Genomic DNA, 536,347 nt, shown 5'->3' with positions numbered 1-536,347 from the left:
CTTGTTGGTGGCAGTGTCAACGACTAGTTGATCAAAAATATAGAACAATTAAAATTCTGATTGCTAGTTGTTAAAATTAATATCACAGAACATTTTCGCTGAACCAATGATAAAACGAACAAAATTTAGTGGTATGTGCTAGTCATTTTCATTTATAAAACGAACAATAAAGTGTTACCATTCGCTGTCCCTATCGGTTGCTAAAGGAACATCCTTTATATAGTATGAGTCTTTGAGAGGAAAATAAAACTTTTCAAATATATTAGGTCTTTTTCCAGAGAGAAGCTAGAAACATAAGTTACTTGCGATCCAAGAATGAGGACTCCTCCACTAATGGTTTTCAAGTTCATACTTGTTTGCAAATGTGATGCTCATTCACACATTATATTGATGGTTTCCAACTTCATATATGTGTGAGGAGCATCAAGTTTCATTCTCCAATGTCAAAACTTGATGCTCATCACACATATTTGCACAAGAATTTTATTTATTATTGGATCGAATCAGACCCTAATAAAGCATTGTCTCAGTATTAATACTCTTCAATTCCACTTCTAATTTTTTAGGTTTTCGTTCTTCGTTATATTTATGGTGTCCCATTAATGGTGGTGCCCTCTGAAGAGCTTTTGACTTTGCTTCTTAGCCATCGGATCTACCGTTAATTATGCTCCCACTTCTAAGTCCATCATAGTACTTTTGGGCTCTCTTCAGCCGGCCCAGTTAGGATATCTTCTCGTTGTTCTTGAAATTGATACGCATCATCTTTGTCTGTGTTTGGCTTACATGCTAGTACTGATCTCAGATCTAGAGATGAGCCAGAGGAGATATTCCCCCCCCCCCCCCCCCCCCCCCCCCCCCCCGAAGGTTTTATTCAAATTCACTCGTTCTTCATCGAGTCGTCAAGCTTTGTTGTTGTTGTTCCTATTATTAGTTCATGAGATTTGATCGAATCTTAAGGTACCATAACATGATGTTTCGCAAGACGATTTTTGCATAATTACTTGTACTCCAATTTGTTTGGTAACATACATTTTTCAATTACTTTGGCTACATTTTTTTTTTTTTGAAAACATCTCGAAAAAGGCAAAGAAACGAGAAGCTGTATCTAGTATTAGAAAGCTCTATGATTTTTTTGTTTCTTTTTCTTTTCTTGTATGGTAATTCCTGTTGTTTATATCTACTGTCACTCAAACGTGAAATAATGTATATAGTTGGTGTGGAGATAATTATTGATGAGGCGAGTTTCTCATCATAGCAAGTGACATATATATGGACCCTAGAAGTTTTGCTTCTGCTGTAATCTACTCTCTCACTTACTAATAACTAATGGTCCTTTATTATCAAATTTTGTATTCTACTACTTGTAGTTTATGGCAAATCTTGCAGTAAAGTGTGTCTCTCTGTTGGCAAGGGAAAGCTAGGATGATCATATCTCACTCAATCATGTCTCTGATCAAACTTTAGAGCGGCCGTGGCTTTCGGTTAGTAGTCCCCTGTGCTTTTGGATGAATCACACTCCTTACTCGTATCTGTATTGAAAACCTTTCCCAATTAGAATTCACACATACGAGCTAGTAAGCAGGAGTAATACACGTTCATTTGCCATATCTTTAGAAACATACAAGGCACATTCAAAATTTAAGGAGAGTCTTAGCATATTTGCAGATAAGTGAGAAGCATAGAGTGGTAGCTTGTTATTTATTTCTCTATACTAGGAGTCAATACCATGACTCAGCTGATCTTGACATTGTTAGATACCACAATTTTTTTTGAGATTCTTAGATTATTTAGATGACAGAAGAGAGAGAGCAAACAACTTCTCTATCTAATCTGTGGTCGCTTGAATGATGAGTTTGGCATCTCTACCCTTGATCTTTCTTGATTCTGGATCACCTGACCAGTGATTCCTGTCCGACCTGACCCTTCTCCAAAACTCTCACCAGAGCTCTTCCTCCTCCTCTCGTTGTGTCCAGCTAAGCGCCTCCTACAACTTCTTTTAGCTTCATCAAACTCCTGGAGCTCATGAAACCTGTTTCAAACTCCAAGAAAGATCTATTCAAAGATCCAGCAAAAAATTTGTATTGAAGAGGTAAATTAAGTTGTAGTACGGTACCTGCTGCATTGTTGACAGAAGCGTTGGCTAACTCCTGATAGAAAGACAGAAGACGCCTTTGCATGAACTTCACACACTTTGTGTCTCCGGTGATATTGTTTAGCCTCTTTCAGATCAGATGTGCATCTGTCTACTTGGCAAAGCCGCGATGAACCACCACGATCGATGCTTCCACTAGACCTTCTAACTCCATCCATCAATCCTTTTCTTCTCTCTTCATCCCTTCCAACTTCCTCTTCTCCATCCATATCATTCTCCATTTCTTCTTCCACAAGGTAAGACTTGCTTTTCAAGTAACCTTTTCCTTGTGTTCTTCTACCCTCCATTTTTTGAGTAACAAGAGCTTGAAGTTGGAGTCTTGGAAAAGATGGTTGGTTGGATCGGAGCCTTGGAGGAAAGAAACTGATCTAATAGGTTAAGCAATGTTTAGAATGGGACTTGGTGATATTGTTGACGAAATTGAAGTTTTTTGAAGTGCTTAAAAGGTGAAGTAAAGTCGGGAGATGGACCACTGTGTTCTTGTACGCTTCTCTGGTGGAATAAGTGCATGATTACGTAGATATGCTAGCTCAGAAAAATAGAATAAAGAAAAATTATGGGGGAAATATATTACAAAATTTAAGGTGTTTTTAACAAAATTTCTTTTATATATTACAAAATTTAAGGTGTTTTTAACAAAATTTCATGTGCTTCTTTGATTTAAATTCAAGAAAACAGTTGATAGACAACTAAATATCACTATTTCCTGTTTAGTATTTGAAGTTCCAATAAGAAATTTTGTTTCAAATTAAAGATCTTTTCTTAATTTATCTTGAACATATCACTGATTGCCTTATAGAGGAAGTCTTTATTGGCCTGCCACTGTTTTGCAATAGGACATAAAGCTCCATAATATACACATGGGCTTAAACTCATAACAATCATTTTTGTTCTTTAGGAACAAAACAAAAGTCCTCCTAATAAATTGATGTGACAAATTTGCTTGCAACCTTGAGTTTCTTGTGATAGACTCATATTGCAAATGCATTTACCATACACTTAGGAGTTAGGATTTGATCTCTATTAAATTTTATGTGTTATTTTTAAAATTTGACTTGGGGTATTTGATGTCCAGGACATGGATATTATCATGTGTCTGGACCAGGATAAACAAAGAACATTAGAGTAGATGCTTATATACGATCTAACCCTTTTGATTTCTTTCTTGTGTTCGCGTTTATTATCACTATCGCTTATATAAAGATTCTTTGCAGAAGTGGGGAATTACATATTGAAAGATGGAAATTTGGAAGAAATGAGATCACTTATTACTTTAGTTTAAACTTAGTGTTGATGCAAGAGACATCTGGAACCATTTCAAGACAGAGATTTGGTTTTTGAGTTCTGACTTCTGAGGTTCTTCTTTTACCTGTTTTCACCATGTAAGAAATTTATAAAGTCTTTCACTTTACCTTCTTATTTATTACAGTGTGTGTTGTGTGGAGAAGCCATCACTGACAGATTCAACTGCATCATCATAACCCTCATTGAATATTTGAGTTGAATAGCTAGAGAACCAACACGCAGCAAATCAGATAAGTTCACTGATTTACTCAAGTGTGTTATTTTCCTTAATATTTTTACAGTGTTGTTGTCTTTTTGTACTGAAATACTAGAATTAGTGGGTAGTGAAATAGACAGGACACAAAGGTTTCACATGCGACATTGTACTCTCTCTCTCTCTGACTCTGCCTTGCCTTGCCTGACGCAACTTAGCTTTTGCAAACCCAAAAGCTGCCTTTGTATTTTTTACACAACTGAATAAACTTTGTCCCTATATTCAATTTCGGGGTTCACTTAACATTATTACAATCCAGTTTCGGTACAAACTTGTTTGGTTCGTTTTTAGTTTGGTTTTTGTTCTGGTAGTCCATGTGTCACATCTCTCTTGTATGTGTGTACTGCAAATTTGTGTCATAACTCATAAGTAACTTACATATAACCTATGGGTAACAAAATGATTCATTTCATATATTTGAATGGTTTTTATTTGTTGACACTTAACCTTCGTATTACTATGGTAAATACATAAGTGATTCTCTTGGAATCTTCTCAAGTAAAAGGTTGATATTCAAGTTTTGGACTATCTAACAAAAAAAAAAGTGATTCCAAATTGCGACCGGAAACTAAAAAAAAATAGTATCACATATGTATGAAGTATGATCCACGAGAAGAAGAATATAGAACAGGGTTTTTTTTTTATGTTTTCAATCTGAGTGATAATAGTACAATGTACATATGGGTTGATACTAATATGTTCGCATATAAACTTTTACAAGGTTCGATCCTTCTTTATTCATTATTCTGCATTACTTGCTTCGTTCCTCCGCGTCGCTCTCTTTTTACGTTAGCAAACAAAACGGACGTAACTATCCGTAGGACCTTGTCCGTAGCTACACACCTCCAATAACAAAAGATGCCTTTGGTTTTAGAATCCAAATTTATATGATTTTTCGAGCTCAGTGATCTATTTTTGTCAAATATATGTTTTGCCACGTATCAAGATTTGCATGGATTAATGTATATATTCTTCTGAAGTCTTTATATTATAGGAAATTGGGAATATCGTGATGGGTTGGACCTCTATATTTTTAAAAACTTGAAATGTTTTAGGCTGCGGTCCATACAAATATATGTCTCCCATCGAAACCGAAACTCTTCCCAAGCAACACTTGGAATAGAGGATCACGACTTCTTATGTTTTTTGAAGAACCGTGTACGTACACTACTGCCACTAACTAGTCATCCTATTAGGCTAACTAAAAAAGGTCTTAAAGTAATTGTAAGTTATGGGTGTAGAAGGTTTATTAATAAAGTACATGTAACATGTTTAAAGGGTTTTAAAGTTCTAATTTAGGTGCATATTATAGACTTTCTATAATGTTTATTCGCTTTAGTGAAGTCGAATGCATCTTAATTATGCTGATAATTACCCTGATCAGCATACTTTTTTAATTAACTAGCAATATAGAAAAAATAAAATAAAACGAAACCAAAATCTGAATTGGTCCAAGAAGTTATATAATCCACGGACCACCTCAACACTGCTAGCTAGCTAGTTGATGTAGAGTACTAATCTTCAACAATACTAGACGCATCTTTGTGAAAACAAAGTTTTGTAAATTAGTACCAACAATTTCCGAATCGATTCGTGTGAGTGCCAAAAGTGATATCATTGCTTTCAATCACACCACACGACGAACAACGAGATTTGTCTCTTCGTGTTTTATAGGAATTTCAACGGAACAAATCTTTTCTTCAAATCTTCTTCTCAGATTCTTTCATCAAACTCTATATGCAATCCAGCTACACATCAACAAAACTATATCCATACCCCTTCTCATTTCTTACGTCATAAATATTTAAGCTATGACAAGAACACTAAAAATAAATTCAAACCGAATATATACCACAAACATCATCTTAATTATCAAAAATATCGATTTTAGAATGCGTTCGTATCTAATTTTAACAGGCTTATTTCACCACGTTAATTCAATTTTTTTTTTTAATAGTACTGAGCTCGATGGATGAGTGACATGGAGAGGAAGCATCTGAATTCTATGCATATTTGTATTTGCTTGTACTGCATAAGAAAAACATCATCTGGACCTGCAATAAAGAGTAAGGTAAACCAAGTGTCCGGTTTACTCAATCGATTCTCGGTTATGGTTAATTGTTCTGGTTCAATTGGTTTGTACAATGAATGAAGCAGAGAGGTGAGCTTTCTATTAGGGAATATTAACCTGTAAACTCATCAAATATATGACTCATAATATTTCAAATAAAACAAGAAAAGTTTTACGTTTGAAGACATATCAAACAACATTATAGCAACATTATAGCGCCTACAAGCAAGAAGAGAACACATCATAGAGACAATGATCATTCATTTCCATTACAGGGAACGAGCCACGGTTTTGAATTCAGTCAAGCAGGATTGAAGAATCTTCTGGCGTTTCTGAAGCTGTTGGCGTTCGTTTTGCAGTACATCAATTGCTCCAGGAGCAACAAACATGTCCATAAACTTCTCGTCGTTTACTGCAAACAGATCCAGTCCAAGTGCAACCACTAGTCTGTCCCGGCTGCCAAACAAAAAAACAAACCGTAAATCAAATCAATATGACTTCTTACTCTACAAAGAAACAGAGAATAAGTCATTAATAGACTCACCAAGGTGTTAGAAACCCTGAGTTTAAAGTCGATGTTACGCTTCTTTCCACAAGAACTTCGCGTATCCTAGCAAAGTGTTGGGCGGCTGATGAACATATCTCAGAGTAAGCCGAGCTTGATTTCATCCCGTTATCAGCGTTACCAAACATAAGCCCACCATTCTGTACTCTAAATGGATCTATGTTCCGGATTCCAGCCATTCTGGCCATTCTCTTTCTAGCTCCAACACCACCAGGTCCATTACCAATTTCTTTCTTTACCAAACCATACACTTCACAAGGTTGGTCTGGTGATGGCGTCTCAGGGACTGTTATGTGGGTTTCCCCTCCTTTTCCTAGTGTTGTCTCTTGGCCATTATTCTTCTCAGGAGGAATGTTTTCTTGATCTTTCATTGGTTCATCGCGACTGGTATCAGAGAGCTCGAAGCAAAATGAATTACTTGAGGCTTGGTTGAATCTGTTATAAGAGCCAAAAGCTCCTCCTTGGTAGTCATTCTCATAGCACGCCATGGAATATGGGCTGGTCACTGAATCAAGATGATGTCTTACTAATTGCTTACACTGCTTTGCAAGATTCTTCACAAAACGACTGTAACAATTCCGAACAGCAGCATGAAAACCCACGTATCCATCCATATTTTCAGTTTTCTTCTCATCTGCACAAAGACCATCTGTTCATTAGATGGAGGGGCTTTACTCTAGGAGAGTAGAAAAGATCCAAGGAGCATTGAAAGGTTCTTACATTCTGCGTTTTGGTTCAGGTTTCTTTCTAGAGCAATTTCAAAGAGACTTCCTAATACGAAGGAAAGCCTGTCGCAGGCAGTGTCAAGAAGAGGAGCTAGCCATGACCGTGCAGCGGTTCGAGCAATTTCTGCTGAAGCTTCTGTCACTCCTCTACCACCTCCACGGCCAGCATGAGCAAGCAGAATGTTTGCTACCTGTTCAATTCAGACTGTGTTTCATCTTTGCAGTTCTATGGAAAACTTTTAAAAATGATGTTTACTAAGAAAAGTTAAACTGTACCTTCTCTCTTGATACTGGTGGACACTCGATGGAGTATGCTGCACAGCGGAATTCATGAATCACTCGTTCAAATGCCGCTCCTCCATAGAGTTTAAGAACGGCATTGGGCGGCTTTATGTCCATACTAACCCCTGGCCAGCTTCCAATGCCGCTCTCACTTCGCTCCTCTTCAGTTGATTTCCCCCATTGCTCAGGCGCTGGGTTTGCTGCTCCATCGATCAAAGCTCCCTGAAGAAAAAAGAGCCAAACAATGTAGTTTCTCAACTCATTTCAAAGACTTAAAAGATAATTGAACTTCAATATATTTCTAAGAAAAAATGCAACAGAAACTGTATGTTACAAACTACTCACCACATGATTGCTAATGGAAGCGGTGTATAGCATTGCTGCTTTTCTGAGATGAGCAACATCAGAAGTAGCTTGGATTTTCATATCCACTCTCAGCATATCATCAGTTACCTCAGAGCAACGCTGTTCAAGCAAAGCTAGTGTTGCTGGAGCAGCTTCCTTATATCTCTTCTGAAGCTCAGACTCTAAGAAATCTCTTAACGACCCAAAACCAATATAGGACCGGAATTTTTCTTCATCAAATCCTCCCTGAACTCCCTCCCGTAAATGCTTTATAACTTCTGTGTCCACCTGAGATATTTGTCTACGAAATTCATCATTTGAGACAGTACTTCTGTCTTTTGGTAATGCCACAAAATAAGGACGAGTGCTCTCCCCAAGGTATCCACTAGCACTCAGATAACGATCAACTTCACTGCGATCACTAAATTCCTGCAAGTGTTGCATACTCATATGCTTTTAGTTCATCCAGAGAGGATCATAAACTTATGGTTCACAACTGATTGTGTTTAAAGACTCTGATACCTTAAGACGATTATCGAACTTGGAGACAACAACGATAGTTCTCCGAAAGCTGGAATCAATTTCACGCACAGCATCCAACCATAAAGACGAGCACCACTCCACACTACTCTGCTGAAGGAACAAGAGAATGCGATGTGGAGGACTAGCCAGTGACTTGACCATTGATAGAATCTCATCAGGTGTGGTTTCAGGCTCTCCTTTCTTGGCCTGTTAACACAAGCATCAGAAACTATACTATCCAATTGAAAGAACTTTGATACAAGTTGATTAAGTAAACGAGTAAAAGCTACACTACCTTAAGAACAAATCCAGGAGTATCAATGATAGTCAGATTTGGACAATGAGCATACTCAGCTCTCATAACAATAGGCTTTGGCGAGACTGCTGTTTTCGTCTTCTTCAAAAGCGCCTCTGTTCTTGACCTAATCACATCTGCTACTGCTGTAGCCGAAACAATTGGACTACCATACTCTTCAGAATCTTCATCCTACCAATCAAAAAACTTATCAAATTTAGTAATCAAAATCACCAAACTAACAAGACCTCACTGAAATTAATTCAAACCCAGAATTATCCAAATTCAACAACCCTACTAAATTGTACAGTCTCCAAATTCAACAACCCTAGATATCTCTGAAACTTATGATGATGTAACTAGCAATCAATCACCAAATTCAAACCCAGAATCAGTCCCTAGAAGAACCAAGTTCAACAACCCTAGATATCTGAAACTTATGCAGATCTAACTCGAAATCGAATTACAAAAAAAAATAGTAATCAAATCACCAAATTCAAATCCAGAATCAGATTCTCTAGACGCACCAAATTCAACAACCCTAGAAATCGAATCACAATAGCGTCTATACCTGGAATCGGCACCGTGGTTCCAACGCTGATAAATCATTAACCATCTGGAGAATCAAAGGGCGTCGCGTTCCCATTTCGACTTCTCTGACATTGAATCGGAACCCTAGAAGCGCTTCCAGTAAAGAGCTTTTACCGTCCGATTGTCCACCAATTGCGACAATCTCAGGTATAGGAAGTTTCTCACCGAAGGCAACCGCCGCCGCTTGGAGACGGTTGTAAGCCTCGAACCGTGACCTAGTCTCTGCGTTTACAGGATCCTTGGATTGAGACTGCATCTTCGATTGGCTCTGTTGGTTTCTCCTTGAAGAAGGGGTTTTAGTCGGCGTGGTCAGGTGTGTGTTTGAATTCGCCATTGAAATCGAAGAGGAAGAGAGACAACAACAACAACGGTAATATAAATAATATCGCAGAGACTGAGAAGAAGACGGAGCGTAAGAAACGATACGAGTTTTCAGAATTTGAAATTTGAATTCATGGGCCGTTTTGGGCCTAAACTTTTAACTCTAGTAGGCCTTATATTAAACCACCTACTGTGGAGATCTCAAATTTGATGGAGATTAGAACTCCTGTATCTATTTTAGAAAGTGCAATGAATCTTAGGGGGTGTTATTGAATAATGGATTTCAAAAGAATTTGATGTATTTTGGAATCCAGCATTATTCAATTAGGTATTTGAAAAAGTACATTAAAATATGTTGTTATTGGATTATGTATTTATTTGATGGATTTTAGAATACGTTTAAAACACTCTTATTCAATGTCCATTGAATTTGGTGTCATTTTAGATTCCAATGTATTTCACTCCAAAAAGAAGAACAAACACAATCCCATATTTCTCAAGTATTGATTCTTAGAAATAAAATATAGCTCTCGCCAAAAGATGGGAAAACGGCTAATTCACCCCTGAACTTAATTGCTTTATCGTATTCATACACAGATCTTTGGAGTGTGCCTAAAACTACATGAACTTAACTAAAATTTGAATTTTCCACATGAACTATCGAAATCAAGCCAAAACCATCAAATCGAGTAACAGTGTTATTGTTCCGTTAATATATGGTGATTGGATGCCACACCGGACCCTTAAACGACGTCGTTTTATTGTTTTAAGAAAAAAAAACAATTTGTTCAGAATAGGCAGTTGAACCCCCAACCTCTAATACTCACGACCAACCATAAAACCAGCTGAACTACAATAACTTTTCGTTAAATATGAAATGGATAAAAAATATATCTAAGACAACGCAGAAATTATAAAAGAAAAGGAAACCCTTTTCTCTGCTTTTGTTTTCTCTTCTCCGATAACATTGCGACTGTGACTGTTGATTTTTCATGGATTGGATCAAGAATTAGGATTTTTTTGTTAGTTCAGATCAAAATTGATTAAAATCATGTATAAAATCCGATCCTTAATAGCTGAACTTGATTTATAAAAAAAAAATTGTAACTGAAATTGAATTGGGTGATAAATATCTCAGCTCTTGACATCCTAATTTGAAATTAACCTCTATTGTTGATATATGACATCCTAATTTGAAATTAAGAAAACTTAATCGTCATAAATATCCCAATTGTTGAAGACGCGGCGAAAGAAGTGCGTAGAAACAAGAAAACGAAGATCGGGGAGGGGGGGGAGAAGAAAGGATAAGCTTTTATTTTTCTTAGTTTTTTAACCTGCATCGTATAAGTATATATACGTTTGTAATTGTACTATTTGTTACTATAGTTCAGCTGCTAAATTGCCTGCTCACGTGCATTAGAGTTCTATGGTTCGATCCTTGAGTTTTTGAAATTTATTTTACTTCAGTTTTTTTCTTAGAACAATAAAACAACAGTCGTTTAAGGGTCCAAAGTGGCATCCAGTCATCATATATTAACGGAACAGTAACACCGTTACTCGATTTGATGATTTTGGCTTGATTTCGATATTTCATGTGGAAAATTCAAATTTTAGTTAAGTTAATGTAGTTTGAAAATGCTCTCAGGCGCTTTGTTCGAGGTGTGTCTACCTAATTCCCGACCAAAGAATTTCCGCCGCACCTACCAAGTTTAGCCACCACTTCAGTCGTCGTCCACCGCAACTACTTTTTCCGGCGAGGGTTTTTTCCACATTTTACAGTTTTTTTTGCCTTTGCATTCACCTGAGGACACCCATTGGACTGCAAAGGTGCTCAAAGGAGCCTGCGGGGCTAATCCCATGGCTTCCAAAAATCCTACAAAAGTTGTTTCGTTCTCCAATTCAGCTATGGTTTGGTTGTTAGCTAATGGAAAGAGCTTCCTCAACTCAAAAGAGAGGACAACCTGACCTCTGTTTTTTACTGTCTAAGTACAGTCGGGGAGTTCCTGTTTTCTCTCCTTTTGTTTTGTTCGCAACACAACTTACGAGCTCCTCTCGTTTCCTTACGTTTACGTTTACGTACGTGTTACGTTTTTTTTTCTACAGTCTTTTGTTGGTCTTTCCTTCAGCTAGTTTCTAACGACTCTCTCCGGTCGTCAACCAACAAGCTCTCTAAATCTCGACACAAGGAAGCAAACATTACAGACGGGTTCTGTCTTTCCCTTTTTCTTACAAAGCTTCCCTGCTCTCCTTACCTAGTTTTCCTCCCTATTGTAGTACGAGCCTACTCACACCATGTCTGGGCGATATACTCGAGAGGAAAAAGGGAAAAGTTCGGATAGATCTTTCACTTGGAATAGAGACAAGCCACTACTGCTCCCAGATGAAGATGACTCTGAGCTGATTGAAGCTCACAAGCTGACTCTAATAGGGAGAGTTACAAATCCAGATGTTCAACGCACAAATGCTATTGTGAGTTTCTTCCCTCAGGTTTGGCGTTTGGAAGGAAGAATAACAGGAAAAGAACTGGGCAGAGAAAAGTTCATGTTCAAGTTTAAAACAGAATCAGAACTGCTTGGTGTCCTAGCAAAAGCCCCGTTTCATTTTAAGAAATGGATGGTGGTTATTCAGAGATGGGAGCCAATTTTCTCTGATACCTTCCCATGTTACATACCCTTCTGGATAAAGACCCCCATTCTCCCAGTCAATAGATGGACCCATGCAACATTCAAAATCATTGGAGATGAGCTGGGAAAATACCTAAACCATGATGCAACAGAAGGAAGGGTACAACTGCAAATTAACGCACTCAAGCCACTCATAATGAAGAAGATTATTCAATCATCCTCTGGAAGAGAGATGACACTTGAGCTTGAATATGAAAATCTTGAAAAGCATTGTTTTATTTGTCATTCTCTCACCCATGAAGGAAAAGCATGCAAGCTGAAACCTCCATCAACTGAGGCAGAGTTTCCACTAGGTCTCAACCAACAACAAACCTTGCAAAAAATTGAGGATCACAGGAAGAAGATAGAAGAGAGGAAACGAGCCCCCACTTTCTATACAAACAACGTGAGCAGAGCAAGGTACCAACCTTACATGAGGTCTCATAGATCCCAAGGACAGAGGCAAACCTTATAGGACTCAAAGTCAACCTCAGAGCATATCTAGACAAAGCGAGTCTAGGTACAGAGTTGAAGCAGATGACTATTCAGTCGGGAATAGTGATAGAAGAAGAGATAATCTGATCTCCAACAGGGGAACTGAGGCCTTCATGAAATCTTACTCTCAAGTGCGGACCTCCTCGTCCTTTAGAGATCGTGGACTCTCCTACACTCATGAGGCAGGACAACGGTACGCACAAAAGTATGTACCTAAATGCAACCCCATAGTTTCTAGGGAGGAAAAAGATGACACCTCTAGTAACTCTCGACTGCGGAATTCAGCTTTAGAGAGAGTTGATACCCCAATCTTACCTCCGGCCACCAATTCTGCTTCGATCATGAATCATACCCTCCAATCGGGTCTTTTAGTTCAATCAGGTCCTCTTTGTAATGAAGAGGAGATACAGGAAGAACCGTTACAAGAACGGGCCACCTCTCCTAATAGAATCCCAAGAATAACTAGTGGTGAACTAGGAGAAGGGTCGAGTGGTTCCCGAAACAGAAGACCTGCACTTGAACGAATAAACAACCCCTCTCCAAGCTCCAAAAGGACTCTGCAATCTGGTCGCAAGGTTCAAGCAGGCCTATCGGTTCGTTCAACAGAGCTACGAGAAGTTGCAGTTCACTACCTTGGGGCGGAGGGAATTGGAGAAGGAGAGGTACTCACTGCTAAATCTCTTCGGGACACTGCATCACATCTTTCACCACTGCAGCCTAATGATGCTTCAAATATTCATCAAAGACTCTCTTTCCCGTCAACAGAAGAAATTCTCTGCAGTCCCATTGAAGGTCATGTGAAACCACCATTAGCAAAACGATTGGGAAGAAAAGTTCAACCGCAACGAAGAACTTCTCAGGTTAAGACCTCAGCAAACGGCCGCACAAAGACCCCAACAGTGAATCCAAAGGCTAAACAACCAAAAGGAGCTTCAAGGAAAACTATCCCTTGCAGCCCACTTCAAGGAGCAAGCACAAGAAAGAGGAACTCAATAATACAAACAAAAACCTCCAAGAAGAAGCTGTGTGTAGATACAGCTAGGGATAGTACTCAAAATGAATGCTTACCTCTTAATGAGGTGGAACAATGTAATCTCAATGTTACATCTACTTCTAAGGCCGTAATGCCTTCATCTTGTAAGGGTTCGGTGGTTTTCCAGAAGCCACCCAATGTTGATCAATGATTACAACCAGTTGGAACTGTCAAGGGCTTGGAAACTCCCTTACAGTTCGACGCCTTAGGGAGATACGACTGGATATCTTCCCGGACATAACGTTTCTCATGGAAACAAAGAATCAAGACGACTTTGTTCACCGTGTTTTCTAGTGGATGGGTTACAAAAATGAATTCACAGTCCCACCAATTGGCCTTAGTGGCGGCTTTGCCCTGTTTTGGAAGGAAGATGTGGAGCTAGAGATTCTAGACTCCTCACCAAACTTCATTGACACAAAGGTAAAGGTGAAAGCAAAAACGCTATACATAACCTTCGTTTACGGTGATCCGGTAGTGAGTAAACGTAAAGAGGTGTGGGATAAACTATCAGATTTGGGAGCAAACAGAGATTTACCATGGCTGCTCATGGGTGATTTCAATGATATATTAGATAACTCTGAGAAAAGAGGAGGAAGACTAAGACATGAGGGGTCCTTCATTGAGTTCAGAAGTTTTGTTTCTAGCAATGGCCTTTGGGATGTAAAACACTCAGGAAACCCGTTATCTTGGAGGGGAATGAGACATTTACACTTTGTACGTGCCAGACTAGACCGGGCAATGGGAAATAATGCATGGATGGAGAGCTTTCCATCAAGTAGATCAGAGTACCTTAGATATGAGGGAGCAGATCATAGGCCAGTGGTTACTTATTTAGATGATTCAAGGGTTAAAAAAAGGGGTATGTTCAGATTTGATAACCGACTAAGTGAGAAAGAAGAAGTGACAAAGCTAATTCAAGAAACTTGGAACAGCTTAGATAATGCTTCAGTGGCGACCAAGATCTCTCATTGTCGAAAAGAGATAATAAAATGGGCAAAGGAACAAAACCAAAACAGTGCTAAAATAATCTCAGAATCCCAACAAGCGTTGGAAGCAGCCTTGTCTGCAGATACCCCTGACCCCGAGGAAATAGGAAGGCACACAACGATCCTTGAAAAAGCTTATCTAGAAGAAGAAAAGTTTTGGAAACAGCGTAGCAGAGTGATGTGGCTGCAAAGTGGTGATCGTAACACAAGTTATTTCCATGCGACAACCCGAAACAGAAGAACTATAAACAGATTCACGGTCTTGGAAACTGAAAACGGGATCGCAGTGCATGAGGAGCCACAAATGGTGAAGGTTATTTCTGATTTCTATAATGATCTTTTTAAGTCAAATGAGAACTCAGACTTTAGTGTGGTGGAAGAAGCCTTGGAGACAAAAATCTCAGAAGAACAGAATGCCAAGCTTACAAAAATTCCAGATGCCAAGGAAATTAAAGATGCTGCTTTCTCCATCCATCCTGCAAAGGTGCCAGGGCCAGATGGTTTCTCGGCAGGTTTTTACCGAAGCTATTGGGACATCATTGGAAAGGACATTATAGCAGAAACTCAAAAATTCTTTGTCTCTAAAGTGTTCCCCACAAACTTCAATGCAAGACATGTTCGACTAATACCCAAAGGTTTGGGTCCACGGAATGTCTCTGACTACCGTCCTATTGCCTTGTGCAATGTTTCTTACAAAATTGTGGCAAAGATTCTCACCAAACGGCTCCAACCACTACTTCAGAGTATTATTTCAGAAACTCAATCCGCCTTTGTCCCAAAACGCGCCATCTCGGATAATGTCCTCATTACACATGAGACACTGCACTACCTTCGCAACTCTAAGGCAAAGAAGAAGTGTGCTATGGCGGTTAAAACGGATATGAGCAAAGCTTATGATAGAATAGAGTGGGATTTTCTTAGGAAAGTGATGGAACGTCTGGGGTTTAGCAACACACGGATAGAGTGGATCATGGAGTGCGTTTCAACAGTCACTTACTCTTACCTAATAAATGGAGATGCACAAGGTCAAGTTATCCCGTCAAGAGGACTACGCCAGGGTGATCCGCTCTCCCCTTATCTCTTTATCTTATGTACAGAGGTTTTATCGGGGTTATGCAAACAAGCCCAACTAGATGGTTCATTACCAGGAGTGAAGGTGGCAAGACAAAGCCCTTTGGTAAACCATTTGCTTTTCGCCGATGATACAATGTTTTTCATGAGGTCGGATCAAAAGAGCTGCAATAGCTTAACAAAAATTCTTCAAAAGTACGAGAGAGCAAGTGGTCAACGTATCAATGTAGATAAATCTTCTATCACATTCTCGGCTAAAACCTCAAGAGAGATGAAGACAAAGGTTAAAAGAGATCTTGGTATCCAAAAAGAGGGTGGAAATGGCAAGTACCTAGGACTACCAGAGAACTTTGGAAGAAGAAAAAGAGATGTTTTTGAATCTATTGTAGACAAAATAAGACAGAGATCCCACAGTTGGTCTTCACGGACCCTATCGGGAGCGGGTAAACAAGTCTTACTGAAATCTGTTCTTTCTTCAATGCCATCATATGCAATGACTTGCTTCAAGTTACCAGGTTCTCTTTGTAAGAGAATCCAATCAGTTCTAACTAGATTTTGGTGGGATGATAAACATGACAAGCAAAAAATGAGTTGGGTAGCATGGACAAAACTTACAAGACCAAAAAATGCAGGTGGGCTCGGGTTTAGAGACATGGAACGTTTCAATGACGCCTTACTAGCCAAAATAGCCTGGAGACTACTCAAGGAACCTAATACACTGCTGGCTCGTGTCCTCTTAGGCAAATATTGCCACTCTTACTCTTTTATGGAGTGTTCTATTCCGTCAAATCCCTCTCATGGCTGGAGAAGTATCATAGCTGGTCGTAATGTGATAAAACAAGGTGCAGGATGGCTAATAGGTAATGGAGAAAGCGTTAAGATCTGGCGAGACCCGTGGCTCTCTACTACCACTCCTCTCTGCCCCTATGGCCCCATAAAAGAGCACCAAGAGGGAGAAACGGTTTCCAGCCTTCTCGACCCATCTACCAATCAATGGAACTGGAGTAAAATCAGAGAAGAACTACCACAGTATGTGGATTGCATCAAACAAATCCCCCTGGCCCCGTAAAGGAGAGAGGACCAACTAGTTTGGCTACCTGTCAAATCTGGGCAGTATACCACAAGATCTGGTTATGGTATAACTTCCACTTTTGATATCCCAGATGCTGCTTTAAACTTCAACTGGCAATCTCATCTGTGGAAGCTTCACACCTCTCCAAAAGTTAAAAACTTTTTGTGGAAAGCTATGTCTGATGCGTTACCGGTGGGGGAACAACTAGCTCGACGAGGACTAAATGCAGAGGTCACATGTCGCAGTTGTGGAGAAACAGAATCAGTCTCTCACCTTCTTCTACATTGCAGGCGTGCAAAAGAGGTGTGGCTTAAGGCTCCCATTCTCCATCTGGAAATAAGCTCCACAACAACTATAGAAGACTTTCTCTCCTTAGCGAAGCATAAGTGCAATCTACCTCCGTCGGGGGTATCAAAGGGGGAGTTGTATCCATGGATTTGTTGGCAGCTATGGCTTGCCCGCAACAGCTTAGTTTTTGAGGACAAAGAGATCCCTGTTTCAGACATTTTGATAAGAGCGATAAAATCTGCGAGAGAATGGCAAGAAGCCCAAAATATGTTGACGACCCCTCGGCTAACCACGGATCAACCGGAACAACCAGTACAAACGTCTAGTTGCAAAGTGTTTGTGGATGCTGCATGGAATTCCACGACCGGTAACGGAGGTTTCAGATGGGCTGTAGTGAACGCAGATTCTGCATATGAAGAACGCTTCTCCGATCACAAAGAAAGCATAGGCTCAGCTTTAATAGCGGAAGCATGGGCAGTTTTTCTGGCTTTGAAACATTCTCTCCTCTTGAATAAAACAGAGCTGCAACTCTTCTCGGACTGTCAAAACCTTATCAATCTGATCAATGAAGATGGCTTCCACATTGAGCTTTTTGGACTCTTACAAGATATCCGAGAACTTCGGAGTAGTTTTGATGCTATATCTTTCACCTTTATTCCTCGTCTTGCCAATCATGTGGCAGATTCGTTAGCAAAAGAGGCTTTAGTCTCATGTGACTTATTGGGTTTAAACTCTATTTCTATTAAATGAAAGCTATTTGGTGAACAAAAAAAAAAGTTAAGTTAATGTAGTTTTAGGCACACTCCAAAGATCTGTGTATGACTACGATAAAACAACTAAGTTCAGGGGGAATTAGCCGTTTTCCCGCCAAAAGACTACTATGATCTTCATTTTGGGGATTGACACAGTTTCCAGATCCTCAGATCTGATTCTGCCTATTAAATTCACTGTTTAGACAATTTCACTGGTTTTTTTCCTTTTTTTTTTGTTTGAATAAGATCTATGATTAAAAACTCTTCTATCTCTGGTTTCATTTTGATTGAAGATGTTTGTTCCTCTTGTTTTTGTTTCATCTGATTGAAGAACAGGGGAGAAATCACACAAAAAGGAAATCCTAAAAGATTGATATTCCATCTCATATCAAAAAAATCAAAATTCTTAACAACTAAATCAAACAACAAGAATCTCCAGCGGAGATCCACCACCATAAATCAAGAAGAAACTCTAATCATATCCCCAACTTAGATAGACCGAAGACCAGAAAACATTGCCACGACATGTTTTTGTTTCATTTGACATAATTATGGGTAATTTATTTTATTTTTATTTAATTTCAAAAATAATAAAGTCCACTAGTAATGACTTTCAAATCCATTAGTAATGCCATTCAAATCCACTAATAATGACAACAAATTCACGTTAAATGAATTAGAAAACTTTTGAATTATAAAATCCACTAGTAATTGAAATCTATTAAAATCTTTCGTTCAATAACACCCCCTTAGCTTGATTTCTCTGTTACTTATTATTTTATTTTTGTTTAATTAGGCCTGGGCATTCAGGTACTTGTTCGGGTTCGGTTTGGGTATTTCGGATTTTCGGGTTTAGAGGTATAGGACCCGTTCGAATATTTCTAGACTTCGGGTTCGGATCGGGTTCGGTTCGAGTATTTCAGGTTCGGATTTGGATTACGCCTCAGTTCACCAAATTCAAAATCTTAGTATCTAATTTAGTCTAAATTATTCAATAATACGCAATATATCTGAAATTTTAGAGTATTTTTTTACCCAAGTTTACTAAGAAACAGTTTAAATACTTCAAATTATGGAAAATATCTAAAAAATCTGAATATTTTAGATACTTATATTATTAAAATTATAAATATTACTAATATAATACTATTATATATTAATAATATCGGTATATTTGGATACCCGTTCGGATTTCGGTTCGGGTTTTCGGATTTAGAGATTTAGAACCCATTCGGATATTTTACAATTTCGGATACGGGTTCGGATCGGGTTCTTTGATCGGGTTCGGATCGGATCTTCGGGTCCGGGTATTTTGTCCAGGCCTATGTTTAATAATACAATTCTGTAATATATTTGGAAAAAAAATTAGCATACAGTTTTATAATCCTCACCACAAGCATGTGACATAATGAGTTGTGTCTACGGAATGTATTATGTTTTAAAACTAGGTTTTCACCCGTGGTACACCGCTGGACTAAATTATAAATTATTGCATTTTAAATAATAATTTTGAAGATATTTAGTTTTCAAAATCTCAATTAATTAACTTTTATCTAATTTATTTATAATTTTGTTTAGAATGTTTTTTCTTCTTCTTACGTTTTATACAATTTAGAACCTAATTACATTATATTTGTTATTAGCTAGATAGAATATAAAATTTAAAAACACTTACTTTGTTTTCTATAATTAAACAGAGGTATATGTCTATATGGTTTGTTAGTGCATATTTTTATGTGTATACAATTATTTTTATTTTTTGGAATTTTAAGAAGTATGTGTAATATTTTGTAGTTCATATACTAAATAATGTATAAGTTAATTTTCCAAACTATGACTACAAATCTATAGTATATGAAATAAACTAATAGTTTTAGTGTTAGTTCTATAGTCCAAACCCGCCATGCTAAGTGGATCACGCAACATGTTTAAAGATTTTTAATCTGCAAAAACTCATCTAAAAGTTACTTTTTATCAAAGCAAATTTTCAATGTTTTATCAAGTAAAGAACAATACTTAGGTTCACGAGTTTACTTTCACGGGATCACTTCTAGGGTAAACTTCTTCATTCACCTCCTTATAAAATAAGGAAATAAAATCTGTATACATTTGCAATTATGTTTGTTACCTTTTAAAACACTTAGTTTCAATAAAAAAAAAATCAAATATAAATAAAGTTAATTTGTTTATTAAATTAATTATTTAATGCTAATGTCATCCCTGTAAATAAGTGTCAACTTCAGGAATTATTTTATAAATGTCTCCAAAAATGTATATATAGATTATGTTTTGGTTTTAGGAATCGTAGTTTACACTTGCAAGTTCGTTATTTTGTACTCTACTACATGGGTTTAAATACAAACTATAGTTCTTTGTTTTTTCCTAGTTCCTACTCTTGATAAAATATTTCAGTTTTTTCGGATAAATATAAAGTTGGTTTTTATCTCTTCTCCTTCCTCCACGCCATCTCTTCTTATTTTCAATTTAAACAATAATTCACATCATAAAAATAAAAATTTAACGATAACTTATCAATTAATTCACTCATTTTTTTAATATTTTTATTATTAAAAACAATGATTTACAATATAATAAACTAAAATATAACCAAAAACAAAATGAAAAAAGTACAACAAAAAAAAAGAACAAAGTAAAATATGAATAGAGAATACATAAATATAAAATTAGATATTTCTATCATAACATATAATAATTGTGTAAATATTTGTAAAAAAACTAAAAATAGGAGAGAAAAAAAGCTATCATATATTTAATGGAACAACAAATACTTTCAAAAGGTACAATTATTAGGATAAAGAAAATAATTTAAAAAAAAACACAAAAGTTTAAAGGTTTTTCAAATCAAGAGGTTATTCAATTATTAGTGTTAAATTATAAATTCATGTTATCGATTAAAAGTTGATGTATATTATTATTTTCAATTATAGTATAATATAATTAATATTCTATATATATATATATTTAAAACTTGAGACTATGTTTGTCAGTGTTAAATTATAAATAAAAGTTACCGATTAAAATCAGAAGGATTTGGTGCATATTATTTTTTAGAATACTAAATAATATAAATAATTAAAATAGTTTGAGTGATCTGTGTTATTTATCGTTTTCAAAATTGAAAAATGGTGAATTTTGGTAAACAAAGGTATATCCAAAAACGGAGAAAATATTATTCAAGTGATCAAAAATTAAAATAATGTATATATTTAAGAGAAATGTATAAGGTTACTTTAAATTAAACATATTAAAAAAACTTATTATGAACATCACACACACACACACACACAAAAGTGAAAAATACTAAGAAGAAATTTGAAAATTCTATTTGTAGAGTTTAATTAAAATGAGTTTGTAGAATTTTAAATAAAATTTGAAAAGAATCCTATTTTGGATAAATACAAATATTTAAAAACTAGATTAATTTTATGAGTTTGTACATTTAGGAGAATAAAAAAAAAAACACTATATAGAAAACATAGTAGACTATACACATTTTAAAGTAGAAACAATTATATATGTGAACATAATTTTTCTTTTGTCAAATAGTTAAGATAAAATGTAATATTTGATGTTATAATGTGATGTTTATGGATAGAAACAAGTCTAATTATAAGATTCATTATTAGGAAGAAAATGTTTTAAGTGTAGCACAAAACTGTCAAAGAAAGTTTGCGACAAAAGATGGATATATTCTCTTAGATTTTTTTACATCTACGTTAGGAAGTAATATAACTCAACCGATAAAAAAGTATGGGAAGATGAAAAAAAAAAAAAAAAAGTTACGATATATCTTCATAATCAATATATTATAAGTGAGATAATATAATATAAAAAGAGAGTAGATGTAAGAGATGACGAGTGTATACCAGAAAATAAATATATAATTAATTGTAAAAATGTTAAAAGAGATAGATAAGTTATATATTGCTTAGTAAAATAAATTTAACATCTATATAGATTTATACTTTTACTATTAAATAATTATAATTATATTCAATGGTTCACATTAATAATAAAAAACTATACTCCTTGCGCAACGCCCGAGTTATAAATCTAGTAGATTATAATTAAGATTATAAAAAAATATACTATTGTCATGCACCATAAACATTATTTAGTTTTTTTATTCCATGCATGTTTGAACGTTCCCGGCCGTTTTCCATTTTTTATAAGGTAAATGTCATCAGGTTTGGCAACCCAAAGACGCTGTTGAGCACATTGACCAACGTCGGCCATGTTGTATGCTATAAATTCTTGACTATGTCGCATGTACAATCCATATTTCAAACCACAAGTCCATCTTGTCTTTCCGATAAAAATATAAATCTTTTTGAATTGTAAATTTACGACATCTCGATTTTCATATCTGGAATGACAATGGTATTGGAGAACCAAACCGGGACCAAGATTGTTCTCAATTGCAATTTGGTTTGGCTCACATGGAGACATTTCAAATGCTACATTTAACCCAAAACACATTGCAATAACAAACATACAAATCATCAGACGATTCATTTCTTTTTTTTTTATCTAGGATATTTTTGGAGTAATATGAAACTTTTTGGAGAGTAATATGCATGAATCTAATGACATCAAAGTGTAGTATTTATAATGATTTTGTGCGGTTAATAATTTAGTCTAATTTTTTGTGTGGGCTTAATTAATAAGTTAAATTGAAACACAAATACATATGAACTAAAAATAGATAGTGTAGAAAAGTATGGTTGAACTAGTAAATAGAAAACCAAAGAAAATCAACGTTACAATTACAAATTTTGTTGTAAATTTTATTGGAGTTTGAACGATTCTTAGTGATAAGGATGTTGGTTCTATAATATATGAATTAATTAGTTATTGTAAAAGAACTTGAAGAATTTTTCAGCCTGTAAGAATAGGAGTTTTATATATAGTTTAAGCATGTAAGGTCATATTAGGAATCATGGACATCCAATCCAAAACCAATTGATAAGGAGTGGAGTGGTCCATGAACCTTATATATTACCCAATATTTACTCATTTAGTCTATGTGGGGATATTGGTTCTAATAGGTTCCCTCGAGATGTGGGTGGGAAACGGTTCGACACGGAAACTGTCCAAACCCAACATCTCGGAAATACCACAACAAGACATACCATTTATATGGGCCATATAGGTGAGAAACCATTTCTTTTGTGGGAAATTGTTTATTGGGCTTAACCTTGAGCTCTGATACCATATTAGGAATCATTGACATCCAACCCAAAACCAATTGGCAATGAGTGGGGTGGTCATGAACCTTATATATTACCCAGTATTTACTCTCTTACTGGATGTGGGGTATTGGTTCTAATAGGGCATTATCTTTTTAGGAGATGACTTAAGCAAAGAAGTTAATACCTATTTATTGTATATACGTAAACATAAACGCAAATGCTAAAAATAGTCGATATATGATTTCCAAATTCTTCGTCTGACAGGCTAAACCACGCCCAATTTCTTACTATAGCTACTTGAAATACTTATAGCAATCAAACGTGGAGTCCCGCATCTATGAGATTCATTCGATTACTATTATAGTATTATCCCACATAGTTTATATCATTATTTAAAGATTCTTGTCTGAGTTTTAATGCATATACTTTATACAATTGTCAACACCCATAGGCTTCATAGCTTATACCTTATAAGCCTTTGCATGTCATGTGCGGCGTAGAGTTTGGAATTATTGATCATATTATATAATTAACGAAAAACACAATTATTTCTTATATATTTCAATATAATTAGCGGTGCGCATAAGGTTTATAATTGAATCCTCCTACTTTTCTGTACCCGCCGGCCATTAATAAGTGGAAAAGGTCAATGGTCAATGACAAATTGTCACAACGTTAAGGACCTCACGCCTCACGGTCCCGAGTAAAGTATTCAACTTAGATGGTTACGAAACGACTGTCACGAACGATAGATAGTGACACGTAGAGAGAGAGAGAGGCACATTACAGTCGCCAGGTTCCGTTGCGCAGTAACCGTAACCGGTGTACGTGACTCATACCGGCTTTAGTGGCAAAAAAGGAGGATCTAGTGCCACCGTCACCACACGTGCGTCGTTTGAACAAAAGAAACACTTGTTTAAGAGACAACTCATGTTCATGTACTTGATGATCACTTGTGCTGTTTTCTTATTGGTGATGTTGTTTGTTCCCACATGATTTTCAATAATATTTATACTAATTTGACTCCCTTTTAAAAATTATTGTCGTACACGTACGTAGTCACGAATTTAAACCATACTCGAGATCAAACAAATTTCGCATATACGTATAATAAAATACAGGTACGTATAATATAAGATACAGTAAAACCTCTATAAATTAATAATATTGAAACCATTAATTTCTATTAATTTATAGAAGTTTTAATTTCTGGATAAATTAATAATTATTAATTTATAAAGAGAATTTGCTAATTTGGTAAAAAAAAGTTTGAAAATAAGATTATTGTTATAATTAATATTTTTATAAAACCATTTAAAATGAAAATAAAAATTATCATGTTTTGAAGATAATACTCAAATATTTTTATATAGTAAAAATATTATAAGTAAACTCTAATAAAAGTTAATGTGTATGTATATACATATATTTAGATAATTTTATATAATTATTAATTTATATTATTGATGGGACCATATATTTACAAAATATTTTCAAAAAAATTATTATCTTATTATATTATCGATTTATGACCAAAATTACACTAGTCCCAACTTGAGACCGAATAAATTTATTAATTTATAGAAATTATTAATTTATCGAGTATTAATTTATAGAGTTTCTACTGTATGTCCAGAACAAAACAAAAGTAACCTTTGATCAAATTAAAATAAGATATTTATAGAAACGTATATATCAAAGTAATGAGAGTTATACATCAACTAGATAATAATATAAATCGATTTAAAAAAAATTATTATAAGTAGATCAATTGGTGATAGTCATGTGGAAATGTTGTTAAAGGGTGAAGACCAGAGTTTGAGGAATGCTTGACGCACCAACAAAATTACTGGTAGATTTGGATGTGAAATTTTGTATGTTTCTTATGTAACCATAACAATATATACTAAATTACTCGGTAGTTTAATTTTTTAAAAGGACATATTACTTTCTAGTTTGTGTGGTTTGTTTTCCAAGTTAAGTTGTTTTTTTTTACAACTTTCTGTTATATACTTGAAATATTTTAAAAATATCCTTACTATATTATTTGTGAAAATATCGCAATCTAAAATTAGTATATTAGTATATTAAACTTTATTTTTAACGCTATAGTCAATATTTTTTGTATACTGTCATTAACCATAATTTTTTTTCCTGATATGTTTTCACCAATCAGATCCAAAAGTGTATGACGTAATCTAGACAACAATCACTTGTGGTAGCCTAGATTTGAGGAATAATCAATCAATTCAATTTAGGAATTGCTTATAAAAAGTCAATTTCTCTTAAATAAATTTAAATTCGAATTTTCAATAATGTGTTTGCTGCCTTAAAATACCCTTCATTGGCAAGAACACAGATCTTCTCTTGAGTCCCACTCTTCCCTTCCTTGCTTCTTCTCTGCTCCAAAGCCAAACTCTCTTTGGCTAATTTTTTTACATAAAACAAAATGGCCATAATTAAGCTCCCTAATACGTTCATTAAACCCACCTCACTTCTCTCCTTAATCCTCTATTTCCTAATAACAGCAACACTTAGTCCTACCTTGGTTTTAGCTGATGAAGAAGTTGTCGACCAAGATGAAGACCCGGATTACTACACTCTTGACGAAGCTCCCTCGATACTATCCAATGTGACTATTTCATCCAAAACCAGGCTACTAGTTTCCCAGTACAAGAAGATCAAGAAAGGAATGAGATGTCACGTCGCGAGTTACAATATTTGCAATGGCGTAAAAGCGAACAACGGGACAAGCCTATTGCATTGCTGCAAGAAGCATTGTCGGAATATCCTAGGAGATATGAATAACTGTGGTCGATGCGGTCACAAATGTGGTTTCGGGCAACGTTGTTGTGGTGGAGTTTGCACTTACGTTAACTTTAACCCTAACCATTGTGGGAAATGCACGAGGAAATGTGCATCCGGGGTCAAATGTGAGTACGGGTATTGTGGGTATGCTTGATTTTAAATATTAAAGAAGAAAAAAAAAAGACGAAAATGAGTGCTATATCGTAATTTTGAGTTGTTTTCTTTTTTTTTTTTTTTTTTTTTTGAGTTGTTTTCTAGTTTTGGTTTTCTTGAGGGAACCGTTATTAGCATACCTAAGAATTTCACTTCTACAAAATCTTCATGCATACGCATGTTATGATTTTGTAAGTGAGTATACAAATATATGTAATCACAAACAGTATTATTTAATAATCATAAATAAATAAAATATTATACTCTTGATTATTTTTTTCGTTTTACAATTGTAGTTGAGATTAATTTTTGATCCATTTGTTGGTTTCATATATTGATATTAGAAAAAAAATTGAAAAAGAAAAGAAAATGAGTGTCATATCATATCGTAATTTTTGAGTTGTTCTATTTTTTAGTTTTCCTGAAGGAACCGTTATTAGCGTACGTAAAGGAGTTCACTTCACAAAATCTTCATGCATAGGCATGTTATGATTTTGTAAGTGAGTATACAAATATATGTAAACACAAAAATTATTATTTAATAAACATAAATAAATGAAATATTATACTCTTGATCATTTTTTCGTCGGTTCTTTTACAATATAGTTGAGATCCATTTGTTGGTTTCATATATTAATTTTAACATGAGTAAAAATCAAGATTAATTCATTCATCTTATTTTAGCTATGATTATACAAAATGTCAACAAACGAAGAAATGAGAACAAAGAAACAAAAAAAAAACTGATTATGAGAAGAGAAAGAGAGAAAGGTCCTATAAACTTCTTGAATCTTGATGCTTCTTTCTTTCTAAATATATCTGATGATTTCAACTGCAAATTTTCCCTTCTTCGTTTCATTGATCTCTCCAATCTGTGATTCAAAAACAAGTTAACACAAGAGTTTAATACTTTGAAACTAATCACTAAGTAAAAAACTCACTTTCCAAGTTTTTTACCTTAAGTCTCCCTTTCCCGCTAACGGAGACAATATCACCAGTCTTCACTAAGGTTCCGTTCTTAGTAACGGTTGCCCAATTAACCCGAACGTCTTTACTACTGCATTTCGCAGAAGAATGCTGTTTAGCTAAATTAGAATGCAGTGAAAGATCTCACATAGACGAAAGAAAGATTTCTTTTACGTACCTAATAAGATCAACAAGCTTTGACCGCGAAATCTTAAAACCAGCACTAGCTACTGCATCTATTCTTAACGAGGCTTCCACAGTTTTAAAGGTATTTGTCCTAATTAATACACAAAACAGTCAAGCCAATGCAAAAACACTTTTTCAACGCTAAAAATCGTGTATGTTCCTAAGGGATTAGCACTCATACCTAGGAGGTTCGTATTCAAGAGCAAGCAAAGGTATCTTCGTACAAGTTACACCAACATTTCCGACCTATGAATAAATTTTTATTTTACATCAGATGATCAGAGTACTGCAGAGCAAGGATTTAGTCAATGGATTATAAAGATTAGCCAGAAAAGTTAAAACCTTGTCGAGAGCAGATACAACAAAGTCAACTAGTTCAGGAACAATCAGGACCTGAGCTCCCTTTTCCTCCTTCAGTAATCATCAAAGTCATTTAGCCAAAGAAATGATGAAACAAGGAAAGATTTTGTAATGGAGCTGACAAGTGTTTGTTATATAGAATCAATCAAATGATGATACCTGAATTAAGATATCCCCAAGTTTCTCCCTGGAAATTCCTGTGCCAAGAATCGCGCCGAGGAAGTCACCGTGAGAACAAGGTTGAAACCCAAAATCCCCTGTGATACTATAAGTTGAAAAAAAACAACATAGACACACTCAGATGTTGACAAGAAAAAAAAACTCAAAAAGAGAACATTACAATTCAAGACTTGTACCTTAAAGCTGCAACTATATCTGGATCACTGGTTAACACATCAGGATGTCCAATAGAGATCCTACACCGTTCAGCCTAAGAGACAAAAGACAGATTCCACCTCAGCTTATGCTAACATTTTCAGAGGAAGCTTTTCGTTGAAAGATGAAAACAAACCTCAGGGTAACCTCCTTGAGAAACTATCTTAACATCAACAAATTTCCCCAATACTGAAACTGATTCTTTAACAATAGGTGGTGTGAGAAAATCTGTGTGCAGAACTTCTCTTCTTGATGCTGCACGTCTCGCCTATAAACAATCACACCATTGAGATACACTGAGATTGAAGACGTATCCTCATAGAAACAGAGAATTAAGGTAGAGAACAAAGGAGAATAGTACCATTTCAAGAATTTGCTTAACTTCTTTAGCAACAGCTTGGTCTCCAACTCCTTTGAGGAGGAAATCTACATCTCCCCTTATTGCTTCTGCAACGTGACATCTTCTCAAAGCTGCAAATTTTTTTGGACATTTCATCAGAAAAAACAAAACTTTAGTGAAGTCTCATACAGTTAGTTTGATTGCAAGCTTCACTCTCTAAGATTAAGAAAGTTCAACTAAGAGAACACGTAAAGACAAGTTCATGCCCTAACCTCAAAATTCCCAATTAAAAAGTTGCAAAATTTCATCAAGAAGAATCAATTGAAGGTGTTCTTCGTCAAGCAAGTTCGATGGTGAATCCAAAATCATCACTAATTTCAGACAAATACAAAGTAGTAAACAAAACCAAGGTAAGTAATGGGGGAATGAACCTGGATGTCGGAGAGGAAACGATGCGAGAGTGGAGAGATTTGTGATAAGGGTTTTGTGATTTGTGCGAAGTTGAGAAGAAGCTGCCACTGACCGGAAAGCTTGTCTCAAGATGACCCATGGAGGAGCCAAGCTCGTGACAGCCATAGCTGTTCTCGTCTCTGAAACCTTTGCTTAAGGAGAAGCCTCTGAGTCCATTAGAAGGTTTCTTTGTCCCCTAATACCACTCGAACACCTCACTCTGGGCCAGAGGGTTTAGTCCTAGCAATGAGGCATAGTAGCAACTAAACAAAACGTCTGGGAACATTGGTGGTAACTTTGGTAACTTTTGTTCTAGTACATGACTGAGAGCGTGATTGTTTAAGCATTTGGGAAGGCGTTATGTTTTTTAGTTTTTAGCTTTGTCAAGATTTTCCACTCACAGTTGAAGACGAGACTTTTAACTGTAATAAAATGGTTAGAACACAAGTTTGGTTTATGTAAAAATAGTACAAAAAATCATGAGGTCTCTCTTCCATGTACACACATTCTAAATCTACTACACTGTCTACACAAGACTAAGAGGATGCTTTTTGGTGCCTACGACTCAACTATGTAATTGCATTGGAGTCATTGTCAAGACATTTGCATCCAAGGAGAGATTTCCGAGGTCCCAAAGTTGTTCCGATCAAACATCTTGACCTGATCCTTGTGCCAGCGCTTTTTCAGAGTGACAAGGTCATGTTGTGTTCGACCGAATCAGCTTTGAGATGTCAAACATATCTCACCATGGAGGTGAATGTCTCTACGACTTTGAAAACGACTGTTCAAGATCGACTATGACATTATTGCCAATGTCATTTGCTTCTAAACTAATTATAAACCTTGAACCTGTTTGCTCATCACTTAACTCTCCAAAAGACCTTTGTTAATCTTCTTCCCCTTATCCAAAGTAATAGAAGAAAACCAGGAGAGCAACCAGGAGAACAACTGCAGCGGAAAAACAGTCCAAACCCATAACCTATAAGCTTTTCTACGCTTCAGGATGGCTTTTAGGACAGCCTCATTTCCTTTTTCGTAATATCTATACCTAAAACTTCTCTGTTTCTGAAACACTGATCTCCCGGTGACTGTCTCTCTTCTTCTATCTACATCCAAAGAAGCCTTCTTCTTCTTCGCTCTCTTCTCAAGTTCCTTAAGCTTCTTTTCAGCTTCCTTTTTAACTCTTATGGCAGCTTTAGCAGCAGCTTTTTCATGTAGCTTCCTCTTCCTTTCCATCGCTAGCCTAGCTTTCTCTATCTGTTCTTCTCGTTTCTTCTCTTTCAAAATTTCTTCATCAATCTCTTCTTCCTCCTTTTCAAGCTTCTCATACACCGGGATATCAATATCCATACAATCATCAATCTCCTCCTCAGTACTAAACCTCTTGAGTTCTATTGCCTTCTCCCCTGCTGTTTCACTTCCATTCTCAGCATCTACATGGCCTTCCGAATCCTTAATCTGCCCATTGCGCCTCAGCTTTGGCTCCTCAAGTGAAGGCAAGATTCTTTTCTTGTAATCTTCCCTAAAAGCCTTGTCATTGTTCCAGCGAAACATAAATTTTTCAACCTATTGAAACGACAAGACACAGAGACAAATTAAGAAAAAATGTTCAAATCTCAAAGCGAGAGAGACACACACACACCCAATAGACTGATAAAACAAACCTCGGAATTAGCGAGCTCTTCAATATCTCTAACATTTCCAGAAGCAGCCAATTCAATGGCTTTCATGATCACAACACGACTCTGGAAAAAGGCTGCATTCTACAACACAGAATACACACGATAAATAAAAGATCTTTTTACATCCAACTTGACAGAGAAAGAAAAAGACTTTAACAAAAAGGAAAAAGCTGTAAACGCACCCCCTTGTCGCGTTGTATCCTCAACATCTTAATCCTTTCGACGGCTTTGTCTCTTTGATCAAGTACACAAGCCATTTGAACATCCAACAACTCAATTTCCATCTTAATCTCACTTAACCTTTCACTCAAGCTGTAAATTTTCCCTGTAACCACTTCTTGATCCTTGTTCATCTCCAGAGTCACAGACTGATGATAAGGAAATATGGCATTGTTGTATTCATCAAGTGACGAGACCAAAATCTCCACTGAAGCAACCAAAGACAATCTCTCAGCCTACACATCATTTACACACTTAATCAAAAACCTTTTTCCAAATTGTTTAACTCAACAAAATCGAAAAGAAGAGTCAAGAAATGTTCTCACCCTTTTGGATTTCAAGCTGTTAGCAATGTGAATCCGGTCAGTGTTACAGTGATAAATCTCATCATTAGCTTCACCAATCTTGGTCTTAATCTCAGGGTCATCGTAAGCGAATTGCTTAACGAAGTAAAAACAGAAACGATTCTCTCCAGACCACTCTTCCTCCTCAAGTAAGCTATCACCGGAAAACACAGCTTCGTCGTCGTCTTCCTCGGTGGTTACCGTAACCGTCGATGACTCATCGTCGTTTAACTTCCCGATAACAGTTCGCCGCACATCGAAGCCGTCACACAGTAAAACAGGCGCACTCATTTGGTCCTGGTCCCACGAAAATAAACCAAAAAAGATCAGACCTTTACATCAAAACTCATGAAACACGAAATAGCCTAAAAGATCAGACCTTTAATATCAAAAACACATGAAACACGAAATAGCTAAATATCAGACTCAACAGATTCAATTCTTGATTACAAAAACGCAGAATCACTTAACATTACCCAGAAAGAAACAAGTCCAAGAAGATAGAGAGAGATAAGTGTTGAAACAAGAACCTTACCAAAATCTTCAGGGTTTTAGCCGATGAAAAGATCTAATTTTTAAAGGGAAGAAAGAAAATTTCAAAATATTTAATAAGAAAAAAACAGATCTTTCGGAAATCAAGAAAGAGGGTAGTCTTGTTCTTGTTGATCCCATAAGAAGAAACTGAGGAAAGATTTAAAAATTTCTTGTTTTTGCGTTCACATTTCATTTTTTATGTTTCTTTGTTTCTTCTTGCAAACCAAATAATACGTTTTTTTTTTGTTTTTGATAATTATTTATTATCATACTCTTATTGACCATAGTCTTTGTTTGTTCTTGTAGTAGTAAGGGTCAATTCAATGTTAATCTGAACTAATCAGATACTAATTGCCATTGTTATTGATTAATTTCAGGTATAACCGTGGCCCATACGGAGGGACCTCTACCATATGACTTGGTCTTTTTTTTGTTGACTTGTTCGTATGATACAATTATTGCAATTCAACCAAAAAAAAGGAAAAATAAAAATCGTTTTCCTACACTGACAATTAAATCCAACTAACAATGTTTTTAATTACCACATTCACATGGTTAACCATCCTATTCAATCGGTTATTAAAAAAATTGAATGAAGAAATTTATTACTCGAGTACACATACTAATATAACTAAATTCCAAAAAGTTGAAACAAAGTGAAGAAGTAAAGAAAATTTATCAAACAATGGCAACTAAATAATAAAAGAGAGAGAACGGTTATGGTAGTACTAGTAGTGTTGGTTGAAGTGTTGTTATCACAATTTCCTTATGCGTATGTTGCAGTTGCATAACCCAATGTCTACGGAACATGTTACATTTATACATTTTCCTTGCAAGAAAAAAAATTGATAACATATTTTTAAAAAGAATTTAATCTGCTACACTCACATCTACAAATAGAACTCTATATTAGGTTGTATGGCAACGGAAACAGAAACGGATGAGCAAAAGCGAAACTTTTTGGAAAAAAGAAATGAATTTTTTCCTAAAATTAAGAAATAGAAACATTTTGGAAATGTATATATTATATATTTGTATACATATATATATACATAATAAAACACCAAACAATACAAATTCAAAACATAAATATTAAATACTTGAATTAAAACACTAATAATATTATATATTTATATGTATCATGAGTATATATTTCTAAATTATTTATTTATTAAGTTTCTAAGCTAAAATATTTTTTTGTTGTGTTTCTGAAAAGGAAATGGAGTTTCTATGTATTTCTAAACAGATTTTTAAGAATCGTGTTTTCGTTGATTGTGTATATGTTTTCAGGAGTTTCTGTTTCTAAACGTTTCGGAAAAACAAAACAGACTTTAAAATAAGTTTTCATGCAACATATATTATACTAATTTTTGAAATATTTTGAGAAAACTATATTCATGTTACCAAAATGGCAAAACCGTTTTTTTTTTCTTTATGTTTTTCTTGAGCAGATAATTAATTAATGAAATCGTTTTCGCATAGCAAGAATTAACAGAAAAAAAAAAACTGAATTTTAAAGTCGTTTTCGTGTTGTAGCTTCAAAAGAATTGGATATAACCTCTCTAGGAAATTTCCATCTACTTTTTTGAGGTTTAAAAACTTTGTTTAATAAGTCTTTTATTTGTGGAAGGATTTAATATAATATTATCTCTTCATCGTCTCTATATAATTCTAGTCCACACAAAAGTGTTTTAACTGTCTTTATATGTTTCTTCACACCAAACGTATCAAACAAAGCAATAATCTCTCTGCTTCCTCTCTTGCACACCAATACAGAGGAACTCAGGTTCCAATCTCTATTCCTTCAATTCTTATATTTTATTTTACTTATCCTTTGAGACGTTTTCCTTTTTTTGGGTGGTTTTGGTGAAGAGTTGCTTAATTTGAGGTCTGGTTCATCAATCAACTTAGAAAGTGTAATCAGAGAGGTTTTAGAGGACATAAAACATTCTTTGTTTCTGTTATGTACTTGAAATCTTGATTTGTTTGAAAGGAATTAGTCTGTGTGATGATGCGAGAGGCCTAATTCGATCTTGAGCTGATGTATTTATATAATCAGGCTTAAATTGATGTATTTGCAGAAGAAGATTTGCTAACTAAAGAGGTTTTGGTTCTTTTGCTTTGGTGTCATCGTCATGCTTTTGTCTCATGATCACAAACTCTGTTCAATGGGGTATGCAATCATGGAGAAGAGATTTGTATGCTCATTTGTGATTACTTCTCTCGTCTGCGTTGTTCTCCTTGCAACTTCCTTCAACATTGGTTTAATGTCTTCCCTTCGACCACCAACCAACGAAACTTTATCCCATTCTGCCAAAAATGATTCAGAAGCCAAGGACAAGCTTCCACGTTTCGCTTACCTTGTTTCGGGTTCTAAAGGAGATCTTGAAAGCCTTTGGAGAACTCTTAGAGCAGTGTACCATCCAAGAAACCAATATATTGTTCACTTGGATCTTGAATCACCGGTTCATGAGAGATCAGAGTTGGCTTCTCGCATTAAAAACGATCCTATGTTTTCAAACATAGGGAATGTGTATATGATAGCTAAAGCTAATCTTGTGACTTATACCGGACCAACAATGGTAGCGAATACCCTTCACGCATGCGCTATTCTTCTTAAAAGAAGTCCCGATTGGGATTGGTTTATCAATCTTAGTGCTTCGGACTATCCCCTCGTGACTCAAGATGGTAAATGCTTCCATCTTTTTTTCTTTTGTTCTTGATCTTCCTCTTCTTGAGACTGACAAACAATGTTCTGCGTTTGAAGACCTGCTTTACACGTTTTCGACTTTGGACCGGAACCTCAACTTTATCGAACATACAAGTAACTTAGGCTGGAAATAGTGAGCTTCTTCTCTCAGTTTTTGAACTCTTTTTAGCTTTTTCATTAGTTTGAATGTAAAGTTGATTGGTCATGTCTCTCGGTGAAGCAAGAAGCGGGCAATGCCATTAATGATTGATCCTGGACTCTATATGTTGAACAAATCAGACGTTTTTTGGGTCTCTTCTAAGCGAACTTTGCCAGCTGCTTTCAAGTTATTTACTGGTCAGTACTGTTCTTCTAATCCTGAAGTTAAAAGCAGAATCACTCTGTTCTGCTTGGTAGCAATAAAGTTTGAAACTTTTTTTATCTGTTGTCTGTTCTTATCCTCAGGATCAGCTTGGATGGTTCTATCGCACTCATTCGTGGAGCATGTCATATGGGGTTGGGACAATTTACCAAGAACTTTACTCATGTACTACACCAATTTCGTTTCTTCTCCTGAAGGTTACTTCCATACAGTCATATGTAACACGCCAGAATTCTCCAAAACCGTAGTGAACCATGATCTTCACTACATAGCATGGGACAAGCCGCCGAGGCAGCATCCTCGCGTGTTGTCCCTAAGAGACATGGAACAGATGATTGCTAGCGGATCTGCATTCGGTAGGAAATTCAGAAGAAATGACACAGTCTTGGATAAGATCGATAAGGAACTCCTTACACGGATGAACGAAGACAGTTTTACTCCAGGCGGTTGGTGTGGTGGTGAGAAATCAGAGTGCTCGGATGTCGAAGACATGGCTAGGATCAGACCTAGCGCAGGGGCTGAGAGGCTCAAGGGGCTTGTAGATATGTTAGTTACAGACGCTAAATCAGGAAAGAATCAGTGTGTATAGAGAGAATCAATTTCTTGTCGAGGAGTATATTGCAGTTCCAGGCTATACATATACATCGTATAATTCTTTTGAAGTGATTAACTATATTACTTGTATTCTACGTTACTCACTGTCTCATTAGGGTTTACTATAAGTACTATACAAATACAAAGATCATATATATTCTTCTATACACAATTCTTTAGTAGCAACAATGTTTTTCACTTTCCTACTCTCTCTCTCTCTCTCTCTCTCTCTCTCTCCCAAAAATTGTTTACTATACCAATCGAAAATTACCATTTTGCTCCTGAGCCACATTGGTTCAAACCATCTCCAGAATCTTGATGTTGCCAGTGGAGTTTGCAGCGACTAAGGTCGAGGACTGTCCCCGCCAGCAGACTGAGGATATGAACTGTGAGGCATCGTCTACTTCGAGATCCGACACAGGGTCTATAGTTTTGAACTTGTACGACAAAACCGGCATTGGAAATGCCTTGTGGTACACAAAAACCTGTCAAGTGAAGCACAAGAAAGTCAGCTTTTATTTTTGGCCACAAATAAGACAAAAGGGTTCTTCCTTTTTTGTATATTTTTGAAGTGAGAGTACACATACCTCATTAGTCTCGGAGCCTGTTGCTATATACCCGTCAGAGACCGATAATCCAACAAAGTTCTACACACATTGCAAGAAGAAATGTATTTATAATATCAGAATGCAGTCTTTGAAATGAAGCAAACGAAACCAAGTTAGAATAGAAAGGTACCTTTACATTAGTGTGTCCCATGAATGAGTGAAGAGGAGTTTCGTTAACACCGGAATTTGACATTGATAAGTCCCATAGCTTCAGCGTGTTATCAGTCGAAGAAGACACGAGTGTTGATGAATCTAAAAACCTGACATAGCTCACGGTCTTGTTGTGACCAACCATTGTGCAAAGAGGAAGCTTGGGGTTCCTTAGATCATAGTAGTAAACTTTGTGATCTGCTGAACCAAATGCTAAAGACCGACCCGAGTCTGACGGAAACTGGACACAACATATGTTTGCCTTTGTCTTGATGGTTCCAATACTAACTCCCTGAAACAGAGGAAAACGAGCTATAACCGTTAATATACATCCCTCAAAGAACTAAATTCTCGCATTTTCAAGAAATTTTCTTTAAATAATACGTTTTGGTTCAGTTTAGAATTTTGCCTGATTGATACTCCAGAGCTTAACCGAGCCATCATCACTACCGCTGGCTAACAATGTTGGATCAGCTGATGAAATGTCGATGGACCATACACGTTTCTCATGCTCCTTCATCTCTGTAACCAACTGGCTTCTTGCAACATCCCATACCTATGAAATTATTAAAAGTTTTGTTTAGACATTTTTCATTGAGTTTTTCTCCTTCTATATCTTATTTTCAATCTTGAACTTACCTGAACCACGCCTTCAAAGTTACTTGATGCGATTTGGCTCTTAATGTAACTGTTCCAACATATACCACTAAGCTTAGACCGGCTAACAAGTTCCACAACCGGGTAGTGAATGTCCCGACCATCTTTTATTATTGACTCACATTCAAATATCTTGATTTTCTTGTTGACGCCAGCCGTGGCAAAAAACTCTCCATCACGGTCAAAACCAATTGCGCAAACAAGGTTAGACGAGTTCAACAAATCTCCTTGCTTCAAATCCGCTTTAACTTGTAACTTACTAAAAGATAAGTACTTGCACAAACCCTCGAGGAATGGATCGATCCACCCGCCCTGTCTAGACTCATTGATAGGATCTTTAGGTGGTTGTGCCGGGCTGCTCACTGAACTTCTTTCTGAACTTCTACCACTACTACTCAACGTAGAATAATATCTAGCCATTGTCTTTTCAGCAGCGGCAGCAGCCTTGATTTGTCTGTATCGCGTAGCAAAGTAGACTGATTCCAGTTTCTTTAAATTCCTCATTAACCGTGAGCTTTCAAGAAGTGTGCTTTCTAGAGTATCATTTTCTTCCTCTGCTGCAGTGGTCTCAAATCCTTGTCTAATCCGTTTTCTTGAGGCTAAGAATGAACGAATGTCACTCCCTTTTTGCTGTAAAACCAACTGTCGCTTTACGACCTGATCAATATCAGAAGAAAGAAGCGATATTGTTTCCCTCAATTTGTCTGCAGCTTCTTGTTTTCTCTGTTGAATCAGAAACAAGAACTCCAGCAATAACTCCTGTTCCTCGATTCCATCCTTTAGCTCCATGGCAGCTTCACGTTCTTCCAAGTTCTCTCTAGGTTCGTTGATAAACTCACTTTGTAGCAACTCACTGCATCAGTAAAGACAAAGAAGCCAATACTCTAAGAAACAACTTTTTTCCCCAATGAAACTAAAACATTAATGAGAGAATCAGTCACCTCATTGATGGTCTATAGCTAGGCTCAGGATGCAGTAACCACAAGCAAAAGGAAGCTTCTTTAGGACAATTGAGCAATATCTGAGGTGGAAGAACACGATGTCGTAAACTAGACATAGTTCTTGACTTCTCTTCTCTTGACGAGACAGGGCAAAATAGCTGCACATCAACTAACATTCATCAAATCAGTATTCTCAAGAAAACAAAGCAGCTAAGAACATATAAATCAATCTTCTCACGCACAAACCTCAAAGAGAAGAACACCAAGACGGTAAACATCAGAAGCACAAGTACTCGGAGAACCATTATCTTCTTCAGGACTTGTATACCAACTCATCTCCATTGCTAATATCTGTTTCATAGGGAAAGGCTGCTTCTCTGCTCCTTCTGATCTATTGCTTCGTCTTTCTGATAGACTCGAGCTCCCAACCTCTCGAGACTTTGTTGTAATCTCCTCATCAGAACCGGAATCCGAACAAGAAGCGGATTCGATAAAGGAGACATGGTTAAACGAAGACATAACGAAACAAGAAGGCCTAACATTGTGGACAACAATGCCTTGAGAGTGAGCTGCATTGACAATCTCAACGATTTGTCTGAAAACGTGAAAACACTCAAACGCATCAACGGATCGGTCTTGATTGTCTAACCACTGACGCAAGCTAACATCTTCACATTCCAAGGCTCTCACATCAACAAGTCCCAAGTTATCGTCTTTGTGTGAACCAAGTAAGCTTCTGACATAATCAATGTGAGACAAAGACTTAGAACCATCCGTAAAAAACTCTGAAACACCAGAGGTGTTATTGTTTAATCCTCTGGAATTAGATTCAGAAGAACCCTTCATCATTTGATTTTAAAATCATCCACCAAAAGAAATTACCAAAAGACAACTCCTCTGGATCCTCCAATACTTCATTATGATCCCATCCCAAAAGAACCCTAAGAGAGAACCGAAAAAAAAGTTTTCAAGATTTTTAAAAGACCCTTTGACAGAAAACACCAAAACCAGATATAAAAATGCAACCTTTGAATTACATATAATAAAAGAGACAAACACGAGTAAGGTTGTACACCACTAAACTCTCTATATAGCTAGAGAGAAGCAATAAAAGAAAAAGCAAAAAGGAAGAAGAAGATAAGAAGAAGAAGTAAGTACTTGAGAGGACTAAGAGGCACCGAAGAAAATGATCTTTTTTGAGAACCACACATCACCCAAACACACACCACACAACACACACAGTTCGTAGAGAGATTCATATAATTAAATTCTCGGCAAAAGCAAAAAAAATAAATCTATTTTTGGGCCTACGATTTTTACTTCACAGTGAGGGTTTTATTGCTTTTTATTTTATTTTATTTTAGGTTTTTTGTTTGCTAATCGTCACTTCTCTTTCCACGCAAGCAACGTGGTGAAACGACGACCTAGGAATCACAAACAACAACGAACGTAAAGCGTAAACCTTTTTCTTCGTATGTTTGGTTTTGGGCAAAATATGTAAATATATGCAAATAATAGGGTCAAAGCCAAAAATTGTGGTCCAAATCTATATAGTATATTATATTATACGTTTTTGTAAGGCTATATTAGGAATTTTAAGCAATGGTATTGAAGAAGCCTTACAAAATTTTTTACCTAGAAATGATGATTGTACTAGTTGGAAAAACAAAATGGTTTGTTGTATGTATTATTGGTTTTGGTGAAGGGAAGAGAGAATGTATAGGTGGGGGAGCATTTAATGACCAGAGGGGAGTTTCTATTTCCATGGAATGGATTGAGACAAGTCGACAACTCTCTCTACAAAGCTAAATTACAAAACCACATGCGTCCGGACACGCCACGTGTGTTTTCTATTCCTATGATTACTGATTAGATATACGACCAAAGAGCAACGGTGATAGCTTATATTTCTTCCCTTTCATGATAGATTTTTATCTTATTTAACAAAACACGTTGGAACAACTATTTATATAAATAAGCCTTATGACTTATATGAGTTATGACTGATTTTAAACTATGCTGCATACTAATTTCGGCTTCATCACTTGAACTACGGATTAGAAAAGAAGCTATTTAAAAGCTTAAATAAACCAAACCGGAGTATTAGTTCTGAACCTTATGCTCAATATGTTGTGAGGCTCAGCACCCCACTGTTGACCCGGCGAAACAGGTTTTCTCTAATGAGAACTTTACATAGATATAGCCCAGTTTGGCAATTTCAATAAAAGGGCCTCTTAGTAGTTAGTAGGATACTTGACGTTTTTCAGGTGCGACCGTGACAATAGCCTTGGGCCTTGTACTCAATCCAAGCTTTGCATTTATCTCCACACACCACTACTCAATTTCATTTCCTTAAATAATCACCGGTTTACTTTCCCAATTATAGTCTTTAATCCAATATATAACCGGCTTCTCAAAAACCACTGAATCACACATCAACAAACTTGTCTTCGAAGTTGTGGAAGAACTCGACAGCGAGGAGAATGAGATGGTTGTTGGTGTTACCTATTAAGAGCAACGATAAAATAAAGATGAAATAATGTTTACGTAGAACTAGTTAAAGAATTGCAACCTTTTGTATTGTTTGACATAAATCATGATAAACCAACAAATAACGAAATGAGTACTTTTCTAAGTTTCTTTGCATTATGCAAACATATTTTATGAAAAAAAGAATGAAAAAGATACATTACATGCAAATATGTACAAACGCACAAAGGTCTGAAACAATCAAAGGTCTGAAACAATCAAGATCTATTATAACTTTTGTTGCTTTCGTTAAGAAAACTGATACCAGCGACTGTTTTTGTTTTTTTCCGTAGTTATGAGAAGGAAAGAAGACAAAAACGAGGCCGTGGCCAGGGTGTTAAGGTTTTGCATTTTGTTTTTCTAATGAGCAAAATGTGGCGGCCGATCAATATACAAAATCAACATAATTTTATGTTAGACTATATCAAACCGGTTCGACCGGACATATATAGTTTTTATATCTTATATTGAGATGAAAATTAATAAATTTAATTTTAATAGATAAATTTTATTTTGATTTTGTATATACCATTTAACCACATTTGAATAAATTCAGGAGAAAAATAGAATAATTGTTAAACCAGTGACAAAGATAACAAAAAGACAAACACACAAATCAAACCAAAGAAGACCAATGTAAAATAAAATCAAAAACCAAACAAAATTAATTGATTTTGGCGGTATTCTCAAAACTCCAGCTCCAAATGTCGTGGCGCTCGATGCCACGACCCATCGAACCGGTGAAACCGGTATATATTGTCTCAAGAACAACCTCCGAGAGATCAACTTGTGTTTCGATCAATGCCCTCTTTGGTTTTTTTAAATGTGCAGGTGCAAGCGTAACAATGACTTTACTGTTCTTGTACTCGATCCAAGCCTTGTAGTTATCTCCACTACTAAGCTTCACTTCCTTAAACGACCATTCATTCTTCCCTCCAGTTCTTGTCTGAACCCAATACCCAGCTTTCTCAGAAACCATTGAGTTAACAGAGTTGATATTAATACCAACATGGTTATCATTAATATCGCCAAAATGTTTGTCTTGGAATACATCAAACTCGACGGCAAAGAGATGGTTATTAGGATTACCATTGGTCGTGCGGTTAACTAGACCGAGGAAGCCACGGGTTGAGTCTTTGTCGTAGTTTACTGTTGGGACAACGATGACGGCGAGACCATGACCGGGGTTGTTAGGGTTTGACCAGCGAGGAGTGATGGAGAATGTGAAAGATGTTTTGAAAGAGTAAACAGAGGAAGAAGTGTTGTTGGATGGTTTGAATGGGATTGGATCTGTGTATAGGCCTTGACCATGTGAGAATGGAATATTGTCACGGGTCATGGAGAGAGCTCCAGACCGGCTCATGCCATCGGTTGCTGGTCCTAGCTCGGCATATCCGATGAAGACTATATTTGTTCCGTGGAAATGGTTGAAGTTGACTTTGACGGCGGAAATGGTTTCAGAGCTTGAAAAAGTTATGAACAGAGCAATAAAACATAATTTTTGCATTTGCATTATGAGTTTTGTGTACTTGTGTTTGATTTTGGTATATTATGGTAAGGGAAGGTTGTGTGTATTATATATAAAGACCTTATATATATAGGGTGGCAAGAGCCATCCACTTTGACTTTTCAAACATGTAGTACTAGTGGGCAGTGGTCAATTTAGATAACGCCAACTCGGACACATAAAAAGACTCATTAATTTATTTCTAGTTGATTATTCTGTTTAGCACTAAATATTTATTTAGTAGTTTCAATCATGTCCAACACACATCAGTTTTAACATAACGTCGGTGCGTGGTGCAACTACCACTAACATGTATCCTCCAAAACAAACGAAAGTACGAAACGATTGTTCTTAACTTCGCTTGTATGTGTTTGGAAGGTTATCTCAACATGTTTACATATATATGGCGAAGTGGTCTAAGTCTAACCACCTCCTACAGTATCTTTAGTCTCCTCCCATACGGATTTCGTCGAAGACAAGCTTTGTAACATGATGACATGGATGAATTAGACCATCTCCACTCCAGTAACTTAGGAAAGTTGCTCAAATATAAAGTATTCATATAATTAATATTAAATTACAGTACAAACTCTATAAATTAATAATGTTGGGACCAGAGAAATCTATTAATTTATAAAGGTTTTAATTTCTCGATAAATTAATAATTATTAAGTTATAGAGAGACTTTCCTAATTTGGTAAAAAAACTTTAAAAACAAGATTTAATGGTTAGAACTAATATTTTTATAAAATCAATTACAATGAAAATAATAATTTTCATGTTTTGACGATAGCACTCAAAGGTTTTTATACAGTAAAAATATCAAAAATGAACTGTAATAAAAATTAATGTGTAGATATATACATACATTTAGATAATTTCATATAATTATTAATTTATATTATTGATGAGACCATATATTTAATATTTTTATAAAATCAATTACAATGAAAATAACAATTATCATGTTTTGACGATAGCACTCAAAGGTTTTTATACAGTAAAAATATCAAAAATGAACTCTAATAAAAATTAATGTGTAGAATATAAATATATTTAGATAATTTCATATAATTATTAATTTATATTATTGATGGGACCATATATTTAAAAAGGATTTTCAAAAAAAAAAAATATTTTGTTATATTATCGAATAGTGTCCAAAATTACACTAATCCCAACTTGAAACCGAATAAATTTATTAATTTAGAGAGGTTATTAATTTACCGATTATTAATTTATAGAGGTTCTACTGTAATTAAAGCAACTCACTTAGAACTTAAACAAAACTATGCTTCCGCTAGAGAAGCCAAAGAAAGTTGCTCAATCATTTAAATAATTTTTTTTTAATTATTGTTTAATTACCAAATTTTAATATCTAAAATGACAAAACAATTATTTAAATTATTTCTATTACATAAAATAAGAAAACAATAAAATTTTACAAAATTCAGAATATTAAACATATTTTACAAAATTCAGAATATTAAACAAAATGTTTTACAATATTATTATGGTTTATAGGATATACTAAACATCACACGTAACACAAAAAAATCATACTTTTTCTATAAGATATATTCAAAAGTCAAATGTATATACATCCACCAAGTTTATTCTGATTCTTTCAACAAAATTTCTCATGGTAGCTAATGTACATGGGTTGCATTGTTTACAGTGACCGTATAGCTCTAGAGATCAACTCTTTCTTCTGCTTCTCACCCAAAGTGCTTGTGCTGCTTCTCACCAAAAGAGTAAAGAAGAGTTTCCGATCAAAACTTTTTAACAGTGGCAACGAGAATGCAATGGTAGCCACCTGGATAGAGTTTTGAAGTCTCTAATTCTTTGTAAACTTCTCCTCTAACAGCATATTCAAGTATCAATTAAACCCGTTTCTGCAACAGTTGAAGAAATTAGATTAAAATCAACTTGTATCTTTGAATAGAAAAGGAGAAAACATTGTGACTTACTTATAGAAGTAACCGTAGAGCATGAGTATATTGGGGTGGCGAAGATGAGACGGAATCTCGACCTCTCTTATGAGCTGGTGTTCAACTTGAGATTGTTGAAGCTGGCTGTCTTATGTCATTACCTGCAACTTATGATTCATATAGGCACCAAATTATGCATTAAACAGCTAAAGGACAAGTTAGAAACTCAGAACTATATAACTTGAACGGGAAAAAATTTGAATCAATCAACACAGAACTATATAACTTGAACGCATATAAAGCATACAATTCAAACAACCCATTCAGAAACTCGCAGAGAATTGAAACAAAACTGGAATTTACATTCTAATGCCAGCAGCGACTAGATTAAGGATTCAATTCGAAATTGGGAAAAAGGGATGTCACAAAATAAACAAAAGCAACGCATACAGTCGGTAAAGCCAATATATTATGCGTATATGCGTTACTCTCTTACCGACTGTATTGGGCTATATTATGCGTATATGTGTCATAACAAAACTGTATTGGCTTTACCACCAAAGGTATATGCGTTACTCTTCTATTTATGGTCCAAAAAACATTAAAAACGTCGTTGATATTTTTTAGTAATCTGACAACGATGATTCATCACAATGTCGGTAAAGCCATAAAATTGAGCATTTATTTAACTTCAAATATCGCGACAGATAGTAAACCAGAAATAAACCAAAAGAAAACCGATGATCTCGAACCAAATCGAACCGGTTTTTTTCTTCAGTTCTGGAAAGCCCAGTCCCAAATCTCGTGACGCTGGACACCATGTCCCATCGAACCGGCGAAACCGATATACATTACCTCGTGAACCACATTGGAAAGGTCAAATTTTGCTTCGATCAAAGGCCGGTTCGGTTTCTTCAAATGCGCCAAACCAATGGTAACCGAGATGACTTTGTGATTGTTGTTGTACTCGATCCAAGCCCTGTATCTGTCTCCACTACTCAGCTTCAAATCCTTAAACAACCAACCGTTTCTTGTCATAACCCAATAACCGGATTTGACCGAAACCACCGAATCAACCGAGTTAATGTCGACTCCGACATGGTTATCGTTCATATCACGGAGGTTCTTGTCCTGAAAGACATCAAACTCGACAGCAAAGAGATGGTTATTGGGATTACCGTTGCTGGTTCGGTTCACAAGACTGAGATAACCTAAACCGGAACCGTCGTGTTGATTAGCGGGTACGACGATGAAGGCAAGGCCGTGACCTGGACCAGGGTTTGTTTTAGGAGTAATGGAGAAAGTGAAAGAGGTTTTGAAAGGGTAAAGAGACGTAGCGTTAGACTTGAAAGTGACTGGACTGATGTGAATAGCTCGGCCGTGTGAGAAAGGGATGTTGTCTCGTGTCAATGCGATGGCTCCGGAGCTGTTCGGACCACCATACTCAGCGTCTCCATGGAACGATATTAGACCGGTGCCATTACCACCAAAGGAATTGAATTTGAAATTGTAAGCAGTGGTTGTGGTGGTGTGAGAGGTAAAGAAGATAACTATGAACAGAGTGGTGAAACAGAGTATTTGGTTTTTCATTTTTTTGCTCTGTTTTTGAGAATATGGGAAGTGAAAGTGAAAGTGATCAACTGTATAAGATAGAAAGTGATTAGACGGTGAAGATATCGAGAAAGCTTTTTGGCTTTGTGTTAAAATAATGGACATTGAGAGAGACAAAAAAGACAAGGAATTTGAATTATGGCGTTACATGACAAATTCTATTTCTGAAAATGCACTAAAACGTTTCTTCCTTTTTTTCTTTTTCTGTGACCACGATGCTGTCTACAGACTTTATGAGTGGTGGTGGCCAAATGAGAAGGAAAAACAAAAAAGTATTGTATTTTCGTATCCACTACAATCGAATGAAAGCATGGATGACAAAATAAAAAATGACTAGTAACGATGTGGTTAGTCCGTCGCTTTCCTTAACACTATTCTCTCATTCATAAATCAAATCTTAACATATTTCATTCAGTTATACCGTAACTAATTTCTTTAAAGATTTTTTTTAGTTCTGTTTTGAATATCTCTAAAAGCACTTCTAATGGGAGCTTCTTAGAGAGTTTTGTAACATTAAAATTATCAAGATTAATCAAGAAAAAGGAAAGAGAGTGAGGAGAGGATAACATAATTAATTCAGTTTTATTCATCACTTGAAATTTTAGATAAATAAGAAAATTAACCTAAAATAATATTATAAAATATTGCCATTAGAGATGCTCTAGTTCTCAATAAAAATAGTATAATATTTAAATTATAATTATAGTGCAATGAATCTTAGCTTGCTTGATATCTCTTAAACTATTTTATAAATTATTATAAAAGACATAGACTATGTATTTAAAATAATTCCTATATAGTTAATTAGTTATGCTATGTATTATGATTTTCCCCTTAAATATGGTGTACAAGTCATCATGTTTTGGTCCAATCTTCTAATAGAAGATGAAACTTTCCACAGCAAGGTATTTTGCCACCATATATACCTCTGTTCATATTTGAGAAACTAATTTGATTTGGTTTAGTTAGTTTAACAGTATTCAAGTTATGGGTTCGATCATGAAAAGTATTAGTATTAGTATTATTTAAACAAACAATTCAAGTTCAAAACCATGAAGTAAAAGTATTAGTATCCTCCATACGCATAACAAAATCATAGACATTCATGGACCCTTAATCGAGTATGATTTAGGATAAAGTTACAAGAATAAATATTCCTAAGAAAGACTTTACCACTCTTAACTATGCAAAAACCATGAAGCAGAATTCAAAATGGTGTCATCTCAAGAAAAGAATGATCAAAAGAAAATTGGACAACCAACATAATAAATCTAGACATATTTTACTAATCACATGTGTCCCATGTTAAGAAATAAATCTAACAAACTCTTTAATTAGTTCTAGAATAGTAAACAGAGAAGTGACTCTATATGCAACATAATATACCTTTATTAGACACAAAGAGCAGAGACTCTATATGTCACATGTATATAGTGGGGATGATAAAACTGTATGTCAATTACAAAAATTGTATTATTAAACAAAAAGATAACTACGGGAAAATCAAACTAAGATTCGTTGCACTTTCTAATTGGATACACTAGTGATTCAATGGAGTTCTAAGCTCCATCAAGTTGTAAGATTAAGTGACTAAAGATAGACACTAGTGCCATAACACAAATATTTACAATTTGTATTGTAAAAAAATCAAGGCAATGAGTATGGTAGAACTAGAATGCTAGGACAATAATCATCAGTCTTTGATGCACAATTCGAGAATGTTATTTTTGTATGTGTGAGCCAATCACCAAGAGTTTAGAGCATGGCACAAAGACAAAATACATTCATAAAGCAAGAGATCTTATGCTACATACATGCACCAAAGGAAAGATAATAAGTATTATAAAATATCATTTCATATGTTTGGAATATTCATACTAACCATACGACATTGATGATGAATTCTTACTTGGAGTATAATTTAGGATAAACATACAAGAATAAATATTTTTTCAAAAAAGTTAAGTCAACTTACCACAGTAAATATTCAGAGAATCAACAGGCAAAAGTCACAAAAGTATCATCCAAAGACACTTTGACAATAAACCAAAATGCAACACAAAGGAAAAAAAATTACAGAGGACAATGGTAATTGACAAACCCTAAATTGAAATTCAAAGTGTCCATTTCAAACAAACAAATCGAATTAAAAAAAATGAAATAGACAAGATATAAACACATTGATAGTAGCGTTGTTTCACAAAAACGTAATAGAACATGACTCTTACAGTTTTATGCAATGTTCTATAATACTAACTCATTGCACACCGAAACAAAGTTTTTTTTTTTTTTTTTTTTGGAAAAATTAACCGGGAAACACACCGAATCAAAGTTACTACTTTGCCGAATGACAAACAAAAAAACTCGACTTTGGACATATATATATGTGTACTAGAAGAACTTTCAAGTCTAACAACTAATATTGCAAACCGAAACATAATATTAGACATACGATTCAGTTAGTCAACCTAAAGAGCAGAGAATATCATAGCAGTTCTTCTACATGCCAACTATGATGATGATAAAAGTGTACTAAATCCTGATTTTGGCATCAGTCATAGAATAGTGTTATTAAAAGAACAAACATGATAGGAAAATCAAGAAAGATCCATTTCACATTCTAGTAATTCAATAGATTTCGAGCTCCAGCAACTCAATAAGACAAAGATTAGACTCTAGGACTACTACCATAAGAGAGATATTTTCACTCATTTTGTATAGTAAAGACTCAGGTAACATGTAGAATTTAACACTGTAATCATCAGTTAATGATGCAGAATACCGAGATATCAATCAACAAGGGTTTAGAGGACAGCGCAAAACATATATATACATTTGAGATTCAAGAAAACTACTACAAGATGCATACATTTCATAGAATGAGAAACCTTATGTTACATAGAAGCACCAAAACAGAGATAATAAGTATGTTATACGCAATGTAATGTTCCAAAATAAAATACTACCATTATACTTATACACAAGTGATGTAGAATTTTAAAATGTCATTCACACCAGTAGAGTAATCACAAAGGGTTCTAACTTTTAAGCACAACACAGGCGACTAAAAGAGAGAACCTATGATACTAACAAGCACCAAAACAGAGATAAGCATATACCTGAACAAATCAAAATTGTATCATAATTACAAACAAAACAGAAATAATCTAACAAACTCTTACAATGTTCTAAAAATTGAATTGTAAGAAACAGAGAAGTGATTAATAAAGCATAAGACATTTAGTAGACACAAAGAGCAGAGTCTCATTATGCCACATGCCTATAGTGGGGATGATAAAACTGTATGTCAATTCCATCAAAAACATAACTAACAGAGAAATCAAGCTAAGATTCGTTGCACTTTCTAAATGGATACACTAGTGATTCATTGGAGCTCAAATCTCCATCAAGTGGTAAGATTAAGTGACTAAAGAATAGACACTAGTGTCATAACACAGATATACACAATCAATGTATTGTAAACAAATCAAGGCCATAACACAGATATTTACAATCAATGTATTGTAAACAAATCAAGGCAATGAGTATACTTGTAGAATGCTAGGACAATAGTAATCAGTGTATGATGCACAATTTGAGAATGTCATTTTGTATGTTTGAGCCAATCACCAAGAGTTTAGAGCGTGACGCAAAGGCATATACAAGCAAGAGATCTTATGATACATACATGCACAAAAGCAGAGATAATAAGTATAAAGTATAAGTCAATCTACCACAATAAATAAACTGAGAATCAAAACGCAAAAGTCACAAATGCATCATCCAAAGACAATCTTACAACTAACCAAAATGCAAGAACTATGATCACCAGACATCTTATAATGTAACACAAAGCAAAAACAATTACAGAGGACACTGGTAATTGACAAAAGCAAAATTGAAAATCGAAGTGTCTATCTCAAACAAACATATAATATTAAATATTCCTTTCTTAAGAGATTACAGATAGAACTAAAAAAAAAAAATGAAATAGACAAAGAACATACACATTGATAGTAGCTTCGTTTCTTAGAAACATACAGAACATGACTCTTATAGTCTTATACAATGTTCTATAATACTAACTCATTGCGCTACTTTGCCGAATGACAAACTAAAAACTCGACTTTGAACATATTTATATGTGTACTAGAAGAACAATCAAGTCTAACAACTAATATAGCAAACTATGGTTCCTAGAACCGATACAAAGTATTAGACATAGAACACAATTAGAGTACTAAATTCTGATTTTGACATCAGTCATAGAAAAGCGTTATTAAAACAAAAAGCATGGTAGGAAAATTAAGAAAGATCCCTTTCACATTCTAGTAATTCAATAGATTTTCCAAGCTTCAGCAACTCAATAAGACTAAGATTAAACTCTAGTACCATAAGAGAGATAAATTCAATCATTTTATATAGTAAAGACTCAAGCAACATTTACAATATGTAGAACTTAACACTATAATCATCAGTTAATGATGGAGAATACCGAGATATCAATAACCAAGGGTTTAGAGGATAGCGCAAAACGTACAGTTCATAGGATGAGAAACCTTATATTACATAGAAGCACCAAAACAGAGATAATAAGTATATTATACACAATGAGTATACATGTAGAATGTACGACAATAATAATCAGTGTATGATGCACAATTTGAGAATGTCATTTTGTATGTTTGAGCCACCCTGACTAAGAGCATGACACAAAGACATATACAAGCAAGAAATATTATGATACAAGCTCAAAAGCAGAGATAGAATAAGTATAAAGTTAAGTCAATCTACCACAATATATTTTCTGAGAATCAATGCATCATCCAAAGACAATCTGACAACTAACCAAAATGCAAGAACTATGATCACCAGACATCTTATAATGTAACACAAAGCAAAAAAACATTACAGACACTGGTAATTGACAAAACCAAAGTTGAAATTCGAACAAACAGACAATATAAAATATTCCTTTCTTAAAAAGATTACAGATAGAATCCAAAAATGAAATAGACAAGATATATGCACAGTGATAGTAGCGTCGTTTCATATAAAAACGTAACAGAACATGACTCTTATAGTCTTATACAATGTTCTATCTAAATGCACTACTTTGCCGAATGACAAACAAAAGACTCGACTTTGAACATATATGTGTATTAGAAGAACTTTCAAGTCTAACAACTATAGCAAACTACGGTTCCTAGAACCGATACAGAATATTAGACATAGAATACAATTAGTCAACTCTAAAGAGCAGAGAATATCATAGCAGTTCTTCTACATGCCTACTATGATGACCATAAGGTAGGAAAATCAAGAAAGATCCATTGCACACTCTAGTAATTCAATAGATTCCAAGCCCCAACAACCCAATAAGACTTAGATTAGAGTCTAGTACCATAACAAAGATATTTTTAATCAGTTTGTATGATAAAGACTCAAGCAAAATGTACAATATGTAGAATTTAACACTATCATCAGTCAATCAACAAGGGTTTAGAGGATAGCGCAAAACATATACATTTGAGATTCAAGAAAACTACTCCAGGATGCATACATATCATAGAATGAGAAACCTTACATAGAAGCACCAAAACAGAGATAATAAGTATTTTATACACAAACACAATGTAATGTTCCATAATAAAATCTACCTTTTTATCGTAGACAACAGAAAATACTACCATTATACTTATACACAAATGATGCAGAATTTTAAAACTTCATTCACACCAGTAGAATAATCATTAAGGTATTTAACTTTTAAGCATAACACAGGCAACTAAAAAAAAGAACCTATGATACTTACAAGCACCAAAACAGAGATAAGCATATACCTGAACAAATCAATAATGAATCATAATTACAAACAAGTTTGAAAGCATATACCTGTTCAAGAAGTCTGCTACACTTGGAATTCTACTGCTACACTTGGAATTCTTCTCAACGGCTCAACGGCTCCAGAAGCACATAACCTGCAGAAATTAAGATTAGTTAGTCTTCATTTAATGGAATTGCTTGATACTTACCTCATTTTTTGAAGCTATGATAGTCTTCTATCCAATAAATCAACAAGTCTTAACCACTCCATTGTTGTATTTGTCACAGATATTTTGTCTTATTTCTTTAAGCCGTTGGTAACCACTCAATAGTCTTATAACTTCTTTAAGCCGTTGGTCTATTAGTTTTTAGGTTCAGCCTTTATTTTAACCTCTTTCTCTTAATCTGCTGGTCGTTTTTACCATCCAACAAGTCTTACTCAAGTGTTGGTCGTTTTTACCATCCAACAAGTCTTTGTCACATATCTTTGTCAAATCTTTTTTAAGCCGTTGGTCCACTCCATAGTCTTATAGCTTCTTTAAGCCGTTGGTCTGTTAGTATTAGGTTCAGCCTTTATCTTTAACCTCTTTCTCTTAATCTGCTGGTCGTTTTTACCATCCAACAAGTCTTACTCAAGTGTTGGTCGTTTTTACCATCCAACAAGTCTTAATCACTCCATTGTCTTTGTCAAAGATCTTTGTCTTATTTCTTTAAGCCGGTGGTGTCTACTCTTCTTTAAGCCGTTGGTCTATTAGTTTCTTTCTATGTCTTATTTTTTTGTCAAGTACTGTTGTCTTTATGCCTCATATTTTAAGCTGGTGGTCTGATTCCATCAAACAAAAGGTTGGTCGTTTATACCATCCAACCCAAAGTCTGTGACTTCTTTCTATGTCTTAAGTCGGGGGTAGTCAAATGGTGAACTCTTTCTTTTCTTTTTTCCCCTTTATACACAGTCTCTGTCTTATAGACTTCTTAAGCCGTTGGTCTGATTCCATCAAACAAAGGGTTGGTCGTTTTTACCATCCAACCCAAAGTCTGTGACTTCTTTCTATGTCTTAAGTCAGGGGTAGTCAAATTATGAACTCTTTCTTTTCTTTTTTCCCCTTTATACACAGTCTCTGTCTTAAAGACTGCTTAAGCCGTTGGTCTGATTCCATCAAACAAAGGGTTGGTCGTTTATACCATCCAACCCAAAGTCTGTGACTTCTTTCTATGTCTTAAGTCGGGGGTAGTCAAATGGTGAACTCTTTCTTTTCTTTTTTCCCCTTTATACACAGTCTCTGTCTTATAGACTTCTTAAGCCGTTGGTCTGATTCCATCAAACAAAGGGTTGGTCGTTTTTACCATCCAACCCAAAGTCTGTGACTTCTTTCTATGTCTTAAGTCAGGGGTAGTCAAATTATGAACTCTTTCTTTTCTTTTTTCCCCTTTATACACAGTCTCTGTCTTAAAGACTGCTTAAGCCGTTGGTCTGATTCTATCAAACAAAGGGTTGGTCGTTTATACCATCCAACCCAAAGTCTGTGACTTCTTTCTATGTCTTAAGTCGGGGGTAGTCAAATGGTGAACTCTTTCTTTTCTTTTTTCCCCTTTATACACAGTCTCTGTCTTATAGACTTCTTAAGCCGTTGGTCTGATTCCATCAAACAAAGGGTTGGTCGTTTTTACCATCCAACCCAAAGTCTGTGACTTCTTTCTATGTCTTAAGTCAGGGGTAGTCAAATTATGAACTCTTTCTTTTCTTTTTTCCCCTTTATACACAGTCTCTGTCTTAAAGACTGCTTAAGCCGTTGGTCTGATTCCATCAAACAAAGGGTTGGTCGTTTATACCATCCAACCCAAAGTCTGTGACTTCTTTCTATGTCTTAAGTCGGGGGTAGTCAAATGGTGAACTCTTTCTTTTCTTTTTTCCCCTTTATACACAGTCTCTGTCTTATAGACTTCTTAAGCCGTTGGTCTGATTCCATCAAACAAAGGGTTGGTCGTTTTTACCATCCAACCCAAAGTCTGTGACTTCTTTCTATGTCTTAAGTCAGGGGTAGTCAAATTATGAACTCTTTCTTTTCTTTTTTCCCCTTTATACACAGTCTCTGTCTTAAAGACTGCTTAAGCCGTTGGTCTGATTCTATCAAACAAAGGGTTGGTCGTTTATACCATCCAACCCAAAGTCTGTGACTTCTTTCTATGTCTTAAGTCAGGGGTAGTCAAATTGTAAAATCTTTCTTTTCTTTTTTCCCCTTTATAGAGCCTCTATCTTATATAGACTTCTTAAGCCATTGGTCATTCCCCCATCAAACAAAGGGTTGGTCGTTTATACCATCCAACCCAAAGTCTGTGACTTCTTTTAATGTCTTTAAGTCGGGGAGAGTCAAATTGTGAACTCTTTTTATTCCTTTTCCCCCAACATGCATGCACTACCCATCCAATATATCCAATTCCGTTCGGGACAATGTCCCCAAAAAGAATCAGACAGAGCACCATTAGATTAGTGCCTGCCCACGAATCTCTTTGGGTTTTAAAAAAAAACAAAACAAAACCATCCAAAAACAAAAACCAACAAGTTCCGTAGAACAATTTTAAAAAAGCCTTTGAAAAACAGATGACTTGGATATATAAATCCCAAGACTGATGTCATCAATTGCAAAACAAAATCATAGACGAGAGAACTGATCGATGGTAAAGGTTTGTTCTCTTGTTCGATTTCAATCCTCAAAAACTGAAAATCCAAAAACCAAAACCAAAACCAAAATTAAAATCAGGAAAGACAAGCGATATACATACCTCGACGACATGTTTCAAGCGGAGACAAGCTTCTTCGAAACCCTAAACAAAACAAAAACAACAAAACAAATCGCGACTGTTAAAAAATTTGAAATCGAAAAAAAAAAAACAGAATCGCGAAAGATAAGGAAGGAATCTAAAACCCAGACGATGATGGTAGCAGATTCAGGCCAAATCAAGCATACTCCAATTACAATCAAACCCTAGATCAGTACCTCGATGACGGATTTCAAGCGGTGACAAGCTTCTTCGAAGCCCTAAACAAAAAAAAAAAAAAAACGATGAGAAAACTTGGATATCAGAAATAAAAAAAAAAACAAATCGCGAAAGATTAGTGAGGAATCTAACCACAATCACCATCAAAAAGCCCAGAAGATTGTAGCAGTATCACGCCAAATCAAACATCCTCCAAGATCCGTTAAAACCCTAGATCAGTACAATATAAAAGATCGATTACACCAATCTATAAATCCTAAAACCAAACTCGCGATCCTATAGAAATCGAAAAGAAACTTACTAATCTACAAATTTCTGTAACAGATCTTCGATTAATCGAGTGGATTCTTCCCGAAGAAATAGAGAAAAATAACGTTTTTTTTTTGTTTCTGATAAATTGTGAAAATATTTATCCGTTGCGTCTTGAGTCTTGACAATAAACGCGTTTATATATTATTAATACTGTATCGACCGTTGATCCGCTAGACGCTCTAATCGGACGCTCCTGCATCTTCCGCTATAGGCGGTTTATGTTTAGCCTAATAGACTTTAAAAGATAGGCCCAATCCGGCCCATTAATTCAAAATTCAAATTTTAAAAACGCGTATAGTGGTTCTAATTTACTACTGAAGTGAATATGAATATTTGAAGGAACGGGGTCATTTATTGTAAAAACTTTCTAGTAGTAATCTGAAAAGTAGATACATGTCACGATAGGCCATACTAACTAAGGCATTTATTAGCTTCAATTATCAAACTAGCTAGATCGATGGATCACGAGATTCAACGACACTAATAACTTCGACCCTGTATTTAGTTTTTGGCACTGTTCTCAAAACTCCAGTCCGAGATCTCGTGACGCTCGGCGTCACGTCCCATTGAACCAGCAAAACCCGTGTACATTTTCTCGTGAAAAACTTTCGAAAGATCGAGCCTCGCTTCGATCAATGGCCTCTTCGGTTTCTCCTGTGAAGGCCCGATCGTGACTATCACTTTCGCGTTCTCGTACTCGATCCAAGCCTTGCATCCATTATCACTCAGCTTCAAAGCCTTGAACACCCACCGGTTTATACCTCCGGTTCTTGATTGAATCCAATAACCGGCTTTCTTAGAAACGGTCGAGTTAGCCGAATTAATGTTGATACCAACATGGTTATCGTTAATGTCGCCAAGAGATGCATCTTTAAAGACGTCGAACTCGACCGCAAAGAGATGGTTATTGGGATTACCGTTGTTAAACCGGTTCACAAGACTTAGGTAGCCTAAAACGGAAACGGTGTCGTTTTTATTGTGGGGGACGACGATAAAGGCGAGGCCATGACCGGGGTTAGGATTTTGCTTGCGAGAAGTAATGTCGAAATTGAAAGAAGTTTTGAAAGAGTAGACGTAAGAAGAAGAAGCACTAGGTTTGAAAGGGATGGGATTTATGAAAATGGCTGACCATGAGAGAAAGGGATATTTTCACGGCTCAATCCAATACCTCCTGACTTGCTCATACCGTCGGGTTCTGGTGCATACTCCCCATAGAATGTCATCAGATCAGTTCCATTGTAGAAGTAATCGAAGTTGAAACTGTAAGCTGATGAAGAAATGGTGTAAGACAAAAAGAGAGCAAGAAACAGAGGAACGAAACAGAGTGTTTTGGTCTGCATTCTGTTTTTTTGTTCTTTCTTGGATATCGGAAGTGAAAGACGATTGCGAGATTTATATAGTGAGAGAGCCAACAAAATCTGACTTCTCGACATGATCCTTTATTATTTCACAAGAAAGGTGTTATCTTTTTGTAATTGATGTCGAAATTAGTAACTTTTTATTGGAACATTTTCTAAATATATAACCTATTAACCTGTTTCTACATCTCGCTTTTAATAAAATAGTATCACATTACAGGGAAGCTAAAACGTGACATGATTTGATTCTTTGATTATATATAATCTTGAATCAATAAAATACAATTATTTTCACTCAACAAACGCTGTGTTAAAAAGTTTACAGGCAAATGAGGTTCGGTTTTCTGATCATATACTTTTTGCCTCATTTATGGGATCAACGGCTAGAAACAGATGAGGGATGGTTGGTTGGGACTTGCTGCTGGCTCGATGCTTCATCTGCTTGAAGTTTCCTAACTCTAGCCTTATCGATCCTTGCTCTTCTCACAGCTTCTTGGATATGACGGTCGTGGTCTTTTAACACCTGATCCATGTTTCCTGATGGAACCACCAACGGTCCTGAATAATGAATCTTATGCCCTTTTGATCCATAACCAAGCTGCAAACCAAACCAAAGCAACTCAGAAATAGTAACATTGGTAGTTTCTAGAAATGGTAAGGAGGGGCGTTTAAAGAACTTACAAGAATAGGGTCTTTCTTGTTGTTTCTACCATTCTCTTCCTGGTTTGCTTCTTCAGAAGTTTCCTTGAAGGAACCTGAAAGCCGAGTCATTCCTCTGCAAGTCTCTTGTTGCGGTGCGCCTGTTCTGGTTGTAGCAAAACCAGGCATTGCTGAGTAATCAGCTATGGATGAAACCTTTTGAGAATCTTGGTAGTTCCTTCTACCCTTTGCGGAAGCAGATCTACGTGATAGAGGACCGGAATGTGAAGCTCTCTTGTGAGGAATAATGTTACCCTGAGACTCTCTGTTTGGTTCAAATGCTTGTGATGATGGCCTCGGTGGATCAATTGGGAAACCAGATGCAACTTCTTCAGGATGAGGATTAAACTTCTCGCTTCGGCTTCTATTAGTAGACTGGCTCTGCCTTTTCTGCATAGGATAATGCAAGAGAGTGTCAAAACATAAAAGCAAGAAGCTTTCACATCGAAAGATATAATAAGCTTGGACTAAAAATTTAACCTGCATTGATGTAACAAGCTCTGCATTTGCGTCAGGGGCTGGGATAGCTCGAGATTCCTTAGTTCCTCTTCTTTCTTGGTGTCTTTGGTCCCTGTTTCCTCCAACTTGTCTACAGACACAAAGAGCAAGATTGAAGTTAGTATATGTTTTCTTTTTCCCTTAACGATTCAAGCAATTGTAAGAGCACTGCAGAGTAAAAGTAACATCAGACTAGAAAAGTCAGGATGGAATACCTCCTACTTTCCTCATCCCGCATTCTTGCATCGAGCTCTTTGCTGGGAGGATATTTAGGCAAGCTTGAAGGATCACATGGAAGAGGTCTCGTGGAAAAGAACTGGAAATACAAGAATGATAATTGAGGTTACAAAAGCATTGACCAGGATTTAATTTAAATATAGAAAAGCCCAAAAACATGCAGTATTTACAGTCTGAGAATTGCCAGTACCTCACTCTTGAGAGCTAAGGCGGCTGATCCACGATCATCAGGATTGACTGAAAGCAAAGTTTCAAGAAGGGCTAAAGCTGGCTGAGGAAACTCCTTAAACGTTTCACCCACTAAGCGTTTATATGGCTGTGTAGGCTTGAAAATTGTTGCATGAGGCAATCTCGATTTGACCCAATAGTCCTCGGAAGGGGAGCCACATAGCTTGAAAATCTTGTGCAACTGTTCCACCTGTAACACCATATGCGTTATCAGAGTCACCTTAAGTAATCAAACTAGTCTCACATCAACCAGAGCAAACACTAAAAGAGATTCAAACGAAATATGCAAATCTACCTCAGTTCTACCGGGCATAATAGGCTTGCCTGCATATAGTTCAGCAAGAATGCAACCTGCGCTCCACAAATCAACTGCTGCTCCATAGCGAGTTGCTCCAAGCAAAAGCTCGGGTGGACGGTACCAAAGAGTTACAACACGACTGGTCAAAGGCTGAGTTTGACGAGGATCAAAGAAACTAGCTAATCCAAAGTCAGCAATCTTTAGAACACCACTATTATCTATCAGAAGATTTGAGCCTTTTATGTCCCGATGAAGTACACCACGACTATGACAATGGTCTAGACCGTGTAATAGTTGCTGCAGGTAGCATTTGACCTGTACAACAACCAATGAACACGAAAGCCCAACCTCAGAGGATTGTAATGAAAGCGGTGAACAAGGCCAAGAAGATGTTGAACAGAAACATAAAAAGTACCTGTGACTCAGAGAATTTAATAGCAGGATGAGAGGCTAGTCCAGCTAGATCATGTTCCATGTACTCGAAAACAAGATATAAGCTGCAAGACATTCTTGATGTAACTAAGCCTTCTAGCTTTATGATATTAGGGTGGTCAAGACGGCGTAATATCTGGATCTCTCTTGCCATAAAACGCACACTTTCTGGCTCCAAGTTATCAAACCTAACTTTCTTCAAAGCCACAATTTTCTTCCGATCCAGATCACGAGCCCTATATACATTACTATAAGTACCCTGACCAATCTGCATAAAGCAAGTAAAAAACTACTGTATCAGAGATCTTTCCTCACAGCTAGCTATAATAGTCCAAAGCCTTTACAGGTCATGCTATAGTTTAAAAAAAAAAAAACAATCAACTGAAAAAATCTAGTTTCCATAACATTAAGTGTGTCATTTACTGCAAACCAAAATCTTTGGAGCTTAGGATATGTTTCTAAATATGGAAACATACCACTAAAAGTAAGTCAAGCAATCCAAATAGACTTATTTAACTGCACTTTTTTCAAATGAAGAAAAGAAGATTACTTTGTCCAACTTCTCAAAAGAATCAGCACGCCGTGGAACCCATCCCTTAATAGCTTCTCCAGCAACAGAAGCCAACCATGGAGGCCAACCAGCAGCTACATACTCTCCTTCAGTAGCTTTAGCAATGGTAATACTCATAGCAAGAGGTGAAGTTGCAGCAACATTCTCAATCTTCTTCTCTCTTCTACTCAAATTCTCCCCACGCAAATTCAACGAAACATTGGCTTGCTTATTATTACTCAACACAGGTCTAACACTAACAACATCAGACCTTTCCTTAATCCTAAGAGTCTCTTCTCTTCTAGAAGAAGTAACCGGTCTTGAAACTCTAAACTCAGAAGAGGATTTGCTAGAGAAACGCTCTCTTGGACTATCTTTGCTATCTTCAATAGCAGAAGGCTTACCACAAACACAACCCATCTCTCTCCCTCAAATTACCCCCAAAATTTTGATACTTTACAATTCATCCATCTTGTTCTCCACTACCTAATCAAGTGGACCATAAGAAAGAAGTAGACCATCAAACATATAAAAAGTCCGAGACTTTCAAGGAACCCTAGAACACGGAGACCACTGTAACCCAGAAATTAAAAATAAAGAAATGATTTTTTTTCCCCAAATTGCAAAATGTGCCCAGATCAAGAAGACAGTTCAGGCATTTATAATTAAGAGTGTAGTACTAAAAGAAAAAAAAAAACCCAGGATTCCCAACTTTTTGCGCATAAAGCTAGTACCTTTGAAGAGAGAGAGAAGACTAAAAAACAGGAGAAGCAAAAATGTAAAATTGAGTAATTTGCAGAGGAAAAAAAATGGAGCTTTCGTGAGGAATAGAAATCAGGAGGAGAAATCAAAAGGGTTTTAAGAGTAGTGTTGGTTTGCTTGAGACTTGAGAAAGAGAGAGAGAGAGAGGTGATGGATCTAGGGGGGGCGGAGAGATTTCAGAGAGACGCATGTGTGTTGAAGCAGAACAAGGTTGAATGAATTAAAAGTAAAATTTTTTTGCAAACTCCAAAAATAAACATTATTATGATTTTTTTTTTTGTTGAAAAAATAAAATAATAATAATAAATACGTTCGGTAGTGTGAAATATTTTTCACAAAAAAAAAATAATTAATGTGCAGTTAAATAACTTATTTAATACGACTATGCTTTTTTGTGTGTGGGAAATGATAATTTAAGCTTATACGAAAAGACATTCTTGATGCGATCCGTAAAAAACACGCGCTCTTAATCACTCTTTTAAGTTTTAATCTTTTATAAGTCCATTAACGGGAGAACACCAAGGGTGTTCTAAGCCCAAAAAAAATTATAAAAATAATAAATAGTGGCTTAGAACACTTTTTTAGTTCTTTACGTAGAACTGATTTAAGCCCAGTTCTTATTTGCCGTGGCTTCATGTGATTGGACGAGATTTTTTGGAAAAAAAAAATATTTCATTTATATAAGTATGCAATTTAAATGTTAATTTATAAGTTTTTATAACTGTAATATGTTTAAGAATATTATATTAATTTATAAGTATATAATTGCTTTTATATAAGTATGCAATTTAAATGTTAATTTATAAGTTTTTATAATTGTAATATGTTTAAGAATATTATATTAATTTATAAGTATACTATTGCTTTTATATAAGTAAGCAATTTAAATGTTATTTTATAAGTTTTTATAATTTGTAAAATGTTTAAGAATATTATATTAATTTATAAGTATACAATTGCTTTTATATAAGTAAACAATTTAAATGTTATTTTATAAGTTTTTATAATTTGTAAAATGTTTATGAATATTATATTAATTTATAAGTATACAATTGCTTTTATATAAGTAAGCAATTAAAATGTTATTTTATAAGTTTTTATAATTTGTAAAATGTTTATGAATATTATTTCACTATATCTTTATTCTAAGAACACCATAATTAGTTCTCCCATTTTTTTTACCTATGATCTTAACAACTGATCTAACATTATTTTCACTATATATTTAATGTAAGAACACAAAAAAAAGTTCTCCCATTAATGATGCCCTTAATCCTAAAGCAAAAAACAAATCAAAATCCTTCTTCTTCCCAACAATAGAAAAAGCAAGGAAGGTTAAAATACATAGAGCTTTTTAAATAGATAACAAACAGGAACAACACATATCAAAAACAATGACATAAATAGCCATGTTAATTAGGATCAAAGTCCGCACGTGTCCGGCTCTGAAAAATATCGGATTTGGACTTAAATATATATATTTAGAAAAAATTGGGTTTTTCAGACTCAATCCGTTTGGGCTATAGGGTTTTTAGGGCTTAGCCTGATCGGGTTTGGACCAGCCCAAAAAACCCTTAAATAAATATTATTTTACTTTTTTGCTAACATTTTTGTTTGATTGCAAATTTGCAATATTTGATTAATGATTTATTGTAAATAAAGTTTAAAACTCTAATCTTAGTTCTCATATTTACTTAATACTTTTAAAATCTTTATCTGTGATATTTTTATGAATTATATCTTTTTTCATTTGGTTAAAATATAAAAATTTATTTGGTTTTAAAGTTCTTATTTTAGATTAAGTTGGTTTTAGTGAATATAGATGAGCTATTTAAAATTTGATTGACTTTTTTTATATTGTACCTTTAAACATTGATTTTTAAAACATGTTACTTAGAAGTTTGATTTTTTGATTCGTAAGATAAGCCCGAAAAACCCTGTAACACTGTCAGAGGCGAGCCGGACTTTAAAATATAGGCCCGAAAATATTTTGGATCGGGTCGAGCTGAACTCAAATATAAGCGGACTTTGCGGGCGAGCCCGATTGACAATATGCAAAAAATTATGTTTTTGGTGAAATTTCTCGTATAGTTTTAGACTTAAAAATGGATAATACAATCAATACAAACTAATTATAAATTAGTTTAGTTTAAGTTATTTTTAGGACGAACAAGAAATTGTTGCCGACTCAAATATTTTAATGTAATAAACAGTTTCTAATTGATCTGTGGCAAAAAATTTCTATGTTTTTCTTTATACATTATTATAAATTATAATAGTAAATAAAAACGGTTAAATTTATAGATAAATTTATCCATTTTAAACTGCTGAGAGCCTAAAACCGTTTGAACTCTTATAAAAACTTATTTCACATATATTATAGTAAAAAAAAAACTACTGTTTCTTGTTTCTTCTATCGTTTTTTTAAAAAAACTAAAATTGTATTCTTTAATGAATAAATGATAAAAATGTGAATCTTTTAGACTATAGTTGTAATATTTAAAGCGCGTAAGCTAGCATGTTCATGCAACGAGAGTATTGAAAGTTTTGTGGGGGTAAAACGTCAAAAGCCTTCTCGTTTTCGCTTCTATTTTGTTTTTTTTTGGTTATGTAATTTATTTATTTTATTCCCATATTCCCTGCACTAGTGAAATTGAGATAGATTTTAATATAGGGACGCTATAGTTTAAATAAAGTAAATTATAACAATTTCTAGCCACCAAGTAATTTCTATTTTGCTACCTACCTGACTTTTAGATACAGTTTTCTAGTTTAGTTTATTTTGGTTTGATTGAAAGGTTTTTTAAAAATCTGCTATAACTAAAATAAAAAACAATAATTGCATGAATGGTCAACTAATTGTAGTTTACACCGCATTCAAAAATAATAAAATCTTATTTCCATACTACAATTATATATTTATATGTGTATTAATGTTCCCATTACTGGCATTATAAAATAGGAATAACACTCTTTTGATTGATATCAGATTTGTAATGATATAATATGGGTATATTATATATACACACAAATTTGATTAGTTTGATACTAGAGTTTTAAAGATTTAAGAAAAAAAAACAATAAATCGTCAGCATCAGGTCGTTTGCCTAATAATTGGAGAAGAGGTGTTTATCCACATTATGCTTACAAGTTTACAACCGAATTTAATGAACTTGTCATCTCCATTTTAGACAACAAAACAAATTTGGTCCCATTCTCTTATATAAACTGTTCAGAGTACGGCTCTAATATATGTACCAACGTATTCTCAATTCATTCACCAAACCATACGTATGATACCATCGTACTAAAACTATTTCATCTTTGGAAAATTCACTTTTGTAGTTTTAACTAAAATGATGTGTTTTGTATTTTCAGATGTTATATTTGTAGAGGTACATATGATAGACGAAACACACATAATAACTAATAAATAAAACAAATACATAAAATTATGGAACGGACATATATGGTTTCCATAATGTTTTAAATATGTTTGATAATTAAGTATCAAAATGTAACTATTTTCTTCTTTCAGTTTGAATTGCCAAACATCTTGTACTTTTTCTGTCAATACACGAAAGCTTTAAAGATATCTTGTATTTTCCAGTAACGCACGTATGATATAATTGTATATATTGCTTTGATTATATAAGTATCTTAGTATAAATTAATAATGGATATTTGATCAATCCTAATCTGATTGTGTTAATCTCAAAAGAAGTAACCTGGGATAATAAATTCGATCCTTATGAAAAAAAATAAAGAAACCTAATTAAATATAGAAGCCATTAACCCTAGCTAGAGCCCTGCCGTGTAAATAAATCCAAGTAAAAGAAGGCATCAATGAACAAGAGTGTGTGCTACAAAATTCACCTAACTTGAATCCGGAGAAACCGAGACACAGACCGAAGATCAAGGTCCAGCGTGCATGTTCAAATTGCATAGGAGAGTTAATGTTGAAACTGGCGTATCCAAACCCAAACATGGAGCAGACGTAGACCAAGACATCCACAGTTGGGTAATTGTAGGAGAAAAAATAAACGGCCGTCATAAGAATGAGGGAATATATCATACGTGCGTAAGGTAAAGGAAGCTCATCTTCATTGTAGACACTACTAGTTGTGGGGAACTGTAACGCAAGTAACATCGACGTGTACAAAATTGACGATGGTTGTGTAATGCAACCAACACATTGAAGAACACACGCTATGGAGTGATATCGGGATGGCTAATATCGTCACTGCCGCTATTAACTTCCAGCAAAGCCCTCTCATGTCTATGTAATTAATTTGTAATGTTTTCTCTTATCTGTGAAGAACGAAGGATCGAGGGGGCATATACGTTTTATATATATGGCTTGCACTCGTTTTATAGTATTGTTTTAGAAATAGGATAACCATTAATTAATTACTTTAGTAATAGGATAAATATGAAATCTAAAAATATGAATTAGATGTATATCCTAAATCTACCATACAGATTCTTAAAGGAACGAAATCGAAGAAAGAAACGATCAAAATCAGTAAAGACATTAACACAACGCATCTCCCACTGTAATAATAATTAAAAAAAATATTAAATTCAGAATATGACTTATTTTAATACTCAACCCTCAAAAGTAACGTAGAAGAAAAAAATACACTAAATCGTTGACAAATCCAAAACATGCACTAAATGTTTTTACCCCCCTCCAAATCCAAAACTTTGGCGACGCATTCACAAAACTAATCATTGATTTTTTTTGTTTTGTTTTGTAAAATCCAGATACGAATTTGGAACATAAACTGTATTCATCCAAAAAGGTAATATCTTTATCCCCCGAATCTGTAGGTATCTCTTATGCAAAAAATTCTCCTTTTTTCGTATCTGGGGCTAGATTTAGATTTGTGGGTACTGTTTAATTCACGAATCTCTAATGATGGGTACTTGCCCCTGTGGCCAATGAGTGTGTTAAAAGTTTGGATTGGATCGAGATGTGATTAAAGTTTGATCCTTTTTGATGCCAATGCAGGCCAGAATTTCACAATCGGTCGGATTCGAATCAAAATCGATACTTGTGCTGGTAAAGTTCAAACCTTTTTTGTCAATTGATTCTGTTCTTCTTCTTCTTCTGTAATTCACATGGAATTGAATCCTGGTTTTGGTTATGTTTTTTGTTTAGGTTTGTAATTTTGTTTGGGTGGACCTGACTGAGAAAGTGTTTCGATATGTGAGTTCGATCTAGAGGGTTTAAGAGACAATGACTGTCAATCTCCTTTGGGTTTCAGAGTTATGGCTCATTGCACGTACTCAAACCTTGAGCTTTTGAGCCTTTGTCTTCTTGTTTCTTCACAATGCTCACTTCAAATTCTAAAGAGAAGGAAAGGTCTCTCTCCTTCTTATGTTGCTGGTACTTAGGTCGTCGACGAGTTGCAATGCTTCTCCTTCTTAGCCTTGCGTTTGTTGTCTTTGTATTGGGTTCTTACACTATCAACAAAGGTAATAATTTCTCAAGATTTTGATGTCTTCAATCTAGTTTGGTTTTTGTTAGCTACTGGAATCTGTTTGTAATGCCCTACATTGTGATACAACAGAGAGCAATAGTCCAAATATTCATCAGAGTATTCAGACGATGGATTTTGGAAGCAGCCAAACTCCAGTAAGTAGAGAATTGACTTCTTTCTATACAGAGAACTCTAATAATGATCATATTAGAGATTCTTTTATGCGGAATGGCATTGGAGGAAGTGATGTAGACATCAACCATCCTCCTCCGTCCTTACCTTCAACGCATCACCATCCATGCGATAGTTTTTCATTTCCTCCTCCTCCTCCACCTGGAATGAGAAGGCCTGGGCCACGACGTAAGCTCTTTCTTCAATTCCATTAGTGTTTTGCTCTGATCCTCAAAGAACTTGCTTTTTACCTCCTCCATTTTTTGTTTCTTCAGCGTGTCCGGTATGCTATCTACCTCCAGAAGAGGCCTTAGCGCATATGCCAAAGCTTCCCTTTGAATCTCCTGTGCTCAAGAATTTGACATTTATCCGTGACGAGAATCCTGTAAAGCATGAAGAAAGTCAAGGAGGCTCTGATTTTGGAGGTTATCCTTCTCTTGAGGATAGGACCAATTCCTTTGACATAAAAGAGTCCATGACAGTGCATTGCGGGTAAGCTTCTAGGTTTTAACTCCATGGTTTTCTTCTTCAGTCACGGAGCTTTGCTTTTCTGATTCCTGTGTTTGTTTCTGCAGATTTGTTAATGGAACAAAACCTGGTCATCAAACTGGTTTTGACATCGATGAGGATATTCTTCATGAGTTGGACCAGTTCCATGATGTGATTGTTGCCTCAGCGATATTTGGTAATTTGCTTAAAAGAGAATTTTGCTGTGTGACATCTATAGTTTGGATATCTTTGCCCTTCTTACAAAGTTCCAATCTTTTTTTTCTCAGGAAAGTATGACATAATACAAGAACCTGTGAACATCAGTGAAATGGCGAGGAGTAACATCCCATTCTACATGTTTGTTGATGAAGAAACACATTTATACCTTAAGAACACGTCGAGTTATACAGAAGATAACAAGAGAGAGGGATTGTGGAGGATCATTGTTGTACATAATGTCCCTTATACTGATGCACGGCGTAATGGAAAGGTTTAAAGATATGAGAGAATTAATAGTAGCTAAGATTTGTTTGTTTCCCTGTGTTAAAAATATGATGATGCATTTTTACAGGTTCCAAAGCTTCTATTGCATAGATTATTCCCAAATGTCCGGTACTCTATATGGGTTGATGCGAAGCTCCAGCTTGTTGTTGATCCATATCAAATCCTTGAAAGGTAGATATATTCAGTTCTCTCTTGCTTGAAATTGTATGTCCAGGCCAAATCTGTTAACTTTTATTTGTCTTCTGAATGTTTAGGTTCTTGTGGAGAACGAATTCTAGTTTCGCAATTTCGAGACATTACCGACGTTTTGATGTGTTTGTAGAGGCCGAGGCTAATAAAGCCGCAAGAAAGTACGACAATGCCTCAATTGATTACCAAATAGAGTTCTACAAGAAGGAAGGTCTAACACCTTATTCCGAGGCTAAGCTTCCAATAACAAGTGGTATGTATTTTTAAGCATATGAAGATATTGAAATTTCCCAATTTTCATTCTCTCTTTTTAGCTCAATTGAGTCTTTTGGCAGATGTTCCTGAAGGGTGTACAATCATAAGAGAACACATACCGATCACAAACCTTTTCACGTGTGTTTGGTTCAACGAAGTAGATCGGTTTACATCCAGAGATCAAATAAGCTTTGCAATTGCAAGAGACAAGATAAGAGAAAAAGTTGATTGGAGCATCAATATGTTCTTGGACTGTGAAAGACGCAACTTTGTGAAACAGGTAAAAGAAGCAAGCAGAGAAAACTAACACTTGTTTCGGTTTAAGAGTTGGTTTGTTGTGTGAGAAAAAACAAAAAGACTGATACTTTTCTTATTCTTCTTCTTTCTCTTGATGATAGGTTTATCATAGAGACGTTTTGATGAACATGAGACCTCCTCGACCTTCTTCGAGGGTTCTTCCAGAGCCACCGGCTTTGCCACGCGGAACATTAGTTGCTGGTAAAGCCACAACAGGGAAGAAGACCCCCGGACAACGTGGAAAAAGGCGTCACCGGAAAGTTTCAGCTGGTGGAAGAAATATGAGATAGAGATAAAAGAGATTCCACATTTTTCCTTCTTCTTGCAATATTTTTGTTCTTATTTGATTATTACAGTTCAAAGTAGTTAGAAGAAACGAATCTCGTGTGTTTTGAAATTTTGCCCTCTAATTAACAATTTACTGATACATATACATCTTTGGCCGTATACTGTAATTTTTCTTCAACCATTGTTATTGTTTCTTTACGTTCGTGTTTAGTAGAAGCAGCAAATTTTATACTCTTGTTCATCGGTTAGTAATAGTAAACAACATTAATGTTAAACCGAAATGTTTCAACCGGTAGAAATGTAAACCGGTGGACACTTGTTTTGTCGGCTATGGATAATTATTAACGTTGAAGTGGGCCTGCTTGTCAGTAGTAACTGATGGAGTCTTTTCCACTTGGCATTAATTACTACAAGTCTACAATTCTGTATCTATACTCTATACTCATATATACATAAAAGTAAGGTTTTGATTCTGATTCTCTCTTTATTGGTTAATTTTTATTTAATGTCTTTTAATATTTTTATTAACTTTCTAATTGTTTAATTGCTTTAAATAATATTTAAAACCAATCAATACAATACATTTAACTCACACATTAAAATAAAATTATAATTAAAAATAAAATCTCCTCCTCCCCCACCAATATCAAATGTTGTTATATCTCATATGTGTTGTAAAAGTTTGATTATATATTTTAATTTAGAAAGTATTATATATATTTAACATAGTTTACAATTTTTATTTTATTCATATAAAAATAAAATATTTCTTTTATATTTCTTGCCTTTCTAATCTATTCATATTTATTTTTTAAATTTCCATAGTTAAATTAAAATGCACATATGTTGGTTTTAACAAAAAAAAAAATCAAGTTTATTTGAGAATTAGATATTTCTATTCCTTCTATTGGTCCATTTGACATTTAATTTTAAAAATTAAATATTCATTTTTAGTTAGCCAAGACATTTTATTATATACATTAATGCATACTTTAAATTCATTTTTTACTACTGAATTATAACGGAAATTACATAAATTGTGAATTGACTTTTTCTCCTTCATTCATTTTCATTTAAACACACTATTAATTATAATTGTAACTTTTTCTAATTTAATTATTTTAGAAATGTAACTTCCATCACTTTTTATCCTATAAATAACCATTCTCACATCCTCTTCCACCATATCCCAAATCCTAAATATTTTCTTTGTTTTTTTATAATGTTCTTGCAAACCCAAATAAGAGTTTGATTATATTTTTTGTTTACTATATATTTTACATTGTTTTGAATTTTATTGTTTCTTTGTTTTATGTACTTCTCCTTTTCTTCTTTGTTTTCTTATATTATTTTGATTTAGCATACATATGTATTCTAATATGTATAATAAATTTTTGATGACCATAATAATATTTTGGTTATAACCATCTCATAATAAGGGAATCAAGCTACAGAAAACATCTTAAGTCTTTACTTTAGATGTTTGATTAGTTCTTACAAATTAATGTATATTTATTTTATTCTTAAAATTTGAAATGTTCTCATGAAGGAAACTTTTGTAATATAATTATCAAATCAATTTTTTTTACCTCTCTCTTACCTCCAACAAAATTGTAATAAATATATTTTAGAATACTCATCATTATATTTCGTATGTGATTCAACATATAATTATATAAAAGTCATAATTTTTAAATTTAATTCAAATATGCACTTTAAGGATTTTGCTATAGAAAAAAGCAATTTGGTATTTATTTTCTTTCTAGGTTTTACTACAAGGATGAAAGATTGAACTAATCCTAGCAATATAAATTAAATTAAGGGGAATATAAAAAAACTGTAATATAATTATCAAATCAAATTTTCTTAACTCTCACTTACATCCAACAAAATTGTAATACATTTATTTTAGAATAATAATCATTAGATTCAGTTTGTGATTCAACATATAATGATATAAAAATCACTATTTTTTATTTAATCCAAATATGTACTTTAAAGATTTTCTATATAAAAAAAACAAATTGATTTTTTATTTTCTATCTAGCTTTTAATTACAAGAATTAAAAATTATAACTAAACCTAGCAATATATCTTAATTTAAGATTCTTAAATTAAGGGGAATATAAAAAAGATTTCTTTATCGTATTTTAAAACTTTGAATGCACTTCATATAATTTTATAGGAAATATGTATTTTTTACTTTCAAAATAGTTTAGCTATTAATTATTAAATACTTTAGGTTATGTGTTAGTTTATATGAAAAACTTAAATTATATATTTAAATCACATAGTAAAATTTCGTTTTTATTATTAATAATATTTTATTACCTCAAATGCTTAAAAATACTAATAAAAATTATTATCAAAGTTGAACAATAAAAAATAAATAACTTTAAGAGATATGTATAATGTATGTATGATTATATTTAAATAAGCTATATATTTTGATATTGTATGATTTGAATAAATAAAAGTGTCAAAAATGTTAATGACATTTAAATTAATTTGTTAAGTTTTTTTTATATGATTATCAAATAAATTTAAATTAGTTAATATATTCTTTTATACAACAATCCACGCATTTGAGCGGGATATTATCTAGTACTAATAATCTTTTGATATACTATAGGTAGGGAATTAGAATTTACAAAAAAAAACATAAAAAGAATTCTATGTTTTATTTGTTGTAAGTTGTAACTTGTAAACTGCTAAAAATCTTTTTTTTTAAAAAAAACAAGAGATCAGTTTTTCGAAACCATGAAAATATGAAATTATGGAGGGAATTAATAAAAAAAACTACAAAATAGTTGATATGAAAGGAAACAATTTTCTTTTAAATGAAGTATTTAACAGAAATTTTATATTTATCAATTATGTGTTCCTTTATCATAGCAATTAAATCATCAAAAAAAATTACAACTACACAGTCCATAAACAATCTTATAGTTTTAATAGTCCAACTAGATCACCCTCTATAATCTTATAACATTGGGTTATGACATTTTTATTTTCCTAATTCACAAAAAAATATCTTTGAATAGAAAGGAGAAGATATTTACAAAAATTCCAAATCCAAAATAAAATACTAGTATACATAATTAACATATAGCTCCAGAAACTTTGTCAATGACCATGACGATGGGGTTCTTCGACCCTACAAAGATTAGTTACTACTTTCAATTATTCTACTTTTGTATTTTTGCCTGGAATCTTTCAATTATATCTCCACCTCAAAATTTCATTTAGAAAAGAAAAATGAATAATAGTATAAATTTTGCAACCCAAATCTTTTCTCTTATATAAAAATTCTCTGATTAATTATATAATTAATATAAATTAGTTGGGACGTGGGGATTGAAATTGTCTAAAGCTTTTCTTTTCTAGAAGAGTGACCCACACACAATTAAACCCAAAAACAAAAATTAAGTAAAAGATTAAAAGAAATAAAAAATCATGGAATCTATCAAAGTCCAAATCCCTAAATCAGATCATCTCCTCTTCTACACAAAAGCCAAAGTCCCCCCCATACCTTACCTTTCCTCTCCTCTTCCCCCCCCCCCCCCCCCCCCCCCCCCTACATACATGGCTTCTTCATTGCTTTCCCAAACTAGTATCTAGCTCTTTCCACAATAAACCCGTGAACCAAAACTTCCCTTTTTTCACCCTTAAAAAAGATCTTCTTTTTTTTTAAAAAGTTTTTGATTCACAATCTGCTCTTTGTTTACATAAATGGGTTTGTGAAAAAAAAAAAAAAACTCAGATACAAATCAAAAAGTCTCTTCCTTTATTTTTTCATGACAACAGCAAATTCGATGAATCCATCTCTGTTCCGTGTAATCTGTATACTCCATTCTGTAATTGCGCTTACTAGCGGAACCTTAATGATGTTCTACACAGATAAAGCTTCAATCTTTGGACCAGGGAGTGAGATTGCTAGCAAACTCAAAGGATCGACGCCACACGATGAGCTGCTCATACAGATTTCTCAGTCCTTCTCTGGTTTGCTTCTCTTCGCAATCGGTTTGGTTCTGTTCATGGTTTCTTTTGTGAAAGACAGAGACTTCCATAGCTTCTTCGCTCGTGGCTCTGTGGTTCTATACGTGTTGATGGCAATGTGGAGGGTTTTGTTCGAGTGGAAAATTGAAGTTCTTGCTTATGAATGGCCTAAACAAGCTCTTGGAGACATTGCTTTGGCTATTTCTTGGGTTTTTTTCCTTGTTTATTCATGGAGAGATAAGTATGATTAATGTTTTTGATTTTTTTTTTTTTTCTTTTCTTTTAAAAATACTTGTGGGATAAGCAGAAAATTACAATGTTATATTATTATACAGTCTTGGATCCTCAGATTTGATTAAAGAGGAAGTGTGAAAAAAGCTTATAATAGATTCAGACAAGATCAGATTCAAACAAAATCATAGATATCAGAAGATCATGAATTAGAAAAAATAATTCAGTTTCCAATGTAGATTCTATATTTGGTAAATCCATCATTCAGCTCATTGTAAAATAAGAATCTGAGATTTTTTTTTTTTAATTTTGGTTTAATTCAGTGTATGGGAAGACAATTAATTATATACAAACTTGTTTTACTTTTGTCACTTTTGTGAAAAAATTGCTAAATGGGCCTGATGTAGCCCATTTAAAGCCCATTAGGTAATGTCTTCTACATTTCCTCCTCTCTTGTTGTTCTTCTTCCTTCTTTAGCGTTTTGTTTTTTTTTGTTGTTTTTTGTTGTCTCTCTCAAGAGTCAAGGTTCTTGTTCTCCGTTTCTCGACCCTTTCTACGTCAAGCCGATCAAAAGGTCAGTTCTTTCGTTAATCTCTAAAGCTCCTTTTTCTTGTCTTTTTTCCAATCTGAGAATCTTATGATTGTGCTTATGAATTTATCGGTTTTTTTTTGTTTTTCTTTCTTTTTCTATCTGAATTATGTGTTAATCCTTTGTTTGTTTGATTGGTTGTTCAATCGGATTGGAATGTTGCCTAAATCGTCTTATGATTTGGTATTTGATGAGATTGTTTCAATAAGGGATGAGATTTTGTGATTTGGGGTTTAGGGTTTTAAGTTTATTTACCTAATTCAGTTGTGGCTGATGAGAAAAATGTTTCTTTTAAGCAGATTCATATAAAGTTTGTTTTTTTAGTACAACCAAGTAAGATAGTTTTGGATCTTGCCGTGTTTATCAAGAAGGTTTGTCTCTCTTTCGCATTGTGGTTTAAATACCAGTTTATAAGTTTAACTTTTGGAAGAGGATTCAGTTCATTGTGGTTTATATCAGTTTATGTGTTTGAGATAAGATTATGTGAGTTTATTAATCACTAATCAGTAACTAATAAAAAAGGTATTTTGAAGAATTATTCACTCTTTTGCTTAAGCATCAAAGCTTAGCTACTTGTTCTTGTTTCTAATTTATCGATTGATCTTAAAGAGCTTTCAAATGATCAATGTTTCATACTTGTAGTCATGTCTTGATCTAAGCATTAAATGCTAGCCGACGTTTTACCTTGTTATTGTTGAATGTGGTTTTGAGTTTTCCTGGCGTAACATTCTGAGAATGTGATGATAGGGATGATTGGTTCACAAGTACAAGACGGTGCGTGTTCCTTGGACCAGCCAAATAAGGATGTGGTGGTTATCGCGGAGACAAAACCAAAGAAGAGGATATGTTGTGCTTGCCCCGATACAAAGAAGCTAAGAGATGAGTGCATTGTAGAACACGGCGAATCCGCTTGCACGAAATGGATCGAAGCTCATATTTTGTGTCTTCGATCCGAGGGTTTCAAAGTTTGAGAGAGTGTTTGATTAAAAGATTAGTTTCAGTAATCGAAAGTAACATAGATTGTTGATTGTTTTTTTTTTTGTTGAGAATTTACACAACAGTCATCATCATGTAATAAACAGAGCAACCCAAAAAGGTCACATTGGCCCAAAAAAAAACACCACACTCAAATATTTGTGATTTTTTTTAATATATCCCACTTCATTCATTGTATAATCCAACTTTATCACCAAAATAAATCAGAGCAATAAAATGGCTTGATTGGTCAAAAGAAAAAATTCAAGAAAATCGATTTTTTAACTCCTATCAGCGATAAATTTTCATAGTATATATTTTCATATTTTGCTGGTCAACATGCTATTGCATTATTTATCTCAACTTTATCACTGAAATAAATAAAAAAAACATTTATTTCTATTAATGTGCGAATATAAGAGTAAGGTAATCTTGTTACAAGATTTTCCTTAATCTTTATCACTGAATTAATAAAATCAATTACTACATACATTATTTTAGTTAATGTAATCTTGCTACAAGATTTTCTTATATCTTCTTCCCTTTTTCTAACCGTCGGATTAATCATAATAAACCCGATCCTCATATCCAACGGCTGTAAAATACCTAACATTGTTCCTAACTTCCTATCAGCACCGTCGATTATGCCACGTCATCAAAAGCAGAGACCCCTTTTTCTGGTTTACTCATTGACTTAATTAAAAAGATAATTTAATTAAGATTTTGTGAAGAGAAAGGTTTTGTGGAGTTTGGCTTGTTTGTTTAAAAAGAGTGTTCCAAGCGATTGAGTATCTCACTGTTGTGTTTGGGACCTTTGGGTGTGTGTGTATGTTAATATGTACACTCTGGCGCGAATTGTGAAGTGAGGTACTTTATAAAACCCTTTCTCTCCTTCTCTCCTATAATCTCGACGCATAAATCTTTTTCTATTAAAAATCACTGTTTTGGGTTTTTTTTTGGTTCACAAAAGAAAGAATCAAACTTTGGGAATTTCGTCAATGGAGCCCGACGTTGTGGAGATCCCTCCTCCTCTGATCGCTTCTGGCTCGAGGACTCGTAAACCCAGAAAGGTTCGATTTTTTTTTTTTTTATCTTTTTTTCAATGGCCCTGTTTCTCTGTGCAGGGTTTTGTTTCTCTTCGTGTTATCGTTGATGCGTGATGATCATCTTGGTGTGTTAGGGTTTTGTATTTTGATTTAGGGTTTTGGTTCGTTCTTTGCCCACGTTTACTAATGCTTCTACTGTTTATCGAACTGATGGCTTTGTTCTTGATGATTCGTATTGATTGTGTTCTTACTGTTTTTCTAAATTTGAAAGAGATCAGCTTTAGGTTATGTGAAATCAAAAGCTTTGGTGTCGTTTCTTGTGAATGTTTTGGATAATTGTCACTTGTTTTGTCAGTCGTAGTTGATTGTAAAGGTTGCTGCTTTATCTTGTTGTAGGCTTTTCCTGAAGTGATTGATGTGGAAAGTTATGAATTCCGCAGTGGTGGTGGTATTTTTAATAATAATAACAATGTTGTTGATACGAAGAACAAAGGGAAGGCAATACAAGTTGACTCCGTTTCTTACAACAACGTTCAATCTCATCATCCGCCGCTTAACGTAAAGACGTTCCAAGACTATTATGGTCATAATAACCCTTTTGGTAAAGTAGCTAATCAACCAATTGATGTTGATGACTACTCAATGTTTCAAGACGTTCTTGATCCTAAGAATGTCCCAGCTGGTGCAGAGGTCATGGTACCTTGGGGTTTACATTCTAGCAGTAATGGAACAGGGAAATCAAGTGGAAGCATTTTGAGAAGTCAATCGATGAAAGAGACTGGAAACTCATATCTGCCAGCTGCTACTGTTCCTCAATCATGGGATTATTCTTCTGGTTCCTTTTTACCTCAACACAATCAGACTATCTATTCTTCTGGTTCGTTTTTGCCACAGCACAATCAGGCTACCTATCCTTCTGCATCGTTTTCTGTGGTCCAACCTCAGACTCCTGGTGTAGTGATGGTCCCTAATCCTACTCCAAACTCTTTTAGATATGATGCTCCTGCTAGTTCTTTTCAGCCTATAGCGGCTGGGTTTACTTCTTCAGTTGAGAATTCTAACAATGTTGGGAAAGCTAAGCAAGATTTTCTGCGAGATTTTAAAAGATTTGAGACCGTTGATGATTTCTCAGATCATCACTATGCTTCTAAGGGGAAAACTTCAAAGCAGGTGATGATAATTTTATTATCTCCGGGGTTGTTTCCTTAATCTTTCTTTCATTTTCAATTACTGTAAATTTTACCCGCCGCCTCTCTTTTATCTTATCAGCACTCGAAGAATTGGGTCAAAAAGGTTCAAGAAGATTGGAAGATTCTTGAGAAAGATTTGCCAGGTTGGTTTATACACTATGCAGATCAATGCTTGCAACACTTTCTTTTACCTATTTGTTCTTTACATTTAACAACTTTTGCAAACAGAAGCAATATATGTCAGAGCCTGTGAATCTAGAATGGATCTTCTGAGAGCTGTAATTATTGGAGCGGAGGGAACTCCTTACCATGACGGTCTTTTCTTTTTCGATATTCAGTTCCCAGATACCTATCCTTCAGTGCCACCAGTATGCACTCAGGAACATTCTCAAGTATTTGTTTCTGTCTTTTTTCTTCTAAACCCTTAATGACCCTGGAAGTTTAAATTTTTGTTGACAGAAAGTTTATTACCATTCCGGAGGGCTTAGAATAAACCCGAATCTGTACAATTGTGGTAAAGTATGCTTGAGTCTTCTCGGTACCTGGTCCGGTAGCACGAGGGAGAAATGGCTTCCAAAGGAGTCCACAATGTTACAGCTTCTTGTCTCAATCCAAGCACTCATCTTGAATCAAAAACCATACTTTAATGAACCTGGCTATGAGCGGAGCAAGGGGACTCCATCAGGCGAGGCCCATTCTACAGTTTACAGTGAGAACGTATTCATATTGTCGTTGAGGACTATGGTTTACAGCATGAGAAAACCACCCACGGTAAATGATTAGTCAAATTCTCCATAATTTGTCTCCATGCAGGGATTCGATTTTTTTCTGAAACTTGGGTTTAAAAATAGTGGTGAATGCAGTGCTTTTTATGTTCATCCCTATATCTTCATTTGTATCTGAGAAAAAGATGAAACCTTTTTGCAAAAATAAGGTTTTTTGTGTGTTTTCACGAAATTTGGGTTTAAAACTGTTGTTGTGATGAAATGTGCAGCATTTTGAGGAGTTTGTTCGTAGCCATTACTTTCTCCGGTCTCACGACATAGTGAAAGCGTGCAATGCTTATAAAAATGGAGTTCCTCTTGGATCGATGGTTAAAGGCGGAGTCCAGGACCTTGAACAAACTAGCCAGAGCGGCTCCAAGAAGTTTAGGGCCGATGTAGCTAGCTTTATGCAGACAGTGGTTGATGAATTCGTCAAACTAGGAGTCAAGGAGCTTGCAGAGAAACCAAAACCACCTGAGTTCAATGCTAACATAAGGAATCAGAGCAATAATACTAACCGTAAGAGAAGCAGATCATCGAGGTGAGCCAAAATACCCAAAAAAAAGGGTCCTATTTCACCTAGTTTCTTATGATTGAGATACTGACATGAGAAGTAATTCTCATATGTACAGTTACTTGATAAAAATTTGATGACTACCTTAGTCTCCTATGTATTTTTCTTATCATTTTGTAGAGTGTTTTTTTTTTTCTTTTCTTTTTTCTTTGTTTTCTCTGGTTTTGTATCATTTTTGTGATAATTGTTACTTTTTTGGCATTTGGTATAGCATCAAAGACTTTCTAGCAAATATTGGACGCTGCGTTTTTCAACAGTAGGAGTTGAGTGAGAGTAGTAGTCGCAACAACGTATCAATCAAGTTGAAGACTCGAGGAACAAGACTTGGTGACGACTGCGAGTGCGAGTAGTAGAGGATCTAACATATGGAGTAGAAGATTTAGCCATTTTTTTTTTTACTATTTTGATATTATTTATTACAATCTTTTCCCCCGGTTTAGAGAAGTGGTTTTTTTTTTTAATTTTTATAATTGACAGATGTTTTTTATAATTGGGTTTTAACATTTTTCTGTTCAGATTTTACATAGTTAGAGATTTTTTTTTTTGTAAGAGTTAACCGAGAAAAATCTATAAACTACACGTAACAGTTTCTAATTCCCATCTGATAGGCATAGGAACAAAACCAAAATCAAACCGAAAATTTGATGGTCACATAGGAACAGATGGCAAATGTGTTCTGTTTCCGACTATGTTTCATTAGCAAATGTGTCTGAATAATTTTACAGATCTCTTGAAGAAGAGAGACAAAATATCTATGTACAGCTTAGGCAACGAAGCTCGGGCTTTGTCGTCATGATTCTGGTAAGTCTTTACGACAAGTAGGACATGTGAGATGATTCTTAAGCCAAGCGTCAATACAAAGCGCATGATAGATATGTCTGCAAACCGGAAACACTCTGCATTCTTCATTAACGACATAACCACCGAGACAAATCGCGCATTCTCTTGATTCTAGTGACCTCTCCTCTTCTTCATCCTCATGATTGCCTTGTCCGACAAGCAACTTCGGGAGTAGGGTTTCGATCGCGCTTTGTTTCATCCCACGTTTTTTTCCTTCTTTCTCGGCGGAATCTGGTAACCGTAGTCCGTTCTGGATGATTGCGTGATAACTCACGATTCTAGCACGTGGTTGGACTCTTTGTAATCCGGTTTCGAGATCTAGGTCGAGACATGTTCCTAAGAATGGCCTGAGAACGCAGTCGATGATGGCGTAGATTACAACAATGATAGCTGAGGTTGCGATAAGAACAACTAGCAAGATGCAGAGACCGATGAATAAGGCGAGACCAAGAACGCTGATGACACTTATCACATCTTCTTCTGAGCTCATGTTGATTCTTAATAACAAGAAACAAAGCTCCTGAAGGTTGTGTTCAAAATATTGACTATCAGGTGACAACCCAAGGAATTTATCAGCTTTACATTTTTAGTCATGAAAGCTGAAATCTTTTTGTTTGTTAGGATAAGGCAGTGAGGATTTGTGTAGATTCTAAGTTTAGTGTTTGGTTTCAAAATTCATAGATCAGGTTTATGTTATCTAGTGCTATTATATGTTTAAACTATTATCTATCTGATAGATTCTATCATTTGCAAAGTTTACAACAACTTTTTTTGTTTGTTTTAAATTATCCTAACTGGATTTGATAAAAAAATTATATACAGTAGTGATTTGGATTATTTTTTTTGTCATTTTGTTAAAGAAAGATGAAGATTTGATTTTAAAAAGTCAACTGTTTCAATTTTTTTTTTAATGATAAACCTATTTTTCTTTTCATTATACCTGAAAATATTTCCCTTTTAAATAAGTCATTGAACAAAATTTTAGTTACCAAAAACTAGAGTTATTTTCCAACTAAATTCCACAATTTTTTTTATATACAACAGTCCCATAATTTAAGGTATTTTAGCAAAATTGACATTTGTACCTTTGTAAGGAATTAAATTGGTCATAAAGTTAAATTTAACCGGAATAAACCGGTTATTTTCTCGCTGGCTCGGCCACCGCTTTTTCAACCGAACAAGCTCTCTCTTTCTCTCTGTGTCACTCTCTCTCACACTCACCGGAGCAAAGTGATGGCAATGTCTTCTTCTTCATCGTCATCGTCTTCGTCTTCTCAAAAGACATGGATTGTACACGGGATCTTAGCTGGAGCGGCGATTGCAGCCGCGATTGGAGCACATTCGTATCTGGGTCGATCCAGAAAATTCCGGAGCCGGGTCATCGGGATCATCCCCGCACGTTACGCTTCCTCTCGATTCGAGGGTAAGCCTCTCGTGCAAATCCTCGGCAAACCCATGATTCAGGTTCCTCCTTAGTTATATTTTCAATATCTCTCTGTTCTATGTTTTAATCTCAGTATCGTTGTGTCGGATCTGGTTTAGTTAGTGTGTTTAACTAGATTACACATTGAAGTGTGTTTGTTTTGGAAAAATTTATACTTTCGTTATCTCTCAGTCTGGATCTAGATAAAGTTTGAATCTTTTGTGCCTTGTTGTATACATGCAATTTTGATGATGGTAAATTGTATATGTTTGTAAGTTTTTGTTTTTTGTCTCTCACTTTTGTTGAACAGAGGACTTGGGAGAGGACAAAATTAGCTACTACGCTTGATCACGTTGGTAATGTTGTTTGGCTCAGAATCTCTACTTGTATATAAGATCTGTTCTGTGAAGCTTCCTTGGTTTGAATTCTATTGTGATTGTGATTGTTGAGGTTACAAGATGTCTGATTTCGTTGTGTGTTTTTAATTTAATCAGTTGTAGCTACTGATGATGAAAGGATAGCGGAGTGCTGTCGTGGATTTGGTGCAGATGTCATCATGACTTCAGAGTCTTGTAGAAATGGTCTGTACACTGTTTTCTTCAATCTTTTGGTATTTTTTTTTTTGTTTTTTGGAATATGGTTTTCTAGCTAAATCTATGTATCATTTTGGTGATGTGTAGGCACTGAGCGGTGCAACGAAGCTCTAGAAAAGCTGGACAAGAAGTATGATGTGGTTGTTAACATTCAAGGAGATGAACCACTCATTGACCCTGAGATTATAGATGGTGTGGTCAAAGCACTTCAGGTTTTCGTAAAATGCTTAGTTGGATATCGTATATGTTTCCTCTTGGACTGGAGTTATGATCCTAGTGTTTAAACTCCTTTGAAAGCTGTTGAATAGTGTTCCTATGGTTGTGGTTTTTAGGTAACACCCGATGCAGTGTTTAGCACAGCGGTGACACCATTGAAACCAGAAGACGGGGTTGATCCTAACCGAGTTAAATGTGTGGTTGACAACCGTGGCTATGCTATCTATTTCTCGAGGGGTTTGATTCCTTATAACAAGTAATTTTTCTTACCTTTTTCTTGTATGTATTGGTTACATGAATTATCTTATTCTTCCTCATATGCTCTTTTTTTTTGCGGTTTAGGAGTGGTAAAGTCAACCCAGATTTTCCATACATGCTTCATCTTGGACTCCAGGTACCGAGCAGCCAGTTTCTCTTATCCTACTTGTAATGGACTTTTTCTTTTTATCATCTAATCTCGGTTTATGTTTGTTTGTTCGTTTTTCATCTCAGAGTTTTGATTCAAAGTTCCTGAAAGTATATGCGGAGCTTCAACCAACGCCATTGCAGCAAGAAGAGGATCTCGAGCAGCTCAAAGTCCTGGAGAACGGTTACAAAATGAAGGTAACAGAACCCTTGCCTCATATAAAAGTATCTAAAGGAAAAAGAAACGTGTATCATCCCAAAGAATCAAGCCTTGGCTAAGGCAGTAAGATTTCCATGTCGGTTGACTGGTTGTTTACAGGTTATAAAGGTGGATCATGAAGCTCATGGAGTTGATACACCTGATGATGTCGAAAAGATTGAATCTTTAATGCGGGAAAGAAACATGTCCTAGTCTACAAAATCCAAATCCCTGCTTTCAAAATTTTTACATGAACCCTTTCCTTTTATGTTTTCCCACAGAGACTTGTATGATCGATCGAATCAGGAACTAGTAATATATCATATATACCTGCAATGTGGAAGACCCTTATAATGTAATTGAGTTCAGTTCTTTCCACCACACCAGTTAATTAGACATATCTTCTGTAATCTTAAGCCTTATAATGTTCTTATATAATATCATTGACTTTGAAGGACGCTTAATTAGGATAATGAGAAATATTTTGAGCTGTGTCATCGTGTCTGAGAGATCTGAGATCTTGGTGGTTGGTCATTAGTTTAAACTTTAAACCTTAAAAACGCTAATAAAATGAGAGGATATGTTAATAATAACATCACTCAACAAAACCAAGTCACATCAATAATGGCTTTATCTATAAGTCATATAATCACAAGCCATATCTCCTATACTGAAATGGTGGCAGAAACATAAAGAGGATTAAAGAGTGACAACGTGGCGAATTGGCGAGATCCTTGTTTTTTCGGTAGGTCTACTTACGTGAACGTACGTGATAATCATAATATATATGCATTGAATGTAGCACAGCTGTGTGGTGATGAACTGTTGATAGTTAATGCAATGGACGCTTATAAAACTATAGTATATGAAAAAAAAAAATTGCAACGTACACTTGAAACAGGTTGAGAGATATATACGGAAATCAGAAAGTATAGTTCGATGGAGCTAATTAGGGGTCTATACCGTTTGGTAGTGACAGTGACGTGCTTGGTGTGTTTAGGGTTTAGCGGTGGGATGTGTTCAGAATTTGATCCCTTGATCAAGACTTACGTGTCATCATCACATCAGTCGAATGAGAACTTGGTCTCTTCCGGTGGTAAGCGTAAAGGTATTAAAAAAACGACAACTATAAGTTAAATTATTAAAAAATACATTGTACTATTGTGAAAACATGATTTGTTTATCTGTTGATAGATGAAGTACACAGTATCACTTACTCGGAATGGGATTCACTTGTGATCCAATCGAAGCTCCCAGTAATGGTTATGTTCACAGCCCAGTGGTGCGGACCATGTCGTGTGATGATCCCTATACTGAACAGAATGGACTCGCGTTACAAGAATAAGTTCAAATTCTACACAGTCAACTTTGACGATGAGACAAGGATCGCAGCACGTTTTGACATCAAATATCTCCCGACCACTCTTGTCTTTAAAGGCGGAGACCAAATGGCTAAATTCACCGGAGCTAATCCAATGATGTTAGAGAAACTCGTCAGGGAGTTCATGTGATTTCCCTTGTCAAACCTTTGGCTCGTCCGTTTCTCTTATATTTCTTGCTTCCTTTGTTAAACCTTTGGTTTACTATGGTGCTGAGTGTTGTTTGTTTGTCTCCTTTCTTACTCAAAATAATTGTTCTCGAACAGTTTAACTATGTTTATCTCCTTTAATTATTACCCTTGAACATGGGTAGACTATGACTAAGATTGATAAGGTGATTTGACCCATAGAAGTAGGCAGAACATTTGGAATAGGCACACAAAACTCGGTTATAGTTTCAGTCTTTCGGACCTTTTGGTTGTGTCGGTAGTTACGGTGGAGGCGGCAAAAGCACTAGTTAACACTTTCTATAGAATAGAAAAAGAGAACATTAACATGAAATAAACCTCTCCATAGATGCAAAGTCTTTTAACACTTATCTTGTTTCTTTAAGCTACAATGAAGGGTGTCATCATAAGACATCATTTCTAATAAATCCCGTTTGGTAAATGATAAATAGCTTAAGATAAAAGAGTCTCACTTTGAGTTCATTTAAGACGAAGTTTACAAGTAACGGAAAACAAAATTTTGCGAGGTGTAACATTACTCAGCAGAATCTGACTCGTTTTCCTCATCATTTTCTGACACCGCAGCATCCTCATCCACATCAGACTCATTTTCTGACACCGCAGCATCCTCATCCGCATCAGACTCACTTTCAGATCCATCTTCCGATGCAGCGTCCTCATCTTCGTGTTCATCAGCTCCGTCTTCCCCGTCTGTTTCAGTCGAGTCCTTTGCCTTATTATCATCCTTGAGGTCTTTCTCGTCATAGAAATCTCTTTGGACTGGAACATCTTTCTGTTGTTGGGTAGACATGATTCCAGCAATGGCTTTCAATGCAGCAGCTGCTTGACTATTATCACCTATGGCTTCTTCATCTATGCCTGGCACTGTTGCTACTGATTTTGGAGCCACACCATCTGGCTTAGGAGGTGGGACAAAGAAGGGTATACGACCTCTTTGCCAGTCATGGAGTATCATCTTCGCTCCGGTCATCAAATCAGGCTCTCCACCCTGAACAAGGTTACCAAGTTTGGTTATTCTTACACCAGTTCATTGCCACGAAAACAGATAAACCTTTCAGCTATCTCTCTTGCTTACTGAACATACCTTTAACAGTTTGCCAGAGGATTTGCATAACTGAAGAAGAAAATCTTGATCATCCTCCCTGTAAATGTCGAGCCATGAAATTATCACTCTGTTGTAGGGATGACAAAGAAAATATTAAAGAGATAAAATTACCCTTACCAGTCCTGTATTTTATACGCCCTCTGCAAGTGCTCCTTCTTGACACGCCTCAGTACTTCACCAATGTGCTCAGATGCATCTTCCAAGTTTGTAACTCTTACCTATATATCCAAAATTACGAATCTGTAAGATAATTCACTAATTGCAGAGAACAAAACAGAGTGCGGACCAAAAGAATCATGGGTCTAAATAAGACAACTTTTCATGCAAGGTAAAGTGAACCCCGATATTTTGAGCAACAGTGAACTAAAAAGTTTCCAGGCATTTAAAGTATAGACGTGACATACGTGAAAGGAAAAACTAATAATACAAGATACATACCACTCCCTTGAGGACGATATCTGTCTCGGTATCACGGCTCTGATAAACAACACCAGGACAATCAATCAAGAAAATCCTCTTAGTGAGTGTGATGTATTGCCAGACCTTTGTCTCCCCTGGAATTGGAGCAACCTTGCAAACCTAGAGAAGAGACAGAGGAAGTAGATAGATATGTGAGCATAAGTTTATCGGCAATTAGGGATTCGATAATGCAGGTTTGCAATAGTAGAAATTAGCAAAAAAGTTTTTACATTTTTAGTACGCAGTGTGTTGATAACTGATGATTTCCCAACATTGGGATACCCAACAAATCCCACAGATATAGCTTGCTTGTCGCTTTTTAGACGAGCAAACTGCCTCAAAACTGATAGAAGTGACCCCTGAAACCAACCATCAAACATCAAACATTTATCAAGAGAACGACATAGACTGATGTTAAAACTTCACAAATGTGAAAAAGAAATCATTAGATCAGAGATCACAAGGAGGTGTACAGTCAATGAAGTACCTTTCCGAATGACTTGTTAACACTTGCATGGAATGCTAGAGTTGGATATTCTTTTGATAACATCCACAACCATCCTTTAGTAGCCCAAGCCGGCACAAGATCACACTTCAAAAAGCAGACACGCAAAAACACATCAATAGAAATTGTAAACAACCTTCACAATAGGAACAGTCAACTTAAGCATCTGAGTTTCCAAAAGATGATAAGAACCAACCTTGTTCAACAACAGAATCATGTGTTTATGCTTGTGATGCTCTTTCAACGTTTTCTCTAAATGATGACATCTAGTTCCTTGTGGATCCCTAGCATCAATAACCTGTCACACAAAGTACCTGTAAGCCAAAGAAATAATACCACTAAAAGATATCTCCTTTTGATCACTGAATGAACACATACCTGGACAATCACATCAGAAGAGTCTATGACTTTGTAAAGCTCACCCCAAATACGCTTACTCTGTCCCTTCTCAAACATAGTATGCCTAACAAGATCTCTAAACCCGTCTTCTTCTTCTCCTCTTTCACCAGAAGGACCAGCCCCATTCTTCTCCTCAAATGCATCTTCAAAATTACAAAAAAAAAAAGTTTCAAAATGAATATACATACATATCTCCATCATTTCGGTTACAAGAAGCTCAAAAGAAGCTCAAAAGAAGCACAACTTACCCTGAGACTCAGCTGCCTTCTTCACCAAGGCTTCATAATCAGAAGCCACAAGCTTTGGTCGCTTCCTTTTTGTCTTACTTCCAAAAGTATCTTTAAAAGGCTCCATGTCCAGCAAATGAACTCTCGATTGCTTAACAAAGAAAGCACCAGAACCAATCAAAAATCGAAACTTTTTCAGACTTTCAATAATCAATTCAACAAAGCTCAAACCTTTTTACCTTCTTGTTATCAATTAAAAGAGACATAGGCAACTTCCTCTCTTTTAAAATCACATTATAAGTACTAGACCTCTTAGTCTCAAGCTCTTCTCTAAAATACGCAAGCTCACTCTGACCCACAACACGAGTGTTCCCTATTTAAAAAAAAACAAACACATCAGTGAATCAAATTGAGTAAATTTTCTAATTCTCACGAATTTATGTGAATTATTATTAATACGAACCAAACCATCTTCGATCAGGTGCGATACGTGAGTCCGGCAAATCCTTCGACTGGAACTCGTTGCTAACGATTTTACCGCCGGGGGTTCTCTTAGGCCTAGTGTTGTACATATTAAGCCGGCGAACTGTGGCGGCGGTACGCCCTTCGGTGGTTTTCTTTTTGCCATCTGCACGATTCGCATCGAGCGAATGCTTTGGTTTCCCGGACACATTCGCTCTCTTCTCCTTCTTCACCATCTCTGCAACTTTTTTTCCTTAGACAGGGGACGACGGAAGAAGGAAGAAGAAACAGAGTGTGGCGTTTTTGAGTATCTTTGCTAGGGTTTAGGTTTACGGTGCGACTCTCCTCTCATTATGGGCTTACACATTTTTAACAAATTTTGGCCCATAGGCCCATTCTACTAAGCCTCTTCTAAAACTATCTATAGGTTTCGTTTCGCTCCATTATTAAATCAAGTAACATACGTATGTAACATTTAGAGAAAAATCAAAAAACACATCCTTAGGTTACAAAGTAACATAAAGAGCTAGTCGTTACAAACCAGTAAAATATAAAAAACCTACTTCACCAAATCTTTTTATTCATTACAAGAACAAGAACAAGAACAAGAAAAAGAAAATGGAGAAAACAATTCTGATCACGTTTCTTCTGGTAGCCACATCAATTGTATATCAAACTCTAGCTCAAGAAGAAGAAGAGATCATTCCAGTGTCTTTAGCATACGAACCAACTGCAGCTTACGAGTACGACCACAAACTCCTACACCACATGACGACACAACGCATCAATTTTCTCAAACATTGTTCGGATAAAATGAGCTCGAAATGCGGTGACGAGATGACGAAAGGATTGATCCACGACAAGCCAGTGTCGGAGGAATGCTGTGAGAAAATTTTAAATATTGGAAGAGATTGTCACGAAGGACTGATGAACTTTGTCTCTGCCACTTATGAGCTAAAAGATGTTGCTAATAAGATTCTTCCTAAGAGCAAGAAGATGTGGAACAAATGTGTCCAGACCACTGCTGCTAAGATTGGTGCTCCTCTCGCTTTTGAAACTTGATTTTTTTAATGAATGTAATATGTATAATTGTATGAACATAACAAATACATATTATTAGATAATAAAAAAATGTCATGCAAATTTTTTGCCCCAAATGGAATTTGGTATTGGATTTGTTAATTGACAAAAATCTTTTAAAATCAACAACATTCATGAGTATTTCATCCGAAGCTTTGATTTCTCGAAGGTGATATTAATTAAAACCCTTTTGTCTCCTTCCACGTAGGAAGACCCAATCTTACGATCAACTTGTCCTCGTGGTTTTTAAGGGAGATGGGTTTTCCTTGTTGAAGCAATGTTATGAGACAAGTAAGGTTGAAATTTTTGTTACCAAGAAGAAGATTGATAATAACAACAACGGAGAGGCCGAAGTTGTGTGGAATAACTTGATGACTTTTCCAACAAGTAACTTGCCAAACTTATTTAATAAGTTTTTTGGCATTAGTTATTTCATCTATGACAAGACTACCCTAATCATGTGTTGTGGTGACGATGAAACTGGAGCCGCTTGCATCATTTTTTTCAGGAGAGATGATCTTTTCAAGAAGATTTAAATTATTAGTTCTAGATCATTTTTCCCGTGATGTCATTGTGTTTATGCTTCCAATTTGATCTCGGTCGTCCTTTACAGATTAAATAGATCGATTGAGTGGATTATTTGATGCAGCGTATCCTTGACGATGGAAAGAAGAAGCAGCGTGGCGTGTGAGTGTTTTTGCTATGGTTTTGGTTTACACCTGTTTTAGCCCATAGAGGCTCATATGCTAACAAGCGATCTAAAACTATGCGTTTTGCTCCATTATTAATCAAGTACTAACATTTTAAAAAGAGTTATTTGATAAAATGATACATTTTTCAAAGATGATACATTCACTATTTATTATTAGAAAAAACTACATTGATTACTGTTGGACTATTTTTTCAGTCTTTTTTTCCATTTAACAATCTTTTTAATTACATTTCATGCCATTATACCTCCCATTTTCTCTTTATTTTTTGATTTCTTAAATAATTGTTAATAATTTTTTTTAAGAAAACTTCTTACATACTAAAAAATTTATATTTTTTTCTTTACAATTTGATATGAATTTTGTTTAATAATTTTTAAATATATTATATACATATTTTGTATCCGTACACATTTTTAAGTGTACAGATGTCTATGCACTTTATTAAGTGTACAGATGTCTGTACACATAATTAACTGTACATATGTCGGTACACATTATTAAGTGTGCAAATATAATTTTTACCAACTATTGCAGTAAAGACATCTGAAACCCTAAGAATTAAACAAATTACATTTGTACAATTAATAATGTGTAACAAACATATGTATACTTAATAAAGTGTACAAATACAAATATTGTTGGATAGTTTGATGTACGGATACAAATATTGTTGGATAGTTTGAATCTATCCAATATGTTAGAAGGTTTAAACCGTACACAAATATTGTTGGACGTTTTAAATCTATCTAACATGTTGGATGGTTTGAACCGTACACAAATATTGTTGGATGTGTTGAATCTATCAAATATGCTGGATGGCTTAAACCATACACAAATATTGATGGACGACATGCTGGATGGTTTGAACTGTACATAAATATAAATATTTTGAATTAAATTATATTTAAAATCATTAAAACAAAATGCATATCAAATTATAAAGAAAAATACATAATTTTTTGTATGTAGAAAAATTTTGGAAACAAAAAAAATATTAATAAATATTTGAATAATTAGGAAAAGAGGATTGTGATGAAAAGAAAAAGAATTAAAAATGTTAATATATATAAAAAGAGAAAGAGAATGAAACCTAGGAAAAAAAACCATCCAAAAAAATTAACGATCCCACCCATTTTTTGTTTCTCTCTCTCCTCTTTCTTCCCTCTCTCTTCTTTCTTCCCAAATGAATTGATGGGGCTTTTAAGTAAAAATCACCAAATGACTCTGACCCACATAAATTTCTATCTCTTATTAATTTTATCTCTTAACACCCACTTTTTGTCATTGTAAATGGTAATTGTATCAAACCCACGATTAAGTTTCGTAAATGTACTAAAACCCCGATAAACCCTTTTAAAAATAACAATCAACCTATCCTTTAATGACCTACTAGTAACATAAAAAGCTAGTCGTTACAAACCAGTATAAAATAAAATATAAAAAGCCTAGATCACCAAATCTTTTTTTATTCATTACAAGAACAAGAAAATGGAGAAAACAATGCTGATCACGTTTCTTCTCATAGCCATCACATCAATGGTTTCTCAAACTCTAGTTCAAGAAGAAGAAGAGATCATTCCAATGTCTTCATTAGCATACGAACCAACTGCAGCTTACGAGTACGACCACGAACTCCTAAACCATATGACGACACAACGCATCAATTTTCTCCAAGATTGTTCCAATAAAATGCGCTCGAAATGCGGCGTCGAGATGGCAAAAGGATTGATCAACGACAAGCCAGTGTCGGAGGATGCTGTGAGAACTTTTTGAAGATTGGAAGAGATTGTCACGAAGGACTCATGAATTTTGTCTTTGCCACTTATGAGCTAAAAGATGTTGCTAATGAGATTCTTCCAAGGAGCAAGAAGATGTGGAACAAATGTGTTCAGACCACTGCTCCTAAGATTGGTGTTCCTCTCGCTTTTGAGACTTGATTCTTGAATGAATGATAACAATTTATATTTTGTAATTAGAAAGATTACGGTGTGTAACCAAAAAAAAAAAATTATCAAACTATATTTCAATCTTTCATCTTTCATCTTTCTCATTTTCTCATTCTCACGTTCTCACATTTTCTCACCCTCTTTCTCCATCTCAACTCTTAAATATTTTGTTTCATTGTTGTTGCTGTTATTTGTTGTTATATAAGTTTAAAAATGGAATTTTCATGAGAAATGCCACTTTGGAAACTAAGTTACGGAAAAAGCCAGTTTTGAAAAAGAACTGCCACTTTCCAATCACTACACAAACTAATGGTATTATTTGTTACATGAACATTACCTTGTAGTCGCTGCAAGAAACGTCTCCACTGTATTTCTGACAAGGGAAGGGGATGTGCATATTGTTGGAGGAACGCACATGGGAAGCTTGGTCACAGTGATACTGATACCATGAACAGAAAAGTACCTAGCATGGTTGAATTACTTAAGAACATCGGGTCAGTTGTACACATTTCAGCTGGACTATACTATATCTTGGCTGCAGTGCTGGCTCAAACATTTTCTAGTCCCTCAGCAGATTAAAAAAAATAGACCCTTTAATATATTAACAATTGTTAAAATTCTTATTTTTTTAATAAAAAATAAAAAATAGTTTTATATGATCCTTTTTATTCATATAATATTTATATGATCAAAAGGTCAATGAAAACCTAATGTGCACTCAACCACCATCTAGTGGGGTCGTAACACTTCAGAATCGAATCCACATGGACTAAATAATTGCACTATGAAACTATAAAGATCGAATATAGCTAAGACAGAAAAGGAAGTTTGTGAAACAAGTAATAATTAAAAACGGAAAGTAAATAAACTGTTTTAAATCAAAAAGGAAATATTGGGCACATGGAATCTAAAGGGAATATAATATCAGACTAAGGTGGTTACTAGTTAGATGGGGATGCGTTAAACACCGTTCTAGAACTCAATTCACGGTTGTAAAGCTAACCTACTTCCGCAGCGTTAACTATTTATGCAATGTATTCACTAAACCCTAAACCGTTGTTTGGATTTAGCAAACCAAGCAAGCAATAAAAGTTTAGGTTTGATCTGTTCACAAGGTGCCTCAACTTAAACTTCCGTTGGCTAAGGTCCACCTTGCTCACCTATGTTCGTTTCTAGCAACTCAACAACACTTTCGGTGCCCCGATAAATTTAACTTATGATTATAAACTAGGTAGCTAATCTAGTTTAGGCTTTAAGAACAACAATAGATGAAGAACAAAATAATTCAATCCTTAATCTAAAACACTATCGTTAGAGAATCATAAACCCCTTTGAATCCCAAAACCCAATAGCGAAACTACTCAGACATGGAGAAACAGAAACAACAAATCAAAGATGAAGAAGACATAATTGAATTGCAAAAGAAATAAAAAGGGTTTAGAAATCTTCTCCAAGGTGTCAAGAAGGATTAGAGATCTTCTCCCAAAGTTTACAAATACTCAAAAGCTGCGTAGAATAAAAGTTGTTTTTCTAGAGGTCGTGCTTCTTGCTTAAATAATAAAATAAAACCCTAAAAGTCGGTTTAAAATGAAAAATGAAAAGTTGTGTCAGGCTCAGGATCGAATGTGGATCAACCGATCCAGGATGTTTTTTCTGTGTTCGCTCCATCTGCTTGCTAGTTCGATCAGTCTTCACCAAAATGGCTCCAGATGCTTGTTTTCATCCCCAAAACACTCAGTTTCCTTCAAAAGCAACCTAGAACCTGTACAAACTCATAAAATACTAAAAAGACTCTAAAAGCACACTTTGACTCAATAAAAGACTCAAAACAAACCTAATAACTATGGTTAAACCTATAAAATACAGACACATCAATTCCCTCGGACTTGAATCTTTGCTTGTCCTCAAGCAAGAACAGACAAAAACTCAGGAATAGAGAAAATGTTTGAAAGTGGAAACTCACATATTCTTGGGAACCTCTTCTTTGCACTCTTCATCAAATCAAATTAAGAACTACTTTTTGTACTCTGCCCATAATTAGGATTAACACTTCTTACTCTGAACCCACATCCTTAAAGAACCTTCAACATCCCCATTGTTGCCTCTCTAAATCAGATTAGTGAAAAATGTGTGGTCTCGTCGAGGGAATATCGATCACTGAATTTATTGACTCCTTCAACCTTTTAATGCCCAAGACTTCCTACATATGCTTCCTTTCCTCTCTCTTTTCTCACTTCCAAAGGATCGATTTCTCCCTAATTTTGTAGGGTATCATTGTATTTTTTTATCGATCCTTTGCTCTTTTCTTTTGGACAGGTTTCCATGAATTCCGAAGGATGCACGGGTTTACGCACAACCCTCGGTTCACTTCTTTATGACCTATATCCTCTTCTTCTTTTCTTTTCTCTTTTTTTTTTATTATTTATTTATTTAGTATTGAAGGGAAGAGAGAGGGGAAGCATACTTTGTGAGGAGATGCATGTCTTGTATTGCTTAAGGGAGGAGTCTTGTCCAATGTATACCAAGTCCCAAGGCAAGAAATTAAATCTGGTTAAGTCCTTTCAAAGCTAGAGACAACGCATGATCAACTTCTAGTTCTCGTTAGTGAGGGTCTTTTGGGGCGTGTTGATTCTTCTCATGTTCTTTCCAAGCTTCCTTCTCAAATAAAAAGTACAAAAGCAATCATAAGAGTGTTAGTTCAAATCAAAGACTCCTAGAAATGATCATAGTTTCCCAATTTTTTTTGTTATTTTTTTTCTTTAGAAAATAAAAAGACTGAAAGAAAAGAAAAATCCAAATAAACCAACCAAAGAAAACGACATTAGTAACTTGGAGACATCCCTCCCCCGGACTTACTTCATACCGTCCCGGTGTGAAAGCAAAACCAAGGGAAAAGCATCTCCGACAAAGAAAATAAGAAAACATGAAAAGTAAAAGAAACATTATTGAACTTGGAGATACCAGCAGCAAACCAACGGGATCGACCAATCTGTAAGGAGGATCGATCGATCCGAAGCTCCTAGAACAAAAAGAAAATTTTGCATCTTATGCGTTTGGAACCTGTTCCTGAAAATACTTAACACCAGACGTGATTTCACTGTAATAAATCCTAAAAACAAAACCAAAATCCTAAGACAAATAAAAAAAATATAGGGTAAGCCAGCACAAACCCCATGTGTTGCCTCCCATAAGCGCTTGTTTAAGGTCTGTAGCTTGACCGTGGTTTCAGGTGTCAAGTGATGGGAGGATGAGAACTTGTGTCAAAACAAGCTCTCCCATTCGTCAGCTTAAGCTCGAGAATCTTTTTCATCATATCATCCATTGCTTCTTGGCCCTTCTCTTTAAACTCCAGAGTGAGGATGGCTGTAACCTTAGAGAAAGGTCGAGAATTTCCTTTACACTTCACCGTATACTCAATGGTGTCTCTAACATATCTCTGGGGTACCAAGGTTATGTGAAGATCGCGTATTACTCTCTCTATCTTTGGCTTGTCTCTCTTCTTAACCTTCTTAGAACTCTTCTCAGAAGAAAGAGTGTCTCCATCCAGGACTTCGTTAACCTCATTCTTATCACCATTCTCTCCCATTATCATGGCATCCACCTTCTTCTCATTTTCTACAGTTAGACAATGTTTTGTAGCTTCATTTGTAGTGATTGCGTTGTAGAAGACTTTATCATCAATGTTAGAGAAAGTGATCCTCTTATTAGGCAAGTCAACAACTGTTCCCACTGTTGCTAGGAAAGGTCTTCCAAGAATCAAAGGCATAACAGAACCCTCGCTCATTTCCACAACATGAAAATCTGTAGCCACCAAGCAACTCTCAACTTGAACATCTAAATTACTAATGAAGTCTTGTGGATTTGTGGAGACAACATTTGCAAACTTTAGAGAGACCTTGGAAGCCTTCATATCATCAATCCCCAACCTCTCTGCAACAGCTTTAGACATTACGTTCACACTAGATCCAATGTCGCAAAGGGAATCCTCAAAGTTCACTCCTAAGATGGAGCATGGAACAACAAATTTTCCTGGATCTTCTAACTTTGGTAATCTTTTCAAAGATGGAGCAGGAATGTTCTTCTTCTCTAGAGACAAAAACGCCTTAAACTCCACCAAATCCTTTTCTTCAACTACAACATCATTGTAAACCTTCTTAAACAAAGAGATTTGCTTTACTGCCTCTCTAAAGGGAATGTCAGCGGTGAACTCACTCATAACTTCTTTGTACGGATCATACTTCTTTTCAACCAGAGGTTTCTTCACGTGTCTCCTTGGAAAAGGAATTTGTGGCCTATAGGGCTTTGGTTCCACAAGAGGTGATCCCTTGGTATTCATATTAGGAGCAGATGAATCGTACATCCCCATTCTTGCAGCATGGAGCGGTTGTTCAACAGAAGGAGCAGTCAATCTGAAATTTTCTTGAGACAGACTCTACAATAACGAAGGGATCGGCCGATCTATAGGGCGGATCGGTCGATCCAACTTCTCTGGGGATCAAACTTGAATCATCAGAATAAATATGACTGGTCGATCTACGCTCAAGACTGATCGATCCTGGCTCGGCGGAAGCCAAACATGAGTCGATCACAGCACAACTCAGCTTATCTTCAATCCCATCATGGATTGTTATAGCATTGCATGATTCTTTGTTGTTAGAGCTAGAAGAAATAGCAGAGACTCTCTTATCAATGGAATCAACAAGTGAACTCAACCTCTCAAATTTCCCATTCAAATCATTGTACATGCTATCAATCTTGACATTAATCTCATCAGAACTTTTCTTATGGCCGTCCAGCAGTGCTTGCATCATCAATTCGAGTTTGTTATCTTGTGGAGCTGCAGATGGAGCATGGTATCCTTGGACATTTGAAATCCTTGCGGGAAGTTATCTTGTTGACTATGTGGAGGATACACTTGATCTTGAGGATTCTCGACATTGGTGCTTCTGTAAGAGAGATTAGGATGATTTCTATAATTCTGGTTAAACCCATGATTCTGATAGTTCCCTTGTCCTCCTACATAGTTCAACTCCTCTGTTCGCTCAAAACCTGAATTTACTCCAACTTGCTGATAAACACATGTCTGCCCGTCGCACATGTTGACAGCTTGTTGATCTCTCTTCAAAAGAAAGTTTACCTTAGCAGTGAAATTCTTAATAACATTTGTATCCACAGAGCTAACAACATGCAAAGAACGATCATACTCATGACTATGATTGATGTTACTCGCTGCAAGGTTTTGGATCAAGAGGTTTGCTTCAGCAGCAATGTTAGTAGAAAAATCTCCTCTATTGGCGGTATCGAGTGCCATCTGGTACTTCTGGTCAATTCCTCCATAGAAGATGTTCATAAGATTCTCTTGTGAAAAGCCATGATGAGGACAGTCCCTCATATACTCCTTGAATCTCTCCCACGCTTCACAAAAAGACTCTGTAACACATTGTGAGAAGGTAGTAATCTTGCTCCTTAACATAGCTGATCTTGACTTAGTGTAGAAGTGGTTTAAAAATGCAGCTCTACATTGCTCCCAAGTGGTAAGTGATCCTCGGTCCAAGAGATTTAGCCATCTCAAAGCCTTATCTCCTAAGGATAATTGGAACAAAGTCAACATGAGATAATTGATAACTCACTAATTTACATGTTTTTAGCATCCTTTTTTGTCCATATTTTCCATTGTTCATACCTCTAACTTAGCATTTTTAGGTCATTTACTGTAAGAATTCACTTTTAGAGCATTTAGGGTGTTACATTTCTGCATTTGCATATTTTGGACGAAAACATGTGCTAAAGAGCCAAAAATGGGAAAAAACAAGGACAACTCAAGCATGTACCCAAGGGAGCCATCGAGCTGCAAGAACAAGTCCGAACCCCAACACGATCGAGGAGGATCCAAGAGCATGAAGAGCAACCCAAATATCCACCCGAGGAGTAACCCGACTTCACCCTCGTCTACCCCATCGAGTAGATCATCGGGCAGGTCTGGGAAGCTAGGTCAAATGGGTTTCCATATATAAACCCCCTCTTCCCCTAGCTTGCAAAGGAGCACGCCGCAGACCCTCAAACCAGAGAGCGAGAGCTTCTGTGAGAGAACTGAGCGACTCAACATTTTTCTTCTTGTTTTGCATTTTTATTTTGTAGTTTTCTTAGATTTCTATCCTTTACTTTCTCTACTCTACTCAATCTTTTAATACAATATCATTTTCATTCATTTTGATTGCTTTATTATTCGCTTCTATGTCCGAGTAGTGTAGTAAAGTTTCTAGGGATGGGATAGATGATTTTGTGTTCTTGATCGGTTAGGATGCTTTAGTTGATTGTAAATGATTGATAGATTTCCTTCTAGATTGGTGCTCTTAACGCTGTCAACAGACCGAAAGGTTGAGATTAGATCTAGGGAGTTTACAAATGCTGCATGCGGAAAGGAGTAGATAAAATGCTTGATTTAGCCAATGCTAGAGGTTTACTTAACTCTGAGTAACAAAATTAGATGAGTTTAAGTCTACTGACAATAATGAATCGTTCTTAATGCCTGCTTGTTCATATTGCTAGTGCGACAGTGTGGTAATGTGTTCAAGGTTGATTGTTGCTAGTGCGAAAGTGTGGTGACAAGGTCTTAGAGGTTCATTGTCTAGGAAATAATTGCTTGAGGCATGTAAGGCATCCGTACTGGTCTAGAACACTTAGGATTCGATTATCCCCATCCTTAGGAACTTTCGTATTTTATTTATTTGCATTTCTTTCACTTACTCGACTACTTACCCGATCAGGTACACGATAACCTGTATCGAGTAATACCTCGAGCTGTTCATATCTCACTTGCATACTCGATCACCCCACTCGATCCTGTACTCGATTGCTTGCATCGAGTGCTTAGGTCGTGTGGTTTACTTGTTTATATTATTTTACTTTGTTTATTTTAGGAATCGTTAGAACCAAAACCTTGCTTGGCTTGACTTGCATTATTCTGATCATATCCTTCCTGCTAGCAATACACAACCGTTTGGATTGATAACCCTTTGTACTACAACTGCATAGGGGATTGATACCCTGGGTGAAAACCTGTCTATCAATAATCATACGGAACTCCATTAGACCTTGTAGTACTAGCCAATCTCTCAAAAGCTTCAATATGGTCTAGAGGGCTCTCTGATGCTAATCCATTAAAAACACGATTCTGGACAAAATTGATGAGAGTATGCTTAATCTCATAGTCTTGTCTCGGAGGAGCAGGAGGTTGAAACGCATATTGATTCAGAAACAGCCTGTTGTGAGCTTCTTCATCCCTCAAAGTAGCACGTCTTGCTGGTGGATTCAGATCAGGTTTGTTTCGCTCTTGTGGGACCTGTCTTTGCTGAGGTTGAACAACAATCCCTTGGGGGTTGGGTTGACGAGTCTTTGTGTTGTTTCCGTCGGCCATAGCGTTGGACTGGGCTTTTGCTTTTCGGTTCTCTCGTTCAAGCTGTGCTAACTCCTCGTTTTGCAGATTTTGCAAATTAGTAGGCTTGTGGCTTCTTGTTTGCATAAACCTGAAACACAAGAGAAAGAGCTCAAGAACTAATTAGTAAATAAATAAAATATATCTTAGACTAAATTCAATTCTAAAATTCCAAAGGCAATGTTTGGTCCTCGGCAATGGCGCCAAATTGATCAAAAGGTCAATTAAAACCTAACGTGCACTCAACCACGATCTAGTGGTATCGTCGTAACACTTCAGGATCGAATCCACATGGACCAAATAATTGCACTATGAAACTATGAAGATCGAATATAGCTAAGATAGAAAAAAGGAAGTTTGTGAAACAAGTAATAATTAAAGACGGAAAGTAAATAAACTGTTTTAAATCAAAAAGAAAATATTGGGCACAAGGAATCTAAAGGGAATATAAACACCGCTCTAGGACTCATATCACGGTTGTAAAGCTAACCTACTTCCGCAGCGTTAACTATCTATGCAATGTACTCACTAAACCCTAAACGGTCGTTTGGATCTAGCAAACCAAGCTAGCAATAAAAGTTTAGGTTTGATCTGTTCACAAGGTGCCTCAACTTCAACTTCCGTTGGCTAAGGTCCAGCTTGCTCACCTATGTTCTTTTCTAGCAACTCAACAACACTTTCGGTGCCCCGATGAATTTAACCTATGATCACAAACTAGGTAGCTAATCTAGTTTAGGCTTTAAGAACAACAATAGATGAAGAACAAAATAATTTAATCCCTAATCTAAAACACCAACGTTAGAGAATCATAAACCCCTTTGAAACCCAAAACCCAATAGAGAAACTGCTAGACATGGAGAAACATAAACAACAAATCAAAGATGAAGAAGACACAATTGAATTGCAAAAGAAATAAAGAGGGTTTAGAAATATTCTCCAAGGTGTCAAGAAGGATTAGAGATCTTCTCCCAAAGTTTACAAATACTCAAAAGCTATGTAAAATAAAAGTTGTCTTTCTAGAGGTCGTGTCTCTTGCTTAAATTACTAAAATAAAACCTTAAAAGTCGGTTTAAAACGAAAAAGGAAAAGTTGTGTCGGGCTTGGGATCGGTCGATCCGAATGTGGATCAGTCGATCCAGGATGCTTTTTCTGTGTTCGCTCCATCTGCTTGCTAGTTCGATCAGTCTTCACCAAAATGGCTCCAGATGCTTGTTTTCATCCCCAAAACACCTAGTTTTCATCCCCAAAACACCTAGTTTTCTTCAAAAGCAACCTAAAACCTGTACAAATTCATAAAAAACTAAAAAGACTGTAAAAACACACTTTGACTCAATAAAATACTCAAAACAAATCTAAAAACTATGGTTAAAACCTATAAAATACAGACACATCAGTGACCAGAATAACAAATCCACTTTGAAGATTGTGCTCGGCCTTAAGAACCATCTAGTATTTCAGGTTTAACAACAATCTCTTCTCTTTAATTTTAATGTCTTCCACTCTTTTCTGCATTATCTAAAAGCTCAAATACACTGTTTAGAAAATGGTGTCAAAACATTTATTTTCTTCATCACTCTATCCACTCATCATGCCTTGAACGTACTGAAAATGTTCTCAATTGCTAAATGCTAATAAAAGAATCATAACATTTACAAACTTAAAATTAAAAGTCTTCGATCATATCATTATGAAGATATTATATAGTATATGGCCTTCAAATAGATAGAAAAGTTATAAAAAAAAGAAACAAAATGATTCGTTTTCTGAAAACTAATTGATTCTTGTTGGCCATTAACAGAAGGCTGAAGGCATAATAATAATTATCAATAAGTACTAAAATAAGTTGGATAAGAGAGAGCACATCGAGATCTGCGAGACAAGATCTTATCCAAACAACAAAACCTTTAGTCATCTCCACGTCAATTTTCTCACTTTTCTACGTTTTCGTGTAAATCAAAATTCCACAAAAACAAACTATAAAACGACACACTTCTTCTTCATCAAGAAAACACACACAAAAAAGATTTAGAAAACTAAAATGTTGGCTATTTTTCACAAAACGTTTGCTCATCCACCGGAAGAACTAAACAGTCCGGCGTCTAATGTCACCGGCGAAAACCCTAAACTTCCCGGAGAAACTCTCTCTGACTTCCTCTCTCACCACCCCGATACAGCGTTCTCAATGAACTTCGGTGACTCCGCCGTTCTCGCTTTCGTCCGTTCCCAAAACTCTCATCATCAAAGGTTATTATTTACACATTTCTTGTAGAATCAATAAACTTCACTACAACAACCCCCTAATCTTGTTTCTTACCGTAAAAATCAAATCTTTAATCTTGTTTCCTACCGTAAAAATCATATATATTTAATCTTGTTTTTTTACAGTAAAAATCAAATCTATTTAATCTTGTTTGTAAAAATCATATCGTTAATCTTGTTTCTTACAGTACAAAACAAATCTTTAATCTTGTTTCTTACTGTGACGATTGTTTCAGGGTGTTTTGTGGAATCGATGGAATCTACTGTGTGTTTCTTGGAACATTAAACAATCTCTGCGATTTGAACAAACAATACGGTTTATCTGGGAAAACTTCAAACGAAGCTATGTTTGTGATCGAGGCTTATCGAACACTTCGTGATCGTGGTCCTTATCCAGCTGATCAAGTTCTTAGAGGTCTTGAAGGAAGCTTTGCTTTTGTCGTCTATGATACTCAAACCTCCTCTGTTTTTGCATCTCTGGTAATAAAAAGAACTGATACTTTAAACCAAAATCTTTACATTTTTATGAGAGTTTTATTTGACAATGTTTTTGAATTGGCTTTAGGGATCTGATGGAGTAGAGAGTTTGTATTGGGGTATAGCTGCAGATGGATCTGTTGTTATGTCTGATGATCTTAAGATCATTAAGCAAAGTTGTGCCAAATCGTTTGCGCCTTTTCCAACTGGTAAGTAAACATGTTCAGTTTTGAGTACAATGATTGATCATAGTAATAATGTGGAGACTAGAGTTAATGAGTTTTGTGTAATGTTGTTTCAGGTTGCATGTTTCATAGTGAGACTGGTTTGATGAGTTTTGAGCATCCCAAGAATAAAATGAAGGCAATGCCGAGGATTGATAGTGAAGGAGTTATATGTGGAGCTAACTTTAAAGTTGATGCTTGTTCAAAGATCAGTAGCATTCCAAGAAGAGGAAGTGAAGCTAATTGGGCTCTAGCGAATTCGCGTTAATGCAACCAAGGACGAAGAAGAAGACTGATTGAGGAAACCTTCTATAGTCTTGTGTTCTTTGAATGCGATGTTATGTTCTGTTCTGTTCTGTTTTTTTTTGTAAACAACAATAAACACTTTCATTAGTTACTAAGTGATGATGCAATGGAATTGAGAGATACATAAAGTGAGAGAAACTATAGATAAACAGCTCACGAATTGTGTAGATAGAAAATATAAAGTGAACTTTTAAGTAGTGCCAAAGGAAAGTTTTAGAAATCCAACAAATTTATTCATTTTATTTTAAGCATAATGTTCTTTTCTTTTACTTCTTAGACTACTATAGATATAGTGCGATCAAGGAAATAGGTTTCCCTGAATCGTACAACAATGTTAATTAGAGTAGGGAGATCTAAATTTTGAAAGTGAAGCCTTTCCCGCTCCAACCACCATCAGTTTCCCTGTAATTCTCATAGAACGTTACTTCCCCAGTGCGTTCCACCACTAATGCTGTCGCACTTGTTGTTCCAAAGCGTTGCATTCCAAGCTGAATCAAAATCAAAAGAAAGAGATTAAGTAAATTATAATGATGGTACGTAAGGAGAATGGATCAATGAAAACGTTTAGATAAAAGATTCGTACTTGGCCATCAGTATGCCGAGACATACTTTCCAAATACACCGTTTGTTGACCTTCTTCCACAGGAGTACACATAAATCTATTAACAAAATTATCAAACCGTGTTAGTTGACGGTTTACCGAATCACTAAAGCTGTCTGTGGTGGCTTCTCCACATATAAAGGCTCCACATGTGGAGAAATCTTGTAGTTTGGTAACACCAATCAGCTGATTAAAACAGCCTCTCAGGCACAAATCCTGCGCAACAAAAACCAAAAAAAAAAGAGGGTTTGAAAAAGCTACCAACAACTATACGAAACACTTGTACTTGATAATAATTTACCCTAGCTTCTGTGGAATCGAGACCGCCGTCAGGAGAAAGTGTGTGCACACCAAACGGAACCGTTTTAGTCAAGACATCAGGCGTAAGTATATGGGGTTTCCTGATATGGACCATTGAATTCAAAGTCATGTCAGCGACTATAAGGCTATAGGACCACCCTTTGTCCTGATCATCCAGTTTGTCATGTCTATCCTTTTCACACCGTGCCACATGATCGGCAAACTCTTCTGGACTCATGTTATTCTGCAAATCAAACAAAGCACAATACCATGATGAAACCAAAAATATGTTTGAAGAACCAAAAAAAAAAGAAGACAAAATTGAAACAAACCTTCATAAAATCAATGGGGTACAACTCGGATCCACCGTCTTTATCAACCTTGTCTTCCAACAACGTTTTACTCATGAGAAACGCGACACGGCCTTTTGAAGAAATAGCAAACCACGTTCCGCCATTATCTTTGCACCGACCACTCAGACTCTCACTCCGAACATCCCGAGACGCCCTACTTATTTCCCTATTAAATCCATCAGACAAAACCATAATATAAAAGTCACCAACATTGTTATAACTTGTAACGTACGTCGATTCAACAAAATTAAAACTTGCCTGTTTGCCCAATTGTCTCTGTTCATCACAAGCGTCAGTTGGTTGTCACCTACCTCTGCCCACTCGAATGCTACGAGACCCATTTCTTTTTTCTCTAAAGAATGTATAAAGTTTTTTCTGTTTGCTATTTGCTATTTGAATCTCTTGCTCTGTGATGTTCTTGTGTTGTGACTCCTTCTCTGTTTTTATAGCCGAGAGATGACCTCTGGCTCTGCTCTGCTTTTTCCTTTACTTGTTCTTCTGATCTTTTTCCAACGTAACCACTCCACGCGCTTACGAGCTTCTTTATCCATTTTTGGTTATAGGTTTTAATTTTTTCTGCCACCATCTTACTCTCTTCCCCATTGAGTAACCCAGGAAACCGTGTCCCTGTGGTGCATTTTACCTTTATAGTTGTGTGAACTGAAAAAGTGGCTTCTATTACTATTAGCATAAACTTGCTACTGTAAGTAAAATGGGAAGATGCAGAGTATCAATATTTCCAAAATTATTCCACTTTTGCTCTCTAGCTTTTTACTCGACTGATGGACGAGTCATGTGTATGGTGGAACGATCACGACTTTTTTTCTTTTCTTACTATACTAAGAATATACAAGAATTGGTTTATGGTAGCACGCAAGTTTAAGAAGTCATATGATCCAAACTATGCTTTGGTCTTAGCTTGCTTTGGTGGTGGTAGTTCGACTCTAGTGCTGATTATGTAAGGAGAAGTCATATGTAATGTGCAACAATTTCTAGCACTTTTTTTTTTACTAATTTGAGAGAGAGTGAAACGAAGACGTTAAAGAAAACACAGTGGAGAGATGATGAGGTGGCACATATGGCCAATTTTGATGGTTGTGTGGTTCTTTTTTATTTTATATATATTCATTGAGAAAGAGTTTTTTATTCGTTAACATTTTACAAGATCACAAATGTCACAAAGGAAAAGGTATTGAACCGGATCAGGTTTCATCGAAGATTCGGTTCTGTTCTGTTCTGTTTTTTTTTTTGTAAATTACCTTCGACAATGCAAACAACAATAAACACGTTCATTAGAACTATTAGCAAGAACATAAACTCTCCAATTGTTCGAGAGGTTTTACTCACAAGCAAAACTGGTCCAAGTCCAACATCTGCTATGGGCTCTGTGAGGCCCAACAACACTTCACCATTACCGCCAAAAGACTGCAACAAAGCAACACACAAATGGTGTGTTCTCGACAAAAGGCATCTTGCCACACAACTTTCTCAACAACAAATTTGGAGTTTTTGGATCTAGTACCATCAAATGCTATTAGCACACCTGTCTAAGGCATCAGTCCAATCCATCTAGAAACAGAGCCGCGCCTATGGGTTAAAAAAAAGGCATTTGCCTCAAGCCCCCAAAAATATAAAGAATTTTTAAGGCCCCCAAATCTAACAAATATAATATATCACAATAGTGTAGGAAGACCTTTTATTTCATGAATAACATTGGTACGATTTTATTGCTTTGATTCCTTAACAGAAAAAGTATATTCCTCTTAAAAATGACAATCTAGTTTAAAACTTTTTTGTTTATTTACTTCTTTTCCTTAAAACGGTTAAAACCTGCTTCAGTGCTTCTAAATCTTCAGTAATATACTAATTTATTTTTATAGTAATTTTGTTTACGAATTATGATTGTGATGACTTGATATATTGTTTTTTTTTTTTTAAACCTAGATTATGAGTACTTGGTGAAAAAATTTATTGAAACATAAGGAAAAAAGACTATGCTTTGTTTTTTAGACTATTATACTGTTTTGTTTTCAATAATTTATATCATTTCAAAATTCTTTTACATTTATTTTATTTAAATTTCTTTTTAGAAAAGTCGCTAATTTCAGTCTCGCCTTAAGCCCCGATTAGTCTGGGCACGACACTGTCTAGAAAGTTCCCTTATTTATATATCAATAGCCTCCCTTGTAAAGACTTAAGAGTTGCCAAGAGTAAAAATAAAGTTCTTCTTCTCCAAGTTTTATCTATTTTCTCATTAAGCTTTCATGGTATCAGAGCTATGGAAAATTTAACTTCAGTCTCTATGTTTTCTCAGCCGGTTTCAGCTGCTGCAGTCATGGTTTCTCAACCTATTTCTGCTCCTCTAAATCTGTCAGTCTCTTCACCGATTCCTCAACCCACCATTTCACCACCGACGCCTCAACCTACCATACCATCGTTCCCAGTTCCTTCTGCAGCATCTTTTACTCCACCAACAGTGACTATTTCACAGTGTGTTACCCTGAAGCTTACTGATAACAACTATTTGCTCTAGAAGATGCAGTTTGAGCAGTTTTTATCTAGTCAAATGCTTCTTGGTTTTGTTACTGGTGCAACACCTCGTCCTTCTCTGACGCTGATGGTTCGAACTGGAGATCGAGTTGCAGAGGTGAGTAATCCAGAGTTCATGAAGTGGATGCACGCAGATCAGCTCGTGATGGATTGGCTTGTTGGATCTCTCTCTGAGTCAGCTCTTAAAAGTGTCTATTGACTCCTTTCTTCCTCAGAGGTATGGTTTTCTCTTGCTAAGCGGTATAATTGTGTCTCAACCACTAGGAATCTAGATCTGCAGAAGAAAGTTTATGCAACAGAAAAGTTGGGAAAGTCTATGGCTGTATATCTTGCTGAAATTAAATCTCTGTGTGATCAACTTGACTCTATTGGATCTCCTCTGTCCGAATATGAGAAGATTTCTAGGGTCTTGACTGGTCTAGGTCGTGAATATGAGTCTATGGAAACCTATCTAGGTCCATGCTTTGATGATGTTGTTTTTAAGCTTACAAACTTTGAAGATAAGATTCAGGCCTATGAAGCTACAACAGTGGTCACACCTCATCAAGCCTTTTATACTAATAAAAATGAAAGTTCACACTCTTACTCAGGCAACAAAAACGGTGGTTACAACAACCGAGGTGGTTATTCTCGAGGAGGTCGCTTAAACAGGGGTAGAGGTCAAAGTAGAGGTGGTCATAACAGAGGTGGTCGAGGTTACTCAACACAAGGCATAGGCTTTTCTCAGCAGTTTTAGTCTACTCGACCATCTTGTCAGATTTGTGGAAAGCCTGGCCATTCCGCTTACAACTGCTATCACCGCTTTGAGGAGGACTACTATAACAGTGACTTTACTCAAGCTTTAGCTGCAATGAGGCTCTCTGATCAGAAAAAATGCTGCAGGGCATGAATGGGTTTCTGATATTGGTGATACATCACATGTAACAAACTCCACAGCTGCTTTACAAAGTGCTCAACCGTATGCAGGAACAGATTCAGTGATTGTTGGAAATGGTGAGTTTCTCCCAATAACGCATGTTGGGTCCACAACTCTTCAAGGTAAGTTACCTCTAAAAGATGTTTTGGTCTGTCCTAATATCACTAAGTCACTCTTATCTGTTTCAAAGTTGACTCATGATTATCCATGCTCTGTAAAATTCGACTCACACTCTGTTCGGATAAAGGACCTGCAGACAAAACAGCTCCTCACAACAGGAAACAAGGCCAATAGTCTCTATGTGCTAAAGGACTCCAAGTTCAATGCCCTCTACTCCAACAGACAACAAGTAGTCAGTGAAGAGATATGGCATCAAAGGCTTGGTCATCCACACAATGAGGTTCTACAGTTCTTGTCAAGAAACAACTCTATCATTCTGAGTAAGGCATCTTCTCATATATGTGAAGCTTGTCAGTTAGGAAAGATCAGTAGACAACCTTTTCTTTCTTCAGATTATGTTGCTTCTAAGCCCCTAGAACGCATTCATTGTGATTTATGGGGTCCATCTCCAGTTGTTTCTCCTCAAGGATTTTGTTACTATGTTATTTTTGTTGATCATTACTCAAGATTCACATGGTTCTATCATCTCAAGCAAAAATCAGATTTCTACTGTATATTCCTTCAATTTCAACACTTAATTGAGAATCAACTTCATCAAAAGATTCAGATGTTCCAGTGTGATGGAGGGGGTGAATTTATAAGTACAAGATTTACCACTCATCTCTCAAATGAAGGAATAAAACAGTTTATCTTGTGTCCTCATACACCACAAAAAAACAGGTGTGCTGAACAAAAACACAGACACATTACAGAACTTGGTTTGTCAATGTTGTTCCAGGGTCATGCACCTCAGGAACTTTGGGTCAAAGCATTTTCACTGCAAGCTTCGTAGGTAATCTACTGCCTTCCTCTGTGTTGAACAACAAGGCTAGTCCTTATGAGGTTTTGCATCAGAAAACACCAATTTATACTTCTCTAAGAGTCTTTGGATGCTCATGTTATCCTTATCTTCGTTCTTATGGTGTAAACAAGTTCAATCCAAAGTCTTTGCACTGTGTGTTTTTGGGTTACAATGAGAAGTACAAAGGTTATAGGTTCTTGCATCCTCCAACTGGTAGAGTCTACATCAGCAGACATGTTTTGTTTGATGAAAAGTGTTTCCCATATACAAAAATATATCATGATTATGCTTCAAAAGTTCAGACTCCATTGCTTTCAGCTTGGCAGTCTAGTTTTCTTTCACCTTCAGAGAGTCCTTCAGTAGTGTCTACTGCTAATGAAACAGAGAGTTCTGAGTGTACGGTATGCTTTGATCCTGCTTCTATAGGCAACAACTCTCTTGTTTCTGATAGCAAGATGGACACATCTGAATCTGTCTCACTGTCAAGTGCAGTTTCTCAAATAACATCTGATGCTCTCTTTTCGGAAGAATATTTTCCTCCTTTACCTTCGAATCAACCAGCTCTTGCTCCTGTCTTTGTTCAGAGGATCCCATCACCTTCATAAATCAGTGAAACAAGTCCTGCTTCTTCTGCAGAAGAGGCAACAAACGTAACTAAGGATCTTCCTGCAACAACATCAACTCATCCAATGATCACTCGAGCAAAGTCAGGAATTGTCAAACCAAATCCTCGATATGCGTTGTTTACAGTTAAAAGTAACTATCCTGAACCTAAAACAGTGAAGTCTGCTTTAAAGGATGAAGGATGGAATAACGCAATGGGAGAAGAAATGTCTACGATGCGTGAAGTTGATGAATAGGACTTGGCTCCACCAGAGGAAGCTGAGCATGTTCTAGGTTGTAAATGGGTTTTCAGAACCAAGCTTAACTCTGATGGTAGTCTTGATAAGTTAAAAGCAAAATTAGTTGCTAAGGGGTATGACTAAGAATAAGGAGTTGATTTCATTGAAACTTTCAGTCCAGTGATTAGAACAGCTATTGTTTGTTATGTTCTTCATACTGCAGTAGCTAAGAACTGGAATTAAGCAACTAGATGTGAAAAATGCAATCTTGCATGGAGATCTTAAAGAAACAGTGTATATGCAGCAACCCCCTGGCTTTGAAGATCCTCTAAGACCTTATTATGTGTGCAAACTCAAAAAGGTCATCTATGGGCTTAAACAAGCTCCACATGCTTGGTTTGATAAGTTCAGCAATTATCTACTCAAGTTTGGTTTCTTTTGCAGTATTCCAGATCCCTCATTGTTTGTTTACAGACAAGGGAATGATATGATGTATCTCCTGCTATATGTTGATGATATGATATTGACTGGAAGCAATGATCAACTGATTCAAGGATTTTTGGAATGTTTAAACAAGGAGTTTCGGATGAAAGACTTGGGTCCTCTACATTATTTTCTGGGTATACAAGCTCATTTTCACGAGGGTGGTCTGTTCTTAAATCAGGAAAAATATGCCAAAGATCTTCTAGTGATTGTTGGTATGCTTGATTGTGCTCCAATGCCAACTCCTTTACGTCTTCAGCTTGATCGTGTTGAAGGACAAGATAAAGTTTTCTCTGATCCTACTTATTTTCGAAGTTTAGCGGGAAAACTGCAGTATCTAACTCTTACTCGACCAGACCTCCAATTTGCTGTTAATCTTGTGTGCCAGAAGATGCACACTCCAATTGTTGCTGACTTCCATATCCTGAAACGTGTTCTACGATACTTAAAAGGTACAGTTCATATGGGAGTTGATATCAGTTCAAGAACAGATTATGCTCTTCGTTCCTAAAGTGATAGTGACTGGGCAGGTTGTAAAGAAACTAGACGCTCTACAGGAGGTTTCTGTACTTTTCTTGGGACAAACATTATCTCCTGGTTTGCAAAACACCATCCTACAGTCTCCAAGTCTTCAACTGAAGCTGAATACAAAACCATATCTTTTGCTGCATCTGCGCTCAAGTGGATCACTGCATTGCTTGATTCCCTTGGTGTTAAACAGCAGGATACTCCAGAGTTATACTGTGATAATCTTTCTGCAGTTTATCTCACTGCTAACCCAGCCTTACATGCAAGGTCTAAACATTTTGATGTGGATTTTCACTATGTTCGTGAAAGGGTTGCACAAAATGCTTTGGTGGTTAAACACATTCCTGCAGAATACCAGATTGCGGACATCTTCACCAAATATCTTCCTCAAGAACCATTCTATGATTTGAGGTACAAACTTGGAGTCTCCGATCCTCCGACACCAACTTTGAGGGGGTGTATTAGCAATAACATAAACCCTCCAATTGTTCTAGAGGTTTTGCTCACAAGCAAAACTGGTCCAAGTCCAACATCTGCTATGGGCTCTGCAAAGCCCAACACTTCACCATTGCCGCCAAAAGACTGCAACAAAGCAACACACACAAATGGTGTGTTCTCGACAAAAGGCATCTTGCCACACAACTTTCTCAACAACAAATTTGAAGTTTTTGGATCTAGTGCCATCAAATGCTATTAAGACACCTGTCTAGGGCATCAGTCCAATCTATCTAGAAAGTTCCCTTATATATATATCAATAGCCTCCCTTGTAAAAACTTAGAGTTGCCAAAGAGTAAAAATAAAGTTTTTTTTCTCCAAGTTTTATCTATTTTCTCATTAACCTTTCAAGAACTAGTGATGATGCAATCTACGAAGCTATATAAAGGTTGGAAGAAATTGAGTAATTTATGGTTTTGTACTTTTAAGTTGTGCCAAAGGAAAGTTGTAGAAATCCAACAAATTTATTTATTTATTTTAAGCATAATGTTCTTTTCTTACTTCTTAGACTACTATAGATATAGTGCGATCAAGGAAATAGGTTTCCTTGAATCTTACAACAATGTTAATTAAAGAGATCTATAGACAGCATCAACAAGATTATTTAGTAGTTGTAGAATAATTATATTTTGAAATGCTGCGCAATGTTTCTTTGGAACTGTCTCTACTCCATGTTGAAACTGAAGTCTTTCCCGGTCCAACGACCATCAGTTTCCCTGTAACTCTCAAAGAACGTTACTTCCCCATTGCGTTGCACCGCCAATGCTGTCGCACTTGTTGTTCCAAAGCGTGGTATTCCAAGCTGAATCAAAATCAAAAGAAAGAGATTTAAGTAAATTATAACGATGGTACGTAAGGAGAATGGATCAATGAAAACGTTTAGATAAAAGTTTCGTACTTCTTCATCAGGCTTCCTTTCGAAATACACCGTTGGTTGACCTTCTTCCACAGGAGTACACATAAACCTCTCAACAAACTTCTTAAACCGTGTTAGTTGATCGTTTCCCCAATCACTAAAGCTGTCTATGGTGGCTTCTCCACATGGACAATATTTTGGTTTGGTTACACCAATCATCTGACTAAAATAGTCTCTGAGGCACAAATCCTGCGCAACAAAAAAAAAAAAAAAGGGTTTGAAAAATCTACCAACAACTATACGAAACACTTGTACTTGAAATAATTTACCCTGGTAGCATCTGTGGAATCGAGACCGCCGTCAGGAGAAAGTGTGTGCACACCAAACGGAACCGTTTTAGTCAAGACATCAGGCGCAAGTATATGGGGTTTCCTGATATGAACCATTGAATTCAAAGTCAAGTCAGCGACTATAAGGCTATAATAAGACCACCCATTATCCTGATCTTCACACCGTGCCACATGATCAGCAAATTCCTCTGGACTCATGTTGCTCTGCAAATCAAACAAAGCACTATCCCGTGATCAAACCAAAAAATATGTTTGCAAAGCCATAAAAAAAAATGAAACAAACCTTCATGAAATCAATGGGGTACAACTCGGGTCCCCCGACTTTATCAACCTTGTCTTTCAACATCGTTTTACTCATAAGAAACGCCACACGGCCTTTTGGAGAAATAGCAAACCACGTTCCGCCATTATCTTTGCACCGACCACTCAGAATCAGACCATCCCAAGACGCCTCACTCAGAATCAGACCATCCCAAGACGCCCTACTTATTTCCCTATTAAATCCATCAGACAAAACCATAAAATAAAAGTCACCAACATTGTTATAACTTATAAAGTACGTCGATTCAACAAAATTAAACTTGCCTATTTGCCAAATTGTCTCTGTTCATCACAAGCGTCAGTTGGTTGTTGCCTACCTCTGCCCAGTCGAATGCCACAACCCCCATTTTTTCTCCTCTAAAGTTTTTTTTTTTGTTTGCTATTTGAATATCTTGCTCTGTGATGTTCTTTTGTAGTGATTTGTGTTGTGACTCCTTCTCTGTTTTTATAGCCGAGAGATGACCTCTGGCTCTGCTCTGCTTTTTCCTTTACTTGTTCCTCTCAACTTCTTCCAACGTAACCACTCCACGCACTTACGAGCTTCTTTATCCATTTTTGGTTATAGGTTTTCATTTTTTCTGTCACCATCTTACTCTCTTCCCCATTGAGTAACCCAGGAAACCGTGCCTCTGTGTTGCATTTTACCTTAAAAGTTGTGTGAACTGAAAAAAAAGTGGCTTCTATTACTATTGGCATAAACTTGCTACTGTAAGTAAAATGGGAAGATGCAGAGTATCAACAATTCCAAAGTTATTCCACTTTTGCTCTCTAGCTTTTTACTCGACTGATGGACGATGGTGGAACGATCACGACTTTTTTTCTTTTCTTACTATACTAAGAATATACAAGAAGTGGTCCGTTTATGGTAGCACGCAAGTTTAAGAAGTCATATGATCCAAATTATGCTTTGGTCTTAGCTTGCTTTGGTGGTGGTAGTTCGACTCTAGTGCTGATTATGTAAGGAGAAGTCATATAATGTGCAATGTGCAACAATTTATAACACTTTTTTTTACTAATTTGAGAGAGAGTGAAACGAAGACGTTAAACAAAACACAGTGGATAGATGATGAGGTGGCACATATGGCCAATTTGGATGGTTGCGTGGTTCATTTTTATTTTATATACTAGGTTTTAACTCACGCGCACGACAATTTTTTTTTAAAAAAAAACTTATATTTGTTTGTTAATTTATTTGTTTTGTTTAGTATTTAAGATTTTATAATTGTATATTGATTGTTAATAAAAACTAAATTTTATATCCTGATCGGTCAGTAAAAAAATCATATGAGAATAGAAATTAAACAATCGTCCATTTATTTCTCAAATGGTAAATCACTTGAACTGAAACATCTAGTAGAGTAGAGAGAGAACGTGAGGTACTTACGTTGCTATGCACATACTGAAAGTTCAATCTGAAATCTTCTTCTTATAAGTTCTAAAGCCACTTCCGCTAAGTGTAGAGTTAGAGAATGCATTCCAAAACTTGTTATTTTAGGTGGTAGTTCAATGTAATTATACGTCTATAGCATTCATACAAATATTCAAATATTTTCCTTTGCCTGAAGAAGTTAGCATACAGTTTCTTTACTTGTCACCTGCCAAATAAAAAACAAACCAAAGAAACAAAAGAAAACCAATCCATCCTCTAATCAACGGCGGACCTACGTAGACGTTAGGGAGGTCAAGTGACCTGGTAAAATGTTGAAATAAAGTTTTTTTGCATATAAAATACTGAAATTCTGGTAGCAAAGTTGGTTTTCTTTAGTAGTTTGACACCCCAAACCCAGGTTCAATACTCTCTTTTTTTGTGTGTTTAAATATTTAACTGCTTATAAAAAAATTATTGACCAGGGCAAATTTTTCTCCTGGGTCAGCCATTGCCTCTAATCCTCCAATTACATGTGTATTGATGATAAATTTAAATAACTGTTTACACACCAAAAAAAACCATTAGTGTTGCACCAAAGATATAAGTTAATAAGCTAGAATGGATTATGGTTACATTTTCTTGATTAATCTTTCGAACATTTAACTTACATCGAGGATGAACCCATCAGAAATCTGAGGCCAAACAAAACCCTGCATATCCACACCCAAACATGAAACATGAGCCACCATAATAAAAGAATCAAAACCATAACCATTCCCCAAAAGCCAAAACCTGTAGCTTAAGGTAACATAGAAGGAAGGAACCATTTTTGAATCCACTGGAGAAGCTGCAAAATCCAACGTACAATCACTATGTAAAGCCATAAAAAAATGAAAGCGATTCATTCAACTGAAAAGAGGATAGGGAAGAGCCTTAATTAGTCCAAGCCAGATGCATAAGAGCATGATTACTGGGCGTTTCTCGTTGGGTTGCTTTTGTATTTGGGCCCCAAAGACATATTAAAAAACCCATAAATGGGTCCATTTTGCCGAGTATCGTTACTGTCGGAAACATTCTGAGCAACGCCTTAAGAACGAGACGTGGCGTTACATGAGAGGTTGGTAGGTAAATATAAAACCGGTGTTTTTTTTCGCATCGAATCCATTGAATTTTCCGGCGTAAAATGGTTGTTTGTTGGTTACCCGAAGGCGACGGCTTCCAGATCGGCGTAACCGTCAGATAGGACGGTTCAGTTCTCACGGCAAACGACGGCGGAGGCTTATTTTGGTGAGACAACGATGGCGGAGGTTTTCTGGTGGCCTACAACGAACGGGGAGGTCCACTGGCTAACGAATCAGAGACGAGATGGTTCGTCTTCTCAATTCCGATCTATTGCATGTATGTTGATTCAATTCTGATCTATTGCATGTATGAGATTATTCTGTTGTTAAATTGATTATGAGATTAGTTTGATGTTCAATTGATTATGAGATTAGTTTAATCAACCGGTTATTTGCTTGATTGGGAAATTAGTGTTGTCTCATTACGATTTATTGTCTGATAGTTTTGGAGGGTTTACGATTTATTGTCTGATAGTTTTGGTTGAGATTAGATATGTTTGATAGTTTTGTTATATGGGTTTGTGGTTGTAATCGAAACTTTCTTTTTTTATGAGATTAGTCTGTTGTTCTTATTAAGAGTAGAATGTTTTTGTTTTTGTTTTCTGTGATTTATATTGACTCTTTTTATATGTTTGTGCGAGGTCAAATGGATTTGATTTGGAGTGATATTCATGAAGCGGACACAACTATTGGATTCTCTTATTTGAAAAGGTATGGTACAACAGCTTTCATATGTTGTTGATAGTTATTGTTTGCGGTTGTGTGTTGGGATGAATTAGTAGCTTTTTCATGAAACACTAGTGTTATGTTTGCTTTGTTTGTGTATAAATAATTGTGTAAAAAGGTATGGTCTTATAAATGTAATAAGTGATGAGTTTGAGTATGAGTTTGATCAAGTGTTTGAATATAAGTTTGTAATTTATTTAGTGTTAGATTAGGTAATATTTGAGTCAGTGATTGATGATTGCTTTTTGTTTGTTGGTTGTGATAAATACGGATAGTACTTGATTAGAGAGATACTTGTCGAGTGGTTGGGTTTGATGAATGCTTCAACATCAAACTTATTGTTTGATGGTGTAGGGTTTGTAGTTTGTTTTAATGTAATAAATTTATGGTTGTTGTAGTTTAGGTAAATTTCAAAACCCAAACCCACTTGTTTGGAAAGTAAACTTCACCTTACCATCTAACCTTGAGCTCAATATAAACCCTCAATGGCACGCATATTGGGCTGCTCCCTGGTGATATCAATATCTTGGACCGCTCCCCGGTGTTTGATGATATCCGAGAGAGCCGAGTTCCGAGAGTTACATACGTTGTCAATGGACGGCAATACAAAATGGCGTACTATCTCACTGACGTTATCTATCCCAAATGGGCAACTTTCATCCAATCCATTACACTTCCACGTGGTCGAAAAGCAAAACTCTTTGCTCAATGGCAAGAAGGATGTCGTAAGGATGTAGAGCGTGCATTTGGAGTCTTGCAAGCTAGATTTGCAATTGTTTTATCATTTTAGATAATTAAAGTTTGATAATTAATCAACATAAATTAAAAAATTATTATTTAAATTCTTGAGCAACCTTTTTTTGGGTTCTCTACTAATAGGGTGATTTTGCTTAAGTTTCTCCTAGGGTTAATTTACTTAATTTAGTATTATTTATATAATTAATTATTATGAGAGTAACTATGGTAACTAAGTTTCTCCACTAATGATGGTCTAAAGCAATTGAATGGTGATGTGCCCATTGATTTGGCTACTAAATAACCGAAGTATTTATAGAGAATAAACAGTCCCATTGATTTTATGCAAATTAAAATCTTTAGAAATTTAGATTTTATTATTCAGTGTAGCATTAAACACAAATATTTGCTATCATAATCAGTAGAAATCTGACCGATTTTGGATTATTTGATTGCAAGCACAATAAATCGTTATTATTTCTATGAACACGCAAATTATAGCATGAAAGTAAGGAATATTGTTTCAATTAAAATTTGAATAAGCTTCTATTGATTAATATCCGTACTAAATTATGGTAATCATGGGGAATATAACAGATTTTAGGCTATTAAATATGATTCATATTAGGTAATAAAAAAATTACATTTACTGCTGAAAAATATGCTGAAAATATACTGTTTCTTAAACTAAAAAACTTCAAATGTCATAATATACTTTGATAATTAGTTTCGATTTTGATTTCCATATTTAACTTATTGTTTTTTGTGCAATTTTCTAAAGATTAATTTTACAAATTATTTTAATTTAAAGGGTAGAACCCAAAATGTACTTCAAATATATATATATATATATATATATATATGCATGGAGAAAGATATGCATGTAGAAAGAGTTTTTTATTCGTTAACATTTTAACAAGATCAGGTTTCATCGAAGATTCGGTTCTGTTCTGTTCTGTTTTTGTAAATTATCTTCGACAATCCAAACAACAATAAGCACTTTCATTAGTACGAAGCATGAGTTTCAACATTGACATTTTCATTGGTCCTCCTCTTCTCGCCGTAAATACTAAAGAATGAGTTCAGAGGCTGTTTAGGTAAAGAACATTTTACTCTTTATTTATTATTATTATTTTTTTAAATATCCTCTATCTATACTTTTTATAGAGGATATTTTGGAAAGTTTTTGCTCAAAAATATTTTTTTGGAAAGATTTTGCATTTAATGCCATTTAATGATTATATTCATATCCAAACAAGTTTAGTTAATTCTCTCTACTATCCTTATAACTAAACATAATTAAAATCTTTTAAATATCCATATATTTATACTATTCTATAATTAATATATATATTTGGAAGATTTATTTATATTAAAAAAATTGTTCTCGTATCATCTTTTTTTTATTTTAAATTTTAAATGTAGTAAATCATCATATAATACATAAAGTTAATAAAATGTGTATTTTTCCTGTATATATTATGATTTGATTTTTTTTAAACGAACATATATTACTCAATTGATATAAAAAGTGTGTGTTCAACATACATATATAGTAATTTTACTATATATAGTAAATTATTGAATTTTAAGAAGTTTATAATTTATAACTTATATATCTAAACTTAATAAAATGTTTAAAATTATGAATATTTAAACATATTGAATTTTCAAAATAACACAAACGAGTTATATTACATGACGGGTTATATGACACTACATGATTGAATTGATAATATTAAAAAAATAAAATATTATTAACATGATACTTTAATACAGGTTAAATCCTTATTTTACTATTTTAACAACACCAATATAAAATATATAGAATCAAACTAATTTAATTAAAATTGTATTAAACAAAAATTTTTGTGCGGTATACCACGAATTATACACTAAATCACTAAAATTAACAAAAGAGTACATTAACAAAATTAGTATTAAAATAGTATATTAATTTTAAAAAATCAAAAAAAACTTGGCATGCGATGTACCGCGGGTCATAATCTAGTATATTATTAATAGAGAAATATTCTCAAGAAAATGTAGATGTGTCGTCGCTAGAGAGCTCGAGACACTAATGAATTTATTGCTCTTATTTTATGGATATTTACACATAATTGCTATTGAATGATTAAAGAATATTCCTTTTCAATTAATTAGAAAATCAAACATTTTAATTTTAAAATATATTTTAATCATTTTTATAACATATTTAATTATTATATCATTATTAGATCTAAAACATGTTTAAAAACCTAAATTATTTACCTATTAAAAAAAACTTATTAATATTCACATATTTAAATTTTCCAAAATAAAATTGTCACAATAATCATTATTATAGGCAATGTAATTATTTAATACCATTGGTATAATATTCTTACAAAAAGAAAAATTAAACAAAATAAATAATCTTGCATAGATTGAAGAAAGAACGAATGATATATATATTTAGTTGATACATAATAGTTTGATCTAAACATAATTTCACGGGTTATATATTTGGATATTACACAAACAAATTTTAAATTTTAGATAATAACTTTACTTATAACACTCATATTATTTGTATAGATTTATCCCCACTATATTGTTACCTAGTATATTATTAATAGCCATGATCCCAAGTCATGGAGATTACAAAATATTCAAATAAGAGAAAGAAAGGGTGCATAAGATGCACACATGCAATCGAGTCTTCCGCTTCGATTGGCTTAAGATGAGGATATTGGAAACCACTAGCCACAACCACTTCGTCTCCCACGATCACTGCCCCTTCCACGACCTGTCCGACTATGATTTTCCTTTACCTTTGCTGATGGTTTAACTGGTTGTTCCCAAAGGATTATTTTACCCGTAGGAGTCATTAGATCCATCGGTTCAGTTTCATTATCCGAGTCTGACTCCAACAAATATTCCTCTCCTTCGGAAGGACCCAATGAGGCAAATTGATTTGAACCAATTTTAATCTCGGCTTGTTTACTACTCCCCCCTTGGAAAATAGCATGAGATATAGCTGAAGAAGTCTGTGCAGTTTCCTGAATAGGAGATTCAATAGATAAAGGAGTTACTTAAACAGTTTCAAAAATAGGTAAATTCTCAGCGGGTGAGACAGTTGTTGACAGAATGTGTTCTTCTACTATAGTAGGTGACGCTTGTTTTGTTGCAATTGGTTCTCCGACTGGTAAGAGAGAAACATTAGTAATCGTGTACCTCAATGCTTAAGATCTGACCAGGAGTAGTAGACTGATTTGTAACAATTTGTATGGGGCTTGAAGCATTTACATTGTCAGGCTCTGAAACCTTATCAATAGAGGACTCAATGATCGTAGCTACATTCGCTTGAGGACTTGATGTAGACTGTAAGCAACGCTTTTCTTTATGACCCAATTGCCCACAATTCTTACAATTAGTGGGTAACCAAGCATACTCTACCTCTACCATAGAGATAAACACATTTATATCACTAGCAGCAATCTTAGTTGGAAAGGCTTTGCTCAGCTCAAGCTCTACCAAAATCTTGGCCTCACCCATCAAAAATGGATCTAGTCTAGGTTTATGGGTTGCCATTGGTGCACCTAATCCATAAGCTATATGACTAATGCCAAGAATTGAATAGAGAATGATGGGTAACTTTTTTAAAGTCACCCATACAAGAATAGTTTTGATCTCGGGGATAGCTAAAGATGCTTCGGGAGTCCAAGAAGCAACAAACATCAAACAATCATCAACATGCCAAAGACCCCTCTGGAGAACCCAAGACCTAGTTGATTCATCTGGAATGTGAAAAAGATAGTTTGAATCTCCTAATTTCCTAATTGTGATTCTGCATTTTCACGATGGCCGTATCTTGCATAGGTGGAGGCAGAATTCTTCTCCTTCTCCCTCTTCAGCGAATCCTCTTCCCCTTGGACCAGTGCCAAGAATTGTTAGATCTACTTCACTCGACATCTTAACTCAATATTCTCCATCTGATTCAAGCTCATCTATCTCAGATGAGCGGAGATGTCGATGGAAGCTGAAACTGAAGCAAATTTCTTTCGCCGACCCATTTGATGAGGGAAGAGATGAGGCTCGCCTATGAAGCGGAGTCGTCGGCTGCTCTCCTTTATTTCTTTAAATTGATTAGGTTACATCACTTGTCCTTACATAGACATCAAAATATTAGGGTTTTGCTATAGGACAGTTCACTCATCACATAAGTCAAAGACACTCAAATCTATTCTATTTGCTCCGTACGGTCAATTGTGGTCTTTGCTTTGTTGACTGTGTTTTCGTCCATTTGTGCAGGTGGAGATAGTCGTTGGAAGGTTGGAGAAGCTTGAATAGTTGTGGGCTTTTCTCTGTTGGACTGAGCTTAAAAAGGCTTGTTAGGCTTGACGGTAACGGGCTGGTGTGAGGTAAAGCCCATTACCGTTTTAATCACTTCAATCTTTGGAGCAATCTCTTCATCTTTTTTCTTCACCGTTACTCGATTATACTTTTGATCCGATTCATTTGTGATCTTGACAGAGGAAGTCGGAGCTGTTGAGTTCTTGCTCGGAGCTGTTGAGTTGTTGATACTCCCCCGCAAACTCTGTGTGGGAGGGAGGACCACACCAAGTTTGGACCGCAGGTTTTGCAGGCAGAAACTTCGTGAAGATGTCGGCAATTTGCTGATGACCAGGTATGTGTTTTACGATAACAGTTCCGAGAGAAACCTTCTCTCTCACATAATGGTAGTGATTCGCGAAGTGCTTACTTTTCTCGTGTAAGGCAGGATTTGCAGTGAGATACACGACGGATAGATTGTCACAGTACAACTCTGGAGGCTATATTTTGATATCATTTCAGTGCATTCTTCTTCCTCTCAATATTCTAATAATCTGCATTATCATTGTTATCATCATCGTCTTCCATATCATTGGTGTTGAAAAAATCATCTTCAACTTATGTAGCATTGGCGTTGACATAATCATCTTCACCATCGGTGAAGATCACGGCATCGTACACCAAATCATCTTCAGCAACTTTGACACTGAACTGTTGCTCGGCATCATGCACCAAAGGAGAAAAATTCGAGCCATCCACATAGGCATACTCATCATCGCCGTTTTCTACGTCGACAACAACGTCTTCGTCTTCCATGTTGTCGGGTTCTTTCACTTCGTCAGCATTACTGTCTTCATCAGAGGCGAGTTTCAGAGTACACAAATCATCACCAACAACATCGTAGATATGCTCATCGACAACGTTGTGGACTTGAATCAATCGTGCTCCTTGTTTCATATTCGGCAAAAGATTATACATCATATGACGAGGCAGATCGGTTGCACAAAGCTTTTGTTTGAGTTTATCCCATGATTTGATAGGACTCTTGCCAGCTTTCTTGCGTGTTTTCTTCACTTTCTACCACCATGTTGATGCATGTTCTCAAAACTTCTTAGTCACAAGCGAAACCTGTTCATTAGCGGGAACGCTTTGAAGCATCAATATGTCTTCAACATCCGTGAGCCAATCTAAGAATGAATCAACACGTATTCCACCGTAGAACTTAGGAATATACACTACCATGAGAAGAACCGTTTTGGCTCTGATACCAAATGATGCGGTGCAGAAGCTAAGAATGGAAAGGGATGAGAGTCCTCTTCTCAGGTCCTACTCAAGATAAGATCTTTATGGGTGTGAGAGTTTTTCTCTCTAGGCTTATACAAAGCTCTTTTCAAAATAACTTTTTATTCCAATTCAAAGTTATCTATACATGAGGTTCGATCCCTTTTATAAGAGAATCAAATATAAAATAAAGGGAAGAAGATAAACACCAAATATTCCATAAATCCTAAATGAGAGCTATGTAAACACTGACGTCAAATCCGTAACTTGTTAATTTGGAGACAAGAGTTAATGTGTTTTCTGTAATGTTATGTTTCAGGTTGTATGTTTCATAGTGAAACTGGTTTGATGAGTTTTGAGCATCCGAAGAATAAAATGAAGGCAATGCCGAGGATTGATAGTGAAGGAGTTATATGTGGAGCTAACTTTAAAGTCGATGCTTGTTCAAAGATCAGTAGCATTCCAAGAAGAGGAAGTGAAGCTAATTGGGCTCTAGCGAATTCTCGTTAATGCAAGCAAGGATGAAGAAGAAGACTGATTGAGGAAACCTTCTATAGTCTTGTGTTCTGTTCTGTTTTTTTTTTTGTAAATTACCTTCGACAATGCAAACAACAATGAACACTTTCATTAGTTACTAGTGATGATGCAATCTACGAAGCTATTTAAATGTTGGAAGAAATTGAGTAATTTATGGTTTTGTACTTCTAAGTTGTGCCAAAGGAAATTTATAGAAATCCAACAAATTTATTTATTTATTTTAAGCATAATGTTCTTTTCTTTTACTTCTTAGACTACTATAGATATAGTGCGATCAAGGAAATAGGTTTCCTTAAATCGTACAACAATGTTAATTAAAGAGATCTATAGACAGCATCAACAAGATTATTTAGTAGTTGTAGAATAATTATATTTTGAAATGCTGCGCAGTGTTTCTTTGGAACTCTGTCTCTAGTCTCTACTCCATGTTGAAACTGAGGTCTTTCCCGGTCCAACGACCATCAGTTTCCCTGTAACTCTCAAAGAACGTTACTTCCCCATTGCGTTCCACCGCCAATGCTGTCGCACTTGTTGTTCCAAAGCGTGGTATTCCAAGCTGAATCAAAATCAAAAGAAAGAGATTTAAGTAAATTATAACGATGGTACGTAAGGAGAATGGATCAATGAAAACGTTTAGATAAAAGTTTCGTACTTCTTCATCAGTCTTCCTTTCGAAATACACCGTTGGTTGACCTTCTTCCACAGGAGTACACATAAACCTCTCAACAAACTTCTTAAACCGTGTTAGTGGATGGTTTCCCCAATCACTAAAGCTGTCTGTGGTGGCTTCTCCACATGGAAAATCTTGTGGGTTGGTAACACCAATCATCTGACTAAAATAGTCTCTCAGGCACAAATCCTGCGCAACACAAAAAAAAAAAAAAAAGGGTTTGAAAAAGCTACCAACAACTATATGAAATACTTGTACTTGATATATAATTTACCCTGGTAGCATCTGTGGAATCGAGACCGCCGTCAGGAGAAAGTGTGTGCACACCAAACGGAACCGTTTCAGTCAAGACATCAGGCGCAAGTATATGGGGTTTCCTGATATGAACCATTGAATTCAAAGTCAAGTCAGCGACTATAAGGCTATAGGACCACCCATTGTTCTTTTCATCCAGTTTGTCATCCTTTGCACACCGTGCCACATGATCGGCAAACTCCTCTGGACTCACGTTACTCTGCAAATCAAACAAAGCACAATCCAGTGATCAAACCAAAAATATGTTTGAAAATCCAAAAAAAAAGAAGACAAAATTGAAACAAACCTTCATAAAATCAATGGGGTACAACTCGGATCCACCATCTTTATCAACCTTGTCTTCCAACAACGTTTTACTCATGAGAAACGCGACACGGCCTTTTGATGATATAGCAAACCACGTTCCGCCATTATCTTTGCACCGACCACTCAGACTCTCACTCCGAACATCCCAAGACACCCTACTTATTTCCCTATGAAATCCATCAGACAAAACCATAAAATAAAAGTCACCAACATTGTTATAACTTGTAACGTACGTCGATTCAACAAAATTAAAACTTGCCTGTTTGCCCAATTGTCTCTGTTCATCACAAGCGTCAGTTGGTTGTCACCTACCTCTGCCCACTCGAATGCTACGACACCCATTTCTTTTTTCTCTAAAGAATGTATAAAGTTTTTTCTGTTTGCTATTTGAATCTCTTTCTCTGTGATGTTCTTGTGTTGTGACTCCTTCTCTGTTTTTATAGCCGAGAGATGACCTCAGGCTCTGCTCTGCTTTTTCCTTTACTTGTTCCTCTCATCTTCTTCCAACGTAACCACTCCACGCACTTACGAGCTTCTTTATCCATTTTTGGTTATAGGTTTTGATTTTTTCTGTCACCATCTTACTCTTAAACCCATTGAGTAACCCAGGAAACCGTGTATCTGTGTTGCATTTTACCTTAATAGTTGTGTGAACTGAAAAAAGTGGCTTCTATTACTATTGGCATAAACTTGCTACTGTAAGTAAAATGGGAAGATGCAGAGTATCAACATTGCCAAAGTTATTCCACTTTTGCTCTCTCGCTTTTTACTCGACTGATGGACGAGTCATGTGTATGGTGGAACGATCACGACTTTTTTTTCTTTTCTTACTATACTAAGAATATACAAGAAGTGGTCCGTTTATAGTAGGACGCAAGTTTAAGAAGTCATATGATCCAAATTATGCTTTGGTCTTAGCTTGCTTTGGTGGTGGTAGTTCGACTCTAGTGCTGATTATGTAAGGAGAAGTCATATAATGTGTAGTGTGCAACAATTTCTAACACTTTTTTTTTACTAATTTGAGAGAGAGTGTAACGAAGACGTTAAACAAAACACAGTGGAGAGATGATGAGGTGGCACATATGGCCAATTTTGATGGTTGTTTGGTTCTTTTTTATTTTATATATATGCATTGAGAAAGAGTTTTTTATTCGTTAACATTTTAACAAGATCACAAATGTCACAAAGGAAAAGGTATTGAACCGGATCAGGTTTCATCGAAGATTCGGTTCTGTTCTGTTCTGTTTTTTGTAAATTACCTTCGACAATCCAAACAACAATAAACACTTTCATTAGTACTAGTGATGATGTAAACTACGAAGCTGTTTAAAGGTTGGAACAAATTTAGTATTACTTAAGTTTTAAACCTTTCAACATTGACATTTTCATTGGTCCTCCTCTTCTCTCGCCGTAAATACTAAGTCCCATCCCAAAACTCCTCTCTCCTGATATAAACATCTCAACTCAATACATGACGGATCTAATAAATTAAAAGATAATCGTCCTCTGGACACGATGTCTTCTTCCTCTGTATCGAAACGTTCAGTCTCTATCTTGGCAGTGGTGACCTTGCAACTCCCTTTTATACAGAGTGTTTTGTCCCTAAACCAGACCAATGCATATCTACAACACGTATGCATCAAAAGTGACGGGACATACAAGTCGGAGAGTTCATACGAGAGCAGTGTCAAAGTTATCCTCGATTTTATTGGTGCCGATCTAGACTACGGTTTCGGCAGCGGAAGCGTTGGTAGTAATGGTAGTGCCATCTACGCCAAGTTCCAGTGTCGGGGAGACACCTCTGAATCCAAGTGCCGCTCTTGCCTTACCACCGCCTTCTCTGGGGTAAATGAATGATCATAGTGCAAAAATAACTATGTAACAAAGTACAAAATAACATAGTTCTTGATATGTGACAGATTCGTAGACTGTGTCATAACAACAAAAGGAGAATAATATGGTACGACAACTGTATACTTGACCTTTCTTCGATCTATACCTACGGGGAGATCGATAACAAGCACATTTTCTATTTGTACAACGCAAAAGATGTGAACGGCGATACAAAGTCATTCAACAAGAACACGAGGGCTCTCCTCTATAAGCTGAAAGAGAAAGCAAGTAGGAAAGAACAAAAGCCCTACAGAAAAGACTACATGTATGCCGCCGGGGAGGAAAGTCTCGGGAAGATGAAATTGTACGCAATGGTGCAATGTACGCAAGATTTATCGGTTAAAAATTGCAGTGTGTGTTTGGATGGGATAATGGCAAAGCTCCCAAGATGCTGCAACGGTAAACAAGGAGGAAGAGTTTTGAATCCCAACTGTAATTTTAGGTACGAGCTTACCCTTTTGTACAAACTCAAAAGACTATCTAATGAAAGCTCCAAAAAAAAGGACATTCCTTTAGAAAACTGATTGAAAACTGAAGCTAATTGGGTTTGTTCTTTGATACTCTCTCCTGTTTTTGTAATTACTCTCAACGATGTAAACAACAATATTGTAAGACAAAAACTGATTCTGTTTGATCGTGCACAATAAAGGGAAAAACTTAAAGAACAGTAAGACAAAAGTGAACTGGTACAATTTCTTGAAACCTGATCATTCATCATCTTTCCACATATCTGCAAACTCATCAGGCTCCAATGGGTTTGAGAGCTCATGCATCTTTCTCCTTGTCTTAGCCTTGATCTTTTTAGCGAATTTCCCGGCTTTATTTCTCTTTTCCAAAGCTCGAATCTAAAGACACACAGACAGTTAAAATTTGCTTTCAGGAATGTCCTAAGATTCAATATGAAGTCAACTGACATTGATCGATGATACCTGATTTGGAGATACGTAGAACGGATTCTCATAAAGTGTTGGTCCTCCAAAGCTGCCTCCGAATATCTTGATTGGATTTAAACAAAACCTTGGACCAACCTGTTGTCAATAGTACATTTCACTCAGTCGAATTCACAGGCAAAATACTGTTCAAAGTTATAACTCTTTTGTCTACAAACCTCGATAAGGGTCATTTTATCCAAGCCGCCTTTTGCAACCTTATCTGACTCATTGTGAGGAACTGAAATCTGGTAGTTCCGGAACCATATATGGTCATCGACAATGGAGAAAACGAATACATGGTCATGGTAAGGCTTAGATTTCCTGTGCTCCTTAGGAACTCCAAATACCTGAGAAATAAAGAAAACAAACTAATTAGGATGTGGAAGTCTCAGATATTATCGACAACTAACGGACCAAAAACATTATTCCGTGAGAATGAATCTGGTAACAACCTGAGTAAGCATCTCCTTCAGGAGTTTCCAGTGGGCATCTTTATCAAAGTTGGATGAGAATGTCAAAAGCGGACGCGACCCTTTTAGGTGATTTCCAGTAAGTTTCAGCTCTTCCATTGTGTGTACTTCAAAATACAGAAAACAAAAGTGAAACCCCATTTAACCAACAATTCATGGCTCCAGAAACAGAACACAGTTATACACGCTGATTAAACCCATCATAGCTAAACATGAGCCTACATATATCAGAAACTTATCGCTTAAAAACTAAACTTTGAGAAGTTAGAGACTTACCAGCATTAACCAAGAACTTCACAGACGGTCCAGCAGGGGATTTGACCATCCATAAGTAAAGATCTTTATGTTTCCTACACTGCAAATGGAAACACAAATCAATCAACCAATACCTTCAAACGATCGTCCATTTACATCAATAAGTATATATACACATAAGCTTGCATAGGGTATCCTAATCACAAGTTTCTAAGGTTTGAGGCTAAATGAACAAAAGCTAAGCCTAGAGAAAAGTAAGTAGCAATAAAGATGGAACCTTTACCTCGAAAAACAAACAGGAAGAAGAACCCTTAAGCTCAATAAGCTCATTCAAAGTCGCGCCTTTGCTGCTCTTAGCTTCAACTTTACTGTCCTTCTTACAGTGTGGTAGAAGCGAAACCATGTTCAACATCAGATGCCGATACCTTCACACAAAACACACAAAATCAATTCAAAACCCTAAAACACAACCAAACCCAAAAGAAAGGAAACAACAAATTTAACAAAAATTAAACTCAAACCTGAAACTAATCCGACGGGAACAAGTAACCAAAACCTTCTCTTTATTCCTGAATACAGACGAAGAAGACAAAGCTTTAGATTTCTCCGCCTCGCCTTCGCTTTTATCTTTCCATCCCAACAGAGTTCTCTTGGGTCTCTCAGGAGCAGACTCATCGCTCTTCTTCACCGGTGCCGGCGCTTCCGTCTCGCTATGCTTCCGCTTCCTCCCCATTTTTTTTCCGTCCGCGCAGAGACTTTGTCAAGTGAAATCAACTCAACCTAGGGTTTTAGGTTTAGCAGAGAGTTTTAAGGTAAAAGGAGACAAAGAACCATGGGCTGGGCCTTATTGGGCTTACTTTAAGGCCCATTAATAATTTTCCAACTTTTTGATGCAACGATGTGTGTCATCACTTCGTCGTCGTTCAGCACCGCTTAGTGAGAGTGAGAGAGAGATGGGAGAACGTTTCTTCCAAAACGAGTTGCCGGAGTTTGTACCGGAAGAATCCGCCGGAGATGAGGAAACTGTTGCCGGAGGTAAAGATTCGTTGACGAGACTGCTCTCACTTCCGTACAAATCATTCTCCAAGAAGCTTCAGAGACTTGCTCTAAGCCTCAAAGATACGGTAAAAAAAACTCACTCTTCAGTTTGATTTTAAGTTTTGGTTTGTAAGCTACTGAAATTTCAATTCTATGTGTTTAAAGGTAGTGTTGGAGACATGGGAACGATCTGGAAAACGTGTTCGAGACTATAGCCTGTATACTGGAGTTCTTGGGACTGCTCATCTCTTGTTCAAGTCTTATCAAGTCACAAAAAACGAAGATGATCTTAAGCTATGCTTAGAGATTGTTGAGGCTTGTTATGTAGCTTCAATAGATTCTAAGTAAAGTCCTCTTTTTTAAAATGATTACAACAGATATTATGAGTAATTTTAAGCTAATTGACGCATGATGAGCGTGGTTTTTAACAGGCGTGTTGTGACGTTTATATGTGGTCATGCTGGTGTATGTGCTCTTGGTGCTGTTGCTGCCAAGCATTTAGGTGATGAGCAGTTGTGTGATCGTTACTTGGCCCGTTTCAGTGAGGTAAGTCTAGTTTCTTTTTTTTTTTTGCAAATAGATTGACTTGAGTTTTACTCTGCTTGAGTGTTGCAAACTTGGTGTTATTAACAGATTCGGATTCCTAGTGACTTGCCATACGAGTTGCTATATGGTAGAGCAGGATACTTGTGGTCATGTTTGTTCATGAATAAGCATATTGGTCAGGAGTGTGTATCATCTGCAAAAATGGTAAGAAAGTTTTAAGTTTCTTTTGGTTGCTTGACTATGGAAGTTCAAAATTAGCCATCTGGTTTCTTTGTAACTTCAGAGGTCAGTGGTTGAGGAAATCTTCAGGGCAGGAAGACAGCTAGGGAAAAGAGGAAGTTGTCCGTTGATGTACGAGTGGCACGGCAAGAGGTACTGGGGTGCTGCACACGGTTTAGCTGGGATCATGAATGTTTTGATGCATATGGAACTTGAACCAGATGAAATCCAAGATGTCAAAGGTACATTAAGCTATATGATACAAAACCGTTTTCCAAGTGGAAATTACCCATCTAGTGAAGGAAGCGAATCAGATCGCCTTGTTCACTGGTGTCACGGTGCTCCTGGTGTTGCTCTCACCCTCGTAAAGGCAGCTCAGGTACTAACCTTTTTTACATTGAAATGCTCTTTATCAGTAAAACCATAAGGCAACACTCATTTCTGGATATTGTTCAGGTTTTTAAGACAAAGGAATTCATAGAGGCAGCAATGGAGGCAGGAGAAGTAGTGTGGAACCGTGGATTGCTTAAACGATTAGGAATCTGTCATGGTATCAGTGGGAACACATACGTGTTTCTTTCTCTATACCGGTTAACAGAGAAACCAGAGTATTTGTACCGAGCAAAAGCGTTCGCGTCTTTCCTCCTGGAAAAATCAGAGAAGCTCATCTCAGAAGGTAAGATGCATGGAGGAGATAGACCCTTCTCTCTCTTTGAAGGTATAGGAGGAATGGCTTACATGTTTCTCGACATGAACGATCCAAGACAAGCTGTGTTTCCAGGCTATGAGCTCTAAAAAGTATAAACCTTCCCAAGTTACAATAAAGCTTAGATACTGCTGAATGTAAAATAGCTGTCTATATTATATAAGATTTTATACATCACAAGAAAACCAAAAAGCAAATATGACGAATACAAGCAAGAAGCAAATCTCTAACATAATCAAAGTTTAATTATCCTATTTGATCAGTGAGTGGATAATAAATGGACAAACTCATTCAGGGTGTAGGTTTTTCTTGCACGCACTAGTAATGTGGGTTTCGGTAATCATCTCGAGCACGCGAATAGGAGATGTAGTAGAACTGAGAGACAATAGCAGTGAAGAGAGCAAAGGAAGCACCAGCAGCAAACACTCCTTTACGGATCACTTCACAGCTTGGAGGGCTATCGATGTTCCACATCCTTCTGTACTTGGTGTGGTAAGCGTTTCTGATTGATCCCGCAAGCAAACATATCTCAGCAATCAAGAAAAACACCCTGTCCAAAACCAAGAAGAATGATGAGTCAGTACTAAATGAATGAAACCTATACGAGGTTTTTTGATAAGCTGCATAGAGCTTTACCAACAAACGAGGAAGAGCATAATAGCACAAGCTCTTGAACCACCGGGGTTAAGAGCTTTGCCACAGCAGAAACACCGGCTAGCTATCATAATAATGACTTGACTAATCAAGAGGAGCACAAATGCACCAGCTCCATAACTTGTAGCTATGTCTGAGCCATACTCACAATACTCATAAACCTTCTCCTTGTCTGGAACAACCGTACCCTGCAAAACAACAAAACAAAGAACCCAAGAACCTTAAGATAGATCTTCAGCCATTTCCTTCTACACCAAACCACTAATCTACAACAAAACCATTACATTAATATCTACAATGCAGTAATCAAATATTATTCATATAATTCCTTTTAAATTCATCCAAAATCTTGAGATTACTGGTAGATTCCATTTTTCAGCTCCGTATTGATCAAGAAACATGATTCTTGAATCAGATCTGATAAAGAGTCCACTACAAGAGATCGCACCGACAGAGATTTTGGAACCAAAGAAGAACTCACAAGCAATTTGAAGTCTAAACACTATTCTCACATATTTATCTAAATATAGATTACAATCTCATAAACCAAAATTTGACTTCAAGAGAAATCTGAAAGAGAGTAACGAGCAGTAAAATTAAAGAGAGAGAGAGGTGATTCTTACGACACTTCTTCTTTGTTCAGCGGCAATGGCTAATCCAACAGCAATGAGATCTAGAATGAAGACAATGACGATCACCAGCTTTGAAGCCATGACGATTTTTTTTTCTCAGAGCTTTTCTTGTGATATCTCTTTTTTATCTTTCCCCTCGAACTTGTATCGTTTTCTTGATTAAGTAATATATATAGACGAAAATGTCAAGAGACTGTGACCGGATTAAAGAAGATGAAATGACTATTTCTTTTATTTTTATAGTAAAAAAAAAAAAAAAGACAACGCAAATTCGTTGCTATATATATATATATATATATATTTAACAATTTAAACATATACTATTTTTTTTAAGTTTCAGTAAATTAGTGTTAGTAAGTAAAATAATTAATATCTGCACGTGGTGCAGGTGAGGGTTTCGTTTGCTTTATCTACGGGTTAATTAAAGGGATCATGCATATATAACTTGTTTGGTAATTAAAGTTCTTATTAGACTAATTTCACCTAAGAACACGGCCAAAATGAAACGTAAACTAAGAACGTTAATGAAATATTAAAAGGAAAAAAATGGAATTTAATGCGTAACAGTCATTGTCTTTATGAAAGTCAAATTGAATGCTTAATTAGATATATTTAAAACGGTTGATCATGTAAGTAAATGTGCGCAGTTAAACCGGAATCCGGTTAGGCACTATCTCTCTCGGCTAATTGAATCCAGCCTTTGGCCAATCATATAGGTCCACGTACTAGATAGGTGAATTTTGGGCTATTGCAGGGCTAAAGTTGTGTTCAGATGAATCGATAGATGCTTGTATGAACCATTGAATTAGTATGTTCGTGAATTTTGATTGGTTGATGCTTATATGATCCATTGAGTGAACAAAACATAATGATCATAATTTGTAGCAATTCTCTGCCGTTTGTAGTTTTCTAACCAACCATTCGCAGTACAACAAACGCAATTTTATGGTTTACAAACAAAAATGAATATAACTATTTTTTTAATTTGGGTTGGTCATCGAAGAGATAAAAACATATTGGGAGATTCGTTCAAAACTATACAGTCAGGGATGATCGCTACAATAAACCATGATTTGGATTACTATCGATTTTAGTTTATATCAATTTTACTTCCTTGCAATTGTAAATAGACATTTATGATGTTTTTGTTTCTATACATTCCTAGATGGAATATGATAAAAATTCATCTTCTTCTTTTTTTTTAAACTGAAAGACAAGACTTATTTTGATTATGTTTGTAGGTAGAGTTTTTATTTATTGTGGTTTAGTTTGATTATAATTAAAATATCAAAATAAATAATAGAAAACAAGCCTTTTGCTAGGACACATTGCGACGGAGTACAGCTCTCGCAAATTTGCGAGAGATTTACTAGAAAACAAAAAACCATAGCACATCCTTCGCAAATTTGCGAGGAACTCAGTCGTCGCAAATCCGCTGCTCAATTGCGACGGATTTACGACAAATTCGCTGGGAAGGTCCCTTTCCTCGCAAATCCATCGCAATATTGCGAAGATTTTGCAAGAACACACTCCATAACAAATTTGCTATGGAATTGCGAGTGATTTGCGAAAGCCATAGCAAATCCATTGCAAAGTTAGGATAATAATTTTTTAAATATTACAAAACTTAATAGAATTATTCTGAAATACATTTGAATGTGTTCATAAGGTGAATTTACTAACTTTTAACATTATTTTGATGGTTTTTGCAAATTAGATATTCTAGGTTTGCGACAAATTTGCGACGGATTTGCTAAAGTCATAGCAAATTCGTCGCAAATCCATCGCAAACTACTCAATACATAGCAATTCCCTCACAAATTACAACCCTAAACCCTTACCCCTAAACCCTAAACCCTAAAGACTTATTACATTACTATTAATGTTAAAAAAAAGATGAATCCAAAACTTATAATCAAAGATAGCAGTGCAACACAAAATTGTTAGAGAATTGGACAATTTGGCAAATATTTGTCTCAATGTAATGAACTTATATGTGATATAGTGTAGAACATCATCATGTTTAGAGTAAGATGCAATATTGGACAATTTTGGAAAGTTTGATGATAGAAAAGAGTATAATGAAACTATTGGACCTTATAATATACTTGAAGTTAATTTGACTAATTTGTTACAATCATTTTGATGGTTTTTTCAAATTAGATATTCAAGATTTGCGACAAATTTGCGACTGATTTGCTAGACCCATAGCAAATTAATCGCAAATCCATCGCAAACAACACAAAACATAGCAATTCCCTCGCAAATAAAAACTTTAAACCACTAAGACTAATTACATTACTTTTACTATTAATGATTTAAAAATGATATAATTCAAGAATTATAATCAAAGATAGGGCACTAATGACAATTGCAAATCCTAAACCCTAAAGACTTTGCGAGGGATTTGCTACATTCCCTCGCAATTTGCTCGCAAAAACTCTAAATTATAAAATTTTAAATTAATTAATGTTTGCGAGGGAATTGTGAGGGTACGTAGCAAATCCCTCGCAAATTTGCTCGCAAAAACTCTAAATTATAAAATTTTAAATTAATTAATGTTTGCGAGGGAATTGCGAGGGACCGTAGCAAATCCCTCACAAATTTTGCATTGGAATTGCGACGCCGTTAATTTCCTATATAACTAAAAAACCTAGTTTGAGCGAAGCTCAAACCCAGCCGACAAACCCTAATTTTCTTCTTCTTCTTCCGATTTCTTTCTTCTCCGGTTGTTCTCTTCTCCTCTCTCTTCTCCTCTCTCTTTTTCCGGTGAAACCTTCTCCGACCCTTACTCCTCCTCTTCTCTCTTTTCCTTTGAATCTCTTGTCCGGTTAGTCTCCTCCTCTCCCTTTCTACCTCTATCTCCGGTGAGTCTCCTCCTCTCTTCTCTATCTCCGATTACTCTTCTTATTCTCTCGATCTGAAAGTCTTGTTATTTTAGGGTTTAGATTTTTATTTTAGGGTTATGATTTGGGGGTCAATTTTTAGTTTAGGATTCTAATTTCGAGTTTAGGGTTCTTATTTCGTGTTCAATTTCGATTTTAGGGTTTCAATTTTAGGGTTTCAATTTTAGGGTTTCAATTTTAGGGTTTCGATTTTAGGGTTTTGATTCTAGGGTTTTGATTTTAGGATTTTGATTTTAAGATTCGAATTATAGGGTTTTGATTTTAGGATTCAAATTCGAGTTTAATTTGTTTTTTGTATAATTTTATTGAATTTTGGTTTTAGTGTTTAAGTTTAATTTTAATTTTATTTGATTCAGATGTCTTCTCGAGACCAAAACGGGTCTGTAAACCAAAATGTTTACAGCCAGTTCATATCATCTCAAGGTTTATCTCCTCCCATCTCTGCTCGAGGGATACTCTCTACTGGCCCTGCTCAAAGGTTACCTTCTCCTGCTTCTTCTCAGGGAACCTCACCGGCAACACAAGATAACCATAATGCAGCCTTTGCGGGGGTGCAAAATGATCTTCCTCCTCAGCAATCAACTTCGTGTGTCAACGGTGTAAGTGCCTCTCAAACTTTTTTCACTTTGGAAGAGTTGCTTGCAAGTCCTGGGCGTGTTGGCTTAACAAAACTGGATCCTAATCGACCTCCGGGTACTATATGGTGAGAATGTTAATGATCTGACTTATAGTTTCTCTTTATGTTTTGTATTTTCAATGATCCTCATTCATTTTATCTTATGTATGGTAGGTTTGACCAGGATTCTTCGGTTGATGCTACTGTCCGGGCCATTTTTGAAAGAGATTTCAAATCAGTTCATGCCAATTGGACCCAAACACCAGCTCCGGTTGTAAACCGGTGGTTTGAAACTTTTGCGGTAAGTTACAGATTTGTTGATGTGTTTAAATTACAGATTTTGTGTGTTTATCACTTGATTCTGTATCTGATTTTGTTTGTGATTCATTTTATGTCTTTACAAGAAAACATATAACTGGGATTCTGGATAATGTTTGTGTTTGTGTTAATGTTTATGCTTCATTGTTTATGTTAATGTTTATGCTTCATTATTTATGTTAATGTTCATGTTTGTGTTTGTGTAAACACTTATGTTTGTGTTTGTGTAAACACTTATGGTGTGTATATGTTTTGTTGGCAGGTTGCTCCGAAGAAAAAGAACCGGATATATGGGGTTGGTAACATGCAAGCAGAAGCATCTTCAGCTCAGATTGGTCAACCGCCTCCTCCTTCTGAAGATCCACTCGTTCTAGCTGCGAAGCTTGCTGCTGCCGAAGCTGCTCTTGCAATGCAGGCAACTCAACTACAAGAAAATTCGGAGAAAATGCATAGTTATGATGCATACTTCGAATATCTTGTAGAGAAAGATCCAGACTTTGCTGCTAGATTTCCCAGAGAAGATTCGGCGACCAGACCTCCGACCAGAGATGCAACCACCGGAGAACCTACCACCGGACAATAATAAACACTCATGAACTCTCTTTTATCCTTTGAACCTCTCATATGTAATGACTTTTATCTTTTGAACCTCTCATGTGTAGAACATAATCGGTTATTAGGATTTGTTAACTTATTTTGTAAACTTAATACTTATAATTACAGCTTTAATTTGCATAAGTTTTCAAGGTTTAAGTTTAATTTTAATTACAGGGTTTAATATTAATTAAGCTTACCAAAATCAAAATTTTAATTTTTTTAATACCGTTATTAGAATTTGCGACAGAAATATTAACTGCAAATGTATCGCAAATTTGTGAGGAATTTACTAGATACATAATTTGCGAGGATATTGCTAGACAAAAAGTTCCTCGCAATATGCGTGAGATTTGCGAGGGAAAATTATTCCTCGCAAAACTTGCGAGGGATTTGCAACGTTGACCAATTTGCGAGAAGCGATTTGCAAGGAACGGACGTCCCTCGCAAATCTCTCGCTTTTGCCGATTTGCGAGGGATTCGCGATATATATGTTCATCGCAAAAGACATGTTTTCTTGTAGTGAATGGTGTAAAATATACTATTTTGAGATTAAAAATTGTCGCAGAAACAGTTAAATTAGTCGCCGGAATGAATGTCAATCAGTCGTAACTGTTGCTAGAATATTAAGCGATCAGTTATTATTCTAAAAACAGTCGATGTGTCGCTTTTAATAAACACCACCATCATTACTTTCTGCAATTTTGTGTTTAAAGTAGCAATAACACAATGGTTTTCTTTGGTCGCTATCGCTGCTTCAGCGATCATCAAAAGAACAGGGCCAAAATGAACTTAGCCACATATATTTCTTTTTCAACCAAGACATACACCAAAACTCGGATCTTGCATCCACAATCAATATTACATAATGGACTTTGTTGGCCCAATACTTTGTTGCATTCCCTTGGCTTGTGGTCGAGTCCTGTCTTTTTCTTCAATTCAAGGGACAAGACTCAATTTCCAACTTTCATCGTGTTCTTGAGAAGGTCTATCAAATTCAAATGATAACAAATTAAAGAGCACGAATTCAACAGTCCATGCGTAGTGTGGACAGAGAAAGAAAAAATAAATAAATGTTTTCTTGTCTACTTTGTGACTAGAGATTCTCTCAGCGTATTCGTGGAAAGATTGTAACCTTTGTCGGCTAAATTATAATCAAACGAGAACATAGAAACAAAAAAATATATGTATATCCAAGGTGAGGTCTTAATATATTGTAGTCCCTTCTACATTGAGACCTAAACGACCGTTAGTTTTGTTTTTGCCATGAAGAAAATGACTGGTATATTCCCCAAGGGTATAGTCCAAGTTGGGGCACAAGTATGAATCGACCTTAATTCAAACCGAAAAAAATAGTTTCCTTTGGATCGATACCAACTGGTAGTTCGAAACAAGTATAAATAAAAATTTAGTGATCTTCGAGTATCTTCTTAATTGCCATGAGTAAACTATATAAGACCCATGGGTTTGCTATATACATTTTCTTTACGTTATATTAGAAAAAGTTACATCCACTAGCTGTTTTCTAAATGTTGAATTGTAGAGAAGGTTCTTATGACAAATCATCATGTTGATAGAATACCTTAATAAGAGATTGTCTTCTTTTGATGATTAGTCTAAACTTTCTGATTAGGGTTTGAATGAATGTGCACTATGTTATGGTCAAGTTAATCGAAATTTAAATTTGATTTAGTTTCAACAATCTGTATTATTTCTTACCTTTTATTTTCAGTAAAAAAGATGTACATTCAAAACAGTCACGTCCAAAAAAATTGATAATTTGTATTTTTTAAAAGTTTTACAAATAAACAAACTTCATTGAAAAATAAAAACTTTTTTTAAAAAAGTTTTAATTCTGTACAAAAACTAAAAAATTATGAGGGGATTTGTGTTGAAATTTTGATAGTTTCATGATCTCTCAGAAACTTGTCAAAAATTTATAACGAAATTTTTTAACGCATAATCTATTCGAAATTCGTTGAAATATCTAATGAATTTCTGATAAATAAAAAATACAGTAAATATATGAAACATTCGTAGAAAATTTACGACATACTTCCGGATTGAAATTTTTGACCATAATATTAGAACACAAAAGTTACTAAACTGGTGGATGCAAGAACAATTATAACTAAGATTGCGAAACTGGTGGTTGCGAAAGCAATTACAACAAAGGTTAATAAACCAGAGAAATCAATTACAGCGAAACCTGATGGGAGGATTGATTTGAAAAACTTGATCGCAAAAACACAACATAAAATTCATTGGAAGAGACATCGATCATCAAAGAGAACACATTGCAAGGCAGAGGATGGCTGCTCTCTTAGCTCGAAATCAAGTAAGTAAACAATATCTCAATTTCAGTACATAGTTTTTGATATTTATGTGCATTAAGTTAATTTGCTTTCAGGTTCTAATCAGTGTAAGCTTTCTGATTAGGGTTTCAATGAATGTGCACTATGTTGTGGTCAAGTTAATCGAAATTTAAATTTTATTTACTTTTAATGATCTGTATTATTTCTTACCTTTTATTTTCAGTAAAAAAAATGTACATTCAAAACAGTCATGTCCAAAAACAAATATTGATAATTTGTATTTTTAAAAAGTTTTACAAATAAACAAAACTTCAATGAAAAATAAAAACTTTTTTTTTTAATTCTCTACAAAAAAGAAAGAAGCTACGAGGGGATTTATGTTGAAATTTTGACAGTTTCATGATCTCTCGAAAACTCGTCAAAAATTTATAAAAAAAAATTTTAATGCCGCTGAAATATCTAATGAATTTCTGATAGATAAAATATACAGTAAATATATTAAACATCCATAGAAAATTTACGATATACTTCCGAATTGAAAATTTTGAAAATCTTTTTAATGAATTTTTGACCATCTTCTCATAAGAATTCACTTGCTTTCTCATAATATAAATGGTAAAAGAAAAATCATACTTATGTATACACTTACTAACTATTTTTGGTAACTTGGATCGATTTTAGAATAAAACTCTAAACTACCTATAGAGGATCATATTCATGAACAATACTTAGGTTCACCCCTAAGGGTGAACCTCTTCATTCACCTTCTTATAAAATAAGAAAATAAAATCTATAAACATTATTATAAAATTAAAAATTTAAATTGTTTTTTTATAAGCCCAAACCGATATCAAATTTGATTCTAGTTTTAAAATTCACAGCCTAACCATCTCATTTGTAAACCCAAACCGACATAGAATTTCATTTTAATTGTAAAATATAAACTCTAACCACTTCATCTGTAAACCTAAACCTACATATAATGTTGATTTATTTGTAAAATGTAAACTCTAATCACGTTATTTGTAAACCCAAACCGACACATAATATTGTTCTAATTTTAAAATTCTAAACTAAGCCAATATTTAACTTTCTTTAGTTAAAAGTATACATAATTTGTTTTCTTAATTTGCTTTACTTTTAATTTAATTTTAATTTATTTTTAAATAAAATATTAGAAGGAAGATTCTAATTGGCGAGAGAAGATGTCAAGATGAGGTGAATCACCCAAGTAATTTTCTGTATTCATTCTTATCACGTAAAGTATTTACAATTTGGTTTATATACATAAATCTGACCTTAACACACAAAATGAGTCTTCTGCCACTTGAACAATACTAATTGCTATTTTATTTCATCATTTGATATTTGATAGTATGATAACATTATTATTTTTAAAGAGTAAATATGATCATATTATTCATTTGACTCTATGAATTTTACTTGTAGCGTAATACGTAATTAACTACATCAACCTCTTGAGTCTCATAAACTAAATTAAAAATGCATTCAAAATTATTACTTGGCTGGAGAGATGTTAGAAACTCACAAAACTATTGCTTCTCTTGAAAAAAAAAAAAAAAGAATTTAGCTTATATTGGTTAACTTAATATAGCTATATTGGTTAACGAATTTAGCTACATTGGTTTACTTAATCTATAATAGCGAGACCACACAAAAACAAAAGAAGAAAAAAATATATGTATTTCTCCTTTAACTCGTTCGTACATGAGGAAAAGAATTTTCAAGCGCGCATGGTTAGCTTCTTTGACGGGAAATGGTCAAATCTATTTCAACGACTACATAATTATTTTCACCCTTACCTTTCTTATTCTTCATTCTTCTTACAACTTATACTTAGAAATAGGCATTCAACATGTCTATTACTTTACTTAGAAATATCGTATTTAATTATTAATTTATCGTTAACAAATTAACAAAAAAGAAATCAATGCACTCAAGTTAGTACCTACGAGTCCGTGTGTGCAGAGTTTTGGATTATTTAGTACTCTACAATTTAGTCATACATATATACTTTAGACTCTTTTTTTTTCTTTGGCAGCACATATACTGATATACATATATACTTATTACTAAGAAATATATAAATCTTGTGGGGGTTAATCCATTAAATTTATTATTATTTTTAGGTGACTCTCTATTTCAGAAAAAAATGGATTTTTTTTCTGTAAATATGTTATCGTCTTAACATAATATATAGTCACACTAAAAAATTGTATTATTTTGTATCCGACAGATATTTATATAAAACCTTGTCATGAATACTTAAGTGTGGTTTATTTTAGTGAAAAAATAATAATTTTAAGTTTATATGACTTAATCGATCAGAGAATTTGGTTGGAAATAATTTATAATAATAATTATTATAAAATGAACTATATTTTTGTTGACGCGGCCAACGTCTATTAAACATTCTATTCTTATATTGTTCAGAATCCACCATATTGCTCTTCTTTGTCTTCTTCTCTGATTCAAGCCCATTTATCCACGACAATTTTACTTCAAATCCTATATATATATATTTACATAAACATACACATACATAGTTAAAATACACCTAAGATACTCAAAGCCTTCTTCATCATCTCAAGCTCGACCTAATTACATCGTACGAGAAATTATAACCATGATCTCTAGGGTTTTCAACTTCATGAAAGAATCAAAAGCCGTTCAGCTAAACAACAAATTATTTCTTGATCTTCTCTCTGCCTCACCATCAGCCAAACCAAAACCTTTGCTCGACGTGTTCATCAACCATAGAGGATCCGACACAAAGAGAAACATCGCAACATTGCTTTACGACAACCTCAGATCCCGGAACTTACGTCCTTTCTTGGATTGCAAGAACATGAAGCCCGGAGATAAGCTTTTTGATCATATCAACAGCGCGATTCTCACTTCGAAAGTGGCTGTAACCGTTTTCTCTCCCAACTACTGCGACTCTTATTTCTGTCTCCACGAGCTTGCTCTGATAATGGAGTCTAGGAAGAGGGTCATACCAATATTCTGCGACATCAAACCTTCACAACTTGATGTTATGATTGAGAGGTTAACATGTTCTGATGATGAAATCCAAAGGTTTAGGTGGGCTCTTCAAGAAGCTAAAGACATCGTTGGACTCACGTTCGATTCCTACAAAGGGTAATTTTAATTTTCTATCAAAAGTTTATTATTATTTCTGTTCTATTGTTTACATTTTTGTTTATTAAGTTGCTGATTTAACTCACCATTTTTCGTTTCGTGTGGTATATAGGAATTTGTCGGAGGTTGTTACAGTTGCATCGGATGTTATCGTCGAGAGGTTGATCGAGTTAGAGGCTGAAGATGGAAATTTTTAGGCGTTTGGAAGAAGTTTTAATTAACTCCTAACTAATTGCTTCTCAATATTTTTTTTCTCCTAATCCTAAGATTAATTAATTTAATTTATTTCATTCATGCATATATATATATATATATATATATATATATATATATATATCTTATATCAATATTTGACTGGAGAGGCAACCGTTTTTTTTTTTTTAATATGAGAATTTCTAAATCTCCTTTATTGTTTGTAGTTTTTTTTTTCTTTTTTGTGAGTGGCAAGTAATTACTTTGTAAGTTCAAGAAAAAAAAACATTATTTTTTTAACATAATTTATCTACAATTTTTAAATAAATACGAAGAATGCGTGCATATACATAGACGTTTTTAACATGACTGCATGTGTAAATGGAATAGTCAAAACAAGGTTCCGATTCAAATAATTAAATTTTCTTTACACGTAAACCATGGTTATTTTGAAACACAACTATGTCCACATTAAACATAATATTCAATACAAGTTTTAAACAAGATTGAAACATAGTTTGAGACAGATAAATATCATACATCCGCATATTCTCAACGTGTAAATTTTGAGTGCAAATGAGTTATGCAGAAGCAGAGCTTGTTCTGTGGGGGTTGGCGCGCAAACGTCTTTTTACTTGTGAAAATTAAAATGGGTTTGGGCTCTAAAACCCATCAAATTGTCATTTTTCTTGAAGCAGTTGGGAAGAAGTAAGAAACCACAACTCAAGCTTAGATAGGTCTCAATTAGACAGATCAGTTCAACGGAATTATTAGATATTTTATTAAGTTCAGAATCACACCTTTAAATAGAAGCTTATAATAGTTAAGATCAAAGATGATACTGCTCAATGGTTTTTAGCACAACAAGTGGAAGAAGAAGAAGCTCAAAAAGAGGTTCCTCGAGAGAGACCAGTAAGATCTTCTTGGAGACCCCGAGATAGACCTTGGTTAAAATGTAATATTGCTTTCTCTTGAGATAAAGTGTAGTGCTTGGGAGGGGCCGTTTGGGTTCTCCAAAATTTTAAAAGGTATTCTAGAAGATCTTTCATTGATATGGACTCGAAAAAAGAGATGGAATTAGAATGTTGGTTGTGGATATTAGAAAGCCTCAGAAGTCTCAAAATTAGAAGAGTTATTATCATAGTAGAAGCAAAAGATTTGATGCAAGCTATTCTTAGACCAGAAGCTTGGCCATCTTATAAATCTCAATCTGAGATTTTGCTAGCAGGATTAATGTATATACCTTTTTGGAAACTTCTTAAAAAGGATAGAAGTGTAAATAAAGGAAGATCGAATACAATCATATATTGCAGCACAACATCCACAATTATTGCATGGTTTGTTTAACCACGAGAGTTTCATCACTCCTGGATGACATCTTTTTGGCTCTCCTTTATACTGATGATTGTTATGATCCTTCTCTGGTAGTATTAACATAGATGGCTCTAAGTCATGTGAAAATAACCTTGTATTGGTTTTATAATAAATTATTCAGACGCAAAAAAAAAAAATAGAAGCTTATAATACATATCTATACTAAAAAGTGATTAACATTTACCAGAATACTCCACTCACCTTTTACTTTATTTTAAAATCCGAGAATAGTCTTCCAAGTTCCAAGTTCCAACTCTATTTTTTTTTTTTTGGTTTTATGTTTAAGTGCATGCCTAATAACTTTCTTTATTAAAAATATAATTAGAAATTTGGAGCCTGATCCCTATGCTATATGTATGATAAACGTCGTCACCGAATCATATGGCGTGCTTGATATATGACATAAACATGCTCGGTTTGACGTAATAACAGGTAAATAGTTTGTTGCTAACTTATATCAGGCTACATTAGCCCCTAAAAATTCGGGTTAGCATTTTGTTGTTAATGTTTTCGCTAAAATCAGGCTATATAGTTCTTTTTTTTTTTGTCAACAAAGAGAAATCAGCTCAAACAGGCTATATAATTCTTTCATAATCATTGTAGATATAAATTTCGGCTGATGATTTAACATGTTAGGAACAAAAAGTAAATGATTGGATCAGATTTAAAGATTAAAAGAAACAAAAAAAAAACAAGACAAGGGAAAAGGTTGAGAACTATTGATGGGTTTTTTTTTAGTATGACCCAATCAATACGGATACAATTAACAAATCTATGTCATCGAGTAAGATGACCTAAACTTCCGAATACACACACGTGCAAATAAGAAGTACCTTTGTTCAAAATTTAAATCTTTAAGAAATATATACATAATCCACATCTCTTAAGGATCACTACCCTTTTAGTTTAATTGTTTAAACGAGTCTTCGTTGAATATACATCATACAAAACTTGGATCCAGTCAAATATTTAATTCTCTGTTTTTTTTTTGTTTTTTTTTTCTCTGGCGTCTTTTGTTTTCTCCGGTCCACAATATATTTTCCACACTCCAAAAAACAGAGAAAATGATATAAATAATGCAAAGACCAATCTTTGAGTTTCACTACCCCATTGATCCTTTGTCATTTGATAAAATGATAAATCATTAATTGATCGAAATGAGAGGCATATAATAAAAGAAAATATATGAAAGTAGCATCAAATATAATGGATGTTAGCACGAAAACTATTGAGTGAAAGAAACCCTTATAAATCTTTAAGTTTGGACACTAGAGAATTGGATAATGATCATAGTATAGTGATATAAGTCAAATATATCACTAGAGACGAATGAAGGCTTATCTATCTCCGTCTATTCTTTTGAAATGATATCTTCTTACTAACATCACAATTAATTTAGTTCTCGTTGTCTGTCTGATGTGTATGCAGTATGATTAAATTCTAACCTAAATATTAGTAACTGCAATGAAGTATTCTAGGCTTACTTAGATTAGTTATAACATAGAAAAAATATAATTCGTGTATTAATTCCATATACTCGATCAGAAAGAAAAAAAAAAACCTAGACAAGTTCAACCAATATATACAAAACATAGCTCGTAATTATATTTTATTCAACAACTCGAGCTTAAAACGTGGTCACATGTCTTGAATAGCAACAAAAGGAACAGCAAACCCATCTTGCTATTCCAATTATATATATATATATATATATACCACAAAATCGACACTACAAATACAGATATAAGATTATCGACTGCATTTTTATTTTAAAATAAAAGTATGGTCAAATTATTGTATATATATATTATCAAACATGGGTTTCAGAAAAATGATTTGACAAAATGGTGGTGAATCTATGTGATCTAATGGTTAAATGCGGAACTTTAGTTGTTCTAAACATGCTAAATTAGTCAATGACGACTACTACTTTTCAACTAAAAAAAACAGCATATTCTGAGAACAATATGGATTTATAATATACCACAACATCCTATTTCTAAATGTTAATGTTGAAAAAAAAAAAAAAAATCGTTAGTCAAAATCAAGTTCGTGCACTCTCCTTCGTCCATCGCTATAACGTCTTTTTGACAAATGACAACAACAACAACAACAACAAAAAAAATCGGGCCTAACTTGTGCGATAGACACGTGGACACGTGTCGTCACGTATGCAGTTTTGTCCGTATGGAAAACGCTTTCCATGTTGTGTAACCCTTAGGATGCATTGAACAGTTTCCTTTTGTCCTCCTTTGCTCTCAACTTCGCCTTTTTCCCTTTAAACCAATCAATCCATTACATCTGTCCTGTCTTTGTTTTTTCTTTGAACAACATTTGGCAAATATACATTTCAAAGAAACGCGTCAACAAAAAACACGTGAAGATTTAAAAATATCTCTCTCTCCTTTACTAAGTTCACATATATCGTCATGGTTACTGTTCAATCATTTCGCTACCATTTTTTTCTTCCTCTCGTTCTTAAATTTCAGGCCCCCTACGTACATATAGACGAATGAAATAAAATGGACGGTTCAATTTTGATTAATCGGACCAAAGAAAGTAAAATTTTATTGGCAATTCGAATCTTTAGATGCATGCCTGATTACTAATGTTTACTACTACGCGTATTAAGTTTTAAAATATCCTTTTTAATGAAAACATTTTAAATTATATATAAAAGGTATATCCAAATCACATTTTTTATTTTACATCATTCAAATTAATAAGTCATGTGCTACACTACATGTCACTCAAAACATCAAATTAGCAATTTTTGAAAATATTGATTTTTTCATATCCTAATATCAATCCACAATCCAAATCTTTTTTTATTGTAAAATTTAGTTCTAAAAATAGCGGACCAGAGTAATTTACTAGATGTTTTTCAACTTTTTAAAAGAAAATAATAATAAAAAATAGTACGAGGAAGAGCCAAATGAACTAACGTAGGTTAGGTTCAATGAACTCTCTCAAGGGATTGCATAAATCACGACGATCTAACTGACACACGTGTCAGAACTCACAAAAGTGTTTTAGAGATAAACACAAAAGTGGGTCCCAGTTTCAGTACACACGTTAATTAGCGGCGGTGGATTCACCTATACAACAATACTCTTATCATCATCCATGCATTGTTATATACAGTATATATATAGAAGCAGCTACACAAAGACCCAAACATTATTGTCAATAAATATCAAAGAAACACATAAAGAGAGACGACGAAACCAAAAAAACAAAATGGGTATGCAAGAAACCGACCCGTTAACCCAACTGAGTTTACCACCTGGTTTCCGGTTTTACCCGACCGACGAAGAGCTTATGGTTCAATATCTCTGTAAAAAAGCAGCCGGTTACGATTTCTCTCTTCAGCTCATCGCCGAGATCGATCTTTACAAATTCGATCCATGGGTTTTACCAAGTAAGTTATACAATTTCAACCCTTCTTCTTCAATGTTTATTATATATTTTCTTATCAGAGACTCATAATTTTCTTGGTGTGTATGTTTTATTGTTTTGTCAATTTTATAGATAAGGCACTGTTTGGAGAAAAAGAATGGTATTTTTTTAGTCCGAGGGATAGAAAATATCCAAACGGGTCAAGACCAAATCGGGTTGCTGGATCGGGTTATTGGAAGGCTACGGGTACGGATAAAATAATATCGACGGAAGGACAAAGAGTTGGTATTAAAAAAGCTTTGGTGTTTTACATCGGAAAAGCTCCTAAAGGCACTAAAACCAATTGGATCATGCATGAGTATCGTCTCATTGAACCTTCTCGTAAAAACGGAAGCTCCAAGGTAAATACAAAGAAAATGTAAAAATTAATACTATATATAGATTATATTTTTTTTTGTAACGTATCATTGAATTTTGTTGTTAATTTTTTTAATGCAGTTGGATGATTGGGTTCTATGTCGAATATACAAGAAGCAATCAAGTGCACAAAAACAAGTTTACGAAAATGTAATGAATGGTGGTAGAGAATTAAGTAACAATGGTACTTCATCAACGACGTCGTCTTCTTCTCACTTTGAAGACGTTCTTGATTCGTTTCATCATGAGATCGACAACACAAACTTCCAGTTTTCTAACCAAAACCAATTCTCCACGCTCAGACCGGAGTTAACCGAAGAGAAAACCGGGTTCAACGGTCTAGTGGATACGCCGAGCTTCGACTGGGGTGGTTTTGCTGGTAACGTTGAGCATAACTCCGTACCAGAACTCGGAATGAGTCATGTTGTTCCAAGTCTCGAGTACAATTGTGGCTACCTGAAGACGGAGGAGGAAGTCGAGAGCAGTCTCGAGTTTAACAACTCGGTCGGGTTTGGGTATTCGGGGCAAGTTGGTGGGTTTGGGTTTATGTGATGATTGATGATTTAATGCTGAGGCAATAAAAATTAAGTCGTTTGTTTTTGTCCCGTGGCAAATATTATGTACTTGAATTTTCAATTCTTTTGGGTTTTAGAGACAGACTCTCATAGATTTAGATGTAGATTCTTAATCTTCATGCCTAGAAATATTGACGTCTAGATTTTGTAACTTTTTTGTTGTTGTTGTTTAATGATCTTTCATATTGGTATAAATTTTCTGAATTGGAATTCCATAACTGGATTTGAAAATGGAGCGATGGGTAGCTGGAAACTTAGGTGTATAAAGTGGGCTTTGCTTGTTTGACCAGCTTGAAAAAGAGATGATAGAGATAAACAGTTTATACCGTACAAGTTTCAAACACATGTTTATTTCGGATCGACTATATATGCATTTGCATTTTAGGGTGTACATGATAAAAATAAACTCTAGATGGTCCATAATAAGTGGATCACACAAAAAGATGAAAACAAAAGAAAAGAAAAACAAATGTAGTTATTGCGCAACAAATTAAAGTGACGCGAACCATATATAATGAGAACACCAAATATTGAATGAGAATCATAATGATAAATGCAATGCAGATGAAATTTTGATTAGTCTTTTCTTATTCTATAAATTATAGTATTTTCTAGCATTTACCAAATATTGGATCTCACATAACGATTAATAACCAAAACTTAGCTCATTTGCTTCTAATGTAACGTATCCTTTCATCGAATCACATTGATTCTATTATAATTTGAGCGTGAGAGAATTTTCGGAAAGACAACCCCATTTTTGTATTTTCTAAGACTTTATTAACCATGTTAATGTAATTTTGATATTAAAAAAAAAACCGTGTTAATGTAACATGAAACACACAAAAGTTGGAACACGACCGAATTATTACAGAAATCTAATGAACTTTGGATTAGATAAATTCACTCTTATGTCTTTTTTGTTATTTTGTTTTTTATTCTTTTGTTCTGGCAAGGTCTCAAACACTATAAGCATTATTATGTAATCCCTACACTTTTTAATGATATTTACATGTTTTTGGAACTTTTTAGAAGTTTTAATTTGCTATAATAAACCAAATAATTTTTTTTAAATTTGGACGTACGATAAATCAATTTTCCTGTTCATTCGTAATTGGAAAGATATTAGTCTAATTTATAATGGTTTCCAACCATCATCTAAATTTTTCTAACCGATGTGGAACGTTGTACATACACTTATTTATAAGTATTATAATATAGAAATTTTACATAATTTAAAAAATGTTAAATATTGAGATGACTGATCCCGATTGGTCATTTAAAAAATCTTAATATAGGCAATTCTGAAAATTTTTAAAAATGTTAATCAGTGAGATGTGAAATCTCTATTAATTATTTTAAATCCTAGGTGGACAGATTCATGAGCTTATATTTTATTTAGTATAGATTTACATTTATATATATATATGAAGGGGTAGAATTAACAGATATCAACTTAGTTTGGTTTGCCCTCAAATGGTTGAACCACCTATCCTACGATGTTAATTATTTCTGAACAAATGTCATTTTCCTACGACGTATAAATTCAAATATCTGGAATATTTTGGAAAATCCGACAAAATATATATATATATATATATATCCAAGTTAATGTTATTTAAGTTAATATCAAGTTGACATGCATGACACAACACATATATGCATCCACAACACAATGGTAACTTGTTTTAGTATGATACGGTAAGGTACTAAGGTTTGTTTTGAAGTCTTTTCATGACTTGTTTGATACATAGTTACATACGGTCTACGAACTTTGGATTTTCGGGTTGGCAAGACAACGGCATAGGTGATATGTATTGATTGGCCCATGGGCCAAATGCCCAAAGCAGAACTCAGGTTAGGATATAGCGAAATATTATTTGGTCATTTCTTTTCAGAACTGGAGCTCGACATTCTTTAAAATATTTTCATATTTAACTAAAAGTTAAGAGTTATTAAATTCGAATAAAACGGATGGTTAAGACAGATAAACGTGGATGTTTATATACTACTAGAACTTTTGTCTACATGGTTACTGGTTAGTATATAAATTTTCGTGCAAATTTATACTCTTTTATTTAAGTACAGTATATATCTAAAGAAAGAATTATCAATGATATAAAAATATTTTCCCAAACTTATCAGTTTAAATCACGACACACAAGAAAAGGGGTTTTGGCGTCAAATATACAATGACATATTTGACTTCAAAGCAAAAGCAATATCTTTAAAATCATAACAATGACATTTGTGATTAGAAAGAAAAATACATTTAACCGAGACAACAATAATTTTTTAGTTTGTATGGTTTGTGGTATTTGCACATGCGTGAACCACGGGTGGTTCGAAAAGCTCACTTAATTATAGCTGACAAAGCACACACACAATTAAGGAGCGGTCCTTAATCACTTTCCTAAACAAACTTTAAAACAAGGCAGTATTAGCAAAAAGCAAACGACTACAAGAATCCATCCATTCTCTTTTTACGGCAAATTATTTAATTAACTCTGGACATAATTACCCCTAATCTAGCTTAGCTGTACTGAATACATACGCCTGACGTCACCATGTACGTGTACAATATTGATTTTTTTTTTTTTTTTTTTTTTCTGTTAGAATTTATTTTCTAAGGACACATTTTATATCAAAATATTAAATTCACAAGTACTAATTAACAGAAGAATTTTATTTTCTTGTTACATTTACATATAGCTAGTGACTTTCTAATTATGGACAAAAGTAAAGCATCACATGTTTAAAGCAACTAAGGTACAAAAAGTTATACTTGACCACATTCTCCGAATAGAGCACCGATCACTTAGTTGCTTTTTATTGCAAAAAGTATTGTTACGAGTAAAACTAGCGAAGGAAAGGTCATTTGGATGACCAAAATCATATTACAAAGTTTGAAATTAGGTTACCACATTATATATATGGTACGGACTACGTAGTGTAAAACTGAACAAGTTCAACATCATATATGTTATATCTATTTTTATGTATAGTTTTCTTGTTACTTGGAAGTATGTAATGTATATAGATGTAACTATGTATGTCTGCATGTGCATGCATGTATGTATCACGTATTCACGTATGTAATTAAATGTGTAAATGTAAATATGTATAATTCACGTATCCCATAGTCCGAGAAGTTTTAAACTCAATCCATGCAAGGCAGCATCGTCGGAAGTTTCGCACTCTCATGATCCGTTGGCTCATTTGATGATTGTACTGTTGCATAGCCTATTTACTTCCTTGTTTTTTTTTTTTTTTTTTTTTGCCTAGGAATTAAACCTTAGGTAATCCTCATGTAAATCCTAACTATTCATTTTTAATGCTATTACTCGCTTAGCAAAAAAAAAAAATGTAACTATATGTTGACAAAAAAAAGAGAAGAAGTTACAATGTTGCCATTTTTAAAACTCGTGTATATGCATCAATACTTTCATAGATATATCCTTAATGGAATTCGAAAAGATAAAATTAAACACCTGTTTGGACATGCATAACTCCGAGATTAATGAAAACCACATCTCTTTTTTTTTATTACACTGAGTGAAGCAACCAGCATCGAATCTTGTTGTCGGGGTATATCTATCTGATTAAACAAATTGTTAGGATCAAACTAATAGTACACCACTAGATTTATTAGCTGTCAGAGAAGTACTAATTCATTATTTTAGATGTTAAGTCATAGACAAGACAAAAAATATTGTTAATGAAACGTTAAAGAGTTTTTTTTTTTTGTTGAGGTCAGACTCAGAATCTTAAAATGTCTGTTTGATGATAAGAATAAAAGCGAATATTTCAAAAATAGAAACGATATAAAACCAGTAACTTTTATAGTATAAATTATCTACAATTTTAAAATAATCCTTATTGTTTTAAAAAAAAAAAGAGTATGGTAAACACTATAATTTTTGCTAATGAATGTTTGTAAATCAGATTTATCTTTTATTCTCGTAAATAAAAAAGGTGGTGATAATTTATCTAAAAGGATAACGAGGAAAATGGATGACTTTTCTAAAATATATGCTGGTGAGAGACTTCTTTTTCTATTATATACAGAAGCTTGCTCTTGAATCTAAAATCCAACATTTGGGCTCCACATTTCACAATACACCATCACTACTTTATTCAATTTCATAACAATCTCACAATTCGAAAGCTGGCAAGCTGACGGTACACAATACTGACCAATATTTTTGCTGATCGTTCTAGTTTTAGATACACAACTAGTATTTATCTTTTGCATAAATATCAACTTTTTATCTGCACTAAGTCAGATCCAATGACGATAATTTAGATTCAATGACGAAAAATAGCTAATACGATCCATCATCCATTGCCACCTCTCAGAATAATCCGCTTTAGTTATCCATTTGTAAGTTTCTAGAGAAATTTTTATTTGTTAAAAACACTATGCGTCTGTGCATCAGGTTTGAAAAAGAATATCTTCTTTTCATTTTGGAGAATAATCAAGATATCTATGGGTAAAAGAATTTTCGTTTGAAAACGTTTTTTTAATTTCATGGCATATTTTTCTGTGGGTAAAAAAACGATAAATGCTATAATTATAACAATTTAAAACGGTACAAAGTAAAATTATTAACATTACAAATTATTGTTTTTAATAACATTTTTATAATTAATAATTGTCAAAAATAGTATATCACTATATCTCATATTGCAACGACACAAATGTATCACTTTCATTATAATTAATGAAAAAACAATTTTAAAATCTATAAAATAAATTACTTTTCGTTTTGTTATGATGCTATTTCATATTATTATATATTATCGTTTTAAATCTTTTATATGTCGCTTATCATTTTTAATATTAATAAAAACTTGTTATTTTGTGTTATTAATCATATCGAATAAGTTCAAAACTCAATTATGAGACAAAAAAACTAATTAAATTTTTGGTAAAGGATAATTGTATTATATTTTCTTTATAACAAAATTCTAAGTGGACTCACAAATGCAAAAAAAAAAAACAAATTAAAGCGTGACATGACATCTTTAGAAAACAAAAATATTAAAAAGCTAATTTGAATTTTCCCACACCGAACCCCGCCATCCATTTCCACATCATTCCTTTGTTGCCTTGTGTGACAATCAAGCGGGTCCCTTCTTTACAGCTTGCCACGTGTCGACATGACGCTTACTCAGAAGAAAAAACACGATACTATTCGGAAGCATGCACCTTATTGACAAAAAAAATATATTTATCTTTGTTAAAATCTCACAACCTTCATGTAAAAAAGCTAGTGCTGACATAATTTTTTTCGTATATTCTTTTGTTAAAAGGCTTTTTATTTTTGTGGTGTTATTTTGATGAAAAAAACAATCGATATCGTTGTGAATCGCAATTTCTACGTCAAGGTCGCTCGTGTCGAGCCACACTTCGAGGCTATATGAACACACACAGACGAATAATGCATTGCATGTGGTTCAGAATCAGAGATTAAGAGAGTCATTATCGACTAGGAAATCTCTAATCTACCCTCACTCGCTTTTGGTTAGTATGGTAATTAAACAGATTCGACATGATTATTCATACTTTGTACATGTGTCGAAATATGACTGCTCTTTATCTTCTTTTAGTACAAACCAAACCACACTAAAACTCGGCTGAATTATGGGGCATTCTGTTTTATTATTAATTGCAAACATATTATGCTAATTTAAATATCCGGAAAAAAATTACATATTTGTACAATTGATATGAGATGAACAGTGCATCCTTTGAAGGTCAAACTAACTTTATAAAATCAGATCATGTTTCTATGTATTGAATTCTACAGAAGATTGATGATGAGAAAAAGAAACTTTTATTTATTAGCTAAGTACATATAGATAACATTAATTAGTGAAATGGACCAAAAAGCAAACTAAATGTACTCTCTCATGATTCACGAAGATGTGATAACATCATAAGTTATATTTTAATTTTTTTAAATCAATGATAGGAATCTCTACCTATATAATTACCTCTATAATTTTCTGGTATATAAAGTTATTCGAATGATGCCATTAATTGTTTTTTGCTATTTGTTTCAAACATTTTGTTAAGAAAATAAATAATTACAAATATAGAAACGGTTCTTTATAAATTGGATCAGAGAAAAACATTTTTAATCCTTCTTCCCTGTTGGTAGTTTACATAGCACACCTATAATAGGTTAAAATGTAATAAAGTATTGATTTAGATAGCTATGGACGGTAATTAATACGTTTTGATCGTCCACAAATATAAATAGAAATACCATTTGATGTGTAACTAAAAATCTCATTGACATTTATGGTTTCTTATACTCGTTATATAGATATTTTTAAAAAATTCTTAAAATAAGCATATTTTGTAAAAATACTTTAGAAGCCAACAAAGAAAAAATCGAAATAAATACGAGTGGATACGATGGTGTACGTACGAAATATTCCAGACGATAAAAACCAATTTGATTTGTCGTTTTTATGCATTTCATTTTACTAACGCCGACTCTCTCAAGTCTCAACCATTTCTCATTATCTTTCCAAGAAGAAGAAGAAAAAAAGAATCTCTCCGATCATCATCCAATCAAATGGAGAGTACAGATTCCTCCGGTGGTCCTCCTCCGCCGCAGCCAAACCTTCCTCCTGGATTCCGGTTTCACCCAACCGACGAAGAACTCGTGATCCACTACCTCAAACGCAAAGCTGATTCTGTTCCTTTACCCGTCGCCATCATCGCCGACGTTGATCTTTACAAATTCGATCCATGGGAACTTCCCGGTAAATCTAAGATCAAGAAAGCCATCAGATCCACTAGCTTGAGATATATAAATCTTTTCTGATCCTTTTTTTTTTTGTTTTCTTGTGTGTATGTGTATGAACAGCAAAAGCTTCGTTTGGAGAACAAGAATGGTATTTTTTCAGTCCAAGAGATCGGAAATATCCAAACGGAGCTAGACCTAACCGAGCTGCCACCTCCGGTTATTGGAAAGCCACCGGTACAGATAAACCGGTGATTTCAACCGGCGGCGGCGGTGGGAATAAAAAAGTGGGAGTTAAAAAAGCTCTAGTGTTTTACAGTGGTAAACCACCAAAAGGAGTTAAATCAGATTGGATCATGCATGAGTATCGATTAACTGATAATAAACCTAATCATATCTGTGACTTCGGCAACAAGAAAAACTCTCTCCGGGTAAAATATTTAATATTCTTTAAATCAAAATCTTGAGTTTTTTAATTTTATTTATAAAGAAATGTTTTGATTGGTTGATTTTGATCCTTGTTTTTTTAATAAACTATAAAGCTTGATGATTGGGTGTTGTGTCGCATCTACAAGAAAAACAACAGTACAACAACACATCGACATCATCATCATCACCATCATCAATATCATCTAGACAATGATAATCATCGTCATGACATGATGATTGATGATGATCGATTCCGTCATGTTCCTCCGAGTCTTCACTTCCCGGCGATTTTTTCTGATAACAATGATCCGACGGCTATATATGACGGCGGTGGCGGTGGAAACTACTCGATGAATCATAATTTCGCATCTGGATCGAAGCAGGAGCAGTTCTTTCCACCGGTGATGATGATGACGACGAGTATAAATCAAGATTCAGGTATTGGATCGTCGTTGTCACCTAGTAAGAGGTTTAACGGTGGAGATTGTTCGAATATCGTCTCTTCAGTGGCGGCGACGCCTTTAATGCAGAATCAAGGTGGGATTTACCAATTGCCTGGTTTGAATTGGTACTCTTGAACCAAAAAAATAATAATTTAAAATTCGATTTTTATATTTTGAAAATTTGTGTATACGGTTTGAGTAATTTAGGGGGCATTGGGGGTATATTTAATTACGGTTGATTTTATTACTGTATAGATGTTAGAATAAAAATTAAAATAGATTGGAGAGGTGAGGCAACATATAGAAAATTACAATGATAGGTTAAATATACTTTTCTATTTTCTTTATTTCTTTATAATGTTATTATTATTCACTTAATGTATAGGTGTTTGTAGATTGTATAAACTGATGAAAACATATTTAACAGTTGTAGAAACTTATTTGTATTTTCTTCAGCTATATATAACTTTTAGTAGTATATAAGCTTTAACATTCGCATGCATGTTGCTGCAAATTTATTTTCTCAAATAAGATAGTGATAGAAGAACCTAATGTTTAAGAAATAGACGATAATGAAACTGGCTGGTCAGATCATTTATTTGACGTTGTCGGAAAAAAGTGAATTAATCTGCAACGTATATACTTCGTCTCACATGAATAGATATTTGAACTCTCTCGATATAAAATGCACAATGCGTAAATTATCCATTCCCGGATTTGCTACAAAAATGCAAGTATTGTGTTGATTGCGATGCCGATAGCTATTACATGAACGCCATTGACATCGGAATATAGGAGTAGTACTTGCTAATGAACGTTTTCTTCTTTTAAATAACATATACGTATTGTGACTCTTAACCATCGAATATAATTCACATTTAATAATAAATCTACTACATGATTGGCTTAGTGGCTACCAAATGAAATATGGAACAAAAAATTGGATTGGTCTTACCCACAATTCTAGTTCTACGAATATAATAAAAAAAATTTGTTTCTAAAATGATATATAAAAACTAATATCTGATAGAATATTTTGTCTAAAATGATATATACAAACTAATATCGATAATACAAAAGAAAATCGGAATACAATATTTTTACTATATATATAGGAAGAAAAAATTCATTTCTTTATTCTTCTCACATCCCTAATTATAATTTGATTTTTAAGAAAGAGAAACCATGCCAAGTATTGAAGAAGTTCAAGCTTATAAATTGGAAAGGCAGCTGGATGATTCGTTTGCCGAGCCTCTATGCACATAATGTTTGTAAGTTCATAACACCTTTTAATTTAGGATTAATTATTTTTCAAAAATTAAATGTTCTTTCTAACAAATTAAATTACAGTAGTATGTGTTCTCTTTTTTCTTTCATAAATTTCGTTTTAAAATTGGTTTTTATCATGCACTTGTGATTCATGGATTTATCACTTAATCATGCAAGTGCTCATCATATCATATGTTGAAGGTTTTTGTAGGTTTAGCCACTCTTAGCCTAAACTCTCATACTTCCTTAAAGTGTTCTTACACACAGAAACATATTTATACTACATCTTATTTTAACCTAGTTAGCTTATATTAATTGTTTCATTTCACCAACACAAAATACAACAACTAAACCCATTGACATATATATGGGCCTTCATTGACTTCTAGCCCAAAGCCTTTTACTTCTTCCTTCTTCCTCCACGACACAACACTTCTTCTTCTTAGGCTTCTTCCTCTTCACTTATTCTTCTTCCGTTCTTCGACTCCATCACCTTCTCTTCTTCACCTTATGATTTCTTTTCTTTCACGAACACAACTTCTTCTCTTCTTACTCTTCAACGTTTTCTTCCTCCTATGTCATTTGTTCCTCTTTAAGCAAAGGATCAATTTCCAACATATGTTGTTAACTGTATTCCAAATTGCATCTCAGAACTGTTTTTTGGCAGCAGGAAGTCTCAGTCATGTGTCCGGCGTTGCTGCAATATTTCTACTCCTACATAAAATTTCTCCAGTCATAGCTATGAGCGTGTGCATACCAACTCTTTTGTGGGTTGGAGTTACCTCCATCTACCACTTAGGCTCACTCTTTATTAATGCTTTAGTAAGCGATATGGAAGCTCAAATGGACGCTGCACGAGGTCTCCCTTGAAATAAATTTGAGATTTTTTTTTTTCTTCTCTTTTTGCCAATGAGTTTTTAGTTAATTTTCATTTTTTATAAAACTAAGATTTTTGTTCCTCAAATAAACAAATTACAGTATGTCTAAAACTTTATTTTAATTACTAGAGCACTGTGACTAGCATGCTTATTAAGATGTAATCATATTTAATTAGTTATCAAATTGTTTCTCTTGTGTATTCAATATTCTGGTTATATTTGCTTATACATCAAGAGATACATCCATTTGAATATCTTCATCTCCTCTGTATCAATCTCAAATCTCCAGCCACTCTATTGGCTAAACTCTATGTATATACATATACAATGTGATGGGGATCATAAGACCCAATTTTGGGTTTCTGATTTCTCATTCCTGTTATAAACCAAAGCCATGAATATGCGTTAGATCGATGTTCTTGTGAATCAAATGTGAAAGATGATACTTTTTTCTTCCGGGATGTAGTAAAGTACCTTGGAGGGATCAATGGATGTGGTAGAACTTGAAGAGGTCTCAATGACCGACTCAGATATTCTTGTTTCTGATTTCTCGTTCGAGTAACTGAAACCAAGAAAATAATAATAAGAGGCCAAAGAGAAGAAAACGAAACAAGAAGGTACCAAGATAGTTAAAGAAGTTTGATACTCACGTCGATAGTATAGTGACCCAAATAAGCTCCACGCAATCTACCCATAAAAGTCTTTGTTCTACAGGAACCAAACCGTACGTGATCAAATGAGCAAATGGCCATAGCTTCCACCCAGCCTGCATTCAAAATCAAAGTATTGTTTAATCTTGAACCTTAAAGATAACAGAGAAAAGAGATCAAAGGGAAAGCGCTTCTTACTGTTAACATAGGCAAGAACGTAGCTTTTAGTTCTTTAAAGATACTGAGAGGAGATTCAAAACGTAGAAAGCCAAGAACCGTGAAGTAAATACTGTTCCATATAGCCGACCATACTGTTTGATCAAAGGCGACTTTGACAGGAACCACCCACCAATCTTGAAATGGGAAAAGCTCCTCGCAGAACTGGTAATAGAAATGAGATAACGAGCCATGGAGTGTGAAACCCACTAGTCCTGATCTCAATGTTCTTGCTCTATCGATTTCAAATAACGGTTTGCCTTCGTAACACTGAAGAGAAAGATCAATAATGTCATCATCAAACGATTGACAATTCACAGCAACAAGGCACAGTTAGAAAGAAAACAGAACAAGAACCTGAGCTATCCAATCTCCAACAGAATAGACAACTCCACTTATGACCATTTTGGCTAGAACAGGGTTTTGCTTTAACGCTTCTTCGTAAGCAATCCAGTTATGTTGAGGAGCATATCTCAGTATCTCAAACAGCGTCCATCCCTGAGAATAACAAAACCATAAAAAGACAAAGCTCACACACAAATCAAAACACACTTAATTCAAGAAACTCCCAACACAAATCAAAACACAATAAATTCAAGAAAATCCAATAAAAACACTCTTTATAATCAAGAAAACTCAAGAAACATCAGAATCAACACTTACATGCCAGTAATCATGATCGATGGTGAGCAACTTGGTAATGGCGTAAGAACCAGCAGCTAAAACGATCGTAGCGTTAATAGTTCGATCGATCATCTTATCCATCTCTTCGTTCTCTCTTCTCTTCTCATCTCCCAAATCAGCTCCTGAAGAAGAAGGGAAGCCTTCTAACGAAAGCTGACCTTCGCTCGTCGTCGCAGCAGCACCAAACCCTACAACCACCGCTTCGTTACCATCTCTCTCCGTCTCGACGCTCATCAACACCAACGAACCTTCCTCGTGGTCGGTACGATCTCTGCTCTGAACCGGAAGGACATCGGTTTCGTCTCGGATCAACGCGCACGAAACGCAGCTTCTCTGTTTGTTTTTTCTCAGGAGAATTTGAGAGCGGTGAGGTTTCATCAGAGATGGTTTAGAGAGAGGGAGGAAGCTACGCGGAGAGATTGAGGTGTGGAGTGAAGCAGCAGTAGCAGCCATGGCGGAGACGGAGAAGAGCAGAGTTGACTCGGTGATGAACTCAGAGAGTCAAACTCGCTTCGGTTTCTCCGAGTTATTATCTTTATTTGTGTGTGTGTGAGTCGTGAAGATTCCCCCACGTAGCTGTGTTCTGCTACGGTTATGTTATTAACGTCTTTATAACATCTAACGGTTGTAATTTCTTTATTGACTTATTTGATATGTTTGACTTACGATGAACGGTTATGATTAGAATCTCTGGATAGTTTAGGTGTGACTTGTGAGTAGTTTTTCTTTTGTTTTATAGGAATAGAAGATTCCTAAAGGCTAAAAGGATGACGAAGAAAGTACTGTGTCCACAAGTACAAAGTATAAAAGGTTCTTCAGAAAAAAAAGAAAAAAAAAGTGTTTTATTTTGTTTGTGAAAAAATGCTGAAAAGATGATAACCATGAAATAATTTAATAAATGTGTAGTATCATCCTAAAATCAATGGAATATGATCCAATTTTTTACATTCCACATATCTTAGTTTTAATGATAGCCAAGTATATATATAATTATTGCCAAAGAAACAAGAAAAAAGATTTAGAGAGATTTAACTGATTTTATGTTTAAGTGTTAAATCAATATTATTAATGCTTTTGCAATAGCCATTTTCGATATTTTAGTTCCAATTTTTATAATAATTTTATTTTAACAAGACTTACAAAATTTGTAAGTGTTAGCTTAGCTTCCAACGGTGTTGAAATAAGTATTTCTAAAATTATTGAACGTAGATTGTTATTCAAAATAAATAAATATTGATGAGAATTGAAGTAAACAAATATTTATGTACATATCTATATATACAAATATTATGTACTAATAATCAATAGCCGACCTTAGCTCAGTTGGTAGAGCGGAAGACTGTAGTCTGAGACAGCAAATCTTTAGGTCGCTGGTTCGATTCCGGCAGGTCGGATCTGTTTTTGTTTTCCTTTTTTTCTTCTTAATATTATTGTACAAAAGAAAAGAAAGGAAATTGACATGGCTTTTATACTACGAAACTCTTTGGGTTTGCAACGTAACCTCACGCTTGACCCATTTAGGCCCAGCCCATCATGATGGTTAATTCTAGTCTGTTTTTTTTTTTGACAATACAAAAAGAGTAAAGGAAAAAAAACAGATCGGATCGTTGATCGTTGATCGATGGTGTTTATATATCATCGATCATGTTTATTGGCATCGTTGTGTTTATTTTCACAACGATCTAACTATTTAATTTAACCATGGCAAATTAAAAAATGGCCAAGTAATTTTCAGTTTATCTGTTTGACCTGTGCGAAAATTAAGATTGAGGTAACTATCAAATGAAAACAAACGAAGGGGGGAAATTCTGTAGCTCTGAAGAATGTTAAAATCAAGTAGTTGTCGTTATTAATTGTTTGTTTAGGTTCGATTTCTTTATATTTGATGAATGATGATTTTTCTTGGAAGCAACCATATTCATATAAAACAATATCGTCTTTTTTTTGTCAAACAACTTGCATTAATTAATCAACATGCAAAATTCTTACAGCAAAGCTTAGAATACAAGATAAATAGGCATTCCCCAATGCCAAAACAACATAAGAACAAAGAAAAGATAGGATTAATCGGCAATAGGTTTTTGAGAGCTTTGAGCCAAAATTTTGAAGGAGTTTTGGTACATGTGAGATCAAGATTGTCGATAGCTCTTCCATGGACAAGCCAACGGACAAGGAGATTGCCACTGTCATCAGACTGGTTGGCGTTAATAAAGGGGTCAAACCTGAACTTCTCTCCGGTTTGAGGAAGCCTACACGAGGTAGTAGCTTGACAAGTTTTCGAGCAAGGTTTGTGGAGCTCTGGGGCTTAAAGATGTTTGGTAGAGTTGCCATAGAGTAGAGAGAGACCTTGATCAAACCAAAGCCGTAGACTAAACTCGGACCAATTGGAGATAGTATCCAATTACCAAAGAACATCAAGCAATAGGATTCATGGGTCAAAACCGAAAGGGATATTATAACCAAGGTTCTCAAGGAATGAGAGAGATGCCACAGCAACAATGATGCTTTACAACTCAAATGGAATCCACAGAGTTCGTAAACTTGACCACACCATTGGCTAAAATTGGGCGTCAACAAGAGAAGTAAATTCTCGTACCTGGGCTTAGAGAGGTTTAGAGCCGGACCAACCATTGTGTGGACGATTTTCCTGAATTTGGTAGATTAGACATGCTTAGGCTCAGAGATCACGGGATATGGAAACATGGGGTTGAGGAAATTTCGGTAACCACCGCTCCGTAGAGACGGAGTCATAATGCCGATATGCCTCTCTCCATTAATGTTGTTTGAAAACAAAGGCATGATTCCCAATAGCCAAACACTAGGATGAAGATTGATAAACGACGGGTTGCTTTGTACCAAGGATTGCCATTGACATTCATAGACCCACATCAAAGCTATCGATATACAATGTATAAGGAAACTTCTGTCCTTAGCACCCAGATAACGAAGAGACAATGAAAGTGGACTTAGAAAATATTCAGAAAAATTTGACCTGGATTTTGTGTTCATGGGCTTAGCATGCTGAAAACGTAATGGGCCGACAATAAGAGAAAGGCCCACCAAAAGAACATCGAAGAACATGATGGTTGACCTAGCGAAATTGAGTGAGCGGTGGCGGTTGTACGGAGAGGATGAATAGGTTTGCAAGAGACTGAGCATCTCCGGTGAACAAACCTTCAACATAAGCAAGCCAGAGTTGATGTAAGGGGCTTGATCGAGTATCCACACCGACAATTCAATTTTGGAGAGATGGGTTCTTGACATGGAAAAGGGGACGTCGTGTGCCTCCAACGTCTCCACCGGATAAAGCTTGACTAGTGGTCCAGAGAGGAGCTCGCCTGTTAAGCTTGGTGCCTCAATAGAGGCTTTTCCAGGGGTGCAACGACATCCCAATCGGAGGTTGTGCATGTCGGATATTCGTGGATCTGGTAAACCGGTTGAAGTAATTAGAGACAAGGTGCGGGGGTTAACCGGAACCCACCGTTGCCCTTTATCACTACTGATCAAAAAGTCGCCGGAATCTGAGGAGGCCAGGGGGGTTTGTAACAAGACTAAAGACGGGGAAAAACTTAAATAACCGAAAGAAAGATTAACTAAAAGAAGATCGAGAGACAAGAGATCCCGACGTCGGTGAATAGGAACTACACCAGCGTCCGAGAAAGTTTGCGGAGTAGAGACCTCGATGTTAGTGTCTGAAAGAGTTTATTTCTATAAAACAATATTGTCATTACTAGTTTTATGGTCTTTTCCTATTTTTCCCCATATGATATAGTTTTTGCCATAGATTATGAAGGAAAGGCAGAATTCAATGATGAGCAAAGATTGAAATTTCAACGTTTTCTAAAATTTTAACTATTGCCACACAAAAAAAAAAAAACTGAATAACATAAATATTCTCAACTATAATGATGGAGACATTTGTACAAGAAATCAAAAATCAAAATCAAACCACAAATCATCTCCATAATTACTACTTGAAATTGAAACACATTTGTTTCTTTCTTGGTTTTTTTGAAGTATGAATTCTTAATTCAGATTGGCCTACCATTTTTAATAACCTACATAACTACATTGAATGTTGTTATACTATTCAACAATATAGAGTTTGCCATACCTGCCCGCTTATCACCGAAACTACATTGAACTTATGAATTATTAAATGCAAATATTGTTGGTGAAATGAGAGAAAGAAACATATAAACAATTAAATTAAGCATGATCAATAAGAAAAGATTGAAATTTGAGGAGGAGAGGTTTTCTCATGACCCATTTTTTGTCTGATAAGGGCAAAATGACAATGACAAAACTCAACATCCAACTGTTTTGTCCATGTGTCAAGCTACTCACGCTTCCTTCATGACACAAAGCCTTTGCCACTAAGGAAAATATCTTTAATGACATTAATACTGGAGCTAGCTACTAGCTAGAGACCTTGTACCTACGTACCTTATTTCCCTATAATAATATTATGTATTTTCATTGTTAAATTTTCTAACTGTTAATTTTTGGAACAAATTATATATTTTTCCTAATGTAAAGCATAAGTGTATCAATTTTTTTTTTCTACTTTACATAAATTTTTTACTGTATAATTTGTTTTCCATCCAAATAAATTTATTTCTATCTTTTAAGTTAGACAGTTAAATATTTTACTGAACGACAGGTTAATTAATGTGGGTTATATACGTGTGTGTATGTCCAACACTTCAATCTCTCAAAATAATAAAATAGTACTATTCACTTACTTTGTAAAATAGTCATACACACGAGTGAATGATATAAACTTTTAACTAATTCCTTGTCCTTTTTTTATAATTATTATTTATAGCCACAAAATTCCAGAAATCTGCAAACCCACATTTATATAAGGAAAAAAAAGTCACAGAGAACATTCTTCTCTGATACCAATACCTGGCCGAGTCTTAAAAGAGTTTTTGTTCTTGCTTTTTGGTTCTTGATTGGTCTAAATCTGAGTTAATAAGGAGAAAGAAGAATTAGTGATAAAGGTCATAATGGTTTGTTTCTGTTTCTTGGTTGATCAGACAAGGAAAGTGAAACGGAGCAAACCGGTGGCTGGAACATGCTCACGGTGTGGCCATTGTGCGAGCATCGCCGACATGAAGACTTCCACCAGATTCTGTTTCATTCCTATTTATTGGAAATCTTGGAGAGCTGTGGTTTGCAGTTTCTGCGGCTCTGTTCTTAAGTCTTATCGTTAAATCAGAAGATTTTCCAATATTTTATCAACTCACTGTTCTTATTTTTTTTTTTTCCTTTTCTTGATATGATGATCCACTCTTAGATATTAGCAACACAAATTATATATATAATGATATGTAATATTTATGCATGTGTAATGGTATAGAGATCCTAGGGTTTTGTTTAATTTTATATGGTTCTATCTACCTGCAAGAGGATCTTCTTGACATGTTTAATCTCTTGTAATCAAACGGAAACTATATGGTTAAGTGTTAGTGACTTAGTGTATATATATAATGTGGTGTTGGTGTGATTAAGTGTGTTGAAGATATTATCTAATTTTGGCTAAATTTTTTTTTTTGGTAAAAAGGTTATATTGTTTTTTTTTTTAATAGAACAAGTCGAATTTGTTATCAATCGGTTGGAGTATCCAATTATAATTTTTCTTTGCCCGAATAGTTGGTTAAACTTCTTCAAACCATCATTGATGAAAAAAGAAAACACTTCTTCAAATTATTCTAGATCTATATTTGTAAATTATTTTTGGATACAATGTTGTTAGTACAGTTCAATCGCAGTGTTTAATATAACCATTCGTACTGCAAACTGATTATGCCATTATGCTATTATATTAAATGTACTTTAACTTATGCCATTATGTAATAACTTGAGCTCATTATAGTCTAATTGAAATTAAATTATACTTGAAACTGTATTACAAATATTTCTGACGTCATATATAAATATAGTAAAACAGTACCCCAATTTTTCTCTAAATATTTCCACTTTTTTTTTTTGAAGTAATTTGTTTTTCCTCAACTATAATGGTATGGTTTAATCTTTTTTTTTTTTCTTTTCGATCACGAAATGGTATGGTTTAATCTTTCAAGAAAATAGAATGAGAGAAACCTCATACTCATTCTCACAACACTTATACAAGCTTTTGTATTTTCTTTCAAGCAAGATATGAATATCACATAAATATTAACTTGAAAAACAGTTTTATCATTGTTGATGTCATTTTCTCAAATTTACTTCAAACGTGAAGATGGAATCTGACAATTGGAATACTTAGATCCAATGCAATCTTATGAGAGAAACATCAACCCCATGTGTAGTGTAGCGGCGTAATAAATATCATACGAATTTTCATTTTTCATCGGTGACATATATTACAAACACATGGACACGTTTCTTGTCCCAAACCTTCTGAAAGAAACATCTACGATAGTCTATAGATGATATTTACTAAGCTTCGTTATAGCTTATTGGTAGAGCCAAAGTTAGGCATACGTTAAGACAAACGAAATATATATATATATAAAAACAACGTAATTAAAGGGAGCAAAGACTCTCTATAGTCTCTATATACATTAATAAGTGTAAGAACCTAAAGCCTTTACTTTGACAATTAAAAACTCAATCAAATAGTCAATGATCAATAATAGTGTTCATAACTTTTAAAGAGTTATAAAATCGACCCATTGTATTGGCAAAAGCCAAAAAGAACTGTAAAAGATCTCATCTTCTCTCCAATGGCTAATAATAATAAGCTGTTGTACTATGTAATTTTTTCCATGTTTTTGCTGCTTACAATGTTACGAGTTTGGCGAGAAACCACCAACGGACCTCATGGTTTGTATAACAAGTTTACTTATTACTCGATATTACATATATAAATTTTTTTGATACAGTATATATGTTTCTTATGTTTGCAACAGTTTATAGGCGAAAAGAATGGATTGAAACGATTTTCGAATCTGGATTTGCCTGTCTTCGTGTGGGATTCCATGAAGATCAAAAGTACTTTAGGTCGTATTTTCTACAATAGCTAATGAGTATGTGTATACTCATTATTGATCAATGGTTCAGTTTGTTGTACTTACACTGGCTTGACCATGATTTATTTATTCTGTCTTTGGTTGTATGGGGCTTCCTTAAACTGAAGACAGCTATGGTCTCCAAAATCAAGAGAAATGGATCGTTTTTTTTTTGCGGATCCGGGTCGGGGTCATAAGTCTTCATATCTTGGGAGTCCAACATATATATAGAGCATAGCCCCTTGAAATAAGATTCTCCATGTAATAACCTTTGTTTTTACTTCCTTTAAAACAGAATTAATGTTTTGACTGTTTCAAACAGTCTGTTTGTAAACAACAACAACCCAATATCTTGATGTCAGAGTAATATTAAGAGTTCCTAATATTAATCTCGAAAACAAATTATACAAATAAAAAAGAAGTCAAAAAAAGATTTTTGGAAATTTTGATAGTGGATGAATGTAAATTTGAGAAAAAAAAGTAAAAAACAAAAATTAATTTCTATATATATAAAAATAAATATGATGTCGATTCGAAAAAGCACGAGAGAGAGATTGCAAAACCAGACGCTTTGCACTTTTGCAGTAGTGAGGTGGAGTATGATGAGTAATAAAAAGATAAGGTAAGTTAAGATGCACAATTTTTTGTAGAGAAGAATGTTATTAATAAATTGTAGAATTTACTATTTGACATCTTTAATTTCTTATTATTATTTGATATAGTATTATTAATTTGCTGTTTATAACATTTATTTGTAATGGCAAGTTAATGTAATTTTTTTTTTCACAAGAAGTAAGGTTAATTTTAAAATCAGTACTAGATTTTTGTAAAGTGAGAAAAAAATGAAAATTTAAAACAGTAATATATATATATATATATAATAATTTATATTTATTTTACTATTTGAAGAAGCAAGTATCAGAGAGAGAGAGAGATTGCAAAACCACCAGAATTTAAAATTATCATCGAACTAATTCATTCTCATTTTTATTTTATTTTATGATTTCTGCCTTTCATTACCATCACACATGTAAATATTGAACTATATAGTTGTCTACTTGTCTTAATGATTTCGTACCAAATATTCTGCTAATTCTGATTACATTATAATATGAAAAAAGAATTAATATTCTAAGAATTGATTGTTATTTATTTAATCAGAATTAGTATATGATCTTTTAATTCGTACCAAAGTTCATGCGGTTTCATCATTTAGCTACGCGATGTAGGAACATAGTTGTAATCTTATTTTTATTTGGTCGTGCGCTTCTTCTTTCTATTGAAATCACGTGAGAAACTATAACCAAACGATTTTGGCAGATACGTATTACAAAATTATGCGAGATTCGGTACGAACGATTATATACTATAAACCTATAATACAAGACAATGAGACATAAATCATAAATGCAAGGAAAAATTGAAGAGAGAAACTTAACACAATTGGGACTACCAATGTTTGATATGAAGTGGAATCAACGCGTTTGCCTGATGGTTATGATTTATATTATGGTCACATGGACCAACTTGTTCTTTATTATTCAAAGAAGCCAACTCACACGTTTTGTTTTTGCTTTTTTTTTTTTTTTTTCAATTTTTTTTAATAAGTTTGGCAGCTTCTTTTTCAAATCTATAAGCTGCATTTTATATTACAAAAGCCATATTCTAATATGAGCTGTTTATAATATACTAAAGTCTAAAGACAACACGATTACTCTCCAAGACATTCAGACTAGTTTGTGTTGTACTATAACTAAGTTAGGTCACGATGAATAGTTTGTCCAAAAAAAAAGGTCACGATGAATAAATTTAAAGCTAAACGTAATCATTCAATTACAAATTGTAATGTTTTTTTTGGTAGGAATACGAAAAAGAAACATATACTATTTAAGATTTTCAAGATAGGAAAAATAATAGCCACACTACAAGAAAACATAATATATTATTCCGATATAGTTAACCTCGAATCGTCTAAAATTGGTTAGGAAAATTCGTCGAAAATTAGTGAGGAAAATCATCGAAGACAAATACAATATTCCAACGAACTGGTTTCTCCGAAACTTCCTCAGAACAGTAGTCATAAATTTGTCGGGAAACAATTAGCATCATACGTGACAAATGAATAGAGCTCAAAAGGAAACAATTAGCATCATACACGTGACAAATGAATAGAGTTCAAAAGAATTTTCTGATATGTCACTCTTCTATTTGCAGAAAGATTGTAGAAGTAATTCTAAATGTTATTTTTTCTTCTTCTTTTTAATGGCCAACCAGTTTTGAACTCACTCAACGTATTCATTTGACTTTTATAAATCAAAACAGTATTCAGAAGGAAAAAATACTAGTGACAGACGTGTCCTACTGATTGCATGCATGTTATTTCTTACTCAACTTCCTTAGAATTCCGGGCGTTTATAATTTTCTTTCTAATTAATGTCCTCGTCATTTTTTTCATTGATTTTGACATCTACATAATGATGTTTCATAATGTACATGTATGTACAACTTTGTGTTCTTAAAAAGCAACTTTTATCGATTACCAAATAAAATATGCGAAAAAGAATAGGCTAAAAATAATATTAATATCCTTACTTATAATACATATATAACTGTAAATTATAGGAAAACACATGGAGTGTTTGGGAAGGGAAGGATGGCCATTGATCGGACGGTCAGCGAATCCTATAAGAAACCTAACAAATATTAACACCCGTAAGATTTGTTCCCTTACCTTAAGTTCTTTTCTAAACAAAGGACCCAACTTATGTTTCTCATGTGACCGACCAACACATACTCAGCTGACCTGGCTTTGGTCTAACCTTGTCTTCCTTCACAAAGCTAATAGAAAGAATTATATGAGTATTAGTCTTTTCCACATATTATTGGGTCTTGTTCGACCAACTTGACAACATATAAATGCACAAGGCAGTACAATAATATCAAACCAACAAGAGAAGGGCTTAAGAAGAGAAAAGTATCAAAAATTTGATTTAGCCAAAGCCAAAAAAAAAGAAAGAAATAAATGGCCAAGGAAGGTCTAGGAATTGAGAGCACAGAGCTACGGCTGGGTCTTCCGGGAGATAATTACAGCGAAATATCAGTTTGCGGATCGAAGAAGAAGAAGAGAGTGCTCTCGGATATGATGACCTCATCATCGTTAGATACTGAGGATGAAAGCAGCCTTGTGTCATCAGTTGAGGATAACTCCTCGCCGGTGGTGAAGAGTCAGGCGGTGGGATGGCCACCGGTGTGTTCTTATAGGAGAAAGAAGAACAATGAGGAAGCATGTAAAGTGATAGGGTACGTGAAAGTGAGCATGGATGGTGTACCATACTTGAGGAAGATTGACCTTGGTTCGAGCAACAGTTATAATAATCTAGCCACGGTTCTTGAGAATCTCTTCGGCTGTCTTGGCCTAGGTTAGTAATGTCATCGACTCTTTCAAATGCAACTCTTTTACGTGAACTATTTATTAGATTCTAAAAATAGAAAGTAACCCCATTTGCTCATAATGGAAAATAATGAAAGTCAGAATCCCAAACTTATCTACAAAACTTTTAGAGAACTAATATTTATAGACTATTGAAAACTTACCATCGAAAACTTTTGTAGTGATAAAATGAGACTAATATTTATTTTGGACAAAATTGTTTTTGTAAAACATAAATGTATACATCAAACACCAAGCGGAAATGGTAGGAACTGAATATTCATTTGGGCTTGATGTTTACATTTACATTTGACAATTCGATTTTGTTTATAACATAGTAAAAATAATTATACATTTATAAAAATTCAAACTAATATAAATGCAGGAAAAAGCAAATGAAAACAAACAAATGCTTATATGTACTAACCCTTCAAACACTAATTACTACAAGAGAATTATCTTTTAGCCACGGAAAAGTCTAAGTTTTGTCCCGGAACTAGTAATCATTTTTTGGTGTGTGTGTGTTAGTTACATGACCATGTTTATGTTAGCATTCTATATTAGAACTGTGAAAACACTCAGATGTGAAACTTAATTAACATGTGTATAAAAAATATGCAGGGGTGGCGAAGGAGGGTGAGAAGTGCGAACACATTATTATATACGAAGACAAGGATAGAGACTGGATGCTCGTCGGAGATGTACCATGGCAGTAAGTTTATGTTTAATTTTTTTGCAAAAAAAAAAAAATTATGTTTAATTTTCTTGCATTAATATTATTATCAACTTTGCCGAAATGAATGTAAATAATCTCTAAAAAGGTCACAAATCTAAATTTCTACAGCTTATAACTTTTTTTTTTCTGTGTTGGCAGGATGTTCAAAGAGTCATGCAAGAGGCTCAAGATCGTGAAGAGATCAGATGGAACGTAACTGGTTTTGATCTGCAGCGAGATTAATCGTACTAGTGATGATGATCATCTTTAAGTAACCACATTCTTCATTGTAGTAATTTTTCAACTTGTAAAATTTTACATGATAGCGGATATTAAAATATATACGCCCTCTTCAAAATTGTAAGATTTTATCACTAATTACAGATATATTATTTCCCACTGGTCATCGTATGTTCGTATGGCTACCATTAAAGGTGTTCTTAGCCTCACATACTTTACCTTAGTTGCCTAGTTATTACTTATTTTCCAAAAAAAATTCAAGTAGTCTTACACCCATGAATAGTGAAACCTATGAATCTTCCCAACTAATTTAAGAAAGAAAGGAAGAAATAGTTTTTTTTTTTCTTTTCTTTTTTTAACACCAAGAGCCAAATTAAAGCCATGCCATATTCCTATATGTATGTAGAATTGGGTGAGGATTCTAACTACTTTGTCGGTCCAAATAAATGTGGCCATATCTTCCGTATTAAATGATCATATCAAATGCAGCTGGTAACAGATTTGAAGTTTATATACATATCCTACACCCAAATCAATCCCAACCTCTAAACTTATCGCCAAAAGAGACACACACACACAAAAACAAAATGAAGGCACCTTCACAACAAGACATGACTTACTATGGCAATGTCAAGAAACGGCAAGACGAACAAGGCTGCTTATACGCAACGTCCGTACCAATAAAATCTCTTGTCTTTTATTTTGTATCGTAGATTTTCCTTCTTTTCATTATTATGTCAATATTTGATGAATCTTTTAATCTGTTTGCAGGTTTTACGCCTTGTTCTGTTGCTGTTGCTGCTACGAGACATGCAAGTGTTGTTGCTGTGTTTGATTTATATGGATGTATCATCTCAAAAAGAAAAAAAGTAAAGAAAAAAATCCTATGTATCATCTCATTAGCTCTTTTATTAATGAACTACGTCGAAGGTTTAAACTTGAAACCATGATGAATAAATCTTTGGTCACCACTGGACCAAGGGGACAATTTTATGTAGTTTCAGTTATATAAACTTAACTAAAAGTTGATAAACATAGAAACGAAAAAAACCGGACTAAAATGTGATGCTAATAATTTTTGCCTTTAAATGCATGGGAATTGGTTTCGATTTGATAAATAAATTGCAATTTAATTTTGGTTTTACATATCTTGATCTGGTTCGGTTTAATCTCTTCGGTTTGTTTTTCATTTTCTTTCTCACCCCTGATAAAAGAAAACAAGCCAAAAAGTACCCTAAACATTGTTTCTTATAGATTTGATCCAATCATCATCACGATTCATCAACATTCAATCTGAAAATTTTTCTCAAATTTCGAAATCAAATAACTCTATAAGCTTCATCCTCCTAGCTAGTGAGTTCAATCTAGATCACATCGAGAGATTTTGAAGTCTCTTACAAATGTCATCAGTAGGAACATCAAAGGGGATTCTTGAAATCGCCAAGTTCGGTGTATACGTTGCAGTACCGATCGTACTAATGTATACACATTCGACAACAACAGCACCAACATCAATAGATTCATGGGCGATCGTTCGTACGTTGTTTATCCTAAAGAAGCTCCTCTCCCTCCTTCACCTGAAGAGCTAAGACAGATGGCTAAAGAACTTGCCCGCAACAAGAACATCGTATCCAATTGATTCCACTTTCATAACGAAAGCCACAAACTTTGGTTGAAAGTTTCATACTTTTTGGTGAAATTCTTCTATTGATGTAAAAGGCTACTTTGAGATTATTGTGATGTGAGTAAATGAGAAAGCTTTTGTTGTTTTTAGATCCCACAGTAAGTTTTGAGAGCAGATTAAGGTCTTTGTCCAGCTTCTAATGTAGTAGAATTGGTGAAAGTTTCATACTTTTGGTGAGATTCTTCTTATTGATGTAAAAAGGTGCTTAGAAATTATTGAGAAGTGATCAAAGGAGAAAGCTTTTGTTGTCTTTTAGATTCCACAGTAAGTTTTGAGAGCAGATTGAGATCTTTGTCCAGCTTGTGTATAGTAGAACTGAAGGAATTCGACATGGTCAAAGGGCTTAAACAGTCGAGGATGCTCTTCGTCCACTAGCTCTTCTGGTGAACTTATGATATGTCCTGCTTTTGGTATGGAGAACAGTCCGAGCGAGTATCTTGTCTCTGTTCCAGTCATCATGACACGGTGATTAGGAGAGTGTAATCGACCATTCAGCATTGCCTGTGACATCAAAACATTTGGGTTGATGTTGTTTTGTCAACCATTGATTATTTCTGTTTTGATGGAAATATAAACAAAGGCTTACATGGAGGGAATCTCCAATCATGACAATGAAAGAGTCTTTTGATGGCTTCACTTTGATCCAGTTGTTGTCTTTGGTCTGCACCTCTAGACCCTCAACATGGTTCTGGTAAAGTATAGTGACAATGTTTTTATCGGTATGAGCGTTTAGTCCCAATTTGGTCTCCTCTGTATCAGGTCCTTTGTACTTCATTACTCGCAGGAGGTAATTCGTTGAGTGAAGATGTTCATCGATGTATTTATCGAGTCCGAAGCTCTCCATGATCATTCTCCTGATAGTTATGTCCAGGTCGGATAACTTCTTAGAAAAAGTATGGATCCTTGTGCTGCTGGTGAGAGAAGTCTGATCAAAATATGTCACAGTAATGGAAATAAGGACAAAGAGTTTACTGACCTGAAGCTGTTGTTGCCTTGAGGCCATAGCGGTTTAGTAAAGGCGTTGACTCTCTCTGCAACATCAGGATCCTCAATGCCCATGCTCTCGTACAATGGCACCATTGGGTATTGACCAACATATCCATGGAACGGTTTCTTGGACACGTTTCTCAGTTTGGTCTGTAAGGGTAAGTCGAAAAGCTCTTCCAAGGTCTCGAAAACCAATTTTCGTAGCTCAATAGGGATTCTATCGAAAGAGGCCTCAAAACAGCCATAGTCTTGCAGAGCTTTCTGGACATCAGCGCTGGTTAAGTCCCATTCGGGCTCTCCTGGTTTCAAGTATTCATTTGAGAAATCGATGACCGGAAGACAAAGAGGAAGAAGAGGAGTTTCAGAACCCATTTAATGTGACTAAGAGAAAGAGCTGGAAATGAAGTCACTAAACTGAAATGTTAGAGGCGATTTATATCTGTATCTTGATATCAGCCTCATGGTATCTATATGCCAATGATTCTCTTCACTAGATGTCAAATTCCTCTAATCATTATTTATTGGTATGGAGAATGGATATTTATGTCCCTCACGTCAACTATACCAAGAGCAATTGTAGCTAGGCATTATAAATTACTATAAAAATGAAAAGAGTCAACACACTTCAGCTTATTTCTAGCAAGGCTGTGAGACAAGCCCAATCTCATAGGAGCCATGTCTTGATCACCCAAACCAGATATGAGCTCTGAAAACTGACATCTAACACCTCGGAGAAGCTCCATCACAGCATTGTTGTGAACACAGTAGATTTTCTGTATGAGTTAAGAACTTTCATAAGAAACAAACACAAGCCGAACAGGAATAAGGGTGTAATAATGGGAAAACGTACTCTACTGAATTACAAACCAGTTTCTCCTTGATAACATTTCCAAGCTTTACATAGGTTTTTTGTTGTCTTGGAATCACGATTCTTGTGAAACAGGAACACGAGCAATCAGGTTGAGGCAATCGTCATATGTTGGCTCCCAGAACCTAGACACAAAGATCTTTGTTATAAAGCCAGCTACTATATATATACAACGTTGTAAATATCTACACCAAAAACATACTTTAACGTACAGGCTTAGTAAGGGTTGCAGAACTCACAGGATCTGAAAAGTCTCCTCCCGGGGGTGAAACTGCACCAACATACTAATCATTGCAATTTAAATCTGACTGATATGTCACATTCGACTGGTTTTGTTACATATGTCCAATTTAAATCTGACTAATATGTCCAATTTCAATATATATGTCACATATGCTATATGTTTAACATAATAAGTTCAACACGTATATATGATATGATATATATATATATATATGATATTATTAAAATATGATGAAATATTTAATTTTTCTATAATCTAAATTATCTTCGTTTTTAATTTAAAAAAATATTTACGTAATATAAACTATTAAATAATCAATTTATTTAATAAGTTACCAATTTTTAAAAAATTATATTTGTAATTATATACTAGAATTTCGATCGCTCCTCCTGCGTTTGGGCTATAGATTCTGCTAAGGAAAGGCTACGATAGTTCATTTCGAAGGTCTCAACCTTTATATAGACATCATCTTGACAAGGAAGACACTGAAAAGAGATACAATACTGACTTTCGTCCGCCATTGTTGACAGCCCACCAAAAATAAAAAATCCGAGTTCTTGTTTCTTCTTTTCTTGTTTCTCTGATTCGATTCTTGAGATGCCTTCGTATTTGATTTTTCTTTTTGTCTTTGTTTTTGTTATATTGACCTTTTTATTGGCCCTTTTGTGGGTTTTTGTTACTGGCCCTTTTTCCAATAAAAATATATTATACATAACAATAATTATATAATACATCTCATCTCTTTCTTATAAAACTTTTTAAATATTTTGTAAACCCTTTAATTACATTTTAAAAAAAGGTTTCTTAGCTGGAATATTTTTACGGTCAAATTTTTGAAAAACATTAAATGATATTTTACCTAACCAAAACTTATTCAAAATATATCAGTCCAAAGTTTATATTACACTTAACCAAATTATAAATAGTTTTTTGATTTTTATCCCAAAAACAAAAAAAAAAAGGAAAAAAAAAAGGAACAATGCTAGTAATATTTAGTTTGAAGAATACCTAAGAATTTAATTTCTATTTTTTCGGTTTTATAAATAAATTGCAATTAGTTTTGCTTTGGTTCGGTTTTATCCTGTTCTTGATTTTTCTTTCTCACCCCTAATTACAAGATCAAAGCCAAAAATGTAAACCTAAACATTTTTTTCTTTTAACAATTTTTATCCAATTATTTGTCAGTTCATCAATTTTCAATTCTCAAAAAAATCTCAAATTTCGAAATCATTAACCCTAAAAGCTTCATCCTCCTAGCTAGTGGGTTCAATCAGGATCACATCGAGATTTTGAAGTCTCTTACAAATGTCATCAGTAGGAACATCGCCAAGTTCGGTGTTTATCCTAAAGAAGCTCCTAGTCCTACTTCACATGAAGAGCTAAGAGAAATGGGTAAAGAACTTGCCCGCAACAAGAACATTGATTCAATGTGATTATACTAGTTTCTTGCAATAAGATCATACCGAAAGCCACAATCTTTTGTTGAAAGTTTCATACTTTTTGGTGAAATTGTTCTTATTGATGTAAAAGGGTACTTTGAGAGTATTGAGAAGCTAAGTCAGTCAGTAAATGAGAAAGCTTTTGATTTTTTTTTTAGTTTTAATAGTAAGTTTCAAGAGCAGATTGAGGTCTTTGTCCAGCTTCTATGTAGTAGAACTGGTGAAAGTTTCATACTTTTTTTTTGGTGAGATTCTTCTTATTGATGTAAAAAAGTTACTCAAAAAGTTATTGAGAAGTGATCAAATGAGAAAGCTGTTCTGGTTCTTCTTATGACCAATACACTTAGCTTAAAAAATAAATACACTTAGCTTATATTCTGAAGGGTAGGTGGGAAAAAAAAGAAGTAAACAAACAACAACTACAAGTTTCTTATGTTGTGACAACACATTGCTTTTCTGTAATACAGAAACGTAGAAAGACTAAATTAAATTGTCTTTATCTTTGTAATATAAAAGTTCAGAGCAATTACGATAAGATCAAAACAATGAAATAAAAAAGATTATGAGTTTTCTTTTGTCTTTTTCACAATTCCCTGGATAAGGATTTTGTGAGCTTATCATAACATGTGGATAGATTACTTTACATGCACATCAGTGACGAAGTTTTAGTTGGGAAGCAAAATCAAACAAATTTATTCTTAGAAAGACATTTCTTTTGATATATCCTCAAAGCTCATAGTAAATCCTGAGAGCAGAAAATATGCTCCCCATCCAACAGTATACCTATAGACATTTGTGGTATAACCAAACATGGTAGAAATCACTGTGTGTTAAAAAGGAAGCTTATTTTAAACCTTTTTGAAAATAAGAACAAGTGCTAAGTATAATACTCATAGATTACAATACAACTATTATACAAGTTTGCCACAATATAATTAGAACATTTTGCCTTGATGGATTGGTCGACTTGGACACATGGGTTTCCTTGGTGGAATTAAAAGATCAATCCTTTGTGTACGTCTAAATTTTATGGGAATGAGGTTTAATAAGAACAAGTGTCTAGTACAATACGCATTGATTACATTACACGTATGCCACAATTTGATTCAATTTCAAACATTTTGCCATGATACTATATATACTTGGGCATATGGGTTTCTTTGGTGGCATAAAAGTTAATCATAACCATCAACAATACAAGCAGAGAGAGGCTAGAAAGAAATCAGATATAACATGCAGATTCATATACAGATTCAGAGTAAGACATTAGGACCAACTGTCTCCTCGTTAAATACAACATTATGCTTTGAGATAACTTCACATCCCAAAGAAATCCAAAAGTTTATGTACAAAATTACATAAGTTCATCAAACACCAATTAGCTATATGTGAATGAATGTTTTATTCTATCATATAAAGGTTCATAGATTTCATCTTTGCAAAATTCGCTACAAGTGAAGCGTGGATGATCTTTGCGAAATCAACAAGAATGGTTTATGCTTTCAGCGAAATCTTTGCTGAATGTAAGAACAGAGCAATAAGAATGGTTATGCTTCAAATATTGACAGGCTTTTACAAGTGAGGATCCTCGGCGTCAACCATTTGTTCTGTGCATTTATAAAATCCTCTGTTTTTGGAACAGAGAACAATCCAGCTGAGAATCTCGTGTTCATTCCATTCCTCATCACTCGGTGAATACCACCAACTCCCACTAGAAAGTTCTCAGTTTTAGATCAAGAGTGGTTTCCAAACTCATTATTGTTATCTCTCAAAACCTGTTCTCTTTGTGCTCGTATCTAGCTTTTGAAGACTACAAAGGTTGGGTCTTAAGCATTGTTAATTAGTAATACCATAAATTCAGAGTCTTATTATATACTTATTTTCGGAAACACTTGTACAACTAATACAGAAAGACCATAATTTTGGCATACATTTGTTACGTTTGTATTATTGAACGAACATTATTTGCATGCACTATGCATTGTTTTGCAGTGTATTTTTATTTATAAATTATAATATGAACCCTCTAAATTTTGTATTTTGACCCTTACAGATTTTGTATTTAGATTTTGACCCCTATAAATTTTGCATTTTTACCACTTTGAGACTAAATTTTTATTTTGATCCTCTGAAAATTTCATTTTACCCCCATTAAAAATAAAATTTCAATTTAAACCCTTAAATTTTGCATTTTTATCCCTTCAAAAAAAATTATTTAGACCCCTCTAAATTTTTTATCTGGCTCTGCTATATATATATATGAAGTTTAGAACAAGTTTATAGTACAAAAAAAAAAGTCTATAGTACAAATTAGTGAATTACACTGTATAATATACATAATATAAACTAAACTGTATAATAATTAATACATAAACTCATACCATATAAATTTTGTATTTTGCTCATAGGAGTTATTAAATTCCATGAACAACACAGAACAGAGAGAGTAGAAACAAATCAGAACCATAAAACATTTTGCTTAGTGTCCATCAGTTATTGGCTCTTTCGGTAAAAACAATACTGAGAAAAAGTTTGCATCACTTAAATAAGACATTAGAAGTTCAGAACATAGTAATCTACTTCATAAAGAACATTATTGCATGTGATCTCAAATTTAATTATCTTCACAGTGAATTTTATATTTATTATTATGATGGAGATATATTTACATGGAAACTAGGAAACAGCAAATCAAATAAGTTTTTTTTCTTTTTTTTGGTCCACAAACACTCCATTAAATAAGTTACAAAGTTTGGATACTCTCTTCTAGAGAGAGCATGATACAACCATCTAACTTACATAGGAGGAAACAGAACCACTGTATGATGCTTAAACAAGTGCACAATACCCGGGTCAAACTACCACAAAAGAAATAACAAGCAAGAAAGCTAATAGTGATAGGCCACGTGAAGTGACGAGAGGCTGACCAAGACCGAATCATTGGTCGTAAAACGACAAATTGCCACAATGGAATACAAAGATTCCGACGGGTTTTTAAAAACCTAACTCACACTAAAGATGACGAATCTTCAGCTCCCTGAACAGGGAGGCAGCATGTAGATTGGGAACGGATTCCCAAAAGTCGAATGTCAAAGAAATGGTCCAAGATAAAACCACCTTGCCACACTACAATGAAAAATCTAAACCAAGTGGATAACGGAGAACAAAGAACAAGGCGAAACTGTGTAGTCAAGGGACTGGAGATGCAATCTCCGCATATTATCGCCAGCCGAGTGACCCGGGAAGCAACCGGCATGAACAGAGGAGGTGGAGGGAAGTGAGCCACTAATATGGCAAAGTCGAACTTCCCGAGCAAGACGAAAGATGAAACCTAATGAGTACATACAACAAATCATCACAACTCGATGAGAAGTAATTTTTGTTTCTATTGTCTCTTTCGGAGGCTTATCTTCGAATATGTTAATGCGTGACCATGATAATAATTTTCTTATTCGATGGACACAACATTCTCTCTTTTTTTAGATGTATAAGAGGAAAGTGCTCTCCACTAAGGAGGAGTTAGGAATCTCAATCCATAAAAGGAATTGGATTTTTAAGTTGGGCCTTAAATCTAAATTTCTTATAGAATTAATAAGAATACATAACCAAAAACTGATGGACCTAGCCTCGGCTGATCTTAATATGATTGGCAAAAATGGCTTTAAGCTCAAAACATATGCTAGTCCAGTTGAGAAATTCTTGGGCTTAGCCCAGAAGCGATTTAATAATTGCAACCCTAATCCATAGGTTTGATGACCTAGATTGACGTCACAACAATGACGGCCCGCTGAGGCGAGGTTGGCGGTTAAGCACATGCGTCGGAGGCCAGGTCTAACACAACCACCACTTATTATATCTATATCTATGATGCATAGATGAGACAGTGTTAACGGCAAAAACAACTTGCAGTTAGACATGGACGTCACCGGTTACGGTGACACCGGTTACGGTGACAACGGAACTGGAAGACCCGAACAAGGGGCTCCAGAGCAGACAACATAGCAAAGATCCATTCCCTCAAGATTTCTCACATCTAGATCAAAGGATATCGGAGGAGGGATGGGGCAGATCTCTCTGGCGACCAGGGAAAGCGGAGGAAGGAGGGGAGAGATAGCTGACGCGGAAAGATACTGATCGCCGGCCACCAGATCTAGAATTCCTAGCACTGCCTCATCGAAAAACGAATATAAACCGGCAAATCTCACAGCAACAGAGATCGAAATATGGGTTTGGTCCTTACGGAAAACGATATAGCATCCATCGTCTAAGCTCGATCCCCGTCTAAGGGAATCGGAAGCAGCAAGATCTTCTGCAGCTCCATGAGAAAAGGCTCTTCGGCTAAACGCCGAGACACACTCTTGACCCCCGCAGGTCGGAGTAGCAGCTAATGGGGTTAGCGAATAGAGTAGTCGAGTTAACCGGAAACTCAGAACCATAGATCTCTGTTTGGGATTTGGGCGGTGAGAGATTCTACAGACGGTTGTTGTAGATGGATGTCTACAAGGTCTCCGCCCACCAGATCTGGACAACGAGATAAAGCACGGTGGTCGGGAAAAGAACTTTGGTTATAAACCGAGAAGGAAACAGCTCCAAAAGAGAGTAGTAAGCCGTGGAAGTGCAAGCCAGAGCATAGACGTCTAGACAACGAGGAGACCGAAAACATCAAAGAAACGGAGGGTAAGCAGAGAGAAGGAGACTTTGTCTGACGTCGGCGAGCAAAAGCTCTACCGGCGTCGGAGAAAAAAAAAGTCTTGGTTGTCTTGATATTAGTGCCCGAGAGAGTTAACTAGGAGAGTTAACTAGGCTCCTTTTTTATTCTTATTCTTATTCTTTTATTTGGGGAAAGACATTATTTTTTGTATCCTCAGAGGCCACAATAGGTCCTAAGAGCCCATAGATCTCTCCTTCCAGGCCCCTTAGTAGTATATTGGAAGTATCCTTCAAAATCAATTGGCTTATACAAGTGAGGATGCTCATCGTCAACCATTTCTTGCGGAGCATATATCAAATCCTCTGTTTTCGGAAAAGAGAACAATCCAGCCGAGAACCTCGTGTTCGTTCCCATCCTCATTACTCGGTGAACACAGGTACGCACCCGACCATTCAAGAGTACCTGAAAACATGTTTTACACTGTAAACATCATAGAAATTACTCTACGTTAATTTAATAAAAGCCTGGCTTAAACTTACGTGCAGCATGGCTCCGTCAAGAACGATGAATGAAGAATCTTGAGAAGGATTGGCTTTGATCCAATGCTTATCGTCTATATTTTTCACTTCGATTCCGTCTTTTACATTGTTCTTACACAGTATGGTGAGCGTCCATGCCTAACTCCTCCTTTGTTTCTTCAACTCCTTGGTATTTCATCAGCCGCACGAGACATTTCATCGACTTCAGATGTTTGTCTATGTAGTTTTCATCGAGCCAAAAACTCTCCATTATCATTCTTCGTGTCATGAAGTCCAGTTCTGATACTTTTTCAGCGAATGACATAACCGCCTCACTGCAGAAACTGAGCATTTTTAAGGTTTGATGTATTTCAAATTTGAAATTTTATACAACCACAATGAAAAACCTGAAACTGGTGTTGCCTTGGGGCCAAAGCTTATGAGTGAAGGCATTGACTTTATCTGCATCTTCTGCAAAATCAATGCCCATGACTTCGAACAAACACTACAAGAAAACATGCCGTTTACAACTCCTATAACAGTCTCTAAGTAGTCGCAAATAAGGGTTTTGCGACTACTTAGCGACCATTTTTGGGAGTCGTTAAAAAACGGTCGCAAAATAAAATGGTCGCAACATCGTCTCTAATTTGCGACTGACTTCAGACTAGAAAATATAGTCATATATAAGCGATTGTTAAGTGACTGTAGCTGGAGTTGCACATTTCCGACTGAAATGCAACTAAGTTTACTTACGGACTGTTTTGTGACCATATTTAGAGTCCTTTAGCGGGACGATTTTGGGACTAATTACAAGAGTCCGAATTTGGAGTTTTTGTTTGTTATTTTGTTTGGTCAAAAACTGGTCACATATTTGTTATTTGATTTTGTCACAAACTGGTCACATGTTTGATATTGGTTAATTGCCAATTTAAAAAGAAAATGATGATTAAAAATACTAATCATAGCAAAAGATTATCCTTATGATACCATAATATCATCCTAATCTTACCATAACATCATCCTAATCATACCATAATATCATCCTAATCATACCATAATATCATACAAATAAAACCATAACATCATCGTAAAAGAGTTTAAACACAAAAGATCATCCTAAATGAGAGGAAATACAAATCAAGTTCATTGGGTGGAAGAAGTGTTAGACAAAGGAGAATTGGCTGCTGTTGTGGCTTATGTGGTGCCTCCTCTTGTGGCGTGTGTGGCTGGTTCATGGTCAGTAGGAGCAGAAGCCATAAACTCGGCCAACTCAGGATTTTTTTTCATTCATGAAGGCGAGGAGCTTCTGGAAGCTAGCCTGAGACTTTCGATGTTCAGCATCACGGCGTGCATTTTCAGCCTCGTATTCAGCTATCTTGCGTCGAAGTTGATCTTGAAGATCCTGAACATTTGATGGGCTCGCATAGCTCTCCTTCCTTTTTCTGTTGTTAAGTGTCTCGACAAGAGATCCAAGGCCAAAAGGGTTCCCTTTGATATCTGTCTGAGCACACTGAAACAATACATAACATTCAGTAAACATTCAGTTAAGAGAGAATAATCAAACCTCATTAAAAGAAAATCAAAAACATTTAGAAGAAAGATCTCATTCTTTTGACCAATGCAGAGAGTTTGATGACTTGAATGTTCAGGGGAATTATCTGAAGTATGGCTTCCATCCTCATTCATTTCAGACAATTTATCTTCTATGGTCTTCTCATAGGTCTCAACAACCTGCTTCGCTTTTTGATCCACAAAAGTTCCATCAGTCCGAATATGTGTTTTCATAAACACTTCGCTAAGTGATACAGGACGTCCCAACTCTTCCTCCTACAATGATAGTCAAACAGATTAAATTCACATAAGCAGTATTAGAAAATCAGAAGTTACGTAATTGGATGGAAACCGAAGACTTGCCATTTCTTGATGAACTTGCACAAATAATTTCTGACCGGCTAAGTGTTTGTGCACTCCAAAACCTCCACGAGTAGAGTTTCTACACTGTGAAGCATTCTCACTCTTCTCAATAGCATCGGGGGTTTCCCAATATTCCCACATCTCAGCCCATAATGTATCACAAATCCATGATGGTTGCACACCCCTCCTCTTTGCTTGACTGACAATGCCTTTCATCCGCTTCTTGGCAATCTTCAAGAAACCTTCTTTAACAAGGTCAATAATCCCAGAATCCCACCTAAACTTCCGCTACATCACACAAACAGTTACAGTTAGCAACAATTCTAACTCATACATAGAGTAAACAATAACATGTTGTGAAAGAGTCAACATTACCGCAAACGCCCTGAAGTATCTCTCTTGAATGGGTATTGGAGTCACCTTCCAACTGTAGTAAGGCCCATCAAACTTCCTCCTAAAGATTGTTGCAATCGCTCGAGACAGCCTCCCTTTGTGTCTGTTAAACCTGTTATAAAAAACAAGAATAACAACAACTGATATCACAGACTAAAACCGATATCACAACAACAACTTATATCACAACAAACAACCTATATCACAACAAACAACTTATATCACAAACTAAAACCGATATCACAACAACAACTTATATCACAACAAACAACTTATATCACAGACTAAAACCGATATCACAACAACAACTTATATCATAACAAACAACTTATATCACCACAACAAACCTATATCACAACAACAACTTATATCAAACCTATATCAAACTAAAACCGATATCAAACTTATATCACACAACTTACATCAAACCGATATAACTAAGATCATTTATAGCATTTATATCACAATATCAAATAAGAATCACAACAACAAACCTATATCACAACAACAAACTTATATCACAACCTATATAAAACTTATATCACCACAACAAACCTATATCACAACTAAAACCGATATCAAACCTATACCACAACAAACCATAAAGAGAATTTAACTAAGATAATTTATACCATAAAGACTCGATTCCTGGAATAGGTTGCTCAGACAGCAGTGGTAGATACTGGCGACCTGGAAGAGGAAGCAAACGATCCAAAATCTCATTGTAGTCAACATTTGGATTATGATTTTGTTGAGTTGGATTAGGATATGGGATTCCTCCTTCGTCGCCATCTTCCTCACTACGGTTTGGTGGCGGTACAGCTTTTAGAGCAGGAACAAGTGGTGGAAGAGTAGGAGACCGTGGTTGTGTCCTCGGCGGTGACTGCGAAGGAAGGATTCGATGAGAATGGGTCCCGGAATGGTTCCCAGACTATGTCCTCGGCGGAAACTGCGAAGGACGACTTTGATGCGAATTGGTCCCAGAATGTGTCGCCGATGGGTTGGACGAGTGAGAAGAAGTTCCGGGAGCACTGACACCTCTGGTGGCGTTTCTCCCATTGTATGTCCTTACACCCGACGCAGTCATGCCTCCACGACCTCGAGATCTACTACCGGTGAGAACCATTAGATCGATGAATGTGAAGAGAAAATTTTGAGAGAGAAATCGGCAAATCTCCCTTTGAGAGAGGATAGAGTGTTAAACCAAGATCGAGAGCGGCTAATAATAAACGAAGAGAAGTCGTTTTGGTTTACCTAGTTATTAACGAAAAGAGTAGCAAATTAGTCGCAAAGGAGTCACAAAGTAAATTAACCTAGTTATTAATGAAAAGAGTAGCATATTAGTCGGAAAGTAGTCGTAGAGTAAATTAACCTAGTTATTAACGAAACAGGTATCTAATTGGTAGCAAAAGATTGACCATTTTACGACTACCATATATACGTCCCAAGATAAAAAAATCTTGAATTCTACACATTATGAACAAAACTGTTGATATAAATCACTAAATAGAACTCATATTAGTAGTATAAAGTACATGTAATAGTAAGATTTAGTAAAACAATGTTTACTTCACTTAGTTTTGAATTTTTCTTCATTGCAACACATTCTCATATAGTAGAACATGTAACACTTGAGATAAATTTTCAACTTATTGATGTTTAGTTTATAGTCATGGAAATTTAATACTTTGAGAAAGTTAATATTGATAAGGTGAGCAAAACAAAGCATACACTTCAACCTAAACATGTAGATGAATCTCAGATGTGAAATTTCAAAATAAAAAATAAAGAGAGTGGCTAAACAGTCTTAAAAGAGTAGCTAAATCAGGTGTTAGTCGCAAAGTCTTTAGATATTAGTCACAATATAGTCGCAAAGGAAGTCTCAAAGTAGTAGAAAACGAGTGACAAAAGTCTTCAGTCGTAACATCGTGGCAAAATAGTCGCAATGTGTGACTATTTTAAGACTACCTTATTAAAGTCACAAAATAAAAATCTTGAATTCTACACATTATGAACAATATAAATCACTAAGGATAGCTCATAGTAGTAGTATGAAGTACTTGTAATAGTAAAATTTAGTAAAACAATGTTTACTTCACTTAGTTTTGAATTTTTCTTCATTGCAACACATTCTCATATAGAAGAACATGTGTCACTTGAGATAAATTTTCAACTTATTGATGTTTAGTTTATAGTCATGGAAATTTAATACTTTGAGAAAGTTAATATTGATAAGGTGAGCAAAACAAAGCATAAACTTCAACCTAAACATGTAGATGAATATCAAATGTGAAATTTCAAAATAAAAAATAAAGAGAGTGGCTAAACAATCTTAAAAGAGTAGCTAAATCAGGTGTTAGTCGCAAAGTCTTCAGATATTAGTCAAAATATAGTCGCAAAGGAAGTCTCAAAGTAGTAGCAAATGAGTGACAAAAGTCTTCAGTCGTAACATCGTGGCAAAATAGTCGCAATGTGTGACTATTTTAAGACTATCTTATTAAAGTCACAAAATAAAAATCTTGAATTCTACACATTATGAACAATATAAATCACTAAGGAGAACTCATAGTAGTAGTATGAAGTACTTGTAATAGTAAAATTTAGTTAAACAATATTTACATTACTTAGTTTTGATTTTTCTTCATTGGAACACATTCTTATAAAAGAACATGTAACACTAAGGATAAAGTTTGAACTTATGGATGTTTAGTTTATAGTCATTGAAATTTAATACTTTGAGAAAGTTATTATTGATAAGGTGAGCAAAACAAAACATAAACTTCAACCTAAACATGTAGATGAATCTCAAATATGAAATTTCAAAATAAAAGATAAAGAGAGTGGCTAAATAGTCTTAAAAGAGTAGCTAAATCAGGTGTTAGTTGCAAAGTCTTCAGATATTTGTCACAATATAGTCGTAATTTGTGACTACTTTGTTACTTGTTAGGGGTAACAAATGTGGACGCAAATAAGTCCTCAATATGCGACGTTTTACGACCATCCTTACCGACTATAGAGCTGGTCACAGAGTAGTCGAAAAATTGTGACCATTATGAGAAGAATTTGTTTTCAACGCAAAATAGTCCTAATGTAGTCGCTTATTTGAGACCCTTTTATAACATTTATGTTTCGTCGTTAATAAGCGACGTTTTTCTCTACAATTGTTTTGTAGTCGCTTAGTCGTCGCAAATTGGTCTAAAAAACGTCGCTATATTTTGCGACTGAATAAGTAGTCACAAACAGTAGTCCCAAAATGCAGGTTTTCTTGAAGTGAAAGGTAACGTAGGAATCTGACCAACATATCCTCTGTATTTTCTCTTTGACACAACTCTCTGTTTGGTTTCTAAAGGTAGTTGGAAAACCTCGTCAGAAGCATCGAAAACTGCCTTTCGAAGTTCGACAAGGACTTTATCAAACAAGGCCTCGAAGCCTCCGTACTCTTCTAGAGCTTTCCGGAAATTTCCTCTCACTGAGTCCCATTCGAAAGTCCCTGGTTTTAGGTCTCGAAAATTGATGACCGGGAGCTGAAGAGCAAGAGTAGTTTCCAAACTCACCATTTTCTCTGAACTTTGTTTTTAGATGTCTCTCGATGTATTCTTATATAAGCTTTCTAAGACCACTAGAGTTTGATTTTCTTAAAAAAATATGAACATAATGCCAGCATTATTATTTATCTTTGTGATGTAGAAAATTCTTATCATACTCTTTTGTGTTGTAATATTCTTAACAAAGTCTTGGAAAGGTTTGAGTGGACGAAATAATTTTTAAAATCTATATTTTTAATTAATATTGTCTTAATTTCATAATCACATTATAGATTCTATGGTACTATCTGATAAGTGACAGCACTCTTTTATTTTTGTAAAATAGAAAACCCGTAAACTTCACACTCCTATTGTTTTAGGGCTTGTTTTAGATATGTAGTATACGACTTCAAATCGGTTTCATTGGATCAAACCGTTGGAAAATGATTTGAACTTTTTATCCTATCTCACTGAAAATAAAGTAGAGATCCAATCAAATAACATTCACGCCAATTCTAAAACATTATCACTTAATTTGATCAATGATCAATATGATAACATCAAGTTATTTCTAAAAACATTATCTTTTTGATCATCAATCTTCTGTACCACAATATGCTTTGAGAGTGGAATTTGCTTCACGGCCTTCTTTGGTTGCAAAGAAGTTTATGAGAGCGATGTTATTGAATGGCTTATACATAAGAGGATGTTCGTCATCCACAAGCTCCTCAGGAATAGAAACCGAGCCCGTAAGGAACGAGAAAAGACCTATAGTGTACCTCACCTTGTCACCTACCATTGTCACTCTATGTTCACAAGAACGTATCCTGTCATTGCTCCAACCCTAACCATATATATCCATGGAAAATTACATACAAAATAGACGCATACGAAACCAAACAGCCATAATCGATTGTTTAACCACATGCAGTTTTCTAAGTTTATATATACGTTTGTATAGCAAAATGTTTTTAAAATCTATATAGAAAAGGATCGTGAAATCTATATTATTATTTTAGTCGACTGATCAATTGAGTTATTTACGTTTAACATATATATATTTATTAATACCAAATGTAATGAAAATGCAAAAAATATATTTCATTGGAGTTACGTACCATAGAGATGTCACCGGCCATGACGACGTATGACTGGAGTGGGAGTTGAAGGGAAATCCATTCACCGTCTTTTGACTTTACCTCTAAACCATTTACATCGTTTTGGTGAAGTATCGTTAAGAAAGTCTTGTCTGTGTGCTGAGGAAAAGCTGGCATTGAGACAGACTCTGGTGGAGCCAAATACATGAGAAATTTGAGTAGGTAAGTCTTTGATTCGAAGTGAGATTCGTAGTATTTCTCAACATCGTAGTTCTCGAATAACATCCTCACCACTAGCCGGTCCAATTCCGCAACTGCGTTTGAAAAACTGTGTATGGTTTTGCTGCAAAGCGTAAAATTAAACAAATAAAAACTATAGAGTCAGTGTTTCAAAGTACACCAATCTATCGAAAACTTTAAGCTAGTTTTCTCTGTCCAAATGAAAAGTATCAAATTGAAATAAAAGTGACCAACTCAAAACTAATTGGTAGCCAGTTCATTGGTACATGTCTCTTATATAGTATTACTTTAGCTAGGTTTCTATCGTATTGCAAACATGAAATTTGTAACATAAACTGGTCATAGTGCTTTTTGGTTTTACGAAGTAGTAAAAGTTATTGGCTTCATTTGACATTAAAACTAGATATAATCGAGTTGAGACATACCAAAACTGATCATTTCCTTGAGGCCACATGAGATTAGTGAATTTCTTAGCATCTTCTTTGTTGGTAACATAATCAATTCCAAGACCCTCGTGAAGAGGGATTATAGGCATTTGACCAACGTAGCCGTGGTACGGCTTCTCATTTACATTCTTCATCTTCGTCTCCGTAGGGAGATCGAACAGATCCTTAGCAGCGGCAAAGACTGAATCGTCTAGTTGCTGCGTTATTCCATCGTAAACCGCCACGAAACAGCCGTATTCCTCTAAGGCCTCACAAGCATCTCTCGAAATGGAACGCCACGCAGACGTTCTTGGTTTTAAGTCTTGCGCTCTCGTGAAATCAAGAATCGGAACCTTAGTAGTGTTCAGGATTGATTCCATATTTGGATACAGTATTTCTAATTTGACCTTTCTTGTATTTGTCAGAAGCACTTGTTCTTAATAGAGAATTTGTTACGTATATTAATGAGTTTATATAATTTTTTGTTTGACATCAGTAATGAGAATGAGCAACAAAAAAATCTCTATATATGAATAGAATGGTAGTTTTCTTTGTTAAGCAAGAATTCATTTTATTAATACCTAAATATGTTTTAGAATCAAAACCGTATTAAATAGTCGATCCATACTTAAATTATTAGTATGATAGCTTTTTCTTTTTAAGAACCATGTATTGGAAAACCTCAAATCTAAACGGTTATCCCGACTCGATAACATAGTTTATATTGTGGTCCATGGATTCGGTGACTTATAATATCACTACTACATAGTGTAGTCCATAGAACTGGTGACATACTAGTAAGTAATATTAGTAAACAAACATTTTGTTTTCATTCTAAAATGAATAATTGAAACCTAAGAAGCAAGATGCCTTCAAGATTTGTCTTCTTATGAACACCTAAAATCTTATGTATAAGCCATTTGACCATCCACAATACTCATGTACTTTTAAATTAGAAATACATGAATGGATATAAAGATCGGTGCAATAACTGTTACCCAATTAATTGGGGCAGTGATTATATCTAAAAGATATAAAATTTATCAAATTATGTGAGATTTGAGATGTGAAAGTTAGTGAAATCGATGTGTGTCTTACTATTTTAATATATGACTTCTTCAATCATCTCAGAATAGCGACTTTAGTTTTGAATTAATTATCTCGGATAATATTTATTTTCATAATTGATTTTAATAATAAATAATAAGTTGATTTTCTTGTGTTTGTTGGACAGTGGAAAGACTATTGAGTGAACTAAAAACTATAAAACAATAATTGAGGGAAACATTGTAAAAGATTTGTACATGTTTTGAAAAAATTAGGCTGTAAAATTAGGTCCGATTCGAGATCATTGGCTTCATCAGCTTGGCTGGGCTTCTGTAGCCGGTGATGCTGCTAGTGCTATGATGACGGAGAGAAAGTGCACTGATGACTATAATGCAATTTCAAGCTGGTTTATTTATCGTGCGTGTATGCTTTTAATGCTTTGAAGGCTCCCAAGTTTATTGAATCGAAAAGAGTTGCATTTGAGCATATTGGTGAACAAGTCAATGACCTTTGGTGTTGCGAGAGTTTTCCCGCTGAAGATTTACCTATATGGAGAATAGGGGTAAAATCTGTAATTTCAATATCTTCCCTCAATGAGACGTTGAAATTAGTAGTCATCAAAATTGATTACATATTTGCATACTTTATTTCTAATTTGACTTTCTTGTATTTGTTAGAAGCACTTGTTATTCATAGAGAATTTATTACATATACTCCCTCTGATTTATATTATTTGTTGTTCTTTGCAATTTCACACATATTAATAAAATTATCAAATTTTATGTTTTACCCTTGATTAAGACACTATTTCATTTGATATAAATAATTAATAAGCTAACAATTAGGAATAAAATTAAAAATTTGATTCATAAATTTGCATCGTAAATACAAAACAACAAGTAATATGAAATACAAATTTAACTCTAGAATGACAACTAAAAAACCGGAGGAAGTATTAATAAGTTTATATATTTAAATTTTTTTACATCAGTAGTAAGTTTTTATATTATTGTAAATTTATATGGGCGTTCAAATATGAAATGAGCAACAACAAAAAAAAAAGCTCTATATAACGATATTAATATGAATCGAATGGTAATTTTCTTTCTTTGTTAAGCAAGAATTCATTTTATTAATGCATAAATATGTTTTAGAACCAAAACCGTATTAAATCATCGATCCATACGCACTATCCACCTAACCACAACCACAACCAACAACGGAAATAACCAATACCAATATCCAATAATAAGCCAATATTAGAACATAAACAATAACCAATATTCAACCAACAAGAGACATAAAACCAGCAACCTAGCAATGATTCTAATGATCCAACTCTAGCAACCTAGCACTGTCAGACAACAACCAATCAAGTCCCTAAAACATCCTCCTCTTCATTGCCTTGATTCCACGATCACACTTTGTCTTTACCTGCACCACAAACACAAATTGCAATGCATGAGTATTTTATAAACACTCAGTAAGGCAATCTTTCCATCTACTGTGGCTATACACACAAGCAATAGAGACATCTCTAACCATCAACCAACAATCAACAATCAACAATAACAAACCAGGACTCTGCATCGACCGACACCAAGCATGCATCGACCGACACCAGTTGGGGGTTTCGTCGACCGACGCATGATATGCATCGACCAATGCAAGGGTCACTTGCATCGACCGATACTCCCATTGCATCGACGGACACATGCTCGACATAGCACGAAAACCCTAAGGTTTCACGCGCTGTCCTCTCACTTGCATCGACCGACGCACAAAGTGCATCGACCGATGCATATGCCAAACATCATTTTCCCCGAAGCTTCTCGCCGGATCTTTGTTCCTACAACCACAAAAAAAAACTCGATCCCAAGCCACAAGAACGCTTCCCAATGTCCCAAATAACGTTCTAACAAGCATAACAACACACAACAAGCAGATCAGAGAAATCTCCAGCTTAGATAAGCCATGGTCATGCACTTACCTTTGCCAAGAATTTTCTGAATCTTAAACAAGCAAGAACACGCTGCTAGGAAGCTCCTACAACGACCTCAGCTACGAATCTCTACAAGAAACGCCTCCAATCTGAAATCACCAAGAACACTCAAGAACACTTAGGGAACCTTTTCTCTCTTTTCTTTCCTCTAAAAAGCGGCTAAACACGACTAATGAGATACAAAATCGAGTTAAGGGTTTTCCTTAACCCAAAACGCAGCGTCCTATCCCAATCCAGGTTTCTTTCCTGTGGCCTGCGTAAAACAACACAATGTCCTACCAACCACATATTCCCTCACTGGAATACCTCAAGACTACACAAGGATAATCTCACTGCCCCACGAGCCACCACAAAGGCCAAACAAATGTCCTAAACAGGACCGCCACCAAGGCCAAACAAATGTCCTAAACAGGACTGCCACCAAGGCCAAACAAATGTCCTAAACAGGACCGCCACAAAGGTCACTCGTCCCGAAGGACCGTCACAAAGACCACTTGTCCTGAAGGACCGTCACAAAGAGCATTTGTCCCAAAGGACCGTCACAAAGACCATCTGTCCTGAAGGACCGTCAAAAAGACCATCTGTCCCGAATGACCATCACAAAGACCATCTGTCCCGAAGGACTGTCACAAAGACCATCTGTCACGAAAGAACCGTCACAAAGACCATCTGCCCCAAAGGACCGCCTAAACAGGCATTCTGGCTAAACAGCCCGCCACAAAAGCCACACAATTGGCTAAACAGCCCGCCACAAAGGCCACACACGGCTAAACAGCCCGCCACAAAGGCCACACACGGCTAACAGCCCGCCACAAAGGCCACACAATGTCTCAAGAGACCGCCACACACGGCGCAATGACTCAACAGTCCGCCACTAAGGCCACTAAGGCCACACAAGCCCCTCCAAGGCTCTCCGCCACAAAAAAATGGACAAATTCTAACTCACATGAAACTTTCCATTTTTAGCACTTTCCACTTCTGGGAACTTTCCACTTATAGAAACTTCTATTTCAGGAAACTTTCCCTCAAACACCGCCTCATGGAAATTTCGTATCTCGAGCACCACCTCATCTCGTTACTTAGTCGCACAACCAACCACCCCTAAGCGACCAAGTAAACAAGAGAGATGGGTTGGAATACTCTCTTCCCGCTCCAGCCACGAACTACAAATGGGACCAGGCTAGACAAGTTCAAGTCGCGACCTGCTTCTCGAACCACTTCTTGAACCTTGCCTTCATCCTCGCCTCTGGCTCCCAAGTCAGCTCCTCAACACCATCAAAGTCCCAAAGGACTCTCATCAAAGGAATCTTCTTCTTCCGAAGTTCCTTGATCCTCCTCTCGAGCACCCTCACTGGTCTCGCCTCCAAAGTCATGTTAGGCTGAAGATCCTCAGGAATCTTAGCCAACAACTGATCATCCTCACGGAGACACTTCCGCAACATAGACACATGGAAAACCTTATGGAATGCTCGCATAACCTCAGGTAACTCCAGTCTATATGCCACTGGTCCAACTCGTCTAAGCAAACTCTACCAAGCTCAGGTGATATGCCCAATGGCCACCCCAATCCAGCACACTCATCCTCAGCAAATCCTCCAACGTCTGGATCGTCCTCTCTGACTGTCCTTCTGTCTGGGCATGATACATTGTACTCATATGCATCTTAGTGCCCATCTCTGCCTGAAATGCCCTCCAGAACACTGAAGTGAACTTTGTAATCCCTATAAGACACAATGCTCGCTGGCACACCATGCAACCTGACTATCTCATTCACATACTTCTTAGCCAAGACCGCTGCTCCATCAGTCTTATTAATGGCCAGAAAATGTGCTGACTTAGTCAACCGATCTACAATGACCCAAATAGCATCAAACGTCCTGGACACTGGCAAACCCACCACGAAGTCTATAGTAACCGTATCCCACTTCCACTCTCGAATGGGAACACTCTTCAGCAATCCACCTGGTACCTGATGCTCAGCTTTCACCAACTGACACACATCGCACCTCGCAACCCAACTAGCCACGTCCTTCTTCATCCCAACCCAGTGATAGTACCTCTTGAGATCACGGTACATCTTAGTCGCTCCTGGATGAATAAAGAACATGCTCGCATGAGCCTCTCTCAGGATCTTCTACCTCAACTCTTCATCCTTAGGCACACAAATCCGTCAATGAACCAAAATAGTGTCATTAGCCGAAACATGATACTCTGAATCCACATTCTTTGAGGCATTCACCAGCCCCAAATCCTTCTCCTGAGCCAACCGAACTCTGCTCAACAGATATGCTCTATCGACTGCCACCAAACCCAACGGCTCATGTGACACAACACATAGACTCAAAGCACTGATCTTTCCTACCATAGACTCCATATTTTGCTCCTGAGCCGAAGCCGCTTCCGACTCAAGGCATCAGCAACCAAGTTAGCCTTACCAGGGTGATAGGCTATCTCCAAATCATAATCCGCCACCAGCTCCATCCACCGCCTCTGCTTCAAATTCAGCTCGGGCTGAGTGAATATATACTTCAGGCTCTTATGATCTGTAAACACCTGTATCTTTGCAACATACAGATAAGATCTCCAAATCTTTAGGGCAAAAACTACAGCACTCATCTCAAAGTCAGGAGTAGGATAATTGTACTCATGCTTCCGCAACTGCCACAAAGCATAGGAAATCACCTTCCCATGCTGCATCAACACACACCCCAAACCAACTCTGGATGCATCTGTGTAAACCACATAGGGTTCTCCCTGCTCAGGCAAAGCCAACACTGGAGCGGTAGTCAACATCTCCTTCAGGCTTGCAAAGCCCTCCTCGCACTCCTGTTACCAGACAAAAGGAACATCCTTCCCTGTCAACTTAGTCATTGGACGTGCTCTACTCGCAAACCCCTGCACAAACCTCCTGTAGTAACCTTCCAAACCCAAGAAAACTCCTTATTTATGTGGCATTTTGCGGTCTAGGCCAATCTCTGATAGCCTGAATCTTCTCTGGATCCACAGAAACCCTATCTACAGACACAATGTGACCCAGAAAACCCATCTCCCACTGCCAGAAACTACACTTGCTCAACTTAGCAAACAACTACTGCTCTCGCAACTTCTCCAGAACTGTTGTCAAATGCATTGCATGCTCTTCAGGACTCTTAGAATAAACCAGGATGTTGTCGATGAAAATGATGACAAACACATCCAGAAACTCCTGAAACACGCTGTTCATCGATTTCATACGCTGCTGGTGCGTTAGTCAACCCAAACGGCATCACCACAAACTCAAAATGCACATACCTCGTCTTGAAAGCAGTCTTCCTCACATCTGTCTCATCTATCGTAATCTGATGATAACCCGACGCTAGATCTATCTTAGAGAACCAAGTAGCACCTTTCGACTGATCCAACAACTCATCGATCCTCGGAAGAGGGTACTTGTTCTTCACAGTGACCCGGTTGAGAACCATGTAATCAATACACAAGCGAAAACTCTCATCATTTTTCTTAACGAATAACATCGGCGTTCCCCATGGTGATACACTAGGACGGATGAATCCCTTGTTCAACAAATCTTCTAGCTGCTTCTTCAGTTCTGCCATCTCTGCTGGAGCCATCCTGTAAGGAGCCTTAGATAACGGTGTCGTCCCTGGTTCCAGTTCAATCATAAAAGGATCAGACCGAGAAGGTAGTAATCCCTGCAATGACTGGAACACATCCTCAAACTCCTCCACAACCTGAATACCGCTAACCGTAGACTTCCCCACTGACTGTGGCATAGATATAGTAACCAAATAAGCCTCACGGCCCTTCTCGATCATCTTCCCAGCCTGAATGGCCGAGATCATGAGACTCCCCGAAGTCGGGCTAATCCCCTGAAAAACCAACTTCTCTCCTGAGCGCTCAAACTCCACTCTACCCCGATAACAATCCAGATGAACCATATCCCGATGCAACCAGTCCATCCCCAAGAAAACGTCATACAACTCTAGTGGGCGGATAAGAAAATCCGCAGGCCAAGACTCTCCCACGATCTAAATATCGATACCCCTCACTCGACCAATCACTCTCAGAAACTTGCCTCCAGCAACTTTGACAACTCCTGCACTTTCTCTAGGATCTCCCATGATAACCGCACTCTCTGCACACTCCGGGGTAATGAAGCTATGAGTAGCTCCAAATTCTAACATAACATGTGACTTAAACCCTCCCACCAACAAGGTCCCTACACAAACATCATGTATTGAGAATCTAACACTTTATCACAGGACAACATAAAATCTGAACTTACTAAGAATTCACAAAGACAGAGTACCAGAAATTATACATTTGATCGCCCCGGCACTGGTTCCACCAGTCTCTGCAATTGTGTAAACCTGTGGCGCCTGCTCAATCCGTGCCACCTGCTGCCCTCCCGGCTGCACCTGCTGCAACGCTGCCACTGCTATCGGCTGCAACTTGGGACACAAGGGCCTGATGTGCCCTGGCAACCTACAATGATAGCATACACGAGCTGCTGCCAACGGAGCACTCCTCTTAGAAAAGCTAGCAATCTTGTGATCCTTGCCCCCACACCCGAAGCAACTCGGACCACCCGGCCTCTGCATAGCCTCCTATCTCCTCTTGGTTCCCTACGCACGATCCTTGTTGCAGTCTCAACAAGCTCTACACGCGTAGCATAACTCTCCCCTCTACAGTAAACCCTCAAATCATCACGTAGGGCCCTCAAAAACCTCTTGATCTGAGCCTCCTCATACTCCATATCCCGACCCCCATACCTCAGAAGTCGACTGAACTCCAAGTCAAGCTCTCGCACTGACCAAGTCCCCTGAGCTAGCTGAAGGAACTGCACCTCCAACCTATCTAGTGCTTCTCTAGGAAAATACTTGCGGTTGAACTCCAAGACATGACATCTCCCTCTGCACTCTCCTAGCAGCCACATCACTCCATCACAACTGAGCATCACCAGTCAAATGGTGGACCCCAATGTCCACCAAAACTCCTCAGAACAACTCAGAGTATGGAAGTTACGTTCCACACTCGTCCTCCAGGCATCTGCAACAATAGGATCAGTACCTCCCAAAAACCGCTCGGTACCAATACGGCTCATCTCTCTCAACATGCTGACATAACGAGAATGAACCCCTACATCCGCAGCCACTGGTTGCTGCACCCCTGCCGCCATTGGCGGCACTCCTGGTGCCTGAGCCGGTACCACACCCGGTAACCGCGCTAACAACTGTGTCAGCAAACCCGCAAGGTTGACACCCAGGACTACCACACCCGGGCCCTAACATCACCGGCTACTGGAGTATCAACACTGCCCCCTCTGTCCATACTCATGGAATCTCCCTGGACACCCTGCGACTCGCCAACACCCTCTGATGTCACACTCTGACCTCAGTTTCACTAACCACTGGAGCTCTGCCCCTAACATGACCACGTCCGCGTCCATGACCACGTCCGCGTCCATGACCACGACCAGCAACAGCACCCTCTCTAGCCATCTGCACTACCATTGATTTGGTCGAGTTTTTACCCGATACACTTAACCGCAAGGCAATATATGCGGGGTCGAATCGACAAGGACCAATGGTACACTAAAGATTTGCGAGACTTGTAAATAGCTAAAGCGAACGAAAGTTTGTTTGTTTGGATTCAGAAATTGTTAATAAAAATGCAATAAATAAAACGATTTAACTTATGGGATTAAAAAATTGGGTTATAGGGTATTTCAGAGATCAATGACCAACGGGGAAATGAAACAAGGAATTCAATAGTTAAGAACCATTCTTGAACATGAACACAAGATTTGACTAACCCTCTTTCAAGGTATTAATCACTAAAGTTGACTACTCAATTACTAAACTTTCATTTGTAATCTCCTAATCAAATTTGCATTATCAAACAAGTTCACTAAGTTCACAATATCCCCTAACATCAACTTTCGCAGGTTAGAGAAATATTGCTCAATTCATATTGGTTTAGGCATTCTATCGAACACTTGTGATGCGTAGGAAGACCTAGAATCTAGAACAAGGTGATCAGTCCTATTCTAGCATTAAGAGCATATGAATCAAAGAACCACAAAGAAAATAGAATTCCCAAGCAACAATTAAACCATTAAATCATTTGATCCCCTACTTAGAACCCTAAAACCCAATTAGGTGACTACTCACACATATTGAAAGCAACAACACAAATAGATGAAGAAGACATAATTAAATTGATGAAATAAAATGAGGAAAGAGTTTAGAAATCTTCTCCAAATTGTTAAAGAGGATGAATCTCTAATCTCCAGAATGGCTTACAAAAGTCTCCAGTTGCAGAAAAACTCAGAAAAATAGAATATGCATCCCCCTGCTAATTAGGTTTTGGGGGTATTTATACCCTTATTAAAATAAAAAAATGAGAATAGAAAAATTTAGAAAAAGGAAATAAGTGTCTGGATTGTAGTCAAAACAGATTTTATCAGACTTCAATAGACTTGAGAATAAATTTCACCAGACTTCACCATACCTGACTAGACTTGACTTCAAACTTCACCAGACTTCACCAGACTTGACTTCAAACTTCACCAGATTTGACTTCAAACTTCACCAGACTTCACCAGACCTCTCCAGACTTTAACAAACTTGTCTACAGACTTTACTAGACTTTCCCAGACTTGTCTATAGACTTCACCAGACTTCATGCTTCAGTTCAACTTGAAGATATCCAAAAGTCACTTCCTGCTTCTTTATTCCAATTAAGCTCGAATCCAACCAAAAGTCTCCAAATCTAGCACATTGTCTCCAAACCTAATCACAACTCAAGAAAAGACCAAAAAGACACAAAAGACGGACAAAGATGCGACAAATGACTCAAAACGAATAGTAAATGAAGGACAAAAGACACCAAAAATACAATACATCAACCATGAACAGAAGGCTAAGCACGCAATTAACATTCCACAAAAAAAATCATAGACTCACCGTGGAATCACATTGTAGGCTCGAAGAGGATGTTTTAGGACTCCATGCCACACACACAATTGACTAACTCACATAATCAATCAAGACATGCAATCCCAAACATCACAACAAAAACCTAGTGAACCCAAACCTATAATAGTAAGGGCTCTGATACCAAACTGAAACGACCTGACCCATTTTTTTTATAATAATAAATATTAATAAACTACAGCTAGTGGTCTCATACCCACTAGCCACATAACCACAACCACAACCAATAGCGGAAATAACCAATACCAATATCCAATAAAATATCCAATAATAAGCCAATATAAGAACATAAACAATAACCAATATTCAACTAACAGGAGACATAGAACCAGCAACCTAGCAATGTTTCTAATGACCTAACTCTAGCAACCTAGCACTGCCAGACAACAACCAATCGAGTCCCTAGAACATCCTCCTCTTCATTGCCTTGATTCCACGATCACACTTTGCCTTTACCTGCACCACAAACACAAATTGCAATGTATGAGTATTTTATAAACACTCAGTAAGACAATCCTCCCATCTACTGGGCTATACACACAAGCAATAGAGACATCTCTAACCATCAACCAACAATCAACAATCAACAATAACAAACCAGGACTCTGCATCGACCGACACCAAGCATGCATCGACCGACACCAGTTGGGGGTTGCGTCGAACAACGCATGACATGCATCGACCGATGCAAGGGTCACTTGCATCGACCGATACTCCCATTGCATCGACCAACGCATGCTCGACATAGCACGAAAACCCTAAGGTTTCACGCGTCGTCCTCACACTTGCATCGACCGACGCACAAAGTGCATCGACCGATGCATATGCCGAGCATCGTTTTCCTCGAAGCTTCTCGCCGGATCTTCGTTCCTACAACCACAAAAAAAAAACTCGATCTCAAGCCACAAGAAAGCTTCCCAATGTCCCAAATAACGTTCTAACAACACACAACAAGCAGATCAGAGAAATCTCCAGCTAAGATAAGTCATGGTCATGCACTTACCTTTGCCAAGAAGATTCTGAACATTAAACAAGCAAGAACACGCTCCTAGGAAGCTCCTACAACGACCTCAGCTACGGATCTCCACAGGAAACGCCTCCAATCACCAGAAATCACCAAGAACACTCAAGAACACTTAGGGAACATTTTCTCTCTTTTCTTTCCTCTCAAAAGCGGCTAAACACGACTAATGAGACACAAACTCGAGTTAAGGGTTTTCCTTTACCCAAAACGCAGCGTTTAACTTAAACTCGCACGCACAGAATCGACCTTGCATCGACCGATGCAATCCCTAAACCGGAATTTCGGTTCGCGGATGTTACATATATTAATTTAATCCTCTATATATTAATAGAGAAACATTCTTAAAAATATGTTGAGGTGTTGTCACCAAATATCTCAAAACACATTTTAGCAAATAATCCTCTTTAGTTAATAACTAATTACATCCATGTCATTATAAGTTTTATTCAAAATTCTTATAATAAATTAAATTTATTTTTTATTTTCCAAATTTTAACAACATGCACCTCTTTTTTTAACATCTACGTTTATAATTATTTCAAAATTAGTATTATAAAATCTAATATCTAATTAAATTATTAAAAATATTAGTACTCATATATTTACATTTACATACCAAAAATATATTCATTAAAATATCAAAAATTATAGCCATTTAATTTGAATGTATATTTTATTTCTTTAAAAATAACAAATTGATTTATTTTTTTTAAATTAATAATTTTTCTGTTATATTAAAATAAAGTCCATACAAATATACATTAAGTAATTGTTGATTATTAGTAAATACCAACTATTAATTAAATAATATTAAATACTTATAAATCCCATTTCTGATTATTCATTCGTAATTTATATTGTCTTTTTTCTAACACGTAGAAATTTAAATTTAAGAATATTGCTTTTTCCTTATACGTATAAGTATTTAGGAATCCATTGAAACCACACAAATGATATAAACATTTGAATTAGATAAATTATAAGTATTAAACCATCTATGTTGACTACGGATCCTAGATTTCAGATAATAATTTTATTCATATAAATTTTGTTTTAATGGATTTATTCTGCACATAGTGGTTTATAATATGGTCCATGGATTGGAAAAAAAATCGCAACTGTAATCCCGACTCGATAACATAGTTTATAATGTGGTCCATGGATTAGGTGACTTGTAATATCACTACTACATAGTGTGGTCTATAGAACCGGTGACTTTAGGAAAATTACTAAAGAAACATTTTGTTTTCATTCTAAAACGAATAATTGAAACCTAAGAAGCAAGATGCCTTCAAGATTTGTCTTGTAAGGAACACCTCAATCCATTTTCATCTCAGAGAATATTTCCATCCACAATCTATATATACATTTTTCAAATACATTTTGTATTTTACCCTTAAATTTAACTTATTTAAAATTTTATTTAAATACTACAAAATATCTCTACCAACTCTCTAGATTTCTGATCGAGAATATATGATAAAAAGATCTTTAATATTCTGACTTGCTCACCAAGATTTATTCTCCTAACCATAATTACCTCTATAAATAAATTGTAAATAGAACAACTATTGTATTCATCTTAGCAATATAGAGTTCACCTTCTATTATCGTTAAAACGTTTTTCAATAAAACTATGATTCACTCGGACATCAGTTTTTTTTTTCTCAGATTTGATTCTTTTTATTTCTTTCATATATGTGTGAAGCTTTAATAGTTTTTAAAATGGTATTGTTTATAATATATATATATATATATATATATAAACAATATGATGAATACAAAAGCAGAGAAACATTAGGGGTGTGAATGGTTGCAGCGGTCAAGGCGGACAAATTCATCTCCGGATTAAACCGCTTTTTATTTACCATTCATTAATTTTAGTCCGCAGTGGTGCGGTCCAAAATAAATAGAGACAAAACCGCAGCGGACTAACTACAGACCGCTTTTGCTTACAAATATAGTTGGACCGCAATGGTTTGTTATCCACACTAAAACAGGGCGGTCTGGTCCGCAGTCGGATTTGTCCGCCCCAACTGCGGTTACCATTTAGACCCTAGGTTTTCCGGTTGTTTTTGTTATGCTTATGTTTCTTTTTCTAATTCTCATTGATTATACTCGTTTTTTTTCTTTTTTTTTGTAATAGTTATAATTCTTAATTTTAAATAATCGTAGATTTGAATTGGTTTTTGATTCCTTTACAACTATAGTAAGTAACATTTCTATATTAGAATTTTATATAATACTTCAAAAATATTTTAAAACCTCCTAGGACAATTTATGTTTAATTCATTTTTAGTCAAAGTGTTTAATTATACCATATACCACATATAATATTTTATTATATTTTTAAAATATATACTATGGGTCCCATAGTATGGGACGGGTTATATAGCGGGACGGTTTTGGAACGATATTAGCATAAATTTAAATTTTCTTACATCTAATAAATTTATTTGCAAAACTAAAACAGTAAAACTATAATTATAAATGTTAAACACATATTTCAACCAAAACATAATATAAAACTATTCTAAAGTAGAAAAAAGATATTTATCCAAAATTAAAACTGTATAAATTTTATAGGACATATGAAATACTACCAAAAATAACAAACAAATACAACATAAATTTTTATTTAATTTTTGATTATAAAAACATAGTCTCGCAGTGTACCACGGGTTAAAACCTAGTAGTTTAACATTATATAAACAATAAGAAATGATCCACCAATATCTTGAAAAAAAATGTTCTAACAAACATGTCTTGTAAAATTCCCACCTTAGATTTCTCAAGAGAAGATTTGAAATCAGGCACGAAATATTGGGAATCAACAAGTAAGAACATCACGCAAGCACTTGAAGAATATGGATGTTTCATCATAGATCTTCAAAACAAGACTCCGTTAGATCTTCTTGATCAAGTCTTTGGTTCTTTGGTCGACTTGTTTGATCTTCCGACCCATACCAAAATGGTGAACAAATACGATAAGCCCTTAAGAGGCTACGTTGGTCAGAATCCAGCTCTGCCTCTTCATGAAAGTCTTGGCATTGATAATGCCACTTCGTTAGAAGCAACCAGAAGCTTCACAGGTTTGATGTGGCCGCAAGGAAATGAACATTTTAGGTATGTACTAATTAAAGGATCCGATTCATTTTAAAATCCTCACCTATTGTTTTCTGATATTTAAACGTTCAACTTTGCTTGGTTTGTGTTAGTGAATGTTTGCACAAGTATGCGGAGTTTGCAGCCAATCTTGATCAAATGGTGATTCAGATGGTTTTCGAGAGCTATAACGTCGAGAAGTACTGCAATCCATACATCGAATCAACCACTTACCTTCTCCGCATGCTGAAGAATTGTGCACCTAACACTGAAAACCCTACTTTAGGATTTGTTACACATACTGACAAGAGTTTTACAACAATACTTCACCAGGACCAAGTCAATGGGCTTGAAATGGAAACTAGAGAAGGAGAGCGAATCAATATAAATCTATTCGCAGGCGATGCACTTCAGGTAAAGTTCGGTTATAAAAATTACAATCGACTAATTCAGACAAATATAACTTGAACTAATTAATTAAGTGTCTATATATATACCTTTAGGCATGGAGCAACGATAGGATTTGGTCTCCACGACACCAAGTTCGAGTGAGTGGTGAAACAGACAGATACTCTCTTGCGATGTTTGCGTTCAACAATGGAACACTTCAAGTACCAGAAGAGCTTATTGATCATCAACATCCTCTCATGTATAAGCCATTTGATCATCTCGGTCTTCTTCGATTCTACCGTACCGACACAGGTTACAAATCAGAGTGTCCCATCAAAGCCTATTGTGGTATTTGATTCGCTTCTATTATGTAATGTATCCACTATCCACTATCTAAAGCTTCATATTGTGAAAATGTAATAATCTTAAAGCGACAAAAATAAGTGTAATCTTACTCTGGAAAACATATATACAAACTTGGACGTTAAGTCACAACAAGGACACGATCAATTGCTTGGTGTGTAATCATACATCAACTAATACACAAAAACAAGAAGGAAAAAATCATTCATCATCACTGCGATTTCCATTGACACGGACTCCAGAAACCATTTCGGATTCAGACATTACTCTCTCATACTTAACAGAACGAGAAGGGAGAATCCTAAACCGTCCAAAGCTTAAAGCTTGGGAAAGCTTATCATAGTCCCATCTCTGCTGAACAAACACAATGACAGCAAGTAGTATCGCGGTAACAGGTATCGCGACATCCCCAAACTTAGAGAAGAATTCGAAATTCGGATTAACAAACTCGTGTTCTTCTCCCATGAAGTAAGGATCAGGAACAGAACCAATGATGTAGTCATAGACGTGAGGGAAAAGCCTGACAAGAGTGATCCCAAAGTAGTATAGCTTCCTTAGTGGCTGCTGTGAATCAATCTGCCACATAACATTAGCAATAACCTGAGGGAGCAGGAAGAAATCTTGAACCAAACCAATGTACTCCTCTGTTTCGGTTTGCCACCAATTTGAAGCAGCAGGTGCGTAACTTCCAACAACTAATCTATCTGTTCTTGCGGGATGTAGAATCAAAGCGAGTATGTATCCTAGTGCGTGTAAGATCAAGGCAATGAGAAGTACACGACGATCACTTGGAACTTTATGAGGTTCTTGAGGTGTTCGAGTGAGCAGTCTTGCACGAGACCTCCACACTTTCTGACAAAGCCTTAGCGTTAGTAGGAAGCAAACCATCACAAGTAGCTTCACAGTGTAATCAATCACATTGAACCATTGACTTCTCTGTAACTCAAATGAAGGTGTTTCATATGTTGTTGCTGAAGCTTGTTTTCTTTTAAAGAGAGCCTCAGCTCCAGTGATCAACGGCAAGCTATACCCTAGAGCTTGAACTCCTAGCATTACAAGCGAAACAAAAGGAAGCGAGTCTGTATTGCTACCGACGTAAAAAAGCTGGCTAGTGATGCAACCGATAGAAAATGTAAGGGTGAGAACCCGTAAGATCCCTTCAACGCCTGCACGAGAAAGAATGTCTTCACGTTGTCTTCGGTAAAAGATAGGAGTTGTTTTGAGCTTCACCGGTTTAAAATAGAGAGGATCATCTTCTGGTCTTTTGCTTGATATAGAAACCTTAGCAGTTGGATCAGCCAACCAACGTGATTTGATGGGTGGATAAGAAACCACCACGTCGATCAAACAATCCAGCCCAGCTTCAAGATCAGCACTGTCGAACAAGATTTTCCAAGAAGCTCTCACATCTCTGCATCCAACAAGATACATTCTCCCAACATGCTCATCGTAAAGACCTTCCAAGTAAATAACAGAGAAGTTACCAAAATTTTCCCCTGTAAGTGACATTTGAGCTGATACATTCAGAAGAAGCTGTTTCTCAGTGTACTCAGCTTTTGTGCGGTAAGGAGCAGTCTGTTGTGGAATAGAAACGTTCATCGTACGCCAGAAAAGTCCGAATAAAGGACCTAGCGAGAGAACATCCATGCCGAAGTTAGTCCCTGAGGCCAGCTTGTCAGTAAATGCAGGGGTATGGAAAGTCAAGTCCTCAGCTAAATGAGAAAGACTTGTAAGCAAGTCATCAGAATCTTCCAACTTGGGAAACCACATTACCGACTTCTTGATTATGGTTCCGAAAGAGAACTCTTGGTTTCTCTCAAGGATAGCACCAGCTTTGTCTAACTTCGAGTAACTATAAAACGGTTTCGAATCCGAAGACTGGAAGTAGTTTTGCATATCCATAGGCTCCACAAGCTTCTCAAAGGATAAAGGGAAGAAAGAAGGAGTCAAGTTCTTTTCGGTATTTAAGCAAGAGAACGTTCCAACGAGTATACTTCGCTGCCTTATCGAAAAGGTAGTTGGAATATACAAACAAACACGAGCGTTGCAGCCATCTACCTGACCACTCCTGCAACCAACCATACATAACTGCCCGCTCGAAGGCTTCCACATCCCTTCAGCTGTAACAGTCATATTGTCTATCCCTGACCTCAACCCTGAAATGTAAAGATTCTCATTCGGATGAACAGCACGAAAAACCGCTGAGACTTTTGTAACAGCATCTGTTTCAGACCGAGCTGCAGTTTCCTCACAATGTATGTTCTGCATATACAGCTTCACATCTTTAAAGCTACCATCCGTTGATTTAATATCACCATCAGACGCAAACGGACCCAATTTGCGGCAGTACTCATCTGTGCCGTTACATTTCCAGTTAGGGACAACCGTGAGAGGCGAGCGGTTAGCAACTCTTTGGAGAAGATCACAAAACCCTTTCCCTTCATAGACATTGATACCACTTCCAGAACTCGTAAAGGTTTCGTTTTTATAAGGATACGGATCACAAGCCTTTGATACCAAATCGTTTGAGACAAAATCGTACCGAACAGATTTCCCAAGCTGAGAAGACAGATGGATCTTGTCGAAAAACTTAAGACTAGGCTTCTGGTTTAGACTTGTAAGCTCTCCTCGGATCACTCTATTAGTCAATGTGAATCTTTTCGGATACCGAAGAAGAAGAAGAATCTGATCATCTTGTAACAGCGGAGGTGTGTCATGTTCCTTAACCCATTTCCATGGATCAGTAGAAGATTCAGATTCGTCACGAGAAGGCAACATTGTTTCACCAAGCATACACAAAACTCTCTCATCATCACCACTGTTCTCAAAATAAACCCCTTGAAAGGAGATCTTAAGCTGAGTGTGACTAGGCCATAACTCAAACTCACGGATCCCATAGTAAGATCTCAAGCTTGGCAACTCGTTGAACATTGTGATCGCGAGTAGCAAAACACCATTGACGCCTACGTATCTCTTGGTTCGATGTGGGAGATCTAGATCTGTGACTGAGAAAGAAACAAGATTCATAGGCTTCGACGACGAGTTCTTAGGTGTGTTGGTCGAATCAAACGGTAGAATCGGAGAATCACCAGAATCTTGATTCCAATCTCCGTATCGGAAACTAAGTCTTTTTTTGGATTTTCTTGGAGCCATAGAGAGGTCTTCGAGCTTCAATTCAGAAGCTGAAGATAAAACAGATTTGCACTTTCGCTTCACTTCATTGATCCGGTCGTAACTAATCTTAGGTGCGGATGATGATGATTCATCGCCGATTGATTCAAAAACAGGAGCGGACTCTAACTCCGAGAAGGAAGCAATTACAAGAGAAGAGAAGAACCCAAAAAATGCTAGAGAGATCAAAGGAAGAAGCTTTATTACCGTTTTCATACTGACAAGAACAGTGGAAGCCTTCTTTGGTCTGGAGAAAGAAAAAAAAAAAAAAGACAGGAACTTGCGAGTCGCGACAATTGAATTTGTTTTTTAAGACAAAGATTGAAACTTTGATTGAAAGAGAAGATGAATATTGAAGATTGGTTGATGGGTTTCTATGTGATTATTCGATTTGGTGAAAGAGTTACATCACTGGTGACGAAGACTCATATCATATGTAGATCGAGAGAGTGGAGAGAGACGATTACAGTAGTAGTTTAAAGCATTAAGCAGCAGAACAGTGAACAGAGCAAAGTCTTTGGAATTTTCTTTTAGTTTATTTGAACAATTATTTCCCTTAAATTTATTTTCCCGTCAAACAAATTATTATATTACTCCAACATTTTGCATTGAATCTCTAATAATTTTATTAAATTTTAGAAATCTATTTCCATTATTTTTCAAAAAAAATCTCTACTTTTTTTACATATAATAAATATAAATAATAATTTTTATAATCAACCATCTTCTATTTTTTAATATTCGTTTAAACGTTTCACAAAAATATATACATTTGTTTAAGCGGATGGAAATTATCTAGCCAATTGATATATTTTTTAGACGTTTGATTATCAGCTCATCATTTGATTAATATATATAAAATTATTTTTAGCAACAAAAAAAATGGTACAATAAATTTTATAATCTCTATTATTAACATTTTTTCTATTTTTTTTGTTATGTAATAGAAAAAATGCGAAAACAATCCCGACTAATTTTTTTTGGTAGAAACAATGCCGACTAATTGGTTAGACACTAAATCTTTTCTGGACGTCTAATTCGGGCCTAAAGTTTTTGAATAAATAAAATTCTCACTAAATTTTTAGTTGTTAAAAAGAAAAGAAAAAAAAAACTTTTAATTGTTGTTGATTCAATTTGTTGAGTGAGTGGTTGACTTGACTTTTAAAGATGGAGGACCACGAGACGTGTTCGACGGGATATGTATGTTTTAAGTGCGATCCATTGACCTTGACTTTACTTCTAGTTTTCTTTTCTACTCTTTTATTGTTTCGAACTATCGAACCATAGTTCCAATTTCATTCGTACATACATAAATTTAAAAGAATTAGCCAATTAGGCCCTTTGATCAAAAAAAAGAAAAGAAACAAAAAAGTAGGTTTATTTCAACGACAAATAAGTTTGAGGGCTGATATTGTCGTTTGGGCCCAAATATTTGGCCCGTACAGCCACTGAGGCAGCATTGGGAAATTGGAGACCGTGAAAGAACCAGAGAAAATGTTCTGAAAACCTCCTCTAGGTTTCGAAGATAAGAAATTAGTAGGTGATGATGATATAACAGAGAAACTACATAGATATACAAGAATCTAAGAGAGTTTCAGTGAAGATTAAACCATTTATGAAACTTGACCCACAAGCCATCGATATGACTTTATTATATGAGCTTACAAAAATGTACGAAGAGTTAGATTTAACAAACAAGGACTAAAACAACAACAATAGAAATAACTACAGACGATAAAGACTGTTTAATTTTCATCAAGACATAGAATTTCTCCACCTAGAAGGTGTTCTTCCTTTAACAAGCTTTGTCTTTATATTACCAGGAGTTTGAGTCACATACTCAAACTCTTCACCTTCTCCATTACCACCAAACTCTTGATCACCATTTGTATTTTCCACAACGCTTACACTTAAACCGCTCCTAAATCCCAACTTCGTCCACCTAAAAAACCCTTTCTTACCACTAGTACACGTACCTTTCTTCTCAATCAGCTTATGTAATTGCGTTTGCATCGCTTCACACTGACTTTTCAGGTTTGCCATATCCTCTCTCAACCTTCTTATCTCTGCGTGCTGAACATTTATCTCACGTTTGGACATGCACCGCGCAGGACCAGACTCTGAGTAGTGTGAAACAGAAGGGTTAGGGCTGCTCCTAACACCACTGAACGACGAGCCACTCCAGTCAATGTTGTTTCGATGACTCAGCTTTGTCTGCTCAGAGAACAAAACTTGAAGAATAGTTCTAACCGGTAAACGATCGTTCTGTGCAGCGTGAAGAGATGCCTCCATTGATAGCTTCTTGCTGTCTATTAGTCCACAAAGTCTCTTCCTTTCTTTCTTTGTCACTTTAGGATGTGCCTAAACAATAAAAACCAATTTACTATGAATCAAACCCAACACAAATCAAGTTTTTAACATTTTTACTCTTAGGACTCTCACATCCCATTCCCACAACATAATCATAAATGTGGTATTGGACCAATCTACTCATTGTCAATTCGTTTTGAGTAGGCTTCCCATTTAACTTAATATTTACCTTGAGATAAGTGTCGATTGCACGGTATAACCCATCTTCATTTACACGAGCATGGTAAGGGAGAGCCTCGGCGAGGGAAATAAACTCCGGGAGGCTTAAATCGCCATCTAAAGCGGCTTCAGCTAAGTAAGAGTCCACAAGCTTGGCCACTTTAACTAGGGAAGCACCAGATTTGACTCCTTCGTTGTCTAGTCCCGTAAATTTCTTAACCAACCGAGTCACGAGCTCAACGTCAAGCAATGTCCCGCAAGTGTGACTAAACGAAGGTATCATTAGCTCTTTGAGGGAAGCTTGGTCAAGCTGCCATGAAATCTTAGCCTCGAGCTCCGACTTGTAATTTGAATCTGCTCCGACCATGTTGGCAGTTCTGAGAAGACGAAGGAGGAAGTTACAAGGAACGGAATCTTTCTCCGGTGGGATGATTCCTATTAGTGTTTCGACTAAGAAACGTTTCTTCATCACGAAGGCAGTAACAGAGAAGCTCTCTGATTGCTGTTGCGGTTGCGACTCATCAGGGTTTTGGACTACGTCGGAGAGGTCAGGGAGCCACGTGGAAGCGTAATGAACGATGATGGAGCCGATGAGATCAGGACGAACACCTTTGGATTTGATTCCGGCGATGGTGTTAACGAAATAATCAATGTCAAGAATGCAACCATCGTCGAACAAAGAACACTCTATTTTTCCGGTGGAGTTTGACGGAGATTTGGTGGAGATGGTGGCAGACTCCGGCGAAGATGTTTTGTCCACCATGTCGTCTTTGGTTTTTGTCACGGTGGAAGTTTTGCAGTGTATGTGTGTGTAAAAGTGGGGTTACTGTACTTAGTTTTATAGAGTGTGTAAGCAATTTAGTTTACGTTTGTTCAGTTTCTTGAAAAGTCTTACATTGAAACGTCATCGTCTCATCATGACTCCAAGGTAAAATTCCAAAGGAAAGAACAAATTCTTGCCGTTTCCTATAAAAACAATCAACTTAGATTTCAGAAATCCAAATAATTTTTTTTTGAGATTTTCATTTTTTTGGAATTTTTCATTATGCATGAAAGGCACAAAACTTTATATGATTTTTGAGTTTTGGGAATTGTGTTAACCTTAAATTTGTCTCGCTCAACCAACTTAAAACAAACTAGTATACTTTAATTGTTTCTGAAACTTTTCGTGGTATCTGTCACATGAACAGCGATATGGTTGTGGAAACATTTTTGAGATGAACAAATTATACTAAAACAATTACAAGATGTTTAATAAGCTAGTTTTCTCGATATGATTTAACTATGGTTAATGCAATATTTAAACGACACGGAACATTGATATGAGATGATCAGATGGGCCATAAATATAGCTGTTTGAAGGATATAATCCTACCGTTGGACATCATGAATGAGAGGCTGAGAAGAAGATAGTGATGAAGAGGAAGACAAAATCTTCTGTACTAAATGTAAAGAAAATGCATATTTAGAAAAGATACATAAATTTAGAGAAGGAAAACGTAGAAAAGCGGGAACATGGACGTGTTCCTAATAGTGTCTAGGATAAAAATATAGTCGGAAATCAGAGAAAAGATATATTAAATTAAACATCTTCGATTCTTCAATTTTTATGATAAGGACCACATTAACATTGTATTCTATATTTGTATGGTTCTATTGCAACTATTATACGATGACCTTGTCGCGTGTGTTACAGTTATCACACATCGCAAGAGCCAAAAATTAACAAAAAGATTGTACCTTTTCAATTTTGTCTCCATGCTCGTTGTCTCATCCTATAGATGACAAAATGGGATTTTCGTAAGCTCTTGTATATAGGTTATTACATCAGGACACAAAACAAAGTCATGGATTATAATATCAATATACATTTCTATTCATATTCTTGTAACACAAATGTAGGTTTGAAGCGGTTTTAGTTGGATCCATACTTCTTAGTTCTTAAACCTTTCATCCATCCAGTCTCTTATTTCCCTCATCATCGTTCTCCTCTAGCTCTCTTGAAATCAATAAATGCTACATTCTTCATGTGTTATGTCAGTCAGCGCTAGGTGGCTTTTCATGTAATAACTTCAACAATGTAGGTGGTTAAAGCCATCATATAAAACTCAAGTCTCCCTCTACCAAATTTATACAAAAACATTTTGGTGGTGACACATATATCAGTTTTGAATAGCAAAAATACAATATAGCAGAAACATATGAATAAGTTGTACTTGCAAAATGTCTTTATACAAAGTAGTTTTAGTAGATTAATGACTTCATACATTGGATTGGAATCACTTTATGAAAACGTAAAATCTTTTTGTTAATGGAAAAAATAACGAAATCAAGAATTTAAAACGTAAATAATATAAGTGGTATACTAAAAAAGATGTATGAAAGCCACAAACTTAATATGATTCAAGTTGAAGGGATGAAGGACGTAACATGGAAGTCTTAGCAGGTAACAACACGATTACATGACTAAAAAAGATATGAGATGGGCCAAACGACTGGTTGGTGACAGAATCCTACCGTTGGACAGGATTGAGAGGCTGAGGAGAAGATAGAGATAGAGAGAAAGATAAAATGATAACATCAATAGGTACAAAGATGAGAACGTGGACGTGTCTTATATATTCCCTAGGACAATAATGTACGTGTAGACAAAAACAGAGTTAAAAAAAAAGTAGACAAAAGAAACTTAAACATCTTCTCTTTCGAAGATGAAGCCTACATAATATTCAATACTGGTATGGTCCCGTTTTGATTATATTTTTTTTGGAGTCCCCCTTGTGTTGTTTATAATAATTCGCAATCACAAGATTCACAACCATAACCACAAGCAAAAGATTCACAAAACAAATTATACGTTTATGTTGATTCCATGATCTGATGATCCTTATGTCAAATCTTGTATAGGCTAATCCATAACTTAGAGATGATAGTATAATGTCTGCAAATCCATGATATATATAGTTTACTACATCACAAGAGTCCTGGTCTTAGATTACAACAGACAAGAAAACAAATCAAATCAACTATATGGATCATAACATCAATATACATTTCTCTTCATGTTCTTGTAACACACAAATGTAGGTTTTGTTCAAGCGGTTTTAGATCCATACCTCTTGACCCTTTCGTCAATCCACTCTCTCATATCCTTCAACACAATCTCAACGTTCTCGTCAGGCTCTCCTTGAATCAGCGAATGGTACATCCCTTCATATATCTTCAACGTTTTATCAGTGCTCGATGCCTTCTCATATAGTAGCTTCGACGATGTAGGACATGATACTCCATCCGCTGTCCCGTGCGCCGTAAATACCGGAATAGTAACTCGCCCGAAGTTCTCCTGAACGTATTGGGTCTTCCTCAGTAACTCTCTCATCGTTCCCACTCTAGGTTTCCCTGTGTATCTGCAGAGCAATACTTTTCAAGCTTCTTATTGATCAAAACATTGATATTTAGAGGATAAAATGTAAAAGTCTCAAACTTTGAGTACTTGATGACACCCTGATTATAACACAAAACTACTAATAAAACAGTTTGCTACCACGAAATAGTACCTTTGTGGGTTAGATGCAATGATCTTAAGCTTTTCAGGGTCCTTAATAGCCTTCCCAACAATCTTATTATCCGGCATTGCCGCCCACGTATCAGCCAAACCGAAGAGAAGACCGTAAGCAAAAAGGTGAGGCCTGCTTGGTTTCATATCCTCGGGGATAACAAAGAGAGGAGCCGTAAAGATCAATCCAGTCCAAGTATCAGGTTCGGATTGAAAATACATGAGAAGCGTCACAAGACCTCCCATTGACTCACCAAAGAGAAAAGCCGGAAGATTCTTATACGGATCACTAAAACGAACATGCTTGAAGAAAGCTAATGATGTTGCTGCAACTTTCTCCATATCACCTAAAGAACTCAAACCAAATAAAGGTCCAATCTTTAATCACCAATGTCCATAAAAATGTCTTGCGTAACACTAAAGATAGTAAATTTAACAAATCAATTACACAAATCCCTAATTTTTCTTCAAAATTTCAAGTAACCTCTCTGTTTTTGCCTAAACGTTAACAAATTCAATTCTTGCTCCTAAATCCCAACTTCTACATGCAATTTCATCAATGCTTCCTCCTAAAGTCTCTAACTTGTGTATCACAATTTGAATTCCCAAAGATTTAAAAACAGAGTAAATATATAGAGAGCGAACCCATGTAGCAGCGGATCCCATCGGAACGGCCGTGACCAAGAAGATCGGCGGCGAAAACAGCGTAACCCCAAGTTGAGAAACTGATACAGATCTTCTGAAACATCCAGCTAGAATCAGATCCGTAGCCGTGAGACATATACACAGTCCCTTTGATCTCACCATCTAACGGTAAAAAGCTCTGAGTGAAGAGCTTGCCGTTGGGTGTCTCGAAGTATAATTTGGTGTTACGCAATCCTTGTGAAATGTAGTATTCTTCCTCCGGCATGTCTCCCCAAAAGTTCGGTGGTGGTGGCGGAGTAGTCGCCGGAGCTGAAGTCGCTGCTGACGGCATTGTTTTGACTTTTGATGTTTTTTGTTTTGTTTTTGGTTTCCTTTTTTTGGTTTGTGGGTTGGTAAATTGACAATAGAAGACCGAAGACAGCTACTGCAAATGCCTATTACATACAATTTTTCAATTAAAAAAAATACAATTTACTTAAAACAAATATGGATGGAGTTATTGTCTTGGATGACAATCTATAATTATATTGCGGGATTCAAAGTGTTTTGAGTGTTGGAAAGTATAGCTCGTGGTGTATGTATTGAGAAAATCAAGTAAAAAACGAACTAAGCTAAAGAAGAATCTCAAATAAAAAATAAAAAAAACAATTGAACGGAGAAAGAAAGAAGTATTATATAAGTATGTGAACATCTTTACAAAAACAAGTCAAAACTCATGAAAATTCGAGTATGACGTATATTTGTTAACAACTCATGCAATGTTGTTTTTTAAGGTCTGTAAAATATGCTACAAGTTGGTCATAATCAGAAAGCTTAGGATGAACGTATCGAGTAGCTAATCTTCCTTGTTCTTCTTCTTTTGCCTTCACGGCGTATCGAGTAGCTAATCTTCCTTGTTCTTCTTCTTTTGCCTTCACGGCCTTAATCTGATTTACCATCTGGTCTTCATCAGGAAGCTTTGGTTGAACTAGTTTTTGTAGTTCTTCCTCTTCTTTTGCCTTCACGGCCTTAATCTGATTTTTCATCTGGTCGTAATCAGGATGATGAACGTGTTGATTCGTTACTGCCTTTTGTCTATCCTCTTGTCCTTCCTTCTTTGATGACCTTCTTCTTCTTTGATGAGTCCTTTTTTGCGTCTTGTAATACGTTATACTCTCCATGTCACAAAGCTCTTTTATTGATGATAAAGATGATGATGATGATGATCTTCTATTTTCTTCACTTCTTTCTTTGAATCTGAATACTCTTTGATCTTTTCCCACTTGAGCCTCTTTTATATAATCATCCTCCATTGATCTCTCTTCCTTTCTTATCTCTTCTTCAAAATCCGTGAGGCTGAATTTATAAGCTCCGTCAGGTGATTGCTTATCCAAGAAACTATTCAAAGCCATTAATCTCTTCTCTTCCTCTTCCTCTTTATCCACCTAAACACACACACACAAGTCCAATAAAAATTAAGATTCAAAGAGAAAAAAAAATATCTAGTGATCAATAAAGAGAAATTTAACATTACCTGTTTATCAGGTGTATATTCAAACTTGAATGCTTCTAAACGGTGACTAAACTCCATAGCTATTTCATCCAATAGTGATGATGATGGTGCTCTTCTCTCTTCTTCATTACTCTCTCTAGATCTGAGTACTCTCTGATCTTTTCCCACTTGAGCCTCTTCTATATAATCATCCTCCGATAATTTATCTTCCTTTCTTATCTCTTCTTCATAATCCTTGAGGCAAAATTTATAAACTTTGTGTGGTGATTGCTTATCCGAAAACCAATTCAAGTCCGAATCCATTACTTTCTTCTCTTCCTTTTTATCCACCTAAATTGTGATTCCAAGAAAAAAACAATATCTAGTAATCTTTAATTATTAGACCAATAACAAGATAAATTACATTACCTGTTTACTAATCTCATGTGTATATTTATGCCTCGATGCTTTTAAGTACTGCTTAGCTATTTCATCCAATAGTGTCTTGGCACCTTCGGTATCCGAAGGTATAGACAAATTTTCTTTCATCTGTGTGTTAAAAATTTGCAAATGATTATAATTAATGCGGACAAAAGAAAAATAAACAAAAGAAAAAAAGAGAAGAATGTAAAAAAGTTTGAGAAGGTTGAAACCTGGAGGTTAACAAGATTCCCAGGGCGGAGCTGAAGAGCACTTGTTACAAAGCTTTGACCATAACGTTGAGAAAACAGCTCTTTAATACTAACCAGTTCACGTAGTTCATGTCTACAACTCGCGGAGGCAAAGACAAGACTCGAAACTGCTTCGTTAATCTTGTCATTAGACAATTTTCTGCATGTTCATTATCGAATAATATATTAGTGCATGTTTTTGTATTTCAAGTAAAGTAAAACCAAGAGAGAAATAAATTAAAATATTATAGTATATGTAACCTGTGTTTTGCAATGTAGGGGATGTGGTGGATGATGAATTTAGTGAACCGAAGCAACAATTCGTATACGACAACCGAGTTCTTGACGAGGACGAGTTGTTCGGTTCGACGGAGAGCATTTATGAAGTCATTGAATCGGATGAAGATAACGATGTCGGAACGTAGATCTCTTGATAATGCGTGCTTCTTGCTTATGAGTAGCTTAAGACGAGATTGAAGCTGTTGCAACAACTGTTCGCATGTGGAAACTGTTCGCCATCGACGAGAGAACAATGAGTCAAACATGATGAATATGAGTTTGTGTTTTACGTGGCAGCTAGCATGGGGATTTATAGAATAATTATGATTATATTATTTTTTAATAATTTTTTTATTTGGATAATTCAACCCAATCCTAAATCTAAATTATATCTACGAAACTAAAGAAAAAAATGGTTTCCTTTTCCTATCATCGTTCCAAGAGAAAATCTCTCTGACCACTTTAAAGTTTAAAAGACAAAAATAAACTAAAGAAAAACAAAGCAAATCAAACAAATATGGTATCTTGGTCAACCTTGTGCCTTGTGAAGTACTGTGATATCGATTTCTTGTTATCTAAGAAACCGCTTCCTAGATTCATAAGAATTTGTTTTCAGTTCCAGATAACTAAACACTTCAATGGATTCTTTAAACAATCATTGGTTCATAAGACTTCAAATTCAATAAGACATCATTGGGTTCAATGGATTACTCTCAATTCACCTCGGTCCAGGTGAGAATCTAGAAGTAGGAGAGAAGCTTAATTCAATAGAATCTTTTGAATACATCTATTGACTCCCTTGTTTCCTGGCAATTTCAGAGTCCAAACACTCTTTTATCTCCATCACAACATGTGTCATTGTTGGTCTACGGATTGAGGTAGGGTTTAGACAAGCCAAAGCCAACTCCATCGCCTTCCACACTCCGTTTGTATGGAATTCTCCCATCAGTTTCGGGTCGATAATATTACCTATGTCCCCTTCCATGAGCATGAATCGAACCCATTCTGTAATATGCGCTTTCACCCGGTTTGAATTAATCACAAGCTGGTTTGTGATGATTTCTAACAAAATTACCCCAAAGATATTCACATCTGTCTTCTCACTTAGCAAAGTTTGTTTCATAGTACCTGAAAAAAATATTAACAAAAGATATTACATTTCATATTTTATTAATTATAACTGGTTGATTTTACTCACTCAGGGTCTAAGTAACCAGGTGTTCCTGCAACGATTGTTGATACAGAAGATTCACCATCAACCGGAGAAGATCTAGAGAGTCCAAAATCGATTAGTTTTTCTTGAAAAAACTCATTCAACAGAATGTTAGTAGGTTTCACATCTCTATGGACCATAGGTGGTCTACTTCCATTATGTTAACAAATTGTTATAATTTTGTTTCAACTTCATTATAGACATTAAAATCAGAATATAAGCAAGAATTTTTGATTATCCAACTTGTTCACTTGTTCTTAGAAAACCTATATTTTTTTTATGAGATTAAGAAACAATGATATTTTTCAAAACGTTTATAGGTACTACTGGAAACAAATACAAGGCACTCAGCGGGACTTTACTCTGTTTTGAAAACAGAGGATTTGATATAATCCACCAGAGAATATGGTTAGCGCGGAGCATACTTCAATTCACCACCACTGAGGAAGTCGTAAGGAGAGACTCAGAGATCTATCTGCTCTCAGGACTTAACTGTGAGGTTTGAGGATATTAAAATAAATGTCTTTCTAAGAATAAATTTGGTTGATTTTGCTTCTGAGTTTTTTCCCTATTTAAACCTTGTCACTTGTGTACATGTAAAGTAATCTATCCACATGTTATGATACGACTCACAAAATCCTTATTCAGGAAATTTTGAATAAGACAAAAGAAAAATCTAATATTTTTTATCTCAATGATTTGATCTTATCGTAATTGCTCAGAATTTTTATATTACAAAGATAAAGACAAATTAATTTAGTCTTTCTACGTTTTTTATAGACAATTGTCATAAATACCACTAAAATATATTTTTTTTTTCAAAAATAGCACAATTTAGTTTTTTTTTTTAAATAGCACTAAAATATATTTTTTTCCAAAAATACTACATAATTGAATTAAAGTTCTAATACTAAAAACTAATTCTTAAATTTTAAATATTAAACCCTATCCCTAATAACTATACCCTAAAATTAAATGTGTTCACCAAAACCTAAAAAAAGAAATTTTACATTTTAAAAATCAATTTTTTGTGTTTGTGGTAATTTTGGAAAGAAAAAACTTTTGAAGTATTTTTGGAAAAAAAAATTAAAATGTGGTATTTTTGGAAAAAAAAAAAACTTTTTTAGTGATTTAAAGGAATTTCTCTTTCTTTATTACAGACGAAGCAATATGTTGTCATAACTGAATCAAGATACCTAATCGTAGTCGTCTCGTCTCAGTCGGAGAAGAAGATGAAACTCAAGTCTTTTACCAAAAAAAGAAGAAGATGAAACTCAATTTCTCAATCTCCCGCTTGTCTACTTCTTCTTTACTTATTGCTCAACAAACAGAGTAAACCACATAGCACTCGTATTGGGCCATAATAAGCTATTAATGGGCCTTTTGCCTTTTCGTTCACGCCTATGATGATTTTAAGTCAATCTTTTAATTTCCACCGTACGATACGATTATTGCTGCGATGATAAAAGCTCTATACACATTACACACACGCGCTCTCTCTCTCTCTCTCTCTTTCTCTAAAGTTTTATTATATTTATTTATGATGCAATTTTCTTTTAAATGTATAGTTTTCACATTTTATCATCTTGTTATATTGAGCAAAACAAATAGTTTATTTACTAGCATTATCTGTATCATCTTGAAAGATATTTTCCAAATTACCCGTCAATAGTTACTTTTATTTTGTTTTATTCAGTTAAAAAAATACATTTAAAATACGTAAATATTAAAATCAGTTTAACTTAACCATCAAGTAATGAAATTCGCTTTCCCCATTGGTCTTTATAAATTCCAACTTTCTCTACTTATCTCCCTACTACTTTCTCCAATCTCAAGTCATATTTTTTCTAGAATTTTAACAATATATGTTATAAAATAAAATAAAAATATTAATCTATCTATATATAAATCTATATTTACACATAAACCAAAACATAATCATACTAACTATCCATATTATATATATATATATATATATATATATATTTTTGGATACTATTTTTACAGAAAAAATGTCAAAACAATGATGAACCGTAAACAAAAATAACAAAATAGTTTCCAACATTGCCTGGGGTTAAGTAATGCGCTAATTTTGTTAGAATATATTCTTATAATTGTTAAATTTATTGACTTTAGATTTTTACTCGTTAATGAAACTTATGTTAATTTGTTTACTTTAACAAAGAAACTCAACAAAAATTCAGAAATATCCAAAATTACAAAAATTACATTTTTTGTCAAAACCGCAAAAAAAAACTTATTTTTGGCCAAATAACACAAAATTATGTTTCCTCGCTAAAACTGCAAAATCTCGTTTTCCCGCCAAAAAACGTAAAATTACGTTTTCCAACCAATTAGCAAAAACTCATTTTCTCGCCAAAACTATGTTTTCCCGCAAAAAAAAACACAAAATTATGTTTTCTCGCCAAAATCGCAAAATCTCGCTTTCCCGCAAAAAATGTACAATTATGTTTTCCTTTCAAAACCGCAAAATCTTGTTTTCCTACCAAAACAAGATAATTTCATTTTAAATGTTAGATGTTTCTTTGAATTTAATAAAAAATAACTTAGTTAAAACAACATAATTAAAACCACTAAAACATTTTCAACGTTAAATAAATGACTTTTTGGTCATTTTATGTATATTGTATCTAGATACAAATATCAAATTATAAAACAAACATAATTGTATCCATATACTATTTTTGGATGAATGAACCAAAAAGTCATTTATTTAGCTTTGAAAATGTTTTAGTGGTTTTAATTATGTTTTTAACTAAATTATTTTTATTAAATCATTTTATGTATATTGTATCTAGATACAAATATTTTTCTAGAATTTTAACAATATATGTTATAAAATAAAATAAAAATATTAATCTATCTATATATAAATCTATATTTACATATAAACCAAAACATCATCATACTAACTATCCTTATTAGATTATTTTTTTTTTTGAAAGTTGAAAGTTGAAGTTGAAGCCATGTTTTGATGACTGATGAAAAGAAGTTGCAGACTTGAGACGAAAAAAAAAAGAGAAGGCAAGGGATGACATTGTACTAATTGTAAAACTTTGAATCGGTAAAGGCTTACCTTATGACCTATTAATGAACATACAGAGCAGCACGTGATTTCAGACTCTCCTCCTTCATTTTATCTTCTTTAATTTGCTTCTTCAATCTCTTTTTTCAGCACACTTGTTCTATTTACTTACGAAGGATAGTGTTGACATTCGATAAGAAGCTTCTCATGGGAAGATCTGGTAACAATGATTTGTTTATAGAAAATTAAATAAAAATCAAAACTGAAAACATCCAGTTATATGTAACCGTTGATGCTTGATTTAATCACTTACCCAAAATTTGGTGAATAACTTCCACCAAATTTCTGGAAACTATGCCTCTACATCATTTAATGTTGTTGAATCTCTCCAATATGATCATACTATTGACCTTCTCTTCCACACTTTTGTAGAAACCTAAGTATAGAACACAAGTGTTTTAATAAAAATATATCGCTTATTAATCTTAAGAAAAATACTCAAAATCTTAAGCTCAAAAACACATAAGTTGTGCCACAAGCTAACACCTCCTTATATAGGAAACACAAAACCAAAACCCAATTGGATAACTCCCAAATATATATTTTCGATCCTCCTAAATATAATTGACCTTATTATATTTAGATTTCTCCTAAATATACATGGCCTTATCTCCTAATTACTTCAAGCTTACAACAACATTCTCCCCTCTAAGCTTGAGCTCATCTTCACTCACATCAAACACTCCCATTAGATTTCTCATTTCTTTAAACTTCATTCTCCCAAGAGCCTTAGTCAGAATATCAGCTTTCTGCTCACTCCCAGGAACATGCTCAACACTCACTTGCTCTCTCTCGACACATTCACGGATAAAGTGAAAATGAGTGTGGATGTGCTTACTACGCCCGTGAAACACCGGGTTCTTAGTAAGCGCAATCGTCGACTTGTTTTCAACCAGGATGACCACCCTCTCACTCTTCTCATCAGTTACTTCTTCAAGTAGTTCTTGCAGCCAGATCGCTTGCTTAGCGGCTTCAGTAGTGGCCATAAACTCCGCCTCACAAGAAGACAAAGCTACAATCTCTTGTTTTTGTGAACACCAAGTAATTGGTGAATCACCGAGATAAAACATATGTCTTGTGGTACTTTTGCCATCATCCAAGTCCACACTATACGAGCTGTCACTGTAACCTACAAAGCATATCTTGTTCGTTCGTTTATAGAAAAGACCAAAAGAACACGTCCCTCGAAGATACCTGAGAACCTGCTTCAAGCTTGCTCTGTGAGACTCCTTAGGCTCCTGCATGCACTTGCTTAAAACTCCAATACTGTAAGCAAGATCAGGCCGTGTGTGTAGCAGGTATCGGAGACAACCAATACTTCTGCGATACTCGAGTCCTTCAACGGGTTTTTCAACTGGGATTTTGACAGCTTCAAGTTCATGTCCATTGGTACTTGAGTAGGGTTGCATTCACTCATTCCAGTCTCTTCCAATATTTTAAGTGCATACCTCTCTTGTTTCAGCACAATTCCTGATTCAAGCTGTCTCACCTCAATGCCAAGATAGTAAGTAAGTAACCCAAGATCACTCATCTCAAACTTAGTCGCCATCTTCTCCTTAAACTTGCAAATCGCAGATTGTGAGGAACCAGTAACAATCAGGTCATCTACATAAACCGCCACTATAAGAAATTCTCCATCTTCATTGTTAAAGTATAGCGAAGGTTACTTAGAGCACCTATGAAACTTCATACCCTTGAGAGTCATATGCATCTTAGCATTCCAAGCTCTAGGAGCTTGATTTAAGGGCTTTGTGCAACTTGTATACCTTCCTCTCACTTCCCTTGACCAAGAAACCATCTGGTTGTGTGACAAACACTTCCTCTTTTAATTCTCCATTCAGAAAAGCTGTCTTAACATCCATATGTTGTATCTTCCAGCCATATGAAGCAGAGTGACTTATAATAAACCGGATTGTTTCCATGTGAGCCACATGTGCAAAGACCTCATCATAATCAATCCTATACCATTGAAAATACCCTTTTGCCACCAATCTGGCCTTGTGTTTGTTTATACTTCCATCAGAGTTCCTTTTTATCTTGAACACCCATTTTAACCCAATCGGCTTAACTCCATACGGTAGATCAACTAGACTCCAAGTCTTGTTTTTCTCAATTGATGCCAGTTCATCCTCACACGCTGTTACCCATACTTTTGTCTTAGATGCTTCATTAAAATCCTAGGGTTCTTCATTGATAGACAGCGAAATATTTTGGCTCTGCTCGAAGTCTAGCAGATCTTCGTACCAACGGTTGATGTTGTTCATCATGTTCCTCATTATCCGACTCAGCACCATCTTCCTCTTCAACAAGATCATTATTCGACTTTGTTTCTGCAAATTTCGGATCACCATCTTCTTCTTCCGTTTCGTGTTCGATTAGATGAACACCTCTATTTCCAAAAACACCAACAAAAATAGAAAAACTCGGAGTGTGACCAAGTTCCTCTATTCCTATTCTTTTCCAGTCCCATCCTCTGTTTTCATCAAAGCGAACATCTCGACTTACAATGAATCGTTTACTAGTTGGATCGAGCAAACGATAGACTTTTGATCCAGGCTCAGTTCCTAAGTTTACTAAGAGTCTCGACCTGTCATCTAATTTCTTTCTTCCCACGGATTCTGTTCTTGTGTATGCGATACAACCAAAAATCCTTAGATGATCTAGATTTGGTTTCGTTCCCCTCAGCATCTCGTATGGAGTCTTTTCTGCAGGAGACCTTGTTACAATTCTGTTGATCAAATATGTCGAGCGCCTCACAGCTTCACCCCACAAATAATTCGGCAAATCCATATGTTTTAATATGCTTCTCGACATTCCCATAAGTGTTCGGTTTCTCCTTTTAACCACTCCATTCTGTTGAGGAGAATATGGAGCTGTCAATTGCCTCATGATTCCATTTTCTTCACAAAAAGAATAGAAGTCAGCTGAAGTAAATTCCCCTCCTCTATCAGTTCTGAGTGTCTTGATTACACACTTTGTTTCTTGTTCAGCAATCATCCTAAACTTCTTGAATTTGTCGAGTGATTCACTTTTTCTCTCAGAAGGATTGTCCACATGTAACGTGAGAAATCATCAACAAGCACAAATACATACTTCTTCTGAGCTAGTGTTGTAGGTGTGATCGGTCCACAGAGGTCGTCGTGTATCAGCTCGAGAGGATGTGTAGCTCTGTACATGGTCGCACGCGGGAACGAATCTCTTGTTTGTTTACCAAGCAAACAAGATACACATGTTTGTCTCTCAACCTTGATGTTAGGTATGCCAGTCACTAAGTCCTTATTGATCATCAGCTTAATCGTATCAGTGTTGATATGCCCCAGTCGTGCGTGCCAAGTCGAGGAGGATTGATTTGTTGAGACAAGTTGTAGACACTCAATGCTATCTACTTCCAACAGAACTTTATATAGACGATTTTTGGATGTTGCTGTAGTGACAAGTAGCTTTCCAGACTTGTCATAAAGCATTAATTTGTCTTCTACCATTCGTATCTCACACCTTGCCTCATTAGCTTGGCCTAGACTCACAATGTTACTCTTCAAATCGGGTATATAGTAGACATTGTGCAGCACTTTCTTCTCACCATTCTCAAATACAAATCGTATGGAACCTTTTCCCTTAATATCAACACGAGAGTCATCTCCAAATCTAACTTTGCCCGTCACTTCCTCACACATATCATAAAAGAAACTCTTGAAACCACTCATATGGTTGCTTGCACCATTATCCAGATACCATATATTAGTGTTGTAGATATTGGTCTCAAAAACGCTTGGTTTTACTTTGTGTTCTTGAAGGAATACTACTTCATTCATCATCAACTCATCGGCTATGTGAGTTTCCTCATCTTTTTCTCCACTACTTCTTGTAGTTTGAGTAGTCTATCAGGGCAGTCTGATGCATAATGTCCTTGTTTGTCTCATCTGAAACAAGTGATATGCGACAAGTCTTGTTCCTTATCTCTATCCTTTTGTTAAAAACTAAACCTGCCACGTCCTCCTCTGCCCCTGGAAGAACGACCTCCTCGTCCCCTTCCTCTGTAGCCTCCAAAAGGATTTGAGTTAGCAAACATGAGCTTGCCTTGATCATCATCCTGTTCAGACTCTTCTTCACCAATTCTTTCTTCATAAGCCTTGAGTCGACCTACAATATTTTCGAAACTAGTTTTATTCAAGTCAAGTACCTGTTCGAGGGAAGCTACAATATGAATAAACTTCCTTCGAGGGAGACTTGACAAGAACTTCTTGAAAATCATTGGTTCGGCCAACTCGTTTCCCAAAGCAGCTGATTTTGTTGAAATTGCAGACAACTTTTCAACAAATTCATCAATCCTTTCTGTCTCCTTCATCTTTAAGCGGTCGAACTCAGCCATTAAGGTTTGCAGTCTTGCTTCCTTAACCATGTCCGCTCCAATATGCCTCGATCTGATAGCTTCCCATATCTCCCTTGCAGTCTCTAGAGTTCCAACTTGGAGAGTAAGAGCTTCAGGGATAGACTGTATGATAAGAGCAATTGCCAAATCGTTCTTTGTCTCATCAAAGCTTCCTTTTTCTATTACATCCCATGATTTGTGAACCCTAAGCAGGATTCTCATCTTCATAGACCATACAGTATAGTTGCTTGAATCAAAATCGGGTAATTGATAGAAGAAGAACCTCTGTCTGTTGATGGTGACAGTTCTAGAACCTGAGATGAATTTTTCTTGTCCTCTTGACTCATCGTCAAGCTTTTATCTTCTCCTCCTCCTTCCATCAAAGCTTTTACGTCTTCTCCTGCCATTGAAGAAGCTTTGATACCACGTGTAGAAACCAAGTATAGAACACAAGTGCTTTAATAAGAATATCTCTCTTATTAATCTTAAGGAAAATACTCAAAACCTTAAGCTCAAAAACACATAAGTTGTGCCACAAGCTAACACCTCCTTATATAGAAAACACAAAACCAAAACCCAATTGGATAACTCCCAAATATATATTTTAGATCCTCCTAAATATAATTGATCTTATCCTTATGTATATTTAGATTTTTCCTAAATATACATGGCCTTATCTCCTATTTCATAATTACTTCAAGCTTACAACAACCACTTTCAAATCTCAACAGCCCCGATTTAGTTGATCAGTGTTGGAGCATTGTAGAAGTTGTAGAATTCATTGGAAAAAGAGAAAATATTTGTTTTGTTGGATAAGTGAAAAGTGTGGGAGAGATTAAACACTTTATTAATGTTGTTTCCTGAGCAGTTCATGTTATTTACTATGAGAAAGAAGTGGAGATTCGTGGACCAGTTTAGAAACTAATAAATTTTCTTTTTCTTAGAGTAACAATTGGAGAAGAAAATTTTAAATTGTATTTTTAAAAATTTTAGTTAAAAACAAAATCTATGTGACAGATTTTCTATTGTTTATTGAAATCGTTAATCAAAGATGATCCTATTTCCATATAATATTTCTAATTTTACCCACGTCATTTTTTTCTCCTTGTTTGTTTCAGGACCGTGTTCCTCAGATCTCATACCAAGGTATTAATTAATCTCATCAAATAGTTTGGGGTCTTAAAAAGAAAAAATAATTTGGGTTTTTAAATCCTTCCTTCTCAACCCTCTTCGAATATCAAATATTTTAAAGTTTTCTTAGGATATTTTGCTATATATCTTCTTACTCAAAAGCCAATACTCAATACCATTCACCAAACTTATTTTGCTATAACTATAGGTCCATGTATAAAAGGTCATGAAAATGTATATGAAGCTTTTTATTGTGGTTGTTCAATACTCTTGCTAAGTATAACATCTCAGAAAATATTATTGAGTAGTACGATATAGTTTGATATCAATAGCATGTCACCAAAGACATAAATAAGTAACCCAAATTTAGAGCATTATGAATTAGTCTTAAATTTTCCTAGATCAAGTATGTGGTTACAAAAGCAAATTGTTGTGTGTACGGTTTATGTATAACGAGGAGTTTCTCTCTATGCGACTAGTGAGGATTGGTAATAACATTTAGAGTTAATTATGAGATAAGTATTTATTTTGATGGGTATTGTCTAATTAGGACTTTTTCCCGTACTTACAGGTTTAGGTATTTATTTTGCACGAAAATGACGACATTGCCCTCTAAAAGCTGAACTCAAACGCTTTGATCTCCACCGCAGCCTTCTCTGTTCTCTCTCTCTTCGGTGATGAACAACTTCAAAGAGCACATACATCTCCATTTCGAATCTTCTAAATATCTGAATACGAAGATTAAACCAAAAAAACTTATGCATTGATTCGGCAATATAAATTTGTTATCGAGGTGCAAATCTATTAATTATGATGATTGTGGTTGTTGAAGAATGAAGTAGACGGAGACGAGAAACTTCAAAAATTAAAACCTTCTGAAACTTTAAAACAAAAAAATGCAGAGTTTGTTTAACTATTTTCCCTTGGGTTCACCAATTACTAGTTTTCTTAGGGTTTAATTTTCATCAATTGAGAACCTGGAAAAAATATCTATTTTTTACTTTTATGTGTGTGATCAATTCCCGAAGGTGGTTTGATGTATTTTTGGTTTGAGATTGAAGAAATTGGGATTTATTTATATTTGTTTGGAGCCCAAATCAAAAAATCTTTTGAACGGGAGACAAATTGAACATTTATCTTGAGGCAAACCTCTTCTATGTCATCGTCTCCGATCTACTCCTTTGCCGTCTCCACCGCTATGGCTAAATAGTCGCTCCCCACCCTCCTAACTCATCTTCGATGGCTCTCCTCCGCCGCGCAACCACCAAACCCATCCCGATTCAACCGAAACCCTTCTGCTTCACCACCTTCCACCATTCCTTGTCACCTTAATAGGCTATCTCTACTACGCAAAAATCTGTCTCTATAGAAACTCAGAAGCCGCCATGATAAATCGAAGAAATCAATTGATCCGATCGTTGTTTAAAATTATATCCCTTGGGTTTATTGGAGGACATAATGTTGGCGATGTATTGTGAATCGGGAGCGAAGATAATAGTAGTGATGGATTTAACAGAGACGATGAAGAATGATGAAGAACGATGAAGAACGATGAAGAACGATGAAGATGATGCAGAGCACGAAGAAAAAAAAAGGTTACAACCGTCATTTCGCGTAACAAAAAGGTCTAAATCCATCAGCACCAACGGAAATGCTTTATTTCAATTTTTTTGTGGCATAAAGGCCCATTTCAACAATAACCCCTAACATTTACTACTTTTTATGGACCTGAGTATGAGACGGATAATACTTTCTCGTGGTCTAAAAAGTTTTTGTTTGTACGAAATCAATAACAAATCCTAAATGAAAATGTAATTACGTTTCCCCAATCTATCGCCTCATTCTTGAGGCAAGATTGGCAGAGCGTTTTTTAGGGCGTTATGTGGGAAACACTAAAGCCTAGATTGGCAAAGCGTTTGTAGGAGTGTTATGTGGGAAACGCTATGAGTCAACGCCAATCAAGATTTTTTTTTACTCCTTTCACACGTGTAAGAAAAACTGGTAACTGCTCTAAAAACCTAAGGGTTATCACGCTGGATACGGGAGAGTTTGGACTCTTATTTTTAAACAATTATCACTTAAATATATTAATTTTGAAACCAAAATATTTTGGTAAAAAAATATTTAACTTGAGTCCAAATAAGAAACAATATATTGGAATATGCTTTCAATATTCTCTAATTCAAATTTAAAATTATTTTCAAAATATATATTTAATTTTAATTTATAAAATTGCTAATTTTTCGTTATTTTTTTTTTTTGCTTTCGTAGATATTTTTTATAATTTTATTTTTTAATAAAATTAGTTCTAAATAAATTTGTTTCAAAACAAAGAATTTTTATTTATAAAAAAAATAAATATATATTTTAGATTTTACTCCCAGCCCCCGCTCACAGCTCCCTCCTCCCCGCCCCTGCTTCAGCTGCTTACCGTTGTTGCTCTCCTCTCCGCTTTGCCAATCTAGCCTTAAGTCTGGAAACGCTAAGTCTCAACGTCTATTAAGTTTTTTTTAATTTCTTTCACACACGTGTAAGAAAAAATAGGTAACTGCTCTAGTTATCACGCATGATATGAAAGAGTTTGGATTATTATTTTAAAACAATCATGAATTATCACTTAAAATATATTAATTTTGAAACCAAAATATTCTGGTAAAAATATTTTTACTTGAGTCCAAATAATCAACAATATATTTGAATATGCTTTCAATATTCGATTATTCAATTTTAAAATTAACATTTTCAATAAAAATAGTCATAATTGGTTTCTGAACAAGATGTTTTTCATAATTTTTTTAAATAAAATTAGTCATAAATAAATTTGTTCCAAAACAAAATACTTTTATTTATAAAAAAATATATATATTTTAGGTCTTACTCCCAGCCCCGCTCACAGTTTCCTGCTCTCCGCCTCTGCTTCAGCTACTTAACGTTGTTGCTCCCCTCTCCACTTTGCCAATCTAGCCTTTAAAAACAGAAAGCACCGTACATTTATAACTGCCACTAAGCTTAATAATTCTCCTACAAGGGAGAATGAAAACGAAATACGCTCAACACTAGGTAACAACGTGGAATGAAAACATGAACCAGAGCTCGTCTTGTTGCGAATTTGAATTGGTGATAGAGATGCGAAGCTTTGGCTAGATTGTCTTTTCGACGAGATCTGAACCAAAGCTAGTCGTTTGTATGTGATGTCCCAAACACAATTACTGGATTCATTAATGATTCATCTCTGATTCCTTGATTTCAGGTCATTATAAGACATAATTTTGTAAATTTGGAGTGTTTATAGTTTCTAACTTTTCTATCAAGTTTCAATATTTTAAAAATATTTCAAAATAAATTATATAGTTTATTATATTATATAAAATTATAAAATTCAACAAAAAAGTAAGAAATTGAATTTAAATATTGAAATTTTGACTCGTTACTCAGTAAATTTTTTTTTAATTCAATAGATACTATTTTTAAAGAATAATATTAATAAAACTTGAATATTTTATAGAATATGAATCCAACGAGAATATGAATTCGGCGAACCCAATCGGAGAATATGAATCCGGCGAACCCAATCGGAGAATATGAATCCGGCGAACCCAATTGAATTCAAATTCAACACTTTGTTTCTTTTTTAATCCCTTAACTGTATTATTAATAATATACAAGTTTGTGCTAATTTTGCCACATTTAAGAGTGAGTTCTAAATTTGAAAGAACAACTTAAACTTTTTGAGAATCTCCCTAAACTCAATAATTTTATTTTAAATGTTTTTTATTAATTTACTTTTGAATAAAAACAGTATAGTAATATATATGTAAAGTTTTTGTAAATAATATTCCTAATTTTTAAATTATGTGTAATTTAAAATTTATTTAGATAAGTTATAGTACTTTATTTTTTCTTTTTTTTTTGGTGGGACAAAAAGATAAATAATAGTACTTAAATTCCATATTTTATGGGGAAAGTTAAATACAGCAGTAGTTTCGGATATCCAAGGGGTTTGAGATAGGAAGTGCCGCCCACGATCTTCGTCTCTGTGTTTGTCCTCTTGCTCTCTCTCTATTACAACCTCTGTTTTCATACAAGACAGAGAGTCATTTTTAACTTTTGTCCGGGCAAAGTCTGCAGCATCAGAATCCCGGTTTTGATCTAAATATATATATACTTGGTCGTCCCTGTTTGTTTCTGGGTCTGAATTTAATAATTTGTTTCAGAACTGAAAGCTGCCATGAAGTATTTCGGTCGCCTGACTATTTCACGATGCAATTCAAAATCATCTTCTTCGGTGTTGGTGTCGGATCCGATCCCATCTGATGTCCTAATGGACATCATCTCGAGATTGCCGGCGAAATCTGTAGGCAAGTGCCGTTGCGTTTGCAAGTTTTGGGCTTTGATACTTGGGCTTCCCGAGTTCGAAGAGTTGTTCCTGAGCAAGTCTTTGTCTCGTCCTCGTCAGTTTCTGTTCGCCGCCGTCATAGATGACCCTGGAGCAGTTCCTTTCTTCACTTCACAACCTCCTCATCAGATTCAAAATCCGCCTCTTGTATGGGTGACTCCTCACCACACGTATTTGCCTGCTGGTGGGTTATCTAAGATTTCTCAACCTGTTCGTGGATGGGTCTGTATTGAAGATGGGACAGGGATGTTTGTGGTTTGTAATCCAATCACAGGGGAATATGTAATCTTACCTACCTTGAAAGAGAAGATGATGATCTGGGTGAAAATGTCGTTGGGGTATGATCCGGTTGACAAACAGTTCAAGGTGTTGTGCTCGACTTGGTCACCATTCAATTCACTAAGTATTCCTGCGGAGCATTATGTTCTAACGTTAGGAGAACAAATGGTTTGGCGAACCATTGAATGTTGCAGACCTATTCGTCATCTTGTACAAGGCGGTGATGGTATTTGCATCAATGGTCTTTTGTATTATATGGCTGAGTCCAATAACTATCAAGATATTTTCATAGTTTGTTTTGACACTAGGTTTGAAAAGTTGAGCTTCATCAACAAACCTGACGGCATGTGGCCAGTAGGTCTTGAATCACGACTCGTTAACCACAAGGGCCAACTGGGTATTATGCAGTGTTCAAACCCCAATAGAATTGATGGACACGCTACAAGTTTTTGTTTGTGGCTTCTTCAAGGAGGAGGTACCGAATGGACCAAGCATATCTCCCAGTTGCCTTTCTTGTGGTGGAACCTTGCTGGAGAGACTGAGTTGGGCATAGTTGGAATCAGGGCAGGTACATGTGAACTTGTCTTGTCACCGCGGTTTCTATCAGGCCGGCCTATCTATCTTTTCTACTTCGATCTCGAGCGAAACATTGTTACAAGCGTTGGAATCCAAGGTTTTGAAGGGGTTAACTCTAATATATTACTAGCTTACTGCTTCGTAGACTATGTAGAAAATCTCAAGCTTATATAAAGGGGTTTTTGCTTTGCTTTGCTTTGGCTTTAGACTTTGTAAAACTATTTTTTCTTGCTTCTAGTTTTTTATTTTATTTTTTCTCTTATTTGTTTTACATGTATAACAACAATCAAACCATATGTGTATATAAAAGTGTCTTACATACTATAAGAAGAAGTGGCCAATACCTATCGGGCCAAAGTAAAAGATAAAAGAGCTACAAAGGATACACATCGAAAACGCTTTAAAAGGTTTGGATTTTTTTCTTTTTCTTTTCCTGATGGTTTTGAGATCACAAAAGAGTGGAGGGGGCCATGCTGTAAGAGTTCTTCTCTGGTTACCTCTTTTGAATCTCTGGTGAGACGTAGTTTTATAGTTTCCAAAGTCAGTTGTACATGATGATCCCTGAAAGAAGACATGATATACATAGAAATCATGTTACTGACTTGATTATAATACACTGGGATTGTACACATGTATTTTAGGTTATCATGTCCTGTCCTGTGGTTGGTCATGAAACTGAATGCATGGATCCTTTCAGATTAAAAATAATAATAATAATAATTGTTCATACCATTGTGAAGGTGACATCCTTACTTGCAAGATTAAATCGCCTCAAAAGAATCTGCGCCGTCTGTTTCTTGTCAGCAGAGAAAGTGAAATGAGAAAAAATTGGAGTAGCATTGATCCTTATTACCACGACGAAGGTGTCCAGATTGAGAAAGAGAGTGCTCCGGATCGATTCAAGTTTCGGATGATTGGTCACCCTTGCTTCCGAAACATTACTGCTGACCAAGCAACAGAGTACTTATCTGACCAGCAGTTTGGTAATAATGTTGTTCATCCGAGCTCTCGAGGAGTCAATTATTTTACTTTGACATTAAAGATTTACGATAATGTGTATCTGCACAGGGAGATAGTTGAAGGCGGGAAAGAGAACAAGGACGACGTTGGTATTGGGAAGCTACTGAGAATTGGAGATGAAACGTGCGAGTGTCTAGATTGGCTGATGGATTGGTATGTTGGTCCGTTGGTAGCTCGTCTTGTGACCATGCTCTCAACCATCGCAAGTTCCGAACCAGGACTCAACCGGAAGTAGATGATCTCCTCCGGATTGAGAAGGCCGAGAATCCAAGGATGGTAGTCTATGCTTTTGGGATTTCGCACGAACATCCGGGTGCCATCATACTGACTTACATACGGAGCATCAATCTACACCATGAGTATATAGGTTTATGCCCAAAGGGGTTCAAGTTTAGAAAAAAGGATGTTTCAGGATCTTGGAAGGCTTGTAGCTTATTTTAAGAGGCACTTGCGTAGATTTTAATCTTGATTAACATGTTTCAAGTACGTTTTTGACATATATATAGCAAGGTTGTGACTCTTTTCATTTGTCTATTATATATGCAAAATAAAATAAAGTGCATAAAAATCATTTGTCTACTGATGTATATTCATAATAGAACAACATTTACATAGCAATTTATAATCCCCTTAGCTCAGGTTCTTTCTTGATTTGTACTTCTTCAGATTTAAATTGCAGTGATTAGTATGTTGGTGCAGTTTCACCTCCGGGAGGAGACTTTTTAGATCCTGTGAGTTCTGCAACCCTTAGTATTGCGCAGGTAATAATGTCACGTTGCAGACAATGAAGAGAACGTCAAATCCTTTACTCAGAAGCTTTGGCCTCAATTTCAGGTTTTATGATCTTTACAATATTTGCTTCTTTCGTTAGGATGTTTTAAAAAACTGATCAAAACTCTGAAGAATTGGTGAGAATTTACTCTGTTTCTTCAGCGACACGGTTCTGTCATTTACCAAGAATGTATCAGAACTGGACTTCAAGATCCAAAGAATTGTCATGGAGAGTTTTGGGATCTACGAATACTACATAGACGAACATCTCAAATCGACGAAATGCCTAATGCGGATGATGAAATACAGTGGAGTTGATGAAACAGAGGAGGGGCTAGGCATGGAGGCTCATACAGATAGAAATGTGCTCACCATAGTTTGCCTGAACGATGTAGCAGACGGAGGATTAGAGGTGAAAACCAAAGACGGTAGCCACTGGATCGAAGCTAACCCTTCTCAAGATTCTTCATTCCTCGTCATTGGGGGAAGTATTTTGCATGTAAGTCCCAACCTTTTCTCTGTACAGACTTTTCAATAGATGATGATGCTTTAAGATGTTTTCAGGTACTGCTGAACGGCCGGGTGCAATCTGCGGTTCACCGTGTGGTTAGAATGGGGACGGAAACAAGGTGCTCGGCTGGACTTTTCTCTATGCCAAACACCGAGGATTTGATAAGTGCACCGGAGGAGATGGTTGATCCCGAGTATCCTCGCCTCTTTAACCCCTTTGATTTTGAAGCATACTATAAGTTCACCTGCGAGGGATCCGGAAGGAGAGATCTATCTGGTCTCAAGACTTATTGTAGCCTCTTGAAATAAGATTCTCCATGTAATAATAACCTTTTGTATTTACAAAGTGTAGCCATATATCACAAGATTTTTTCATCGTCAAGAGTCTCCATGTAACCTTTTGTTTTTACTTCCTTAAAAACATAATCAATGTTTGACTGTTTCAAACAGTCTGTTTGTAAACAACAACAACCCAATATCTTGATGTCAGAGTAATATTAAGAGTTCCTAATATTAATCTCGAAAACGAATTATACAAATAAAGAAGAAGAAATAAAAAAAATATTTTTTGGAAGTTTTGATAGTGGATGAATGTAAATATGAGAAAGAAAATAAAAAAGTAAAAAACAAAAAAATAATTTCTATATATACATTTGAGAAAAATAAGGGAATGATGAGCGAGAGAGATTGCAAAACCAGACGCTTTGCAGTAGTGAGTATGATGACTAATAAAAAAAAAAGTAAGTTATGATTTAGGATGGTTTTTACGGTTTTTAACCATGATATAAGTGTGCTTTTTGAGTCTTTTCATTTGTTTTTAGGTTGTCTTTGAATCTTTACAGGTTATCTAGGATTTTGGCACGGATGGAGCGAAATGAAGCAATTTGGATCGTTTGGGAGCATTTAATCGGAGGAAATCAATTTGGAGTCTGATCCTATGAAAAGCATCGACCGACACCAATGGAGCATCGGTCGACACCAAGCTGTTCTGACACAAGACTTCAAAATTGAAAGTTTTACAAAGTTGCCCGAAGTTTTCTATATTTGCATCATTTGTCTCTGACGTGTTTTAGGACATATATATAGTGTTTTTGGGTTTTGTAAACCCTGAAGTTTTATTCTAGCAAGTTTTATTTTTCTGCAACCCTGTGAGATTTTGAGAGCTTTTGGGAGAGAGATCTGAACTACTTTGAGAGAAGAATTTTTGAACTCCTTCTTTACTCTTTTAATCTCAATTGCTTATTATTCAGAATTATGTTTTGTTCTTCATTGAATATGTCTGAGTAGTTTGCTTGTTAGGTTCAGAGTTTTTCACAGGGATTTTATGATTTATTAGATCTGTTTATTTAGGATTCATTATCTTACTAGATCTTCATCATAGGTTGTTCTTCATATTAATCTTTGATTGGCCATCTAGAATTAATAACCTAGGAAAATAAATTGATATGAGAATATAATTGATTTTCCTGATAAAACCTTTTGATGAGCAAAATTACTTTCTGCAAAGAGATTTGATTTAGTAATTTTGTGAACAATCTAAACCTGTTTTTAAAGTGATTTTTAACCTAGAATTTTACAAAGAGATTTGGATTTTCTGGTTTTAAATTTAGATAATATTTGCAGTGAGAACTGATTTATTTTACAAAAGAGTTTAGAGTTCTAGATCTGATTTTAATTGCTTGAATCATATTTAATTATTGATTTAATATTTTGTAATTTCCTGAGAAATTCCCTGGACCTAGCTTTTTGATCTTTTGAATTTACAACCTTTGATTTAATATTTTGCATTGCTTTTCTTTATTTAAATCAACTTGTTTAGCGTAATCATAAAACTCTATAATTTATTGTGTAATCTAGAGTCCTTGTGGAATTCGACCCCTAAGTACTACTTTGACCTCTTAATTTGAGAGAGTAGCTCTATGGTTTAATTTGAGCATATCAAATTTTGGCGCCGTTGTCGGGGACTCTTTGATCTACCATTAGATTTGAGTTTTTAATTTCGTCTAAATTTTTGTTTTTATTTTCTACTTACACGTTTCAGGTACATGCCTAATAAGCCTAACACAAGGAGCAACAAGACTAGTCCTATTGTGAAGCTTACAAATCAAGAGTTAGGAAAACTTGAGCGTGAGAACCGAAAAGCAGCCAAATCCTTGAAGATGGTTAACACAGTCATTATGATGCGTGATGAGGATGGTGCTTTGAGGGATCAAGATGACCACTTGCACAATGAGCAGGGCCAAAAACTTGATGCAGAACGGAATGTTATTGCTGAAGTTTTTGTTGGCGACGAGCAAGCTGCTGTTGTCGATGGTGTCGATCGACACCAACAGGGTATCGATCGACACCCCCTTCCTGCAGACGGATGTGGAACTACAAACCACGTTAACAATCCGGTTCGAAGATAGGAGCACAAGCGAGATTTGATCAGGACCATTGCTGAATACAACCGAGCTGATCTTGTGTATGAGAACCGGTCTGCTATTGTTCCTCCTCCATTCCAGAGGAATGATTTTGAGTTGAATCCTGCATATTTTCAACTAGTTAGGCAGAGACCTTTCGCTAACCTGCCCAATGAGAGGCCTTTGGACCACATTGAGCATTTTGAGGATCTTGTGACCAGTATCAAGGCTAATGGAGTGACTGAGGATTACATCTTCTGCAAGCTCTTCCCTTACTCACTTGCAAGAGAGGCATCTCAGTGGTTGATGCAGTTACCAGATGGATCATTGACAAATTGGCATGACGTCAAAGTGGCCTTCCTCAACTACTTTTATGATGATGCAATGTCAGATGAGTTGAGAGTTAAGCTGTCCTCTTTCAAGCAAAGACCAAATGAAGCTTTCAAGGCAACTTGGGTGAGATTCAAGGCTTATCAAAGGGATTGTCCACACCATGGTTTCTTAAGAGTTCAATTGCTGAGTATCTTCTTCAGAAGATGTGACTGGGAGTATCAGTTAGCTTTGGATGCTGCAAGCCATGGAAATTTCAAGACAAGATATCCTGAAGATGTTGAAGCTTTGATTGAGAATTTGGCCTCCAGCAATAGTACTAAGAGAGTTGATGCTGAAAGAAAGAGATTACATGGAGGATTTGATTCAAACCAGCTAGCTTCAGTCAATGTTAAGCTAGATTCAGTGCATAATCTTCTCATGGGTAAGAAATCAGTTCACTTTGCTGCTGAAGTTGAGACATTTGAGCCACCACCTGAAACATGGAATAAAGAAGCAGATGTCAACTTTGTCTATGGAAATTAGGGTCAAAGATTCGGTAATCAACAAAGCAACAAGCCTTACAGTGGGAACTCTTTGGGCTACACTCCTAAGCCTGATTTTCAGAAGCAGAAACAAGAGAACAACTTCACAAGGACTTATGGGAACTATTCCTATCAGTCTCCACCTCCAAAAACTCTTTTGGAGAGTAGAATGGAGGCCATGCTTGAGCAGCTTCTTCAGGGACAAGAGAATATGACAGTGACATTCAATGGGAAGATTGATAATGTCTACAATGAGCTTACTGGGAGGATTGATGCATTGAATATTCATGTTAAGAAGCTGGAGAATCAGGTTGCACAGACTGATGGGTCTATTAAAAGGCAAGAGGGTTTTCTTCCTGGAAGAACTGAATCAAACCCCAAACATTCTTGTAATGCCATATCAGTGAGAGATGAAGATGATAGAGAAATTGTTTCTTCAGAACAAGGAGAAAAATTGACGGAGATGTCAACTCTAGATGATGGTGTCGATCGATACCACATGGGTGTCGGTCGACACCCCTCTCAGACAGACCCGAAACTGCAAAATCTCAGGTTCCAGCTGCTGAAAGGGTGTACCAACCGAAGATTCCTTTTACTAAGCCAAGAAGGTCCAAGCAGGAGCTTGAGAAGCTAGATGAAAGGCAATGATGGATAAGGTAATGATTGAGATGCCTTTGATTGATGCAGTAAAGCTTTCACCACCACTTAAGCGGTATGTGAAGAGAATGGTATCCAATGGTTTGAGCCCTGAAGAAGGAGCACTGCTTACAAAGGATGTCAGTGCATTTCTTTTAAACCAGCCTCCACAGAGGAAGAAGGAGAGGAAACAGGAAGTGGTTGTCTCTAAGGAAGTAAGTGCAATAATTCAGTGTAGAGTTGCAGAGAAATTACCAGATCCTGGAAGCTTTGTACTTGATTGCTCTATCTCTGCAGAACGGTTTGCTCACTCACTTTGTGATCTAGGATCTAGTATTAACATGATGCCACATTCTATTGCTGTGAAACTTGGGATGACAGAATTCAAGCCAACTCAGATTGCTTTTATCTTAGCTGATAGATCCAAAAGAATTCCTGAAGGTGTTTTAGAGGATATTCCAATTAAGGTTGGAAACTTCATGATTCCCACTGACTTTGTGGTGTTGAAGTATGACAAAGAGCCTAGTGATCCTCTCATCTTAAGAAGATCTTTCTTGGCTACAGCTGGTGACATTATAAATGTAAAGAAGGGACACATAACATTGAATGTGGAAGGTTTGAGTCTGAACTTTGAGATGGATAAGCTAAGGAGAGCTCCTACTATTGATGGGCAGACATTTTCTGTGGAGATTGCTTCTAATGATGATCCGATAATAGAGATTCATGAAGACATTACTGCTGGGTATGTCAAGAAGTTAGGTATTGTTGAGAAGCTAAACTGCAGAGAAGAAACACGAGTTTCAGGTTTAGTGACTATCGATGCTCCATTAGCATCGGTCGACAACCCTCCACATCCAAGCCTGCACTTGTCCACAACTGATGCTCCAAGTCCGACAACTGTTCCCAAACAAAAGACTCACCCCTCTACTCCCAGAGTCCTCAGGTAAGGCAAAGGTATGCATCTTCTTCACCCAAACCCCCTCCTATCATCAACAAGGCTTTCAAAGGTACAAAAACTGTTTTGCAGTTAACCAAGCCACGAGATTATCGTAGAGCGCTTGTTTCTTCTGTTGATGGTTTTGCAGGACATAAGAGAAGCAAACCCATTCCAAAATCCCACCCTAGTCCTGTTCCTCATGTCCTTGGTAGATCTCATTCTTTTACTGTTTATACACCACCTTGGATGAAAAGGTCATGCTATGGGAGGCATTCACTGCCATGTTCTGCTCCACCTTATGCCTGAGCTTCAACGTAGTCCAGCTAATGACTGAAAACAAGCGCTTAGTGGGAGGCAACCCACTTCTAGATTTTTCTTTTCCTTTTGAGTCATTTTTCTTTTTGCATTGAGTCAGTTTTTGTTTGAAATTTGTTTGAAATCATGAACTATCTATCTATCATGTTGCTTTTAACTTGTGTTTGAGTGTCTCTTAACAGAATAATCATCCAAGGATTGATCCATCAACACAACTATCTGCAACTAACAAGGAGTTACGGCCAAAAACACCATTCGTGATGAGTGTCGATCGACACTGAAATGGTATCGGTCAACGCCCCATGGTAACCCAAAAACAGTTCATCTTTTCCTAACAATTTTTAATACGTTTTGTTTCTTTTGACTTTCCCTTGCTTGAAAACACTGGGGACAGTGTCGTTTAAGTCTGGAGGAAGTTAGTACTAACTACTAACAGAGTTTTTGTTTTTAGTGTGTCAAAACCGATTTTTGTTTTTATTGAGTCAAATTTTTCAAAATTTTTGTTGGGAACTATGATTTTTCTCTTTAGTGTATTGCCTTGGTTGATTAATGCTGCAGATTGAATCCACTAATCCGTATAATGAAAAATCCAATGGCTGACCAGTAAACCAGAGACATCCAAATTTCCAACAGAATCCATAAAAGCCTGAGGTAACTTCTGCACTTTTCTTTTATCTCATCAAGGAGATTGATGTTCATAGAGCTTGACTCCTTGTTCATGCCTGAAAAGTAAGATTTTCAAAAGAAAATGGTACTCCTCTCCCTTATTTAAGTTGAAAAGATCACTCCTGAGAGTTTTGTTAAAAAAAAAAGAATAAGATGAGATGATTTTGATCAGTTTAGAGAAGGAGGTAAATTACCAGTGACCTCATTATTCTACTCTTGAGTCAAATGATCACACAAAGCTTGGAAGCGAGGGGTAGGTAAATTACCGATGACCCCATTATTCGCCTACACCTTTGCATGTAAAAAAAAAGGTCAGTAAAAAAAAAACAGCAAAGCAAAGCTCAAAGGAGGATAAGAATAGAATAAGTCTGGGGAGAGGAAGAATACCACATGTTGTAAAAAGATATATCTTGCTTGTTATGGTATAGTACGGGAATGAGTCTAGAAGGTTCTTGACATTGATCAAATTGATGAGACCCACCGATGAAGGCTTAATGGAAGAAGTAGTGAAATTTGGTTTGAATTTGGGATGCTACGAATGTCAACGGAGAAGTACATGGTGGTTCGATTTGGATTTGTCTGCCAAGCATATGGATTATGGTTTAGATGATCATGGCAGTACCTTAAAGAGAAAATGAGTGTCTGTGTTTTCAAACCTCTTTCACAGGTCTAAGTTTCTGTTTTGCTTGAGGGCAAGCAAATGCTAAGTCTGGGAGAGTTTTGATATGCTCAAATTAAACCCTAGAGCTACTCTCTCAAATTAAGAGGTCAAAGTAGTACTTAGGGGTCGAATTCCATAAGGACTCTAGATTACACAATAAATTATAGAGTTTTATGATTACGCTAAACAAGTTGATTTAAATAAAGAAAAGCAATGCAAAATATTAAATCAAAGGTTGTAAATTCAGAAGATTAAAAAGCTAGGTCCATGGAATTTCTCATGAAATTACAAAATATTAAATCAATAATTAAATATGATTCAAGCAATTAAAATCAGATCTAGAACTCTAAACACTTTTGTAAAATAAATCAGTTCTCACTGCAAATATTATCTAAATTTAAAACCAGAAAATCCAAATCTCTTTGTAAAATTCTAGGTTAAAAATCAGCTTTAAAAACAGGTTTAGATTGCTCATCAAAATTACTAAATCAAATCTCTTTGCAGACTATTATTGATTTTCCTAGGTTATTAATTCTAGATGGCCAATCAAGGATTAATATGAGGAACAACCTATGATGAAGATCTAGAAAGATAATGAATCCTAAATAAACATATCTAATAAATTATGAAATCCCTGTGAAAAACCCTGAACCTAACAAGCAAACTACTCAGACATATTCAATGAAGAACAAAACATAATTCTGAATAATAAGCAATTGAGATTAAAAGAGTAAAGAAGGAGTTCAAAAATTCTTCTCTCAAAGTAGTTCAGATCTCTCTCCCAAAAGCTCTCAAAATCTCACAGGGTTGCAGAAAAATAAAACTTGCTAGAATAAAACTTCAGGGTTCACAAAACCCAAAAAACACTATATATATGTCCTAAAACACGTCAGGGACCAATGATGCAAATATGGAAAACTTCGGGTAACTTTGTAAAACTTCCAATTTTGAAGTCTTGTGTCGGATCAGCTTGGTGTCGACCGATGCTACATTGGTGTCGGTCGATGCTCTTCATAGGATCAGACTCCAAATTGATTTCCTCCGATTAAATGCTCCAAAACGATCCAAATTGCTTCATTTCGCTCCATCCGTGCCAAAATCCTAGATAACATGTAAAGACTCAAAGACAACCTAGAAACAAATGAAAAGACTCAAAAAGCACACTTATATCATGGTTAAAAACCGTAAAACCCATCGTATATCAAGTTAGATGCACAGTTTTTTTAACATCACAGTTAGGCCTAGGTATTCCGGTACCCGTTCGGGTTCGGATCGGGTATTTCGGATTTTTGGGTTTTTGGGTTTAGAGGTATAAGACCCGTTCAAGTATTTTTAAATTTCGGCTTCGGATCGGGTTCGGTTTAGGTATTTCGGATTCGGATTTGGATTACCCAAAGTTCACAAAATTCAAAAGTTTAGTATCTAATTTAGTCTAAATTATTCAATAATACGTAATATATCTGAAAATTTAGAGTATTTTTTACCCAAATTTACTAATAAACAGTTTAAATACTTCAATTATCTCAAATATCTACAAATCTGAATATTTTGAACACTTATATTATTAAAATTACAAATATTACTAATATATTAATAATATGGGTATATTCGGATACCCGTTTGGATTTCAGTTCGGATCGGATTCGGGTTTTCGGATTTAGAGATTTAGAACCCTTTCGGATATTTTTCAATTTCGGATACGGATTCGGATCAGATTTAGATCGAATCTTCGGATCCGGATATTTTGCTCAGGCCTAATCACATTAACCGAGAGGTAACCCATAAGTCCCACCAAATTTCAATGGTAGAGTCTTTAAAGTAGTTCAACCTAAGAAAGATATTAGAAAATTAATTTCCATTTCAAAAACAAAAGATAATTAATGGATCTATTTCTGATTCACATGATACCTCAGCTTTGAAATGTGTATAATATTGATCAGCTGATGAATGAAAGAGCATTTTTATAGCTACTTGAGTGTAATAAAAAACACTCTTGGTTTTTTACAACTATGCAACAAAACCACTCTTTGGATTTTTCATACAAAAACAAAAAACAAAACCACTCTCTTGGACATTGAAACTCACTTCATATTGTCGAACATATCAAACTTACGAGATGATTGACAAAAAAAAAAAATCAAACTTACGAGATGAAGTGCCTTCGACCTTAATTATTTCGTGACGAATCGATTCGACGTATAGATAGATAGTAACGATTTAGGTTATATGATATTTGAGAACTCATAAGGTAGTAGTTTAGTTGGGCCTTTTCTTATTAGAAGTAGATATTCACATTTTCATTTAGCCTTTTTATTTTATTTTTTATTTAATCGTCCATTTACGTTTTCTTTTTTGACATTATTGGGTGGCACACGTGTACGTGATGATGAAATTCTTTTTAACATTATTTTATTATACATTTTCCCAACATTATTATTTTCTTATACATTAACCACAACCAATAATTTAACAAAAGGAGTGTACCTTATCTTTATGCATATGTAGGTTAAATCCAGGATATAGGAAATGAATGAATGATATAGATAAGATTTATATAATCCATGCATGATATAGATAAGTTATCACATCACAATAGTCATGCTTCTTGAACTTGGATTACAACAAAAGACAACAAAACCAATCGGATCGACGATATGGGATCATAAGTTCATAACATCAATATACATATTTATCTTTCATGTTCCTGTAACACAATAACGAAACGGTTTGTTCAAGCGGTTTTTAATCCATACCTCTTAACCCTTTCATCAATCCAATCTCTCATATCCTTCAGCACAATCTCAGCATTCTCGTCGGTCTCTCCTTGAATCAGCGAATGGTACATCCCTTCATATATCTTCAATGTTTTATCAGCGCTCGATGCCTTTTCGTATAGTAGCTTCGACGATGTAGGACATGTTACTCCATCCGAGGTCCCGTGCGCCGTAAACACCGGAATAGTTACACGCCCGAAATTCTCTTGAACGTACTCGGTCTTCCTCAGTAACTCTCTCATTGTTCCCACTCTAGGCGGCCCTGTGTATCTACAAAAGCAAAATATTATATTGTCAAGCTAATGATATCGTAAACGGTTGCTTCCAAGAAGTAGTTTTATAGTACCTTCGTGGGTTAGCTGCGATGATCTTAAGCTTTTCGGGGTCCTTGACAGACATCCCAACCATTTTCTTATCGGGCATTGCGGCCCACGTATCAGCCAACCCAAAGAGGAGACCGTAAGCAAAAAGGTGAGGCTTGCTTGGTTTCATATCCTCGGGGATAACAAAGAGAGGAGCCGAGAAGATCAAACCGGTCCAAGTACCAGGCTCCGACTGAAAATACATGAGAATTGTCACAAGACCTCCCATAGACTCACCAAAGAGAAAAGCCGGAAGATCCTTATACGGATCACTACAACGAACATGCTTAAAGAAAGCCAATGATGCTCCTGCAACTTTATCCATATCACCTAAAGAAACACTCGCAAAAAAAGCCAATACTTAATTTAGTCCACCAAACAAGTTGATCAAAAAGATTTCAAAAAACAAGTTATATATAGAGCAAACAAACCCATATAGCAGCGGATGCCATCAGAGCGGCCATGACCGAGAATATCTGCGGCGAAAGCAGCGTAACCCCAACTACAAAAACGCATGCATATCTTCTGGAACATCCAGCCCGTATCGGATCCGTAGCCGTGAGACATATACACCGTCCCTTTGATCTTACCATCTAACGGTAAAAAGCTCTGAGTGAAGAGCTTGCCGTTGGGTGTTTCGAAGTAGGATTTGGTGTTACGTACCCCTTGTGATGTGTAGTACTCTTCCTCCGGCATGTCTCCCCAAAAGTTCGGTGGTGGTGCCGGAGGAGTTGTCGGAGCTGAATTCATCGTTTTTATCGTTCTTTTTTTTTTTTTTTTTTTAAAATTTTTTTTTGGGTTTGGTTTGTGGAGATGTCATGAGTTTTGTACTTTGTATATATACAGCCTATTGAACAAAATTAACTAAAGAAAAATATAATTTATATATTTTAGATTTTTTTTTCTTCTTTTGGGGATAAAGTATATTTTAAAACATGCTTTAATAGTATAATATCAGTGATCAAGTTAATGTAAAGTGTATAGAACAATGTTCTAAACATTAGCCGTTAAGAGTTAAGACAACCAAAACCACTTGAATTCTATATTTAACATTATACTTTAATATCTACAATAATAAATAAATATTAGAGAAACACAATTAAAATAAACAAATATATCTATATTTTTTTTGTTAAAGGATCTTTATATATTTTATATGGAAGAAAATATCCATTCTATATATTTACTTCTATATAAATAGTCATATTCAAAATTTCAATCTATTTCATAGGAATACTTTTTCAGTATATCTAAGAATTCAACAACAAAATTTCATGCATGAATTTGAGTTCTTTATCATAAATAATTATTTATTTATTTTTTAGACAAACTTTTTTTTTGTTAGTCATTTCGCAGTGTTGTTGATTTTTTTTTAACATAATAATAATTGAATGAATTTATATTTGTTATTACAAAAGAAAATTGTTCATGGTTGCGTAGGTGTTATCATCTGAACTAAAAGTAGGATGCAATTTAGATAACCAAGATATAGAATTGACAAGGACGTGATCGTTTTTCTCGCTTTCATTCTTCACCAACCGCGATTTTGGGGTTGGTGGTGGGGTCGTTCAGAGTTGGTGCAAGAGTTGGTGGAATCATCCTATTCGGTTCATGTCGGATTAAGTCACTTTTTCACCAACCCCGGTTCGGTTCGGTTCGCTCGTTTTCTTACCTACCCCGTCGGTCCGGTTTAATTAGCTATCTTCCGTACCCAGACTTATTGAAAGAAGTGATGAATGGACATTGCTTAAAAAACTAGAGGGCATCATTGTTGATATCGGCCCATTCAGATAATAAGTCTCTTCTTAGTCAAAAACGAATCACAATTTTATGTCCAAATCCAAAATGCATATTGTACTAACTTACATTATATTTACAATACTTGAGAATTTAAAAGTGTTTTAGTAAAATGCAGCGGAAGCTGCAGAACAATCAAAGAGGAGGAACACAAAATCATGATGATTGATAGAAAGATAAATTAATTTGATACACGAAGGATACGTATAATGTAATTTATAAGAAGGTATGACTCAAATATTATACATTATTATTTAGTATCCTCGTATTGTATTGTATTGTATTGACATGCGACATTTGAAAACGTACATGAATCGGTGTGTACCATTTTATTCCCATTGTTGCCGCAGTAACATGCATGGGAACACCATTATTAAATTATTGACTTATTATTCTATAAATATATATATATATATATATATTTATAAAAAGATTTTTCGTTTACTTTTTGATATATAAAGATTCTTGTAATTATCTAGTCATAAACAATATCTTGAATTTGCTCTGCCAGATCATTGTTTCATACTTATTGCATTTCAATTATCTGTACACAGGACACATCCATATATAGACCATAGTTTCTAGCTTTTTTTTTTTTTTAAAAAAAACCCTTTTCGTGTCTTACACTTACAAAATTACAATAAAAAGAAAAATTGATGTTCCTTATTTCTAAAAAAAAAGTAGAAAAAAATAACATTCATGATTTAATAAATTACGACATCCCTATGGAGGGAAATAGTATAAGCGAAATTGACCTAAGGGGGAAACAAAGACAGAAGAAAATGGCTGGAAGAATATACGAGTGAACCTAACGTTCACATGCTTCTATGTGTCACTCTTCCTCCAACACACTTTATCATTTCTTTGTCTTTGCTGTCTTTTGGTCCATTAATCATTTAATATTTCCCCACTCATTTAATTACTTTATCTTATACAACTCATTACTATATTTTATGTACCATTTTTTTAATAATATATCAAACCGTTACAAGTTAAAATCTATACATATTTGTAAAAAGCAGTATAACGTTTTGTTTGAATTTGAAAGAAAAAAAAGAAAAGAGAGAGAGAATGGTGGTAAAGTTGTTTTGATCTAGCCACCGCCGGATTTGGTTTGAGAAAAGGTCGGCCGGGATATAAATGGCGGCGTGGAAGTCGTGGATTGTGGCGGAGAAAGCACGGAGATGTGTACGGACGGTGTTCTTTATAACAGCAATGATGGCGTCTCTGTTAGCTTCGTCTTTGCCGGTTCTGATCACGGTGGCTGATGTTGTGGTTCCTTGCCTCATCGTCTCTAGCATCACGTGCCTCACGTGCCACTCCACTGCAGAACAACTTCGTCTGTATAGTTTCAAGAGCTCTCTCATTGATGTACCACCCATCTCCTTCCTTAGATCTCTCGTCATTCTGTGTACGTATTACTCCAAACACACAAATGTTTTCATATGTATGTATGTGGTTTCTTGATTAATTTATTACGCTTCCACTGATGATGATGATGGTGGAACAGGTCTCTCTTGGGTCTGTGAAGACACAAGATTAGCTTATGGTATTTATCTTGAAACTGTGATGCTATCTTCCTTTGGAGGGATACTTCTTGTTTTGGTTAAAACTTGTGTTTTCACTATGAATTCTCATCTTGAGGCTAAGGTCTACAACCTCAAGATCTCATGGGGAATGCCATTTTTGCTACTATCCTCTGCTGTTTTTGGCCTAGCTCATGTTGTGGTTGCTTATCGAAAAAGCTGTGGAGCTAGAAGGAAGCTAATGTACCACAAAATTGACCAAGAAGCTGTAAAAATACTAATGCTTTCTTGTTTTTCCACTTGTTAGCTTGAGGTTTTTGTGGTTAGAGCTTAGTAGCTTACTCTTTTCTCTATGGTGTATGTGCAGGTTCTCTCATGTAAATCTGGTTTCTCAGGTTACAAGAAGGCTCATCGTCAATCTTTCACTCGGTCAAACTGCAAACTCTTAACCTATGCTGGTGAATTCAGACAAAACTCTTTCAGGGGAACATCTTTGGACAGAGAGGAGCTGCAACCAAGACTGCTTGCAAATGCTGACAGTTTATTCATCAAGATTCAAGGCTTAACTGTCCATTACAAGCAGTGTACTTCACAGTCTATTCCTCCTCATACTCCGTCCATTACCGTAAATGGTTCTGCTGTGGACATGAATGCGAGTAGGCTGAGAGTACTAGACAAGCAGATGTCAAACTTAACCTCTCAAACTCAGAGCAGTCATTTGCATCGAAGCTACACTATTCAGCCCGATAGACCATCGTTATATGATCCTCTGCTAGCCAGTTACCAAACCACACCCATTAGCTTGTTCATTAAGGATGATATAAATCAAATGGTTTCTATCAATCATGGGGATAATTTGGAGGGAAATGAGGATGTTGGTATAGTTCTAGTCCATGGATTTGGAGGAGGAGTCTTTTCATGGAGACATGTGATGGGAAATTTGTCTCATCAGCTCGGTTGCAGAGTTGTTGCATATGACCGGCCTGGTTGGGGATTGACCTCTAGGCTTATCCGGAAAGATTGGGAGAAGAGAAATCTAGCAAACCCTTATAACCTTGAAAGCCAGGTTGGTTTCTTCATATATGTATAACTGTTGAATATGTTCTGTATAAGTTGTGAAAGCTTCTTCATTCTCCCATCTCTTTTGACATATTTGATTCACAGGTCGATCTACTACTTTCTTTTTGCTCCGAGATGGGATTTTCTTCGGTGGTACTCGTTGGCCACGACGATGGCGGTTTGCTTGCTCTCAAGGCCGCAGAAAAGATACAAGCATCTACCTTAAACTGCAATGTAAGAAACAGATCCTTTAGAAGCTTATGACTTTGGTATGTTACTGCCCTTGACTATATCCTTGTTGCTTACAGATCACAATCAAAGGAGTGGTTTTGATAAACGTTAGCTTATCAAGAGAAGTAGTTCCTGCTTTTGCAAGGATACTTCTACATACTTCACTCAGGAAGAAGCACTTGGTGCGTCCTTTATTGCGAACCGAGATAACCCAATTGGTGAACCGACGTGCATGGTGTAACACCACCAAGCTAACCACTGATGTCACGATGCTCTACAAGGTAATAACTAGTCTCACTTTATAACCATCCGTAAAGCCATTTGGGATTATGCAGCTACCTTTACTTAATGCCTTTCTTGTGGGGTTAAACATTTCAGGCTCCTCTATGTTTAGAAGCTTGGGATGAAGCACTCAATGAGATAAGCAAGTTATCATATGAGATGATACTTTCACCTCACAATGCATCAGCTCTGTTGAAATCCATGGGAGATCTTCCATTTCTAGTTGTTGCTGGGGCTGAAGATGCTCTTGTTCCTTTAAAATCCTCAAAAGCTCTGGCTTCGAAACTCACCAATTCTGTAAGTTTAATATTCTCCCAACAAGAGTTTCATAACTTGGTTTTGCTATCCTGAATCTAAATCTATGTATTTGTGTTTGTGTGTGCGCACAGAGACTAGTAGAGATCTCAGGTTGCGGCCATCTGCCACATGAGGAGTGTCCTACAACACTTGTTTCCGCTCTCGGTTCCTTCATTTGCAGACTGATACCTAAACTACCAAACTCCTAAACAACATAAAACCATACCAAGCCACATAAAACCATCCCAGAGAAATGAAACAACGTCTGCAAGATATCAATAGTTCTCTACGCAGGAATATGACTCTTCGTGGTTCAGGCATCAGTATATTCTTAAACGGATCAACACTCCAACCAAAATTGCTAAAAAGAACCTTACTTCGGATCCTTTTATCTTCATAAAAGTTGGAGCTATGGCATTCAACTAGGCCAAGTGTATATTATCAGCCCAACTTTCTCAAACGCAACCTGTCTTTTTCTAATGAATATGTATATATGATTCCTGTTCAGAGAAAATACAAATCCTTACCAATGTAATTTGCTGTCATGCTTCTCTGGTGATGAACCGTTACTTTGATAATACAAACAAACCAGTCAGAAATGGTTTTTAGAGAATCATTCGAATACATGTTGAAAGATAGAGATAAATCGACTCAAGTCTCTAACAGAAAAGTACGCCAATAGAACATTAATAAGCAAACGATCCTAAAAGAGCTCTCTAGCGTCTTATCAAACACGACTCTCGGAATACTTAAGAAACAGATTAAAGGGGGAAGCATGACAAATGCGGTAACTATTATTCCTTGGCGGATTTGTTGATGAGAGACTTGTGGATGTGAGGGATGACTCCACCACCAGCAATAGTTCCTTTGATGAGGGTATCGAGCTCTTCATCTCCACGAATCGCAAGCTGTAAGTGCCTTGGCGAGATACGTTTCACCTTCAGATCCTTGCTCGCGTTACCAGCCAACTCCAAAACCTCTGCAGTCAGATACTCCAGTATTGCTGCTGTGTAAACAGCTGCAGTTGCTCCAACCCTTCCATGAGCAGTTGACCTAGTCTTCAACAGACGATGCACCCTACCCACCGGGAACTACACAAAGGAACCACTATTAGCCACAAAAAGAGAGTAAAGTAAAACACTAACTGTAACGTCTATCAATCATTAGCAAAAGAGAGTATAAAAATCTGAGAGCCACAAACATCAAACAGTATAATGAATTTACGAATGAGAAACCTCAGAGCTTCAGCAACAATAATGGTACAAGGAAACCACACCTTGTTGAACCAAATTAAGCTAACAAAGTGACTCTCAAAGAAGCACAACAAAGTGACTATTCCTAGCTGAATATTCAAATCTCCATCCAAGAGAAGACTCCGGATTCATGAAGTAGAGAGAGCAAATTAGAGAAAGACCCAATCAGGGCGAATCAAGAGATCGGGGTCGATATCAACCACAAAAGCTCAACGAAGCAAATCTCCAACAGGTTACACAATAGAATACCAAATCTCGCATCCCAATGTCACTATTTCATAGCTTTAAGTATATAAAAAAATCTAGCTCAGAAATTTAATCGATCCAACACTTTCAAAACGCGATCTACTCATCGTTACCAGTTCGAATTTAAAGGAAACACACACTAATTAGGGAGATTAGAGAGTGAGAATGAATACCTGTAGACCAGCACGAGAAGAACGAGTGATAGGTTTCTTCTTGTCCTTATCCTTGTCGCTGCCGCTGGGTTTCCCCATAATCAAACCCTTAGCACCTTTCCCCGACATTTTCCCGCCAAAAGTCTCACAGTAAAAACGCTTCGCAGATAAGAAAAGAAAAGGAGATTTTAGATCGCACCAGGATGAAGAAGACGCAGATGAGAGAGAGAGAGAGAGAGAGAGAGAGATATTTCCCAGATACAAAACAAGAGAGAGAGAGAAAAAGAAGTCGGTTTATGTTGACTGTTCTACCCTTCTCCCCCAAACCTAATTACACTTCCCACCGCGGAAAATTAAAAGCCCAGGCCCAAACGTAAAGTCAAATTGTATAGTAAATGACAAATTCAGTCCCCATATTTTGCTTTATATTAAAAACAACCCCTGAAATACTTGACTGGATTCGAGAGAGATAGAGTGAAGAGATTCATTCTTGTTTGTTTTTTTTTCTCTGTATATTTTTTCAAGTCTGATAAACAAAACACAGCAAATCAAGAGACAAGAGCTATATATTATAGAGGCTTGCTTTTATACGCTCTTAAGTATCAGATGGTTTCTCTGCGGTTTTCCCTTCTTTGTTGATGTGAAAGCCTTCAATCTTCTTTGAAACTTCATCCACGCTATGCTTCACTCTCCTCGAGCTTGTTTCGTTCTCTTCGGGGTTCGCAGGTGTTGTTTGCCAGATTCTGATGGTTCCGTCTTCAGATCCCGAAGCATACGACACACCAGTGGGAGTAAACCTCACGCAATGTACTGGACCGTGATGTCCCTTGTTGCATCCTAAGTTTCAGAAAAAGATGACACAATCAGAAAGAAACCAAAACCAAAACATGCTTCAAAGATCTATCAAGCTAACAGGATCAGAAACTCCAATCAAACTGAAGCTATGGGGAACTTAAACTTGGAAGAACACAAAAAAAAATAAAGCTACGAACAAGATTATGGCCTTATTAAATACTAATTGAAAGCCAGGCCTACTTCTTAAACGCTAACTTTTTGAATATGATGGCTTTAATGTTTTGAGAGTCACTCACCAATCTCCTCGCCAGTATAGAAATCAAACACTCGGACCCACATATCCTCTCCACCAGCAACAAACTTTTCACCTGACTTTGGCTCCAGCGACGCAGATTCAATATTGCAGGGCATGTCATAGCTCTTCACCAGTCCAAAACTTGGGAAAATAAAGAAGACAAAGATAAAGAGTTTGAGCAAATTGAAAAAGGTATTAGGAAAATATGATTCTTGTCTTCCTGGAATGATAACTTACTGATTTGCGTCCCAGAATTTAACTGTTGATCCATCAGCAGTTGTTATATACCGTCCATCTTGGCTCACTTCAGCACTGGTAACAGGAGACTTAGTTTCTAATGTCTGGACAATTTTCCCACTCCTCACATCCCATAACCTGTATAAGATTACAGTGAGAAGATAAGAGAAAGGAAACAAAAGATCTGTCAAATTATGCCTTGTTTTATGCAGCAATGTGTTTGTGGCCATGTCTTGTTTGGTTCATACCTTACACCACCAATGTCAGTGCAAGAACTTAGTATTGTTTGATCACTGTGAAGCCATGTGAGAGTTCTGATAGAACCAGGAGATTTATCAACTTCTGTAGGAGGTGCATCCAACCGATTCATGTCAAAAACACGAAGAATTTTCTCAAATCCTCCTGTGAGCAACGATTTTGTATCCTAGTGAAAGAAAAATGTCGATCGATTAGTCACTAATGCATAAAAGCGGAACGACGAGGTGCCATCCACAAACAACAAATGTTTAATCTGGAAATCAATTCCACTATCACATAATTAACCAAATCCTCAACGACTTCGACTTAAAATTCAATGCAGTAAATGCTAGACTAAGAGCTGTTACATAACAAGCCTGCCTAGAACCAATAATCGAAATCACAGAGATGTTATTAAGATGACTTGAAGTCGCATAATAGCAAGAAGGATTATAGTCAGTACATACATATACCTAACTCCTATTCTTTATACCATTAACATTTTACAAAACCTCAGTTAAGAAACTGAGAATAGCTACAGAGAGAGAGCGAGTAAATAAGTCAAACGAACCTCTGAAAAAGCGCATGCTCGAACAATATGCTTGTGCTCAAAAGAATGCAGCACATCCCCTGTTAAGGCATCCCAAAGTTTGCTGAAACAAAACAATATAACAAAAAATTAGATGATTGGCCAACATATATATGTATGCTGTATATAGGAAGACAATAAAACGAAACACATACGCTGAAAAATCGGCTGAAGCAGATGCAGCACGTAACGCATTGTTGTCCAGACAAGAACTCCAAACTGCACCTTTATGCCCTTCAAACGTACCAATCCAGTCTCCAGTTTCTCCATTCCTCAACATTGGATGCGAATCTAAACCATCAAACACACAAATATTATCAGATACTCAAAACCCCATAAACACATACTATATACTCGAGTTGCCACAAAAGCTAATCCCTTTATAAATACCCACCAACAAAAAAACCATCCTAGTAAGTTACTCAATTCGATCAAGATGAGTTTTTTTCAACAATTCTCGTGAACTTAAACTGACCCAGAAAGAAAAAAAAAAATACAATCTTTAAATTAAAAAGGAGTATTACCTTTGCTGGCACTGATGAGGAAGAAACCATCAGGCGTAATAGGACTGTAGAACAAATCCACAACAGGTCTTGAATGGCCATGGCAAACTTGTGGAATCGTCACCTTCTTCTTATCCATTTAATCCTAAACCCTTAATTGAGCGAACGCTTTTGAAATTAAAGTAAAGGTTTTTTCAATTCCGACTAGCTGAAAACCTAAATTTTGTTTTTGGGTAATTTCTACAAATATATTGGGAGAAAACAATCCGATCGATCTACACTTTAATAGAAAATTTCTGAAGCTACAGTGCAGTAATGTTAATTCTGAAGATTCTACAGAGCAAAAAAAGAGAAAAAAAAAAAGAGGAAATTTGCAGAAGAAAGCGTAAGGATTGGGTGCTTTTCTTTTTGTTTTGGTTTTTGTACAAAGTAATGCAGAAAAAAACAGTACCCAGTTTTAGGGATTTCTACATCGGGAAGGAGAAGACCAAAATAATAGTATATATAGATTTTTCTTTTAATTTAGGGTACTTTCCTGTATTTTCTTATGTATTGCATAACCGCCCATGTATTTCTCTGTTTTACATATATGTCCTCTTTTTTTTTCTTTTACAACATTTACATTTGTTCTCTTCATAGAAAAATTGCATTTTTTGTTGTTGTTTATTGTTAGAATTATTGGAGTTTAACTTACAAATTTTAGAGTCAATTTGGTATTATATATATATATATATATATATGGTAGGGGGCTGCTAACTGGAGAATGAAAGTTAGGTAATATTTTCGTAAATGTAAAATAGGATGTCACGGGATAAAATTATAAACTTTAAAATCACGCGAGAATAATTATACTACTTATTAAGAAATATTATTTATTTATTTTGTTAATAAAAAAACAAAGTATAATTTTTTAGTACTTTTTTATTTATTTATTGTAGAAACTTTTTTTGGTGATTTACATATGGACAAGATTACTAAGCATTAAAGATTAAGACAAACAAAGAACATGCTAAAGAAATTACAATTAGTTGTAAGTTGAAACATCAAGGCATTAGGCATGTGGCTATACAATACTGCAAGTGAAGGGCTTGTTTGACAAACGATTGAAAGCTTGAAGGAGGAGTCTTTTATGTTGTATAAGAGGAGGGTACTAGGCCAACGTGAATAGTTTATATACAGTTTGGTACATGTAGAGTAGAGAGATAGACACCATGGGGGCATTTTAAGATCGATTTCTCTTGTATTCTCTAACTGATCTAGTGGATTCCAAGCACAAGGTCCTTGACAAGACATATGTGGTGTCATATAGTAACAATAAACTTGATAAATCATGTATGAGTGTGCATATCTTTCTCTCTTTAACTTCATTTTCTCTGCTCTTTGTTTAAACACAAGTGTGTGGTAGCTTATACAAATTTAAATCTAAGTAACGGAAGTGGAAAATGTTCAAACTTTCGACAATCTGAAATTTAATACGTTGTTATGTGCAGAGTCATCCGTTGTAATCCTTATGTTCAATATTAAACTAAGATACAACCGGTTTAGCATGAAACCTAAACTTATGCTGTGGATTTGATATATTAACAAAGAACAAACAATCCAAAAAAAAGATTTAACAAAAATGAATAGATCACAATCCCTACACCTCTATCTTAACATTTTTGGAATACAAATTTGTGCTCCTTTTTTTTTCACGGGTTGGGTTATTTTTAGGTTTTTAAACCGATTTGATAAATCGGATCTTTACTTATTTGGTTACACGGGTCGGTTTTAAATCAAAAATAAAATTCGTTTTGTCTCGCTTCATGTGAATCGGATCTTACCTAAAAAAATATTTGCAACATCCCTAAAATATCGAGAGAACAAAAACAATTAGGTAAGTGGTTATACGTATATTCCTAATGATTTCCTAATGATCAGATTACATAAATGAAATCCTAACTATACTAAAAATAACGATATCACTTAGCATTATTCCCTAAAACAAAACAAGCACAAATCGCAAGAATATTCTCTAAACTTGCGAATGAAGATTACATCTCACTGAAAAAGAGAAAACCCTACTTACAACCTTGGAAACTATATATATGTGTCATTCTCTACCCAATAGAAAAACCACGGAAAACGGCTTTTTCATACCTGGACAAAGCCCATGTGTTCGATTCATACATCGGACTATGGCTTATGCGTTAAAATACATTGACTTTAGAAAATAAGAACTACATACCTCAACTATTGTTTTTGTGCTAACATATACAAAAACGTGATTAATTAGTAACTCTGTTAATTTCTCCGTTAAGCCAATCTGACGTGGAATCCACGTGTGAAGGTAGAAGCAAACGACGTCGTTTTGGTTTATTTGAGAGTGTTAATTTTTGCCCAAAACGACGTCGTTTCTCATTTCTCCCTAAATCTATCTCTCTTCCTCAAATCGATCTCTCTCGCAAAAGAACCATAGCGTTTGGGGATTTCGGGGTTTCCGGTTAATCAGAAAAAATAGGAGCGGCGGAAGTTAATTGCGATGAATCTCGATGTTACCGATGAGACGAGAGTCGAAGAGCCAGTTCCTAGAAAGTAAATTTCTCCTTTTAACATTTCTGAATTTTGTTATTGTTGATCCGTTTTTGCGTTTTAATGGTAGATGTCGATAGATAGTTTGAGTATTTGTTGTTCATAGTTGCATAGAGTGATAGATTTTAATGGGTCTGTTGGGGATACAAAAAATCTCGGTTCTTTATTGTTCCACTCCAAAAATTCACACAATTTTCTTTATTTTTTCAGCCCTGATGCTGATGATGATGCTACTTTCCAGATTTACCATGGTGGAAAGTTTGTCAATGCAGAAGGTAATGTGGCTATATATGTTGGAGGTGAGAGTCACACTCTTGAATGCAAGCTGGAAGCAGTTTTTACAAATATGTTAGAGTCTCTTGGGGTGTCTTTGTTTGGTCATAGGATCTGGTACAAACTTCCATTTGAATATTGGAGAGAGTTGAAGCTGCTGTATAATGGGAATTTTCAGAGGATGTGTCTAGCTGCTATGTTTACAAAATCCGTTGAGTTATATGTGGAAAAGGATGAGATATCTGAAGCAGATAATGGGGATAGAGGTCGTGATGATGATAATGGGGATAGAGGTCGTGATGATGATAATGGGGATAGAGGCCGTGATGATGATAATGGGGATAGAGGTCGTGAAGCAGTCAACGAGGAAAGAACTTGTGATGGTGAAGATGATGTTAGGCCAGGTTATGTTAGAGGCGGTGATGATGATGAGGAAGATGATGTTCGAAATGGTGATGATGAAGAGGAGAGTTGCGATTCAGAGTCAACTCCAATGATATCAGATGATGAGGATGATGGCCAAAAAAGTATTAGATACAAAAAAGGAAGTGGCGAGATAAGACTGGGGCAGGTATTTGACAGCATACCGCTATTCAAAGAAGTTGTGGTTGATTATTCTCTTCAAACAAGAAATAATGTGAAGTACACAAGATGGGGATCCGAGAAATCTGAAGTGAGATGCGCTCTTGGTGGTGGTTGCAACTTCCGAATCTACTGTTCTTTTCAAAAACTCAACAACATGTACCAAGTCATGACTTGTGATGATGAACATTCTTGTGTCCCTAACAAGTTTAGCAAGGTAGTGAAGGATGGAGTCATTGCTAAATTATTATTGAATGACATTAGGAGAAATCCTAATTACAAGCCAAAGGCGTTACAAGAAACATTTGAGGACCGTTACAACTTGGTGGTGACAAATGATTAGTGTAGAAAGGCGAAGGCTAAAGCAATAAAAGCCATACAAGATGAACATGATCAGCAATTTGCTCGACTGAAAGACTACCGTCTAGAGCTCATAAAGTAAGTTCATGTCCTATTTTAACTTTTGGAACTTGTTGTAGTTTGACTGTTTAATATTAACTTTGTTTCTTGTTTTTGACAGTTCTAACCCGGGATCAACTGTGGAGGTGGGGACAGTCCGAACTGATGATGGTATTGAGAAGTTTGACACATTCTACGTATGCTTGGCAGGACTCCGGAAGACATTTAATGCTCATTGTCGACCCATAATTGGGATAGATGGTTGTTTCTTGAAGAACAATGTCAAAGGTCAGCTGTTGGCAGCTATTGGAAGAGATGCCAATAACCAGTTCTATCCGGTTGCATGGGGTATTGTGCCTATTGAAAATACAGAGAGTTGGATTTGGTTTATTAAACTTCTTAAAGCAGACTTGAATCTGGGTGATGGAGAAGGATTTAGTCTCATCTCAGACCGATAGAAGGTATGTTAACTTATCTACTTGTAATGCAATATATAATATGAGTTTAAAATCTAATTGTAATGCTATGATATAATTTTTTATAGGGTTTGCTTATTGCTGTGGAACAAGAGATGCCCAAAGTAGAACATCGCATGTGTGCTCGCCACATATATGGGAATCTAAGGAGAGCATACCCAGGAAAAGAATTGCCTAAACACCTATTTTGGGCTGTTGCGAAAAGTTTCAATGAGGCAGACTATAACAAAGCCATGGAAGAGCTGAAGCAGTTTGATCAGGGTGTTTATGAGGCAGTGATGAATAAGAATCCTAAGAATTGTAGTCGTGCTTTCTTCAAGTGCACATCACTGTGCGAAGATGTGTCGAACAACTTCTCTGAGTCGTACAACAACACTATCAACCAAGCAAGAGAGATGCCATTGGTAGCAATGTTAGAGACGATAAGAAGACAATGCTTGATCAGGAATGATATGAGAAGAAAGAAGGCTGCAAAGCATAAGGGAAAATACAGTTTGAAAGTGGCCAAAACCATAAAAGAAGAGCAGAGACACTTGAAGTATTGTGAGGTAATCCCTTGTGGCAATGAGCATTATGAAGTGGCTGAACATGTTCATCATGGTTTCAGGGTAGATATGAATGCAAAAACATGTGCTTGTAGAAGGTGGAGTATGATAGGGATACCTTGTCGTCATGTTTTGCGAGTAATTGGGTTGAAGAAGAATCAGAAGCCTAAAGATTTTGTTACATGTGACTGGTTATTGACATCAAGATGGGTTGCTCAGTACAATGAACAACTGATGGGAGTTAATGGTATGTATTTTTGGGAGAAATCCGGTGAACAAGAGCTTCAGCCACCACCTAGAGAGAAAACTAAAGGGCGTACAAAGAAGCAGAAACGAATCAAGGGGAAGAATGAGTCTCCAAAGAAAAAGAGAAAGCAAGGAAAGGAAGTAGAAGAAGAGGCTCCTCCAAAGAAGGTGAAAATAACTAGAGAAAGAATCACTTTGCATTGTTCTCAATGTAGCAAGCCTGGACATAACACAAGCTGTCAAAATCCTGGGGTTCAAGGTAAGCAAGCTCAGCCAAGAAAGCGTCGAGGGGAAGGAGGTCCAAGTCAACCAAGTCAAGCCTCACAAGCATCTCAGATTTCACTTGGTGATTAATTGTTTTCTATCTTATGATGTTTAAAATTGTAGGATGATATTTTTTGGATGTTTATGATTCAGTTAGGATGATGGTTTTTAGGATGTTTCAGTTTAGTAAGGTTAATGATGATGGTGTAAGGTTAAGGATGACTCGGTTAGGATGATGGTGTGATGGTGGTTTTTTTTTGTCACCTATTTCGGATTCGGATGAAGTATATAAGCCTCAAGGTTAAGGATGTTTAACTCCATTGCATTGCATAACTTAAGTCATACAAACTTTTCATACTTAAAAGAAAAAGGCGTACACAACAAACATCACTACACTACACACAATCAAATTTTTGACACAACGTAGAGATTGAATCTCTTTCTCACAACAAGCAATCACGACTTTAAGTTCTCCAATCTCCTTCTCACATCCTTCTGCAACAGCTTTGATGGCTTGAATTTCATTTCCGTAGCTGTTCGATACGGCCTCACATGTGCGTGTCTCCATTGCTAAACTCTCCATCTCAGCTTCCACATCATATAACCCTTTCTCTAACCTTCCCACATCTGTTTTCAACTTCTCAACAAAAATCTCAACCTCTTCCATCTCTTCCACCATGGATATATCGGTCCATTTGAACAAATGTCCATTATTTTCCTTTGAGCCGTAAGGACAACAATGAAAAATTCTCCCTGGATTCTTCAATGTTTCTGAAGTCTTGATTATAGACGATGCACCACATCTACATTTTTTAGGTATTCCTCTTTCTAGTCCACGACGTGTGAAGCTCAATTCTAAGCCAAATTCCCACATCAAAATTCTGCATCTATATTTTCGAATTGAACAATTGAAATTAAACCAAACACAAAACCAAACTTACCCGAACTAGATGACGAAGACATTGGATCCTATTTTTTCCGATTAACCGGAAACCCCGAAATCCCCAAACGCTATGGTTCTTTTGCGAGAGAGATTGATTCGAGGAAGAGAGATAGATTTAGGGAGAAATGAGAAATGACATCGTTTTGGGCAAAAATTAACACTCTCAAATAAACCAAAACGACGTCGTTTGCTTCTACCTTCACACGTGGATTCCACGTCAGATTGGCTTAACGGAGAAATTAACAGAGTTACTAACTAATCACGTTTTTGTATATGTTAGCACAAAAACAATAGTTGAGGTATGTAGTTTTTATTTTCTAAAGTCAATGTATTTTAACGCACAGGCCATAGTCCGATGTATGAATCGAACACATGGGCTTTGTCCAGGTATGAAAAAGTCGTTTTTCCGAAAAACCACCACCTCCAAAAGAAAAAAACAATTACCTATACATTTCCGCATCTACTATACTCTGAAATGGCTGCTTCATTCGCTTACTTGAGAGATGTACGCCCTTACAAAACCTCTTGGAGAATTCAGGTGAAAGTTCTCTATTCATGGCGCCCGACTACTAGCGAGACTCTTGAATGTATCTTCTCCGACGAAAAGGTTAATATCACCTACAAGTTTCTTTAACAAGTCCTCATTAATATTATTTTAACCATTCTACAAATGATTTATTCTTTCTACTATTTACATAATGTTAAGATCCATGCCACGATGAAAAAGGACTTGGTGAACCGATATGCCAACAAACTTATTGTTGGTGACTGGAAGTTCATTGAACATTTCCAGCTGACTAATGCTTATGGTCAGTTCCGACCAACAAACCATCTATATAAGATGGCATTCATTAACGGAACAGTGGTAACTCCCAGTGACTCTGTCTCTGATTCAAGCTACTTATCCTTGGTTGATTTCCACAAAATTATGAGTGGTGAACAAAAAGAACACATGTTGATAGGTAAGTACATTCCTAACCACCGTTCAAATCAATAATAGATTCTAATGTTACTTATTCTCTTACTAATATCTATTTTCTATAGATGTCATGGGTCAGATTGTGAACATTGGAGAGATTGAAACTCTCGAGGCTAACAATAAGCCAACTGCGAAGCTGGATTTTGAACTGAGGGATCAAAGGTGAACGATTTTAAAACTATTAAGTATACTAACTATTACACAACACTAACCTCCACAATCGTTATGAAACAGTGACGAGAGATTGCCATGTACCTTGTGGGGAGAATTTGCAGAACAAGTTTTCAGAGCTTGTGCTGAGGCTGATGGCATCATGGTTATTTGTGTAATCCGTTTTGCTAAAATCAAGTCTTACAATGGTTATCACCCATTTACAATATCACAGGTCAGTAAACGTCATTTCAAAAGATATACACATACTAAATGTTTTAGTTTTGTTACTTTGCTTAATAAGATAATTATTTTAAAATTTATCAACAACTATGATTCCTAATGGAAGCATATTTATAATATGTTATCATATAAATATATCACAGATGAACAAAACATCTATGATAACTATCAAAACTAGCAACTAACTATATTACAGAATTAATCAAAGTGTCAAAAGTTACTAACCACAATTTAACCGATATAAAGCCATTATGTGTGCTTGCTGGCCTTGCATTGCTTTCCTCTGGAATTTTGCACCTATTGAAAACAACAAATTACAGTTGTGTTTATTATTCTTTTGTTACACATGATCCATTTTGTCCATTAATGATCCAGAGAGAAAAAAAAGCCCTTAATGTACTTGATCTATTTTTGGTTATTGTTATATGCAGGTTCTTTTATACCGACGGGCAAAAGTGAGAAGGCAAACCTAATACGATCTACCCCGTGAGAAAAAGAGATTGGTATTAATCAGCAAATACTAAATTTTCTAGGGAAAACGTCCTGGTTTCCCATGAGAACTATGATATCGTATCAGATGGAGCCCGATCTTTACCCCCGTTCCAGATGGCTCTCCTGAAATTCTTCTCAATCTATATACCCATATATCTGTAATTTACGTTTTGTATCTCCATGAGAATAGAAGATATCATCTATTTCACCATTGCTATAGGTTTAATTGGTTTACTATTTGATTAACCGAGTGACGAAGTTTACAAACCAAAATAAACCTGATTTCGACCCGATTAAAACCTGATTTTGACCCGATTAGAAACATAACCCTCAACCGAGAAATCCCTAAAATCACATTTTAACCTCTTTTTTGTTTTCTCTCGCGACGAACCCTAGAAAATCAAATTTCACCATCGATTTCTCAAATTGAATCGATGGATTTAATAATCCGATCTGGTTTTGGGCAACAAGATGGTATTGGGCAAAGAGATGGTGTTGGAGAACGAGAGTACGATGAAGAAGGAGAGGATCGAGATGAATTTCACGTCGATATGCTTGCTCAGGAATTTACCGATGCTGAAGAGTCGATTCGTCATGATACGTACCCAGAAAGTGACGACGAGGAAGAAGGTCGTGGTCGTGGTGCGGGTCGTGGTCGTGGTGCGGGTCCAGAGAGGGTGTTTACGGATATCGGACGTGGTGATGGAACTTTGTGGAAAGACCAATCCTTCTACAATGGGGTCGCATTCAAGGAGAGTGTCTTGGACTATGCACTACATACTGGTTACAATTTGAAGCAATACAGGTATGACAAAGATAAACTCGGGTTTAGATGTGTTGGGGATAAGGGCAATTGTGAGTGGAAAGTGTTTGCTGCACTTCTTCCAAACGCATCTTTGTGGAAGATTACGAAATACATTGATAAGCATTGTTGTACCCCCAATGGCGAGTGTGAGATGTTTAAGGTCCCAGTCATAGCTAGAATTTTTCTCGATAAGATTAGAGAGGAACCGGATCATTACAAGCCTTTGAGGATTGAACAGATTATCATGGAAAGGTGGAAGATATCCGCTACTAGGCCACAATGTCAAGCTGCTCGGAGAAAGGCTTTGGGATGGATAGAGTATGAGTATGAACAACAGTTTGCACGACTGCGAGATTACCAAGCTGAGATCTTGGAAGCAAATCCAGGGTCTGTTGTGGAGATTGATACAATTAAGAATGATGCTGGTCAAGACGTCTTCAATCGGTTTTATGTTTGTTTCGATGCCCTTAGAAGAACTTGGAAACAGACTTGCCGGCCAATAATAGGAGTTGATGGCGCCTTCTTAAAGGCAAAGATCAAGGGACAGTTGCTTGCTGCATTAGGCAGAGATGCAGACAATGGCATCTATCCAATAGCCTGGTGTGTTGTTCAAGTTGAGAACAAAGACAATTGGTTATGGTTTGTGAAGAGATTGAAGACTGACCTGGATCTAAACGAGGGAGATGGTTACATTTTAGTGTCTGATCGACAAAAGGTATGTATCTAACTAATTTATTATATTGGTTAATAAATGTGAATGCTCTCGTTTTTAATATGTTTGGTTTTTGGTTCTCAATTAGGGGTTGATAAAAGCTGTGGAGTTGGAGTTACCACAAATAGAGCATAGAATGTGTGTTAGACACATCTATGGGAACTTGAAGAAGACTCATCCTTCCAAGAAGCAAATCAAGCCACTCCTCTGGCATATGGCTTGGAGCTATAATGCAAAACAGTTCGGTGAGAGACTGGAACAGATACACGCTTATGACACTGGTGTGTATGATGATGTTATGAAGTCGAAACCAAAGAGCTGGTGTCGTGCCTTCTATAAGTTGGGGGGTTATTGCGAAGATGTTGACAACAACTTCACAGAATCTTTCAACAAGACCATCGACAAAGCAAGGGAGAAACCGTTTGTGGCAATGTTGGAGACAGTTAGAAGACTGTCTATGGTTCGGATTGCCAAGCGTTCAGCTCTCTCTCATTCTCACAAAGGTAATTAACTTTATTCAAAATTTAATGCAATTTTCTACGATTGTCTATGATTTTATTCAAAGACTGTCTATGATTTCTACATATTTAATGCAATGTTCTTGGTTTTTGATGTTTCAGGTTTATGTACTCCATATGTGGCAAGGTTTCTTGCTAAAGAGCATGACAAAGCTTCGGAATGCCAGGTGCATCCTTCTTCTAATGGGTGCTTTGAAGTCACACTGGATGGAGACAAACACAGAGTTAGTTTACAAAATATGACTTGTACCTGCAAAAAATATCAAATATGTGGTATTCCATGTGAGCATGCCTATGGAGTGATTCTGAAGAGGACGTTAAGTGCTGATGACTATGTCTGCCAGTGGTTTCGAACTGCTATGTGGAGGCTTAACTACACAAATGGCATTACTCCACAAAGGGGTGCTCGTCATTGGCCTTCGACTTTAGGTGAGAATGTTCATGTTCCACCTGAGCCACCACAACCTGGGAGAAAGAAGATAACCAAGGCAGACAAGAAGAGGAAGCCAGGTGTAAATGAGTCTCCTGTCAAGAAGAAACCAAAACATAAAAAAAGGATAATGCACTGTGGAATTTGTGGTTCTGATCAGCATAACCGTAGGTACCACCAGAAGAAGAATCAAACACAGGTTGTTAATCGGTTTTTTCTCATTTTATTTCTCAAGATGAGTCTCTTGTTCTCATTTTTTGAAATTTGCGGTTTTTCAGGCTTCTCAGGGTGGTGGAGGAGAAGTTGTTCAAGGTGGTGGACTTTCTCAAGATGGTGGTGGACTTTCTCAATCTGGTGGAGGAGAAGTTGTTCAGGGTGGTGGAGGACTATCTCAAGGTGGTGGAGGACTTTCACAAGCCTGAATATTGAAGATTATGGTAGTAGGGGTCTGTTTTTTGGTTTAAGAGACTAGTTGGATCTGTATTTTGGTCGAATAGACTAGTAGGGTTATGTTTTTGGTCTGTGATCATGTTGAGAACATGATTTCAAAACGTTATCATTCTGCTTGTTTTCAGAACATGTGTTCATCATGTTCTGCCTTTTATGAAATGTGGAATGTCTTATCTTATTAAATGCAATAGCAACACCAACAGGAGTTCACACTCAACACCAAAACAAACAAGAGCATAAAGCAGAGCATACAACCGAACAACAATAGATTACAACCGAACAATAGTTTACAATAGCTCATCATACAAGCTTAAACAGAGCAAACAAGATCATAAAACCGAAAACACATACAATTATACTCTTATTCATCCTACATTGCAATTCAGCTTTTGCTTCCAACAAAACTTCTTCAACCCTCTCACAAAGCTCTTTTTCGAACTCCATTTGCATCTTCTCAAATTTCAGCTTCTGTTCTTGCAATGTCTCTATTGTACGCTCTTTCATCTCTTCTTTTACTCTCTCAAATTGAACACCCAATGTTGCTACCTCGTCCAACAATGCCTCATCGACCCACTTAAAGATGTGGTTATCGTTCACAAGCTAACATTATATCATAGAATACAATGAAAATTGATGAGAAGGATTAGGCTCGGATTTGGATTAGGTCGATGTCTACATCAAACAAAGCATAACATAGTACCTTCTTTGCTGCTGCTTCTCGACATCGAAAGTATCTCCGAGAAGGATTAGGCTCGGATTTGGAATTCTTTGCCACGATGTGTTCCCCACACCAGCATCTCTTAGGCACGCCAACGACGAATCCTCTTTGTCGAACATTTGATGAACCACTCGAACCTCCAGAAACGGTACTCATGGTTGCAAAGATCGATTTAAGAATTTTATGCTTTTAGGGTTTGAGGATTTGGGGATTTTAATGGAGTTATAGATGTGTTATAGATGTATCGTCTCGGGTCGGATTATTAACATCAGTCAGGTTTTATTTTTGGTTTTCTATTTGGTATGAACGGTTTCGTATCGGTTCACTCTTTAAACCGATAACATCCCGATATATGGGTATATAGATTGAGAAGAATTTCATGAGAGCCATCTGGGACGGGGGTAAAGATCGGGCTCCATCTGGTACGATATCATAGTTCTCATGGGGAACCAGGACGTTTTCCCAATTTTCTACTAGCTGATTCTCAGTTGTTTCTCCTATTTCCCTTTACTAGCTATTCGAAAACTTTGTTTCACATAACTATTAATTTCCAATTACCCAACAGAAATTTATGAGTTTTAAGAAAAACAGTAGATACAAAGAAGATGAAACTGTTGAAATTACCTCTATCTTTGTCGCTTTAATAAGACAATTTTTAATATAATCCAAATCATAACTCGAGATGATGATAAGTATATAACCTCGAAGATCTTCTGCAGCTCCTGAAATCGTTTGATGTACAGTTAATTGAAGACTGTCTATATGGATCTGATAAGTGATGTACTCCAATACTAAAAATCTAACGATTCCAAAAAAAAATTAAGAATATTCATAACTGGGAATAGAGATCGATTTAATTGGTTTCAACAAGTCGCCAAATCAAATCAGTTGTCTATCTTAACAACAATTAAGAGAAGAGACACGAAATTGTCTTCTTGATTTTGTGTAAATGAATCGTTTTTTGAAACAAAACGTTCTGGTTTCTGGATTGTTCTTTCTTTAAATGTCGGCAGATATAAACTCAATAAACCAATATTATATCTGTATTTTTTAAAACGGTAAGATTATATATTTATATATCTCACCCTTATTATAATAAATGTTCACATATTTAAATTTATGTGCCGGTGGGCTATGTTCAGTGTTTCTTCAAATTAATTTGTGCTACATATTTGTTTTCTTAACTTTCTGCAATCAAAAAATTATATTAAGGAAATTTATATAAAATAATTTAATCTATAAAGATATCTGTAAATGTATATAGTTCACCAAATTCATAAATATATATAGTTCCTTTGATTAAAATACTCAAAAAGATATGTAATTATGTAATTAGTTTGAATCTGAAGAAAACAGAGCAAATTCTTTTGAAATGTCCTGTGGAAGATTAATTTAGAAAGAGGAAAAAAAATAATTGCCCGATGGTGAAAAAACAATTGCCCGATGATGTACCACGGGGTATATCCTAGTTAAAACATTAAAAGAAATAGAAGAAAAGAAAAGTATATCATAAATGCAATGAATTAACGATGATATTAAGATTAGACCAAAACCAACTTCACGATCGTCGCCAATATTTGGAGTGTGGTTTAAATTAGTTGGCTTCTCAACAACAACATAATCACAAAATATCATAGTTCGTGTATACCTATCTTCTCAATTAACGATGATAGTGTAGACATCATTTATTTTTTATAACCGTTAGCCCAAATATTCAAGTTTTGAAGTACAATCAAAGATTCAAAGAGCTGATTAGTGGCAATAAATGATGTCTAAACGAACAAGTGGGAGATCCAACGGTTGGCTACTAATAATCTAACGGTTGGCTACTAATAATCCAACGGTCAGTTAGGAACCAGAATTTACAACAAAGAAGACATAAAAGACCAAACACAATCCAACGGTTCTAATGAAAAAGGAGCACCGATAGAATATGGTCTGCATCCTATACGAACACTGAGAATAAAATAAAACAAAATAAAAGATTCCATCTCCAGATCTGACCCGGATCCGTTTTTCAATCTTCAACCCGGCCGGAGAGACCAGAAGCGAGACGAGAAGCAATGGCGGAATGATACATAACATCGTGGAACGTGGAAGCTTCTGCTATTTTCCTCCTCAGCTGCTTAGCTTTCTCCTCCGTGAGACAACCGCGACGGAGCTTCTGAGTCTGACCCGACCCGGAGATATCTTTTTTATCCGGATTCGAATCTGGATTCACGGAGGAGCCTGAGCCGTCGATGTTGAGGTAATCTGGATCGGGGGATAAACCGAAGAGAGGTGCCCACCAAGAAGCAGATTTCTTACGGTTCGAATCCGGGTTTTTAAAAGATCCGGATCCGGAACATGCTCGGATCGTGGTTAGAGCGGAGCAGGAGATGATCAAAGCCATTGGAAAGTGAAAATGTAGTTTAGGGTTTCGAAATTGTTTTCAAATTACACAAATTGGATTTGTTGCGACAATGAAGATGGAGGTGGTGGTACGTTTGAATTATAACGGAAGGACCTAAGGGTATTATAGGAATTACGAAATTGTGCTTGTACATGGAAGTTTACGGTGGACGTGAGAGGACTAGATTGCGACCGTAATGAGATGGGATAAGTCTCTCTCTCTACACGCTTTGGAAATTGGAATATGTGTTTTCTACGAAAGTAGAATTTTAGTATTTCTTATTTTAAACGTGAAAGAGAGCCGTTTGGTTTATAGTTTATACAATTTTTGGATATATAAAAAAAATATCTTATTTTTACATTGTGAGTTTCTGACAGTGGTCGGTTGAGACAGACTATTGACAAAATCGTTTTGGGTTCATTTTTTTGTATATGATCTGCTAAAATGAGGTTTACACATGGCTATGGTACATTTGGCTATGTAGTATGTAAAATACAAGTGTATAAACGGTCTAGCGAGAGATATAATTGTACACGGTGATATTATTATGGTGGACACGCGCGGATGCATTGGAATGTGACGAACCTTGGGGAATAGATAAATCTAAACGCGTCGAGCGATTAATCTATCGGCAACTTGCACAATGTCTTGTTCTCCACTTTCAAGACAAATGTATTATTTGTTTAAATGTCATAAAACCGTTTGTTTTATTAGTATTTCATAATACAATTTGGGTATTTTGAAATGGTGATAATGATAGCGGTCGGTCGCGGGGGACAAATTAGTGTTCAACGGACAAAATAGTATTCCGCTAATAACATTTTCATTTAGGAGTTGCTCATAACATTTTCGGTTTTTACAAACAAGAAATTTAGGCCACGAGAAACTGTAAATGTTATTTACCATGCGAATCCTCACTATTCGCATAAAGAGAAGTTCCTCGTTATACGTAATACCGTAGGCACAACGATTTGCTTTTGTATAACCACGTACTTGATCTAAAAAAAAATTAAGATTAATCGGAACATTTGGGATAATTTTTTATTACGATAAAGAGACATACATCACAGTCTCACAGATTATACAACGATCGGAACTAATTCAAACCCCTCTTTGATAATGTTATTACCATCTGAATCCTCATTTAAGTATAAAGCTAAGAGCTCTGCGTTATGCGTAATACCGTGTGTACAACGATTAAGACTAATCCGAACATCTGGGAGATTTTGTTTTTACGATAAAGAGACGTATACAGTGTTATTCCCAGAATATAGATGCACATCAGAACATACGTATCCAACTATGTCTTATTCAAAGAACAGAACAAATACAGTATGCACTTGTTACAAAACAGAAACTTACTTGATGATTCATTCTCTCTCTCCTTTAAATCGTTGATAGAGGCTTGCAAAGTGCAATCTCCTAAGACAGAATTTCGTCCCTACTATGGTGTAAGTAGTTAAGTGGACGTTTATCTTGAGGATTCAACTATCGATCTCCGGATTACACACCTCCGGAGATCCTAGCAAACTATACTCTGTTTTTCTTTCAGAAATTTACAGGAAGAAAAAGAAGAGACGAAACTGTTATCTCTTCGTTTATGTCAAGTGATGTGTTTATATATCACACCAAACGTTGTTTCTACAATACGTCTTTTCTAATCGACGCATACAAAGAGTGAAGGTACGTGTATGTTCACTTATAGACACATGTTCTCTTCTTAGTTTAATTTAATTGAATCAAATTAATTAAACAAAACTCTAACAATACCCCACATTTTCTATTCAAACTCGACATTACCCCACATTTGAATAGAAAATAAGTCTAAAATTTCTGAGAAAGTAGAATCAATATGCATCAGTAAAGGTGTCTTATGAACTTTTACCTTTCTTAGTAACAACTTATCGGATTTACTTTGTGGGTAATGAACTCTAGTCTTGAATTAACCACATTTTATAGTAAACCGAGACAATAAGTGAAACACATATATCATCAGCTCATTTCTAGTTTATACGGTTGTGTTCATTTTGGTCCTGAACATATCCCAGCTTCGTGAGAGCTCTAGAGAATTTAGCCATATCAATTCTCATAGGTGCGACCACGACACCGACTCTCATATAGTTAACATTAATTAAGAATAGTCCATTCTATTCCACTTTTTTAGAAAAGATATTAATATTATTAAGAATAAAATATTCATCGCTTTAATCGTCAATGGAAATACAAATTACTTCATAGGAATTAGAAATGTGTATTCTTCTCTTGAATCTTCCTCAGCCAGTTTGCCTCTTGAACCTAAACCATGGGATCTCCAATGTTGCTAGGTAAGGTTTCCACCAAGTGATGACTCATTGTGTTGGCTTTAAACCCATTCCCCTCGAAGTGAATACGGCTTGCTCTTTCGGTAGGCCTTTAGTCAAAGGATCCGCCAAGTTTTCCTTTGATCTAATATAATCCAATGCTATCACCCCATTGGAAAGCAATTGTCGTATTGTAGCATGTCTCCGCCGAATGTGCCTTGACTTGCCATTGTAAATTTTATTTTTCCCTCTATTTAAGGCAGCCATACTATCACAATAGATACATAGTGCAGTTACGGGCTTTGGCCAGAAGGGAATATCTTCAATAAAATTTCTAAGCCATTCAGCTTCTTCCGCAGCTTTATCTAATGCGATAAACTCGGACTCCATTGTTGAGCGTGCAATACATGTTTGTTTAGATGATTTCCAAGACACAGCACCACCACCAAGTGTAAACACATAACCACTTGTGGAATTACTATCTGTACTTCCAGAGATCCAATTAGCATCACTATATCCTTCTAAAACAGAAAGAAATTTCGTGAAATATAGACCATAATTAATTGTATGCTTTAAGTATCTCAATACTCTAACCAAAGCATGCCAGTGGTCTCTATTTGGATTACTTGAATATCGACTTAATCGACTCAAAGAATAAGCCAAATCTGGTCTTGTACAATTTGTAATGTACATGAGGCTTCCAACGATTTGTGTGTATTGTAACTGAGACACACTTTCACCTTCATTCTTTGACAGCTTGCATGTTGGATCAAACGGAGTAACTACCGGTCTATCATCAAAATGACCAAATTTCTTTAGAACTCTCTCCACATAATGAGACTGAGTAAGCGAGTAACCATTTGGTTCTCGTTTAATTCTAATCCCAAGAATTATGTCAGCCAATCCCATGTCTTTAATTTCGAAACTTTCACTCAAAATCTTCTTTGTGGCATTAATAATGTCTTTACATGTTCCCATTATCAACATATCATCCACATATAGACATACAATGATCGTATCAATTTTGGTTTTCTTAATGTACACACACTTGTCACACTCATTTATTGTAAAACCATACGACCTCATTGTGTTCTCAAACTTCTCATGCCACTGTTTTGGTGCTTGCTTAAGTCCATACAAAGACTTCTTAAGCTTACAAACTTTCTTCTCTTGCCCTTTGACTATAAAGCGTTCGGGTTGTTCCATATATATTTCTTCATCTAGTTCACCATTTAGAAATGCTGTTTTAACATCCATTTGATGAATTTCTAGATCATATATGGCTGAAATTGCTATTAGCAATCTGATTGAAGTGATTCTAGTCACTGGAGAATATGTATCAAAGAAATCAAGACCTTCTTTTTGACGAAATCCTTTCGCCACTAGTCTTGCTTTATATTTCTCAATCGTACCATCTGGTCTTAGCTTCTTAGTAAAAATCCATTTATGTCCAATTAGTTTATTACCAGGTGGTAAATCAACCAATTCCCATGTATGATTACTCAAAATGGATTCAACTTCACTTTGAATTGCCTCTTTCCAATAAAGTGCTTCTGATGATTCAGTAGCCGCCTTATATGTTTGAGGTTCATTTTCACTCAAATATGTCATAAAATCTGTACCAAAATCTTTAGCAATTCTTCCTCTTTTACTTATTCTTGGTTCATTTTCTTCTTCTTGAACCTTTGAGGCACTTTCATCATTCTCATGTACCCGTTTAGTACTTGTGTTTATAGAGTCTTTGTATGGAAACACATCCTCAAAGAACTCAGCCTCATTTGATTCAATGATTGTATTTACCTTTACTTCAGCATTATCAGATTTATAAACTAAAAAACTATAAGCTGCATTGTTTTCTGCAGGACCGATGTAGACACAATCCACCGTCTTTGGTCCAATAACAGTTCTTTTTGGTAAAAGGTACTTGAACCTTTGCAAGACAACCCCACACTTTCATATTTTTATATGAAGGAGTCTTATTTTTCCATAATTCATATGGGGTTTTATCACTCTTTTTATGAGGAATTTTATTCAAAATTGAATTTGCCGTAAGAATAGCTTCACCCCATAAATTACGTGGTGCACCTGAATTGTTTAACATGGAATTCATCATCTCTTTTAGTGTTCTATTTTTCCTTTCAGCCACTCCGTTTTGCATTGGAGTATAAGGAGCTGTAGTTTGATGAATAATTCCATGTGTAGAACAAAAATCTGAGAATTCATTTGACTTGTATTCTCCACCACAATCAGACCAAAGAATCTTTATTTTCTTATCTAATTGATTTTCAACCTCAGCTTTATATTTCTTAAAAATATTCAAAGCCTCATCTTTAGTATCAATCAAATAGATATGACAAAACTTACTATAATCATCAATGAAAGAAATGTAATAATTTTTTCTTCCACGACTTGGTGTAGATAGAAAATCACACAAGTCACTATCTATCAAATCAACTCACATTTGATTTTTCCAAAGATTTGTAAGAGTGCCTTGAATACTTAGATTCCACACAAACTTCACATTTGCTTCTATTTATTTTATTAAGATTGTGTTTTGGTAACAATCCTACATTTATCATTCTACGTAAAGAACGATAATTAACATGACCCATTCTTGCATGCCATAAATCACTTGGATCAAGTAAATAAATAGAAGCAGAGCTACTGCCTGCATTTGTATTAATGATTGGTACAACATTCAGTTTGAAAAGAGCATCACAGAGATAGCCCTTTCCGACATACATCCCACCTTTAGTGAGTACAAACTTATCATATTCAAATACAATCTTAAAACCTTTGTTTCTAAGAAGTGAACCAGAAATCAGATTCTTTCGAATCTCAGGAACATGGAGCACATTGGTGAGTGCAAGTTCCTTCCCAGATGTGAGTTTCAAGACCACTTTGTCTTTTCCTTCAATCGTTTTTGTGCTTGCGTTTCCCATATACACCTCTTCTCCACCCGAACGGTGTTCGTACGTTGTGAAAATACTCACGTCGGAGCACACATGCTTTGTTGCACCAGTGTCAACCCACCAATCATTAGAGTTTGTCATCATGTTTGCTTCGGAAACGACCGCAACGAACTGATCTTCGACGAGGTTTGCATTATTTGTGTCTCCACATGATGTTCCTTCTTTCTTATGGCGACATTCCTTAGCTCTATGGCCAGGTTTTCCACACACCCAACAAGCACCTTGTGGCTTCTTCTTGAAGTTAGAACCCTTTGGTGGAATGAACGTTCTCTTAACGTTTTTGTTCTTCTTAAAGCCCTTGAATTTGGAACTGTTTCCCTCAACTACATTGGCCTTTGCTTCCATCGACGAGAACTCAGATTTCTCGTTCTTGCGATTTTCTTCTTCAACTCGAAGTTTCAGAATTAACTGCTCAAGACTCATATCTTCATGAATATGCTTCAGGTGGGTCTTGAAATCTTTCCAAGTTGGAGGCAATTTTTAAATAATGGATGCAACCAGGAAAGTTTCATTCAACCCCATCCCCTCATCCTTCAATTCATGAGCAGTTACTTGAATTTCTTCAACTTGTTTTACCACTGGGAGGGTGTCACTCATCTTAAAATTCAGAAACTTTCCAACGATGAATTTCTTGGCACTTGCAACTTCAGACTTGTACTTCTTCTCCAATGATTCCCACAACTGTTTTGGGCTTTGGAAAATGTGATAAACATCATAGAGAGAATCATCCAAGGCATTAAGACTATAATTCTTGCACAAAAACTCGTTTTGTGTCCATGCCTCTGATGCCTTGATGATTTCATCTGAAATGTCACCTTCAACCGGTAGTTCCGGTGCTTCTGAAGTCACATATTGTGCCAGATTCAATGTTGTTAGATAAAACAACATCTTTTGCTGCCAACTCTTGAAATCCACTCCTCGGAAAACAAAAGGCTTCTCAATGTGATTCTTCACAACTGCAGCAGATTGATCCATCTATCAATTCCAAAACAACAAACAGCGAAATTTCTGTCTTAGATTGTTATTTCCAGAATATAGATGCAGATCAGAACATACTTATCCAACTATGTCTTATTCAAAGAACAGAACAAATACAGTTTGCACTTGTTACAAAACAGAAACTTACTTGATGATTCTTTCTCTCTCTCCTTTAACTGAAACGTATCATTGATAGAGGCTTGCAAAGTGCAATCTCCTAAGACAGAATTTCGTTCCTACTATGGTGTAAGTAGTTAAGTGGACGTTTATCTTGAGGATTCAACTATCAATCTCCGGATTACACACCTCCGGAGATCCTAGCAAACTATACTTTGTTTTTCTTTCAGAAATTTACGGGAAGAAGAAGAAGAGACGAAACTGTTATCTCTTCGTTTATGTCAAGTGATGTGTTTATATATCACACCAAACGTTGTTTCTACAATACGTCTTTTCTAATCGACGCATACAAAGAGTGAAGGTACGTGTATGTTCACTTATAGACACATGTTCTCTTCTTAGTTTAATTTAATTAAATCAAATTAATTAAACAAAACTCTAACATACAGTCTCACAAATTCACAATGCTCTAATTTTTGGTTACTTATTTACATCTTTGGTGACATGCTACTGATATCAAACTATATCGCACTACTCAATAATATTTTCTGAGATGTTATACTTAGCAAGAGTATTGAACAAGCACAATAAAAAGCTTCATATACATTTTCATGACCTTTTTATACATGTACCTATAGTTAAGGTCGATTATTACTAAGTTCGCAAAAAATAAAATAAAAAGTCGATTATTACAACACATAACTTTAAATAGTAAGAAAGCATACACAATACATATCGTACAATATTTATTACATTCGAGGTTTGAACGATATGGAATTTATTTGTATTTATGACTTCAATTATTTTGCAATGAACTTAAAGAACCATTTTCCCGAAGCTTTTTCTTTGCGATCAGCAGGATTAGTGAAGTTGACCCAATTCATACCAAACCGGAGAGTAACCATTTCCGAATTCGTAGTTGTCCATCAATGACTATGCAAAATATCCTGCTACGTTGCATCCATCCCTATAATATATTTAAAAGAATAATTTTGATGTATTAACATTAATAATTCTCTAAATTAAGAAAGTATATATCATATTAAAGACGAATTATAACTTACTCCATGGCGCATTTGAGACACGAAAGATGGCTGCAATGGTTTTGAATTCGTCCATTATCGGCAAGAGCAGTTGCAAGCGTTACGTTTCCAAGATCAAGATCAGCAACTCCTAAAATTTAACGTAAGATTAATCATAAGCAATATATAGATTTTTCACTAAAACCGATTTGAATGTATGAAACATGAAATGATATGCTCATACCGTTTTTGGTGATGTATGTAAGTGGATTTTTGTAGTTGTCTTTGATGTAGTTTAGAATCTGACGGAACCCTCGAGGATAATAGACGAAGCTAGGAGCCTATAGAGAAAATATTCAAATCAATATTGTAATCTTTTGAATATGAAAACGATTTTAAAGTCAGATACTTACCACAACACCGATAGCGACTCCATTGCGATAAACTGAAACCAATTAAACGAATAATGTGTTTAATAATTAATCTAAAAAACAAAAATACGAAAAAATTGTTTTACATACATCCAAGAGTAACTCGTGGATCGGTTATGGCGCTAGGTTCTGTCGGAGGAGGTGAGTCGGTTGCATATTGTGTAACGTAATAGTTCAACCCTAGAAAATCAAGTGATCCTTTAACTAAAGCTGATTCCTGAGCTGTGAAATCTGGCAATCTATCTCCGACCATCTCTCTCATTATCTTTGGATATTCACCGTACACCAATGGATCCATGAACCTTCATATATGTAAGAAAAAATTGATACAAAAACAAATTAACCTTTCTATATGTGTGTGTGAGAGAGTTTTAATTGGGAATCATTTAATTGAACATATATATATATACCATCCAACGAAAAAATCGAATGCTCGTTTTGCAGCAGCCTTGTCGAGATTGCTACTTTCGTTTAGTGGGACAAGCCATCTCCCGATCAAGGTTGTTCCTATCTTACCACCTTGAAATTTCTGCATAAATATGTTATAATTACGGACAACAAATACACCACAAATAATTAAAAAAAAACTACGCGTAAATAAATTATGAGAGGTTTACAATGTATATAAAATACCTGATATCTTTTGCGGTATAAAGATACAGCTTCCGCATGAGCTAGAAAGTTGGTTATGTGCAACTATATAAGGTTCAGTTCCTGAATCTCCTCCAAATTCACAGCCAGTGCACCGTCCCGGTGGATACGATCCATCTCCATAACCTTTGGTTGTCAGAGAGAAAGGTTGATTTAAAGTGATCCAAAATTTGACTCTGTCTCCGAATCTTTGGAATAGAAGCTCCGCGTAGTTTTTGTAGTCCTCCCTATTCATGTATCAAACATAATAAATATTAGTCATATATAGATCGAGCGATGTTTAGAATTAACAAGTTTAGCATAAAAATCCGTTCATGCACTTACACTATACGTGGGTTTAAGAAGCCTCCATATTCGTCTTCCAAAGTCTGGGGAACATCCCAGTGAAATATAGTCACATATGGTTCTATGCCTGTATTCATATAACTTAATTTTTTTTTATATCCAAAATATAATAAATTGATTAAAAATATATAATTTAGTTACTTGAATTTCGAAATTACCATTTGCTTTCAACTCGTTAATGAGATTGTTGTAGTATGTTATCCCATTCTCGTCATTCGTCAATTCCCCCAATCATACGTCCCTCTAAGATTAGTAATTAACACAAAGTTGAGTCATTGAATGTTTTAAATAGATGAAAATATGAAGAAAAAGGAGATGTGTGTTATTATATTTACTTGGTAAGACCCTTGACCACGCTATTGAGAGTCGGTATGCTTGACCATTCATTCTTTTCAGCAGTTTGACATCATCCTGTTCAAGATTATATGAAAGTTGTAAAACTAAATTAAAATTACAAAATTGCACAAATATAATATATGCACATTCGTCATTGATAGCCTCTCACCTTATAGAGATCATATGAATCACAAGCAAGATCTCCTGAACTACGATCTGGAACTTTTTCTGTATATATATATAACAAACCAAAATATCATGAGCATGATCGCTCTTTTAAATATTTATACGTTTTATTATCATACATCGAGGTGCATGTTGATAAATAATACGGTAAGTGATGTTTGTGATCACCTGGATATCAACATGCACCTCGATGTATTGATGAGTGAAATAGTTCCATCTATTAAGGGCAACTCCAACGGAATCTCTTTAGCAGGATTTTTTAATCAAAAGTGTTGAAAAATAAATCAAAAACAAAATAAAAGAGTAGAATCGTCTCTCAAAAGAGAGTTTTTAGAGATGCTAAGAGACGCTAACGTGGCATTATCTGATTGGTTAAAACTTTAAGACAAAAAAATCGTAGAGTTTCTACCATTGAAGGCATCAAATTTTAGTTAATAGTAAAGAGTCTCTTAACTTAAAAATAAACAAATTTTATAATTAAAATAAAGGTGGGATACCATGAGAGTTTCTATGCATTGGAGATAACCTAAGTGCTCTATGTGCAGCACCTTCAATCTGGTAGAGCCAATTATGTTTGATATTGTTAAAAAAATAAAAAAAGGGTATGACATATGCCATCACGGCGAAGATATATGTATACCTGGTATCCAGAAGTAGCGGCACCAAAGGTGAAATTTTTGGGAAATCCAGTACGGTTGAATGCAACAGTTTTGTCGCAGATGAAGGGTTCTTTGGCCTTGCATTCTGGATTGCAGAGTTTTTGGCTACTCGAAACAACCAAGAGAACGGCAAGAATGGCTAAAGAGTAGTAAGCTTTTGGAATTGACATTTCTATTTTCTTTATTTGCTTTTGTTGATGGGCTTGGTTACGTTTGTTTTGATGATGATTAAACGATGAACTTGGAGGGGTTTAAATAGAAGGGTTTGAGTGCATGGGAACTTGCATGGAGATTCAAGTAAAGTGGTTACGTACATTTTTGCATTGAATTTGATCCTCCATGCATGTTCTCCACCTCGCTGTCTTGTTTTCTTAATAAATAAAATTAGACACTTTGAGTTTTACGACACCCATATTTTACATGTCTGCGTGAGAATATATGTTCCTTAACCATAATTTATATTCAGTATATTAATTCAATCAGTGTTATAACATTCATTCAAAAAGAGTTTTTAATTGTTGTGAGGTTTAAGTTCCGTATCCCTTCTCATTTAGCGTACATTATGGTTGTTTATACTACTTGTGAAAGGAACAACCTTCGTTCCATAAGCAAAACATGACCTGTCTCATTGATAAGTATCGAATATTAATCAACGTATTTCTAAAAACCACATCAACGTACAATAATAGAAAACCACCTGACACCTGGAAACAAATAATTGATGATTAAATGGTGGCAACAGATACGAGAAAAGAGAATTATTTTCAAAGAAAATGGAGTGAGGAGGATGAAATCGTCTTGCTGCAGGGCATGATTGATTTTGATAATGATAATGGGAAGAGTCTTATTACGGATACTAATTCTACAAGTCTCTATGCTGATATGACTGGTATTTTTTGAATCGGTGAGAAGCCATTTTACCTTTTAAGGAAGAATCAGCGTCAGTTCACATCCAAGATCCGTTGCTTGAAGCACAAGATCCGTTTCAAAGGAGAAAGGGTAGAGATGAGAAATCTTTTGCAAATGCTCACCTACGCAAGTACTTTAAACTTTCCAAAGTGATTTGGGAATCTACAAAGGTGGTGGAGGAGGAGACTTTGAAAGCCAAGGAAGGTGAAAACAGAGATGGAGCATGGTGTCCATATGAAGAAGAAGAAGGTCGAACACAAGTTTAAGTTGTTGGAGTGTAAGGAATCTGAATTTTCGTCGCTTAAGAGAAGTATTTTGCATGAGGTCAGTCACTTCTGTGATAACTGAAGCAAATTCGGTTTAGAGGTGTAGTCCCTCTTTTTGTTTAGTTTCCAACTTTTGTGACTCTGGTTGTTTTTTTTGGTTCTCTTTTTGGTTTATCTTGTTTTGGATTTTGTTGCTAGTAACACCATGGAAGAACGTACGGCAGATTAAATTTAAATGCATTTTTTGGATCTAAATTTTGGTCAGAGTACTCTCATATTTAGTTATATATAATACTATATAAAATCTTGGCTTGACAATTCCTCTTGACTTATATTATAATTATAGTCCAGCTGAAATCTTGACTACAAAACTATAAATAGATATTTCATTGGCCTTGTCGCACAATTAAATTATTAGCCTCTTTTTAGATCAATACCTCAAGTTCGAATGTCTACAATGCTTTTTCTATCTGCCCCCTTTTATCAACAAAAACAATTTGATTTTTTAAAAAATAATACCCAAATTGAAACTTAAATTGGTAGCTTCTTCCCTCATAGTTTTAGTATGAAAATATGGCAATTGACCCCCAAAAAAAAAAAATCTTGTAGTTTTCTAAAACTCAGAACCTCTGTATATGAGTATAAATGTGTACAAGTATTTTTCTAAAACTATAAATACAAGACAAAGTGTCCATGCTAGAGGGTTCAAAAGAATCTCGGGAGCACTGAGTCAGCTTGGTGGAACAAACATTAACGTGGTGAAATATATTTAGAGAATAGAGATGAAACTCAGTTTTAGTGTGGATATGAATCAGAAATGTGTATGTATTAGTCTGGAACTAGCAATGTTTCAAAGACGGTCTATTATATATGACTAAATCAATATGACTTTTATTAGATGTGTGACAACACAAACTCATTCGAATCTCGTTAAATCGATTGGCTTAATTTATTTTGTTTTCACGTTTGACATGTCTAATTGTCTATAGGCTATACAGCCGAAAAGATTGAGAGTTGTGATGTTAATTATTTGCAATCTCAAATAATATGTAACTAGGGAAATGTTATTATGCATTTTCAAATAATATGTTACAATAATATATTCGGCAGTTTAGCACTAGACCATATTTATTTCTTATTTCACCAATTGACCATAAATATAAATTTTACTGAGATAGAATAGAAAATATATTTCACTTTTTAACGGATTCAAAGGAACAATACTTTATAATTATGGTCAATTGTAACATTTTATTAAAAAAAAAAAAAATTATGGTCAATTGGTGGAATAACAAGTATTTTTATGCCTTTGCTATTCATAATCAATACTCAATTTCTGCAAAAGTTTTTTCAGGAGCTAACATCTGAGGAGCGAATGTATTTCTTTGGGTTGAATGATATTTTGAAACTAATGTTCAAATTTGGTGCTATTGACACACTAATGTTCAAATCTGGATGAAATGATAATGGTTATGAAGTGTTCGGGCAGATGATACTGATGAGAAGCCTTATGATGCTCTTAATAGTTTTTAAAAATTAATAACCAATCACAATTTAAAAACCAAGTCTAATTAGCGATTGAGTCCGGTGAACTTGGGCGAAAGGATCCTCTTGAATCGTCTCTCCGTCAAAAAATCATATTATTTATTTTTAATTATTATATTTCAAAGATTATGTTAATATTTTAAAACTATGGTTCTCCTATCATTTTTTTAATTTTATTTTCAATTTATTTTGAATTATCATATAATATATATGATTAATAAATATGTAGATTTTTATGTAAAATGTTGTGATTTATAAAAAATTCAAACTCTTACATAAACCTGCAAAATTTAAACCCGTTTTTCTTTCAAACTGGATATTGTGACTAACAGTACACCCGAGGGTATCCAATTTTGCAAGGCTTTCAATGGGATTGGAGGTCTATTACTTAATAAGCATGATGGTGATGATTCTGGTATTGGGGAGACTGATGATGATGATGATGATATTCCTGATGAAGCCAATTTTTGGGATGATTGACGACAAAAAAAAACACTTTCTCGTACCTAGTTTCCTTCAGAAGTTTATAACTAGTCGCGTAGTTTATATCATATTGTTGAAATCAACACGGAGACCATAAGAAGCACGAGAAGAGGCAGATTTGTCTTTGTAGCTCTTTTACTTTGGCCTGATAGGTCTTGACCACTTTTTGATTGTTGTCTAGAACACTTAAAAGTTCTTGGATGTAGAATATACACTAAAACTGGTGGAAGTACAATATGGTGGGAATTTTGAAAGTGAAGGCAAAGCTAGATGTGTGTCTTGTTTTGCCATGGCTTGCGCAAAACATATTGTTACAAAATTTGTTGTTGTTCTTTATTCCAAATACTGATCATCATCATATTGAAAGTATATTATACATTTGAGTTAAAATTTCATCTTGTACATGTCAGCGTACAATAGAACACGTCCAAGCGCTCTCGGTAATGTTGACAAGGCCGGGTTATAATTCAAAGGACCCAAATCCTTGTCATAAATGGGTCGAGTAATGTTGATGGTTGATTTCTAACAAAATTACTCCTTTCAATTTCAATAAACACTCTTTTTCATAACTAATTAAGTGGCAATAAAATTTTTGGGCAATTTTTGATTTTATACTTCTCTTTTAATTATATAAAGATATGATTTTTATTAGATGTGTGACGACTCAAACTCACTCGAATCTCGTTAAGAGCATCTCCAATGGTCCTCTATTTTTGTCTCTAAACTCTGTTATAGAGTAATTTTTACTTCAATTCATCTCTATTTTCACCTCTATCATAAAAATTGCTATTTTTTCTATATACAGAAGAACTTTATTTTTTTCTCTATAAATAGAGTTAAACTATTTTATTTGCAAAATAGTCCTTTTAATTTTTAGCTTATTTTATTAATGACCAAAATAAATAAAATTAAGTATTTTTAAGAACTACTAATATAAATTTAAGTATAAGATTTATTCTAAAATATTGAGACTATCATTTGCAAATGATAATTTATAGAAGTGTTACAAAATTTAAAGTAAAATGAATTAGTTTGCAATATTTATAAATAAAAGGCGTTAATTGTAAAATAAAAAATAATATCTTTTTGAAATATTCTTTTATAGAGTAAAAATAAGAAAAATCATTGGACCAAAATTCATTTCTGTTATATAAAAAAATATAAAGAAAATTATTAGAGATGGGCCAAGTCGATTAGCTTAATTTATTTTGTTTTGACGTATGGTAATAGTAATATCCGAAATCGTCTTAAGATATTGGGAAACTCGAGATTTGATATAATAAAAAATAAACGTCAAAACTTGAAAGCAAAGTGTCCGTAGCATGGAGGGTACGGCTGGCCAGTTGGGACAGCCGACAGCCCATGCTTTCGCATTTATCTCACCGAGTCATTTCTATCTACTTTCACTTGCCACACTTTCAAAGCCATTTAACTTTTTTTTTTTTTTTTTTTTTTTTTTTTTGTCAAATCAAAGCCATTTAACTAAGGAAGAAAAGTCGCATTGGTATGAATATGACACGTAATAGAAGAATGATATAAAGTCAGTGGGGGATATGGTTGGTGGGTCATTCTGTACGAATGGACCCGTACGGCTTATTTATCTCGTCCTCAAAAATTTATTTCACGTGCTTTACTAACTCCTACTCTTTAAAATACACATATCTGTATAATTCATTCGAATTATAACCCCATGCAAATTTGTATAATTCCGTGACTCCAAAACTACAGTTCGCAAGTTTTCTAAAATATAGTTATACAAATAAATATAAAAACTAGGAAAAAAAAGAGGCGTAAACTGCGGGGAACGTATTTGGAGTTATATATATATATATATAAAGTAGGGGCAGTAGTACAAATGTAATTCCGTGACTATCCATATATGTCTATGTAGTTTTGGATTTATCCATATTTCTAATTTATCGATTTAACTATATTTTATATAACTTTCAAACTATAGTTTTGGATTTATATACTTACAAAACTTATCCTATTGTCCACGGCAATTGCAGAGAGCTACGCACGACCTCTTTCCCACGAAACCACGAAATATATTTATGATAGGACTTAATTATTTTCGTTTTGAATCGGACTTGTCTACTTCTTTAATTCACGTTGATGAAAAGATTTTTTAATAAGTGTACCTAGCAAGTACTACTCCTTTACCCTCGTCTCCCTATATAAGGAGGACCTTCTCACTCTCTTGGCTCTTGTAAATACAATTACTGTCTACTCTGTCTTTGGACGATGAAACAGCTAATCCGCCGTTTATCGCGGGTCGCTGACTCAACACAGTATAGTCTCCTCCGGTCTGATCAATCCCAGCGTGGCCGCATCAAGAAGGAGAAAAACAAATCTTGGGTTCCCGAGGGACACGTGCCTGTCTACGTAGGCCAAGAGATGGAGCGGTTCGTGGTGAATGCGGAGCTGCTCAACCACCCCGTGTTCGTAGCGTTGCTGAAGCGGTCGGCTCAAGAGTATGGATACGAGCAGCAAGGAGTGCTTCGAATCCCTTGCCACGTGCTTGTGTTTGAACGTATCTTGGAGTCTCTCCGTCTCGGACTCGCCGAGTCACATGAGCTTCACGATCTCTTTTGAGGAATAGGATCGTTTCTACTGTCTTGTGTCTTGTGTTACGTACGTACTTAGGTTTAGGCGTAGATCTGAAGTTTTGGCTGTTCAGAAACAGAGTTATGTAAATACCTATCCTATATATATGTAACGTTTATTTTGATGATGGGGTTTCTATTCTATATGTGACAAAATCGAGATTTAAGGAATCACCGTAGTTAAGATGTCTCCCATAAGTAGTGGCAAGCAAACAGGTTCTTTAGCTGCTTCCCAAACTTGGAGGAATAGATCAACCTCACAATATCAATTAGCCAATTTTTTTTTTTTAATCGGATAATTATGTGGCAAGGAAGTTTATGTATGTTTAGAGCATCGTTAGTGGTGGTTGCTCTCTAGTTGCTTTATCAAAATTTTAATGCATAAAAAATATAAAATATTTAAAAGATAAGAGAGAAGAGAAATTGTTTCTCAGATTGTTGTGGGTAGGGATGTCAATTGGGCTTAGAGACCATGGACGGATCATGTCCAAATTAAATTGGACCGGTTATGGTTATGACTAAATTTGAAGCGGTTAAATAGACACAAAACCAATTTAGCCCGCTAATAAATAGTCCAAACTCATCTGGATATGGGTTATCCAATAATCCTTCAAAATTAGGGATTCCAAAATTTGGAGGAATTTTTTTTTGTTCATTTCCTCATTTTTACCATTCAAGACTAGAGAATAAAGACCATGTGTAACTTTCATGAACAAAACTTCAATTTATAAGTTTTATATGAATTTATGAGTGCTATATATGAATTTTTATGAAATATAATAAATTTATAAATTTTTAGCTTAATTGAGTTCATGTATTATCTCGACCCTATGAACAGTCCACAATCTATGGGAAGCAACGATTCTTATACTGTTTATACAACTGTCTACATATTATTGGTTTACACTTATTTCAATTAAAATACTATTTTTTTTGGCAACTTTGGTGAGTTCCACCGTTAATGATGGTCTTGTGTATCTACTACCATGTCACTTCACCTACACAGCCACTTTAGTAAGTCACCCAATTGATTAGCTTTCAGAAACCTCGATATTACTATCATGATTAAAACCGTACGTAATAGAAAGATTCGAACATGGTTCTTCAACCATATGATGGACACTTATTAGTTTAGCAAGAAGTAATCTCCTATATATTATTACTGAAGAATTCTCACAAAAAAGTTGAGGTGTCGCGCTCATATAACTTCTGTATCTTTCTAATAAATGACATTAATTCTCATTGTTATTTACATAAATATGCCATTGAAATATTATGAGTCAATGTTTTTTATTCATTTTTAAAAATAAAAGATTTAATCAACTATTAAATCCAAAAATGTATTTAATTATCATTTTTATAACCTATTTACTTATTAAAAGTAAATTACGTTTCACAAACAAGAAAAAAAATTATTCATTTCTTTATCACTTTTATCATTTTCTCATTGCATTTTTAAACTTAGGATTAGTTTAAATTAAATCTATTAGTTTGAAAATATTGCTTTATCTATTTAATGGTATAGTGATATTGATAATAATGTGAACCATAAAAGATTTGAATTTGATTTTTAGAAACATATAAAGACATCAAAACTTTCTACACCACCTTAAAATTCTTTTCCAAATTTAATTATTTCACGGGTGAAACGTATTTTACAGAAAATAAATGCAAATTTAAAAGACTAAAAAAACTTTACTTACATATTTTGTTTTATACAAACAAATCTTAAATCTCAAATAATAATTTTATTCATAATATTTTATTTAAATCGATTATCCCGGATATAGTGCGAGTTGGTACGTAGTATTCAAACATAATTGATGAGTAGATTCTGTATTCTGGTGATTACATGTGCCTTCTTTGTTTATAAAAATTAAAAGTCGTATAGTCAATGTCACACCACTCACCATGGTCAACACGGCAGCTCAAATCTACAATATAGAATTAGGGATACTTAAAAAAATTGAAAATACAACACGGCTAGCATATAGCACTAATCTTTTTTTGGTCAACTCAAATATATTGATGGTTGGTATAACATACAGATTACAAAAGCAGTTACAGGTTTCTAACAGCTAAAAGAAACCCAGAGTTAGACTATCGCCTAAACTAATCCTTACGCCATTTTTGAGAACATGGCCTATCCAAAAAATGATTGTCAACGTTTTACTTCCTAGACAACTAAGCAAAGAACTATGCAGAGGATACAATCCTCTCACTTTCAAAAACAATATGCAACCAAGGGGGGAAACCAGATGCCACATATGTTTGAAGCCTACACTCGCTTGTAACACTTTGAGCAATGAGAAAAGCTCCTCTGTTAGTTCTTGGTTTTTCCACTTCTAACTTCCAAGTCCGGATCCATCCCAGAAGTTTCAAAAGTTCATATGATTCGTATTTGAAAGATGGCCATGCTTTTGGCCTCAAAACATAACGAACCAGATAAACGTCTTCTATAGCCAAAATTATGTTAACGCACCTGTGATTTATCATACACTCTGTTGTCCACTTGGCCACAACAAAGCTTGCTTCGTCTTTACTTTTGACATTAGTAAAAGCGCTTCGGCTGTGCATTAACACTTCCCCTTTATCATCTCTCAAAACCCACGACCCTCCTGCTAACTGATTTCTTCTCGACCAAGAGACCCCTACATTACACTTAAACCAATGTAAAGGGGGAGGAGTCCAAATTTCAACCCTTTCAACATTAGATTGACCATTTAGGCTCTCCTCTGTAATCTCCTCAACTATCACCTCTCCATTTGGATCCATTCTCTGCGCAATAAACCATTCCTCAACATCTTCATAGATTTTTTTAACTGACTCTGGAGCCGAATAGGATTTTGCCTCGAAAAGAAACAGGTTCCGATTCTTCCAAATTCTCCAAATGATCCATGGAAAACTTTTTCTAAGTTGTGATGGCCACTGTTTGTTGTCTCGATTAACAAGTAAATGGTGAAGGTTAGAATAAACTGATCCCTTGTCAAAGCCGAATTCCGGAGATGGATAGTCTGAAAGAGCCCAAACCTGTCTAGCTCCAAAACACTGAAAGAGAACATGATTAATTGTTTCTCCCTGTTCACCACACAGTTGACACCTATCTTCTAGTCTCAAGCCCCTATGATTGAGTTTAGAAATCACCGGTAAAGCACCACTCAACACTTTCCAGAGGAAGACTTTTAATTTAGGGTCTGTTTGCAATTTCCAAACCTGTTTTTTCAGCTCATTGATCGATGGTTGCATGTCTGCGACTTGAATGAGAGCTTGGTTGTTGATCTTGTCAGCCAACCAATAAGCAGATTTTACCAAGAAGTCTCCACTTTTGTTGAATTTCCACATTGAGAAATCTTCTTTGTCCACCACCGGTTTGCTTTTTCTGATCGTCGCAATGTCCACTGGGAGGAAATGATATTCTAATTTCTGCACATCCCAATCTCTTCTCTCAAAATCGATGAGATCTTTTACATTGAGATTTATATCAATCAATGCATTTTTTATCCAAGGAGATCTCATCTCTCCATCCTCCACCCACGGGTCTAACCAAACATTAATTGAGGCTCCATTGCCAACTCTGCTTTTTAAACCTTTCGGCAAAAGTTCTCTACCAAAGAGAAGGCTTCTCCATCCAAATGAGGGTCTGTTACCCAAAGTTGCAGATTAAAATGGAGAGTTTGGTGATACACATAGTTTTAAACCCTATTTTCCTACTGCAAGTGCACAACAAAGAAGTAGTACTTAGGGGTCGAATCCCACGAAGACCAAGTTTTACTCTATGGTTCTATTGGTTCAATTTCAAGCTAAGACAATTCAAGGTTGGGTTTGTTTGGTAACAGTAACGCGATTAAAACGGTATAAAAAGGCAATAAGCAAAACACTAGATCAGGGGTAATTCTCGGGAATTTCAGAGATAGCAACTAAACAACTATTCAGGGCATAGATTAAGTACCAGTCTAGAACTCAAACATAAATATAAACTGATCCACTGTCATGGTATCAATAACTCTATCTGATCGATTCTGTGCGGAAACGCGGAGCACGTCCTCAGACATCCGGAGCACATGCTCGGCGGTCCATAAACCCTAAACTGTCGTTTGAGCCCAGAATCGCAGACAAGCATTAAAGAACATGAATGATAAGTTCACAAATCACCTACACATCAACTTTCGCAGGTCTAGGATAATTTGCCCACTAATATCTTTTCTAGCAACCTATTACACTTTTGATGAATAGATAAATCTAGAATCATAGATTGGGTGATCAAATCAACCTAAGCATTAAGTCTAACAATAGTGAAGACAATCGATTATATAAAGCCCTATTTGTGTTCTGTTGCTAACCCATGAAACCCCTTTGAAACCCCTAATCTAGCAAAGAAAACTACTCAGACATAGAGAATTGAATAGTCAACATAGATGAGAAATTCAATAGCATAAAAATATATAAATCACAAGGGTTCAGAATCGCTTCTCTAACGTAGCCGCTCTTCCTCTCCCTCACAAAACGTCGCTCAAAAACCAAAAAGAAAAGGTAGTATATTCTCTCCTAAAAACCCTAGGTTAAATAACATACAAGTAGAGAAAAATAAGAAAAGAATCCAAATTCAAATCTTCCTATTAAAAAGCGATCTCAGCCCTCTTTCTCTCACAAAGGATCGCCTAAAATAAGGGGAATTAGGCAGGGAATCGGCGCCTAGATGCTTGCCACGTGTCGTCATGAAACCGTAGAGTTGGGAGCATGTGCTCGGAAATCGGGAGCATGTGCTCCTGCGTCTAAAATCAGCTTTTCTGCTCCAATTCAACTCCTTTCTGCTCCGATTGCTCCTGCTGTTCCAATCCTTGCTTTTAGCTTCCTAGCCTCTTATTATAACCTGAAAAGGACTCAAACAACTACAAAACTATCAAATAAACAGGGTCAAAGTGAGTCGAAACCGTAACATATCAACTCCCCCGGACTTAGATCTTTGTTTGTCCTCAAACAAACTCAAACCAAGCGCCAAAAGAGCCAAGGTGGGAACTCGCAAAAATCTCAGAAACCGTGAGTAGGCCATGTCCTGCAGACCACATGTGTTAGAACAAGCTATACCGATAAAATTCTCCAGCAAACATCTCCAAAACCAGAACCATAATTGGCAATCAAACCCAGAAAAAGATCACTTTCCAGACAAAGACTCTTTACATTCAATTAAAATTGGCGTGAGCTTCTCATTAAGGGCGTTAAGCTAGTGAAATCGAGGCTTGGTAGATGAAAGGCTGTTTTAATGGTGGAGCTATAGAGTGTTTAGGGGTTACCATTACTTCGAAAGAGATGCAGGATATCGCACAAAATGGTAAGGGAGAGTGGACTCATTGATGTCCACAACCTCTAATCACTCTCCTCTTCTTATCTTCTCAAACTCAGCCTCTCTTTTCTCCGCAGGGTACAACGCATGCTCGGGGGTGTGTAACACTAGCTCTGGTCCTTTTCCATCATCCTTAAACGTTTTTTTTTTTTTTTTTTTTTTTTTTTTTTTTTTTTGATGAAATTTGAAGGATGATGGGGGATCTTCTTCTGATATTTCCCCAGGAGCATGCGGACCGTATCCTAGGCTCTCTCTGCTCAAAACAACTCGCGGACTCGGATTTATATAATTTCGGAGCAGGTGCTCGCTGGGGTGGAGCACGTGCTCTGTCCGTCCGGCTTTTTCCTCTTTGGTTCTCCAGCAAGAGCGAGTTAGAGATTGTGTCAGTCCTGCTCTCCCCGACTGTTTTGCACATAGCTGCACAGAATGAGAAAACAAAAATACAAGTGCAAGTGGTTTGAAAGGAGGTTAGGCTCGGGGTGGGTACTAACTTAAAATGAGCTAGCTATTCAGGATCAGCAAGATTGGCAAAATGAATAAGAAGTCCTGAATATGTGACACGTTCCCTATCCTAATGCCCAAAACGAGAAGAATTTAAATCCGGTTAGGTTCCAATAAAGTAGAGTCTAAGTCTTTCCGGTGAAACCTTAATGGGATGAAGCTTTTCTGGCCAGGAGAAGGGTCCGAATGTGAAGAGGTATTAGCTCGTCTCTGTGCTCTTAGTTCTGCAACAATGGTCACTAGGAAACGGTCAAACTCACAAATGGTTAAAAACATCACAGATTTCGGTCCTAATTCCCACAAGTTTTGGTTCGACTCACATGACAAACTGACTCAATAAAAAGAAAAATAAAGAAAACAAATGTCATAGGTGACCCTCTTCCGGACTTACTTCACACCGTCTCCGGTGTGAAAATAAGCCAAAGAGAGACCTAGAAAATAAGAAAGAAAAAGAGAAGAAAGAAGGAAGAAGAAGGAGAAGAAAAGAGAGAAGGGTTTGCGATTTGGTGGGTTACCTGGGCCTGGTGGGCCTGGGCCTGGTGGGCCTGGGCCTGAAATTCATTAAACTTACCTGGCCCAATCGCTCTTCTCTTTTTCTTTGGTTCTCTTCGCCGAGCATGTGCATCGGGTTGCTCGCGTCCGGCGAGCATGTGCTCCGCATCTTTTTTTTTTTTCTCAGTTCGCCGAGCATGTGCATGGGGTTGCTCGCGTCCGGCGAGCATGTGCTCCGCATCTTCTTCCAACATTCCTGAAACCGAAAAGAGAAGAAACAAATCCTAAAAAGAAAAAGAAAAACTCAGCAATATATACCTTGTGGGTTGCCTCCCACCCAGCGCTTGTTTTAAGTCGTTAGCTTGACTCGAAAGCTCCTTAGGCAATAGGAGGGTCGCCTAGGGCGAAGGTTTCACCCCTTGCGTGCTCAGAGGCGGCAAGATATGGTTTCAACCTCTGTCCCTTCACCACAAATTCTCCTCCTTTTGTGTTCAGCAATACAACAGCCCCATATGGTCTAATCTCCTTGATGGTGAAGGGTCCGGACCATCGTGATCTTAGCTTTCCAGGAAACAGTTTCAGCCTAGAATTGAACAACAAGACTTGATCATTAGGAGCAAAGGTGCCGATCGAGTAAACATGTTCTTCAGGAAGGCTATCATCCAAGGATAGCTCTTCTTCTATCCTCATTCTTGACAAGTGATCTGCAACTCCGTTCTCAATACCCTTCTTGTCTTTAATCTCCAAGTCAAACTCTTGAAGCAACAAAATCCAACGGAGTAGCCTTGGTTTTGCATCCTTCTTGGTCAGTAGATACCTCAATGCTGCATGATCAGTGTGAACAACCACTTTGGAACCAACAAGGTATGATCGGAACTTCTCAAAAGCAAACACAACCGCTAAAAGTTCTTTCTCAGTTGTAGCGTACTTGCACTAAGCCTCATCCAAGGTGCGGCTGGCATAGTATATCACGTGCAGCTTCTTGTCTTTTCTCTGTCCCAGAACTGCTCCCACGACATAATCACTCGCATCAGTCATGACTTCAAAGGGAAGGTCCCAATCTGGAGGTTGTATAATCGGAGCGCTAACCAAAGCTCCTTTGATCGTGTGAAAGGCCTCCAAGCTGGGTAAGTGGCCTTGCTATCTTGGAGAAATCCTTAATGAACCGTCTGTAGAAACCGGCGTGGCCAAGGAAACTGCGGATCCCTTTTTCCGAATTAGGCGGTTGTAAACTCATCATCACCTCAACCTTGGCTTTGTCAACCTCAATCCCCTTTTCAGAAATCTTGTGTCCCAACACTATCCCATCTCTGACCATGAAGTGGCATTTCTCCCAATTCAGTACCAGATGTTTGTCTTCACACCGCTGCAACACCCTGCACAAATTAGACAAACAAACGGAAAAGGAGCTCCCATAGACGGAGAAATCGTCCATGAAAACTTCCATTATATCCTCAATCAGGTCAGTGAAAATGGACATCATGCATCGTTGGAAGGTCGCTGGTGCATTACACAAGCCAAACGGCATTCTGCGGTAAGCAAAGGTGCCGTAAGGACATGTGAATGTGGTCTTCTCTTGATCGTCGGGATGGATTGGGATCTGAAAGAAACCTGAATAGCCATCTAAGAAACAGTAGTAAGGATGGTTAGCCAATCTCTCAAGCATTTGATCAATAAACGGCAAAGGAAAATGATCCTTACGGGTCGCAGCATTAAGTTTTCTATAGTCTATGCAAATGCGATGTCCCGTAACTGTCCTAGTAGGAATCAACTCATCCTTATCATTCTTAACCACTGTAATTCCACCTTTCTTAGGGACTACATGAACTGGACTAATCCAGGAACTATCAGAAATAGCATAAATTACACCCGCATCTAGAAGTTTCATTATCTCTTTCTTAACAACATCCTTTAGATTCAGGTTCAACCTCCTCTGATGTTCTACCGAAGTCATTGATTCATCTTCCAGATGTATCCTATGCATGCAAAGTTCTGGTGAGATTCCTGGGATGTCATCTAGTGAATACCCTAGAGCATTTCTATACTTCCTAAGTTCACAAAGGAGCAAAGCGGTCTCTACATTGTTTAGTTCAGAGTTCACTATCACGGGGTATGTAGAGTTAGGACCTAGGAACGCGTACCTTAGCCCGGCTGGAAGTGGTTTTAGCTCTACCTTTGGAGCTCTTAACTCGCTCTAAGGACCATCCGCTGACTTTACCGGAGCATGTGCTCCCGCGGTGGATTCCTCTCCTGATTGGTTCTCATCGTCTAGGCTGGCGTAAGCTACCAGTTGCTGGAACCGTGTACCTGCATCCAAAATGCGTGTAAAACCATCAGCTTCCTCATTCAAGAATCCATACTTACCCTCTGCCTTTGTCAAGGCAACCTCCAACGGGTCGAGAGTGAGAACTTCATCGGTAACCTCATGTGCAACCTCTGAACCATCATCAACCATAAAAGTCTGACCATCTATCATAGGTTTCTTGAGCAGCTTATTCATCTCAAACCTTGCGATCATATCCCCCAGCTGGAGATCGATCGCTCCCCCTTGCACATCTATAATTGCACCAGCTGTGCATAAGAATGATCTACCTAAGATCAGGGGTCACATGGTTCTTCTTCAAGTTCTAGAACCACAAAGTCTGCTGGAATAAGCGTGTCCCCTATCTGGACATGTAAATCCTCCAACACTCCTATGGGGCGCTTGGTGGATCTATCCGCGAATACTAACGAAATCCGTGTAGACTTGAACTTCGTGTATCCCAGCCTTTTAGCCACTGAATATGGCATAAGGTTCACATTGGAACCTAGATCACAGAGGGAGTTTGCAAAAATCGTTTTACCGATTCTCACGGATAAGACAAATCGCCCTGGATCATCTCTCTTCTTTAGCACTTTGTTTTGCAGCACAACACTGCACTCTCTTGAAACCATCATCACGTTCTCTTCCTCTGACACTCTCCCAGAAACCAACCCTTTCACATATCTCTTCAAAGCAGGTATCATCTGAACAGCATCAGCTAGGGGTAGTTTTACCGTCAATTCTCTCAACATCTCCTTGCACTTTGCATCCTCCAAATCCTTGCGAGATTTCTTAGGAGGAACAGGGTAAGGAACCCTAGGGGTGTACACGCGTGCACGAGGTACCTCAGTAGGAACGGTCTGATCGGGAGTCGGGAGCACGTGCTCGCTGGATGGGAGCACATGCTCGCCGGATGCTTCGGCTTCTTTTTGACTCAACGGTGGAGTCTCAGCAGCATGTTGAGGAAGGTATTCTTCAGCAATACCCTTGCCCTTGTCAATCCTAGCGGATGGTGCTTCTCTAGGGGGTAAGTTCTTTCCTCCCCTTAGCTTAATCGCATTGACATACTCGTTCCGCGGGTTTGCTTCCCCTTTTCCGGGCAGAGTCCCAGGAGTTCTTTTCACGGCTTCAGCAGTCTGTGCAACCTGAACATCAAGCTTCTTCACATGTGACATTACTGCCTCATACTTCCCATTAAGGTCATTGTACATGGTATCGACCTTAGCGTTGATTTCCACTGAAGCTTTTTGTTGATTCACCAAGAGTTGTTGCATCATGTTTTTCAGCTCATCCTGAGAGCTGCTAGCAGATGAAGGTCCCAACTGCTGGTTGGTGTAAGGCAGTGCTTGCTGAGCGCTTGTATATGCCTGCTGGTTCCCCCCTTGGAAACGGTTTTGATTGGGCACAAACTGTTTGCCTTGGAAGTTGTTTGAGAAGGTTTTCTGATAACCCATTTGATTCTGAGCTCCTTGCTGCGGATACACCTGATCCTGAGGGTTCTCCACGTTGGTGCTTCTATAGGACAAATTCGGATGGCTTCTGTAGTTCGGGTTGAAACCCCTGTTCTGCACAAAACCTTGCCCACTCACATAATTAACCTCCATTGTTTCATCCTCTCCATCACAAATCTCCTGAGCTAGCGGCATGTCTCCGGTCTCATCGACAAAATGGACAGTTTTCTGGCTCCCCTTCAGAAGAAGGTTCACCTTGGCTGTCAACTCGTCAATCTTTTGCATATCGACATTGTTGACCTTCACGGACCTGTCATACTCAGGAGCCTTTTTGCTGGAGCTTGCAGCTAGGTTCTCAATCAACTGATATGCTCCTTCCTTAGACTTCGTCATAAAATCCCCATTGCTGGCCGAGTTGAGAACGTTTCTATAGTCCCAGTTAACTCCATCATAGAAAATGCCCAGAATCTGTTCATCACTGAATCCATGGTGCGGACACTCTCTACGGTACTCTTTGTACCTCTCCCAAGCCTCGCAGAAGGCTTCCCCAGTGTGCTGTTGGAACGATGAAATCTTGTTCCTCAGGGCAGCGGTCTTAGCCTTGGTGTAGAAATGGTCCAGAAACGCAGACCTACACTGTTCCCATGAAGTCAGAGACCCAGGTGGCAATGACTTCAGCCAACGTGAAGCTCTATCCGCAAGAGAGAAGGGAAAGAGCTTGCACTTCAGAAAGCCTGGCGGTATCCCATTTGAACCAGTGGTGCTACATATCTCCTCAAAATTCTCGATGTGGTCCATCGGAATCTCAGCTGGGAGACCGTGAAATAGGTGCTGCTTCACTAGAGAGATCATCAGTGGCTTGATCTCAAAGTCTTGGTTCGGGATGGTGGGAGGAACAATCGCCGCTCGGTTGGTGTAGGACACATGCGGGTTGTCCTTGTCCCCAATGGACGGTTGCGGCGGCGCGGCTCTTTCGTGTTGAGCACGGAGCAACTACCCCAACTGTTGTCGAAGTTGCTGCAACTCGGCAGCCATATCCTCATTGTTTCTGTTGTCATCCATGTTGACGGATTGAAACTTTCTGTTCTTGCGGTTTGTTCTTTCTGCCAAAGAGAGCTCTGCGGCTGACAAAGAAACTAGTTCTTCGGTGTTGTTTCTTCTTGTAGATCTTCTTGACATGCACCTGAAACACACGCAAAGAAGAAGCAGAAAGACAAATCAGTAAGGTCTTAGTCTAGTAATTTCGCCGAAAACCAAAGGTAAAAATTTGGTCCCCGGCAACGGCGCCAAAAACTTGATACACAGAGTTTTAAACCCTATTTTCCTACTGCAAGTGCACAGCAAAGAAGTAGTACTTAGGGGTCGAATCCCACGAAGATCAAGTTTTACTCTATGGTTCTATTGGTTCAATTTCAAGCTAAGACAATTCAAGGTTGGGTTTGTTTGGTAACAGTAACGCGATTAAAATGGTATAAAAAGGCAATAAGCAAAACACTAGATCAGGGGTAATTCTCGGGAATTTCAGAGATAGCAACTAAACAACTATTCAGGGCATAGATTAAGTACCAGTCTAGAACTCAAACATAAATATAAACTGATCCACTGTCGTGGTATCAATAACTCTATCTGATCGATTCTGTGCGGAAACGCGGAGCACGTGCTCAGACATCCGGAGCACATGCTCGGCGGTCCATAAACCCTAAACTGTCGTTTGAGCCCAGAATCGCAGACAAGCATTAAAGAACAGGAATGATAAGTTCACAAATCACCTACACATCAACTTTCGCAGGTCTAGGATAATTTGCCCACTAATGTCTTTTCTAGCAACCTATTACACTTTTGATGAATAAATAAACCTAGAATCATAGATTGGGTGATCAAATCAACCTAAGCATTAAGTCTAACAATAGTGAAGACAATCGATTATATAAAGCCCTATTTGTGTTCTGTTGCTAACCCATGAAACCCCTTTGAAACCCCTAATCTAGCAAAGAAAACTACTCAGACATAGAGAATTGAATAGTCAACATAGATGAGAAATTCAATAGCATAAAAATATATAAATCACAAGGGTTCAGAATCGCTTCTCTAACGTAGCCGCTCTTCCTCTCCCTCACAAAACGTCGCTCAAAAACCAAAAAGAAAAGGTAGTATATTCTCTCCTAAAAACCCTAGGTTAAATAGCATACAAGTAGAGAAAAATAAGGAAAGAATCCAAATTCAAATCTTCCTATTAAAAAGCGATCTCAGCCCTCTTTCTCTCACAAAGGATCGCCTAAAATAAGGGGAATTAGGCAGGGAATCGGCGCCTAGATGCTTGCCACGTGTCGTCATGAAACCGTAGAGTTGGGAGCATGTGCTCGGAAATCGGGAGCATGTGCTCCTGCGTCTAAAATCAGCTTTTCTGCTCCAATTCAACTCCTTTCTGCTCTGATTGCTCCTGCTGTTCCAATCCTTGCTTTTAGCTTCCTAGCCTCTTATTATAACCTGAAAAGGACTCAAACAACTACAAAACTATCAAATAAACGGGGTCAAAGTGAGTCAAAACCGTAACATATCATTTGGATAGCATCTTGATTTCATCAACTTAGAAAAGAGACAGTTTGGTTCCTGGAGCAATCTCCATGCTTGCTTTGCCAGTAAGGCTTGATTGAACAGTCTAAGATCTCTGAATCCCATACCTCCATAGTCTTTGGATAGACATAATTTTTCCCAACTAATCCAATGTATATTACGCTGATATTCATTGGAGTTCCACCAGAAGTTTGCTATTGCACTTGACAGATTTACGCAAGTGGACTTTGGCAACTTAAATTATGACATCGCAAAAACTGGCATGGCCATGGCTACTGATTTGATCATGATTTCCTTTCCACCCATCGATAGCTTTTGAGCATGCCAACCCGAAACCTTTGAGCTGAGCCTGTCCTTGATATAACTCAACATTTCCACCTTAGAACCACTGAAACATTCAGGTAATCCCAAATACTTACCAGCCCCTCCTTCGTTAAAAATCCCCAGCTTATTCTGGATAGCAAGCTTGGTCATCTCCGGAACCTTGAATCCAAAAGAAATTGATGATTTGGCTTGATTTATTTCTTGACCAGTGACTTTACCATAAGCAACAAGCATAGCATGCAACTCAGAAGCTTGTTCCAAGGAAGCTTTTCACATAAAAAGGCTGTCATCGGCGAATAAAAGATGATGGAGAACATGACCTTCTTCATGCAGTCTGATTCCAGTAATTCTTCCTTCAGCTTGGGCCTTGTTGAGGAGGTGAGATAACCCTTCTAAACAAAGCACGAATAAGAAAGGTGATAAGGGATCACCTTGCCTAAGACCCCTTTGAGGTTTGATTAATCCATGCGGATGATCATTTATAAGAACCGAGAATGTCATCGAGGAGACACAAAACATTATCCAGTTGACCCATTTAGTGTGAAATCCCAAAGCCAGAAGTAGAGACCTTAGATAACTCCATTCCACTCTATCAAAGGCTTTTGACATGTCTGATTTGATGGTCATGTATTCTGTTGAGATCTTAGGAATGGTATTTAGGCTATGCACTATTTCATGAGCAATCAGAATGTTGTCGGAGATCAATCTGTGTGTAACAAAGGCCGTCTGGTACTCTGAAACGATGTGCGGAAGCAGGGGTTGCATTCTTTTTACCATGATTTTGGAAATCACTTTGTAAAGAACCGAACATAGGCTGATAGACAGATTGATGAGGAATTTTGGGTAACAGACACAGGTGAGTGTAATTCCATTCTTCCGGGAATGTTCCTTCCTCAAAGAAAAGCAAAACTTCTTTTACCACTTGATCTCCTACTATTTCCAAATAGTGTTGAAAGAACAGGGCAGACATACCATCTGGACCGGGTGCGCTTGACGGTTTTATAGAGAACATAGCTTCTTTAATCTCCTCTTTAGTAACTTCCTTCACCAAATCTTCATTCATGGCTTGAGTTACCTTTGATGGGAAGTCAGAAAACCAGGAGGAAAAAGGCATCGGATTGGAAGAGGTAAACAAATTTTGAAAATAATCAGAAGCAACCGCACCTTTAGCAGCTTCAGATTTCTGTGCAACTCCAAATTTGTCAAGAAGAAACTCAATTCTTAATCTGTGATGATTATTCTTAACTGAGGCGTGAAAGAACCTTGAATTTCTATCACCACTTCTTAACCATTGAAACCTGCTTCTTTGCCTCCAAAAGTTTTCTTCTTCTCTGTAAGCCTTTGCCAAGTCCCTTATAAGACCACTAACAACCAACCTCCTTGGAAAGTGAGAAGATTGCTCAGCTTCTAGTTTTGTTTATATACGAGTAATAGAGTCCTTTGCATTTAGGCAATTGCTTTTTTTCGAAGAACTTAAAGCCTTTCTACACTTTCTTAACCGTTGAGAAACTTTGTCTGACAAACCTGAAGAAGGAGAACCCCAAGCTTGAACAATAGCAGCCTCTACATTAGGCTTCAAAAGCAATCTCCTGTCAAACCTGAACTGCCCTCGATACTCCTCCTGAGAGTCCAATAACTTTACTAAAACAGGCCTATGATCGGAACCTCTCATATCCAAAAACCGTTGATTTGAAGCTGGAAAGTGGGAAAACCAATCCTTGTTACCAAAAGCCCTATCCAGACGACTTTGAATCCATAAGTCATACCTCTTCCCTGCCCAAGTGTATTGATTTCTTTTACTTGAGAGTTGCATCATGTCACAAGCCTCCAGCATCTCAGAGAAAGGTTTGAAATTTGAGTCACATCTTCTGGGACCTCCTAGTTTTTCCCCATTGTGAAGAATGTCATTGAACTCACCCAGAACACACCAACTTTATTTTCTTCCTACTCCAATTCTACTCAACCTTTCCCACTTTTCTTTTCGTTTTTTGAAAATAGGATCGCCATATACACAAGATACAAAGAAATAAAACGCTCCAAACTGTACTTGTAGATCCATCAGGTTTTTATCTACAAACTTGAAATCAACCTGAACTCCACTTTTGATGAAAAAGGCTAGACCACCGCTTTTTCCAATTGGTTCAACTGTGTACACCCTCTCATAACCAAGCCAAACTTGTAAATCTACTAGAACATCCCTACTGTGCATTGTTTCCATCAAGAACAAGATCTCAGGAAAATGTTTTTTACGCATTTCCTTGAGATATTGAATTGTCAAGTCTTGAGACCATCCCAAGCCTTGACAATTCCAGCTTATTATGCTCATTGCGTTTTAGGCAATCCCTCTTGTGGGATTACCTCTAAGGGATTAAACTTAGTAGACTTCGCAGCGTTTGATCCCTCATCAACTGCTTTTCGTTTCTCCGGAGTACCAGTATCTAACCTGAGCTCCAGCTTTTGGAGATCTCCCGCTCTAGAAATCTCCATTGGTTTTGCTTTTCTAACACTTTTAGAAGGTCTTTTCCTTGGTGTAAGCTTTTTTGGTTTAATCCCGGAAGAACCAGCTCCAGAAGAGCCAGTTCTGAAAACCGTCGGATTAACCTGAAAAGGCTGAGAAAGAGCTAGAAAGCTTGCAGATTCTTCAAGGGACGCATGAGAAAAAGTCTCAAGATTCCACGATGAACTCGCGTCAACTGAGTTCTGCATCACCATCCGCTGTGGTTCTCTACTTACTCTTCCTGAGTCTCCAAGTTAATCTCGACATTCTCGTAATTGAAAACCAATCCTTTATCTTTATTAACATCTGAATGAACTAAAGGAAGAGGCTCTAGACGAAGAACAGATTTCTGGAGAATGGGGTCTTTTTCAACATCACTTACTGATTTTATTACTTTATCCCTTCGCAACATCTTTTCTGTCTCATCAGCAACCAGTAAATATTGTCTCATCCCTTCTAGAACATCAGCTGCTATCTTGGGGCGACCAGTAGTCGCGTCCATCCCTACCTGATCTTCCCGCAAAACCCCAAACAAGGGATCCGATTCTTTGATCACCAGAGGTTTTTTCTTTTTTTTTTTCCAACGGAATACCTAAACTCCTAGCATCAAATGCCTCTTCTCTTTCCTTTATGAGTAGAGGACAGTAATCACGTTCGTGAGTGAGCCGCTGACAATTATAGCACCTCTTCTGAATACGTTCATATTGGAATCTAACTTCAGTGGACCCTCCTTTTGGCAGATTGATTATTTTAGATCTTCTTAGAGGCTTGGCAACATCAAAGAGAACTTTAACTCGCACAAACTCCTGAAGTTGAGGCTGATCAGGATCGAAAGCCACTTCCAATACTTGCCCGACTAACTCTCCCAATATTTGCCAGGTCTGAGTCAAATTAGATTTTTGAGGGAGATATAACACTAATCAAAGTTCAAAAAGTGAATTTCCACTGAACTTAAACAAACTACAATTCAACTTGGGAAAATTTTTTCATTGTACCTTGTAGAAAATTCTCAATCCAAAATCTCTCATCATGCACAGTTTCGTGAGTCGTTGGGACTCAATTTCGCACGTGTCAATTATCCACACGTGTCAAGTCAACCGCGATTGAACAATTCTCCCCAAGGGGCTGCGCCATTTCGCCGAAGAGAGAAGCGTCGTTGAAGTGGTGACCTGAGATCACACAAACTACGCCATCAAACGCCCTTTCATCACCACCATGTGGAGAAGAATCGTCTCTTCTCATCTCAAAACCCTAGCAACAGCAGCCGATTCCGCCGCCGCCGCCGCTGCTTCTTTATTCGTCGTCTCCAAGCCCGTTGGTCTCCATCTCTCCACCACCCGATCATCCATTTCAGCTCCGAATCAGGTACTATTATTATTAACTAGCATTTTTCTCTCTTGTTGTTCGTTATCAGATCTTTGCGTTGATTGCTTTTATATCCGTGTCTGGTGGATTGAACAGTGATAGTTAATGCGAATGTCAACATCGATTCTGAATAACTAAATGCTTTTGCTTAAGATGGTTTTATCTTTCCAATAGTTTCATAGATTTAGTTGTTCTCTGTAAGTACTGAAGGAAAGACTTGTTATTATTACGTTTTTGTATTTTTTGCAAGCAGAGACATCTGTGAAGAAGAATAATGTACAGGATGTAATGCCTATCGCAACTGGACATGAGAGAGAGGAGCTTGAAGCTGAACTTGAGGTCATTTACTACTTATGTTTCTGCATATATATATATGCAATTTAAGCTTTTGAGCAGACACACTTAGTTTTTTTTTTTATGGTTCTCTGTTTATAGGGAAGGAGGCTGCTTGATATCGACTTCCCTGAAGGTCCTTTTGGTACTAAGGTTAGTCGATTTGTAGACCATCAGGAATCAATAAGCGTGTAAACTTAATGTCTGGGTTATTCTCTTTGAATTTGTTCTGGCTTGTTTTTGCACATACTTGGATCAACTTGTATACTCTGGTCTTCAGGGGGTTTGGTTTTGAGTCTTTTGTATACCTTTTCTCAACTGACCTCCAACTATTATTAGTCTTTGCGGGGCATTTTTCTGATAACCTCGTTCTCATGTTATGTAGTTTAGATAATTAATATTCTGGAAGAACTGCTTTAAAGTTAGTGACTTGATTTTGAACCATCGTGCTGTGGTAGGTCAAGTAAGCCTTTTTTACTTTGATACTTGATTGCTGACCTGATGATATATTCATTAGAAGTAACGTTGTTTCGAATGGTGTGATTTGGTTACCTCACTATTCATGACTGCTTTTCTTATATGATAATGACGAAAATTCTAAAGTCAGTTATGTGCCTAATTTAGATACCTATATATGTGCTTATATTTGGTGCGATCATCTAAATGATTTGTTACGGTTGCATACTGTATTTTAAACATAATCTCGATATATGTTATGTTCTATTATGACAGATTCTTGGTAATTTTTGAATGTTTGTTTAATTAGTACTTCAACAATATGTGACAAATTCTGTATTTTTAACATAATATTGACTGATACATATTTTAGCATACTGTAATTTGGAGGTCATTGAGTTTACTATTATGACAAATTCTTGGTAACCTCTTGATTTCGAAATCTATAATTTCCAGGAATCTCCCGCTGTCGTAAAGTCTTACTATGACAAGAGAATTGTCGGATGCCCTGGTGGTGAAGGCGGTAAGTTATCATTTTGATGGCATTTTCGAAGTAGTTTTGCTTAGTCATTTGGTCGCTGATGGTTGTTTGATCCATTTACCAATCATGTTCTTTTATCTCCTGAAACTGCAGAGGATGAACACGACGTAGTATGGTTCTGGCTAGAGAAAGGAAAGTCATTTGAATGTCCAGTGTGCTCTCAATACTTCGAGGTTGGCTTTCAACACTCTTTAAGACTTAGAATTTTTTAATCCAAATTGCAAGAGATGAATTTTGTTGATGTTGTTTCGTTTGGCAGCTCGAAGTGGTTGGTCCAGGCGGACCACCAGATGGTCACGGTGACGATGAAGACCACCACCATTGATTCGAGTCTTTTTACTCAACCGCAAAATATTTTCTTCTATATTAGTGTGAGTGGAATAAATATATCTCGTTGGTGAAAACACTGGGATATGTTTTTTTGATTCTCGAGAGGACACCACCACTTTTATTTGCCTCTAGGCTCTCTAACCCTTTTTGCGTTAAAAAAAAACTCTTGAGACTTTTGTTTTTATGAATGATTCTCCCGAGTCAGAATCATTCCTCTCTTTTTGAATTATAACATATAGTTGTTTTTGGTGTTCACGGTGTGAATGTTTTTGTGGTGAAAAATGCCTAGAGTATGTTCTTCACCCCCTAATTGGCTTGTCGGTCATGCCGACCTACCGATTATCATATAACAGCCAATTAGCTAATACGGCTGTCGTTGATTCGCTTGACATTTTGGCCTTAAATTATTATCATTCCTTTTAGTGTAGCACATTCTAATCATATCAAAAACCAAGTCTACATCCAAGAACTTTTTTAAGGGTTCTATATAATATTTGGTTTTTGATATGTATATTGTATGATAGAAAGTAACAAAAACAAAAAAAAATATGGAGTAAGAAATAACGTATGTGTAATTGTGTATAATGGAATACTGTAAACCGTCTCGGAAAAAGATATTCATACGTTCACAAAATATTATACTTGTGTTGTTTATGCACCGTTCGAAAATTCTAACAATAAACACCTCTCTAGTATCGGTGTTATGCAATGAAGCCAGATTCGGTGTTACATTTTTTATTTTTTTGGGAATAAGACAAGGGAACGAAGATGCCCGAACCAAACAATAATATATAAAGGAAGAAACTCGATTTCCTTAATTGGTGAAGTACTTATTAAACAAACATCCAAAAAAAAAACTCTTATAATAATACCCAAAAAAGGGAATATGTAAACAATAACATACGACGTTAACATCAAAAAGCCGTTTTTATTCTCCAATACTACAAAGATGTATTCCTAAAGCTTCTTCGCTATATGTTGCTTTCTAAGGCTAAAAACAATTGAATCAAAGACATTTTTTTCGAGCTTCCGACTAATTGTGGGGTGAACAAATGTTTTCACAAAATATCCGGGCCTAAACCAACGCAACCAAGTGACTCACGAATGAAATTAAACCCATAACCGTAACGAGTTTTTGTCTGACCCTAAATCTAATACCAATGTGCCACCACACACACAACAAAAGGGTTAATTTGGCCATATACAAAGATTTTGTTTAAATTGTATGTATATAAATTTAATGATCATTTTTTTCTATCTAACACGAGTAACGTTCATTCGATCTTGAGTTATCTCAATAGTTTCTCTACGCAAAATGTGTTTGTTCATGTAAGAAACTAAAATATATGTAAGAAAAATAAACAGTTTTGGTAAAAAGATTTTCAATTAAAACTTTTTTTTTTGCCACCGTATGAACCCAAAACAAAACCTACCAAGAAAATATAAAAATGTCATTATAGAATCGATTCTACCAAATATTTAAAAATGCTTAAAAAAAAAAATCTCAAGAAAACGAACGTTCGAGTTTCTATTCCCTTTCTATTTCAGACAAATCCCCATACCTTTAAAGGTCTACACAGCTTGCCCTCATTATTAACCATCCTTTTCATACATGAACCTTTATTTATTTTGTTCATATGAATCTTTAGAAAGTTTTTACCCTAACACGGTAATGTGTTGGTCTAATAGCATTGCTCGAAACACATATTTAGTTGTTGTGCTGTCTGTGCTGTCTTTTTTTTTTGTTAATCTACGTAGACGATTTTATCTAAGTAATAAGACAAAGATGCAGAAGAGTTAAATCACTAGAGTACTTTAGATTAATATAGTTCTCTAATCTCTCGTGTGTGCTTAAATAATAACATTATTTATTTTGGATAAGTTTATAAAATTGGTCTAAAAACTAATTAAGCAGAAACAATTGTAGGAACCCTAGCTACCTGATTTTGGTTCACTAAAGTCTACTCAATAAAGGCAATTAAGACATATACTTAGCATAATAAAGGTAATTACTCTTAATTAATGTAAAATCACACAACTGCAGTTCTAAATCTATCATGTGTCTTAATTCGACACGCGCAACACCCATTTCTTAATCTATCATTTCAAAGAAAATCTTAGTAATATGTGAAGTTTTGATACATATAGAGATACATAGTGTACGTCTTTAACTATATAATAAGATAAGAGTTTCATCCTAATTAATCAGCATAATTGAAACGCATAAACTTACGTACAATGGCCTTAATTAGCCCTTTAAACCTGCGAACAAGCAAACACTATACACCTTTAAGATACCATTAACGAGTTTAGAGCATTGTAGTGCGGAACGCATCTCTCATCTGTTATATCAAATTTAAAGCAATTTCCAACAAAATATTTTTAATTATGTTAGAATATAAACTTAAATAAACGTTTAACTCAACTTTTATTATTTCGGCTGATTCTACACCCCAACTGAAGTTATTATTTTTTTCGTAAGATAATGGCGGGGGTATAAACAGAGTTGACTAATTAACGATAATACGAAAAAAAAATGTTTGCACTGTACAAATATATTAAATTGCAGATTGTTTCACCTTTGTAAGAAAATATTATTAATCTGATATACGGCATCGCCATCTTTATGCAAAAAAGTTTAATGTCGTATTCCACTAGTGTTTGACTGTTTGTTCACTATAATTTTAGTCAACCAAGTCCATTTATATAATTATTTTCATAGCTGACGACTATCATATTTAGAACCATATGTTCAGATATAGTAATCATTCCGTAAATCTCTAAGAGATTTTTGCGACTAAAGAAATATAATAAAAGACCAAACAAGCACTTCCATTACAATTACAATTTCTGATTTCGATTAGAATAAGTTCTTGTACTGACCCACAAGCTTCAAAGTTTTATCAATCTATAAAATTTGGGAAAATTGAAATGATGGGTGATTGGGCCATGAAGAGTGGATACTATAGGTGACACATGCATTGTGGTGCATGTGCTCAGACCCACTCACCTTTCCCATTATTCTCTTTTCAGGTCACCTCTACAAAAACTTCTCCTTTTCATATATTTTAATGATCAGTTATGTAGGAAATAAAGATTATAAGTGTGTGTGATAGATGAATTCTTGGGAAAGTATAAGAACTAACTTTTATTAAGTTTTACTACGTATAAAAGGGTTTTTAAGGATTATAAAAAACTAACTTTTGATATTATCTCTATTGACAAGATGTAAATTACAGTTGTGATTTTATTGTAAAGTTAGAGTTTATTTTTGTGAAAAAGAAAATGTAGAGCTTAAATATATGCTATTGCAAAATGTTTTGGGTTTATCATGTTGGGTTAAAGTTTGGATTTCATAATTTTAAAGCTTATAATATAAAATACTAGAAAGTTACCACGCGATGCGTGAGTTATAAAATCAAATATTTTGTATATAAAATAAATTTTTCATTAAATTATTTATGAATTGTACATGATATTATTTATATATACCTTGAAAATAATTTAAATATATACATTTATAAGTTTATAATTATGAAGTGTGCATGTTAAAAAAGGAAAATTTTCACAAATTGCATAAAAATAACTTTTCGTTTTAAATTTTTTACATTATTTCTAAATTTCTAAAAATACTAAAATAGCATCATGCTTTTAATCTTATACTATAAATACTAAATCATATCTCTTCAAAGTTATACGCTAAATGTAAAATAGAAAATTCAAACCAAAAACAGATATAGATAACCATTGGAAATTGGTGAATTGTTTTCGGCATAATCACAGATGTAGCAAGGGTTACAGGAAAATAGACATGAGCTATGATTGGTAACTCAAATAATACCAATGCAATATAAAAAGTAATCTTGGTTTTGTACATGTTAATCTACTTGTTAATTTATACCACTTTTAACGACTGACATATATCTATGATGAAAGTATTGAGATTACAATATGTGTATATATATATATATATATAAAATATTTACAATAGATCTATGTAATGTTTTCCCATGTAATCCGAAAGGATGTTGTAAAGTTTGGAAAGTGATTCTAAAAACGCATAAAGAAGTATGTGTGAGAATGCTTCTCTTTTAATATATAAGAGATTCGTTATGAACTGTGCATACCTACTTTCAAATATTTGGCTGTTGGAACTTCAAAATTACTGTTTAATGTCTTCAAAATCTGGTTTACATAAAGGATATAATTTATCTTAAAATATATTACATGCAATTAAAATGCATGATCCACATTATTCTTATTTTTTGTTATTTTTTTTTTGTTTTCATACCTGTTTATTAATTATCATTAAAAATAAATTAAATCATTGTTATCGGTTGTGTATTCGATTCAAGCTTTGTAGTAGAAATTCAATTCTCTTAAATGGTTCGTTCTTAAAATTTATTAACATAAATATTAAAAATCATACTACAAACTGATTTTTTAAAATATTTATAATAATAAATTTTAAGAAACGAACCATTTACGAAAATTAACAAACTATTTTTTTTTTGTGAATTATTTTAATACATTTGTGCGAAATGGGGCTCCTCAGTCCTTGACTCACCGGTACAAAGAAACCCAAAAGATTTGAATCTACTGGTGGGCACAGGGCAATAACCATTATCAATGACAAACAGAACATTACAATGAGCAAAGCGTTGAAATTGATCAAAAAGATTTGTGTCTTTTTCTTCAGTATCTTCTTCACCCCACCTGAAAAATCCAGGTTGGTCTCTTACATTTTTTTCAATACTTGCCATCATTTAGGTAGATCCAAATCTTTATTATATATCCAGTATCCTTAGATAAAACAAAACCCTTAATCAAAACTTAGTTTTTGTTTGCAAGATTTTCTTACAAAGTTTAGAATTTGAGCTTTCTGGTTAATGGGTATCAATCAATCATCTAATTTTATTTTATTTTCAGAAATAAATGATTGAACTGTATATGAAGTTTGTCTTCTTTTACAATTCTGGATTATGCCTTGATGTTTCAGGTAAAAATGTGTATTGTTTATATATAGAATTAATATTCTTATAGGCGCAAAAGTTAAATTGTTGTTTTTTTTTTCCTCCACCACTGCCCACAAGGCATCGATTCTCTCTCTGTTTCTTATTACCGCTAGCTCTCTGATGTGGTTTTAATTTTATTTTTTTTCCCTATATCCCAAAAAGATTTATTTGTTTTCTTGTTTATAAAAAATGCCTAATTTTAATTTCTTTAAACTTATATAAGCACTCCTTTCCCACGGATGCATCCTCTATACGTCTATGGTTTTCTTCTTTCATTCCTTTTCTAGTAGTTTTGGTTAGCTGTTGTACACATTGAAGCATCCTATTGTGAATGATTCAGATTCACTTTTTTTCTTTTATTCCACATTTCCACATCAACCCTTTAATTTGGTGTATATATACCCGTTGCCTTCTCATATATTTAGCATCATCACTTGTTTGTATTTTGAAACTTGAAAGCTCTCTCAGAAGATAAACTACAAAACCTTTAGAGGAGTCGGTACACTTAAACAACAAATGAGTTATTCTCATCAAAGCATGGGTTCTGGTTTGTTTATTTTTTTTTCTCTTCTTGATTGTTCATGTTAATATTATCTTGAAATGTTAGTGATTCTTGTGAACAATTTTTAACCATAAGATAGATTCCAGAGATTAATCTGGGATTTGGCTTGAAGTTTCTCTTGTTATCTCTTTAAAAAAACAAAGATATTCTTTTGCTTGAAACTTGTTTGTGACTCTGTATTTGGTAAAATCTTTGAAGGTAGTAGAAATGCAAGGGGGTACGAATTTGGAAGGACTTATGTTGTGAGGCCGAAAGGAAAGCATCAAGCCACTCTGGTCTGGCTTCACGGTCTTGGTGACAATGGGTCTAGGTAACACTCTTGACATGGCTTCTTTGTATATATTATGGTTCATTTTGTGTGTGTGTGTGTGTGTGTGTCATAGAAGAATTAATCTATCAAAGTAACCTCTTGAAGCTTAGACTCTTGCATGGTGCTTCAACTTTTTTTTTTTTTCATAAGCTTCAACTTTTGGGTGTTTAAATGGAAGAAATGAAAAAAGGTTTTCGAAAGTTATTTTTTGGCATGTTCTCTAATACCAATTTTCACCTACAAATTTTATTTATGCAACTTTTTTTTTTTGCTCTCTTTAAAGTTTGTATTAAAATGTTGTGGCGCCTCAAATAAATATTTAATATTTTCCTTCCTCTCAAAATGTCTTCAGTTAAGTTACATTAAAGTTTGTAATCTGAAAAAAAAAGGTTGTATATACCTTATTCATGGCTTTGAGGGACCACTAGCCTCACTTAGTTTCTAATGCTGGTAGAGAATTTTCTCGTCCCATCTCTCATACTGAAAAGGATATTCCATGTTTTGTGTATTAATCAGAACAAACTCTATTTGAAACATCCATATATGCGTTTCTCACCAATGTCTTTGTTTTTTGCTACAGCTCATCTCAGCTAATGGAAAGCTTGCGTCTTCCAAATGTATGAGTCTGCTAAACATGTTCTGTTAATCTTTTTGGGTCACATTACATTATGTTGAAGTTTCTAATAAAAACATAAATGCTGTTGCACAGGTAAAATGGATTTGTCCAACCGCTCCTTCGCGTCCTGTTTCAAGTCTTGGTGGATTTACCTGCACTGCTTGTAAGATCAGTTCATTCGCTTGAAAACTTCAACAATCATTCTTTCTTGTCTAGAAACTGGAAAAATTGAATTAAACGGTAGTTACATAATCAGGGTTTGACGTTGGGGAAATTTCTGAAGACGGTCATGATGATTTGGAAGGTTTAGATGCCTCAGCTTCACATATTGCTAATCTTTTGTCCGCTGAACCAGCAGATGGTAAATAATCCAAATTCATCTAAACCTGATTTTTCAAAATGCATTAATTAAAGCTAAGCATTGACTTTCTCTTGTGATTTTTGACAGTTCAAGTGGGCATAGGCGGGTTTAGCATGGGAGCAGCGATATCTCTCTACTCCGCGACTTGTTATGCTCTTGGACGTTATGGAACTGGCCATGCTTATCCTATTAACCTACGAGCTGTTGTAGGGCTCAGCGGCTGGCTTCCTGGTTGGAAGTAATGACTCTTCAAGCCCTTTTGTTATACAAACTTTTTGTTCTTTAAATTTTACCTTAATGCTGCATAGTCTTTCTTTCTTTTTGTTTTTACTGGTAGAAGCCTAACTTAAATTTGTAGGATCTTAAGAGGGAAAATTGAATGTTCATATGAGGCTGCAAGGCGTGCCGCATCGTTACCAATCATACTTACGCATGGGACTTGTATGTGAAAAACAAGTCGCTTTGTAAAATATATATATAAAGTTTTCCCGTTTAGTAATGTACACGCTAACCTGACCTTTACCGATTTTTGTGTGTGTCACAGCCGATGATGTGGTTCCTTATAGGTTTGGAGAGAAATCTGCGCAGTCTCTTGGCATGGCTGGATTTCGACAAGCCATGTTTAAACCATACGAAGGGTAATTAAACATCAATGAACACAAAAATTTGATTTGATTTAATCATTTTTTAAGACATACTTATAAGGAGTTTTGGGATTGTATGTGCTAATGTGCAGACTTGGTCACTATACTGTTCCCAAAGAAATGGATGAGGTTGTTCACTGGCTTACAACGAGGCTCGGGCTTGAGGGCTCACGCTAATATTTTACAAACTAAGGTGCATCTAGCTATATAGGCGATACGGTCGACCATAAGAACAAATAAAAACTGGGAGCGCAAAGAAATTAGTGTAGACTTGAGATACTAGTATGTATAATGGTTGGGTTTCTTGGGGTTGAGGGTATATATGTTTGTTCAGGGTTCGTTTTTTTCCTTTGTGATTTCTTTTGTCGTTTGTTCTTTTGTCCATGTTAGATTCTTGATCTTGAATAAAAGGTGGTTTTATGTTTTCCAAGTTCTCTCAGTGACTTCTTAATTGCTGTATTAAGTGCACCCACATTAGTCACATTGGTTGATTCCGTCAAATAACTAATACAAGTAGGAAACAAGTATCGTTTTCACTAGAAGGGAGGTGTCGACCGACACTAGCATTGGTGTCAATCGACACTACCCAAAAGTGTTGATCGATGCTGATTTTTGGTGTCGACCGACACCCACCTAGTGTCAATCGACACTGACTCTGCAACCGCGATCCGCTCGAAGCCAAGAGTCGAATCTCGCTTCCCATCACCTCCAATCCGTCCAAAACTCAGTCCCAAAGCCTTATGAATCCGTAGAAACCCTATAGCAACCATAACAAATAAGAAAAACACCACAAACAACAACAAACAATCAAGACAAAGGAAATCTCAGGCTTTGATCAGCCATGGTCATGCACTCACCTCTTTGCAGGAAGTTTCTAATAAGCAAAATATAACAGAGCTAATTAATATAAAAAAACAAAATCTGGGGTACAATCAAAATAATAATACAAAACAAATGCTATGAAACAATAAATAATAACGAAGATTAATTGCTATTATAAAGTTTACAATAGCAATAACGAAAACGCAATATAAAAAATAACTAATATAGCATAAGGTAAAACCGCTATGTAAAGTGCCATATCTATTATAACGGGCGCAGACATAGCGTTTGTCATAACGCTATGCTTTCCTGTTATAACGTTTTCCGGACGCTATATATGTGACATTTTCTTGTAGTGCAACCATGACGAATCCAACCCTCCTAGCAAGCTTCTAACACGTCCCACAGTCAAGAAACAATCAAGAAATCTCACAAACTCTTCCAAGAACGCTTTCTCCTCTCTTTCTCTCTAACAGCGGCCAAAAACAAACGAAGGCACGACCTAGGTCGTCCTCCCACTTAAATATCACGGTTCAATGGTTTTCCTTAAACCAAACCGACCCAAATCGAAAACTAAGTCAATCTGGTTGAACCAGAAAATATTGGTGTCGACCGGCACCACCCTTGGTGTCGATCGACACCCATCCCCAAAATGCACATTTTGGTTCGCGGATGTTACCTGACCACTCTTCCAATATTTCAAAATGACAACCAAATTTAATAACATAATAATAAGTCACCTATTTGCTACATATATTTTTTTGTGCTTTTTTACTCATCATTAGCTGTCATAGGAGGTAAATTGCGTATTTCAATATATAAAAGCAAAACACTAGTTAATATTACCAATCATAGTTTTCTTCCAATAGCGTGCGTTTTTCCAAAAAAATGAAAGCAACTCATTTGCGTTTTTTAAACCATGATAATACACAATGGACCGCCTTTGTTTATCACACCACCAAATACCCAGCGGATTGTTTCGAAAAACGCACCAAGTACAGTAAAAAACATTTATTTAATTTATGATTAATAAAACAATAATCAACATATTATATTTTTAAAAATGTCTCCATTTCAAACATGTTTCTTAATTTAAACTGTTAAAATCATTCATAAATCATTTACTTTTTAAATGTACCTTTTCACTATTTTTGATATTTTAATGAACAAAAATTTACATGATTAATTCAAAATAAATTTTGTGTTTTAAAGTTCATAAATAATAAATTAAAATACAATTTCACTAACAATAAAGAAAAAAATTACATCTCTAAATATAAAATATGACATATTTGTTTTTAATGTTTATTTATAATATATATTTATAGTATATTATTATATTAGTTATGAATAAAATAATACCAAATCCGCACTGCAAATATATTTTTTACCAATCAAACATTGGCAGTGAATGGAGGCAGATAATTTGCGGTTTTCAAAAAAAAGTAATAAAAACCGCACAAGTACAACCAATCAGAAGAAAAAGTGTTAATGTGCGTTTAAAAAAAAAAGCGGATTGTTCAGCAGATAATACCCATGACGTTTGATGCTATTTGCGTCATTGTGGACCGGTTGACTAAGTCGGCACATTTTCTGGCCATGAAGAAGACTGATGAAACAGCGGTCTTGGCTAAGAAGTATGTGAAGGAGATAGTCAGGTTGCATAGGGTGCCAATGAGCATTGTGTATGCTAGGGATTCTAAGTTCACTTCGGTGTTCTGGAGGGCATTTCAGGCAGATATGGGCACTAAGGTGCATATGAGTACAGCTTATGATGCGGACATCAACCCTACCGCCCAAACCGTTGAACCAGATCATGTACCACATCCTGTACCAGAAGTGCGAGAAGGCCCTGTGACACGATCAAAGGCTAAACAGCTAAGGAAGAGGTTTAACCTAGCTGTTCAAGACATTGTAAGCTCCCTAGGGCTGAAGGACGTCAACTGGTTTGTACCACCATCATGCCGCCACAGCCGAGATGACCACATTGCTGAGGAAGAGCTTGTTGAAGCCTTCACCCAAATGAGCCTGGATCAAACCAGTTCCCCAGGTATGAAACCTCTTTTGGCAGGTCAAGTAACCTCAAGAATCCAAGAGAAGACATTGGATCTGCAAGAGACGTGTGATACAAGCTACACCTCCGATCAAGATAGTGAAGATCAAGATCAAGACATAGAGGACATGAACGAGCATCAAGAGGCTGATCAAGATACTTTAGAGGAAGACCCCTACTTCAGTAAACAAGCCAACAAGCCAGTACAAGACAAGAACCCTGAAGTAGTTCATCGACTAGTACAAGAAGTGGTTTAGAGAACGTCTATTGGACCTTGATCGCATCCAGGTAAGTCCTATTATATATTTTCGATCCTTGCAAGTTCCACCAACCCCAACAACGGCTAGAAGGCGTGCTCATCAAGAGAGATCAAGTTTGCTTTAGTATTTTCTTTTATTAGTTTATTTACTTTCCAAAAACAATGGTTTGTGTTTGATTTTATTTGCTTTCCTTTGTTGCATTATTTTGCATTTATTTTCGGCCTTAGAGCTAGCTGAAGTACTCTTATAAAGTCCTCCTGCAGCAGTTGTACGATTTTTCACCTTTGATATTAATAAAACGCTGAATTTTCTTACTTCTTCTCTTTAAATGTTCTTGAGAGAATAAGCTTGTTCTTTGTCTTGTGTGTAAGATTCCACAAGGCTGAGTTCGTGTATTGTATCAGAGACCAATCACATCTCTGTGGTGTACTTCAATCCGCCAGCACTTCCCCTTTTACCAATCCCACACGAGAGAAGCGACCGCCATTGTGTCAGATCTACATCATCGGCCATCTTTCCTTCACAAGAGAGAAGTGACCGCCAGCTTGTGAAGCCATCATCTCTATCCCGGTATAAGACTCACCACCGAGTCTTGTATCAGCTTATCATCCTCAGACAGATGGGCAGTCAGAGAGGACGATCCAGACGTTGGAGGATTTGCTGAGGATGTGTGTGCTGGATTGGGGTGGCCATTGGGCAGATCACCTGAGCTTAGTAGAGTTTGCTTATAACAACAGTTACCAGGCGAGTATTGGGATGAGTCCTTATGAGGCTTTGTATGGGAAGTCGTGTCGTACACCGTTATGCTGGACTCAGGTGGGGGAGAGGAGCATGTACGGGCAGATTTTGTTCAGGAGACCTCAGAGAAGATTCGGGTTCTCAACTTGAACATAAATGAAACTCAGGATCGGCAGAGGAGTTATGCCGATAGGAGGTGGAGAGATCTTGAGTTTCAGGTGGGAGATAGAGTGTACCTCAAGATGGCCTTGTTGCGGGGTCCGAACAGGTCATTGACAGAGACTAAGTTGAGTCCGAGGTATATGGGTCCGTTTAGAGTGATTGAGTGGGTAGGACCGGTTGCATATAGACTGGAGTTACCTGAGGTTATGCATGCGTTCCACAAATTTTTCTATGTGTCTATGTTGTGAAAGTGTCTCCGTGAGTGTCTCCGTGACGATGATCAGTTGTTGGCTAAGATTACTCAGGATCTTCAGCCTAACATGACATTGGAGGCGAGACCAGTGAGGATTCTCGAGAGGAGGATCAAGGAACTTTGGAAGTAGAAGATTCCTTTGATGAGAGTCCTTTGGGACTGTGATTGTGTTGAGGAGCAGACTTGGGAGCCAGAGGTGAGGATAAAGGCACGGTTCAAGAAGTGGTTCGAGAAGCAGGTCGCGACTTGAACTTGTCTATCCTTGTCCCAGTTGTAGTTTGTGGCTGGAGCGGGAATGGAGTATTCCAACCCATCTCTCTTTTTTACTTGGTCGCTTAGGGGTGGTTGGTTGTGCGACTAAGTAACAAGACGAGGTAGTGTTCGGGATATGAAGTTCCCGGAGCCGTGGTTAAGAAGGAAAGTTTCTAAAAGTGGAAAGTTTTAAAAATGGAAAGTTTTATGTGTGTTAGAATTTGTCTATTTTTAGTGGTTGTGAGCCTTTGAGAGGATTGTGTAGCCTTTGTGGCGTGCTGTTTAGCCATTGTGTGGCCTTTGTGGCGGGGTGATTAGACGTGTGTGGCCTTTGTGGCGGGCTGTTTAGCCATTGTGTGGCCTATGTGGCGGGCTGTTTAGACATTGTGTGGCCTTTGTGGTGGGCTGTTTAGCCAATTGTGTGGCCTTTGTGGCGGGCTGTTTAGCCAATGTTGCCTATTTAGGCGGTTCTTCGGGATGTATGGTCTTCGTGACGGTCCTTCGAGACAAGTGATCTTCGTGACGGTCCTTCGGGACAAGTGGTCTTTGTGACGGTCCTTCGGGACGAGTGGTCTTCGTGACGGTTCTACGGGACGAGCGGTCTTTGTGACGGTCCTGTTTAGGACGATTGTTGGCCTTCGTGGCCGTCCTGTTTAGGACATTTGTTTGGCCTTTGTGGCGGTCCTGTTTAGGACATTTGTTTGGCCTTTGTGGTGGTCCTGTTTAGAACATTTTTTTGACCATGTGGCGGCCTGTGGGGCATTGAGATGATCCTTTCGTGGTCATGAGGTATTCCAGTGAGGGGATATGTGGCTGGTGGGGCATTGTGTTTGTTCTACACGAGTCACAGGAAGGAAACCTGGATGGGGATAGGGCTCAGACGTGTTCAGAATTGTTTGCTCACGACTCTTAGGGGACTTCGGTTCTCCTAGTACTGTCATATTCTAAGGCTTTGTGGCTTGAGAGTATGGTTGGTATATCGACTTTGGATGATGATCCGGGGGCGCGCTGTAGGGTGGCAACTCGAGAGATGAGTATTTGACTTCCTTATGTGTTATGGCATGCGGGCTTAGGCCCAATGAGGAGCCAATGTTATGGCATGCAGACTTCAGCCTGATGATGAGCCAATAAAAACACAAGGTTTAGGCCTATGAGTAAAAGAAAGTCCAAAAGTCGAGACAAAATAATGCATGGAACGAGAGTTTATCGCCTAGAGGTGACCTTTCGTAGATCGGTCGGAGGAGTGGGGGCTGTAGAGACGGTTGCACAGGAGTCCTTGACTGATGGTTGTTCGAGATTCGAGGAAGAATCTATGTTGGTGGGGGAGAATTGTAACATCTGCAAACCGGAATCCTGGTTTAGAGGTGCATTGGTCGATGCAAGGTCTCGTTTGTGCGTTTTGACTTAAGTAAAACGTTGTGTTTAGGGTTAGGGAAAAACCCTTAAGTCGAGTTTTTGTCTCATTAGTCATGTTGAGCCGCTTTTGAGAGAAAAGAAGGAGAGAAATGTGTTTTTGAGTGTTCTTGAGGATTCTTGGTGATTTGGAGACGTTTCTGTAGAGATATGTAGCTTAGATTGTTGCAGGAGCTTCCTAGGAGCGTGTTCTTGCTTGTTTGTGGCTCAGAATCTTACGTGGAAAAGGTAATTGCATGACCATGGCTTATCTAAGCTGGAGATTTCTTTGATCTGCTTGTTTATGTGTTGTGTGGCATGTTAGAATGATATTTTGGACTTTGTGAGAAGCTTCGGGGGAAACGATGTTCGGCATGTGCGATGCACTTTGTTTGTCGATCGATGCAATGCGAGGACGCCACAGATTGACCTAGGAGCATCGGTCGATGCCATGTGGAGGCGTTGGTCGATGCAATTAGGGTTTTCGCGTAATGTCGAGCATGCATCGGTCGATGCAGTGTGAGTGTCGGTCAATGCAAGTGAACCTTCTGTCGGTCGATGCAAGCTTGTGTTGGTCGATGCAACCCCAGTTAGTGTCGGTCGATGCATGGTTGGTGTCGGTCGATGCATGGTTGGTGTTTGTCGATGCAGAGTCCTGGTTTTTTGTTGGTTGATTATTGATTGTCTCTAACCATCAACCAACAATCAATAATCAACCAACAAAAAACGGGTCGGGTCGAGAACCTTACTAGCTGTAGAGTATTTATTTATATTATTATTAGAACTTATTATTTATTTAAAAAAAACGGGTCAGGTCGAAAACTTTACTAAAATGTCAAGATATATCAAAAAAGACATTATTAAAATGTCAAGATATTTCAAAAAGGAAATTGCTAAAATGTCAAGATATTTTTTGCGTATATAATTTTGAGAGGAATGAGTGGCTATTGTCAGTTTTTTAACTATAAGATTAAGAAAACTTTACTTTATTATACAAAAATAAAGAAATACACTAAGATAATGTTGGTTAAATAAAAAAAATTATAGAATTTACAAATATATGTGAGGTTTGAGATATGAGGGTTATTGAGATGTGTGTCTTTTTGTTATGAGGAAAATTGGAGTTAGAAGCCTATTATAAATTCATTATTTAATTAGGTAGTTAATTCACTAATCCTTATATCAATTTATATTTATAAGGAGTCATATAAGCTATATGAGAGTTACAAAATGTAATAAACACATATTAACATATTTTAATATTTATTATGTTTCTAATTGTTATTAGTTATTTATTACAATATTAATAATACTATTGAAGTTACAAAAGTGTCAACATATAACATAAGTAAATGAAATTTAGTAGCTTAAAGATGTATATGATCATAATATGAGAGTTACAATATATGTGATATAATTTGAAATTTAGTAAAATATGTGAGAAGATTCCCCAAAAATACATTTATTATTTTAGTCAATATAACTATAAATATATGATAGAAATTTAAACCTAATCAAATTAATATGAGAGTTACAAAATATGTGATAGAATATGAAATTTAATAAAATATGTGAGAAGGTTCATAAATACTTACATTTATAATTTTTCAAATATTAATTGTTAATGTAGCTAATAATATCTATTAGGAATTACAAGCAAAACAAATTAAAGAATAAGTTGAACAACTTATAATGTATAATATCAAACTATATTTTGTCTTAAATATAAATATAAATAAAATAATGTATATCATATAAAGTTAATTGAAAAAAATAGACTAAAAATATTAAAGAGAAAATGACACATGTTGCAAGAAGAGATTGCCAAATGACAACTTCTTAGAGAAAAAGAAAAATCATTATTTTAGGACAATATATTACACAAATTAAAAATAGATTAAACATCTTATAATTGATAATATCAAATTATATTTTGTCTTAAATATAAATAAGATAATGTATGTCATAAAAAGTTAATTGAAATAAATACACAAGAGAAAATAACACATGTTGCAAGAATAGAGTGTCAAAAGAGAATCTGCTATCATAATAAGATGATTTTTTTTTGTTAAACAATATTTTTTCATGCACCCAACTTTTAATGATAAGATTTTATATCTTAACACTCCTTTGATTATAAATACACAATACCTTCCTCTTAAAATCTCCATCTCTAGCTAAAAGTTCTTTGAAGAAAGTGATTATTTTATCAAAAACATGGCTTTTCGTATGTTTTTCCTTCTTCATTAATTGTTCAAATTTATTTTTCTGTAGTTACTTCTCTGATTAGAATTGATATATTAAACTTTTACAATATGTATAGATAGTACTGATTATGGAGACTGTGAAATTGTATGGCCAACAGAAGTTCACAAGGCCACTATACTCTGGCTTCACGACATCGGGGAGAATTGCAACGAGTACACAATCACATACTTTACTTTTTATTTTATTTATATATAAATATGATTCTTTTTTTTCAAGTATCTAAGTAACCTATTTCGTTATAACAAAAGTTTAAAACAAGTGACATCTTCTACTAATAGAGTAATTTATAAACATTTTTGGACAATTTTCAACTGAAAAGTATTTTTAAAAGTTGACTTTGACATGTTCTACAAATATTATGATTTGATTTGAAGTGTTATTTGTATATAACTTTATTTCCTTTTTAGTATTAAAATATTGGTGACTTAACAAGAATAATTAATAACTTTTCTTTGTTGTACCATTTCACATAAATTTCATTTCTTATGTTCTCACTTCACTAAAGTTATATATACGTAAAATCGTGTTTTCTCTGTACTTGAAGTGTATCTCTGATCACTCTATATATGTCTATTCTTTCTGCATGCAGCTGAGGTAATTTTGCACGTCGAATGAATCTTCCAAATGTACGTCCATGCAGATGTTAAATTTTGCCATATAAATGTTTTCTACTTTTTGTCAAACAGAAACTCAATTGAAATTTCTAATTAGAATTTATGATTTTTATGCATAGGTAAAATGGATTTGTCCGACTGCTCCAATACGTCCCATTACTTTATTCGGTGGAACAGAAACTACTGCTTGTAAGATATACTAGTTGGCTTCAAACTTCAGAAAGACACTAGTATTAATTAATGTCTTCTAAAATTTAAATTAAAAACTAATAGCATGCATTGTATATAAAATTTTAGGGGCCGATGTCAGCGAAATTTCTGAGAACATGGAAGAAGATACAGATTCTTTAAATTTTGTTTCTTCATTTGTTATTAGCCTTCTACAATATGAACCAAACGATGGTAACCCATAATCATCAACATTCAAAACATAGCATGCTTAGTTTTATAGTATGCATCAAATTTTTATATCAAATCTATTAATCCAATTGGTTTTGATAGTCATGATAGGACTAGGAGGTTTCGGCTTGGGTGCAGCGGTAGGTCTCTACTATGTGTCTTCTTATATCACAGGAATGCCAAATATACCCCTACGATTTATGGTTGGAATCAATGGCTGGCTTCCCGCTTGGAGGTAGGCTCGTTTTAAACCGTAACGTCAGTATTTGTAAGAAAACTTAAGTTACAAAAATTTTAGACGTGGTATAAACCTAAATCAATCTTTTTTTTTTGTTAAAGGATTTTCTTGAATTATAAATCGATTACAAAGGAGCCTACATAACCATTCTAGTAGTAAGATACAGAAAGAGAGGGAAGGCTAGCCTTAGCTAGAGAAAGAAACAGAAACAGAAGATTACAGACGGGGAAAGAAGAAGAGAAGAGAAGAGAATAAAAGATATCCATTTCCCAGTTGGTGAATCTCACTAGTGCCTAACCTAAATCAATCTTGCAGAAACTTACTTCAAAACATGACATATAATTATGGGTCCCCAAGTCTTGCTCCATCGTTACCAATCTTACTTACACACGGAAATTGTATGTGCATATTGTCATCTACAGATCTACATTACAATTTAGATATCAATTCCAAGAGGATGCTGATTCTTTTTAATTATCCTTTTTTTTTTGTTTTCTCTGTGTGTTTCACAGCTGATAGTGTAGTTCCCTTCCAATTTGGATTCACATGTGCTCAGACTCTTAGCACGGCTGGATTTCCAGTTACATTTCTACCAAACGACGGGTCTCTAAACATGAAATTAACTTCACTTTTTTATTTGATTTAATTTTACTACTTCTGAATCTAATTTTGGGGTTATGCCTTGTGTAGGGATCATTATCCAATATCTTTCCAAGTAATCAATGATGTTCGCTTATGGCTCACAAATAATTTCCAACTCTAAGGTCAATAATGCTCACCACTGCGAAGAGAAAGGAATTGGAGAACAAAACTATCATACAATATACTACATTCATTTTTAAATTTCTCATTTTTTGTTCATAATAATTAATACATATATGAATATTATATTATATAAACTACATTTAAACAAAACTAATTACTATATAAGATCTAAGTTATATAATTACCTAGACATGCAACTTTGATGAGATGTCAATTTACCTAAAAATGGTTTTCCTTTCTTTTATTCATATGATGTTTTATAGATTATTGGATTGTGTTCCACCCAAATATGTTGTTTTGGTTTTTGACTCTTTAATTTATATTGTAGACCAATCAAACAAATACTTTTTTTTGGTCAACATCAAACAAATACTAAGTAAACAAAATATTGTTAACTACTTTAAATAGATTATGCCTCTGAGTGTGAAACTTTGTTATGATATAAATTGTGTTCCACCCGATTTAGTATAGGATATTTGCCATCCATCCAACTTTTCTAAAAGGTGTGATTTTGTCAACTTTTTACAAAGGTTTGATTTTGTCAACTTTTAATATTAATATTTTTCTTTCATAAGGCTCCTTTCTTGATTTAAAAAAAAAAAAAAAAACACTCATTTCTTTTATAAATACACAATGTTCTTCCCTTGCCTTCTCTTATATCTTTCATCTCTAGTGAAACCTCTTCTCATCAAAACATTGGCTTCTCTGGTTCTGGTTCAAAAAAAAAAAAAAAACATTGGTTTCTCTGGTTTTGGTTCAAAAAGAAAGGAAACATTGGCTTCTGGTTCGTTTTTTTTTTCTTCCATAGTTATCAAATTATTTGACAATTTATTCTCATATGGTCTATGAGTAGAACTCATGAGTGAATTTGCGTACAGACAAAAAAATTTGGACAAACTTACTCTACTCGGCCCTCAGAGTCACTATTGTCTGGCTACACGACGTCGGATTCACAGGCTACTGGTAACACTCTTGCATACTATATATATCGTTTTATTTATAAACATGATTTAAAAGTACTTGAGCTTTTAACTCTTTTTTTGGGTCCTTAAGACCATCTCTATTGCATAATTTGTCTTGGATATCTTAACATAAATTTAATTATAAAATAGTAATATATTCTCTTATAGATATAGTGTCTTAAAAACAATAACATGCTCAATAAAAAAAATTTAGATATAGTGTCTCACATTCTCCCAAAAAATTATCTTACAATATTAATATATATATTTAAAATTATATATTAAGCCACCCTCCTTAATATATCTAATGGAACTGGTTTAAGGTCCTTCTTTAGTCAAAAGTAGAATTTTGACATGATTTGCAAAACCTAATTTTAACAGATATTTTATTTTTGGAAAACTTTTTATGCATTTAAATGTTTGTGGTATGACAAAAATGATATAAAGTTTGTTTCATTAATTTTTTTATTACATTATTATTATTTTTTAGTAAAAGAAATGTACTTTATTCTCACTATATATATGTCTATTATATATGCAGCTCACTTCAGGCTTTCCAAAATTTGAGGCATCTTAATGTATGGATCCATTAACATACAAGTTTCCCCATGCAATGAACTTGATTTCCTTATAGGCAAAATAAAATTTTAATTTAATTTGAAGTTTCTAATCAAAATTAATGATTTTTCATAGATAAAATGGATTTGCCCGTGTAACATCCGTGAACCAAAAATTGAATTTTTTGTAGGGGTGTCGATCGACATTGCTTGTGGTGTCGGTCGACACCATGCACGGTTGGTCAAATCGGTATGATTTTAGTTCTCCGGTTCGCGTGATAGGTTTAGGGAAGCCTTAGAATTGAGTTTATAAGGGAGAACTCGACTTACTCCGTCTTTTGGAGTCGTTTTTACACTTTTAAAGAGAAAAGAAGAAAGGAGAATTTCAAGAGACTGTTCTTGAGGCTTCTGCGAGATGTTTTTTTCCTGTGAATGAGATTTCTTCATGGAAGGTGTGGATTCAAGGCTAAGGACATGGTGGGAAGGTTGTTGTGGTGCTAGCTTCGTCGTTGGGGCATAGATCTCGTTGTTTGGCTAAGTTGAGTGCATGACCATGGCTTATCTAAGCTAAGATCTCTGTTTATGGACTTTGTTTGTTGTGTGGTAGTTTCTTTTGGTTGTTTGTGGGTTTTTCGTGGTTTTTGAGGTTTGGATTCGTTCCTGGGATCGTGTGGGACGAAAAGGAGAAGCTTGGAGGCGAGACTCGGAGGTTCTGCTTGAAGGAAATCGCTGCTCGGCATCGGTGTCGGTCAACACCAATATGGTGTCGGTCGACACAAACGCGAGGACGACTCAGGGACTTGGCGAGCGTCGGTCGACACCTTGTGGAGGTGTCGGTCGACATCGTTAGGGATTCGGGAGTGTCGAGCAAGTGTCGGTCGACACCAGATGACCAGTGTCAGTCGACACCAGATGACCAGTGTCGGTCGACACCCTTCTGCAGGGACCGGTTTATGTCATGTTGCTTTGTGCATGTTTTCCTGGTTTGTTCTATTGTTGTTGTTTGTGCCATGAGAGTTCTTATTGCTCGTGTGTATAGCCCAGCATATAGAAGGATTGCCTCACTAAGTATTTCTGGTAATACTTACGCCTCTCTTTTGTGTTGTGGGGTAGGTAAAGGCAAAGTGTGATCGTGGGATCAAGGCTATGAAGAGGAGGATGTTCTATAGGCTCGGTGGGTTGCTTTGTGTCTTTTTTAGGATGCTAGAGTGGAACTTAGTGGTCTAGAACGGATGCTAGGATTGCTGGTTTATGATTTGTTTTATGTTCTAGATTGTTGTTGGATGGATATTATGTTATTTCTTTAATGGTTATTGATTATTGGAGTTGAATTATATGTTATCTGCGGTTGCTGATGATTGGGGGTAGGTTGCTAGTGAGTATGGGATCACTAGATATTAGGTTAAAAAAAATGGGTCGGATTGTTTCAGTATGGTATCAAAGCCTATACGGTTCTAGGTACGGGTTCGCTATGTGCTTTGCGTTGTGGATGTTAGATTGAATGCTTGTGTGTGACATGGGGTCCTAGAACATCCTCTTCGAGAATACTTTGTGATTCCACGGTGAGTTGTGTTCTTTGTGTAGTTAGGGTCGTTTTGTTTGCTTAGCCTTCTGTTCTTGGTGATACAGATGGTTAGCTGAGGGTACCACTCCCGGTAACCGCTGCAACAACTGTTTCAACAAGCCCGCAAGATCAACGCCTCCTATAGGGGATCCACCTGCTGGGACTCCCGCACCCGGAACCCTAGAATCACCAGCCAACCCAACACCGACACCGCCTACACCGACTCCATCAGCGCCTACGGTCCTGTCAGTACCCCCCCCCCCCCCCCCGACCACACTCATGGACCCCTCCTGAAAGCCCTGCGACTCGCCAACACCCTCAGCTGCCATACTCTGCTCCACAGCATCATTAACCACTGGGGCTCTGCCCCTACCACGACCACGTCCGCGTCCACGACCACGTCCGCGTCCTCGACCATGACCAGCAACATTACAAACAAGTTCATTTATGTCAATAAACACCCTAGACATCTAATCTTTTAGGCTAGGAAGGAAAATCATTGATACTAGTTGGTAAGACATTTCATCAAACACCTTGTGGGTGTGGAAATGCCTAAATTCTAATGCCAGATGATCGGTAACCAATTAGCATTAAGAATCCTAATCCAAACGGGAAACATACAAATCCAAGCTTACTAAGATTCTCCACCTAATCTATCCCATCTTCAAAAACACTAACACTACTCAAACCCAGAAAACATGATACTTAAGTATACAAACCCTGAAAACATTAAAGCCCTAGGATAGAGCAATATTGATCAAAGAAACAAGTGCAAAAACAAAATAGATCTAGAGAAATTTTGATTACAAAGTCAGAACGTTTTTATGTGGCTATAGATAAAACCCTAGGATAAACGCAATGTCCTTTGGGTAAAGCCAAAGAGAGTATTTATAGAAAAAGTAGAAAACCCTAAAACACAAAACGACAATATAGAGAGGTGGTTCAAGAATCCGGTTGGATGAGTCGGAGCGTCTCTCTTCATGATGTGTGCGGTCGAGTCAGAGGTGTTATGCTTCTCTGGTGCTCAACTCATGTATCCTCGTCCATTACTCGTGGTCGAGTCGGAGCGCGTCCCTTCAGCTTGTGGTCAAGTGGCATGCTGGTGCATCTTCCTAGGAGTGTGGCCTAGTCGCATGGCGGTCAAGACACATGGTGTCTCTCCTGCTGGTGTGGTCGAGTGGGATAGTGGTTCTCTTCCCAAAACATGTCGGATCAAGCGGGATGGCGAGGTTGGATTGAGACGAGGTGGAGATCCTGACGCTTGAGTCTGACGCCTTCCTTCCTGAGGTGGTGCTCGATTCGGAGTCGTGGCGCTCGAGTCGCACGCCTTCATTCCTGAGGTGGTGCTCGAGTCGCATGCCTTCATTCTTGTGTTGGTCCTCAAGTTAAATGCACATCTCTGGCTCGATTCGGTTATAACAGTCTGATCATTTTCTAAGCACCTGAAATACTCCAAAATGCACAATGCAATGCAGGACTAATGCAAAATTACCTAAGTATGCATTCTATGCAAAAGAAACTATCAATGATGTAAAACAATGTGATAAGAGAGCGAAATGAATAAAAAATGCAAGCTGAAAGAGTGTAAAATATAAACATATCAGCCATTACTCGTTGTTGGTAGTTCTTTGATAATTTTGATAGTCACCATACGACAAGAATAATGGTGGTATGGTATCCTAGAGTTTATGAGCTTCTTTCTTCTGGCAGAGAACACCAACCTCACAATGTCCTTTGTGTATGGGTTCAATTTGGTGGAGGAGAGGGTTCCAGTTTGGAACGAACTAGCCTATCTTCACTCCTCAACTCCTTAATCTCAAAGTCTTGGGAATTTCTTGGTAATTTCAACCAAATCCTACAAAGTGAACACCACTCCAGTTTTTCGAACGCTGATGTTGATCTTCAGGGGTAAATAACTTTAAGATTTCCCTTCAAGAGTCAAATTTGAAGCACCAGCTAAAGGTCTCCCATTTAATTGGTGTAATCATAGAGAGGAAGACCCTATCTCTACTCGTATTGACCACACTTTCATCAACGAACACTAAGCTAATCTTTTTCATGATGCTTATGCTGAGTTCCTCGAGCTTGACCAATCCGATCATGCCCCATGCTTATTCTTGACTCCTAATTTCCGCCGTGTGATTAAAAAGCCGTTTAAATTTTTTTGTTATGTTGAAGTTCACCCTAACTTCTCTGCAAAGATTCAAAAAGAGTGGGAATCTCTATCTGTTGTAGGTTCTAGCCAGTTTAAACTTGCCAGTGCTCTGAAGCTGCTAAACCGTGTTTACTTAGACTGAATAAGTCTCACTTTAGTGTGATCACTCAAAGAGTCCATGAGAAAGCAGAAGAAGTTGCTATCATTCAAAGGCGTCTACTGAGTTCTCCTTCTGCCACTCTTGCAAGGGAAGAAATAATTGCTTCTTAGGAATGGAATAAGTTAATGTTAGCATAGTAGAAGTATTTTATGCAGAAAGCTTGAATCCAATGGTTGCATCTTGGGGATAAAAACACTGCTTTCTTGCATAAGATGTTAATTCAAAGGAATGCGCAGAATCATATTCATTTCTTCACCGATTTAGATGGCACGAAGATCTCATCTTCTGCTGAGTTGAATAGACATGCGGTGGAATATTTCATGTCTATCCTTGGCTCTATGGACATACTGTCAGCTCCTATCACAATTGATTATTTGCGGGACCTTCTCCCTTTCAAATGTTTGGAAGCTCAGGCGAAGGGACTATTGAGGGAGGTTACTGATGTAGAGATACATGAAGTTTTGTATTCTATGCCAGCAAATAAGTCCCCAAGACCATATGGTTATCCAACAGAGTTTTACAAGTCTTCTTGGTCAATTGTTGGTCCAGATCTCACCCTTGCCGTGAAAGAGTTTTTCAGGGATGATCTTCTTCTTAAGGATCTGAAAACAACGATTATCACTCTCATCCCAAAAACTCCTAAAGCGTCATCCATTACTGATTATCGTCTCATAAATTCTTACTAATCAGTTAAAATTGGTTCTCCAAGACTGCATATCTCCAAACCAAGCAGCGTTTTTAAGTGGGTGCAGCCTAGGTGAGAACATTTTGCTGGCTTCTGAACTGATCCTCAGCTATGAGAAAGCTTCGTGTCCTAAGATCTCATTGCTTAAAGTGGACATTAGAAAAGCTTTTGATTCAGTCTTTTGGAATTTAATCTTCAAGATCTTAGAAGCTCAAAACTTTCCACCACTTTTTAGAGCATGGATTCAATAGTGTATATCCATGCCGCATTTCTCTGTTGCAATCAATGGTGCGCTCGCGGGTATTTTCAAGGGGGAGAAAGGTTTAAGGCAAGAGGATTGTATATCCCCTACCTCTTCATCATGGTAATGGAGGTGCTATCAAGAATGTTGGACTCAGGGACAGAGCAAGGTAAGTTCTCTAGACATCCTTTGTGTATCTCTTCTCGCCTGAATCAACTAGCTTTCGCCGATGACCTCCTCGTTTTCTCTGATGGGTCTAATCACTCTCTGCGTAGCATTTGCAAAATCTTACAACAATTTCACTCTTTTATTGGGTTAGACATGAATCTTGCAAAGTCAGAGCTATTCGTTCGAGCGTCTGAACATGCATAAGCCGTAGTAATCTCTGACTCGGTTGGCGTTAAGCTTGGGTCCTTTCCCAAAAGATATTTGGGGCTACCTCTAAGCCCAACTAAATTATCTTTGGCCACTCTACAACCATTCATTCAAAAGATAACAAGCCAGTTCAATTGTTGGATTGCAAAGTAACAAGCCAACTCAAGTTATCGTTGTCTTTGTTATTTACAGGAAAGTTAACTTCTGGAGCCAAGTTTTCATCTTGCCATAACGTAACCTCTTCTACAAGAGGTGCATGTGTAGCATGGCAGGATCTCTGTAAAACGGAAATCGAGGATGAACTAGGCATTTGCTCCCTTGAAGAGTTTGCCGTAGTGTTCAGGCTGAAGCAGGTGTGACATCTTTTCACAAGGACTGGTTCTCTTTGGGTAAAGTGGTTAGACTTCAATGTCTTTGGCAACAGGAACTACTGGCTGTTCTCCTCATTTATTTTGGACTATAAGAAAGATGATTAAGCGAAAGTCTACTTTCAAAAGATTGGTTCGTTGTCATGTGCGAGATGGGTTAAACGCTTTGTTTTGGTTTGACTCGTGGACGAGCTTAGGTCCTTTAGTTGATCTCTTTGGCGAGTTGGGACCAAGAGAGTTGCGTATCCATCGAGAGGTCACAGTTTGGGAGGCTACACTTGATGGCCAATGGTTTTTTCCCAATGTCAGGTCTAACCAAGCAGAACTGCTGCAAATTTTTCTGTCTCATGTTGCCCCTCCATCTCCTTTAGGAGGTTATGACTGGTTCCAATGGATGCAGTCCTGATGCTCTTTCTTTGGTAAATTCTCTTCCAAGGGAACTTGGATGCAAATTTTGAATGCTTCTCTCACTGTTCCATGGGCTAAATCTGTTTGGTTCAAGGAGGCGGTACCAAGATTCTCTTTCATCCATTGTTTGGCAGCCCAAGGACAACTAACCACGAGGGATAGGCTAACACGGTGGGGAATGTATGTCCATGCAGCATGTGTTCTCTGCTCTTCCGGGTTAGATTTTCACAACCACCTATTTTTTGAATGTGACTTCGCTAAAAGTATCTGGGTCTCGCTGGCATACAGATTTGGGGATGCATTGTAAAATGTAAACATTTTTTATCTGGTATAAAGTTTAACAATAAACCAAAAAAAAAAGTCTCTTTTAAATTACATATATATGATTTGGAAGCACTTCAACTTTTAGTCTTTTAGTATTATGTGAAATGTTGAAATTTTTCCATATTTACAAATACTAACCGTAATTAATTATCATTAATTTCAGCCTATTTTTCTTTTGATGAATGTTTCTTAATAAATATTCTCCTCTGAACTTGTATTTCTTATATGCTATTTTGTTCCTTTCAATAAAAATTTACAATATATACATCAATTAATTATATATTTTGTATTCGAAATGTAATTATCATATTATGTTTGCATCTCACTTCAGCCTCTGCGAAATTTCTGTCTTCCCAATGTATGGATCCATTAACAGATACATATTTTGTCGTGAATTAAATTTTCTTAAATAACCAAAATGGAAACTTAACTGAAAATTCAAATTCAAATTTATTATTTGGCATCTAGATAAGACAGATTTGTCCGACTGCGCCTAAACGCCGTGTTACTTCTTTGGGTGGAGGAAAAACCAATACATGTAATATTAGTTAGCTTTCAATTTTAGAAAAATTCAAACTATCTAATTTGTCCAAAATTACAGGAATATAAACCTAGTAACATTGAATTTATAACCTTTATATGATAAATCAGGGTGCGACATCACAATAGTTTCTGAGAACATGCAAGGTGATTTAGGAACTTGATTGCAAATATCCGTAAGGCGGAGGCCGATAAGCGGATTACAAGAATTAAGGTGGCCAACTAGTGTCCACCAGTTACGCATTTGCTGTTTGCGGATGATAATCTATTTTTTGTAAGGTAGATAAGGATCAATGTGGTGCTATTTTGCACGTTTTAAAGCAGTATGAGGCTGTCTCTGGCCAGCAAATTAATTTCGCAAAATCTTCAATTCAATCTGGTCATAAGGTTGATGAGGTGGCAAAGACGGAGATGCAGGGGGTGCTTGGGATTTCCAATCTTGGCGGCATGGGATCATATTTAGGTCTTCTTGAGAGTTTGGGTGGGTCCAAAACTAAGGTTTTCTCTTTCGTTAGAGATAGGCTATAGAGTCGTACAAATGGATGGACGGCAAAATTGCTTTCAAAAAGGGTAAGGAGGTGATGATTAAGTCAGTTGTGATTGCTATACCGACTTTTGTGATGTCTTGTTTTCATTTACCAAAAACAATCACATCCAAACTTACTAGTGCAGTGGCAAAATTTTGGTGGACTACTAATGGTCATTCAGGAAGTATGCACTGGTTAGCTTGGGAGAAGCTCCACTGTAGTAAGCAGAGGGGCGGCTTGGGTTTTAGGAATGTCAATGGTTTTAATTCGGCTTTGTTGGCTGATTGAGGTTCCAGACTCATTGTTTGCCAAGGCTTTCAAAAGTATTGGAGTTGTTTGCCAAGGTTCCAGATTCATTGTTAGCCAATTATGGCGGCACTGTTTGCCAAGGTTTTCAAAAGCCTCTATTTTGTGTGTCCCCTGACCGGACAGTTGCCGATGGGGCTGAACTCCTTCCCGACATAGTCTATGTATGCCAATGTGGATCACTTCCTGACCCCTAAAAATCTGGATTCCCAACTAGAGGCTTTTCCTTGGCTCATGTGGTATATTTGGAAAGCAAGGAATGCTCGAGTTTTTAAGAATCTGTATGAACGCCCCAATGAGGATGTCCGGATAGCGGAAGGGGAGGTGATGACCTGGCAGCAGGCTCAGGTGGAGGCTGAGGATGAGGATATTCCATCACCCCCTTTTGTTTCATCTCTTCGGTTTCGGAGAACGGTTTATTCAGGTTATCGTGTTTTGTAGATGTACTTGGAAAGCGTCTGATCCTTTTGCAGGTGCAGGATAGTATTGCACTTACTTTCAAGGATCTTCACCAACTAAGGGAGCCTCCAATTTCTGGCGTAGTCTTCTCCATTACATGCAGAAGTAGAAGCTTTCATTTGGGTTATGCGGTGCATGATTGATAATGATTTTAGGGATGTGGCTTTCTCTACAGATAGTTCAGATTTGATGAAGATGGTGGCTTCTTCTCTCGACTGGTTGGCCTTCTCGATATACCTAAACGACATCAAGATTGACAAGGAGAGTTTTCTTATTTCTATTTATCTCTAGTTTCTCGAAATGCAAATGAAAATACGGATTCGTTGCACGTCAAGCGTGTACCTCTCTGCATTATGTTCTGTTTGTAAACTTTCTTCCAGCTAATTAGCTCATATGAACTAATCTTTTTGTTATAAAAAATGATAATAATGTACATTATAAAGTATTTTTTAGCTTTCATTATTGTTTCTTTCAGTGGCGGATCTACATGTATAATAGGTGGGGCACGTGCCCCATACACTCTTATAAAAATTGCTTAAATAATTGGCTAACATTATTAGTTTTTAGCCCATTTGGGAAGAGTGCCCCATAATAACTGAAAGTTCAAGGGTTTGAATCTAAGAAGATGCATTAAAAACATACATTTCTATGTTTTTTCATTGCGAAAAAAACTTCTAGATAAATATAATTTTGAGCTCCATATTACTTTTCTCCCTGGATCCGCCACTGGTTTCTTTGATATTATAATTTAGCATACAAACATTAATATTATATTTGCTATATTTTCAATAAATTTATTTTCGTTATATAATGTGACTATATTTGATACACTATATATATAAACTTTGTTGTGAACCCACTATGCGTGGGTTTATTTGATATATTTGGGTTAAAAAAATATACAATTGATAATAGTTATGAAATATGATCTTATAAAAAGAAAATTACTATTAAGGTAAAAAAATCAGTTCAAATACACAATTTTAAAAACTATAAAACCAATTTTGTTAAGGAATCAAATATGATCAAAAGAATCATGAATCAATATTATTTTTTTATTTATTTAATTGGCCGTCAATACCTATATATTCGTATTTCTCTTTACATTCATCATTTTCATATTCTTCATATACTTTCTTTGTTTACGCTTATTAATTTTTAAAATAGCTAGACATTGATAAATAATAATAATAAAAGGTAGTATAAATGTTTTATTTCTATTTTTAGTATTATTTATGTAATTTTTAATTTTATAATAATTAAAAAGGTTAGTAGATAAAATTTATTAAATTGTGATTTATTGATTTCATTGTGATTTTCATTCATTTTACAAATATGATTTGCCATTTTCTCTTCCTTGTTTAGTATTAATATTTTGCTATTAGCCTATATATTAGTAAAGCAATTATAAAAATGTTTTGCCAAAAAAAAATAAAAAAATAATTACTAAACTACCAAAATATGTGCATGTTTTGGCATACTTGTGTGTGTTCCACTTTTTTTTTCCCTTTTTGTAAGGCATATTAGATACATTGGTCCTAATTTATTCGGGGATAGTCAAAGACAACTTCCAAGAAGATGATAACTAAGTTCTGTAAAGCTTAGGAAAGAAGACATGAACACTCTTGTTATGATTTTTATTCTTGTGACTGAAGGATATTTAGAAGCTGCTGAGAAATTCCAAAGGGAGTCTTGAACCAAACGTATCATTTGTGCAGAGCTTCGGAGAAGAGGCTTGACTCATTGACTGACCAGCAATTTAGGCCTTGCGAACGTGGCTTTCAGGTTCATTCATCTTTGAGACAAATCCAAAGTACTAAAACATAAAACTGACATAATCCTTAAAAAAACGACACTATCCCGAATAAAACACAGACCCAAACACAAAATTTCACCACAAAATCATCATTCAACGGAAGAGATGATCAAATGGATAACACTACTGTGGAGATTACATATTATATTGAAATCCCATAACCAGTCAAAGATTAAAAAAAACTATTAAAGTTTGCATGAAAAGAATTTTAGAAAGCAGTGCTAATTTGATTAGGACGTTGCTGTGAATCCAAGTTATGCACGACTGATACGTTTTTCTTTGTACTTGCTGCCAACCTTGGCATTATCATTTTCATCATCGGAGATGGTTTCTTCTTGGAGAGTTCCGTCAAGACCAGTAATTTCCTCAAAAATGGGTGTAATTGTGATAGTTTGGCGGGTAACAGTGAAGTTTATAAGGCGTAAGAGTTACTTGGAATTTATAAGTGTGACCTACAACATCTAACAAACATTGTGGTATTGAGGTATGATTGTCAATGTCACCATTATCAGTACGGCAGTACCCTGCCAAAAAAATAATAGTGATTAGTTACGTTAGGAAAGTAATGTATTTTCAACGTAATCACTCATATTTTGCTGATTAAGACACTGAACATATGTAAGTCTGTGAGTGGGCATACATACCATGTCAAGTATTCGGTAGTTGAATCAAAAAATCCTAGTGGAAGAGGTGGAAGAGAGACATAACTATAGAATATAATGCCTTGTCTTTATTAGATGGTATGTTTACAATATATATAGTGATTACAAGAGTAATTAGATTAATCTATAATTACACATAAGTCCTAAACTTATATAATCCTTACACGTCCCCTCAAGATGGAGGAGTTTCAGTTACTCCAATCTTGGATAAGCAATTTACAAATTGAGGACGAGGGAGAAGCTTGGTCAATGCATCAGCAAGTTGATCGTGTGTGGAGACATGAGTTACACGGAGAGCATCGGACTGAACATACTCGCAGACAAAATGAAAGTCAATGGCAACGTGTTTCATGCGAGAGTGAAAGACAGGGTTGGCCGAGAGATATGTAGCACTGACGTTGTCACAGTATATCACCGGTGGTGCAGGGAGAGAGATGCCAAGTTTGGTAAGAAGAGAGCAGACCCAACTTACCTCAGACGCAGTGTTGGCGACGACTCGATACTCTGCTTCCGTTGACGATAGCGAGACACTCCGTTGTTTCTTCGATGACCATGAGATTGGGTTGCCTCCAAGATATAAGATATATGCATTGGTGGAGACACAGTTGTCAAGGTTCCGAGACCAATCGACATCCGAGTATGCATGAAGTGTGAGAGGAGTGTCAGCACGAATAAAGATGCCATGAGAAGATGTTTCCGCTAAGTATCGAAGGATGCGTTTAGCAGCTTGCCAATGGAGATCAGTGGGAGCATGCATAAACTGAGATAGCCGATTGACAGCATAAGCTATGTCGGGACGCGTGAAGGAGAGGTACTGGAGGCTACCAAGAACAGTCCGGTATTCGGTGGGGTTGTGATGTGGTGTTCCCGAGTTGAGTGTGAGAGCCGGTGTCGGGGACATTGGATTGGAGACAGGTTGTGAGTTCAACATATTAGTTTTAGCCAGTAAATCAATAATGTACCTCTTTTGCATGAGATGAAGACCCTTCGAAGTTCTTGTAGCTTCAAGGCCTAGGCAGTAGCTCATTTCGCCAAGGTCTTTGAGAGAGAAGCGAGCTGCCAAAGTATGAATAAAGATTGTGACATAGGCGGTGTTGGTCCCAGTAATGAGCATATCATCGACATAAACGAGAACATAAATGATAGCACCATGTTGTCGGTATGTAAAGAGAGACGTATCGGCAACAAAGTTGACAAAGCCAAGCGTAAGCAGATACCGACGAAGCTCTTGATACCAAGCGCGAGGTTCTTGTTTGAGACCATAAAGCGCCTTGTGTAGTCGACACACATAATGAGGTCGGTCTTGATCTACAAATCCTGGGGGGTTGCGTAACATAGACTTCATCTGTTAAGGAACCCTGCAAGAATGCATTATTAACATCGATCTGACGGAGACACCAGCCCTTCGACACCGCGACATGGAGAACAGAGCGAACCGTAGTGGACTTGATCACCGGACTGTATGTATCAGTAAAGTCATGGCCATATTGTTGTTTAAACCCCTTCGCAACAATTCGTGCTTTATACCTATAAATTTCACCGTTAGGTTTAAATTTTAGAGTAAATATCCACTTACAATCGATCACGTTTTGAGTAGGTCGTGGAGGAACCAGCTCAGCCATGCCATGGCGGATCTGTGAATTCATTTCATCACACATGGCCTGTCTCCAATTCGGATCCCGCAACGCCTCGGCAATAGTTTTTGGAATGACAGGGCGAAGAGTGGAGGTTGTGGCGGTGAGAGAGAATTTGTGTTTTGGTTCAACAATATTGTTTTTGCTCCTTGTTTGCATGGGATGGTGATTGAGTTGTGGAGGAGGTGGAGGAGCCGAAACTGGTGGAGGTGTAGGTGACGGTGACAGTGACGGTGACAGTGACGGTGAGAGGTTTGGTGACGGCGTGGGAGAAGGAGTCGACGTCGGTGTCGGTAAGGAGAGTGAGACGGTGTCGAAGCAGGAGTGGGGGACGATTGTCGTGGTTGAGTTGGTGGGCTTCTATGTTGAGGAGATGGGCCTTGGTCGGAATTGAGGCCCAAAGTCGTAGTGGTGTTATCGTTGTGGGACGTTGCAGGAGACGATCGGGGAGATAGCGGCGGAGCCGGAGACTGTTATGACAGTGTGTGGTGAGAATCCAAACACGAGGGCGGTTGCACAGGAGGGGACGAAGACAGAGCTGTGGAGAGTGGCGAAGTCACAACATGTATGTAGGTGGGTCGAGTGTCAGGTGTTTGGTCAGGAGAGGAGGGTCGAGGTTGAGTGTTTGGAGGGGTGGCAAATGGGAACAGGGTTTCATCGAATTGGACATGGCGGGAGGTATAAATGCGTCTGGTAGCTCTATCCAAGCAGAGATAGGCACTTTGCGTGAGGGAATAGCCAAGGAAAACACATGGAGCAGAGTGGGCAGCGAGTTTATGCGGAGTGTAAGGACGGAGCCACGGAAAGCACATACACCCAAATATACGTAACTTCTGATAGTTTGGTGCACTCCCAAATAATTTCACATACGGAGATTCATTGCCAAGCACCGATGTTGGCATGCGATTGATAAGGTACACAGCGGGCGAGAAGGCATAAGTCCAATACGTCATCGGCATCGAGGATTTGCTGAGCAAGGTGAGGCCTGTCTCAACCACGTGACGGTGCTTGCGTTCGTATATACCGTTGTGCTCCGGCGTGTGCGGTGGAGTTGTTAGATGAGTGATGCCATGAGCTGTAAGAAAAGGATGCAAAGCAATGAACTCACCACCGTTATCTGAGTAGATAGTGTCAATTTTCCGCCAGAATTTGTTCTCGACGAGCGCAGTGAAGGTAGTGAACGTATCACGTACATGAGACTTGAGTTTGAGAGGGTAGAAACATGTGTATCTTGTGAAATGGTCCACAATCACTAAGTAATATTTGAAATTATCAACGGAGACTAAAGGGGAGGTCCATACGTCAGTGTATAGGTATTCAAGAGGGTAATGGGAAACAAGTGTGTTTGAATAAAAAGGGAGTTTATGAATTTTATTAATGGAGCAATCAAAACAAGACAAATTTTGTTGTAAAGAGTGAGAAAGCGGTAAAGACCTGTTTTGGGAGTTAGGGAAGCAAAAAAGGACCTAGCAAAGAGTATTGTGACCGGCCACTCATACAACTCATTCTTAGTCCTCCCTTGGAGAAAAGGGACCCCGTGTGAAAATCATTCACCTGAAAATAAGCAGGAAAGAAGTGAACCGAGACACCGTTAGTGTTGCACATTCGATACACAGAAATTAAGTTTTTCTGAACATCAGGTACATATAAAACATCTTTCAAAGTAAGAGAACCAGTTGGGGTAGGAAGAATGGCAGAACCAATGCGAGTGATGGGTAAGCCGGACCCATCAGCAATAGTAACCTCCTCACCGCTAGTGTATGGCTGATGAAGTGCGAGGTTGTTCAAGTCGGAGGTGAGGTGGTGTGTCGCACTACTGTCAACGATCCAATTCCCGGCATTGTACATGTTGGCAGCCGCCATGTGCGCACGAGGTTGCCACGGAGTCGGAGACACAACCGGAGAGACGCCGGGAGTGTAGGAGCTGGCGTGAAGCTGAAGCTGGGAGCAGCGACGCGCACTATGGCCATGAACGCCACAGATCTGACACTTGCCATTGTACAGTCGCGGAGTGTAGTTAGGGCGGTACGACGAGGATTGAGTGTTGCGATTGTTGGAGCGACCATGATGACGATTGTTGGAGTTGGATCCTCGATATGAGACATTGTGAGCAGTTGCAGGAAGCACCGGAGCCGCTGTAGCTTTCGCTGCAAGTTTCGACTCATAGTTAAGGAACTTCTCGTAGACCTCCACAAAGGATGGTGATGTGTCACGACCTTCGATCTGATATACCACGGTCTTGAAATCATCGGTGAGACCCTCAAGGATGAAATCAATCTGAGATTAATGTTCCACCGGTTTTCCAAGATGGGCAAGCTGATCAAAGCGGGTGGTGAAACCTTGAAAGTAGTCATCAATGGATTTGGATCCCTTGGTCCAGTGCTTCAGCTGAGTGCGGATCTGTTGTACATGACCATGGCTGGGGTTGGTATATGTAGACGACAGTTTCGACCAGATGTCCACGGTGGTGACAGCTTTGGAGAGGAGCGGTTGGACCGAGAGAGATATAGCACCAAGGAGAGCACTATAGATCAGGCGATCTTGACGCTTCCATAAGGCGTGAGCAGGGTTCGAAGTGGTTACGTTGTTGGTGGTGCACGTCGGAGAGGGAATATCACCAGATCCATCGACTTACGAAGCGAGGTCGTAGCCATCGAGGAGTGCATAGGCTTGGCGACTCCACATGAGGAAATTGGTCGTAGTAAGTTTCGTGACGTTGGACATACTGATGTTCATCAACGTGGGGGTGGAGGAGACAACAATGGTCTCGGAAACAGGAGCCGGCGAGTTGGTTTCAGACTTGATCAGAGGAGAAGAACAGAACGTTGAAGAAGAAGAAAGAGGAGAAGGGAAGCGGCGAAAGAAAAAAATTTAGGGTTAGGTATCGTAAAGCTCTGATACCATATAGAATATAATGCCTTGTCTTTATTAGATGGTATGTTTACAATATATATAGTGATTACAAAAGTAATTAGGTTAATTACACATAAGTCCTAAACTTATATAATCCTTACAATAACATATATGCATCATGCAAATTAAGGATGTTATGCTGATTATTTTTAGTGGTTTATATTGTATGTGATAATATGTATATAAAAACATTAAACTTGCATATATAGGTAGATAACATATTAACATATTAAGCAATGGTAATCATAGGATTGAGATTACAAACCTCTATCTGTCCTTAATTCACAGCAGTAGGGAAGAGAACGACAGGTTTAGTGATATGTTTATCATTCTTTTCCAAAAATTGACAGCTACATTGGTTCGTTAGAACAAAAAAAAAGAAACAAAAACTAAACCATATTAAAATAAACAAAAAACAGAATTCTTAATAAATAAATAAAAAAAAATTAAAAAACAAATATAAAAAATAAACAAACGGATAGACACACCAAGAAAAAACAGAATTCTTAATACCTTATCGATTTTTCAGTTTGGTTTTGTTTATCTGCTCGTTCATGCAATCTCAATTTTCAAATTATATAGATGCAGTCTTATTCACAACATCAAAATAAAAACATAAATCAAATTAAGCAAAAAAAAAGTATTTATATTGATTCATAGTAAAATAATAAGAGCTCATAAAATTTTTCTTTTAATAAAAAGAAACACAAAAAATACAACTTCGAGAGAAAAAAAAATCATAACGTATAATAAGAAATTCAATTATAAAAGAACCAAAACAATATAAAGACCCACAATATCAACACTATCTAATTAACCTAATGCATTCAATATCTAATGTTGTAGCCTAAGCTCTATATATAAAATTAAAAATATAGGGTAAACCATCATAATAATTTCTAGAAATTTAAGATTATCTCTAGAAATTATACATCTTTAAAATAGAAATTTTCTAGGATCAAATATTTCTAATGTATTTTGTGTTTATTTTCCATTTAACTATAAAAACAGAATTTCCTTGTATTACAAGCTCTTTATTTATAGCTAAAAATATCGGAAAAATCGCCATAATAATTCTAGAAATTTAACATTATTTGAAATACAAATATTCTTAAGTATTTTAATTTCATTTATCAATTTTCATATTTTTTAATTTTCATTAGTATTATATCATATATATTTTTAAAAATTTTGAAATATTTTACGATATTTATTTTATTTTCATATATTGTATTTTTTTACCAAACAATCTTAATATATAAAATTCTAAAAATTTAAAAATGTTAATTAGTGAAATTAGATTTAAATCTTATGTGAACAGCATTAGCTATAAGCTCCAAGCTCCTAATTTTATTTAGTATAGACTAGGTTTTGAACCCACGTTACGCGTGGGTATATTTGATATATTTTGATGAAAATTATATATGATTGATGACGATAGTAAAATATTATCTTATAAAAAATTTAAATTAGTATTAAGGAAAAAGTTAAATTTCAGATACACAATTTTTTAAAATATAAAAATCAGTTGTGTTATAAAATCAAATCTGATAAAAAAATCATGAATTTAACTCGACATCCAGGCGAGACGAATTAAACTGATGACCTCACATATCCTAAACCATTTATTTGACCACCAGAAAAACAAAACAATTTTATCATCATGAATTTAACTCATTTTCATATTTAATTGATCGCTACCACCTATGTTTTCGTGTTTTTTTATTCAATGTTTTTTTATTCTTCATATTCTTTCTTATAATTTCTATTGTCAAATTTTGTGGTAATCGTTATCATTACTTTTACCGTCTGGTTCTTCGCTATACTCTTTTTCTTCTTAATTTTTTTATTTTTTATCTTATTTTTTATTTGTATGAGAAAAGAAACGATTTTATTTTTGGAGTTTGAACCTTTTACCGTCAACTTCTTCACTTTCTTGCACTAAAAAACCTTTTTTTAGACTATCACACAACTTGTTAATCCATCAAACTCCAAAAACAAAATCATTTATTTTCTCGTAAAAATAAAAAATAAGATAAAAAATAAAAAAATTAATGAACAAATATCAACTTATCTATAAAATCATACACAAAAATATGTTTTACAGCTCATAAGAAATAAAAATCACAAACGTAGATAAATAAGATAATTTCTGTTTTACATAAATATTTATAATATTTTAAACTTTTAAAAGGTTTCGAAATATAAATTTTGAATCTTTTAAAAAGTTTTAATATTTATAGTATTTTAAACTTTTAAAATTTAAAAATTATAATATTTTAAAAATTTTTAAAAGCTAAAAAATTTTAAAATTATAATATTTAAAAACTTTTTAAATGCTAAAACTTTTAAAAGTTTGAATATTTATAATATTAAAACTTTTAAATTTTTTAAATATTATAGTTTATTTTTTTGAAACTTTTGAAAGTTTTAGTTTGATCAAATAAAAAACCGGATCAAACCGAATATACTTTTAAACTATTATCTAAAAATTTTATAGTCGATGTGGGATATTGCGTATAGTTCTTTTACTTTTATAAATTTAAAATTTTTCTTTTTTTAATAAATTTTAGAGATTAAAAAAAAATTAATAAATAATATGTCAAATTTTGATTGGTTGTTTAAAATAATTTTAAATATAAAAAATTATAGAAATTTTAAAAAATGTTAATTAGTAAAGTATTTAATCTCTTATTTTTTATTAGTATAAATAATATATATTAGTACTTTTGATAGTGTTATTTATATACTAAAAAACGAAAATAATTAATTTATTCACCGGCCTAAAACAGCAAGTCTCCAGTATAAGACCGTTACATAATAACAGGTAAAAGTACAACTCAAACCCAATAAACAACAACAAGGATCAACATAATCTCACAAACACAACAAACAGTAATCAAAGGAAACAAACATGAAAACTCAAACGCAAAACAAATCTTGATCATCTTCTTTACTTCCTCCGTGTCTCATGAGTAGTGGTTGTAGTAGTAGTTCTTGGAGCTGAAGAAACATGCTCTTTGTTTCCTTCATCAGTGCCAAGCCCTAAAGTGTGCTTAACTGCATCAGTGGCTCCCATAGCCATCTGCTTCACCTGCTCACCAGTCTGGCCCAAGATCCCACCTGTCTTCTCCTTACCAACTTCTGCAGTCTCTTTGGTATATTCCGCTGCATCATGTGCCTTGTTCTTGATTGTTTCTCCGGTTTCGGACATGTGGCTTCCCGTTTTGTCCTTGGACTCTTGAGCTCTCTGTTGAGTTGTTTGTGCAGCTTGAGACGTCTTGTCTTTAGCAGACTGAGCCGTTTCATGAGCCTTTTGTTGGGCTGTTTGGGCTGTCTCTTGACTTTTGTCCTTAGCTGCCTGTGTTTTCTCTCCCATCATTCCCATAGCTTGCCCTGTTTTCTCCTGCAGTTTAAGATTTGATCATTAAAAATATCAATCAGATGACTTTAATTTCCTTTTTAATCAAATATCAAGGTACTTTTTTTTAACAACCAATCAACTAACACGATACATCATAAAATTATAACTCCACAATCATTTTGTTTTTCTTTTCAACCTAAAAACAATTTTTTTTTTGATTTTTTGCCAAAAAATAAAAATAATAGTAGTGTTACAAAGAAAGAACATATAAATCATTAGTACCTGAGCCTTGCCTCTAGTTTCACCAGCTTTGTAACTTTGTTCTTGATGCGACGTCATCTTAACTCTTCGAAAATTCGAAACCAAAACTTTTCTTGATATTTAAGCGCTTTTCTTTAGATCCTGTGGCTTTTGTGTTTGGAAAATGTGAATTGTCTCCGACTCGTTCGTTAGAAGTATTTATAACAAAACTTAGTCGGCGTAAGACCAAGAATGTGTTGCAGATTCTCGACATGTGTGTAGCTACGTGTCCTGGTTAGGTGGAAGTGACGAAGTTTCGAAACTTGGAGTTATGTGCGAGTGTTAGAGTTAGGTTTCTCGTTCTGATGACGGCCAGTGCTGATATGCCACGTCATGGTAAAACCTGAGTTACGGAAGATGCTAGACACGTGGTGACGCACGTTACCCGGATACCCCGGATATTCATGTACTCAATTACGCTATATGCAACCGTCATTGCGCACTAGATATTACTTTTTCTTTAAAGAAATCAAATATTGTGTTGTACTTTTATTTATTTGGATTGACCATATGAATGAATCATTCAGTTGTTGTTTGTTTTTGTTAAAAAAAGAGCGTCATCCAAAATTATTTACATAAATCATTTAAATAGGTTTTAAAATTTTAATTAAAAATTTAAAATTCATTTAGATGATTCTAGTTAGATCATTTGGATAAAGATAGTTCAAAAAAAATAACAGGAGAAATATTGATTGACCATCTAAATGAACTATTTGTTTATTTTATTTGTTGGGTCATTTGCCGTTGAAATGAATCATTTAAATGTATCATTTATTTACATGGAAATGGTAAATGATAAAACGAATATGGCCTATATAAAATAATTTTTACATGCACTCGATTACTCGACGTTATTTTAAAAAGTTTCTTTCAGCTGGATACGAAGAATTAAGCTCTATAAATTCTTTAAATCGATCGGACCTTTCCAACTATTAAACTATTGGTGTTAGCATGTCTGTACAGTTTAATCAAATGAGCTGATAATTTATTTGAAATTTATGTCAAACGAATACGTGTATTCGTGTAGAAAATACAAGCGCAGACAGGAAAATGAAATAAACTCAGTGCTAAAAATAATACAGAAGAATATAATTTAGTCTTTGAATTTCATATGTTTATCCGTGTTTATTATAACTGCAAGATTAACTAGTGAATATAATAATATTTTTATTCATTAAAAAAGTGCTTTGTAGTTTTGTTTCTTGATGTTTGGTTACGATGGATACATGATAACATGAATTTTTTGACAACAGTAGAAGAAAAAAATGTTGCGACCGGAAAAAAAAAAGGTTTGAGATCTCCCTTTTGCCGGTCATCCTCCTTCCAAGCAACGTCCTAAAAACTTTCACATCCACAAAAAAATTAGCCATCTCAATCATCGATAGTTTTATTTTCCACGTGTTAGTATAGTGCTTAGATTTAGGATTTTACTAAAATATACGAATTTCGAGTCGTATAAATACCAATCTAACGAATATTAATCCCATCAAGTATTTGACAAACTTAATTACAACCGTAACTGATTAAGAAATTCACCGATCAACCAAGAAGATGTCGTCGAGCCAGCAATTGAGCCACGAAGCCGGAGAAGTCACGGGTCAGGTTCAGGTACATATAAACATCATTCATTAGATTACTGTAAATACGTACAGACGCTAATGCTTTAACATACGCTATTTTATTTATGAAATTTTGACTCAATATCTTATCTTGTGATGAACTATACATCAATAATAATAATAATATTTTTTTGTGTTTATAGCTGAAGAAGGAAGAGTACTTGAACAACGTATCACATGCAATGAACCAAAATGCTGATCACCGTACTCACTCACAGCTACACGCATCTTCAGAACATGATCAGAACAACCCTTCCCTAATTTCCCAGGCTTCTAGTGTCATCCAACAGGTTTTTTTGTTTCTCTCTCTTTTTCTCATTTTTCATTAATTAAAGAGACATTTATTATATGCATTAACATTTTTTTTTTTATTGATTTTGGTGTGTAGACTGGTGGACAAGTGAAGAACATGGCACAGGGAGCAGCCGACGCTGTGAAGAACACTCTCGGGATGAGTCCGACCACAAACAGCCCTAGCAGCCCGGCTGGTTCTAACCGCCTGGGCAAACCCGGCTCCAAGAATATTTGAAAGGAAAATATATTTACGAATAAATGGACAGATCACAGATCCTTTTCGACACCAAGAAAAAAAATATATTGTTTTATGATTGCTTGTTTTGTTCAAATTTCTAAATTTTGGGTATATTATTATTGTAAGTTGGAGACATGTTTACATGTCTTATCCCCCCCTAGAGTGAGGGTGTTTATGTTATAAATTAGTACCTCTATAATAATATTATCGATTTATTATTAATCGAACATAATACTATATGTTGTATTACTATAATAAGGTTTTATACCACACATCGTTTTATATTTCTGAACATATATACAATAATAGTGTTTTTTATATAACTAAACTTGATTAATAATAAAAAACCACATATAACAGTTGATTTTCAACTAATGAAAACTAATATAATGTTTAAAAAATCTTTAATACCATATTAAAAATAGAATATCTTGCAAATGTCATCGGTCTTTGACAGGAAAACGTAAGAATATAATAGATGTGTTTAAAAATAATAGATATATATATATATATATATGTAATTTATAGCAACGTAACATTTTCAAATTCAATATTTTTTTCTTTCAGAGTTATACAATGTATGTATACGTAGAAAAATCCAAAGAGTCCGAATAAGACAAAAAAGAAAAGAAAAAGTAAAGATACAATTCGATCGAAACCCCAAACCAAACCGAAAATATATCAAACCATTCATAATATATACAGTTTTTCAGACAGTATATATTATGAACATCAATTTGTTTTAAAAAAGGTAGCCGAAATCAATGGTGATGAGTGGCGGCGATTTTAGGGTTTCGACGAGTCCCAATGAAGTGGTGATGATGGATACGGGTGAGAGGGTTAGACTTCTGGGGGATCCCCGGATATGTCCCAGTTCTGGTTGCAGAAGGTCGTAGGGAGTATGAGTGGTGGAATCCAGGCTCCGGAGGAGGTGTTATCTGATGAGTTTGTGACGGAAAGGGTTTCGCTGGCCTTTCCGGATGGGGAGGATGGAGATCCGGTGATAACTATTGTGGATGATGTCTTGAAAGCTATGCATGGGCTGTGGAAGCAGTGTATGATTGTGAAAGTTCTTGGGCGGAACGTTTCACTCCCTGCTATGATCCGCAAACTGAAGGAGATCTGGAAACCGAATGGTGTGATGAATGTAATGGACTCGCCGAGACAGTTCTTTATGATTCGTTTTGAGAAAGAGGAGGAGTATTTGGCTGCCTTGACTGGGGGACCGTGGAGAGTGTTTGGTAGTGTTTTGACGGCGCAGGCTTGGTCGTCGAATTTTGATCCTCTTGTTGATGATATTGTCACAACACCAGTGTGGATTCGGTTAAGTAATTTACCCTTTGATTTTTACCATAAGTCAATCCTGATGTGTATTGCTAAGGGGCTGGGGAGGCCGTTAAAGGTTGATAGTACGACACTCAATCTGGCGAGAGGCAGGTTTGCTAGGGTTTGTGTTGAGGTGAATCTGCGGAGGCCTTTGAAAGGATCTGTGGTGGTGAATGGGGAGAGATTCTATGTAGCATATGAGGGGTTGTCTACTATCTGTTCTGCGTGTGGTATGTATGGTCATGTGGTACACCATTGTCCGCAGAGGGTGGAGAGTTTGAGTGGTGAGGTGATCAAAGAGACGACTGCAAAGGTGGGGGATTCAGAACCTATGAATTCGGGAGCTCAGGTGGAGGCGGGTTTTATACCGGTTCAACGACGTGGTCGACGGGTTGATTCGGGGACATCTAATATGTCTCAGGTTGCAGTAGGTAGAAACATATGCGGCACACGTTGGAGTACTGGGGTCGTGGCTGAGAATGTAGTTATTGCTGTCTCGAATAGTTTTGGTGAATTGGAGGTGGATATGGTGGAGAAGGAGTCAAGTACTGATACGGATATGTTAGAAGAGAATAAGGAGAATGAGAATAGGGAAAATGTAATGGGTCGAACGGAGACAGGGACAACCGGAAAAGAAATGGTGTTTAGGGTGTCGGGTAGTACGGGTCGGAGTGGGACACAGGAAGGTGTGGTGGAGAAGAAAATGGATTCGAAGAAGAATTTGGGAGTTACTGGGCCACGGCCCAACTTGAAAAAACATTTGCGTCCTACGATGGGTCTGATTTACGGCCCAGCGAGCGGGGAGACTGACTTTTCATCGTCGGGAAAGCGATTGAGAGTGGAAGGTGAGGTGATTGGGAGACCCGGTGGCTTGTTCACGGCGGACACCGGTGATGGGGTAAAGGAAGGTCGTTCGGGCAAACTTGTTGTGAATGGAGTGAGTGATAGTCCTTCACCATCGGGTGTGTTGCCCTTGACAGGGGATAAGGGGGATCATGGTGGTACTCTGCCTGAAGAGACGGAGGAGATCTCCGCTTAGTGATGTTCCCGGTAATTTCTTTGTTTGTTGTGTATCAATGATAAACTGCATTATGTGGAATTGCCGGGGGGCAAATAAACCTAGTTTTAGAAGATCGATTCGATATCTTTTGAAAAAGTTTGCGACGGATATGATTGCTATTTTTGAAACTCATGCGGCGGGGGATAGAGCCGGCAGGATTTGTAGAGGTTTGGGTTTTGATGGGTCTCATCGTGTGGATGCATCTGGACAGAGTGGGGGAATCTGGCTGTTATGGCGGACTGGGATAGGAGAGGTTGAGATAGTTCAGGCTACTGATCAATTTATCCATGCTAAGGTTGTGAATGGCACAGATACTGCTCCATCGGCTAGTAGGAGGAGTGGTTTGTGGAATAGTCTCAAAGATGTGGTACGAAGTGTGGATGGTCCAGTGATAGTTGGGGGAGACTTTAATACTATTGTCAGGATTGATGAACGGTCTGGTGGAAATGGTCATTTGTCCTCGGATTCTTTGGAATTTGGCGAATGGATAAATGATCTCTCGCTGATTGATATGGGCTTTCAGGGGAATCAATTCACTTGGAGGCGAGGAAGAACAGAGAGGTTCTTTGTGGCTAAGCGGTTGGACCGGGTTTTATGTTGTGCTCATGCGAGGTTAAAGTGGCAGGAGGCAACAGTGACTCACCTGCCTTTTTTGGCCTCAGATCATGCACCGTTGTATGTGCAGCTGTCGCCGGAAAAGAGGAGCGATCCAAAGAGGAGACCTTTTCGCTTTGAAGCCGCTTGGTTGACTCATCCGGGTTTTAAGGAGTTATTGTTTAATTCTTGGGATGGTAGTAAAACAACACCAGAGGCACTTAAGGGGTTGCAGCGGACTTTTAAAAAGTGGAATAGGGAAGTTTTTGGAGATGTACAGAGGAAGAAAGAGGGTTTAATGAGGGAGCTTACGGAGATACAGTCTGAAATTGATATCCGATAGATAGATGCTTCTTTAGCCCGTGAGGCAGAACTCTTACAGGAGTTGGATGTGGTGTTGGAACAAGAGGAGCTTATCTGGTATCAGAAGTCTCGCGAGAAGGGGTTTGCTCTTGGTGATCGCAATACTAAGTTTTTCCACACTTCAACAATCATCCGCAGGAGAAGGAACCAGATTGATATGTTAAAATGCAGGACAGTGGATCACGAATGCAGTGGAGTTGGAGGATTTGGCGATTGATTATTATAAGCGCTTGTATTCATTGGAGGATGTAGATCCTGTGGTGGAGAGATTGTCTAACGTGGGCTTTCTAAGGGTGTCTCTCGCGGATAAAGAGGCGTTAAATAAGCCTTTCTCAGAGATGGAGATAGAAACGGCTATCCGCAGTATGGGTCAGTATAAGGCCCCTGGACCTGATGGTTTCCAGCCAGTGTTTTATCAACATAATTGGGAGATAGTCAAGCAGTCGGTGACACAGTTTTTTCTGGAGTTCTTTAAGACCGGTTGTCTACCACCAGGGACAAATGATGCACTTCTGGTACTTATCGCGAAGGTGTTAAAGCCAGAAACTATTGTACAGTTCCGTCCTATAAGGCTATGTAATGTGCTCTTTAAGACTATTACCAAGACTCTAGTGGGACGTCTAAAGGGAATGATGACGAGGGTGGTTGGGCCTACTCAAACAAGCTTCATCCCAGGGAGGTTGGGCACGGACAATATTATTATTGTTCAGGAGGCGGTCCACTCCATGAGGAGGAAGAAGGGGAGGAAAGGATGAATGCTTTTGAAAATTGATCTGGAGAAAGCTTATGATAGAGTCCGGTGGGAGTTCTTGGAAGAGACGTTACAGGCAGTCGGGTTGCCTGAGGAATGGGTTCATTGGATTATGCAGTGTGTTACAGGTCCCTCAATGAGTTTGTTATGGAATGGGGAAAGAACAGAACCATTTAAGCCATCAAGAGGGTTGCGTCAGGGTGATCCGTTATCGCCATACCTTTTTGTTTTGTGTATTGAACGCTTGTGTCATATGATTGAAGCGTCAGTTGTGCAGAAGAAGTGGAAACCTATTAAGTTGTCAGGTTCGGGTCCTCATTTATCGCATATATGCTTTGCGGATGATTTGATTATGCTTGCTGAGGCCTCAGTGGCACAGATAAGAGTGATACGGGGTGTGTTAGAGAGATTTTGCAATGCTTCAGGCCAAAAAGTTAGTATGCAGAAGTCGAGGATCTTTTTCTCTGAAAATGTGTCTAGGGAGTTGGGGGAGATGATTAGTGCAGAGAGTGGGATTCAATCAACAAAGGATTTGGGGAAGTATCTTGGTATGCCGATTCTACATAAGAGGATAAATAAAGAGACGTTTGGGGAGGTGCTGGCAAAGGTTACATCGAGGTTGGGAGGTTGGAAAGGGCGTATGTTGAGTTTTGCGGGTCGGGTAACGTTGACTAAATCAGTGCTCTCATCGATACCTGTGCATACTATGAGTACGATCAAACTTCCTCAATATACTTTGGAGAGGTTAGATAGAGCTTCTAGAGACTTCCTCTGGGGTAGTACTACAGAAAAAAGAAAACAACATTTGGTTGCTTGGAAACGTGTGTGTCGTCCGAAGGATGAGGGGGGTCTGGGGATTCGAGTAGCGAAGGAGATGAATAAGGCTTTACTAGCGAAGGTGGGGTGGAGAGTCCTGCATGATCAGTCTAGTTTATGGGCACAGGTGGTGAGGAGAAAATATAAAGTCGGGAGTGTGCAGGACCCTGATTGGATGACCACTAAGAGTCATTGGTCGTCTACGTGGCGGAGTGTGGGGTTAGGACTGAGGGAGGTCGTTAGCAAAGGCTTGAGTTGGGTCGTGGGAGATGGGCGTACAGTCAGGTTCTGGAAGGATAAGTGGTTGTCAGGGGAGTCACTTATTACGGATGTAGTGGGTGTGATACCATCGGGTCTTGAAGATTTGAAAGCTCGGGATCTGTGGAATGATAGCAGGGGATGGGATGTTGCGTGTATAGCGCCTTTTGTATCCGACAATACTAAGCTTGAGCTGGTGACTGTCGTCTTGGATAGCTTCTCGGGTGTTACTGATAGAATATCATGGGGTGAGACCGCTGATGGTTGTTTTACTGTAGGTTCTGCGTATGCTTTCTTAACAAAGGAGGAGAGATTGGGGCAGAACATGGGCTGTTTTTACAAACGGATTTGGCAAGTTGTGGTGCCGGAAAGAGTAAAGCTTTTTTTGTGGTTGGTAGCACATCAGGCTATAATGACTAATACGGAGAGGCTGCACCGTCACCTCAGTGAATCTGATGTTTGTACGGTGTGTAGGGGTGGGATAGAGACGAGTATGCATGTGTTGCGTGATTGCCCTGCCATGTCTCGCTTATGGAGGAGAATCTTACCACGAAGTAAGCGACGAGAGTTCTTTACAATGTCTCTACTGGAGTGGATGTACCATAACCTGGATAAGGGGACAAGTACTTGTGACGGGGATTGGGCAACAATGTTTGCACTGGCTGTTTGGTGGGGATGGAAATGGCGTTGCTGTGATGTTTTTGGGGAGAAATTGGTCTGCAGGGATCGGGTCGCCTTTGTAAAGAAGCTTACAATGGATGTGACAAAGGCACAGTCGATTACTGTGAATCACTCCGGGGCAACAACACGGGTGGTCCGAGAAATTGGCTGGGTGGTTCCTGATCAAGGGTGGTTTAAGCTTAATACTGACGGAGCGTCAAGGGGTAATCCAGGTATGGCATCCGCAGGAGGGGTGTTGAGGAATAGTGTGGGTGAATGGTGTGGTGGCTTTGCAGTCCGTCTTGGACGTTGCTGGACGCAGTTGGCTGAACTTTGGGGTGTCTACTACGGGTTGAGTTTTGCTTGGGAGGCAAAGGTTACGCGGTTGGAGGTGGAGGTGGACTCGCAACTGGTGGTTGGTTACCTTACGACAGGGATAGGAGACTCTCATCCTCTGTCCTTCCTAGTACGTCTGTGCCATGGCTTCTTTACGAGGGACTGGATAGTCCGTTTTCGTCACGTGTATAGGGAAGCTAATCATCTTGCTGATGGGTTAGCTACTTATGCGTTTTCTCTTCCTTTAGGCTTTCATGTTTTTAACACGGTCCCGGAGTCTGTTGATGGGCTGCTACGTGCGGATGCTGCTGGTCATTTGTGCCCGAGACATATTCGTGTGTAATTGTTCTTTGTTCTTTTAATAAAATCTGGGGTAATACCCCGGTCGTTTACCAAAAAAAAATTTGTTTTAAAAGGTGTAATAATGGGCTTTTTGGACTAGCATAATGGGCCTAAACACCCAAAAACCAAATCCAGTTTACCTTTCTTCTTTCTTCGCTTCACTCTGTTTGTATCGAACAAGCGAAACCACCACCACCACTGTCATCTTCCTTCTTCGGATTCCTCAAATTTGATTTTCAAATCCGTCTTCCTCGTTCGTATCGTTTACTCTGCTTTTATATTTTTTATTCCTCATCTTCTTCACCACATCACATCTGCTGCATTATTTTATATCTCCTCTTTCCTCCGATGAATTCCTGTAAGTTTTGATGTTCACATTCGATCCTCAAGTTTCAATTTTTATTATTCTTATGTAAAATTGATTCTGAATGATTTTGCTGTTCTCCATTTTACGCGAAATCGTTATTTTAATTGGGTCAACTTGCAATTCGGAATTACTTTTTGTAGTTTTTTAGCAATGTGATTGATTGGTGTATTATTAGAGAGGGGAAAACAAAAAAAATTGAGTCTTGATTCTATCATCTTGATCTTAAGGGTTGCTGATGCGTCTTCGTTTCAAGAATAATGCATTTAAAGCTTTTTCCTTTATATAATGCTATTGTTCCTCTACTCGTTTCATGACTATATATATGATATAACTTGCAAAAACAAGTACATCAGTTTTCAAATCATGCTCCTTTTTTTTTTTTTTGTTTGTGGAGTTTATAGTTAATGAAACATGTAGTTTACTTAAGATCAATGCTGTATTGAGGAGTATTGATAAGATTTTTGTTTCTATTTCAGGTAGTTTAGGAGCTCCAAAAGTTCGGATTTCTGCAGCATATTTCAGTAGATTAAGATGTGGAAACTTGCTGATACCCAACAATCAAAGACTACTAATTGGCCAAAGCCCCATCAAGTATCAGAGTCTGAGGACAACTCTGCGAGCTGTCCAATTGTCTACTGTCCCACCTGCAGAAATAGCAGGTATATATTGTTGTTATCTTATCACTTGATTTTGTTTTACTGTTTGTCACAAAACCATTCTGACAATGGCTTAAAGTTTTGGCTTATGGAGTGACATTTTAATCTGGAAATATACTGTAGCTGTTGCAGACGTAGAGGATTCTGAAGAGACCGAATCAACTGTTGTGAATACTCAGCTCATTCCCAAGTCCTCTGAGGTTGGTCTTACCTTCCTTTTAAATCTCTTATTCCAATGTATTGTTGTTACTGCTGTGCTTATTATGATATTCCTAGAGAAGGAAGGATGTGTGTCCTCGTTGAGCCAGCGTGGACATCAGTTGTGTGAATTGAGCCATTATTTTTCTTTTCCATTTTCTAGGTGGAAGCACTTATCAAAGAAATCACAGATTCCTCATCGATTGCAGAGTTTGAACTGAAAGTAAGTAAGCCCCTCTTCTGATTTCTGAACTCGTAACTATGTTATTTATTATAGGCTTGTAGCTCAGTTCATTAGATTACTAAGATTTCTAAGTTTTCTATAAGATTGTGTCTAATACTTTTGCTTTCTCCCATTTTGCATATTTCTAATAGCTGGGAGGTTTCCGCCTATATGTAGCAAGGAAATTAGCTGACCAAAGTAGTCCACCGCCTCAGCAAATTCCACCTGTGGTTGCTGCAAGCTCAGCTCCTGAGGGGGTTCATACTAATGGCTCAGCCACTTCCTCGTCATTGGCTATCACAAAATCAGCATCTCCATCAGACAGACCACAAACACTCGCTAACAAAGCTGCTGATCAGGGTTTAGTGATTCTCCAATCTCCAACGGTTAGAATCCAGATTAAACTTTGAGGCTCAACGCTAGATAATTTCCTTGAAACTGACATTGGCATCACTAAAATTTGGGATCCCTCGATTGGATGGTTTTTTGTTGTTGCAGGTTGGTTATTTCAGGAGATCCAAGACCATAAAAGGCAAACGCACTCCTACAATCTGTAAAGAGGTACCTCTTCTCTTATGTTTTAAACAAGTCTTTGAAATTTTTCCGTCTTCATGGAGTTTTTGGAATCTCTCAGTTGATTATGTATTTGTTTTTGGTTACTCATCAGAAAGACACAGTGAAAGAAGGTCAAGTTCTATGCTACATTGAACAACTCGGTGGCCAGATCCCAGTTGAGGTAATAACAGGAAATCCTATTCGGTTTCTTTGCGTTTTTTTTGTCTTCCTTATCTCTTCTTATTTTCCTTTTTCTTCTTCCAGTCTGATGTTTCCGGTGAGATTGTCAAAATACTCCGGGAAGATGGCGGTAAGACCTTTTTACTTAATGTTGTTGAATCTTTCCTCATACCAACATGATATGTCTCTTCTGACTTTTGGTATTTTTCGATCTGCAGAGCCTGTAGGATACAACGATGCTCTCATTACCGTTCTTCCTTCATTTCCTGGCATCAAGAAGCTTTAGTAAGAACTGATTTTGGCTTAAGTATGTTTCTGTTTTATGTATCTTTCTTTGTTTTTTTTTTCCCACATAGACAAATAAGTCCACTCAAAAAAGTATTTGCCCGTTGGAACCTCTTTTTTCTCATTACTAAATTGAATTGTAACCTCTTTTTTACCGTTTGGTATAAGAACATTCATTTTCATATATGATCAATGAGACAATTACAAAGCAAAATACACAATAAGAGAAGAAAAAAAATCAAACAATTTTTTCAAAAGCAACCTATCCAATAAATTCAAAACAATACATCAATGTTTTCCAGTTAAAATACCACAGCTGGGCTTCACCTAGTTCCTGTCCAGTAACTTGAGAACTGTTACAAAAAAAAAAGTTAAAAGGATAAACAGTAAGAATCCAAGGATATGAGACCTATACTGGATATAATAGTTGATCAAAGTTTAATAATTTGACCTGAGAAATTAGGAGGCGAGTTACTCAAGATGTACAAAGCGTCACGCCATTCTTGAGGAGTTTTCTTAGAAGCCATGGCTCGGCCAATGGTGACCAAAGCCAGAGGAAGACCGTCACATCTGGCTGCAACCTCCTGAGCCACCTTGGCTATATCCGGGTGGCTCTTCACTGTATCTTCTCCAACATTCTTCTTAAACAAGTCCCAAGCTCGTTCCCATGCCAATTTCTCCACTTTGATCTTCGTCTGTGCATTCATCTCCTTACAAACTTCTTCACTACACGTCGTGAACACTATCTTTGACCGGTTCTGCGCATCGGGTGGCGGAACTCCAGCTTTCACTGTACAAGAAAAAACAGATAATTGATACGACAAGTAAATAAACACTACTGCTTGCACCATAAGTAATCCATTTATAAAACCCTTACCGAGATCAACCTTTTCCCAAACATCATCAAGAAACAAAGCGAAACGTCTCTTACTCAAGATCTCAAAAATCTTCGCAGCTTTCTCTTCTTCGGTTTTACTCATCCACGTCCTATCCAAAAACCCAATCTTCTCCCTAATCGTGTCTTGAATCTTCTCAAGATTCAGATTCTTGGACACAAACACCCACAAAACGAAATCAAACCCATTCGTTTTCTGTTGAAGCAACCTGTTATTAACCTGAGTCAAAACCGTCGTCTTACCAACACCTTCCACACCGTATAAGCCAATAATCCCTGTGTTCTCCATCGTCAAACACCTCCAAACCAAACCCGAAACAGCCTCTAACCCAACCGTATGCTCGTCGCTATCCTTAACCGTCGATCCAACACCTCCTCCTCCAATGCCTCCAATACTCTCCGCAACAACCTCAAACATTCCTCTGCTCTTAATCTCTTGAACCTCTTTCAGCTTCTTGCAAATCTTCTTCTCCATTTTGTGGCTCGAAGATATCACGCCGGAAGAAGAAGAAGAAGAAGAAGAAGACATCAAGAAAAACTCCTCAGCTTCTTTAATAACCGTGTCGGCTTGTCTAAGCCATGACTGGACTTTGTCTAGTCGCTTCATCTGTTGCTGCTCCTCACAGATCTTGACTCTTTTCATCACGCTGTTCCCAAGATCTTTGAGTTCTTCGGTTGCTATTTTCAGCTTCTTTGCATTATCGTTGATTTTCCCAACGTAGATGCATCTAGTAACCAAACTCTTAAAGTCTTTCCCCATCTTTAATTCCCCCAACGTAATTTATTCAAAGTTGTTTCTGTGAGTGTGTGTTTATATATATATGGAAGTGTTTGATAATTAGACTTTATATGGACTGACTTGCACGTTGTGAGTTTTTGCCAATGTCTAGTGATGGTTGTTGGAGAATTTCAGGTTTATAAATAAAAGTAAAACCTAGTTTAAACAGATTTATTCGGTGTACGAATGTCCGTTTATGGAAGTGGTTAATACATGTTATGATGAAACTCTGCACTACTTTGCTAATTAGCAAATCAAAATACCTATGCAGAAAATGACTTTTAGTATATTATCGTATCCTAAGACTTTTTAATCAAATATTTTCAAATTTCTCATTTGAGATATTTATTATGTTGGTTGGCCACCCTTTGTGGTTATCATGTCTCTCTAAACATCGAATGTCATATCATCTAACAAATATAACTAAATTTCATCATACGTAGTCTGATCTGTCTTTTATTATCTTTTGTTCATTAGTCAACTCGTGTGTTGTGATTAGATACCTCTGTCGGGGACGATGGATACGAATTTGGGTTCTTGAAATAAAAAGAGAGCCACGTATAAAAATGCAAATCATCATTTGATCTAACAATGTTTTGTAGTTGAAGTTAAAATTTATATATAAAAATCAACACCCCATCGAATGGAAATGGATTTAAATTAAAGTACGTTTGGTAGTTTCTTCTCCCACCGGAATATAATAAAACTTAAAACATTCAAACTAACAACAAACTAATCAAAAAAGAAAATCGTAAGTTTTCATACAAACTAATCAAAATGTCGATGCATGTCTAGTTTTCATACCAATTTTTTTTTTCTTAAGATATATATATATCATAAACTATCTAAACATGGTCTCCAGATTTTTCTTTTCTTGTGTTTTTCTTGTTTTATACCAATAACGCGAGTTTTGAAAAATGGTGTCTGATCATAAAACATCATTGTTTCATTGTTCACAACTTCTTAATCGTGATTCATTAGTTCTGCAATGAACTTAACAAAAAGAACTCATGTACGAGGAAAAAAGGTGCGTAAAATGTTGTTAGCTGGCCTGGTTTAGTGGTGAATTTGACTTTATTTTCATGGCTATCAATTCCAATACAAAATTTGAATGTACAAATTTCAATAGTTTTTTTTTTTTTTTTTGAACAAAAAAAGACTTTTTATTTACTCTTAGGGTTGTTTACACAAAAGGAGAGCCTACTTTGCCAATAGGTCTGCTTGCCGATTTTGTGATGGAGGAATGAAATTAAAAGAGCAATAAGCAAAAAGCGAGGATAGTGTGAGGACATCGTGGAGAGTCCCATGAAGTTCTTTCAGATGGAGCTTCTCATTAAAGGCTTGGACCAGCATAAGCGAGTCGGAAGCGAAAAAAATGCTTGTGATGTTCGATTCAAGTGCAACTCCAACCGCGGTGAGAGTTACCAGTGCTTCGGCCATCAATGGAGAGCCAACGTGGGTCATCGATGTGGATCCTTCCCATGTTATTTGATCGGACTGGTCTTTGAAAACCCATCCCAATCCGGCTGTGTCATCGCACCAAGATGCATCTGTGTAGCAGATTCGGTTCGTCATGGGGGTTGGGGGTTGACGTCTAGCTTTGGGTGGCGGATTGGATCTAATGCAGGCTGATTGGGCGTTCTGCCAATCTTTTGCTCTTATCAGGGCAAGACGCATCGCTTCCTCTGAAGAAATCTGCTTTTTGCTGAAAATTAGCTGGTTTCTGGTAGTCCAAAGAGACCAGAACACCCAAGGGGAGATCGGACCAAATCCAATACTAGTTGGAGGTAAACAAACAAGTTTATTAGCTTTCACTATACCCTCCTTGATTGAAGTAATATCGTCTACTTGGATTGTTGTTTTAACAGGGAGCATAGACCATAGTCTCTTTGCGAAGTCACAGTGGAAAAAGAGATGGAGGATCGATTCATCCTCGTCACAATGTGGGCATTTTGCTGAGTCACTGATAGAACGATGGAGGAGATTCTCACCTACCGGTAGGGCGTTTTGAGCAGCTTTCCAGAGGAGAAATTTGGTTTTAGGTGAGGTTTTTAGTGCCCAAATATTACTCTGCCAAGAGAAGGAGCCATAGAGGCTGCTACTTGGTTGAGCCTCTGCATTGGACACTTCGTCAGACTTTGCGGATTCAGAATATCCCGATTTAGCAGAGTATGAGCCATCTTTGGTAGGTAGCCAGGCTCATATATCCGCAGCTCCGCTTGAACTTGGTTTTAGGAGTAGGATCTCTTTTTCATAGCTTGGAAGAGTATGTCTAATGAGCTCAACATTCCATACTCTGGAGTTTGGCAAGAGTAAGTCTCGACCTTGAGGTTCTGTGTTGCTTCAGTTGGGGGTCCCATAGGGGATAATGGAGTGGAAACCGAGAGCCATGGAGTTCTCTAAATTGGAATAGAGGTACCCGAGCCTACAAGCATTCCCAGGTATTCTTTTAAGAGATCTCTGCCCATACAAATGTTTTTCCATCCGTGTGAGGCAGATGAGGGGACTGTGCAGTTCAGGAGTGGTGCATTCTTGCAGTATTTCCCGAGGAGAACCATTGCAAAGAGGGTGTGTGGTTTGGTAAGTAATCTCCAGCTTAACTTGGCTAGCAGGGCCTTATTGAAATGTTTAATATCTCTAATACCAAGACCTCCAATTTTTGTTGGTTTTGTAATTTTCCTCCAGGCGATCCATGACATTTTCCTCTTCTCCGTCTTCGTATCCCACCAGAACCTTGTAAGTGCTGATTGAATGCGTTTGTAAAGAGAACTAGGGAGGTGGAAGCAAGACATGCTATAAGTAGGCATCGCTGATAGCACCGATTTGAGCATAGTAAGTTTGCCAGCCGTGGAAAGGAACCTTGAAGACCAGCTGATGGCTTTCTGTTTGATGTGATCCACTATCGAAGTGAACAGGTCCTTTTTCTTCCTGTCAAAAAGCTCAGGCAGTCCAAGGTATTTGCCTTGGCCCCCTTCCTTGTGAATTTCAAGAATATTTTTTGCTTGATCTTTCATAAACACAGGTGTTTTTGATGAGAAGGGGATGGATGATTTTTCCTAGTTTATTTTCTGTCCTGATGCTATTTCATACTTATGTAGGATATGCTTTAAAGCGTGACAGCTGGATAGATCAGAGCGAATAAAGAACATGGTGTCATCTGCGAAGAGGAGATGGTTAATCCTGGGGCTTCCTTTTGCCACTTTAATACCAATGAGCTTTCCACTTTCCTGAGCTTTTAAACAGAGACCCTAGAGAAATTCACTGCAAATGATGAAGAGGTAAGGGGAGAGGGGGTCGCCTTGTCTGATACCGCGTTGAGGGATAACCAATCCTTTTGCTTGATCATTGATTAGAAAAGAGTATGAAACTGTGGAGACGCATAACATAATCCATCTAATCCAGGTTTGATGGAACCCCAGTTGTTCCAGTGCTACTTTGATAAAGTCCCACTCAAGCCTATCATAGGCTTTACTCATGTCTGTTTTGACAACCATGAAACATCTCTTTTCAGCTCCAGAGGTTTTCAGGTAATAGAGAGCTTCATGAGTGATTAACACATTATCCGAGATTGCTCTCTCAGGAACAAAAGCTGACTGGTTTTCAGAGATGCATGCATATAGAACCGGTTGGAGTCTCTTTGTTAGTAGTTTGGCAATAATTTTGTAATTGACTGAGCAGAGGGCAATTGGTCTATAGTTTGACACCTTTTGAGCTGTTGTTGTTTTTGGGATGAGCCTAACATGTGTGTGGTTTATCTGATGTGGCAGGGAACCAGATATAAAAAAGGATTAGACCTCTGCAATCACTGTGTCACCTATCGTATTCCAGTTTGTTTGAAAGAAGCTTGCGGAGAAACCATCTGGACCTGGGGCTTTGTTCGTATGAATGTTAAAGTAGGCATGTTTGATTTCTACAGCTGATGGCATAGCGATCAGAGTTCCATTCATATCAGGGGTGACACATGGAGTTAGAGCTTTCTGGACCACAGTGTATCTATCCCCCTCCTGAGAGGTAAAGATGTCTTGAAAATAGTCAGAAATTACTCCAGCAATCTCTTTTTCTTCATACACTTTAAAACCAGAGGGTGACTCTAAGACGGAGATGTTATTAATGGCTCGACGGTTTTTTGTTGCAGTATAGAAGTAACCCGTGTTCTTATCTCCAAGGGTAAGCCACAATTGCCTACTTCGTTGTTTCCAATATTCTTCTTCCTGTTTGTAGGCCAGCAGGAGCTTCTGATTTAGAGCATCAATGGTAGATTGGCTCGCTTCATCATCGCACATAGCTTTTTCCAATTGGTCACTGAGGGAGAGGATCTCTTTTTTACTGTTTAACAATTGTTCCTTGCTCCACTGGATGATGGCCATTCTACAGAGGTGTAGGCGTTGGTCAACTGAAGCTTCAGGTTGTAGGCTCCAAGCTTTTGAGACAATATTACAAACTTCAGGGTTATTCTTGAACCTCTGATCGTACCGGAATAAGCTTTTATAGTGTTTTTTAACAGGGTCAAAAGAGGTGACAAGAGGACGATGGTCTGATCCTTCGAAACGGAAATACTCGCTTCTACTAGAGGGATAGGCCATCACCCAATGACGTTTCCCTCTCCAAGATAAGAATTTTCCCAAATGTTTCAAGTCGTAAAGGTCACAAGACGACATGAATGATCTCAGGTCAGTAAAGGATCCTTCCAATCTCTCAGGACCTCCTACTTTCTCATCCCTACAGATTATGTTATTTAAGTTGTCTGTGATGAACCAGGGACCTGTTCTTGACAATGCATGATCTTGTAGCTGGTTCCAGACGTGAATTCGGTTTGCTCGTTATGGTTCTCCATAAAGGAAGGTCGCGAAGAAGGTTCATCCTTTTGCTCTGATCTGAGTGTCTATAAAGTGTTGGTTGGATTTGATGATCTCGACCTCCAAGTTTGTTTTCCAGAAAAGAGCAAGTCCACCTGCAGCTGGTGAATGAGGGGGAACCAGGTGGTGGTATGGGTACCCAAGCCAGTCAAGCGTTCTCTGGACTGAATCAGGTGAGTTCTTTGTTTCCATCAGAAAAATAATGTCAGGGGCGATCTTTTTCCTAATCTCCCGCAACATTTGAACTGTTATGGGGTTCCCCAGCCCACAACAGTTCCAGCTCACCACTCTTAAGGAAGAGGGGTTGGCGGTTTCTGAAATTCCGCCTTTATTTTCTTGGTTGCAGGAAAAACTTTTATCCTAGGAGGTTCTGAGGACGCAGGAGTTTGTGAGGAGGATCTGGAGTCTCTTGTTGTGTTGTTCTGAACCGAAAGATTCTGATCAGTAGGAGTTGGTTTTGCTTTCCTTTGAGTAGGTTTTGAAGAGCATGATCGTGTGGGCATGTTTGATGGAGTAGGTTTCCTTGGGGAACCTTGCGCAAAGTTGCGTTTCTGAGATTTTGCTCTGGGGAGCTTTTGATTTAAACGTCCTGTTTGCTTTTGTAGGGGGGGACGTCCATGACCACGTTTCTCCGACACATTGTTGCTCTTGCTCGGGACAGGAGGATTGGATGGAGGTGTTGGCAAAAGTCTCTGAGTTTCCCGCAGACCTGAGGGTATAGGGGAGATTTGAGGACGAGAGGTGGAAGCCGCCAGGTTTGATGCTAAAATGGAGTTCGCGGTAGTTTCCATCAGGTTCTCTGCATCACTTTGAATGACTCTCAACCTACGAGCTGCACTTTCCACAAGATCAGGGCAGGAAATATACTGGATAGTTACCTCCTGTAGATCACTTAACACTTGTTCTCTAGACGGGAGAGGATTATCTGTTGGAAGGGAAGACATGCACCTTGTTGGATGAGGGGGGGGGGGGGTGTCAGTGGGTTAGGGGTTGCAGTGTTTCTCTCCAGAGGTAGTTGTCTTGTTCTCGATGATACAGAGACCGCACCTGGAGTGTGAGTTGAGGAGACAAATTTTTCTCTTCACAAGGTTGAGCGGGGTGGGATATGAGGGGTATGACGGTTTCCATGGTGGTGATGGGGCGAGATTTCACGGTTAAGAGAAAATTTTCCTCTAACTCGAGTGTTAGAATCGTCGTTGTGGGTTCTTAAGTTTGAGGAGGGAGATCTACGGTCAGATATACTTCGAGATCTGTGGCTCAAGTCTTCATGGGTTCTTTTCCTTGAGTAGTAATGTGGACGAGTGTGGTTCCTGCGATCCGCTTGATGAGATGGGTCTCGAGGAGGCATAAAATTGTCCTGAGGGGTGTAGTAATTCCTAGATGATGAGATCTGTGCAGATAGGGGTTTGCCTTGACTTGGTCTTGGAGGAGATTTATTTCGCAGCTCTGCTAGTCCTGGGCATGTGGTTTTATCATGGGTTAGACAGTAACAGTGGGTGCAGTGGTTTTTAAGAGATTTGTACTCAAGACATAGGAGGGCTTCACTTCCATCAGCAAACTCTATAATGGTCTCTTTGGTGATTGGTTCCAGTCCGTTAAGAAGGATTTTTGGTTGAACAGAGAAAGAGGATATTTCCATATCCACGATGTCTCCTAAGGCCTCCCCTATGGAGTGTACCATTTCCTTCTTCCAGTAGTGCTCCGGTAATCCCCGGATCTCGATCCAGAAAGGAATCAAAGAGGGGAAGGATGTGGATATGACAGGTTCCCACCTTTGAATGATGAGCATCCATTGATCGAAGTGGTAATGTCTATTTTCTAAAACTCGAGTGATGTCTTCTTCTGATAAGAATTTAAATTGGAAGAAACCTTGACCAAGGCCAGCTCCTTCAGCTCGTCCTTGAAGGTTCCATCGGTTGAGGAGGAAAGAGAACAGGGCACGCATCCTTTGTCCCGCAAGGTTTGTGATACGACCGATCAGAGTGAGTGAATTCTCCTGGATTAAGTCAGAGGTATCAATTTCAGGAGCTTTGATTCTTCTGCAGGGAGGTGGGGCGAATCCTCGGATTGGTTCTTTACCCTTGAGATGGTAAGGGATATGGTTGTTCATAATGAAAAGATCTTGGAGTAATATGGTTTCTGTTAGAAGTTTAGATACGGCGGGAAAAACGGTTTGAGAACTAGGGGGTGATAGGGGAAAACGGTAAAATATGGTTGGGCAGTAGGCGGAGCAATAACTGCGTTTGTTAAGCAACACAGTTGTTGATTGAAGATCGGCGAGGGGAGTTAAGTGGTACGGAAGGTGAAGAACTAGGGTTGGGGCTGGAGAGAATCGAGACTTGCATATCGCCAGAGGAAAGTCCAACGGGTAAAAGGTTGAACGAGATTGCTATTGTGGAGGAGATAGTTGAGATCTGGGTAAAAGCCTTCATCTTGCTTTCTCGGGGTTCGGGCATGGGAGAGAATTTGAAAAAAGCCTTCTGATACTTACAAATTTCAATAGTTTAAAGATAAAATTTTGATATTTTTTTTTTATTAAAAAGCATAGAACACAGTTTTGATTTTCTTCATTTTCATTTAAATCTTTGAATTTTGGTCTTTTACTATACCCTCTTGAAATTAAATTTAATTTACAAACACTTCAAAATTTTTGATCAATTTTTTTTTTTTTTTTTTTTAAAGGTTTTACTTGCATATTGTTTTTATCAGACGAAAATACACATGCATTTTTTTTTTTTTTTGCCTCCCATGAATCTTGCAACAAAGAGATTGGGCCTCTTAAATTACTGGGCTCACCTATAAGTTAGTATACAAATCCCTTCGGCTATGTTTCAAAAGTTTCAGATTAGCTCTGTTTTTAAGTATTGCACACATCAATGGCGATTCGAACATTTTCTTCTCTTATTCGAGCTCTTCACCAAACCCCAAAACCTCAATCATTTCGTTTCTTCTCTACCCTTCTACACGATCCACCATCACCAGATCTTATAAACGAGATCTCCCGTGTTCTAAGCGATCACCGGAACCCTAAAGACGACCTCGAACACACTCTCATCGCTTACTCTCCGCGAGTTTCGTCTAATCTAGTCGAACAAGTATTGAAACGCTGCAAAAATCTCGGCTTTCCTGCTCACCGATTCTTTCTCTGGGCAAGAAGGATCCCAGATTTTGAACATAGCTTGGAAAGTTATCACATTTTGGTTGAGATTTTGGGTAGTAGCAAGCAGTTCGCTCTGCTTTGGGACTTTTTAATCGAAGCTAGAGAGTATAGTTACTTTGAGATTAGTCCCAAAGTGTTTTGGATTGTGTTTAGAGCTTACAGTAGAGCTAATTTACCCAGTGAAGCTAGTAGAGCGTTTAGTAGAATGATCGAGTTTGGGATTAAGCCTTGTGTCGATGATCTTGATCAGCTTCTGCATTCGCTTTGCGATAGAAAACATGTGAATCACGCTCAGGAGTTTCTCGATAAAGCCAAAGTGTTGGGGATTGTACCGACGGCGAAGACGTATAGCATTTTGGTAAGAGGTTGGGCGAGAATCAGAGATGCATCCGGTGCACGTAAGGTGTTCGATGAAATGCTTGAGAACAATTGTGTTGTTGATTTGCTTGCTTACAATGCTCTTTTAGATGCTTTGTGTAAATCCGGTGATGTTGATGGAGCTTATAAGATGCTTCAAGAAATGGGTAGCCTTGGACTTAAACCGGATGCTTATAGTTATGCCATATTCATTCACGCGTACTGCGATGCGGGAGATGTTCACAATGCTTATAAGGTTCTTGATCGGATGAAAAGGTACGAGCTTGTACCCAATGTGTACACGTATAACCATATCATCAAAACACTCTGCAAGAACGAGAAAGTTGATGACGCTTATTTACTCTTAGATGAGATGATTCAAAACGGGGATAATCCGGATACTTGGACTTACAATTCCATGATGGCTTACCACTGCGACCACTGCGAGGTGAATCGAGCAACAAAGCTGTTATCGAGAATGGATAGAACAAAGTGTTTACCTGACAGACACACTTACAATATGGTTCTCAAGTTGCTGATACGAATAGGGAGATTTGATCGTGCTACAGAGATATGGGAAGGAATGAGTGAGAGAAAGTTTTATCCGACGGTTGCTACATATACTGTGATGATTCATGGGTTAGTAAGGAAGAAAGGGAAGTTAGAGGAAGCTTGTAGGTACTTTGAGATGATGATTGACGAAGGGATTCCACCGTATTCGACAACGGTTGAGATGTTGAGGAATCGGTTAGTTGGTTGGGGACAAATGGATGTTGTTGATGTTTTGGCAGGGAAGATGGAGAGAAGCAGTTCTTGTTCGGTTAGAGATATGGCTATTGAGATGAGAGGAAGGAGAAGGAGATTGGAACGTAGAAGTGAAGGAAGTGAAGATGATGATGATGACGATGACGATTTCGAGATTCCAAGAGTTATACGAGAAGATACATTTTAACATATGAGAACAAGATTTGAAGTTATATGAATTCAAGATTTTGCCTGTGGAAAAATCTGTGGAATTGGAAATCTAAAATCAAACCGGTTTGGTTTAATAAAGCTTCTAAACGAACCAGAAGGTTTAAAGTTTATATTTTTGTTCTCCTTCTTCCTCTGTGGTTTCTTCTCTGATGAAACAGAGTTAATTTTTGCCACCGACGACGGTTGTGAGTGTGGAGCTTTATATAGATAGATCTGAGACAGCTTCGATCTGAAGTTGCAATTTCAAAAACCTAATGAAATGATTGGATCTTCGGTGAAACCACTGTTCGTCTTCGTTTTAACTTTTTCGCTTCTCCTCGTCGTTATACTTCTATCTCCGTCGCCACATATTCTGCAGATTCCGTTTCCTTCCGGTTCATCAGTGTAAGTATTCATCTTTACAATTTCCACATATTACTGCTTCGAATCGTATCACATGGTTACTGTATTTGGGAAGAAGTCAGATGTTTAATCGAATAGAAACTTCCAAAGTTTAAATTTGAGTTGTGTCCTCTGCTTCAGGGGTTCTGATATATGGAGTGTCAAGAGGATAATGGAATGGAGACCTTGCAAATGGTGGTTACAAGGACACCTCACTCGTATGCACTCTTCTCCTAAGCTTTTATTAGTTAAAGATTTCACTTTTTTGTTTTGCTCTGTTGAAAGATTCTGTGATGGATTATAATCTGATGTGAGGTTATTATATTGCTTGGGATGAGGTGAAGTTGGTGTAAATCAGTAGTTAGTTCTAAAATGTTTAGCCACTTGAATCTGATTTTAATCAATTTCACTAAGAAAATCTTGGCTTTGATCTGAAAAGAGAAAGACTTTGTAGTTGGGTTGAAGGCTAGATTGCTTGTAGTAAGTTTTACTTCTCTGAACTTTGTGATCGGTCTTTTCATTGCAGACAACTGCTTTGGTTTTTTGTTCAAATCCTGCAGCTCTACCCGCTAAAACTAATGGATATATCCGCGTTGATTGCTATGGTGGACTGAATCAGATGAGACGCGATGTAAGTTTTACAGAGGATCGACCATCTTATGAATCAGTGCACATGTTTTATCCACAAAGACTTCAACTTACATTATATCTGCCTTAGGAAATAAATCATCTGATCATGTGATGCTGCTTGCAGTTGTGTGACGGAGTTGGGATTGCCCGTTTGTTGAATGCTACACTTGTTCTGCCAAAGTTTGAAGTAGCTGCCTACTGGAACGAGTCAAGGTACTCCCGGTTTTTCTTGAGATCAAAGCTTTGATTGTTCATTGTTGATTTGATCAAGGAAGATAAGTAATCAGTGATAATTATTTGTGCAGTGGATTTGCAGATGTCTTTGATGTAGACTACTTTATTCAAAAGATGAGTGGTTATATTGAAGTTGTAAAAGAAATGCCAAAGGATATTGGATCAAAAGAACCATTCAAAGTAGACTGTAGCAAGAGGAAGGGTCAATTTGATTACATTGAGAGTGTTCTTCCATCTTTGTTGGAACATCATTACATTTCTTTTACACCAGCAATGAGCCAGCGCAGGGACAGGTACCTTTTTTTTTATAGTCTACATTGTCTTTGTACTTGCTATTTCTAAACATTTCAAGTTTCTCAACTATTCTACTTTGATACAACTGCATTTTCAGGTATCCCGAATATGCTAGAGCAACTCTATGTCAAGCATGTTATTCGGCTATACGCCTCACTAGTTCCTTAGAGAAGAAGGCCATCGAGCTTTTAGATGCTATTCCCAAACCCTTCTTGGCGCTTCACCTCAGATTTGAACCGGACATGGTGGCATACAGCCAATGTGAATACCCAAACCTCTCTCCTTCATCTATCGCTGCCATTGAAGCTGTTCGTGTTGATAGGAAGCCATGGACTGGAGAGCTAGCTCAGATATGGAGAAAGCGAGGCAAATGCCCTCTGACTCCTAATGAAACAGTTTTGATGCTTCAGTCACTGAACATCCCAACAAGCACAAACATTTACTTAGCAGCTGGAGACGGTCTAATGGAGATGGAAGGATTCACATCCGTTTATACAAATGTGTTCACAAAATCTGTTTTACTTAACCAAGAGGATTTCACCAGAATGCATGGAAACACAAAAGCGGCACTGGATTATTATGTGTCCATCAACAGTGACGCATACGTGGCAACTTACTTTGGAAACATGGATAAAATAGTAGCAGCTATGCGAACATATAAACGTATGCATAATACTCTGTTCCTGAGTAGGAAAGCATTTGCAGAGCTCACTTCTAAGGGTCTTGAAGGTGTGGCATTGACGAAAGCTCTCTGGGAAGTTCATAAAAACGATTTCGCCATTGGCAGAGGTTTTGCTTTGCCGGACTGCTTCTGTGAATTTGAGCTGTAATGATGTTTCTTATCTTACATTCTTGAGCTGTCCCAACATTTGTAATGACAACAATTTGTTCATGTACTACACTTTGAGAGCCGATGAGACCCCCTGTCTCCAAATACAAGAAAGTAGTATACAATCTGAAATAAGTTTCTTGTCTTCTTTCAACAGCTAACCGTCTTTATGTTACCGAGATTCTACAGTTCTCAAGTCTTTGGTGTCATTCTTTACAATCATTGCATGTAAAATTGTTGAAGCCTCAGATGTCACTCTTTGAGGTAAGTGTTGCTCTAAAACTCGCGAGTACCTAACAGCTACTTCAAGACCTTTTTCATCCAGATGACAAAAGTCCATGTTCCACCATTGCTTTGAGTTCCCAACCACGCAAAAACCATGCAAAATAGCAGCAAATGAAACAGGATCAGGAGAGAAGCCTTTTTTCACCATCCTATCCTGAAACCAGCAAGCAGTCTTCACCATTCCATGCACACAGAGACAAACAAGGACAGAATTGTAAGCAGCAGCGTGGTCCGACCACCCATCCAATTTCATTTTATGGAAAAACTCAAAAAACAGAGAACTTTGTCCCTGATCATTTGGTTCAGCAAGAACATGTTCAGATGTTTTTTTCACAAATCCCTGAAGTAGACAATTGAAGGTAACTTCATTAGGTACACAGTTGTTTGTCAACATAAGCTCCCAATAGTAATCTGCTTTTCCAAGGGTACTACTCTCTTTAGCAAAACTTCTTATAAGTGTTGTGTAGGTGACAACATTAGGCACCAGGCCACAAGATTGCATCTCTTTGAAAGTATCCTCAGCCATTTCAAAATCCCCTTGGCAACAAAAACCGTTGATAAGGGAGGTGTACGTTACCACATTTGGCTTACATTTACTCTTCTTCATGCCTCGGAAAATCTTTAAGGCAGTAGCCATATCCTGTTGCTTTACATATCCGTCGATGATTGTGGAATAAGTAAACGTATCAGGTACAAGATGTTCTTCAGTCATCCTATTCATACACATTAATGCCTCATTCAACATTCCGGATCTGCAAAACCCCTTTATCATAGCATTGTGGTGCACGACATCAACCTTCACACCTTTTTCAATGGAGAGAGTAAAAACCTTTCTTGCCTCATCAAAATCACCACTCCTGATGAATCCATCTATCAACGTGGCATATACATAAGCATCCGGTAAAATATTGCGGTCTAGCATCTCTGAGAAGAGGAGTTTGGCCGGTAAAAATCTACCGGTCTTGCACAATCCACTCATCAACATATTGTAGATGGCAGCATCCGGTGAAACTCCTCTATCTATCAATTTAACCTTCATGTAAATAGCATCATCCATATGCCCTGAAACAACAAGACCATGGATAATGATTCCATATGTAACAATATCTGGTTTGCATCCTCTTTCAGCCATCTGTGGAAGCAACTTAGAAGCAATATCATACTCTTTACTTTTGAAATAGGCTTGTATTAGAGGGGCATAGCTTAAATTGTTCAGAATCAACCCTTTCTTCCATGCTTCATCCAAAAGCCCAACAGCATCCTCCTTTTTCCCTTCTTTACACAAACGATTCACCAAAATGTTATATGTTGCTATATCAGGCTTGCAATCATTAGCTACTATCCATCGTATACTCTCAGCTGGATTAACCTTAGAACCGTGCCTATACTTAGCATCAATGATGTTATTAAGAAACCAAACACTAACCCTTAAACCCCTTTCTTTTACTTCCTTTAAAAGTCGATCAGTCGCCACAAAATCCCCTTTCTTGCAGAAACCATTTATCATCGTTCCAAAAGTTTCCAAAGTCGGCATAAATCCCTTCAATTTCAACTCCTTGAAAACTAGATTCGCACTTTCGATATCGCCCAGCTTGCAATATCCACCAATGATGGTGTTGTAAAATACAATATTCGGAACACAACCTTTACCCCATCGATCTTCAATCATCTTTCTACCTTCTTCTACCTTCCCTTCACTACACATACCTTTGACCAGTATACAAGTACTGTAATTATCAACACAACCACCTCTCTCACACATTTCATCATACATCTTCCGTGCATCTCCAAGTCTCCTACTTTTCACAAGTAAACTCAACAACGAGTTGCAAGCAATAACATCAGGCACAGATTCATATAACTCAACTACATAATTATAAATCTCCACTGCTTTACTCAAACAACCCGATTCAGCATACGCGTGAAGAACATGACTCAATGCTTCATGTGTAAGCTTCACATTTTCTTTCCTGAGATTACCCAAAACTTCTTCAATCTCATCGAAGATCCTATGCCTCGCTAAGAGCTTCAGAAACGAAGAACAAGCAAACCCATTTGAAAAGAACTCATCTTTCTTCTCACTCGATAGCCAATCAAACAGCTTCACGCCGATTTCAGGTTCCTGGATTCGATCGAATACGAAAGGTGAAATATCGACGAAGCGTACTTCTTCTTCATCAGCGAAGCAATCGTCGAGAATTTGAGACCAGTTCTGTTGGGTTCTGAGGATGGATACAGTGTCGCTTACTAGTTTCTTGATGCGGGGAGTTATCGGAAAATGAGATCGAGGAGGATTGGTAAGAGGTTTGATGCGAGAGAGAAGGGTTTTAGACATTACAGAGAACTGTGAAATGGTTTTTTAATCGTCAACGGCGTTTTGATTCATAAAGCAGAGACAATTTAAGGGTACGGAAGAAGAGAGATAACCAAACCATACCGAGATTGAACCGCTCTCAGTTTACATGATTTGGCAATGTTATCTGGTTCTTTAGATTCATTTATGCTAAAGCAAGATTGTTTTATGTAATGATTACTTGTTTCTACTCCATACATACACATGCCATAGCCACTACATCTTTGTTTCCAATCTTGATATGAGTTTTATTAAGCAAGACCGTTCATAGGATAGCAAATCTTGATTTTGGGGAAAACTCATTTCTCCACGAGTAAAAATTAGCTTCTGATTTCTACTGTTTAAAATTATCTAAACCACAAAAACGAGTCTTTAAATTGTTTTTTTTTTTTTTTCCATTGAAATAACAAGACTTTAATGATGATAAAACAAGGGTTTTGCAAAGTTCAATCTTCCAAAAGACTCAATCCTTGGATGTTATAACGAGCAAACCCAATGCACCTATGAGAATATACTGCAAAAAGAGAATGTCGTGGTGAGAAAACAGAGAGAAAAGAAAAAAGGGAGGTACAAATTTGGATTGGATTATAGGAATGAGAATGTACCTTTATGATAGGCTTTTCTGTCATAATGATAGTCACCCATCCAACATAAGGCAAGAACCTATACCATCAGACAAAAGGTAAACCGATTATGAGTCAGGAAAGAGCTTTCATTTAGAAATAAAACAGGCATTGAGAGTTTTGTGATTGAAGTATATTAATTACCCAACAGCACGACCCATTATATGATGTCTATTTAGCCAAAGCTGTCCTTCAGCATATAGAAGTCTGTCATCTCCATAGTTATTGTCACCTGGAAAACATAGATTGTAATGTAAATGTGTGTCGGAATAAGGAACACTACGAAAACAAATTACATTCGATTTTAAATCTATAGAAACCCTACCTTTTGTCAGAACATCAACTTCTCCTGTATTTTCCCTCTCGTGAACCTATAATGGTGATGAACCCCAAGAGTCAGCAAGGTTTTCAATAAAGCGTTTACAATATAAGTACTGCGAGATGATAATGAAAAAAGTCTAGAAATGTGTTACCTTAATGACACGATGGACAATGGGAATATCACGACCCTGAGGAGAAGCATGAAGCAAAAAAAAAACCGATAAGGAGAGAGACCCACGAATTTTATCAATGGGAGCACAAATGAGAGAAAAAGAATAGGGGAACTTACATCAACATTGAAAACAACAATTTCGCCTGCTCGAATCGGGTCCTTACTCATGTGCAAGAACAATATATCCCCCTATAAGATATCACATTCATTACAATTTTGACACTCAAATAGATTATAAGTGACTAATTATTCATCCACATAGAGAAAGAGAACAAGGCAGCTGCCGAATGAAAGGTTATCTCGAAAAAACTAAGTCAAATTACCCTCTTAAAACCAGGTTCCATGCTTCCAGAAAGAACAACCACCACCGGAGATTCACTTCCAGTGACACACATCAAAGCTTTCCATATGATCAAAGCAGATGTAACAATCATCCCTACCAGTGTCCAACACAGAGAAAAATTTATCATTTACTTATACCACAATTTTTGTCATATAACTCACACTGAAAACAACTAACTCAACCATCAGGCGACTAATCTTGTTAGCTCAGAACCAACAAAAAATTAAAAAATTCACAAACTTTAAACAATAACAGTTAAACCACATTTCCCCTCAACACAGTACATACTTCATAATTCGCATGTAACACCCTATTAAGAATCATACCTAAATTTCAAAGTAAACGATCTAATGAAATACCATCAACTTCACCAACTCTAATAAACCAAAAAGGTCTCCAATTTTCTATAAAGATTTCAACTTTATCCAGATATGTTCATACATTAACGAACCCTAAAAGCCATTCACATAAATCCAAATCGAGTTCAATGAGAGACAAAACACAGAAGAAGAAGAAGAAGAAGAAGAAGAAGAAGAAGAAGAAGAAGAAGAAGGAAGAAACGAACCTAGACTGATCGCTTGAGTGAAAAGCTGACGGATCTGAATTGATTTGATAGAATCTACAGTTTCCCCGATCCAACCCATCTTGAAACCTCTGATTTTTTTACCAATTCACGCCGAAGTGTAATTCAGATCGAGGTGACAAAAGTTGTAGTCCGAAAACGTTGCAGTGGAGAGAAGAAGGGTCTCTTTCCCTCAGGGTCAAGCTTTAAGGCACGATTACTCCAAAGAGCGTTTTCTCAAGATCGGTATAACCAAATTAAGAAACCGGTTTACAATTAAGAACCGGTTAAAAATCCCTTGAGTGGCTACGTTTTAATGACGTGGTTTAAAACCTTTGGTTGGTTACATTTAATGACGTGGCTGGCTACGTTTCGATGACGTGGTAATATTTTACCCCTAAGATTAGCTCTTATTTACCAGAGTGCCATTTACTCAAGGAAATAAAATTAAAAAAAGCTAAGCCGAATTAATTTTAGTGGCTCACCGGAGAAGTTTACCGTTTCTGAGTTATCCGGCGAGAAGGCTTGAGATGGCGATTCTTATTCCGGCGAGTTTCGGGCGATTCACCGTTCCTTCGCGTGCGCAAGTTAGAATGAGAGTTTCTGCTTCTGCTAACCAGAGCACGTTTCGTCGCGATTCAGTGGATTGGGTTAAGGAAACTTCAAGTTTTTTCGAAGAAGACAAGAGGCCGATCATGTTGTTCGACGGTACTCACGTTTCTCCAATCTTTGAATTCAGTTGAAATCGACTTCTATCTTTAATGTTTTAGTTTGTCTGATTTTTTTTTAATTCCCAAAATTTTCACTTAGGCTATAGTTTTATACACATCTCAACGGATATAGTTATATAAGTTTTGTAACATATTTCACTTTTCTGGAATTCTGGTTCGAAGTAGTAAACTTTATGTTTATTTGAATCTTAGAACTCTTTCGTGTTCTACTATGATAGGTGTTTGCAATCTTTGCAATGGAGGTGTGAAATTTGTTAAAGACCATGATCGAAACAGGTTAGTGTTTGATTTTGATTCATCAATGTCTAGTTCAAAGTTTCAGTCTTTTCACTGGAGGTTTTATAAAGAACTGAAATTGAAGGAAACAAACTATGGAGATGTTTTACAGGAGCATAAGGTTTGAAGCGTTACAGAGCGAAACGGGGAAGAAACTCTTGATGCGATCAGGAAGAGCTCCTGATGATATATCGAGTGTCGTACTTGTGGAGAAAGATAGGTAAATTTTGTGTGTTTCGATATGAACCAAAGAAAAGAGAGAACTTTATAGGCCATCAAGTGAGTGGTATGTGTTTATCTTCTTCTCTTCAGGTCTTACATAAAGTCTGAAGCTGTGTTGAAGATCATGAACTACATTGACTTACCATTTCCACAGCTTGCATTCTTCATTCAATTTGCGCCTCTGTAAGTTCTCGATTAAAGTTTAAAATATCGCGGTAGTGTAGACGCCTCTCCAGTGATTTGATCTTAATAAACACTGTTCTTTTGACATGTTGCAGGTTTGTGAGGGACTTTTTGTATGAAAATGTTGCAAACAACCGGTATGCAATGTTTGGTCGATCTGATTCATGTGAGATCTAAGAATACATTATCGAATTGTGTTCCTACTTTGCCATAATAGTAAAAAAAAATGTTTCCTACAGTTTAATATATGCTTTTATACAGATGTATAGTTTACAACAGCCATTGAACAACAGATACATATGTAGTACTTTTCGAACCATGTACTCTTTAAATGTATAACCTCTATGATGTTGATATTTGTGTTATATATGGAAAACCTTGGGATTGTGTGAATTAGCCTTTTTCTTTAGAGAATATGTAACTGGTCTGCTGGCTACAAGCTCCTAATTGAAATCTCTGATTGGCGTGCTCTGTATGGTATGTTCTCTGAGAAGCTTACTATATGCCGCAATGAATCTGCAGAAATTTCAAGGAAAATTTCAATCATTTACTTTGTTTAAGTGTTGATGGAGAATGCAACTACTTTTTCATCCACCTGCAGGGATTACATTTTGTATGGTTCATTGAATCTTTTGTGAACTTACCCCGCAAGAAGGATGGCTAGAGATGTAAACCTCAAAATGTGTTGGTAACACTTGTGTTTTGATTTCTTGTGTTTCATGTCATAACCAGCGGGAATGTATTTGGGGTTCACGTATCCGTACTGCGGACGGAGAAGAAGGACGAACCCGAGGAAGAATCCAGCTATGAATCCTCCAAAATGAGCAGAATTGTCCACACGCGGTAAGAACCCGACGCTTAGATTCAGTACAATGATCAGGATTAATGTCATAAGCGCAGTACACTACAACATAAAAAGATTAAGATTAGCTTTCAGTAATGCACCATTAAGATCAGCTTTTAATAATGAAAACATCTTTATACCTTATTTTCGTAGATTGTCCAGTTTGTGATAAGCTCTGAGAGCATTGCACCGAGTAATCCGAACAAAGCACCAGATGCTCCGACTGATACACGTTCTCCTTGGGAATCTGTTAAGCAAGACATCAGGCTTCCTCCAAGCCCGCAGATCACATACAAAGCTCCAATTCTCACTGTAATTTCACCAAACTCTTAAATCAGATCAAAGCAATCTTGATGATGGAAGATAGAGGGGGTTTAAAGGGTCTTACAGAATCCAAATTCTTGTTCAAGGCGCATTCCGATACACATTAAGCTGATCATGTTAGCCAACAAGTGAAGGAAACCACCGTGAAGCCATATGCAAGAGATGAGACGCCATTTCTCACCTTCCTCCACAAGTCTCCTTTCAAGAGCTCCCAGTTTTCTCAGCCTGAATTCAACAAGAACAGATTCAGAAACATGAACAGAAACGAAAACACATTGTGGAATCAACAAGTCCTTCCTTACGTGGGAATAGATGGACCGAGAAGCATGTTCTCCTTAATCGGTTGAAACGAAAGCCTTCCAAGGATATCAAACAAGATACACTCATCTGATCTTGCGGGGCAATCGTTCAAATACATGGTGGTAGCGAATGTGACGAAGTTGGCTGCTAAAATGAGAGGCACGAGCCACGCAACCCATGGCACGGGAATGGGCGGGCGAAACTGTGGTCGCGCTGGTGGTGGTGGTGGTCCGCGTTCGATATCTGGTGGAATCGGCGGTCTCTTCCCCATTTCTGGAAAAGAGAATCACGCGCGTTTCCTCGTTGGTTTTTTGGGTTAGGTTTGAGGATTAGATTGAACCCCTAAATTGGTGGAAAATGTGAAGCTGAGAGAGAGATCCGGACAATCTTGTGGCCAAAGTAAGAATTTTTACTTTTTAGTCTCTCTCTTTTTTTTTCCTTAATTACATTAGGCAGTTATGTTCGGTAAATTTGTTTGGTGTTTGATCCAAACCAAACGGATTCCAATCATAACCAGATTGGAAACTAAAAAATAAAAACGAACTGATTTAAATTGAATCATTCTTTTAAAAGGCTACCACATAAAATTCATACATTATACATCAAAATATACATTGACCTGGAAATTTAATTTCTTATGTGTTCGTTGTGTAAATTCTGCGATAATTAAATTAATTCATGTCTTGACATTGATCTATTTTTGGTTAACTTTTTTTTAGTAACCGATTTCTAATCAGTAGAGCATTTTTGAGAGCGAGTTTAGTATCGTTAATTAATCTGCATTTGGACACGTAGTAGGCATCAACGTTTTAAACTCACAGCCAGTGTTTTTAGTATTACTAAATTAGTTAATTTGTAAAACTCGTTTCACCTTCTATTAATATCACAGAAACATTCAGCAGGCTCCTCCACACACAAAGCAGCTTCCTTCTCGGATCAAATACTGAATTGTTCCAAACGAGCTTCTCCCATCTCTCTCAGTCTCTGAGAATTTTGCAGGTAGATTCTTTTTCTTTTATCTTCCTCTCCTTTGCAAATCTTGTGTCTTACGTTTATCTTGGGGTTCACAAATCACATACAGGTTTCTGGTATTCTTGTTTTGAGTCAAGTAGGAAACTCATATATGCTTTGATTGCACTCTACCATTGTCGTTCATAATGTGGAATTTTGATTACCCTCTGAAACTGGCTCTCTGATATGATTTTGTTTTGATCTAGATCAGTTACCTGAGATTCAGGATTTCATCTGTTCTGATTACGGTTAATGACTTTTACTTGTAGATTCCTCGCTGCACGCATAAATTTGCTTCAAATATATATGTAGGGGTGTTTCTAACTTTGCTAACCTAATGTATGACTATTACTAATATGTTATATTGTTACATGATGTTACAGGTGGAAAAAATGGAAGAGTTTTTGTTACATGGAAGATTGCACGCGACAATCTATGAAGTTGATCGTCTCAATGCTGAAGGAGGTAGATCAGGTTTCTTAGGATCGGTATGTCAGTTTTTGTCTCTCATTTATAAGTTAAATAAGATACTACTAAAACGTTCCTTCATCTCTTCAGTGTTCTGTTTTTAATATTCTTTCCAGATTCTAGCAAATGTAGAAGAAACAATTGGTGTTGGCAAAGGAGAAACTCAGCTTTACGCTACAATCGATCTAGAGAAAGCAAGAGTTGGAAGAACTAGGAAGATATCAAAGGAACCAAAAAACCCAAAGTGGTATGAATCTTTTCATATTTACTGTGGTCACATGGCTAAACATGTTATATTCACAGTTAAAGACGCTAATCCGATTGGCGCTACGTTGATCGGAAGAGGTTATGTTCCCGTGGAAGATATTTTGCATGGTGAAGAAGTTGACAGATGGGTTGAGATCTTAGATAATGAGAAAAACCCCATTGCTGGAGGATCCAAGATCCATGTGAAACTCCAATATTTTGGTGTTGAGAAGGATAAAAACTGGAACCGAGGTATCAAAAGTGCAAAGTTTCCAGGTGTTCCTTACACATTCTTCTCTCAGAGAAGAGGCTGCAAAGTTTCTCTGTATCAAGATGCTCATATTCCTGGAAACTTTGTCCCAAAGATCCCTCTAGCGGGAGGGAAGAACTACGAGGCAAGTCGATGTTGGGAGGATATATTCGACGCCATAACTAATGCGAAGCACTTGATTTACATTACTGGTTGGTCTGTTTACACTGAGATATCTTTGGTGAGGGACTCGAGGAGACCTAAACAAGGAGGAGATGTGACTGTTGGTGAGCTACTCAAGAAGAAAGCTAGTGAAGGTGTTAAGGTTATTTTGCTTGTTTGGGATGACAGAACATCAGTTGATGTGCTGAAAAAAGATGGACTTATGGCCACTCATGATGAAGAAACTGAGAATTTTTTCAGAGGAACTGACGTGAACTGTATTTTGTGTCCACGTAACCCTGATGATGGTGGAAGCATTGTCCAAAACTTGCAAATCTCAACTATGTTCACTCATCACCAAAAGATTGTTGTTGTAGACAGTGAAATGCCTAGTGGGGGAGGATCAAGATCTAGAAGAATTGTGAGTTTTGTTGGTGGTCTTGATCTTTGTGATGGAAGATACGACACTCCGTTTCACTCCTTGTTTAGAACGTTGGACACTGCACATCACGATGACTTCCATCAACCGAACTTCACTGGCGCTGCGATAACCAAAGGTGGTCCTAGAGAGCCGTGGCATGACATTCACTGTCGCCTTGAAGGACCTATTGCTTGGGATGTCTTGTATAATTTCGAGCAGAGATGGAATAGACAAGGCGGTAAAGATATCTTGGTTAAAATGAGAGAACTTGGCGATGTTATCATCCCGCCTTCTCCTGTTCTGTTCGCAGAGGATCACGATGTGTGGAATGTTCAGTTGTTTAGATCAATTGATGGTGGAGCAGCTGCTGGATTTCCTGACTCCCCTGAAGCTGCAGCTGAAGCAGGTCTTGTGAGTGGAAAAGATAATATCATTGACAGGAGTATCCAAGATGCTTACATTCACGCGATTAGACGAGCTAAAGACTTCATCTATATCGAAAACCAGTACTTCCTTGGAAGCTCTTTTGCTTGGAGTGCTGATGGAATCAAACCTGAAGAAATCAATGCTCTGCATTTGATTCCAAAGGAGCTATCTTTGAAGATTGTTAGCAAGATCAAAGCGGGAGAGAAGTTTAAGGTTTATGTTGTTGTTCCAATGTGGCCTGAAGGGATTCCTGAGAGTGGATCAGTTCAAGCTATATTAGATTGGCAGAAAAGAACAATGGAGATGATGTACAAAGATGTAATCAAGGCACTTAGAGAAAAGGGACTCGAGGGTGAGGATCCTCGAGATTATCTAACATTCTTCTGCCTTGGAAACCGAGAAGTTAAGAAAGATGGAGAGTATGTGCCTTCAGAGAAACCTGAACCAGACACTGACTATATCAGAGCACAGGAAGCACGCCGCTTCATGATCTATGTTCACACTAAGATGATGATAGGTAAGAGTATTAACACGTTCAGAATTTATGGTTTCTAATATCGACCAAATTGTTCAACATCTAATCTTTTGCAGTTGACGATGAGTACATTATAATCGGATCAGCAAATATCAACCAGAGGTCAATGGATGGTGCAAGAGACTCAGAGATAGCAATGGGAGGCTATCAGCCATATCATCTCTCGACAAGACAGCCAGCTCGAGGTCAAATCCATGGATTCCGCATGTCGTTGTGGTATGAACATTTAGGAATGCTCGATGAAACCTTCCTCGAACCATCGAGCCGAGAATGTATCCAGAAAGTTAACCGTGTTGCTGATAAGTATTGGGATCTTTACGCAAGTGAGTCACTTGAACATGATCTTCCTGGTCATCTACTTCGCTACCCGATCGGTATTGCTAGTGAAGGGAACATCACTGAGCTTCCCGGATGTGAATTCTTTCCCGACACAAAAGCCCGCATCCTTGGTGTTAAATCTGATTACATGCCTCCTATTCTTACAACCTAAGCTCAGTGGCAGTATCTATAGGTAATAAATAACACTTTCTTCTCGTTTCTTTTGCTGAATAAGAGCTATAAAACCATAGTAGTTGCTTTGTTGGTCTGTTTTGATACTTGTTTTGTTGCTAATTACTGTTGAACTTCTGAATTTTATCTATTACTATCATTTTTTATATTATTAAAATGGGACGTGGATGTGATCATCATTAAAACAAAAAAAAGAAAATAAAAAAAACAACAAGAACATTGTTTGTTGAGATCAACATCATGTATGAGTGAAACTTGGTAAGAACCATTGAGCTCTATAGACTTGAATTGGAGAACTATCAAACAATGCGTGCAGAGGCGGCTGCTCTGTCTCCTGTGTCTCGAGATTGAAGATAAAGATATCATCACTAGTATTCTTTCCATGAGCAGTCTTGAAATAGATGGAATCTCTAATGAATCCATCAGTGTTATTGGCGAGCACAGTGATGCCTTGATCGAAAAGCATTAACTCGTCGCCCAATGAATGAATCCGTTCTGGATTCTTGATGAACCCTGACCCTGATGAATAAACCTTGAAAACACGAAAGGACCAGGATCTATCCCTAGGTCTCCACCATTTTTCAACCTTGAGAACATCTCCAGTTACGGTGACTACAAGTTGTGTGGCACAAATGCTCCATGAATTACTTAATTGACGAAGTTGTCTACCTATCTGAAAGAGTTCCACACGAACACAAGATTGAAATGTTTGTTCTACAACCTCTCCAGAAAAATCGAAGATTTTAAAACTACCATAAAAGTAGCTTAAGAAGTAAAGCTTGTGATCCTTGTAAACCATGTGGAAACAATCTGGAGTTTGTGGTTTTTGGTTCCACGAGGTATCTCCTTTCTTGAAATAAACTACACACCAATTTATAAGTCCCCAAACAACTACATAATCTTTGGTTTTCTCTTCAACATAAAACACAGGGGAACGTAAGCCATACATAATCTGTACCTCATTCTTTTCTCACTTGCAATGCTTAATTCATAATATTTCCACAATAACTCTACAGGAGGTAGATCGATCCTCTCGTGTGTAAAGAGGTTCAAAATGTAGATATTAGAAAGAGGATCTCGCCGAGGATCACGCATTAGGAGCCAACTTCCATGGGTTGCCATACAAACACTCTTTGCAAATTCCACACCAAGATCTTGCGTTTTGTAAAGTTTGTGCTTTTCCTCGGGGTTGAATAACGTGCATGAAAAGTTATTGTTGTTGTTCTTGTCGTCGTCTACGGGGAAGAGAATTAGCCACGGGATCTGCGATTGTCTCGAAGCTGAGTACCAAGATGAACACACGGATTTAGCTCCTTGGAAATTAGCAAAGCTTAGGCGTTCGAACACCGATATCAAAAGATCTGGAGGGAGATCGGACCAGGTTTTGTGTCTGAGACGCTCATATTGTGATGTGGCTATTCTCACCTTCGCCTCTGAGATTTTACTGTGAACTAGGTTTTGTTCTTGTTAATCGCATACGAGCCTATATATACACCTAACATGAGAAGTTGTAAACATACCACATCGTTACCTTAATAATATAAGGATTTATTCTGAACTTACTCTAAATGCATGACTTTTAGGTCATACAAAAATCAAGAAACATAAGCAATGCAAAGGGGTGTTTAGGAACCAAATTATAGGTGAACAAAATTTGCTCTATATAGAAATACATATATATATATATATATATATCATGACAGTTTGATTAATTTTTGAACTATCTTGATAAAGTTGTTATTGTCTAATTGGTCGTGGATTCAAATACATATGCCAACAATTTATTATTATTTCTTTCCTCTTCACTAGATCTTACATTGCGGATGACATTACAATTTCGTAATAATTTAACGGTCCTTCGAGCTCAATGTAAAAGAAAAAAATTATGATAATAAAGTACTAGAAAGACTAGGAATACAATATATAAATCTTTATTCTTTGTTAAACACAATTTATGAATCATGAATTATGCCCAAAAATTCCAAAGTCTACTTTATAAACCCCATAACCCATATATCTTCGAAGCAAGAGTATGAGTTTAATGGCGGAGCTAGCTAACAAGTAAGGGGACCCATGTAATTAAATTTTTGGTGTAATTTGTTGTTAAAATTTCTAAAATAAAATCAGTAAATCAAATTTGAGTTATACTTCAATTCTCAAGCCTACCAAAAAAATGCATGTCAATTACTTTTTTTATTGTTGCAATGTTTTTGTGATGTAATTGTGTTTACATTCTTGGTTATTTTTATAAATATACTACCGGAATATTACTAAGATAGACTAATAGTAATAAGAAAAAAGATTTATTTTTCGATATAAATTAAATTGAACAAACAAGTAAACAAGTTATATATTATGATTTTTGTTAAAACATTAGAATATTATAAATATAACCGCCAAGGCAAATATAATATTGGCTTTCACTTTCAAAACAGTCATGGCTTTATTCCTAGATATGCATGTTTGTGATCAGGAGTTCGCTCGGTCTCATTCTGATACAATCGGTTCTACAACTAGTTTACAATAGTTAGAGACTGTCAGATCTTGTATTATTATAGACCAGTCTTATCTGTGGTTGATCACTAAATGCAGAAGAAAAAAAAGAATGAAAAACTTTGATAAAGTACACTTTGATCATTGGAGACCTTTGATAAGTGCCAGTACCTATGATTGTCATGAAAGAACAAACAATTGAAAGAAACTTGGACAAGTATGAATTATGAAAACTGCAAAACAGTAAAATAAAACTCACAAGTCCCAATATGAGCCGGATGCCATTACTTTTCCAAGCTTGAGCGTACTCATGGTGATTTCCTTTAAGACCATCTTCAATGGTTTTCTCTATTTTTACCTCTAAAATAGAGGAACTCTAAAATAGAGGTGATTTTTGCTCCAATGGATACCTCTATTTTTTCCTCTAAAAAAGAATATTCTGTAGAGATTCCTTTTTTATTTTACTATTAATACCTTTTACTTATAAAAGTTGCAAACTAACCCATTTATTTTAGTATTTGTGAAACTTTCATAAAATTATGACATTATTTAAATTTTTAACATTCATAAATATTATTTAAATATCACATTTATTAAAAGAAATACATTGCATTATATTACTAAATTATTTAAATATATATTTTATTTATTTTGATCATAAATATAAAAGTGTTAAAAGTTCAAGGACCACTTTATAAATAAAAAAATTCAACTCTATTATAGAGAAAAAAATAGAGTTCCTCTATATATAGAGGAAAAAATAGAGATCTATATTATAAAGTTAGAAATAGAGATGAGTTGGAGTAGATTTTACTCTAAAATAGAGTTAAAAAGCAAATATAGAGGTAGGTTGGAGATGCCCTAATAATCCCAAAACAAGAACAAAAAAATTCAATCAATGAAGTAAGAGGAGAAGTCTCAAAGTAAATTTTCACAAAAGTAAGAGAAGTACCTTTCGACTTGACAACCTGAGTGTCAACAAGTCGATGAGTTTGTCTGTATCATCACTTGGCCAACCATCAACGACAAACACAAGCAGAGAAAGCCCATTTGAAGTTGAAAAGGCATTGGTCTCATGAATGTTGAGACCAATGTCTTGAAGCAACAGAATAAGCTGAAACAAAGAAAGAAGACACAATCAATCAAACAGTCAGGCTCGAAGAACAAAGCATAATCAAACATCAGGTTTGTAAATGGAAGAACAAACCGAAACAAGAAGATATGGTATCTCAATTGCTGAGAACGTGATCTGAAGATGATCCTCCTTTGTTGAAGATCCAAAAGTAGGGGGCGAGTGAACCTACAAGAAGATAGAGAGTTCCATTTTGTTTCAGAATTACTTAAAATTTTTGATAAATTACCAGATTGATCACACTTACATTTACATGTTGAACACCAATACAACCAGGCCCACCATGTGAAGCTGCTTCAAGCATCTTCTGATGACGTAAAACATCTTGTGCCCTCTATATATTCATATCCAAAATGTATCTCCAAAACTCAAATTCCAAATTCCAAAACGTGAAAAACCCAGAGAATTTATAATAATAATAAAAAAATAACCCTAAGTATCAAAACTGACCTAGCCGGAAGATTTTCCAAATGTTCACAGAGATCTCGCGGGTTTTGTTCTGAACTTACTCTAAATGCATGGCTTTTAGGTCATACAAAAATCAAGAAACAGAAGCAATGTAAAGGGTGTTTAGGAACCAAATTACACGTGAACAAAATTTGCTCTATATAGAAATACATCTATATATATATATATATATATCATGACAGTTTGATTAATTTTTGAACTTGATAAAGTTGTTATTGTCTAATTGGTCGTGGATTCAAATACATATGCCAACAATTTATTATTATTTCTTTCCTCTTCACTAGATCTTACATTGCGGATGACATTACAATTTCAGAATAATTTAACGGTTCTTCGAGCTTAATGTAAAAGAAAAAAATTATGATAATAAAGTACTAGAAAGACTCGGAATACAATTTATAAATCTTTATTCTTTGTTAAACACAATTTATGAATCATGAATTATGCCCAAAAATTCCAAAGTCTACTTTATAAACCCCATAACCCATATATCTTCAAAGCAAGAGTATGAGTTTAATGGCTGAGCTAGCTAACAAATAAGGGGTTCATGTGACACCCATGTAATTAAATTTTTGGTGTAATTTGTTGTTAAAATTTCTAAATTAAAATCAGTAAATCAAATTTGAGTTATACTTCAATTGTTAAGCCTACCAAAAAAATGCATTTCAATTACTTTTTTTTTTTTGTTGCAATGTTTTTGTGATGTAATTGTGTTTACATTCTTGGTTATTTTTATAAATATACTACCGGAATATTACTAAGATAGACTAATATTAATAAGAAAAAAAATTTTTTATATAAATTAAATTGAAGAAACAAGTAAAGAAGTTATATATTATGATTTTTGTTAAAACATTAGAATATTATAATAATATATAATCGCCAAGGCAAATATAATATTGGCTTTCACTTTCAAAACAGTCATGGCTTTATTCCTAGATATGCATGTTTGTGATCAGGAGTTCGTCCGACTCATTCTGATACAATCGGTTCTACAACTAGTTAAACTATAATTAGAGACTGTGAGATCCTGTATTATTATAGACCAGTCTTATCTGTGGTTGATCACTAAATGCAGAAGAAAAAAAATGAAAAACTTGTTTAGTGGGTTCGGTTCGACTTGGCCCGTTTGCCGTTAGGCAAGATTGGTCCTATCTTGTATATAAATCAGATTGGACCTGAATATGAAATTTTCTACAACCTCAAAAGCTCAAATACATCTTAAAAAAACTGGATTACGGAAGTCCACAAATTATTCGGGCTTACCAGAGCAGAAATATCACTAATCGTGGATGTGTGAAAAAGGAAGAAATTTAGTTAACGTGTGTGGCTGACGTTATTTAGGACATCAAAGTCAAGCAACCATGTGACAATCTCTTTCTTCTTTACGTTCTGTCATAACTTTTAGACCTTAACTTCTTGTGATGTCTCTCTCTTAAGTAGTTAGTATCCTAAACACAACTAGCCGTACCATGATAGCAGCTTGAATCTTATCATTTGCAAATTAGAATATGATTTGTGATACATAAACCCCGGAACTGCAAAACAAAAACATTAATCTGGAAATTAAGGCTCGTTTCAGTACAACTTGGTCAAGGCTATTGGAGTTCCTTGCAGAGGATCACTCCGATCGAGTTCATGGTTTCTTAGTTCGATACACCTTTCAGCTCACCTTATACTCTGTTTGGCAGGAGCGAAATGCTCGAAGATATGGGGAGGCTCCCACCTCTCCGACTGCACTACTTGGTCGGCTTGACAAACAGGTGCGTGCCCAACAACTTCTAGCTATCGACCGTTTGGGTGACGCTCGCTATGCTACGGGTCTTCAGGAATAGTTTGCCACCCGTTACTAGATGCATTATTCAGAAATTTTTCTCTAATCTCTACTAGCATCCCCTATTTTAGCAAAATCAAAAATTCTGTAAGCTTAAACTCTAAAATGCATATGTAAAGCGTAATTTTTTCTTTTGAATATAATTTAACATTTTTTTCAAAAAAAAAAAAAGATTACAAACTTTTTTATATTAACCGGAAAATCTTGAACCAAAACAAGACAAATCCTCTAACTTGTAAAAATCGGTGTTTATACAAGTTAAACCGTTTACAATAAAAGTTAATCATGATTGAAATTACAGTGGGGTATAACCCTCTAATCTTAGTATAAATCCTTCAACCATTCCATCATTATTAGTTGGTTTTGAAGTTACAGTTACGTTGTTCTCTACACAGTTAGTCATTTAATTACAATGTAACTATTTTAATTCACTCTAATGAGTTCCAAGTTCCAACATTAGAATTTAGGTCCGCAAAGTTTCTATAATCATTCATGTTAATATATATATATATATATATATATATATATATATTTATTTATAAACGAATACAGAAGAATATATTTTTTTTTGGCAAAGAAAGAGAAAGAGAAGTTGGTCTAGTCTTCTATATCACAATCGGAAAGATACAAGAAGTTTCGAAAGAGTTTACATGTTGGCTTCTATAATTGGCTAGTTCTCGGCTCTTTATCAAAAATCTCATGCAAAACATGTTTGTACCGTATTTTGATAAGGTTTTTAACGTACAAAACGCGGCAAGAATTAGGTTTTGAAACAGGACACTTGGCAAGAGCCTATGTTCACGTAAACACCAGTGTCTGTCTTCTTCATGTTTAAATGATAGAGATCGGATCAAACTGAGTGGAAGAGATTCATTGAACTCTTTAGAATCTCATCTCTCTCACTCACTCAATGCCTTGTCCTTCTACGATTTCTCTTCATCCCAATTTTTATACATCTCCCTAATTTTCATTGTTTATTTTAAAACACACAAAATAAATATATATTATTTATCACTATTCGCAAATATTTTTTTATTCAGCTGCGTTTGCCATATTTCTCTTTTTTTTATCTGATAAATATACACACCACGTATAGTTCATTTTTAATGAGAAAAAAAAAACACAGGAAGAGAAGTTGGCGAGAGATGTAATTGAATAAATTATTACAAAAAAATTATTGAATATAGTAAAAATTAAACCACACGTGCATAAAATTTTAATTTAATACAATCGTATAAAGTTCATAATAGATAACGTCTAGTTAAAGTTATTCCATAGGCTTTTAAAAGATAAAACAAAAATGATATGCACCAAAATGTGTAGTATATAATCAAGAAAATATAAATATTTAACTAATCATAAATATAGTAATAGTAAAGAAATTTGACCACTAACTTATATAAAACACACACAAATGTGTAATATATTTTTTTTAACTTTCCACAAAGTGAAATTATTATGGTGAGAATATTTGTTGACTAAGTTATAATTTAATCATTTTATCTTACAACAAAATAACTCAATGCATTGCATCTAGTTATAAATATAGTGTAAGACTAAAGACAATGAAGAATTAGTTATGATAGAAGATTTTTCCCATTTACAACTTGATTTTTTTTTTCTTTTTTGGAGTCTCTGAGTCTGTGACTAAACCAAACCCCAATCGTTCACACACTTTCTCTACTTTTTCCAACAGAAGATAATAAAGAGAAGACAGCACACACACAAATAACTTCACCTTTTGATTTATTTTCAGAAGACCTTTTTCACTAATTTCTTTCAAACTCAAATTCTCAAAGAAAACTTTTATTTAAACCAAAAGAGAGCAGAGAGATCTCTCACCGTTGAACTTTAAACAGTACTTGTCTTTGTTGTTGATGGTACTAACAATATCTCTGCAACACAACACATGCTCTCTTTACACATTCATTGATCACCAACTCCCTCTCTGCTCTCCTTCTCTCTCTCTCTCTCTCTCTTCTCTGTTCTGAATCTTTGGCTAAGGAATCTTACAAGAAAGCAACACACACACCAACCATGACTTGTATACTAAGTTGTTCTCACGGCGTAGTGATCGCAACCGCCATGGTTTTCTCAAGCACTGCTCTGTTTCTTGCTATTTCCCGCCAATTCTCGTCAGGTACTCAGACATCAGATCAAAAAATCCTCCTCCGTTCTTGTCTTTCTTCAGGTACCCTTTTCACCGATTTTTCTTCTCCGATCATCCTCCTCACTCCTCAGGGCTACAAATTTTTCAAAAATTTTTCTTTTTTTTTTTTTTTTTTTTTTTTTATGCCAGAGGAAAAGAAGAAACAGGGGAAACAGAGGAAGAAGAAGAAGAAAGTGAAATTTGCAGAGAATGTGAAAGAGCCGAAAGGTAACGGTGAAGAGTATCGTAAGAAGATGGAGCAAAATCTTAAGAGAATTGTACCGGAACAGATGATTGAACCGGAGAAGACCGTTTCGGTTTGTAGAAACGACATGCCTGCTAATCGGATAGCTTTGTACAATGGGATTCTCAGGGACAGAGCTCATCGTGTTCAGTGCTCCTATTGACCCTTTAAAAATAAAAAAACTTTGTTATCCCGAAAAAAAAATAGAAAAAAAAAGATAATTATTATAACTTTTGTAGATAATTATTAGCTTTTCGGATGATTCTCTTGTATGTAAAATTTCTAGTAGAAAAATCAGCCATGTAGTGATTTAGGTAATTTACATTTGAAATAGAGTTTTTAACGACAAGGGAGAGGGTAAATAACATTCGATTATATACCAATATCAAACAAAAATCCAGATTTATATATATGTTGAAGGAGTCAAAAGTAAAGGGATATATGTTATTATTTATTAATCAACTGGTTTTAAGGATTACGAAAACATATTTTATTAATCAACTGGTTTTAAGAGTTGAGAAAATTTAAAAGAAAAGTTTTAGTTAATAGTAATAAAGAACAGTAGACTTTAAGAAATATAATGACTTTAAGAAATTGTTAATCACTAATTTACTTATATATTCTAATATATTTTCTTAATACAGTATGTGTGAAAATACTATAGTTTTGATTAGTTAGGGACAAAAATGGTATTTATTAGAAAAATAAAATTGAATTGTTAGTAGTTCGACCGGTTAAATAAATGTTGGTTTGATGCTGTCAGATTTGAATTATTGTGCTGGAGGCAGATGATTTATGTTTGTAGAACCATCATAATTAATATTTTAAAATTCTAGTTTAGAATCCAAAATAGTTATCTGAACAGAAATAGCAACAACTGTTTCTTTTTTTGTCGTGAAATGTTTTAAAACATAGATTAATTTAATAAAGTGTTTACATTATTTAGTATGTTAGTTTATCTCTCAAATCTTTTGCACAAAGTGAAGAACAGTGTAACTGTAAGCATGATTGTGTATATTCCGAATATTCGACCGACGACTCATAAGTAATATAGTGATCAATGATATAACTTTAGTCTTCAAAAGATAACACACATGAGACATGTGAATGATCGATGGTTCGTATTCTTTTCAAAATTTGACGGTTTCTTAAAAATATCAGGAAGAAAAAGTACATATCATCAGTTGTTAACTTTATACACACTTGTAACATTAATTATATTTACTCATGATCAAGTAGCCAAATTTTGACCAAAATCTATTTCTAACATCAGTCTCCACATGTCAGTTTTTGGTGAACCGTAGCAAAACCATAATGGGACACTGTATTCTGTAAACGAAAACCAACCGGCGGTCCAAATTGCTAACCGCCAAAAGCACGTGACGTTTCACCAAAAAAAAAAAAAAAAAATTCGTGTCTGGTTCTTGTTTAGATTTTTATATTAAATTATTATATAGTTAATAACTATTGAAAATCATAAAACCTATCAGGACCATAGCTTATGTTTTATGCATTTCAACACCTCTAAAACTGAAAAGACGACCGCCTTTATTCATGGTTTAGTGTGGTTCTGATTCAAGAAACAAAATTACTATAAACTCTCTATGTATAAAAAATTTGGATCTCTGTTTTTTTTTTCTTTCTAAAAGTTATAAAATTGACGTCTATTAATAAAAATCATTCACTGGGACAATCTTGGTTCTTTATTCAATACTACTAATAGTTTATTTCTTTTTTTTTTTTTTTCTCACCAGAAGCTTACCCACTAACTGTAACCTAACTTACCATTAGTATTTGATGTGTTTAATGAGAAAACAAATAAACACTGAGGCCACTATAATATGCCAACAACGGTCCAAAGATGGATAAGGTCGGTCCAAAAGCTAAATAATTCGACAATGCTCTGGACACATGGCTTTTTATGTCGTTAACGGTCCCATTTTTGATTTTTAGAAAAGATTATGAACGGTTTGTTTTTTAAGTAGAAAAACAAAGTAGATTCTAGTTGCAAAACCTTAAGCATGGTTCATGCCTTTGCACTATTATTTTTCATTTCATCCTGTTGTTATATAATAGTTTTTTTTTTTTATCAATATGACAGCAAGCTTTTACCATTATCAAACGGGTTATTTTATTTGTCGTTTCTGAGGGTTTTGAAAATTTAGAGGATCAAAACGAGTTATATCTACTTATGACTTATGAGTGTAATAATAGGTAAAATGGTTAGACAAATTGTAAAACGAGAGATTTGACGACAAAGTTGCCTTAGAAAGAACCTTTTTTTGATAAATCAAACTGAAAAACAATTGAATTTTGATAATCTAATATTTGTTCCAGTGTACCGTTTACAACTATGTATTGAATGTCTGACAATAGAGTGGCCACAGTTGTTTGGAAATTCAAATTTTATACACGGTGACAAAAGTCTCTAGTTTAAAGAAATGAAAAATTAAAGACGAATTTCAAGAATAAACGAAAATGATTTTTGATCTTTCTAAGAATGTGCTAGCTCAAGGTGGTTTGGTCTTGTGTCACGATTATTCATCATCTTTATTTAAATATTCCATTTAAGAAAAAAAAAAGTATTGAAAAGAAAAGAATCTTGTGATTATCCAGAAAAATGTTGTAGAACTAGAAGAAACAAGAACCTATTAGGTTCCATAGTGAAATAAAACCAGAAACTCTTCGAAACTTCTAGCACCTCTCAGAAACAATTACCATAAACCCTAATCCCATCCTTATAAATCCAACAATTCTTGGCTTTTTCTTTCAAACCCAAAGATAACAAGAAAACAAAAAAAAAATCAAGAAAAATATCGATTTGCAAATTAACAATGGCTCTAGCTCGTCTAGCTTTGAGAAACCTTCAACAAAAACTGTCTCCTAGTCTGATTGGTCAATCTTGTGAAAGGGGTATGGCCAGTAATCGACATAATCCAGTGAAGCTATACAGATACATGGCTACTTCGACTACTAGTGAACAACTAGAAGAAAAGAAGAACACACAAGTGAGTGTGTCCGAGAAGAAATCTCCTCAACGCAATTCCCCACGGAGACGTGGCCGCAAAAGTCTCTGGCGTAACACTGACGACCATGGCTACTTCGCTCCTGCCCTAAATGGTACGTTTGTATTTCTTTGATCTATATAATTATCAGAAACATGAATAATTTCATTTTAGTTTATTTATCATTGAAATACATTTTTAGCAAAATTATCACTACTTTTATTTTTGTTTTGTTTTTAGATTGATCATTAAAATTATTAAATGATAAGAGTTCTTCATTAAATTACAAATATATTATGAATAATTCAAGAGGAACCGTTGCAAATCTTAACTTTTGAAATTTTGGATATTTAGATATTCGTTTAAACGATCCACGATTTATATATATATATATATATAACAGGAAGTTTTGGATTATTTTACATTTTCGTTGGATAAGTCACATCAAATTAATTAACTTCTCTCTCATTTTACTTGAAAACAGAGTTTTTTACTCCAAGTCTAGGAAACGCTCTGATGCAAGCATCAGAGAACATAAACAGAATTTTCGACAACTTCAACATTAGACCATCTCAACTAATGGGTCAAGTGAAAGAGCAAGACGACTGTTACAAACTCAGATACGATGTTCCAGGGCTAACCAAAGAGGACGTGAAGATCACGGTAGATGATGGAGTATTGGTGATTAAAGGAGAACACAAGGCGGAAGAAGAAAAAGGTTCACCTGAAGAAGACGAGTACTGGTCTTCAAAGAGTTATGGTTACTACAACACGAGCTTGTCTTTGCCTGATGATGCTAAGGTTGAGGATATCAAAGCAGAGCTCAAGAATGGTGTGCTCAGTGTTGTGATTCCTAGGACGGAGAAGCCAAAGAAAGATGTTCAGGAGATATCTGTTGAGTAAGAGCCTAAGTGGTACGAGTGTTGTTTTTGGTTCTTTTGGTAGAATAAGCCAAGAATGTTGTACTCGTTTTATGTTTGTAATGCGAATGGAATAAATTGCTATTTACAGTAATTGATCTGCGCGCAAAAGAAAGAAGCCAAAAGTGATGATACAATATGATAGACCAAATGAACAAGCAAAGAATGTTGTATTGTTTGGGTGGTTTGCTTTGCTATTTGTATGGATCGTAAATTTGCTAATTTCGTAATTACTGTACGCAGAATATAGCCAAAAATATAAAACAAGAAGTCCATATCTATAATGTACAGTATTAGTGATTTGTTTTTTTTTTTTGCTCATTTTGTATGCTATACATGTAGTCATGTTCTGCATATTTCATTTTCCATAAAGTTTTTGTTACGCATTAAATTATTTGTTATTACTAAATACAGTATTTTAGTGCTAATGGTGGGCATGCATTGCTTGCTTGCCTGGGAAAAATTGTGTGTTAGTAAACAGTTGAGTGGACTCGGTTTTAGGAATGTGGATGATTTTAATTCGGTCTTATTGGCCAAGCAACTATGGCGTATGATTGATGTTCCGGACTCACTATTTGCCAGGGTTTTTTAAAGTAGGTACTATAGGAATACGCATCCTTTGGATCCGATTAGGTCATACTCTCCCTCCTATGGATGGAGGAGTATATGTTCCGCTCGCTCTCTGGTTAATAAAGGGCTTATTAAATGGGTTGGCTCCGGGGACACCATTTCCATATGGTCTGACCCTTGGGTACCAGCTCAATTCCCGAGACCAGCTTTAAGTAAGGGTTTGGTAAAGGATCCTTCTCTTCAAATGAATCAGTTAATTGATCGACAGACAAACACTTGGCGTATGGATATGCTTAATAAGCATTTTGATCCACTAGATGTTGCATTGATAGGGGCTATTCCATTGGGTGGTAACCAAAAGGATGATCCTTTCGGTTGGGATTTCACAAAAACTGGGTTGTATACAGTTAAATCAGGTTACCACACTCCATGTCATGACGTAATTCAGACTTTTGCGGCAACTGATTCTGGACCGGAAATTACCTCCCTCCTCGCTAGTGTTTTAAGGGTTCGTTGCCCTCCTAAAATACAACATTTTATGTGGCAGGTTTTATCTAGATGCATTTCGGTTTCGACAAATTTGGGGCGACGGGGTATTGCTTGTGATCTAGGTTGCGTACGGTGTGGAGCGGATACATAAACAATAAACCATGCACTTTTTGTTTGTCCTCCGGCCCGTCAAGTTTGGGCCCTAGCACACGTGCCAGTGGGGCCTATTTCCTTCCTGACGGATTCAGTGTATGCAAATGTTGACCACTTTTTAGGGCAGCAGAATTCCGGGGCTCATGTTGCGGCTTTCTTTTGGTTTATGTAGTATATTTGGACAGCAAGGAATGCACGCGTTTTTGACAATATTGTGGAGCGGCCGGAGGATATTGTTAGGATAGCAGAGGGAGAAGCTTCATCGTGGCAGCAGGCTCAGGTGGAGGTCGATCTAGAGACCTCTCCCTCTATCTCCGTAGTTTCAGGGTTACCAGCTAGGGGGGGCTACTACTTCCCTCCCTACGGTCTTTTCGGGATATCGATGCTTCATAGATGGATCTTGGAAAGCAAGTGATCCGTTTGCAGGTGCTGGATGGTGTTGTACCTCGTTCCAGACTCCGTCGCCGAATTTGGGAGCCAAGAATTTCCGGTGAAGTTTGTCTCCATTACATGATGAAGCTGAAGCGTTCCTGTGGGCGATGCGCTGCATGATCGGCCATAATTTCAGAGAGGTGGCTTTCTATATAGACTGTTCAGATTTGGTGAAGATGGTGTCTTCTCCTTCCGACTGGCCAGCTTTCTCGGTGTACCTTGACGACATCAAGATTGATATGGAGGAATTTTCTTCTTTCTCTTTATCTTTAGTTTCTAGAAATGCTAATGTAAGTGCAGATTTTTTGGCATGCCAAACGCGTACATCTCCACATCAAGTTTTGTTTGTAAACAATTTCCCTTCCAATTAGTTCATTTGAACTGATTTTTTGTCGAAAAAGAAAAAAAATTAGTGTATCGTTCAGTTTTTTTTGTTAAAAATATAATAATATTTGAATAAACTATAATATTTGAATATTTTTTAAGGAAAAAATTGCTTTGTGTAAAAGAACAATTTTTACAAATTTTTTGTAATGTTAACACATTTGATTATCAGTTATTATTAAATTTTTAAAATAACAAATATGAATAAAATAAAATAAAGAGAAAACGAACTGTAAGATCCAAAAATATCTTGTGAAGAAAAATGGCGACAGCGTTTTCCAACACAAGTCCAAGCTCCAACCTTTACCTTCATCGCTTCCGTCAAAGCCTCTCTCTTCCATCTCAGTCGTGCTTTTCACCGTCTCCGTTTTCTCGGCTTCATCCTCAGACCGAGACCCTTTTCTTCGTCGCCACTCCCGTCCGCGTAAGACGCATCGCCGTCGCTCCTCTCGGCCCTCCAACGCCGCCTAGTCCCGACCCACCTCCGCCTAAAAACACGACTGAGCCCACAAGTTTGTGTTTCCCTTCTTACCCATAAGACCTAATTACTATGTTCCAATTCTGAGTTCTTGATTTTGTTTACTGCTAATTCTTGTTTTCACTCATTCGAATTCGATGAAATTGCATTACAGAATTCGAACTGGGAATAATTTTTTTGCTGGTATTGATTCTTAGATGCAGAGATAATCGAATTGCTCAAGATCGATTAGGGTTTATGCCTAAAGTTTTGATCTTTGTGACCGTTTTATGTTAAAGCACTACAACTTGTGAATGTCTGGTCTTTGATAAAGTCTTTACAACAATCAGTTGGATTCACAGTTGTGGTTTGGTTTCACATCTTGTTTCTTTGACTTAAAAAGCTCTTTTCCTTTGATTTGTGTTGTATAGGTCTTGTGGGAGTAGCGTCGATGATTCAAGATCGCGTAAAGATCTTTACTGCAGTACTAATTTGGATCTCTCTCTTCTTCTGGGCTTCAGCATTACAAGGAAGAGATAGAGGAAATGGTAAAGGGAAGAAGGGTTCGAGATTCAAGTAGTATTAGATAGTTTGGTGTAGTGATGATGACTGATGAAGACTCACTACACATGTGGATGTATATATAATATACTACCAAGTATGATTCTTTCTTGTAACAAACATTACAGTTTATACTAGAAACTAGATTTTACTCTTCTTCCTTCACGTCAAAAGGAAACAAATTCTTTTGCGATATCTCTCAGTTGGAGGAGCTGTAGAGATTGCTCTACATTTGCTATCATGCTGGTGATGAGACTAAAGTACTTTGTATTGAAATCAAAATGCTCTTGGATCATTGTTTTCTGAATGCTGGTAGAAGAAGATGTCTAGATGCGTATTTGGGTTTGTGCTTGATTCAGCCAAATGGTAAAAACGGCACCGGTTCTTATCTTTGAATTTGTTGCATTAAATGGGCCACTAAACTTGGTTGGGCTTCAGCATACCCTTTTTGATTGGCTTCTCTATCCAAAATTTCCCAAATATTCAATTCTTGTAGATATAGATATATATTTAAAATAGTGGTTGTAATTATTCATGATATGAACATGAAATAACTGGATTTAGGTAAATCTTATTCAAAACTGGGTTAATGAATCAACCAGCACATGATTAGTTGGACCTCTTTTGGTTAAAGGCTGGTAGAAAGTTAGAAATGGCATTTTATGATATAAAAGCTAACATTTTATTTCTGACCACATTGAGTATTTAACAATATAACCAAATAGAGTTTTTTGGTGACAAAACATAAAAAATAAAAACAAATAGAGTTTTTTAAAAAAAAAAAATTTCCCCATAGAGATCTTCACACACTATGAAAAATCTAATATTTGAAATTTTTTACAAGATATTGAAAGATTTTTGTAATTGTAGATTCACCAAGATTCAAATTTAAGAAATTTTGATTAGTTGTCATGAGTCATCAACAGGACATGAAAAGGAAAGCTTAAAAAATTCAAAAAAAAAAAAAAACAATACATAGAATAATACCTTTTAAATTAATTTATTACTATATAAATACCATACGTGTGGATATGCACAATCATTCCGACTAATATTATAATGTGATTCTTTATAAAGTGTATAAATTTTCAAATTAAAACAGCTAAACAAACACACAACCCACATTCAAAAAAGTGGCTAAGCAAAGAAGAATATTCTAAGAAAAATTTGTTTCTCTTCTTCAAGAAGTAAAATCGAATTCTCTCTCTCGCTCATTAAGCACCAAAGAGGTTTCTGTTTTTTTTTTGCTTTGCTGTTACATTCTCCAGGATTGAAAAAAGGCGTTACCTTTACTCTTCTCTTCTCTTCTCTGTCCCTCTTTGCAGCAACGAAGAAGAGTGTAGAAACGAAAAAAGATCACTTTTTTTTTTTTGCTTGTGGGTTGTTCAAAGATGCAATTGTTTAGTTGCTTTTGCTGTGGAAAGGGATTTGATCGGTACGTATGAGTTTTTCTCTTGATTTCAACTTTGATTTGGTTTTATGGGTTTTAATGTTTTATCTAATTGTTGTGCTCTTCAAAAATCTGTTCTTGGTTTTATCCGTTTTGGTTAGGGTTTTTGTGATTTATATCATTTCTCTCGAGTTCTCTTGAATCTAGGAGGAGTCTACTTCATGTTCAAAATTTGGTATTTTGTGTAAAGTTTGGATTTTTCGAACTATAATCTTCTGTTGGATAGCTTAAGATTCGGGATTTGATAGACCTGAGAAGAAACTAATGTTTGATGTCACAAATTACACAGGGCGAAGAAGGTGAAAACCGAGCCGTCATGGAGGATTTTCTCACTCAAGGAACTTCACGCAGCCACAAACAGTTTTAATTACGATAACAAGCTCGGTGAAGGTCGATTTGGCAGTGTGTATTGGGGTCAGCTATGGGATGGATCTCAAGTAATGATATATCTATGACTTACTTGATATATAGAAATCTGTTATGTTCTCAAGTAATGATATATCTGTTCTTTTCCGGGTCAGCATTGTATCGAATTAGTGTGTATAACTGTTTTGAGTTAGTAGAATCACAATGTGTAGATTTTGGTCTCTTTGATCTTCATATTGTAATGAGTTTTTGTTGCTGTTGTCTGTAGATTGCAGTCAAGAGATTGAAGGCATGGAGTAGTAGAGAAGAGATAACTTTTGCTGTAGAAGTCGAGATTCTTGCCCGTATCCGCCACAAGAATCTATTGAGTGTCAGAGGTTACTGTGCTGAAGGACAAGAAAGACTCATTGTGTATGACTACATGCCAAATTTGAGCCTGGTCTCTCATCTTCATGGTCAGCATTCATCTGATTCGCTTCTTGATTGGACCAGGCGGATGAATATTGCTGTAACCTCTGCTCAGGCTATCGCGTAAGTCCTCTTCAGGATCAAGATAGTTCATATAGATTGGAAGTATCTACTATTGACTGATTTTTGTATTTTTTTTGTATTTGTATAGCTACCTGCACCATTTTGCCACACCTCGAATAGTCCATGGAGATGTGAGAGCAAGCAATGTGCTGCTCGATTCTGAGCTTGAAGCTCGGGTTACAGATTTCGGGTATGGTAAGATGATGCCAGATGATGCAGGAGATGGAGGTAACAAAATCACCAAGGGTAATAACATTGGATATCTCTCACCAGAATGTATCGAATCAGGAAAAGAATCAGACATGGGAGATGTGTATAGTTTTGGTGTTGTTTTGCTGGAACTTGTGACTGGTAAGAGACCTATTGAAAGGGCAAGCTTAACAACAAAACAGGGTATCACCGAATGGGTTTTACCTTTGGTTTACGAAAAAAAGTTTGGTGAAATTGTGGATCAAAGGCTGAATGGGAAGTATGTAGAAGACGAGCTGAAAAGGGTAGTTTGGATTGGGCTTATTTGTGCTCAGAGGGAGCCAGAGAAGAGACCAACAATGTCTGAAGTTGTGGAGATGCTGATGAATGAATCAAAGGAGAAAATGTCTCAGCTTGAAGCTAATCCACTCTTCAATGGAAACAATGTAGGGGAAGTTATAGATGAAAGCTCAGAGATCATTTCAGAAGAGAGAGATCATCAGTAACAAGAACAAAAATATAAAAAAATCTCTGTCATTCGATTTCACATATTCTTTTTTATAAGTTGTGAGAATCTGTTTTTGGTTGTGTTTGCTTTTTTTTGAGTGGGTTGTGATTGTTTTTAGAAGAGCTAAGTTGTTTTTGTAATTGTGTTTTTCAGTTTAAGATTTTGAGTTTGATCATTGATGTTTGAGAGCTTGTAAGAGAGTGTAGTGGTACATATATGGTCTTAATGAGAAAAAGTATTTCTGATAAAAACATATGATCATATTATAAGCCCTGAGTTAACCTTGATGAAGAAGATTCAGTTGGACCCTGGATCCAGCACAGGAAGACGGCAATGCAAACTGATTGATTTATCGGTTTGACGGGTTCCAGGAACCAAGAACTGGAAGATCACTGTCAAGCAAGCACCTTGAGGAGCAATCCCATAGAAAGCAGAATCTGGTTTGGTTAAGTGACACTGAAGGCTCTTTGAGAAGTGCTTAACACTCACTTGCACAGACTGAGCATCTCCTCTAGCAATAGCTCTCTCCGAACGAGCCTGAGCACTTAAATTCCTATCCTCAACAGGAGCTTGAGTTTTTTCGCCAATAACCGAAAGCCTCTGAAACTCAGTACCAAGCCTAATCAAAGTCGTCGAGATTTGAACTTGCATATCACCGTGCTTGCTTATCGTGACATTAAGAACATCCCCAACATGTCTCATATGATCCACAAAGTTCTGAAGCTGATTCGGATCTTGTACCTGAACAAGAGTCGGAGGCAAGTCTTGAGCCGAGTCAAGCGCAGTCTGAAGCTCGATAACTTGAGACCGAGACAGCGGTTTCGAAATCGGAACATCTTGAATAACAGCAGACTTGTATCCTTTAGTCTCAAAAGTGAGAAACGGCATCGGCTGTGTACAGTTAGGAGGAAGCTTCTTCACCAATTTGATCTGCAATCTATTAGAAGCTAACCCACCACTGAACTCAGTACAAATGCTAACACTGCTCTTCACCGCTCTATACAAAAGAGCAACATCCAAGGAGAAAGCAATACGGTCCTCGTTCTGACTCGATATACGGTAATCATCAAAGAGAACATCTTTGCGAAACTGAGCAATGCATTGGACTCCATCACCATTGAGAAGGTTATGAAGGAAGAACAAGTGTTCTTTAGTGAGAAGAAGATGACAGGTCTTCCCCATTTTGTCAAATGCTGGAAGAAACCTCTTCTCTAAGAGACTCACACCATTCTCAGTCATAAACGCCTTAAACTTCATTTCACTGTCACAGAGCAACAATACGATTAGCGAATCTTATATGTAATTACTCTGTGAACTCACAAACGCAATAGAATCTGGAACCTAAAGCGATTCTTCAAACCTAAAAGCCCAGATTCAATCAAACACATACCAGATTATTCAAATTTAGGTTAAAACTAAATTGTAATCGGAGTTTCCCCAAACCTGGAGAGTTGTATTGTATCGATGCGGTCGCCGGGATGAAGGAAACTGTAAGCTGCGGTGGAGAATTAAACAATCTGTATCACAAATCCATAAACATTAATTGTGAAAGATGACAGATTCAGAGAATTTTAGGAACTACGAACTCACCCGCGACGGAAAATTTCTGACTTATGCGCCAAAACAAACTCTGAGAGATGAAGGAGAAAGAGGGAATCGTCAGATTTTTTTTTCTGTTTTTGGATATTTTTGGGTGTGAAAAGCCCATTATGGTCATATTAAGCATACAATGCTCAAAGGCCCATAGGGATAAAATGGGAAATGACAATTTGTTTTTATTTTTTCACAACATAGCAATTGAAATGATCATAATTTTTTTTACCAATTGAAATGATCATAATGCTCTTTTGTCAAGAACATAAAAAGTTAAGAGCAAACAAAAATAAAAATAAGATTCTTTTTTCTTGTTTTATATACAGATATATAGTTTTACAAATCCTTGTATAAAACGCTACTATTGTTTTTCCTCTACACTATTAACTTTGTCCAAAGACTGTTGAAGAGCTTGCAGTGCTACTTTATAATGATCCAAAGAAAATGCTCCTTCTTCAACTACCTGAAGAGCGTTTTTATACAACTGATCAAACCATTGATTTCGGTCTGTGCCATCGACAAAACCTGTCAAGGCATTACCGGCGAAGTGGATCCTTTTGTAGTCTTTTCTCCACCGCGGTAGAATATAACGCAAAGGTAAATCTTCAACGCCATTGAAATTGAGAACACAGAGAGCATGTCTGCATAAGTATCCGTAGAAGTTGAAGCAGCTACATATGCACCGTACTTCACCAACTGATCTGTTGTACAGAACCTCGAAATCTCTGATTTCTCTTCTGTTGGATTCGGCTTGGACACGTTCTTTCACAAGGAAGATAACCAAAGGCCCATCCACGTGAATCTGTGTTGTGCTGAAACATGAGTACATTTCTTCTATCTCTACTTGGAATTTCTTGAACATGTTTCTCGTGTAGATTCTTGAGAGCTGAGTCTCGAAGGAACACTTTGTTTTAAGCTCGGCTGTGTTTGAGTTGAGAGACTCCATGTCGCTGAGAGTTTCTTCCTTGTGCTTCTTTTGAAGAGCTAGCTCGTACTTATCAAGAAACTCTTTCAACGGTGTTTGCTTGTGAACATACCTCTCGAAAAATGGATTCAGGGTTTCTCCAGGATGAGCAGCGGCGATTCCTGCAAAAAACGTGTCTTTGAGATAAACCGGAGCCCATTTAACTCGCTCTTCATACAAGGAACGGAGCCATTCGTTGTCGACAATCCCAAAGTTGTGAACCATGAACCCCCAAGCTGCTTCAAATTCAACAACTTTTAAGGTTTCGTAAACTGCTTTGGTAAATGCCTTCCTCACGCCATCATAGTTATGTAACCCTCCTAACTTCTCGGGAATTTTCCTCATTATATGTGTCAGACTGAATCGGTGATGAGATCCTGGGAACACTTGAGAGATCGCAGCTTCTAAAGGCTTGCATCTGTCTGTGACAATGGTTTGAGGAGAACACTTCATGACACTGAGCCATACTTTGAGCAACCAATGGTAAGATTCCATTGTCTCTCCAGCAAGAAGACCACAACTAAGCAATGTAGTTTTCCCATGGTGATTCACTCCGGTAAATGTCACCAGTGGAATCTCGAACTTTCCGGATATATAAGAATTGTCGATGAAGATGACATCACCAAAGTAACTGCAAGAGACTTTAGAGAAAGCATCTGCCCAAAACACATTCCTTAGTTGACCTTCATCGTTCACATCCATCAGGTAAAAAAAAGTGGGATTTGTCAATTGCATACGGCAAAAGTAGTTGTAGATTGATGCAGAGTCTCCTTTCTTAAGGTTCAGCAAATCGGGTGAACCAGCGGAGTTCTGAAATTGTTTCTTAAGAGTAAAACTTGGGTTCACGTTGTCCACAGTATCCATCACACGTGCCCGGTAAAGCTTAATCGTCTTAGCATCTGAGACAGGGCTAGATACACATTTCCTCTTGGTCCCATTCCTTTTAACAGATTTATACAACTTGGAACCGAGCAAATGGTTATGATCAAGTGTAACTTCAAGCACCCGCCACCTCTTAGAATCCACCTGCCTCATTCTAATCATTGCAGGGCAACCAGTTCTAGTTTCCTTTCTAACACGATTCACATCGTTAATCCTCTTGAAACCTTGGCTACTACAGCAAAGCACCGCACCATACTTCTCTTTACTACGCCGCTTAAACCACGAATTCTTCACTCTTACTCTAAATCCAACTTCAGTAGCGTAACAGTTATAGTAGTTATAAGCATCATCATAAGACTCAAACTCCATCCCAACCGCAGGGGCTTCGAATTCTTTTCTCTCAACAAGTAAACCGCTCTGTTCATCAAACTCTTCCGTGGTCACATCATCCTCGCTCTTTCTCTCTTGGTTTTGACAAAATCCAACATCAATCTCATGATCACTACTACAAACTAAAGCTTCATCATCATCACCTATCCGTAAAGTGCATCCACCATCTGACATTGGATCATCTCTTTCAAGAATCTCGTCGTTCTGTAAATACTCAGATGCCTGCACCTGTAACACAATACATCATCTAATGATGATGATTAAAACACACAAACTTTGCAACCCCAATGTGAAAAAGCTATAAACTTTATCATCACCAACTATGGTATCAAACTAGTGAACCCATTTAACAAAAATCATACTCAACCCTAGTGAAATCAAATGCAAGATCATCACAAACCCCAAAAATTCTAAAAGCTTGAGCTTGAGAGCGAAATCACATACATCTTCATCGACGGGTTCACTTCTCTCCATTGGTGATTTGGTTCCTCTTCCTACCTCAATTTTTTTTGAAAAGCACTTGGCTTTATTCAACTGCCGGAGCAGAGTCGTGAAACTGATCGGTACGGGATGGATCCGGATCGGGTTCTGCACGAAAGATCCGACCCGGGATGGTGATTTTTTTGCGCGGGTATTGACCTTTTTATAAGTCGGTTTAGCTTCTTCTTCTGACGGTGAAGGTCTTTTGAGGGCTCGACTGGTGACTCTAGCATTTTCACCAACATTGATACACACACCTTAGGGTTTTCACAGATTCAAAGCACGTGCTACTAAACGCTGTCGTTTCTTCGTACTTACACATCAAACCCTCTATTTTTTATTATATATCAAAAAAGACCCAAACGTTTTAAATCGTCAAGTCTACCCTAAGCTCGAATCAAACATTGTCGTTTTATCACCTCCATAGGGAGTTTTATATTTGCCGTTAGTGGGATGGTATATACCTTTTGTATCATATACGATGACCATGGGAGAAAAAGAAGATAAACATTGAGATATTCATATGCCCCAAAAATACATTTTCTAACATAAGATAGTTCATAATTGTATTGTATAGAAACTTGAATATTTGATCTTACATTATAAGTTGGACAACAAAGTGAATTATGTAAAAACGAAGATGCAGCCTCGAAAAAACATTCTTTTCTTATTAAGAATCAATTAAACAATCTTACAAGATATGTTTAATCAGATTTACACACAGTCAACACGACTTGTCACTAATCAATTCTTAATCTAACCAAAATCCCTAAGAACCCTAAAAACTTATTCGCTTAATTCTCTAAAATTCTTCTTCAGCGGCCAAACAACATGTTTGCCCAATAACACAATATATAGGATACCACCTATGACCTACTTTCCTAAACAATGATAAGTCCAAATCTTTGTAATATATATGATAATAACTTGTTCTCTAATCAAAGAGTCTCTAAAAGAACAGCCACGTCACTCGATAACCGTTACGGATTCTACGTATGAACCTCTTTTCCAGAGTCCTACAGACCAGACTTGTAGCAACCAAAGTCTTCATGCTTTCAAATTATATACATGTCACACCAAAGCAGATAAAATTGTGATAATTTGGGTGGTTTGATCGTATGTATAGAGTTAGGTAAGTCTTTGCACCACACAGTCAAGAACCATATATATCACATTAAACCGGACGGATTGATTATTACTACGGCTAATATTCGTTCAAAACCAAATTATAACCTCTCTCCATAATGAGTTTTTTTTCCTACACATACATACATGCCTTTCTCTACCCGTTGTAGAGCGTTCTTGAGGTTCTTGGTCTCCTCCTTAAACAATATAAAGCATGGACTTCTCCACAAGCTAAACCATATTGCCAATATCTCTTAGAAACCTGCGAAAATCATCAATATAAAACATGGACTTCCTTGGGCTCTTTCTTTGTGAACCTCTTGAAAGTTGAAATAGTTGAACTTAACTCTTACTCCCTAACAACCTTCGCTCCCTGACAGTGATCTAGAAAATCATGCTCTAACTGGTCTAATGCTTCGTATTGTACTTCGCTCCATACCCTCTAGATGTGTGATATATTTTCACGTAGTTACTAAAGTGCAAGATCCTTTCTAACATCCACTTAACTGGTTGACCCTAGACATTTTTCCAGGATCAATCCACCATAAAAGTTCTTTGTGCCAGTCCCTAATGATCCTCTTAAAAACTAAAAAATTATCACACATAACATTATCTTGTAACTTTATCACCAAACATCACTTTCATACCAGTCATCAAACATCATCACTCATCCCGTCATCAAGTATCGTTATTAGGCATCAACTCAATAATCTTCAAACCATGTATATCATCACATTATCGTGTCTTAATTCTTAAATAATCATACTTAAGAATGTCATGAACGAAGGCAATGAGCGGTGACTCTGGTGGTGACGACTGGTGGCTCCGGTTGTTAAGACCTTCTTAGGTTCATTCTTCCCTCGGTGATCTCTTTCTCCTTAACTCACGGATCCGAGAACAACAACGTACCGGCAACGGCGGCTCACGAACTCAACAACAGTGGAGAGTGACACCGACATATAATAATGTACCCCTTTTATAAAAATAATAATTAAAGGGCTCATTTGGGCTTTAACGTACGAAGTCCATCATGAGTTCGGCCAATCGAACCGAGATGTTATAAATAGTAAAGACGCGTTGACGAAAGAGCGAAAGCATAAAAGAATAACCCTAAGCCCTATTTATTTCTCAGTTCCCAAAAGCTCTCTCTCTTCAATTTTTTCTCCGTTGCGTTGTAGTATTTGCTAAAGGGGCTAAATATGAGTGATAATAAGGTATGTTGTTTGTTTTGTCTGTCTTGAGAGTTACTTCGTATGTTGTTGGCTTCTTCTTTTTGCTACCTTAAGGTTTGATTCTCAATGTCTCGAACAATATTGTTAATTGCATTGAGCTAACCAAAGAATATATATATAGGTGATTTAATTAGTTTTATGGTGTTATTGTCTTTTATTATAAGTGTTTGATCGAGTTTTTCGATATTGTTGTAGTCATGTTTATTTATATAGGCCAATATGTACATATCCGAGACACTTGATGATATCCTTTTTTTTGTTTGTTTCATGCATGCATGGCAGATAATTTTGTTTGGATCCTTTACAGAAGATGAAACAAGGAATTTTCTTGAGAGGTACTCATATCCTGCAGGAAAGTGTGTGCGAAGTATACAATTCGGTACACTGACTCCTGCTGATTGTGCCAAGTTGAAGAAAGCTGCGAGAGATAGGAGAGTTAAATGTCCACCCCCTAGCTCTGATGCTTCTAGACCTTGTAGCTCTGATAAGGTCAGTGGCAACCCTAAACCCACACCGAACCCGGAAGACCAAGTCCCCCAAAAGCCGTAAACCGTCTTTTACTCATCATTTAACCTGTAGTGTTTTTTTTTTTTTTTTTTTTTTGCTAATTGGATTTTGGTGTTCCATATAATTTGCTAAAACTAAGTTTCTATATGCTGCATCATTATTATGTACAATTTGAAACCGATTTTAGAATGAAATTCGAAAAGTAAGCTAAAAATTCAAATTGATTAGACAATCAACTGCACTCAACTAATTAGAACCCGAAATCAAATGTTTTCTATTTAATAATTTTGCAATTTTTCTAACCAATTTTCACTAACATAATTAATCATTGTTAAATCATCCGAAACTAAAAACCTGTATTATATCACAAAGTAATGGCCAAAAGACTCAATTTGTCAACAGTAATTCGTCTTTGAATATTATAATCTAACTGGCATTTGTGTAACAATTTTATGATTTTACCCTCCTCAATTGTGATTACATCAGAAACCAACCAGTAAATATTATGTTTATTCCTTTTTTGGGCGGATATATAAATAGAGGAAACTTAACGCTTTTTTACTTTGGACCAATCGAAAAAGCAAAAAAAAATGTCTCTGCTCTCTCCTCTTCCTCTGCTCCACACATTCTCCTTCTCCTCCACCGTCGCCACAAAACCCACCGCTTCTAGAATCACTGCTACTACGCCTTCGAAACTCCGCTTCTCCGTCGTCAACGCGACGCCGGAGAATGGAAACAGCGGTGGTGGCGATGACGAGGATCCGTCTTTCAACCCGTTTGGTTTCGTTACTGACAACCCGTCTAGCCGGAGCGCAATTCAGTTACCGGAGTCTCCGGCAGAAGACGGTAACGTCGGTCAAATGCTATACGTAAGTTTCACAGAACCTTCTCAGTTCAAATCTTGAACTGTAATTGAGTTCTTGAAGTTCAAATTATGATTCTTGTTTTTTGATATATTTAAGCTGTTTTGTTGTGGGTTTTAAGAGGACTGAAGATAAAGGAAAGGAGTATGGTTCAACTATCAGATCTGGGAAGCTTAGATGGTTTGTGAGAGAGACTGGTAAAAAAGATTAGTTACTGTGTTTTCCATCTTTGCTTCATCGGTTGTGTTGAACGATCACTGATTAATCAATTCTTCTTTCTTTTGTTTACGCTAGGATCAAAGGAGAGTCGTCGAGGAACCGTTGTCTTTCTTCATGGAGCTCCAACTCAGTCTTTTAGTTACCGGACTGTCATGTCTGAGGTGCTACACTTTGAATCTTGAATCATGTGTCTATATGTGGTTTTGAGTATGTTTTTGAATCTTTTATGGATTTTTCTGTGTGTAATAGATGTCAAATGCTGGATTTCATTGCTATGCACCTGACTGGATAGGATTCGGATTCAGTGACAAGCCGCAGCCAGGATATGGTTTTAACTACACAGGTTTGTTGATTTGTGAATTACGAAACCAGTCAGTATATATATGCATTGGTTCTTTTGTTTCTAATAAGTTTTGAATCTTTTCAGAGAAAGAGTACCATGAGTCGTTTGATAAACTGCTGGAAGTGCTAGAGGTCAAGTCTCCTTTCTTTCTTGTTGTTCAGGTTCGGATGTTCGTACTGATCCCATCATCTCTGCATCATACGTTAACAGTTCATCAAGACTGAACATATATCTTATGTCTGAATTTGTTGTGGTCTCCCAAGGGATTTCTTGTAGGTTCATATGGTTTAACATGGGCGTTGAAAAACTTTAGCAAGGTTGACAAAATTGCGATTCTTAATAGTCCACTGACTGTTTCATCCCCAGTTCCTGGATTATTTAAGCAGCTGAGGTGCCAACTCTTTTGCCATATTTGACCACTCTAATTGCGTGTAAACCTTTTGTGGAAGCATCAGCCTTGCTTATCTGTTCAGCTGAGGTACATACAATGCATCCACAACTCACAACATACTTGTGTGTCATTTTGTTTTCTGATGCAGGATTCCCCTCTTTGGTGAATTCACTTGCCAAAATGCTATCTTGGCTGAGCGGTTCATTGAAGGAGGTAGCCCGTATGTATCAAATTAACTTATACTCATGTGGAATTTATATAGTTATCTAATTTTTTCGATTCTAGAGAAAAAAGATATGGATACTGGCTATTGTCTTACCTCAGCTTCAAAATGATATTAGTAGAGGCTTTGACCGGACAATGTCTTCTTACTCTATATCTGTTTTGATAGGTACGTCCTGAAGAATGAGAAAGCTGATGTCTATCGTCTACCATATTTGTCAAGCGGAGGACCTGGGTTTGGTACGTCTCTAAACCAAGTTTAATGAATGGAGCATGATACACGTTACTCTAGTTTCTTATTATGATGGTTCCTTTGCAGCCTTGCTCGAGACGGCGAAAAAGATCAACTTTGGAGACACCTTGAGTCAAATTGCAAATGGGTTTTCATCAGGCAGGTATGTGCATTTTAACCTTTTTCAAATTCCCACGGCTACAGATAGGCTTGGTACTTTTGTTGAGATTTGGTTCCTTTGCAGCTGGAATAAACCCATTCTTCTGGCTTGGGGGATAGCTGATAAATACCTGCCTCAATCTATAGCTGAGGAATTTGAGAAACAGAATCCCGAAAATGTCAAGCTTCGGCTCATTGAAGGTGCTGGGCATTTACCTCAAGAAGACTGGTATGAGAATACACAATACTGCTCTGCTCTGAACTGCTTTGGTTTTTCTGAATCTTTCTGAAATTTTGATTTTTGTATACAGGCCAGAGAAAGAAGTTGCTGCCCTCCGAGCATTTTTCTGACTTTTAAATCTAGCAAACAAGGAAAAAGGTAATCACAAAGCCTTGTAACAGCCAAAATAAACTAGCAATAGTAGCATCACAAACTCTTAATAGGCATCCCTTATACTTTCTTACAAAAAATGGGAAAAGTGTTCGCTGCCCACACCAAAAAACATCTTGGAGCCACTCGGTTCTCTCAACTTTTTCTTCCCTTTGGCTTCTTACCAACTTGGCTAGTAGGTTTCTCCTCAGGTTTCCTCTTCACCGCAGGCTTTGTACCACGACCTCTCGTTTTCACAACTTTCTCTTCAGCCTCGCTATCATCTCCACCATCAGCATCAGCATCATCGTCCTCCTCGTCACTCTCTTCTGTTTTCGTCTTTGGTGCAGGCTTCTTACCACGAACACCCCTTGGTTTCTGTCCTTTCTTCGGTATAGCACTTTCATCTTCTTTTTCAGATTCTTGTTCATCTACTTCTCCACCTCCATCGTCTTCTTTGGATTTCACACCTCGTTTACCCGGTCTAACCTTGGCTGCTTTCTCTGCGTCTTTCCCAGAAAGTTTCTGCAGCTCTGGAACATAAGCTGTTGTCTACAAATAAAAAGAACCAAATACAAAAACAGTTCTTCAGTTCACTACACAAAACAATCACACACAAAGAACAACACCTAACAACGCATAGATATACTTACCCTTCCACCAGCAGTGATGAAATCAATCTTCTTCCCTGCATAACATAACCAAAAAAGACTTTACTACCAACTATATAAACCAAACAAATGACAATTCACTCTCATAACATTTAAGCCATTATCATTGGGATTATCAACTGCAGTTGGAGGTTGAAGATCAATATATCAGAAGTCTTTATGAACTGTTGCAGGTGGATAAAGAGTTTTGAGTGTGAAATTGGGGATTCAAACCATCAACAAAGGCCTTTCCTGGCTTCTTTTCCCTATCATGAAAAATCCAGTTTCTAGGAAACTGACTACTGTCTGCATCAACTTCCACAGCTTTTTCTATCACCTGCAAAAACCCATTTTTTCCTTCATTAAATTAATAGAAAGATGGGTCGGAAAAGCTTACCATTAACTTTCCCTGGTTTTTTCCCCACCGAAAATGAAATAACCATTCAACAGGAAACTCTTTGCTATCAGCACTGACTTGAACCGCATGTTGAATGACCTACAAATGCGGATTTTTTTCTTTCTTTCTAAATCCCCCAATACGCAATGCATCATGCATAATAACAGAGCCTTTGTCAATCCCATGTTTTGTAGGTAATGTTTTAAGAGTTACCTCTTTGATGGATGTGTGCAAAGCTTCACATTGCTCTTTGGAGAGGCTAGAAGCAGTCTGCAACGGGTGGATTCTGGCCTGAGAAAAACAAAGACTATTAGAATTACTCGCACAGCATGTAAACAGTTTCTTCAGTCATCAAATGTACAGAGTTGAGATCAAAAGTGGATACTTTGTGAATCAAATGTGTGGTTACATAGATGTTTACTTCATTTCAAGTGTAAGAGTGTAAAGCTTACTTACTTGGTACAGCACTTCATCAGCGATCCAATTCCCAATACCTGAAACAAAACCCTGCAAAATGGAAGAGATACATAATCCTGTAAATGAGAACTTTTATATAAAAGAGAGGAACACAACTATAATAAAAGCTTTGCAATATAAAAGAAGATCATTTCGACGGCAGGCTTTAAAATGTCATAATAGCCAACTTTTAATTGTTGTGATAAGTGTTTAGGACAAGAAAGATCTACACAGATGCACAAAAATGAAAGAAAACTGAATTTAAACTCTGAACCTGATCAAGGAGTAGAGGTTTTATGGTTATTTTCTTTTTAGCTAAGCTTTCAGCAAATTCCTCAACTGTCATAGGCTCCAATAATGCATCAGGACCAAGCTCTGATATCGGACGCACAGAAGTTGGCTGCAATAGCATACATAAACAATCACTAAGTATCTGCAGCGAAGCTTATACTAAAGCAAAATAACTCAAGATCTAAGCATTTATACATTTGCTAGAAGTCGAACTTTGGCAAATCTCCTCTTATCAGTAAATGAAAGCTCCAGACCATCATCAAGCTGTACACAAAATCATAATCCATTGTGATTAAAGCACATTTTTCAGGTTCGTGATCAGTTTAAGGAAAACTATAAATTTCTCAACCTCGACGAAGAACTTTGAGTACTTAGATGGCCACTCCTCTGTGTCCTTTACAGCAGACCTAAACAAATATTGTAATACATATCAATCTCATCCAATGAATCTTATACTTAACAAAGCAAATGTAATAAAGACTCCCTAAACCTCACCTCTTATACTTAGTAACTGCAACGCCTTTGATATAAATAGCACCAGCCATACCTGGAAGAACACACAAATAAACAAAATCAAAACCAAATGTACGTTTTACGAAACAATAAAGCCAAACAGTTTCACTTCTTTTTAAAGAATCAAAGCAAAAAGGTTTAGCATTGAACTCTAAACAGTCCTGAATTTTAACAAATGTCCGATTTTGATGTACATTAATTCCATCAAATGTCCTGAATTTTAGATAAAATGGAAAAGTAAAACCCTGAATTTTAGATACCTAAAGAACACTCACAGAACCAAAACCAATCTAAGTTGTAAATTACAATAAAGCTTAACACTTTCACTCCCTTTTTTATATGAATCAAATCAAAAAGGTCGTCTAGTATTGAACTACGAACAGTCCTGATGTGATTTGATTCCATCAAAAGTCCTGAACTTTAAGATAGTAGAACGGGGAGAGGGTAAAACCCTAAATTTGTAATTACCGAATTGGAAAGAAGGGAATGGCGGGGAATCTAACTCGAGCCAGAGGTTTTTGCCCTTTCGGCGAGCAGAGACGATGGTTTTGCCGAGGATTGAGTTTTCGAAATCGGACGGCAAGATTCCATCGATCACTTTGGTGTCGTCGGCGATGATGACTCGCTTTATCTTCTTTCCAAGACAATTTTCCTCTATTGCTCTCCTCGCCGCCTCTACCTCCGGTAGCTCCGGCATCGTTTTCTTCTCGTCGGCGAAATTAGGCTTTTTGTTCTCTTTTGCTCCCCTTGGCGCGGTATGACCAACAAAAATACTATAACTAAAACACTAACTATACTAGTTATGTATATATGTATCCCGTAAAACTGTAAACATCTTCTTTTGCCTTCATTAATAACTAATTCCCGTCGAATGAGTAATTTCTGCATAACATCAATCATCTAATTATCTCTGTCTAATTTGATTATAATCTATCTAATATAATTATTTTCTGCTTTTTTTTTATATACCGATTATTTCTTTAGTCAATAAATTATTATTTTTGTTATTTAGATATTTAAATAATGAGTTTATGATGTTTTACAATAACTAATGCACAAATTTATAATGAAATCATAAAATTTTATTTTAAAATTATATACTTAAATGTTTTTTTCTTTTTTGCAAGATGTCGCTTGGTTAATTTGTAGCTGTTAATTGTTGCATTGAGAAAGAGGTAGATGATGTGGTATGCTCTAAGATGAATTTGGAGTTTGCTGAGGTGGATACAAGAAGCGGGTTCAAATAGTCCCTTTTAGTAGTAGTAAATTTTGAAAAAAGGTTAGGGCAAAGTAATTAATAATTCTCAACCGAAAATCAATAAGAAAAAGCAATAAATAAAAATATCTATTTGCAAAGTAATTAATAGATTACATCTTGATCCTACTTTTCTTTCTCGTGTTCTATTAAATTAACACGAGAAATTAATTATTGAATTCAGTATAGCTAAACTAAGACATAAGAATAATATGCATATCCTTATTGAACTAGTAATCCCAAGATTAACAGTTGTTAATCTTTGAATAAGGATATCTATTTCTGTAGATATCATTTTTCATAAATAAACTTTTTTTGATTTTTTCAATTTTGGCTTCTATTAATTTTTATTGACCATTTTACTTTTATTTGAAAAATATTGAAATCAACAAGAGTTTTTAAAAGATTTTCAAATGATTTATAAAGGGTTTTTCAAGATTTACAAGGTTTTTTGAGGAATTTCGGGAAATGTTTTTGGTGCAAATGTTCTTGTCATAATTTTTTGCCGGGAACATTTTTATATTATCGCACCCTGTAGTATAACATGAAATTTTTTTATGTTGCAAAGTATAAATCACTTTAAGTTATATTTATAATATATGATAATATTATAAACATTAAAAAGTAGATATTTACGTATCGAATAATAAATTTGGTAACGGGACAAATATTAAAACATGAATATTTAATACTTGATCTTTATTCATGGTTAATAGAATTATAGTATCCTTTACCCGTTTCTAAGATCACGACTACCTTTCTCGAGACGGGACAAATAAGGGTAACTGGTATTAGTTTCTATTTTTATACAACTAAACGTTATAATCTAAATCAATTTAAGAACTTCAACTTTATATGAAAAATATTTTTTTCCACGGTTACAAATACATAAGTGTCTATTTCAATTTTGAAAATAAATAATTTTAATTATATTTATACATATTTAAAACAAAAATGCATAAGTGTCTTTTTTTTTTTTGAACAAAAATACATAAGTGTCTATTTCAAATTTTTATATCTTTCATTATATTTAAATTTACACAAATAATTTTTTTTTCTTTTAACTCTGTACGTCATACTTGGATGATTAATTTTCAGATAAACACTTACATGTTTTTCATTTCTTCTTCCACGGGTTCTGTTTGTTTTAATTTCAAAATGATTCATGATTTCGTTAAAAAATTACGAAGAACATTAGGGTAAGTTAACATGTAGAATAAAAAAATGAATGGTCAATACTGGACATAAACCCATTTGAATTGCATTCACAGACAGATCATAGGACTGGAAAATTCATTCATAAGAAAAATCTGATACATAGAGGAAGAGACTAGAGGAGAAAGGACAGACCGGAAATGGGACGAAAGCGATGTATTTCCTGTTCCATGATAGATACATCTAATTAATATACACATAATAATCTAAACTAAAAGCATCCTAGTATATGGTATTTGCATGTAATATCAATAATGTGCACACATAAATTATATATTTAAAATAATATTATTCTAATGTATACTTATGAATTTAAAATTTGTATGAAAATATTTATACCTAGTCAAAAGTAATATGGAATACACACATTTAAAGATTTTTCTCTCTAGCTCGATCACAAGGCGAAAATGTTTGGTTGGTCACTACTCACTAATAATTAATGAAGGAACATATGTGTTTTTGAGTGCAAGAACTCGATTATCAATATGTGTGAAGTGAACCATATATCTAATTAATGTCGTCTTTCTTTTTCTCTTTTATTATAAAATGGTAAGTTCATTGATTGAAGCAAACTTTACATAGGACAAGGGAATAGTTGAACAATAAGAATAAAAAAATATAGTATACGTAATTAATCACATTTTCTCGTTAGCAAATTGGTGTTTCTAATTTACGTTCCATCTTTTGCTTCTTACTATGCATATATTGATCATTATATATACGTTAATCTTTGGTCTACTAACGAATTGGATGGCTTGTAAAGTAATAATTATATATTTATATAAAAAAAGTTACCACAGTTTGGTAGTAGTACCATCACAAAAGTGAAGAAACGAAACTATGTAGATAACTTATTCACGAGCTAGTCACGCTAGTGTACTCATCATAATTAACAACGATAACAAATCACTATAGATAATGCACGTACTGTCTTTCTTTATGGTAGATATTTAGTTTTGATGATTGGGATAGCTTCAGTTCCAACCAGAATTTGACCTCATCGGTTACGTTACGGTAGGAGCGACTTCATGACCATTTCTCCAAGGCTACACATTGGCATAACACAATATTTGATATATGATGTTTATATTATATACCTTGAGTATGGTACGAGTAAGACTTCTCCAAAGCCAGCCTCTTTAAGGGACACAACAACTTCTTCATTATATTTTTTTTTTTGTCAAAGCTTCTTCATTATATTTTGTGAATTATGTTTACTCAATAACACAATATTTGATACCATATAATTTCAAAAGTACGGTGATCAGTAACAGAAAAAAAGACTATATAACTATTATATCCTTTTTGTCAAACTATAGCTATTGTATATTCATCTTATATATCCATTGAAAAGAGAGTAAGATTAGTTCAAACCACCATTGAGATTGATTTTAATTCATATTCATGTGCTGATGAATTAAACTAGGGGGACAAAGGTTAAGTATATTTTTACTTATTTATTATCTGTCTCCAATTATTTTCATTATAATTTTTATTTAAAAATAAATTGTAGAGAAATGAACCTTCACAAGGTATAACCTCCAACTCCAAAGTAAGCTTATTGCCTTAATTAACCATAGACTTGTGAGAGAAGTAGTAAGTTTTTGGTAGTGGCGTAGGTGGAGAGTTGAAGTACGCAACTCAAGATTATCACATTTTTCAGCTATAAATGGAGATGTTTAGAAGAGGTTTTCTTACACTCACACAAAATTATTTCACAATATCGCATTTTTATAATTTTTCATCTTTGTGAGAAAAAATGGCTAATGTTGGAAACACTAGTGTGTCTGCTCGTCGTGAAGAGCTGGATCGTGAGATGAAGGAGTTGAAAGATGAGGCTGAGAAGATTATATATGTTTAATCCTACAATTTATTACAAATTAAAGAAGAATAAAATAGTTCACCGACGATGAAGTGGTCTTGAGACCGATGAAATGAATTGGGGATAAGAACAAAACACTACTCTTTTATTTTTTATTTCATTTCGTTATATCTCCATTGAAAACTTCAAATTCTTTACTAAAATAAAATAAACTCATGGAATATTACAAAAATAAATAAATTAAAACACTCTTGGTAACACGTTTTCCTTCGTCGTAATTATTAGATTCATTGTTTTCGTTTAGCAATAGGATCCCTTAATCATAAACTCATATTATCAAGAAAAAAAATGAGACCAAAAGATTAATAAGGCCAGTTTACCATTTGGTTGTTCACAAGATAATTTAGGGAAACCACAAAGAAATTAAAAGAGACTTTTGTCTATGAAACAAAAATTGGAGTATTTATAAGAAGGTGGGAGATAAATGTATGATGTATCTAAATTAAAGGTCAAATGTTCGTTGGTCTCATTATCATATTAGTGTACCGTGTACACTAATATGATGTATCAAAATGTATGATGTATCTAAATTAAAGGTCAAAATGTTCGTTGGTCTCCTAATCATATTAGTGTACCGTGTACTATGGTCCATCTCTGTGGCTTCCTAAATTATTCTTATGTTTGAATAAACTGGCTTGACAAAAACTAAATATTTTTTGCTTTATTTGTAGTCTTGAAAAAGTGGCTTGAGAAAAAACTAAAACCACAACTTGATAACACCAACAGAAAAGGTGAAATAGCAAGAAGGAAGACAGTAAAAAAAAAATCCAAGAAAAAATAGATCAATCTGCAACCATATTAGTTAGTTCGAGTTATATTATTTCTCTATACAAATATATTATTTATTCATAATTCTACTTTTCTTTTGATTCTAATCTAGCTAGTTCGAGTTATATATATTAATTACATTGGTAAATGGTTGAGTTAATTTGTGTAGTGAAAACAAATTAATTAAACAATAATAACTAAATAAACTGTATAGACGTAATTCCAATTTTGGTAATGTTTTGTTTTTGTGTGGTTTTTGATGTTAATATTAGTCATGTTTACCAGTAAGAAGAACGTAATGATAATTAGTTCCCATCCGTAGCTATATTAAAAAAGGTTGCAACAACTTGATATATAGCACCATCTGTTAAAAAGTGAAGAATAAAGAAGCAAAAAAACAAAAAGGGAATGTAATAAGGGACAGAACTGTGGAATGTTTATACACCAAAAAGGTAAGGTAATATATTAAGTACACACATTTATATATTTCTCTCTCTTTCTCTTTCGATAACAAGGCCAAGATGTTGGTTCCTCACTAATTAGTGAAGGAGACCAATAAAAGATGTTAATTCGCAAAATAATTAATAGATTACATCCTGATCCTACTTTTCTTTCTGATTCTTAATCAAAAAGAAAACAAATACAGGAAATTATTGAATTAAAAAACAAATGGAGAAAGTAAATTAAATAATTACTAAAGCTAAATTAAGACGATTATGCATATATTAATCATCATAACATTATATATTTGTGCCGATAACATTTTTAAAAATTCATGCAGAGAATTAAAAAACACCAAAAGATTAATAAGGCCAATGTACCATTTGGTTGTTCACGCAGTTAGAGACTAGCAACAAGGGTAGCTTCGGAATCTAATGTCTCTTGATCATCTTGTTTTATATTAGATCCGATGTCGTGCGCTGATTCAACAAAGAACACTATATAATTTAATGACATCACATAATGTTTGCAATTAAGAAAAAACTGAATATAATAAACCAAATTATCTCACATGTGTTTGTGTAAACCATCGGTGGACACATTCAGTTGACCTGTTTGTCAAAATAATTAGTCACACGGTCTTTAATTATGGTAGAGATTTAGTTTTGATTACTGGTGTTGGTGCGGGATTTAGCACCCACGACATACCAACCTAAATGGAAGATAAATCAAGTAATTTTGCATATCAACTAAATCGGAGAATTCATTTGGGCAGCTAAACGGGCCTATAAGCAGATGCCTGGCGAAGTCACTCGACCGACTTCCGAGACCGTCCCCTAAGCCCGACCTAATCATCAGAAGAGGAAATTTACCCTATCTTCAATTCAAGATTTAAAGAAAATATACTTATTTTATAATCAATTTATTCATATAAATAGAGGGGTACCCTCTCCTTCTATAGGATCCAGAAATTAATACAATAATCTTATTTCTTTTTTTGTTTTTGAGCAAACTCTAACTTGTTTTTCAAGATATTTCTATTCCCTTTTGTTTTTTAGTTTTGATTTAGTTTTGAGAGAAAGTTTTCAAGATTCAAACTTTTCACAAACTTAACTGATCTGCAAACAGAATATAAACACAAACAAGATAAGATAAGCGATAATGAAGTTTCTATGATTAATTTATATAAAATACAGAATATATATTCTGTTCAAGAATAATTTTTTTTCTTCAAAACATGGATTCGAAGAAATGTAAGAATGCAAAACAAGTCATGTGATATAAACGTTACTCAAAGTAGCAGTCATCGTTATCATGCAGCCAGACTATAGTGGCCTTATGCTCTCCTTGAGGTGGAACAAAAGGATCGCATTTGAAGTCACCTGCAATGATAGTTTGACAATAATAATAGCCCACAACTTAATAAAATTTACAAAAAGAAAAGACAAAAAAAGGAACATGCACTAGAACATTGCAATATAACATAACATGAAAAAGAAAAAAGAAAAAATCATGCTTTTTAAAGAAATAAAAGTACAAAACTTGTTGGAGATTTAATTTCTTTTGATTGGAAATGAAAGAGAATAAAAAGGAGAAAAATGTGCAAAATACACCTAAGATCGCGAGTGATGTGAATATATAAGAAAAATAAACCCTCTCACAATAAGAAGAAGAAAGGAGACAAAGCACTAATTAGCATAATCAAGAAGGAAACAAGACGTACTAGAAGTCGCCATGTATTGATTAGAAGAACTTGACTAGCTTTCTTAATACTCAGCAGATTTGTGTTCTATATTTTTGAGTGGAGTATCCAAAAACCAGAGATGGTGAATATATGTGAGGAACAATGTGTATTTATAAACCCCAAAGCATGATGTAACAGAGAGTATTCCATTTCTTTTCTTGTTCTTTCTATTTAACTATATCAAAATATCACTAATTTTATACGTATCATCCAAATTAATTCATATGTTTTTTTTGAGTTTTGGTTAAATTGGTAAATACTTATACAGTTAAAAAAAATAAATTACAATATCTATAAATCTCAGAAGAATTAGTAGATATTTTACTAGGAGTGTCAAAATGGGTCAAGATTAATGAGCCAACCCAATTCAACTCAACTCATGAACCCTAATGAGTTAAAATTTTTGACCCTAATGAGTTGATGGGTTAAATAAGTTGATGATTCAATGAGTTCATGAGTCAAATGAGTTTGGTTATAATGGGTTTATGAGTTAATCAATAACCCATCAATTTCTTCATTATCAACCTAATATCATCAAGATCATCATACTATCATCATCATCATATTACCATCATGTAACTATCATCATCATCAACACATACTATCATCATCATCATACCTTCATAATCATATTAACATCACCATCATCATATCAACATATATATCATAGTCAACAACATGATGTCATCATCATCATCTTATAATTTTCCCTAAAATCCCAAACCCGTAATTTTTCCGCCAAAATTTTGAACTTATAACTTTTCCGCCAAAAATGAAAACCCACAATTTCCCCCCCCCCCCCAAAATGCAAATCCGTAAATTTTTTGTCAAAATCGCAAACCCGTAAATTTCCCGCCAAAAATGCAAACCGACAATTTTCCCGCCAAATGCAAACCTGTAAACTTTTGTCAAAAACGCAAATCCGTAAATTTCCCGCCAAAAATGCAAACCCGTAATTTTCTTGCCAAAACACACCAGAAAGTTATGATGGTGATAATGATGATGATGGTGAAAATGATGATAAAGATTAATTATAATTATTTCCTATTAAATATAATTAATTTCTATTATAATTAGTTAACCCAATTATTCATCTAACTCATATAACTAAATGGATTCATGAGTTGATCCAACCTAATTGTTAAATGAGTTGAGTTAACTCATAAACTCATTTAATTTTTAACTTATTGGATAATGAGTTGAGTTAGGTTGAGTCAACCATTTTGACATCCCTATATTTTACACGTAGACTATTGATGGGTCTTAAAAGCTAATAACGTAATTTATCTTCTAAATTTAAATTGAGAACCACAAAAGAAAGAAAAAATAGTTATGGGTACAAGAATGGATGAGTCGTTTCAAATGACTAAGTGCATCATTAGTGGTCCAAATAATTTTTTTTTTAAAAAGCTACGACTAAGGTACTTTAGGAAAACTGAGTCGCTTTAACCCTCATTGAGGCATGAGTGTTGTCCAAACTCTTTTGCACACCAAAAAAAAAAAAAAGAGAGTGTTGTTCACACTCAAAGAATACATTACACATAGGGAAATTACTAGCAACTATGAGTCCCATAACTAGTATAGACTATAGAGTTATAATTTAAGGAAAGCACAAAGAAATTAAAAGAGACTCTTGACTGATGATAACACAACTTCAAATACTTTTATGAAATAAGTGATTTCAGATGACTAAGTGAGTCACGAGTGTGGTTCGAACAGAAAGAAGTTTTCATCCTCATTGTTCAATTAAAGGAACAATTAAACTTTAATATTTCGAGAAAAAAATTTGCTTTTTTTTTTTTTTTAAAGTCACACAACTATCTTCAAAACTCTTTTTTTTATTTTTTTTTTATCAAAGAGATTTTATCATTTCATTCAATCAGAAAGTAACATACATGCTGAGTTGCCAAAGGGTCGAGCAGGGGTGCTAAGGCTCTGATAACCGGTTACTACAAATGTAGTTGTTAGAACAAGACTTAAAGAGGTTGTGGTAACCACTTTTCCTTGGAGTGAGGGTCATAATGCCTTTAGGGGGCTTCAAAAAGTAGTTGAATATCGGTTTAAAGATTTTTGAGCTTAGGCAAGGTATAGGTAGAGAGTTGGTGAAGCATCGGTAATCCCCACTCCTTAGAGGTGGGATCATAATGCCAAGCTTCCCCAAACTATCTCCTTCTAGAGGGTCATCCTTAATTGATTCTAGTAACAGAATTCTTAGCAAACTATTGGACCAATAAAGCAACATATGATGATTAAGATTCACTAGCAGTCTTCGGACTAGCGGTATCCTTAAGCTAAGCAACCATTGATTAGAAAGGAGAAGAGTGGGATTCAGACTAGACCTAGTTACAAGTTGACACTAGAACAGTTGGGATAATGGTAATATGTAGGATAAAGGAACAGGGAGAGCCAGCAATAGAGATAAACCGATTGGCAGATCAATATCATTATCAAAGAACTGCACTGCAAGCTTCCAAACCAAGCAAAATAACTGGTCTTGACACAAGGAGGATCAACCACAACCGAAGCATCTAGGGATCTGCTACCGAGTGTACCTCGACTTGACCAAGCAGGATACAAACATACTAATCGATTTGGTCTAATTCTGCAATTAAGGTCATGGGGTCTAAGACAATTCCAGTTCAGGGATGACTTATACTCAGTGGCGGACCCAAGATAAAAATTTAGGGAGGTCAATTCTAGGGAAAAAATATTAATATGACATATTGGTGGTTCGAACTCGGGATTGGGGAGGTCAATGATACAGAATATGTCATCTGTGCTATTGAAATTTTACGTAAATACATGTAAAAACCAACTATTTTATTAGTTACCCAGGTCAGGTGACCCACCTTTCTCCTAAGTGGGTCCGCCGTTGCTTATACTTATAGTTTAACCATCGTAAACTATCTTCTAGGGTTTGAATAAAAGATTGGGGAATAGACCTGGGACAGAGGATTACCGAGAGAGAAGCAGAGGCCACCAAGGAGGAGGGTTTCTTCGTCAAGTGGTTCACCGGTGCCGGCGTCAAGACAAAGCTTCCGTCCAGCTGCAGCCAAGCAAAGTACTTGGTGAGAGGATTTGGATCCAAGGAGTGGTAAGATGTGATAATTGACGGCTTAAGGGGGTGGTGAGATAGACGGAGACCGAGCCTAGAGGGACACTGGAGGATCTCTCGATCAATACCAAAGCAGTGAGGACTCGATGTAAAGGACTCACCAAGGGGAGTAGCGAGGTGCGGAGGCGGAAAGGATGGTTGAAGCTGATGCAACAGCGGAGATGAGATTTGGAATCTCAGCATATCTCCTGGAGGACTGAAACTGAAAACGAATAGACTACAGAGAAAGAGAAAGCCATAAAGATGAAAAAACCAAGTCCGAGCGACGCCGATCAGGTTCGCCGCCGCCGAGGAAGCAAATCTCGATAATTGTGCCAGAGAGAAAAAGGAGGCTAGAGCGAACTATGGTTTTTGGATAAACGAAATTTTAATTACTTTATAATTTCCCTACCTTCAAAACTCTAATACGTGAGATCTAGAAGCTACCTTAAAACCTGACTATCAATTTGGTTGGTTGGGATTCTCTCCCTTTGATATATTTTGGTGATTTCTAATTAATTAATAGAAGCTGAACAAACCCAAGTAACAATATGCAAAAGACTAGAAGGAGAGTAAATCATAATATCAATATTAAGGTCAAGATGTTCGTTGGTCTCATCATCAAATTGGTGTACTAATTAACGTTCCATCTTTAGCTTTCTAAATGACTCTTAATAATGTTTGAAAAAACTAAATACTTTTTTTTTCTTTCTATCTCGAAAAAGAAGTTACCACACACTTCATAACAGAAAAAGTGAAGAACCATCAAGAAGAAAAAAAAAAACAATTGCCAGATAATAGATTAATCTGCAACTAATTCTACCTTTTTTCTTTTGATAATATATCTTTCTGATTCCAATCCAGCTAGTTCCAGTTATATTAATTTACATAATTGGTCATGTTAATTTTAAAATGTGATATTGTTAATATTAGTCATGTACATCTATGAAGAACGTAATATGATTAAATCCTACAATTTACTTCAAACATTGATAGAAATGAGTAATTCAGAATTTCAGATGATTAATCAAGTGCTCAACGAAATTTCAAATTTCCATTATTTTATTCAAAGGAACACGTAAACTTTAATATTTCCATGCATCTTTTTTTTTCCTATATTTTTTTTATAAAGTCACAACTTCTGATTATTTAATAATTGAGTCAGTAATTTTGGTGGGTTCTAAAAATAATTATTAATTTATTATTATCGGTCCCAAAGCTTATTATTGATTCTAATCTCTTTTTGTTTCTGATTATTTCTAAGTCCGATTTTTTTTTTTTTTTTCAGTTTCATCCCCAAGATGAAGACCAGTCTACTATATTCAAGTCTTTTGCGAAATTCGAAGCTTTACAAGAATTCTTTTGTTAATCTGTCCATGGAATTAACTACAAAATCGAAGCAGTCGAGTGTACTACGGACGTTGCACACAAGTTGTTCGACACAATTCCCCAATGTTCAAAACTGGGTCACGTGTCTCTCACGTTATAAAAAGAGCCAGCTTCTTTCGATACAGTTTCTGTTATTTCTGTTGATTTTGTTTTCCCGCGCTTCACAGTTTCTTCTCTCTGAAGCAAGAAACCTAAAAAACCCAAAGAAAGCTTTTGAGAGTCGTGTACTATGGAGTCTTCTTCTTCTTCTTTCACGAAAGGCAAACCCTACCAAGATGCTAAAGATCACATCGCTAACGGAGAATACAACAAGGCCATGGAGATACTTGAAGATTTGGCTCGTGTCCATTGGGAAGATCAAGACGCGTGGCTCCTTCGTCTCAAACAAGGTGAAATATTCTTACGTCTAGCGAAACAAACAGAGGAACCTAATGTGGAATTGACTTACTTTTTGGGAACCCTAGAGTGCTACTCGTTAGATGATAGGCTATTTTCACTCTGTGCAAAATCACTCCACAAGTTGGCCAGGATGCTTGGCTCGGTATCGTATTACAAGAAGTGTTTGAAAAAAGCAAAACTAGCTTTATCTCTTACTCTCCCAGATGACTACGGACTGTTGAGTGTAATCAAAGATGCAGAGTCCAAGATCGCTTCTCCCGAGGCTCTAGTTGGTTCTATTATGGAAACAAAACCTGAACCGAAACTTTTGGAGTCAAAGAAGAGTTCAGCTCCACACCCACGTGAGGATTTGGTTAAACGGTTGAGGACGTTTTGGCTGGGATTGGATGTTAAGGTGAAACGTGACTTTATGAAAGTAAGCATTGGAAAGCTTAAAAGTTTTGTTTTGGGGCAAGTTCTTGTGGAAAGTTCCAGAGAAGGAGGAGTTACTTTGGAGCAAGTTCTTGCTTCTGCAAGGAAGGACATGATATGGACATTCTGGGTGTGTTGTTCGAATCACTTCTCTAGTGCTGAAGATTGTAAGAATCATCTTGAACAAGAACATGCTGCAGATTTTGTGCCAAAGGATAGAGTCCAGAGAATAGGCAAGGACTGGACTCGTAAGATTTCTGTTGGAGGTTGGGAACCAGTGGATGCACTAGCTGCCGTTGAGATGATCAAGAATGAGCTCGCGTATGTGAAATCGTTTGCAGCTAAATGTAAGAATGGATGGTCTGAAGAATGGCCTTTAGCTGAAGATGAAGAGCGTCGTAAGTTACTCAAGGAAATCAAATTGATCCTTGTGTCGCTTTCTGACCGTAAAACATTCTCATGTAGCGTTCGAGACTGGTTGATGCGTTTTCCGGTTAAGCATCTTGAAAATTTTGAAATTTCCAAACAGAGTCTTGTCGATTCTCGCCTACTGGAAACACCTCAGAGTATCTGTTTTCTGGAATGTCATGAACTCAATCATATCCTGGAGTTTCTGAATAACATAAAGCGTGAAAGGGATGATGGTACATATCTGGTTTCCAGAGCTGTAGACAGTGTCTTAGGTCGAACTCGGGTTAAAGAAAAGATCGACTTTGACCCTCAGTTTTCATATCTGCTTCTGGATAGAAGACTGCTAAAAAGCAATAATACTCCGTTAAATGAGGATGCGACAATCAATGTTTTTGATCCCAATGTTCACTACGTCAAGGCACATGTTCAGGGAGATGATATCGTATCTTGGTTAACTGACAACTATTCATTAGATAAGACCTTTTTCAGATCTATCAGGGAAGACACTATTGATATGTGGGTAGCAGTTCTTAGAGCTGTTCAGTTCACATGTCGGAATTTGGGAACCAAATATGCAAAGAAAGCACTGGTCTTTGATTATGAAGCAGCTCTTACTGTGATCCAGAACATATGTATGAGCGAAGATGAACGGAGAAAGAATCTGCAGGAAGATCAGTGGATCAGATATGCATGTCTTCTATGCGACAAGTGTGAAGAAAGAGTCCCTGAAGATTCCCTCACTTCAAAACTATTGTTGTGTGCAGTACGAGATGTTTTGGAAGGAGCATTGCATCCAACATTTGATGCCCCCGATTTAGAAGACTGCTTGAGTCTTATACGTGAGCAGAATATTCTTAGTGACGATAAAGTGTTGAAGTCCATAGGACTTCTGAAATCAATGGTCACCCACAAGGTTCATTCATGACTCTAATATTCTTCATTAACAACAGAATAACATATTCACCCAATCTTAATAAATTATCTACATGATTTTCAGGTTCTTCTAATCGATGCAAAGATTTTGTTGATTGATAATTCAAGGAAAAGTTTGCTAAACAATCTCGTCAGGCTTTGTGTTTATGACAACCGCACCTATATCTTCCAACTGATGAAACCCTTCTTACTGGTTGGTTTTATACAGACAGCTTTCATTTCATGTCTGATTTGGCCTTTATATTGTTTCTTATATGTTTTTATGTCTCTTCTCATCTAGAATGAGATTTTAAATATGGAATTCAAAGCCAAGGCAGATGCAGTAGCAGTAGATCTTTTACTCGAGGAGGAGAAGAAGAAGTCACAGTCAAAAAAAAAGAATGATAAAAAAAACAAGGTCTTTCAATTTCTAAACTATTACTAGCAATCTCGGTTTAAGTTCTCTGAACAGGTCAATAACGGTTTTTATTTTATTGGGGATAGCATATCATCCATTTGGATTTTGTTTCCGTACTTTTAGGCTTCCACTTTTCTGCTTTGTGTATATAATACCTATTCATTATTTCTTCTTAAATTGCTTATAAGAATGAGTGGTGCTCATGGTGTAACAGAGAACTTCAACGAGCAAGCCTTGCACCCATGATAAGACTGTTGAACGGTAAGTACTCTTAGAGTCATTTTTGCATGCTAATAAACTGTTTTCGAGTTTTCTCTGAGTAAAACGAGTTTTACATGTACAGTAAGCCTTCTGTCAACCTTGAACCGGAAAGTACATCTCCATCGGTGGAAGAAGATTCTATGGAACAAGAAGATGCTCTTGCAAGTGAGAGGGGTCGATTGGAAATTTCTTCTAATATTCAAAATCAAGAGGATGCTACTCAAGATGACCCTGGTTGATTAAAAGCTTTCTGAATTGACTAATAACTTGAATCATATTGTTTTCAGATGAATAATTCTTATTCTTTCATTCGCCATTTTCAAGATACAAACATGCTTGGAGAAGATTCGTTTTCGGCACATTCGGGGTCAACACTTGAAGGTTCTGCAGCCATATGCAGTTCAGCTTTTGACATGACGCTGAAGGTAAATTGGTTGCCAAATCAAAATAAGATTTAATACCTAAATTCTCCTCTTCTGATTTAACTCATTCTATATCTCTTCACGTCCTTTTGATAAGTTCACAAAAACATGTGGTATTGCAGGCTCTCTTGAACATTAAGGTTCTCAAAGTAGATTTGATGAACAATATGGAACCATTTCAAGCCCAGTTGGAACCTCAAATTCCTTCTTCACTACAAAATGTATTTACTGCTTTGGTGTCAGAGGAGATAAAAAATGAGGGAGTCTACAGTTGGCTATTGAGCGACTTACTTACTTCTGTAGAAGAAGTTATTTACATGGTTTGTGTGGAGAAGATATGCTTTCGAAGAACTGTATATCAATTTTTTTTTGGTCCATAAGTGAAATTGTTATTCTTAACTTTCCTATGTTTTACTCTTTGCAGTCTAGTGATGCTGCTAAGGTAGTTGTGGCCATCCTTGAGTTTTGGAGTTGCTGGAAAATTCCAGAAAGAGAAAGTATGGTCACTCGCCTTTTCACGTTGGTGGGGAATGAAAGAATGAGTTGTCGAAAATGCAGAAGGATTACAAATTATGCAGAGCAAAGTTCTCCTGTTCTTGTTATGGCTGCAGATTCAATCAGACAACTCAAGGTATGTTTCGTTTATTTCTCTCTTTAGCTTTCCTGCAGAAACTGGTACATCCTCGTATAAAGCTGTTATGTGCTTAAATATATGCAGTGTGCTCTTGAGAGTATAAATTTTGTGGACATACTTAGAGTGATCTGCATGGAATATCAAAAGTCATGTGACATTGAACAAGGAGGTTGTGGAGAGTCAAACTTTGTTCATCACATTATAAGTAGATGCCCACCTATCTTCACAATCGGTAAGTTTTGACAACCATGATTGTGATCTTATGTTTTTATCTCATTTATAATGCTTAGAATAACACTTTGTTGGTGTTTTGTGGATCTACAACATCAGTGTTAGAAAGGAAGAAGAGTGAAACTGAAAAACAAATATCTGAAACAACAAAGGCTTTCGACTGTGAGATGGATATCAGCAGGCTATACGTAGGCTTAGAGCCAAACACTAACTACCGACTTGTATCAATGGTAAAATCTGAAACAGGGTCACAAATGTTTGTCATATTGTTCTTCTGTATCTATCTGTTACAGTCTGAACCTAGGTTATGCAGGTTGGTTGTGGTGAAGATGAAGAACACATTTGTGTAGCTTATGAAAATAACCGGTGGGTCAATCTCAAACGAGAGTCTTTAGCAGGGGAGGTAAGGAAAAACAGTTTCCCTTTGCCTTCCTTGAGTTAAATTGAGAATTTAGATAGGGCAGACATGATTGACGCCGTTATGTGATGCTATAGGATGTTGGTGACTGGAATGATGTGATCAGTTTCTTTGGAGAAAGGAAGGTTCAACCAGAGATTCTGTTTTATGAAGCTGTCCAATCGAAGGCTTAGCAACTGTATCAATATGGAAGAACCTAACATTGATGTTTGTAAATAGATAGAGTCGCCAGAGTTTGTTTTGCCAAGTAAAACTTACTAACGCAGTAGATATGATAACAGTTGAAAATCACTGCGTGTAATAGGAGATATTAATCCAGATTCTACGAAATAAGTTCCCCCAAATCCAATAACTCCAAAAAGAATAAAGCATGAAAAACACTAAAAAGAATTAGTAAGAACTTTTCGTTTTCTTTTACACATTAATTTTGTGATGAATTAAAAGTGTTTTATGGTCTCATGCATTTGACAAGAACATCAACGAATCGCTGGTACATATGTTGCTTCATGTACATTTTCTCAACCTTTTTGCGTCCTTCACTCCCCAATTGTAGCCTTGTGTCTGGATTTCTAAGTAGAAACAAGAGATTACGAGCCAATTCCTTGTTACCTGGTCGTCCCATCGAGTGAAGTAGACCAGTCACGTTGTGTTGCACCATCTCTTTGGTTCCTCCTGCGTCTGTTCCCACCACTGCAAGTCCATAAGCCATTGCTTCGATTGTCACTCTCCCAAATGTTTCACCAACTCCCTGTTAAAGAAACGATTCAATTAAAAAAAAAAAAACAAATTGAACAAAATCGAAATGGTTAAACCGAAATCAAACCTAACATCTACTAAAGCTTCTGTGGAAAACTGTATATGCATCTAATAATTTTTTTTTTGAGGTCTAACGAGGATTACCTGGGAGTTTGTAACGTAGACATCCGCTGCAGAGTATAAAGAAGCAACCCGAGTTGTTGCTGGAGTCCACATAACTGACTTAGATAAGTTTCCGTTGCTTGATAAGAAGTTTAACATCTCTTTAACGTAGCCGACTTTGTTGCTCTTTGAACCCACTGATCCTAGAAGAACTTTAAGTTCTTGCTTCTGTCTTCTTACGCCATTGTCAAGTGTGACAGAAACACTTTTCATCTGTCTAGATGAACCTCTTAAACGATGTTTACTGGAGTGACTAACCTTTTCTTTCTTCCTAATGATGCCCTTGTGATTCCTTAGAGCTTCATGTTCTCTCTCAGCAAGTGCTAAGGCAACAGATTCAAGGAGAAGAAGTTGTCCCTTTCCTGGGTTTATGCTGCTAAGAGACATGACAAGCATATCTGAATCTGTCAAACCTAACTCCGTTCTCACTGATTCCCGTAATATTTGTCTCTTCTCCCTCATTTTCTCTGGAGAAAGCGTTGGTGTGTTGAGTGAGGAAGGAATCCCAGCTACAAAAGCTAACTCATCATTTACAGAGAGTGGAACAATCACTGGTTGTGATCTAAGCTTTATATGCTCCTCCTCGCACCATGTTAACCATTGTCTACTCTGTGATTCAGATAAGAAAATCAGCATCTTCACTCGGTCAAGTACTGGCTTCGCTCGATCAAAGTATTCTCGTCGGTTTTCCATTATCCACCAAGCTATCTGACTTCCACCGGCTGGAAAATGATTCATGTATTGATCTGCATGGAAGTACAATAATTAAATTCTCATTTCCTTTGATTGTAAATAAGTACAGTTCATAAATCACATAATGAATTCTCATCTTACCTATCCATGAGGTACATACTGCTGATCCTGCAATGACCAAGTCTGCTTTCATGGCGGTCTTGAAGCTGAGTTCTCCTTTGTCTTCAACCACTTTGATTCTTCTCCTATTGAGCTCTTGCATCAACCCACCCCTCCTACTGAGAACCACAGCAGAGACTGTTGCACCACAGCTCAAAAGCTCTGAAGCCAGCTCCATCATCGAGATCGGAGCGCCAGTCATTGACAGCTCGTGGAATACCAGGACAAATCTCCTTGACCAAACAAAGCGTTTAAAATCTGATTTCCGGTCGCAAGTCCCAGACCGTCTATGAGGGCTCCATTCGAGAACTCTATCTTCTAGCGATCCAAAGGGACCAAGAAGCTTACCATAAGTAGCATTAGTCATTGGAAGTTGTGGATCTTGCTCATCTTCCAAAACTTTAGTCTCAAGTACCTCTTTACTCACCTTCTGCTTACTACGGATCTTATTACGTGAAGTCCGGCCAGCTTTTTTCGTCTTCTGCTTGGAATTCAAGCTCCGTCGAGAAGCCCCATCATCTTTCTTGATCAGACTAACATCCGTCCTCTTATTCAAACTAACATCATCCTTACTGGTAATATTCACCAAAGCATCAGTATTCTCATTAGCAACAGCACCCATTCCTTTATGATTCGTCTCCACATAAAAAGCATCCTTCCTCAGCCTCCCTCCAAACCGTAAAAACTCAACTTTGTTTTCATTATCATGCGCCCACCTAGACTGGACATAAAACCCAAGATACGTCCAAAGAGTAATCAAAAGCAGCCAATAAACCAATCGGCTACTACGGAACCACTGAACCGCTCCTCCTCCCACGTGAACTCTACGCGGAGTCCTACCAGAATGTACTCTAGGTGAACCCCTTGGAGTAGACCTCCCTGACAGTGAAGACTTAACGCTTGTCTGTCTCAGTGGCGATAACCGAACCTCCTCCATGATTTCAAGGCTATAATCTCAACACGAGCATCATATAAGCCACAAAATAGTAGAAATCAAACCGCCCCAACACAGCAACCTAGAAAAAGAGAAATCAAGCAAATTAGTCTACAGTTCATCAAACTCTAATCTCCAGAAACAACTATAGGCAAGTTCAAATTCAGATCTAAACTACGCTCGTGACCTGCATTAAGGTACTAAATCTGGAGAAAACTCCACAACTTAAATCAGATTACAAAGGATTTTTAAAATGCCAAAAGCCATAGGAATTTGCTTTCTCCCTTAGGTTCCCATAAAACAAGCATTACAACTACAAAATCGCGTTGGATGATTCGGAGACGGAAGCTGAGTAACCACTGGGACTTGGATTTTCCGATTACCAAAATAAAAAAATCAAAATCAAAATCAAAATCGATCGGTCAGTTACACTTACCAGAAGCTGAGTAACAACGGACTAGGATTCGCAGATTCTCCAACGTTTCAGCTTCCGAAGTACGAAATAGCAACAAAAACGCAGCTAATTAACGCGAATTTGCAGCAATCTGTGATTATAAAACGAAGAATCAACACGAAGCTTGAAGTCAATGATCTTCACCGGAAAAAACAAAACAGAAAAAAAAATAGTGAAGAAGAAGAAGAAGAAGAGGTAGAGAAAGAGAGGAGAAAGAGAAGCTTACTTTTGTATACAGTAGTCTTCTTCTTCTTCAGAGATCAGCGCCAGCTGAAGCAGAGAGAGAGAGAGAGAGAGAGAGAGGAGTGTGTGCTTCTTCTTCTGCTTAGTTCTTAATTTTGTTTTCCATGTAATTAATTAATTGTCTCCACTTGTTTCCTTTCTTAATTATACTTTGGGCTCCTTAATTATATTGAAATCACTTTAAACCGGCACTATTTTGACTGGGCTTGGGCCTTGAAGTATATAACTAAAACAAAAACGACGTAGTAGCGACCACATTCTAATTTTCTTGGCAACATATCAACTTTTAAATTCCATGGATGGAAAGTTTACTAATCTCTATATATTACTGGCTTTTTTTTTACTGTAGAACAACAAAAAGTTTAGCATAATATTAGAGCATAAATTTTTATATTTTTGAAATTAACAAACATGTAAAAATGGTGGATTAGCTAAAATAACCATGGATATTTGTTTAAGTAAATTAATACTAAGTTACATGTTATTTTTTATCACAGTATAGAAAATAAACTGCAGAATAATTAATGTATGACATGCCCTATGCTACTGTCTAATTCTGTTTATGAATAAAATCATGTTAATGACAAAAACAAAATATATACATATCATATTACCTAATTTTACTTCATAGTTAGTTAGTAGGAATGTTCTACAAAAGAATTGTTGGAATCAAACCTTGATTAATACTCAAATTTGAAAGAGAGAAAGAGTAACAAGATTCATAAAGAGAAGAAGAAAAAATCAGAAGAGTCCTTAGATTGGAGAAGAAGGAGCCTCGAGACTGAGGGAGAAGAGGAAGAGAAGACTTTTGTTGTTGTTAAGGGATAAAGACCATTGGGCTATTGTGTTAATCAAGCCCATTAAGTGTTGGGTTTAGTGTTGTTGCAAACTTTAGGTTAATGTTAATATGTTGTAATTTGCATAATGAACAAGATAAGGAAAAAGTTTTAAGAAAAGAGAGAGGCTGCAACAACGTAACTTCGAACATGGTATCAGAGCTCGGTCAATCCCGGTGAACAGAAATCTACAAAAAGTTTAATGGAACAAATGTCAAGGAAGATGAATGAAGTGAGAAGACACTGCAAAATTTGTAAGAAGAGCAACCACAAGGAAGGTGAGTGTTACCTTCTACAAAATTATGAATCTCAGTTCTTCAGTAAGCAATTTAGACCAAGGAGAGGTTGTTTTGCTTGTGGAGAACCTGGCCACATCAAGAGAGAATGCCAGAAAAGGCAAACACAACAACAATTAGAAGAGGAGACTGGTCAATTTAGTGCAGCCCATGTAGTGGATCATACAAACAGTGATGAAATCTGGTTAATAGACAGTGGTGCTACCAACCATATGACCAAGGAAGAGAGATTGTTTACTACAATAGACAAATCTGTTCAAGTACCCATTAGGATTGGAAATGGGGCAAGAATAATGACTGCAGGGAAGGGAAACATAGAAGTGATGACCAAGAAGGGAGTAAGGGTTATCAAGGATGTTTTTCTTGTCCCAGAGGTAGATAAAAATCTGTTAAGTGTTCCACAGATGACAAGAAATGGGTATAAGGTTGTGTTTGTAGAAACCAAATGTATAATCCACAATCAAGGAGGAGACAAGATTGCAGAAGTAGAGAGTGTAAGAAATGCTTACTTGTTGCGTATGGAGTTAGCTGAAGAGAGTGTAAGGATGGCCAAAGAAGAAAACTTGTCTGAGTTATGGCATAAAAGGCTCGGACACTCTGGTTTTCACAATTTAAAGAACCTGCAAACAAATCAAATGGTCAAAGGTCTACCAAATTTCAAGGTGATTCAAGAGGTTTGTGAAGCATGTGTTAAAGGTAAACAATGCAGAGAAGAATTTCCTAGGATCTCAGAAACAAAAAGTAAAGAAGTGTTAGACTTGATTCACACAGACATATGTGGACCAATGCAAACCCTATCATGTAATGGAAGCATGTATATACTTACTTTTACAGATGACTTCTCGCATATGTTGTGGGTATATTTTCTACGGTTGAAATCAGACACACTTGCAACTTTCAGGAAATTTAAGAGCCTCGTGGAAACTCAAACTGGCAAACGAATAAAGAAACTCAGGTCAGATAGAGGGGGAGAATTCAAGTCAGAGCAATTCACAAGATTCTTAGAAGAGAATGGAATAGAGAGGCAGTTCATTGTGGCTTACTCACCACAGCAGAACGGAGTTGCTGAACGTAGAAACAAGACCTTGCTGGACATGGCAAGAAGCATGTTAAAAGACAAAGAAATGCCAAATGATTTCTGGGCTGAAGCAATATTTACAACAACTTACCTTCAGAACCGACTCCCCACCAAGGCGTTAAACCAAAAAACACCACTTGAAGTCTGGAGTGGTCACAAACCCTCAGTTGTTCACCTTAAGGTATTTGGCTGCGTTTGTCATGTGTGGATACCTGCAGCTAGAAGAAGAAAACTAGATGACAGGTCAGAGAAGGCTGTGTTTATGGGATATAGCACCATAAGTAAGGGTTACAGGGTGTATGTCCTAAGTACAAAGAGAATAGAAGTTTCAAGAGATGTGGTGTTTGAAGAAAACAAGAGTTGGAATTGGAAAACTCAAGAAGAAGTAAACGAGAGAACTGAGAGATCTCTCAGTAAGGTCAGCCCATCTCAGAAAACAAATGTGGAAATACAAAAGAGAAATGAAACTAGTCCAGAAGCTAGAACAAATTTCAGAGATGAAAGACAAGGTATAAGTCCTATATATTTTCAGTTAAGTGGAGGAGAAACTGAACCTGGGAGCTCTTCTCGAGTCGTTCACAAGGTTAGAAGATTGGATGATATATATAATGAAACAAAAGAACAAGGGGAAAACGCAAATCATGTTGCAAGAGCATGCTATCTAATATGGGAGGAGCTGTCCACATTTGAAGACGCTATAACAGCAAGGAATGGAAAATTGCAATGGATGATGAAATCTACATCATCAACAAGAATGAGACTTGGGAGCTGGTAAGGTTACCTGAAGGCAAGAAAGTGATTTCAGTGAAATGGATATATAAAGTGAAAACAAATGAGAGTGGTGAGATTCAAAAACTGAAAGCAAGATTGGTGGCCAGGGGGTTTACTCAAACTTATGGAGAAGATTATGGTGAAACGTTTGCCCCAGTATCCAGACACGACACAATCAGAACTCTAATAGCCTTAGCCTCCCAAAATAAGTGGAACCTGCACCAAATGGATGTTAAGTCAGCATTCCTTAATGGAGAAATCACAGAAGAGGTCTATGTTGAACAACCACCAGGGTTTGAGATAGAGGGAGCAGAGAACATGGTTTACAAGCTAAAGAAAGCCCTATATGGATTAAAGCAAGCACCAAGAGCTTGGTACAGTAAGATAGACTCTAACTTCATGTCACAAGGATGCAAGAGAAGTGATTGTGATGCAGCAATGTACACAAAAGAATGTGAAGGTGAAATTATGATTATTAGCCTATATGTTGATGATCTTATCATTACAGGGAGCAGTGAGAAGATGATCAACCAGTTTAAAGAGAATCTGAAGAAAACTTTTGAAATGACTGATCTGGGAAAACTCAAGTACTTTCTTGGGTTTGAGATTACTTACACCAAAGACGGAGTGTTTTTAAGCCAAAGGAAGTATGCTAAGCAGCTGTTGGAAAAATTTGGAATGAGCAGCTGCAACCCTGTGAGCACACCTCTAACACCTCAAGGGAAAAATCAAGAGGAAAGTGAAATCCTACCTAATCCAAGACTGTATTGAAGCATGATTGGTGGACTTTTGTATCTTGCAGCAACAAGACCTGATCTTGCCTTTGCTGCATCGTACTTGTCCAGAAGCTTGTCTCAACCTACTGAACAAAACCTACAAGAAGCAAAACGGGTGTTAAGGTACATACAAGGTACTATAGACTATGGATTGAATTTCAATGAGACCAATCAAGTAGAGTTGGTTGGATTCTCTGACTCTGACTGGGCAGGATGCAGAGAAGACATGCGAAGTAGTACAGGTATGTGTTTTACCTTGGGTAGCGCTATGTTCACATGGCAAACACAAAAACAAGACACTATTGCACAATCTACAGCAGAAGCAGAGTATATGGCGTTGTGCTCAGCCACTAATCATGCAGTATGGTTGAAACGATTGCTGGGAGAAATGAGAGTCAACACTACCAAGAGTGTGCCAATATACTGCGACAATACATCTGCAATTGCAATTGGTAGAAATCCAGTTCAACACCAGAGGACGAAACATATCCAAATACGGTATCATGTGATTCGAGAAGCTGAAAAAGAAGGAGTGATAAACCTGAGATACTGCAGTGGCGAGGAACAAATCGCTGACATCCTCACTAAGCCTCTGGGAACTAAGAGGTTTGAGGAGCTTAGATCGAAACTCGGAGTTACGCAAAATACCACCAGGAAAGTCACTGCAAATATGAACATGGCACAAGTTTCTCAGGTTGATAAAAAGTTGCATATGAACAAACTGACACAGAGCAGAAGGAGTGAAGAAAAACAGAGAGCAATCGAGATCAAGAACAAGGCAGAGAAAGAAAGGGATATGGAAAAAGAGGGAGACCTCATTGAGCATAATCCAATAAGGAAGATGGGGATGTTGCCGATGAGTTACGCAGATGCTGTAAAAGGAACATCTAGACAAATAAAAGAAAGTAACTTGAAGCATAATGGAGAGATGAGAATCCAAAAATCAATTTTGAATTTGGGGATTAATCAAAGGTTTGAGAGGGAGTGTTGGAATCAAACCTTGATTAATGCTCAAACTTGAAAGAGAGAAAGAGTAACAAGATTCACAAAGAGAAGAAGAAAGAATCAGAAGAGTCCTTAGATTGGAGAAGAAGGAGCCACGAGACTGAGAGAGAAGAGGAAGAGAAGACTTTTGTTGTTGTTAAGGGATAAAGGCCATTGGGCTATTGTGTTAATCAAGCCCATTAAGTGTTGGGTTTAGTGTTATTGCAAACTATATGTTAAACATTAACCTAAGTATAAATATGTTGTAAGTTGTATAATGAACAAGATAAGGAAAAAGTTTTAAGAAAAGAGAGAGGCTGCAACAACGTAACTTCGAACAAGAATTAGTTACCTAATTTTACTTCATAGTTGAAAATTTGACTTGATGACTTTGTTATGCATGATCTCTTTGTAAACTATGTTTCAAAAGTATCCATACATTAAAGATTTCAAAACAAAAATTACTTCATACGTAAGTTAGTAGGAGAAGAATGTATAGTCTTATAGAGTGAAACATTTAAATATTGAATGCTTTCATTATTATAGAGATCAGCGACTCTCGTCTTCTCTATCTCTTAACCTCGCTCTCCAGATATAACCAACACACAAATTCTGAAACAGAACATCATCCCAAAATACAAAAGAAGAACCAATAAGAGCTCTAGATTTGCTCTAAGGACAACCAATAATCTCAGCTGTTCTTTAAAGAGAATCAAGAAACTTAACCCAAATGATCTCTGCACTTTGCGTCGCCTCTTTCGCAAATTCCTCAGCCGCTTACCTCGTCTTTCGCCTTCCTCACTGCTCCATGATACTCTTCGTAAGCCTCAGAAGCATCAACAAGAAGATGAGAAAGGTTATTCACAGTCTCCTTAAACTTGGCGTCAACAGATTCTTTCTCCGTTTCAAGCGTCGCCAACAGTTTCTTGATCGCAAAGATTCTAACGTACAACGCGTCTCCTTTTTGAGCAAGCGTTTTAGCTGTTGCAAAATGAGAGTCCACGACGGTTTGCTTCTCTGTGGCAGCTTCTTTTAGCATTGTCGCTCGTACCTACGCTAGGTGAACTCGCTCGGAAGCTTCAAGTCCTTCTTTGATGATGTTTCTGTATTTAGCTAACCTAGAGATGTAACTGATCCGAGCTGAGCTTAGCTCTTCGAAACTCGCAGCAGTAGTGAGAATCTGATCGAAATCCTTACGCGTCACAAGCTCACTAGCGGTTAAGCCGCGAAGCTCCTTCAGCTTAGCTCTTAGGGTTTCTACAGTCTCTGATGTAGCAGATGATTCGCTTGTGGAAGAAGACGTGAGAACTCTGTGTCCGAGTGGAGATTCCTTCTCTTTCCTGTGATTCTCAACGAGTTGAGTCAAAGATGCGGTGAGACTAGAAGTCTCTGTTCCCTGCAAAATCATGAAAACATAGGAACTAGAGTTATGATATTTATGATTGTGATCTTTTTCTTGTTGTTCAAGAAAAGGTCTGAAACAAAAACCTTGATTGCAGATTCTTCAGAGAGGATCTCTTCTATGCTATATTTTGTGGGTATAACGATTGAAGCATCTTCGTCTTGTATCAAAACAGCATTTTCTTGTTTAAAACAGCCGCAAACACCTGAGTTTCCAAGTCCAAGAACCTCTGCTATAACAGAGCCACCCTGTTTCTTTGCAACTGTGAGAACAAGAACTGTATTAGAAAATTGTCTGGGACAGTGAGTGAAACAGAAAGAGTTTTAGTTTTTTTTTTCTTACGTTCTTCTTTAGCAGCATTTGCACTAATACCTCTGTGTGCTTCTGAACAAAGAAGGTGGAATCAGATTTCAACTGTTACTTTCTTTACTTAGGAGGGATCATTGATATAATCTTGAACTATGTACCTTGAAATTCATGGTCTATCTCTTCCAACATTACCTTTCTCTTAGCAGCTGAAACAAGATTTATAACCAAAAAAGTTTCAAAATTTGCATGAGAAGGTTGCAAAGATAAGAAAAGGGACCAGAGAGTTTACATTCTTCTTCAATGTTTCTGGAATCATCAACTTGAATCTGTTTGAGACCTCCAATAGCAGCTGCAAGTAAACGATTTAAACAAGTTGATGATCTCCGCTGAAGCATATGAATGAGCTTATTAGACAGATAAATACTGATATTCTGATACCTTCAAACTCGCGTTCGATCTCTTCAAGCATACTCTGTCTCTTTGCAGCTGTAACAAGAAATAAGTAACTCTGTCTGAGAATACTGTGGTTAAGAAACTGAATCACTATAATATTTTTTTCTTACATTGTTCTTCATCATTAGTGCCTTCAGTGAAATCATTAGCCTTTAGTTGTTCAAGACCTTTTGTGGCAGCTACAAGAATAAAATGTGATTGAATCTTAGGTTAGAAACAAGAAGAAAATGAGATAAATGGTAAGTGAGGATAGATACCTTCAAATTCGCGTTCGATATATTCCAACATTTTGTTTCTCTTAGCAGCTGTGATAAGAAAATAGAGAAACATAGTCTTAGAATACCTTAAGAAAAAGAAAAAAATAGTCTTTTCACCGCAGAAGAAAGAAAGATATTTACAATGTTCATCATCAACATTGCCTTCCGTGAAATCATGTAGATGTTTAAGATCTTTTGTTGCAGCTGCATGAACAATACAATAAAAACATGCTTAAAATACTATCCTCCATGTTTGGTTCTACTGCATTTGATATTAAAGATAACCTTCAAATTCACGTTCAATCTCTTCTAGCATACTTTGCCTCTTTGCAGCTGCAACAAATACATTCAAAACCTGTCTCAGATAACAGTAGAGGGCGAATAGAACATATTGAACAAGTAGCAGATGCAAAGAAGAAGATTGTCATACATTTTTCTTTGTCTTCAGTAGAATCATCAACATGAAGTTGCTTAAGGCTATCTGTAGCAGCTGCAAGTGATAAATTAAGATACATTAATACTCTCAGATAATACTCAGAGATAAGATATGAACTAATAAACCAGTAAAAAAAGTTATGTAGATGTACCTTGGAACTCTCGTTCTATCTCATCTAGCATACTTTGTCTCTTTGTAGCTGTTTTATGACAGTAAGATCAAACTGATTTAGAAAACTGTATACAGGAAAATAAATCAGATAAAAGAAGTGTTGACAACTTATTATACCTTGTTCTTTGTCGCCATTGTCCTTGGTTGAATCACTAACCTTTAGTTGTTCAAGACCTTTTGTAGCAGCTAAGAGAAACAGAACACATAAACATATTCTTACAATAGTTTTCTTGATGAATCATAAAACCAGTTTTAAGAGAGTTATTGGTAAGGTAAGTAAAGTACCTTCAAATTCCCGTTCGATCTCTTGAAGCACACTTAGTCTCTTTGCAGCTGTAACAAGACAGAGAAGAAGCTTCAGAAGTTATATGGATCAGGGAAAACCAAAAGTGATCATATAAGACTTTACATTGTTCTTCATCATCTCCGCTGGAATCTGAAACCTTTAGTTCTTCAATGCCTTCCATAGCAGCTGCAAGTATTATTCATTATTCATTAAGACTTACGCATTCTTCTCAATACATATTGAAACATAATGGTATCTCAAGATACCTTCAAACTCGCGTTCAATAGCTTCAAGCTTACTCTTTCTGTTTGCAGCTATAACAAAGACACAAAACAATTCACAAAAAGTACTTAAAATAGAGACTAATGGAACAGAGAAATCCGAGGAGGGGAAGTGGTGCATTACATTGTTCTTCATTTTTGTCCCCGGTGAAGTCATTGACCTTTAGTTGTTCAAGCTCTTTTGTAGCGGCTAAGGTAAAAAGATGAAACAGAAGACAAAGCAAGCTCTTAGATTCAAGATCATATCTCATTACAGAGGAAATATTTAAGACAGGTATGTTACGTAATATACCTTCAAACTCATGTTCGATTTCTTCTAACAAACTGTGTCTCTTTGCAGCTGTACCAAGTGATACAAAAACCTGTTTCAGTTAGTATAAACTATACTATGATAAGGATAAAATGGGAGTCAAGAGGAAGAGTCTTTACCTTGTGCTTCATCACTTCCTTTGTTGATTTCATTAGTCTTTAGTTGTTTCAGACTAGTTGAAGCAGCTGCAACAAATAGGAGAAGCAAAAGAACACAGGTTAACAAAAAAATTATACGTAAAGTTCCTAGAAACTAGAGTATACCTTCAAATTCGCGTTCGATTTCTTCCAGCATCTTTTGTCTCTGAGCAGCTGAAAACAAGACACATATGACATAACAACTACCTCAGCAAAAAAAAGAACTCTAGAAGAAACAAAACGTTCATAAAAATGTTTAGAAATTAAGTAAAAAAATTATCTTACATAATTCTTCATCATCCTTAGATTCAGCTTTGACACCAACAGATCCAGCTTGGTTAAGACTATTGAGATGAGCTGAAATGAATCAAGATTGACTTTTTGTCTTTAAAAGGCGTTTCTTGTTTCAAACCATAAACACAATCACTAAGAGAGATCAAATCTTGAGTTATACCTTCGAATTCAAGTTCGATTTGATCCAACAGGCTCGAACGTTTAACACTTTCATCACTAACAGATCCAACCTTAAAACACACATAACATAGACAAAAAGTCACCTTATTCTTAGAAGAAACTACTTTGCAAAAATTTCTTAGGCAGATTCATTCATCAGCTAAACGTAAAGAGGCAACACAAGCTAATTAAACCCTAACCTTAGATTCATCTGATAGAGACAGGGAAATAGTGTTCTTATCAGTCACTGTATTGTTCTTCTGGTTTTCACTCTGTATCTTTGCAGCTGAAGACACACATGAACACAAACATAGAAGCTGTCACAACAAAAACCAGAATTGAGAAAAGAAACAAGAAAGTGATATATATAGAGAGAGATCTTACATTGATCTTCATCTTTCTTGCCTTGAAGAGCATTGACACTATCTACAAGTAAAAAACACAAACTCGAAAAAATAATCCAAGAAAACAAATAAATAGGAAGATATCTTTTCTTACCTTGATAATCACGTTCGATTAGATCCAAATTACTCAAACCACTACCATCATCCTAAAAAGATACCAAGATGCATAACAAACTATTAAATTAATTCTGCCCTTTTTATATGGTTAATAGATAAATAAAAAGACATGTTCCCATTCTTTTTATTGTTTGTGTTTACCTGACAAGAACCCTCATGCAAGCTTGAAAGAAAAAGACACAGAACCAAAAAAATCGTTTTCATGGCCGAGGTTTCCGTTACAAGAACGAGATAGACAGTCTTTAAGCTTGAAGATGCATCACATGGCTGTGGAAACGTTTTTAAGATAAAACCGTTGTAACTAACTCAAACGTGGGTTTCATTTTTTTTTTCTTTCTCGTGACTCTTTTGGATAACTCATTTTGGTGTGTTAGCTAATTTAATAAGATGTGAAATGTAATTAGTATTATTTCATCCGACTAAATGTGACATTTCATCGGACTAAATGTGACATTCAATTACGTTTAACTAGATATGATTATAAAGACAAAAAAAAAATGAAACAGAAACAATATTTTTAATTAAGTACAAAATAAAAACAGTATATATTAGTTATTTTGTTGACAGTTATAATAAATAAAAAATCTTAAAGTTACAAATATATAAAAAACAGTATATAGTAAAACAAATTGATGGAAAGAGTTTAAATGCATGGCTCCCGTGTGTCGTCGCTTTCAAGAGCACACAAATATAATACCGGTATAAACAGTTGTTTCATCTATTTTACTGTTATATTCCTGAAATCATTACATAACTTGGAGCATGTCTACGAATAAAGCAGCCCTGCCTCATAATCATTGTCAAACATGATGATTTAGATTGTATAAGAAATAATTAAATTGTTCAGTTTCCTATATAAGTACATATATATGGTAGATATAATAATTGAGTTCTCCACTAGTCTGAAAAGAAAAAGTCATATTTACACTATTTGTGTGATTGCCTTATTTTTTTAAATCCAAGAATATTACTATTAATTAGTAAATGTTATATAATATGAGAAAGTTTTTCTCAACTTTTGCCGAGGAGATGACACTTGGCTTACTATATTTTTGACACCTGTATTTTTTTTACCTAATTAACTATAGTTTAGACCTAATTAACTATAAGCCCATAAAAAAAAAAAAAACAATCTACATTTCCTTCATCCCTTCTTTAATCAGAAACATATGCAGCCCCCAAGAATCTAAAGCTACCTTATATAAGTCTGTGGTTGGTTTCATCTTGGAACTATACCAACATTAAATTAAATTTATAGGTTTTAATTCTTGGGTTTAATTTCTGTGTTTGAATCTTATATAATTTTCACGAGCACAAACGGAATCAAATTTAAGTAAGATAGTGGGTAGGTATTATTTAAGTAAATTAGTTTAAATTTTTAAAAAATTGTTTATATAAAATTAAAATTTTGAGCTTACTTTCTGAAAAATTACGTAAGATTTTGAGATGGTTTTGATCTAATTCTTAATTATTTTGTTTGATTCACACTTATTATTTCAAACGTCATGGTATTTTTTAATTACATAAAATTTATAAGTTTTCATATTACGAATTTCAGAATAAATTATGAACATAATCAGTTATTTTTTATTTGAAATAATACCATCATTTTATGAATAACCTTATACCCACTATTTTCCTCAATTTTCATTTTTGTTTATATTACTTCTCATTTTTAACTTATTATTTTGAAACACTTGCGAAATTATTCTCATTAATATTTGATTTTAATCCCTTCTTCTTCTTAAAAGCTCAAACATTCTATAAAGTTTAGTTTTCTAAAAACAACCTATTACCATACAAATGCATCCTCTGTCAGACTATTGTGAAAACTAAAACATTTACTTTCTATTCTATCCTCGATTCAATCTCCAACTAACAACAAAACACCGGTAATAATAGTATCGTTGTTCGGATCATCCATTTTTGGGATGTTCCTAACTTTAGAAGAAATATTATCTTACTAAGTCTTGAATTTTTTTTCCAAAAATATAAATTATTTTAACTATTGTTCATATTTTGATGATTTATGCACTCATTTTAAAATATTTATAAAAGAAAAAAAATAATTTCATGTATATTTGTTTTTTAAAAGAATTTTAATATAATGATGTTGGGTGTCAGATTCTTAGAGTAAGAGTTGAAAGAAACTTTACTATATTATATCATCTAATAATAAAGTAAAGTTTTCTTTTGGAAAGCTCCAAAAGATTATCATTTAATGATCTCTTCTTTCACAAGTGTCATTTTGTTTCTTTTAATATTTAATGTAACAAATTTATTCAATTGAATTTACATAACAAAATTTTCGCGTAACAAATAATTGATGATTAAATAGTTATATAAGATTATAATATATATATTTGGGTTGTATAGGATAATGTTGATAATAATTGGTTGTTTTATCTCCACACTTTAATACAAATAATTCACATGATCTTGATATTACATTATTTTATTTCATTTTCAATCCATTTAAATTAAACTAAAGTATATTTTAATATATAATATCTAAATGACTAAATGAGAATTGAATATATTTTTTTGATAAAAAGATAATTGTATATATTTCTGTTTAAAGAGAGAAGTGAATATATATTTAATTTCATGATTTGATTAGCTAAGATGCATGTTCATAGATCTATATTTATAATATATATAACTCTTAAATATATATTTAAAACAATAGAAAATTTTAGTTATTAATTCACAATAATTTCTTTTTATAAACCTGACAAATTTTTTATTAACCTTTCTATTCTATCACATCAATCTCATATGTTGTACTAACTCTCATTTTTGTAACTTTCATAATATTTATAGTAATACAATGAGTAATAAATAATGGTATTTAAAAATATTACATATATAAGAAAATATATTAATATGTAATGAATGCATATCTATAACTCTCACAAAGTTTATGTGATTCCTATAACAATTAAATATTCTCTCTGTTTTAATTTAGTTGTCGTTTTAAGTTTTCAATAAAAATGTTTGGTGAATATTCCAGTTTTCTCCCTGCTGTTTTAAAGTTTTGACCAATGAAATATTTATAAAATATATTAATATAGGGTAAATAGACAATTTAATAGTTTTTTATAATATGTGTGAGAAAACCTTAAACGATAAGTAAAAAACCGGAGAAAGTATAAATTACACTTACTTAATTGATATAAAGATTAGTGTATTTATTATCCAATTTAATAATAAATTTTACATATACTTTTAAGTTTTAACTACAATTTCTCTTATAAATAGAAAGATACATATTTTACTAATCCTCATATCTCAAATTTTAATAATATTTTTTTTTAATTTATATTGTCTTAACTCACGATCTCCAAAATTACAAAAAAATATCCAAAAACAATATAAACTAAATCTGTGCATAGCACGGAATGACTACTAGTAGAATTATATAAACACGATTAAAATATACTATAGTTTAGTGGTTTGTGAAAATATTGTAGATGTATGATCTCGGATTCAAACTCATTTTTTTTTTGTATCATCTGAATGAGTACTGAATCATATAAAGGGTGTTGCAACATCACGCTTTGCATGAATACAAAGGCTGAAACAGTAAGTACGACTCTATAACTATAAGCTATTCAGAATCTGTCCAAACTCCAAAATATGAGACTACAATTAACAATACAACACTTTCTTTTTTTTGTTATACAAAACGGTGCAATATATAGTAGTTGATGAAAGAAACAAGTAAAATTGTCTACTTTTTCTGTCAACTATAAATTATGTTGTAAGTTTTTTTCTTTCTTTTTTCTCGAAAAAGTTTATATTGTAAGTTCATATGATTTTTTATTGTGCTTGAAAGTAATATAATATTGAATTTGAAAGTAATATAATATTGAATTTGATATTATATTCATTCTTTTCGCTAAAACAATTTTCGCAGATTAAAGATATTAAAATCAACAGAAAGTTAGAAGAAGAGTACACCATTAATGTTGTAAACAACATTTTATTATTACGATCAAACTTGAACAACTCACAACTCTTGCTAGCATAGGAAGATAGGAACGATAAAACACGACCCATAAAATACACAAACCGATATAGTCCCTCAAGAACATTTTAAAAAGACCCTCGCACTCAATTATTTTGTCCGGATAGGATTTCACAGTTAGGATTCTTGTTCTAGAGTTCTTCCCTGAGCTTTGAGGTCGGAAATCCCGGCTTGAGGAAATCGGAATACCACTTGCCGGAAACTTTCTGATGACGGGTCAAATTGTTCTTGAAATCGACGTAGTAAAGCCCGAACCTCGCCGTGTACCCATCTTGCCACTCAAAGTTGTCCATCAACGACCACACGAAATATCCAATAACGTTCACTTTGTCCTCGCTACAAAAAAAAAAAAAAACAGTCCATGTTAATCACATTGATTATTATTTAATGTAATGTAATGATTTGTTTTCCGGTTTAATATGAATTTGTTACTTACCAAATGGCTTGGTTCATACTGAATAGATGCCTTTGGAGATAATATTTCCTGTTGTGATCTTGTGTCCCAAATTCTACATCATCATGCTTATCTCCAAGATCATCTCCGTATCCTTAAATTAAAACCCAAACATTCGTTTTTCATTTAAACTAAAACAAAGTTGATATTTGAATGAAACGAGTTTTGACCATTTTTTTTACTAACCATTTTCTGTGATCATAATCTCTGGATCGCCATAATTGTCCTTAATATACTTCAAAAGAGATCTCAAACCTTTTGAATACACATCCAGCTTACCACCAAACGGCTAATCAACGGAAAACAAATACAGTAAATTATTTATGTACTGTGAGAAAAAGTAAACCAAAAAAATATATATTATATGCCATTACCTTGCTACCAATTTTGGTTCCATCCACAGTCTTGCCTGGTTAGTAAAAACAACGTACATTAATAATACAACAATATTAGAAAAAATGATATAACATTTTTAAAAAAGATCATTAAAGCTATATAGTGATTTCGAAAACTTACTATCCCAATCAACAAGAGAATCAGTCGTCCAACTTGGGCTCTTAGGATCTGGTTTAATATCAACTGCAAACACTGAAGTATAATAGTTCATTCCTACATAATCTGTAGAACCCTTGAGTAGCTTCTTCTCAGCTTCGGTGAACTTTGGTAGTCTATAACCAACACGATCTTTCATCGATTGTGGATAATCTCCATACGTTGTTGGAGCCAAATGCCTGATTCGAAATAATAATACAATAAATTATAAAGAGTAAAATCGTAAGTATTACGTAAGAATTTGTTCACATTTTTTTCAAAAAATATTTTTACCATCCCAAGATGAAATCAAGCACACGGTCAATGGAACCTCCAGATGCCTCAAGGTCACGGGGTTCGAACCAAGCTGGACTGTGTGCAATTCCAATTTTACCCCCAGCACACTAAATATATATTAACAGACCAAAAATGAAAAAAAAAACATTTGATAATTAAAACCAAACAAAATGAGATTATATAATGTAACTAGGGTAGGTATATAACCTGTTTGCATTTTCTGTAGGCATCAACGGCGTAAGCATGAGACAAGAGTAAGTTGTGACTGACTTGATAAACTTCGTATCCTGACCGTCCATCTTCGCAGTGATGTCCAAAACCGGGGATGTACGATGAGCAACGTCCCGGGGCTTTTTTCCCGACGTCGTAACCGGCACGACTAAACACCCATGGCTCGTTGAATGTGATCCAATGTTTCACTTTGTGTCCGTATTCGTGGAATGTGAAATTCGCATATTCCGTAAAATCTTGCCTATATTATACATATATAGCATATATATATAGTTGAGTTATTAAAACATTAGTATATATTCGTGAATGTATAGAAGAATTATTAATTATATGTGAACTTACACAATGCGGCCACTTAAGAAACCACCATATTCATCTTCCAAGTCTTGAGGAGTATCCCAGTGAAAGACTGTTACTAGTGGTGTTATATCTACATCCAAAAACCAAAAAGAAAAAAGTTATAAATTTTATTTAATATATATGAGGTTTTTAATTAGCTAATTTTTAGGAGATGAAGAAAAATAATTACTGTTTTTGAGAAGCTCATCGATGAGGTCGTGGTAGAATTGGACTCCTTGTTTGCTAATTCCCTTAGACATCCTTCCATCTGAAATTTTATTTTGCAACCATTTTATAACAATTCATAATGTTAACTTATATTACTAGGTAACATAGTTGACATTAAATAATTTTATAATAAGAAAAACATACGGGGGAATATTCTCGGCCACGATATAGAAAGTCTAAAACCATCACTATTAAGGTCTTTCATCAACTGGATATCTTCCTGTTAATATACATTTTGATATGATTTTTAATCAATAAAAATCGAAAATATATATATGACAAGTGACATGTTACAAAAATCAATTTACCTTGTAGCGATGGTAGAAATCAACAGCAACATCAGCGTTATGATTTTGACATCTATCTGAAATAGTATTTTCAACATTAATTACATAGTGATAAAAACGCGAAAATAAAACCAAAAAAGAAAAGCAAAGATAATTAATTACATACGTGGGTATTTCTTAGTGAAAGTATCCCACATGCTTGGACCTCTACAGCCTTCATCAACAGCTCCTTCAACCTATATCATCACACATAAATAACAACAAAGAAATCCAAAACCATAAACACAAAATTATAACAAAGAAGAAGAAAAAAAACATATGGTACAAAAGGACCTAATTAAGGACCTGAAACGCTGCGGTTGCGGTTCCCCAAATAAAGTTTTTAGGGAAGTTTGCTTTGCTAAATGCTATCTCAGGCACACCTGAACCGCAGACAGGTGCTTCGGCTTTGGTCAGAGCTCCGAACACAGTTAGAACTAGAGCTAACCCTAACAGTAAAGGAAACTTCTCGAACCTCACCATTTTTGTGTTTCTCTCTCTAATAGTACTCTCTCTAGCTATAGATATTTGGTGGAGGGAATTGTTGAAGATGAAGGGGAAGGAGAGCTCAGTGTTATATAGAGCGTTGTGTCAGTGTTATAGTGTGTGTGTGTGTGTGTGTGTGTGTGAAATGTGTGTTTCAGTATCATCACCAAAAGTACGTGTGTGTTGATATTAAATTTAGTTAGGTTAAAATAAAATTACTAATTAATTATCACGTGATTGTTTATAAGTCTCCTGAAAGGCTGAAACAAATCGAAACCCTTTCTAATATAATTCTTTCCAAGTGCAAACAAATTCAGTAATTGATAAGTTATTATAATTCTTTTGTAATTTTATATTTACATTTTATTTTAATCGCACGAAACGTTTATGCGATATTTTTTGTAACAAAATATAAATGAATTAATCATTTGCAAATTCATTAGCATTATATTTAAATCATCCGAGCTTACTTATATATAAGTATTAAATTACTAATAATGTATTACTAGTATAGAATGACACAAATGACTTGTTTGTTTGTAACAGTCTCTCTATATGGGCAAGTTTCTCTCATAAGGAAACTCGGTTTGAACGCTTTCACGTCGGACTCATATGAAAAATTATTTGCTGGTTGTAATTTGCAAGTAGCGCTTTTTTTTTAAATTCATTTAAGTAAGAAAAGAAATATTCCAAACATAAAAGGGAATATTTCATTAAAAAGGAATTTAAAAAAAATCTTAATAATTGAGCTATAGTTTAGTCTTTTGTTTGTTGTCTCATTCAATCAGTAAAAAACTAAAAATACTTGAGACTTATGAAGTTATTTTTTTGTAGATAATATTGATAATTATAGCTTGTTTTCTTACTGCATATATATGTCTATTTACGTTATCAAAACTCAATATATACATGTACCAAATTTTCGATTGCAAAACTTCTATTTGTACCACAAAATTCAAATTTCTAGTTCTAGAATGATCAAATAATAAAGACCAAAACTATAATGCAACTTAATTAAGAGTTTATTGCATTATATTAAAAATAGATAAACAATTCATTCCCTTAATTAATTATCTCTTAAATTTAATATATAATTTTCATTTAACCTTAATTTTGAGGTACTACATTCCAGGTGGTAATTGATACCAATCTATAAACCGTATTTTTAATGTAACCATGTTCATAAGAGAGATGACATAATAAATAGTAGAAACAAAAATTAGTTTGACACATATAAAATTTAATTATATATTAAATAAAATTTAAAATTGTAGTGTCACTATCTATATATTTATATCCTACGAAACTCTAGTCATTTTCTTTAAACAAAAGTACTCAACTACCTACCACAAATGTCCGGATTTAAGTTATCAGTCAGTCATAATGCAACGTAAGGATTTTTTTTTTTTTTTTTTTTTTTTTTACAACAAAAGAAGATCAGCTCATGTGAGCCAATACGGGAAAACCGTTTACAAACAAAACATGATGTGGCGATGTATGCGCTTGGCGTGCCAAATAGTCCGCAATTACATTAGCATTTCTGAAAATAAAAGATAAAGAGAAAGAAAAAAACTCCTCCTTGTCCATCTTGATGTCATCGAGATAGGTCTTGAAAGCCGGCCAATCTTGAGGGGAAGATACTATCTTCACCAAGTCTGAGCAGTCAGTATAAAAAGCCACTTCTCGATGATCATGACCAATCATGCACCTCATAGCCCAAACAAAGGCTTCGACTTCTGCATGCAATGGGGAAAGACTTTGACGGAAGTTGGCGGCTCCCTTCATCGGCGAAACTTCCGTAGCGGCTGAACACACCCAACCCGCACCCGCAAATGCGTCTCCCGCTTTCCACGATCCATTGACAAAACACCTATAACCGGAGAAGTCATTAGGCAGGGACCCTACGCGCCCTGTTCCTCGAGTGCTAGGTGCACTAGGATTCGGTGATATATTCGCACCATCCTCCTCTGCCTGAGCCTGTAACCATGTAGAAGCCTCCCCTATCGATAATCGTACAACATTCTCAGAGTTATCCATAATATTATCAAAAACACGAGCATTCTTCGCCTTCCATATATACCACATAATCCATGGGAAAGCCGCAACCTAAGCACCCGGATTAGCAGAACTCAAGAAATGATCCACATTAGCATACAGAGAATCTGTAGGAAATGAAATTGGTCCGACCGGCACCTGAGCTAAAGCCCATGTCTGTCGAGCTGGCGGACACCGGAAAATAGCGTGATTTACCGTTTCCTTGTCAGCCCCACATCGAGCACAACCTGAATCACAGGCAATACCCCGCCTCTTCAGGTTCGCCGAAACCGATATATACTCAGATAAGACTTGCCACATAAAATGCTTTATTTTTGGTGGACACGCCACTCGCCAAACACCCGCTAGGAGCGGATAAATGTCCGGCCCAAAACGAGACACTTGACACCTCTGTTTTGCCGAATGTTCCGCATCATATCCTGATTTGACTGAATACTTTCCGGACTTTGTAAAGTACCAACCTAGTGAGTCAGCTATCTCAGAACTATCAAAGGTAATCCCCTGATCAAAACAGCATCCTCCGGAGTAAAATGCTTAAAAAGCATATCCATTCGCCATGAATTAGTTTGGCGATCAATAAAATGTGAAATTTTTAATAAAGGGTCCTGAGAAGGTAATAAAGGGTCCTGAGAAAGTAAGGATCAACTGCCTTATTAATTGAAAGAAAAAAAACATATGTAAGTGTTAAATCCCTATTAAGTCCTAAATAATTGTATGAAACTCAAAAGCATTATGACACTTATTTATTGGCTTTCGTATTGCGTCAGAAATATTTATTTAATTTTTTACATGATCTGGAATCATTGTTTTTTTCTCAATAACAGAAATTTAACTTTTCAGAATTTAAGAGTGAGAGAATAATGTTAAAAACAAAAATTGTCCGAGAAAAGCAGGTAAAAAGACCGTTGTGAAATAAGGAAAATGTGACCAAATTATTCGTTAGTTAATTGTTAACTACCAGAGGAGAAGAGTGAACAAACAACAACTCAACTTTATTTTCAGTTACAAGGGCAATCTAGTCACTCATTATCTCTTTTTCTTACATGATATATTTCTTATTTTACATATTTTTCTTAAAGGATGTAGCTTAAATATTTTGATGTGGAACAAAAGATGTGTCCATGTCAAAAAAAAATATCCTGAATGGAATAAATTTGGCCCTTATCAAAATGTCACAATGACTCCTACACGAGACATGGGGACTTGGTAATAGTTGCGAATGTTTTGTTATTGTTTTTTTAGAGTTCTCATAGCAAAAACTAAAATTAGACAGTTAAAAACTTATATCACTAACTCATATTTGATGATTCCATCTTCTCTCATAACTCCACTATATTGTTTTTTTTGTTAAAAGACTTAACTCTACTATATTGTTGTTGTAAACAATTGTAAGTGACATTTTATTCATACGATAACTTAAACATGCAACTCACAAATCTTGCTTACAATAGACAAAAACGACATACACGGTCCATTGACACACGCAAACTTATGTTGATCCTAAAGAACAAGACTCTTGCAGCTACATTACTTCTCGAGATAGGATTCAAGATTTGAATTCTTGGATCTCATTCATTGGATCGTATTCCGCCTTGAGGAATTCAGAATACCATTTTCCCGATTCTTTTTGATGACGGATCAGATTGTTTTGGAAATGGATGAAACAAAACCCGAACCGTGACGTTCACATTATCGTCGCTATAATAACATTTATGCATGTTCAAAACACTTAATTATATATATAGTCAATATAATCTTACGGTTATATTTTTACTTAGTTACTAAGGCTTCAAGCAAACCCAAGAGATGCCTTTGGAGATAATATTTTTCTACTATTGTGATCTTCGGTCACAGTGACTCTTACACGAGGCATGGGTTTCCTTTTCTCTGAATAGATAATAGATTTTCCTTTTATAGCAAAAACTATAGTTTGCACACCAAAAAAAAAAGAAGCGAAAACTATATAAAACATTTTAAAGCTTATTGAAAAAACAACCAACTATATTTTCAGCCAGCAATAACATTCATTTAGTTGTCAATTTGGTTCTCGGTTATTACCCGTAAACACTATATATCCTTACACCTTTGTGTTGCGGATAGTTGCAATTGTTGACGTTTGAAACTATCACAGAAATTGTTTCGTATCAGTCTTGCTTCTATTAGTGTGTTTTTTCAATAAGCTCTAAGCTACAGGCCTTGTTTCTCAAGCCTGCATTGGATGCTTGAAGTGTTAAGCAGTGGCTCTCTATGCATGTAGCTGAAAGCTGCAACCAATCATTTTTTTTTATTAGCTTACGAGTTAGTTTGGTAGATCCCACTTCGAAGCCAACCCACCTTTGTCAAGCTGTGACAACTTGTTTGGTCTTCATCGGCTAATGTCATTTGCACCGAGTCATCCGATTTCGCTCGAGGTGGCATTGATTTTAACTTTCTGAGAATCTATAGATCAATTTTAAACAGATAATTATAGAACCAGCTTGACAAATCCATACGAATTGATCACAAGGTTGAACAACAGTTTCAAGAATAAATCTTAAACCCTTAAAATGTCAGGACCAATTCGAAACCTGTCTGGTCCAGTCACATTCATATGGAACATATAAAATAGATCAAGGAGGCAGGCTTAAGTCATATAGGTTCCTTAAACATGTAACTAAAAAGTTTCAACAACTGTGGAAAAACAAAAGCAACAAACTTCTCCAAATATTTAGTTTACCTCTGCCTAAAAATTCAACTAATTGAAAGTAACAAGACAAGACACACGACAATAGAGAAGTGTTTCTACATATTTTTTTCTTTTTCTTTTTACCTTTTCTTCAAGCATCTGTAGCTGTTGGAGAGTTCTCAGGTGTCTTCAGAGGAAGGACTGCTTCTTCTGCTTTCTCCACTGGTTTACTGTCTTTATGATTGTCAATGGCTACACGAAACTCTTCCACGATTGTCGGGTCTTTGAACTTCAGTGCAAATGTAGAGAGACCTTCTTTGCCTTCGCTTACACTATTCACACAAGCGAATGTGATTCCTTTTTTATCCATACTTGCAAGTTTCATTTCTGGGTACAGACTCGCGTTCAAGATCAATCTGTAGTTTCCTTTAGCTCTCATAACTAATCTTGCTTTACCACCATTACTGGAGACGTTTACCTTGAGTTCTCCTTTCCCACGCTCTTTCCATCCTCCGTCAAGATATTCAAACATAATCGAGTCAGCAGAGAAGGCAACTTTCTCATTCTCTTCTCCTGTTTCTGTGGAAACCTCTTGCTTTGGTGGAAACCCAGTACCTTCGCTCTTTTTGATAATGGAAGATCCAGTTGTACCAAATAGAGAAGAGGTATTGCTGCTTGGAAGGCCAAAGCCAAAGAGAGACCCAGTACCAGTTGAACCATCCTGAGAAACCGAACCAAATGAGAACGATGAACCAGAAGCCTCTGTACTGGCAAGTCCGGTGAATGCGTTTTTGTTACTTGAATGCTGGTGGAATGAACTGAAAGTGCCGTTATCGCCGTTCTTATCTGCTTCTTCGATTCCGTTGCCCTCTTTTTCTTTTTTCTCAGCCTGAACACCTCCTAAATCCTTCTCAAGAGGATCTTCAGTTTGATCTGTTCCTTCAACAGCGTTGTTGCTAACGTTTGTGACACATGAGACGGTCTGAGCTACATCAGCCTCAGCAACTTTGTCACCAGCACTCTTACCATCCTCATCTTTAGTCTTTTCAGTGTCTTCCCCAGCAGCATCTTTGACATCAACCTTCTTACTGTCCACTTCATCACCCTCCTCAATATCAATTTCCTTTTGATTATCCTCAACCACTGCTTCGGCTGGAGTCAATTTTGACTCGGCCAGAGGTGCATCTGTTACCAGAGGAGTTGAAGCAGGTACAGTAGTAGGGACCAACTGAATTCCAGCAAATGGATTGGGTGCTGCAGCTGGCGTAGCAGATGGCTCCTTACGCTTAATTCGGACAATTCTTCTACTTGCCAATACCTCATCACTGGCCTTCTTGAAAGTTCCAGTCTTAAATTCAGCTGAATCGTCCTCATCATCAAGACCAGGGTTGTCACGAGATAACTGCTTCAAAGCACCTCTCTTCTTTGATGGTTGCTGAACATTTTCTGAGTCCCCCATTTGAAATGGTTGAGAGAATAACAAAACACACTTATAGAATACCTACAACAAAAAACGTGCAAGAAAATTTTCCTCAGAGATACTAAAAGACAGATAACCAAATCCAATCTTTGAATACAGAGAAAAAAAATTACAATCCAAAACATCCTTTCAACGCTAAACACATGAGACATACTCAAACACACCCAATAACTTAGCAACCCCAGAGCACAAACAATGTCAAATCTAATAGCACAAAAGCTCAAACATGACACTGCAATTGGAAAATCGAAAACTACAAAAGCAGAATGACGAAAGACAATAATAGCGCATAAAAGTGTAACCTTTACACAAATATCCAGAAAGGCTTAAAATGCATGCACAGAACACAGCTAATTAACACTTCCAAATATGGAACAGAAGAGGTAGAGCTAAACTTAGATGTAAGACTTGAATTAAAGAGACTTGGAGACATACAAGCAATGAAAATAAAATCAACATCAGTGGATCTAGTATTCTCAATCTATGCATAAGATTCAAACAAAGGGGTTGCACAAAAGGAACCAAGCACTGATACAGTTGCACGAATTGAACCAATGCACTGAGGATTCAGCAGAACCCAAAACAATCAAAACCCTAGATGTAAGAGGAAACACAGACAACTTGAAACCTAAATCCGATATAAGAAGCATCAAATTGAAGGGTTTACATTTCAAACACAAATTCAAATTCATGCTAGTCTCCAACAATCTCAGCGAATCGAGTAATCAAAGAAACGCCGCACAAGGAAACCCAAATCGGACAAAAACGAGTTAAATCACCAAATAAAACCTAATTCATCAAGACAAACTTATCAAGAACAAAAATAAAGAAATGGCCCATAACTATTTTCCACAAGAAACAACCAGGATCACAAAACCCTAATCAAAGCAGCTAAACCTTTGACAAGAAAGGGAAAAAAAAAAACATTTCCGAGGATGAAGATAACCCAAAGATACGAAGACAATGACCGGCGAGGAGAAAAATAGGAAGAGACTTACCGCGAAAGTGAGCAGTAGCAGAGACGCCGGAGCGAAGTGGTCAGAGACGAAGACAAAGCTTAAAGAGAGGTTTAATAGAAGAAGAAGAAGAAGAAAAACCCAAATCGAAATATGTATCTTTCTCTCTCTCAATATTTTTTTTTTATATATTTTAATCGACATTTCTGCGACTTTATTATATACTAGATTTTAAGCCACAATGAACCGGAGGACAATTTTTTAATTAACATTTTTAAATTTTATTTATTTATTATTTTTTCTTTTTTTGTATTTATATTGTATAATTGTATTTTGAATATTAATTTTAGGATTCCACCCGTATGCCACACAAAATAATTTGTTTTTTACAATCGTAATTAAATCAACTTTATTTATTATTTTTATATTCAACCCGTTAATAGATATACAATAAAATATTAGTCTAATTATAGGAAAAAAAATCCTAAATTATCATATAATTACATGATTATCATGCTCACATATTACTCTATTAAATCATTACAAAGTACATAGAGCATTTAATAGTCACTTTAGAATCAATTAAACATTTTATCATTCAACAAAAACTTTGAACAACTTCGCCAAACTCATCTCTTTCTTTTCTCCTCCTCCAACATATTTTCCTCCTTTGTGGCCTCAACATAGGCCCCTTTAATTTACTCCCAATTGTTTGAAAATATATACAAATGGATCAAAGCAAAATCCTAGGGTGTACCAAAAACCGAAAAGCTTGGTAAGTGCAAAAGAATAGTATATATACAATAATAAATATAAAGAGAATATCTAGAAAGGTGAGCAGCTCACCGTGTGCTAAACTCAGATTGGTTTCTTTTTCAACATGCATTTGTGACATAAGTACATAACTACATGGAGTCCAAAACAAAAAATTAGTGTAGATATAAAATCAATCAAACAAAAAATATTTTGATTATCCACTAACTGGAAGGTTGCATGTTCACGTGAAACCAAATCGTCTTTTTTTTTCAAATAAATGGATTTTAAACCATCTAAGATAAGAAAAGAAAGGTATTAGAGATGAAATAAAGAAAGCATAAAAATTTTGTACCAATAAATTAATAAAGGAATAAATGTGTACTTGTTTATCGCCAAAACAAAATCAAGTGTCTCAACCGGGAAGGTTACTTCAAGTGTATGAATTGATGCATTTTTGTATTGCTATTGAGACGTTATTTATATAGTCCTTTGAAGATGGTAAAATTAGATGTGATATGAGATCGAGAATATATTGGTAAGCAAGCAAAAAATCTAAAAATATATATGGCAATTTTGAATTAATGCAAAAGGTTTATCATCTTGTGTTTAGCTATGCAGATGTAGGTTTTGGTTGTGGGTGTTGTGTTTCTCTTTTGAAGTTGATATTTATAATTGAATAAATGATTGCTGAGCAAGGTGTCAAACGATCCTTAGCAATAAACACGAGATTTTTCTGTATGTCTAATGGAGTTGTGAGAATATTGCAGAACTATATTTAGTTTCTAAAGGAGATATGTACAGAAATAAATGTATTTCTTGCTTACAAAGTTATATATTTGCTAAAATGTGATTTCCTTAATTTTGGTTCTCGTGTTTAAGGACGTTATCTACGTCATAATAATCTTTGAGGTTGTAATCTTTTATTTCTCAAAGTGGATCGATTTACATTAAACATATCATAAAAATGTATTAAATAAGTTTCGAGCATTTATTCTTGATCTCTTAAATGGTGGTGTCATGTTGTGTATGGCAATAAGCATTAATAAATTTGAATCATTCCTATAGTTCCATTAATTGAGTTAATTCGACTAGGAAAATCTGTAGGGATTAATTAAGTAGAAATGTTATTTTAGGAAAATCTAGAGGGGTTAATGTTGCAAAAAAAACAAATAAAATAAGTTAAACTTCAAGGGCATAACACAAAATGTACTTCAAAAATGTTAATATAAATAATTTCTTTTTTTATTATTACATATAATTTTATTTGTTATAATTAAAAGATTATAGTTTTCTTTAATTCAAATAATTTATACTGAAACTTAAACATTAAGTTGTTTATTAGACATCATCCTCGCTCAAATTCGGAGAAAAAAAATATTCAATTACATATACTCCTTTTTTTTTTTTTTTTGACAAACAATTATACATACTCCTATGTTCAAAAATTTCAAGTATTACTTAAAATTTTCTATCAAAATATAAAAATAAAATAATTTCAAATATTGGCACAACTTTAAAATAGAGAATTTTCTTTTTTCTTGAGAATCTTTAACATACTAGATATCTTTCTGTTTGTGATTTCATACTCTAATCAGCAATGTAAGAGGAGATATCCTGATTTATTACTTCCAAAGACTATTGAACTGTGTGAATCTTGAGTCCCTCGTGTCTAAGCTAAGCTTGATCTTCGTTTTATTCTCTTGGTAGCAATCCAACAAGGGGTTCCGAGAAGTTGAGGTCTTGGGTAGTTATATATCTGTTGTCGATGGGAAAAACAAACTGTGTTCCCTCTCAATGGCATAACTCATCTGTTGGAACGTAACTCGGTTTGTGTGCACATTTGGTTAAAGTGTTACTCTGATCAACGAACAAACGACTTGCAAAGACTGGGAAAAGAGAATTTAACTTTGTTTCCACAAAAACAACAATTAAGAGACTCCCAAGAAAAAAAACAAAACGGAGACAGCTCTCTGTTTAAGTGAGCTTTGGTTCCTCTCTAACAACATGTTTATTGAATGCAAGCAAATATCAAAACCAAAGCAAATAAGAAAGTAACATAAAAGAGAAGCTCTGGTTATAGTTGTTGCCGGAACAACGATACTACTGAGACGGTACCAACTCTGAGGACCGATAATTGGCTTTTGTACCTCTGCGGTTCCAGATTGGAGTTGTCTCGATGAGCTTGAAAGGTACAAGCTGTCTCTGCCGTTTGGTTTTCTTCTTAAAATTGTGAACTTTGAGCCTTGCAATCTCAGCTTCTTCCTCTGCAGTCGTCTCTCTAACTATGACTGTTAGGCGACACCGGGGTACTGATATAATCCCGCTTCTTCCTTTTGCATGGTAAGCTACCTTCTTCCCAAATAGTCCCTTCCCAACAAACGCTTCAGCTGCATCACATATCAAAAGCTTAGATGAAATACATCGTTTTGGCATAGCATATTTCCTTCTTTAAAGTACAAATCGGCAAACATTCTGCCATATCCTGTTCTGTTCTTTAATACAAAACAAGGAAGTCGCAGATCCCAATATCAGTAGTACATACCAACAAGGAGACGAGCAGGATCTAGTCCATGGTTATGAGTAGCATTTGCCCGGGCAGCGTGTATAACCTGCATTATAATGTATATTAACTCCTTGAAGCATTGTATTAAGAGAATAAGTTGCATGTTAAGTGTCACTAGAGGAGGAAATGTATCAAATGCCTGGAGAGGATTAGTAGACCAGACACTCCAAAAGTGATTTGTTTTTAAACTCGAAACTCAGAGATTACCCGGTACACAGTTTGTGAAGCCCGTTTGACCGTGACCTGCAATTGGAGCAAAGCATCTTCAACACGCATGCCACGAACTAATGCTGCAACCAGGTTGACCTTCTTAGGACTCTGAAACAACAAGCAAGGTTGGGCACATTATATATAGGCGCATATAACAAGATCAAGATGTAAACATATTAAATGAAATGGAGCAGATCATCTGAAAAGTAACACTGTTCTAGGAGTTAGAGAAGAGACCTGTTTTATGGACTTGAGGACAGCCTGAACTTTCTGACGCTTTGGAATAATCTTCTGCTCTTCCTCCTTTCCACTACCCAACAGAGCTGGGGATGACAAAGGTGATGATACAGGCTCTTCACCCGCCTGCAATTGTCTTGAGGTAGAGATTCCCTGAAAACATAGAACTTGAGATCAGAGAAGAAGGAAACAGCAAACCCAAAAGTACAGCTCCCCTAAGTTCTCTACAGATGCATACGTAACACATGTAGTTATTCCACTAGCACATATCTCACTTCCCCTATCCCACCCACTAACAAATTACGTAAGTAAATTTCTCAACGAGGAAACAAGAAAATCCAGTCTCAATAAGAAACATCGACTCAGAAGCATTACCAGTTGTTGTGAATGATAGTACAGTGGTCTTGAGGAATAGGTCGGTCTCAAGAGACTCTGCAAATAACCTAGTTCACCAGCAAAAAACTCGAAAAATTAATCATCACCCACTTAACTCAAACACACAAAGACTATAATACTAAAGATAACACCAGCCAATTGAAACATCCAATAAGAACATAATAGATTCGGAAATGATTTAACAATTTCGAAACCCAAATACTCAAAAGCTGCAAATGTTATAACATTTCACCACCTTGTGAGGAAGGGGATTCCAAATTCCGTGTCGAAGAGTAATTGGCCGTAGAAATGTGACAGTTCTTCACTCTTCTACCAACTTGACGAGCAACAATCTGTAGATTCCTCTGCCAACCCGCCATTATTAATCAACCCTAAACCCTAGCAGTATATGCTTCTTCTGTGAACGCGAAGGGCTATGAATCAGAATGAAACGATTGGCTCAACGGCGGTTTTTAAGGTTTGCGAGGAGATGAAATGGGAAGGACTTACCCGAGAAGGATCAGTAGCAGAGACGCCGAAGTGAAGTGGTCAGAGACGAATAGAGAGGCTGTAGAGGTTTAATAGAAGAAGAAGAAGAACATCGAATTACATTCATCTCTCGATATTTTACTTTTTATTCGACATTTGTTGTTGTTGATTTTTTTTTTTTTTTTTTTTTGGTAAAAATTTGTGTTGACTTTGATATAATTTTCACTAAAATGAGGCATAATCCATAGGAATATTAGGCATCATCCTCGAGGACCTCGACCAAATTCAAGGAATTTACACTTCAAAAATTCAATTGTATGCAAAATGAAAATAAATAATTTTTTTCACGATATCTAAAAAGACGATTAAGGCTTCAAAAGAATTACATATGCAACCATAAAAATTAAACAAATCATGTTACAGGCCAGATAAAAGGATTAAAAAAAAAAAAAAAAAACAATCGGACGAAATCTAAGTAGTATTTGTAAAAACAAAACAAAACCATATGATAATAAATTTCGCTATGAGTGCAAAGACACAAAAAGGAACAACCACACCTCCTTTTAACTCACCAGCCTCTCTCTTTTCATCTAAATCCTCCAGCAAAGAACTGAGTCCCGCTCGGATTTTAATTTTCTTAAGAAATTCTTACTTTTATTACAAAATGGTATCAAAATGTGTTTCCAGGCTGCTCGGATTTGGCCTTTGAATCCTCAGTAAGAAAAGGAAAAAGAATGAAAGTTCTCTCACCTCTCCACTGTTCCTGGAACAATCGCCATTCCCATAAACTGTAAACTCTACTGACGCGGTGTAAGCACTGCAAAAACAAAAGAAACCAAACGATCCACATAAGTGAAAACAGCATCAAATAACCAATAACTCCCAAGACATTGTAAGCTTACAAGAAGATGAAGCAGACATTGCTGTTATGTTTCCTAAGGGTTGCTATGAAATGCAATGACTTAAAAAAACCAGACACACAATCAACGGAAAAAAGATTTTAGAAGGCGGCATTTCGAGGAATCAAATTAATCACCAGAGACAAAATTTTCAGACTTTTCAACATTGGCCTTGACCGACTTGCTATTAGGCTGATGGGTTTCCTTCATTATTCGTACCCCACTCTTCGTCAGCCTCACTTCCGTTAACAAGTACAGCTCCATCCGTAGAGTCTCCGTCAACAATTCCTTCTTCTTCTGCTTCTTTTTCTTCATGATGCTCCTCTACATCCTCCTCATTCCTTAGTTCATTTCCATTTTCTTCTGCTACTACCTCCTGATAAGAAAAAAAAAGAGCAGTTGTTGCTTACTAAATACGCAGGATAACTAACAATAGATGTAATGAGTCGGTTAATTTGAAAGGAAAATGGGTCACCTCGTGTTCGATGTCTCCATTTTCAAGTGATTCCTCTTCCTCAACTTGCAAGTTTCTGAAGGCTTCCACAAGGGTCATGGAAGATTTATCAGCATGGCTAGGATAATTTTCTGCACCTGTGTAAACTCCCCTGTAAATGAAGAACAGACGATTTAAGAGACGTCTAACAATCTCGCATTCTATATCATGTGGAGTTCGCCTTGCAAGGATGCGGTAGGAGAAAAGCACACGTAAGCAAAAGATATTTTACCTTGTCTCTACAGCTCTACCTTCGACAGAAAGAGCAACTTGCCAATCTTCAAAGAGATTTGGGTACTCCTCAGGATCAGCCAAAGATTCTGCTGCTTTCGAATTAACCTGCATTCAAGTGCAAGGCAACTTAAGCCCACAATGTCTCCTTGAGTTGACCACAATACACTATAAACTAGAAAGATTTGAAACGAACCTTGCTGAGATCTTTCCTCCAAAGAGCTACTATCTCAGAAACTTTGCTTGGAAGATATGATCGTGCCATCAGAGCAGCTTCTGGTATCCGGTTACTGGAGAAAGAAAATATCGTCACACAAATAACCAAAGGTGCATGAATTTAATTTTTCAAACTCCCAAGTGACTGCTAATGTATTACCTCTCCACCAATAACTGCAAACAATCTTCCAGTTTACCCAGCATGAATAGACAAAGAAAGGCGACATTGTTCTTCCCTTGTTCTTTAGCAAGTGTTGCAAGTTTTGTCACACCTTCAGCATCTCCCAGAGAAGAATAAAGCAGTAACAAACCACTCAAATCCATCGCATACTTCATGCATTCCTCTGCCATTTGTAGCTGTCATGATGACATACAAACGCAAAGAGTTAGTTGGAAATCCCCACACCAGAGACGAATCCAGGAGACGAGAAACATAGATTTTTCTTGTTGCTCCCACAATTCTGAATGAAACCTCAGAATCATAATGTAAATCAAATGATATATCATATACTGGAAACGTATTTTTGTCTCTCTTATCACTGCAAAACATTAGGACGAAATGCAAAGATAAATAAATACCTTTCCAGAGGACATGGCTAATTCTCCTAATTGCTTCCACTTAGATTCACTCTGTACTTCTACGGCGATTTCCTACAGGTATAAATTTAAGAAAAAAAAAACACGTTTAAATATTGCCACTATACAAGAAATAAAAAAGTATGTTAACCACAACACATATATCACCTGTGCAATTTCAAGTCTACCCAGTTGTATGGCCAACTCAAATCTGTAGTCAGGATCTGTTGCAATTTCCAGAGCATCTTCAATCATTCCCCGTGACTCCAAGAAATGAGCAACACTAACAAGAGGAAAATAATCCGAAAATAAATAAAGAGAATCTGTCAACGAAAACACCCACTGATAGGGTGCAACTATGTTATACATTAGAGTAAGATGCACAGCATATTTCCGCTATTTGAAATCTTACCTAAGACATCACATAACAAGAAATAAGTGCGATAAAGAATGAATCACAAGCACGCATAAGTTTAGATATAACCAAGTTATCAAATACCTGTTATGCTGATCTTTAGGAATTGTCGGTAAGATTTCATTGGCTTTGTCTAAATCACCCCGCATCACAAGAGTCTTGTACTCAATCAGGCTTAGTAGCAAGGTGTATCCTATAACACTGCATCCACAAAAGTAGGGGAACAGACATCAGACACTTCTAGAACAATCTGAATAAAATATACACACAAATCTAGGCACTTACTTGAATTCTTTGTCTACCAAGAACACCCGACTTTGATTCGCAAGATATCCCAACAAATACATTGGGCGGTCCAAATGATACATTGTGGTTACCTAGTATTAGGATGTTAACAACCATCCTTAGATTCTAGTTGATAACAACTTTCAAATCCGAGCAACAAAACATATATGCACAATACCTCGCCTCCAACACAGTAGTTAAGCTTCCAGGAAGAGTTGTTGTAAATGAAACAGTCACCAACCCATATACCCGTCCTAACACGCTCATCATTTTCATGGAGAACCTCAAAAGCATCCTCAACACCTTCTTCCTCAGTAGATCTTCCGCTATCAAAATGTGAGGAAACTAGGTCGCGCTGTATAACAGGATCACCATGTAAGCACTCGGACAATCCATAATCACATATAGAAATTCACAGCATAAGAGTGTTTGTTGGAAAGAATTCTCACGTTGTATTTCAAGATGTAGAATGATGTGTCACTAGCAATGGCTACCATATCACCACTGTCAGCCCAATATAGATTCTGCAGACGTTATGTGGCAACACTATGAATTAGAGAAGAAACGAACGAGGACAACTGAAAGTAATGATATTAGTTTCCACTATTCCAAATATGTCTTGAAGTAAACTTCCTACAACAAACTGAGACAAGTTAACTGGAGTACCTTTACAGTGACGTCAATACGTTGAATCAGCCTACATTCAGCCCAATCATAAAAGCAGATGAAATCACTTGAACACATAGCTAACAAGGTTCCTCCAAAGATCTTCTCAGCTGAAAAAGTAGGGCGGATACTCCTCTTTTCCTGAAAATGTATTTTCTGAATGAGCCAGATGCAAATATAGCTATCTCCGTGACAGAAATAATACTTCCAACGACAATAGAGACATGCTTTAACAGAACGGCTTAGATCAGACAGAAGGAGGTTTACGAACCTGGAAATTTTTGCTAAATAATTTAATCTTTGATGAGCTTTCTCTAACTGCACACTCCCCCTCGGACGACCAAACGAATTCCAGTCCAGAACCAAATGACCTATTTCTCCAAGCCAAAGCCGTGTAGATAATATACTCCCCGTCACCACAGACCACGACGAACCTCCCATTAGGGTTGTGCTTCAAGCTCTGAGAGTCAAAGTACCCACATATGAGAGACAGATCAACTGAGAGTAGATATATATTCTGAAGACACAGCTTAGTGATACCCACAATTTAAAGGCACTTGCCAATCATACCAGCTATGCAGATAATGTTTTGCCCAAATGAACTATATAATAAGCCAAAACATCATAAAATCATTGGACCAAGTACTGTAGTAATTAGTAACACTCACTTGTGGATAAAGATCACAGGTCCCCAACTCTTTAACACTCAATGGCAACCTCTCTCCATCAGTTACCTAAGATAGAAAACAAAAACATACCATCAGGCAAGAAAATAAACACATAGAGCATCCTATGCCACAGTATAAGAGTTGCAAATATGGCTTGTACCTCGTAATCTGCACCAATACTTTTGATGTTTGCAGTTTGAATTTCATTATGCTTAGCCCATATGATTTTTCCGGTATTGTCCATGCTAGCAACAGGAATTTCTCGTCCAAGTTTAACCATGATGGTTCCTTCATCATATCCAATTACAACCCTGTGAAACGAAAGTGTGGACAAGGTGAGGTCTCTAAAGATAATTCTCTCAACATCGATTCTAACAAGTCTAAGAATCCTAATTTTCACAAATCCTCAAAGTTCAATGAATGGTGTTCAATATCAACTGAGACAGAACATCTACTCCTGGATAACAGTTCTGACAAGCATCGAATTTTTAAAAAGAGGAGGGAGCCAAAATCCAATAACTCACCGGCGTGAACTTTTAATATAACCAATTGCCCAAACTCTCTCGAGGCCGTAATTCAAAGTGTTCTCTAGCCTGCAAGAAAAGTTAGACATTAGGAAATTGGGATTACAAATGGAATGATAGAAGATATTGGTAATGGTAAAAAACTGAACTAGAATTAAGCCCAGGAGAAGATGGTTTAGCTAGGCATACAAGAAGCATTTACTAATAATATCTCCAACAAAAAAACTGTTAATATTATAATACCTGTATGTAGTTGCATGCCAAATGCGAACGGTGCCATCTTCAGAACCAGTGATTATAATTGGAAGTTCTGGATGGAAACATACTGCAGATACATTGTGTGTGTGCCCTTCCAGGGTCTGGACACAACTTTTTGTCTGATAGTCCCAGACCTGACTCCCGAAATATAACAAGTAAATAAACTGAAAGCACGTACTGCCCAGTAGAAATGTATCATCTAAAGAGTATTATACAGATGCAGACCTTAGCAGTGTGATCATCAGAGCCGGTAATTAAATAGGGCTTATCACCACCGGTGAAATAATCTACACAATTGACTCCTTTCTGATGGGCATCCAATGTAAAATTTGGGTCTGGGGAACCAAGATTCCAAATCTGAAGATGAACACGCATGTAAGCATAGAATGAGCAATCACTTTCAAAACCCTACGCGGGCTAAACCATACTCAAGTTCCAAGGTTAGACCATTTCAGTACCTTTATGGTACGATCAAGTGATGCACTGGCAAAAGTGTTGGTGTCTTTTGGATTAAATGTGACTTGCATCACATAGTGCGAGTGTCCCTCGAATATCTGAGTGCAAGCCCAACCCTTTTCCCAGTCCCAAAGCTTTATGAGCATATCATCAGAAGATGACAGCACATATGGAAGGGTCGGATGAACAGCCACACACCTAATGTAGTCTGAATGAGCCTCAAACACTTTAACCTTGTCCATGGTATTGTAGTTGTATACACGGATATACATATCATCAGCTCCTGCCACAACCCATTGCTTTCGCGCTATAAACTTGGCCGAACGAACTGCAAAGTCATACAGAAATCAGAATAATTAACAAACTAAACACGATTACTAAGTACATACAACAATAAAAACATTATGACTAAAGACGCAAAAAGAAAGCAAGCTGTATACCTGGTAATTCGGTCACCTCAAAGGATTTCGCCATCACCTATCAAGCAAGACACAAATTAGACGAAATTCCAATAATCATTAAAACACACTGCGAAACCTTTGGTCATTCCATTTCACAAATTGTTCCCTGTAGTACACGTGTATAAGGAAACAGATAAAGAAAATCAAAATTATTCACCCACCTGTGTCTGGTAGTTCCAAATACACAAGGTTCCAGAATACAAACTTGCAAGAATCCTGCGAGACAATGTTTTCCCCCATTCTCGTTAGTAGCATAAAATAAAGGTACAAAACTAAGTAAGTGATCGCAATCAAAGCTAGAAATTACCATGGTTCTGTAGGATGCAGATCCACAGATTTTACTCTCTCGGACCTTTGAGCTAATTTTCTCTGATGCAATAAAAACAACAAATTATCAACACAACGGGATAAAAAAAAACCAGAGTGAATGTATGAAATCAAAACCTATATGGAAATCGAAACAATACCTTGATCTCGAGTCTGAGAGGCTGATTCAACCCAAAAGAAAGAAACCAGTAGTCAGTACTCAACAAAACAAATAAGAGGATAAAAATTAAACACTCTAAACAACAAATTTTACCAAAATCCTTCATAAGGAACTTTAACCAAACAAAGATATACAGAACAGTTCATAGCATAAACCCCAAAAAAGCTCCAGATCTTCTTAAAAAATGCAACACCCAATGATCATTATTCAATTCCACAAAACAAATGTCAAGAGATTACACTCGATTTCACGCCATCGGGATTAAAAAAAATAAAAAATCGAATCAGATTAGACAAATCGAAGAAAAAAGCACACGATCTGAGATTCAACAGGTCTCACTCAAATTACGGTTAACCATAGAAGAAAAATGTACGAAATCGAGATCGAAATCGTAAACAGATTCACTCGAGATCTGGAAAACAAAAGCAAAAAAACAAAATAGAGGAAAGATTCGCAATACTCACCATGATTATAGATTAAGCGGAGGAAGGCTTGTGTAGCCTTCGGATCTCGTATTATCGCTTAAATCTGCAAATCGGCAGATCGAAGAACCAACGACGTTTAGCTCGCTCGGTCTGATGATGAAAATAACTTAAAATCAGAAAAAAAAAAAAAAAAAAAAAAAAAAAAAATTTGCTTAAGAACGACTTAGTGAGAATTTTACGAAATTGCCACTGCATTTTGGGCCTTTTAAAAGCCCATTACTAAAAGACCTATGCCCAAAGTTATGAAATCTCTTGCTTTGCGCCCTATTTCCACTAGTCTTGGCAACTGTGTGTAATGATGTGTAGAAAAATTTATAGAATTTGCGATTTACTAACTGCGTCAACGTACTACTGAGCAGATATAGTTTCCAAAGCTCTCAGATTGTTGTTGCTACTTTTGCTTCATATGTAAAAGTATAGTAAACCTTGGGTCTTGACTCTTGAAGCAATTGCGTGAGACCCAAAAAGGTTACTCTTAAATCATCAATGAAGCTCAAAAGGTTACTACTCTAAAGTCTAAACTAAGAAAAATAAACATTTTCCATTTTTTTGCTTTTATTGACTATTGAGAGATGAGCATCCACTTTAGTAAACTCCGACTCTAGCTAGATGTACCATTGGAGACGTTTGAAATAACCATTAGTAAACCAAAGAACAGCAAATTACTAAAATTACCAATCTGAATACCCAAGACTCATCAAGTGTTCAGTAGTCAATTATTGTAAGGTAAATAATTTATATTAGTAGTGTCATAACAAATATGACCGCATAGCGCAGTGGATTAGCGCGTCTGACTTCGGATCAGAAGGTCGTGGGTTCGACTCCCACTGTGGTCGTTTTCTTTTCTTACACTTTTTTCTCTGTTATTAATTTGATCTTGCGACTTTCTTATGATTTTTTAAATTTCTTTTACAAAATTACAAACCATTTATTTTAGAAAAATATATGAAAAGGATAAATCATGATTAGAGTGATGGGAATCTATACCAAATAGGAGGAATTAGTTAATGCTGAATTTTGATCAAACAAGTATCGGACCTTCACAACAAGGGGTCTGAATTATGACATTCAAGACGGTCCATGGTATTCCAAAATCGGGTAGGTTTTGGGGGACTGTTGCTCTCTCCAGTTTGCACTTGGGTCCGTTTGTGCACCACTCCGCTACCAAGTATGGGGTTCGTGAGTAGAAGAGAGTAGCACAAATCTCTCTGTTTTCACCTTTTTTTTTTTTTTTTTTTTTTTGTCCTCACCTTATTTGATAAAGGGTGAATTTGTGTAATAACCAAAATAAAAAAAGGTATGAAAAAAATAACAGCTAATAAAAAAAATTAGGTGAGTAACCAACCATTGGTCAATATACATATTTTTTGAATATAGGGTTCTATACATTCTAAATTTAAACATAGTGAACTATTCATTAGCCTCTCTTTCTATTTTAAGAAAAACCTAATTTTGGAGGTTTAAAAGGTTATGATGAAGCATAAAAAAATTCCTATCAATTTCTCCATTGTTTTTCAAAAAACATTCTTCTTGTTAGTAAAAATGGTGATGGACAGAGAAGAAAGGAGAAGAAAAATTATGGAACGAGGATCAGATCGTTTGGCGTTAATCACAGGCCAAATACATAACTTTGATCCTTCATCACCGTCGTCTTCTTCCTCATCGTCATCTTCTCACAACCGCACATACAGCGAATCTAGTTTCATGCCACAAACTCAATCTGCGCATCATCTTATCCAAGAAAGCCCATCTCTTAAGTACCATTTCAAAGGTACGTACACAAATAAGCTAAAACTATATATATATATATATATCTTCTCTTTCGTTTAACATTCTTCGTATGATAAAAATTTATGCATGTTGAAAAATATTAACATACCTATTAACACACTTTTGCGTGTGAAACCATCGAGACTTGAATTTGTTAATAGTTTATTATTGTCTTTGCTACGTATGAAAGCAGAGGAAGTAAAGGAAAGATCAGAAGAACCAAAACTTTCGTCGAGTGCTCTTAACAAACCCTCAAAAAGTGAACCAATTGCAAAACCAGAAGAAGCAACGAGATCAGTAAAGAGTCAGAATCAACGACCTAGGAGTTTCTTCAGCTCCAAGAAACTTAACGCTAGCATCATAAGCTCAGAAAGAACTCGGAGTTTGAGCTCTCTCGCGATAGCTGCGTTTGTGATTCTACTCCCGAGATTGAACATTATAAGCTCAGGCAGTGTCTTGACTCTGAGACCTCTTTGGCTGCTGATTCTTACAGACTGTGCTATTGTAATGTCTCATCTGACCGTGGAAGCATCTGGAGGAGGATTGGGCCATGAGATGGAAGATGAAGGAAAGAGTAAAAATGGTGAAAACTGGTCTGATGCAGAGAAGCTTCTAGAAAGAGGAGTTGTTGTGTATCAAGCTCTTCGTGGAATGTTCATAGATTGTAGTCTTTATATGGTTGTTGTTATTTGTGGAGACTCTATTCTCTAAGTTTTTTTTTTCTGTTTTCTAAAGTTTTCCTTCATATTCACAATTTTGATATTGTCACTTTCTTTATGGAAAATAAAACTAATATTTTTTTCCAATTTCTTGGAGTATTTCTTCTTTTTTTTTTTAGTTTTTTCTTGCCCTATATGATTTCAGACGGGAACGTCTCAATTATTTTGTAACAAAGGTAATGATTACTGCTTTTTAGCTTTATGTATCTTTCCTTATCTTCAATGTAGTTCTACTAGAAAGTACTCATATAAAGAAGAAAATGGTATTTTTCTTAGACGTATTGAAAAGTAGGCCAAAACTTTCAAACATCTAGCTGCTCTTTCTATCTTGATATTAAAATTAAAAACACAATACGAAAGTAAGGATATCAAAATCTATGAAAAAATAGTTTCTTATGAGATAACATTTTGTAACCTTTTAACTCATAACACCAAGTAAATAAATAGGTACCTGAAAAGGGTAAGATTATCTAAAGAAGATGAGTGACAATGAGAAACCCAAAGAGAGAGGAAGTGGTGATGTCCTAATCGACCCACTCCCACTGCTTATCCTCTCCAATCACTTCATTTCCTCTTTACCATATAAATCTTAAAATCTCCAAATCCATTTTTGTTTCATATAAAGAGAGTATGGTCCACCATTTCTCATTTTTTCACCAAAACATACTTTCATAATAATAATTAGTTTCGTTGCTTTACAAAATTCATAACGATATATATTATGTCATCAAATTATCTTCTTTAAAAGTTTTATATCGGATATACACTAGAACAAATTAATTTCTGACCTCATGGTTTCTTTCCGAACACAACTCTCAAGATGTGCATCAAAACCATTAGCCACGTGTGAACGTTTCGATTTATTGTTTGGCGACAACTCTTCTACACAATGCCTAAAAGATAAATATGTAATTAAATTATTTTTAATTTCAAAAAAGCGTGACTAGTTTTATTTATTGCTTTTTTTTTTTGTCATCAAGAGTGACTAGTATTTATACTCGACGTGTCTCTTCTTTTCGTAAACCACACACACAACATCTTAAATAAGAAGAATCTTTAAAAAATGTGTTACAAAATTCTTCCACCTCTTGTTGTTATTCCTTCGGGGAGCTTCCACGAAAATACTCCGGTGGCAGAAGTGACGACAGTAGCAACCGTAAAGTCAGAGGTGGAAACCACAGCTGGTCACCGTAACGGTGGCGGTGGAAAGAAGAAGTGTGTATGTTCACCGTCGAAGCATCCAAGATCGTTCAAGTGTAGGTATCATCAACATGAATATCAATGGCTTCCTTCATCTTCTTCTTCTTCTTCTTCGACTCTCCACAAATAACACATATCATCCAATTCATCATGTAATCAATAATTATAGTTTTTATATTTTATTACTCATGGTTATTTAATTTGAGTATTTCAATCAAAGTAGAAATTGTGTTGTGGTTCTTGTTTTTTTTTTGTATTACGATGTTGTTTAATCCCCCAAAATTCTAAAACTCGGCAGAAATATTCGTTTTAAAGTAATACGTGGTTACTCTAGTTTCTCTATAATTAATCGTTTTCGCTTCTAATCGATCACAAAAAAAAGACAAAATTGTGAGACTTCACATGTATTTAAGGCATTTCCACATGGTCTAATCAAATTATTTAACGATTAATCTTATAATGACAATATGAGATATTGTGTCGAGATGGATTGGTAACAAAGTTGTCACATCTCGAAACTGATAAGCGATAAGGAGGAAACATCAAATGCAACTATGACTAGATAAATGTGGGGAAGCACATAATTTCATTAGTGAACATTCATTAACACTAACATATGTGAAGGTCAATCATCATAGGCTCATAGCCCATGAATATAATTGATCTCGTCGATGATATACAGAAGAGTCAACCCATTCTGGTACATGTAAAAAGTTCCCCGCACACAAACTAATTCAAAAGACACGTTGCCTCAATGATTTGGTTTGGTTTGGTTCAAGACAAGACTCATCATCTTTAATTTTGTTTTCTTTCTATTCAAATCATTTAAAGTAGGCAAACGCTATATTTTAGGATTAATTTTAAGCTATATCCTAATTTTTATTACAAATATAAATCTACATTATAAACATTTAGTATTTGAAAATACTTTATATCATATTTAAATAATATTTTTGTCCTTAATTATCACAAGATTACTAGTAACACTTTCAATATTATAAAAAGTTAGGATAATACTTCAAATTTAATCTTAGTATGGTAGCATTCTTGATGAGGTGATGCCCTGGTGTATAAATTGTAGTTGCATAAGTAATAATAACGGACTTGAAAAGCATTCGGTAAGCTTGTTAAGATGTCTTCCATATACATAAAATCATAATTAATTATAAGTTATCTCAATTTTTGTTGCAATTAAAAACTAAGATGTATTTAAGATATTAGTATACCGTTTGTATTCTTCGATCTAAACCGAAGAAGTCCTCTTAAAACAGGATCTAAAGTATAAATATAATCTAATGCATAAGATCAAGCTACATAAAAGTTATTGTTAGTATCTCAATTGTCTAGTGTATTGAGGATATAGCGACATATTTCTTAAAAAGTGATTAAAAATCTCAAAAATCACTAAAAGTTCATAGCGATCAATCAACTTCAATAGTTTTATTCTATTAAATATCGATTATATTTTTAATAATGTATAAAAATATAAGGAAGAAGGAAGAAAGAAGAAGATTTACTTAAGTAAGCAATTTGAGGTTGCTGATCAGAGTCCATATCATTAGCTAGTTGTTCAATGTGAACCAATTCTTTATATTTTTGTTCTTCTTTTGCTTTAAGTTGCTTAATTTTCTCCAAAAAGTCTTCATAATGCTTATTATGACTAGTCATGTTTTGTTATGGATTGATTTCCTAAAACCTGCATATACCTCATCCAGATATTCATGAAACCAAAAATTCACATCAATTACTTCAAATCATTAACTCATAGTAGGTAACCATGTTTCAAAAAAGAAAAAAACAGCATAAATTAGAGCATTCGCACAACAATACTAAATAAATTAGAGCATCACATACTTAAGTAAAGCTTAAATAAATACAAATGTATTTAAGTAAATTTTTATCTTTAGAAAGAACTATACAGTAGCATGCCGTAAAATTGAGTGTTCTTGTAAAAGTTGGTATATTTATAAAAATCTCCATATATTTAAAGTACAAAATGAAACAATTTTTACAAAAAAAGCTTAGCACTAGCACAACAAACTGTTTTATTCTAAAATAAATTTATTTAAATTGGTATTGGTATTTTTAAAAAACACTTATGAATTGATTATTTTGAAAAAATAGAAATAGAAATTAATGTTTTACGATCAGTGAATATCTACTAAATTCGTTAAAATTGTTCAATTTGATTTGGTTTTGGTGAAAAAAAATCTAATGAGTAGCCACCACATATAGCCTTTGTAGTATGAATGATTTAAATGTGGTTTGGATTTTGGTTCGATTTAAAATTTTAGTAATAAACATATATATGTCCTTAATTTTTCAAGAGAAATTAATTTAAAATTGGTGTGGTTCTTTTGTTGGATTGATGATTCGTATTCGATTTCTCATACAAAATTTGCATTCAGTTAAACAACTTTAACTGTATTATTGCGATGTACAATTCGATTTCTAATAATAAGTCGAAAATTTTATTCGGTTGGGATCAGGTCGGTTTATCATAAAACAACCCTTTAATCTAGAAATGGGCTATAGACTGATCTGTTAAGGTTTTAAGTGGGCTTTAACTGAAAGCCCATACCCGACCATGGCGAAGCGCCGATTAAAAACGCCAACTTCCGAGTAAGAAATACAAAGAAGACGAAGAAGAAGAGTGGAATGAATTGGAACTAACGAGGAGACGAATAAGATCTGAGTGAGTTAAAAAGCTATCATGTCAAAGAATACTGAATCTTCTTCTTCACTTCCTACTCAAAGGTATAAGCTTTGTGGTACTCTCTGTGGTCTCTTTTATATTCTTCGATCAAACTCTTGCTTCGATCTCGTTTACTACAGCTTTTTCCTGCTTGGGTCATTGTAAAGTACTGAACTTTTCAGTCAACAATGAACCGAATTCATTAGTTTCTTTGCTCTGCTGACTTACAGATTTTGAGATCGATTCATTTGGTTATGTCTGTCTCAAACTCCAATCTTGATGTGTTTATGATCTCTGATCTCCATCTCTTGGTTTCAATCTCTTTGCTTTTACATGATGATCTAAGATATCTTGGATCAGTTTTCCCAGTTCTTGTTCAATAAACTAGTGATACACATTGGCTCTGTAGAGCATTCTTTACAATTTGTCAATTTCAGATTTGTAATTTTGTGTTCCATGTGACTCATCCTACCTCATATGCACGTTTTCTTTTGTAAAGTTGTTCTGTGGTCCTTTCTTTGCCCCATTGTAGTTTTGTGGCCGTGGTCAACTTATGAATAAAGTTCTTCTTTTTATTGTGTGTGTGTGGTCTTTAGTTTGATGTAGTATCAATCTCAAGAGTACATTGATTTAAATATTAACAAGCTATTATGATACTATGTTGCGGCTTTGTTTCGGTTTAATTACTTACTTGCTTTTGATCTTTTGTGTTTTTTTTGCTTTGACAGGTTGTTAGGTAAAGTGGCATTGATTACTGGAGGAGCCACTGGGATAGGAGAGAGCATTGCTCGTCTGTTCCACAAGCACGGCGCAAAAGTCTGCATTGTTGATTTGCAAGATGATCTCGGAGGTGAGGTATGTAAAAGTCTGCTTAACGGTGACTCGGGGAAGGAGACAGCTTGTTTCATCCATGGTGATGTTAGCAAAGAAGGCGACATTAGCAATGCGGTTGACTTTGCAGTCAAGCAATTCGGAACGCTTGACATACTTATCAACAATGCAGGCTTATGCGGAGCACCATGCTCTGATATCCGTACTAGTAGTTTGACTGAATTTGAGAAGATCTTTGATGTGAACGTGAAAGGAGCTTTTCTCGGGATGAAACATGCAGCTCGTGTAATGATCCCTGAGAAGAAAGGGTCTATAGTTTCCTTGTGTAGTGTAGGAGGTGTTGTGGGAGGTGTTGGTCCGCATGCTTATGTTGGTTCCAAGCACGCTGTTCTAGGCTTGACTAGGAGTGTTGCAGCCGAGCTTGGACAGCACGGGATACGTGTGAACTGTGTTTCACCTTATGCGGTTGCAACCGAACTTGCGATGGCTCATTTGCCAAAGGAAGAGAGAACGGAAGATGCATTTGTTGGTTTCAGGAACTTTGCGGCTTCAAACGCAAATCTAAAAGGGGTCGAACTGACGGTTGATGATGTAGCAAACGCTGTTCTGTTTTTGGCGAGCGATGAAGCGCGGTACATAAGCGGAGATAATCTGATGATTGATGGAGGGTTCACTTGCACTAACCACTCTTTTAGAGTCTTCAGGTGATTGATACATTTTGCTAATGGATATTGTTGAATGGTTTACTGTCAATTTATCATGTCTCTTGGATATTTTAACTGTGGAGCTTATTGTGGACTTCTGGTTTTCATTGTTACCTTTAGAGATTTGTAGAAACATATCTTTTTGATGTGCTACAATTTCTTTTTGATAATGCTGTTTACTAAACAATGATTTTAGTGAAACCAAACATAATCTCTTGTGCTCTCTAGATCAAATGCTACAAATTTGAACCAGTCTGATCATTAGCGTATAGGAGGAATGTAATAATTTGATTATTGGTTAATTATAATATCTTACTTGCATTACAAATTACATTAAAAAAATCCGATATTGGATTGGGCACATTTACAATCATATTCATCTCCACTGCCCTCCACAACGGCGCCTTGTTCTTCCGGCTCTCCCCTCTCCACAATCATATTCATCTCCAAGATCATAATGTTCATATTCTTTACCATGTAAATCTTGGTTTTGTTCCGAATAAATTACCAAATAACAAAAACAAAAGATATAAAAAACAGAAAAACCAAATTATGATCTGTATAACATGTATTATTCTTCCATCCTCTATATAATATTTTGTAATATCACAATAGTAATCATTTAGAATAGAAAAAAACTCAGAGGTAACCAAAAAAACAATTTACCGCATAATTTCTTGTTGCTCTCTAAATCAAGTGCTGTAAAACCAACATTTTTTCTCAAAAATCCGAGTGGCGTCTAAGAATATAATATTTTAAATATTAGTTGACTCTCTATTCTCTAGTAGCATTACAAAATTACATTTGAAACAAAAACTACAAAAAAAAAAAAAAAAAAAGATCTGAATACAAAAAGAATATCATAATGATGATGTCTCTTGAATTAGACAGGACTACAACTTTGACGAGATATTGTCTGATTAACTGTATTTACTTCAATCCCACATGCCACTTTTGCCTGTTTCATCAAAATAATTAAAACACACAAAAATCATTAATCTGATAAGAATAAAATTGTATCCAATTGTCTCACATCTACAATTAATTACTGATAATCTATCTAAACTAGAAAGTCTAATTAACAATTATGAGAATTTAAAATCAGGAATTAATCATTTGCGTAAAAATCCAGAGTTCCTTACCTTTAAAGGGAAACGGAAGAACAAAACGCCAAGTTTTCCGTTAGTCTCCGTAACGGTGTCAAACTCAACGGAGCCTTTAGCCAAATCGTGAATCAAGTGAATGACGTCAGGAAACACCGTGACGCCGTCAAGCTCCGCCTCCGCGTCAAGGTAAGAAGTACCAAAAGCCGTCACGTGCCCGCCATCGGAGCTCACGTGACCTAACGTCTTCCCTCTGTAGTCAACGGCGACGTCAAGGTCCGTGAAGTCGAAAGAGTACACGTCAGCGTTGGATACCTTAAGCGTGACGAGCACCGTCATGTCGATAGACGGAACCGGACGGCGGTGAACGCGCACGTGGGAAATCTTGACACGTTCGATCTTGATGCGTGGATCGGACGGCCAGAAGATGTAGATGAGGATCGAGGCGAAAGATATGAGAAATACAGAGATGACGAAACGGCGTCGTGAGGTAGAAGAAAGATGCGATGATGATGATGAGATTAGAACGGTGTCGTTTGGATCGTGACTTGATGTTGAAGGTAAAGGTTTATAGTCCGGTAATGACGGAGTTGCTTTAGGGTCTGATCCGGCCATAGCTCATGAGAGAGGAGATGTTTTGGTTGGTACGACCATGAATATATATATTTGTGACGATGTGATGTTATTTTATTTTGTTATTAGTTAAGTGAATTATTGAAGACTTTATTAATTTTATAAATGTTTCTAGTCTCATCTGTAGGTAGAGATTAGAAGGCTGTACCGGTTTAAATCCCTCTTACCGGTTATAAATCGAAAGGCTATACATAGACCATCTCCAATGGTAAGAAGTCTTTATGGGTTTTTTCCAATATTTAATAGTTAAATTTTGCAAATTCTGAAGTTTAGAAATTCAAGAAGGTTCTTAATTTTACTTTCTACAATGGTTAATGAAGTTCTTAAAAAAAAAAATTTTGAAAATGTAAAATGTATATAGCAAAATGTATGTACACAATTAAACAAGTTGGTTCACCAAGTATTATCTTCTTCTACTCAACATGAATAACCGACTAACACAAAAACTTGACACCACATAGACGAAAACCAACCGTATGTCCAATGAAAACCAGAACGAGGCACAATCGTATGTCCAAAGCAACTTTGTCTTCTTCATCGCCATAGTGTTGCATGAAGCTCATATGACCAAAACATTCCATTTTAAAGAAAATGTATTGACCAAAACATTCCATTTTAAAGAAAAAGTCAATGGCGAACCGCTGGTTCCAGAGAATCGTCATTCCGGCCAATTTCCTCCTTCAGCTTCGGCTGAAAGCAGTCCCAATCGTCCCCCACCCTTTTCTCCTGACCCTCCTGACCTTAGCCCATTCCCCTCCTTTTATGAATTCCCTCCTCTTTCCCCCATTTCTCTTGTATCTTACCAACTACACTCCCCTCAAACTGATTACATTGATCCTGAGAGAGTGATTCTAGCACTACCAGCCCATCATAAATCTACTCTTGTGGTAGTGAACGCTCAGGCACAGGAAATCCTAAACTCGTATCATGCTTCCCTAAGACAAAACCCTAGATCTGAAACTCGAGCTACAGTTGCAGTTGGAAACAATGTAGCTCAGACATATGGTTTATAAGCCACCACCCCCCCCCAAAGGTGGTTCATCGCTTCATCAAAGCTACTCAATCTGCTAGTACTCAGCTAGTCGGTCAAACATTTTCTCAGGTTGCTCCGGGTCCAACTGCTACTGATGCTGCTCACTCTCATTCTGCTGAAACCCAGAATTCAGCTGCTCCTACTCTTATCTCAAGCGCCCCAACTCCTCCAGTTACTGGGTCTCTCTCTCCTGAAGTAGTAGTCCCTGTCCCCCAAATTCAAGTATCCTCAATCCCAACAACCAGTTCTTCGGAAGTAACCACTCTGTCTCATGCTCAAAACCGTGTTCCCCCGCAAAGTCCCACTGTTCCTCCTCAAACCAAGCCAGCTCATTCTCTAGCTCAAAAACTAAAATCCGTTGCGGACAGGTCGCTCACAAGGCTAGCCCCGGTTGAACTTTCGTCTGCAGGAAAGCCTCGTGTCACAATCTCGGACTCTGTCTTCCATGAAGGTGCTAAAATCCATAAGGATTTCATTATTGGTCGTTTCAAAGGTAGACTGCCAACCTACAAGCATATCCAAAGTGTTCTTAGTCACATTTGGGGTAAAGGTCAAAGGTTAGAAATCCACCTCAATCACACCAATAACTCAATGCTAGTCAGGTTGCCAAATGAATACTTGCGAACAAGGATCCTTGAAAAGAAATTGTGGTATATTGGGGAATGTATGTTTTTGGTGGCTCAGTGGGATGCTTCGGGTGGCGCAAGCACTGATCTTGATGCGATCCCCATCTGGGCACATCTCAAAAGAATGCCTTTTGATCTGATGCATCACAAAGGTATTAGCCTGGTTGCTGGACTAGTTGGTGAACCTAAAGAGATGGATGAGTTTACAAAGAATTTGGTAAGCCTCTCCGTTGCCCATGTTAAAGTTGAAAGAAATCTCAATGAACCCTTACCTTCCTCAGTGGAAGTGGAAAGGGAGAGTGGTGAAGTCATTACTATCGAGGTTGAGTATCCGTGGATCTCGCCTACGTGTACTCACTGCAAGGAGATAGGTCATGTAATCAGATTCTGTCCGTCTGTAACCCCTTCCTGGACGCAAACGAAAAAATCATCAGTCAAAGAAATTGTACAAAGCACCGCAGTTAAAGCTAATGAAACAAAGGGACCAACTACACATGTAAGTGTGCCTGGATCCCTTCCAAAGACTACTACTGAAGTTGGCTGTTCGTCGGGGCCTTCTTCAAGGAGCCAGCATGCCCCACCTCCTGAACACAGTTCCTCTCCCCATCAGCCTCAAAAAACCACTAAAGTGCTCATCCCCTCTAAAAACGGTTCCACCTTGACCCCCACTCAAAGAGCTACTTCTAATCCTTTCGATGTTGTAGCTAAGCCTCCTTTGCCACACCCTTCTGTTCCACCTTCTTTTCATGCACCTGTTTCAACCCCAGTTCTCTCGCCCACTAAGAAAACTGACCCCCTCTCTAAAACCATTGTCACCTCTTTGCCTACTGAAATGGTTTTAGACTCCCCTCCTGCTGCTTCTGAGAAGCATCTTCCTATCCAGGAGGATGTTTCTACTAGTTCTTAAACCCTTTTTCTTTTTCCATGTATATACAACCTTTTTGTTGGAATATTCGAGGTCTTAATGATCCGGATAAGCATCGGCCTTTTGTGTCTTGGCTAAATTTTCATAAGCCAACTTTTGGTGCTATTCTTGAAACCCATATAAGAGAACCTAACTTGAACCGTGTTATGAGCCTTACCTGTCCTGGTTGGCACTACGCCTCTAACCACAACTCTGATGACAGTGGAAGAATTATTGTCATTTGGAAAGCTCCGGCTGTAGCTACAGTCATCCACCAATCCAAAAACCTGCTCACCTGCGAAATCACCATTCAGGGTGGTCATAGGTTTTTCTTCACAGTTTTGTATGCGCCTAATACTGGTGAAGAGCGAACTGACCTTTGGTATGCACTCTTGGGGCTCCAACAGAGACTAATGCTTGACTCCAATCCTTGGATCTTGTGTGGTGACTTTAACCAAATTATCCACCCCGTAGAGCACTCTAGTCCTGATGTCAATCGGTTAACTTCTCTTATGCTGGAGCTAAGGGACTGTCTGTTACAACTGGAGTTATTTGATTTGCGTTTTCAAGGATCCCTGTTCACCTGGTCAAACAAAAGTGTTTCTAATCCCATTGCAAAGAAGCTAGACAGAGTATTAGCAAACAACCACTGGCTTACTACCTACCCCAATAGTGTTGTCTCCTTCCTAGCCCCTAAAATTTCTGATCATTCTCCATGCCTTTTAAACCTCTTTGCACCCCTACCCTCAGTCGGTATAAAGCCTTTCATTTTTTTTAACTTTCTGACCAAATACCCTGATTTTCTCCACACGGTTGATACTGCTTTGAACTTGGCCGGAATTCTGCATTCTCAGGAAACATGTTTGTCAACTTTGAGTGCAAAACAAAAAACTTTAAAGAGAGAATTAAAAACACTTTCTCGAGAGAACTTCTCGGATATTCAAAACCGAGTGAGAGAGACTAACATGTTGCTTCAATCTGTGCAGGTCCAAGCTTTGACGAATCCCACCCCTGCTCTGTTTCAACAAGAAAAAGACATTCAATCAAAATGGGAGTTTCTCAGGAAAATAGAGGAAGCTTATTTCAGACAGAGATCCCGTATTAACTGGCTAAAAGAGGGAGATCTAAATACTACCTATTTCCATCGGATTATGCAAATGCGGAATGCTTTTAACGCCATTAGATCCTTTACCTCTGCCTCAGGATTTTTCATTGAAGATCCTATTGAGATGAGCAATCTAGCCGTAGGTCGATTCCTGTTGCCTACTATGTGCCGCCGAACCGGAGAGCCGGGACCATATTTTCTTTGACTGCTCGTTTGCTTGGTTGGTGTGGCGTACTGTTGCGGAGCGGTGTTTATTTACCCCTTCTAGATCGTGGTCTATGACGCTTCAGAGTCTCTTATCATTCAGGGGATCTCGGGTCTTAAAGAAACTCCTCCTTCTGGCCTGGCAAGCTACAATCTACACGCTATGGACGGAGAGAAACTATCGGCTTCATCTAAACAACTACAAATCCTCTGATCTTCTACTTCGCCAGATTGACAACATCGTCCGGAACAGAGCCTCAAGCTTTCGTGATACGAACCCGACGCTCTCTCTTGACCTTCTCCACCTTTGGTTCTCCAACTATGCGAGGACGATACCCTAATTGCAAACACCTAATTCCTGGCTGTGATCTGAGAAAACAAACTTTCCATCAATAAGTCTTCGGGTGGCAATAATTGAAGTTGGTTTGGAGTGGTTGGCGAGCTCAACCGTTTTATTGTTTCAATTACAACTACTGGTTCAAGTTGTGGTTCTCTTCTAACTAGGTTTTATCTTTTTAGCTTTACTATTTCTACCGAGCTGGGCTTCTGTATGTTTTAAATTTATCTGGGCTGCGGCCCTGTAAAACCTCATTTGTTTTCTCTCATAGTTTTTAATTAAATACCTTTTAACAAAAAAAAAAAGCTCATATGAATCAGCTTCATAAACCAACGAATTGGTCCCTTTTAACCATGTCCCCCTCTCTGTCTTACAAAAATCATTATGCGTATACTCTCTAGAGATACCAGATGATAAAAGATTACTTCCACTAGGATATGTAATCTATCCATGAGACCAATTTTTTTAATGTATAGAAAACAATGTCAAGTTTTTAGACCAAAATGTTAAAATGTTAGTGCTAATGTTTAATATTCATGACCTTGACTATTTCGGTATATTCTATTGGCTTAACTAGGATTACGAAAAAGGCCAACTGTGCTGAAACTGATGACATTCGGAGGACTTTAGACCGTGGTGAAACTGTATTGCTCAGTTTCGACATCAGGTCCGAAAGATTCTATCTTGTCTCTTGGCTCCAGAGCCAATGTTAAAAGCATTGTCGTGTACCATTGCAAGTAGTCGAACTCTTTTAAACCACAAAGGGAAGTTAGGATGCATTTATTCCGGCAGAGACGAGACATGTATGTGGGTTATGGAGAGTGCTCGGAAACATGAATGGTTCAAGATTACTTTCGACTTGCCAGATAATCCATTGGGTTGTTTGAAAGGTGCTTTCACTGGATTCTCAGGTGTCACCCCTGCTGGTGAGATCTTCGCGACTCAAAATACGTATTTCTTTCATGCGCCCTTGTATGTTTACTACTATGACATGAATCAAAACTTCTTTAGAAGAGTTGAAATCCAAGGTACTAGGCCGGAGAAAGTAACCAGGAAGAATCGTGTCGAGAACACAATGTTGTTGTTGTTGTAGGATTCATGTGTATTATTAATATTAGAAGTCTTTTTAATATCCAATGGTTTAATTGCAATAATTCACAACGCTTTTTTTTAGATTATATATTTTCTTTGTGTGAGTGTGCCATATAAATCTAGCTGCAACCACTGTAAGTCCTTTTGACGATTTTGACAATTTAATTCTCTTTTTATACAAGACTTCAAAACGTGTCTCATGTAATATAACTAACATGACAATCCTAATTGTATTTAAAATAAACTCAAACAACAAAAGCATATAGACTGTCATACAACATGTGGAAATTTCTCTTTTAACCAACTTGTGACCAGATATTCATACAATCTTAGATGAACGAGAGAGTGAGAAATTTAGTTAGGAAACGAGGATCAAAGAACTCATTCTCATTCAGCTTAATTGTGTACATTTACATTTTCTCTTCTTATATGTGTATCACATTTACTAAACCGAAGTTAAGAATCCGGTTAACTCTAATCAATATTAACCAGTTTCATCTATACGCTAATATCCCCCCTCAAGATGGCATGTAGATTGAATTCAAATCCATCTTGCCAATAAGAGAATGAAACTGTCCAGGATGTACGACTTTAGTAAGAACGTCAGCCAGTTGTTGATCCGTCTTGACATGAAGCGTCTTCACAAGACCATTAGTGACTGCTTCTCTGACTTTGTGACAATCCATCTCCAGATGCTTGGTTATTTCGTGAAATACAACATTATTTGCAATGTGAATTGCCGCTGTGTTATCACAGAAGAAAGCAACCGCTTTAGCTTGAGGTACTTGCAGTTCAGTTAGTAGATTCACTAACCATTGAATCTCTTTGACGCCGACACACATTGCACGATATTCAGATTCAACTGAAGACATGGAGACAGTGCTTTGCTTCTTGGACTTCCAGGAGATCAAAGAGGTTCCAAGGAACATGCAAAATCCAGTTGTTGAACGTCGAGAGTCCTTACAAGAACCCCAGTCAGCATCTGTGAAAGCTGTTAAAGTAAGGTCTGCAGTAGCGGAATAGAATAAACCCAGACCAATGCTTCCTTTCAAATAGTGTAACACTCTGTATGCTGCTTGTAAATGAAAAGGCCTAGGAGCAGAAGTAAACTGACATAACCTGTTCACCACATAAGTGATATCGGGTCTGGTTATTGTCAAATACATCATCCTTCCCACCAATCACCTATATTGTTGTGGATCGTCAAGCAGAGGCTCCTTACTATCTTAGACCAGTGACACATATGGATCCATTGGTATAGTAGAAGCCTGACAAGCCAACAAACCAGTTTCTTCGAGTAATTCCAACGTATACTTTCGCTGACAGATGGAGATTCCCTTATTAGATCTTGCAATTTCAAGTCCAAGAAAATAGCGTAATGGTCCTAGATCTCGAAGCTTGAAAGAACTCCGTAGATCAGATTTGAGTTGAGTAACCTCTGCATCATCATTTGATGTGATGATAATGTCATCAACATACACTAGAACAGCAATATATTTTCCTTTCAGATTCTTCACAAACAGTGTGTGATCAGTATGTGATTTCTGAAAACCAAGCTTCATAAGAACAGAGCTAAATTTCATAAACCATTGACGTGAGGCCTGCTTTAAATCGTAGAGAGATTTATTCAACTTACAGACAGGATTTGGTGGTAGTGTCTCTCCTGGTTTTGCAGTATAGCCAGGCGGAAGAGTCATGTAAATTTCTTCATCGAGATTGCCGTTTAGAAAGGCATTAGATATATCCAACTGATGTAAACTCCACTGTTTGGCGGATGCTAAAGCTAAAAGAGTCTTGATTGTAGTCATTTTGGCAACTGGAGAGAAGGTATCAACAAAATCCACACCTTCTTGTTGTGTATATCTTTTTGCTACAAGGCGTACTTTGTATCGTTCTAAGCTTCCATCAGAATTGAGTTTAGTTTTATAAACCCATTTGCAGCCAATAGCATGTTTGTTTGGAGGGAGTGAGCAGATAGTCTAGGTGTGAGTGCTCTCAAGAGCAATAAGTTCCTCATTCATGGCCTCGATCCACTCATCAAATTTCTTGGCTTGTTTGAAAGTAGCAGGTTCTGCAAACTTAGTAACTGCACAAACATATGCTTTATATTCCTCTGTGAAATGTTCATAAGTCATATATGAAGCCAAAGGATAAAGAACATCAGTAGCAGTCAAGTTGCAGTAGTAATCATGTAGGTAGCCAAGTGGTTTAGATATTCTCTTATTCTGTTCAGTGAGAGGATTATCAATTGCAGAAGAATCATTCTCACAACCAGTATCATTCACAATTGTAGAGGATTCCCTCACTACTACAGGAAGTTCACTAGTATCTATGGGAGAATGATTAATATCTACCGCAGAATCCTTCATAGAGACAAAATCAGGGTAAAGAGTAGGCGTACCATCAGCAAAAGGAAAGATGTCTTCATGAAAGGCTACATTTCGAGAAATGTGGATCGTTTGAGTCTCCAAATCCAGCAGTTTGTAACCTTTATACCCTGCAGGATAACCAAGGAAGAGACAAGCTCGTGATCGTGGGTGGAACTTGTGCCTGTTCTTTGACGAGATTGAGCTGTAACATAGACACCCAAAAAATCTTATTCCCTTATAATCTGGTTTCTTCGATGTGAGAACCTGATAGGGTGTTTTATTCTTCATAAGAGGTAAAGGTAGTCTATTAATGAGAAAAACCGAGGTTAATACACAGTCTCTCCAATACTCTAATGGCAGATTGGCTTGAAACATGAGAGACCTTGCTACATTCAAGATGTGTTGGTGTTTTCTCTCCACCACTGAGTTCTGTTCTGGGGTTTCTGGACATGAGTGGTAAGCTATGATTCCTTTGGATCTATAAAGATCTGTGAAAGATAACTCTGGAGCATTATCTGATCTTGCTCTTTTAACAACTGCTTTGTACTGAGTCTCCACCATTCTTAAGAAATCTGGGAAAACAATAAGTACCTCTGACTTATTTCTTAACAGATATAACCATGTCACTCTGCTGTGATCATCCACGATTGTGAGGAAATATTTGTATCCTTCTACAGTTGGCACAGAGAATGGTCCCCAGATGTCAATATGAAGCAAGTAAAAAACATTCTCACATATATTGTTTTGAGACATATAGGGAAGATGTTTCTGTTTAGCTTGGGGACAAATGGCACAATGAAAATCTTTATTTCTCTGTTTAACACCAAGTACATCTGTAATAGATTCTACCTTTGCAAAGATGGATGACCTAATCTATTGTGCCACAAAGCTGTATCTACAACAATATTGACTACACAAGATAAATCTTGATTCCCTGGAACAGTGATCGAAGCTCTATCAAGCACATACTGATTGCAGATTTGTTCACCCATCCCAATCATCAGTCCCCTGATAGGATCTTGTATCATGCAAGATTCTTGATCAAACATAACTTGACAACATAAATCTCTGGTTAACTGGCTTACACTGAGGATATTGAGGCATAATCTGGGATATAAAGGACATTGCTCAAAATCAGAGAATCATTTAGTCTAATCTGACCAATTCCTGCAATCCATATATCTGGTCCAGTAGGTAAGGTCACTGTTTTACCACAAACACTATCAGTCATATGCACAAACAAGCTCTTATCATGTGAAACATGATGAGTAGCACCACTATCTATGATCATAGACCTAGATGACAATGTATTACCGGTGACTCTCAAGATCCCTACAAATTTTAAAGTAGAGGACGAGAAAGCCATACCAGGCAATGCAGTGATAAGACCACCAGAGGTAGATGGCATCGAAGTCTGATCGAGTGGTGTTGAGAGCTGTGAGTTGAAGTAGGCTATGACACTCTGAATTTGATCTTGAGAAAGTGCTCTTGACTGATTGCAGAATGTGTTATCATTGACAGTTGAATCTGTTAAAGTCAGCTGAGCCACTACTGGTTTGTTAGAAGAAGTAATAACCTTTCCCTTATGTTTGAAACCCACTGGATACCCATGTATTTTGTAGCATTTGTCTATAGTGTGACCATTATAACCGCAGTGAGAACAAATGGGCATGCCTGTCTTTTGAGTGTAAGTAGCGTTGACTGATACAAGATTTGTTGGGATCTCAGGGTTGGCCACATGAAAGACTGAAGCACTCTGGACATGAGTGATGCTTCGCTGGCTATAATCCTGGTCAAGTAGGTTGTATACTCCAGCAAGAGTAGGTACATTCTTCTTCATGATTATCTGACTTCGAGCACTTGAATAGGATTCATTTAGACCAGCTAAGAACTTGATGATCTTTGTGTGCTCAGCTTGGACAGACGTAGCTCTGCAACAATTGCAGTTTTGACAGGTTTTAATACAATCCGCTCCATCAAGATCATCCCATAGTGTTTTGAGCTTCGTATAATAGGTTGATAGCTCTGTAGATCCTTGATGAAGAGACCAGATTTGTTGTGTAAGTTGGTAAGATCTTGGCAAGTTCGTGATGTGAAAACGCACAAGTAAGTCTTGCCACATCGCAGAAGCATCTTTGAATCGTAGAATACTTCCATAAATTTCTTTTGTCACAGAATTCAGAATCCAAGATTTCACCATTGCATTACATCTTGACCATATGCGATAATGTGGATGTGTTTCTAATGGTCTAGCAAGAAATCCATCCACAAACGCAAGCTTATTCTTAATATCTAAGGCGGTAGTGATAGCTATATTCCAGGTGTTATAGTTTGTTCCATCAAGTACCTCAGAGATGATATAAGATCCTGGATTGTCGCCGCTGTTCAAGAAGTAAGGAGAATACTGAATTCCATCAAATGCGAATTGTTCTTGTGACATTTGAGATGAGATAGGATTTGGAACACCGAAATATTTTATCGGAATTGAAGAGGAAGTAGGATTGACTCCAATGGAAGCAGGATTGGCTCCAAAAGTAACATGATTCACCGGATTAGATGGATCTTGGAAGTTTCTCACCGGAATAGGTGAATGTGAAGGTGATATCGTCGGAGAAGAAGGGTAACTCGCCGGAATAGGTCGAGTAGTCTTCGATCGAGCTGGAGTTGCTGATTTCGCTGCAGAACCAGAACCGCGAGCTAATCGCTTTGAGGTTCGACGGAGTGTAACCATTTTGAGATCAATTTGTTAGAAATTATCAATCGGAGAAAAGATCCGATCAATTTAGGTCAAAGAAAGTGAAAGAAGATGAAGATCGGGAACAATATCGAAGATGATGAAGTTGATTCATCGCTCTGATACCATGTTAGATGAACGAGAGAGTGAGAAAATTTATGAATAAGAATATCAATTTTCGTATTTTAATAAGAATGCCACGGTAACCTAGAAACTTTGAGTTCTTTCCTCTAGGACCGAAATAGATTTTTTCACCCTAATAAAATTCTGAATATGCAGCAACATCCGCACGTATGGGAAAGAGATCTAGAATCAAGGCCTCTTGCAGGGAAGATATTGGAATTGGACCCCTAGAATCTAGTATTACAGACCCAGATGTAGAGTGAAGATCCGGACATGCAGCCATCCAGAAAAGAGCACTATGATGAGCAATAGTGAAGATCTATATGGGTGTTAAAGGATCTCATGTGCTTTGGCATCTATGTCGCATAGACCAAACACCTCAGTAATCTCATCAAGGCTCATTTCACACTGGTTTGTGTTCGCGAGCTGAAACATCTTCCTACTTGGGAGAACAGAAGAACTACTCAACAAGAAATTTTTCACATGCATCATATTAGTGAGGATTAGACGATAGGAAGAAGAGAAGGGAATAGAAGAGACGACAAATAGAATTAAGGATTTTATTTTTGTCATGTTCTTCCCCAAAAAAAATATTTTCTCATATACACTTGTTATAAAATCATTTTTTATTATTTTTTATTTCTTTTAATATACATATATATATATATATATAAATTTACATGATTGTTAATTTATGATATTATTGGGACCATATTTTATATAGAGATTTCAAAAAAATTATTATCTTATTATCTTATCGAATTTTGTTATTTTTTACACTGATCCGACTTGGTACTAGCAAAAATTATTAATTTATAGAGTATTAATTTATAGAGGTTTTAATGTATTAATTTATTGAGAATATTAATTTAAAAAGTATTAATTAACGGAGGTTATACTCTACTTAGTTGCACAATAACTAATTAATAGACTACTATAACGTACATGAGAAGGATGTTTCAATAATACGCCTTGAAATGGTAAGTAGGCGTGGTTTTGGTTAGGAATCACTAATCTATATAAAAGAAAGTATAAGGTTCTTCATGAAGGTGACTTGGATTATAATTTATAGGTCACGTTGTTTGATTGAGTCTTTGGTTGCTCTTAGGAGAATCAATTTTAAAGGTCACCCAGCGATACGTCCTCAACTTGATCTTCTTGTGGATTCAGAGAGTTCACTCGATGTCTTCAAAGCCGACCCTGCATTTCAGCAAAACGAGAACAAGTACGAGTTTCTGAAGAAGGAAATACTTGGGAAAGGAAGATTCAGACCTGGAAGATTTTGGGATACAATCCAAGTCCCACATCTGAAGTTTGATAAAACTATCATTAATATATAAAGGGTTATGGCCAATCTACTAATTGCCAATTGGTTTTAGTTGGATGATGATGATGATGATGAAGCAGAAGAGAGAGTGATACAAGATGATACAGAGACTAAACTTGTTAATCTCAGGAGGACAATTTATCAAACCATAATGTCAAGTTTTGATTTCGAGGAAGCAGGGCATAAACTGCTCAAAAACAAAGTTTACAGAGATCGTTTCGAGAATCTGTTTGTTCAGCAATATTCTATAGTGCATTGGTTCGATACTAACAAGTTGATGAGTGTAGCCACGTTCTTTGCGCATCTCCTGGCCACTGATGCTCTTCCTTCGCATGTTCTTGGATACGTTCAGTTAACAGAGGAAAACACAACTTCTTCATCACGTATCTTTCTCAAAAACCTTACAACTCTCTGAGCTATTAGGAATTAAGGTTTTGAATGAAAAGCTTCATGATCCAACCATGGAGGAGACGTTTGAGTCCATCTTCCCGAAGGACCATCTGAAAAACACATTGTTTTCCATCAACTTCTTCACCAAAATCGGCCTCGGGGGCATCACTGAAAAACTCAGACAGCTCATCGCCAACAAGCGCAAGGAAACGGATTCAGGAGAATTAAGAGATGAGATGGAGACCAAGCGTAGAAGAAAAAGAGGTTGATTGGTAGCAGTTATTTGAAGCTCCCTCGAGTCGTTTAGTCTTTATTTGGCTTGATGAAATAACAAAGAAAGTTTCAGAATGTTTAAAAACATGTTATTTTGGTTCATGATCTTTAAAACTATTTCATCTTTTAAAATACATAACACTTCTTGGTTCAACCAATGTGATCCTTTTTTGTATCTGATGCTTTGTCAAGACCAAATAATGTACAAGTTCAAATCAGAGGAAGAAAAACAGAAACTGGTTGGTCACCCTAAACCGAAAACATCAGTGTAAAGTTACATATTGCCTTTGTAATTTATAAACTATAAACTGTATATGGGTCTGACAAATTACAAAGATTCATCACTATACAAATGCAACTCTAACTCGATACACAACTTACTTATTACTCAACAGAACAAATCAGACACTATATGAATCTCAGATGTCACAAATCTTCTTATAAAACCCAAAACTTATTACAAGAAAGCAATGATAAATATTTAGCTATACGTTGTATATGTGTATGCTTAAAAATAGAAGATCATAGAAAAAACTGAGTCTCTGATCTTAATATTACTTCTTACGAACCCTGTCCCTGGGTATGTTTCTGATGCCGTTCGCTTTGGCTTTGCCGCTGAGTCACATACGTAACAGCTCTATACATATCCGAACATGAATATGCAACCTCGGACATTGCCTGAAAAAGCTCAGGAAGGCGAGTTCGAAGACTAGCCAATGACTTTTCTCTAACTTGTTGGCTTTGTCTGTGGTAAGCTTCTTCTTCTTCTTCCAACCTCTTCTTAATTTGTTCTACATTGAATTGCCTCACAACGACCTCGTCTTTGTGATCGTTATCCGCTTCTGACCCATCCGGATTCATCCCCTCCGGTCCTCTTTTCTGCATGTATTTATAGTACCAATCCTCAAACTGTCTGATTTTTCTTCCTAGTTCTTTTCTTGTCTCTTCACATTTGTTTCTGAGATTTATCTCATCTTCTTGCTGCTGCATTATCGTGCTTATAACCGCTGCAAAATTGATTATGGCAGTTCTCGCCATTTCGTCAGGGATTTTATCTAAACGATCATACCAAACGGTGAGGAGTTTTTGGATTGCGGGATTGGGAACTCGAGGAGGCGAAGATACTTTCTCCTTGAGTGTGCTTTCGATAGGTATGAGATTTAGCTTTATCCATCCGGCAAGCGCTTTTATGTATTCTTTCTGATGATCTATCATCCTGCAAAACTGTGTGTGCCATTCTTGAACCACCGCCAAGAGCTGGATAGTACGTTCGTGATGATGATCATTTGTTTCTTTCACAGTTTGCGAAACGTCTAGAGATCTCAAAACCTTTGAGATCTCAGCTTGTCTTTGATGATGCTTTTGCATCATTTCCCACATCTTCCCCATTCTGCAAAACAAATTCCATAAAAAATTCAATTTCTTTTCTTTCTAAACCATTATCAAAAACAAATACACCAAGAAGTGAAACTTACGCGTCGACAAGGTGAAGGAGCTTTAAGTATAGTTGTTCATCCCGAAGACGATTGATTTCTGAAACTGTGGAGTCCATGGATTGCATATCAACTATGTATCTTGTATGCAAATGACTAACTGCTGCTTTGGCTCTCTCTAATGAATCCGAGTGACCACCTCGTTTCTTCACCCGATTCAAATGAGCAACCTTTTTCTGGTACTCGATTTTCATGAGTTCACCAGCCTATATATCCAACAAAAGTTCATCCCAAAATCAGACTTCCAAAAGAAACAAACATCATCTTTGCTAACTCATAACTTACCAAAAACAATCAAAGAGACATATATCAAGTTCACAAACATAGAAACGAGAATCTTTCCTCAAAAAGTTAAAAATCTTTTAGCAACATTAAACAAGCACAAGCATTTGAAAGAGACAAGTTTGATAATGGTTACCTTGACTTCGTCGTAGAGCTTCTTTTCCCATGCTAACAATTTGTCAAGAATAGTAGCATGAGTTTCATTTTCTTCCAAATCGACATCATCTTTCCCATCATCAGCATTTGGTATACCTCTAAACGATCTATTCCATGTAATTACACGCATCACTCTAGCAGAGTGATCAATATGTCCTGCCACAACAACACACCAACTAGTATTTTAGCTAATCACCAATGGAAGATCATACGGAGAAATTACAAAACTGGTGGTTGAATCAAATTTACCTCGGTTATCTGCAAAATTAGAATGGTAATGGAGCCTAGTAGCTTCAAGCATCTTAGAAACCTCATGAGCACTTTCAGAAGCTTTCAAGAAACTATCATCAAGCTCATTGAATACATTCCCCAAATTCGTCGTCCCCGGCATTCTCATTCCTCTCCTCTCTCCGACCATCCCCATCACTTTACTCTTCTTCACCCCTCTCAAATTAGTAACTTTTTCCAATTCAACAACACTCACTTCCTCCACTCTTTTTGGTCTTTCCTCCACCGGAGGAGCTTTCCGTTCATCCACGGCCTCCACCGCCTCCTCTTCTTCTTCCTCTTCATCGTCATCATCGTCATCATCATCATCTTCTTCTTCCTCTGTGACTGGTGAACGTGGTTGAGGAGGGAGAGGTTTTGCAACCTGTGGTTGTGGAGGAGTGTCTTCTAATGTGGTTCCAGGCATAGTCTCAACATTAGGGAAGAAGTAATCGTAGAAAGGTTGCTGCTGCTGTTGTTGATGCTGCTGCAGACGTGGCGGAGGAGTTGGCCGTGAATTCGCCGCCGGAGGAGGTGGCGGCGCCTTCTCCTCCAGGTGATGATGTTGATGATCATCAATCGTATTCCTCGTTCTAGTACTACTACTACCTCCACGGCTCTTCGATTTCCTAATCAAACGGTCACGATTCTCCTCCACTTCGGAGTCATCATCATCATCATCATCATCATCGTCGTCATCGTGATCTAGGGCTCCGTCTTCTTCAATTCCGTTGAGACCGTTCCCAGAAGGACCACCACCGGATCTACCGTTCATCTCCGGCATAGTAGCAGCACGTTGAAGAGGAAGCGGAGGTGGAGGAGGAGGAGGAGGAAGAGTATCAGGAATCGGCTCGGCGGAGGAAGAAGAAGAAGGAGCGGGGGGATTAGAAACGGCGGCGACGGAAGTAGGAGGAGGAGGAGAAACAGCGGTGGGAAGGGAGGAAGTAGAAGCGATAGCAGCAGCTGAGGCGGATGAGGAGTGATGATTAGAGACTAAGAATTCGCCGTGGGAGTAATCGGAGAGAGCAGCTCCGGTGTTTTTAAGAGCCATGGCGTAAGCAGAGTGAGCGGCGGCGAAAGCGTTACGAGCTGTTACGGCATCTTTCATTAATTGTTTTCGTTCTTTGCAACGTGTCACTGCTTCTTCGTTCTCGATCTTTGACTGAGCACAACCCATCCCTCTCTTCTCTCTGATAGGAAACTACTAACTAAGTTCAGATCGATCGGAGAGAGATGATGAAACTCGAAAGCTTTAGTGTTTAGTATTTTTGTTAAGGGAATTATAATAGAGAGAGAGGGGATTGGATACGACGTCGTTAAAGTTGTTAGAAAAGGCGATTAACGCTTTTTCTATAGTTTTGGTTAAATTTTCCATTTTGCGTTGGGCTACTTGAGAAGGTAATGACGTGTATAAAGTTAAAAAGGGGAACAAGCGAATATAACGTTTTTACTTTTTGTTTTTTAGTTATTTTGTCGTCTAAAACCTTTTGTATCAATCACACTATTCAGTACATATAAAAAGATCATAATGTCTTTTTTTTTGGTCACTAAAAATCCATATATTGTAGGATGGTTGTATTCTTTTATTTGGGTTAATGTTTTATCCCATGTTTTAATTGATACAAAATGATGTAAAAAAAAAATTATACAAAAAATGTTAGCCGACACAATAAATGAGGATAAAAAGACATATGTGTATATAGCACAACCAGTCATATTTGAAAGTACACTACAATTCGATAGAAAACAATAGTTTTGAAAGAAAAATAATTATATACGTCGGCTTGGAACAAAATATTTATAAAATATAACAATTTGAATTAAATTTTTCTGCGTTAGTTGAAAAATCGTATCGAAACAAACGGTGAATATAAAAGTCCAAGAAATCCAAATAGAAGAATAGAAATGTGGAAAAGAAGGGAAACCAAAAAATAAACAAAAATATTAATGGCAGAGAAAGCAAAACACAAGCTTGAACTTGACCTTAATGGTTAAATCCATGTCTAGAGACTAGGTTGTAACTTGTAACCTTTTAATTTTTTTTTGAGGCTTGGCTTAAACCAGAAGCTTCATATGCCTTAACCTAAGGACCAGCTTTACCCTTTTCATATATATGTTTGTTCTTCAATCATCCATAATTTGTTCTTTTCCGTGATGGTAAAGGTCCGACTGAAACATGGTCAGGGATCATATGCTTTCCTGTTGATTCGACAAAGCCTATGGCCAATTCTGAAGATACAACAAGATTGGTCACGGTCACCGTACCAATCTCAAAAATAAAATCGGTCTTATTAACCAAAATAAATAAACAAACCGGTTTGTTAAGTATTAATTTAATCAATCCGTTGATAACAATTTTATCATTAAATTTTCAACTTTTTTTCTGTGACAAGATTCAACTACTGGACTAATTACAAAGAACAAAGTCATAAGGATAATTACATATTCAACGAAAATTCTAATTAGTCAAATTAATAAGTACTAATTTTAACTACGAAGAGAACTAAGAAACCCTTATTAAATTAGTACGTTCTTATCTCAGGCGCATAGCTGCAAGACGAGCGACAACGTCATCATAATCCAGGAGCTTTGGTCTCTGAAACGATGACGTTCTCTCGTTCTCTCTTGTTGTGGAAACTTCGTTCTTGCTTGTGCTTGTGAGACTCTTACTGCCTTGTATTCCAAGTAACCTTGAGTTTTCTCGATCCGTACTCTTTCTATTCTCTTCTTTCTCCTCGTTGTATGGAGGAGAGATTATGCCGTAAGGTAATATCTCCTTCCTCTTCTTCTTCCTTACAGATTCTCTTCTTAGAGAACTCGGGCTCGAGCTTGAACTAGAACTAAAACTGCCTTTGGACAATAAGTCTCCTCTCCAAGTACTCTCTGAAAGAACCGATTCGTCCTCGCTTTGATCATCTATGATGCTTTTATCTCTTTCAATCTTCGGATCGTCAGCTCCTGTCTCCATCTTCCCCTCAATCTAAACACTTTTCAGACATTAGGCCAAACCAAAAACTAAAAATATCTATGAACTCTCTAAGTCAAATTTCTAGAACACATAATTTACCTGCAGAGCTGAAGTCTCTGTGAGCAGCATCAGTTTCAGAGCTGTAGGATCCCAGTTAATGGAAAACTCATTCGCAATATCTTTCAAAGTCTGAATCTTGAGCTCCCGTGAAGGTAGTCTTCTCGATCCAGTTTTCTCAACTAGCTGCATGATTCAAAAAGATAGGTACTGTCAGTGCAAGAAAAGTGGCAAAGATTAGACAATGTATAGTTCGATAATAAACCAACCTCATGATTTACAGATGAAGCTGTGAAATTTCCGAATCTTTTCGTAAACACGGCTCTGAGATCCTTAAGTTCAGGAACATCAGGAACCCACGCCGTTGCATATATCAAAGAGGAAACAGCTTCTCTACATTCTTCAGGACATTCCCTAAAAGTCAAGGAAACAAAAGAAAAATAAACATAAGTTAGTAATTTGTGAGACCTTTTGGACTGAAATCTAGAGACTTGTAGTAAAAGTAAATACCTTTTCTTCAGCATTAGTGGGAGATTTTCAGAGATACAATCGCAGAAGCGCTCAATGAGATCGTAGCACGATATTATTCTAAGCTCTTCGAGTAATAGTTCTGCCTGTAAAGTAACAAGTAGTTAACAGATTAACAAAAACCATAATGTAAGAAATAAAGCTTAGTATTATATAAATGAGAGAGTATAATAAGTCTTAATTTACTCTTCTATAAGCTTCACAATCTTGCTCATTCTTGAGGAAATTGGCAATATCTGTTTTATAATTTCTAACCATCGCAGTCCTTTTTTTCCTCACTATATCAAGCCGAATTTTCATGTAGCTGGTTGTAGATTTGCTGCAATTCACCAAGAACAATGATTAGTTTTAATAACTGTTCAGAAAGATACAAAACTTAAAAAGTTCAAAACAGAGTGATGACAAAAGACTTGACACCTTTTCTTGTAGAACTTTGGTTTGAAGCACCTAAGAAGAAACATCTTACTTTCGATATCTAGAGGCAAGAAGATGGTAAACAAAAAGACGAAAGCTTTATATGAAAAAACACAGAAGAATCTAAACGTTGGTTTAGTGAATAGAGTTGAAGTAATACTCAGAATCAGAATATATCAAAAGCTATGAAGCAAAGTAACGAACCAAGAAGTTTCTTCTTAAGAGATAAGAGTAGAAGAAGAAATATATAAAAATACAAAAGAAGCAAGACTTTTTTCTTGAAATTTTTGGATATGAGGGTCTTTATTTATACAACTACTTTTATTATATATAAAAAATGTGAGACTTTGGGAACAAGCTTAGTTTGTTATACAGAACTACTTAGTTAACAAGGACTTCAGCTAGAATCCTATAAACTTCCAAGAACCTTCTCTAATACGACAACGTTTATCCTTTCACATTTCCATGAAAAGTAATTGGACAATGAAATGTCTCCTAAGATTCGATTCTACAGTCAAAACAAAAACTGTCTTATTATTGGGACTTGTTGTTATAAATTATTTCACATCTAATGGTTGGACCAATTGCTGAAGCTGATGAACAACATGAGACATCCTTGGACGCATCGATGGCACATTCTGAGTACAAGTATAAACCAAATCCACAACTTTCTGAACCACACTCGCTTCCGGTAAACCGCACGTGATAACCGGATCAAGAATCTCTAACCACCTGTTAGCCTGAACCAACGGTGTTGCCCATTCGAATATGCTCTGCCACCCAACCGTAGAATTAACCGCTTGAGTCGGTCTACGGCCGCTTACAATCTCAAGCAAAAGGACTCCAAAGCTGTAGACATCACTCTTTGTGGTGAGCTCGTTTCTGTATACGTATTCAGGTGCTAGGTAACCATAGGTTCCACCCGCCATTATGGTTCTCTCTTGCATTATTTCCCAAGGAACAAATTTTGACAGACCAACACCCATTAAATGAGCTCCAAACTCCTCGTCTAGCAGTACATTGCTTGCACGGATGTCACGGTGCACCACTTGTGGCTTGACCTTGTCGTGTAGAAACCTGTTTTTTTCAACGTTAAGCTTAAATCTGATCATAAATTCTATAGTAAAAGATTTGACTTACGCTATTCCTTGGGCAAGAGTTGTGGCTATGTTCAATCTCATGTTCCAGTCCAAACTCCTACCACCTCTAGGCACATGGTGCAGCCATCTATCGAGCGGACCACTAGCTATGAACTCATAAACAATGAAACGTTCTCCATGATCATAGCAACAACCTTTGATAGCCACTACATTCGGATGATGAAGTTTAACAGCTCTTCTAATCTCGGAGTAGAACTCTTTCTTTCTCTGAAAACTAGACCTTTTCAATCTCTTGACCGCCACTTTAGTCCCGTCTGATAAACTACCGCTATAGGTTCCACCGGTTTTTGCATCCCCGGCCAGACGGTTCCCTTCACTGAAGTTCTTCGTCATTGATCTTAGTTCTTCGCTAGTGAAGATCTTCCATGAAGGAGGAACTAAAGCTGAAGAAGAAGAAGATGGATTTGATACTTTTCGGGATTTACGGCGTTTCTTGCTTCGTTTGTAGACAAGGAGCCATAATATGATGGCAAATGTGGTTAAGAGAATCAAACCGCTGACAACAGCAAGGATGATTACATATTTGTGACAATTGCGACATTTGAAATCTGCAAAGAAGATAACTTAGGCAGATTAAAATCTCTCTAGAGACAACAAAAAGATGCCTTAGTGTTTTCACATATTCCTAGTTATTTTCCCTAACGAATAATTGCAGCAATAAGAATATAACAATCATAAGGGACTAAGTAGCACAAATGCAAAACATAGAAGAAAGCGAGAGGTAGTAATAGAGAGGCCATTACCAGAATCAACCGTGCAAATGAAAGCACGAGACACATTGCATCTTTCACCAAAGAATGGCGTTGTTGAACCATTTGTCACAGCTATACATATATTAGCACGACAAGATGAACTGCCATTGCCATTGCCACAGCGGGTGCGAACTGGAACTTTGGGAAACATGGACTGGTTCCATTGAGGCGTCTTAGGATCAGACCAGCTCCAACGGAAACCCGAGGTAGAAGAAGTAGAATTGAGACTTCTTCCTCCAATCCAACAGTTCCCATTGCATAGTTTCTGAACAAAGCTGAGTTCTTTGCTCGATGCAAGTGATGCTAAATGACCACCATAGGTTCCACAGAACGTTTCTGACTTCTCCCATGAAGTGGAATTTCGAAAGTAGGCATAGCATTTCGTTTGGTTCGATCCAATGATCCAATCGGGAGGACAAGACACTGTACATCGAGGAGAATCACTAACAGTAAATACACTGAAATCTTATCTACAGAAATGTTCACATCAGACACAAAAGTCACAGCTTTATTTATACCTCTGTGAGATCGTTTCTTGATATCAGTTGCATTCTGAGTTGATTCACTAAATATCTGGAAAAAAAAAAATCACCTTTATTGATCAATCAACTATAGAAGATTCGAGCAAGTTCAGAAACCCTAGTTCTAGAATCTATTACACTTACAGTATCAAAGGACGCAAGATAAAGAAGAGCCAAACAAGAAATCAAGAACAGTGATTGTTTCCGGTTAAAACCCAACTTAAGCTCCATAGCTACCTACAGCTTCACAAAACCCTGAAAAAAAATCAATCGTAATTTGCCTCAAATTTGACAAATCAGAGACCCGTATACGCGAAAGAGAAGCTTTATTGGGCAAGTGGAAACTACCTACCGTGTTAAGTCATACCATGGGGAAGAATAAAGCAGACTTAATGATGTTTAAGAAGAGAAGTGTTTAAAATGGGTCTTTCGCTGCTCATATGGTTTTCTTTATGTGATTGATGAATCGCAGAGTCCCGACAGAGAGAGAAGAAAAGGGTTTTAATGGCGAATCGAATTAATGGTGGAGACAGGAGATGGACTTCGGACAAGTCAGTGGGGTAGTTCGGAAAATGAAATCTTCTTTTTTCTTTCTTTCTTGTTTCTTCCTTTATTAGTTTACGAACCTTGTATTACTTGATATCTACAACCTCTCACCCTACATTATCATAATGTACTATTACAACCTGAGTATTTGGTGATTATTTTGTTTACATCTTAAGCTATTCAAAATACTAAACAAGTTTGTACATAATTTTGGCTATGAATGGTTGTGGGTTTTAATGGGTTTTCCATTATGGTCATGAATGGAAGAGGGTTTTTTAGATTATCATTTTTTGTTTTTGATTTTTGGATTTTTAGTTTTTGTGATAAAATTATTTTTTCGTTATTTTTAAATATATATATACAAAGGTAACAGAAAATAAAAATAAAAGAATTGTAGGTTTTTCCTAAAATCTGTAGATTCTAGTTTTGTTAATATTTGTAAAGAAAAGCTAAAAACTAGTTTTCCTATTTTTTAGCAAATCTGTTTAGTGTAAAATCTTGAATGGAGAAAAATGTGTGTTTTAAAAAAACAAAATCCAAAAACTATAATAGAATCTACTTTCCATTGGAGGCCTATGGCTTTTGGTTTTGTGACTTCTGGTTTTTAGTTTTTGGAATAGATTATTAGTTTTTGGTTATTTTATTTTCTGTTTACAAAAGAAAAAAGTAAAGGAGGAGTGTCATGAGTGTTTTCTTAAAATCTCAAATTTAGCTGAATTTGTTTTCTATTAAGAATTGTAAAGAAAACCTAAAAACTAGTTTTTTTTCTTTTTTAATAAAAAATTGGGAATCTATTTAGTATAAAATTTTGTCCTATTTTGAATTTCTTTCTTTGTAGTTTGTTGTTTGTCTACATAGATAAATTTGAAAATCCTATATATAATAATACCACAATTTTCTCTAATTTGAGAGCATCCACGTTAACAAATTCGTTGGATTTTATATATTGTTTTGAAGGCTCAAATATAATTTGTTTAGTCCAATTGATATAAGCCCTTTTGAACATATTGAGTACGATGAAATTAAATCAAAGAGCTGGTGAGAAAGGTTTAGATTGTGTTTTGTGAGACTCTCAAGCCTTAGCATGATCCGCCTTGTTTCAGTAGCAGTTGAGCTGATGTGGAAATCCATGAGTAAAGAGAGAGTGTCTACGCAGATTGATGTCTCTGCTTTAGCCGCAAGAAGTCCATTTGCATTTGCCACATCAGCTGATATCTTGGCCATATCAAACAGCTCCAACATCTCTGTTGAGTTCTTCTTCACGGTTGGACAATATTTAGGGTTTTGAGAATCTTTTAGAGGTGCCTGCTGCTTCTTTATTTGGAGACTTGTTGACTTGCAAACGCCAGACTTCTGCTTAATCTTTCCCGTTTCATGAGCCTTGTATCTAGGGTTTTCAGGAAGCTTCATTGGTACAAGCCTCGCTGCAATAGTAGACTTGCAATCTTCTTCATCAGGCTTCTTGGTTGGAATAGTTATGCTGCTAGTATTGGTTGGTTCAGCCTTGGAACAGTTATGCTTCAAGCTCTGCTTCATGTATCGTAGAATCTCAAATCAGCGATGATTATCAAAAATCGCTTCAAAACGACAAGGATCTTTGATAGAGAGATTCAAGCTCTGCTTCATCATGAAGAATTTATTATTCTTTTGCACCTTTTCATAAAGCTTTAGAATTTATTTTAGCTTCTTCCTCATATTTCCATTTTAAGAACTGGAATCACCAGTCTTTCAATATCATGCATATTACCTTTGCTTAAGTTTCTCACTTGTTCTAAAATAAAGTAGGAATCTCTTAATTTTGTAAATGTTTTGTATCTGATTTTGATTGACTATGTTTCTTGTTGTTATTCTTGTTATTCGGGTGTCAGCCAAAATTGGATGAAATCTTAAATGTTTCTTTTTTTTTTGGGCAAACTGAGAAATCTTAATTCCTGTTACGATGATCAACATGTGAAGTTTACATTCACTCATTTTCCGAGTCTTATGACTTTGTTTCTAATGTTTGTGCTCATATTTTAAGAGCAGATTGCTAAAATTTAATATTTTTTTGTTTGCTATACTAATATTTTTTTTATCTAGGTTTGTTCGTCAAAGTTCCATAAAGGACTTGTGAGAGTAAAATTATTGGTTAGTGTAGTGTCTTTAGGTGACTAGACCTAACATGATGCGACTGATGTCTACATCTGTGATTGTGTTAGTAACATTATTTATATAAATTGTCTATTTGAATATTTGGTAGGATCTTGAATTCTTGATTTCTTTATACAAAGATCGTAAGTGACATTCAAACCATTCAGTTACATGTAATGTGAGTGATATAATAGTCATTGTGTGTTTTCGCTTAAATGTTGCCCAGTATGTAAAACTATGTGACAGCTGAAGTTTGTTCTAGAAAATCGTATACTTGTGTAATGCGTACTATATCTGGTGTTCACACCATTTATTGAACAATGTCTTCTCTGACTAGTGTAGAATGATTGATACAATGAGGTTATCTGTGTTTGTTTATATCTAAGTTCTAGATAAACTTATGTCTGAGATCTGTCAGGAATTCTCACAAGGAATCGTAACAGAGATTGATTCGATGTTGGTGAAACATCTTATAACCTTGGCCATGTTCTTGCTGCCGAAAGAAAGGTTAATAATACAAAAAGACAGATCATGATTTTTGCCCAAGGTTATAAGATGTTTCATCTGAGCGTGCTTATGAAATATGAACCTATGGTACTTTTTGCAGGAGATGATTAGAATAGAGGGTGAAGCCAAAATTCAAGATCGACTGATAAAGCCGTGGGTGTGTCTATGTTTTAGGCGTTCAAAGAAATGAAGTAGCAAAGTGTGAAGATAACAAGAAGTGAAGCTGCATAAAGAAGAGTGGAAGGTGAGTAAAAAGAAGAACAGTGGAGCTGAGTTGGCAAATACGGCACAAGGGAATGTATAGATGATTGGTGATATAATTATAAGAGCATGGCCATTGCACAACCTCAAATGAGTATCTATATCTTTTAATAATGTTACAAATAATACTAATTTTTTCACATCCTTGTTTTTGATTTTTGTCCACCCATTAGTCATCTTTGGGTGTCTAATTCTTTTTATTAAAAATGAGTTGGGATGAGAAAATATTTGAAACTTGAGAATAAAACAGACTGAATATGAGACTTTTTACAATGAAGAGTAGCCCGATTCTCGTTTGCTATATATACAATTTATTGAACAACAAGTGGGGAAAGAGCAGAACCACAGACCATATACTTTTGTTCTCTTGTGCCGACTTGAGATCACAAGGTTCACGACTGGATCAGAACGTAAACCTGCCGAGGATAAGCGAACAACACATGAGATAAGATTTAAAAACAAACAAAACTCAAAAAAAGAAAACAAAAGCAGAACCACTTAGCTGAAGTTATAAGAACAGTTTGGCGGAGGTTTATGTTCTATACAACACAACACAACACAAGGCAACACAACACAACGCAACAAAACACAACACAACACAACACACCACAACAAGAAGAAAGACATCAAATCCAAGGAGCAAGTTGCAGAACACCACATATGAAAAACCCAAGGAGCAAGTTGAGAAGTCACCAACAGGACAAAACACAAACTGCATAGATGAAGAAAATGACACAAAGCTCTAAGACACTGTGACACTCCGTAAGGTATATAATTATACAAATTGCCGATTATCTGTAGTGGAGCAGAATCCACAAAGAAACTTCAACTATATAAGCTTTGATTCACAGTTTGGCGGAGGAAGAAGCGGAACCAATTTCCCTTGGTTAACAAGCTCCTTTAGCTACACCAATGCAATTATAAATATACTAATCACCTCACAAGAACACATTGTCTCTTATAACATATAATAAACTCAATGATTCAACCCCTGTTCTAGTTCTACACAAGAGATATATACAACCTCAAAAATTCGTACAAGGCTTCTAATACCAAAAGAAATCTCATTTCACAGGAAACAAATCTGATCTTAGAACAACATGGTGATGACATATGTGGAGACTAGCAAAAAATCATCAAGTGAGGTCTCAGTGAGATCAAGTAAGACTGTCTCTCAACAGACTCAACCCAAGATTATGCACCTAGACACCTAGGCTTATACAGTATCATCGAACATCAAAGTTAAAAATCACAGGATCATAGAATCTATTGATCTCGTTATGCCTAGATTCAGAATCTCTCTATTGAGAGTGATTTTAGCGAAACAGTAACATACAGATACAAGGAAACCTAACCTGAGATGAGAGTAATCCAGAAGAGGAGAGCTCATCGCGAACGAGATCACCAGTGGCAATATGAGGAACGCCGAGGAGAGAAGAGAGACGAGAGGCATATGTTCCTTTACCAAGACAGGGACATCCAAGAAACACCCAGTGGAAATTTCTGCCTTTGTAGAATCCATACGCGATGATAAAATCAGAATCTGAGAATAAAGGAATTAATTTTTGTGAGAGTAAAAGATAAGAGACTCACCAAAAAAAAATCGATTGGGTTGTTCTACTCGATTCTGAAAAATCATTCATGCTTTTCTGGTTTCGTTTGTGTCGAAAGAGATAGAGAGAAGCAAATGAAGAGAAGAGGAAAAAAAAAAAAAAAAAAAAAAAAAAAACCAGACATAAGTTGATTGGTTAGGTGTCTCCCAGTATCTAAACTGATCTGGGCAGAGACCGGGTCTCTGATTAATTACGATTAAAACTTTTTTTTATTTTTTTTTAAATTTTATTGTTAAAAAATTAAAAGACGTCCCATCGGTATAACCGATTGGAGTGTTCTAAGGAGTCAGTATAGAGTTGAGTCAGTTAAAGAGAACTCACGGGTAGAGAAGTGCAAAGGGAGGGTCTGACTCTCGTAGAACCAGCACTAGCCTTAGCCTTGGGCATTTGGGTATCAGGTTCGGGTTCGGGTAAAATCTGATTAGGTTCGGGTTATCGGGTATATGAGTCTAGGATCCAATAAGGTAAACCTAAAAAATCGGTTCCGGTTCGGGTCGGGTCTTGTCGGGTTCGGGTTCGGGTCGGGTCTTGTCGGGTTCGGGTTCGGGTCGGTTCGGATAAGAATTCTAATATCCGGTAAAAAACCAAAAATTTCGGTTCCATATCGGATCGGGTTATTGCTACCCGAATACACTAATTTTCTACTCGAATACACTAATTTTATACCTGAACCAAAAAAAATTGCCCTTATACCCGAGACTACTTAATGTCTTAAGTCTAAACCAATAGCCTAGTACAAACAGTGAAGCACCTATTTCTGCAAATTTGACACAATACACAACAGATAATATCATAATTGAATCCATCCATGAAATCTAACATTCCAAGTCATACAAATGAGAGAAACAGTACTAGATAGTAGAAAGTAGAAACTAAAGAAGAGTTCAAGTTCTTGCCAAAACAACAAATCCAAGTCTAATGACTCATGAGTCATGACATTAAAACAAATAAGTAGTAGGAAACTGGAAAATAAAACACAATGATGGCTTGGTTTTGCTCTCCTTCTGGACCTAATACAATAAAAAACACAGAAGTACAGAACAATATCAATCCATTGGTAAACTATACATTAAACGGTAAGAGACTAAGAGAACAATTCTATGAGATATACCTCAATAGCTCACGCCCTCAATCAGTCACTACTGATATTTCAGTCTTTGATCTTAAACCTTGAAATCAGGTTCAAACTCTGTAGAAAATCGAAGACATAATGTTAGAAATAAAGCAAACATTATTAAGAGATTAAAACTGAACTAAAAGAAAGAAAGTACCTCTCATAAGATCATCTTGCAACTCAATTTCAGAAAGAAGTTGTTGAATGGTTGAGACTCCTTTGTCATTGATATGAATCTCACATTTCAGCCATTGTTCAGTACACATCAACACTTCTATCATATAATGTGTCAAACAACTTCTGCTTGGATCCAAAACTCTACCACTTGTACTAAAAGCAAATTCTGATGTTACTGAAAACACTTGCATTGCAAGTATATCCTTAGCTATCAATGATAGAACTGGATACTTCCCACTGTTAACCCTCCACCATAATAACAAATCATATTCTGAACCTTTTAGAATATTTGAAGTCTCCACATCCTCTTTCAAATACATATCCAACTCATTAGAAGAAGTATGAATCCCCGTTTCTTTCACCATATCATCAAAGATCTCAGCCATATCCTCATATCCAACAGGAGCTTGTCTTTCATTCATATCACTATCAAACTGATCTTGAGCCGCAGACCATGACTGAGATTGAGAAGATGACCCATCACTACTTTTGTTCAACAAGCTGGCTCTGGTATACTCATCATACAAATCTTTCAAGATATTCTTCATTGAATCAGACAGATGTGTAGACTCCACACTGCTTTTACCATAAAGCCTATCAAAACATAGCTCAATAAACTTCATTTTCTTCCTTGGGTCAAACACACTTGCTACCATCACAAGTCTGTTCATCTCAACCTTATCACCAAATGGATTCCAATACTTCTCCAACTTTGTTAACATGGCTGTTACTTTCTTATGCATGTCATCATCATCTCCTGTTGTGCCTAAAATGGTAATGTTTCTCATAACAGATATTATCTCATTGTAGAGTTTATGAGCAGCAACAGTCGTAGAAGCTGAAAGAACCAATGTAGACTTATAAAAGATGCCAAGAATTTGAGCAAACCTCTCAACTGAATCCAAATCCGACTTCAATGTTGGCCCAACTCTTTTATGTCCATCAACTTTCTCCTGAAAGTGGTCATTGTATGGTTTATCTTCAGCCTCCATCCTCTCAAATGCAACTTTGAATTTTAAAGCTTGTTCTATCATGAGATAGGTAGAATTCCATCTGGTCTTCACATCTAAAGGTAGGCTTCCTCTTCTAAGTTTCCCTGACTCCACACGAAAATCAAAGGCCTTGAGTCTATTTGATGAAGATCTCGCATAGTGTATTCCATTGCGAATAGCCTCCACGCTGCTATTAATCTCATGCAATCCTTCCTTTACAACCAGATTCAGTATGTGAGCAGCACATCTCAAATGCAAATATTCACCTTTCAGAATCAATGCATCACTTCCATACTTATCCATCATTGCTGTCTTGAACTTAGTCATAGCTGAAGAGTTAGCTGTAGCGTTATCAACAGTGATGCAAAATATTCTTTGAATGCCCCACTCTTCCAAACATTCTATAAGACAGTTACTAATTGTTCCACCTTTATGATCAGAAACATTCTTAAATCCTATGATCATCTTCCTTAATCTCCACATATCATCAACAAAATGAGCTGTTATTACCATATAACTAGCTCCAATAGTGGGAGCAATCCATATATCCGTAGTCAAAGACAGTCTCTGTTTGTTGTGCTCAATAATCTTTTTCATCAGAGCCTTCTTCTTCACATAAATCTCGACAATATCTCTTGTAGCCGTTCTCCTAGAATGTGGTTTATACAGCTGAACTTTAGAACAAAAATGCCTCCAAGCTAAGGACTCAACGAAAGCTAGTGGTAACTCAGCTAGAATCAACATTTCATTAGTAGCTTCTCTAAACAATGCCTCACTGACCTTACTCACTCTAATATTACCACCAACACCAGCAAAAGTTATAACAGACTGAACATTATCTTTGTTAGCACTTAGCCATACCTTATATGCCTTGCATATTTTTTCAACATGTTTCCTCAGAGTAGAGGTTCCAGACTTGGTTGCACAACCCAACTCTCTTCCACAATAATTGCAACTACACTTGTTTTTCTTGTTTTCAACTCTAGTGAAATGTTGCCAAACATATGACCTTTCCTTATTTCTTGCCTTAACTCCTTCAGATTCTTTTCCTTTTTTCTTACCCGTCTTACCAGATATAGGTGTCTCAGCCTCATCATTGTATGTCCCCTCTAATTCATCATCGTCAGTTTCACTTTCAACCTCCATCGGATCATTGTCTCTCCTTGTTGGATTACCACAAGACGCCATCTACATTAAACATTCAAAAGCAACCCTTTGTTAGAACTTAGAACTCAAAAGACAGAAATTCATAATCTAGATTCTAGAAAACACATCACAAAATCATCTTTATAATGAAATCATCCTTACGAGTTAATATCTAGACAAATTTCAGTTTAGAAAAAAAACTCATAATATATAAAACTAGCAAACACTATACAAGAATCAATTAACAAATCACAACAATACCTTGGCAATTTCATAACTAAGACAATGGGCTCTACACTAGACAATTTCGATTTCAAAAAATTGTTCTTTCTTCTACATTAGCACTGCTATTTCTCATTTATCAACTATTTGAAAAAATGGGTAAGAACTAAGAAGCCAAAATTTCAAACACCAAATGACCAAAATTGACGATTATGAAACGAACCCAGTAATAAACACATCCAAATAGATTGAACTGGATCAAAATCATCAAATTTTAAAAGGAGATGAGATCGATTCAATATATTGAAACCCTAATCTGACTAATCCTAAAACAAAATGCCCCAAGATAATCAAAACCCAAGACCCAGAACCTAAAGCTCGATTTTCAGACAAGCAAAATTAGCAAATATACTAATACACAACTATAATCTCGAACTATCGAAGTACAAACTACAAAGTAAAGTAGTAAACCTTACCTCTTATTGGATTCTCGACAACGCAGAAGGTGGAGAAGAAGCAGAAGGAACACAGATCTTATTTATAGTTTCCAGCTTTGTGTTTTCGATTTTATCTGGTTTCATATAAAAGGTTGGAAAAAATTGAAAGAGGGAGTCGAGTATCGAGGAAGAAGATGAAAGGACGATGCAATTGAATGAAGTGAACCCTAAAATTTTTCCCTCTTAATTAAAAGTTTCGGGTTTTCGGTTTATCTGTTCGGGTTTTCGGTTTATCTGTTCGGGTATCGGGTAAAACCCGAAACCGAACCGATACCCGCGGATTTTTTGGGTCGGTTCCGGTTCGGGTTATCGGATCCGGATTTTTTGCCCAGGGCTAACCAGCACAAAGTTGTATATTCTTTGGTCCTTCTGAGATCTTAAACATCCACTAAACACAACACATAACAACATACAATTGGTAATCACTTAAGTGTATTTGGTTTGCCGTTTGACTCCTTACTTGAAAAAATGAGTATATGTAGATTCATTTGTGGTAAACAGATACGAAAGAGAGAGTCTAACAGATTATGAAATTAGTTCTTTCAAAAAAAAAAAAGTTAAAACAATCAACTGTAAAAAGAGGGATCAAATCGTTGACATAGTAAGAAAATCCAGAGGAATCTATTTCAAAATCAGTAAAATCTTAACAATAACACAATAAAATAATTTGTTGGAATATATCGTTTTAAAAAAAAGAAGAGGAAACTATAAAAAGAAAAAAATATATACATGGAAAATTCAAGAAAAGAGGGAAAAACTCAAGAAAAATGGAAACGAAAGAAAAAGGAAATCGCAAGAAAACTTATCAATTTTTTTTTTTTTTTGGTTTCAACTCAGAAATCTATAAATAAAGCTCTTGCCAGTTGAAAACTCGAAATCATAATAACAAAGAGAACCAAAATAACCTAAAGAGAGACACAAAAATTTTATAAGCAAACCAACTTGTTGTTCTGATAATGGCAATTGTTTCGGAAACTCGTTGTCCCAAAAGCATCGATGGGATTAGCATTAACCCTGAACCTACTAAAGGAACGACCTTCGATAGGTTGCTATATGAGATCGATTCTTTCGAAAAGAATCTCAAAGCCACCTTCGATAGCTTTGTCTGTGAGATCGAATCTGTGGAAAAGAAGGTCAAAGCCTCTTCAAAGCTTCCCCAGCCATTTAGTACTGAGAAAACAACAACCTTGCGGACGGGAAGGAGAGGCAGAGGATTTGAAGATGTAGAGGACGAAGAAGATCGTACTCATATTTGTACCTATGAGCTATACTTGAGTGATGATGAGATTGACCGTGAACTTGATCAGTATATGATGAATAAGATGGGTCTGGCTGAGAGTGCTCTATACGAGATGATCAACAACGATTAAACCGAAGTTAATGAAGATATTATGAATGAAGTATCAGTTTTTGAAACGGAGTTAGTGAATGAGATTGAGACTTCTCCCTCTGCAATAGAGATCTTGAACGAGAATGATTGAGACTTCTCCCTCTGCAATGATTGAAGTTCTCTGACTAGTGTAGAATGATTGATACAATGAGGTTTTCTGTGTTTGTTTATATCTAATTTCTGTACTTGGTAGGATCTTTATTCCTTTAAACTAATATGAAATTTTGTAAGTGTTTTTGATTGGAAAACCATTCAAGTGTGAGTGGTATAATAATTTTTACGTGTTTCGTTTCAGTGTAGCCGTTTAGCTGTGTAGGTAAACTATATGTCAGCTGAATTTTGTTCTGGAAGGTCGTATAGTTGTGTGTGCTTTTACTATATATGGTGTTCACACACTATTGATTGAGTAATGTCTTCTCTGACTTGTTTAGAATGATTGATACAATTGAGTTTTTTTTTCCGTGTTGTTTGTTTACATCTGATTCTTAGAGAAGCTTAGGTCTGCTAGATCTATCAGGTTTATGTGATGCGCAACAATAATACTTTATGAATTAATTAGATGGATTTAAAGTGCATTGTTCTCAGTTCTCACTGTGGATTCCTTATTGCTAAGTTACTTCTTCACTCTTCAGTGATGAAGTGGTTTACAATATTTTGATGTCTTAATCCTAGGTAAGCTTAATTAAGTATATGTTAATTCAACACCGATTTTTTTTTTTTTTTGGTTGTCATAATATTTCCCGCTTGAAGAAGATAACAAAGAGATGAAGGCTGAGACATGGCTTACTTAATGAAGCGTCATGTTGCTTAACAAAGAGGCGTCTGCCACTCTTCCTCGACAATTTCACCCTGCAATTTAGTACAGCTTCTTGAAATGTATACAGCGATTAGTGTTTATACAGACTTAATAAGAAGATACGCCTAGTCAATGTGAATGGAGATCAAAATCAAGCCAACCTTCTTGTCTATGGTGCCTAGGATTACAAAACAAGCCTTAAGGTGAGGTTGATACGAGTGCCCTCTGCCTTTGCACGCTTTGGCACCTTTGAGTGTGTATCTCCTCATCACTAGCAACGATCCATGCTTTAATGTCAAACTTTGTTGAGTCTCTCTGCTGTTTCTCTGTAGGGTCACACCAAACAAACAAATGTTTGTTCCTGGTTTTGCAGGAAAACACTCTGTTGATGTCCTGAGTCCTGACTCAAAGGTCCAAAGGAGGTCGAAAATCTTATATTACTTGATTTTACAACCTGAACTTAGGTGTTTCCCATTGTTTTCAATGGTGATTATTTTGTTTTTATGTTGGTTCAAATGTTTTTTTTTTTAAAATTTCTAAAAGAATATTTTTAAAGTGCAATTGATGTAATTTCTTTAACATTATAAAAATAGAAAACTAACAGAAACATTTTAGGAAAGATACGATAAATTGGACAAGATAATCATCGTCATCGATTACAAATTCACGGCCGGTTAGTCTTTCTAATTGAAGATTCCGGGGAAGAAGACCACTGTAGAAGAGTAAGTTGGAGACAGAGGCTACCGGTTGAGCCGTCACCGCAGCCACTAGTTTCACCGATGAATCAAGTAATGGGACAGTCACCTAATTAAACAAGACAAGAAATTAAAAGCCATCATAAACAAGGTTGATCAAATTCTTATATATATAACATCGACTTGCTATTGTTCTGTTTTCACGGTGTATTATTATTACACAAACTGTTTTTGTAAAAGTAATGAAGGCAAAAAAAGAGAGAAAAATGTACCATGAACGAGGAACGATTGATTAAAACTTTCTCTTGTTTCTTGAAGTTGAGAAGAAGAAGCTAGCTAGGTTTATGACTCTCTCTATCGCATCCAAAATCAAACCTTCTGTTGACGATACTTGGAGACCAAAAAAAGGCATTTATTGATACTTGGAGAACAAAATCACATTTATGGAATAAATTGCTCCCCAAGTATTCACTTTTTACATTTTCAGTCTTGAAATTTGAGAATCAAAAACCACAATTTCCTAAATAGAATTATTATTCCAAACGAATAAAAAAAAAAACAAATCGTTTCCGGTTTTAATCTTTCGCAAAAGGGCCAAACACAAAGAGGCTTAATAAAACTTAAAGGCCCATGGGCCAAAACCAATCCAGTAACACAAAATTCACAACCCTAATATATAAAAAGAAGAAACCCTAGCTTTATATAAAGTTTTGTTTGACCTAGCGTCGTCACTTCCTTCTCTGAAGCCGGAACCCTCAAGGTTTTTTTTGATTCATCTGGAAACTCGCATTTAGCTCCAATGGTAGATTGATCTACGATCCTCTCTCTATCTCTATTTCATATCTTTGTTGCTTCCTTGATCTCTTCATTTCACTGATGCGATGTTGTTTTTGTTTTTGAGATTCTCAGGGAAAGGGAACGGGAAGTTTCGGAAAGAGAAGGAATAAGAGTCATACACTCTGTGTAAGATGTGGCCGTCGTAGTTTCCACATCCAGAAGAGTCGTTGCTCTGCTTGTGCTTACCCCGCCGCTCGCAAGAGGACCTGTACGTTTCTCTTCTCTTCTCTCTCTCTCTCTCTCTCGCTATCATTTGCTTTGTATTGAGATATGGATCTAATCAGAATTAGGGTTTAGTCATTAGGTTTTTGTTATGGATTGAAATCATTCTACTGAATTTGTAGTAGTTTCCTTTGGAATTGTGATTTGTTGAGTATGATTGAAAACACTATGAATCACTTTGTGTTTGGACACATCTTGTGAAGCTTCTCAATTATATTTAGGTTTTGTAATGTGCCATTTTTGTGGGATAGTACTGATTGATGTGTTTGTGTGTTATGTTGTTAGACAACTGGAGTGTGAAGGCAATCCGTAGAAAGACTACTGGAACTGGAAGGATGAGGTATCTTCGCAATGTTCCTCGCAGGTTCAAGACCGGTTTCAGAGAAGGTACTCATCCTTTTTTTTTTTATATATATATTCGACTGTTTCTTTTTAATTCACACTTAAGAAGCTGGTCTTTACTACTATCTTGAATTTGTTGTGCATTTTTGTCTTGGATTAGGTACCGAAGCCAAGCCAAGAGTCAAGGCAGCAGCAGCTTAAACTGGTTTTTGAGCATCAAGTGGAGAGTTTGTTTGTTGTTAAACTTAGATTTTGGCTTGCTCTGAGTTTGTTTATTCGAAAGATTATTATTATTATTATTATCAAGTACCTGATCATGACTATCTTTTTGTGTGCTCTTTGCTTTTTTTATCAAGTTTTGGACTTGGATGAGATTTCGATTTGCAAGTCTTTTAATTCTGTTGTTATTGTAGTTCATGTTTTCACTAATCGTTATGGTTCTTCACCAATTGTGTCCATCTGGCCAACGTAATTTGCTTGTAAAAAACTGACCAAGATTTAGGTGTTTACTCATGTCCCATAAATTATATTTTGAGTAATTTCTTTTCTTTTTTTATGTATTGAAAAATAATTGCAGAGTTCCTCTGTTTGAGAAAGTCATATGGCGCTTCTTTCAGTTCCGTATTCTTAGGCTCGCTCACATTCATAATTAATCAGAGTTACTTGCAATATCTGTCTAGTTAGGTTGTTTGTAAAATGTATAATCCGACACTAGAACTCACAGCTGAAAATTATCATTAAAATATCTCGAGGTTGCATGCAAAATCTAGAATTTTTTTAGAGTAGCATACTCCATCATCTTCTCTGTCTTGTAGGCACCAGCGACTCATCTCTGTCACCCAGAGCTATTTGCGGTCGATCTACTCTTACTCAGTAGCACAAGGAGTCAAGAGAAAAGACCTTCACGTCTTCATTTTTGTTTTTGTTTTGTTTTCTTATAAATAAATTACTATTTATTATTTTGGTTTTGTTTTGTTTTCCATATTTCACCTATTTTGTCTTGAAAACAAAAATATTTTGTTGGATGAAAGAATTTGATTTGTTCTTTATTTTTCATCCGTAAAATAAAGAACAAATATTGTAGATGGGTCATGATAATTGCTTCTATCGACTATTGTTGCATTCAAGATTAGTCGTCCGTACCCTACCAAGTTAAATTGTAAAATCACTAACAAATTAACATAAACAAATTTGGGAGTATCTGCGTTCATATCTTTGGTTAATAAATGGGGTATGTGCGGTCATATCTTTGGTTAATAAAATAGAAGGAGAATGACAATTAGATAGAACAGTTGGTGATTAAGGGAGAGATAAGGTAGGTATGTGCGCGTTCATATCTTTCTTTGGCGCTTTCATCCCTTTTACCTTTATAGAAAAAGAAAAGACAGAAATTGTCAAAAAAAAAAAAAGACAGACAATGTGAACATACTTGTGTAGTCGTGTTTTCTTTTTTTCTCTGAATAATGTGTAGTCGTGTTTACAATAGTATAAAATTACCATATACTTACATTTACATAAGACAACCACAAATATTTTAGTTATAAGAATAACCATCTAAATTATGTTCAAAATTAGGTTCCGAATTTGAGTCTGCATGACAACAATTTTCCTCTACGCTAGAAAATTTGAACATGTCGTATTAAAATTAGAATGGGATTATTTTTTGTTCCATCAGATTGATTCACATTTGAAACTAGTTGAACTTGTGAGTTTTTAGCTGGTTAATTGATTTAGTCAGTAAAAAAAAAATCATATCTTTTAATTTAATTACTGTTTGGATAATCCATAAACTATATATTATGAACAGTTTTAAGAAACATTTTTCTATTAGGAGTTTTGATTATATAGTAATTTAACATTTATTTGATTTTTATGAAAATGAATAAAACAAAAGTAAAAGAAAAAAGAATTTGCTATTTAGTTGTTTATTTTAAATTAAATAATGGTTGGTAACTTAAGGAAACAGAGTGACAAAGAGAATTAGACACACTGGAAGAAGAAGAATCTCACTAGTCACTACCACTGGTGGAACCTACTACATGTCTCTTTCTTCTTCGTCTTCTTCCTCGTCCTTTCTCACTTCCCCCATGTGAAAAAAAAAAAAAGAAAAAACCCTGAAACCAAAATCATTTAATGTCATCATCTCAGTCGAACAACAACAGCACTATCTCTTCCGTCTAATTCCCACCGGAGCCCGTGTTTCCTTTCACCAATCCAAACACAACAACAACTCCGTCTCAGCCCTCCATCACCGGACCTTCTTAGCCTCCTCCGTTAGTGAAAGGGTCTATTCTAATCATTGGAGCTACGCTTGTTCTAATCATTGGTGTCTCATTTTTTGTCATTAGAAGGAAACAAATGGATGTAGTACCTATTCTAATCACTATTCTAATCACTCTAATCACTGGAGCCACGCTTTTTATAATCGTACTTTGTATCGTATGTTGCTGTAAAAGAAAGAAGAGGAAGATGAGAAGAGATGCTGAAGCTGCCATGAGAAGAGATGCTGAAGCTGCCATTAATGGAGGAGACTCACTAGATCCCACAGGTATCTTTTTTTAACTTTAGGGTTTCTTTAATTCTCATTAAAAAAAAACAATCTTTTAAATTTTAAAAACTTAATATTCAATTCCTCTGTTTCTTATTCAGTTAATAATCTTCAGCAAAGGAGTAGTTCATCAGTGATCGGACACAACTTGTTTACGTATGAAGATTTGTCTAGAGCAACTAGTGATTTCTCCGACAGTAACCTTATTGGACAAGGTGGGTTTGGTTATGTTCACAGAGGAGTTCTTGTTGATGGAACTGAGGTTGCTATTAAGCAGCTTAAAGTTGGGAGTGGACAAGGCGAACGCGAGTTTCAAGCCGAGATACAGACTATTAGTAGAGTTCATCACAGGCATCTTGTTTCTCTTCTTGGTTATTGTATAACTGGTTCTCTAAGACTGCTTGCTTATGAGTTTGTGCCTAACAAGACTCTCGAGTTTCATTTGCACGGTGACCTCTTTGACTTTGGCTCATGGTTATGATGATATATATGGTTTGTGTGGCTTATGTTTTGATGTTTGTAGAGAAAGGGAGACCTGTACTGGAGTGGACAAAGAGGATGAAGATTGCTTTGGGTGCAGCTAAAGGATTGTCATACTTACATGAAGATTGTAAGTAATATTCACATTTGTTTCTGATGTTTTTCTTTTGGGTCCTTTGGTGTCAATTTGACAAAGAGATTCGTTTCGTATCAGGTAAACCTAAAACAATACACCGGGATGTGAAGGCTGCAAATATTCTAATTGACCATAGCTACGAGGCAATGGTACTCTCTATAAAAACTTTTAACGATTATACATTAATTTCTTCAAGATTTCTACTAATAATGTTGAACTTGATGCTTCATCAGTTAGCAGATTTTGGACTCGCCAGGACTTCTTTAGACACTGAAACTCATGTTACCACTCGGATTATGGGAACATTCGGGTATGAAACGCTCTTTTCTCTACGTTATCATCAAATTATAAACAAATTATAACGCTATCTTGACCTTTTTTTTTCCTATGGTTTTATTGTGTGATGCAGTTACTTGGCTCCTGAATATGCTTCTTCAGGAAAACTCACTGACAAATCAGATGTTTTCTCGTTTGGAGTGGTGCTTCTCGAACTGATAACCGGGCGCCGACCTATTCATAATTCGCAGCCTTTTGCAGATGGTGAAAGCATTGTTGATTGGGTTAGTACTTTTATTAGCATCAAACCCTCAACTTTTTTAATAATCTTCTAAGTTTAACCTCCATGCTATAGGCAAAACCTTTGATGATACAAGCTCTAAATGATGGTAGCTTTGACGGTCTTGTTGACCCGAGATTAGAGCATGACTTTGATATCAGCGAAATGAAGAGAATGGTTGCTTGCGCTGCTGCTTGTGTCCGTCATTCAGCAAAACGCCGCCCAAAAATGAGCCAGGTACTATTTCAAACTGAAAACTTTTTGGCAACATTTTTCACCTCAAACTAGGATAAAAATAAACAGAAACATGTGGTTATTGCTCTTTGGACACTTGCAGATAGTTCGAGCATTTGAAGGAAATACACCTGTAGATGGACTAACCGAAGGATCTGCTCCAGGACACAGCACTATTTACAGCTTAGATGAGAGCTTAGATTACAGCTCAACACAATACAAAGAACACTTGGAGATATTCAAGAAAATGGTATATGAAAGCCAGACGTTTGGTAGTAGCACTTAAAAAATATTTGAAAAAGTAAACATAATTAGTAGACCCATTAGACCGTTACATAATTAGACCCATTTGAAGATTTCTTTAGTGTCTATAAACCTATAAACTAGTAATTAGTAATTAGTATTGATTAGAGGTTTCGTGTTTTAGGTTTGTGAATCGCAAATTTAGTAATCAGTATAAAGCAACGATTGGAGCAGATTTTTTAACTAAAGAGGTTCAAATTGATGACAGAATCTTCACTTTACAGGTGCAATCTATGTGTTTGTGTCTCTTTATTGTTTGCTTGAATGATACAAACATTTTATATGATTCTCGGAATATTGTGATTGGATCTTTCAGGTTCCTAACTTTTTGAGTCTATCTATAATTCAGTCAAAGTTAAAATCTTGCTTTGTGAATTGTGCATACTAGGTTATGTGTGTTATTTATTATGAACAAGATACTCTCTTTTGAATCTCTTAAATACATTCATTATACAGATTTGGGATACTGCTGGGTAAGAAAGATTCCAGAGTTTGGAGTCGCTTTTTATAGAGGAGCGGATTGTTGTGAACTAAAACGATATCGTTTTAGTCAATTTCATTGTCGCGTAGACGCCACGAGTTGTCTGATTCAGTATTGTTAAACTCCAACCTAACACCGTTCGGACATATGTTGAAATTGATAACATTTTATATAATTTAGGTAGCAAATTTATACTTTAACACGATTAACGTTGCTATTTACAGAGTATTGAAGTGTAGGTATAAAAAAAGCGTTGGACAAATAGTTGAAATTGATTTAAATCGTTTTAACTATATTTTACAACAAATATGTCATAATAAGCTGTCAAAAAAGAAAGTTAGGATTTTGCACCATCCCTCCTTCATTCCGAGCTTCAAGCCTTGATTTGGCCATGGACTTGATTCTTGCTCGGGGAACTGTCTGCCAGAGATGGATCGCGCAGAGTTAATTGTGATGGTGCAAAATTATGATGAGTGACCAACTTTCTCCAATCTATTATAAGACTCCAGCTTGTTCAGATCTTTGTACCCATCATTCTCCCTGACCAGGATCCCGTGTGAGTCAAAATTGAGTGTGGACTGCTTTGTCCGTTCTTTGCATACTATATATTCAGAAATTCTTTTTGTAAACTTTTTTCCACCAGTTTGGAGTTTGGACAACCAATTTTGGTATTCATTTTTAGTTTAATGTTTGGTTGACAAAAAAAAAAAAAAATAGAAAATTAGATCATTATATTATTAAGTTAAAAAGTTAAATTTAATGTAGAAAAACACTCTTAAATCATAATGGCATAAACCATGTCTCGATTTTCTAAAACTAACATAATATTACATATAAGAAAAGTAAAGAATAACCATAAAAAAATATTGGCAAATTTTCCTCTGCATTGGAAAAATCGAAGCTTATTTTTGGATTGTATTAAATAAATATATACCAAGCTGAAATTTAAAATTTATTTAGTTAATAGAAAATAAATTAAACCCTCATATCTACTAATTTGATGTTTAACACCATATTCCAAATAATCCAAAATTAAGATAATATATATTATGCAGAGTTTTAATTATATTGTATTTTTTATATAACAAAATAAAAAAATCTACCGTAAAAAATTAACATTTCAATAGATTTCTTTTGTGTCAAATTTAAAATTTATTTTTGATTTTAGTGATAGTTCTGAAAATGAAAAACAAAAGATGTAAGAAAGAGTTGTTTTTTATTTTAATGGTTTGGTAAAGTTAAGAAACAGAGTGACAGAGAGAATTAAACACTGCAAGAAGAAGAAGAAGAAGTGGGAACCTACCACATGTCCCTTTCTTCCTTCTTCTTCTTCCTCCATGTGAAAAAAAAACCCTGAAACCAAAACCATAATCATCATCTTCTTCTTCTTCCTATCTAATAATGTCATCGTCTCCGTCAAACAACACTATCCCTTCCGTCCAATTCCCACCGGACCCAGTGTTTCCTTCCACCAATCCAAACACAACAACCACAACTCCGTCTCAGCCATCCATCATCGGACCTTTTTCGCCGCCTCCTTTAACGATTGAGTCATCAGACGATGGAAGATTGGGGAAAACAGCATTAGCTATACTAATCACTGGAGCAGTTTTTGGAGCTACGCTTGTTCTAATCGGAGTTTGTATCTTCGTTTGTTTCTATAAAATAAAGAAGAAGAAGAAGAAGATGAGAAGAGATGCTGAAGCTGCCATTAATGGAGGAGACTCACTAGATCCCAAAGGTATCTTTTTTAACTTTAGGGTTTCTTTAATTCTCTTAAAAATCCAATCTTTTTATATTAAATATTCGATTCCTCTGTTTCTTATTCAGGTAGTAATCTTCAACAATGGAACCAACAAAGTAGTTCATCAGAGGTTGGACAGAACTTGTTTACATATGAAGATTTGTCTAAAGCAACTAGTGATTTCTCCGACAGTAACCTTATTGGACAAGGTGGGTTTGGTTATGTTCATAGAGGAGTTCTTGCTGATGGAACTGAGGTTGCTATTAAGCAGCTTAAAGCTGGGAGTGGACAAGGCGAACGCGAGTTTCAAGCTGAGATACAGACTATTAGCAGAGTTAATCACAGGCATCTTGTTTCTCTTCTTGGTTATTGTATTACTGGTTCTCGAAGATTGCTTGTTTATGAGTTTGTGCCTAACAAGACTCTCGAGTTTCATTTGCACGGTGATGAGCTCTTTAACTTGGTTTAATGGTTATGATTGTATGGTTTGTGTGGGTTTTGTTTTAAAACAATGGTGATGTTTGTAGAGAAAGGGAGACCTGTAATGGAGTGGACAAAGAGGATGAAGATTGCTTTGGGTGCAGCTAAAGGATTGTCGTACTTACATGAAGACTGTAAGTAATGTTCGAACTTGTTTCTGAAGTGTTTTTATTTATCTTTTGGTGTCAAATAGATTCGTTTTGTATCAGGTAAACCTAAAACAATACACCGGGATGTGAAGGCTGCAAATATTTTAATTGACCATAGCTATGAGGCAAAGGTACTTTTAAGAACTTGTAAAGATTATACATTTCTTCAAGAGAACTAGTAATAATGTTGAACTTGATTCTTCATCAGTTAGCAGATTTTGGACTCGCCAGGTCTTCTTTAGACACTGATACTCATGTTTCCACTCGGATTATGGGTACATTCGGGTATGAAACGCTCTTTTCTCTACGCAATCATCTTATTATAAATAACTTATAACGGTCTCTTGAACTTCTTCATTTCTTATGGTTTTACTGTGTGATGCAGTTACTTGGCTCCTGAATATGCTTCTTCAGGGAAACTCACTGATAAATCAGATGTTTTCTCGTTTGGAGTGGTGCTTCTCGAATTGATAACCGGGCGTCGACCTGTTGATAACTCGCAGCCTTTTGCAGATGATGATAGCATTGTTGATTGGGTTGGTAATCTTGTTTTACCTTTACTAGGACCATACCTCAAATTTTTAATTAGCTTCTAAATTTAACGTCCATGTTATAGGCAAAACCTTTGATGATACAAGCTCTAAATGGTGGTAGCTTTGACGGTCTTGTTGACCCGAGATTAGAGCATGAGTTTGATATCAGCGAAATGACGAGAATGGTTGCTTGCGCTGCTGCTAGTGTCCGTCATTCAGCAAAACGCCGCCCAAAAATGAGCCAGGTACTATATATCAAACTGAAAAACTAGTTAAAAAACTTGTGGTGATTGCTCCTTTGGACACACTTGCAGATAGTTCGAGCATTTGAAGGAAACATATCTTTAGATGACCTAACGGAAGGATCTGCTCCAGGACACAGCACTATTTACAGCTTAGATGGGAGCTCGGATTACAGCTCAACACAATACAAAGAAGACTTGAAGAAATTCAAGAAAATGGCATATGAAAGCCAGACGTTTGGTAGTAGCGAATGCAGCGGTTTGACTAGCGACAACGGTCAGAACCCGTCAGGGTCCTCTAGCATCACCGAAGGCAACCGTACAACGCAAGAGATCGAACCAGAGAAGAAAACGAACGATACTATATAACTTAAAAAACAGAGGATTCTTCTTTTGGTATTAGACAATTTTAGACTAGCCAAATAGTAAAGGTCCCAATAGTTAAGTGAGCATTCTGCGGGTAGGTTTATTTTACTTTATTTAGGTGTAAAGTGTAAACACATTTATTATTCATAAACACGCGCTTTCACTTTTAATTCATGTGTGTGGCTCTAATCAAAACTGCCTGTTTTTTTGCACGTGAATATTTATTTTTTGGAGATTTTTTGTTAAGTATATGGTGTGAAGATATTATTTATGATTCTTTATTATTTTTGGCCTTGATATTAATTTGAGTACTCTATGACACCAATTTTTTTTAAAAAGCATGGTTTTTTTTTTTTTTGGGTTATCTATAGCAATTTGAAGAAAAGAACACACTAACGACTTTGTTAATTTGTAAATGAAATCCCATCAATATATATATTTATATTTAAAAACATGGTGTGTAAAGGAACATTATTACTACATTAGTCAAATGGTACTTAAAGAATATGTGAAAAAGTAAACATAATTAGACCCATTAGACCATTTCAAGATTTGTTTAGTGTAAAACCTAATTACTTTTTATTTTTATTTTTGTTATAGAATAAGATTAGTGAAGATGACTAAATAAAGGAAGGGTAGTGTAGGAAACAAAAAGATTTAAAATAGTGTACCTTGCTGTTATTTAGCGAATATTATTTATTAACCATTTTTTTTTAATTTTCTTCTGCAATTTCGCTTTCTCTCAACCTGAAACACAAAAACAGAGAGACAGTTTCTTCGGTGATAAGGAAAATAAAAATCCCTAAAAGTTTCAATCAATGTCTTCTCGCCGTAGAGTTCTTCTTAAGGTTATCATTCTTGGTGATAGCGGGTAAACATTTTCTCATCTCTTGGATTTCTTTTTCATAGATTTGACATTATTTTATTTGTTCATTGGTTGAGATTTTGATCCCTTTGTTCTGTTTTCGTGGACAGAGTTGGGAAGACTTCGTTGATGAATCAGTATGTTTTCTGAAATCTAGATCTATATGTCTGTCTCTTTTACTTATAATGTCTTGATAAAATAATCTTTTTTTTTATAAAAAAATATTGATTTGGTTTTGTGTTTAGGTTTGTGAATCGCAAATTTAGTAATCAGTACAAAGCAACGATTGGAGCAGATTTTTTGACTAAAGAGGTTCAGATTGATGACAGAATCTTCACTTTACAGGTACAATCTGTGTTCTTATGTCTCTTTATTGTTTGTTTGAATGATTCAAACATTTCTTTATGATTCTTGGAATATTCTGATTGGATCTTTTTTAGTTTCCTAACTTTTTGGGTTTCTAAAGCAGGCAAAAGTTAAAATCTTGCTTTGTGGGTGTTTTCTTAGGAGAATGATACAAATATTTCTGTTTAAAAATGTTTTGATGTATACAGATTTGGGATACTGCTGGGCAAGAAAGATTCCAAAGTTTGGGAGTTGCGTTTTACAGAGGAGCGGATTGTTGTGTTCTTGTGTATGATGTCAATGTTATGAAGTCTTTTGATAATCTTAATAACTGGAGGGAAGAGTTCTTGATTCAGGTATAATAAACCTTCTTCTAACCATGTTCATTGATATAGAAGTTGGGAGTATCTAAGATGTTTCATCCTCTTCATTGTTTCATTGTATAGGCTAGTCCTTCAGATCCTGAAAACTTCCCCTTTGTCGTGTTGGGGAACAAGACTGATGTTGACGGTGGCAAGAGCCGAGTGGTGAGTGAGACGTTATCTTGTTCATCCACATTTCATGAAATACTCTTGAGTATCTATAGAGTTTGGTTATGCTGAAGTTATCCCATATTGTCAGGTTTCTGAGAAGAAGGCAAAGGCATGGTGTGCGTCTAAAGGAAACATTCCTTACTTTGAGACTTCTGCCAAAGAAGGGTTCAACGTGGATGCGGCTTTCGAATGCATAACCAAAAATGCTTTCAAGAATGAACCTGAAGAAGAACCGTAAGAACACACACTAACTTCTTTCTGCCAAATTTGCATCACTTCTTCATTCGTTAAAGTCTTATCTTGTAACTTTCTTTTCTGATGTCTCGTCAGGTACCTTCCTGACACCATTGATGTTGCTGGAGGTCAGCAACAAAGATCAACAGGGTGTGAATGCTAAAATCCAGCATAAGTTTGTTGCAGAGGATACCTACATTTCGTTTTTCTTTGGCACATTTGATTTTGTACCATACAATATAACTTCTGGAAATGTAATTTCAATATTCATTGAGTTACACACTGTAACGAACTGGGTTCCACACGATATCAAAATCAAAATCATGTAATGTGTTACAAAAATTATCATCTATAATCTTTCTGTCTCTTATGTCTGTATTTCCTCAAACTTGACTACAATTCATCTTTAGCAGCAGACCCATCCTTTGGTTTCAACTCTTCATTGATAAAAACAGCCATGTCCTTGGCGCTCAATTTCGTTGATAGCTTTAACTGCAGATCAAAACGGGTAAGTTACACTTTGTAGAGAGCTTATAACTGAGCATAAACAAAAGTAATGAAGTCGAACAGTGATTGAGAGAAAGTGAGCTTTTTCAAAATGGTTCTTACTGGTTTCTCCTTTTCACCAGATTTGTATAGCAAGATCATCGGATATTCATCATCGACCTGTCATCAACAATCAATAAGATTAGCTCGGGCTTGCCAGTTTTGTTGCAGGGAAAGATTTTGATTCACCTGTAGTTTAGTATGCTCATTTGCAGATGCATCAATTCTTGCAAATACAAGATTCTCAAAGCCTTTAAAATGCTTAGCCAATTTCTCGACTTGTTTGCTTAGTGCCTCACACTTCACACACCACGGTGTATGTACCTGTTTTCGGTTTTCCCCACAAGATCCATGTTCTTAATGTTGATGTCAATGTATAAAGTGTTTGGTTTAGTAGAGAGGCTAATCAGGATTACTAACCTCAAGAAGAACATTCTCGTGGCTGTTCAACACCAACTCATCAAAAGTCTTTCCTACCACAGTCACTACACTTGCATCTTCCTGCAGATTTTACCAGGTTATTTAATCTTTAGCTTGTATATGTTCCAAGTCTCTTCAAACTCAATAATATAACCCAAAAAGAACATGAAAAGTCACACTCACATTATCTGGAACTGGCTCTGACCTATAGTAACGTGAAACAGCTCCATGACCAAGTCCTGAACAAAACTCCTAAATTGCAGACCGAGAAGAGGATCACATGAATCAGTTACCACAGTATATAAATATTTGAAAGGAACAAGTCGAAAAGGCGAAACGAATTCGTACTTCTATATTGTTTGGTGTTGGATCTGATTCAAGCAAATACTTGGAGTTCAGGTTGTTATCAAAAGCAGCAACCTGTCGAAGAAAACAATAGATTAATCACATCTGTTTGTAGCTTTATTATCAGTAGATCACAAAGTGTCAATCACGCAGACTGAAACAAGTATCTGAAACTTACAACAGTTTTATTTGCATCTTCTATTCCGAATAAGGTCAAGAATGGCATTGCAAGGTTCTCATTTGTTATATCGACATATATAAACATCAGCTGCAAGAATAAGAATAAGCAGTTAAAGATAAGATTCTAAAGACTAAATCTGTCTGGTCTTTCAAAATTCAGTATCAGAGAATTACCTTCGATTTAAATTTTCTTGCAATATCTTCAAGAGGCTGAGCAAGTTTCTGAAAATCATCAGCCTTGGAGAAGAGCATAACCTAACAAAAGACGCAAAAAAAGCAGAATTATTAAAACATAACCAAAAGCAAACAACGGTACAACTAAAACTGGTAGCAGATACAAAATGAAATCACAAAAGCTTCTAACCTGAAGCTTAACAGGACTAGAGTAAACCCAAACAGTATTGGTATCAGTCAATTTTGTAATCAAAGGAAACTTGTTGCTGCCTAGAAACTCCAATATCTTCTCCATCTTGTAAGATCCATCTGCATTGCAGACTCGTGTTACCGCTTCTCAAGATATATATAGGAAGAAAAAAGATATGATAATAACAAGAGAGGTCTTCCAAATCAGCAGCAAGCTTACCATATACAGTATACTTTTCAGCCTCAGTTTTAACCAGACCAATGAAGCCATTTTTGGTTTTAAGGTCAGGAAAGAGAAGTCTCGCAGCATCGCTATTGCTTGTTTCTACAAACTGGATTTCGTCGTCTGATTTTGCAGCTTTAACGAATTCGTTATGTTCAGAACCCTACGCAAACGAACAACACAGATATCAACACTTACATTCCAAAACAAGTCTACACAATTTCAAATGTACAGTTTCAGTATCCAAATACCTCAAGCTTCTCAAACAGACCAAGTACAAAAGTATGATACTTTTTCAGAAAGCTCTGAGCTTCATCAACTGTATTAACCGTAATGATTGGTGCACCAGTCTTCTTTTGCACCCAGATGACTATATCCTCTCTGAAACATATCTCATAAACCTCAAAATCAGAACTTTCTCATCCAAACCTCAGACATTGAAATTGACAACAAAGAAGTCAAAATTGGGGATAACTTACGCAGAAGATCCACCATTGTAAGTATGAGAAGAGCCATTAACGAAGAGAAGAAGCGTAGGGAAGCCCCTAATCTCAAACTCAGACGCGATCTTGGAATACCTATCGCCATCGATCTTAGCCATCAAAATCGAACTACCAATCTCTTTCAAAGCCGTCGCAGCCTCGGCGAATCTCGGCATAAGCTCCGCGCTTCTCGCACACCAAGGCGCGTAACCTAGAACCATCACGAACTCGTTCCCATCGATCACTCGTTTGGCGTTGTCACCATTGAGTTCGAGTACGATTCTCTGAGCTTTGCTCACTGTTTTGGCTTCAGATTGTTGCTCAGGTCTATGGTCTTCTTGTAATTGCTCGTCTACTGCTAGAAGCTGCTCAAGATCGTCGTCGGATCCGGATCCGGATCCGGGTTCTTTCGCTTCGACATTGGAGTCCGGTGATGAATACGCGACGATGATTACGAAACTGAGGAGTAAGAGGAGGATGAAGGTAAAGGTGGAGACTTTTGAAGTGGGTTTTGAAATTAACGACATTGCGATTTTGGGTTTTTCTTTTTCTTCGTCGGAATTTGAAGAGGGTTTGATCGGAGAAGAGAAGAGATCGTCGTCAAATGAAAAAAAAAAAAAGAAGCTTTAAAATCTCACCAGGTTTAACGGCGGGAGCCGGGAAGACTCCACATGTGTTGTTAGTCAAAAATAAAGAAAATAAAATATTTTGTAAAATTTTTTACAAAGAAATTGATAAAAGAAGATAGTGAAATTTTTTTACTAAGAATAATATATAAAACATTTCAGACTTTAGTTATGGAAAGTTTGAAATAATAATAAATAATTAAAATATAAGAATTTTATTTTATTTTAGTAAAAAACATTTTAATCTATTCAAAAAGTTGTGGCAATACATTATGAGTAGATAATGACACACGCGGTACGGACAAATATTTACGTAAATTTGGATTTGTTTGTTACAAAATAATAATAAATATTTTATTTATCATATATATTTTATAAAATTATATATTTAATTTAGTTGTATTATATTCCGATTTTGACCCATAATCGGTACTAATATTTTGGTTTGAATGCAATATCAAATTCATTAATTATAAATTCAGTAAAATCTATTAAAAAAAAAACAACCCAACAAAACGTGAATTGACTTTTGATTTGGTATTACAAATTGATGAATGAAGATTAAAACATACTTTTAGAGGTAGTGATTTTGTTTCCTTTTTCCTAAGAGCATCTCCAAGAGATACTCTATCTCTTCAAATTTGAAGTTTTATGTCCTCTATGAGATACTTCAATACTTCATAATTTGGAGTTTCATCTTTTTTTTTTTTGCTTTTCAATCCCTAGATTTATGTATCTTATAAATTATGTAGCTCGTTTATCCCTTCGCAATACATTGATTGATCATATATGGGAACATTACGGAAAGAATTTAGTTGAATAGTTTATAATTTGTGGCTTAATGTAATTTTAAATAAAAATGTAATGTTTTATAAATTAATATTGTGTGTAATATTTTAATGTATGTTTTAGAGTTATTTATAAAAGTTTTATGATTTTAAAGTAATTATGAATAATATAAGGACTATAGTGCAAAATACTTATTTTAAAAACTTCATATATGAAGTATACTTTTGGAGAAAAAAAAGTCTCATACTTCATTTTTGAAGTTTGCATACTTCATTTTTGAAGTTTCTCTTGGAGATGCCCTAAAAGCTATATAAAAATGTAGGGTTAAATTTTTAACAACATTGGTTAAATAAGTATATAGAGATGGTAGTGTATTGTACTAAACTAAAAATTACTGTCTTTATAAACCAAACTATAAAATCACTTCAATTTTTTTTTGTTTTGACCGCTATAAAATAACTTCAATTTAGAGATCTATTTTTGCCCCTAAAACTTAAGCATGGTAATTACATTTTTTTCCTAATTCAATAATCTAACAAGTCATAAGAAAATCAAACACATCATTTGCATTAATTTTTTTTTTTAGAATTTTAAGATGAAGAAACAACTTTCTTAATGGGTTAGATGACAGATTTTGTGGAACCCAAATGCCACATCGACAATTTCTCCGAATTTTGTGGAAGCGTTAGCTAATCACAGATTTTCACATGTTATCTGTTTAACTAATTTAAGTATGCACCTCTTCATCGTTATCCATTTAAATGGTCTAAGACAAAAATACTTGGATACACGTAAGAGAGAGGCACATATATTTTTACTCAAATGTCATTACACCTTTTTTATTATACTATTTTCCTTACTGTCCATTTCCTTTTTAAAATCTTGCAATTATCAAATTTTGGCTTTAATCAGTTCCGTCATCTTAGAAATTATCAACTTTTTTTGACTAAATTTAAAGAACAGTTGTTGCTCGCTCGTTCGTGCATTTCTTTTTTGGATAGTTATACTAATATTTATCGTTCTTGAAAGAACTTCGAATCCAAAAAAAGAGAGAAAGAACTTTGATTCCAAGAACCCGTGAGGAAGTAATTGACATCTAAACCGAGTGAAGAGAAGACGACAAAGAAAAAGGTTAGGCACATTTTCCCACACAATTTTTCTAAAAGAGGAGACATTATTTATCTTCGTATGGGTTTTCTTGATTAGATTAGATCTTGAAGGAATCTTTTCCCATTTTGTGTCTATAAAGATCCAGAGCTTTCCCTTGTCTTCTTGTCTCACAAGAGAATCTGAAAAACGTTTTGAGTTATTGAGAGAGAGAGAGAGATAGAGATTGAGAAGATGTTGGAAGGCAAAGCAATGGTGGAAGATTCAGATATGCCAGTGAAGATGCAGATGCAAGCTATGGCTTTTGCGTCTCAAGCTCTTGATCTTTATGATGTCTTTGACTGTAAAGCCATTGCTGGTCACATCAAGAAGGTTGGTATACGTATACCATTTTTCTTTAACTCCAATTCTAAGTCATAACTCATAATCATATTGGTTAATTTTTGTTTGTTGTGTGATGATGAATTCAGGAGTTTGATGAGATATATGGGAGTGGATGGCAGTGTGTGGTGGGATCAAATTTTGGGTGTTTCTTCACACATTCTCAAGGGACTTTTATCTATTTTCAATTGGAGAAACTTAAGTTCCTCATCTTTAAAGGCGCTTCTACTCCTTAATTACACAACCCTAATATTCATGGGGATGTTTATTTTTTTCCTCCTTTTGTTTCTATGAAAATCAAATTTGTAAGCTCCTAGCTTTGTTTGAATTCTAAGTCTGTAGAAATTGATTCAATGATGTGAGATCTTTTATTTGTTACATGTGTTTGCTTTTGTGATCAATAAAAGTGTAATGCACAAGATTTTTTCTATATATTCTATTTTTGGAATGCAACAAAGTAAAAAAGAACAAAATAATCCACCCTCAATAGAGAAGTTAATACACTAATCCATCATTAGCATAATTTGATTTTTTTTTTTTTTAAAAATTCCTTTGATAGAAATTCAGAGAAGGGTCAAATTTGAGGAAAATACTTAGACATAATCCCTAATTTTAGTAGAGAAACAGAGTTCTTTAAGAAAAAAATACAACAAGAAATAAAGAACAATGACTACAGATAAGGGTACGCCGTAACATGTCCTCCTTAATGATTTGTTTTAATATGTGTGTGTGTATGGAGAAATACAAATTTCTAGCAACGTGCAGCCCACATTCCACCGAGTATCCATTTATAAATAGTAAAAACATTCCAAGAAAATTAAAAAAAAATATTCTCTTTTTCTCCCTAAACAATCTGACCACATTTTCACTTGTTTATGGTTATGGACAACGAATCATAAATAGATACTAAAATAATCAAGGTTAAACTAAAAACCATTATTAACAGAAGTCAAATAATGGTGTTCTGTATTTGCTAAGTCTGAATAATCAAACACCGGTTTTTTGGTTAATTAAGTTTGTTTTGTTTTCTTCTCCAAAATCTCCTAAAACTCCTCTTTATTACAGGAAGAGAAAGACAAAAGATATTAAAAAGACATTTCAAAACACACATAAATCTTTTCATTTTTAAATTGTTTTTGATTAGTAAATGGTAAAAGCAATGGACCAAGAACATGAGAGCTACAAATCAAGATTGTATCATTTCAAGAACATGAACGAAAACTCAGCTTCAAGACATGTTAAAAGTTTGAGCTCAGATTGTGCAATGAGGATGGATGGTTCGGATAATTTGGAAGATGGTGATTATGACAAGATGATGTTTAGGAGTCAACCTGGGATGAATAGTAGCGTTGACCGACCGTCTTTGCCTCTAGGCGGTGTAACCCCTAACCGCAGCGACAAGCTTCTGAGGGTCCCTTCATCGGAATCCATGGAGGCACAAATACAAGCTGGTAAAATCATTATATCTTCTAGGTTTCTTGTGTTGCAAGTTAAACCCTGTTTTTTTGGACTATAAGTTAGGGCAAAAATCAAAGATTATCTTGTTTGTTATTACAGCCTTGGAGCAAATGAAAGAGAAATTTTCGAAATTGCTTCTTGGTGAAGATATGTCAGGAGGAGGAAAAGGTGTTTCGTCGGCGTTGGCTTTATCTAACGCCATTACCAATCTCGCAGGTTAGTTCTTGTTCCTAAAATCTTTTAGTTTCATGGATGTTGTTTTGTTTTCATGAGTTTGATGTAAAGTTTTGTAATTTTTGTTGTTGCAGCGTCTGCGTTTGGAGAACAACGGCGTTTAGAGCCAATGGCGGCGGACAGAAAAGTACGTTGGAAAAGAGAAATTGGATGGCTTATCTCTGTGGCTGATCATATAGTTGAATTCGCTCCAACACAACAAACCAACAAAGATGGAACTTCAATGGAAGTCATGTCAACAAGACAAAGAACAGATCTTCTCTGTAACATTCCTGCACTTAAGAAACTCGACGCAATGCTTCTCGTAAGAACAACAACAACAGCAAAAAGATACTAATCAAAGGCTGTAAATATATTAATCTCACATTTATATTAATACTCTTGCAGGATTGTCTTGATAAATTCAAGGATCAGGATGAGTTTTATTATGTCAAAAAAGATTCTCCTGATTCTTCTGATTCAAGGAATGATGAGAAATGGTGGTTACCGGCGGTTAAAGTCCCACCCAACGGCCTCTCTGAGATATCGAGAAGGTTTCTACAGAGCCAGAAGGAATGTGTGAATCAAGTCCTTAAAGCAGCAATGGCCATAAACGCTCAAGTTTTGTCTGAAATGGAGATTCCTGAAAGCTACCTTGAGTCACTTCCTAAGGTTATTTAATATAAAAAAAACATAAACATTCATCAAGAATATGTTATGATTCTGGTCCTTATATAAGATGTTTTTGTGTATTGCTGATGAGAACAGAATGGGAGAGCTAGCTTGGGAGATGTGATATACAGAATGATAACATTAGAGATGTTTGATGCAGATCAGTTCCTTATTGAAATGGATTTATCATCTGAGCACAAGATTCTTGATCTAAAGAACAGAATCGAAGCATCGATTGTGATATGGAAGAGGAAAATGGTGCAGAAGGACACAAAGTCTCCTTGGGGATCAACAGTGAGTATTGAGAAAAGAGAACAGTTTGAAGAGAGAGCTGAAACAATCTTGCTCCTATTGAAACAAGGGTTTCCAGGAATCTCACAATCCTCGCTTGATATCAGCAAGATTCAATTCAACAGAGTAAATAAAAGCTCCAAACTTCCACATAAACATTTTTTGGTTTCTTGTGTTTTCTTTTTGGTCTCAAGAAAATTAGGTTTTTGGTTTGTTGCAGGACGTAGGACTTGCCATATTGGAGAGTTACTCGAGAGTGCTTGAGAGTTTGGCTCACACCGTGATGTCGAGAATAGAAGACGTGCTTTACGCTGATCAGCTAACTCAAGAACCTACAAATAATGCACCTTCTAAGAACAGATATATTGTGAAAGAGAACGAGAAACCTAAGGATGAAAGACTAAGTTTCTCAGAGGATATAGCTTCAGGAACACTTTCTGATGTTATGCAATGGGGTAATAACAAAAACAATGAAACTAAGAAAGAAAGCTATTTCGGAGGAGAGAAACCGTTGTTTTCCAAAGTCACAGGTATCATGACAAACAACAACAAGAAGAGTTCTTATCTTGAAACTCTTGGAACTATGAGGAGTCCTACCGCGCGATACTCCTGAAACATATCGGTTTATTTCTTTTTTCTTTTTCTTTTCTTGTAAAAGTAGGTTTTGTTTCTTGCATTTTCAATCTGAAATGATTCCAAAGCACCATTGTACTGCAGCAGACTTGAAATGCAAATTCATTGATTCATCATAACTGATTCTCAGAATCACTAGCTTACAAAGCATTAACAACAACACAATGTACATAAATCATTAGAAGTGTTCACAGAATTGGGATGAAAGTTTCTGACATTTTCTCTTAAGGATATGCATAGAAAGCTAATTTAAAGCTTGCCGCGAGGACCGAGCTTAGGCTTCTCTTGAGGACCTCTCTTAATCGGAAGAACATCTCCGGTCGAGTTGGCACTGACATAAGTAAGCAAAGAGCCTCCTCCAAGAATCAAAAACTTGAGAAGCAAACCTCTCTTTGTGAAAGGAGCAGCAAATGTCTCAAAGAACTTGCTCTGCAAGCAAGCAAGCAAAGAAGAGAATCACAATCAAAAGTCTCATAACTTGAAGAAGCAATATAGATTTATAAGGATATTGAGAGTTTTAAAAAACCTGAAGTGGGTTGTAAGGAGAAGGAGCATCAGATCCATAGACATCCCATTCTCCTGTTGTGTTACCCAAATCTTCTAAATCAAAGTAAACACTTTTGTCTCCATACTTAGCCACCACAGCACCAGCTCTATACAAAAAACCCACAAAGTAACATCCTTTTAATACCAATCCTCATCAATCTCAATCCAAGATTCCAAATTTCAATGCTTTAGACTTTTTACCTGGTGGATTTGGGTTTGAAGCTTTGACGACAAGGCTTGATGAAGAGCTTAGCTCCGGCGAGAGAGCTGCCTCCGAGTCCTTTCACGGCGGCGGAGGGTTGTACGGCGGCGATGGTTGCAAAAGACGCCATGTCTCTCTCTCTCTCTCTTTGTTGATCGTTTGTTACCAAAGTGAGTGAGTGGATCTGATGTAATTTGTATAGTTGGAGAATCTAACTTCACTCATTTGATGGATCTCGTTGAGACACGTGGCGAACTGGGTTTTCATCTCTGAGATTTGGTATGCCACTTAGGACATGCCACGTGGATTATACAGAGATAAGGCTATCTCTTAATCCATAACAAAAAAAAATTTCATCGTCACTGTCTCCAAATCTCTAAAGTTTCAATTTTTATTGCTCTGTTTTTGACTTATTGTTTACAGGTTACAAGAATGGCTTCGATTTCTGCAACTTTGCCTTCGCCATTGTTACTCACACAGAGAAAATCCAATCACACATCGAATCAGAAACTCCCGTTTTGTCTAAGTCGAGGTACGATTGATCTTTCTCCATCTCCTCTAACTCGAAACCATAGTAGCATCGCTCTTATGGTGAAAGCTAGTGGAGAAAGCTCAGAATCATCTACTGATCTTGACGTCGTTAGTTCAATTCAGAATGTTGTGAGTCCCTAAAATACCTAAGTTACTCTGTTCTCAGTTACGTATATATATATATATATATATATATATATATATATGCCTTTAGTTTTGATTTGGGAATTGTGAATTGTTTCAGTGGGATAACTCTGAAGATCGATTAGGTCTTATTGGTTTGAGTTTTTCTGCTATTGTAGCTCTCTGGGCGTCGCTAAATCTCATCACGGTATAGTTTTAACAAGACTTAAACTTTGTTTTTGTTATGTTGTTAAAGTTGTGAGATTTTTCACACAAACTTGTTCTGTCTTGTTCATTAGGCAATCGACAAATTGCCTGTTATCTCGACCGGATTCGAACTAGTTGGTATCTTGTTCTCTACGGTAAGTAATATAAGTCTTGATTTCATCAAGAAGTATTAATGGATTATATGATACTTCTAGCTTTTGATGCGTTTTTTTGTTTTTTGCGTTATTTGCAGTGGTTCACATATCGATATCTCTTGTTCAAACCGGATAGGTAAGTATTTGTTTTGAAATGCGGTTATGAAATTGAATGTAAGTTTTGTTCTTTAAACCTTTTTTCTCTGCTCATGTTTCAGAGAGGAGCTCTCCAAAATTGTCAAGAAATCAGTAGCGGATGTACTTGGCAAGTAAAAACGCGCGCTGTGTGATCTTCATCTTTGGAAGATGATTTTGTTTGCAAGTTTGTAAACATGACAGGGTTGTTGTTTCTAGTCCAATAATTTCATGTGTTTGAACCTGTAAATACTGTATTGTGGTTTTTGGTTGTGAGAAATCAATCATTTCATATATAAGATTTCAAGATCGGACACTAAAAATATGGGTTTAGCATGAATGGAAGATTTAATGATCAAATAGTGAAAAAATTTCAGTTCTTCATAGAATAATAAAAAAGGATATTTAACTATTTTTACTTGAAAAAAAAAACAAAGGATAAAAGATTGGTTTATAAAAAGGAAAAATGTAATTTAAACCATGAACTTTTCAAATTGTGGTTATTTAAACAATGAATTTTGTTGTAGGCCATTTTAGACATCAACTTTTGTTGACTTAGCTATTTTAAACATTAAGTTTCATTGACCAACCCACAAAATACATGACATTAAATCCGATAACTGAGCAACTAACAGACACTACCTTACCGTTGACCACTCTCCGTTACTGACAAGATGACATCGTTTCGATGGAGATTTTCATTCGAGAAAAGTGTCATTTAAACCATGAACTTTTAAATTGAAGTCATTTAAACCATAAATTTTTAAATTTAGGTCATCCATGAACTTTGTGGTAGGTCATTTAAAACATCAATTTTTACTAAATGAGATTTTTTAGACAATAAATTTTCTTGACTAAGGCAAAGTCGACATGACATTAATTATTCTAACAAAACAATATAGATATATGATGCTTTTAGTGTATTTTGTCTTTCCTTTAGTATTCAGTTTTGTCGTGTCTTATGTGTCTTTTTGTTTGTGTATTGAGTTTTTCCTTGTTTGTGACTTTGTGTTCAAGGCCGGGTCTAGGATCCAAGATAACTAGACTATTAAAACCCTGTCCAAATTTGATCATGTTATAGACTTGTAGAGTCATGTAGGTGACGTTGATTTCTTATAATCATGTAGGAGGAAATCACCCGCACAATGATATGTAGACAATATCTTATATGTTAGTTATAGTATTAAATTCTGAGAATCAAATTTAACCTACTAAAATAAAAATGAGATAATAATCATGGCATCATTGTAATATTATTCAAGTAAAAGTTTTCATAAAATATGTATCAATACAATAAAACTTCTTAGTTTTTCACGAGGTGCTGACAGCTCAGCTGTTGTAATGAAGCAGAGACTGACACATCAGAAAAAATCTGTAACCAATCAAATTATAATAATTAATATAACTTATCTTTTTTTGACACATCAGAAAAAATCTGTAACCAATCAAATTATAACATTTAATACAACTCATCTTTCTTTTGACAAGAACACATTGATTTCTTCTTCTTTCTATCATCCAATTATAGTATTGTATTTTTTTTTAGCCAAAAGCGATGGTAGTAGCGGCGAAGATCTTAGTCGATTCGTTGAGAAGATTAACTCAAGTATCCGTAGCTCTCATATCGGCCTCTCGACAAAGCCGCCTCCTGGACTTCCTGCTCCTAGAAAGGAAGAAACATCGTAGATTCGGTGTAGGAATGGGGAATTAATCGGCTGTGGTGCTTCTAGGAGGGTTTACATGAGAATGAACCTCGATCCGATGAGCTTCTTTTATGTGTCGTTTGCGATTTCTTCTTCTTTTCTAATTGGATTTGTAATTTAGATTTTAATTGATTTGTAATTGGCAGCTCTCATATGATGTTGTTGTCGAATATTGCAAGTTACAATATTGTAGTATTGCAAGTTAAATTCATAGAAGAAACAACAATAACGAGGGTGAGGAGGAAGGAGAAGAAGAACTGTAGAGGTGCATGCGTCAATGTATATATCTCCTCTTTGATTATGGGTAAGTGAATCTTCAATCATTTTTCTCCAGATTCAGATCGACTTTAATTGATTAGTGTAAAATTTTGAATTTAATTCATGTGCTTTGTGTTCTCAAAGAGGTAATGCTAACGAAGCAGCTTACCTAAATAATTTTTGTTTCTCCAGAATGTATTTGAAGTGAGGATAAATGATGAACCTTTGAGATTTGAGATTTGTTTTTTTAAATGACTTGCTTGATTTTCAAACTCTTTGTGTAATCTCGAATTCTCAAATCAAAATTCCATTTAGTTGTTCATTTTTCAGATCTCAAGTGGGAATAAGAGATAATTATGGATCACAAATGAAATCTAAATTAATTTTCTTTTATTGTTGACTAGCCAACTTCTGGATTTTGTTTTTGTGGAGTTAGTTTTTTGTTGTTGCATATATGCCAGTGTGAGGTCAATGCATTTTTATGAGATTGAATTCCTTTTTTGCTACTCCTTGGATCCGGATTTGGTTCGGCAGATGTTGAGTTTCTTTATACGGAACATTAATTTCTACTTGTTGCAGCAATATAATCTTCTGAACTTATTTTTCATCCACAGGCTTTGATTACAACAAGAAGTGTATTTAGTGAAAGGATCTACTGAACTGTCTTTACATATGGGGGAAGATACAAAAGCAACCGTATATCCAACATCAGACAACACTTGTTTTCTTGAAAAGCCAACTGAGGCTATGGCTGGAAAAAAAGAGAAGGAGAATAATGGAGGTAAGGAAACACAAGAAGTTATAAAAGATGAGGATATGTCTGTACCAAAGAAAATGGAGATAGATACTGAGATCAAAAAAGATGATCAAAAAGCTGTGACAGAAGATACATAGTCAGAGGTTAAGACAAGTGGAGACAATGCTGAGAATGAAAAAGCTGTGACGGAAGATAAAGAGGAAGAGGTTAACTTGTGATTGTAGGCAAGACTTATCGTTTGGAAGAAGAGATGTTATAGTTTTACATATACTAAAAATGCAGACTAAAAGACTACAAGAGTAAAGAACACTTTTATCTTTGTTCAAAAAGCTTCGCGATGCAGCAAGAATAATAAAGATGTTTCTTTGATGAAGAGATTGAAACTAGGAACCCATAGGTCAAACTATTTTCTTCATTTTTATTTACTCGTAGTTTTGATGTTACATCATGAACATTTTTATTTACTCGTAATTTTGATTAAGTATAACTTTGATGTGATTACGAATATGCGATAGAAGTGGATATTAAAATATTTTTTGGTTTGGTTTGAGGCGGATTTTGTTTGAGGAAATTTCAGTATGGTTTTAGCTTTTTGGGAACTAGAGTTTTTTAATATATAAATATTATCTTTTTCGTTTAATGTTGACAAATTAAATTTTTTAAGGTAAAAAAAAATTGAGAAATGATAATCAATCAACTTGACTTCTTTTTTTTGTTATTATTATAAACAACATACAAAAATAATCTTAAAAATAATTAAAATAAAAATAAAATACAAAAACAATGCTGCGGCGTAGCGCGGGTACTATCCTAGTATCTTATATCTTAGTTTAGTCTATTTATTTGTGAAGATGCATAAATTAGGTACTGAAAGTTTTCTATATACAATTTGGATGTACTCTATAATTATTGATTAAACGTCATTGCTGAAATTACAAGGAAAGAAGTTGACAAGAGAAAGGAATAGTCAATCCCTTTTAATGATTTATTAAATTATTGTTCATGTTTTTTTTTTATATATCTAAAGAATTTACCAAAATTGAATTTATACGTGCCGAATAAATTTAGGGTATAGTCAAAAATAATTATTTCTTCTACAAGTAAAACAAATATATATATAATTTGGTATCAATTTAAGTGGGGATATTGGTTTGAGATATAACGATAATTTTCATAACTTTAAAAGTTATGTAAAATATGTTGTTATTCAGTCAAAACTTTTTAAAATTTTCTTAAAATTTGGTGTTATTAATTGTGGATTTGTAAAAAATTATCTAAACTCTTCATAAATATAGTGTTATTAGATTAAAAGTTTTATTAGTCTTAGTCTCTTTCTCTCCTTCTCTTTATATTTTTTTTTAATCTTTTTTTTTGACAAAAGCGTTAAATAAAAAGTATAATATTGTGTAATATTTTTTAAGAAAGTTTGCAAGATTTTATAAAAGATTTTACAAGATTAAGAAAAACAAATCAGCAGGAATTGAAACACTTTCTAAACAATCTCTTAGAATCCTTCGTTATATACTTTTTATAATTCTATTTAAAATCATTAAAATCTTTTTTAAATTCCAAACCAATACTTCCCCGAAAATTTTACTTGTACCAAAATATATTTTTCTATATATCGAGTAAACTAAACGAATCTAATTAATTTGGTGTTGCTCGCAACTTGTTTTTAAGTAAATGAATATGATTCAAAAGGATAGGTTCGGAGCGTTGACTTTGATTGGGACCTTTACACAGTATAATCCATTGACTTTTAATATATCGACCGTTGAAAAGTCAAAACTTAAAATTTCTTCTTTCTTTTCGACATACATAGAAAATTTCTTCGTCGTTTTATCAAATAAGATAAACTCAAATTTTCTATTGAATATTATTTGATTAATTAATTTCATGTACAAAGCTTTCTCCTTCTCATCAATTCCTCTTTATAAAACCCTTCACGTCAAAACTAGCTTGCTACACTTTACATATTGTATATCAACCAATGGGTCGTGTCACTACTCCATCAGAGGAGAATCCAAACAACGGTATACCGCTTCAGCAAACCGGTACACCCAACCAGCAAACCGGAGTTCCCGTGAGTCAATTCGCGCCGCCAAAGTATCATCAAGCTAATGTTACCTTATCTGTTGGGAGGCCATGGAGCACTGGTTTGTTTGATTGTCATGAAGACCAAACCAACGGTATTGTATTCATATACACTCTTATACAAGTTTTTAGATATTTATATTTCTTTCAAAAGATACAAAATTTAATGGACTCACACTAATCTTTGAAACTTTGTGCAGCCGCTATGACATTAATCTCACCTTGTGTGACATTCGGACAAATAGCAGAAGTCGTGGATGAAGGAGAGATGAGTATGTTCTGGTTTACAAAATTTTGAAACCGGATCCAGAAATCTTCATTAATTCGATTTTTTTATATAGCTCATATTGAGTTGTTTATGCAGCTTGTCCTCTTGGAAGTTTCATGTACCTGTTGATGATGCCGGTTTTGTGCTCACAGTGGGTGATGGGATCAAAGTATAGGGAAAAGATGAGGAGAAAATTTAATCTTGTGGAAGCTCCATATTCAGATTGTGCCAGTCATGTCCTATGCTCTTGTTGCGCTCTTTGTCAAGAATACAGAGAGCTCAAGATTAGGAATCTTGATCCTTCTCTAGGTACTAACTCAAAAATTCAGATTCAAGTCAAATATGTATATAGTCCAAGAGTTTTATTTAAGTATAAGTGTTTATAATTGTAGGTTGGAATGGGATACTTGCTCAAGGACAATACCAGAGTGAAGCACCAACCTTTGCTCCTACCAATCAATATATGTCTAAGTAATCATTTGATATTAGTTGACCTCCATATTTGTTACACATTATTTGCGGGCCGTTGTACAATGCAAGTGTGTTATATTAAAATTTGCAATGCAAGTGTGAGATTGATTATGTTTTTTTTTTTTTTTTTTTTTTTTCTGTTTGTTTTGTGGTAGCTATCATATAAAATAATTACATCTGTGTTTTCTGAATAGCAATTAAGAGTTTCTTCGATATGTGTTAGCGAAATGAATTTGATAATTACATCGTTTAAAAATTACTACATCCGTATATCTAAAACAGTAAAACTACATATATATCTTTGTTTTTGTTAGTCTAGCTCAATTTGTTGTTTAAGTTGCGAGTTTGGAGGACTATGTACAAAAAAGGCTATGTAAACATGTATGCAATCTCTACCAATCTAACAAGGTCAAGGTCAACTCTATTGCAATATTCAACGGTAATGAAAAGGTATCTTCCGAGAAAAAAAAAAAGCAATAAACTATAAACTTATGGAGTCCATGAAACATGCCAATCAACTATATAATTATGTTTATATCTGTATACACTATACATATAGACAATGAACATGGATAGCAGAGGCTAAAAGCTCTAAAATTGTGATTAAAAGAGTAAAAAATGGTAGATTCAATTATCAAACATCACTACGTAATATCCAAGACGTGAGTAAAGGAAGAGGCCATAGCCCTTTCGAGGCTTTAATGCTCGAAGGTCTCAAGCAAGATTCAACGTCCATATCAGTAAAGAGATTTTACGGTGTAAAATTTTCATCACTGATCGAGTTTTGATAGCATTCTATTTAAAAATAAGTTTTCAAAATTAATTACGATTACCACTATACATAACACTTGCAATGAGAACGTATTTGAAAATAGCAAGATTATAAAGAGTTGATAGATTTTGGCATTTTGCATTTTTTGAAATATGATTGATAAACACGTGTCATTAGCTTTGAAACCAAGTCAAAACTATACATAATAATAAGATATTATTTTCCTTAATCTCTCACGTCTCCGACATCGACCTTTCTTAATATTTGTGTTTGTTATTGCCGATCAGGAAAATAACAAAATAATATTACAAAGAAGAGGTGATTCAAAAAAAAAAAAGATCATCGAGGGCTCAATTAATTCAGAAGAAATTAAACTGAAACGTTTGTCTCCATAGACGACGTAGAGATTACGCAACACGTGTCAGAGATATGATATCGTATTCTTCGAATTGGTGGTCGGATGTGAATGAGTCGCCGATTTGGCAGGATCGGATCTTCTATGTCCTCGCTATTCTCTACGGACTCGTTTCCATCCGCTCTGTGGTACTACTACGTGCTTTCTTGAGCTTTTATTTATTGTTCTTGAACATCTTTGAAACTATGAACTAATGTTTTGGCTTGTTAGATTCAACTTGTGAGATTACAATTACGAGTTCCAAAATACGTCTGGACGACACAAAAGGTCTTTCACTTTCTCCATTTCGTGGTGGGTGGAGGTTGGTGCTAGCTGTGAATTGTGATTTAACTTCTGAGTGTATTCATAGATTTTTATTGTTATGTGTTAATTGATTTTGATCATCGTGTTCTATCTCGCAGTTAGGGCTGTGGTGTTTGTCTTCAGGCGGAATGTGTGGAACATGCATTCACAGGTAAAGGGTCTTCTTCATCATCATTGTAGTTTACGGCTGTCTTGAATGCTTGTATTTTTTTTAATTAATATTTGATTTTAGCTTTCTATTTTTCATCTAAAAATTGGTATAAACTTCAAAAAAAGATAAGATCCAAAAAACCAATTTAAACACTACAAACTTTTTATGTCAGCCTTTCTAAATTTGTATAACTTTGATTTTTATCTTGTAGATTATGCAATATATGTTGCTTGATATTCCAAGTCTTGGTTTCTTAACAACCTATGCTGCTCTGATTTTATTCTGGGCTACAATTTACCATAACGTAAGTTCTGAATCTTATTATTCTTTTTCCTTCTTTAGTTCCCATATTTACTCCATACTCTTTGACTGGATAGGCACGTTCGTTACCTACTGATGGACTAAAGTCAAGCTTCTTGACGATTAATGCAATTGTATATGTAGTTCAGGTATATTTAATATATACAATTTTGTTTGTGCAATCTAAAAGAATTTTGTGAAATTCAAAATGTAATTTTGTTGTATAACTTTCAGATATCTCTTTGGTTGGTTTTGTGGTGGAAGCCTGTTGGAGTTATGGTAATCATATCTAAGATGTTCTTAGCAGGTAATCTGCTTCCATCCAATTTCACTCAGGAATGGTTACACTATATTTTTCTTGCTATATAGTACATTAGTACTTTACTTGTCTCAACTCTCTTGTGAATATAATTGTAGGTGCTTCATTGTTCGTCGCCCTTGGATTTTTACTTTATGGTGGAAGGTAAATCTGTCGCCACTTGAATATGTACTACATTTGACATATGACATTTGACAGATCACATATGAAATTGTGTCGCCAAGAGTCACCATTGTGTAACGAGTCATTTTGCTTGTATTTTTGTTCCCCTCTGATGCCTGTAGACTTGATTCTCTTGGCGCTATAGCCGAGTACATTTGTGTACCATTTAATATGATCATGCATTATATTGGAGCTTGATTTTTTTGTACTTGTATGTCTATCTTCTCTCAGGCTTTTCCTAATGTTGCATCGGTTTCCAGTAGAATCTAAAGGACGTAGAAGAAAGATGAAAGAGGTGCAACATTAAAAATTTAAATTGTACAAAATCACAGTGTTACCAATCAAATTTTACTATATGACGCTTCTTGACTCTTTCAGCTCTTTTTTATCTTATGTATGGTAGGTTGGTTTTGTGACAACCATATGCTTTACGTGTTTCCTCATCCGATGTATCATGGTAAAGACACACACACACACACACACCAACACATGTTTATGTATTGATATCTATTACTCCTGACCTTCTTGTTTAATTTTAGAATGAACAACTAAGCAAAGGTTTTGTCATTTAATATGGTTTAGATGTGTGTTGCTGCTTTCTATGAGGGAGCAAACCTTGATGTGATGGATCATCCAATCCTTAATCTCATATATTACCTGGTAAGCTCTCTCTTAAACTAATCATAGAATCTGATCATGAATGGTCTGATACATATCGAACCATTGTTTCTGTTTGAAACCTAATCCTTGTTATTTAATTACAGTTGGTAGAGATATTACCGGCTTCTTTGGTTCTTTTCATCTTGAGAGCCCTACCACCAAAACAAGACTGAGATATCACGCCATACCGTCGTGTATACGAAAGCTAATGATCATACCAATTTTAATCCCAAAATTCTCTAAAGAATCTCAAGCTTTTTATTTATTTATCTCATTTCTATGTAAGCTTCAATAATATAAGCTTTTAATTTGGTCTTGATGGCCTTCTCCATTTACGTGCTTTTGAATAAATGTGTTTGATAAATTGATACAATTTCTGCAAGTCGTTTAGGTTTTTTTAAATATAGCTATCCAATTTCCTTTGTTTGTGATTTTGTGGTCTAGGATCCAAGACAACTAGACTATTAAAACGCTGTCTAATCTTTGATTATCTTATAGACTTGTAGAGTCATCATGTAAGTGATGTGTGATATCTTATAATCATATGTTGATGCAGGAAATCACCCCAAAAAAAATATTTGTAGATAAGAAAAACTCAATTTTACGGCTAAGGAAAATAAGAAAGTTTGCATTGATTATTGTTTGATTAATATCACGGCTAAGGAAATTAGAAAGTTGGTAGTCATTGTGATTCTCTGCTTGGTGTCGAAGAATCGGGGGATCTTCACGGCTGCTTTCACGGGATGTTCATGACTCGATGTTTTTGGGAAGTGATATTATTTCGATTCAGATTCGTTTTGATTAACAATGGAGACTGACTGAGATTCAGGGTTCTTTTTTGGAAGCATTAATCGTGAGTTTTTGGGTTTATACGTATCACGGAGATATCATTTGCAATTACTCTGCCAAATCGCAGAGATTCTCAAGCCGATGGTTTTGTGCAGTCTCCTCTCCTCAGTACAACACATTTGTTTTCAAGTTCTCAGCTCTTGTTTGTCCTTTCTACTTATCTTTTTGGAGTGTTTTTGTTTTTCTGGTGAGTTCGATCATGCCTCAGAGTGATCTTTTGGGAAAATCTGGGTCGGGTAAGAGTGATGTAGGAATGGTACCAAAACGGAGAATCAAAATTCCTTATTTTGATAGCTCTGCTCTGATACCGGGGTACTCAAAAACTGTTGTGGGTCGCTGTATGAATCCTCGGATGCAGGACATGAAATCCCTTCTGTTCATGCTCCCCAGGATCTGTCATTTGGAAAGAAAGGTTGTAGGTGCGGATTTAGGTTTTGGGAAGTTCCAGTTCGACTTCGACAATGAATATGACATCACGAAGATTCTCCAAATGGCTCCATTTCATTTCGATCGTTGGATGGTGTCTATGGTACGTTGGAGTCCAACGGTTGATCCGACTTATCCTTCGGAGTTAACCTTCTGGATTAAAGTTTGGGGTGTTCCTTTCCAATTCTGGGCTGAACCAACCTTCCGCAGCATAGGTTCAGAACTTGGCCAAGTGGTGGCGGTTGACATCGACGGTGGAAGGATTAAAGTCACAATTAATGGCTTTAAACCCTTATGTTTTGAAACGGTGATCGAGTTCTACAATGGAGAAGAGACCATTGTTACTCTACGGTATGAGAGGCTTCAAGGTTTCTGTAAGAAATGCTTCAGTCTCTGTCACGATGTTGACCAATGCCTTTGTGGACCTCATCCCGGATCACTCCGGGCCTTCACATCCCTATGGAGGAGGACACGGGTCGTGTGGTGCAGAGCTACAAAGGGGCTGCTACAAATGATAGGAACAAAGGTAAAGGTAAGGCGGTGGTGGAGGACAAAGGGACGACTCACACATGTAACAGTCAGCGGTCACTCAAGGGAAAGCAAGACTCAGGGATTAAGATCCGGTCTGAGGGGGAAGTTGGGGATCATTCAGCTAAGCCTTGTCGGTTCACCAACTACGCGCAGTTCAATGATCACCGCCACTTGGTTCGAGCTGCTGCGGCTGTAGTTTCGTCTTTGGGAACAACACGGGTTGAAGAGGTGGAACAAGGTCAGATTATGGTCCCAGATGAGCAAGGGGAGTCACAGTCCTTGACTACTGGTATCCCACCATTAAAGCGGGTTAGGAGACCTCTATTCCATGATCCAGACTTGGCCACTCAATCTGACCAGGGAGAGGGGTCTGTACCCGGTATGGTGCCAAATACGACTGCTGCAGGCTCATCTATTCCGAGTTATGACTTGACAGATACACGGTCAGCTTCTCTCGGGGTATCACAGGTTGTCTCAGCAGAAGGAAATGTTGGTGATCCCCTGGCGGTTACAAATGCATTAGGTTTGTCATTGGGACATGAAAACCAGATTGTAGCAGAGGAAGCGCTTGTGAAACCCGTTGCTCAATTGGGGATTCAGGATGGGACCGTGGAAGTAAACCACCAGGAACTCGCTACTGATCAGAAGGATGATGACGGTATGGATGCTTCACGGGATGACTCTGTCTTGGACGGGATCGTTCCAGATATTTTCGTTCTCGGAGAAGAGGACGCTATTTCAGGGGACGATACCACGAACATGTGTGTTGATGATGCTTCTGAACCTGCTACTGTTCCTCAGGTTGATAAGGTTCGTAAGGCAAAACCTTCGCTGGCTTTCAAAGGAAATGCTTCTAAGAAATTGAATGTGTACCTGCGCACAACACCAAGGAAACGCCCTGCTCCTAAACACTCGGCTGGAGATGGAGCAAACCCGAAAAACCAGGAACAGGAGAAGGGACCAACCGGTGGCTCTAAGCCACCCAAACCACCACTGGATAAATGAAGATTTTAAGCTGGAATTGTCAAGGATTGGGGAATAAAGCTACTATTGGGTATCTCATGGATTTATGGGAAAAGCATAGGCCTGACTTTCTATTTTTATCTGAAACTAGACAGTCTTTATCTTTTTTGGAACCTTTTGTTAGTCATTTTGGTTATTCAAATTAAAAAATGGTTGATCTTATCGGTTGTAGCGGCGGTTTAGCCTTATTTTATAATAATAATTATGATGTTTCTATTTTATTTGAGTCTAAAAGATTGATTGATGTGGAAGTTACTTACAAAGGACAAATACTTTATTTTACTTTTATCTATGGTGATCCGGTTCCATCGAATCGAGATTTAGTTTGGGAATGTTTAACGCGAATTGGTATCTCTAGAGATTCTCCTTGGTTTCTCATTGGAGATTTTAATGAATTAAAAGGTAATCATGATAAGCGGGGAGGGAAACTCCGACATGCGTCTTCTTTTGTGGGCTTTAATACAATGATTAGACATTGTGGTTTATTAGAGTTTCCTGCGATTGGTGATAGCCTTTCTTGGCGCGGTTGGCGGGATAAAAAACCTATTCGGTGCCGCCTTGATCGGGCTTTAGCCAATGAGCAGCTACATGATATGTTTAGCAACTCTTTTACGGAATATCTAACCATGATCGCTTCGGATCACAAACCGGTTTTAGTATATCTTGGGGATAAAGTCCGGCGAGGGAGGAACAGTTTTCGCTTTGATCGATGTTGGCTTGATAAAGAGGGTATTTTTACTGCTATATCAGACGGTTGGAATTCTGGGGCTTCAGCACCATCTGGTAATATTATGGATAAGATTGTTACATGCCGTCAGGCAATTTCCCAATGGCGGAAAGCGCAAGCTCCGTACGGTCGAGAAACGATTGAGGATTTAAAATCCTGTTTGGCGACCGCCCAAGCAGATGATTCTACTTCTGTTGAAGTCATTTCGGAACTAACTTGGAAACTGTGCGAGGCATACCGGGACGAAGAGATTTACTGGTATCAAAAAAGTAGGAGCCGGTGGATGCGATTTGGGGATCAAAACACTAGCTATTTTCATGCACAGACCAAACAAAGACGGGCTAAAAACTGCATTGTGGGTCTTCATGACGAAGTTGGTCACTGGGTTACGGAGGATTCCAAGGTTCAGGGGCTCGCTGCCTCTTATTTTCAGGATCTATTCACATCCTCAGATCCTACGGATTTTGAGGAACCATTGAGTGAGGTTTGCACATCAATCACATATGATATTAATGAATCCTTGACACGATCGGTATCGGAACAAGAAATCAAAGAGGCTTTATTTATGATGCATCCTGATAAAGCTCCTGGACCGGATGGTATGACGGCCCTTTTTTATCAGCGTGCATGGGATACGGTGAAGGCGGATTTGGTACTTTTGACGAACTCCTTTTTTCAGGAAGGTGTTTTTGACAAACGTCTAAACATGACAAATATTTGTCTTATCCCTCAGGTGGATAAGCCGACCCGAATGACGGAATGGAGGCCCATCAATCTCTTTAATGTTGGATATAAGATCATCTCCAAAATCTTATGTCAGCGATTGCGTATTTTTTTACCGGCATTGATTACTGAAACACAATCGGCTTTTGTAGAGGGGCGTTTAATCACGGATAATATCTTGATTGCTCAGGAGATGTTTCATGGCCTTCGTACTAGCTCTTGTAAGGGCAAGTTTATGGCCATTAAAACAGACATGAGCAAGGCCTATGATCGGGTGGAGTGGTCTTTCATTGAAAATCTGTTGCGGAAGTTTGGCTTCTGTGAAAAATGGATCTCTTGGGTCATGTGGTATGTGACGTCGGTTCAGTATAAAGTTTTATTAAATGGGCAACCACATGGTTCTATTCTTCCTTCTAGAGGGCTTCGACAGGGGGATCCCTTATCACCATATCTTTTTATTCTTTGCACAGAGGTTTTAATTGCCAATTTCCGCAAGGCGGAACAGTCTAAGCTTATCATAGGGATTAAGGTATCGATTGCTTGTCCAGCGGTATCTCACTTACTATTTGCGGATGATAGTCTTTTTTTCTGCCGAGCTACGAAGGAGCAATGTGAGATTGTTTTAGGGATTCTAAGACAGTATGAACGGGTCTCTGGACAGCAGATTAATTTTCAAAAATCTTCTGTCCAATTTGGTCATACGGTGGATGCGGATCTACGGGATGAGCTAAAAGGGGTATTGGGAATTACCACCCTGGGGGGTATGAGCTCTTATTTGGGAATTCCTGAAAGTCTTGGGGGCTCAAAGACGAAGATTTTTTCCTTCGTTCAGGATCGATTGCAAAAACGGACAGGTGGCTGGCCTGCCAGGTTACTTTCTAGAGGGGGGAAGGAGGTGATGATCAAATCGGTAGCGACCGCGGTTCCGACCTTTGTCATGTCTTGCTTTCGCCTTCCAAAAACGGTTACACGAAAGCTTACTAGAGTGATTTCTAATTTCTGGTGGAGTTCTTCAGGGGAGACTCGAGGTTTACATTGGATTGCTTGGGATAAGTTATGTGTAGATAAGATAGATGGAGGGTTGGGTTTTCGTTGTTTGGACGATTTTAATACTGCGTTGTTGGCTAAACAACTCTGGCGTTTGATTACAGCTCCAGAATCGTTATTTGCTAAGGTTTTTAAAGGTCGATACTATAGGCATTCCAATCCTTTGGATCCTACAAAATCTTATTCTCCGTCATATGGATGGCGGAGTATGATATCTGTTCGCTCTCTGGTAAATAAAGGACTTATTAAAAGGGTAGGATCCGGCGATTCCATTTTAGTATGGTCTGATCCCTGGATTTCTGCTCAATCCCCGAGACCAGCATTGTGTTCGGGATCGTCCATCGATCCTACGCTTCGAGTTGAAACTTTCATTGACAGGAGTTCTCAATCCTGGAACTTGGCGTTGCTTTCGGCCTCTTTTGAGCCGAAGGATGTTACCCTTATTTCCGCATTACCTCTTGGGAATCTAAATTCACCGGATAGATTGGGATGGCATTTAACAAAAACTGGTCTATATACAGTTAAGTCATGGTACAAAGCTCTGCGTCAGAATCAGGTGACTTCTCCACTTGTTTCTGGCCCAAGTATTATACCCCTGCAGGCCTTTGTTTGGCAAATTAGGTGTCCACCAAAAATTCGACATTTTTTGTGGCAAGCACTTACGGGTTGTGTAGCAACAACAACTAATCTGCGGCGATGTGGTATGGGTTGCGAGTGGCCCGCATTCAAGACATATCTGGATGAGATTGAAGGTGACAAGAAGGAGTTCTTGTACTTTTCCTTAATCTTAGTTCCCCGTTCACAGAATGGTATTGCTGACAAGCTGGCGCGTCGTGCTAGAGTAGAGTCACATCATATTACTTATGTGAATGTTTTTCCTTCTAATTGGCTCATATGAGCGGTTCTTCTAAACTGTTGGCAAAAAAAAAAAAAGTCAAAACTAGCTTGCTACACTTTTCATATCAACCAATGGGTCGTGTCAACAACGGGATACCGCTTCAGCAAACCGGTACACGCAACCAGCAAACCGGAGTAAAGAATTTGTGTTACGACCCAGCAAAC

At 36.1% G+C, this 536,347-nt stretch overlaps 97 protein-coding genes, 7 long non-coding RNA genes, 4 other non-coding genes and 19 pseudogenes across 176 annotated transcripts; 67 read left to right on the top strand and 60 right to left on the bottom strand.

The window, feature by feature from the left end:
* Positions 1-1,187: 1,187 nt before the first annotated feature.
* LOC104778245 (squamosa promoter-binding-like protein 4) lies at positions 1,188-2,585 on the bottom strand. 2 transcript variants are annotated; one of them, XM_010502646.3, is made up of 3 exons: positions 2,114-2,585; positions 1,818-2,029; positions 1,188-1,529 (listed from the first exon to the last, which is right to left on the bottom strand). In XM_010502646.3, the coding sequence occupies exons 1-2, from the start codon at positions 2,437-2,439 to the stop codon at positions 1,822-1,824; spliced, it is 534 nt and encodes a 177-aa protein (XP_010500948.1). In that variant the 5' UTR covers positions 2,440-2,585; the 3' UTR covers positions 1,188-1,529; positions 1,818-1,821. The 2 variants fall into 2 exon arrangements, with proteins under 2 accessions (XP_010500948.1, XP_010500947.1); XM_010502645.3 differs by having other exon boundaries at positions 1,867-2,029.
* A 3,301-nt stretch (positions 2,586-5,886) lies between these two features.
* On the bottom strand, positions 5,887-9,556 carry LOC104778244 (dynamin-related protein 5A-like). The gene is made up of 8 exons (XM_087507054.1): positions 9,087-9,556; positions 8,516-8,707; positions 8,221-8,427; positions 7,699-8,127; positions 7,348-7,575; positions 7,067-7,262; positions 6,326-6,980; positions 5,887-6,237 (listed from the first exon to the last, which is right to left on the bottom strand). Exons 1-8 carry the CDS (start codon positions 9,438-9,440, stop codon positions 6,051-6,053), a joined length of 2,448 nt encoding a protein of 815 aa, XP_087363180.1. The 5' UTR covers positions 9,441-9,556; the 3' UTR covers positions 5,887-6,050.
* Positions 9,557-25,325: 15,769 nt separating this feature from the next.
* On the top strand, positions 25,326-26,234 carry LOC147947851 (protein GRIM REAPER pseudogene; annotated as a pseudogene).
* A 372-nt stretch (positions 26,235-26,606) lies between these two features.
* Positions 26,607-28,855, bottom strand: LOC104778243 (uncharacterized). Its single transcript, XM_010502642.2, has 10 exons — positions 28,620-28,855; positions 28,210-28,319; positions 27,985-28,116; positions 27,830-27,903; positions 27,633-27,738; positions 27,456-27,524; positions 27,295-27,359; positions 27,106-27,204; positions 26,919-27,018; positions 26,607-26,833 (listed from the first exon to the last, which is right to left on the bottom strand). Exons 1-10 carry the CDS (start codon positions 28,762-28,764, stop codon positions 26,771-26,773), a joined length of 963 nt encoding a protein of 320 aa, XP_010500944.2. The 5' UTR covers positions 28,765-28,855; the 3' UTR covers positions 26,607-26,770.
* Positions 28,856-29,054: 199 nt separating this feature from the next.
* Positions 29,055-31,779, bottom strand: LOC147947850 (proton pump-interactor 4-like). Of its 3 annotated transcripts, none has more exons than XM_087507059.1 (5): positions 31,414-31,779; positions 30,866-31,180; positions 30,503-30,775; positions 30,303-30,401; positions 29,055-30,204 (listed from the first exon to the last, which is right to left on the bottom strand). In XM_087507059.1, exons 2-5 carry the CDS (start codon positions 31,172-31,174, stop codon positions 29,503-29,505), a joined length of 1,383 nt encoding a protein of 460 aa, XP_087363185.1. In that variant the 5' UTR covers positions 31,175-31,180; positions 31,414-31,779; the 3' UTR covers positions 29,055-29,502. The 3 variants fall into 3 exon arrangements, with proteins under 3 accessions (XP_087363185.1, XP_087363186.1, XP_087363188.1); XM_087507060.1 differs by lacking the exon at positions 31,414-31,779 and adding an exon at positions 31,360-31,404; XM_087507062.1 differs by lacking the exon at positions 31,414-31,779 and having other exon boundaries at positions 30,503-30,747; positions 30,866-30,994.
* A 375-nt stretch (positions 31,780-32,154) lies between these two features.
* On the bottom strand, positions 32,155-38,763 carry LOC104778241 (protein SPA1-RELATED 4). Of its 7 annotated transcripts, XR_015594596.1 has the most exons (10): positions 38,597-38,747; positions 38,321-38,379; positions 37,685-38,174; positions 37,439-37,596; positions 36,480-37,350; positions 36,250-36,396; positions 35,821-36,132; positions 35,670-35,729; positions 35,226-35,567; positions 32,155-32,246 (listed from the first exon to the last, which is right to left on the bottom strand). XR_015594596.1 is itself a non-coding variant. In XM_087507058.1 (9 exons), the coding sequence occupies exons 3-9, from the start codon at positions 37,955-37,957 to the stop codon at positions 35,379-35,381; spliced, it is 2,010 nt and encodes a 669-aa protein (XP_087363184.1). In that variant the 5' UTR covers positions 37,958-38,174; positions 38,321-38,379; positions 38,597-38,723; the 3' UTR covers positions 35,144-35,378. The 7 variants fall into 7 exon arrangements, 2 of the variants coding, with proteins under 2 accessions (XP_087363184.1, XP_010500940.2); XR_015594595.1 differs by having other exon boundaries at positions 37,685-38,379; XR_015594599.1 differs by lacking the exon at positions 32,155-32,246 and having other exon boundaries at positions 35,144-35,567; positions 36,225-36,396; positions 38,597-38,723.
* On the top strand, positions 33,005-35,268 carry LOC104742815 (beta-glucuronosyltransferase GlcAT14A-like). Of its 3 annotated transcripts, none has more exons than XM_087507063.1 (5): positions 33,005-33,203; positions 33,499-34,105; positions 34,185-34,260; positions 34,348-34,463; positions 34,572-35,268. In XM_087507063.1, the coding sequence occupies exons 2-5, from the start codon at positions 33,553-33,555 to the stop codon at positions 35,075-35,077; spliced, it is 1,251 nt and encodes a 416-aa protein (XP_087363189.1). In that variant the 5' UTR covers positions 33,005-33,203; positions 33,499-33,552; the 3' UTR covers positions 35,078-35,268. The 3 variants fall into 3 exon arrangements, 2 of the variants coding, with proteins under 2 accessions (XP_087363189.1, XP_087363190.1); XR_015594600.1 differs by having other exon boundaries at positions 33,035-33,203; positions 34,352-34,463; XM_087507064.1 differs by lacking the exon at positions 33,005-33,203 and having other exon boundaries at positions 34,040-34,105; positions 34,352-34,463.
* Positions 38,764-40,518: 1,755 nt separating the features above from the next.
* LOC104778240 (lectin-like protein At1g53080 pseudogene) lies at positions 40,519-41,521 on the bottom strand (annotated as a pseudogene). Its single transcript, XR_015594601.1, has one exon. The product of XR_015594601.1 is annotated as a lectin-like protein At1g53080 pseudogene (transcript).
* A 2,467-nt stretch (positions 41,522-43,988) lies between these two features.
* LOC104778239 (lectin-like protein At1g53070) lies at positions 43,989-45,360 on the bottom strand. Its single transcript, XM_010502634.3, has one exon. The coding sequence runs from the start codon at positions 45,119-45,121 to the stop codon at positions 44,180-44,182; it is 942 nt and encodes a 313-aa protein (XP_010500936.3). The 5' UTR covers positions 45,122-45,360; the 3' UTR covers positions 43,989-44,179.
* Positions 45,361-52,575: 7,215 nt separating this feature from the next.
* LOC147947849 (uncharacterized) lies at positions 52,576-54,264 on the bottom strand. 2 transcript variants are annotated; one of them, XR_015594593.1, is made up of 4 exons: positions 54,141-54,259; positions 53,972-54,049; positions 53,773-53,880; positions 52,576-53,665 (listed from the first exon to the last, which is right to left on the bottom strand). It is a non-coding gene; the product is annotated as an uncharacterized LOC147947849 (long non-coding RNA). The 2 variants fall into 2 exon arrangements; XR_015594594.1 differs by having other exon boundaries at positions 52,738-53,665; positions 53,839-53,880; positions 54,141-54,264.
* Positions 54,265-54,483: 219 nt separating this feature from the next.
* LOC104778238 (lectin-like protein At1g53060 pseudogene) lies at positions 54,484-55,534 on the bottom strand (annotated as a pseudogene).
* Positions 55,535-55,646: 112 nt separating this feature from the next.
* On the bottom strand, positions 55,647-59,599 carry LOC104778237 (putative serine/threonine-protein kinase At1g54610). Its single transcript, XM_087507056.1, has 8 exons — positions 58,452-59,599; positions 57,885-58,169; positions 57,467-57,784; positions 57,134-57,361; positions 56,922-57,022; positions 56,689-56,797; positions 56,191-56,598; positions 55,647-56,107 (listed from the first exon to the last, which is right to left on the bottom strand). The coding sequence occupies exons 1-8, from the start codon at positions 58,869-58,871 to the stop codon at positions 55,886-55,888; spliced, it is 2,091 nt and encodes a 696-aa protein (XP_087363182.1). The 5' UTR covers positions 58,872-59,599; the 3' UTR covers positions 55,647-55,885.
* Positions 59,600-63,823: 4,224 nt separating this feature from the next.
* Positions 63,824-67,073, top strand: LOC104778236 (putative hexosyltransferase MUCI70). Of its 2 annotated transcripts, none has more exons than XM_010502631.3 (11): positions 63,824-64,018; positions 64,228-64,278; positions 64,378-64,694; positions 64,790-65,059; positions 65,146-65,362; positions 65,446-65,555; positions 65,647-65,849; positions 65,931-66,034; positions 66,118-66,305; positions 66,388-66,587; positions 66,706-67,073. In XM_010502631.3, the coding sequence occupies exons 3-11, from the start codon at positions 64,550-64,552 to the stop codon at positions 66,892-66,894; spliced, it is 1,626 nt and encodes a 541-aa protein (XP_010500933.2). In that variant the 5' UTR covers positions 63,824-64,018; positions 64,228-64,278; positions 64,378-64,549; the 3' UTR covers positions 66,895-67,073. The 2 variants fall into 2 exon arrangements, with proteins under 2 accessions (XP_010500933.2, XP_087363179.1); XM_087507053.1 differs by lacking the exon at positions 63,824-64,018 and adding an exon at positions 64,030-64,138.
* A 3,470-nt stretch (positions 67,074-70,543) lies between these two features.
* On the top strand, positions 70,544-72,879 carry LOC104778234 (uncharacterized). Its single transcript, XM_010502628.2, has 2 exons — positions 70,544-71,696; positions 72,459-72,879. The coding sequence occupies exon 1, from the start codon at positions 70,690-70,692 to the stop codon at positions 71,140-71,142; it is 453 nt and encodes a 150-aa protein (XP_010500930.2). The 5' UTR covers positions 70,544-70,689; the 3' UTR covers positions 71,143-71,696; positions 72,459-72,879.
* On the top strand, positions 72,461-72,879 carry LOC147947848 (cytochrome c oxidase copper chaperone 2 pseudogene; annotated as a pseudogene). Its single transcript, XR_015594590.1, has one exon. The product of XR_015594590.1 is annotated as a cytochrome c oxidase copper chaperone 2 pseudogene (transcript).
* A 520-nt stretch (positions 72,880-73,399) lies between these two features.
* Positions 73,400-76,854, top strand: LOC104778233 (putative ubiquitin-conjugating enzyme E2 38). Of its 2 annotated transcripts, XM_087507051.1 has the most exons (8): positions 73,400-73,553; positions 73,657-73,756; positions 74,129-74,902; positions 75,002-75,065; positions 75,151-75,290; positions 75,382-75,693; positions 75,917-76,227; positions 76,472-76,854. In XM_087507051.1, the coding sequence occupies exons 2-8, from the start codon at positions 73,685-73,687 to the stop codon at positions 76,518-76,520; spliced, it is 1,722 nt and encodes a 573-aa protein (XP_087363177.1). In that variant the 5' UTR covers positions 73,400-73,553; positions 73,657-73,684; the 3' UTR covers positions 76,521-76,854. The 2 variants fall into 2 exon arrangements, with proteins under 2 accessions (XP_087363177.1, XP_087363178.1); XM_087507052.1 differs by lacking the exon at positions 76,472-76,854 and having other exon boundaries at positions 73,404-73,553; positions 75,917-76,231.
* Positions 76,855-76,943: 89 nt separating this feature from the next.
* Positions 76,944-77,675, bottom strand: LOC104778232 (putative RING-H2 finger protein ATL19 pseudogene; annotated as a pseudogene).
* Positions 77,171-80,390, top strand: LOC104778231 (3-deoxy-manno-octulosonate cytidylyltransferase, mitochondrial). Its single transcript, XM_010502625.3, has 8 exons — positions 77,171-78,564; positions 78,834-78,879; positions 79,018-79,104; positions 79,204-79,328; positions 79,449-79,588; positions 79,675-79,726; positions 79,825-79,935; positions 80,057-80,390. The coding sequence occupies exons 1-8, from the start codon at positions 78,334-78,336 to the stop codon at positions 80,147-80,149; spliced, it is 885 nt and encodes a 294-aa protein (XP_010500927.1). The 5' UTR covers positions 77,171-78,333; the 3' UTR covers positions 80,150-80,390.
* Positions 80,391-80,763: 373 nt separating this feature from the next.
* Positions 80,764-81,589, top strand: LOC104778230 (uncharacterized). 2 transcript variants are annotated; one of them, XM_010502624.3, is made up of 2 exons: positions 80,764-81,044; positions 81,131-81,589. In XM_010502624.3, exons 1-2 carry the CDS (start codon positions 80,876-80,878, stop codon positions 81,445-81,447), a joined length of 486 nt encoding a protein of 161 aa, XP_010500926.2. In that variant the 5' UTR covers positions 80,764-80,875; the 3' UTR covers positions 81,448-81,589. The 2 variants fall into 2 exon arrangements, with proteins under 2 accessions (XP_010500926.2, XP_019099511.1); XM_019243966.2 differs by having other exon boundaries at positions 80,804-81,032.
* A 216-nt stretch (positions 81,590-81,805) lies between these two features.
* On the bottom strand, positions 81,806-85,054 carry LOC104778229 (nuclear/nucleolar GTPase 2). Its single transcript, XM_010502623.2, has 11 exons — positions 84,662-85,054; positions 84,438-84,571; positions 84,220-84,349; positions 83,951-84,114; positions 83,769-83,870; positions 83,555-83,659; positions 83,298-83,426; positions 83,047-83,187; positions 82,726-82,826; positions 82,588-82,645; positions 81,806-82,491 (listed from the first exon to the last, which is right to left on the bottom strand). The coding sequence occupies exons 1-11, from the start codon at positions 84,894-84,896 to the stop codon at positions 82,018-82,020; spliced, it is 1,773 nt and encodes a 590-aa protein (XP_010500925.2). The 5' UTR covers positions 84,897-85,054; the 3' UTR covers positions 81,806-82,017.
* Positions 85,055-85,278: 224 nt separating this feature from the next.
* LOC104778228 (protein DOWN-REGULATED IN DIF1 11 pseudogene) lies at positions 85,279-85,817 on the top strand (annotated as a pseudogene).
* Positions 85,818-87,941: 2,124 nt separating this feature from the next.
* LOC104778227 (protein DOWN-REGULATED IN DIF1 11 pseudogene) lies at positions 87,942-88,482 on the top strand (annotated as a pseudogene).
* A 5,283-nt stretch (positions 88,483-93,765) lies between these two features.
* Positions 93,766-93,872, top strand: LOC147947847 (small nucleolar RNA R71). The gene has a single exon (XR_015595668.1). It is a non-coding gene; the product is annotated as a small nucleolar RNA R71 (small nucleolar RNA).
* Positions 93,873-97,679: 3,807 nt separating this feature from the next.
* On the top strand, positions 97,680-99,195 carry LOC104778224 (stem-specific protein TSJT1-like). The gene is made up of 4 exons (XM_010502617.3): positions 97,680-98,078; positions 98,330-98,573; positions 98,659-98,779; positions 98,872-99,195. The coding sequence occupies exons 1-4, from the start codon at positions 97,873-97,875 to the stop codon at positions 99,060-99,062; spliced, it is 762 nt and encodes a 253-aa protein (XP_010500919.2). The 5' UTR covers positions 97,680-97,872; the 3' UTR covers positions 99,063-99,195.
* Positions 99,196-99,311: 116 nt separating this feature from the next.
* Positions 99,312-100,805, bottom strand: LOC104778225 (uncharacterized). Its single transcript, XM_010502618.2, has 5 exons — positions 100,613-100,805; positions 100,334-100,520; positions 100,003-100,245; positions 99,684-99,917; positions 99,312-99,588 (listed from the first exon to the last, which is right to left on the bottom strand). The coding sequence occupies exons 1-5, from the start codon at positions 100,693-100,695 to the stop codon at positions 99,454-99,456; spliced, it is 882 nt and encodes a 293-aa protein (XP_010500920.2). The 5' UTR covers positions 100,696-100,805; the 3' UTR covers positions 99,312-99,453.
* A 6,770-nt stretch (positions 100,806-107,575) lies between these two features.
* LOC104778226 (uncharacterized) lies at positions 107,576-109,175 on the bottom strand. Its single transcript, XM_010502619.3, has 5 exons — positions 108,922-109,175; positions 108,620-108,830; positions 108,316-108,540; positions 108,029-108,235; positions 107,576-107,932 (listed from the first exon to the last, which is right to left on the bottom strand). The coding sequence occupies exons 1-5, from the start codon at positions 109,002-109,004 to the stop codon at positions 107,795-107,797; spliced, it is 864 nt and encodes a 287-aa protein (XP_010500921.2). The 5' UTR covers positions 109,005-109,175; the 3' UTR covers positions 107,576-107,794.
* A 6,174-nt stretch (positions 109,176-115,349) lies between these two features.
* LOC147947846 (uncharacterized) lies at positions 115,350-116,562 on the bottom strand. The gene is made up of 3 exons (XM_087507473.1): positions 116,450-116,562; positions 115,825-116,374; positions 115,350-115,649 (listed from the first exon to the last, which is right to left on the bottom strand). The coding sequence occupies exons 1-3, from the start codon at positions 116,560-116,562 to the stop codon at positions 115,350-115,352; spliced, it is 963 nt and encodes a 320-aa protein (XP_087363599.1).
* A 2,365-nt stretch (positions 116,563-118,927) lies between these two features.
* LOC104778223 (uncharacterized) lies at positions 118,928-120,526 on the bottom strand. The gene is made up of 5 exons (XM_010502616.2): positions 120,291-120,526; positions 120,012-120,198; positions 119,685-119,924; positions 119,393-119,599; positions 118,928-119,296 (listed from the first exon to the last, which is right to left on the bottom strand). Exons 1-5 carry the CDS (start codon positions 120,371-120,373, stop codon positions 119,159-119,161), a joined length of 855 nt encoding a protein of 284 aa, XP_010500918.2. The 5' UTR covers positions 120,374-120,526; the 3' UTR covers positions 118,928-119,158.
* A 1,005-nt stretch (positions 120,527-121,531) lies between these two features.
* Positions 121,532-122,770, top strand: LOC104779335 (putative cysteine-rich repeat secretory protein 10; annotated as a pseudogene). Its single transcript, XR_015594589.1, has 2 exons — positions 121,532-121,876; positions 121,951-122,770. The product of XR_015594589.1 is annotated as a putative cysteine-rich repeat secretory protein 10 (transcript).
* On the bottom strand, positions 122,471-124,371 carry LOC104778222 (ribosome biogenesis protein BRX1 homolog 2). The gene is made up of 7 exons (XM_010502615.2): positions 124,103-124,371; positions 123,865-124,006; positions 123,603-123,681; positions 123,309-123,433; positions 123,033-123,203; positions 122,854-122,952; positions 122,471-122,769 (listed from the first exon to the last, which is right to left on the bottom strand). Exons 1-7 carry the CDS (start codon positions 124,312-124,314, stop codon positions 122,632-122,634), a joined length of 966 nt encoding a protein of 321 aa, XP_010500917.2. The 5' UTR covers positions 124,315-124,371; the 3' UTR covers positions 122,471-122,631.
* Positions 124,372-124,475: 104 nt separating this feature from the next.
* On the top strand, positions 124,476-126,282 carry LOC104778221 (lanC-like protein GCR2). The gene is made up of 6 exons (XM_010502613.3): positions 124,476-124,705; positions 124,785-124,963; positions 125,051-125,165; positions 125,253-125,369; positions 125,449-125,763; positions 125,841-126,282. The coding sequence occupies exons 1-6, from the start codon at positions 124,535-124,537 to the stop codon at positions 126,177-126,179; spliced, it is 1,236 nt and encodes a 411-aa protein (XP_010500915.2). The 5' UTR covers positions 124,476-124,534; the 3' UTR covers positions 126,180-126,282.
* LOC104778220 (uncharacterized) lies at positions 126,227-127,632 on the bottom strand. Its single transcript, XM_010502612.3, has 3 exons — positions 127,368-127,632; positions 126,727-126,932; positions 126,227-126,640 (listed from the first exon to the last, which is right to left on the bottom strand). Exons 1-3 carry the CDS (start codon positions 127,455-127,457, stop codon positions 126,409-126,411), a joined length of 528 nt encoding a protein of 175 aa, XP_010500914.1. The 5' UTR covers positions 127,458-127,632; the 3' UTR covers positions 126,227-126,408.
* Positions 127,633-136,772: 9,140 nt separating this feature from the next.
* On the top strand, positions 136,773-137,291 carry LOC104779334 (Toll-Interleukin-Resistance (TIR) domain family protein). The gene has a single exon (XM_010503688.2). The coding sequence runs from the start codon at positions 136,773-136,775 to the stop codon at positions 137,289-137,291; it is 519 nt and encodes a 172-aa protein (XP_010501990.2).
* A 4,576-nt stretch (positions 137,292-141,867) lies between these two features.
* LOC104778219 (NAC domain-containing protein 19-like) lies at positions 141,868-143,439 on the top strand. Its single transcript, XM_010502611.2, has 3 exons — positions 141,868-142,274; positions 142,385-142,653; positions 142,751-143,439. The coding sequence occupies exons 1-3, from the start codon at positions 141,980-141,982 to the stop codon at positions 143,219-143,221; spliced, it is 1,035 nt and encodes a 344-aa protein (XP_010500913.2). The 5' UTR covers positions 141,868-141,979; the 3' UTR covers positions 143,222-143,439.
* Positions 143,440-149,537: 6,098 nt separating this feature from the next.
* LOC104778217 (NAC domain-containing protein 18) lies at positions 149,538-151,355 on the top strand. Its single transcript, XM_010502610.3, has 3 exons — positions 149,538-150,024; positions 150,129-150,436; positions 150,548-151,355. Exons 1-3 carry the CDS (start codon positions 149,835-149,837, stop codon positions 151,010-151,012), a joined length of 963 nt encoding a protein of 320 aa, XP_010500912.2. The 5' UTR covers positions 149,538-149,834; the 3' UTR covers positions 151,013-151,355.
* Positions 151,356-153,175: 1,820 nt separating this feature from the next.
* Positions 153,176-155,462, bottom strand: LOC104778216 (uncharacterized). Its single transcript, XM_010502609.3, has 6 exons — positions 154,554-155,462; positions 154,248-154,388; positions 153,873-154,160; positions 153,675-153,790; positions 153,499-153,586; positions 153,176-153,400 (listed from the first exon to the last, which is right to left on the bottom strand). Exons 1-6 carry the CDS (start codon positions 155,025-155,027, stop codon positions 153,395-153,397), a joined length of 1,113 nt encoding a protein of 370 aa, XP_010500911.2. The 5' UTR covers positions 155,028-155,462; the 3' UTR covers positions 153,176-153,394.
* Positions 155,463-155,882: 420 nt separating this feature from the next.
* Positions 155,883-155,968, top strand: TRNAY-GUA (transfer RNA tyrosine (anticodon GUA)). Its single transcript is given in 2 exon segments — positions 155,883-155,919; positions 155,933-155,968. It is a non-coding gene; the product is annotated as a tRNA-Tyr (tRNA).
* Positions 155,969-159,062: 3,094 nt separating this feature from the next.
* On the top strand, positions 159,063-160,086 carry LOC109132304 (uncharacterized). Its single transcript, XM_019243971.2, has one exon. It carries the CDS (start codon positions 159,587-159,589, stop codon positions 159,791-159,793), a length of 207 nt encoding a protein of 68 aa, XP_019099516.1. The 5' UTR covers positions 159,063-159,586; the 3' UTR covers positions 159,794-160,086.
* A 1,194-nt stretch (positions 160,087-161,280) lies between these two features.
* Positions 161,281-161,982, top strand: LOC109132303 (uncharacterized). 2 transcript variants are annotated; one of them, XM_019243970.2, is made up of 3 exons: positions 161,282-161,408; positions 161,495-161,611; positions 161,722-161,982. In XM_019243970.2, the coding sequence occupies exons 1-2, from the start codon at positions 161,309-161,311 to the stop codon at positions 161,602-161,604; spliced, it is 210 nt and encodes a 69-aa protein (XP_019099515.1). In that variant the 5' UTR covers positions 161,282-161,308; the 3' UTR covers positions 161,605-161,611; positions 161,722-161,982. The 2 variants fall into 2 exon arrangements, with proteins under 2 accessions (XP_019099514.1, XP_019099515.1); XM_019243969.2 differs by having other exon boundaries at positions 161,281-161,408; positions 161,495-161,982.
* Positions 161,983-164,455: 2,473 nt separating this feature from the next.
* On the top strand, positions 164,456-166,137 carry LOC104778215 (auxin-responsive protein IAA6). Its single transcript, XM_010502608.3, is given in 4 exon segments — positions 164,456-165,012; positions 165,645-165,735; positions 165,898-165,949; positions 165,952-166,137. Coding segments are annotated over 4 exon segments (570 nt in total). The 5' UTR covers positions 164,456-164,615; the 3' UTR covers positions 165,982-166,137.
* A 329-nt stretch (positions 166,138-166,466) lies between these two features.
* On the top strand, positions 166,467-166,922 carry LOC104778214 (uncharacterized). Its single transcript, XR_002037578.2, has 2 exons — positions 166,467-166,648; positions 166,750-166,922. It is a non-coding gene; the product is annotated as an uncharacterized LOC104778214 (long non-coding RNA).
* Positions 166,923-167,238: 316 nt separating this feature from the next.
* Positions 167,239-167,749, top strand: LOC109132302 (uncharacterized; annotated as a pseudogene).
* Positions 167,750-167,830: 81 nt separating this feature from the next.
* On the bottom strand, positions 167,831-169,060 carry LOC104778213 (putative 2-oxoglutarate-dependent dioxygenase AOP1). 2 transcript variants are annotated; one of them, XM_010502605.3, is made up of 3 exons: positions 168,639-169,060; positions 168,249-168,570; positions 167,831-168,163 (listed from the first exon to the last, which is right to left on the bottom strand). In XM_010502605.3, the coding sequence occupies exons 1-3, from the start codon at positions 169,019-169,021 to the stop codon at positions 167,915-167,917; spliced, it is 954 nt and encodes a 317-aa protein (XP_010500907.2). In that variant the 5' UTR covers positions 169,022-169,060; the 3' UTR covers positions 167,831-167,914. The 2 variants fall into 2 exon arrangements, with proteins under 2 accessions (XP_010500907.2, XP_010500906.2); XM_010502604.3 differs by having other exon boundaries at positions 168,249-168,573; positions 168,639-169,057.
* Positions 169,061-174,986: 5,926 nt separating this feature from the next.
* On the top strand, positions 174,987-176,848 carry LOC147947844 (uncharacterized). Its single transcript, XR_015594587.1, has 2 exons — positions 174,987-176,287; positions 176,397-176,848. It is a non-coding gene; the product is annotated as an uncharacterized LOC147947844 (long non-coding RNA).
* On the bottom strand, positions 176,065-182,233 carry LOC104778206 (putative 2-oxoglutarate-dependent dioxygenase AOP1; annotated as a pseudogene).
* LOC147947843 (uncharacterized) lies at positions 177,640-178,058 on the bottom strand. Its single transcript, XM_087507049.1, has 2 exons — positions 177,957-178,058; positions 177,640-177,879 (listed from the first exon to the last, which is right to left on the bottom strand). Exons 1-2 carry the CDS (start codon positions 178,053-178,055, stop codon positions 177,640-177,642), a joined length of 339 nt encoding a protein of 112 aa, XP_087363175.1. The 5' UTR covers positions 178,056-178,058.
* Positions 182,234-182,644: 411 nt separating the features above from the next.
* On the bottom strand, positions 182,645-184,656 carry LOC147947842 (deoxypodophyllotoxin synthase-like). The gene is made up of 3 exons (XM_087496371.1): positions 183,963-184,656; positions 183,319-183,640; positions 182,645-183,044 (listed from the first exon to the last, which is right to left on the bottom strand). Exons 1-3 carry the CDS (start codon positions 184,340-184,342, stop codon positions 182,796-182,798), a joined length of 951 nt encoding a protein of 316 aa, XP_087352497.1. The 5' UTR covers positions 184,343-184,656; the 3' UTR covers positions 182,645-182,795.
* Positions 184,657-196,603: 11,947 nt separating this feature from the next.
* On the top strand, positions 196,604-228,887 carry LOC104744106 (putative 2-oxoglutarate-dependent dioxygenase AOP1). Of its 2 annotated transcripts, none has more exons than XM_087507048.1 (3): positions 196,604-198,156; positions 198,249-198,549; positions 198,639-199,017. In XM_087507048.1, exons 1-3 carry the CDS (start codon positions 197,792-197,794, stop codon positions 198,879-198,881), a joined length of 909 nt encoding a protein of 302 aa, XP_087363174.1. In that variant the 5' UTR covers positions 196,604-197,791; the 3' UTR covers positions 198,882-199,017. The 2 variants fall into 2 exon arrangements, with proteins under 2 accessions (XP_087363174.1, XP_087363173.1); XM_087507047.1 differs by lacking the exons at positions 198,249-198,549; positions 198,639-199,017 and adding exons at positions 228,231-228,567; positions 228,633-228,887 and having other exon boundaries at positions 196,612-198,156.
* Positions 198,932-202,617, bottom strand: LOC109132300 (uncharacterized). The gene has a single exon (XM_087507046.1). It carries the CDS (start codon positions 202,273-202,275, stop codon positions 199,090-199,092), a length of 3,186 nt encoding a protein of 1,061 aa, XP_087363172.1. The 5' UTR covers positions 202,276-202,617; the 3' UTR covers positions 198,932-199,089.
* Positions 203,652-205,861, bottom strand: LOC104778201 (root phototropism protein 3-like). The gene is made up of 3 exons (XM_010502591.3): positions 205,690-205,861; positions 204,599-205,554; positions 203,652-204,420 (listed from the first exon to the last, which is right to left on the bottom strand). Exons 2-3 carry the CDS (start codon positions 205,349-205,351, stop codon positions 203,815-203,817), a joined length of 1,359 nt encoding a protein of 452 aa, XP_010500893.2. The 5' UTR covers positions 205,352-205,554; positions 205,690-205,861; the 3' UTR covers positions 203,652-203,814.
* Positions 207,521-209,268, bottom strand: LOC104778202 (caffeoylshikimate esterase). Its single transcript, XM_010502592.3, has 3 exons — positions 208,787-209,268; positions 208,143-208,488; positions 207,521-207,992 (listed from the first exon to the last, which is right to left on the bottom strand). The coding sequence occupies exons 1-3, from the start codon at positions 209,115-209,117 to the stop codon at positions 207,680-207,682; spliced, it is 990 nt and encodes a 329-aa protein (XP_010500894.1). The 5' UTR covers positions 209,118-209,268; the 3' UTR covers positions 207,521-207,679.
* On the bottom strand, positions 215,237-222,718 carry LOC104778203 (uncharacterized). 3 transcript variants are annotated; one of them, XR_015594586.1, is made up of 5 exons: positions 222,176-222,626; positions 221,596-221,754; positions 220,179-220,295; positions 215,780-215,902; positions 215,237-215,683 (listed from the first exon to the last, which is right to left on the bottom strand). It is a non-coding gene; the product is annotated as an uncharacterized LOC104778203 (long non-coding RNA). The 3 variants fall into 3 exon arrangements; XR_015594585.1 differs by lacking the exon at positions 220,179-220,295 and having other exon boundaries at positions 222,176-222,712; XR_015594584.1 differs by lacking the exons at positions 215,237-215,683; positions 215,780-215,902; positions 220,179-220,295 and having other exon boundaries at positions 221,516-221,754; positions 222,176-222,718.
* Positions 224,975-226,604, top strand: LOC104778204 (F-box protein DOR-like). 4 transcript variants are annotated; one of them, XM_087507045.1, is made up of 3 exons: positions 225,001-225,064; positions 225,241-225,927; positions 226,010-226,604. In XM_087507045.1, exons 2-3 carry the CDS (start codon positions 225,255-225,257, stop codon positions 226,021-226,023), a joined length of 687 nt encoding a protein of 228 aa, XP_087363171.1. In that variant the 5' UTR covers positions 225,001-225,064; positions 225,241-225,254; the 3' UTR covers positions 226,024-226,604. The 4 variants fall into 4 exon arrangements, with proteins under 4 accessions (XP_010500895.2, XP_010500897.2, XP_087363171.1 ...); XM_087507044.1 differs by having other exon boundaries at positions 225,012-225,167; XM_010502593.3 differs by having other exon boundaries at positions 224,975-225,167; positions 225,241-226,604.
* An 8,711-nt stretch (positions 228,888-237,598) lies between the features above and the next one.
* LOC104778199 (caffeoylshikimate esterase) lies at positions 237,599-239,201 on the bottom strand. Its single transcript, XM_010502590.2, has 3 exons — positions 238,617-239,201; positions 238,170-238,515; positions 237,599-238,093 (listed from the first exon to the last, which is right to left on the bottom strand). The coding sequence occupies exons 1-3, from the start codon at positions 238,933-238,935 to the stop codon at positions 237,781-237,783; spliced, it is 978 nt and encodes a 325-aa protein (XP_010500892.1). The 5' UTR covers positions 238,936-239,201; the 3' UTR covers positions 237,599-237,780.
* A 1,712-nt stretch (positions 239,202-240,913) lies between these two features.
* Positions 240,914-243,891, top strand: LOC104778197 (uncharacterized). Its single transcript, XM_010502588.2, has 7 exons — positions 240,914-241,393; positions 241,493-241,776; positions 241,876-242,574; positions 242,673-242,801; positions 242,876-243,079; positions 243,177-243,377; positions 243,470-243,891. The coding sequence occupies exons 1-7, from the start codon at positions 241,123-241,125 to the stop codon at positions 243,584-243,586; spliced, it is 1,905 nt and encodes a 634-aa protein (XP_010500890.2). The 5' UTR covers positions 240,914-241,122; the 3' UTR covers positions 243,587-243,891.
* Positions 243,892-243,930: 39 nt separating this feature from the next.
* LOC104778198 (putative histone H2A variant 3) lies at positions 243,931-245,373 on the bottom strand. The gene is made up of 2 exons (XM_010502589.3): positions 245,050-245,373; positions 243,931-244,468 (listed from the first exon to the last, which is right to left on the bottom strand). The coding sequence occupies exons 1-2, from the start codon at positions 245,155-245,157 to the stop codon at positions 244,172-244,174; spliced, it is 405 nt and encodes a 134-aa protein (XP_010500891.1). The 5' UTR covers positions 245,158-245,373; the 3' UTR covers positions 243,931-244,171.
* A 58-nt stretch (positions 245,374-245,431) lies between these two features.
* LOC104778196 (uncharacterized) lies at positions 245,432-248,181 on the bottom strand. Its single transcript, XM_019243960.2, has 7 exons — positions 247,706-248,181; positions 247,337-247,472; positions 247,164-247,245; positions 246,604-246,779; positions 246,356-246,493; positions 246,120-246,259; positions 245,432-245,865 (listed from the first exon to the last, which is right to left on the bottom strand). Exons 1-7 carry the CDS (start codon positions 247,821-247,823, stop codon positions 245,624-245,626), a joined length of 1,032 nt encoding a protein of 343 aa, XP_019099505.1. The 5' UTR covers positions 247,824-248,181; the 3' UTR covers positions 245,432-245,623.
* Positions 248,182-250,205: 2,024 nt separating this feature from the next.
* LOC147947841 (uncharacterized) lies at positions 250,206-252,093 on the top strand (annotated as a pseudogene).
* Positions 252,094-252,101: 8 nt separating this feature from the next.
* LOC104779331 (uncharacterized) lies at positions 252,102-253,130 on the top strand. Its single transcript, XM_010503686.2, has one exon. It carries the CDS (start codon positions 252,102-252,104, stop codon positions 253,128-253,130), a length of 1,029 nt encoding a protein of 342 aa, XP_010501988.2.
* A 268-nt stretch (positions 253,131-253,398) lies between these two features.
* LOC147947840 (uncharacterized protein At4g04775-like) lies at positions 253,399-253,914 on the bottom strand. The gene has a single exon (XM_087507472.1). The coding sequence runs from the start codon at positions 253,912-253,914 to the stop codon at positions 253,399-253,401; it is 516 nt and encodes a 171-aa protein (XP_087363598.1).
* A 544-nt stretch (positions 253,915-254,458) lies between these two features.
* On the top strand, positions 254,459-255,828 carry LOC147947839 (replication protein A 70 kDa DNA-binding subunit A-like). Its single transcript, XM_087507471.1, has 5 exons — positions 254,459-254,590; positions 254,690-254,945; positions 255,028-255,124; positions 255,197-255,347; positions 255,787-255,828. Exons 1-5 carry the CDS (start codon positions 254,459-254,461, stop codon positions 255,826-255,828), a joined length of 678 nt encoding a protein of 225 aa, XP_087363597.1.
* A 65-nt stretch (positions 255,829-255,893) lies between these two features.
* On the top strand, positions 255,894-258,937 carry LOC104779330 (uncharacterized). Of its 2 annotated transcripts, XM_087507043.1 has the most exons (4): positions 255,894-257,367; positions 257,453-257,867; positions 257,985-258,511; positions 258,591-258,937. In XM_087507043.1, exons 1-4 carry the CDS (start codon positions 256,282-256,284, stop codon positions 258,732-258,734), a joined length of 2,172 nt encoding a protein of 723 aa, XP_087363169.1. In that variant the 5' UTR covers positions 255,894-256,281; the 3' UTR covers positions 258,735-258,937. The 2 variants fall into 2 exon arrangements, with proteins under 2 accessions (XP_087363169.1, XP_087363168.1); XM_087507042.1 differs by having other exon boundaries at positions 257,985-258,937.
* On the bottom strand, positions 258,922-259,953 carry LOC104778194 (uncharacterized protein At4g04775-like). Its single transcript, XM_010502586.3, has 2 exons — positions 259,463-259,953; positions 258,922-259,362 (listed from the first exon to the last, which is right to left on the bottom strand). Exons 1-2 carry the CDS (start codon positions 259,634-259,636, stop codon positions 259,063-259,065), a joined length of 474 nt encoding a protein of 157 aa, XP_010500888.1. The 5' UTR covers positions 259,637-259,953; the 3' UTR covers positions 258,922-259,062.
* Positions 259,954-261,217: 1,264 nt separating this feature from the next.
* Positions 261,218-262,065, bottom strand: LOC104778193 (uncharacterized). Its single transcript, XM_010502585.3, has one exon. It carries the CDS (start codon positions 261,870-261,872, stop codon positions 261,498-261,500), a length of 375 nt encoding a protein of 124 aa, XP_010500887.1. The 5' UTR covers positions 261,873-262,065; the 3' UTR covers positions 261,218-261,497.
* A 6,842-nt stretch (positions 262,066-268,907) lies between these two features.
* LOC104778192 (myrosinase 4-like) lies at positions 268,908-272,075 on the bottom strand (annotated as a pseudogene). Its single transcript, XR_015594583.1, has 14 exons — positions 271,851-272,075; positions 271,737-271,765; positions 271,407-271,427; positions 271,194-271,260; positions 271,024-271,099; positions 270,847-270,931; positions 270,668-270,755; positions 270,326-270,570; positions 270,103-270,221; positions 269,783-269,994; positions 269,675-269,706; positions 269,506-269,602; positions 269,304-269,412; positions 268,908-269,206 (listed from the first exon to the last, which is right to left on the bottom strand). The product of XR_015594583.1 is annotated as a myrosinase 4-like (transcript).
* Positions 272,076-277,217: 5,142 nt separating this feature from the next.
* On the top strand, positions 277,218-277,806 carry LOC104778191 (auxin-responsive protein SAUR71). The gene has a single exon (XM_010502584.3). It carries the CDS (start codon positions 277,317-277,319, stop codon positions 277,665-277,667), a length of 351 nt encoding a protein of 116 aa, XP_010500886.1. The 5' UTR covers positions 277,218-277,316; the 3' UTR covers positions 277,668-277,806.
* A 5,353-nt stretch (positions 277,807-283,159) lies between these two features.
* Positions 283,160-345,534, top strand: LOC104778185 (uncharacterized). Of its 3 annotated transcripts, XM_087507038.1 has the most exons (10): positions 283,160-283,256; positions 343,022-343,244; positions 343,730-343,912; positions 344,033-344,109; positions 344,271-344,330; positions 344,483-344,716; positions 344,829-344,891; positions 344,998-345,066; positions 345,150-345,195; positions 345,284-345,534. In XM_087507038.1, the coding sequence occupies exons 1-10, from the start codon at positions 283,248-283,250 to the stop codon at positions 345,349-345,351; spliced, it is 1,032 nt and encodes a 343-aa protein (XP_087363164.1). In that variant the 5' UTR covers positions 283,160-283,247; the 3' UTR covers positions 345,352-345,534. The 3 variants fall into 3 exon arrangements, with proteins under 3 accessions (XP_087363164.1, XP_010500876.1, XP_087363165.1); XM_010502574.3 differs by lacking the exon at positions 283,160-283,256 and having other exon boundaries at positions 343,027-343,244; XM_087507039.1 differs by lacking the exon at positions 283,160-283,256 and having other exon boundaries at positions 343,095-343,248; positions 343,734-343,912.
* LOC147947838 (small nucleolar RNA R71) lies at positions 288,247-288,353 on the top strand. The gene has a single exon (XR_015595678.1). It is a non-coding gene; the product is annotated as a small nucleolar RNA R71 (small nucleolar RNA).
* LOC104779329 (cytochrome c oxidase subunit 5b-1, mitochondrial-like) lies at positions 293,404-296,440 on the top strand. Of its 3 annotated transcripts, XM_087507040.1 has the most exons (8): positions 293,404-293,816; positions 293,901-294,039; positions 294,163-294,525; positions 294,779-294,864; positions 294,961-295,011; positions 295,771-295,837; positions 295,949-296,028; positions 296,115-296,440. In XM_087507040.1, the coding sequence occupies exons 4-8, from the start codon at positions 294,814-294,816 to the stop codon at positions 296,178-296,180; spliced, it is 315 nt and encodes a 104-aa protein (XP_087363166.1). In that variant the 5' UTR covers positions 293,404-293,816; positions 293,901-294,039; positions 294,163-294,525; positions 294,779-294,813; the 3' UTR covers positions 296,181-296,440. The 3 variants fall into 3 exon arrangements, with proteins under 3 accessions (XP_087363166.1, XP_019099513.1, XP_087363167.1); XM_019243968.2 differs by lacking the exon at positions 293,404-293,816 and having other exon boundaries at positions 293,975-294,525; XM_087507041.1 differs by lacking the exons at positions 293,404-293,816; positions 293,901-294,039 and having other exon boundaries at positions 294,116-294,559; positions 294,776-294,864.
* Positions 300,787-304,123, top strand: LOC104778188 (uncharacterized). Of its 3 annotated transcripts, XM_087507037.1 has the most exons (10): positions 300,787-300,914; positions 301,115-301,184; positions 301,961-302,072; positions 302,653-302,689; positions 302,782-302,851; positions 302,945-303,049; positions 303,137-303,287; positions 303,408-303,490; positions 303,594-303,687; positions 303,786-304,123. In XM_087507037.1, exons 2-10 carry the CDS (start codon positions 301,121-301,123, stop codon positions 303,868-303,870), a joined length of 801 nt encoding a protein of 266 aa, XP_087363163.1. In that variant the 5' UTR covers positions 300,787-300,914; positions 301,115-301,120; the 3' UTR covers positions 303,871-304,123. The 3 variants fall into 3 exon arrangements, with proteins under 3 accessions (XP_087363163.1, XP_010500884.2, XP_010500881.2); XM_010502582.3 differs by lacking the exon at positions 300,787-300,914 and having other exon boundaries at positions 300,937-301,747; XM_010502579.3 differs by lacking the exon at positions 300,787-300,914 and having other exon boundaries at positions 300,972-301,184.
* On the top strand, positions 311,711-314,015 carry LOC147947837 (uncharacterized; annotated as a pseudogene). The gene is made up of 9 exons (XR_015587498.1): positions 311,711-311,852; positions 311,949-312,045; positions 312,483-312,519; positions 312,627-312,696; positions 312,805-312,909; positions 313,009-313,141; positions 313,246-313,542; positions 313,657-313,747; positions 313,835-314,015. The product of XR_015587498.1 is annotated as an uncharacterized LOC147947837 (transcript).
* Positions 333,320-334,470, bottom strand: LOC147947836 (late embryogenesis abundant protein 7-like). Its single transcript, XM_087507036.1, has 2 exons — positions 334,212-334,470; positions 333,320-333,971 (listed from the first exon to the last, which is right to left on the bottom strand). The coding sequence occupies exons 1-2, from the start codon at positions 334,266-334,268 to the stop codon at positions 333,519-333,521; spliced, it is 510 nt and encodes a 169-aa protein (XP_087363162.1). The 5' UTR covers positions 334,269-334,470; the 3' UTR covers positions 333,320-333,518.
* Positions 335,697-336,602, top strand: LOC104778186 (uncharacterized). The gene is made up of 3 exons (XM_010502576.2): positions 335,697-335,837; positions 335,992-336,138; positions 336,237-336,602. The coding sequence occupies exons 1-3, from the start codon at positions 335,781-335,783 to the stop codon at positions 336,375-336,377; spliced, it is 345 nt and encodes a 114-aa protein (XP_010500878.1). The 5' UTR covers positions 335,697-335,780; the 3' UTR covers positions 336,378-336,602.
* LOC147947835 (uncharacterized) lies at positions 338,783-339,940 on the top strand (annotated as a pseudogene).
* Positions 345,535-345,557: 23 nt separating the features above from the next.
* LOC104778184 (putative disease resistance protein At1g52660) lies at positions 345,558-347,051 on the bottom strand. Its single transcript, XM_010502573.3, has 3 exons — positions 346,228-347,051; positions 345,802-346,140; positions 345,558-345,703 (listed from the first exon to the last, which is right to left on the bottom strand). Exons 1-3 carry the CDS (start codon positions 347,003-347,005, stop codon positions 345,678-345,680), a joined length of 1,143 nt encoding a protein of 380 aa, XP_010500875.2. The 5' UTR covers positions 347,006-347,051; the 3' UTR covers positions 345,558-345,677.
* Positions 347,052-348,196: 1,145 nt separating this feature from the next.
* LOC147947834 (uncharacterized) lies at positions 348,197-352,119 on the bottom strand (annotated as a pseudogene).
* A 2,572-nt stretch (positions 352,120-354,691) lies between these two features.
* LOC104775464 (O-fucosyltransferase 13-like) lies at positions 354,692-358,871 on the top strand. Of its 4 annotated transcripts, none has more exons than XM_087507031.1 (6): positions 354,692-356,755; positions 356,894-356,970; positions 357,313-357,383; positions 357,507-357,595; positions 357,688-357,909; positions 358,008-358,871. In XM_087507031.1, the coding sequence occupies exons 1-6, from the start codon at positions 356,631-356,633 to the stop codon at positions 358,738-358,740; spliced, it is 1,317 nt and encodes a 438-aa protein (XP_087363157.1). In that variant the 5' UTR covers positions 354,692-356,630; the 3' UTR covers positions 358,741-358,871. The 4 variants fall into 4 exon arrangements, with proteins under 4 accessions (XP_087363157.1, XP_087363158.1, XP_087363160.1 ...); XM_087507032.1 differs by having other exon boundaries at positions 354,708-356,755; positions 357,279-357,383; XM_087507034.1 differs by having other exon boundaries at positions 356,506-356,755; positions 357,279-357,383; positions 357,471-357,595.
* LOC104778183 (pentatricopeptide repeat-containing protein At1g52640, mitochondrial) lies at positions 354,756-356,481 on the top strand. The gene has a single exon (XM_087507030.1). The coding sequence runs from the start codon at positions 354,756-354,758 to the stop codon at positions 356,346-356,348; it is 1,593 nt and encodes a 530-aa protein (XP_087363156.1). The 3' UTR covers positions 356,349-356,481.
* Positions 358,729-361,460, bottom strand: LOC104778182 (pentatricopeptide repeat-containing protein At1g52620 pseudogene; annotated as a pseudogene). The gene has a single exon (XR_015594582.1). The product of XR_015594582.1 is annotated as a pentatricopeptide repeat-containing protein At1g52620 pseudogene (transcript).
* A 219-nt stretch (positions 361,461-361,679) lies between these two features.
* On the bottom strand, positions 361,680-363,800 carry LOC104778180 (uncharacterized). Of its 2 annotated transcripts, XM_010502567.3 has the most exons (8): positions 363,402-363,800; positions 362,817-362,929; positions 362,611-362,682; positions 362,474-362,509; positions 362,326-362,371; positions 362,145-362,232; positions 361,983-362,040; positions 361,680-361,891 (listed from the first exon to the last, which is right to left on the bottom strand). In XM_010502567.3, exons 1-8 carry the CDS (start codon positions 363,478-363,480, stop codon positions 361,841-361,843), a joined length of 543 nt encoding a protein of 180 aa, XP_010500869.1. In that variant the 5' UTR covers positions 363,481-363,800; the 3' UTR covers positions 361,680-361,840. The 2 variants fall into 2 exon arrangements, with proteins under 2 accessions (XP_010500869.1, XP_087363161.1); XM_087507035.1 differs by having other exon boundaries at positions 362,145-362,371; positions 363,402-363,620.
* A 79-nt stretch (positions 363,801-363,879) lies between these two features.
* On the top strand, positions 363,880-365,203 carry LOC104778177 (DCC family protein At1g52590, chloroplastic). Its single transcript, XM_010502560.3, has 5 exons — positions 363,880-364,106; positions 364,348-364,405; positions 364,518-364,625; positions 364,718-364,810; positions 364,906-365,203. Exons 1-5 carry the CDS (start codon positions 363,929-363,931, stop codon positions 364,985-364,987), a joined length of 519 nt encoding a protein of 172 aa, XP_010500862.1. The 5' UTR covers positions 363,880-363,928; the 3' UTR covers positions 364,988-365,203.
* On the bottom strand, positions 365,028-366,668 carry LOC104778178 (RHOMBOID-like protein 5). The gene is made up of 5 exons (XM_010502561.2): positions 366,281-366,668; positions 366,043-366,203; positions 365,795-365,964; positions 365,455-365,714; positions 365,028-365,326 (listed from the first exon to the last, which is right to left on the bottom strand). Exons 1-5 carry the CDS (start codon positions 366,547-366,549, stop codon positions 365,254-365,256), a joined length of 933 nt encoding a protein of 310 aa, XP_010500863.2. The 5' UTR covers positions 366,550-366,668; the 3' UTR covers positions 365,028-365,253.
* On the top strand, positions 366,065-370,464 carry LOC104778179 (phospholipase D alpha 2). 4 transcript variants are annotated; one of them, XM_087507027.1, is made up of 5 exons: positions 366,065-366,677; positions 367,168-367,277; positions 367,673-367,777; positions 367,874-369,779; positions 369,854-370,464. In XM_087507027.1, the coding sequence occupies exons 3-5, from the start codon at positions 367,682-367,684 to the stop codon at positions 370,285-370,287; spliced, it is 2,436 nt and encodes an 811-aa protein (XP_087363153.1). In that variant the 5' UTR covers positions 366,065-366,677; positions 367,168-367,277; positions 367,673-367,681; the 3' UTR covers positions 370,288-370,464. The 4 variants fall into 4 exon arrangements, with proteins under 4 accessions (XP_087363153.1, XP_087363154.1, XP_087363155.1 ...); XM_087507028.1 differs by having other exon boundaries at positions 366,097-366,677; positions 367,178-367,277; XM_087507029.1 differs by having other exon boundaries at positions 366,290-366,677; positions 367,181-367,277.
* An 11-nt stretch (positions 370,465-370,475) lies between these two features.
* LOC109130910 (putative F-box protein At4g22170) lies at positions 370,476-374,236 on the bottom strand (annotated as a pseudogene).
* A 2,859-nt stretch (positions 374,237-377,095) lies between these two features.
* On the top strand, positions 377,096-378,976 carry LOC104778176 (uncharacterized). The gene is made up of 2 exons (XM_010502559.3): positions 377,096-378,425; positions 378,534-378,976. Exons 1-2 carry the CDS (start codon positions 378,272-378,274, stop codon positions 378,788-378,790), a joined length of 411 nt encoding a protein of 136 aa, XP_010500861.1. The 5' UTR covers positions 377,096-378,271; the 3' UTR covers positions 378,791-378,976.
* Positions 378,977-381,187: 2,211 nt separating this feature from the next.
* On the top strand, positions 381,188-382,646 carry LOC104778175 (26.5 kDa heat shock protein, mitochondrial-like). Its single transcript, XM_010502558.3, has 2 exons — positions 381,188-381,747; positions 382,117-382,646. The coding sequence occupies exons 1-2, from the start codon at positions 381,462-381,464 to the stop codon at positions 382,533-382,535; spliced, it is 705 nt and encodes a 234-aa protein (XP_010500860.2). The 5' UTR covers positions 381,188-381,461; the 3' UTR covers positions 382,536-382,646.
* A 449-nt stretch (positions 382,647-383,095) lies between these two features.
* Positions 383,096-384,316, top strand: LOC147947833 (uncharacterized). Its single transcript, XM_087507470.1, has 4 exons — positions 383,096-383,100; positions 383,150-383,630; positions 383,937-384,080; positions 384,191-384,316. Exons 1-4 carry the CDS (start codon positions 383,096-383,098, stop codon positions 384,314-384,316), a joined length of 756 nt encoding a protein of 251 aa, XP_087363596.1.
* Positions 384,317-384,805: 489 nt separating this feature from the next.
* Positions 384,806-385,754, top strand: LOC104778174 (uncharacterized). The gene is made up of 2 exons (XM_010502557.2): positions 384,806-385,092; positions 385,469-385,754. Exons 1-2 carry the CDS (start codon positions 384,843-384,845, stop codon positions 385,615-385,617), a joined length of 399 nt encoding a protein of 132 aa, XP_010500859.1. The 5' UTR covers positions 384,806-384,842; the 3' UTR covers positions 385,618-385,754.
* An 885-nt stretch (positions 385,755-386,639) lies between these two features.
* Positions 386,640-388,893, top strand: LOC104778172 (PTI1-like tyrosine-protein kinase At3g15890). Of its 2 annotated transcripts, XM_010502553.3 has the most exons (5): positions 386,640-386,827; positions 386,924-387,033; positions 387,338-387,485; positions 387,683-387,945; positions 388,034-388,893. In XM_010502553.3, exons 2-5 carry the CDS (start codon positions 386,990-386,992, stop codon positions 388,638-388,640), a joined length of 1,062 nt encoding a protein of 353 aa, XP_010500855.2. In that variant the 5' UTR covers positions 386,640-386,827; positions 386,924-386,989; the 3' UTR covers positions 388,641-388,893. The 2 variants fall into 2 exon arrangements, with proteins under 2 accessions (XP_010500855.2, XP_010500854.2); XM_010502552.3 differs by having other exon boundaries at positions 386,699-387,033.
* LOC104778173 (uncharacterized) lies at positions 388,788-390,357 on the bottom strand. 2 transcript variants are annotated; one of them, XM_010502554.3, is made up of 3 exons: positions 390,233-390,357; positions 390,086-390,159; positions 388,788-389,903 (listed from the first exon to the last, which is right to left on the bottom strand). In XM_010502554.3, the coding sequence occupies exon 3, from the start codon at positions 389,897-389,899 to the stop codon at positions 388,940-388,942; it is 960 nt and encodes a 319-aa protein (XP_010500856.1). In that variant the 5' UTR covers positions 389,900-389,903; positions 390,086-390,159; positions 390,233-390,357; the 3' UTR covers positions 388,788-388,939. The 2 variants fall into 2 exon arrangements, with proteins under 2 accessions (XP_010500856.1, XP_087363151.1); XM_087507025.1 differs by having other exon boundaries at positions 390,086-390,137; positions 390,233-390,328.
* A 151-nt stretch (positions 390,358-390,508) lies between these two features.
* On the bottom strand, positions 390,509-393,205 carry LOC104778170 (protein FAR1-RELATED SEQUENCE 6). Of its 2 annotated transcripts, none has more exons than XM_010502551.3 (2): positions 392,916-393,205; positions 390,509-392,699 (listed from the first exon to the last, which is right to left on the bottom strand). In XM_010502551.3, the coding sequence occupies exons 1-2, from the start codon at positions 392,943-392,945 to the stop codon at positions 390,597-390,599; spliced, it is 2,133 nt and encodes a 710-aa protein (XP_010500853.1). In that variant the 5' UTR covers positions 392,946-393,205; the 3' UTR covers positions 390,509-390,596. The 2 variants fall into 2 exon arrangements, with proteins under 2 accessions (XP_010500853.1, XP_087363150.1); XM_087507024.1 differs by having other exon boundaries at positions 390,509-392,718; positions 392,916-393,191.
* Positions 393,206-396,345: 3,140 nt separating this feature from the next.
* On the top strand, positions 396,346-400,116 carry LOC109124422 (uncharacterized). Of its 3 annotated transcripts, XR_766416.2 has the most exons (13): positions 396,375-396,684; positions 396,800-396,875; positions 396,973-397,058; positions 397,147-397,240; positions 397,325-397,401; positions 397,504-397,631; positions 397,780-397,851; positions 398,023-398,093; positions 398,173-398,248; positions 398,330-398,473; positions 398,556-398,623; positions 398,827-399,006; positions 399,856-400,116. XR_766416.2 is itself a non-coding variant. In XM_010502548.3 (12 exons), the coding sequence occupies exons 1-11, from the start codon at positions 396,406-396,408 to the stop codon at positions 398,593-398,595; spliced, it is 1,143 nt and encodes a 380-aa protein (XP_010500850.2). In that variant the 5' UTR covers positions 396,346-396,405; the 3' UTR covers positions 398,596-398,623; positions 399,856-400,116. The 3 variants fall into 3 exon arrangements, 2 of the variants coding, with proteins under 2 accessions (XP_010500850.2, XP_087363149.1); XM_010502548.3 differs by lacking the exon at positions 398,827-399,006 and having other exon boundaries at positions 396,346-396,684; XM_087507023.1 differs by lacking the exon at positions 399,856-400,116 and having other exon boundaries at positions 398,827-399,210.
* Positions 398,621-401,835, bottom strand: LOC104778169 (formamidopyrimidine-DNA glycosylase). 4 transcript variants are annotated; one of them, XR_015594581.1, is made up of 10 exons: positions 401,390-401,835; positions 400,904-400,955; positions 400,758-400,815; positions 400,604-400,672; positions 400,392-400,517; positions 400,118-400,168; positions 399,875-399,952; positions 399,499-399,760; positions 399,268-399,302; positions 398,621-399,166 (listed from the first exon to the last, which is right to left on the bottom strand). XR_015594581.1 is itself a non-coding variant. In XM_010502550.3 (10 exons), exons 1-10 carry the CDS (start codon positions 401,616-401,618, stop codon positions 399,079-399,081), a joined length of 885 nt encoding a protein of 294 aa, XP_010500852.2. In that variant the 5' UTR covers positions 401,619-401,835; the 3' UTR covers positions 398,621-399,078. The 4 variants fall into 4 exon arrangements, 3 of the variants coding, with proteins under 3 accessions (XP_010500852.2, XP_010500851.2, XP_019099501.1); XM_010502550.3 differs by having other exon boundaries at positions 399,662-399,760; XM_010502549.3 differs by having other exon boundaries at positions 399,499-399,601.
* A 10,766-nt stretch (positions 401,836-412,601) lies between these two features.
* On the top strand, positions 412,602-417,570 carry LOC104778166 (uncharacterized). The gene is made up of 12 exons (XM_087507020.1): positions 412,602-414,843; positions 414,928-415,056; positions 415,144-415,260; positions 415,475-415,521; positions 415,604-415,755; positions 415,846-415,946; positions 416,066-416,263; positions 416,368-416,574; positions 416,662-416,809; positions 416,908-417,038; positions 417,122-417,211; positions 417,304-417,570. The coding sequence occupies exons 1-12, from the start codon at positions 412,939-412,941 to the stop codon at positions 417,397-417,399; spliced, it is 3,321 nt and encodes a 1,106-aa protein (XP_087363146.1). The 5' UTR covers positions 412,602-412,938; the 3' UTR covers positions 417,400-417,570.
* On the bottom strand, positions 417,557-420,769 carry LOC104778167 (uncharacterized). 2 transcript variants are annotated; one of them, XM_087507021.1, is made up of 5 exons: positions 420,611-420,769; positions 420,367-420,475; positions 418,979-420,012; positions 418,127-418,890; positions 417,557-417,974 (listed from the first exon to the last, which is right to left on the bottom strand). In XM_087507021.1, the coding sequence occupies exons 3-5, from the start codon at positions 419,931-419,933 to the stop codon at positions 417,675-417,677; spliced, it is 2,019 nt and encodes a 672-aa protein (XP_087363147.1). In that variant the 5' UTR covers positions 419,934-420,012; positions 420,367-420,475; positions 420,611-420,769; the 3' UTR covers positions 417,557-417,674. The 2 variants fall into 2 exon arrangements, with proteins under 2 accessions (XP_087363147.1, XP_087363148.1); XM_087507022.1 differs by having other exon boundaries at positions 420,367-420,522; positions 420,611-420,747.
* A 671-nt stretch (positions 420,770-421,440) lies between these two features.
* LOC104778164 (uncharacterized) lies at positions 421,441-424,598 on the bottom strand. The gene is made up of 8 exons (XR_015594576.1): positions 424,224-424,598; positions 423,725-423,824; positions 422,929-423,618; positions 422,807-422,847; positions 422,586-422,689; positions 422,269-422,379; positions 421,753-422,145; positions 421,441-421,651 (listed from the first exon to the last, which is right to left on the bottom strand). It is a non-coding gene; the product is annotated as an uncharacterized LOC104778164 (long non-coding RNA).
* A 1,279-nt stretch (positions 424,599-425,877) lies between these two features.
* TSA1 (TSK-associating protein 1) lies at positions 425,878-430,738 on the bottom strand. 4 transcript variants are annotated; one of them, XM_010502544.3, is made up of 26 exons: positions 430,526-430,738; positions 430,362-430,413; positions 430,248-430,289; positions 430,064-430,149; positions 429,865-429,934; positions 429,696-429,767; positions 429,537-429,584; positions 429,393-429,458; positions 429,256-429,303; positions 429,088-429,153; positions 428,949-428,996; positions 428,806-428,868; positions 428,682-428,729; positions 428,514-428,582; positions 428,377-428,424; positions 428,220-428,279; positions 428,075-428,122; positions 427,931-427,993; positions 427,790-427,837; positions 427,643-427,711; positions 427,518-427,565; positions 427,369-427,428; positions 427,238-427,285; positions 427,113-427,154; positions 426,857-427,032; positions 425,878-426,764 (listed from the first exon to the last, which is right to left on the bottom strand). In XM_010502544.3, exons 1-26 carry the CDS (start codon positions 430,586-430,588, stop codon positions 426,420-426,422), a joined length of 1,896 nt encoding a protein of 631 aa, XP_010500846.3. In that variant the 5' UTR covers positions 430,589-430,738; the 3' UTR covers positions 425,878-426,419. The 4 variants fall into 4 exon arrangements, with proteins under 4 accessions (XP_010500846.3, XP_087363135.1, XP_087363134.1 ...); XM_087507009.1 differs by having other exon boundaries at positions 427,113-427,151; XM_087507008.1 differs by having other exon boundaries at positions 427,113-427,151; positions 430,248-430,413; positions 430,526-430,686.
* A 3,615-nt stretch (positions 430,739-434,353) lies between these two features.
* Positions 434,354-437,468, bottom strand: LOC104778162 (beta-D-glucopyranosyl abscisate beta-glucosidase). Its single transcript, XM_087507019.1, has 13 exons — positions 437,127-437,468; positions 436,948-437,017; positions 436,803-436,858; positions 436,639-436,714; positions 436,457-436,534; positions 436,270-436,357; positions 435,904-436,168; positions 435,694-435,803; positions 435,385-435,599; positions 435,243-435,277; positions 435,055-435,157; positions 434,851-434,962; positions 434,354-434,750 (listed from the first exon to the last, which is right to left on the bottom strand). Exons 1-13 carry the CDS (start codon positions 437,301-437,303, stop codon positions 434,546-434,548), a joined length of 1,590 nt encoding a protein of 529 aa, XP_087363145.1. The 5' UTR covers positions 437,304-437,468; the 3' UTR covers positions 434,354-434,545.
* A 1,275-nt stretch (positions 437,469-438,743) lies between these two features.
* Positions 438,744-439,661, bottom strand: LOC147947832 (uncharacterized). The gene is made up of 2 exons (XM_087507469.1): positions 439,421-439,661; positions 438,744-439,306 (listed from the first exon to the last, which is right to left on the bottom strand). Exons 1-2 carry the CDS (start codon positions 439,659-439,661, stop codon positions 438,744-438,746), a joined length of 804 nt encoding a protein of 267 aa, XP_087363595.1.
* A 2,323-nt stretch (positions 439,662-441,984) lies between these two features.
* Positions 441,985-444,636, bottom strand: LOC104778161 (nuclear pore complex protein NUP50A). Its single transcript, XM_010502542.3, has 2 exons — positions 444,505-444,636; positions 441,985-443,527 (listed from the first exon to the last, which is right to left on the bottom strand). Exon 2 carries the CDS (start codon positions 443,483-443,485, stop codon positions 442,178-442,180), a length of 1,308 nt encoding a protein of 435 aa, XP_010500844.1. The 5' UTR covers positions 443,486-443,527; positions 444,505-444,636; the 3' UTR covers positions 441,985-442,177.
* A 2,466-nt stretch (positions 444,637-447,102) lies between these two features.
* Positions 447,103-449,309, bottom strand: LOC109132301 (uncharacterized). 2 transcript variants are annotated; one of them, XM_019243962.2, is made up of 7 exons: positions 449,114-449,309; positions 448,860-449,037; positions 448,604-448,671; positions 448,229-448,381; positions 447,989-448,099; positions 447,761-447,827; positions 447,103-447,605 (listed from the first exon to the last, which is right to left on the bottom strand). In XM_019243962.2, the coding sequence occupies exons 2-7, from the start codon at positions 448,981-448,983 to the stop codon at positions 447,319-447,321; spliced, it is 810 nt and encodes a 269-aa protein (XP_019099507.2). In that variant the 5' UTR covers positions 448,984-449,037; positions 449,114-449,309; the 3' UTR covers positions 447,103-447,318. The 2 variants fall into 2 exon arrangements, with proteins under 2 accessions (XP_019099507.2, XP_019099506.2); XM_019243961.2 differs by having other exon boundaries at positions 448,860-449,021; positions 449,114-449,251.
* Positions 449,310-449,457: 148 nt separating this feature from the next.
* LOC104778159 (coatomer subunit beta'-2) lies at positions 449,458-456,403 on the bottom strand. Of its 3 annotated transcripts, none has more exons than XR_015594580.1 (25): positions 456,192-456,403; positions 455,708-455,728; positions 455,548-455,609; positions 455,402-455,456; positions 455,220-455,256; positions 454,782-455,107; positions 454,549-454,680; positions 454,309-454,457; positions 454,066-454,134; positions 453,702-453,852; positions 453,542-453,607; positions 453,145-453,333; positions 452,874-453,014; positions 452,657-452,731; positions 452,386-452,562; positions 452,208-452,299; positions 452,007-452,123; positions 451,676-451,790; positions 451,511-451,582; positions 451,092-451,288; positions 450,912-451,005; positions 450,717-450,823; positions 450,467-450,596; positions 450,129-450,367; positions 449,458-449,909 (listed from the first exon to the last, which is right to left on the bottom strand). XR_015594580.1 is itself a non-coding variant. In XM_087507017.1 (25 exons), exons 1-24 carry the CDS (start codon positions 456,192-456,194, stop codon positions 450,179-450,181), a joined length of 2,766 nt encoding a protein of 921 aa, XP_087363143.1. In that variant the 5' UTR covers positions 456,195-456,403; the 3' UTR covers positions 449,458-449,909; positions 450,149-450,178. The 3 variants fall into 3 exon arrangements, 2 of the variants coding, with proteins under 2 accessions (XP_087363143.1, XP_087363144.1); XM_087507017.1 differs by having other exon boundaries at positions 450,149-450,367; XM_087507018.1 differs by having other exon boundaries at positions 450,211-450,367.
* Positions 456,404-456,974: 571 nt separating this feature from the next.
* Positions 456,975-457,048, top strand: TRNAR-UCG (transfer RNA arginine (anticodon UCG)). The gene has a single exon. It is a non-coding gene; the product is annotated as a tRNA-Arg (tRNA).
* Positions 457,049-457,644: 596 nt separating this feature from the next.
* On the top strand, positions 457,645-458,788 carry LOC104778158 (uncharacterized). Its single transcript, XM_010502534.3, has 2 exons — positions 457,645-457,983; positions 458,176-458,788. The coding sequence occupies exons 1-2, from the start codon at positions 457,683-457,685 to the stop codon at positions 458,691-458,693; spliced, it is 819 nt and encodes a 272-aa protein (XP_010500836.2). The 5' UTR covers positions 457,645-457,682; the 3' UTR covers positions 458,694-458,788.
* A 922-nt stretch (positions 458,789-459,710) lies between these two features.
* Positions 459,711-460,219, top strand: LOC104778157 (uncharacterized). The gene has a single exon (XM_010502533.3). The coding sequence runs from the start codon at positions 459,765-459,767 to the stop codon at positions 460,029-460,031; it is 267 nt and encodes an 88-aa protein (XP_010500835.2). The 5' UTR covers positions 459,711-459,764; the 3' UTR covers positions 460,032-460,219.
* Positions 460,220-462,432: 2,213 nt separating this feature from the next.
* On the top strand, positions 462,433-464,337 carry LOC104778156 (xanthoxin dehydrogenase). The gene is made up of 2 exons (XM_010502531.3): positions 462,433-462,658; positions 463,325-464,337. The coding sequence occupies exons 1-2, from the start codon at positions 462,615-462,617 to the stop codon at positions 464,133-464,135; spliced, it is 855 nt and encodes a 284-aa protein (XP_010500833.2). The 5' UTR covers positions 462,433-462,614; the 3' UTR covers positions 464,136-464,337.
* A 547-nt stretch (positions 464,338-464,884) lies between these two features.
* On the bottom strand, positions 464,885-465,958 carry LOC104778155 (uncharacterized). The gene is made up of 2 exons (XM_010502530.3): positions 465,274-465,958; positions 464,885-465,089 (listed from the first exon to the last, which is right to left on the bottom strand). Exons 1-2 carry the CDS (start codon positions 465,847-465,849, stop codon positions 465,015-465,017), a joined length of 651 nt encoding a protein of 216 aa, XP_010500832.2. The 5' UTR covers positions 465,850-465,958; the 3' UTR covers positions 464,885-465,014.
* Positions 465,959-468,597: 2,639 nt separating this feature from the next.
* On the top strand, positions 468,598-469,953 carry LOC147947831 (uncharacterized). The gene is made up of 2 exons (XM_087507468.1): positions 468,598-469,674; positions 469,804-469,953. The coding sequence occupies exons 1-2, from the start codon at positions 468,598-468,600 to the stop codon at positions 469,951-469,953; spliced, it is 1,227 nt and encodes a 408-aa protein (XP_087363594.1).
* Positions 469,954-473,147: 3,194 nt separating this feature from the next.
* LOC147947830 (uncharacterized) lies at positions 473,148-475,935 on the bottom strand (annotated as a pseudogene).
* A 1,937-nt stretch (positions 475,936-477,872) lies between these two features.
* On the top strand, positions 477,873-478,380 carry LOC147947829 (uncharacterized; annotated as a pseudogene).
* A 273-nt stretch (positions 478,381-478,653) lies between these two features.
* Positions 478,654-481,974, bottom strand: LOC104758551 (protein ALTERED PHOSPHATE STARVATION RESPONSE 1-like). Its single transcript, XM_010481437.3, has 4 exons — positions 480,565-481,974; positions 480,296-480,471; positions 479,860-480,083; positions 478,654-479,774 (listed from the first exon to the last, which is right to left on the bottom strand). Exons 1-4 carry the CDS (start codon positions 481,757-481,759, stop codon positions 478,946-478,948), a joined length of 2,424 nt encoding a protein of 807 aa, XP_010479739.2. The 5' UTR covers positions 481,760-481,974; the 3' UTR covers positions 478,654-478,945.
* Positions 481,975-482,927: 953 nt separating this feature from the next.
* On the bottom strand, positions 482,928-484,844 carry LOC104778153 (uncharacterized). Of its 2 annotated transcripts, none has more exons than XM_087507016.1 (6): positions 484,553-484,844; positions 484,322-484,454; positions 484,118-484,221; positions 483,877-484,021; positions 483,650-483,793; positions 482,928-483,569 (listed from the first exon to the last, which is right to left on the bottom strand). In XM_087507016.1, exons 1-6 carry the CDS (start codon positions 484,594-484,596, stop codon positions 483,558-483,560), a joined length of 582 nt encoding a protein of 193 aa, XP_087363142.1. In that variant the 5' UTR covers positions 484,597-484,844; the 3' UTR covers positions 482,928-483,557. The 2 variants fall into 2 exon arrangements, with proteins under 2 accessions (XP_087363142.1, XP_010500830.1); XM_010502528.2 differs by having other exon boundaries at positions 482,928-483,562.
* Positions 484,845-484,851: 7 nt separating this feature from the next.
* LOC104778152 (C-type lectin receptor-like tyrosine-protein kinase At1g52310) lies at positions 484,852-487,620 on the bottom strand. 2 transcript variants are annotated; one of them, XM_010502527.3, is made up of 6 exons: positions 487,335-487,620; positions 487,127-487,237; positions 486,980-487,034; positions 486,453-486,884; positions 485,690-486,257; positions 484,852-485,626 (listed from the first exon to the last, which is right to left on the bottom strand). In XM_010502527.3, exons 2-6 carry the CDS (start codon positions 487,211-487,213, stop codon positions 485,107-485,109), a joined length of 1,662 nt encoding a protein of 553 aa, XP_010500829.1. In that variant the 5' UTR covers positions 487,214-487,237; positions 487,335-487,620; the 3' UTR covers positions 484,852-485,106. The 2 variants fall into 2 exon arrangements, with proteins under 2 accessions (XP_010500829.1, XP_087363141.1); XM_087507015.1 differs by having other exon boundaries at positions 487,331-487,544.
* Positions 487,621-490,604: 2,984 nt separating this feature from the next.
* On the bottom strand, positions 490,605-492,208 carry LOC147947828 (uncharacterized). 2 transcript variants are annotated; one of them, XR_015594578.1, is made up of 3 exons: positions 492,020-492,208; positions 491,782-491,933; positions 490,605-490,842 (listed from the first exon to the last, which is right to left on the bottom strand). It is a non-coding gene; the product is annotated as an uncharacterized LOC147947828 (long non-coding RNA). The 2 variants fall into 2 exon arrangements; XR_015594579.1 differs by having other exon boundaries at positions 491,782-491,929.
* Positions 492,209-497,143: 4,935 nt separating this feature from the next.
* LOC147947827 (mRNA export factor GLE1-like) lies at positions 497,144-497,557 on the top strand. The gene has a single exon (XM_087507467.1). It carries the CDS (start codon positions 497,144-497,146, stop codon positions 497,555-497,557), a length of 414 nt encoding a protein of 137 aa, XP_087363593.1.
* A 2,203-nt stretch (positions 497,558-499,760) lies between these two features.
* LOC104778151 (large ribosomal subunit protein eL37x) lies at positions 499,761-500,843 on the top strand. The gene is made up of 4 exons (XM_010502526.3): positions 499,761-499,870; positions 499,978-500,113; positions 500,413-500,514; positions 500,630-500,843. Exons 1-4 carry the CDS (start codon positions 499,868-499,870, stop codon positions 500,668-500,670), a joined length of 282 nt encoding a protein of 93 aa, XP_010500828.1. The 5' UTR covers positions 499,761-499,867; the 3' UTR covers positions 500,671-500,843.
* A 1,582-nt stretch (positions 500,844-502,425) lies between these two features.
* On the top strand, positions 502,426-505,428 carry LOC104778147 (proline-rich receptor-like protein kinase PERK15). Of its 4 annotated transcripts, XM_087507014.1 has the most exons (9): positions 502,426-503,017; positions 503,119-503,466; positions 503,541-503,627; positions 503,712-503,782; positions 503,867-503,943; positions 504,043-504,193; positions 504,265-504,426; positions 504,527-504,673; positions 505,183-505,428. In XM_087507014.1, the coding sequence occupies exons 1-9, from the start codon at positions 502,828-502,830 to the stop codon at positions 505,201-505,203; spliced, it is 1,254 nt and encodes a 417-aa protein (XP_087363140.1). In that variant the 5' UTR covers positions 502,426-502,827; the 3' UTR covers positions 505,204-505,428. The 4 variants fall into 4 exon arrangements, 3 of the variants coding, with proteins under 3 accessions (XP_087363140.1, XP_087363138.1, XP_087363139.1); XM_087507012.1 differs by lacking the exon at positions 505,183-505,428 and having other exon boundaries at positions 504,527-505,101; XR_015594577.1 differs by lacking the exon at positions 505,183-505,428 and having other exon boundaries at positions 502,439-503,017; positions 504,043-504,173; positions 504,527-505,101.
* A 948-nt stretch (positions 505,429-506,376) lies between these two features.
* Positions 506,377-508,891, top strand: LOC147947826 (proline-rich receptor-like protein kinase PERK15). 3 transcript variants are annotated; one of them, XM_087507011.1, is made up of 8 exons: positions 506,377-506,948; positions 507,038-507,394; positions 507,479-507,565; positions 507,641-507,711; positions 507,789-507,865; positions 507,966-508,116; positions 508,197-508,358; positions 508,489-508,891. In XM_087507011.1, the coding sequence occupies exons 1-8, from the start codon at positions 506,609-506,611 to the stop codon at positions 508,510-508,512; spliced, it is 1,269 nt and encodes a 422-aa protein (XP_087363137.1). In that variant the 5' UTR covers positions 506,377-506,608; the 3' UTR covers positions 508,513-508,891. The 3 variants fall into 3 exon arrangements, with proteins under 3 accessions (XP_087363137.1, XP_010500824.1, XP_010500823.1); XM_010502522.3 differs by having other exon boundaries at positions 508,432-508,891; XM_010502521.3 differs by having other exon boundaries at positions 508,428-508,891.
* A 456-nt stretch (positions 508,892-509,347) lies between these two features.
* LOC104778149 (ras-related protein RABG3d) lies at positions 509,348-511,040 on the top strand. Its single transcript, XM_010502523.3, has 7 exons — positions 509,348-509,592; positions 509,697-509,723; positions 509,832-509,931; positions 510,141-510,287; positions 510,378-510,458; positions 510,553-510,698; positions 510,795-511,040. The coding sequence occupies exons 1-7, from the start codon at positions 509,540-509,542 to the stop codon at positions 510,859-510,861; spliced, it is 621 nt and encodes a 206-aa protein (XP_010500825.1). The 5' UTR covers positions 509,348-509,539; the 3' UTR covers positions 510,862-511,040.
* Positions 510,922-514,026, bottom strand: LOC104778150 (protein disulfide isomerase-like 1-5). Its single transcript, XM_010502525.2, has 12 exons — positions 513,255-514,026; positions 513,027-513,156; positions 512,773-512,938; positions 512,554-512,672; positions 512,364-512,444; positions 512,188-512,277; positions 512,013-512,084; positions 511,848-511,916; positions 511,665-511,745; positions 511,434-511,568; positions 511,308-511,364; positions 510,922-511,190 (listed from the first exon to the last, which is right to left on the bottom strand). Exons 1-12 carry the CDS (start codon positions 513,782-513,784, stop codon positions 511,092-511,094), a joined length of 1,629 nt encoding a protein of 542 aa, XP_010500827.1. The 5' UTR covers positions 513,785-514,026; the 3' UTR covers positions 510,922-511,091.
* A 1,552-nt stretch (positions 514,027-515,578) lies between these two features.
* Positions 515,579-516,592, top strand: LOC109131287 (uncharacterized). 2 transcript variants are annotated; one of them, XM_019242024.2, is made up of 3 exons: positions 515,579-515,803; positions 515,922-516,151; positions 516,250-516,592. In XM_019242024.2, the coding sequence occupies exons 2-3, from the start codon at positions 516,014-516,016 to the stop codon at positions 516,394-516,396; spliced, it is 285 nt and encodes a 94-aa protein (XP_019097569.1). In that variant the 5' UTR covers positions 515,579-515,803; positions 515,922-516,013; the 3' UTR covers positions 516,397-516,592. The 2 variants fall into 2 exon arrangements, with proteins under 2 accessions (XP_019097569.1, XP_019097570.1); XM_019242025.2 differs by having other exon boundaries at positions 515,627-515,803; positions 515,879-516,151.
* A 534-nt stretch (positions 516,593-517,126) lies between these two features.
* On the top strand, positions 517,127-519,866 carry LOC104778145 (rop guanine nucleotide exchange factor 11). Its single transcript, XM_019243944.2, has 6 exons — positions 517,127-517,611; positions 517,718-517,834; positions 517,927-518,156; positions 518,240-518,503; positions 518,600-518,920; positions 519,015-519,866. The coding sequence occupies exons 1-6, from the start codon at positions 517,308-517,310 to the stop codon at positions 519,405-519,407; spliced, it is 1,629 nt and encodes a 542-aa protein (XP_019099489.1). The 5' UTR covers positions 517,127-517,307; the 3' UTR covers positions 519,408-519,866.
* On the bottom strand, positions 519,517-520,338 carry LOC104778146 (photosystem I reaction center subunit VI-2, chloroplastic). The gene is made up of 3 exons (XM_010502519.3): positions 520,175-520,338; positions 519,954-520,080; positions 519,517-519,856 (listed from the first exon to the last, which is right to left on the bottom strand). Exons 1-3 carry the CDS (start codon positions 520,303-520,305, stop codon positions 519,677-519,679), a joined length of 438 nt encoding a protein of 145 aa, XP_010500821.1. The 5' UTR covers positions 520,306-520,338; the 3' UTR covers positions 519,517-519,676.
* Positions 520,339-520,433: 95 nt separating this feature from the next.
* LOC104778144 (protein CURVATURE THYLAKOID 1C, chloroplastic-like) lies at positions 520,434-521,649 on the top strand. Its single transcript, XM_010502517.2, has 5 exons — positions 520,434-520,835; positions 520,951-521,037; positions 521,129-521,191; positions 521,290-521,327; positions 521,410-521,649. Exons 1-5 carry the CDS (start codon positions 520,608-520,610, stop codon positions 521,462-521,464), a joined length of 471 nt encoding a protein of 156 aa, XP_010500819.2. The 5' UTR covers positions 520,434-520,607; the 3' UTR covers positions 521,465-521,649.
* Positions 521,650-522,860: 1,211 nt separating this feature from the next.
* Positions 522,861-524,414, top strand: LOC147947825 (uncharacterized). The gene is made up of 2 exons (XR_015587422.1): positions 522,861-523,333; positions 523,902-524,414. It is a non-coding gene; the product is annotated as an uncharacterized LOC147947825 (long non-coding RNA).
* A 1,478-nt stretch (positions 524,415-525,892) lies between these two features.
* Positions 525,893-527,090, top strand: LOC104778143 (protein PLANT CADMIUM RESISTANCE 8). Its single transcript, XM_010502515.3, has 4 exons — positions 525,893-526,233; positions 526,339-526,410; positions 526,503-526,715; positions 526,799-527,090. The coding sequence occupies exons 1-4, from the start codon at positions 526,035-526,037 to the stop codon at positions 526,879-526,881; spliced, it is 567 nt and encodes a 188-aa protein (XP_010500817.2). The 5' UTR covers positions 525,893-526,034; the 3' UTR covers positions 526,882-527,090.
* A 762-nt stretch (positions 527,091-527,852) lies between these two features.
* LOC104778141 (tobamovirus multiplication protein 3-like) lies at positions 527,853-530,387 on the top strand. 2 transcript variants are annotated; one of them, XM_010502513.3, is made up of 11 exons: positions 527,853-528,192; positions 528,275-528,365; positions 528,466-528,518; positions 528,730-528,822; positions 528,896-528,967; positions 529,053-529,125; positions 529,236-529,281; positions 529,531-529,594; positions 529,703-529,756; positions 529,882-529,959; positions 530,064-530,387. In XM_010502513.3, the coding sequence occupies exons 1-11, from the start codon at positions 528,079-528,081 to the stop codon at positions 530,130-530,132; spliced, it is 807 nt and encodes a 268-aa protein (XP_010500815.1). In that variant the 5' UTR covers positions 527,853-528,078; the 3' UTR covers positions 530,133-530,387. The 2 variants fall into 2 exon arrangements, with proteins under 2 accessions (XP_010500815.1, XP_087363136.1); XM_087507010.1 differs by having other exon boundaries at positions 527,934-528,192; positions 528,275-528,369; positions 528,470-528,518.
* Positions 530,388-536,347: the final 5,960 nt, after the last annotated feature.

This window comes from Camelina sativa, chromosome 3 (genome assembly GCF_030686135.1).
Source record: "Camelina sativa cultivar CO46 ecotype springtype chromosome 3, ASM3068613v1".
In the NCBI taxonomy this organism is placed as follows: domain Eukaryota; kingdom Viridiplantae; phylum Streptophyta; class Magnoliopsida; order Brassicales; family Brassicaceae; genus Camelina; species Camelina sativa.
Note: the sequence above shows the minus strand (reverse complement) of the source record. Positions and strands in the feature narration are given on the sequence as shown.

What these genes read in the sequence shown, in the direction of transcription:
- LOC104778243 (XM_010502642.2), bottom strand. Translation starts at nt 28,764, where the DNA reads ATGGCTGTCACGAGCTTGGCTCCTCCATGGGTCATCTTGAGACAAGCT. An exon ending in GTTTCCTCTCCGACATCCAG is followed by an intron (nt 28,320 to 28,619) that starts GTTCATTCCCCC and finishes AAAAATTTGCAG; the next exon opens with CTTTGAGAAGATGTCACGTT. An exon ending in GATATAGTTGCAGCTTTAAG is followed by an intron (nt 27,739 to 27,829) that starts GTACAAGTCTTG and finishes TTCAACTTATAG; the next exon opens with TATCACAGGGGATTTTGGGT.
- LOC104778153 (XM_010502528.2), bottom strand. Translation starts at nt 484,596, where the DNA reads ATGTTTCTTCTTAGGTGCTTCAAACCAAAGTTCTACAAGAAAAG. An exon ending in CTTCATCTGTAAATCATGAG is followed by an intron (nt 483,794 to 483,876) that starts GTTGGTTTATTA and finishes TGAATCATGCAG; the next exon opens with CTAGTTGAGAAAACTGGATC. An exon ending in CAGAGACTTCAGCTCTGCAG is followed by an intron (nt 483,563 to 483,649) that starts GTAAATTATGTG and finishes AAAAGTGTTTAG; the next exon opens with ATTGAGGGGAAGATGGAGAC.
- LOC104778149 (XM_010502523.3), top strand. Translation starts at nt 509,540, where the DNA reads ATGTCTTCTCGCCGTAGAGTTCTTCTTAAGGTTATCATTCTTGGTGAT. An exon ending in AAGACTTCGTTGATGAATCA is followed by an intron (nt 509,724 to 509,831) that starts GTATGTTTTCTG and finishes TTTTGTGTTTAG; the next exon opens with GTTTGTGAATCGCAAATTTA. An exon ending in ACGGTGGCAAGAGCCGAGTG is followed by an intron (nt 510,459 to 510,552) that starts GTGAGTGAGACG and finishes CCATATTGTCAG; the next exon opens with GTTTCTGAGAAGAAGGCAAA.
- LOC104778141 (XM_010502513.3), top strand. Translation starts at nt 528,079, where the DNA reads ATGATATCGTATTCTTCGAATTGGTGGTCGGATGTGAATGAGTCGCCG. An exon ending in CCATTTCGTGGTGGGTGGAG is followed by an intron (nt 528,366 to 528,465) that starts GTTGGTGCTAGC and finishes TCTATCTCGCAG; the next exon opens with TTAGGGCTGTGGTGTTTGTC. An exon ending in TGTGGAACATGCATTCACAG is followed by an intron (nt 528,519 to 528,729) that starts GTAAAGGGTCTT and finishes TTTATCTTGTAG; the next exon opens with ATTATGCAATATATGTTGCT.
- LOC104778191 (XM_010502584.3), top strand. Translation starts at nt 277,317, where the DNA reads ATGAAACAGCTAATCCGCCGTTTATCGCGGGTCGCTGACTCAACACAG.
- LOC104778173 (XM_010502554.3), bottom strand. Translation starts at nt 389,899, where the DNA reads ATGAAGTTTAAGGCGTTTATGACTGAGAATGGTGTGAGTCTCTTAGAG.
- LOC104778221 (XM_010502613.3), top strand. Translation starts at nt 124,535, where the DNA reads ATGGGAGAACGTTTCTTCCAAAACGAGTTGCCGGAGTTTGTACCGGAA. An exon ending in CTCTAAGCCTCAAAGATACG is followed by an intron (nt 124,706 to 124,784) that starts GTAAAAAAAACT and finishes ATGTGTTTAAAG; the next exon opens with GTAGTGTTGGAGACATGGGA. An exon ending in GTAGCTTCAATAGATTCTAA is followed by an intron (nt 124,964 to 125,050) that starts GTAAAGTCCTCT and finishes GGTTTTTAACAG; the next exon opens with GCGTGTTGTGACGTTTATAT.
- LOC104779334 (XM_010503688.2), top strand. Translation starts at nt 136,773, where the DNA reads ATGATCTCTAGGGTTTTCAACTTCATGAAAGAATCAAAAGCCGTTCAG.
- LOC104778223 (XM_010502616.2), bottom strand. Translation starts at nt 120,373, where the DNA reads ATGGGTGTCGTAGCATTCGAGTGGGCAGAGGTAGGTGACAACCAACTG. An exon ending in AGAGACAATTGGGCAAACAG is followed by an intron (nt 120,199 to 120,290) that starts GCAAGTTTTAAT and finishes TGGATTTCATAG; the next exon opens with GGAAATAAGTAGGGTGTCTT. An exon ending in ACCCCATTGATTTTATGAAG is followed by an intron (nt 119,925 to 120,011) that starts GTTTGTTTCAAT and finishes TTTGATTTGCAG; the next exon opens with AGTAACGTGAGTCCAGAGGA.
- LOC147947826 (XM_010502521.3), top strand. Translation starts at nt 506,609, where the DNA reads ATGTCATCGTCTCCGTCAAACAACACTATCCCTTCCGTCCAATTCCCA. An exon ending in TCTCGAGTTTCATTTGCACG is followed by an intron (nt 507,395 to 507,478) that starts GTGATGAGCTCT and finishes TGATGTTTGTAG; the next exon opens with AGAAAGGGAGACCTGTAATG. An exon ending in GCCGCCCAAAAATGAGCCAG is followed by an intron (nt 508,359 to 508,427) that starts GTACTATATATC and finishes ACACACTTGCAG; the next exon opens with ATAGTTCGAGCATTTGAAGG.
- LOC104742815 (XM_087507063.1), top strand. Translation starts at nt 33,553, where the DNA reads ATGCTTTTGTCTCATGATCACAAACTCTGTTCAATGGGGTATGCAATC. An exon ending in TCCCCTCGTGACTCAAGATG is followed by an intron (nt 34,106 to 34,184) that starts GTAAATGCTTCC and finishes CTGCGTTTGAAG; the next exon opens with ACCTGCTTTACACGTTTTCG. An exon ending in TGCTTTCAAGTTATTTACTG is followed by an intron (nt 34,464 to 34,571) that starts GTCAGTACTGTT and finishes TCTTATCCTCAG; the next exon opens with GATCAGCTTGGATGGTTCTA.
- LOC104778172 (XM_010502553.3), top strand. Translation starts at nt 386,990, where the DNA reads ATGCAATTGTTTAGTTGCTTTTGCTGTGGAAAGGGATTTGATCG. An exon ending in TGTGGAAAGGGATTTGATCG is followed by an intron (nt 387,034 to 387,337) that starts GTACGTATGAGT and finishes CAAATTACACAG; the next exon opens with GGCGAAGAAGGTGAAAACCG. An exon ending in ACCTCTGCTCAGGCTATCGC is followed by an intron (nt 387,946 to 388,033) that starts GTAAGTCCTCTT and finishes GTATTTGTATAG; the next exon opens with CTACCTGCACCATTTTGCCA.
- LOC147947831 (XM_087507468.1), top strand. Translation starts at nt 468,598, where the DNA reads ATGAGCCTTACCTGTCCTGGTTGGCACTACGCCTCTAACCACAACTCT. An exon ending in TTGAGATGAGCAATCTAGCC is followed by an intron (nt 469,675 to 469,803) that starts GTAGGTCGATTC and finishes TACCCCTTCTAG; the next exon opens with ATCGTGGTCTATGACGCTTC.
- LOC104778196 (XM_019243960.2), bottom strand. Translation starts at nt 247,823, where the DNA reads ATGGATAAGAAGAAGGTGACGATTCCACAAGTTTGCCATGGCCATTCA. An exon ending in CCTCATCAGTGCCAGCAAAG is followed by an intron (nt 247,473 to 247,705) that starts GTAATACTCCTT and finishes TTGATGGTTTAG; the next exon opens with ATTCGCATCCAATGTTGAGG. An exon ending in GAGCATGCGCTTTTTCAGAG is followed by an intron (nt 246,780 to 247,163) that starts GTTCGTTTGACT and finishes TTCTTTCACTAG; the next exon opens with GATACAAAATCGTTGCTCAC.
- LOC104778183 (XM_087507030.1), top strand. Translation starts at nt 354,756, where the DNA reads ATGGCGATTCGAACATTTTCTTCTCTTATTCGAGCTCTTCACCAAACC.
- LOC104778241 (XM_010502638.3), bottom strand. Translation starts at nt 38,287, where the DNA reads ATGATGAAGGGTTCTTCTGAATCTAATTCCAGAGGATTAAACAATAAC. An exon ending in ACTTTGAAGGCGTGGTTCAG is followed by an intron (nt 36,397 to 36,479) that starts GTAAGTTCAAGA and finishes ATAATTTCATAG; the next exon opens with GTATGGGATGTTGCAAGAAG. An exon ending in TGGGACACACTAATGTAAAG is followed by an intron (nt 35,730 to 35,820) that starts GTACCTTTCTAT and finishes CAATGTGTGTAG; the next exon opens with AACTTTGTTGGATTATCGGT.
- LOC147947846 (XM_087507473.1), bottom strand. Translation starts at nt 116,562, where the DNA reads ATGTCGAGTGAAGTAGATCTAACAATTCTTGGCACTGGTCCAAGGGGA. An exon ending in CTATGCAAGATACGGCCATC is followed by an intron (nt 116,375 to 116,449) that starts GTGAAAATGCAG and finishes TGAATCAACTAG; the next exon opens with GTCTTGGGTTCTCCAGAGGG. An exon ending in GTCAGATCTTAAGCATTGAG is followed by an intron (nt 115,650 to 115,824) that starts GTACACGATTAC and finishes TCTCCTATTCAG; the next exon opens with GAAACTGCACAGACTTCTTC.
- LOC104778231 (XM_010502625.3), top strand. Translation starts at nt 78,334, where the DNA reads ATGGCAATGTCTTCTTCTTCATCGTCATCGTCTTCGTCTTCTCAAAAG. An exon ending in GGTTTGATTCCTTATAACAA is followed by an intron (nt 79,589 to 79,674) that starts GTAATTTTTCTT and finishes TTTGCGGTTTAG; the next exon opens with GAGTGGTAAAGTCAACCCAG. An exon ending in TGCTTCATCTTGGACTCCAG is followed by an intron (nt 79,727 to 79,824) that starts GTACCGAGCAGC and finishes TTTTCATCTCAG; the next exon opens with AGTTTTGATTCAAAGTTCCT.
- LOC104778188 (XM_087507037.1), top strand. Translation starts at nt 301,121, where the DNA reads ATGATTGAACTGTATATGAAGTTTGTCTTCTTTTACAATTCTGGATTA. An exon ending in GTCCGCTGAACCAGCAGATG is followed by an intron (nt 303,050 to 303,136) that starts GTAAATAATCCA and finishes GATTTTTGACAG; the next exon opens with TTCAAGTGGGCATAGGCGGG. An exon ending in ATGTTTAAACCATACGAAGG is followed by an intron (nt 303,688 to 303,785) that starts GTAATTAAACAT and finishes GCTAATGTGCAG; the next exon opens with ACTTGGTCACTATACTGTTC.
- LOC104778225 (XM_010502618.2), bottom strand. Translation starts at nt 100,695, where the DNA reads ATGGGTCTCGTAGCATTCGAGTGGGCAGAGGTAGGTGACAACCAACTG. An exon ending in ACCCCATTGATTTTATGAAG is followed by an intron (nt 100,246 to 100,333) that starts GTTTGTTTCAAT and finishes TTTGATTTGCAG; the next exon opens with AATAACATGAGTCCAGAAGA. An exon ending in TCGATTCCACAGAAGCTAGG is followed by an intron (nt 99,918 to 100,002) that starts GTAAATTATTAT and finishes TTTGTTGCGCAG; the next exon opens with GATTTGTGCCTGAGAGGCTG.
- LOC104778143 (XM_010502515.3), top strand. Translation starts at nt 526,035, where the DNA reads ATGGGTCGTGTCACTACTCCATCAGAGGAGAATCCAAACAACGGTATA. An exon ending in CGTGGATGAAGGAGAGATGA is followed by an intron (nt 526,411 to 526,502) that starts GTATGTTCTGGT and finishes TTGTTTATGCAG; the next exon opens with CTTGTCCTCTTGGAAGTTTC. An exon ending in GAATCTTGATCCTTCTCTAG is followed by an intron (nt 526,716 to 526,798) that starts GTACTAACTCAA and finishes TTATAATTGTAG; the next exon opens with GTTGGAATGGGATACTTGCT.
- LOC104778170 (XM_010502551.3), bottom strand. Translation starts at nt 392,945, where the DNA reads ATGGAGAGAAGTGAACCCGTCGATGAAGAT. An exon ending in GTGAACCCGTCGATGAAGAT is followed by an intron (nt 392,700 to 392,915) that starts GTATGTGATTTC and finishes ATTGTGTTACAG; the next exon opens with GTGCAGGCATCTGAGTATTT.
- LOC104778222 (XM_010502615.2), bottom strand. Translation starts at nt 124,314, where the DNA reads ATGGGGAGGAAGCGGAAGCATAGCGAGACGGAAGCGCCGGCACCGGTG. An exon ending in TCCCGTCGGATTAGTTTCAG is followed by an intron (nt 124,007 to 124,102) that starts GTTTGAGTTTAA and finishes TTTTGTGTGAAG; the next exon opens with GTATCGGCATCTGATGTTGA. An exon ending in GAAGTTCTTGGTTAATGCTG is followed by an intron (nt 123,434 to 123,602) that starts GTAAGTCTCTAA and finishes TGTATTTTGAAG; the next exon opens with TACACACAATGGAAGAGCTG.
- LOC104778220 (XM_010502612.3), bottom strand. Translation starts at nt 127,457, where the DNA reads ATGGCTTCAAAGCTGGTGATCGTCATTGTCTTCATTCTAGATCTCATT. An exon ending in CTGAACAAAGAAGAAGTGTC is followed by an intron (nt 126,933 to 127,367) that starts GTAAGAATCACC and finishes GTTGTTTTGCAG; the next exon opens with GGTACGGTTGTTCCAGACAA. An exon ending in ATGCTCTTCCTCGTTTGTTG is followed by an intron (nt 126,641 to 126,726) that starts GTAAAGCTCTAT and finishes GGTTTTGGACAG; the next exon opens with GGTGTTTTTCTTGATTGCTG.
- LOC104778204 (XM_010502593.3), top strand. Translation starts at nt 225,255, where the DNA reads ATGAAGTATTTCGGTCGCCTGACTATTTCACGATGCAATTCAAAATCA.
- LOC104778152 (XM_010502527.3), bottom strand. Translation starts at nt 487,213, where the DNA reads ATGGAGCTTAAGTTGGGTTTTAACCGGAAACAATCACTGTTCTTGATT. An exon ending in ATCTTGCGTCCTTTGATACT is followed by an intron (nt 487,035 to 487,126) that starts GTAAGTGTAATA and finishes TTTTTTTTCCAG; the next exon opens with ATATTTAGTGAATCAACTCA. An exon ending in ACTCTTGCCCAAGGAATAGC is followed by an intron (nt 485,627 to 485,689) that starts GTAAGTCAAATC and finishes TGAAAAAAACAG; the next exon opens with GTTTCTACACGACAAGGTCA.
- LOC104778219 (XM_010502611.2), top strand. Translation starts at nt 141,980, where the DNA reads ATGCATTGTTATATACAGTATATATATAGAAGCAGCTACACAAAGACC. An exon ending in CGATCCATGGGTTTTACCAA is followed by an intron (nt 142,275 to 142,384) that starts GTAAGTTATACA and finishes TCAATTTTATAG; the next exon opens with ATAAGGCACTGTTTGGAGAA. An exon ending in GTAAAAACGGAAGCTCCAAG is followed by an intron (nt 142,654 to 142,750) that starts GTAAATACAAAG and finishes TTTTTAATGCAG; the next exon opens with TTGGATGATTGGGTTCTATG.
- LOC147947839 (XM_087507471.1), top strand. Translation starts at nt 254,459, where the DNA reads ATGGCTGCTTCATTCGCTTACTTGAGAGATGTACGCCCTTACAAAACC. An exon ending in GTATCTTCTCCGACGAAAAG is followed by an intron (nt 254,591 to 254,689) that starts GTTAATATCACC and finishes CATAATGTTAAG; the next exon opens with ATCCATGCCACGATGAAAAA. An exon ending in ACCCATTTACAATATCACAG is followed by an intron (nt 255,348 to 255,786) that starts GTCAGTAAACGT and finishes TGTTATATGCAG; the next exon opens with GTTCTTTTATACCGACGGGC.
- LOC104778198 (XM_010502589.3), bottom strand. Translation starts at nt 245,157, where the DNA reads ATGTCGGGGAAAGGTGCTAAGGGTTTGATTATGGGGAAACCCAGCGGC. An exon ending in CTTCTCGTGCTGGTCTACAG is followed by an intron (nt 244,469 to 245,049) that starts GTATTCATTCTC and finishes TCCTTTGTGTAG; the next exon opens with TTCCCGGTGGGTAGGGTGCA.
- LOC104778156 (XM_010502531.3), top strand. Translation starts at nt 462,615, where the DNA reads ATGTCAAAGAATACTGAATCTTCTTCTTCACTTCCTACTCAAAG. An exon ending in TCTTCACTTCCTACTCAAAG is followed by an intron (nt 462,659 to 463,324) that starts GTATAAGCTTTG and finishes TTGCTTTGACAG; the next exon opens with GTTGTTAGGTAAAGTGGCAT.
- LOC104778144 (XM_010502517.2), top strand. Translation starts at nt 520,608, where the DNA reads ATGGCTTCGATTTCTGCAACTTTGCCTTCGCCATTGTTACTCACACAG. An exon ending in TTAGTTCAATTCAGAATGTT is followed by an intron (nt 520,836 to 520,950) that starts GTGAGTCCCTAA and finishes GAATTGTTTCAG; the next exon opens with TGGGATAACTCTGAAGATCG. An exon ending in TTGGTATCTTGTTCTCTACG is followed by an intron (nt 521,192 to 521,289) that starts GTAAGTAATATA and finishes CGTTATTTGCAG; the next exon opens with TGGTTCACATATCGATATCT.
- LOC104758551 (XM_010481437.3), bottom strand. Translation starts at nt 481,759, where the DNA reads ATGGGTTGTGCTCAGTCAAAGATCGAGAACGAAGAAGCAGTGACACGT. An exon ending in TAATTTTGCAGATAACCGAG is followed by an intron (nt 480,472 to 480,564) that starts GTAAATTTGATT and finishes TTGTTGTGGCAG; the next exon opens with GACATATTGATCACTCTGCT. An exon ending in CTCCTTCACCTTGTCGACGC is followed by an intron (nt 479,775 to 479,859) that starts GTAAGTTTCACT and finishes TTTGTTTTGCAG; the next exon opens with AATGGGGAAGATGTGGGAAA.
- LOC147947850 (XM_087507059.1), bottom strand. Translation starts at nt 31,174, where the DNA reads ATGAGTGCGCCTGTTTTACTGTGTGACGGCTTCGATGTGCGGCGAACT. An exon ending in ACAGCTTGAAATCCAAAAGG is followed by an intron (nt 30,776 to 30,865) that starts GTGAGAACATTT and finishes AATGATGTGTAG; the next exon opens with GCTGAGAGATTGTCTTTGGT. An exon ending in AAGAGCTCGCTAATTCCGAG is followed by an intron (nt 30,205 to 30,302) that starts GTTTGTTTTATC and finishes TCGTTTCAATAG; the next exon opens with GTTGAAAAATTTATGTTTCG.
- LOC104778197 (XM_010502588.2), top strand. Translation starts at nt 241,123, where the DNA reads ATGGCGGCGTGGAAGTCGTGGATTGTGGCGGAGAAAGCACGGAGATGT. An exon ending in ATGTCACGATGCTCTACAAG is followed by an intron (nt 243,080 to 243,176) that starts GTAATAACTAGT and finishes TAAACATTTCAG; the next exon opens with GCTCCTCTATGTTTAGAAGC. An exon ending in CTTCGAAACTCACCAATTCT is followed by an intron (nt 243,378 to 243,469) that starts GTAAGTTTAATA and finishes GTGTGCGCACAG; the next exon opens with AGACTAGTAGAGATCTCAGG.
- TSA1 (XM_087507007.1), bottom strand. Translation starts at nt 430,588, where the DNA reads ATGAAAACGATTTTTTTGGTTCTGTGTCTTTTTCTTTCAAGCTTGCAT. An exon ending in AATCGAACATGAGTTTGAAG is followed by an intron (nt 429,154 to 429,255) that starts GTATATTACGTA and finishes TTTTTACCTTAG; the next exon opens with CCGCTACAAAAGAGCTTGAA. An exon ending in GATTGAACGTGAATTTGAAG is followed by an intron (nt 427,994 to 428,074) that starts GTTATCTTTAAT and finishes TTGTTCATGCAG; the next exon opens with CTGCAACAAAAGATCTTAAA.
- LOC147947827 (XM_087507467.1), top strand. Translation starts at nt 497,144, where the DNA reads ATGGCAATTGTTTCGGAAACTCGTTGTCCCAAAAGCATCGATGGGATT.
- LOC104778145 (XM_019243944.2), top strand. Translation starts at nt 517,308, where the DNA reads ATGGTAAAAGCAATGGACCAAGAACATGAGAGCTACAAATCAAGATTG. An exon ending in CGCCATTACCAATCTCGCAG is followed by an intron (nt 517,835 to 517,926) that starts GTTAGTTCTTGT and finishes TTGTTGTTGCAG; the next exon opens with CGTCTGCGTTTGGAGAACAA. An exon ending in AACTCGACGCAATGCTTCTC is followed by an intron (nt 518,157 to 518,239) that starts GTAAGAACAACA and finishes ATACTCTTGCAG; the next exon opens with GATTGTCTTGATAAATTCAA.
- LOC104779330 (XM_087507042.1), top strand. Translation starts at nt 256,282, where the DNA reads ATGGATTTAATAATCCGATCTGGTTTTGGGCAACAAGATGGTATTGGG. An exon ending in TAGTGTCTGATCGACAAAAG is followed by an intron (nt 257,368 to 257,452) that starts GTATGTATCTAA and finishes GTTCTCAATTAG; the next exon opens with GGGTTGATAAAAGCTGTGGA. An exon ending in TCTCTCTCATTCTCACAAAG is followed by an intron (nt 257,868 to 257,984) that starts GTAATTAACTTT and finishes TTGATGTTTCAG; the next exon opens with GTTTATGTACTCCATATGTG.
- LOC104778237 (XM_087507056.1), bottom strand. Translation starts at nt 58,871, where the DNA reads ATGGGTTGTGTTTGTGGTAAGCCTTCTGCTATTGAAGATAGCAAAGAT. An exon ending in CTTTTGAGAAGTTGGACAAA is followed by an intron (nt 58,170 to 58,451) that starts GTAATCTTCTTT and finishes TGCTTTATGCAG; the next exon opens with ATTGGTCAGGGTACTTATAG. An exon ending in TTAAATTCTCTGAGTCACAG is followed by an intron (nt 57,785 to 57,884) that starts GTACTTTTTATG and finishes GTTGTTGTACAG; the next exon opens with GTCAAATGCTACCTGCAGCA.
- LOC104778146 (XM_010502519.3), bottom strand. Translation starts at nt 520,305, where the DNA reads ATGGCGTCTTTTGCAACCATCGCCGCCGTACAACCCTCCGCCGCCGTG. An exon ending in TTCAAACCCAAATCCACCAG is followed by an intron (nt 520,081 to 520,174) that starts GTAAAAAGTCTA and finishes TTTTTTGTATAG; the next exon opens with AGCTGGTGCTGTGGTGGCTA. An exon ending in CTCCTTACAACCCACTTCAG is followed by an intron (nt 519,857 to 519,953) that starts GTTTTTTAAAAC and finishes GCTTGCTTGCAG; the next exon opens with AGCAAGTTCTTTGAGACATT.
- LOC104778162 (XM_087507019.1), bottom strand. Translation starts at nt 437,303, where the DNA reads ATGGTGAGGTTCGAGAAGTTTCCTTTACTGTTAGGGTTAGCTCTAGTT. An exon ending in CTTGATTTCATCTTGGGATG is followed by an intron (nt 435,600 to 435,693) that starts GTAAAAATATTT and finishes ATTTCGAATCAG; the next exon opens with GCATTTGGCTCCAACAACGT. An exon ending in TTCTCTTGTTGATTGGGATA is followed by an intron (nt 435,278 to 435,384) that starts GTAAGTTTTCGA and finishes TTTACTAACCAG; the next exon opens with GCAAGACTGTGGATGGAACC.
- LOC104778245 (XM_010502645.3), bottom strand. Translation starts at nt 2,439, where the DNA reads ATGGAGGGTAGAAGAACACAAGGAAAAGGTTACTTGAAAAGCAAGTCT. An exon ending in TTCTGTCAACAATGCAGCAG is followed by an intron (nt 2,030 to 2,113) that starts GTACCGTACTAC and finishes AGTTTGAAACAG; the next exon opens with GTTTCATGAGCTCCAGGAGT. An exon ending in AGAATCAAGAAAGATCAAGG is followed by an intron (nt 1,530 to 1,866) that starts GTAGAGATGCCA and finishes TTTTCAATACAG; the next exon opens with ATACGAGTAAGGAGTGTGAT.
- LOC104778150 (XM_010502525.2), bottom strand. Translation starts at nt 513,784, where the DNA reads ATGTCGTTAATTTCAAAACCCACTTCAAAAGTCTCCACCTTTACCTTC. An exon ending in CAACACCAAACAATATAGAA is followed by an intron (nt 511,917 to 512,012) that starts GTACGAATTCGT and finishes TCTGCAATTTAG; the next exon opens with GAGTTTTGTTCAGGACTTGG. An exon ending in CTGGTGAAAAGGAGAAACCA is followed by an intron (nt 511,191 to 511,307) that starts GTAAGAACCATT and finishes TTTGATCTGCAG; the next exon opens with TTAAAGCTATCAACGAAATT.
- LOC147947832 (XM_087507469.1), bottom strand. Translation starts at nt 439,661, where the DNA reads ATGTGGCAAGTCTTATCTGAGTATATATCGGTTTCGGCGAACCTGAAG. An exon ending in CTTGAGTTCTGCTAATCCGG is followed by an intron (nt 439,307 to 439,420) that starts GTGCTTAGGTTG and finishes GATTATCGATAG; the next exon opens with GGGAGGCTTCTACATGGTTA.
- LOC104778244 (XM_087507054.1), bottom strand. Translation starts at nt 9,440, where the DNA reads ATGGCGAATTCAAACACACACCTGACCACGCCGACTAAAACCCCTTCT. An exon ending in AACCACGGTGCCGATTCCAG is followed by an intron (nt 8,708 to 9,086) that starts GTATAGACGCTA and finishes TTTGATTGGTAG; the next exon opens with GATGAAGATTCTGAAGAGTA. An exon ending in CTCCTGGATTTGTTCTTAAG is followed by an intron (nt 8,428 to 8,515) that starts GTAGTGTAGCTT and finishes TTGTGTTAACAG; the next exon opens with GCCAAGAAAGGAGAGCCTGA.
- LOC104778185 (XM_087507038.1), top strand. An exon ending in CCCACCTGCAGAAATAGCAG is followed by an intron (nt 343,913 to 344,032) that starts GTATATATTGTT and finishes AATATACTGTAG; the next exon opens with CTGTTGCAGACGTAGAGGAT. An exon ending in TCATTCCCAAGTCCTCTGAG is followed by an intron (nt 344,110 to 344,270) that starts GTTGGTCTTACC and finishes TCCATTTTCTAG; the next exon opens with GTGGAAGCACTTATCAAAGA.
- LOC104778217 (XM_010502610.3), top strand. Translation starts at nt 149,835, where the DNA reads ATGGAGAGTACAGATTCCTCCGGTGGTCCTCCTCCGCCGCAGCCAAAC. An exon ending in CGATCCATGGGAACTTCCCG is followed by an intron (nt 150,025 to 150,128) that starts GTAAATCTAAGA and finishes GTGTATGAACAG; the next exon opens with CAAAAGCTTCGTTTGGAGAA. An exon ending in ACAAGAAAAACTCTCTCCGG is followed by an intron (nt 150,437 to 150,547) that starts GTAAAATATTTA and finishes TAAACTATAAAG; the next exon opens with CTTGATGATTGGGTGTTGTG.
- LOC109131287 (XM_019242024.2), top strand. Translation starts at nt 516,014, where the DNA reads ATGTTGGAAGGCAAAGCAATGGTGGAAGATTCAGATATGCCAGTGAAG. An exon ending in TTGCTGGTCACATCAAGAAG is followed by an intron (nt 516,152 to 516,249) that starts GTTGGTATACGT and finishes TGATGAATTCAG; the next exon opens with GAGTTTGATGAGATATATGG.
- LOC147947843 (XM_087507049.1), bottom strand. Translation starts at nt 178,055, where the DNA reads ATGAATGAGGATGGAAGCCATACTTCAGATAATTCCCCTGAACATTCA. An exon ending in ATGAGATCTTTCTTCTAAAT is followed by an intron (nt 177,880 to 177,956) that starts GTTTTTGATTTT and finishes GTATTGTTTCAG; the next exon opens with TGTGCTCAGACAGATATCAA.
- LOC104778161 (XM_010502542.3), bottom strand. Translation starts at nt 443,485, where the DNA reads ATGGGGGACTCAGAAAATGTTCAGCAACCATCAAAGAAGAGAGGTGCT.
- LOC104779329 (XM_087507041.1), top strand. Translation starts at nt 294,376, where the DNA reads ATGTGGAGAAGAATCGTCTCTTCTCATCTCAAAACCCTAGCAACAGCA. An exon ending in AGCTTGAAGCTGAACTTGAG is followed by an intron (nt 294,865 to 294,960) that starts GTCATTTACTAC and finishes CTCTGTTTATAG; the next exon opens with GGAAGGAGGCTGCTTGATAT. An exon ending in AAGGTCCTTTTGGTACTAAG is followed by an intron (nt 295,012 to 295,770) that starts GTTAGTCGATTT and finishes TATAATTTCCAG; the next exon opens with GAATCTCCCGCTGTCGTAAA.
- LOC104778166 (XM_087507020.1), top strand. Translation starts at nt 412,939, where the DNA reads ATGGAGTCTTCTTCTTCTTCTTTCACGAAAGGCAAACCCTACCAAGAT. An exon ending in TGCTACTCAAGATGACCCTG is followed by an intron (nt 415,756 to 415,845) that starts GTTGATTAAAAG and finishes GCCATTTTCAAG; the next exon opens with ATACAAACATGCTTGGAGAA. An exon ending in GAGAGTCTTTAGCAGGGGAG is followed by an intron (nt 417,212 to 417,303) that starts GTAAGGAAAAAC and finishes GTGATGCTATAG; the next exon opens with GATGTTGGTGACTGGAATGA.
- LOC104779331 (XM_010503686.2), top strand. Translation starts at nt 252,102, where the DNA reads ATGTGTGCTCGCCACATATATGGGAATCTAAGGAGAGCATACCCAGGA.
- LOC104778229 (XM_010502623.2), bottom strand. Translation starts at nt 84,896, where the DNA reads ATGGTGAAGAAGGAGAAGAGAGCGAATGTGTCCGGGAAACCAAAGCAT. An exon ending in TTTTAATTGATAACAAGAAG is followed by an intron (nt 84,350 to 84,437) that starts GTAAAAAGGTTT and finishes TTCTTTGTTAAG; the next exon opens with CAATCGAGAGTTCATTTGCT. An exon ending in TTAACAAGTCATTCGGAAAG is followed by an intron (nt 83,427 to 83,554) that starts GTACTTCATTGA and finishes GGTTGGTTTCAG; the next exon opens with GGGTCACTTCTATCAGTTTT.
- LOC104778167 (XM_087507021.1), bottom strand. Translation starts at nt 419,933, where the DNA reads ATGGAGGAGGTTCGGTTATCGCCACTGAGACAGACAAGCGTTAAGTCT. An exon ending in AGTATGTACCTCATGGATAG is followed by an intron (nt 418,891 to 418,978) that starts GTAAGATGAGAA and finishes ACTTCCATGCAG; the next exon opens with ATCAATACATGAATCATTTT. An exon ending in TCTACGTTACAAACTCCCAG is followed by an intron (nt 417,975 to 418,126) that starts GTAATCCTCGTT and finishes TTTCTTTAACAG; the next exon opens with GGAGTTGGTGAAACATTTGG.
- LOC104744106 (XM_087507047.1), top strand. Translation starts at nt 197,792, where the DNA reads ATGTCTTGTAAAATTCCCACCTTAGATTTCTCAAGAGAAGATTTGAAA. An exon ending in CAAGGAAATGAACATTTTAG is followed by an intron (nt 198,157 to 228,230) that starts GTATGTACTAAT and finishes CTGTTTCTTCAG; the next exon opens with CGACACGGTTCTGTCATTTA. An exon ending in TTGGGGGAAGTATTTTGCAT is followed by an intron (nt 228,568 to 228,632) that starts GTAAGTCCCAAC and finishes AGATGTTTTCAG; the next exon opens with GTACTGCTGAACGGCCGGGT.
- LOC104778224 (XM_010502617.3), top strand. Translation starts at nt 97,873, where the DNA reads ATGTTGGCTATTTTTCACAAAACGTTTGCTCATCCACCGGAAGAACTA. An exon ending in CAAAACTCTCATCATCAAAG is followed by an intron (nt 98,079 to 98,329) that starts GTTATTATTTAC and finishes CGATTGTTTCAG; the next exon opens with GGTGTTTTGTGGAATCGATG. An exon ending in GTTTGCGCCTTTTCCAACTG is followed by an intron (nt 98,780 to 98,871) that starts GTAAGTAAACAT and finishes ATGTTGTTTCAG; the next exon opens with GTTGCATGTTTCATAGTGAG.
- LOC104778174 (XM_010502557.2), top strand. Translation starts at nt 384,843, where the DNA reads ATGGCGACAGCGTTTTCCAACACAAGTCCAAGCTCCAACCTTTACCTT. An exon ending in AAACACGACTGAGCCCACAA is followed by an intron (nt 385,093 to 385,468) that starts GTTTGTGTTTCC and finishes TGTGTTGTATAG; the next exon opens with GTCTTGTGGGAGTAGCGTCG.
- LOC104778194 (XM_010502586.3), bottom strand. Translation starts at nt 259,636, where the DNA reads ATGAGTACCGTTTCTGGAGGTTCGAGTGGTTCATCAAATGTTCGACAA. An exon ending in GAGAAGCAGCAGCAAAGAAG is followed by an intron (nt 259,363 to 259,462) that starts GTACTATGTTAT and finishes ATATAATGTTAG; the next exon opens with CTTGTGAACGATAACCACAT.
- LOC104778201 (XM_010502591.3), bottom strand. Translation starts at nt 205,351, where the DNA reads ATGGTGGACAAAACATCTTCGCCGGAGTCTGCCACCATCTCCACCAAA. An exon ending in CAATCGACACTTATCTCAAG is followed by an intron (nt 204,421 to 204,598) that starts GTAAATATTAAG and finishes TTTATTGTTTAG; the next exon opens with GCACATCCTAAAGTGACAAA.
- LOC104778236 (XM_010502631.3), top strand. Translation starts at nt 64,550, where the DNA reads ATGCTCACTTCAAATTCTAAAGAGAAGGAAAGGTCTCTCTCCTTCTTA. An exon ending in TAAGCTTCCAATAACAAGTG is followed by an intron (nt 66,306 to 66,387) that starts GTATGTATTTTT and finishes GTCTTTTGGCAG; the next exon opens with ATGTTCCTGAAGGGTGTACA. An exon ending in GACGCAACTTTGTGAAACAG is followed by an intron (nt 66,588 to 66,705) that starts GTAAAAGAAGCA and finishes TCTTGATGATAG; the next exon opens with GTTTATCATAGAGACGTTTT.
- LOC104778184 (XM_010502573.3), bottom strand. Translation starts at nt 347,005, where the DNA reads ATGGGGAAAGACTTTAAGAGTTTGGTTACTAGATGCATCTACGTTGGG. An exon ending in TTGGGAAAAGGTTGATCTCG is followed by an intron (nt 346,141 to 346,227) that starts GTAAGGGTTTTA and finishes TTTCTTGTACAG; the next exon opens with TGAAAGCTGGAGTTCCGCCA. An exon ending in CTCGCCTCCTAATTTCTCAG is followed by an intron (nt 345,704 to 345,801) that starts GTCAAATTATTA and finishes TTTTTGTAACAG; the next exon opens with TTCTCAAGTTACTGGACAGG.
- LOC104778176 (XM_010502559.3), top strand. Translation starts at nt 378,272, where the DNA reads ATGACTTGTATACTAAGTTGTTCTCACGGCGTAGTGATCGCAACCGCC. An exon ending in CCGTTCTTGTCTTTCTTCAG is followed by an intron (nt 378,426 to 378,533) that starts GTACCCTTTTCA and finishes TTTTTATGCCAG; the next exon opens with AGGAAAAGAAGAAACAGGGG.
- LOC104778216 (XM_010502609.3), bottom strand. Translation starts at nt 155,027, where the DNA reads ATGGCTGCTACTGCTGCTTCACTCCACACCTCAATCTCTCCGCGTAGC. An exon ending in TCGATCATGATTACTGGCAT is followed by an intron (nt 154,389 to 154,553) that starts GTAAGTGTTGAT and finishes TGTTATTCTCAG; the next exon opens with GGATGGACGCTGTTTGAGAT. An exon ending in CGTTCTTGCCTATGTTAACA is followed by an intron (nt 153,791 to 153,872) that starts GTAAGAAGCGCT and finishes TTTTGAATGCAG; the next exon opens with GCTGGGTGGAAGCTATGGCC.
- LOC104778178 (XM_010502561.2), bottom strand. Translation starts at nt 366,549, where the DNA reads ATGGGGAAGAGACCGCCGATTCCACCAGATATCGAACGCGGACCACCA. An exon ending in CTCGGTCCATCTATTCCCAC is followed by an intron (nt 366,204 to 366,280) that starts GTAAGGAAGGAC and finishes TGTTGAATTCAG; the next exon opens with GCTGAGAAAACTGGGAGCTC. An exon ending in CTAGCCATCCTTCTTGCGGG is followed by an intron (nt 365,327 to 365,454) that starts GTAAGTTCACAA and finishes AAATTTCTGCAG; the next exon opens with ATTCATTGCGGCATATAGTA.
- LOC104778179 (XM_087507026.1), top strand. Translation starts at nt 367,661, where the DNA reads ATGATGTTACAGGTGGAAAAAATGGAAGAGTTTTTGTTACATGGAAGA. An exon ending in GATCAGGTTTCTTAGGATCG is followed by an intron (nt 367,778 to 367,873) that starts GTATGTCAGTTT and finishes TATTCTTTCCAG; the next exon opens with ATTCTAGCAAATGTAGAAGA. An exon ending in TCACACTAAGATGATGATAG is followed by an intron (nt 369,780 to 369,853) that starts GTAAGAGTATTA and finishes AATCTTTTGCAG; the next exon opens with TTGACGATGAGTACATTATA.
- LOC104778199 (XM_010502590.2), bottom strand. Translation starts at nt 238,935, where the DNA reads ATGAATTCAGCTCCGACAACTCCTCCGGCACCACCACCGAACTTTTGG. An exon ending in TGGCATCCGCTGCTATATGG is followed by an intron (nt 238,516 to 238,616) that starts GTTTGTTTGCTC and finishes GTGTTTCTTTAG; the next exon opens with GTGATATGGATAAAGTTGCA. An exon ending in ATCGCAGCTAACCCACGAAG is followed by an intron (nt 238,094 to 238,169) that starts GTACTATAAAAC and finishes TTGCTTTTGTAG; the next exon opens with ATACACAGGGCCGCCTAGAG.
- LOC147947833 (XM_087507470.1), top strand. An exon ending in TCCTCGCTAGTGTTTTAAGG is followed by an intron (nt 383,631 to 383,936) that starts GTTCGTTGCCCT and finishes TGGTTTATGTAG; the next exon opens with TATATTTGGACAGCAAGGAA. An exon ending in AGACCTCTCCCTCTATCTCC is followed by an intron (nt 384,081 to 384,190) that starts GTAGTTTCAGGG and finishes ATCCGTTTGCAG; the next exon opens with GTGCTGGATGGTGTTGTACC.
- LOC104775464 (XM_087507031.1), top strand. Translation starts at nt 356,631, where the DNA reads ATGATTGGATCTTCGGTGAAACCACTGTTCGTCTTCGTTTTAACTTTT. An exon ending in GTTACAAGGACACCTCACTC is followed by an intron (nt 356,971 to 357,312) that starts GTATGCACTCTT and finishes CAAATCCTGCAG; the next exon opens with CTCTACCCGCTAAAACTAAT. An exon ending in TGAATCAGATGAGACGCGAT is followed by an intron (nt 357,384 to 357,506) that starts GTAAGTTTTACA and finishes TGCTGCTTGCAG; the next exon opens with TTGTGTGACGGAGTTGGGAT.
- LOC104778155 (XM_010502530.3), bottom strand. Translation starts at nt 465,849, where the DNA reads ATGGCCGGATCAGACCCTAAAGCAACTCCGTCATTACCGGACTATAAA. An exon ending in TCTTCCGTTTCCCTTTAAAG is followed by an intron (nt 465,090 to 465,273) that starts GTAAGGAACTCT and finishes TTGATGAAACAG; the next exon opens with GCAAAAGTGGCATGTGGGAT.
- LOC147947842 (XM_087496371.1), bottom strand. Translation starts at nt 184,342, where the DNA reads ATGGAATCAATCCTGAACACTACTAAGGTTCCGATTCTTGATTTCACG. An exon ending in CAAGGAAATGATCAGTTTTG is followed by an intron (nt 183,641 to 183,962) that starts GTATGTCTCAAC and finishes TACGCTTTGCAG; the next exon opens with CAAAACCATACACAGTTTTT. An exon ending in TGGCCGGTGACATCTCTATG is followed by an intron (nt 183,045 to 183,318) that starts GTACGTAACTCC and finishes ATATATGGTTAG; the next exon opens with GGTTGGAGCAATGACAGGAT.
- LOC104778193 (XM_010502585.3), bottom strand. Translation starts at nt 261,872, where the DNA reads ATGGCTTTGATCATCTCCTGCTCCGCTCTAACCACGATCCGAGCATGT.
- LOC147947836 (XM_087507036.1), bottom strand. Translation starts at nt 334,268, where the DNA reads ATGACGTCGCATCAAGAACAAAGTTACAAAGCTGGTGAAACTAGAGGC. An exon ending in AAACTAGAGGCAAGGCTCAG is followed by an intron (nt 333,972 to 334,211) that starts GTACTAATGATT and finishes CTTAAACTGCAG; the next exon opens with GAGAAAACAGGGCAAGCTAT.
- LOC104778180 (XM_087507035.1), bottom strand. Translation starts at nt 363,480, where the DNA reads ATGGGTTGGATCGGGGAAACTGTAGATTCTATCAAATCAATTCAGATC. An exon ending in TGGAACCTGGTTTTAAGAGG is followed by an intron (nt 362,683 to 362,816) that starts GTAATTTGACTT and finishes GATATCTTATAG; the next exon opens with GGGGATATATTGTTCTTGCA. An exon ending in TTGTCCATCGTGTCATTAAG is followed by an intron (nt 362,372 to 362,473) that starts GTAACACATTTC and finishes TCACCATTATAG; the next exon opens with GTTCACGAGAGGGAAAATAC.
- LOC104778169 (XM_010502549.3), bottom strand. Translation starts at nt 401,618, where the DNA reads ATGCCGGAGCTACCGGAGGTAGAGGCGGCGAGGAGAGCAATAGAGGAA. An exon ending in GCAGTTACTAAGTATAAGAG is followed by an intron (nt 400,816 to 400,903) that starts GTGAGGTTTAGG and finishes ATATTTGTTTAG; the next exon opens with GTCTGCTGTAAAGGACACAG. An exon ending in AAGTTCGACTTCTAGCAAAT is followed by an intron (nt 400,518 to 400,603) that starts GTATAAATGCTT and finishes ATGCTATTGCAG; the next exon opens with CCAACTTCTGTGCGTCCGAT.
- LOC104778233 (XM_087507051.1), top strand. Translation starts at nt 73,685, where the DNA reads ATGGAGCCCGACGTTGTGGAGATCCCTCCTCCTCTGATCGCTTCTGGC. An exon ending in TCTTGAGAAAGATTTGCCAG is followed by an intron (nt 75,066 to 75,150) that starts GTTGGTTTATAC and finishes TTTTGCAAACAG; the next exon opens with AAGCAATATATGTCAGAGCC. An exon ending in AAGAGAAGCAGATCATCGAG is followed by an intron (nt 76,228 to 76,471) that starts GTGAGCCAAAAT and finishes CATTTGGTATAG; the next exon opens with CATCAAAGACTTTCTAGCAA.
- LOC104778158 (XM_010502534.3), top strand. Translation starts at nt 457,683, where the DNA reads ATGATGAAGCATAAAAAAATTCCTATCAATTTCTCCATTGTTTTTCAA. An exon ending in TCTTAAGTACCATTTCAAAG is followed by an intron (nt 457,984 to 458,175) that starts GTACGTACACAA and finishes GTATGAAAGCAG; the next exon opens with AGGAAGTAAAGGAAAGATCA.
- LOC104778151 (XM_010502526.3), top strand. An exon ending in CGCCGCTCGCAAGAGGACCT is followed by an intron (nt 500,114 to 500,412) that starts GTACGTTTCTCT and finishes TTATGTTGTTAG; the next exon opens with ACAACTGGAGTGTGAAGGCA. An exon ending in CAAGACCGGTTTCAGAGAAG is followed by an intron (nt 500,515 to 500,629) that starts GTACTCATCCTT and finishes GTCTTGGATTAG; the next exon opens with GTACCGAAGCCAAGCCAAGA.
- LOC104778175 (XM_010502558.3), top strand. Translation starts at nt 381,462, where the DNA reads ATGGCTCTAGCTCGTCTAGCTTTGAGAAACCTTCAACAAAAACTGTCT. An exon ending in CTTCGCTCCTGCCCTAAATG is followed by an intron (nt 381,748 to 382,116) that starts GTACGTTTGTAT and finishes ACTTGAAAACAG; the next exon opens with AGTTTTTTACTCCAAGTCTA.
- LOC109132303 (XM_019243969.2), top strand. Translation starts at nt 161,309, where the DNA reads ATGGCTAATAATAATAAGCTGTTGTACTATGTAATTTTTTCCATGTTT. An exon ending in AACCACCAACGGACCTCATG is followed by an intron (nt 161,409 to 161,494) that starts GTTTGTATAACA and finishes TGTTTGCAACAG; the next exon opens with TTTATAGGCGAAAAGAATGG.
- LOC104778186 (XM_010502576.2), top strand. Translation starts at nt 335,781, where the DNA reads ATGTCGTCGAGCCAGCAATTGAGCCACGAAGCCGGAGAAGTCACGGGT. An exon ending in AAGTCACGGGTCAGGTTCAG is followed by an intron (nt 335,838 to 335,991) that starts GTACATATAAAC and finishes TTGTGTTTATAG; the next exon opens with CTGAAGAAGGAAGAGTACTT. An exon ending in CTTCTAGTGTCATCCAACAG is followed by an intron (nt 336,139 to 336,236) that starts GTTTTTTTGTTT and finishes TTTGGTGTGTAG; the next exon opens with ACTGGTGGACAAGTGAAGAA.
- LOC104778239 (XM_010502634.3), bottom strand. Translation starts at nt 45,121, where the DNA reads ATGTCCATTATTTTAACACAAAGCCAAAAAGCTTTCTCGATATCTTCA.
- LOC109132301 (XM_019243962.2), bottom strand. Translation starts at nt 448,983, where the DNA reads ATGGCGGGTTGGCAGAGGAATCTACAGATTGTTGCTCGTCAAGTTGGT. An exon ending in GGAATCCCCTTCCTCACAAG is followed by an intron (nt 448,672 to 448,859) that starts GTGGTGAAATGT and finishes CTGGTGAACTAG; the next exon opens with GTTATTTGCAGAGTCTCTTG. An exon ending in CTTCACAAACTGTGTACCGG is followed by an intron (nt 447,828 to 447,988) that starts GTAATCTCTGAG and finishes ATTATAATGCAG; the next exon opens with GTTATACACGCTGCCCGGGC.
- LOC109132300 (XM_087507046.1), bottom strand. Translation starts at nt 202,275, where the DNA reads ATGAAAACGGTAATAAAGCTTCTTCCTTTGATCTCTCTAGCATTTTTT.
- LOC104778230 (XM_010502624.3), top strand. Translation starts at nt 80,876, where the DNA reads ATGGAGCTAATTAGGGGTCTATACCGTTTGGTAGTGACAGTGACGTGC. An exon ending in TTCCGGTGGTAAGCGTAAAG is followed by an intron (nt 81,045 to 81,130) that starts GTATTAAAAAAA and finishes ATCTGTTGATAG; the next exon opens with ATGAAGTACACAGTATCACT.
- LOC104778226 (XM_010502619.3), bottom strand. Translation starts at nt 109,004, where the DNA reads ATGGGGGTTGTGGCATTCGACTGGGCAGAGGTAGGCAACAACCAACTG. An exon ending in ACCCCATTGATTTCATGAAG is followed by an intron (nt 108,541 to 108,619) that starts GTTTGTTTCATT and finishes TTTGATTTGCAG; the next exon opens with AGCAACATGAGTCCAGAGGA. An exon ending in AAAGGAAGCCTGATGAAGAA is followed by an intron (nt 107,933 to 108,028) that starts GTACGAAACTTT and finishes ATTTTGATTCAG; the next exon opens with CTTGGAATACCACGCTTTGG.
- LOC104778202 (XM_010502592.3), bottom strand. Translation starts at nt 209,117, where the DNA reads ATGCCGTCAGCAGCGACTTCAGCTCCGGCGACTACTCCGCCACCACCA. An exon ending in TGGGATCCGCTGCTACATGG is followed by an intron (nt 208,489 to 208,786) that starts GTTCGCTCTCTA and finishes TGAGTTCTTTAG; the next exon opens with GTGATATGGAGAAAGTTGCA. An exon ending in ATTGCATCTAACCCACAAAG is followed by an intron (nt 207,993 to 208,142) that starts GTACTATTTCGT and finishes ATTGCTCTGCAG; the next exon opens with ATACACAGGGAAACCTAGAG.
- LOC109132304 (XM_019243971.2), top strand. Translation starts at nt 159,587, where the DNA reads ATGGTTTGTTTCTGTTTCTTGGTTGATCAGACAAGGAAAGTGAAACGG.
- LOC104778213 (XM_010502604.3), bottom strand. Translation starts at nt 169,021, where the DNA reads ATGGGTTCTGAAACTCCTCTTCTTCCTCTTTGTCTTCCGGTCATCGAT. An exon ending in CAAGGCAACAACAGCTTCAG is followed by an intron (nt 168,574 to 168,638) that starts GTCAGTAAACTC and finishes TTCTCTCACCAG; the next exon opens with CAGCACAAGGATCCATACTT. An exon ending in TGATTGGAGATTCCCTCCAT is followed by an intron (nt 168,164 to 168,248) that starts GTAAGCCTTTGT and finishes TTGATGTCACAG; the next exon opens with GCAATGCTGAATGGTCGATT.
- LOC104778159 (XM_087507017.1), bottom strand. An exon ending in CTCTCAGACTCGAGATCAAG is followed by an intron (nt 455,610 to 455,707) that starts GTATTGTTTCGA and finishes TTATTGCATCAG; the next exon opens with AGAAAATTAGCTCAAAGGTC. An exon ending in GTAGACTTGAAATTGCACAG is followed by an intron (nt 451,583 to 451,675) that starts GTGATATATGTG and finishes TTATACCTGTAG; the next exon opens with GAAATCGCCGTAGAAGTACA.
- LOC104778147 (XM_087507012.1), top strand. Translation starts at nt 502,828, where the DNA reads ATGGATGTAGTACCTATTCTAATCACTATTCTAATCACTCTAATCACT. An exon ending in TCTCGAGTTTCATTTGCACG is followed by an intron (nt 503,467 to 503,540) that starts GTGACCTCTTTG and finishes TGATGTTTGTAG; the next exon opens with AGAAAGGGAGACCTGTACTG. An exon ending in GTCATACTTACATGAAGATT is followed by an intron (nt 503,628 to 503,711) that starts GTAAGTAATATT and finishes GTTTCGTATCAG; the next exon opens with GTAAACCTAAAACAATACAC.
- LOC147947840 (XM_087507472.1), bottom strand. Translation starts at nt 253,914, where the DNA reads ATGTGGGAATTTGGCTTAGAATTGAGCTTCACACGTCGTGGACTAGAA.
- LOC104778234 (XM_010502628.2), top strand. Translation starts at nt 70,690, where the DNA reads ATGACAACAGCAAATTCGATGAATCCATCTCTGTTCCGTGTAATCTGT.
- LOC104778157 (XM_010502533.3), top strand. Translation starts at nt 459,765, where the DNA reads ATGTGTTACAAAATTCTTCCACCTCTTGTTGTTATTCCTTCGGGGAGC.
- LOC109124422 (XM_010502548.3), top strand. Translation starts at nt 396,406, where the DNA reads ATGTCTCTGCTCTCTCCTCTTCCTCTGCTCCACACATTCTCCTTCTCC. An exon ending in GGATTATTTAAGCAGCTGAG is followed by an intron (nt 397,632 to 397,779) that starts GTGCCAACTCTT and finishes TTTCTGATGCAG; the next exon opens with GATTCCCCTCTTTGGTGAAT. An exon ending in AATGGGTTTTCATCAGGCAG is followed by an intron (nt 398,249 to 398,329) that starts GTATGTGCATTT and finishes GTTCCTTTGCAG; the next exon opens with CTGGAATAAACCCATTCTTC.
- LOC104778177 (XM_010502560.3), top strand. Translation starts at nt 363,929, where the DNA reads ATGGCGATTCTTATTCCGGCGAGTTTCGGGCGATTCACCGTTCCTTCG. An exon ending in GCCGATCATGTTGTTCGACG is followed by an intron (nt 364,107 to 364,347) that starts GTACTCACGTTT and finishes CTACTATGATAG; the next exon opens with GTGTTTGCAATCTTTGCAAT. An exon ending in AAAGACCATGATCGAAACAG is followed by an intron (nt 364,406 to 364,517) that starts GTTAGTGTTTGA and finishes GATGTTTTACAG; the next exon opens with GAGCATAAGGTTTGAAGCGT.